Source organism: Mytilus edulis, chromosome 7 (genome assembly GCF_963676685.1).
Source record: "Mytilus edulis chromosome 7, xbMytEdul2.2, whole genome shotgun sequence".
NCBI classification, from domain to species: domain Eukaryota; kingdom Metazoa; phylum Mollusca; class Bivalvia; order Mytilida; family Mytilidae; genus Mytilus; species Mytilus edulis.
This window is the reverse complement of record NC_092350.1, coordinates 73,692,065-74,268,780: the sequence shown is the minus strand read 5'-3', so window position 1 is coordinate 74,268,780 and position 576,716 is coordinate 73,692,065. Positions and strand designations below refer to the sequence as shown.

The window sequence follows — 576,716 nt, the reverse complement described above, 5'->3', positions numbered from 1 at the left end:
GTAAAATAAATGATGACATTGCATACTGATCTTTTTCCTCATTTATCTTTATTGGATTTACACAGCTGTATGACATGTTTAGCTCTAATGATATCTTTACTGTTTCTGTTTCTTAAATTATTCGTTAATTGGCAGATCTTAACTATTTGACTCGAAGCAAAGCATATAAAAACAATCACGGCCTACGGCACAATGATATTATTTGGAGATACATTTTTCATTAAAGAGATTACAATATCCTCCTTTCAACTTTGTGCTAAATGTTGATGACAACGGTTTATGTTTACCAACTAATGTGTCGTTATTGGTATTCCTTTTTTATTTCAAACAGGACAGCACATTTTTTTAATCTATTTTATCAATAATGTTTTATTAGTTTTTGAAATTAATCAGAAAATGAAATAGAATTAAAGAATTAGAAAAGTAATTTATTGTATTGACAACATTTAAATCAATAAATTAGAATAATACAAATTGGTTTGGTTTTGATGACAGTAAGATACAAAACTGGAATAAAGAGTTATTCACATTAACAGGATTAGCTTTGATGATTAATCCCTTGGAATGTAGCAAGCAACAATAAGGTACAAAATTTGAACTAAGATTTCTTCACGTAAGACGCATTAGCCTTGATTATGTATTTACCGAAGCAAAGCATTTAAACGTAGCTGTGTGTCAGCTAGTTGTTTTATTTGAACATGTGTAGTTATAGTGGATTGGGAAACAAGTTTTGCAACTTATATTATTCTCTTTCCAGTTAACTGTTATATAACGAAATGTGATCTAAATGATAACAAGGGATAAGACGATACATAACGTATTGCTAGGAAACCTTTGAAAACAGTATTTAGGTTTTGATTTTGCATTATCTAATATATACCTTCATTATCCATGAGGAGTAAAGGTATCTTCATATATTTTGACAAACTATTGTATACAGTTGTATAGATTTGTGTTACTTATTTTGATGACTTACAAATTAATATTTTGAAAACTCAAATAGTTATCGAATATACAAACAATTTCATATACATGATTGTAAATGTATCATATGATGAAAATTACTGTATTCATATTCGTATTGCCTCTTCTGTATGCTGATGTGATTGTTTTTACTGCAAAAAAGCAATTGTTTTTGCAAGATTGGTTCATAAATGACAATACAATTGTGTTAAAAAATCAAACTTTGATTAAATGTTCCCTCGACTGTGCTGCTCTAGATGGATGCATGTCTATTTCTTACCACAAAACAACACAATTGTGTGTAGGCGTCAATAATGGTTACGTAGTTCAACCCTCTACTCTAGGATATGGAAGTACTGGATGGAGTTATTATTTAGTACTTGATGGTAAGAAATTATTTTTTCTTTATTTTTATATTTTAATTTTTTAATGTTTTAGTAATAACTTTCCTAAATCAAAAAGTTTTTTCTTTTCCATATTGTGTTCGTAGTATGAAAGAGTGTCACAACGGTGGATGGCTCAGCAGTCAAAAATTGTAATCTGTTTTCTTGGATAAACACGTACTTTGCATTCCAAATACTTACAACATGAAAAGGGAAAAAAAAAGAAATGAATATAATAATTTAAAAAATAAATGACAAAAACACGTATAATTAAAGAAATAATAGAAATAAACAAATTAATTAGTTGAACAATATTAAAAAGGTGGCGGAAGAAATTTTTTTAAAAACTCATCATAGCTACCAGGATTTAAATCTTGTATTTGTACCAATGATGTTCTAGAACAGAACTGCTGACATATCCTGACAGAGTGTAAGAGGAGTCACAGTTGATCTAAACTGAAGTTGCAAATTACTGTGATGGTTTGATGGCTATGATATTTTATATGACATTAAGAAATAAGGTATTATTTTATTTTCAAATTAAGAACGTGTGTTTTTCTCTTTAATTATCAAATCAACGAAATACGTTCGCAATCTCTGTTGATAGTTCCGTTTTTGCAATCATTCAAAATCTTCCTAATATTAAATAAAATGGAATAAAAATATAGATATAACGATTATAGCATTTTGTATATATTCGTTTTCTTTTGGTTTGCTTAACTGCTACGTTGAAACATTTGATGTGGTCAACAAATGTCTGCTTCAGAAAATTATTCTTAGAGTTATACTAATAATTAAAATAATTTGCACATCAGTCAATACTTCTACTTTCATTATGACTATTCGAGACACGAGAATACACAACTGAAGTTTTAAAGGAAAATATCGTCAAACGCGATAAAAGTATAAAGTTAAGCAAATGTACTATTCACCTTGCGACTTATACAGTAACAAGCAAATGTTTGCAAACATCTCTGTTCAATCCCGATCTAACGCAATACTGCATATACATGTTCTTTTTTTTTTGGTAGAAAGATGTCCAGAAGCTCTTGGTTATGTATATAGCAAAGCATTCAACAGTTGCTATAAAGTACATCTATATAATAACTTCTTGGTATATGCCGATTACAGTCCACTATGTGAATCAGAAGGCGGTGAACTCATGAAAATTGATTCACAAGAAAAACAACAACATATCGTGAATCACCTTGGTTTGTATACTTTGCTTTATAAAATATAGGGATTATTGCATGAATATTGGGGAATATTGTCCCGAGTAGAATTGTATATTGCACGAGTTTGCGAGTATAATATATATTCTACGAGGGACAATATTCCCCAATATTCATGCAATAACCCTTTTATTGTATAGCAATATAATATTTGAAAGTAAAAATTGGTTTAAACTAAGATTTTGTTGTTGATGACGTAATGCATTTTGAAGATGTATTGCACTAGTGCAATATTATAGGGTTATTGCATGAATATTGGGGAATATTGTCCCGAGGCGAATTTTATATTGCACGAGCTTGCGAGTGCAATATATGTTCTACGAGGACAATATTCCCAAATATTCATGCAATAACCCTTTTATTGTATAGCAATATAATATTTAAAAGTATAGATTGGTTTAAACTAAGATTTTGTCGATAATGACGTCATGCATTTTGAAAATGTATTGCACTAGTGGAATATTAGAATTTTTTGCACGCTTCCATTTGGTTACTTTCTTTGGGAAATATTATATTGCTATGCAATAATACTACTTATTTTCTACCAAGCTTTTATCTAATTTAAAGAACAAAAATAATACTAGATAAGGTTCAATTTGTTTCAGCATTTGAATAATTTTAAAGTATTGGTTTATTACATACCATGATGTCAAGATAATTGCTTCTGGTTGACCTCTTCCCTTGGCAATCTTAGATTTAAACTGCCGGTTGGCAAAATAATAATTGAAAGTCTTGTAATAATGTATGTATATATGCGTGTATGCAAATCTTTAATAAAATGTATTAATACCAGTTATATACGGTAGACATTTCACCAAAATATTAGTATGATTTGTGGTCTGAAATTATGATGATATAAACAATGTATTTGCATATTCTGGCACGAAAGTTATTGTTAAACTCATACAAGATCGACCACACTTCTTGTTCATATAACGTTTTTCATTGTCTTTAAAATCGATTTTTTTTGGTTGTCGTTGATAATTAAATCCACTTTAAAACAATTCAAAAATAAAATAATATTAGGCATTAGCTGTCAAATTCATGTTCACCGACTCATATTTGATTCATGGCATATTTTAACGTATATCCAAATTATAAAAAGTCAAAAATAAACAATTAATCCGATAAACAATTAACAATTAAAAACAAAAATGTAACTGCATATCGTATGTATTTTTATATGTCATCTATTCAAAAATCGAGGTGAATTCACTATTTAACTTAAATTAATGATTAAACAAAAAAAAAATCGTTTATGCCTTTTAAGATTTACGACAAGATATAAAGTTACCTACAGTATCAATAATTCATATTTCGAAGCATAGCAAGTTGGATAATATCGATCCTGATAGGGATTTCAGAATAGAGAATACTTGACACAAAGTCCAGAATAAAAGGCAAAAAAGGGAACAGAAAAAAATCGTCCAAGAAAATATAAAATAGAATATAATTGGGTGATAAAATAAAAAGAATAGAGAATAATTGGCAAAAAAGTAAAGAATAGAGAAAAATGGCATAAAAAATGGAAAATACAGAAATTAAGGACTTCCTTTTCAAACTCTTGTCTTTCACTTAGGCATTTTATTTGTCATATGTCCTGCTTTCTGTGTTTAAGGCCATCTGGACATTTCTGTCTGGATATTTTTTCAAGGAAAGCATCTCCTATCAGAGACACCTTGGCGATATAATGATGATTCTGTTATATCTTACTTCAATTGGCATCATACACAACCAGATTCAACAACTAGAACAGTTCCTTCAGAATATTTGTGCATGAGGAGGTCAGACCAATATCAATGGCATGATTGTTGGGGAACAATGAAAGGCGCGTTCATATGTGAAATATCTTTCGAATAGACTCATTTTGTGACTAGGATCAATATGAACACGAAATTTTAACTGTAGTCGTAGTTTTTTTGTAATGCGTACTTGATGTTACATGTTTGGTAGAATATGTTCATAATTATAAATTAACTGTTAACAAAACTTTGAATTTTTGAAATACTAAGGCGCGCTTTAAATTTTAAACCTGATGCCTTTTGTTATCTATTAATCATGTGTTTCTTTGTCTCAGGGATGGGGTAATTAAAAATATAATGGTAATTAAGTGTAATGCATTACAATTTTCCATGTAATTGAATGTAATGTGTAATTGAGCATTTTTTTAATTACATGTAATGGTAATTTAATTAATTACATTGAAAAAAGCATGTAATGCTCAATTACTTTTGAATTACATTTCAATTACATGTACTTTTATGGTGTTACAGTTAAGGATTTGTGTTTAATCATATAAATTGTAAAATTATATATATTTTTCAAATATTAATATCAATGCTTTTTTGATGTATGAAGTCTGTAATTTATTCTGAAGTTTTTATATCATTTATTTGACCTGCAGATTTTTTTTGAATAGTCTTATAATTTAAAAAATGTGATAACTATACTTGTTCAGTTTTTAAGAGAGATCTTTAACTAAATAGATTGATAAGTAATAAACACCTTGTTATACAAAAACAATAAAATTTGTCACATCTTTCTGAGACAGTTCATTTAGAATTTAAAATCACTCACGGGTAGTAAGGTCGTCATATCGAGGAGCGTTTAGTACAGTGATTTTGTCATAGTTTGGATAAGTTTGACATGGTTAATTTATGTTGCTTCCCTAAATTTTTGCCTCAGTTCTATTCACACGAGCAGATAAAAAGCAAATAAGACGCTTCAATCTGTATTGGAGGTCAAACGATCTATATTGGAGTTGTTGTCTCACGAAATTAACGCAGAATAAGCAAGATATCGGAATTGCTATGGTTTGGTTAAGCGATTGACATGGTTTGGTTAAGAGTCTAGAAATTCGTCATGGTTTTGGTCAAGATTGTCATGGTTTAGATCGAAATAAAAATATATGTGTTTCACTTTAATACTGAAAATTTCATTGATAGCGCCTGTTATTGAACGAAGTTACACTTTATATTAACTGTCTGCGAAGGAAAAAAACCTGTTTAACCAAATTTAGCGGGTTTAATCGTCAAAACGTAAGTTAAACATCTAGTTTTAAGTATGAGGTGGTATATTATTAAATGTGATTGAAAAATAAATTGAAATTCAAAGACCCACGTGTTATGTTGTCTGGTACATGTACATTTAGGGGACGACCATTTGATATTCTGGGGTGTGTGTGTGAGGGGGAAGGGGGGGGGGGGGCTGGAGGATTTGTTTTTGATCGGTTATTTATTTTTGTAAACTAAGAGGACAGATTGTTCATTTAGTGCACTGTTGAAGCAAGATTTTTGATTTTCATTAAAGCAAGGGACTGATTATTCATTTTCACAACTATATTTATGATATTCAAAAACATACAATTTTTAGATGATTTGTTTATTATAAATAATACATGTATAGTCAAGTCATTATGTACCATTTAATCAGAATTAATCATCATCCTTTGCAGAAATGAATCTTTTATATTCCCAACTGCATATACATGTATTGCATACATACATAGTATTAATTTAAAAGTTTACTTGTAACTTGCCTCTATTTAAAATATTGGCAAACCTTTTTTTAAGGGTTTTTGGAGCCACTGAAGGCCCAAGAAGCTATGATGCAAAATGATGCAAAATCATGCTTTCTGGGTGTTCAAAAGAACCTTTCATAATCTGAAAATGCAAGTTTTGTTTTAATAATTTTTTGACAATATTTTGGTCTCAAAGCAAAATGTATAAATTCAGTGCAAGACTTGAGTTTCTAGGGACAACATCAAAAGACCAATGTGCATGATAAAGCAAAATTGGAATTCACATAGTTAAGTCGTGGCTGCTGTTTTTTTAAACTCATGATCAAGTTCATAACAAAAATTACTAGATTACAAAATGAATGCAACACTAACAGAATACAGAAGGGATATCAATGATCAAAAGACACAAAAAATCAGGGCTACGTATGAGGGAAGTCAGAACTTACTTCTTGCAAGGCACTCGCCTTGAACACAATTAAATATGGAGACAGACGTTTGGTTTTGAAATTTCCTACATGAGGCATTTGCCTTAATGAAGTAACGGCCCTGTTAAAATAAATGTGAGGTAAGGTTTCCTGAGACAACATACCTTAAGTTAAATGAACCCAATTTTCAGACATTTCAAGTATATTTAAATAATATTTATGTTTTTATTATTAAAAATTTGGGAAGTGTTTCCCGTTTTTTTTTTGTTGTTGTTGGAAAAGATGATCTTATGAAGAATCTGGTGCCATCTCATACTTTGGATTAGACCGGCTGAGTTATTTATTTTCAATGCATTGCAAGTCAGGTACTTTTTTGTAATATATTTTCAAACTACCACAGAACAAACCATTTATTTTTGTGATTATCAAGGCTGAGTTATTTATTTTCAACCCCCCCCCCCCCAGAATATCAAATGGTCGTCCCTTTAAACTGTATACGACCTTAATTTAGAACTGGCTAGACAAGAAATCATCGTTTGTAATAGGACAGAACGGATTATAAGATGAACGAAGAATAAACAGATGGTAAGTTTGTTGATATATATCACAAGTACACTTCATTTGAGCTTCTTAGATATTTTTGTGCTATCTATATTTGCCGTTTATCATTTTTGCTTATTTGATTTCAATTTACTAGGTAATATCAAATGTGGTCCGAGTACACAGTTATCGTCGAATATAGCCCCTAGTGTGGACAGTGTGTTACTTGTCATTTTTTTTTTATACCCCTTCCAACTTATTTATTTATGTTTTATGCCTCAAGTAGCAAGAAGGGGGATAAAACTGCACTGTAAAAAAATTTGATTCACGAATTTTAATGTAAAGTAGTGATTTGGTCCAGTTGAAAAAGGTCAAAAATTAGCATTTCGGAAGCTGTCAAAAGATTTCAAGACCCTCTTCACATTATTTTGAGTTAAAGCTGATGAAGTTTTCTATAATTTTGATATAATTTGTCCCAAAAGTAGTACAACACACTGTAAAAATTTTATGGAGAAAGCGCAGGTGGGATTTTTTTTATTTCCATTTATTGCCTAAAAGAAATGCACTACGAAATAACTGAGTGTGTACTCGGACCATGTAAGATGACGTGGGAAATACATAAATGAGACAGCAAACCAACAACACAAACATGAATTCTTCAACGATAGGATGAATTAAATAGGCCAAACTCTATATCTGCCTGTTTCTATAAAATGAGTAAAACAGAGACAACCAGAGATCTGAAACCATCAAACTATTCTCAGTATAGCGTAAATATTGGCAGCAGAATAACATCCTGAAATTTAAAAGAAGCTATCTTAGAAACATGACTTTTTATCATTTGTTGTTTGTTTGAAACTAGGTCCCACTAAATGTCAGTACTTTTTTGTGTCTTTAGTGTTTCTGCTACTTGATTTTCTTGTTTAAACCCGATCTGGTGAGTTTACATGTGTTGCATGGTTAAGGCGAAGAAGAGGTTGAGGAGCCCGCAAACATGTTTTACTCCACAATAATTTGTATATACTGTCTCAAGTTAAGTGTCTGTAATGCCATGAATATCGTATGTGACTGTGTATCATATTTTGCTTTTTATTTTGGACGGAAATTAGGTTGATGATTTTCTAATTGGAATTCCTATACATTGAATTTTGTCGCAACCTTTTATATCTTGCTAAGAAATATGGTTTTGCTCATTGTTGAATGTTGAAGGCCTTTTGATGACAAAAAGCTGCTAACATCTACGTCATTTGATCTCAGGTGGATAGTTATCTCCTTAGCAATCATATGCATCTACTTATAACATATTACTACATTGTATGTGCGTTTTTATGTCCCTTTGTGTTTCAAATGAAACGATTGTTGTTAATTTAGATAGTAACTCTTCATTATACACGACAAGAATTACATAACTGAACCATGTCGAACATAAACTTAACCATGACACGAATGAACCAAACCATGACACAGATATTTCAGTAATTTTGAATTGGTTGCAAAAGTAGGTATTTTTTAGAATAATTGACCGCAGTGTTATATCACGAAGATATGTGTGATGTAACAGACTGTAAGAAAATAACGTTGTTTATGCACAATAAACCAATAGCCAGTTTTAAATTTTGACATACGCAAGCTTTGTTCTGTGTTAAATCATTAACCATATGATAAAACTTGTGATGTACTAACATATTTACTTTATACAAAGGTACTTTCTAGCTTAAATTAATGATCAGAAGCTCCGTTTACAAAATATCCCAATGTTTACATTTTTCCACTGATTGTCATCAAAAAGACTTAACACCGTCATGTCAAACTTATCCAAACTATGACAAAATCACTGTACTAAACGCTCCTCGATATGACGACCTTACTACCCGTGAGTTCATTTAGAATTTAAAATCACTGCATACAATCATTTTGTCAAATTAGTATACACAAAAGGATTATAAAACTTAAAATTAACAGCTGTAAAAACAAACAGCAATTAATCAGATTAAAATGTCCAGGGGCAATGCCACTATTACAGATATTTTATCTAATTAGCAAAATATTGCTAATATTTAGACATTATATACATTGTTTTACTAAAAATTATTTTCAATATAGTGACAAGCACACTTTTTAATATTTTTAAAGTAAAATAAAAAAATATTTTAAATTCATTTATCATTTCTTTATTTTTATTATGTTTAATTCAAATAAGTTCATTTCTGAGATGCCAAAATACCCCTTGATGTATTGGCAAGTTAATAGGAACAAATTCCCTCTCCTATGAATATAATGATCTTCTAATCATAAAACTTCCATATCCAGATCAAGCAATATCTTGCACAACATTAGCTCCTGTGTAAGACTATTTTCAATGGCTGTTTTCAGACCAGAAGATTCAGACTAATTGACAAAACATTAAAATAACTATATTAAATGATTATCAAATGCAACGCTTAAACTGTGCTTATATAAATATTTTACACATGCATTATATAAACATGTAAAATATTGTTAAAAAATATCATGATGAAATGTAATGTGTAATTTAATTAATTACTTTAGTAAAGTAATTGTAATTTAATTAATTACTTTAGTAAAGTAATTGTAATTTAATTAATTACATTTCAAAAACTGTGTAATGTGTAATTAGTGTAATTGACCATTTTTGCAATGTATTGTGTAATTTAATTAATTACATTCCAATGTAATTGACCCCAAGTCTGCTTTGTCTAATACGTTCTCCTATTTATTTGTATTTAAGTCCTGTAATATTATGTTGTCATTTCAATGTTATATTTAACATTGCCATTAGAGTGCGAGGTTTGGCATGCCACAAAACCAGGTTCAACCCACAATTTTTATCTTTAAAAATGTCCTGTACCAAGTTAGGAAAATGGACATTGTTATATTATACTTCGTTTCTGTGTGTGTAACATTTTAACGTTGTGTTTCCGTTGTGTTGTTTTTTTTTCTCTTATATTTGAGTGTGAATTCACATTACTATAAGACGTGTCACGGTACTTTTCTATCCCAAATTCATGTATTTGGTTCTGATGTTATATTTGTTATTCTCATCGGATTTTGTATAATGCTTAGTCCGTTTCTGTGTATGTTACATTTTAATGTTGTGTCGTTTTTCTCCTCTTATATTTAATGCGTTTCCCTCAGTTTTAGTTTGTTACCCCAGTTTTGTTTTTCGTCCATAGAGTTACTAGTTTTGAACAGCGGTATACTACTGTTGCCTTTATTAAACTTTGTTTTGAAAATCCATGTAATCATTGTTATCTTTTTAAATGTGATATTGTTTTAGTTTGCGATTGAAAATTTAAAGCGCTGTCAGATAAAGAGAGGCAAAAGATACCAAAGGGACATTCAAACACATAAGTCGAAAAACCTAACAACAACATGGCCAAAAAAGTGAAAGACAAACAGTTAAACAACGGTACACAAAACACACCATAGAAAACTAAAGACTGCGCAATACGAACCCCACCAAAAACCGGGGTGATATCAGGTGCTCCGGAAAGGTAAGCAGATGCGTGGCATTCGTCGTGTTGCTCATGTTAGTACAAACACGGTAATAAATCTTATTAAGTAGGTCACATTTGTGGAAAAGGGGACGGGGTTGTAGTTATGACATTTGGAACATATCCGCTATCATCTGTGAAACCTATATTTTATAACGGTCAACTAACTCGTAATGGCGTCTGTAAAATTTACACAGGGATGATTTTAACTTCACCACTTGGAACTCTTGATTCATAGCTTCTTTGTGAGCAGGACTCCTCTATCAAGGAAATCTTGAGAGGGAATGCAAGCCCTTGACTATCGTATCAAATGGGAGAGTTTTACTACGTATGCCGGCGCTGTTGAAATGTTACTTCATAGAAATGGAAAGTTCACAATTGTGAATCTCAAATCATCTCTTTTGTCGAAAAGTTATCTTTTCAACCGACTTTCATTGTCAAATTTCAAGATGTAAGTCAAAATATAAAGCAGACTTAAATGTATCTATTGTATCATTTGTCTCAAGTTCGTTCGATGGGATAGATGCGTTCAACATAGTCACAAAAGTTTGTACTATTTAGTTAGAGAACATCATCTACATAATCAGCTCTAGCTTGGTTAGTTTTAAGGTAGCACAAAACAAAGATTTTATAACTCCAACTCCCAAGTTTTAAAATGCTGTAACTTTCTTAATAATGCTTGAAAATTTATAAAAGTGGTAGTTTTGAATAGTTAACAGATTACTCTTTCAAATTAATGCAATGTTAGTATTATGCAACAATTATGTAACCAATTATAATGTTAACTGTGTCTAAAATATTTTTCACCAAATTTCCACTTTCAATGAAATTGGCTTCTGCATAGGTCTCCCTAGAGGGTTGATTTTATCATATGTTGTTCCTATGGCCATTATCTACAAAAGGGTGTCTCAGATTTCAGATAGAATGTATAGAACAAATTTTACACCTAATTAAACATTATCTTCTTTTATGTGGTTAGGATGTTTACACTAATTAGAGATTTATGAGAGAATGGAATACCATAGAGACAATCTGAGACAGTCTTTTGAAGCCCATGATGTGTTGATAAAGATTTCGTTAAAATTTTCTGTATAGTTAAAGAGATGATAGAGCTAAATTCATTCAAGTGAACTTACCCAGATTTTGCCACTAAATACATAATAATTGATTACATAATGATTACATAATAAAAATATTGCATCCATTTAAAAGATTAATATTTTATCTATCTATATATACCTCTTTTATTATTTTCTATGCATTCATAAGAAAGTTACAGCATTTCAAAGGTTAGTGATTGGAAGTAAAAAAATCTTTGTATTGTGCTACCTTAAAAATGACAGTATTCATTTGATTCTCTACTGGGAATTCGAATACACCTTTTCTTTTAGATTGACTTGACCTGTGAAGCGTTAAATATTTCTCGACAGGTGATGCATTATGACTTATCTAAGTGTTTTTGAACATGATACTGTTGAAGTCACGATGCTATATTCACACTCTGTTGTCTGTTCATCTAGCCAGTATATCTGCTTAAGGGAAGTGCTAATAACGTCACATTAAGTTTGTATCTATTAATTCTCTTAATCATCTTTACACAATCATTTCAATTTATAAGAAATTGCCATTCAAATAATTGTTTATGTGTACTTGTTTGGCTTTTTAAATGTTTTGATCTGAGCGTCACTGATGAGTCTTAGGTAGACGAAACATAAAATAAAATATAATCCTGGTAACTTTGTTAACTATTATGAAGGTATTGAAACTTTAACATGTGAAAATAATTATTATCTTTAGGCAGTGGGCGTTATGCATAAAAGTAACATTAGACATGTGACTGATTTTAGAAGTATTTTCAACTACATGATTTGATATGATTCAATTGCTACAAATGGATGCTAAATATTTTTAGTTTAATTTCTTTTTAAAAATTCTTATTCCATTTAAACTCATTAATGTTTTAAACCATTATATATGTATCTCAAATATTGTTACTGTTATCTTAATTAACTTATATTAATAATGATTTGAGTCGTTTATGTTGACAATAGACAATTTCGTAGTTTTTTCGAAAGATGATATAAAAATTCCCTCTTTACAAGGATCCGGCAAAATAGCCTTTACTAAAGAAATATGCTATTTTTCCGGTTTTCATAAAGATATTATAGTCAGAGCCGTCAAAATAGTATATTTTTTTTATTTTGCCAGCTGCAAAAAAGCCAATGCTTTATCTATATTATACATATTATTATACATACTGTTGTTTAATCACACAAAGTTTCAATAAAATCTGATGATCCCTCTTGTGGACTCTTTTGAATGGTTTTATGGTATACCTTTAGACTTGTTTGCTAATGAAGTTAAAATGTTGGAAGCTGGAAAGTAAGTGATGTTTCTCATTTAGAAATCAGACCTATCTTTGGCATGTTTCCGACATTTCAATTCCTGTTTACAGTATACAGGTCAGGCTATGTTTTTATTTTATCAATGATTCAACAATTCACAAGAAACTAATGGACAAGTATGTAACAACTACATGTTTTTCCAATGATCAAACCCAATACCGTTTAGTTAGCTAAATAGCAGGACACAATTTAAAGCAGTTTAAAAGAGGAAAACTAAAATTCTGATTTATGCTAAAACAAAAAACCGAAAAACTGTTTTATGGACGATAACCAACGGCAACCACAAAATTATATGTTCCTGATTAGAGGCATGACAATACGAAATGTGATAGGCTAGATATTATAGTGAGCACTCAACCATCCAATAACCTGAAACCGTGATGTAGCATACAAGATAGTTGCTGTTCTCAATATACTTAGCGTATTCAAATAAGCTGTCATCTGAATCAAAGCCCTTTTAAAATATTCGATATTGATTCATCTTTGTATATACAAATTGTATTAATGAAACTCTCACATGTATCGATAATTCCGGTTTTCGTTTAACACGCGTCTTGAAAACAAAAACAAATATGGTGAGGAAGAAAGATTCTCAAGTTGAAATTCAAATCAGTTTAGGTTCAGCGGAATTTGTTTGGTCTAAGACGGAAATTATCTTCTGAGATTTTGTCGTTTTCGTGGCATGTTACGTGAACAATTTCTGACACTTCTTAGTTAGTCGGAAGTCAAAGACGGGGAAATTAGCTACTCGTATACGTATAACAGATAAGATTAGATTGAAAAAAGTACAGATGATATAACTTTTGTTCAATTTTCATACACAATTACAGGAGTCAGCTTGTCGTTTTTTTTTATAAATATCTTAATCGACCTGTTTGAAGTCTTTGTTATCGATGCTAATGTTTAGGTAAATTCAAAACGGAAAGTCCCTAATCAAATTGCAAAATCAAATAATAAAACATATCAAACGAATTAACAACTGTCATATTCCTGTATTGGTACAGGTATTTTTAAATGTAGCAAATGGGGGATTGAACCTGTTTTTATAGCGCTAAACCTCTCACTTGTATGTCAGTCGCGTCAAACGCTAACAGAATAGACATAATAGGTAAGATAGTCAAAATATGGGTACATCAGTCATCACAATCTCAAAACAAACAAATATTTAACAAAAAAGCATCTTATCAAATTTAAATACCACATTCATTGATTCGCGAAAAATATAAACGTCACAACATTTTGTCGTTTAAAGTATTTTCAAAAAAATATAATTGCACATGGGAAATGGTGGTATAGAGGGTTAAAAAATCAAAAGTTATGTTAGAACTAATTACAGATAAAATAATATTGTCGTTAGTGGTTCAAAGTATTTTCAAATTTATAATAAAACAATAACATAATGACATATAATAGATAAATTACATAATGACGGGATCTATAAAAGTACAGAGTCACGTCACATGAACCAAAGAAACACAAAAAATCCAACATACAAAACACACCAGCAAATATGAAAATAATACAAACACATTGACGGGATGTTATACATTATTTAGACTGTTTTAAAAAACACCAAAGATTTGTGTGTGTTCGAATCACTTGTTCAACTTAACAATTTAAGAGGTCATAACCAAACTAGTAAACTTTTTAGGAGGACATTTTTATTTTTCACTTGAAGCAAGAAACAAGTTCGGTGACACCTTTTTTTATTTTTATTTTCTTAAAGCATATTATAAAACCTATCTTCTCATATTTCATTTAAAATTTCTATCCCATCGATTTCTTTTCATTCACAAAAAAAATGTTTTTTTCATGAATAATCAATTCTAATTGCACGACTTGTAGCTTGAAAAATGACACAATGACCCTTACTTTTTTTCATCTCTTTGAAAAAAAAGCATGGTTAAATATACATTCTGGCAAAGAATAAGTAAATTATATCTGAGGAAATCTATACCGATGATCCACCTTAAGGGAGTTCGCCTCTCAATCTCAAAATAATGTTTTCAAGATATAAGCCATTGAAATTTGGCGGGAAAATATTCCCTCTTGACTTTTCATAGCTTTGTCATTATTCGAATAAATATTGGTTACTCTGTTAAGGATGTACTTAGGTGAGGTTTTGGAATTTGTGTTAAATGTTCGGACTCCTTGTTGTTTTTCCATACCAGAAAATGTTAAATATTTTGCCCCATAACACCCATTTATTTTCTCATTAAGACTTGATAGCTCATGAAAGGTCATTTACCAAAATTTTAGAAGATTCTTGATTTTCTTTCTTTTGTTTTAAAACCCGAATATTACCAATGCAAATATAAGGTAAAAGTCCGAGTCAGCCTTTTCCCACCATATTTTAAATTTCAAATATCTCGAAAAGGAGGTCCAAGACCTATCAATACTTTTAGCTTTTCTCTATCCTTAATTGATGCTCTACCAGCTAATTAATGCTTATACTGTGGATTCATTTATTTTTGTGGGCACCAATTTTCGTGGATAAAGGAAAACTTGCATATTCGTTGACATTTAATTTCGTGGTTTTGCCGAAGTCTTTATACAAGCCTTCAGGACATTTGTCATTCGTTGAACATTTAATTTCGTGGATCACCGGAATCAACGAAATCCACGAAAATTGGTATCCAACGAATAATAATGAATCCACAGTAGTATCAATTTTAATTTCTTAATATCTTAATCTTTACCTAACCTCACCAAAGTACATCCTTAAAAGAAAAACAGCTTACGAAGAGTAAATATTTTAAATCAATATCTAATTATCAAACTCATGGTTATTTAATATGATAGGCACAGTTTTAAATAGTGCATTTCGAGTACATTTTAAATCCTAAAGACTTGGTTCTGTAAGCATTCATTCATTCTAAAAAAAAATTACTTGAAATTACCAAAAAAAAGTAATTCAATTACTTGATTCAAGTAATTGAATTTGTCAAAATTATTGATCATTGATAGTAATTATTGGTGATGTTAAGTACTTTCAAGTAAATACAAGGAATTTACTTTTTCAGTAATTCTAAGTAATCCAATTCAGTAAACAAAATAATCAACATAAGTAATTCTAAGTAATATTTTAAATAATTCCAATTATTTATTACAAGTAAATACTAGTAATATAACAAGTAATTGTAAGTAATTCACAGTAAAACGTCAGGTAATTCACAGTAATAATCCAAGCAAATTCAAGTAATCCTTAGTAATCATCTTAATTAATTCTCAGTAAAATAATAAGTAATTACAAGTTATCCTAAGTAATAATTTCAAGTAATCCTAAGTAATAATTTCTAGTAATCCTAAGTAATAACTTTTAATAACCCTAAGTAATAATTGCAAGCAATCCTTAGTAATAATTTTAAGTAATTCTTATTAAAAATCTTAGTAATTCAAAGTAAAAATTAAAGTAAGTAATTCTTTTAATACACATTAAGGATTTCTTTTAATGATAGTAAGTAATTCTTTTAATACATATTGATTATTTGTACTAATAAAAGTAAGTAATTCTTTTAATATTTATTGAGTAATTCTTTTACACATAAATTATATATATATTTATAATATATTTATAGATTAAAATAAAAATTCTACACTGTTTTATTATAAATGCATATAATTTGAAATAGTAACATACCTTTTTAAAGAATGGTCATATACTATATCCTTTGTTATAATCCATTTCTCTTGTTTGTTGTAAGTTAACATGGGCTATCTCCCCAGCAACTCTTTGTGTTACATTTCCATTTAATTGAATTAGTACACAAAGAGTAGCCAGAAACATGAAAACCCACAAAGAGTCCTTTTTGTAAGGTTCTCCTTTCCTTTCATGTGTGTAACTCGTGTAAGTATTTCAACAAACTCTGTAAACTTTTGTTCAAATTCAAAACTGAATGAGCTCCAGCCAATTTTCAAAAATATCTTACCAAAGTCAAATGAAACCTTAATTCTGATTGGCGAAATATTTTTTCAGTCTCAAATAAAAAACTACTTTGGAAATATTATACAATTTTGTACATTTATAATAAATAGTTAATTTTTAATTTAAGTAAAATTAAGTCATGTTATTTTACATTATAAAAATTATATTAAAAATAGATAATAATAATTTGAAGATATTTTGATATGAAAATAGGTTAAGTAATGACTAGTAATTCTTTTACTAAGTAATTCCGATCAAATTTTGTAGGCAATGTATTTTGTATAGATAGTGTTGTGCGCAGCACAGTACATTCTATTGAAAATGTGTTATCTACTTTGGAAAAGAAAGTGTTGGGCGCCACACTGAACTTTAAAATACAGAATATACATGAAATTTATAAAAAAAATTCAAGCACAGGAATTTATGCAAATTCCATATAATTAAAAATATTTCCAAGTTGGAATAATTGCCTGTTTAAAGAAAAAATTGTTATCCAAAATTATGCAATTTTCAGACTTCAACCGACATATTGTTGAAATTGTTAAATTATATATATGGAGTCAAATTTCATAGGAAGCATTTATTATTATAAATAATAAGCATTATGCAAGAAAACAACATGATATAGTGCCTTAACCTACTTAGTAATAACAAGTTTTATATCCATGTTATCAGAAGTAATTCATATATACACAGATGTATACACGTCAAATACATTGTAATTCTTGAATTTGTACAAAACAAATAATAATAAGCAATTTGTATTAAGAAATCAATATACAAGACCTAAACTCACAATCAAGACATTATTACAGCAAATGGCTAGATACCAAACACCAAATTGATATCAATCAAATTGAAATCTTATCTAGACGCAATATTTATTTCAGAAGTTGTAAATATATAGAGTAAAATCATATAGTAATCATTTTAAGTAATTTATCTAATACTACCTAGTAATGAGAAGAATTTTTTTTCAAGTAATCAGAAGTAATTTTAGTAAATCATTTACTGCATTTAAGTAAAAATGAATAACTAAGTAATTTTTGAAATAGTTTTACTAAATTCAAGTAATCATTTTTCACTTAAAACTATTTGGATTACTTAAATCAAGTAAAAAAATTAATTAAGTAATTTCAAGTAATTCCTTTAGAATATTTAGTAAAACTAAGTAAAAATAAGTAATAGTAAGTAAATATGTAAGTAACATAATTACTCAAAATGAGTAAAGAAAAATTACTAAGTAATTTTTTTTTAGTGTGCTGGTAATTATGATCTCCTTTATATTGAAATATATATGATTTTGTTATATATCAGTTAATCTGACAACTCAGAAAATATACAAAAGAACGTGATAAATGACAACAATATTGGTATAGAGATACACAACAATATTATCTGTTTGGATTTAAAGTTTCGACATTTTTAATAAGTATTCAAAATACTGAACTATCATTAAAAATCAATTTACTATTGCTGTTTTCTACTTCATATGGTCTCTAGTGTGTAGTTTTTTTTAGTGGAAATGATAACACATCTCCTTATTCTAAAAGAGGGACGAAAGATACCAAAGGGACAGTCAAACTCATAAATCTAAAACAAACTGACAACGCCATGGCTAAAAATGAAAAAGACAAACAGAAAAACAATAGTACACATGACACAACATAGAAAACTAAAGAATAAACAACACGAACCCCACCAAAACTAGGGGTGATCTCAGGTGCTCCGGAAGGGTAAGCAGATCCTGCTCCACATGTGGCACCCGTTGTGTTGCTTATGTGATTACAAATCAGGTAAATAGTCTAATTCGGTAGGTCACATTCATGAAAGGGAAGGGGATTGTAGTTACGACGTAAGGAACATATCCGATATCATTTGTGAAACGGTTATTCCATAACGGTCAACCAACTCGTGATGGCGTCCGTAAAATTTACGAAGGAATGATTTCAACTTCACCATTTGGAACTCTTGGTTTAATAGCTTCCTTGTGAGTTGTAACCCTCTAAAGTGTTGGACCTGTGGGAGGGTGATTTCGAAATGTATGTAGGTCGCCATCGTAATTCATTTGCATGTAGAAATCAATAGAATATAGAGGGAAATTTGCTTGAAATTATATGATTCTTAAAACACCTGAATAACATGGCATGTAAGGATATGTGTCAATCGCCATTATCTTTGTCTTTTTTTTCTGCTGTTTTGTCGGGTTGTTGTCTTTTTGACATATCCCCAATTTCCATTTTTAATTTTATTAGAATCATGTCTGATTTTTTGATAACATCGATGTGGTCCTAGGAATGGTTTGACCAGTTATAAAACCTGTCGCCTGATAATTTAACCGGTTAAAATGTCTATTAATCAAGTAAACCTGTTGTACAAATTAGGATCTATTCAATCTGCCTATGCCATTTACAGATTTGACGATTGTTGTGTCATCATACAACACGAGTTTCATACTCAAAACGACAATATGTTGACACCTAATTTGTATCAAAGGAACTATATCGTCTCAAATTTATAATGTTCACATTTTTCAACAACATATGATAAACGAATTTGATAGATAGAGGGGAAGCTTTATTATAACTATGCCTATATAAATACAATATGATTTAAATACTCAGAAAGACACTAATGTTGTCGGAAAAGAACGTTATAGACCCTTTTTGAAGAATTTGATAGACGCGTTAAATAATGCAACCCCAACTTAATATGAATGCCAAATAATTCTATCGATATGTATTCAAACATTTGGTTCGATCCATTTAGCAGAATAATTTTAGCCACGCAAAGTAGGCACAATATACATTCGTCACAACTCGGCCGATTCCGCAGAGTAGCCGATTGCACAATATTTTTACTTTAACATCCCCGGAAATAGACCCCTTGTTCCATATGTTACTGTTCTTTTGTGGTTGGTTTTTTTTTTTCTTTCAAAATGTTGTAATATCTGATTATTACATGGCATTTTTCATATCGCATGTATTATCAGCCCTAGGTTCAATATCAGCCCAAGAGCCGCATGGCTCGAGGGCTGATATTGACCGAGGGCTGATAATAATTGCGATATGAAAAATGACATGTTATGATCTTTTTATCATATGCTACAACAATGGAAAAAAATAACAGATCATATATTGATCCTTTTACGTGGTTCCCAACTAGAAGTTCAAAGATTGAAGTTCACGGACGTCGGACCCAAATTTAGGACATTCGATATCAAATCTTTCTACCATATGCCTCAACAGAGGAGAAAACATTCTTAATATGGACGACTCGACAAACCCCTAAAAAAAACAACAATATACATAGTGAGCACTGTTTGGAAAAGTCAACCTTTTCAAAGTAACTTTCTAAATTATGTTTGAAACTTATAAAGAATGCATTTATTTAATAATTTGTTTGTTTGTTTTTTTATTTTTATTTTTTTTGTTATTATTTTACACAATATACTTTTCAGTATCTAAATAATTGTTTTGTACACTATTTCGTAATGTTTTTCACTGAAAACGTAGCATTGAGGTGTATTTTCTGGAATTTGCCGAGTATCACCGGAATGCCATGTGATAACGTTACGGAAAGGCATGTGATAACAATCGAAGCATGTGATAAACTTTTCATATCAGCCCGCTAAGCACCAATTCGAAAAATATGGAATTTACGTTAATTTAATGCTATTATCATACAGTAAAAATCATATGTTATTTAGTCTAAGTATATGATAAAGGGTCTATATTGCATGCATATGTGAATAAACTCCTCGTATATACCAGGTCTCTTGATCATAAAACTTAACGCAGCTCTCGGAGAACAATATTTCGAGTCTGAGTACAATAATCGAAAGTGTTACACTCTAAAAAAAAATTACTTGGAATTACCAAAAAAAAGTAATTCAATTACTTGATTCAAGTAATTGAATTTGTCAAAATTATTGATCATCGATAGTAATTATTGGTGATGTTAAGTAATTTCAAGTAAATACAAGTAATTTATTTTTTCAGTAATTCTAAGTAATCCAATTCAGTAAACAAAATAATCAACATAAGTAATTCTAAATAATATTTTAAGTAATTCCAAGTATTTATTACAAGTAAATACTAGTAATATAACAAGTAATTGTAAGTAATTCACAGTAAAACGTTAAGTAATTCACAGTAATAATCCAAACAATTTCAAGTAATCCTTAGTAATAATCTTAAGTAATTCTCAGTAAAATAATAAGTAATTACAAGTAATCCTAAGTAATAATTTCAAGTAATCCTAAGTAATAATTTCTAGTAATTCTAAGTAATAACTTTTAGTAATCCTAAGTAATAATTGTAAGTAATCCTTAGTAATAATTTTAAGTAATTCTTATAAAAAATCTTAGTAATTCAAAGTAAAAATTAAAGTAAGTAATTCTTTTAATACACATTAAGTATTTCTATTAATGATAGTAAGTAATTCTTTTAATACATATTGATTATTTGTATTAATAAAAGAAAGTAATTTTTTTTAATATTTATTGAGTAATTCTTTTACACATAAAGTATATATATATTTATAATATATTTATAAATTAAAATAAAAATTCTACACTGTTTTACCATAAATGCATATAATTTGAAATAGTTTTAAAGAATGATCATATACTATATCCTTTGTTATACAATGTTATAATCCATTTCTCTTGTTTGTTGTAAGTTAACATGGGCTACCTCCCCAGCAACTCTTTGTGTTACATTTCCATTTAATTGAATTAGTACACAAAGAGTAGCCAGAAACATGAAAACCCACAAAGTGTCCTTTTTGTAAGGTTCTCCTTTCCTTTCGTGTGTGTAACTCGTGTAAGTATTTCAACAAACTCTGTAAACTTTTGTTCAAATTCAAAACTGAATGAGCTTCAGCCAATTTTCAAAAATAGCTTACCAAAGACAAAATGAAACCTTAATTCTGATTGGCCGAATATTTTTTTCAGTCTCCAATCAAAAACTTCTTATTAAAAACACAGGAAATATTATACAATTTTGTACATTTATAATAAATAGTTAATTTTTAATTTAAGTAAAATTAAGTCATGTTATTTTACATTATAAAAATTATATTAAAAATAGATAATAATAATTTGAAGATATTTTGATATGAAAATAGGTTAAGTAATGACTAGTTATTCTTTTACTAAGTAATTCCGATCAAATTTTTTAAGCAATGTATTTTGTAGAGTAATGTTGTGAGCAGCACAGTACATTCTATTGAAAATGTGTTATCTACTTAGGAATAGAAAGTGTTGGGCACCACACTGAACCTTAAAATACAGAATATACATGAAATTTATAAACATTTTCAAGCACAGGAATTTATGCAAATTCCATATAATTAAAAATATTTCCAAGTTGGAATAATTACCTGTTTAAAGAAATTTGTTATCCAAAATTTTGAAATTTTCAGACTTCAACCTACATAATGTTGAAATTGTTAGATTATGGAGTCAAATTTCATAGGAAGCATTTATTATTATATATAATAAGCCTTATGCAAGAAAACAACATGATATAGTGCCTTAACCTATTTAGTAATAACAAGTTTTATATCCATGTTATCAGAAGTAATTCATATATATATATGTTACAGTAAATAGGTGAAATTAGGAATTACATGTAATTACTAAAATTTAGGAATTACTTGTAATTCCCGATACACTTAGTAAATACAAGTAATTCCTAAAACGGCCCAGTAATTACCAGTAATTACTAATTTTAAATTGAATTTTTACACCTATTTACTAACTGTTAAAACAATGTTGTAATACGGTCAGCTGATCAAAAGTTATGGTAATACTAACTAGAAAATTAGCGAGTACTCTTAAAAAGGTGATCAGCCTAAAATGTATCTTTTTGTTGTAGGTGCACTAGCTACGAGAAATAAGAAAAAAACTAAATAGGATTTTTTTATTGTTAAATCATTAATAAAAATGATATAATAGTTAAATTATAATTCACTTTTAGCAGCTGAGGAACATGGTTGATGAGTTGTGCACTTGCAAGTTAATAATTTGACCTCATTGAATACGTATTCATGTGACCTTCAATTCAACCCCTGCTGGAGATGGGTTACTGATGTATTTGGCTATTACAATTGTAAGGGTTTTACGGAAACCAGTGCCTCGCCTACTTTTTCTGTTAGTTGCAGGCTCAACAAAAATGGGGGAAACAAATCCTCTAGATACTATCTTTTGACTAATACTGTAAGAAGTTTCTGTCCAAATTTCGTAAAAATCCAGGAGGGGTTGTGAAATCTAATAAATGTTTTAAAAACCTTAGCTGCAGAGTGTATGTAATGTTAACTGAAAAAATAGTCCATTTATAAGCTATATACGAAAAGGATTTTTTTTTACAAATATGACTTCTGAATCGATTATCTTAATATGATCATAAAAAAGCTTCTGTCCAAGTTTGGTAGAAATCCAGGGTATTTTGGAAAAGTTGTTAAAATTTTAAAAACTTTAACCACAGTGTGAATGCGGTCTCTAAAAACACCGCAAAGGACCTCCTTTGTGCACAAAGGAGCACTAAGGACCTCAAAGAAGATTAATAAGAGCACAAAGGACCTTAATTTCCCTTTAAAGCATTAAAATATTATAATTCCTGAAGAAAAATGTAAAAAAATTAAAATAGTTACAATAAAAATTGCGATTTTTATGATGTACGATTTGGTATAATCACCGGTATCGGTTTGGAACCGACTTTATATCCTGGCTATATGATAGCTCATGTATGTGAATTTTTAAATAGTTTTAATATGATATTAATGATAAAAACGTCATTTATTATTTTTAATATTTTGTTGTAATATTTTTTAAGAAAAAAAATATGTATTAAGTTAAATTGGTATTAAAGTTGAAGATATACGAACTGCAGAGTCATGTGTTCTGTAATGGGTACGGATATGCATAATATTACGACCCTTTTCTATAAGATTTTACTTAGTAATACATTCATGAATTAGAAAATATTGAAAAAACACAAACATATGATATAAATACAGACTGGGTAATAAACCGAACAAAAATAAAGCAAACATTGTTGGTCAAGATTTCGACTCGAGTATTAATAAGGATTGTTTCATGAAGACTTGATAGCACTTGGGATGAAAAAACGTTATAAATTCTTTACAGTTAATTATTAGCGTTAAAAGACTGTCTTTAAAAACAATTACATTCAGAAAATAATAAAATATGTATTTTTAAATTATAAATATATTTAAAAAAACAAAAGAAAACTATAGACATATGCACAATAATAATATACCTACGGGTCTCGAGGCCAATACAGCAAACCTTGAATCTATACCAGTGCCAATACATAAACAGCCAGTTAAAAACACTATAAAAACATAGTGTATTTTGAAGTTTATGAAATACGGATTGACAAATTTAAACTAATTACCTACCTTTATAATTATTGCCATAGTATTCCCTTTGTGCCTTTAGAAACGTTTTCGTCATAGCAATACTGACATATTACCATACATAAGAAAGCTAGCTGATGATGAAATATGAAAGCAAAACATCGGTATCCTTACATAATTTTCGTAGTTTTGGTAAAGTCTGTTATCTTAAAATATATTACAACAACAAAATATTAAGAATAATAATTGACGTTTTTATCATTTATATCATATTACAACTATATAAAATTTTACATACATGAGCTATCACTTTCCCGGATATAAAGTCGGTTCTAATCCGATATCGGTGATAACATCCAATCGTACATTACAAAAAAAAAATCGCAATTTTTATTGAAATTATTTTTTTTTTTTTTACATTTTTCTTCAGGAATCAGAATATTTTTATGCTTTAACGGGAATTTCAGGTCCTTTGTGCTTTTATCAAACTTTTTAGGGTCCTTAGTGCTCCTTTGTGCACAAAGGAGGTCCTTTGCGGTGTTTTTAGAGACCCGTGTGAATGTAATGTTACCTGGCATAAAAATTAAGTTCATAATTTCATACAAACTCGAAAAAAACTTGAAATTTATCTTATGATCATAAAAAGGCTTCTGTTCAAGTTTGGTAGAAATCAAGGATAATTTAGGTAAGTTATTAAAATTAAAAAAAAACACAGAGTAAAAATTTGTGGACGCAGCTGATGAAGGAATGTAGGTTGGTTGGCTATGTCTCACTTTTGATTTCTCAATTTTGGATTGTCATTGCCTTGCATGCTGAAAAAGACTTTTAGGGGGTTTCAAAACTTATATAACAACCATTTTCCAGTTTCAATTTACAAACACTAAAGAGTGTACACTTTCGATGTGTCTTATATTCCTTAATCCTTAAGTAAGCCCTTAAAATTCCTACACTTTTACCTTCTTATTTGGTATCTTGAATTATGTCTTTAATTTTAAAACAAAAATATCAAGTTAGTAAATAGCTGTAAAAATGACAAAAAAAATCAGTGAATACCAGTAATCACTGAAACAACTAGTAAATACATGTAATTACTAAATTGGCTAGTAATTACAGGTATTTACTGAAATGTTTAGTAATTACGTGTAATTCCTGATTTCACCTATTTACTGTAACATATATATGTTACAGTAAATAGGTGAAATTAGGAATTACATGTAATTACTAAAATTTAGGAATTACTTGTAATTCCCGATACACTTAGTAAATACAAGTAATTCCTAAAACGGCCCAGTAATTACCAGTAATTACTAATTTTAAATTGAATTTTTACACCTATTTACTAACTGTTAAAACAATGTTGTAATATGGTCAGCTGATCAAAAGTTATGGTAATACTAACTATAAAATTAGCGAGTACTCTTAAAAAGGTGATCAGCCTAAAATGTATCTTTTTGTTGTAGGTGCACTAGCTACGAGAAATAAGAAAAAAACTAAATAGGATTTTTTTATTGTTAAATCATTAATAAAAATGATATAATAGTTAAATTATAATTCACTTTTAGCAGCTGAGGAACATGGTTGATGAGTTGTGCACTTGCAAGTTAATAATTTGACCTCATTGAATACGTATTCATGTGACCTTCAATTCAACCCCTGCTGGAGATGGGTTACTGATGTATTTGGCTATTAAAATTGTAAGGGTTTTACGGAAACCAGTGCCTCGCCTACTTTTTCTGTTAGTTGCAGGCTCAACAAAAATGGGGGAAACAAATCCTCTAGATACTATCTTTTGACTAATACTGTAAGAAGTTTCTGTCCAAATTTCGTAAAAATCCAGGAGGGGTTGTGAAATCTAATAAATGTTTTAAAAACCTTAGCTGCAGAGTGTATGTAATGTTAACTGAAAAAATAGTCCATTTATAAGCTATATACGAAAAGGATTTTTTTTTACAAATATGACTTCTGAATCGATTATCTTAATATGATCATAAAAAAGCTTCTGTCCAAGTTTGGTAGAAATCCAGGGTATTTTGGAAAAGTTGTTAAAATTTTAAAAACTTTAACCACAGTGTGAATGCGGTCTCTAAAAACACCGCAAAGGACCTCCTTTGTGCACAAAGGAGCACTAAGGACCTCAAAGAAGATTAATAAGAGCACAAAGGACCTTAATTTCCCTTTAAAGCATTAAAATATTATAATTCCTGAAGAAAAATGTAAAAAAATTAAAATAGTTACAATAAAAATTGCGATTTTTATGATGTACGATTTGGTATAATCACCGGTATCGGTTTGGAACCGACTTTATATCCTGGCTATATGATAGCTCATGTATGTGAATTTTTAAATAGTTTTAATATGATATTAATGATAAAAACGTCATTTATTATTTTTAATATTTTGTTGTAATATTTTTTAAGAAAAAAAATATGTATTAAGTTAAATTGGTATTAAAGTTGAAGATATACGAACTGCAGAGTCATGTGTTCTGTAATGGGTACGGATATGCATAATATTACGACCCTTTTCTATAAGATTTTACTTAGTAATACATTCATGAATTAGAAAATATTGAAAAAACACAAACATATGATATAAATACAGACTGGGTAATAAACCGAACAAAAATAAAGCAAACATTGTTGGTCAAGATTTCGACTCGAGTATTAATAAGGATTGTTTCATGAAGACTTGATAGCACTTGGGATGAAAAAACGTTATAAATTCTTTACAGTTAATTATTAGCGTTAAAAGACTGTCTTTAAAAACAATTACATTCAGAAAATAATAAAATATGTATTTTTAAATTATAAATATATTTAAAAAAACAAAAGAAAACTATAGACATATGCACAATAATAATATACCTACGGGTCTCGAGGCCAATACAGCAAACCTTGAATCTATACCAGTGCCAATACATAAACAGCCAGTTAAAAACACTATAAAAACATAGTGTATTTTGAAGTTTATGAAATACGGATTGACAAATTTAAACTAATTACCTACCTTTATAATTATTGCCATAGTATTCCCTTTGTGCCTTTAGAAACGTTTTCGTCATAGCAATACTGACATATTACCATACATAAGAAAGCTAGCTGATGATGAAATATGAAAGCAAAACATCGGTATCCTTACATAATTTTCGTAGTTTTGGTAAAGTCTGTTATCTTAAAATATATTACAACAACAAAATATTAAGAATAATAATTGACGTTTTTATCATTTATATCATATTACAACTATATAAAATTTTACATACATGAGCTATCACTTTCCCGGATATAAAGTCGGTTCCAATCCGATATCGGTGATAACATCCAATCGTACATTACAAAAAAAAAATCGCAATTTTTATTGAAATTATTTTTTTTTTTTTTACATTTTTCTTCAGGAATCAGAATATTTTTATGCTTTAACGGGAATTTCAGGTCCTTTGTGCTTTTATCAAACTTTTTTAGGGTCCTTAGTGCTCCTTTGTGCACAAAGGAGGTCCTTTGCGGTGTTTTTAGAGACCCGTGTGAATGTAATGTTACCTGGCATAAAAATTAAGTTCATAATTTCATACAAACTCGAAAAAAACTTGAAATTTATCTTATGATCATAAAAAGGCTTCTGTTCAAGTTTGGTAGAAATCAAGGATAATTTAGGTAAGTTATTAAAATTAAAAAAAAACACAGAGTAAAAATTTGTGGACGCAGCTGATGAAGGAATGTAGGTTGGTTGGCTATGTCTCACTTTTGATTTCTCAATTTTGGATTGTCATTGCCTTGCATGCTGAAAAAGACTTTTAGGGGGTTTCAAAACTTATATAACAACCATTTTCCAGTTTCAATTTACAAACACTAAAGAGTGTACACTTTCGATGTGTCTTATATTCCTTAATCCTTAAGTAAGCCCTTAAAATTCCTACACTTTTACCTTCTTATTTGGTATCTTGAATTATGTCTTTAATTTTAAAACAAAAATATCAAGTTAGTAAATAGCTGTAAAAATGACAAAAAAAATCAGTGAATACCAGTAATCACTGAAACAACTAGTAAATACATGTAATTACTAAATTGGCTAGTAATTACAGGTATTTACTGAAATGTTTAGTAATTACGTGTAATTCCTGATTTCACCTATTTACTGTAACATATATACAGATGTATACACGTCAAATAAATTGTAATTCCTGAATTTGTACAAAACAAATAATAATAAGAAATTTGTATTAAGAAATCAATTTACAAGACCTAAACTCACAATCAATACATTATTACAGCAAATGGCTAGATATCAAACACCAAATTGATATCAATTAAATTGAAATCTTATCTAGACGCAATATTTATTTCAGAAGTTGTAAATATATATAATAAAATTATATAGTAATCATTTTAAGTAATTTATCTAATACTACCTAGTAATGAGAAGAATTTTTTTTAAGTAATTAGAAGTAATTTAAGTAAATCATTTACTGCATTTTAGTAAAAATTAATAACTAAGTAATTTTTGAAATAGTTTTACTAAATTCAAGTAATCATTTTTTACTTAAAACTATTTGGATTACTTAAATCAAGTAAAAAAATAAATTAAGTAATTTCAAGTAATTCCTTTAGAATATTTAGTAAAACTAAGTAAAACTAAGTAATTGTAAGTAATAGTAAGTAAATATGTAAGTAATATAATTACTCAAAATGAGTAAAGAAAAATTACTAAGTAATTTTTTTTAGTGTGTATGACCGCAAGGCCTGACATAATATTCTTACTCCAGACACGCGTTTCTTCTACAAAAAGTGAATAAACGAGGCTTGAATCGAAACAATTAACAGGGCGAAAAAGTTCCATGTGATTTGTGTTGCTTATTCTGTTGTTTTCTATGTTGTGTCGTGTGTACTGTTGTTTGTCTGTTTGTCATTTTCCTTTTTAGCCATGGCGTTGTCAGTTTATTTTCGATTTATGAATTTGAATGTCCCTCTGGTATCTTTCGTCCCTCTGAATAACGAAGTTGAAGATCATTGATGATCCAACATTCCTCAAGTTGCCAAAAATAGTTCAGGTAGTTTGTTGCTTGATTAGAAAATCCTTACGATTTAGAAAAAAAATATCAAAGTTTTGTAAGCATTGTAATCATGTTTATGATCATAATAAAAATCATCATTGATAATTCATGTCGACACAAAAATGATGAAATTTAAGCTCACTACACCAAATAATTACTGTAAAAACTTTACTTGTAGTATACAGAATAAAGAAAAACAAATGATATAAAACTGTTTTTGCACAGAATTTTAGAAATCATTAAGGGGCAGATGATAACAGAAAAACGTACTGTATTTTGATCTCATTGTTAAGTCGTTCTTTCATTTCATCTTAGATATCTGATGCAGTAGAACACATCAAAGAGACAGGCTCATAATTTGATATGACAGACGTGTGTTTCGTTTTTACAAACCCAATTAGTGTAAGTGGTCATATAAATATGTATCATGGATGAAAGTGGCGACATAATCAATGGGACTGCATTAAGATTTTGTCTTTTGAAAAATCTGAATGGTAGTAATAGAAAATAATTCAATTGTACATTAGTTTGACTAAATAATCTTTCCACATTATGACATAACTAGCTTATGATGTTTTAAATCTTATAAAAACATACTAAGTACTAATGAGATGTATGAAGAAACTGGATTTTTTACGTCTAATCTTAGGTCAAACATATCATCGTTGCTTTAACATGCCTTGTTTCATGTTTTTAATTATCTGATGGATACTAATTGGATTGAAGGAAAATAATTAAGCCCTTAACATTTAATGATTTGTTTTGAAGTAGAATTTTCAAAGAGCATTTTTCATAAGCTTGACATTTCTTTGTGTTATTGAATGTTTGTATGTGAAAATCTCTTTATGAGTTTTTTCGGGTTTTATTCAAGGACAGTATCTTATGTCACAGTGTTGTGTGTTTTTTTTTAATTTTTTAGCCAGCTAAAGGACGTCTCCGGGTGCGGGAGTTTCTCGCTGCATTGAAGACCCATTGGTGGCCTTCGGCTGTTGTCCTTTCTATGGTCGGGTTGTAGTCTCTTTGACACATTCCGATTTTCAATTTTATAAATGGCCAAATGCAAATGATTAGTGAAATTAATATTGGATTGTGTCATGACCTTTGTTATTGTTATTTTATTTTTTTATGGTTTTGAAATCTCGTTACGTATCAAACATGCGTGTAATGTATAAAACTGTCTGTTGGTTTTCTCATTTAATTATGTTTTACATTTTGTTTTGTTTCGGCCAACTAGTATCGGGTGAATATCATTGGCAATCATACCCCATCTCCTTATATTATAATATTCGTTTGCATATTTGGTAATTTCAAATCTCTGATCAGTTTCATTTCCATAACTGTTTGTGTATAACTGAACTTATGAATCTGATATATGTATACATTTTTCTATTAGCACGAATACCACCAAAATGTTCAATTTGAGCTGTAGCATATGTGGCCGAATGGTCTGAGTAGTTACTACTGTAATCACCAGCCAGTAAACACTGAGGTTGTGAGTTCGGACCCTGCTCGTGCGGTAGCGCTCGACTCCAATCTTAATTGACTAGGGTTGTCAATTGTCCTATCGAAGGTCGGTGGTTTTCTTCGAGCACTCTGCCTTCTTCCGCCAAAAAAACCTAGTCGCCACGAAAAAGCCCAACAGTGGTGCTTAAAAGTGGCGTTAAAATACCAAAAATCAATCAATCAAATCAAAGAAGTAACATTTTTTTTCTTTCTGAATATCGACTTTTATCTTCATAGTCATACATCCCCTGCCATAATGTAGTTTGTAGATGTAGACTAATGTACAGCAAGTTGTCATTAGTTGACCCTTTTGCAGAAAGCATCTCATGTTTTATGGGGTTTATATTTTGTAATATTGATTGTCAGTTTTAAATCTGTTTTTTTTCTTTCTGGACGTTACTGGCTTCAAATTATATAGGGCGACATCTGTGCTGTATGTTTAAACAGTCAAAATGTTCTTACAATCAGTCCATGTGGTCAAATATATAACAGGATACTTTATATGTGTCAGGGCCTAAGTGTTTCGTCAAGACTTGGCTTAATATTTACATTTTCTAGAGAAAAATCAAACTCGGATACTTAAATATATAAATTAGCAACATAATGTATCTTCTATGTTCTTTCTCATTTATAAGTGCAGGGTTATTTGCTGATTGTTTTCGCTAAGTGTTCAACTGTCTGCCTTAAATGTTACCGCTTCACAAACCACGTGTTTACAATTTTCCCCTTTTGATATGTTAAATGCTACATAAGAAGGAATAACTTTTAAATCTTTCAATGACAATGTGAGATCAACGAGCGTTGTTGTTCCTTTCAGATCATTCACAAAACCCGTGTTCAGTTGCCTGTCTTAATAATGTATGAACCTTAAATAATAGATTTGGGTCCATTAGCCTTGAATTGAACTCAATAGTGGTGTTAGGCGTTGGAATGGCATTTGTTTTTCTAATGTAAATTTTCTATTTTGCCGAGACAACTGACGATAACTTGCATATATGTTTATGTCTCCATTATTACCATCAACATCATTGATCACAATAATCTATTTCGTGATTTTCTAGCAATGTTACTGTAACTTTGATTTCATTTACATAAGCTTAAAGTTGATAGATTGTTTTCATTGATTCAAAAACTTGCAATACATCTAGCTTGTACTTCCATAGCCCCGTTCTAGCTCTGTAAGTTCCGTCTAATACTATTGATTTCTCTTCAAAATGTTTAATAAATATTTGTTTTTAATATAACAGAGCTCCAGATAAACTTCTTATTTCCGTGATTACACAATTAAAATAATCATAAACGAATTCCTTATTTCAATTCAGAGTTCTAAAACAGAACCAATTTTCATTTCAAAACAATGCGTTCTCAATCAATCTATCCCTTATCCAATGTGTTATAGTTCCGCAGTAGCTCCAACTGGATAGCCCCGGGATCCTCACCACTTAAGACTGATCGTAAGATTTGTGCGCTTTTTCCTACCGTTTCCTCGGCACCCTTATCGCACACTTCTGCTGTGTACTGTTCGAGTAACGCCTCGGGAGTTAGCTGCTCCCTTGCTTTGGTAGGTAGCGGCACCGCCGTCGCGACGTGGTCCGTAACACCCTTATCCGGTTTCGACTTGCATGCGTCTCTCAAACTTTTACGTTTGTTGGACACCTGTTTATTTGTCTTTCCCAGTAAGTGCAAAGCTATTGCCTTGTTAATGTTTTTGGTACCCGCCAACTCTTCGCATAATGCTTGGAGCTTTTTGACTTCGTCCTCACTCCAGACTCCCCTTGGTTTGGATTTGGGCATTTTGTCAGTATTTGAGCCGACTTCTTCGATTCTTGTTCGATTCTTCCGTTTCCGTTCTTTATCCTGTTTGACATTTTGGATCCGGTGAGTGTTCCTCAGATCCGGATGTGCATGTCGTTCGTGCTGGCCTAGGCCTATTTTCGACTTGAAGTTTCTCTCACAGATTGTACAGGGAAAGTGCGCCTCCGTACTTTCTGCCACCGAGGGATCGGCTTCGACTGAACTCATGCGTAAGTCCGTTTCAGCCTGGTTTTCTGGTGCGAGTGGAGATGTGGCTGACAGTGAAGCGACTGCGTCTGATGGATCTGCTTGTCGTAGCTCCCCTTCGTGTACAGTCTTGCTTGTATCGCCCTTCTTGTCGTTTTCTACATTTAGGGAAGTGGCAGGCTGTTTGCCTCAGACGATTTCGGTTTGTACCGCATGCGGCACATTGGAAAGACAGGAACACGTTGCTGTGTTGTGTCTCGAAGTGTTTGGCCACGTCCTTTGCCTGTGTAAAGATTTCCCTGCATTGTATGCAGGTACTCCTGTGAAATGGAATAAAGATAAACGCCGTGTTATCATCCTCGATCCGAACCTCCCTAGTGGGTTCATTTTCACAGCTTTGTGGCTGAATCGACTTAGACTCATCTGCACTTGTGATCCCTAGATCGTCGTCGTGGGCAAGCCAGCTTGGCAATTTGTTCCACTCTGTCCTTTTTCCGTCCAAGAAACAGAACCCATGTGTGATCAGGATGGATGGTATCATCCCGATCTTGTTGCATGTTATGTCCGCACCAGAGCCCCGCAACGGTTGCTCCAGTGTAAGTGCTCGTCCATCCATGTTGACACAGGATTGAGCCGTCCCGGCCATGGAAAGAAAATCTAGATGCTGCCATCTAAATTGAGTCTAAGTCTAGAAACTTTTGAAATAGATCTGTACTCGATTTTATGTGTTTTTGTCAAGACGTCGGCTGTAGAACACAACCTATTCTTTAATGCGTTTAAACAACTTTTGTCTATCGTATAAGACTTCACTCGTCTATGATAGTACGACTCTCACATATCGGGTATGTATTGTTTAAGAGAGTCATGGTTACTCCCGCCGTTTACCCGCGCTTGATTGAATTTCTTCACTTTGACATTCAGAGCACTGGGCAGAAATCACATTGCGTCAACACCGGGTGACGGCCATCGCAATGCTTTGTTTTAATTAGACAGTCGGATTCCCCTGGTCCACTGATAAAAGCTGACCTCCATGATATAGCCAAGAGTGTTTAAAGTGGCTTTTTGCAATTAAAATAAAATCAAAATCAAAATAGCATATTTTTACCAGATTCTTGGTTCTTGTTTATTTGAAATTTTTAATTTTCGAGGCTCATTATAAACAATTTTTTGGAATTTCTAGACACAGATTTTCATTTAAATTCTTCTGTTACAATTTAAATACCAGTAAATGACAATATTGACAAATCAAATTTTGTTTTTAATCTTTTTATAATCACCATTTCCATTGAAAGTTGGTAAAATTAATTATCTCATTTAAAAAAGTACATCTCTCTCTCTCTCTACTTATTATATATAACAGGTCTTTGTCTCAATACACTATATATATCACAGCTTTGAGGAAGAGCCCACAATATCTAAAAGTCTCAGTCTACAGATCTTTTTAACTTCCTCCATCCCTGTTACTGCCTCAGTTTCACCAAAATTCTTCAATCTATTCTCAAGCCCAGTCAAAATGGCTTCCTTCTTGTTTTCTCGAGCACATATGACAAAAGGGAACCCAAACTTTTGTTTATATTGTTGATTTAAATGATGCATGTTTTGTTTTTCTTGTTCAGTAAGTGTATTTAGACCTGCACTTTGGTGTTCCTTGGTCGATTCTTTGCTCAGTCCATCGGACATGGCCAGTCTTCCTGCCAAGTCTGGAAGTAGTCTTAAAATGCCTTCTTTTCCTGAAAAAAATATTTAGAATTAAAAATTATGATTTTGTTCATCTTAAATAGCAATGACATATCTGTCAGTCAATTCAGAGAAGAAAGGAGATATGGTACTAAAGCCTTAATAACTATGGTTTGAATGGAATTTATAGCTGTGATGTATGATATTGGTATCGGACTCAACCTGGAACTTGCTACTTATTGGTAATACTAATTATGTGGAAAACAAAAGGGCTTAGAATGTTGTATTTTTTAAACAACATCTATTGTCCCACAAAGTTTATTCATTGTTTTTACATCATGTTGGCTAATGGAAATCCCTTTTTTTATTAATATAGACACTGAATTATTTAGCCTAAATATTTGCATTAAAAGTATGCAGCTTGTTTGGTTAGGCTACATTCCTTGGTGTCTTGTGAAACGCAATCACCTGCAGTCTTTATCTTTCACAAAACTGGATGAATGCTCTTTTATAGTGTTATAGTGTGGAAGATACCAAAAGGACATTCAAACTCATGTGAGAAATAAACTGACAATTCCATGGCATAAAAAATAGAAAAAGACCATAAGACAAACAACAGTATACAAAATACAACATAGTAAAAATCACTTTTATTTATAGATTATTGTTGATCATCTGAACAAGATTGAGTTTCTTGCCTGAGCCGGTACAACGAAAGCGAGAAACGCCATCGAGTTGAGATGACCAATGATAATCTGTTTATCGCTATTTTACTTATGATGACCTTGTCAATTTCATGTCAATTTCATTAGCAACGCCACGTGCCTCCTTAGTTTATAGTGATAATTTTCCATCTCAAGCGAGTAGCATGATATGAAAAATTATCACAAAAACAGATCAAAGGAATAATGCACAAAATAGCGATAACAAATATTATCTTTGGTTTGGGTGCATTCATGTATAATGCTATATTATGCTAAGGGAGATAAGCAGGTAACTAAGGAAGATAACTAGTTTCATTGTCCTTCCCTATGCATATATCACCCTGTTCAGTCGCCCTGTAGACATAACAAGTCTGAGTGAGAGCAGGCATTATTAGTAATTAAAGGAGATAATCAGGTAAATAAAAGAGATAATCAGGTAAATAAAGGCAGATAATCAGATAATTATGGGAGATAACCAGGTAAATATTTATTAATGAGATTCACAGGATTAACATACCCTTCAATAGGACACTTGATATTCCAACATAATAACATGAGCAACATGACAGGTGCCACATGTGGAGCAGGATCTGCTTACCCTTCCTGAGCACCTGAGATTACCCCAGTTTCCGGTGGGGTTCGTGTTGCTTAGTCTTTAGTTTACTATGTTCATGATGTTGTGTCTTGTGTACTATCATTTGTCTGTTTTTCTTTTCCTATTTTTAAATATCCATGGTATTGTCATTTTATTTTTCGATCTATAAGTTTGGATGTCCCTCTGGTATCTTTTGATCCTCTTTTACAGGTAATACATACCCCCAGTAGAAAGTTGATCAGCAAACTGACAGAAAGACTTGTGAAGACTGTTGACGTCAGAGAAGGGACGATCTCTCCATACTGCTGCAGCACATAAGGAGCAGTGATCTATCACATTACCAAATGTAGAAATGAAATCTTCATAACTCATAGAGTTCACAGCTGATATAGTTTTAAGTGACATTCTGAAAATAAATAAAATTTTAATAGACTTTTTAGTTCATAGTGTTATCATGGTCCGTGTATATTTGCGTCCATTTGTTTTTCATTTTGAAACATCAAAAACAAAAAACAAAAAACGAGAGTGTTTTCATTTTTCGTTTTTGATTTCTAGAAAACCAAAATGAAACTCAAAAGTGTTTTGGTATTTCATTTTTGATTTCTCTAAAACAAATACAGAAAACGAAAGTGTTTTCATTTTTTGTTTTTTGATTTTCTAAAACCAAAATGAAAATCAAAAGTGTTTCCGTTTTTCGTTTTTGATTTTACCAAAGAAGAGTTTGGTATTTAGTTTTAATTATTTCTCGATTTATAATGTAAAATGTTTTCTTTTCTTGTTTCACAGTCATTGATAGTAAATATTGCCAATATAACCACAGCGGTGTTCTTTCAACACAATGTAGACAAAATAGACCGCATGAACTACGGTGATAAAGTAATAAAAGACTTTCAAATTACCTTGTTTATATCTTTGATAAAGAATACATTATTATATTTAAATATTGAACGAATCACAAATTTAAATTGTACAATATAATATTATATAAAGATGGTACAAATAAATAGATTGATGACAACATCACACAAACAAGGGAGGTAACTACTATTTAATCTGACAAAAAAAAACTAGCCCGATCGTTAAAGTATACATGCACAGCGGTTGTCAGATCAATATTATTTTAATCGAATAAAATATCGACAGATGCAAAAGTATTAATCAATCTAAACAATAATGGTGCGTGATCTTTTAAGTTTGGAGAGGTTGATCTAAGATGATAAGATAAAACCGTAACCTGGTAACTAGCCTCTAGTACAGATAGAGCAAACTATATATTTGGCGAGGGTAGGTCTCAAGGACCCCAGAACTGGACAAAATGACGCAAAATCTTGCATTCTAAACGTTTCTTTCGGACCCTTTCTTAATCTAAAGCGCAAGTTTTGTTTTATTTTTTTTATTATATTCTGGTCTCGGAGCAAAATATATAGATACAGTGTAAGACTTTTAGTATTTACATGTAGGAACAATATCAAAACACATATGTAGGATAAAGAAAAAAAACCATTGTAATCCACATAGTCAAGTGTGTGGCTATTGTTAGTTTAAACATATAAATTTATAGTGGATTGGAAATTTTCTCCCCGAATCGGGGATTGAACCAGGAACCTTTGTTTTTGTAGTCCGATGCACTAACCTATGTGGCTATTGTATAATGGGTATGAATGGTCTGGTTCCTCGTTGAAGACCCTCCAGCTACTTTCAAGATGAAGAACAGGAATAAAAGCCCTGTTCATTAATAATTTGTATTTTTTCTATGTATTGTGTGCGATTTTGTCCCGTGTACATTTACTCCATATCTCTTTATTTTCTATTTAGGACCTAACCACGGCTCAATGCAAATTTAGCCTTCCAATGTTAAAGGTCATACATGTATATGTTTTTTTTAATCATTTGATGCCGGGGGATTGGGATTTCAAGCTTTAACGTAAACCATGTCAGCTTTTTAACTTGTATTTACAGCAATGTTAGCCAGTTTTGTGTTCTGTAATATATTGTAACAGTTTAATTTTCCATGAAAAAAGAACAGTTGTTTCTATCTCCGGTAGCATCGTAACATCTCAAAACATGTTTCGAACAATATCTGGACATCGGTGGGCATGTATAATTGCCAAACCTTACATGACCGTTCTTTAGTCTTCGTAGATCTATTCCAACTTGAAATCGTATTAAGTCTTAAGACAAGAAGAACATGATCTTTTAATATTGAAGCCATAGTCATAAAGATCGATTACTTAATTGGTGTTCCGTTAACGTCGCCGCAGAACATAAAAAAAGCTTGTTATTTTTATGTTGTTTTATAATATTAATTTGACTAGAATTTATATGAGTATATTTAATATACATGTATATACCAAGCTAAGTCAGTTTATATCTTGTTTCTCGTCTGACTATACAAAAGGCCAGGAGAGCTATTTTGATAGATCAGGATGACTGACAAGCTGTCTATATAAAGTAATGGGACAATGCATGGTATGAAGACATCACCAAATCACCGTATGCAATATTCAAAAAGACATCCAAAGCTTACTCACCAACAGACCAGGAGCTCTGGGGGGCTCTTCACACAAATCCAAGAGCACAGCAAAATGTCAAAATATCCAATTCAAACTGGGTGACCTGGGAGGAAAACATTTAAACTTTCCAAAGAAATACAAGTTCCCCCCTCTCAACTTTTTAATAAGGAGATGTGGTATGATTGCAAATGAGTCTACTATCCCCCAAAGTTCAAACGTAGTGGATGTAAGCAATTATATATAGGCAACCATATAACCTTCAACAATGAGAAAAAAACATACGGTTTAGTCGGCTACAATAGTCCATGCAATGAAAAATATGAAACAGTTCAATTGAGAAAATAACGGCCTAATTTTTAACAACATACATTACGAAAAACAAATATGATAGACATTAACAACCGACAACCACTGAACTACATGCTCCTGAGTTGGGGCAGGCACATGCAATAGGTGGCGGGGTTTTTCATGTTTGATAGCGCTCTATCCTCCCCTGAATTTGACAGTTTTGCTACAGCACAACATAAGAACAAACTATACAAATCAGTGGAAAAGGGCTTAACTCATAAGATGACTTCACGGTCATCCGCAGTAAAAAAGGACAAAAAGTAATTGCAGTTACTCACAGCTAGTTCATAGCCAATGAAAGCTAATACAAAAAGCATGGATCTAAGACAAAAATATCAATCAGTGCACATCCAACATCCAATGGATTTAGTGCAAAGACGTTATTAACAGTAAGAGAAAGACACGACCTTGTGCAATGCCAATTCATAGGTATCAACAGATTGTAGTCCTTGATGTGTATATCAATAATATTTAGTATGGTTTAAAATTACTGATAACAAAATTAACATTTATACCTATGAGAACAATATTCTAAGATATTTTAACAGAGACGATTGGTGGTTAATCTTTTAAAATAAGTTTATTTAAAGGATTGCTCTAAGTTTGTCCTGATCGTTTTTATTTACATGCATACAATTTCTATTACATTATTATAATCGATAAATACAATATTGCAGAAGTAGCGAAAAAAGATCTGCAAGTGAGGGAATTTGTTTGTGACCTCAGGGGACTTTATTTGGATATGCCTATTATGATTTCATTGAGATTTACCAGACTTTCATTTGGTGTCAACTATTTTTTTATGTTCCATATATGGGCATTATGCTGTTCGTTCTCTGCGTTCGTTTGTTCTTCCGTTGATTCGTCTGCTTCGCTTCAGGTTAAAGTTTTTTGTAAAGGTAGTTTTTGATGAAGTTGCAGTCAAATCAATTTGAAACTCAGTACACATATTCCATATTATATGATCTTTCTAATTTTAATGCCAAATATAGAGTTCTGACCCTCAATTTCACGGTCCACTAAACATAGAAAATGATATTGCGAGTGGGGCATTCATGTACCTTTATAACCTGTTATTCGGTGTGAGCCAAGGCTCCGTGCTAAAGATGCTACTTTGACCTATAATAGTTTACTTTTACAAATTGTGACTTGGATAGAGAGTTTTCGCATTGGCACTCATACCACATCTTCTTATATCTATATTATCTTTCGATCGGTTTAATTGGGTCTGGAGCTGGCATGTCAGTTACTGCTAGTAGTTCTTTAATTTATGAATAATTTTCATTTTGCGTAGTTTCTTTTGTTACCTATTCTGACATCGGACTAGGATTTCTTTTAAACTGAGTTTTTCTGTGCATATTGCTGTGTGTTTATTTATTCTACATTCTTATTCTATAGTTGTATAGCAGGAGGGTTGAGATCTCACAAAGCATGTTTATGCCCCGCCGCATTTTTGCGCCTGTCTGAAGTCAGGAGACTCTGGCCTTTGTTATTTTGTTTATGATTTTTTTAAATTTTAGTTTAGTTTGACGTCCATTTTCACACAACTAGTATATTTTTTTTTATTTAGGGACCAGATGAAGCCCGCCTGGCGTTTCCTGGATTATGAAGGGGTTGTTACATGTACATGTATTCTATAAAATAAAAAAAAAATCAACAATTGTAGCGAGACTAAAAATGTTGAGTTGTCCAATTCAAGGATGAACAACCTATTCGCCTTAGTTACAAAAAAGTTGATTAATGAAACACCTTGTATAAACATCGTAGTTTTAAAATAAGAAAAAGAATTGAATTGATGGATCGATTGTTGGTGTTTAATCGTCACATTTCGGCTATTTCGCAGCGCCCAGTTTTTATTGGTAGAGGGAGCCGGAATGCCCGGAGAAAACCATACACCTTTTATAGGACAAGTGACAGCTTTAATCAATAAATATTGGAGTCGAAACCCCCCGCACGGGCGGAGTCCACCCTCTTACCCTCAGTGTTGACTGTCTAGTGATTACAGTAGAAGAACTACTTCTTGGCAAACGAGGCACCTGATGAAACAAGAAATATTTCTCCCTCCTTTTCTATTATCTAAACTGGGACATTTTGTGTACACAATGTAATTCTTAAATCAGTGTTTTAAAGTCAGAACAGATAATAACGATTTTCTGCAATTTCCAAAAAGAAATCATGTACTTAAGAATATTCAAATAAATGAAATCTGATTTGAATAAGTTTTAGACTCAATGAAATTCATTACGATTTTTGGCTTATTTATTCCTATAAAGGGACTATTTGGGTATCGAATTTAAAATTGGGTTCGGGGTTAAAGATTGGAAAGAGAATCGTTGAGTCTGTTTATTTAACATTTTAAATTTATGTACTAACATCTTCCTCGGTTCATCTTCCTCTAAGCATATTATTAAGGAAAGAAAAGCAATTAATCTTTACTCAATAACACCGATTTGAAAGTACAATATCTCTGAGTATTCACCGTGTATCATCAGTACACCGGATATAGGTACTAACTAAGCGGGCATGATCGATTTTGACCTTACAAGGTAACGAAGATCTTTGTTTTGCTTTATCAATATTCAATGTACATTTCTCAACATTTGAAATTCCTGCTCCCAAATATTTTTTGCATCGATTTTTTCCTATTCATAAAACAACTTTGATATTCAAATAAGAACAATTAACTTGTCCATGCGCAAATAGTTGTGAAAGTCAACACCCACTTTCAATTTCGATACAGTTGTTGAGACATTTACATGTTTTATCTGAAAGAAACCTAATACAGGGCAACAGTAATAGTTACCAATCATAAACCTACCTGTGATTACTCATTCCTTGAAACTGTTTGGGTAATAAACAAGTATGAAAATAAAGTTTTTGTGTACGGTGTACAACAACTTTACTATACACCGTACATAAGGATTTATGTGGTCAGCTAAACACCGTACACAACGCTTCTTTAGGGATACAATATCAAATAATAACATAATATGTATGAAAGATTTCAATGCCAATTATTGAAACAGCTATACTTATTACACACACACACATTGACCTTCCTTCAGAAAGAGATTTGCAATGAATATAGAATTATATCGGATGAGACGAGAGCCAACTTCTTTTACAAGTATTTGCACATGCTTTTAGTAATCCCTCTTGTTTTGGGTAAATAATGAGACATCCCTTATCATCAACCTACGACCAAATCATTTCTTAAAACAGCAATTATGTTTAGATTGAAGTACACATTGATATTATTTGAACAAAACGAAGATTTTTCGTTACCGTGTAAGATCAAAATCGCTCACGTCCGCTTGGTTAGTACCTAAATCCGCTGTACGATGATACACGGTGGTATTAATCGTCACTGATTGCCAAAAAAAAAAATGAATAAATTTAACAGAAACGATAGAAAAAAATTACAATTAAATCGCAAATAACGTAACAATTTAGGAAGAAGCCTAAATATAAAAAAAAATATTTAAAACTTACCAACCTCTTACTACATCAAGGCGTGTTTTCACCTTTCTTTACTCTACAAGAAACTTTACTAGGAGCCGTGGAATATCGTTTGCATATTTCTGAAACGTTTCGAACGTTTGACGTAAATTGATGGAGTCATGTGTTAAAACAGTATATTGGATTTAATCTGCACAGCTCGTGTGACCATTTAACCCGAACCCCTACGTCGTTCGGGTTAGTCAGGGTCACCCAAGCCGTCTGATTACAATAATTTTCCAAACGTTTATTGGAACCCAATAATTTGGCAGTATGTTGCAACCTGTAATGTAAAGCGTTACAGCCGATTGCATTGAGTGTGTAGGCAAAGGTAGTCTCCTTGGTTAGCTTGCTTGCATTATTAGGTTAGGTAAACTACCCTCCTTTAAGAGTAGACTAGTCCGACAGATAACCAATCAATCTGTCTGTATGACTAGGCTACTTCTACATGAGGGTAGTATACCTTATCTAATAATTACTTCACGGTTCAGCTAACAAACGGCTGTAATGAAAATGCGGAGTTTGTGAAACCAGGCTCAAGCAGTCAGTCGGTAGCAGCCAGTTTTCAAATATTTATATAAACACAAATGTTGCATAAGACTCAAACGTACTTCAAATGTTTTTATAAATATATAACCACTATATCATCCGTTTTTAATATATAATTAAGCAACCAAAGACAATATTCAATGAATTTTAAAATTTCATTTCTGGTTCATTAGTTATATAAAGGCAATACGATTCGCTTTCAATGTATTACAGAGCGTGCTTCACGCTTTACAATTTAAATTTTAAACACTTTTGTGGGTTTATAGAATCGTAAATAATTAAGATTTTTTTTTAAATAATGACAAAACTGCACTATTGTGTGAAATAGCTTTCAATATTCTCGGCATCCTGTCAAATAGTTCATGAAAAATAATAATTGTTCTGCCTTAGAAGAAAAGAAAGTTGCACTCGTGCATTAACTTTTTCTTTTTTGCCACACAAAACTGTTTTTGCAAAACATTCTACATCTGAACTAGTAGAATTCGCTTAATTATGATTTGACGAAAGGTTTATTTTTTGTATTCAAAGTATGGTGTGCAAGGAAATTATTTATTTACCGAGCTCCAAATTACAAAGTTTCACTTGTTTGTCAAAAGATATTGAAATACCTTATATCGCTTATTTGTCGCCTTGTTTCGTGTTTAATCCAAATGCAATAATACGCTACAAAAACATCCTCTTCAACGCTGATAGTCGAACACTTTTAGGATACTTATACGCACAAAGGTTTCGAAATTTCAATACACATAATATATATGAATTAATATGCAAATTAGAAACGTCAGTTTTACAGTTGTTATTTATGATTATAATAACATTTCTAGTCGTGATACTATTTAAAATACACAACAAAAACACGTGCCCAGAGTGCCAACTTAGATCAATAAGGTCATGGATAGGTAAACATACAGACAAGGCTATGTATCACATCGTTAAATCTAGTGGTAATTCGCATGCCGGATTCAAAACACATTTTAAGGATGTACTTAGGTGAGGTTAAGAAAAAATGAAGAAATTAAGAAATTAAAAAGGATACTATAAGCTGGTAGAGCATCAATAAGGATAAAGATAAGCTAAAAATATTGATAGGTCGTGGACTTCCATTTCGAGATATTTGAGATTTAAAATATGGCGGGAAAAGGCTGATTCGGACTTTTACCTTATATTTGCATTGGTATTATTTGGGTCTCAAAACAAAAGAAAAAAAATAAGAATCTTCTAAAATTTTGGTAAATGACCTTTCATGAACTATTTAGTCTTATATGAAAAAATAAATGGGTGTTATGGGGCAAAATATTTTACATTGTATTGTATGGAAAAACACCAAGGAGTCCGAACATTTGACACACATTTCAAAACCTCACCTAAGTACATCCTTAATTGTAGTATTCTGTTATTGTTTATAATGTTTATGTTGAAAAGAAAACAAGAGATACTTCTATGTAGAAGTATTGTATATATTTCACAGTGTAGTATTTTTATTTATGTAACATGTTTGAAAATTAAATTAGATAACACATTATGGTTCAAAAAAAATTAATAAATGTATGTAGTCTCAATGTAAATGGTATAAACAATAGGAATAAAAGAGAGAGGGTTATCGCATGGTTAAAAGCTCATAAATGTGACATTGCCTTTTTGCAAGAAAGTCAAACGCATTTTGACGAAAAATTAATTAAAGAAATGTCGATACACAATGATACAGAAAGATTTTAATATATTCTGTAGTCATGGCACGACAGCTAGTAGGGGTCGCTATTTTAATTAGGAGTAGTTTAAATGTTACTGTTATTAATGAAAATCGAGACGCTGACGGGAGAGAAATTCTGCTCAATATACAAATTGACGAAACAATATTTACGTTGGTATGTATATGTTACAGTAAATAGGTGAAATTAGGAATTACATGTAATTACTAAACATTTCAGTAAATACCTGTAATTACTAGCAAATTTAGTAATTACATGTATTTACTAGTTGTTTCAGTGATTACTGGTAATTACTGATTTTTTTTGTCATTTTTACAGCTATTTACTAACTTGATGTTTTTGTTTTAAAATTAAAAACATAACTCAAGATACCAAATAAGAAAGTAAAGGGGTAGGGATTTTAAGTGAGCTTACTTGAGGATGTAGGAATATAAAGCACATCTAAAGTGCATACTCTTTAGTGATTGTGAATTGAAACTGGAAAACGGTTGTTTTATAAGTCTTGAATTTCCGTAAATATATGCATGCAAGACAATGATATCAATCCAAAATTGATTTTCATAATTTTTTTTAAACTCAAATCTCAATCATGCACTGTGGTTTAAAACTTTACAATAACTTTCTCTAAATATCTTGGATTTCTATCAAACTTGGACAGAAGCTAAATGTTTATGATCATAAGATAATATCCGAAAGTAAAGATTGTAAAAAAAATCCTTTTTTCCTATATTACTCATAAACATGATAAATGGACTATTTTTTTCCCAGTTAACATTACATACACTCTGCAGTTAAAGTTTTTAAAACATTAGATTTTATAAACCATCCTGGATTTTTTACCCAATTTTGACAGAAGCTTCTTATGGTACTAGTCAAAAGATAGTACATGTATCTGGAGGAAAATTTTAATATTTTTTCCTCATTTTTGTTGAGCCTGGGATTAACAGCAAAAGTAGATGAGACTATTTGTTCTGCAAAACCCATACAATTTTTAAAGCTTAATACATCGATAACCCATCTTCAGCTAGGGGTTGAATTGAAGGTTACATGAATACGTATTCAATGAAGTCAGGCCAAATATTCACTCGCAAGTGCACAACTCATCAACCTTGTTTCTCAGCTAATTTAACAAAATAGAACTAGATTAGCTACTAACAGTGAATTATAATTTCACTATATCATTTTTATTAATGATTTAACAAAAAAAAAATATATTTTTTTATATCTCGAAGCTAATGCACATAACAGTTCATTCCAGTTCTTAACCTTCACAATGTTATCTGATCTATATAAGTTAATAAGTCTAAATATTCTTCAAACTCAAATATTTTTTTTTAAAGTTAAAACATAATGCTTTGGGAGAATTTTCCATTTCTGATTTCCATGTCTGCTGATATTGGTCAAAAATTATCTGTATAATGCTCAACTTCAACCATTTTGGATTAAAACTAAAGTTACTCTGATTCAACCAAATATTTGAAAGTCCATATTTATTCATGATATTTTGAATACAAATCAACCATTCAATATTTTAAGAGTACTAACTGATCTTCTAGTTAGTATAACCATAACTTTTGATCATCTTACAATAATACAACATTGTTTTAGCAGTCAGTAAATAGGTGTAAAAACTCATTTTAAAATTAGTAATTACTGGTAATAACTGGGCCGTTTCAGGAATTACTTGTATTAACTAAGTGCATCGGGAATTACCTGTAATTCCTAAATTTTAGTAATTACATGTAATTCCTAATTTCACCTATTTACTGTAACATATATATGCACCAAATTATAAAGCATCTAGAAATACGTTTTTTAAAAAGGTAAGTGATAATATAAAAGAATTTGGTATCGGTATACCGATTATTGGGGGAGATTTCAATGATACTTTACATGTTATAGATAGAAAAACAACACGACCAAATAGCCAAATTTCAAAACCAGTAAATAGTTTGAAATTAATGTTAAAATCAAACAAACTAATCGATATCTGGAGATGTTTGAATCCAAACGTTGAACAATATACATGGCGGAGGAGAGATAAAACTCAGGCAAGTAGAATAGCCACGATACTAATTGGCTCAGATTTTTTAAGTCATTAGTAGAAAATTGTAAAATTAAACCAGCTGTATTTAATTCTACTGATCATCTAAGCGTTAACTTTTCTTAAGTATTAGGACTGGCAGTGTGTCAGAAAGAGGTAAGGGATATTGGAAGATTAACAACTCTTTTTTAAAAGAGGAAAAATACAAAGAGATAATGAGTAATCTTATTCATAAATATACTAATGGAAATAATAATATCGATTGTCAATTATTGTGGGACGTTTTAAAAGTAGAAATAAGGGAGGTAAGCATAGCATATTGTAAGAATAAAGCAAAGGCAAACAGAGAATTAAATCGGGAACTACAAAAAAAACCTGGAAGAGAGAAATAAGTTAAGAGATGCATTACCACAGGAGGATGCATATTTAGATGAAGAAATAAAAGATTTAGAACTAAAAATAGGTAAGATATACGAACAGAAAGCTAGAGGCGCACAGGTTAGGACAAGGGAGAAATGGGTTGAATATGGGGGGGGGGGGGGGGATAATGCATATTTTTTAGGTTAAGAAAAACAAAGACAGGTAAAAAAGTCGATAAATAAACTAAGTGACGAGAATGGTAATATAACAACAGACCAGGCCGATTTATTAACAAAAATTAAACAATACTATGAAAAACTACAGATCTAAATGTAAAAAAAAAAAGATTTAGTCGAAAATTATATTTGTGAAACTGAATTAGAAAATAATTCAAATAATGACAATCAGTTTGTGACGGAGAAGTAACAATCGAAGAATGTACTTCAGCTATTAATACAATGAAATTAAATAAAGCAACAGGGCTAGATGGTCTAACAGTTGAATTTTATCAGATGTGTTGGGAAAAAATAAGATATTTTCTAGTCAAGGTTTTAAACACTGGTAATGAAAAAGGAAGTCTATTGCACTCACAACGTACTAGTATTTTGACATTATTGTTCAAAAAGGGGGATCATTTTCATAACTCAAGAGGAATAAGGCAGGGGTGTCCCTTATCAGCTCTTCTTTTCGTTTTATCCGTGGAGATCATGGCTTAAAGACTTCGAAAAAACAGAGATATCAAAGGGTTCGTAGTTAAACTAGATAATAAAAATCATAGCATTAAAATTTCACAATTAGCTGATGATACTACTTTATTTCTCAGTAATAAGAAAAAAATCAAAGCTGCTATGAATGAAATAGAAATTTTGGATCATTTTCTGGGTTAACTTTGAATAAAAATAAAACAGAGGGTATATGAATAGGAACACGGAAAAATAGTAAAGATAAGGTAGCTGGGATTAATTGGACAAACAAACCAGTCATAGCATTGGGAGAATAGTTTGGTCATAACAGAGAAGAATGTGAAAAATTAAACTGGGAGAATAAAATTGAGAAAATGAATAAACTATTTCCTTTATGGGGGAAACGTAATTTAACTTTAATCGGGAAAATTCTTATTATAAAAACATTAGTTTTACCACTTTTTACATTTTTGGCAAGTGCCTGTACAGTTCCGGAGAAATTCAGAAAAGAAATAGAAAGTAAATGTTATAAATACATCTGGGATGGTAAACCAGATAAAGTTAAAAGAAATACCATAATAAAGTCAAACGAAGAAGGGGGGTTACAAATGATCGACATACAAAGTTATTTTATGTCTCTAAAAGCATCTTGGGTAAGTAAACTCATTAGTAATGATATTTCAAACTGGAAGTTGATTCCATTAAAATATCCCAGCGTGGTTGCTATTAATTGGTTAATTTTTAAGATGAATTTTGAAAAGAAGAAAATTCTGGAATATATCAAACATATCCCTGAATTTTATAGAGAAGTATTTAAATGTTGGGTAATATCAGGCGGTGGACAAACAAAAAAACTACCAACTTCACAGAAGTAGGGAAACAGGTAATTTGGGGGAACAAACAGATTAATTTTAAAAATAAAACTATTATTTTTGAAAATTTGATTAAGAGTAACTTGATATTTGTCAATGATATTATATCGACACTGGTAATATATCTCAACATTTTATTCTGGATAAATTAGAATGCAAGATTAATTGGATTGCAGAAATAAATATTTTAAAAAAAAAACCATTCCAAAAGACTGGCTTCAGATGTTACAGTCTGAAAGTTCTATTAAAAGTATTGTAAATATTCCTAGACAGAAACTAATCTGGAAAAGTAATTACATTGAGGCTTCAAATTTTTCAACAAATATATTATATAAGTCAATTTGTAAAGATAAAACTGAACCATCAATTGGTGTTAGCAAATGGATGCGTATTTTACAAATTAATGAGAACCTTAGTATTAACCAACTATATGTTTTCATGTTTCATTATTTAGAAGAAAATAAGTTAAAAATATATAGATGGAAACTTTTACAATTCATATTACCAACAAAACAATCATTGTTTAAATGGGAACAGACGAATGACAATCTATGTAATGTATGTAACGAAGAAGAAGATTATAACCACTTTCTTATTTATTGTCGATTTTTAGAAAAATTTTGGAAAAGTATTCATTAGTTAATAATAAAATCAAATTTAAATTTTAGAGTATCATTAAAGCAATTAGTCTTTGAATATAAAATGTTTGACAAAAATTATTTTGGTCTAAATTATTTCCTAACAATCTTAGGTTTTTTCATATACAAATCATATTATGTATCTAATCCGAAATTGACAAAGGTAAATGTTTATCAAATTTTTGTTCGAGAATACATAAAAAAAATACAACGAAAACAGAACAATGAAACTTAATTCATTACTAAAGTCACTAAAAAGAAGCATAGACGATTGATAGAATAAAACATAATGTATTAAAATGTTGTATAATTGTATTTCAAGAAATTTATACATATTATTATAATATATACATATATACCAGCAGCTGATTGCTAACCTGGGCAATCGGTGGAATATTACAGGATGCATCAAGAAAAGCTTGGTTTCTTGGTGTAACAATGTAACAAGCATATTTGATAAATAAATATATAATGTTGTTAAAAAAGAAAAGAAAAAAAAAGTAAATTATTTATTAGCTTAAAAAAGATTAATCCGTGCTATACATTAATTTGTAATTTTGATCAAGTAGGCCATAGATCTCTAGCTTACGTTTTCACCTAGTGCAGATACAAGTATTGCCGCAGAACAATTTTTTATTAACTGTAACGGTTGGTTGGGTAGGGTATCCAACCTCAACTTGAGACCTACTTTAGAAAAAAACAATAAGCAGAACAACACCCTGTATTTTTTCTACTGTAGACCTCAGCTACCTACCTTCCCTTTGCACCTAGTGCGGACAAATTTTATTACATTTTCGGTAAGGGTGGGGTTGGGTGTCCGACCCCAACTTTGGACCTATCTTTTTAAAAAAAAAAGAAGCCGAAGAGAAACCTTGATTTTTTTCTCCAGTAGACATCAGCTATCCGACCCTAACTTTGGACCTATCTTTTAAAAAAAAATAAGCCAAAGAGCAACCTTGATTTTTTTTCTCCAGTAGACATCAGCTATCCGACCCCCTTTACACATTGTGCGGACAAACGTATTGCCGTAGAAATTTTGTTCATTAACTTTTCTGTAATGATGGGGTAGGGTGGGTAGCTGAGGTCAACTTAAAAAAAAAATACAGGGACTCCAATGTGGTTTTATGCAGAACAATTACCGGAAATCTATGGTAGTTTGCAAAATAATAGTCTTTTTTATAATGTGATATGTAATATGTTGTCAAATAATGAAAGCTCGCATCTTAATTAATAGACATAGAAATAAAGAGAAACCGTATGATAACCAATAAAAATCTCCCAGAGACAAACTAACGTCCATTAAGGCAACTAGTATGATGGTCTGGATTCGGGGTTCTTAATTTCTGTATTCTTTGATATTTTAGGCCATATTTCTCTATTCTTTATACTTTTTGCCAATTATCCTCTTCTCTCTATCTTTTATAACACCAATATTCTCGCTATTTTATTTATTTCTTGGTCCATTATTTATATTTTTTGTCCTCTATTCTCAATTCCATAATCCCCCATCAACGCCCTAGCTCTAGTTAAAGTCACCATATAGCCTTCACAAATAAGCAAAACTTATACCGAATAGGCTCTGAATGGCAAAATAATTGAATGCTTATCCCAGTTTGAATTGTGAAATTGCGGAAATTTGTTTTTTAATCTATTGATCAAGCAAAATTGTTCGTAAAATACTGGCAGATGGACCTTGGTCATCAATTCTAATAATCTTAGATCAACCTTTCTAAACTTAAAAGTAAAGTTCACGCACCCTTATTGTTCAGATTGTTAAAGATTTTTGCATTCGTCGACATTTTCTTCGATTAAATTAGTATTGATCTGACAACCGCTGTGCATGTAGACTTAAAGACCGGGCTAGTTTTTTTGTCAATTTTAATAGTAGTTACCTCCCTTGTTAGTGTGATGTTGTCATCAATCTATTTATTTGTGCCATCTTTATATAATATTATATTTGTAGTATATTAAGTATTGTCTTCTATTCGATATTGATACGTTCTGAATAGTGCTGTGGCTGTTCTGGACGATCTGTGACTGGATGAAAGTACCCGTTGGGTACCAGGAATTATGATTGTAAACAATGCTGAATAAACAAGTCTTCTCAAATGTATTTCGTTAAATCGGCCTGATACATATAAAACATGAGCCATCAACACTACAATTGGCGACGAGGATAAAGAAGAAACATTGAACTTTAATGTGGTAAGCAGATTTTTGTAAAATGGCAGTTAAAATCGATTTAAATCCAGTTGGAAATTTCGATGTCAGTGGAGATAGACTCGGACAATCATGGACTCGGTGTCTGAGAAGCTTTGAACTTTATGCAACAGGAAAAGGTGTAGACGACAAAAAACAAAAGAAAGCATTATTATTGCACTGTGCAGGACTCGATGTACAGGATATATACTTCACATTAACGGAGGAAGAGGGTGACGACGATTTTGATAAAACGATTAAAACATTGAAGAAACATTTTGATGCCAAGGTAAATTTTTCAGTAGAACGTTATAATTTAAGAAGTATCAAACAAAATGACACAACAATAGATCAATACATCACAAGATTGAAACAACAAGTAGTATTGTGTGATCATGCAGACCCCGACGCACAAGTAAGGGACCAGGTCATAGAAAAATGTCGTTCTAATAAATTACGTACTCGACTTCTTGAAAAGGGACCCGGTTTGACTTTAGATGATGCAAGAACTATTGCAAGAACTTTAGAAATGGCTGAAAAGCATTCTCGCGAAATGGAGGGTGCAACTGGTTATGGCAACAACCCATCAAGTACTCACGGAAGTGTCAATAGAGTCAATCAAAGAAAACCAACACAATATGGACAGAACAAAACGAAAACAAAATCAGGATTAAAATGTTATCGGTGTGGGAGAGAAGGACACTTCGGTAAAGATCCATCTTGCCCGGCACAAGGAAAAACATGCAATAAATGGGGGAAAAGTAGTCATTTTGGAACTGTGTGTAAAACGAAACAAGGAGGGCAACAAAATCAAAGAAGATATGGTAAGTATGGTCATAAAAGTGCAAAAGGTATTGTCAACTATGTGGAATCAGATGATAATGAATATGCATTTATTGTGAAAAACCAAAGTGATAAAAATGATGCATTTATTGTGAAAAATCAAAGTGATAAAAATGATGATATTGAAATTAATGCTGGTGGCATAAATATAAAATGTGTAATTGATAGCGGTGCATCAGTAAATATCATTTCAAGTGCATTGCGGGAAAAATTGAAAATTCAAAAAAATGTGTGTAAATCTGAAAAATCAGAAAAGAAATTATATGCTTATGGTAGTGAAACACCACTAGAGGTGTTAGGAAAATTCACATGTGAAATACATATCAAAGGTCAATCTGAAAGTGTAGAAGGTGCATTTTATGTTGTAAAAGGAAATAGTGTATCTTTGCTAGGTAAAGCAACAGCTATACAATTAGGTGTTTTGAAATTAGGAATTAAAAACCGAATATATTCAATAAATGATATTAGAGAAAATATAGTGATTGCTTTAAAGGAGTAGGCAAATTGGAAAATTTTAAATTAAAGTTACACATAAATTCAAAAGTTGAGCCAGTTGCACAAAGAATGTATAGGATACCGTACACATTGAGGGAAAAAGTGGATAAAAAACTTGATGAATTAGAATCACAAGACATCATTGAGAGAGTAAATGACCAGACACCGTGGGTCAGTCCAGTTATTGTAGTTCATAAACCTAATGGCGATATAAGGCTATGTGTTGACATGAGAGCAGCAAACAAGGCCATAGTACGCGAACGGCACCCCATACCAATTGTGGACGAAATATTGTACAAAATGAATGGCGGAGAATGGTTTAGTAAAATGGATTTGAGATATGGATTTCATCAATTGGAGCTTGAAGAAGGTTCGCGTGAGATAACGACTTTTGTCACACACAGGGGACTTTACCGTTATAAACGTTTAATGTTCGGGATAAATGCCGCACCTGAGAAATACCAACAAGTTATATCTCAAGTATTTCATGATATTGAAGGTGTCCAGAACATTTCAGATGACATTGTTGTATTTGGTCGCACAAAAGAAGAACATGACGAAAGACTTAACCTAATTTTAGACAGAATCCGTCAGAAAAAGTTAACTCTAAATGGTGACAAATGTGAATTCACTATGGATAAAATAACATTTATGGGTCATATCTTATCAAGAAATGGAATAGGACCGACACAAGAAAGAGTAAAGGATATGCTGAACGCAACAGAGCCGACAAATGGATCGGAAGTTAAGAGCTTTTTAGGCTTAGTTAACTATAGTGCAAGGTACATACCTAATCTTGCAACCATATCTGAACCACTTAGAAAATTGACAAAGAAGAATGAGACTTTCCGATGGGGAAAAGAGCAACAAGAAAGTTTTGAAAAACTAAAATATTCACTCAGTGAAGGAGAAACTCTAGAATATTATAGACTAGATGCAGATAAAACTCAACTTATTACAGACGCAAGCAATGTGGGTCTTGGTGCTGTGTTAGTGCAAGAAAATAAAGGAATGTCACGAGTTATAAGTTATGCTAGTAGGGCGCTGTCGGAAACAGAAAAGAAATACTGAACAACAGAAAAAGAAGGATTAGCCGTGGTTTGGGCTTTTGAAAAGTTTCACTTGTATTTATACGGAATAGATTTTGAAATTATTACAGACCACAAAGCGTTAGAAAGTTTATATAACACAAAGTGTTTGAAAATTACTCAAAATGCAAGAATCCAACGATGGATGCTGAAACTTATGTTGTATAATTATCAAATAAAATATTTACCTGGAAAACAAAATATTGCAGATGCGCTGTCACGACTGGTGGCAATTAACAAAACTGAATTCAAAGAAAGGAATGTCGCTGAAGAATTTGTTAGATTTTGTGCACAGGAAGGGACACCTAAAGCGTTAACAACAAAAGAGATTGAAAAGGAAGCAAAAGTGGACACAGAATTATCAGAAGTTAGAAATAGTCTCCAACAAGCTAAATGGAACCAGTCTGTTATGAGTGCTTATTACCCTGTAAAGAACGAAATGAGTGTAATAGGATATTTAGTAATGCGTGGAAGAAGAATTATAATTCCCAAAACACTACAAGCTAAATGCGTACAATTAGCTCATGAAGGACACTTAGAAATTGTAGGAACTATTCAGATGCTAAGAAGTAAGGTCTGGTGGCCGAACATGGATAAAGATGTAGAGAAATATGTTAAATCATGTCATGGCTGTCAGATAACATCTCAATTGTCACATCCAGAACCGCTGGAACCGATAAAGTTGCCTACAGGACCGTGGCAATACTTGGCTATTGATTTGCTAGGGCCACTACCATCTGGACATTTTGTGTTTGTTGTAATATATTATTACAGTCGCTATTATGAGATTGACATTACAAAAGACACTTCAAGCGAGAAAATGATAGATTCGCTTGAAAACATGTTTTTGCGTCATGGTTTACCACTATCTATCCGTTCTGACAATGGACCGGAATTTACGTCAAAACTATGTAAGCGATACTTGGAGGATATTGATGTGAAACATGTTAGAAACACACCATTATACCCAGCCGCGAACGGTGAAGTGGAACGTCAGAATAGATCTTTAATGAAAAGGATAAGGATCGCATAGGCAGATGCAATGCACTGGAAACGAGAACTGAGAAAGTATATAATGGAATTTAAGTTAATAGACTTAAATTCAGTTATCGCCGGGGCCACTCACGGATTGTGTTTCATGTTTTAGATTTACCCAACATGTGTGACGATATATTCTGTGACGTCATTTAGTCCTTTTTAGAATTTCATCGCAGCACGCAAGCTGTTTAAATTTTGTAAGCGGGCATATTTGTCGCATGTTAAAAAGTTAACTCAGAATATATAATGAAACTATAAGGATCCAACATATTTTTAATAAACTTGTAGTGGTATTGACACAGGTACATGTAGTTCTAGAGTGGGTCTTTTCCAATGAGATGAAGAACATGATCAGATGGAGTGTGAGATTCATCATTCTTAAGTAAGGATTGTCTCAATTTAGACCAATGCAAACATGGACTGGTGCTGCTAAAGAAATTTACAACTATTTATTGCCGTTATAATAAGCTGTCGGGTTGCTACATAAAATATTATGATTTTCGATCAGACCAGAACATTTTCAACTAGATGTTTTTCACTTGTCACCCTTAACCTGCTTATGAAATGAATTCTTAACATCTTTATATTATTTGTTGATATACTATATTTTATGATATACAAATACAATCAAATATCTTGTGGTTTGCTGTAGTTTTGGTAAGTATATTTATCTGTGTAGGTAAAATTTGTTGTTCACAAACCTTCATCTAGATTATTTAACATATATTATGTACCAGTTGTACTTTAAATAAAAATATCTATTTATCTATCTAGACATTTATCATATATATGGACCAAGTTGTGCGTTAAATAAAATAGCTATCTATCTACCTAGATTATTTAATATATATGTGTACCAAGTTGTACGTTAAATAATATCTATCTATCTATCTAGATTATTTAATATATATATATATTTATATATTTACCAAGTTGTACGTTAAATAAAAATATATATCTATCTACCTATCTGTAGTTATCTCATATCTGCTTCACAGCTTTGCAGCGAACCGCCCTTTTTATGGCGGTTGACAGAGTCTCTGTTTTCCTGGGTCAATGTGGCAGAATTCGCTGCATAGAATCTTAATGTTAACTATGAAATTTTAGGTTTTTGAATAATACAGACTACACTTGTGTATCCCACGGTGTTTTCTAAATTTAAAGCACCAGTGTATCCCACGGATCATCTTTACATTTTCATATATATCTATCTTCACATCTATCTAATTACCTGGTTACCATATTATCTTCGGGTAACCGACCATAGATCTATCTACATATACATGGTCTATGGTCTATCTATCTATATATATGTATTATATATTGTATGAATCTATCATATTATGAATAAAAGCTGTGGCCAGATATCGCCAAACCATATATGTATTTTGTTTTAATGGCACCATCTGAGATAATGGAATTTAAGTTAATAGACTTAAATTCAGTTATCGCCGGGCCACTCACGGATTGTGTTTCATGTTTTAGATTTAATCAACATGTGTGACGATATATTCTGTGACGTCATTTAGTCCTTTTTAGAATTTCATCGCAGCACGCAAGCTGATTAAATTTTGTTAGCGGTAAACTTGAAAACCCGCCCTCCCACTCCTTTTTATTGAACAAGATACTGCTCTTTTGTATTTATTTTTCAGGTTTCTGTCGGTGATAGTGGTGATACAGATTTGACTGATGATGTTAACTCGTTTGCTGTTGAGAAAAGTGACTTTTATTTGAACTTTGAGCATCATAAATATATTCCCGTAAATGGCAGAATTCGCTGCATAGAATCGTAATGTTAACTATGAAAATTTAGGTTTTTGGATAATACAGACTACACTTGTGTATCCCACGGTGTTTTCTAAATTTAAAGCACCAGTGTATCCCACGGTGCATCTTTACATGTTCATATATATCTATCTTCACATATATCTATCTACCTGGTTGCCATATTATCTTCGGGTAATCGACCATAGATCTATCTAGATATACATGGTCTATGGTCTATCTATCTATATATATATAGACGAATTAATAACAACATTTTCGTATTATAACATCTTATATCAGTACCGTTGTGCAAATCTTTAGACTGATATATTTTTTTCCTTATCTGCATAGTATCGCCTATTCTAGACGATCCGGTACATAGTAAATTTGCTGGTTGGTCGTTTTTATAGACTTTTATATATATATATAATATATATTGTATGAATCTATCATATTATGAATAAAAGCTGTGGCCAGATATCGCCAAACCATATATGTATTTTGTTTTAATGGCACCATCTGAGATAATGGCCTACAGGACAAAACCGCATAGTGTGACTGGAGTTTCACCGTCGGAACTCTTATTCAAACGTAAGATAAGGACAAAGTTACCCGAAATACATTGCGAAGAAGATGTCACGACACTTGACGAAGAAGTGAAAGACAGAGACATGTACGCGAAACAAAAGAACAAGATGTACATTGACGAGAAAAGAAACGCGCATGAAAGTGACTTGAAAACTGGAGACAATGTTTTAGTTGAACAACAATATACGAACAAAATGACAACTCCATTTATTTCAACACCTTACAAACTTGGTGAGAAAATTGGTAATCAATGTGTTGTACAATCACCCGAAGGTGCACAATACCGTCGAAACACGACACATGTAAAGAAATACACCGATCGAACTTTTTCAAGTGAAAAGGACAATGACTGTGTTATGTTAGATGATCCGATTGAAACACCCAAACCGATTTCAGACGAAGCTGGTGATGTAACAAGACGTCCAGTGAGAGAGAGAAAAATGCCATCAAAATTTAATGACGATATTGTTTCATAATTTAGTTACATGTAGGATAGTAGGATTTGATATAGACAGTTAAAGTTTTAGATCAGTAGGATTTGATATAGACAGTTAAGGTTTTAGATTAGTTTTGAAAAGATAATAATTCTAATAAGAATTTTCATTTTTGATTTTTGATATTTTTGAAAGTAGTTATTCTAGTCAAAGATAAAGAATATTCAGTCAGTTTTATTTTCTAGTCAGTTAATAGTTACATCAACACTACAATATTGTGCAATTTAAATTTGTGGTTCGTTTTATGTTTAAATATAATAATGTATTCTTTATCAAAGATATAAACAAGGTAATTTGAAAGTCTTTGATTACTTTAGTTTAATTCAGAAGTCATGCGGTCTATTTTGTCTACATTATGTTGAAAGAACACCGCGGTGTTTACATTGGCAATATAGTTACTATTAATGTCTGTGAAACAAGAAAGGAAAACATTTTACATTACAAATCGAGATATAATTAAAATTAAATACAAAACTCTTCTTTAGTAAAATCAAAAACGAAAAACGAAAACACTCTCGTTTTCCGTTTTTGTTTAAGAGAAATCAAAAACGAAAACACTTTTGTTTTTCATTTTGGTTTTCGAGAAATCAAAAACGAAAAATGAAAGTACTTCCTTTTTTTGTTTTTTGTTTTTGATATTTCAAAATGAAAAACGAATGGACGCAAATATACACGGACCTATCAAATTATGGTTATAGGTTTCATTGGCATTCTGAAAATAAATAAAATATTCACATCCAATGAGTCACTAAACTGCAAATCAAAAAGGAGGATTAAATATTTAAATTTTAATTAAAAATATACAAACATGGAGTAACTCAGACGTTGCTGGTTGATGACGTCTGTCAAATATTTTATGTATCTTCTTGTATCATATTTGAATGTGAATTTATGTGGTTAAAACAAAATAAAATTTACTCCAGAGATAACTTGTATGTATAAACAAGCAACTTTCATGACTTTTCTAGGAAGAATCTGCTAAATTCATAATCCAGTCAATCTAGCATAAATTTGACCCTAACAAAAAGTAATTGCCACAGAAGATTTAAAAGTTTTAATCTTTAGCATTATACCCCAAATATATATATACACAGAAAAAAGTCCCATAAAATCTAACTTGAGGAAGATTGATTGGTGCTTGGAAGCACCACAGAGAGAATGGCCTGGCGCTTATAGGCACCACCAAGTCGCCACAGAGAGATTGATTGGTGCTTGGAAGCACCACAGAGAGAATGGCCTGGCGCTTATAGGCACCACCAAATCGCCACAGAGAGATTGATTGGTGCTTCGAAGCACCACAGAGATAATGGCCTGGCGCTTATAGGCACCACCAAGTCGCCACAGAGAGATTGATTGGTGCTTGGAAGCCCCACAGAGAGAATGGCCTGGCGCTTATAGGCACCACCAAGTCGCCACAGAGAGATTGATTGGTGCTTGGAAGCACCACAGAGAGAATGGCCTGACGCTTATAGGCACCACCAAGTCGCCACAGAGAGATTGATTAGTGCTTGGAAGCACCACAGCGAGAATGGCCTGGCGCTTATAGGCACCACCAAGTCGCCACAGAGAGATTGATTGGTGCTTGGAAGCACCAAAGAGAGAATGGCCTGGCGCTTATAAACACCAGAGACAAATGAACGTGGCCGGCCTATATAGCGGGTTACCACGGGTGTTGACCGCGGGTAGGTACGTGGTCGACCTGCTAGCGGGCTACCACGGGTCTCGACCGCAGGTAGGTACATGGACGGCCTGCCAGCGGGCTACCACGGGTATCGACGGCGGGGAAGGTACGTGGTTGACCTGATAGCGGGCACCACGGGTAAATGTACGCGGACGGCCTTCTAGTGGGCTGCCGCGGGTAAAGGGACGTGGTCGACCTTCAACGGGCTACCGCGGGTAAGGTGCGAGGACGGCCTGATAGCGGGCTGCCGCGGGTAAAGGGACGTGGTCGACCTTCAGCGGGCTACCGCGGGTCTCGACCGCGGGTAAGGTACGAGGACGGCCTGATAGCGGGCTGCCGCGGGTAAAGGGATGTGGACGGCCTGCGGTAGCCCGCTATCAGGCCGTTCACGTACCTGTACCCGCGGTAATCCGCTATCAGGCCGTCCACGTACCTCATCCGCGGTCGAGACCCGACCCGCGGTAGCCCGCTGATAGGCCGGCCAGGTACCTTTCACCCGCGGTAGCCCGCTATTAGGCCGTCCACGTGTGTGCGGCGGTACGTACGAGACCGACCCATCCATCGATGACTTCCGTTACCTATGTCGGACATAAGCGAGACGTAAGCATAGAATGTAGATAATTATATGCCGATGTCGGACATAAGCGAGACGTAAGCAAGCAGAATGCCTGACAATCGGACATTAGCTCGGACATTCGTAGACATAAGCGTGACCGAACGGGCACAAGCATAAAATAGGACATAAGCACACGAGGTAAGGTGAATGTCGAAGGTATAGGTAGGTAGGTAGGTATGTATGTGAAAAGGTGTTATTATCATGCTACTAACATAATATTTGGTACCAACCTTTGATATATACTACTGTTGGATATATGATATAGATAAGATGTCTTCAAAAACCCTACTTCCGGTAAAATCTAACATGGCGGATATAGTACTAGAATATTATTTTTTTTTAGGGAGGGTAATTGAAATGTGTTTTAATCTAATGCTACTATCATTACATTGGGCAGGAACCTATCTTTTGTGCTTCTCGTGGATACAATGTATAAGACATCTCTTTAAAAACCTTACTTCCGGAAATATCCAGAATGGCGGAAATAGACATATCAATTTTCTATTTTAATATTCAACTTTTTTTCAAAATGTAAAGAAAATGTTATTGTTTACTTCAAAAACAGCAGAGAAAAGCAAAATCTGTTTAAAGCCAAAATATAATTATTGACAGGATGTAGGACCATAATTAAGCAACTAAAAAAGCAGAAAAAAATGAAAGGTTCATGAGCTTGTTTTGAAGATATAAGCCATGGAAAATCGGGCTTGAGCTGGTACAGCGAAAGTGAGAAAAGCAATCGAGTTGAGATTTCATGTCAATTTCGTTAGCAACGCCACGTGGCCTCCTTAGTTTCTAGCGATAATTTTTCCATCTCAAGCGAGAAGCATGATATGAAAATTATCACAAAAAAGGATCAAAAGAAAAATGCACAAAATAGCGATAATAGTGGATACATGTTAGATAGAAGAGGGACGAAAGATACCAAAGGGACAGTCAAACTCATAAATCCAAAACAAACTGACAACGCCAAGGCCAAAAATGAAAAAGACAAACAGAAAAACAATAGTACACATGACACAACATAGAAAACTAAAGAATAAACAACACGAACCCCACCAAAAACAAGGGGTGATCTCAGGTGCTCCGGAAGGGTAAGAAGATCCTGCTCCACATGTGTTGTGTTGCTTATGTGATTACAAATCCGGTAAATAGTCTAATTCGGTAGGTCACATTCATTAGATAGATGTCTTATAATAAATATAAGAAGATTTGATATGATTGCTAATGTGACAAATATCCAGCTGAAACAAGAGGAAGTTGATGTAAGCAGCTATAGGTCACTACATTACCTTTAACAATGAGCAAAACCTATTAAAGAGAGATATTTAAAAATTGTTCCGACATGAAAACATGTGAAACAATGCAAATGAGAAATCCAAACATCTGATTTATGGATAAAGGCATGCACTTGCCGGTCCGATCTCTCGTCCAATCCTACGGTCCCAAACAGTTGGTAAAGGCGACATAGTGGCTGAACGACCCTACGCCTCTGAACATGCATGATGAGTAGATATCAAATAATGTCCACTCGTCCCACTGGCCAATCGGCCCACACTATGTCGCCACTTTATAAAAAAAATGCCCCACTCTTGTTTACCGACTCGCCCCAATTTGAAAAAGTATAAAATCAAATTGAACAATCAGTCTGACAACTCACTTATTAACGAAAAGGGTTTAAACCACACTGAATACAGGTCTGCCAACTCGCCCTACTTATAAAAATATCTTGCTTCCTTTAAGTATGTTAAGTTACTAATAGTTCGTATCCAGTCGTCCTAGTGTAGTGGAATGTGTCGTGGCTTGATATGCTAAAGGTCTTGAGTTCGAATCCCATCATATACACTGGATATTTTCTACGTGAATTTTGATAGATCATAATCTTTTCCGTATAATTAATTTTAAGTTTTATAGTGGACTTGGCATTCCCGCCAAAATGTTACAGAACAAAGGAAAGCATGCATAACAAAGAAACTCAAACTGGGGTTATCTGGTAGGGGTGATCCGGCTCAGATCACTCCTGTTAGAACAAAAGAGCTGGGATGTAATTAATAGTTTTACCATAAGGACGAGGTGTGTCAGTGTAAGATCATCCCGGAGGCCAGAGGGTGATCTTACACTGACACACCAAGTTCGAATGGGATAACTATTTTACATCCCAGCTGTTTTAGATTAGACGAAAAAAACATTTACAATTCATAAAATCTAGTTTAGAACGCCACACAACCATTATTATATATACTTTATATATTACTATATGATGTATACCCTTTATGACCCCCTTACATGATGAGTAGATATCAAACAATGTCAACTCGCCCCACTCGCCAATCGGCCCACACTATATCGTCACTTTATGAAAAAATCGCCCCACTCTTGTAACCGACTCGCCCAACTTTAAAAAAGTGTAAAATCAAATTGAAAAATCAGTCTGACAACTCATTTATTTAACGAAAAGGGTTTAATTGTTTGGTGATATAAATCTTCGATAGCGGTAATGATCCTTCCGCAGGTTCACCTACGGAAACCTTGTTACGACTTTTACTTCCTCTAGGCGTTCAAGTTTGCGCGTCTTTTCGGCACACCGGTACGGTTGTTGCCAACCATTTCAAGGTCCAATCCGAGGCGCTCACTAAAACGCCCAATCGGTAGTAGCGACGGGCGGTGTGTACAAAGGGCAGGGACGTAATCAACGCGAGCTTATGACTCGCGCTTACTGGGAATTCCTCGTTCGTGGGGAAGAATTACAAGCCCTAATCCCTAGCACGAAGGAGGTTCAACGGGTTACCCCACCTTTCCAGGCAAGGGCAAAGACACGCTGATTCCTTCAGTGTAGCGCGCGTGCGGCCCCGAACATCTAAGGGCGTCACAGACCTGTTATTGCAGAAAAAGAAACAGAGGAAAAGTAATATGTCACCCGACATTGTCGATCGGGTGACATAAAAATAATAAGAACTGAGCAAAAACAATAAGTCTCCAAACAATTTGACTTGTTTTATTGTCCCATACAAGAATATATGTGGTTTAGGGGTGGGGATCTCAACCATTTAAAAGTTTTTCATACATGTGGGGTGGGGTGACTCCCATAGACTCTCCCTATATTTCATTTGTTGTGTTTTATTCTTCCGTACAAGAATATATATGGTTTAGGGGTGGGGATCTTGACCGTTAACAAGTTTTAAAACAAGAGGGAGTACTTGTCTATCCCAAATTCATGTATTTGGTTTTGATGTTATATTTGTTATTCTCGTGGGATTTTGTCTGATGATTGGTCCGTTTCTGTGTGTGTTACATTGTAGTGTTGTGTCGTTGTTCTCCTCTTATGTTTGGTGCGTTTCCCTCAGTTTTAGTTTGTTACCCCGATTTTGTTTTTTGTCTATGGATTTATGAGTTTGAACAGCGGTATACTACTGTTGCCTTTATTTATTGTTATTCCTGTATATCTTTTCATCGAGGTGTCGCACGTTAGACGCGGACGGGCTACCGCGGGTCTCTCGACCATCGAGGCCGCCAAATACCATTAAACGAGAAGACCTCATTTTGGGTGTCGCTTCTCTTCCTTCCACAATAAATCAATCATCATGCCTCTGTGTCCTATAGGTAACATGCATAGTCGCATTTGTCATCCATTCTTATGATTATTCAGATTAAGTTATTTTGGGAGAAAAACGACAAAAAAGGAGTCCGGATATGATTCAGTCATCGGACTGACATTTAGTCATAGATGAGACTTCCGGTTTTAAAGATGCACAAATACAACTAATCGTATGATAAATAACAAAAATGAAAAATAAATAAACCAATCAGAGCGTTCTCCACATCACGGTGTTTATATCGCAAGAACCACATTTATTATACCTCCTTAGAGGACAATTATTTTTCGCGTTTATCTACATGTAAACTACGATTATACTACTTTAATATATAGAGACTCTCTGTATTCTGTCTACTGTTTTCTTTGGAATGTTTACTATTTAAGGGGTCATACCAGTTGTATATATTAAAATAAGTAAAACATTTGACACAAGTACAACCAATCGTATGATGGATAACAAAAATGGGAAAAAAGAAAGCCATTCAGAGCGTTCTCAATATCATGGTGTTTAGATTGCAAGAATCACAACTATTATATCTCCTTAGAGAGGATAATTATTTTTCGCGTTTCATATCATGGTGTTTAGATCGCAAGAACCACAACTATAATACCTCCTTAGAGAAGACAATTATTTTTCGCGTTTATCTACGTGTAAACTACGATTATACTACTTACAGACCTTCTAAAATTCAAACTTACCATTATTCCGTGCGTTCATCGTGTATCGTGCGTGATGCGTGCGTGAATCGTGCGTGAATCGTGCGTGTATCGTGCGTGTACCAATCGTGCGTTCATCATTCATCGTTCCGTGTATTTTCCGTGTAACGTGCGTGCATCGTGTATTCTTAATCGTGTATCGTGCGTGTATCGTGCGCTCATCAAACATTCATTCTTAACCGTGTGTCGTGCGTGTATCGTGCGTTCATCAATCATTCATTCTTAACCGTGCGTTCGTCAATCGTGTATAATTGTGTAGATCAGATAACGTGCATTTGTGAAACGTTCATCTCTAATTGTGTAACTTCATACATTGCGGTTTTTATATGATAGTCGGTTATAGAGCGGTTAAAGTATATGTATATATATATAATATATATGTATGTTCCGACTTTAAATAAAATTTACAGTTATACTTACTTTCTTGTAGACTCTTTAATAACTTCATCGTACATAACGTTCATACAGATTCGTGACTTTTTGTGTAAATATTTTATCATCTGTAAAGATTTTGTGGTTATTCGGTGAATCTTGGCTGGGACTGACACATTTTTGATATAATGATACATGTTGTACGTACAAACACTAACATGATATTGACATTTCTACGACAGAAGAGTTAAAATTGGAATTTCTATTCAACTGAGCGAAAATGGACTTAAAAATATACTGTTGGCCAACTGGTATTTGTTAAAAATATTCTGTCAATTAAAAACAAATGTGTTTTTGCAAAATTTAAATGTAGGGTAGCTCCACTAAAGAAATAGAAACTGGAAAGTATGAAAGAAAAGAAGTCCACGAGATGACATGTGTTGTAGCTCTACTATTGAAGATGAACTTCATGTCATTCTAAAATGCCCATTATAGCATAATATTATACATTTTAATGAACATTTTAACCCGCGGCTATAATTATCAGATAGCGAAAATTTAATATTTTTATTTAATAACGGCAATGTTGCTGCTATAGTCGCCAAAAACACCAACAATATTTTATTGAAAAGAAACTATGCAAATCCTTGGTTGTAAATCCTAGGTAGATTATAATTCTTCGCTTATTTGGCAAATTCCTATGCTATTAAGATATTTCGAAATATTTAAGTTTTGATAAATACCATTATAAATATCATTTTTGTCTTAGTTTCTGATGGTCACATGCACGTTATGTTATTTCATTGAGAAAATACAATATACAAGATTGTCGGGTAAATGTGGATTGCGGATTAAAATGTTAAATTTCAAACATGAATTAACAAATTAAACTGAGGCGAATTAACACGAATATGTATATTCTCTTCAACAGTGTTTGAATTCTCTGTTCTGAATTTCATTTAAAGTAAGCTAAAATGTTTTGTGGAAAATTGAATAAAAATAAACATTACATGTATTTGAAGGCATTATTTTACTTAAACAAATATAAGATCACGCAAATATATCATGCATTATTTTAAATTGAGGAACTTTTAAAACTTGAAATTGGATTTACAAGTTTAAGATATAATCTAGTTTTTTTTTTTGTTGTTTTTTTTTTATAAATTAGTTAAATATATGGTATTATCATAACAAGTCTTTACTTGAATGGAATAAACATGGAACACTTTTACGGATTCATTTTTCATTGTGTTCATGGTTGCCTATCAATGACACCGTTTTTAATGTATGTCTTAAAGATTATAATCCGAAAAATAATTCACAATAGTACGTTGTTACTGACTAGATTGGTCCCCTCCGTAAAACATTCAGTATGCCTTCGGAACATACAAATATTAAGGTATTGTCAAGAATTTCAATAACGGCCGGGAAACAAACTAGTTGTTAACCTTCTATGATTATTAAAGAATGACGGATGTTGGTTTTTTTTCGGTACGACGGTCTTAACACTGCTAAGGAATCCTTAGTGCACTAAGGCTTTGACTATACATGCAATGCCACTAAGGAATAGAAGGAGTGCTGTTAACTTATATGTATTATTTTTATATATCGTGTTAGAGATTGATATTTAATGCATAAATTTCAAATTTTACAGAAAAATAATCATAAATAAACGAGATATTCAACATTATTTAGACACGTGCCGGTTTTTCTTTGATATGCCGAAAATCAATGAACCGTTTGACACGTGCCAAATAACATATATATATATATATATAGCAACTGATTAAACAATGACGATCTTTTTTATTTTAAGTGATTTAAAACAATTGTATCGAAAAGATTTATGCTTCAAATATTTAATTAATGTGTTGTTCTTATTTAAAATGATGAAAAGGACAAATAATTTTGCTGTTTTTTCATTTCTTTTGCAACAAAATTGTTTGTCACTTATAAATAAGAGTGTGGTCAGCTTGTTAAAATGTTTATGTAAGATATACGGAGACAAAAGGAATATATATATTTATAAGTGTTTTGTTTTTATTTTAATTCCGACAAAGATGCGTGTAAATACAAATGGTTTCACTAAAATATGAGTAAATTCCGAAAACCATCATAAGAAACAACTATGTTAAGTTACAGTGCGACATGCGGACGGACGGACGCCGGACATTTGTATACCAAAAAACGTCCCTTCAAAATGTTGACGGGCGTATAAAAAGCGTAGTGCGCCCATATGTCAGAAAGAAATCTGATTTGTATGTTTTTTGTCGAGTCTTCGACTTTAGTCGAAAAAGCGAGACTAAGCGATTCTACATTCCGTCGGCGTCTTTGAAATTTTAATGACCGTTTCTTAAACTATCCTGGATTTCTATTAAACAATGACAGAAGCTTGTTAATAATCATAAGATAGTATCAAGAAGTTTTAAAACACTTATTAGATTGATAAACTGTCCTGGGTTTTTATCAAACTTGGACAGAAGCTTTTTTCAATCAAAAGATAGCATCAACAGGAATATTTTATTGATTTATTTCCTCATTTTTTTTTAACAAATTGTCTGCAGTGGCGGATCCAGAGGAGGGGTTCCGGGGGTCCGCACCCCCCTTTATTTTGGCTGATCAATGCATTTGAATCGGGACAATTTTGCACCCCCCCCCCCTGCACCCCCCCCCCCTTTTGCCCTGGGCTAACACCCCCCCTTTCGAAAATTCCTGCATCCGCCACTGGTCTGTTTAACATATTGTATGAGATAATTTATGAAATAATTACTGTGGTGTGTTCATTACTCACTGTTGAAGGCCGTGGGGTTACTTATGGTGAAAACTTCTGTGTCATTTTATTTCTTGCGATGAGTTGTCTCATCCCCAATCATACCACATCTTTTTCTTGTTATCAAAACTTCAACACGTATTTTCAAAAACTTTAAGAACGATTGTACGAATATGTATTGAAACCTCGTAACCAGCTTCAACATGTTCATGTGTGGACAAGTATCATTTGCAAATATTTAAAACACGTATTCAAAATGGCGATTAACTGGAAACAACAAAGTATTAATACCAGAATTTGTGAAAACGCTCCACGAACAACTCAAGCTGACGACTTTGGCGCAATGGAGTGCGATGGTTTATAAAACGCGGGATATCTTAATTAAAGTCTACATATGTGCAATTATTATGAGCAGTATATTTGTTTCAATGTCAGTATATAAAGCATTTTTTTTAATTTGTTTTTAGGGATGCACCCAATTGCACCTTTTCATTTAAGATTTATTTCCGTGACGTAACCTCGAAAGATTAGTCACATCACTAAAAACAATAAGGGAAATGAAACTTCTTCTCGCATGTTGCACTTTGGGTAATAGTTCTCTTCGACAAAATACTGCCTTGAACTCAATTTTGGTATTAATATAAAGAAGCCAAAATTTGGTTCTGAAATGTATATTTTTGTAAACTCTAAAAGCTAGGTAGCATATCCCTTAATTGATATAGGCTCTTAAATTCGACCATGTTTAGAGACAGTGCTAGGGCTGTTTGCAAGTCAAGGTCGCTAAACTCTCATTACCCGTTTAGAGATTTTCTGAAAATACAATGGCGTTTGCCTTATTCGAAACAAAAACATTAGCAAATATAACTGGTGGCCTTCGGCTGTCAATTGTTTTTTTCGGGTTGTTGTCTCTTTGACACATTCCCGATTTTCATTCTTAGTTTTAAAATAACTAAAAATACTATTTACAATTGTCAGTTCAAAATACATTTAAGAAGTCAGTGCGTTGATACATGTTATATTCTACTGAATTTACTATATCCGTTATTATTACGTAATATATATATTATATAAGTCCTGTGTCCAAGTGGAAATAACGGGCCGTAATAACAATATGTGATTTGTATGTCAGGTGAAAGTGACAACGGGTGGTATGTATACTAAAATGTTTATCGTCTTCCATTATACATGAGGGTGTGAATGGGGGTTTATAGAAGGAAATTATAGACAAAAACATAAAGAATACAAAAAATAACCAGTCAAATAGAAAAGAAAATGATGAGGTACTAGAATATATGGAATAAAGAATGTTCGGCAAAAGGTAAAACGAATTATAAAACAAATTGCCTAAAAGTATAGAATACAGAAATACTGAATCCCCATTCAGACCCTCATGATCTGACATTTAAAGCTTTAGGACATTTCTGGGCATGCGATACAGTTTTAGACCGACAGTGATTTTTTTTTACAAAATCAATTTGTACATGTGTATATGTGCTAAAAATTATATCTTCAAGTGCTAAATTTAAAAGACAAATGGGTTTGAATTATTCGACATTTACTTAATATTTCGGTTTCTTGGACATTTCTGTCCTTTGAGCAGACACCCTTAACATTTTATGTTTCAAAATATAAAGATATGCAGATTTCGATAAAGAGATAAGGAATATCTTCGTTACAAAATTGGGTTCTTCCTACATTTGTGTATCAATTCTTTGTTAATAATTGATTTTTGTTAAAAGAAATTGATTTAAGAAAAAACGGTATTTTTGTTGAATATTTATCTAGTTAAAAAAAGTCGTTAATTTCTTCATAATAGTTGGAACAAAAATCTCCATACGGTATCAAGCCAAATTTCTAAAAAGAAGGGAAATATGATCTTAAGCTAATGGTTAAATCTCGAAAAAAAATGTTAAAATGCTAAAAGTTTTTAAAAGAAAGAGTTTAATGTCTGCTATTTTAGATTAATTCTGCGAATTGTTTTTGTCTGCAAAAACATAAAACAGAGAGCTAAAGAGAATCACAACTAATTGAATAAAATGGAGGATTGAAATGGAGAATGGGTCAAAGAGACAACAATCCAACCAAAGAGCAGAAAAAGGTGCGTCTTAACACGGCTAAGGACTCATAAGTGCACTAATATGTTATAATATGCTACTAAGGACTAAAAGAGTGATGTGCAGTGTAAACAAATTTCTTATCTAGATTGAGATTGATATTTAATGCATATATTCAAATTTAATCAATAAAAGATCACTGATAATAATTGAACAATGCCTGTGCCGGTTTTCGTTAATTTTTCCGAAAATCACTGAACTATAAGACACGTGTCAAATTACATAACTGATAACACTATTACCTTAAAAAATGAAAAAAATTATTTAGAGAGGAAAATTACCCAGACATTTAGATATATTTACCATAAAAATATGTTTTTAAATTTAAAAAAAAATCATTTAATATGCATCGGTTTATGATTTAATGAAAACATATAGAAAATTGTTAAGCTGGGTTTTTTTCAGGAAGGAAAATAATGTTTGCATCGAGAAAAATAGCCCCTCCCCTATAAATGATCATTAATTTACCTAAGTGGGAGCTTAAATTTTGAAATCAATCGCGAGGCCTAACTGCCATAAACAACAGATTACGAACAGCAAACAGTGGATACACCAATTCATTGATATGTATGAAAGCCAACGACGGACACAATGTGATTGCACTGAATAATTTTAACTACAATTGAGATAGATTTTTCAAATCTCCTTATCAAATTAGACATGCATTTAAAAAAAAACCTTGGGATATCTATTACCGTTAGGTTTCAAATTGGAATTAAAAATTGCATTTCCCAAAGAGTTTTAGGTAAAACCCCATGAATCTCACCTCCTAGAAATTTGAAGTGTCAGCTAAGATGTTTGAAAATATGTATGAATTTTCTTACATACTTGAAATTGGAAAGGAATATAAACACATTCAGTATGTTTACTGTACAAACAAACAACAGACACCAATTGTGTATTATATTGTTGAAGTCATTTTTACTGAGATCAAAATTTGATTAATTGATTATTCAGTGGTTGTTTAAACGTCCAGTGGCAAACATTTTTCATGCATATTCGGGACGAAAAGTCGTTTCAGAAGTATATAATGAAGTATTTGGTATTACAAATGTTTAAATTTTCTAATTATTTAGTAAATATCATTTTCTTAGGTAGTTCTAATTAATTTGTACGAATCAAATTTTTCTGACAAAATAATATCTTTTGCTCTCAATTAACGCATACGATTCTGATAACAATGGATAATATAAGGAACTTTGTAACTTAAAAAAAGAAATTATGATTGTTTAATCAGGTGTTATGTCAGTTCGCTTGTGTCAGTCGGATCACTGATTTTCGGCAATATCAAGGAAAAACCGAGACGTTCTAAAGATTGTTCAACAACTCATTTATTGGTGAAATTATAACCTAATATGTCCTGTTGATAAGTATAATATGTACAGAACTACAAAATTTGCAGTGAATGTTAACATAAAAGAATCAAATAATTTCTGCTATGCTTGTAGTGAAAACGAAAACAGCTTACAATATTTTTTAGATATATACATATATAATCGTTTATAAAATGTATCCGTCAAAGTGAAAACATATATAACATGTAAAAATGCATAGATCATTCATTTATTGCAATCAATTATATCAAACATGTTAGTTAAAATAATTTCTAGAACCAGTCACTCTCTGTAGATATAATGCGTCGGACATTGTATGCATAAAAATAAAATCTAGATTTTTAACTGTATGAAATAAAATTAGTAAGAGTTTCGCGGAACACAATGTCTCGCCTTCGTTTGCCGTAAACTTGAACTCTCAGGGTGAGGCTGAACAAAATCAAGACACTATATTTTGATTGTTATGAGCTTCTGTCCAAGTTCAAAAATATTTCCGGTGCCTATAAAATAGCCGACTTTAATTAAGGTATTTGAATCTGAGCTGGCAAAATAGCATATTATCTATTATGGTGGTATCGGCAAAACAGCTACAAGTATTGCCTTTAATGAAAATTCATATCAATTTTAAATACTATTCTAAATAAAATAGCTTTGAGAATCGTGTAAAAAGCGTTCGTTGTTCAGTCGTCAATGAATCATTCAACGTGCGTGTATCGTGCGTTCATCATTCATCATTCAATTTGCGTTAATCCTCCGTGTAACGCTCATCGCTCATCGTGCGTGTATCGTGTATCGTGCGTGTACCGTGCGTGTATCGTGCATTCACCGTGCGTGTATCGTGCGTGTGGTCAGTTTGAATTTTACGCTTTATACATTTTAAATTTTAAAGACTTTTGTGGGTTTATAGAATCGTAAATAATTATGATTTTTTTTTTAAATAATGACAAAACTGCACTATTGTGTGAAATAGCTTTCAATATTCTCGGCATCCTGTCAAATAGTTCATGAAAAATAATAATTGTTCAGCATTAGAAGAAAAGAAAGTTGCACTCGTGCATTAACTTTTTTTTTTTGCCACACAAAACTGTTTTTGCAAAACATTCTACATCTGAACTAGTAGAATTCGCTTAATTATGATTTGACGAAAGGTTTATTTTTTGTATTCACAGTATGGTGTGCAAGGAAATTATTTATTTACCGAGCTCCAAATTACAAAGTTTCACTTGTTTGTCAAAAGATATTGAAATACCTTATATCGCTTATATGTCGACTTGTTTCGTGTTAAATCCAAATGCAATAATACGCTACAAAAACATCCACTTCAACGCTGATAGTCGAACACTTTTAGAATACTTATACGCACAAAGGTTTCAAAATTGCAATACACATAATATATATGAATTAATATGCAAATTAGAAACGTCAGTTTTACAGTTATTATTTATGATCATAATAACATTTCTAGTCGTGATACTATTTAAAATACACAACAAAAACACGTGCCCAGAGTGCCAACTTAGATCAATAAGGTCATGGATAGGTAAACATACAGACAAGGCTATGTATCACATCGTTAAATCTAGTGGTAATTCGCATGCCGGATTCAAAACACATTTTAAGGATGTACTTAGGTGAGGTTAAGAAAAAATGAAAAAATTAAGAAATTAAAAAGGATACTATAAGCTGGTAGAGCATCAATTAAGGACAAAGATAAGCTAAAAATATTGATAGGTCATGGACTTCCTTTTCGAGATATTTGAGATTTAAACTATGGCGGGAAAAGGCTGATTCAGAATTTTACCTTATATTTGCATTGGTATTATTTGGGTCTCAAAACAAAAGAAAAAAAATTTAAGAATCTTCTAAAATTTTGGTAAATGACCTTTCATGAGCTATTTAGTCTTATATGAAAAAATAAATGGGTGTTATGGGGCAAAATAATTTACATTGTATTGTATGGAAAAACACCAAGGAGTCCGAACATTTGACACACATTTCAAAACCTCACCTCTTATAATTGTAGTATTCTGTTATTGTTTATAATGTTTATGTTGAAAAGAAAACAAGAGATACTTCTATGTAGAAGTATTGTATATATTTCACAGTGTAGTATTTTTATTTATGTAACATGTTTGAAAATTAAATTAGATAACACATTATGGTTCAAAAATATTTAATAAATGCATGTAGTCTCAATGTAAATGGTATAAACAATAGGAATAAAAGAGAGAGGGTTATCGAATGGTTAAAAGCTCAAAAATGTGACATTGCCTTTTTGCAAGAAAGTCAAACGCATTTTGACGAAAAATTAATTAAAGAAATGTCGATACAGAAAGATTTTAATATATTCTGTAGTCATGGCACGACAGCTAGTAGGGGGTCGCTATTTTAATTAGGAGTAGTTTAAATGTTACTGTTATTAATGAAAATCGAGACGCTGACGGGAGAGAAATTCTGCTCAATATACAAATTGACGAAACAATATTTACGTTGGTATGTATATATGCACCAAATTATAAAGCATCTAGAAATACGTTTTTTAAAAAGGTAAGTGATAATATAAAAGAATTTGGTATCGGTATACCGATTATTGGGGGAGATTTCAATGATACTTTACATGTTATAGATAGAAAAACAACACGACCAAATAGCCAAATTTCAAAACCAGTAAATAGTTTGAAATTAATGTTAAAATCAAACAAACTAATCGATATCTGGAGATGTTTGAATCCAAACGTTGAACAATATACATGGCGGAGGAGAGATAAAACTCAGGCAAGTAGAATAGACACGATACTAATTGGCTCAGATTTTTTAAGTCATTAGTAGAAAATTGTAAAATTAAACCAGCTGTATTTAATTCTACTGATCATCTACGCGTTAACTTTACTTAAGTATTAGGACTGGCGGTGTCTCAGAAAGAGGTAAGGGATATTGGAAGATTAACATCTCTATTTTAAAAGAGGAAAAATACAAAGAGATAATCAGTAATCTTATTCATAAATATACTAATGGAAATAATAATATCGATTGTCAATTATTGTGGGACGTTTTAAAAGTAGAAATAAGGGAGGTAAGCATAGCATATTGTAAGAATAAAGCAAAGGCAAACAGAGAATTAAGTCGGGAACTACAAAAAAACCTGGAAGAGAGAAATAAGTTAAGAAATGCATTACCACAGGAGGATGCATATTTAGATGAAGAAATAAAAGATTTAGAACTAAAAATAGGTAAGATATACGAACAGAAAGCTAGAGGCGCACAGGTTACTTAAATAAACTAAGTGACGAGAATGGTAATATTTATACAACAGACCAGGCCGATTTATTAACAAAAATTAAACAATACTATGAAAAACTACAGATCTAAATGTCAAAAAAAAAAGATTTAGTCGAAAATTATATTTGTGAAACTGAATTAGAAAATAATTCAAATAATGTTGACAATCAGTTTGTGACGGAGAAGTAACAATCGAAGAATGTACTTCAGCTATTAATACAATGAAATTAAATAAAGCAACAGGGCTAGATGGTCTAACAGTTGAATTTTATCAGATGTGTTGGGAAAAAATAAGATATTTTCTAGTCAAGGTTTTAAACACTGGTAATGAAAAAGGAAGTCTATCGCACTCACAACGTACTAGTATTTTGACATTATTGTTCAAAAAGGGGGATCATTTTCATATTAGATAATTATAGGCCAATTTCCTTACTAAATGTAGATTTAAAACTAATGTCATTTGTTCTAGCGCAACGCTTAAAAAAGATACTACCACAAATTATTAATGAAGATCAAACAGGATATATTAAAAACAGATTTATTGGTTTTAATTTGAGACAAATTCACGATATTATTGATTATGCGGATGCATATGCGATTGAAGGGGCAATAGTTTTTGTAGATTTGACTAAAGCTTTTGATTCCTTAGAATGGGATTTTATGTTAATCACTTTGAAACAGTTGGATTTAATGAATCTTTTATAAACTGGGTAAAAACATTATATACTGGGTTACAAACTTGTGTTATTAATAATGGATGGATTTCAGAAACATTTCATAACTCAAGAGGAATAAGGCAGGGGTGTCCCTTATCAGCTCTTCTTTTCGTTTTATCCGTGGAGATCATGGCTTAAAGACTTCAAAAAAACAGAGATATCAAAGGGTTCGTAGTTAAACTAGATAATAAAAATCATAGCATTAAAATTTCACAATTAGCTGATGATACTACTTTATTTCTCAGTAATAAGAAACAAATCAAAGCTGCTTTGAATGAAATAGAAATTTTGGATCATTTTCTGGATTAACTTTGAATAAAAATAAAACAGAGGGTATATGAATAGGTGTCAGACCACCAATTAAAAATCCCTATCTATTCAACCAAATTTTGCAATTTTCACAGCTTTCTAAATATTTTACCTTAAGTTTAACTTCAAGAAAACCAGGTATATCCTGAATTGTACATGTATCACCTTTCTACATGCCAATTTTCAACCAATGTTTAAAGTCTTGTAACAAATTTCTGATTTTGAAAAGACAGGTACTACCAAAATAACTCCCGGTTTTCTGGAAATCTTAAATTAGTGTACTATGTAGCGCATTAATCCTGAATGTTTAATGCAAACTCATAGACCAGTGAATTTTGGCTCAAAATTGTCTAAATATATTTCCCTTTCAACAAAAAATTCATTTCTGCAAATTTGTTGGTTAGTTTAAGTAAACAATGACATCAAAAGCACTATTTTTTGTCAAAGTAGGACTACTTTTACATACGTTCTAAATTGGAGGGAGTAATTGGTGGTCTGACACCTAAAGAGCCAAAAAAGTTGCTCAGAAATCTTTGCTTTGCTTTATTCTTAATCCTTAGTCAATTTGAAGTCAGAAACATCCTATCTGAGCATAATGTGACTTATATTACAAATTTCACAGCTCAATTTAAACTGACTGTAATGTATGACTTGATAGAAAATACTTGAAAATTTCATTTTGGACTACAGGAACATAAACTTTCAATATCAAGATCAGTTTTGTTGATTTTTTTCTTGTTTGTTCTACTTCTTAAAAGACTTTCCACAATTTTTACAATGGGTTAAGTAAAAAATTCAAGGTATTGAAGAGTCAAGAAACATTGACCCCCCTTTTTTACACCTGGTGTAAGTAATGGGACTATTAAATGATCAAAAGTGCAGTCATGGTCATTTAACTGTTTTTATTTTCTATCAGTTGATACGGGTCATTTTCAAAAAATGTCGAATTTTGAAATTGAAAAATTTATTAAAAGTTACTTATTCAAACAACCCTCTACATAAGCAAATCAAAACAAACAGTACTTTAAGAACAACATATTAAAAGATGCAATCTTAATGATGTCATACAAGAATATCTTGAAACATTTTTTGATCGGTGGTACAATATTTTGTCTATCCTGTTACCATTTTCAAAAGAAATTTTGGGTTATTAAGAAAAGGTTTAGATAAAATGTTAAGCTTGTTTAACGTTACCAATTAGATGGTTTTCAAGAGAATAAACTTCTATATATATTCATTCTGTAAAATAATAGATTATTTGCCAATTTTCTAGGTTGTACTGAAAAATGGCTCTAAAAATTGGTTTTCAAAGGTTGTAAAAATTACCACCAGTAATGCAAGTCTAAGATAGCAATTTATATTGTTCGGCCTTTTTCCACCCTTTCGAATAAACCCAACATCAAGTAAATCCCTCATAAGTTAATTTACTTTTCTCTTTATTTCGTTGGTAACAGGAACGTACGTTTCTGATATATCACTATATAAAAGTCTATCCTGTTACCTTTTTGTCTATCCTGTTACCGATATCAGTATCGCACCTGCAAATGCTTAATTGGGAAGATTAAGACGTTATAACCTTAAGATGAGTTCAAACAATGAAATATTTCATTCGTTTTCCACCTACATGTTAAGATAAAAAAATTAACGACGTGTTTGTCTATAATTGTCTATCCTGTTACTGTAACCATAGCAACCATAGTAACAGGATAGACATAACAGGATAGACAAATTTCTTCGTTTTTGATTGCTGTTGTGAAATAACTACTCCCTTTGGTGAAGTGATTATGGTTATCTATTGTGAATTTGGTTTCCAACACGTTATTGCACTTTTTACAACCATACTGTTAGTGTAATTAATCAAAATGGTCGGTAACAGCATAGACATGAAAAAAAGTACGCTCTATTTTTTTCAATAAATGTCTTGAAATTTCTTTTCTCTACACTGTCGTTCAAGAAACGAGGCGTTTTAAATGTAAAGATTACTTTGCATTTTTGAAATCAACACTGACTGATTCAATATTCATAGGGAGAATAATTTAACGACTGATTTAAGTAGCGGTAACAGGATAGACATGAACCTCCTGTACGCTGATTGAATTTAGTTTGTAGATAATCTGTTACATACAATGATAAAGAAGCTACGATTTTTCGTTAGAATTATAATTAACGTTCTTAAAAAGTCTCTTTTGCAGATATCAAGGCGATCAGAAAATCGGAAAAAAATCATTTGAAATGTGTTTTTCTGACAATGTACGCACACAAATATCCCCAAAATCGGCCTTAAATGCAGTTTAATCTTATCAAAATAGATGTAAGGTTTGTTTATTATTAATGTTCTGAATCACAAATCCGACAAGCTTTCATTTAAACCATTACAACCGAAATTTCCATTAGAAATAAAACTTTTAGCATGGGTGTACTGAAAATTCGACATTTTTTGAAAATGACCCATACAACTTAAGGCATAAAACTTTCATTTGAGATAATAAATGGGATTTTTGTGAGTTTTTGCAATGTTTACATCAGGCTATGTTATCTGCCAAATACATGCTATGACGCAATGATATAAGGGATAAAAATCAAATAATTTCATTAAATCTTGATGACAAGAACCTTTTTTGGTGGTAAAATAACCATGTTTTAATGTTAATACCACAGAAACATCTTGCTGTGCATTTATAACAATTTGGGACATTTTTTTATGTGAAAGCATATTGTCAGGGTGGGAAAAGCTAAAAATAGCACAAATTCAGGTCTAAGGCTCTAAATTTGCAATATGTGACTTTTTGCCCCCAAAAAGATTGAAATGGGACTACTATCACTTCAAATGGTCAGTTAAGTAAAAAAAATCAATTGTTTTCTGAATTTGGGGTTTCACCGCATTTCCCTTAAAGGTGTCAGACCACCAATTAAAAATCCCTATCTATTCAACCAAATTTTGCAATTTTCACAGCTTTCTAAATATTTTACCTTAAGTTTAACTTCAAGAAAACCAGGTATATCCTGAATTGTACATGTATCACCTTTCTACATGCCAATTTTCAACCAATGTTTAAAGTCTTGTAACAAATTTCTGATTTTGAAAAGACAGGTACTACCAAAATAACTCCCGGTTTTCTGGAAATCTTAAATTAGTGTACTATGTAGCGCATTAATCCTGAATGTTTAATGCAAACTCATAGACCAGTGAATTTTGGCTCAAAATTGTCTAAATATATTTCCCTTTCACCAAAAGTTTCATTTCTGCAAATTTGTTGGTTAGTTTAAGTAAACAATGACATCAAAAGCACTATTTTTTGTCAAAGTAGGACTACTTTTACATACGTTCTAAATTGGAGGGAGTAATTGGTGGTCTGACACCTAAAGAGCCAAAAAAGTTGCTCAGAAATCTTTGCTTTGCTTTATTCTTAATCCTTAGTCAATTTGAAGTCAGAAACATCCTATCTGAGCATAATGTGACTTATATTACAAATTTCACAGCTCAATTTAAACTGACTGTAATGTATGACTTGATAGAAAATACTTGAAAATTTCATTTTGGACTACAGGAACATAAACTTTCAATATCAAGATCAGTTTTGTTGATTTTTTTCTTGTTTGTTCTACTTCTTAAAAGACTTTCCACAATTTTTACAATGGGTTAAGTAAAAAATTCAAGGTATTGAAGAGTCAAGAAACATTGACCCCCCTTTTTTACACCTGGTGTAAGTAATGGGACTATTAAATGATCAAAAGTGCAGTCATGGTCATTTAACTGTTTTTATTTTCTATCAGTTGATACAACTTAAGGCATAAAACTTTCATTTGAGATAATAAATGGGATTTTTGTGAGTTTTTGCAATGTTTACATCAGGCTATGTTATCTGCCAAATACATGCTATGACGCAATGATATAAGGGATAAAAATCAAATAATTTCATTAAATCTTGATGACAAGAACCTTTTTTGGTGGTAAAATAACCATGTTTTAATGTTAATACCACAGAAACATCTTGCTGTGCATTTATAACAATTTGGGACATTTTTTTTATGTGAAAGCATATTGTCAGGGTGGGAAAAGCTAAAAATAGCACAAATTCAGGTCTAAGGCTCTAAATTTGCAATATGTGACTTTTTGCCCCAAAAAGATTGAAATGGGACTACTATCACTTCATATGGTCAGTTAAGTAAAAAAAATCAATTGTTTTCTGAATTTGGGGTTTCACCGCATTTCCCTTAAAGGTGTCAGACCACCAATTAAAAATCCCTATCTATTCAACCAAATTTTGCAATTTTCACAGCTTTCTAAATATTTTACCTTAAGTTTAACTTCAAGAAAACCAGGTATATCCTGAATTGTACATGTATCACCTTTCTACATGCCAATTTTCAACCAATGTTTAAAGTCTTGTAACAAATTTCTGATTTTGAAAAGACAGGTACTACCAAAATAACTCCCGGTTTTCTGGAAATCTTAAATTAGTGTACTATGTAGCGCATTAATCCTGAATGTTTAATGCAAACTCATAGACCAGTGAATTTTGGCTCAAAATTGTCTAAATATATTTCCCTTTCACCAAAAGTTTCATTTCTGCAAATTTGTTGGTTAGTTTAAGTAAACAATGACATCAAAAGCACTATTTTGTGTCAAAGTAGGACTACTTTTACATACGTTCTAAATTGGAGGGAGTAATTGGTGGTCTGACACCTAAAGAGCCAAAAAAGTTGCTCAGAAATCTTTGCTTTGCTTTATTCTTAATCCTTAGTCAATTTGAAGTCAGAAACATCCTATCTGAGCATAATGTGACTTATATTACAAATTTCACAGCTCAATTTAAACTGACTGTAATGTATGACTTGATAGAAAATACTTGAAAATTTCATTTTGGACTACAGGAACATAAACTTTCAATATCAAGATCAGTTTTGTTGATTTTTTTCTTGTTTGTTCTACTTCTTAAAAGACTTTCCACAATTTTTACAATGGGTTAAGTAAAATATTCAAGGTATTGAAGAGTCAAGAAACATTGACCCCCCTTTTTTACACCTGGTGTAAGTAATGGGACTATTAAATGATCAAAAGTGCAGTCATGGTCATTTAACTGTTTTTATTTTCTATCAGTTGATACAACTTAAGGCATAAAACTTTCATTTGAGATAATAAATGGGATTTTTGTGAGTTTTTGCAATGTTTACATCAGGCTATGTTATCTGCCAAATACATGCTATGACGCAATGATATAAGGGATAAAAATCAAATAATTTCATTAAATCTTGATGACAAGAACCTTTTTTGGTGGTAAAATAACCATGTTTTAATGTTAATACCACAGAAACATCTTGCTGTGCATTTATAACAATTTGGGACATTTTTTTATGTGAAAGCATATTGTCAGGGTGGGAAAAGCTAAAAATAGCACAAATTCAGGTCTAAGGCTCTAAATTTGCAATATGTGACTTTTTGCCCCCAAAAAGATTGAAATGGGACTACTATCACTTCATATGGTCAGTTAAGTAAAAAAAATCAACTGTTTTCTGAATTTGGGGTTTCACCGCATTTCCCTTAAAGGTGTCAGACCACCAATTAAAAATCCCTATCTATTCAACCAAATTTTGCAATTTTCACAGCTTTCTTAATATTTTACCTTAAGTTTAACTTCAAGAAACCAGGTATATCCTGAATTGTACATGTATCACCTTTCTACATGCCAATTTTCAACCAATGTTTAAAGTCTTGTAACAAATTTCTGATTTTGAAAAGACAGGTACTACCAAAATAACTCCCGGTTTTCTGGAAATCTTAAATTAGTGTACTATGTAGCGCATTAATCCTGAATGTTTAATGCAAACTCATAGACCAGTGAATTTTGGCTCAAAATTGTCTAAATATATTTCCCTTTCACCAAAAGTTTCATTTCTGCAAATTTGTTGGTTAGTTTAAGTAAACAATGACATCAAAAGCACTATTTTGTGTCAAAGTAGGACTACTTTTACATACGTTCTAAATTGGAGGGAGTAATTGGTGGTCTGACACCTAAAGAGCCAAAAAAGTTGCTCAGAAATCTTTGCTTTGCTTTATTCTTAATCCTTAGTCAATTTGAAGTCAGAAACATCCTATCTGAGCATAATGTGACTTATATTACAAATTTCACAGCTCAATTTAAACTGACTGTAATGTATGACTTGATAGAAAATACTTGAAAATTTCATTTTGGACTACAGGAACATAAACTTTCAATATCAAGATCAGTTTTGTTGATTTTTTTCTTGTTTGTTCTACTTCTTAAAAGACTTTCCACAATTTTTACAATGGGTTAAGTAAAATATTCAAGGTATTGAAGAGTCAAGAAACATTGACCCCCCTTTTTTACACCTGGTGTAAGTAATGGGACTATTAAATGATCAAAAGTGCAGTCATGGTCATTTAACTGTTTTTATTTTCTATCAGTTGATACAACTTAAGGCATAAAACTTTCATTTGAGATAATAAATGGGATTTTTGTGAGTTTTTGCAATGTTTACATCAGGCTATGTTATCTGCCAAATACATGCTATGACGCAATGATATAAGGGATAAAAATCAAATAATTTCATTAAATCTTGATGACAAGAACCTTTTTTGGTGGTAAAATAACCATGTTTTAATGTTAATACCACAGAAACATCTTGCTGTGCATTTATAACAATTTGGGACATTTTTTTATGTGAAAGCATATTGTCAGGGTGGGAAAAGCTAAAAATAGCACAAATTCAGGTCTAAGGCTCTAAATTTGCAATATGTGACTTTTTGCCCCCAAAAAGATTGAAATGGGACTACTATCACTTCATATGGTCAGTTAAGTAAAAAAAATCAACTGTTTTCTGAATTTGGGGTTTCACCGCATTTCCCTTAAAGGTGTCAGACCACCAATTAAAAATCCCTATCTATTCAACCAAATTTTGCAATTTTCACAGCTTTCTTAATATTTTACCTTAAGTTTAACTTCAAGAAAACCAGGTATATCCTGAATTGTACATGTATCACCTTTCTACATGCCAATTTTCAACCAATGTTTAAAGTCTTGTAACAAATTTCTGATTTTGAAAAGACAGGTACTACCAAAATAACTCCCGGTTTTCTGGAAATCTTAAATTAGTGTACTATGTAGCGCATTAATCCTGAATGTTTAATGCAAACTCATAGACCAGTGAATTTTGGCTCAAAATTGTCTAAATATATTTCCCTTTCACCAAAAGTTTCATTTCTGCAAATTTGTTGGTTAGTTTAAGTAAACAATGACATCAAAAGCACTATTTTGTGTCAAAGTAGGACTACTTTTACATACGTTCTAAATTGGAGGGAGTAATTGGTGGTCTGACACCTAAAGAGCCAAAAAAGTTGCTCAGAAATCTTTGCTTTGCTTTATTCTTAATCCTTAGTCAATTTGAAGTCAGAAACATCCTATCTGAGCATAATGTGACTTATATTACAAATTTCACAGCTCAATTTAAACTGACTGTAATGTATGACTTGATAGAAAATACTTGAAAATTTCATTTTGGACTACAGGAACATAAACTTTCAATATCAAGATCAGTTTTGTTGATTTTTTTCTTGTTTGTTCTACTTCTTAAAAGACTTTCCACAATTTTTACAATGGGTTAAGTAAAAAATTCAAGGTATTGAAGAGTCAAGAAACATTGACCCCCCTTTTTTACACCTGGTGTAAGTAATGGGACTATTAAATGATCAAAAGTGCAGTCATGGTCATTTAACTGTTTTTATTTTTTATCAGTTGATACAACTTAAGGCATAAAACTTTCATTTGAGATAATAAATGGGATTTTTGTGAGTTTTTGCAATGTTTACATCAGGCTTTGTTATCTGCCAAATACATGCTATGACGCAATGATATAAGGGATAAAAATCAAATAATTTCATTAAATCTTGATGACAAGAACCTTTTTTGGTGGTAAAATAACCATGTTTTAATGTTAATACCACAGAAACATCTTGTTGTGCATTTATAACAATTTGGGACATTTTTTTTATGTGAAAGCATATTGTCAGGGTGGGAAAAGCTAAAAATAGCACAAATTCAGGTCTAAGGCTCTAAATTTGCAATATGTGACTTTTTGCCCCCAAAAAGATTGAAATGGGACTACTATCACTTCATATGGTCAGTTAAGTAAAAAAAATCAATTGTTTTCTGAATTTGGGGTTTCACCGCATTTCCCTTAAAGGTGTCAGACCACCAATTAAAAATCCCTATCTATTCAACCAAATTTTGCAATTTTCACAGCTTTCTAAATATTTTACCTTAAGTTTAACTTCAAGAAAACCAGGTATATCCTGAATTGTACATGTATCACCTTTCTACATGCCAATTTTTTCAACCAATGTTTAAAGTCTTGTAACAAATTTCTGATTTTGAAAAGACAGGTACTATCAAAATAACTCCCGGTTTTCTGGAAATCTTAAATTAGTGTACTATGTAGCGCATTAATCCTGAATGTTTAATGCAAACTCATAGACCAGTGAATTTTGGCTCAAAATTGTCTAAATATATTTCCCTTTCACCAAAAGTTTCATTTCTGCAAATTTGTTGGTTAGTTTAAGTAAACAATGACATCAAAAGCACTATTTTGTGTCAAAGTAGGACTACTTTTACATACGTTCTAAATTGGAGGGAGTAATTGGTGGTCTGACACCTAAAGAGCCAAAAAAGTTGCTCAGAAATCTTTGCTTTGCTTTATTCTTAAAATATCCCAGCGTGGTTGCTATTAATTGGTTAATTTTTAAGATGAATTTTGAAAAGAAGAAAATTCTGGAATATATCAAACATATCCCTGAATTTTATAGAGAAGTATTTAAATGTTGGGTAATATCAGGCGGTGGACAAACAAAAAAACTACCAACTTCACAGAAGTAGGGAAACAGGTAATTTGGGGGAACAAACAGATTAATTTTAAAAATAAAACTATTATTTTTGAAAATTTGATTAAGAGTAACTTGATATTTGTCAATGATATTATATCGACACTGGTAATGTATCTCAACATTTTATTCTGGATAAATTAGAATGCAAGATTAATTGGATTGCAGAAATAAATATTTAAAAAAAAAAGCCATTCCAAAAGACTGGCTTCAGATGTTACAGTCTGAAAGTTCTATTAAAAGTATTGTAAATATTCCTAGACAGAAACTAATCTGGAAAAGTAATTACATTGAGGCTTCAAATTTTTCAACAAATATATTATATAAGTCAATTTGTAAAGATAAAACTGAACCATCAATTGGTGTTAGCAAATGGATGCGTATTTTACAAATTAATGAGAACCTTAGTATTAACCAACTAGTATATGTTTTCATGTTTCATTATTTAGAAGAAAATAAGTTAAAAATATATAGATGGAAACTTTTACAATTCATATTACCAACAAAACAATTATTGTTTAAATGGGAACAGACGAATGACAATCTATGTAATGTATGTAACGAAGAAGAAGATTATAACCACTTTCTTATTTATTGTCGATTTTTAGAAAAATTTTGGAAAAGTATTCATTAGTTAATGATAAAATCAAATTTAAATTTTAGAGTATCATTAAAGCAATTAGTCTTTGGATATAAAATTTTTGACAAAAATTATTTTGGTCTAAATTATTTCCTAACAATCTTAGGTTTTTTCATATACAAATCATATTATGTATCTAATCAGAAATTGACAAAGGTAAATGTTTATCAAATTTTTGTTCGAGAATACATAAAAAAAATACAACGAAAACAGAACAATGAAATTTAATTCATTACTAAAGTCACTAAAAAGAAGCATAGACGATTGATAGAATAAAACATAATGTATTAAAATGTTGTATAATTGTATTTCAAGAAATTTATACATATTATTATAATATATACATATATACCAGCAGCTGATTGCTAACCTGGGCAATCGGTGGAATATTACAGGATGCATCAAGAAAAGCTTGGTTTCTTGGTGTAACAATGTAACAAGCATATTTGATGAATAAATATATAATGTTGTTAATAAAAAAAGAAAAAAAAAAGTAAATTATTTATTAGCTTAAAAAAGATTAATCCGTGCTATACATTAATTTGTAATTTTGATCAAGTAGGCCATAGATCTCTAGCTTACGTTTTCACCTAGTGTAGATACAAGTATTGCCGCAGAACAATTTTTATTAACTGTAACGGTTGGTTGGGTAGGGTATCCAACCTCAACTTGAGACCTACTTTAGAAAAAAACAATAAGCAGAACAACACCCTGTATTTTTTCTACTGTAGACCTCAGCTACCTACCTTCCCTTTGCACCTAGTGCGGACAAATTTTATTACATTTTCGGTAAGGGTGGGGTTGGGTGTCCGACCCCAACTTTGGACCTATCTTTTTAAAAAAAAAAAGAAGCCGAAGAGAAACCTTGATTTTTTTCTCCAGTAGACATCAGCTATCCGACCCCCTTTACACATTGTGCGGACAAACGTATTGCCGTAGAAATTTTGTTCATTAACTTTTCTGTAATGATGGGGTAGGGTGGGTAGCTGAGGTCAACTTAAAAAAAAAATACAGGGACTCCAATGTGGTTTTATGCAGAACAATTACCGGAAATCTATGGTAGTTTGCAAAATAATAGTCTTTTTTATAATGTGATATGTAATATGTTGTCAAATAATGAAAGCTCGCATCTTAATTAATAGACATAGAAATAAAGAGAAACCGTATGATAACCAATAAAAATCTCCCAGAGACAAACTAACGTCCATTAAGGCAACTAGTATGATGGTCTGGATTCGGAGTTCTTAATTTCTGTATTCTTTGATATTTTAGGCCATATTTCTCTATTCTTTATACTTTTTGCCAATTATCCTCTTCTCTCTATCTTTTATAACACCAATATTCTCGCTATTTTATTTATTTCTTGGTCCATTATTTATATTTTTTGTCCTCTATTCTCAATTCCATAATCCCCCATCAACGCCCTAGCTCTAGTTAAAGTCACCATATAGCCTTCACAAATAAGCAAAACTTATACCGAATAGGCTCTGAATGGCAAAATAATTGAATGCTTATCCCAGTTTGAATTGTGAAATTGCGGAAATTTGTTTTTTAATCTATTGATCAAGCAAAATTGTTCGTAAAATACTGGCAGATGGACCTTGGTCATCAATTCTAATAATCTTAGATCAACCTTTCTAAACTTAAAAGTAAAGTTCAAGCACCCTTATTGTTCAGATTGTTAAAGATTTTTGCATTCGTCGACATTTTCTTCGATTAAATTAGTATTGATCTGACAACCGCTGTGCATGTAGACTTAACGACCGGGCTAGTTTTTTTGTCAATTTTAATAGTAGTTACCTCCCTTGTTAGTGTGATGTTGTCATCAATCTATTTATTTGTGCCATCTTTATATAATATTATATTTGTAGTATATTAAGTATTGTCTTCTATTCGATATTGATACGTTCTGAATAGTGCTGTGGCTGTTCTGGACGATCTGTGACTGGATGAAAGTACCCGTTGGGTACCAGGAATTATGATTGTAAACAATGCTGAATAAACAAGTCTTCTCAAATGTATTTCGTTAAATCGGCCTGATACATATAAAACATGAGCTATCAACACTACAATTGGCGACGAGGATAAAGAAGAAACATTGAACTTTAATGTGGTAAGCAGATTTTTGTAAAATGGCAGCTAAAATCGATTTAAATCCAGTTGGAAATTTCGATGTCAGTGGAGATAGACTCGGACAATCATGGACTCGGTGTCTGAGAAGTTTTAAACTTTATGCAACAGGAAAAGGTGTAGACGACAAAAAACAAAAGAAAGCATTATTATTGCACTGTGCAGGAATCGATGTACAGGATATATACTTCACATTAACGGAGGAAGAGGGTGACGACGATTTTGATAAAACGATTAAAACATTGAAGAAACATTTTGATGCCAAGGTAAATTTTTCAGTAGAACGTTATAATTTAAGAAGTATCAAACAAAATGACACAACAATAGATCAATACATCACAAGATTGAAACAACAAGTAGTATTGTGTGATCATGCAGACCCCGACGCACAAGTAAGGGACCAGGTCATAGAAAAATGTCGTTCTAATAAATTACGTACTCGACTTCTTGAAAAGGGACCCGGTTTGACTTTAGATGATGTAAGAACTATTGCAAGAACTTTAGAAATGGCTGAAAAGCATTCTCGCGAAATGGAGGGTGCAACTGGTTATGGCAACAACCCATCAAGTACTCACGGAAGTGTCAATAGAGTCAATCAAAGAAAACCAACACAATATGGACAGAACAAAACGAAAACAAAATCAGGATTAAAATGTTATCGGTGTGGGAGAGAAGGACACCTCGGTAAAGATCCATCTTGCCCGGCACAAGGAAAAACATGCAATAAATGTGGGAAAAGTGGTCATTTTGGAACCGTGTGTAAAACGAAACAAGGAGGGCAACAAAATCAAAGAAGATATGGTAAGTATGGTCATAAAAGTGCAAAAGGTATTGTCAACTATGTGGAATCAGATGATAATGAATATGCATTTATTGTGAAAAACCAAAGTGATAAAAATGATGCATTTATTGTGAAAAATCAAAGTGATAAAAATGATGATATTGAAATTAATGCTGGTGGCATAAATATAAAATGTGTAATTGATAGCGGTGCATCAGTAAATATCATTTCAAGTGCATTGCGGGAAAAATTGAAAATTCAAAAAAATGTGTGTAAATCTGAAAAATCAGAAAAGAAATTATATGCTTATGGTAGTGAAACACCACTAGAGTTCCTAAACCTAATGGCGATATAAGGCTATGTGTTGACATGAGAGCAGCAAACAAGGCCATAGTACGCGAACGGCACCCCATACCAACTGTGGACGAAATATTGTACAAAATGAATGGCGGAGAATGGTTTAGTAAAATGGATTTGAGATATGGATTTCATCAATTGGAGCTTGAAGAAGGTTCGCGTGAGATAACGACTTTAGTCACACACAGGGGACTTTACCGTTATAAACGTTTAATGTTCGGGATAAATGCCGCACCTGAGAAATACCAACAAGTTATATCTCAAGTATTTCATGATATTGAAGGTGTCGAGAACATTTAAGATGACATTGTTGTATTTGGTCGCACAAAAGAAGAACATGACGAAAGACTTAACCTAATTTTAGACAGAATCCGTCAGAAAAAGTTAACTCTAAATGGTGACAAATGTGAATTCACTATGGATAAAATAACATTTATGGGTCATATCTTATCAAGAAATGGAATAGGACCGACACAAGAAAGAGTAAAGGATATGCTGAACGCAACAGAGCCGACAAATGGATCGGAAGTTAAGAGCTTTTTAGGCTTAGTTAACTATAGTGCAAGGTACATACCTAATCTTGCAACCATATCTGAACCACTTAGAAAATTGACAAAGAAGAATGAGACTTTCCGATGGGGCAAAGAGCAACAAGAAAGTTTTGAAAAACTAAAATATTCACTCAGTGAAGGAGAAACTCTAGAATATTATAGACTAGATGCAGATAAAACTCAACTTATTACAGACGCAAGCAATGTGGGTCTTGGTGCTGTGTTAGTGCAAGAAAATAAAGGAATGTCACTAGTTATAAGTTATGCTAGTAGGGCGCTGTCGGAAACAGAAAAGAAATACTCAACAACAGAAAAAGAAGGATAAGCCGTGGTTTGGGCTTTTGAAAAGTTTCACTTGTATTTATACGGAATAGATTTTGAAATTATTACAGACCACAAAGCGTTAGAAAGTTTATATAACACGAAGTGTTTGAAAACTACTCAAAATGCAAGAATCCAACGATGGATGCTGAAACTTATGTTGTATAATTATCAAATAAAATATTTAACTGGAAAACAAAATATTGCAGATGCGCTGTCACGACTGGTGGCAATTAACAAAACTGAATTCAAAGAAAGGAATGTCGCTGAAGAATTTGTTAGATTTTGCGCACAGGAAGGGACACCTAAAGCGTTAACAACAAAAGAGATTGAAAAGGAAGCAAAAGTGGACACAGAATTATCAGAAGTTAGAAATAGTCTCCAACAAGCTAAATGGAACCAGTCTGTTATGAGTGCTTATTACCCTGTAAAGAACGAACTGAGTGTAATAGGATATTTAGTAAGGCGTGGAAGAAGAATTATAATTTTCAAAACACTACAAGCTAAATGCTTACAATTAGCTCATGAAGGACACTTAGAAATTGTAGGAACTATACAGATGCTAAGAAGTAAGGTCTGGTGGCCGAACATGGATAAAGATGTAGAGAAATATGTTAAATCATGTCATGGCTGTCAGATAACATCTCAATTTTCACATCCAGAACCGCTGGAACCGATAAAGTTGCCTACAGGACCGTGGCAATACTTGGCTATTGATTTGCTAGGGCCACTACCATCTGGACATTTTGTGTTTGTTGTAATAGATTATTACAGTCGCTATTATGAGATTGACATTACAAAAGACACTTCAAGCGAGAAAATGATAGATTCGCTTGAAAACATGTTTTTGCGTCATGGTTTACCACTATCTATCCGTTCTGACAATGGACCGCAATTTACGTCAAAACTATTTAAGCGATACTTGGAGGATATTGATGTGAAACATGTTAGAAACACACCATTATACCTAGCCGCGAACGGTGAAGTGGAACGTCAGAATAGATCTTTAATGAAAAGGATAAGGATCACACAGGCAGATGCAATGGACTGGAAACGAGAACTGAGAAAGTATATAATGGAATTTAAGTTAATAGACTTAAATTCAGTTATCGCCGGGGCCACTCACGGATTGTGTTTCATGTTTTAGATTTACCCAACATGTGTGACGATATATTCTGTGACGTCATTTAGTCCTTTTTAGAATTTCATCGCAGCACGCAAGCTGTTTAAATTTTGTAAGCGGGCATATTTGTCGCATGTTAAACAGTTAACTCAGAATATATAATGAAACTTTAAGGATCCAACATATTTTTAATAAACTTGTAGTGGTATTGACACAGGTACATGTAGTTCTAGAGTGGGTCTTTGCCAATGAGATGAAGAACATGATCAGATGGAGTGTGAGATTCATCATTCTTAAGTAAGGATTGTCTCAATTTAGACCAATGCAAACATGGACTGGTGCTGCTATAGAATTTACAACTATTTATTGCCGTTATAATAAGCTGTCGGGTTGCTACATAAAATATTATGATTTTCGATCAGACCAGAACATTTTCAACTAGATGTTTTTCACTTGTCACCCTTAACCTGCTTATGAAATTAATTCTTAACATCTTTATATTATTTGTTGATATACTATATTTTATGATATACAAATACAATCAAATATCTTGTGGTTTGCTGTAGTTTTGGTAAGTATATTTATCTGTGTAGGTAAAATTTGTTGTTCACAAACCTTCATCTAGATTATTTAACATATATTATGTACCAGTTGTACTTTAAATAAAAATATCTATTTATCTATCTAGACATTTATCATATATATGGACCAAGTTGTGCGTTAAATAAAATAGCTATCTATCTACCTAGATTATTTAATATATATATATGTATCAAGTTGTACGTTAAATAATATTTATCTATCTATCTAGATTATTTAATATATATATATATATTTATATATTTACCAAGTTGTACGTTAAATAAAAATATCTATCTATCTACCTATCTGTAGGTATCTCATATCTGCTTCACAGCTTTGCAGCGAACCGCCCTTTTTATGGCGGTTGACAGAGTCTTTGTTTTCCTGGGTCAATGTGGCAGAATTCGCTGCATAGAATCTTAATGTTAACTATGAAATTTTAGGTTTTTGAATAAAACAGACTACACTTGTGTATCCCACGGTGTTTTCTAAATTTAAAGCACCAGTGTATCCCACGGTGCATCTTTACATTTTCATATATATCTATCTTCACATCTATCTATATACCTGGTTGCCATATTATCTTCGGGTAACCGACCATAGATCTATCTACATATACATGGTCTATGGTCTATCTATCTATATATATGTATTATATATTGTATGAATCTATCATATTATGAATAAAAGCTGTGGCCAGATGTCGCCAAACCATATATGTATTTTGTTTTAATGGCACCATCTGAGATAATGGAATTTAAGTTAATAAATGCGAGAAGCATGATATGAAAATTATCACAAAAAAGGATCAAAAGAAAAATGCACAAAATAGCGATGATAGTGGATACATGTTAGATAGAAGAGGGACGACAGATACCAAAGGGACAGTCAAACTCATAAATCCAAAACAAACTGACAACGCCATGGCCAAAAATGAAAAAGACAAACAGAAAAACAATAGTACACATGACACAACATAGAAAACTAAAGAATAAACAACACGAACCCCACCAAAAACAAGGGGTGATCTCAGGTGCTCCAGAAGGGTAAGAAGATCCTGCTCCACATGTGGTACCCGTTGTGTTGCTAATGTGATTACAAATCCGGTAAATAGTCTAATTCGGTAGGTCACATTCATTAGATAGATGTCTTATAATAAATATAAGAAGATTTGATATGATTGCTAATGTGACAAATATCCAGCTGAAACAAGAGGAGGTTGATGTAAGCAGCTATAGGTCACTACATTACCTTTAACAATGAGCAAAACCTATTAAAGAGAGATATTTAAAAATTGTTTCGACATGAAAACATGTGAAACAATGCAAATGAGAAATCCAAACATCTGATTTATGGATAAAGGCATGCACTTGCCGGTCCGATCTCTCGTCCAATCCTACGGTCCCAAACAGTTGGTAAAGGCGACATAGTGGCTGCACAACCCTACGCCTCTGAACATGCATGACGAGTAGATATCAAATAATGTCCACTCGTCCCACTGGCCAATCGGCCCACACTATGTCGCCACTTTATAAAAAAAATGCCCCACTCTTGTTTACCGACTCGCCCCAATTTGAAAAAGTATAAAATCAAATTGAACAATCAGTCTGACAACTCACTTATTAACGAAAAGGGTTTAAACCACACTGAATACAGGTCTGCCAACTCGCCCTACTTATAAAAATATCTTGCTTCCTTTAAGTATGTTAAGTTACTAATAGTTCGTATCCAGTCGTCCTAGTGTAGTGGAATATGTCGTGGCTTGATATGCTATAGTTCTTGAGTTCGAATCCCATCATATACACTGGATTTTTTCTACGTGAATTTTGATAGATCATAATCTTTTCCGTATAATTAATTTTAAGTTTTATAGTGGATTTGGCATTCCCGCCAAAATGTTACAGAACAAAGGAAAGCATGCATAACAAAGAAACTCAAACTGGGGTGATCTGGTAGGGGTGATCCGGCTCAGATCACTCATGTTAGAACAAAAGAGCTGGGATGTAATTAATAGTTTTACCATAAGGACGCGGTGTGTCAGTGTAAGATCATCCCGGAGGCCAGAGGGTGATCTTACACTGACACACCAAGTTCGAATGGGATAACTATTTTACATCCCAGCTGTTTTAGATTAGACGAAAAAACATTTACAATTCATAAAATCTAGTTTAGAACGCCACACAACCATTATTATATATACTTTATATATTACTATATGATGTATACCCTTTATGACCCCCTTACATGATGAGTAGATATCAAACAATGTCAACTCGCCCCACTCGCCAATCGGCCCACACTATATCGCCACTTTATGAAAAAATCGCCCCACTCTTGTAACCGACTCGCCCAACTTTAAAAAAGTGTAAAATCAAATTGAAAAATCAGTCTGACAACTCATTTATTTAACGAAAAGGGTTAAATTGTTTGGTGATATAAATCTTCGATAGAGGTAATGATCCTTCCGCAGGTTCACCTACGGAAACCTTGTTACGACTTTTACTTCCTCTAGGCGTTCAAGTTTGCGCGTCTTTTCGGCACACCGGTACGGTTGTTGCCAACCATTTCAAGGTCCAATCCGAGGCGCTTACTAAAACGCCCAATCGGTAGTAGCGACGGGCGGTGTGTACAAAGGGCAGGGACGTAATCAACGCGAGCTTATGACTCGCGCTTACTGGGAATTCCTCGTTCATGGGGAAGAATTACAAGCCCCAATCCCTAGCACGAAGGAGGTTCAACGGGTTACCCCACCTTTCCAGGCAAGGGCAAAGACTCGCTGATTCCTTCAGTGTAGCGCGCGTGCGGCCCCGAACATCTAAGGGCATCACAGACCTGTTATTGCAGAAAAAGAAACAGAGGAAAAGTAATATGTCACCCGACATTGTCGATCGGGTGACATAAAAATAATAAGAGCTGAGCAAAAACAATAAGTCTCCAAACAATTTGACTTGTTTTATTGTCCCATACAAGAATATATATGGTTTAGGGGTGGGGATCTCAACCATTTAAAAGTTTTTCATACATGTGGGGTGGGGTGACTCTCATAGACTCTCCCTATATTTCATTTGTTGTGTTTTATTCTTCCGTACAAGAATATATATGGTTTAGGGGTGGGGATCTTGACTGTTAACAAGTTTTAAAACAAGAGGGAGTACTTGTCTATCCCAAATTCATGTATTTGGTTTTTATGTTATATTTGTTATTCTCGTGGGATTTTGTCTGATGATTGGTCCGTTTCTGTGTGTGTTACATTGTAGTGTTGTGTCGTTGTTCTCCTCTTATGTTTGGTGCGTTTCCCTCAGTTTTAGTTTGTTACCCCGATTTTGTTTTTTGTCTATGGATTTAGCGGTATACTACTGTTGCCTTTATTTATTGTTATTCCTGTATATCTTTTCATCGAGGTGTCGCACGTTAGACGCGGACGGGCTACCGCGGGTCTCTCGACCATCGAGGCCGCCAAATACCTTTAAACGAGAAGACCTCATTTTGGGTGTCGCTTCTCTTCCTTCCACAATAAATCAATCATCATGCCTCTGTGCCTATAGGTAACATGCATAGTCGCATTTGTCATCCATTCTTATGATTATTCAGATTAAGTTATTTTGGGAGAAAAACGACAAAAAAGGAGTCCGGATATGATTCAGTCATCGGACTGACATTTAGTCATAGATGAGACTTCCGGTTTTAAAGATGCACAAATACAACCAATCGTATGATAGATAACAAAAATGAAAAATAAATAAGCCAATCAGAGCGTTCTCCATATCACGGTGTTTATATCGCAAGAACCACATTTATTATACCTCCTTATAGAGGACAATTATTTTTCGCGTTTATCTACATGTAAACTACGATTATACTACTTTAAAATATAGAGACTCTCTGTATTCTGTCTATTGTTTTCTTAGGAATGTTTACTATTTAAGCGGTCATACCAGTTGTATATATTAAAATAAGTAAAACATTTGACACAAGTACAACCAATCGTATGATGGATAACAAAAATGGAAAAAAAGAAAGCCATTCAAAGCGTTCTCAATATCATGGTGTTTAGATTGCAAGAATCACAACTATTATATCTCCTTAGAGAGGATAATTATTTTTCGCGTTTCATATCATGGTGTTTAGATCGCAAGAACCACAACTATAATACCTCCTTAGAGAAGACCATTATTTTTCGCGTTTATCTACATGTAAACTACGATTATACTACTTACAGACCTTCTAAAATTCAAACTTACCATTATTCCGTGCGTTCATCGTGTATCGTGCGTGTTGCGTGCGTGAATCGTGCGTGTATCGTGCGTGTACCAATCGTGCGTTCATCATTCATCGTTCCGTGTATTTTCCGTGTAACGTGCGTGCATCGTGTATTCTTAATCGTGTATCGTGCGTGTATCGTGCGCTCATCAAACATTCATTCTTAACCGTGTATCGTGCGTGTATCGTGCGTTCATAAATCATTCATTCTTAACCGTGCGTTCGTCAATCGTGTATAACTGTGTAGATCAGATAACGTGCATTTGTGAAACGTTCATCTCTAATTGTGTAACTTCATACATTGCGGTTTTTATATGATAGTCGGTTATAGAGCGGTTAAAGTATATGTATATATATATAATATATATGTATGTTCCGACTTTAAATAAAATTTACAGTCATACTTACTTTCTTGTAGACTCTTAAATAACTTCATCGTACATAACGTTCTTACAGATTCGTGACTTTTTGTGTAAATATTTTATCATCTGTAAAGATTTTGTGGTTATTCGGTGAATCTTGGTGGGACTGACGCATTTTTGATATAATGATACATGTTGTACGTACAAACAATAACATGATATTGACATTTCTACGACAGAAGAGTTAAAATTGGAATTTCTATTCAACTGAGCGAAAATGGACTTAAAAATCTACTGTTGGCCAACTGGTATTTGTTAAAAATATTCTGTCAATTAAAAACAAATGTGTGTTTGCAAAATTTAAATGTAGGGTAGCTCCACTAAAAAAATAGAAACTGGAAAGTATGAAAGAAAAGAAGTCCACGAGATGACATGTGTTGTAGCTCTACTATTGAAGATGAACTTCATGTCATTCTAAAATGCCCATTATAGTATAATATTATACATTTTAATGAACATTTTAACCCGCGGCTATAATTATCAGATAGCGAAAATTTAATATTTTTATTTAATAACGGCAATGTTGCTGCTATAGTCGCCAAAAACACCAACAATATTTTATAGAAAAGAAACTATGCAAATCCTTAAGCTTGGTTGTAAATCCTAGGTAGATTATAATTCTTCGCTTATTTGGCAAATTCCTATGCTACTAAGATATTTCGAAATATTTAAGTTTTGATAAATACCATTATAAATATCATTTTTATCTTAGTTTCTGATGGTCACATGCACGTTATGTTATTTCATTGAGAAAATACAATATACAAGATTGTCGGGTAAATGTGGATTGCGGATTAAAATGTTAAATGTCAAACATGAATTAACAAATTAAACTGAGGCGAATTAACACGAATATGTATATTCTCTTCAACAGTGTTTGAATTCTCTGTTCTGAATTTCATTTAAAGTAAGCTAAAATGTTTTGTGGAATATTGAATAAAAATAAACAATACATGTATTTGAAGGCATTATTTTAATTAAACAAATATAAGATCACGCAAATATATCATGTATTATTTTAAATTGAGGAACTTTTAAAACTTGAAATTGGATTTACAAGTTTAAGATATAATCTAGTTTTTTTTTTGTTTTTTTTTTTTGTTTGTTTTTATAAATTAGTTAAATATATGGTATTATTATAACAAGTCTTTACTTGAATGAAATAAACATGGAACACTTTCACTGATTCATTTTTCATTGTGTTCATGGTTGCCTATCAATGACACCGTTTTAATGTATGTCTAAAAGATTATAATCCGAAAAATAATTCACAATAGTACGTTGTTACTGACTAGGTTGGTCCCCTCCGTAAAACATTCAGTATGCCTTCGGAACATACAAATATTAAGGTATTGTCAAGAATTTCAATAACGGCCGGGAAACAAACTAGTTGTTAACCTTCTATGATTATTAAAGAATGACGGATGTTGTTGTTTTTTTTCGGTACGACGGTCTTAACACTGCTAAGGAATCCTTAGTGCACTAAGGATTTGACTATACATGCAATGCCGCTAAGGAATAGAAGGAGTGCTGTTAACTTGTATGTATTATTTTTATATATCGTGTTAGAGATTGATATTTAATGCATAAATTTCAAATTTTACAGAAAAATAATCATAAATAAACGAGATATTCAACATTATTTAGACACGTGCCGGTTTTTCTTTGATATGCCGAAAATCAATGAATCGTTTGACACGTGCCAAATAACATATATATGAATAGCAACTGATTAAACAATGACGATCTTTTTTATTTTAAGTGATTGTATCGAAAAGATTTATGCTTCAAATATTTAATTAATGTGTTGTTCTTATTTAAAATGATGAAAAGGACAAATAATTTTGCTGTTGTTTCATTTCTTTTGCAACAAAATTGTTTGCCACTTATAAATAAGAGTGTGGTCAGCTTGTTAAAATGTTTATGTAAGATATACGGAGACAAAAGGAATATATATATTTATAAGTGTTTTGTTTTTATTTTAATTCCGACAAAGATGCGTGTAAATACAAATCGTTTCACTAAAAATATGAGTAAATTCCGAAAACCATCATAAGAAACAACTATGTTAAGTTTCATGAAATGGATAAGCGGTTCTCAAGATACAGTGCGACATGCGGACGGACGGACGCCGGACATTTGTATACCAAAAAACGTCCCTTAAAAATGTTGACGGGCGTATAAAAAAGCGTAGTGCGCCCGTATGTCAGAAAGAAATCTGATTTGTATGTTTTTTGTCGAGTCTTCGACTTTAGTCGAAAAAGCGAGACTAAGCGATTCTACATTCCGTCGGCGTCTTTGAAATTTTAATGACCGTTTCTTAAACTATCCTGGATTTCTATTAAACTTGGACAGAAGCTTGCTAATAATCATAAGATAGTATCAAGAAGTTTTAAAACACTTATTAGATTCATAAACTGTCCTGGGTTTTTATCAAACTTGGACAGAAGCTTTTTTCAATCAAAAGATAGCATCAACAGGAATATTTTATTGATTTATTTCCTCATTTTTTTTTAACAAATTGTCTGCAGTGGCGGATCCAGAGGAGGGGTTCCGGGGGTCCGCACCCCCCCTTTATTTTGGCCGATCAATGCATTTGAATCGGGACAATTTTGCACCCCCCCCCCCCCTTTGCCCTGGGCTAACACCCCCCCTTTCGAAAATTCCTGCATCCGCCACTGGTCTGTTTAACATATTGTATGAGATAATTTATGAAATAATTACTGTGGTGTGTCCATTACTCACTGTTGAAGGCCGTGGGGTTACTTATGGTGAAAACTTCTGTGTCATTTTATTTCTTGCGATGAGTTGTCTCATCCCCAATCATACCACATCTTTTTCTTGTTATCAAAACTTCAACACGTATTTTCAAAAACTTTAAGAACGATTGTACGAATATGTATTGAAACCTCGTAACCAGCTTCAACATGTTCATGTGTGGACAAGTATCATTTGCAAATATTTAAAACACGTATTCAAAATGGCGATTAACTGGAAACAACAAAGTATTAATACCAGAATTTGTGAAAACGCTCCACGAACAACTCAAGCTGACGACTTTGGCGCAATGGAGTGCGATGGTTTATAAAACGCGGGATATCTTAATTAAAGTCTACATATGTGCAATTATTATGAGCAGTATATTTGTTTCAATGTCAGTATATAAAGCATTTTTTTTAATTTGTTTTTAGGGATGCACCCAATTGCACCTTTTCATTTAAGATTTATTTCCGTGACGTAACCTCGAAAGATTAGTCACATCACTAAAAACAATAAGGGAAATGAAACTTCTTCTCGCATGTTGCACTTTGGGTAATAGTTCTCTTCGACAAAATACTGCCTTGAACTCAATTTTGGTATTAATATAAAGAAGCCAAAATTTGGTTCTGAAATGTATATTTTTGTAAACTCTAAAAGCTAGGTAGCATATCCCTTAATTGATATAGGCTCTTAAATTCGACCATGTTTAGAGACAGTGCTAGGGCTGTTAGCAAGTCAAGGTCGCTAAACTCTCATTACCCGTTTAGAGATTTTCTGAAAATACAATGGCGTTTGCCTTATTCGAAACAAAAACATTAGCAAATATAACTGGTGGCCTTCGGCTGTCAATTGTTTTTTTCGGGTTGTTGTCTCTTTGACACATTCCCGATTTTCATTCTTAGTTTTAAAATAACTAAAAATACTATTTACAATTGTCAGTTCAAAATACATTTAAGAAGTCAGTGCGTTGATACATGTTATATTCTACTGAATTTACTATATCCGTTATTATTACGTAATATATATATTATATAAGTCCTGTGTCCAAGTGGAAATAACGGGCCGTAATAACAATATGTGATTTGTATGTCAGGTGAAAGTGACAACGGGTGGTATGTATACTAAAATGTTTATCGTCTTCCATTATACATGAGGGTGTGAATGGGGGTTTATAGAAGGAAATTATAGACAAAAACATAAAGAATACAAAAAATAACCAGTCAAATAGAAAAGAAAATGATGAGGTACTAGAATATATGGAATAAAGAATGTTCGGCAAAAGGTAAAACGAATTATAAAACAAATTGCCTAAAAGTATAGAATACAGAAATACTGAATCCCCATTCAGACCCTCATGATCTGACATTTAAAGCTTTAGGACATTTCTGGGCATGCGATACAGTTTTAGACCGACAGTGATTTTTTTTTACAAAATCAATTTGTACATGTGTATATGTGCTAAAAATTATATCTTCAAGTGCTAAATTTAAAAGACAAATGGGTTTGAATTATTCGACATTTACTTAATATTTCGGTTTCTTGGACATTTCTGTCCTTTGAGCAGACACCCTTAACATTTTATGTTTCAAAATATAAAGATATGCAGATTTCGATAAAGAGATAAGGAATATCTTCGTTACAAAATTGGGTTCTTCCTACATTTGTGTATCAATTCTTTGTTAATAATTGATTTTTGTTAAAAGAAATTGATTTAAGAAAAAACGGTATTTTTGTTGAATATTTATCTAGTTAAAAAAAGTCGTTAATTTCTTCATAATAGTTGGAACAAAAATCTCCATACGGTATCAAGCCAAATTTCTAAAAAGAAGGGAAATATGATCTTAAGCTAATGGTTAAATCTCGAAAAAAAAATGTTAAAATGCTAAAAGTTTTTAAAAGAAAGAGTTTAATGTCTGCTATTTTAGATTAATTCTGCGAATTGTTTTTGTCTGCAAAAACATAAAACAGAGAGCTAAAGAGAATCACAACTAATTGAATAAAATGGAGGATTGAAATGGAGAATGGGTCAAAGAGACAACAATCCAACCAAAGAGCAGAAAAAGGTGCGTCTTAACACGGCTAAGGACTCATAAGTGCACTAATATGTTATAATATGCTACTAAGGACTAAAAGAGTGATGTGCAGTGTAAACAAATTTCTTATCTAGATTGAGATTGATATTTAATGCATATATTCAAATTTAATCAATAAAAGATCACTGATAATAATTGAACAATGCCTGTGCCGGTTTTCGTTAATTTTTCCGAAAATCACTGAACTATAAGACACGTGTCAAATTACATAACTGATAACACTATTACCTTAAAAAATGAAAAAAATTATTTAGAGAGGAAAATTACCCAGACATTTAGATAAATTTACCATAAAAATATGTTTTTAAATTTAAAAAAAAATCATTTAATATGCATCGGTTTATGATTTAATGAAAACATATAGAAAATTGTTAAGCTGGTTTTTTTTCAGGAAGGAAAATAATGTTTGCATCGAGAAAAATAGCCCCTCCCCTATAAATGATCATTAATTTACCTAAGTGGGAGCTTAAATTTTGAAATCAATCGCGAGGCCTAACTGCCATAAACAACAGATTACGAACAGCAAACAGTGGATACACCAATTCATTGATATGTATGAAAGCCAACGACGGGCACAATGTGATTGCACTGAATAATTTTAACTACAATTGAGATAGATTTTTCAAATCTCCTTATCAAATTAGACATGCATTTAAAAAAAAACCTTGGGATATCTATTACCGTTAGGTTTCAAATTGGAATTAAAAATTGCATTTCCCAAAGAGTTTTAGGTAAAACCCCATGAATCTCACCTCCTAGAAATTTGAAGTGTCAGCTAAGATGTTTGAAAATATGTATGAATTTTCTTACATACTTGAAATTGGAAAGGAATATAAACACATTCAGTATGTTTACTGTACAAACAAACAACAGACACCAATTGTGTATTATATTGTTGAAGTCATTTTTACTGAGATCAAAATTTGATTAATTGATTATTCAGTGGTTGTTTAAACGTCCAGTGGCAAACATTTTTCATGCATATTCGGGACGAAAAGTCGTTTCAGAAGTATATAATGAAGTATTTGGTATTACAAATGTTTAAATTTTCTAATTATTTAGTAAATATCATTTTCTTAGGTAGTTCTAATTAATTTGTACGAATCAAATTTTTCTGACAAAATAATATCTTTTGCTCTCAATTAACGCATACGATTCTGATAACAATGGATAATATAAGGAACTTTGTAACTAAAAAAAAGAAATTATGATTGTTTAATCAGGTGTTATGTCAGTTCGCTTGTGTCAGTCGGATCACTGATTTTCGGCAATATCAAGGAAAAACCGAGACGTTCTAAAGATTGTTCAACAACTCATTTATTGGTGAAATTATAACCTAATATGTCCTGTTGATAAGTATAATATGTACAGAACTACAAAATTTGCAGTGAATGTTAACATAAAAGAATCAAATAATTTCTGCTATGCTTGTAGTGAAAACGAAAACAGCTTACAATATTTTTTAGATATATACATATATAATCGTTTATAAAATGTATCCGTCAAAGTGAAAACATATATAACATGTAAAAATGCATAGATCATTCATTTATTGCAATCAATTATATCAAACATGTTAGTTAAAATAATTTCTAGAACCAGTCACTCTCTGTAGATATAATGCGTCGGACATTGTATGCATAAAAATAAAATCTAGATTTTTAACTGTATGAAATAAAATTAGTAAGAGTTTCGCGGAACACAATGTCTCGCCTTCGTTTGCCGTAAACTTGAACTCTCAGGGTGAGGCTGAACAAAATCAAGACACTATATTTTGATTGTTATGAGCTTCTGTCCAAGTTCAAAAATATTTCCGGTGCCTATAAAATAGCCGACTTTAATTAAGGTATTTGAATCTGAGCTGGCAAAATAGCATATTATCTATTATGGTGGTATCGGCAAAACAGCTACAAGTATTGCCTTTAATGAAAATTCATATCAATTTTAAATACTATTCTAAATAAAATAGCTTTGAGAATCGTGTAAAAAGCGTTCGTTGTTCAGTCGTCAATGAATCATTCAACGTGCGTGTATCGTGCGTTCATCATTCATCATTCAATTTGCGTTAATCCTCCGTGTAACGCTCATCGCTCATCGTGCGTGTATCGTGTATCGTGCGTGTACCGTGCGTGTATCGTGCATTCACCGTGCGTGTATCGTGCGTGTGGTCAGTTTGAATTTTACGCTTTATACATTTTAAATTTTAAAGACTTTTGTGGGTTTATAGAATCGTAAATAATTATGATTTTTTTTTTAAATAATGACAAAACTGCACTATTGTGTGAAATAGCTTTCAATATTCTCGGCATCCTGTCAAATAGTTCATGAAAAATAATAATTGTTCAGCATTAGAAGAAAAGAAAGTTGCACTCGTGCATTAACTTTTTTTTTTTTGCCACACAAAACTGTTTTTGCAAAACATTCTACATCTGAACTAGTAGAATTCGCTTAATTATGATTTGACGAAAGGTTTATTTTTTGTATTCACAGTATGGTGTGCAAGGAAATTATTTATTTACCGAGCTCCAAATTACAAAGTTTCACTTGTTTGTCAAAAGATATTGAAATACCTTATATCGCTTATATGTCGACTTGTTTCGTGTTAAATCCAAATGCAATAATACGCTACAAAAACATCCACTTCAACGCTGATAGTCGAACACTTTTAGGATACTTATACGCACAAAGGTTTCGAAATTTCAATACACATAATATATATGAATTAATATGCAAATTAGAAACGTCAGTTTTACAGTTATTATTTATGATCATAATAACATTTCTAGTCGTGATACAATAAGGTCATGGATATATAGGTAAACTGTATGTTTACCTATATATCCATGACCTTATTAATCTAAGTTGGCACTCTGGGCACGTGTTTTTGTTACAAGGCTATGTATCACATCGTTAAATCTAGTGGTAATTCGCATGCCGGATTCAAAACACATTTTAATTGTAGTATTCTGTTATTGTTTATAATGTTTATGTTGAAAAGAAAACAAGAGATACTTCTATGTAGAAGTATTGTATATATTTCACAGTGTAGTATTTTTATTTATGTAACATGTTTGAAAATTAAATTAGATAACACATTATGGTTCAAAAATATTTAATAAATGTATGTAGTCTCAATGTAAATGGTATAAACAATAGGAATAAAAGAGAGAGTGTTATCGAATGGTTAAAAGCTCATAAATGTGACATTGCGTTTTTGCAAGAAAGTAAAACGCATTTTGACGAAAAATTAATTAAAGAAATGTCGATACAGAAAGATTTTAATATATTCTGTAGTCATGGCACGACAGCTAGTAGGGGGTCGCTATTTTAATTAGGAGTAGTTTAAATGTTCGGAGTGTCTATTCGTCCGGCTAGCCGGACGAATAGTTAAAAATCTCTATTCGTCCGGCCATCCGTCTGCGGATGCGCAAATCTTCAATATCAATAAAGTATCATGTGACGCGGAAAGTGTCCCGGATGAGGTGTCGGATAACACACGCGGTGTCGGATAACACACGCGCGTATGCAATGGACGTTTTGAGAATTGGAGATCGTGATTTATATTTAAAGATGTCATAGAGAAAACCAGAGAGAATGTGATTGCTTTAAACAAATGTCTATAGGAGTGATTCCAGAACAATAGCGTATGCATGTGAGGAATAAGCCTGAAATTAAAGTGAAATTGATGATTTACCCAATTTACCTTATGGAGGCAAAACGCATTCGGAAAAAATATTATATCAATTAAACTTGCTTGGATGCATTATTTTCAAGTTATACTACAACGGAGATCTATGAACATACTGATATGCCGAGACTGGGAATAAGACACCAGGGTTGGGGATCCCCCCTTTTTTTCGGTTGTATCTAAATATTTATTATATACATTTTTTTTCTAAAACAAATCTTATCGAAAACACAATGCTACTTTTGGGGACAGGTTACACGTGCCTACCATTTTCTCTAATTTCCTATGAATTAAAAATCGCCGAACAATTTAAGTGAAGAATTGTGCACTGATAATCATATGAGGATCTTACTTTAACCAAACTTCACAGAAACAATAAATTCAGGAATCTTTTAGAATCATAGATGAAGCCAATAATGATTGGCCCGACTATTTACTTTACAGGAAATTCATATGCAGAACAACAAAAGAGAGAATCATTCTCCCTCAGTACCCAAAAAAATGGAGGGATGGATGGCCATCTTTTTCAAGACAGACAAATAAGAATTATTACCGTTAAAAAAAATGTGAAAAGAGTCGAAATTTTATCATAAATTTGATAGTATGATGTATATTAAATAAAGCCATTGCATATTGATACACAAAACTATGACTGGAATCAATACAAATATTGGAATACAAAAGACCATGCACATTAAACCACTATTTTTAAAGCCCTATTCCTCAGAAAATATATGCGCACATAGAATATTAGAATAAAAAAGTCTGAATCAAATGTATAGTTTATTTCTTTTTTTTTTTAGAATGACTTCTTTTTTTATAAAAAGATGTTAGACAATATAAATTAAAACAACTCGTGCTTTATTAAAAACCTTCAAAACACGATGTTATATCTTCATCATTATATTTTTGGCCGGACAAATAGCGAAAAACCGTAAAAAATGCTATTTGTCCGGCTTGCCGGATGCATAGACATTATTGACTATTTGTCCGGCTAGCCGGACGAATAGCCACTGCCTTAAATGTTACTGTAATTAATGAAAATCGAGACGCCGACGGGAGAGAAATTCTGCTCAATATACAAATTGACGAAACAATATTTACGTTGGTATGTATATATGCACCAAATTATAAAGCATCTAGAAATACGTTTTTTAAAAAGGTAAGTGATAATATAAAAGAATTTGGTATCGGTATACCGATTATTGGGGGAGATTTCAATGATACTTTACATGTTATAGATAGAAAAACAACACGACCAAATAGCCAAATTTCAAAACCAGTAAATAGTTTGAAATTAATGTTAAAATCAAACAAACTAATCGATATCTGGAGATGTTTGAATCCAAACGTTGAACAATATACATGGCGGAGGAGAGATAAAACTCAGGCAAGTAGAATAGACACGATACTAATTGGCTCAGATTTTTTAAGTCATTAGTAGAAAATTGTAAAATTAAACCAGCTGATCATCTACGCGTTAACTTTACTTAAGTATTAGGACTGGCGGTGTCTCAGAAAGAGGTAAGGGATATTGGAAGATTAACATCTCTATTTTAAAAGAGGAAAAATACAAAGAGATAATCAGTAATCTTATTCATAAATATACTAATGGAAATAATAATATCGATTGTCAATTATTGTGGGATGTTTTAAAAGTAGAAATAAGGGAGGTAAGCATAGCATATAGTAAGAATAAAGCAAAGGCAAACAGAGAATTAAGTCGAGAACTAGAAAAAAAACCTGGAAGAGAGAAATAAGTTAAGAGATGCATTACCACAGAAGGATGCATATTAAGATGAAGAAATAAAAGATTTAGAACTAAAAATAGGTAAGATATACGAACAGAAAGCTAGAGGCGGACAGGTTAGGTCAAGGTAGAAATGGGTTAAATATGGGGGAAAAAATAATGCATATTTTTAGGTTAAGAAAAACAAAGACAGGTAAAAAAGTCGATAAATAAACTAAGTGACGAGAATGGAAATATAACAACAGACCAGGCCGATTTATTAACAAAAATTAATCAATACCATGAAAAACTACAGTTCTAAATGTCAAAAAAAAAGATTTAGTCGAAAATTATATTTGTGAAACTGAATTAGAAAATAATTCAAATAATGTTGACAAATCAGTTTGTGACGAAGAAGTAACAATCGAAGAATGTACTTCAGCTATTAATACAATGAAATTAAATAAAGCACCAGGGCTAGATGGTCTAACAGTTGAATTTTATCAGATGTTTTGGGAAAAAATAAGATATTTTCTAGTCAAGGTTTTAAACACTGGTAATGAAAAAGGAAGTCTATCGCACTCACAACGTACATTGTACTAGTATTTTGACATTATTGTTAAAAAAAAACATTATTGTTCAAAAAGGGGGATCATTTATTATTAGATAATTATAGGCCAATTTCCTTACTAAATGTAGATTTAAAACTAATGTCATTTGTTCTAGCGCAACGCTTAAAAAAGATACTACCACAAATTATTAATGAAGATCAAACAGGATATATTTAAAACAGATTTATTGGTTTTAATTTGAGACAAATTCAAGATATTATTGATTATACGGATGCATATTCGATTGAAGGGGCAATAGTTTTTGTAGATTTTACTAAAGCCTTTGATTCCTTAGAATGGGATTTTATGTTAATCACTTTGAAACATTTTGGATTTAATGAATCTTTTATAAACTGGGTAAAAACATTATATACTGGGTTATAAACTTGTGTTATTAATAATGGATGGATTTCAGAAACATTTCATAACTCAAGAGGAATAAGGCAGGGGTGTCCCTTATCAGCTCTTCTTTTCATTTTATCCGTGGCTTAAAGACTTCGAAAAAAACAGGGATATCAAAGGGTTCGTAGTTAAACTAGATAATAAAAATCATAGCATTAAAATTTCACAATTAGCTGATGATACTACTTTATTTCTCAGTAATAAGAAAAAAATCAAAGCTGCTGTGAATGAAATAGAAATTTTGGATCATTTCTGGGTTAACTTTGAATAAAAATAAAACAGAGGGTATATGAATAGGAAAACGGAAAAATAGTAAAGATAAGGTAGCTGGGATTAATTGGACAAACAGACCAGTCATAGCATTGGGAATATATTTTGGTCATAACAGAGAAGAATGTGAAAAATTAAACTGGGAGAATAAAATTGAGAAAATGAATAAACTATTTCCTTTATGGGGGAAACGTAATTTAACTTTAATCGGGAAAATTCTTATTATAAAACATTAGTTTAACCACTTTTTACATTGTTGGCAATTGCCTGTACTGTTCCGGAGAAATTCAGAAAAGAAATAGAAAGTAAATGTTATAAATACATCTGGGATGGTAAACCAGATAAAGTTAAAAGAAATACCATGATAAAGTCAAACGAAGAAGGGGGGTTACAAATGATCGACATACAAAGTTATTTTATGTCTCTAAAATCATCTTGGGTAAGTAAACTCATTAGTAATGATATTTCAAACTGGAAGTTGATTCCATTAAAATATCCCAGCGTGGTTGGTATTAATTGGTTAATTTTTAAGTTGAATTTTGAAAAGAAGAAAATTCTGGAATATATCAAACATATCCCTGAATTTTATAGAGAAGTATTTAAATGTTGGGTAATATCAGGCGGTGGACAAACAAAAAAACCTACCAACTTCACAGAAGTAGGGAAACAGGCAATTTGGGGGAACAAACAGATTAATTTTAAAAATAAAACTATTATTTTTGAAAATTGGATTAAGAGTCACTTGATATTTGTCAATGATATTATAGACGACACTGGTAATATATCTCAACATTTTATTCTGGATAAATTAGAATGCAAGATTAATTGGATTGCAGAAATAAATATTAAAAAAAAAAGCCATTCCAAAAGACTGGCTTCAGATGTTACAGTCTGAAAGTTCTATTAAAAGTATTGTAAATATTCCTAGACAGAAACTAATCTGGAAAGGTAATTACATTGAGGCTTCAAATTTTTCAACAAATATATTATATAAGTCAATTTGTAAAGATAAAACTGAACCATCAATTGGTGTTAGCAAATGGATGCGTATTTTACAAATTAATGAGAACCTTAGTATTAACCAATTATATGTTTTCATGTTTCATTATTTAGAAGAAAATAAGTTAAAAATATATAGATGGAAACTTTTACAATTCATATTACCAACAAAACAATTATTGTTTAAATGGGAACAGATGAATGACAATCTATGTAATGTATGTAACGAAGAAGAAGATTATAACCACTTTCTTATTTCTTGTCGATTTTTAGAAAAATTTTGGAAAAGTATTCATGAGTTAATGATAAAATCAAATTTAAATTTTAGAGTATCATTAAAGCAATTAGTCTTTGGATATAAATTTTTGACAAAAATTATTTTGGTCTAAATTATTTCCTAACAATCTTAGGTTTTTCCATAAACAAATCATATTATGTATTTTATCAGAAATTGACAAAGGTAAATGTTTATCAAATTTTTGTTCGAGAATACATAAAAAGAAACAACGAAAACAGAACAATGAAACTTAATCATTTACTTAAGTCACTAAAAAGAAGCATAGACGATTGATAGAATAAAACATAATGTATTAAAATGTTGTATAATTGTATTTCAAGAAATTTATACATATTATTATAATATATACAGATATACCAGCAGCTGATTGCTAACCTGGGCAATCGGTGGAATATTACAGGAAAGCTTGGTTTCTTGGTGTAACAATGTAACAAGCATATTGGATGAATAAATATATAATGTTGTTAAAAAAAAAAGGAAATTATTTATTAGCTTAAAAAAGATTAATCCGTGCTATACATTAATTTGTAATTTTGATCAAGTAGGCCATAGATCTCTAGCTTACGTTTTCACCTAGTGCAGATACAAGTATTGCCGCAGAACAATTTTTATTAACTGTAACGGTTGGGTTGGGTAGGGTATCCAACCTCAACTTGAGACCTACTTTAGAAAAAAAACAATAAGCAGAACAACACCCTGTATTTTTTCTACTGTAGACCTCAGCTACCTACCTTCCCTTTGCACCTAGTGCGGACAAATTTTATTACATTTTCGGTAAGGGTGGGGTTGGGTGTCCGACCCCAATTTTGGACCTATCTTTTAAAAAAAAAATAAGCCGAAGAGCAACCTTGATTTTTTTCTCCAGTAGACATCAGCTATCCGACCCCAACTTTGGACCTATCTTTTAAAAAAAAAATAAGCTGAAGAGCAACCTTGATTTTTTTCTCCAGTAGACATCAGCTATCCGACCCCCTTTACACATTGTGCGGACAAACGTATTGCCGTAGAAATTTGTTTATTAACTTTTCTGTAATGATGACGTAGGGTGGGTAGCTGAGGTCAACTTAAAAAAAAATACAGGGACTCCAATGTGGTTTTATGCAGAACAATTACCGGAAATCTATGGTAGTTTGCAAAATAATAGTCTTTTTTATAATGTGATATGTAATATGTTGTCAAATAATGAAAGCTCGCATCTTAATTAATAGACATAGAAATAAAGAGAAACCGTATGATAACCAATAAAAATCTCCCAGAGACAAACTAACGTTCATTAAGGCAACTAGTATGATGGTCTGGATTCGGGGTTCTTAATTTCTGTATTTTTTGATATTTTAGGCCATATTTCTCTATTCTTTATACTTTTTGCCAATTATCCTCTTCTCTCTATCTTTTATAACACCAATATTCTCGCTATTTTATTTATTTCTTGGTCCATTATTTATATTTTTTGTCCACTATTCTCAATTCCATTATCCCCCATCAACGCCCTAGCTCTAGTTAAAGTCACCATATAGCCTTCACAAATAAGCAAAACTTATACCGAATAGGCTCTGAATGGCAAAATAATTGAATGCTTATCCCAGTTTGAATTGTGAAATTACGGAAATTTGTTTTTTAATCTATTGATCAAGCAAAATTGTTCGTAAAATACTGGCAGATGGACCTTGGTCATCAATTCTAATAATCTTAGATCAACCTTTCTAAACTTAAAAGTAAAGTTCACGCACCCTTATTGTTCAGATTGTTAAAGATTTTTGCATTCGTCGACATTTTCTTCGATTAAATTAGTATTGATCTGACAACCGCTGTGCATGTAGACTTAACGACCGGGCTTTTTTTTTGTCAGTCTTAATAGTAGTTACCTCCCTTGTTAGTTTGTTGATGTCAACAATCTATTTATTTGTGCCATCTTTATATAATATTATATTTGTAGTATATTAAGTATTGTCTTCTATTTGATATTGATACGTTCTGAATAGTGTTGTGGCCGTTCTGGACGATCTGTGACTGGATGAAAGTACCCGTTAGGTACCAGGAATTATGATTGTAAACAATGCTGAATAAACAAGTCTTCTCAAATGTATTTCGTTAAATCGGCCTGATACATATAAAACATGAGCCATCAACACTACAATTGGCGACGAGGATAAAGAAGAAACATTGAACTTTAATGTGGTAAGCTGATTTTTGTAAAATGGCAGCTAAAATCGATTTAAATCCAGTTGGAAATTTCGATGTCAGTGGAGATAGACTCGGACAATCATGGAATCGGTGTCTGAGAAGTTTTGAACTTTATGCGACAGGAAAAGGTGTAGACGACAAAAAAGGAAAAGAAAGCATTATTATTGCACTGTGCAGGACTCGATGTACAGGATATATACTTAACATTAACGGAGGAAGAGGGTGACGACGATTTTGATAAAACGACTAAAACATTGAAGAAACATTTTGATGCCAAGGTAAATTTTTCAGTAGAACGTTATAATTTAAGAAGTATCAAACAAAATGAAACAGAAACAATAGATCAATACATCACAAGATTGAAACAACAAGTAGTATTGTGTGCTTATGCAGACCCCGACGCACAAGTAAGGGACCAGGTCATAGAAAAATGTCGTTCTAATAAATTACGTACTCGACTTCTTAAAAAGGGACCCGGTTTGACTTTATATGATGTAAGAACTATTGCAAAAACTTTAGAAGTGGCTGAAAAGCATTCTCGCGAAATGGAGGGTGCAACTGGTTATGGCAACAACCCATCAAGTACTCACGGAAGTGTCAATAGAGTCAATCAAAGAAAACCAACACAATATGGACAGAACAAAACGAAAACAAAATCAGGATTAAAATGTTATCGGTGTGGGAGAGAAGGACACTTCGGTAAAGATCCATCTTGCCCGGCACAAGGAAAAACCTGCAATAAATGTGGGGAAAGTGGTCATTTTGGAACCGTGTGTAAAACGAAACAAGGAGGGCAACAAAATCAAAGAAGATATGGTAAGTATGGTCATAAAAGTGCAAAAGGTATTGTCAACTATGTGGAATCAGATGATGATGAATATGCATTTATTGTGAAAAACCAAAGTGATAAAAATGATGCATTTATTGTGAAAAATCAAAGTGATAAAAATGATGATATTGAAATTAATGCTGGTGGCATAAATATAAAATGTGTAATTGATAGCGGTGCATCAGTAAATATCATTTCAAGTGCATTGCGGGAAAAATTGAAAATTCAAAAAATTGTGTGTAAATCTGAAAAATCAGAAAAGAAATTATATGCTTATGGTAGTGAAACACCACTAGAGGTGTTAGGAAAATTCACATGTGAAATAAATATCAAAGGTCTAGAAGGTGTAGAAGGTGCATTTTATGTTGTAAAAGGAAATAGTGTATCTTTGCTAGGTAAAGCAACAGCTATACAATTAGGTGTTTTGAAATTAGGAATTAAAAACCGAATATATTCAATAAATGATATTAGAGAAACATATAGTGATTGCTTTAAAGGAGTAGGCAAATTGGAAAATTTTAAATTAAAGTTACACATAAATTCAAAAGTTGAGCCAGTTGCACAAAGAATGTATAGGATACCGTTCACATTGAGGGAAAAAGTTGATAAAAAACTTGATGAATTAGAATCACAAGACATCATTGAGAGAGTAAATGACCAGACACCGTGGGTCAGTCCAGTTATTGTAGTTCCTAAACCTAATGGTGATATAAGGCTATGTGTTGACATGAGAGCAGCAAACAAGGCGATAGTACGCGAACGGCACCCCATACCAACTGTGGACGAAATATTGTACAAAATGAATGGCGGAGAATGGTTTAGTAAAATGGATTTGAGATATGGATTTCATCAATTGGAGCTTGAAGAAGGTTCGCGTGAGATAACGACTTTTGTCACACACAGGGGACTTTACCGTTATAAACGTTTAATGTTCGGAATAAATGCCGCACCTGAGAAATACCAACAAGTTATATCTCAAGTATTTCATGATATTGAAGGTGTCCAGAACATTTCAGATGACATTGTTGTATTTGGTCGCACAAAAGAAGAACATGACGAAAGACTTGACCTAGTTTTAGACAGAATCCGTCAGAAAAAGTTAACTCTAAATGGTGACAAATGTGAATTCACTATGGATAAAATAACATTTATGGGTCATATCTTATCAAGAAATGGAATAGGACCGACACAAGAAAGAGTAAAGGATATGCTGAACGCAACAGAGCCGACAAATGGATCGGAAGTTAAGAGCTTTTTAGGCTTAGTTAACTATAGTGCAAGGTACATACCTAATCTTGCAACCATATCTGAACCACTTAGAAAATTGACAAAGAAGAATGAGACTTTCCGATGGGACAAAGAGCAACAAGAAAGTTTTGAAAAACTAAAATATTCACTCAGTGAAGAAGAAACTCTAGAAAATTATAGACTAGATGCAGATAAAACTCAACTTATTACAGACGCAAGCAATGTGGGTCTTGGTGCTGTGTTAGTGCAAGAAAATAAAGGAATGTCACGACTTATAAGTTATGCTAGTAGGGCGCTGTCGGAAACAGAAAAGAAATACTCAACAACAGAAAAAGAAGGATTAGCCGTGGTTTGGGATTTTGAAAAGTTTCACTTGTATTTATACGAAATAGATTTTGAAATTATTACAGACCACAAAGCGTTAGAAAGTTTATATAACACAAAGTGTTTGAAAACTACTCAAAATGCAAGAATCCAACGATGGATGCTGAAACTTATGTCGTATAATTATCAAATAAAATATTTACCTGGAAAACAAAATATTGCAGATGCGCTGTCACGACTGGTGGCAATTAACAAAACTGAATTCAAAGAAAGAAATGTCGCTGAAGAATTTGTTAGATTTTGCGCACAGGAAGGGACACCTAAAGCGTTAACAACAAAAGAGATTGAAAAGGAAGCAAAAGTGGACACAGAATTATCAGAAGTTAGAAATAGTCTTCAACAAGCTAAATGGAACCAGTTTGTTATGAGTGCTTATTACCCTGTAAAGAACGAACTGAGTGTAAAAGGATATTTAGTAATGCGTGGAAGAAGAATTATAATTCCCAAGACACTACAAGCTAAATGCTTACAATTAGCTCATGAAGGACACTTAGGAATTGTAGGAACTATACAGATGCTAAGAAGTAAGGTCTGGTGGCCGAACATGGATAAAGATGTAGAGAAATATGTTAAATCATGTCATGGCTGTCAGATAACATCTCAATTTTCACATCCAGAACCGCTTGAACCGATAAAGTTGCCTACAGGACCGTAGCAATACTTGGCTATTGATTTGCTAGGGCCACTACCATCTGGACATTTTGTGTTTGTTGTAATAGATTATTACAGTCGCTATTATGAGATTGACATTACAAAAGACACTTCAAGCGAGAAAATGATAGATTCGCTTGAAAACATGTTTTTGCGTCATGGTTTACCACTATCTATCCGTTCTGACAATGGACCGCAATTTACGTCAAATCTATTTAAGCGATACTTGGAGGATATTGATGTGAAACATGTTGGAAACACACCATTATACCCAGCCGCGAACGGTGAAGTGGAACGTCAGAATAGATCTTTAATGAAAAGGATAAGGATCGCACAGGCAGATGCAATGGACTGGAAACGAGAACTGAGAAAGTATATAATGGCCTACAGGACAAAACCGCATAGTGTGACTGGAGTTTCACCGTCGGAACTCTTATTCAAACGTAAGATAAGGACAAAGTTACCCGAAATACATTGCGAAGAAGATGTCACGACACTTGACGAAGAAGTGAAAGACAGAGACATGTACGCGAAACACGAGAACAAGATGTACATTGACGAGAAAAGAAACGCGCATGAAAGTGACTTGCAAATTGGAGACAATGTTTTAGTTAAACAACAATATACGAACAAAATGACAACTCCATTTATTTCAACACCTTACAAACTTGGTGAGAAAATTGGTAATCAATGTGTTGTACAATCACCCGAAGGTGCACAATACCGTCGAAACACGACACATGTAAAGAAATACAACGATCGAACTGTTTCAAGTGAAAAGGACAATGACTGTGTTATGTTAGATGATCCGATTGAAACACCCAAACGGATTTCAGACGAAGCTGGTGATGTAACAAGACGTCCAGTGAGAGAGAGAAAAATGCCATCAATGACTTTATTGTTTCATAATTTAGTTACATGTAGGATAGTAGGATTTGATATAGACAGTTAAAGTTTTAGATCAGTAGGATTTGATATAGACAGTTAAAGTTTGAGATTAGTTTTGAAAAGATAATAATTCTAATAAGAATTTTCATTTTTGATTTTTGATATTTTTGAAAGTAGTTATTCTAGTCAAAGATAAAGAATATTCAGTCAGTTTTATTTTCGAGTCAGTTAATAGTTACATCAACACTACAATATTGTGCAATTTAAATTTGTGATTCGTTTTATGTTTAAATATAATAATGTATTCTTTATCAAAGATATATACAAGGTAATTTGAAAGTCTTTGATTACTTTAGTTCAATTCAGAAGTCATGCGGTCTATTTTGTCTACATTATGTTGAAAGAACACCGCGGTGTCTACATTGGCAATATAGTTACTATCAATGTCTGTGAAACAAGAAAGGAAAACATTTTACATTACAAATCGAGATATAATTAAAATAAATACAAAACTCTTCTTTAGTAAAATCAAAAACGAAAAACGGAAACACTTTCGTTTTTCCGTTTTTGTTTAAGAGAAATCAAAAACGAAAAACGAAAACACTTTTGTTTTTCATTTTGGTTTTCGAGAAATCAAAAACGAAAAATGAAAGTACTTCCGTTTTTTTTTTTTTTTTTTGATATTTCAAAATGAAAAACGAATGGACGCAAATATACACGGACCTATCATATTATGGTTATAGGTTTCATTGGCATTCTGAAAATAAATAAAATATTCACATCCAATGAGTCACTAAACTGCAAATCAAAAAGGAGGATTAAATAATTAAATCTTAATTAAAAATATACAAACATGGAGTAACTCAGATGTTGCTGGTTGATGACGTCTGTCAAATATTTTATGTATCTTCTTGTATCATATTTGAATGTGAATTTATGTGGTTAAAACAAAATAAAATTTACTCCAGAGATAACTTGTATATATAAACAAGCAACTTTTCTAGGAAGAATCTGCTAAATTCATAATCCAGTCAATCTAGCATAAATTTGACCCTAACCCAAAAGTAATTGCCACAGAAGATTTAAAAGTTTTAATCTTTAGCATTATACCCCAAATATATATATACACAGAAAAAAGTCCCATAAAATCTAACTTGAGGAAGATTGATTGGTGCTTGGAAGCACCACAGAGAGAATGGCCTGGCGCTTATAGGCACCACCAAGTCGCCACAGAGAGATTGATTGGTGCTTGGAAGCACCACAGAGAGAATAACCTGGCGCTTATAGGCACCACCAAGTCGCCACAGAGAGATTGATTGGTGCTTGGAAGCACCACAGAGAGAATAACCTGGCGCTTATAGGCACCACCAAGTCGCCACAGAGAGATTGATTGGTGCTTGGAAGCACCACAGAGAGAATGGCCTGGCGCTTATAGGCACCACCAAGTCGCCACAGAGAGATTGATTGGTGCTTGGAAGCATCACAGAGAGAATGGCCTGGCGCTTATAGGCACCACCAAGTCGCCACAGAGAGATTAATTGGTGCTTGGAAGCACCACAGAGAGAATGACCTGGCGCTTGTAGGCACAACCAAGTCGCCACAGAGAGATTGATTGGCGCTTGGAAGCACCACACAGAGAATGGCCTGGCGCTTATAAGCACCAGAGACAAATGAACGTGGCCGGCCTATAGCGGGTTACCACGGGTGTAGACCGCGGGTAGGTACGTGGTCGACCTGCTAGCGGGCTACCACGGGTCTCGACCGCGGGTAGGTACATGGACGGCCTGCCAGCGGGCTACCACGGGTCTCGACGGCGGGGAAGGTACGTGGGTGGTCGACCTGATAGCGGGCACCACCGGTAAAGGTACGCGGACGGTCTGCTAGCGGGATACCGCGGGTAAAGGGACGTGGTCGACCTTCAGCGGGCTACCGCGGGTAAGGTGCGAGGACGGCCTGATAGCGGGCTGCCGCGGGTAAAGGGACGTGGTCGACCTTCAGCGGGCTACCGCGGGTCTCGACCGCGGGTAAGGTACGAGGACGGCCTGATAGCGGGCTGCCGCGGGTAAAGGGACGTGGACGGCCTGCTAGCGGGCTATCACGGGTCTCGACCGCGGTAGCCCGCTATAAGCCGGCCACGTACCCTTACCCGCGGTCGAGACCCGTCGTACCCCGCTATCGGTCGACCACGTCCCTTTCATCCGTAATAGCCTCCTATCAGACCGTCCGCGTACCTGTACCCGCGGTAACCCGCTATCAGGCCGTCCACGTACCTCACCCGCGGTCGAGCTAGCCCGCTAATAGGCCGGCCAGGTACCTTTCACCCGCGGTAGCCCGCTATTAGGCCGTCCACGTCCGTACGGCGGTACGTACGAGACCGACCCATCCATCGATGACTTCCGTTACCTATGTCGGACATAAGCGAGAAGTAAGCATAGAAATGCCTGACAATCGGACATTAGCTTGGACATTCGTGGACATAAGCGTGACCGAACGGGCACAAGCATAAAATAGGACATAAGCACACGAGGTAAGGCGAATGTCGAAGGTATAGGTAGGTAGGTAGGTAGGTAGGTAGGTATGTGAAAAGGTGTTATTATCATGCTACTAACATAATATTTGGTACCAACCTTTGTTATATACTACTGTTGGATATATGATATAGATAAGATGTCTTCAAAAACCTTACTTCCGGTAAAATCTAAGATGGCGGATATAGTACTAGAATAATTTTTTTTTTTAGGGAGGGTAATTGAAAAGTGTTTTAATGTAATGCTACTATCATTACATTGGGCAGGAACCTATCTTTTGTGCTTCTCGTGGATTCAATGTATAAGACATCTCTTTAAATACCTTACTTCCGGAAATATCCAGAATGGCGGAAATAGACATATCAATTTTCTATTTTAATATTCAACTTTTTTCAAAATGTAAAGAAAATGTTTTTGTTTACTTCAAAAACAGCAGAGAAAAGCAAAATCTGTTTAAAGCCAAAATATAATTATTGACAGGATGTAGGACCATAATTAAGCAACTAAAAAAGCAGGAAAAAAATGAAAGGTCCATGAGCTTGTTTTGAAGATATAAGCCATGGAAAATCGGGTGGGGGGAAGTGATTCTCTTTAGATTTTATCATACATTTAATATTAGCACTTTTTTCTTTCAAAAAATAACAAGATTTGATTTTGACAGGGATGAGGCCATATTATTGAAGAAAACCATGGAATATCAGGAACATTTAGACAAGTTTGTGAAAGATCCAAGTCAAGAAATAATGGAGTTTCCTGCATCATTAAACTCATGTGATCGACTTATAATACACGAGGTATGGTATATACACGTATTTATAGATTATCGTTGATCATCTCAACGAGATTGATTTTCTCGCTTGAGCTGGTACAGCGAAAGTGAGAAAAGCAATCGAGTTGAGATGACCAATAATAATCTGTTTATTGCTATTTAACCTATGACGACGTTGTCAATTTCATGTCAATTTCGTTAGCAACGCCACGTGGCCTCCTTAGTTTCTAGCGATAATTTTTCCATCTCAAGCGAGAAGCATGATATGAAAATTATCACAAAAAAGGATCAAAAGAAAAATGCACAAAATAGCGATAATATAGGGTTATTTCATGAATATTGGGGAATATTGTCCCGAGTAGAATTTTATATTGCACGAGCTTGCGAGTGCAATATATGTTCTACGAGGGACAATAGTCCCCAATATTCATGCAATAACCCTTTTATTGTATAGCAATATAATATTTGAAAGTAAAAATTGGTTAAATTAGACTTTGTCATTGATGACGTCATGAATTTTGAAGATTTATTGCACTAGTGCAATATTAGAATTTATTGCACGCTTACTTTTGGTTACTTTCTGTTGGAAATATTATATTGCTATACAATAATAGTGGATACATGTTAGATAGATGTCTTATAATAAATATAAGAAGATGTGATATGATTGCTAATGTGACAAATATCCAGCTGAAACACGAGGAAGTTGATGTAGTCAGCTATAGGATAATACATTACCTTGGAGAATTGATTAAAAAGGTTGATGACCATAAACATTTGGGTGTTACTTTTTCTGATAATTGTAAGTGGTCAGTACATATAGATAACATTTGCTGTAGTGCCACTAAACAAATTTTTGTTCTGAGAAAATTGAAATATATTCTTAACAGAATTAATCTTAATAAGATATATCTTGCATACATACTTCCACTTTTAGAATATGCATGTGAGCTATGGGATGGATGTTGTGTTAGAGATTCTGAAAAAATTGAGCGCTTGCAGTTTGAGGCAGCCAGAATTATTACTGGACTTCCGCAATTTGCAAGTATAGAATCCCTAATTTTTGAAACTGGATGGGAAACTTTGAGTTCTAGAAGAAATAGACGTAAATTATGTTTATTGCATAAAATACACAACAATAATGTTCCAGAATATCTTATGGATTGTATTTCGAATTATACAGATGATAATTATTATAATACTAGAAACCGTTCTCACTATAGAGTACCAAGATGTAGATTGGACATATTTTCTAAATCTTTTTTCCCTTCTTCAATTCGAACATGAAATTTATTACCATTAGATATTAGATCCATACAATCATCTCCAAATTTCAAAAACACTATCCGGAGAAATGATATTTCTTTTTTGGTACCTAAATATTATTTCATTGGAAACAGGATAGAAAATATACTACATACAAAATTACGACACAGATGTAGTCCTTTAAAAGCTGATTTATACAGAGTTAATTTAGTAAATGACCCCAGTTGTGAATGTGGGTGTCCATTAGAAGATTCGATTCATTTTTTCTTAGAATGTCCACTCTACATAAACTTTAGAAATCAGCTCTTTAAAAACATTCAACACTTAGCTGATATATCTATAGAACATATTTTATTTGGAACAGACGAAATTACTGTTGAACAAAACACAATCCTTTTCAGAAATGTACATAGTTATATACGCCATACAAAAAGATTCTTTGATTAATATTGCTGTATCTTAAAATGTACTCGTATCCAACTGTTATACTGTTTAAACATAATATAAAATTGTATATATTTTTCATATTGTACTAAAATATTTAATTGCTGTCATCTTGAAATTTTGTATATTGTACTTATATGGAGAGGATTTTCTTAAGTTGTTATAACTTGTATCCAATCCTATTGTATATTTAGACAATAAAATATGTTTAAACTAAACATTACCTTTAACAATGAGCAAAACCTATTAAAGAGAGATATTTAAAAATTGTTCCGACATGAAAACATGTGAAACAATGCAAATGAGAAATCCAAACATCTGATTTATGGATAAAGGCATGCACTTGCCGGTCCGATCTCTCGTCCAATCATACGGTCCCAAACAGTTGGTAAAGGCGACATAGTGCCTACGCCTCTGAACATGATGAGTAGATATCAAATAATGTCCACTCGTCCCACTGGCCAATCGGTCCACACTATATCGCCACTTTATAAAAAAAAATGCCCCACTCTTGTTAACCGACTCGCCCCAATTTGAAAACGTATAAAAGCAAAACAATCAGTCTGACAACTCACTTAATAACGAAAAGGGTTTAAACCCCACTGAATACAGGTCTGCCAACTCGCCCTACTTATAAAAATATCTTGCTTCCTTTAAGTATGTTAAATTACTAATAGTTCGTATCCAGTTGTCCTAGTGTAGTGGAATGTGTCGTGGCTTGATATGCTAAAGGTCTTGAGTTCGAATCCCATTATATACACTGGATTTTTTCTACGTGAATTTTGATAGATCATAATCTTTTCCGTATACTTAATTTTAAGTTTTATAGTGGATTTGGCATTCCCGCCAAAATGTTACAGAACAAAGGAAAGCATGCATAACAAAGAAACTCAAACTGGGGTGATCTGGTAGGGGTGATCCGGCTCAGATCACTCCTGTTAGAACAAAGGAGCTGGAATGTAATTAATAGTTTTACCATAAGGACGCGGTGTGTCAGTGTAAGATCATCCCGGAGGCCAGAGGGTGATCTTACACTGACACACCAAGTTCGAATGGGATAACTATTTTACATCCCACCTGTTTTAGATTAGACGAAAAAACATTTACAATTCATAAAATCTAGTTAAGAACGCCACACAACCATTATTATATACTTTATATATTACTATATGATGTATACCCTTTATGACCTCCTTACATGATGAGTATATATCAAACAATGTCAACTCGCCCCACTGGCCAATCGGCCCACACTATATCGCAACTTTATGAAAAAATCGCCCCACTCTTGTAACCGACTCGCCCAACTTTAAAAAAGTGTAAAATCAAATTGAACAATCAGTCTGACAACTCATTTTTTTTAACGAAAAGGGTTTAATTGTTTGGTGATATAAATCTTCAATAGCGGTAATGATCCTTCCGCAGGTTCACCTACGGAAACCTTGTTACGACTTTTACTTCCTCTAGGCGTTCAAGTTTGCGAGTCTTTTCGGCACACCGGTACGGTTGTTGCCAACCATTTCAAGGTCCAATCCGAGGCGCTCACTAAAACGCCCAATCGGTAGTAGCGACGGGCGGTGTGTACAAAGGGCAGGGACGTAATCAACGCGAGCTTATGACTCGCGCTTACTGGGAATTCCTCGTTCATGGGGAAGAATTACAAGCCCCAATCCCTAGCACGAAGGAGGTTCAACGGGTTACCCCACCTTTCAAGGCAAGGGCAAAGACACGATAATTCCTTCAGTGTAGCGCGCGTGCGGCCCCGAACATCTAAGGGCATCACAGACCTGTTATTGCAGAAAAAGAAACAGAGGAAAAGCAATACGTCACCCGACATTGTCGATCGGGTGACATAAAAATAATAAGAACTGAGCAAAAACAATAAGTCTCCAAACAATTTGACTTGTTTTATTGTACCATACAAGAATATATATGGTTTAGGGGTGGGGATCTCAACCATTTAAAAGTTTTTCATACATGTGGGGTGGGGTGACTCCCATAGACTCTCCCTATATTTCATTTGTTGTGTTTTAATCTTCCGTACAAGAATAAAAATGGTTTAGGGGTGGGGATCTTGACCGTTAACAAGTTTGAAAACAAGAGGGTGTACTTGTCTATCCCAAAATCATGTATTTGGTTTTGATGTTATATTTGTTATTCTCGTGGGATTTTGTCTGATGATTGGTCCGTTTCTGTGTGTGTTACATTGTAGTGTTGTGTCGTTAATCTCATCTTATGTTTGGTGCGTTTCCCTCAGTTTTAGTTTGTTACCCCGATTTTGTTTTTTGTCTATGGATTTATGAGTTTGAACAGCGGTATACTACGTATACTGTTGCCTTTATTTATTGTTATTCCTGTATATCTTTTCATCGAGGTGTCGCACGTTAGACGCGGACGGGCTACCGCGGGTCTCTCGACCATCGAGGCCGCCAAATACTATTAAACGAGAAGACCTCATTTTGGGTGTCGCTTCTCTTCCTTCCACAATAAATCAATCATCATGCCTCTGTGTCCTATAGGTAACACGCATAGTCGCATTTGTCATCCATCCTTATGATTATTCAGATTAAGGTATTTTGGGAGAAAAACGACAAAAAAGGAGTCCGCATATAATTCAGTCATCGGACTGACATTTAGTCATAGATGAGACTTCCGGTTTCAAAGATGCACAAATACAACCAATCGTATGATAGATAACAAAAATGAAAAATAAATAAGCCAATCAGAGCGTTCTCCATATCATGGTGTTTAGATCGCAAGAACCACATTTATTATACCTCCTTATAGAGGACAATTATTTTTCGCGTTTATCTACATGTAAACTACGAGTATACTACTTTAATATATAGAGACTCTCTGTATTCTGTCTACTGTTTTCTTTGGAATGTTTACTGTTTAAGGGGTCATACCAGTTGTATATATATTAAAATAAGTAAAACATTTGACACAAGTACAACCAATCGTATGATGGATAACAAAAATGGGGAAAAAGTAAGCCATTCAGAGCGTTCTCAATATCATGGTGTTTAGATCGCAAGAATCACAACTATTACAAAATATTCGAAATTATTATAAATTCAGGAATGTATCTCCCTCATGCAAAGCTCTGATTCCTTTCACGAATTTGACTATACTTTTTGGACCTTTTGGATAATAGCTCTTCATCTTTTATATAAGCTTTGGATTTCAAATATTTTCGCCACGAGCATCACTGAAGAGACATATTTTGTCGAAATGCGCATCTGGTGCAACAAAATTGGTACCGTTGATTTTATTACTACCACTGGGTCGATGCCTCTGCTGGTGGACTATTAGTCCCCGAGGGTATCACCAGCCCAGTAGCCAGTACTTCGGTACTGGCATGAAAATACGGATTTTTTGTGTTATTTAAATTTGGTGTTACAAAATATTCGAAATTATTATAAATTCAGGAATGTATCTCCCTCATGCAAAGCTCTGATTCCTTTCACGAATTTGACTATACTTTTTGGACCTTTTGGATAATAGCTCTTCATCTTTTATATAAGCTTTGGATTTCAAATATTTTCGCCACGAGCATCACTGAAGAGACATATTTTGTCGAAATGCGCATCTGGTGCAACAAAATTGGTACCGTTGATTTTATTATATCTCCTTAGAGAGGACAATTATTTTTCGCGTTTCATATCATGGTGTTTAGATCGCAAGAACCACAACTATAATACCTCCTTAGAGAAGACAATTATTTTTGGCGTTTATCTACATGTTAACTACGATTATACTACTTAACTATATAGAGACTGTCTGTATTCTGTCAGGGACTTTCTATGTTAGTATGTTAGTAAAGCAAACATCCTTAATCAGCAGTACGAATCAGCATTTTCTGATATTGATTTTAACCAGTACATAGACATACGATTCTATACAGATGTTGAATTTAGGCTACCAAAATTACCAAGACCTATAGTACACATGAAACCAATATACATATCGATACCTGGAATTATCAAACAGTTGAAAAATATAAATCCTAACAAAGCAACAGGACCAGATCTGATACCTTGCAGAGTCCTGAAAGAGACAGCAGAACAAATAGCACCGTACTTGGAGGTTATATTTAATAAATCTATCAAATTAGGAACAGTACCATCAGACTGGCTCATCGGTAATGTCATCCCGATCTTTAAAAAGGGCGATAAAACAGATCCAGCAAATTACCGTCCTGTCTCCCTTACATCTGTCCCTTGCAAAATTATGGAACACATAATCTTTAGTAGTATTATGAACTACCTGGACAACAATAATCTCCTGTCATCATACCAGTATGGATTCAGGAAAAACCACTCGTGTGAACAACAGCTCATAAACACCACAGAAGATCTAGCTAGAATAAGAGATAACAAAAGCCAGGCAGATATACTGATACTGGACTTCAGTAAGGCCTTCGATACCGTGCCACATCGCCATCTTGTACACAAACTTAGGAAAAAGGGTATTGATAAGTACACAGTAAACTGGATAGATAACTGGCTCCAAAATAGAAAACAGACAGTACTCCTAGATGGCTTTAAATCACAACCAGCTACCGTAAGATCCGGAGTCCCTCAAGGAACCGTACTTGGCCCACTTCTATTTCTCCTATACATCAATGACATTGGGGATAATTTAACAACTGGCACCAGCATAAGACTCTTTGCAGATGATTGCCTACTTTACAGAGACATCAAAACTCATAATGATACAGAAATATTACAGAAAGACTTAACTGAACTAGAAAAATGGTCTATCGATTGGAAAATGTCATTCAATCCAAAGAAATGCTACGTTTTACAGACAACGCATAACATCCGTAATAGAATTATAAGACCATACTTCTTACATTCTACAAAATTGGAACTTAAAGAACATAACCCATACCTAGGGGTGGAGCTGGACAGCAAGCTCAATTGGAACCATCACATAACCTCAAAAGTTAACAAAGCTTCACAACAACTGAATTTTGTAAGAAGAAATTTATATAGATGCCCTCAAGAAATTAAACAACACGCTTATATTGCTCTGGTAAGACCACACCTGGAATACAGCAGTTCAGTATGGGACCCCCATTGGAAGAAGGACATAAAACGTATAGAAATGGTACAACACAGGGCGGCAAGATTTGTAACCAAGAACTACAATTACCAACCCGGCTCTATGACCGCAATTCTACAATCTTTAAATTGGCCTACCCTTGAAACGAGAAGAACAGCAAATCGATTAATATTATTTCAGAAAATACTGTACCACCAAGTAGCCACTGAAATTCCCCAATACTACCTCATCAATAACAGGAAAACACGTCATAGTCACACAGTCAGCATCATGCAGCCACAATGCAACACCTCTGAATACGAGTACAGCTTCTACCCACGAACAATCCGAGACTGGAACCATCTACCAGGAACAATTGCAACTGACACCGACTCGGACTCTTTCAAGGAAAACCTCTGGTCACACTTCCATCCTGAGACCAGAGTCACAGTGATGCTGTAAAGATCATCCTTGTTTTTATCCTGCACAGACCACAATTTTAAACTTGTATATATTTATTTACTTTTCGGTTTTGTTGATCACAAATTGTACAGCACCTGCACTTGATGACACAGCATCAGCGTGATGGTATTTTTCCGTTGCTGATTAACGAAAGAAGAAGAAGAGAAATTCTGTCTACTGTTTTCTTTGAAATTTTTACTATTTAAGGGGTCATACCACAAAAATGAAAGTAAGGTAGAGATTAGAAGTAGACAGGACCTTTTTCGGGGCGTTGGGATCGGGTGTTTTTAAGCTCGGGATTTGGGGATTGATCCTTACGGGATCCGGGAATATATTTTTCGATTTCGGGATTTCGGGATATGCATTTCTTTAAATTCTGCATCTCGGGATTTCATGGTTTTAAGCCCGGGATTTCGGGATAAGGACCCGTCCGACCACCCCTCAAATAAGCCTTAGTCATTTATACATGATTCATATCCTAACATTGGCATGTTAATAAGGCTCTCAAAAGAAAAAGAAAACACTGATGGATTGTCCTAGAAGCATATTTTATTAGACTAATAATGGTCTATATATAAGCAGTTACATTTATTTCATGTTTGAAACGGTGCAAATTGTTAATTTGATTTGACTTTTACCAAAAGAAGCATTGTAGCAAAGGAGAATAATAATTGTGGTCTGAGGCCAGACACACGAAAATAATTAAATTTAACAGAAAGGAAACAAATATCGGACTTTGGAAAAAAGGGAGAGGGCTTTTGATACCTTTTATGAAATTCTCCATACATAATATCTTTCACAAAAAAATCATCCTACAACAGTCTACAAGCTGTATATGCCCGCGATTTCGCGGATGTGTTCTAGTATATCTTTATTCCAATTACAAATAACAAATCTAAAGCAATTTTGAAATGTAAAAAAAATATAACTGATCATTACTAAATTTACTACGAGAATAAGGTTCGTCAATTAACAGAATTGACCACTATAAAAATAGATTAGGATTTTAAGATCTATGTCAAAGGTTGATATAAATTTGCACAAAACTTGCATTGATATTTTACTGAAAATCGAAATATAATTATTTTAAACTGTTGCTAAGAGTAGGTTTTTCCATTAACGGTTTCATGAAGGCATGCATTATCTTGTATGGCGATCCAAAGCGCTATTTGAGTAAATAAACGGCTGTGGTGTAATTGGCGAAACCTTCAATAATGTTGGCGGCATGACCATGAAGTTGGACCTTCAAATAACTAAATAACTAAAAACTAAAAGATTTGCCTTTGATAAATTTTCAGATCGAAGTGTGGTAAATATAGTTTATGTAATCTGTGGTTTTCACTGCTATTTGATACCGAAGAAAACCTGGTTGTACAAATTATTTGTAGATTGCAAGTCACGATGGGTATTTTTCATGGAGCGGAAAATATAAAAATGGATTTGCTGTATTTCAATTCCAGTTTCATTTCTGTGTATAACATTGGCATCGGTAAACGATGAGTTTGAGGGTACATTTTTAAGATGGCGTAAAACGGTTTGCATTTTGAGAAAGTGTTTTATAATGTGATATTTTTCTAATTTTTCGAAGCTTGGACTCTTAATTAAACATATATTCATCGGACTGTTGAATTTCCTCCGCTTCATCCTCCGTTTGATTTGATTGTTTCCGACAGTCAGGGCACCAAAATGTAGTGGCAATAAGAGATATATAGAAATAAAGCTGTTCAAGTCTACTACTTAATAACATATAGTTTTAATTTCCGGCCACGCCTACCTCAATGACATTCCGACGTATACAAACAAAAAATTACATTACCATAGCCTCTTAATTAAAATGAGAATGATCATATCATAGGGAACATGTGTAATAATTTTCAACTTCATCAGACGGACGGACGGACGGACGGACGAACGAACAAACGGGCGCACATACCGACAAACATAATGCCTCTAGGTGGGACATAAAACAACAATCAACAATATAAAGGAAATCGAAGGAACTCTAAAAATATATGTTTTAATATAATTCTTACATAATGCAAATAGTTTAAACTCTAAGCACTTTACTTGAAGATAATGGTTTTTTTTTTAATTTGATTTAGAGTAACGATTTTGCATTGTAGTAACCATTTAATTTTGTATAGTTACCATTTTTCAGTGAAGTCACCATTTTTAGATTGTTACAAATTTTCATTATATAAAGTTACGATTGTTCACTGTAGTTACGATTTTTCCTGTTATTATCTTTTTCACTTGATGGTAATGCTAACCTCCATCCCGCATGAAGTAAATAACTTAATTGTTTAGCCGTTTGTACATACTTAGGACGGATCAAAAGCTCTGTTAAAATTCTCATCTGGATCTTTTTGGTGGTCATAAAGTTCAACACCAAACGATACATTCCACTCAGGCTTATATGTTGGGGCTCCTATAAACTTTGCCCACTCAGTGTATCTATAACGATCTGTTCTTATCGTGTATACCATGATGTTAGTTCCATTTATGTTTCTAGGATGTTGAGAAAATGAGGCGTTCTTCCATGTTGCGTTCGTTGGTGGGGCGGAGCAAGAGCGTACACGTTGGGACCCGAAAGATGGTGAACTATGCCTGAGTAGGACGAAGCCAGAGGAAACTCTGGTGGAGGTCCGTAGCGATTCTGACGTGCAAATCGGCATCATAAGTGCCTGTGAAAATTTCGCGAGGTAGAAGGTTTTATAATACATTTAAATAGCTCACGAGGTAGGCGGCATAATAGGTATAGTATGTGAAAAGTTCAGGAGGTAGGCGGCATCATATATTCATGTACATATTCAACGAGGTAGGGTTATCACATAAAGGTACATGATATCAAATAGTGAATAAGGTAGGAGGCGGCATCATATGTTCATGTAGATGGTTCATCAAGGAGAGCTTTTCACGAGATAAGCGGCTTCATTGGTACATGTAAATAATTCACGAGATAGCCGAGAGAAAAAAAAAGTGAACAGATTGTTGCAAAAAGAAACCCTTAATGTTTTGTCTGAAGCAATTGAAATAGACATGGCAGTGTATATTAACAGCCATTACAGGTAAATAGTGTTTGTTCTCAATCTGAATATGAATTAAATGTCTGTCACTGGACGTTGAGCGGACAACATTTAACAGACATACCATTGTTGATTTCTTGGAATAAGTAACACATACAATATATACGACTTTAGAGATATTGTGAGATATATTTTCTGAAAACTTTTCTCAAATTTAGGACATTTTCCGTTTTGTTGTATGTCGTTTACACCGCGGTTGTTTTGGCATTTTAAATGTCCCTTTTTTAATGATTTTTACTCCGGAAGGCATTTGTTAATTTTTCCTTATAAATTTGAGGGGTCCGTTGGTGGCCTGTTGCAAGGCAAAATTCCTGTCCCTATCCAATATACCCTCATTCTAGTGGCAGTCCAAATTTCTGATGTTCCTAACGTCGTAACTACAATCCCCTTCCCTGTCATGAATGTGACCTACCGAATTCGACTATTTACCGGATTTTATATCACATAAGCAACACGACGGGTGCCACATGTGGAGCAGGATCTGCTTACCCTTCCGGAGCACCTGAGATCACCCTTAGTTTTTGGTGGGGTTCGTGTTGTTTATTCGTTGGTTTTCTATGTTGTGTCATGCGTACTATTGTTTTTCTTTTTCTTTTTTAGCCTTGGCGTTGTCAGTTTGTTTTAGATTTATGAGTTTGACTTTTTTTTAATTTTTTAACACTTATTCAGAAATTTTTTTTAACACTTACTCAGAAAAATGCTCGAACTACTGGACTTTCAAAGCTCATAATTAACGTGTTTACACACTGATATAATATGGTTGTTAAACATTACAAACCTGTCATCGTATAAGACACTATACACCTCGTGTGCTTGCATTAACTTATCCAAAAATATATTTATTTCAAACCTAAATATTTCGACATGTTATTTACATTTGATAAATTTTAGAATACTAATTGTGTCACAATTTCCGGTTAAGATTTGACTAAATACCAAATTCCTTTTGTCATACCCAACTATATCAGTCCTATTTAGGACCGATAACTCTGTCGATAGATATTATCGGGTATACAATTGTTAAAACCAGACCAATCGTATTAATATACGTCTCTGTTGGAATGTATACAAAAAACTCTCTTTTTTTTACACAATTTAAACTTAATATCGATTCATTGTCTGGATTCAGCTTTAAATATTGAATTAAAAAATAAATAACAATAAATTCATATTCAATGATCGAAATTCATTTAAATTAAAATTTGAATCAGAATATTTCTTTGAAATAATTATAGAAACATATAAATAGTTGAATGCCTTTTAAGCAAAAAATAGTTTTTAAAGAAATTTTCATAATATTCATATTTTCCTAAAGTTTATTATGAAACATACTTCTTCTGATTTGACACGGGAAGGAGAAGATATTTATTTGTACTTTTATGAAAACTTTTTTATATCACAAAATTTAAACTCTGGTAATACATGTATACACACTGACAGGATGTTAAATGTCACCTGGTTGCTTCTGGGTTGCACGTCTACCTGACAATATATTATGATGTAACATTATAACCCTAGTTAGATTTCACCTGTTCGGTCAAGGAATGAAATTTTAAAGGTATAGAATATTTATCTATTATAATTGGACATTGATTTTTTTTCTCTTAGGATAAAAACATTTTTTTTGGTTCTAAAAGGAATGTATAAATATATTTCTAAAGTAAGATAAAACATACAGAAAACTTGAAAAACACCTTTAAAAAAAGAAGAGAATTTTTTTTATTATTGATATTGTAAACTATTTTCTGGTAACAGTATCTCCTGGATGAATATCTATCAAAATAAATGTTCCCGTGTCACACTTAAAAAATATTTTTTTTTTTTATTTAGAAATTTTGAAATCAATGATATCGAAATATCACTAAAGGAAAATAACAGAAACATCAGAGATTCTTTATGAAAAATTAAATATAATCTAGAAGTCTTACTATAGAAATCATTGATTTGATGCAACATTCCCATATGATACATCAGCCGCCATTTTGAAAAATCTCGGAAAATTCCCTTTTTTAAATCGATGTTTGACCGAATTTGCCCTGAAATTGAACTGTTTTAAGTAGTATTCCTCGCCAGCTATATGTTTGAATATACTTAATCGATTTGCAAAGTTTGTGTTTTATTTACAGAATTTCTTTATTTGATGTAAAAGTAGACATGGGTATCGGTAATTTAGCATTGAGTCAACGGAGAAATGACGAGAAAAAGTGAATGTTTTACGATCCCGATTTTACCGAATTTAATCAAAAATTAAACTGTTAGTACCAACATTGTTTGATAGAAATATGTTTGAATATCAAGGATTGATTTGCAAAAGTAAGAAAACGGATCAGGTTTATGAGAAAATTAAACTTTATTGAAGCATATATGCATTTTATATCGGGAAATATAATACAAAATGGCGGCCATTATACGTCACAAAAGTCACGTGATGTCTAACTTAGTTGGATATGTCAATCCAATTGATATCCATGTTCATTTAAATATCTATAATTTAATTTTGGATGTAACGCGTCTTCTGATTGGCTGACGTTATTTTGTTATGAGCCCATAGACATAATTTAGTCATGTGACCGTGACGTCATCAACGTTTTTTCATGGTTTTCTACGGTTTAAATATCTATACAACGAAAGAGGATTTAAGTCAAAAATAATGTAATATATATGATTTAATTAGATAACATATAACTTCTTTATTTATAAAGAAACATGAACAAATTCATCTTAAAAAAAAATGGTTTGACTTTCATCAAATTTTAAATTGGGTTCACATGCATCCGTGTACTTTAAAAGAAAACCTATGGGTTTTATGAAAATCTAAAAGAAATTATTGGGGTCTATATATATACTTTGAATTATTCGATTTAATTCTAATGTTATTATAAGTCTTGTAAATGTATTTTTTTTTTAAATGCATTAAACAACTCCAATCAAATCTTTACCAAAACAAAAGTCTAATTAAGCGGAAAAGTCACAAAGAATCACTGGTGTCTGAAGAGTGATCCAAACTGGATCGAGTTGTCTTTAAACTGATCCGAGATGTGTTTGTCCGATTTGTCTTTGGTCCAAGATGTTTTTATCCGATTTTTGTTTGGTCTAAATTGTCCTGATTTTCCCATCGTATAAATACTGTATTTCCAAAAATCATTTCCTTGATCATGGGCAATACTATATTAATATGAATACTTTACTCAATCGAGTTGAGATGACCTATGATAATCTGTTTTTAGCTATTTTACCTAAGACGATGTTGTCAATTTCATTCATAACATCACGGGCCCCTTTAGTTTCTAGCGATAATTTTCATATCACTCGACTCCGCTGAGAAAGAAAACTACCAGATAGTAAGATCAAAGGGAAATTTCGTAAAATAGCGATAATTTCCTTTCTCAGCGGTGTCGAGTTACATGAGAAATTATCGCTAGAAACTTAGGGAGCTACTATTTGATTTTTATGGGGGGCTAGGATGAAAAATTGTGTCCTGCATTTTTTTTAGTTGTAATCTCTGTCCTGCTTTTTTATTTTTCACTCTATTCGGTCCTGCCTTTTTTTTTATTAGTTTATCCTGAATTTTTTTACTTAAACTGTCATCCTGCCTTTTTTTTTTTGCAAAGTGTCTCATCCTGCCTTTTTTTTTTACTCAAAACTCCTGTCCTGCCTATTTTTTTTCAAATTTCATCCTAGCCCCCCCCCCCCCCCCCCTAAAAATCAAATGGTAGCTCCCTTAGGGGGCACGATAAGACAGAAACATTTTATAGTAAATCCTTATAATTTAATTTTAAAACGGAGTAAATCATAAAAAAAACGTTGATGACGTCACGGTCACATGACACCGAAAATTACGTCTTTTAGCTGATAGATAAAACACTGTCAGCCAATACATCCAAAATTCAATTATTATAAACAATCACGACAATAAAAAAAACACAGCTATAACATATTCAAATATGCTAATTAAAATTGCAGTATAAAAACAATATTCGGTCAATGTCATAAAAATATAAACTTTTTTTTATTCGGCACAAAACTGTGGAAGGACTCGGTAACACCTCGACTTCCACAGTTTCTCAGCGTCATACAAAACAGTTTATATTTTTCTGACATTGACCTAATATTGTATATTGATCACTGATATAAAAGTGTTTCTGTTTTTACTTACAGTTTTAGCTATTTTCGACGTTGTTAATTTCATGTCAATTTCGTTACAGTCATTCCTTAGATAAAAAAATTTATCAAAGCTACAGCTACTGTACATCTATGCATATTTCTTCTTTTTACACGAAGAAAGTGAAGTTTATCTAGATCAATCCTTTAGAGTATTTTTTTTAAATAAGAGCATATTTTGAAAACATAATTTAACATAAATCCTAGTTGTTGGTCGAATCCTATACATTCCATTAAAAAATTAATTTCATCTCCATATACATACTCCACATATTCTTTCATAGTTCTAGTAAAAACCCAAGCTTAAATGGGTAGATAAATCTCACAAAATAACGTTTGAAATTATATCGTACGTGTCTTTTGTATAGTCTAACGCAAATAAAATACATGATTTAAAAGAATCTCTCTCGTTCAAGAAATGCATAACTGAACGTAAATGAGTTTTGATGGTGAAATGTATTTCTTTAAATACAATGTACATGTACATATGAAAGCTGTCTGTGAACTAAAAACCTCGCACTTCCTCAGTTTCTCAGCCACATACAAAAAAGTTTATATTTTCCGACATTGACCTTATATTGTATATATTATTATGTATTTATGTATTAATCTAGACGCTTTTCAATTACTTCTGCAATCAATGACTTTTAAATATTTTTTTATGACAAAAACTATATGATCTAAAACTAAATTACCTATCGAATGCATACCCTCAACGTTCACTAAAGCATCTATTAAATATATATTCCGAGTGCACTTTTGATATTCTGAAAGCACTCTCAGAAAGTATCGGACAGTTTTGAACGTTCCGCATTTATAGCTTGGCTTCACTTATACATATATTTATAGCTAGGCTTCAGTTACAGTTATAGCTGACAATGCGGTATGGGCTTTGCTCATTGCTGAAGGCCGTACGGTGACCTATAGTTGTTAATTTCTGTGTCATTTTGGTTTTCTTGTGGATCGTTGTCTCATTGGCAATCATACCATATCTTCTTTTTTATATTCACATTGAATTTTGCGAGTGAAAAATCCTTAATTTTATGTAAATTGAAAGTCAAACAAACACTCACCAATTTAAGACTGCTCAGAGAGTTCCTTCAATTAAATTAAATCGAATGATGTTTCATTGTCGTTACAATATATTTATGAAGTGAATATATATTTTTTTACTGTCGATGTACTTTTAGCTGGCAAGTACACAAATTTAAAAGCAATTTTACGGTTTCGCTCGGAATCAGAATTAAATTTAGTTTATCACGCATAAATTGTATACAAGTTTTTAGTGAGTTTAAAATTTAAAATTCAAAATTATCTGCTCTATAGATTTCTAAAAGTTAGAATCATTTAAATAAATGTACCGTACCTATTGAATATTTGAGATAACTATATGAACTTAAAATGTTACGCTTTCCATGTCATGTGCATCAATCTGTATTATAGTATAATTTGAAATTTGTGTTCAAATAGGTTGTCCGAAATTACTCTGAAATGAAATATATGTGTGCGTTAAATAAAATTATGCGTTCGTTATTCAATACACCGAACGAGTATTTATGGCTTTATACCAAACGCATTACATTTGCGCGCAAACATTATTGTGTGTGAGCTTAATTTATGGTAACCTTTGTGCGCCATTATTTTACATGTAAATTCTCATTAGATTTTACTGATCTCTTAATTCTTTTTGAATTATCACGGCAGTTACAGTGTATAGTGGCCGGCGGAGATTGTGTGTTTTTGAGTGAACCGGTTCACTTCTTTCAAGTGTTACATGTACAGTAGATCTCCTAAATAAAATTGTGTACTTCAATGTAGATCAGTAAAAATGGACATCACACTAAACTAAAAAAGAATACAAGACTAACAAAAGCCAGAAGCTCCTGACTTGAGACAGGCGCAAAATTGCTGCGGGGTTAAAAGATATAGGAAGATGTGGTATGAGTGCCAATGAGACAACTCTCCATCCAAATAACAATTTATAAAAGCAAACCATTATAGGTCAAGGTACGGCCTTTAACACGCAGCCTTCAATTTGGCTCACATCGAACAGCAAGCTATAAAGGGCCCCAAAAATTACTTATGTAAAACCTTTCAAACGGGAAAACCAACGGTCCAATCTATATAAAAAAACATGTTTTGTGAGATCTGAACCATACCTTTAACCAATATAGAATAAAGACACACATAGCAATACGCACACTAAAACTCAGTTTAATTGAAGTCGGAGCCCGATGTTAAAATAGTAAAACTAAGCATAATGAAAATGATACATTAATTAACAAAGGACTACTAGCAGTTACTGACATGCCAGCTCCAGACCTCAATTAAACTGATTGCAAGATAATGTTTTCATCATATAAAAATCAAGTACAATCCCTCACGTTAGGGGTTTTGTATCATACGATCATAAAATATATTAGAATAACATAACCCGTATCATACTAAGAAATCTGTTTGTTCACATTTTTTTTATCATGTTCACTCGAGAAAATATGGCCACACTCGAAAAAAACACCCCGATAAAATCCCTCGAAAAAACACAATCCAAGCCAGATGCTATAACGATATGTACCATGGTTATTTGCAAGGGCAAGTAACATTCCGTAAGTGGAGAAACAGTTGGTGGAAGTAGGATTTTGATATGGAACTTCCCCCTCCCTAACATGTATTTTTTTATGATAAACAAAACTCCGTGTGTGTGCCTTGAACTTAACACATTTATTAAAGCGATCAAATTTTTTGCTAAGTGTCTCAGCCTGCCTTTTTTTTTACTCAAAACTCCTGTCAATCCCTATTTTTTTCAAATTTCATCCTAGCTCCATTAAATCTCGTGGCTAGTCACATATTATGTACATTTTGTTTAGCATAAATAGAATTAGTGCAATGTGAAATGACTACGCATACCTTAAGGTTTTTAAGATATATGTTTTAAACGCACATCATCTTTCACGATCATGACTTATGAATGATTAACCTTACTTATCTTACCTCTTATAGATTTATAGAGATATGATTGGTTAAAGGACTACAAGTGGTGACTATGTATATTTGATATAGGGTGTCCTAAAAAATATAGAGTTAGCTACCATACATGGTTAGTTACCATATGGGGTTAGTAAGGAGTTATACTTCCCTTTCTAAACAAAAATGATGCCACAACCCTTCATAAAAACAACACTGTGTTGAGGAAAAATCTGAAAGGATTCAACAGACGAAGAAATCGATGATGAAAGGTTGAAATAAGTTCATAAATCATAATTAAAGCTAACAAGTTGTAATTGTTGACATAGCGGAGTTACTTCCCTTTCAAAACAAAAAAAGAAACTGAAAGAATTCAACAGACGAAGTAATTATAAAAAAACATGTAATGAAGGATTGAAATTAATTCATAAAACAAATTTAATTCTAAAAAGTTGCTATTGTTGGCATTTGTTTTCTGTATAGACAAATGGAAGTATGTCGATCTTAATTATACTAACTTAAAGTATTGAAGACTTGATCACTTTGATAGGCCGCTAGTCAAAATACCACATTTTATGGAAAGTCTCAGCTGTCATATATTAGAGATTTACATAACGTTATGCTGAAGATTCCATTGTAAAGTAATTACAGCGTGATGATGAATTAAATCATCAAATTGAAAACTTTAAATAATAAAATGCTTAGTTGAATCTGCGTTGTGTTGACTTGCAACTTCAAGTGTTGATGTTGGGAAAGCATCGTGGTAAGCCACGGCATTATGATGATATGCTTATAACACGTAACGGTGAGTTGAAACTACCTATTTTTAAGTTGACGTTGCACGATGTTAACTTGATACTGGATAATGCTTAGACGTACTCTTTGATTGCCAGGATAACAAATAAAACGAAAAGTTGAACTTCATGATGTTGACTTATTATTGATGAATGTAAAGCTTAAATATCACAACGATATATCATTATCCTGTCACGATAGGTTTAACATATTTGTTAAAGACTTTAAACTACACGATGTAAAGCTAAACTAGCATAATGTTATAATACTATAATGTCACGATAAGCTAACCATACAATATGCTTACTAGAAACAACACGACGTAAAGTTGAAAGTACGTGTTGTTGAGCTAGGATTGCACAATGTATTATTAGTATAATGTCACGATAAGCTAACCATACAATATGCTCACTAGAAATTACACGACGTAAAGTTGAAGGAACTTGTTGTGGAGCTAGGAGTGCACAATGTTATATCACTATAATGTCACGATAGGCTTACCATACAAAATGCATGCTCACTAGAAATTACACGACGTACAGTTGAAAGAACTTGTTGTTGAGCTAGGATTGCACAATGTTATATCCTTATTATGTCATGATAAGCTTATTATACAATATGCTCACTAGAAATTACACGACGTAAAGTTGAAAGAACTTGGTGTTGAGCTACGACTGCACAATGTTATATCACTATAATGTCACGATAAACTAACCACACAATATGCTCACCAGAAATTATACGACGTACAGTTGAAAGTACGCGTTGTTGAGCTAGGATTGCACAATGTTATATCACTATAATGTCACGATAAGCTAACCATACGATATGCTTACTAGAAATTACACGACGTAAAGTTGAAAGTACGTGTTGTTGAGCTAAGGTTGCACAATGTTATATCATTATTATGTCATGATAAGCTAACCATACAATATGCTCACTAGAAATTACACGACGTAAAGTTAAAAGTACGTGTTGTTGAGATAGGATTGCACAATGTTATATTATTATTATGTCACGATAAGCTAACCATACAATATGCTCACTAGAAATTACACGACGTAAAGTTGAAAGTACGTGTTGTTGATCTAGGATTGCACAATGTTATACCACTACAATGTCACGATAGGCTTAACTAACAATATGCTCACTAGAAATTACACGACGTACAGTTGAAAGTACGTGTTGTTGAGCTAGGAATGCACAATGTTATATCATTATTATGTCACGATATGCTTATCAAACATTATTTTGACACGAAACGACACGAAGGTGGAAAAAAGGACCAATGATGTAGGACCTGAAGTACATGTACCTTGTAAATAGTGCCGCATATGCGTAGTAATTATATGATATAAAAAGAGAATAAATTAATAATACATTATTGTACTTTCTTTTTACACTGTACTAGTACGGTCCATGTAATATTATCATTTCAAAATTTTGAAATTTTTTCACCAAATAGTTAAAATTCAAAATATCGTTTTTAGATTTGATAGTTAAGATATTTGATCAAACTTTAAAAGTACTCTTAACGTGCAGTTTTTTATTAGTTCGCTTTTTGAAAGTTTGATTTTTGAAAGTTTTGATGAAGATATCAAAATAAGAAAATGGGCGAAAAGAGGGGTACAGTACCTGTAAACGGTGAAACGGAATAAAAGCGGAACGAAACGAAACAAAATGAAATGCACAGCTACGGTTACTTCAAAGTTAATGTATGAAATAAGTCAAAAAGAAGGCAATTGTAAGCGATGAAAAAAATGATAACAAAATAGATATTTCTTAAAAGCGGATAATTCGTGTTAAAACAAGAAGCACAGCTTTGATTATGATAATTCTTCATTAGGAATAAAATGCACAAAATATATCAGATAATTTTCAATTGCAAAATGAATGTTTTTTCAAATCAAATTGAACATTAACATGAGATAACAGTATCCTGAAATGTTTTAACGTTTTGCATCATTGGATGTTTTTTATTTAAACATATTCACTTTTAAAAAAAAAAAATTCTTATATAAGCTGATCGTTTAAAATAATAGTTCAGACCTATTTCGTTTCTCCAGCGCCCAACATTTAGGAGTGACTTCTTCAACTGTGGTCGCTTTTCCGGATATCACGAACAGACGCCTAACGGGTGGAAAAAGTTTTACGTTGCCAAAACTGTTATCTGTTGGGAGTCCGTTCATGTACTGACACAAAAAAAAACGGACGCGTAACAAAGGCACAACGGACACACACAGAATATGCAACGTACGAGAAACGGAAACGTACAAGAAACGGAAACGTACAGGATAGAACGGAAGTCAAACATACATCCAACGGACTAGTACCGCATACAACGTACACCAAACGGAAGCATATCGGATAAAACGGAAAGACACGCTATGCGAAAAAAAATGAAAGGCGGAAATAATAATGCTTGTAAATCGCATAATTATTCAAAAAGTTTCCGTTTAGCTGGTCTTGGTTTGTTTTTCAAAATGCCGTCAAAGGGTATTGTCTTGCCTGAATAAGAGATGCTTGATAGTGAAGACATGCTCTTACTCTAATATCATTTATGATTAATAAGCATTCATGACACACGAGAAATCTGACACAACAATAATTGCCATTTCTGACGCGAAATATTCAATGGCATTTATCCGATTCAGATCCGTTCATCATCCGTTTTCTCATCCGTTTAACATAAAAATGGGGAGGGGGTGTAATTTTGTTCATATTATTTTTTCTTAAAATTTTCTATTTTTCTATTGATTCATATTTCGTATTTGTATATTAAAGCAAAAAATACTGATATATCAGGATATACACACCGGATATTGTGTAAATTATTAAATAAAGTATTGTGCAATGGCAGGAAATATTCAAATGCATAGTATTTCGCTATAGTATAATATTGCGCTATAGCATAGTATTGCATTAGCAAGAAAGCTTCAATTGCACCGAATTGCGCAATAGCATTTACAGGGGCGGATCAAGCCGGTTCATAACCCATGACAAAAGGGGGGGGGGGGTGCTAACTATATGTCCCCATTTAAATACATTGATCGTCCAAAAAAAAAACCGATCCGCCACAGCCAAGACATCTTCATTTTCAAACTATTGTGCAACTGCTCAATATTGGACCAGGGAGAAATCTTCGATTGCACATTATTGCACAATAGCAAAAAAAATTCGATTGGAAATGAAAACAAATATTTCAAAACATTTCAATTTAAAAGATCTTTCACCACATTATCACAGTGTACAAGCGGACAGTGACACAAAACGGAAGTTGCTGATCTGTCCGACGGCGATCGGCTCGTTGTTTTTAAAAAAAATATAGAATATCAACACAAAGTGTCCCATAATGGATTGTTCAGCAGCTCAAGGTAAGTGAATAACTACAATGATGTATTTTTGACCATTTAAAGCTTATTTTATGCTTTTAGCATCAACCGTCTTTTTAAAATAACTCCTGATCATGAAGAGGGCCAAAATTTTGCGATTTTTCGAGTCATAAATCTTAACAAAACTCCGAAAATTCAAACATTTTCAAGATTTTTAATCGATACATAGTTGAATAATCATATTCCGCATACACACACAAAAGTTTGGTTCATTTTTTTTTATTATATTGTCACAATTGAATCTTTTCTATTCAAAGTGTACTGTCCGCCTCGTTGCCACCGTATGTTTTCATACTGTCCGATTCGTTGGTCATATTCATGATCGATATCTTAAGCAAAAGTAAGATTGAAACATGCAATTTATCCACATTTAAACTTTATTCAACACAGATACTGTCTTTGATTATATATGGAAAATATTTAAAGATTATATATTCAGCTTGGATCTCGTGTCAATTAAAGGGGGACATTGGTCACTCTTCCAGAACCTTTACTCATGTCTGCTGCTCGTATTCATCGTTTGCGGACCTTGTTGTTAGATTCTCTACCGATATAATATTCTAATAAATGCATGGTGAATTCAGTACACATGTTCCCTATGACATGATCTTTCTAATTTAATGCAAAATTAGAGTTTTGATCCAATTTTACGGCCTAATGAACATAGAAAACGATAGTGCGAGTGGGGCATCCGTGTACTATGGTCACATTCTTGTTTAAAAGTTATTTTAAAACAACAGTAGATGATAGTGAGTGATGCAGCGCACTTAAGAACATCAATTAAATAATGTTTTGCTTATATTTTCAGATATACATGATGAGTACTAGTAATCCTTATAGTTGTACAACATGCTTGTTTTCGTGCAAAATATTTTCCGAAATAATAGACCACAATATAATTCGCCATCCGGAACAAACACTTAAAATAAAGGTTTATATTCAAAATAAATGCATTCTTCAGACGAAAAACTTTTGTGTTATACCAAACCAACTACAAAAGGATGGTTATTACATACATAGTGACAATTATAAGGAAACTCTTAATATAGGAAAAACATGTGATCTTTTGGAAACAGCAAGCACTCTTTTTGAAATTGAAAATGATAACTCGCATGAAATTGGAAGCCCAGTTGCAAAAAGACAAAAAATCTCCACATCAACACCCCGCAAATCTGATATTTCTCATGACCTCAAGGAACAGACAGACGAGGAAATGGAAACTGAAGGAGACAAGAATAAATCATTTTTCGATATCGATGCAGATCTGTCGAGAGAACTTTTGGATCTTTCTATATCGGATGACAATTACACTGACTCTGATATTGAAGAAATGTGGTAATTGCTGCCAATACTTTTTGAAAAAATGAAAACAGTAAATCAAAAATATAATTGACGGACGGACGGACGGACGGACGGAGTGAATGACGAAGTATAGCGGTTACGAGACTTTCTTTCACTTCGATGACGCAGGTTACAATCAAGATATAGATTTAGATATGGTCATAAAAGATTTACTTAAAGCATATGACCAATAAGAGGCGGATCCAGATTTTATAAAAATAAAAGGGGTCCCACTAGTGTTTGCATCAAGAATGGAGGAGCGGACACAAAACAAGTTGACTCGCAATCTCTGTAAATTTTAAATGAAATTAAAACCGATAAGGATGGCCTGGGGGCCCACGCCCGTTTTTGTTCAGCTTATGCCATGTTGGTATACGGCGTGTAATGTTTAGAACATAATAATATTTGATAACTTCATTGATTTATATTTGATCAATCGTTCAGCATAATTATCAAAGCATTTATATATATTTTTATCACACATTTTGAACTGATATGTATGCTTTTGCATGGTCAGATAAAGCAGGAAGTTAAAGTTGGCTATTTTCCAATATCCATATCAGCCCCCGAAAATCCATATCAGCCCCTGAAAATTGATATCAGCCCTTGAAATCGATATCAGCCTTTGAAAATCGATATCAGCCCTTGAGAATCGATATTAGCTTTTGAAAATCCATATCAGCCCCAGTAAACTTGGAAATATGTGATAAATAGATCATGACATGTCATTTTACATATCGGCCCTGGTTTCAGCCTTCGACCCATATCAAGCCCTCGGGCTAAAGCCCTCTGGCTTGATATGGAAGTCTAGGGCTGATACCAGGGTTGATATGGAAAATGCCATGTAATAATTTAAAATTATCGTGTCCTTTTCTTCACAGACATTTCAAAAGGAAAATACGCTCTTACTTTGCATCCGTGATCAGACTTTAACATTTCGATCATAATGTATACTATAACATAGATGTAATCGTAGGTACATGGGGACGGGTATTTTTTGCCCCATATTTTCCATATTTGTTAATTTCACTGATATTCGTGTTTTTTAAACTTACAAAAATATAATTCAGGAGCGGATCCAGAAATTGTTAAGAGAGAATTCATACCCAGATAAAAGATTAAAAAAAAAGTAACTAGGGTTCCCAACCCCGGACCCCCGACCGCCTGGATCCGCAACTGCCTAAGCGATTACAAATACATGTATTAAGTAACGTGAATGTATTCATATTAATTTATTTAATCGATGATTTGTACATATAAGAATTGAATAATAACTCATACAGAATAAATGCAAGTTATGATAAAAAATTTAACAAGAAAGGCTTCACCGCATACTTCATGTTAAATGTGTGTATATAAGTATTCTTACCTCTACTAAGGCAATAGGAAAACAAACTCATGGACCCTTCAAGTACACCGTAACTTTTCAATTGATTCTTTTTGACTTGAATTCCAAGCCATGAGATTTGTTTGATTATTGGTGAAATAAGACGCAAACTGGGTGTAAAAAACTATTGTTTTGATTTTCTGTGTCAAACGTTTATAAATATAAAAAAGAAGATTTGGTGTAATTGCCAATGAGACAACTCTAAACAAGAGAACAAATTAAATGACACAGAAATGAACAACTATAGGTCACCGTACGGCCTTCAACAATGAGCAAAGCCCATACCGCATAGTCAGCTATAAAAGGCCTAGAAATAACTTTTGTTGCATGGTTGTATTTTTCATGAAAAGTTATTACCCCTATTTATGTTTTTAAGTGATAAAAATAACAATGTTCCACATGAATGTATGAATAAATATACCATAAAAATCACCTACGTGCCCCATTTTCCTAAAACAAACTAGAGAAATGTATATTAAATTTTCATGTGCATGCATTAACAATGCTTTTTATATGTAATAATCAGTAACATTTTATAAATGTTGATATTTCCTAGGAAATCGGTCATGAATGTGGATAAATTGCATGTTTCAATCTTACTTTTGCTTAAGATATCGATCATGAATATGACCAACGAATCGGACAGTATGAAAACATACGGTGGCAACGAGGCGGACAGTACACTTTGAATAGAAAAGATTCAATTGTGACAATATAATAAAAAAAAAATGAACCAAACTTTTGTGTGTGTATGCGGAATATGATTATTCAACTATGTATCGATTAAAAATCTTGAAAATGTTTGAATTTTCGGAGTTTTGTTAAGATTTATAACTCGAAAAATCGCAAAATTTTGACCCCTCTTCATGATCAGGAGTTATTTTAAAAAGACGGTTGATGCTAAAAGCATAAAATAAGCTTTAAATGGTCAAAAATACATCATTGTAGTTATTCACTTACCTTGAGCTGCTGAACAATCCATTATGGGACACTTTGTGTTGATATTCTATATTTTTTTGAAAAACAACGAGCCGATCGCCGTCGGACAGATCAGCAACTTCCGTTTTGTGTCACTGTCCGCTTGTACACTGTGATTATGTGTCAGAAACCTATATTTATCAAAAGTTTGATCACAATCCAATTTAAGACTGTATCAAGTCTCAATAATGTGTTGAAACTTGCACCTACTGTTTAGGGTTCGACCACTGCGGTTGAATCAGGCTGCGCGCAGCGAAGCATTTTATTTATTTATTGTAACACAATCAACATTAAGCAAAGTACAAGTACGCATCGATGTCCAGTCAGAATGGGGCATGTAAAGAGAGTCAGTGCCACGATATCTGCACACTCATGAATTTTGCCATTTTGGCCACACACCAATGCTGCCCTCGAAAAACAAGGACAATGTAAAACGCTGAATTTTAGTTAAAGCATTTACCTACGGAACGCTAAAAATATTCGAATATTTGAAAGCCAAGAAAATATAAGAACCATAACAATTTTAGAGGTGTTTGACCAAATGGAAAGTTGAAATGTCAAATTCCAACTAAGTAGATATAGGAAGATGTGGTATGAGTGTCAATGTAAAAACTCTTCATCACAATCACAATTTGTAAATGTAAACCATTATAGGTCAAAGTACTGTCGTCAACGTTAACGCGGAGTCTTTTTTCAGACAGAATAGGACCATTTTGCCCAAGGGAGTTGAAACCCATTTTTTTTTGTAAAACGACCTATTCTAAATTATGATTGTTGGTTACCAGTGGCAAATATTACATGTATGTTCAAGATGATAACAAATTAACATGATATATAACAGGTAGACTAAATAAGAGTCGTATATGCCACTGGAAAAATGAGGATATATTGAATAGGGACAGACATCTTTCCTTGCAACGAGTCACTGCAGGGGTTCTTAACGTGAGGAGTACTTGGCCTGAAATTTGATTGTTGTGCGATAACTTAAAAATGCACAAATTACAAACACGGAACTATCACTTAATGCAAAAAATATCTGGTTTCCTTTCTTGGCTTATCAGTGACAGTCCGTCGGAAGGACCATAAATGGCTGACCCGTGTTAAGAGAGAGCCATATCTCTTGCACGTAAAAGACACCCTTGTAAATCTCGAAAAAGAGCATGAAAATGCCGCTACAAGGCAGTACTCACATCCGCAAAGTGGAAAGGGATTAAATATAAACTTTTTAAAATTACAAATAAATAGATGGGAGCTTAATGTACAGCGGCAACTATTACATAGATTTGCAAGCTGAAAAATATTTATGGTATACGTTTATATGATATGAATGTATTGAGCTTTTTTTGGTCTTTTTAACATTATTCGTTTCGAGCGTGACTGGTTAGTTTTCTGTAGACGAAACGCGAGGCTGGTGCAAATACAAAATTTCCAACCTGGCGGCTATCGATGATAAGTTTATTTACATATATTGTAACAGTTTCCTAGCTCGAAGCTACTAATATTTGATCTTTAAGTTACTCTAAGCGGCTAGCAGTGTAAAACAAATATAAACAACCTCCAACATTCGCGGCTAGCACAACGTTCATAGCGACACAATTTTTAAAAAATTTTCCGTATCAATACTTTGAACTGAAATCAATGATACAAGGCAATATATTATCAATATGCAATCGATAACAAATTGAAAACAAAATGTTGAAAACTGCATGAGACCGAAGCGCTTTTTCTCGATCTACCCTCTCATGAACGTCCAAAGCCGAATATTTAATAGCGAACAGTTTAGAAAGATCCAAAATAGTTGATTAAAGGTAATCGTTCAAAATTATGTACTTGAATTTCGATAATTTCATTTGCCGACATGATTGCATATATAGTAATAAAAAGTCATAAAGCAAAAACAAAAATTGAAATCAAGTATAGAGCAATTTTATTGGTTACAGTTCAATTGAAAATGTATATACATGATCAACCCTACCATACTACTCGGCCTATTGAGAGTTGTCCAGTTTTCACTGTTTTTCCCTAAATGACGAGACAATAGTTCTGAGTTATATATCTGAAACCCTAAGCTAAAAGAGATATTTTAAAACGCAAATTCACTTTTTCGATGCAGATTTAACAAGTTTACAACTGCCTGCCTCTGGTCTCATTCTATACATAAACTTCTAAGTAACAGTAACTGTTCATTTTATTTTGTTTCGTTTTGTTCCGTAGCTAACAGGTGCCCCGCTTTTGCGGCCCCTTTTTAATTTTGATATCTTCATCAATAACTTTAAAAAAATCAAATTTTCAAAACGGCGAAATAATCAAAACTTCACTTTTAACGATTAATCAAAAATCTAAACTATAAAATCTAAAAACGATATTAATAATTTTAAAATTTCAATTATTTGTTTAAAATTTAACTTGAAAAATTCAAAACTTTTTAAGTTCCAAAATTCTACAATTGGAAAACTTTTCACTATTTTAAAATGATGTACGGACCGTACTGTAACAGTGCAAATAGAAAGTAGAATACTGTATATCATATAACTACTACGCAAATGCGGCACTATTTGCGAAATACTTCTGGTCCTACACCAGTGGTCCTTTTTACCACCTTCGTGTCGTTTCGTGTCAAAATAATGTTTAATAAGCTTATCGTGACATAATAATGATATAACATTGTGCAATCCTAGCTCAACAACACGTAATTTCAACTGTACGTCGTGTAATTTCTAGTGAGCATATTGTATAATAAGCTTATCATGACATAATAATGATATAAAATTGTGCAATCCTAGCTCAACAACACGTACATTCAACTTTACGTCGTGGGATTTCCAGTAAGCATATTGTATGGTTAGCTTATCATGACATTATAATGATATACCATTGTGCAATCCTAGCTCAGCAACACGTACTTTCAACTTTACGGCCTGGGATTTCTAGTGAGCATATTGTATGGTTAGCTTATCATTACATGATAATGATATAACATTGTGCAGTTCTAGCTCAACAACACGTACTTTCAACTTTACGTTGTGTTACTTCTAGTTTGCATATTGTATAATTAGCTTATCATGACATTATAGTAAAATAACAGTATGCTAGTTTAGCTTTACATCGTATAGGTTAAAGTCTACATACATTATGATAAACCTATCATGACAGTATAATGGTATAACGTTGTGATATCTAAGCTTTACATTTATTAATAATAAGTCAACATCATGAAGTTCAACTATCCGTTTCATTTGTTATCCTAGCAATCGAAGAGTACGTCTACACATTATCCAGTATCAGGTTAACATCGTGTAATGTCAACTTAACAACATGTAATTTCAACTCAACGTTACGTGTTATAAGCATATCATCATAACGCCGTGGCTCACCAATATGCTTTCACAACATCAACACCTGAAGTTGCAAGTCAATACAACGCAGATTCAACTTAGCATTTCATTATTTAAAGTCTTCATTTTGATGATTTAATTCATCATCACGCTGTATTAACCTTACTTTGTAAGTTTCACCATAACGTTATGCAAATCTCTAATATATGACAGCTGAGGCTTTCCATAACATTTGAAGAAAGTCGTTAAGATAAATTCGTTACACGGTGTGTTAGTGACCTAATACGATATATATGGGATGGAATTTACTGACCCCATACATATCGTATTAGGTCACTAACTAACACACCATGTAACTAATAATATGACTTATTGGTATATATATATATATAATATTCTTCTCTGTACCAATGTATTTGGTGATTAGAATAAAGATATATATATATAATTATTTGCGGATATGGGAATATTTGTTTTCTGCAAGATTTATTTCAAAATATCATTAAAAGATCCAATAACTAGGAGTTTATGAAGTCCTGTGCATTTATTCTCAAAAATTTAAAAGATGTGTGAATGCACATTCGTCTTTGACAAATATCTAAACATATCACACATCAAGAAATGATGACAATATAAAAATGAATTGATAATATTGCCTTGTATCATATCAAGGCCTTTTAAAGCTAACTATATGCCATGAGGTTTCACATTGTTGAAGGCCGTACAGTGACATATACTAATTGGTATTATCTCCATCATGTGAACTCTGATTGAACTCCTTGACCTTATTTTTATAAAAGGTAAACAGACTGTTTCAAACAATTTCCTTTGCAAGAACCCATGACTTAAAATTAAAATAAGCTGAATGAGACGAACCCCACCCAAAAACAAAAAGATAAAGGTTCATAACATTTTTATAGGCTTTTTTTTTTTTATGAAATTGTTCCGTAGAGAGAAGTGATGTAGTTTTTATTATGTAATGACTATGTTATTTATTTTTAAATATAAGGATGCTATCGACGTTATTCGAATTATTCATTAATATATATTTCTTTATATATTCATGTTACATTTTTGTCTTTCATTATATCAAATCACAAGGTAATAAATATGGAACGTGTCCATGGGACACGGAGGATGCCCCAACTTGCGTACTACTTTATGAGTGACGCTACCCAAAATCGTAATTGATCTGAGTTTTATGGTAATAAACACATTGACTTTTATTATCTTTCATACCATTTGGTTAAATGCAAACTTAAGTTAGCGAACAGAAACGAAAATATAAGCAATTTTTATCCATTTGTAAGGAAGCATAACTCTAGGAAGGTTAAAGTGACGAAACCAAAATTAAAACTTGATCTATGTTTTGTGGCAATAAGTATTGTGTATAAGATTCATAAGGATAAGTTGGGGCAAACTAAAGTTAGAATACGGAAACGAAAAATTCAGCAATTTTTCCATTTGTACATCAGTCTATAAACTGGTACAAGTGACGCCATCACTTGATTTGTGTTTTGGGGTACTACAGATTGTGTATAATACATTAAAAGTCTCATAACATTGAGTTAAGGCAAACTTATGTTAGAGAACGAAAACCAACTTCGAGACGTACGGACGGACGTACAGTTGGACAAAGGTAAAACTTAATGCCTCCTCTGCTAATGCTGGGGCATAAATATCTATTATTAAATGTTCAAGAATACGTAAGCCAAGGCAAACCGTGCGCGACTCTCAATGGTAATCACTATCGTTAAAAACCCCCATAGACATGAGATAACTCTAGATCTCCACAAGAGACTAAAAGGACATTAGGGTTAGCAACTAATAGGTCACCGAACGGCCTTCAACAATGAGCAAAACCCATACAGCATTATAAGCTTTAAGATAAAGAATGGATATGTCTCGGGAATTGATAGGAAAAGAGGTAACAGTTTTAATAAAGATTAAATCAGAAAATAAAATACTTACACACATTGATCTTAGAGTATGAGTGTCTTTAACATTGAAGGTATCGATAGTTATACTATATCACCACATGAACAATTTTTCAACCATGTTCCTGCAATAGTGAACTTGGCCATGTGGTTCATAAGTGTTTCTCGTTTTTTATATAGATTAGAGCGTTGGTTTTCCCGTTTGAATGGTTTTACACTAGTACTTTTGGGGGCCCTTTTGCTGTTCGGTGTGAGCCAACTTGAAGGCTCCGTGTTGAAGACCGTACTTTGACCTTTTAATGGTTTACTTTTATAAATTGTGACTTGGATGGAGAGTTGTCTCATTGGCGCTCATACCACATCTTCAAACGTTGAAGAATTGTTTTAAAATGATCAAAAGACTAAGTTAAACTATATAACAGTGCTTTTCACGATTAGTTATACCAGTATAGTCGTTCAATTTGCAATTTTACCGATTGTGTCCTAGTATTCCTGATGGTTACATTTTGACTGAGTGTGTGGTTGATGCATGCATAGCAACAGATGCGTATTATGTCAGTCAGTCAGCCAGTCCTGTCCCTATTAGAAAGCAAAATCATCAGTTTACATTGATATTTCTTCCTAATTGATCTACAATAAACTACACGCCCGTAGCCAGGGGGTTCGAGGGGAACGAAACACCCCCGCCCCTTTTTCGCCTTGAAAACAAATAAGCACTACTAAAGTTGACGTTCTGTTTGAATTGTAACAGTTAAAGTTGAGTATAATTTCATTAAACCCCCTTCCTTGGAAATTTCTGGTTACGGGCCTGAACTACTGTCGTCTTCATTTATATCGGTGAAAAAAAAAGATAACACTGAACTTAATTTCACTCATATATTATTGCAATGAAAACTTTTGATACTGTTAACTGAACTTTTCTGTTTACAATAGAATGCTTAATCTTCCTAAGCACGTAAAATTTACGCAGGTTTTTGGTGGGGTTCGTTGTTGTTCAGTCTTTAGTTTTCTATAGTATGTGTTAACTTGTGCGTTTGGCTTCTCTTCATTTTTTTCTTTTGTTTTTGTTTTTTTGCCATGGCATCGTCAGTTTGTCTTCGAATATGAGTTTTGATATTGTTTTGTTATCTTTCGCCTATCTCTTGTCAGACAGTAAGCAGAGTAGTTTATAAAATGTCCATGTTTTAACGTGAACGTTACGTTACATCTTCTTTTGATCAGAAATATACGCCATTAGTTTGATAAATTAATAAGCATTACCATAACTCAAATACAGGTAAGCAAAAGTTCCAGTGCTCAAAGTAAGATATTTGTTCTAAATTAAAGTGGTTGATTAAGGAGGCGAAATGGATGGCAGTAGGGGTTGTAGATGACGTACCCAGGTATGCCGCTCTTTGATTGGAAAATATATAAATGTAGTCTTGTTTCGTGGCAAATGAATACACCAAGACAATATAAAGTTATGGATTCTTTATTTCGTTCTATATTGTAATCCAAAATAAATACCCTGTAATAACAATACATTATATTAATGGATGTAATATAATTAAGTAACTATATAAAAGATTTAAAACATTATGTTAACAATTATGAACAAGGAAACTGTTTACTTTTCCAAGCATTTAAATAATAAAAGAATACTATATAATTTCATTAAGTCGGAAATAGTGATCTCCAATTCTATTGTCTCATGAATACATCTAAATACCAAATCTAATCATAATGCATATGTCGATGCATTAGTAATACATTATAACAGTAATGCAATGAACTGTTAAATACCAAATTTAAATAAGCATATTTAAAAATAACATATACATGCAAAGCAAGAACATACGTGCAAACAAAGCATAAAGCACTTTCTAAAGCAGACAATACAATAAGCAAAACGCACATAGATTCAACATAACAAAACCTACCTCACAGGTATTTGTGAAGGCTTGAATACAATTAAAGTACGATCACATCAGGTTGATGCCGACATGGTGGGTCATCAATATGGAATATACCTGCAGTACAAATATTAAATTCATAACTAACCTAATCTGCATATCAAAATAAGATAGTTATTATCTTTATCAATTTATGACTTTATTTAATATCTGAAATTATTATAAAACATTCATTCCATAAAATTCAATAGTTTAATCCATTTACTGAAATTTAGCTGTTTTATATAATTTACTGTTTTAACCATAAAAGCATAATTATTAAAGAGATTTAAAGTTCTTTTAAGTTTTCTATTGTTACACTTGCATATCACATCTACACATCATTCAAACATGCATTTATTCATAACATTCGTAAATCATGCATACATATAATTATAAGGATAGATAATTAATATATTAGTATAAGAAGAATAACTGACCTTATAAATAGGAAAACCAAACTCCAAATAGAATATAATATTACAATTTACTAGACAATGAAAATGGTGTCCATTACACAAAGTGACCATGTAGAAATGTAAAGTTCCCGCCAAAGAATTGACCACTAATCAATACCAATAAAACACAATTGAAACACCTGATAAAAGTCACACCTGAGCGAACCTAAAATATACACTCCGTATAGTTTAACCATGCACTAATATAATACTACAGTATTACTTATATATAAAATACATATATCCTAAAATAACACTTTACCACATAAATAATTAGCTTAACATTTTTCCCAAATAATATTTTAGTAGTATATATATTCATTGTTAATGAACTACAATGTACACCCTTTAAAAAAAGAAATCCACCCCTTAAATAGATTGGGTTTAAAGATATAACTGAAATATAAAAAAAGAAGAGGTGGTATGATTGCCAATGAGACAACTATCCACAAAAGACCAAAATAACACAGACATCAACAACTATAGGTCACCGTACGGCCTTCAACAATGAACAAAGCCCACACCGCACAGTCAGCTATAATAGGCCCCGATAAGACAATGTAAAACAGTTCAAACGAGAAAACTAACGGCCTTATTTATGTAAAAAAATGAACGAAAAACAAATATGTAACACATAAACAAACGACAACCACTGAATTACAGGCCCCTGACTTGGGACAGGCACACACATTAATAATGTGGCGGGACTCAATTAACGAAAAACGATGACGAAACACCCATGATTTGTCATCATATAAGAGATCTATAGTCATTGTGACAATAACAGTTTGTGACATATTTTATTCAAATTACAACGATTAAATATGAGATCAGACAGTTAAATTAAAAACGGCTTTAGTCTGGTTTTAAAATTTCTAAGATAAGAGGATGTGATTGAACTGCCGGCCACTGTGCTTTCATATTCAATAAATCTTTCTTAAACTCCGCATAGCTTCTTAGTGTGGAAAATTTGTCAAATATCTGCCAGAGTTTTTCGTCCGGATTTTTATTGTTTTTCTTGCAAAAATATCTTAACATGTCCACCAATTTCCATTGCATTTGTTCCACTCTTTCTGGTTCGTCTAATTTGACTCGATCTGTAAAATATTAAACATGAAACATTAAATTAAGCTTTTAAACCATTACATGTGCAACATTATACAAGGATTGAATGATTTGGTTAAACGCTACTGTTATTTCAAGCCGGTTCAGTTTCCTGTTGAGGGAGCCAGAGTGCCATGATAAAACCATCGATCTTTGAAGTTCGTCAACAACATAAACTGTGTCACAAACTGGACATGTTTTAATAATTTAATTACATTACATGTAAGTTTCATTAAAAAACGGTATTCTGATTGGCTGCTCTGCAATTTCGCGTTATTCCTTAATCAACTTCATTACACAATAAAATTCAATATTCATGATAACACGAGTTCCTACAATAAAGTGCACAAGAAAAATTAAATACAAACTTGATAAAATCGTGTTTTTATGATCCTAGCTAAAAAAATGTTATTATAAGTATTGAATGCTTCTTTTTGTAACTTCATACGGTTGTAAAAGCCGTTTGACCGTGCGCACCCTTTGAGAATGAAGCGGTTCCACGCTTTATACAAAATGTAATTCGGTCCACGTTTTACATCCTAATGAAGTTACAAAAAGAAGCATTCAATTCTCAAATACAAAGCTAAAGAGAGACAAAAGGGTAACACTACAGTTAGGACGTCATAATTATTCTGCATTCGTCACAACTCGGCCGATTCCGTACCTTATCTAGAGTAGCGGAGTCACCCGAGGATTGCCGATTGAATCATTCTGCACACCGGAAGCCGATTTGTCTTTACGATATGGACTAGTTGCAGATATGCTGTGTTATTCAATAACGCAATGCAATTTGTGTTCGGAACCCCACCTTTTCAACGATTTATCATACAGCAATTGGTAAATGTAACGCCTTGAAGAAAATTATGAATTTATGAACATTATTTATTTTACTAACATGAATTTTAATGATCGTCATTTTCGAAATAAATATTTATAAACAAAAATGTGTGCCTTGATATTTTTTACAAAGATCAAATAAAATTTATTGTTATTAACGCGTCACATAAATGGTAATGATCACGTGACATGAAAGGTTGTAGAGACATTTACTTCAATTGCTGTCAGTCCTAAAATAAAAAAAGGAAATTCAAAATGTATTTCTTAATTACCTGTGAAAGTCAGCACAATTGCACGAGAAAGAGTAACCTCCTCGACGGTGTATTGACACTTTTGAAGGATAGCTGCGAATTCTGAAAGTTTATCACATTCTTTATGTCCCATAATGCTATCAAATTCACTGAAGTGTAAACCGTATTCTATGGCAAATGATGGCGATTCTATAGCAATTACACCAAGTTCTATGTTGATTCGGTTGAACATTCCAAGAAATCCGTATTCAACGTAGCCAGCTAGAACATAGAAAATAAACCTAATTTAAAGTCATAAGAAAAGAGTGACTGGTGAAAAATAATGTTTATCCAATTCTTCAACCAATGCATGTATATATCATAAACTTAGTCCTCTGTGCACGATTTTATCATTTTTTACGCAAATATATCGTATAATCGTCAATTTTTTTTCTCTCTGTCTGTTATGATTTAACAAATATGGCTACTCATTAAATGCCGTGTTTTGAAGCCGAAGTTTACCGATTGTCACCTTATAGTAAATAATCAACAAAAAGCATGGGTATTTAGCACGTGTTTAACATATACAATCAGGTAATTGTTTATTTTAATGACAGATTCATGCGTATTGCTATCACCGGATTTTTACGAGGAGGGTCACGCTTAGGTCACTATGCATACGGAAAATATGTCGGAGAATTGCTTCCTGGCAGCAAGCAATTAAAAATAAGTAAACTTTTTCTAAATGTGGACAAATTAAAGAATTTTCCTAAGAAAACAGTATATGTACATAAAGTTGTATAATGAAAACTATCCATTTAGTTTTAAAAAAACATCTGCATATTTTTTTTTTTAATTTGAGGTTTCGTATGTCTTTAAGACTATATTTTAAAATAACAATGAAAATTAATTCCCTGACCACATATTTGATAAACCTGTTTTACAAAATGTGAGTGATGCCCTTCCAAATAAAACAAGAATGTGTCCATAGTACACGGATGCCCCACTCGCACTATCATTTCACATGTTCACTGGACCGTGAAATTGGGGTCAATACTTTAATTTGGCATTAAAATTAGAAAGATCATATCATAGTTAACATGTGTACTAATTTTCAAGTTGATTGGACTTCAACTTCATCAAAAACTACCTTGACCAAAAACTTTAACCTGAGCTTCACACTATCTTTTTCTTTGTTCAGTAGACCATGAAATTGGGGTCAATACTTTAATTTGACATTAAAACTAGAAAGATCATATCATATGGAACATGTGTACTAAGTTTCAAATTGATTGGACTTCAACTTCATCAAAAACTTCCTCGACCAAAAACTTTAACCTGAAGCGGGACGAACGAATGAACGAACGAACGAACGGACGAACGAACGGAGGCACAGACCAGAAAACATAATGCCCCTATACTATCGTAGGTGGGGCATAAAAATATTCCCTGGTAGTGCACATATACAACATGCATATATGCTTATGGCATATTCTTTGAAGGAACTATTTGACCTATCATAGCAGGTTCTGTGAGGAAAGATTTTAAATGAAAAATCCAACAGTTGGAAACAAATATTTTTATTCCAAAACTAGTTGTTGGCATGATGCGGGTTATTTTCTTCTCGTATTTTATGATACTGAACCTCTAACAGGAGGGATTGTGCATGATTTTCATATGATGAAGACATAATCTTTCACTTAGTTTAATTGAGATCTGGAGCTGGCAGGTCAGCAACTTCTAGTATTTCTTTGTTAAATAATGTATGATTGTCATTTGTTTAGTTTCTTTTGATACCTATTTTGAATTCGGACTAGACGTACGGTGACCTATAGTTGTTAATGTCTGTGTCATTTTGGTCTCTTGTGGACAGTTGTTTCATTGGCAATCATACCACATCTTCTTTTTTATAGATCTTCTTTTTAACTGATTGTTACTGTGCTAATTGTTATATGTTTTTTTCTACATTGATAAGGAGATAAAGTAGAAGGGTTGAGATCTCACTAAACATGCGCATGACATAATGTTTGTTAATAAGTCTTTTCATGGAGCAATTGAAATTAATATTTGTATAGTGTTTTCTTTCTAAGTTGTGATTAAACATTATTTTTTCAGTGTAGGGTGAAAGTTGGTGCCTATCAAAACGTTTAAACCCGCTGCATTTGTTCGAAATTTTCCTTAGTCTGGAACCTGATGTTCAGTGATTTTCGTTTATTGATGTGGTTCATATAGAGGTTTTCTTTTTGATTTTTATATAGATTAAACCGTTGGTTTTCCTGTTTGAATGGTTTAACACTAGTCATTGTTGGGGGCCCGGCCTTTATATCTTGCTGTTCGGTGTGAGCCAAGGCTTCGTGTTGAAAGTCGTTCTTTGACCTAAAATAGTTTCCTTGATGACTTGCATTGTAGATGGAGAGTTGTCTCATTTGCGCTCATACCACATCTTCTTATATCTATTAAGATCTATCGATTGTTTGCGCGTTTCCCAAGTCAGGAGCATCTGGCCTTTGATTGTCATGCATGAATTTTAATTTAAGTTCATTTTTATATTTTGAAGTTTAGTACGACGTCCATTTTCACTGATCTAGTACACATTTTCGTTTAGTGGCAAGCTGAAACTCGCCTCTTGGTACCGGGTTTTCTCGCTACCCTTAGGTGGCCTTCGGCTGTATTTTGTCCTTTGGTCGGGTTGTAGTCTCTTTGACATATTCCCCATTTCCATTTTGATTTTTTTGGGGTCTGAGAGTCACATGCAGAAAATGGACCAACAAAATATATGGACCAAAAAAAAATAGCGAATAATGAGGTGTTAAAATACAAAAAAAAAAAAAGAACCATTGCGAAAAAGTATAAAAAGGAATTCAGTAAAATGACCTAAATATTTTTAAATTACAGAAATAAAGGACCCCCATCCAGACCCTCTTCAAATGAGAACAAAAGTTCCGGGTTCAATCCCCGTTCCCGCTTTCGGCTCTCCCTTTACACCATTTGCGAGTATGGTCTTGAGGAAACGATGATAGTCCGTCGGAAATGAACGATTATCATTATGGCTGACCCGTATTAAGAGAACCAGGGAGCAATTTCTCTTGCGCGTAAAAGACACCCTTGCAGATGTCGAAAAAGAGCAGGCTAATTCCGCAACAAGGCAGCACTCCTACCGGCAAAGTGGATTAAAAAAATTGCAATAAATTGTTTCCTAAACCCCTATAAATAAATATGTTTAAACTAAACACTCTTTAAATATATTGCATACCTTTCAATAGAGTAGCTTGGTCATGTTTAGACAGATTACAAAATTCTGGAAGCCTTCTTGCAAAATTAATCATGCCACGAATAGACCTGTCCATTTCTATAGCAATCATGCTCATTTTGTCCTTACGGTCATCAAGTTCGATTCCGGTTGCTTTATGGAATTCCTCATAAACACTAGCAGGTAAAACACCCATGTTACCAAATACTTCCTCCTTTTGCTTGTGCCTTTCCTGCAAATAAAGTAATGTAAATTTAATGGCAATAGTAGAGACTTAAAAGGAATGCAAACTACGGAAATCTAAGACAATGAAAAAGAAAGGAGCAAAATGAGTAGCAAAGTCAATGATGTATAATACGTCAAGGAGATTCATATGTGTGACTTTGGTGACATATAAAACTTGAAAAATAAGTTACACATACAATGCTAGATCATATGTCTACAGACCTAAATATAAAAAAAAAACAATTACAAGGTACAAACCAGAGGCAGAAGTAGACTAAGAGGGTGGGCGGTCCACCATTATGGAGCTACATTTATGGCAAATACAAAGACTATTAATTACATATCAAATTCCTAACGTTGAGTAGATAGCAGGTCCCTTTTTTCAAAATTCTGGACCGCATTTACAAACGTACCGTCCTACTAAAGTGCACATGGTTAAGTGTTCCTTTTCGGGTTTTAATATATTAATATAAACCACAAGGCATTACTGTGATCAAAATAAATTTGCAACGTTGTCTTAAAAGATAAAATTAAAATCGTTCCCCTTCCTCTCGTTGGTTTATTGTTTGTTGGTAATTAACACTACTTTCAGCACACAGTCCAAATGTTGTTGGTCGGCTCAAATTGGCGGAGGAAACCGATGGACCCGGTGAAAACTTCTGGTACATTTGTATCTACAGGAACACTTGAAATCCTTGTCGAACCCATACCTTAGTGTTACATGTAACAGGCTATTGACAACTGCACATAGAATTATGACTTTAACAGTGTTTATTAAAAAATGACAAAAAAAACATTAAAGGTAGGCTACATGTATTTCTAAGCTTAAAATATAGGGTAGCCTAGGTAGAGAAATAGGAAACACGCATATTTTTTTATTATTTGACCTAGGTCGAAATGAGCGTTATCAACAATTTGTCTCTATTTGAAACACAGAAATAGTATTGACATTTTGACATCACACAATAGTATTAAGTGTCATGCTGTTGTGAACACAATTTCGTTGTAAACTACTTGAAACCAAAATGCCAACCATCTGGTTAGGGACGAACGGACACGCAAATCGGAAAGATTAATACCCTCTACTATAATCAAATACGTGTCTGTAAATAAGTGAACTTGGTGCTATTCCGGTTATCCTTCGTGAGTACATAGTTTTTGAGCTCATCTATTTGTTTTACAATGACCATCAACATATATAATTTTTATCACTTTTTAAAGTGGAACCAAACACCTTTACCTAAATTAATTTGGCTTGTTTAATTTTTATCAAATGTATACAAAAAATTTACCTTAACCATTTGTCAAAAATATAGAATAGAATAGAATAGAATAGAATAGAATAGAATAGAATAGAATAGAATAGAATAGAATAGAATAGAATAGAATAGAATAGAATAGAATAGAATAGAATAGAATAGAATAGAATAGAATAGAATAGAATAGAATAGAATAGAATAGAATAGAATAGAATAGAATAGAATAGAATATTTTTATTCACCAAATTAGGGCCCCAGGAGGGCATATAGCATACAGACAATATTATTATAAACAATAACATATGCAGTACACAAACAATAAAAGATATGTAACAAGTGTTATAAAAATAATAAAATAAAAAAATATACCACAGAAAATACACTCAACAAAATAGTAGCAATGTATTATTATTTAATGAATACTATGTTGACATTGACTCAAGTGCACCCGGTAAGCGTATTTTCACTTTGAAAAGACAAACATGAGGCATTAGTAGTTTGTGCGGAGAAATCTCAATATAAAAAACACAAAAAATATAACAACAAAAAAACAAAACAATTAAGCACTCGCACATTTGACTATGAGGTATACTGGAAATAACAAGTATATTTAATAAAGGATATTTAATGTGACTTATCTGCAGAAAGCACCAAGAGTCGGTGCTTAAAGGGAAGTCCCTACTTGTACTTAATGCAGATGAATCAAATATAACTAGTATATATATTTATTTAGGGGCCAGCTGAAGGACGCCTCCGGGTGCGGGAAGTTCTCGCTGCATTGAAGACCTGTTGGTGACCTACTGCTGTTGTCTGTTCTATGGTCGATTTGTTGTCTCTTTGACACATTCCCCATTTCCATTCTCAATTTTATTTAATATTTTGATCATTGAGAAGCCTAATATGTACAATATAAATTAATTCAAACGTTTAGGTGATTTTTATAGAGTTATCTCCCTGTAGTGTTGTACTTGTCTTAAGCCGCAACCTTGCTGATACATGTAGTAGCGAATAATCATACCAAGTTTCATCACTGGACTCAAGTGGTTTTAATGTAAGAGAGCGGAAACGATTTGTGACGAAATGACGTACGGAGAACGGACGGACGAACTAACAAGCTGTCAGATTACTACGTACAGACATTATATCATATGACTTTGACGAACTTAACCTACAAGGGTTAATTTTTACAAACTCTGACTTGGATCAGAGATCATTGGCTCTCGTACCACATCTTATATCTATATATGATACATACGTATATTATCTGATGTTTTTCCTTTAGTCCACCGGGTAAAAAACCTTGTCGAAAATCCGGGATTATCTCCTCTTGAACTTTGATTAGCTCCTCAACAAGAATATCGGCAACAGTATTGTAAATAGGAATGTCGGATTTCTTGACTTTTTCTGGTTGTGGTATTGGTTTTGTCTTTCTTTTTACTTTTGGTGTCTCTTGTTTCGCAATTTTATCTTGTTCCTTCAATTTCTTTACTTCTATATAATCACTGGTTCGCTTGTTGTACGAGTACCGACCAATTTTTATAGCTGTTGAAATAATAAAAATTGTTACATTTGTTAATACTTTATATAAAAATAAGAAGATGTGGTATGATTTCCAATGCAGTTACTCTACACCAGAGACCAAATGACACAGACATAAATAACTCTTGGTCACTAAACGGCCTACAACAAGGATTGTTTTCCGCGAGGATCTATTATTCGTTTTTTGAAGAAAAGTTTATTTTTATCTTTCAATAAGCATTTTGAAAGTTTTATTATTTTACCAGTTGCAATTTTTTGTCATACATGTAATTGTTTTTTTTCTGAAATTCCCTCTATCCCCTCGCCAAAATGTCAAATGGTCGTCGCCTAAAAGACAGATTTCACAACATTTTCCAGGTCCTTCAATCTACAGCCAATTAGTGTCATTGAAATATCTCAATAGATATTAATCTTTATTAACAAGGCAAGCGATTTCTCAAAAAAAAGGTTACAATTAATCGGATTTTTGCAGCCTTTAAATCTCATAATTAACGCTGGTTATTTATTAAATAAAGAAATGCTATTCGTATTCAAGTAAAACAATATGTTGAGATTCCAATTCCAATTCAAATTTGAAATGAATGAATACTTCCGAAGATTGACTGTGATATAATCGACCAACCTTGCCAAGACTTTTATTAACTATCAACCATGGAATTGACGGCAAGTTTCATCCAATCAAAACTTGCAAAAGGAGCGTTTCATGTACTTTTTTGTTTGGAGGGGGGAGGGTTAATGGTCAATAAAATAAATGTGCTCTACGTAACATTACTAACCATCATGAGACATTCCAACATCTAAACATTTCTTGTATCTACAGTAAGAACACATGGTACGTTTTCCTGTTCCCAGTTTACAATTTCCGGTTTCACGCATACATCTATATTCCTCTTTATTTTGGACCACTTTCACTATACTTCGGCGGAAAAAACCCTGAAAACACGTTAAAATATTATTATGCATAATACTCTTGAGTACTTAAATTTATGAATGATCTATACAACACTTTTCTTTTACTCGAGTTAACAACTTTATTAGACTATACCTTACCATGCCCATTTGTAATTTACATAAACTGTCCAAAGATCATTCCGAACATCTACTGCATGGTTAAAATAGCGTCGTATCAGTTCAATAGAACATAGAACCGTGAGTACCGTGATAGCTGTGACAATATATTGATTAGTTCTCCTTCAGTTGTTTACTCTCGGGTAAATTCAGATGCCAAATTAAGTAAGATTCAAATTTTTTCGGGGGGGGGGGGGGGGATTTGCTCATTGCTGAAGCCTGAAAAGTGACATCTTGTATATTTTCAGTTGTTAACAAACTTCTCGCTTCACTTTTGGTACTCGAAAATCATTCAAGGAATTGTGGTATACCTTTTAAACTTTAATTAATTGCAATGGTCCCTTTGTTGTTTTTTCTAACAAACTTTGCCCATCTATTTTACAAGTATACATAAAATAATGCTGCAATCAGGCGTTGTGCATTGCAGTTGATGATATTGTTGTTTGGTAATTGATACGATTACATTGACTACGTAACAAATACGTTTTCGTTGGCGTAGACTTTGTTTAATCTTTTAACACTTTAAAATTTTCAAGTTGGTTTATTTTACGTTTTCAAACACAAGTCTTTCTCAGATAGAAAGGGTCAACATATATTTATATTCATAATATTCCCAGAATGCAGCATTGATCTACTAAAGACGAAAAAATATAACAAAATTGGAACTAGAATACCCAAAATGTATAGTCATGACATTCATCATGTTCATAGAAAGCAAAGATAATGCATTTTCAGACAAATTATACCTTGCAAGGTTCACATGTGTTTACTCCATAGTGCAAACCGGACGCCTTTTCTCCACACACTCTACATGGCGGAAGTGCGTCTGGGTTTGGTGGATGTTGTCGACTGTTTTTGAAATATTTTCGAATACTTCTTACTTTTCCAGGCGGGTTCGAGTTAGCCCCTTCATCATCAGAAGATGAATCTGACCTAGAGGACTTCAATGAAGGTTTGTGTAGAGAACTACCTATAATGACCAATCCGGAAGTTCGTTCTGAACTTATTCTTGACGTAGAATCGGGACTAACTGGTTTATCACTACTAGTGCTCACTCCGGAATCTGGACTTGGTTGTTTGGAAGATTGGACTGTGACGTCATGTACAGCTTTTGTTTCATCAGTATCATTTTCAGAAATGGTGCATTTGCAATTCGAGCACAGCACTTTTGACTCTGTTGCTGTGATGGAGTTGGACGATTGTTCATGCTGATTGCTACCGTCTACAACATGTTCTAGCAATGAGAGAGAACTAGTCAGTTGTACGTAATTATCATCCCATTGATTGGTTGTAAACTTTTCTTTCAACTTGTCCATTGTGCTAGAGAAAAGAACCAAATTGTTATATATATATATATATATGCGTAAAAAGCAAATTACAACTTTAATATCAAAAAGATGAGGAGTCATATATTGGTTTTTTTTCATAGATAGGTACGGGATACCACATTTACTCATATTCTCAGACTCTCATAGGCGTGTACATTTACATGTACATACTTTTGTCAATAACTTGGTTTATATCAGGTTAATTAGTGTAAATGTGTATCCATGTGGTTTTTTGTTTAAATTTCCTTTAATCATTCTAATCACTTTCTGTGCTTTATTTTGTAATTCATTTGATTGTATAGCTCAAATTTTGGGCACCATGATTGGTTAATAAAATTATCTATCCATCTACTTTAAATTTTCGTTCAAACTGTTCCGCCAGGATGAAAAATGTTTTATTAAAAAATCTTTATGGGGTTTTGTGATACACAGATCACATCTGCATGTAAGCTTAACAATGCACCAATTCAATCTTAACCAAGTCCAAAAGTTTGGGAAATCATACACTTTATGAATGGGTGTTTTTATAATGATCCTGTTATAAGTAAGTAAATTGTTTATTATAGTGACATGTGTAAATCAGCATAAAATTTGTACAAAATATAATTACATATATAATACACCCGGCCCAATGGACCAATAAGTCACCTTTTACTGTTAGTTCAATATAAATGTTCTAATATCACGTGTCAATTGCCAATTTAAATTTAAATACAGATAATTATAGATTAAGAATTAACGATTGTAAAAGTTCATATATTATTCATCTAATGTTTGTGAAAAAGTTTAAGAATGTTAACTAGAGTAAACTGTTTGTTTTCTACGGAAAAGTGACGCTGCTAAGTATTTAGCTATTTTCCTTGGATGGTTCACCATTAGAAATGTTAATTTTCCCTGCTCATCTAGTTGCGTAAAGTCAGGCACCATTAATATCTCGCTAAAAACAGTTTGTCTGATATCATTATAAAATGTGCAGTTTATAAGAAAATGTAGCTCACTTTCAACATTTTGAGAATTACAAAATCGGCATAGTCTGTTTTCTACTGGTTCCCCAATATATCTACCAGTCTCAATTCTGATCGGTAATATGCCGCATCTAAACTGGGCTAGCACAGATCGCTCGTGTTTCGTAAGATTTAGTTTTACATAGTGCTCTAGTTCGAAGTTTGTTTTAAAATCGTAGCTTTGGTTTAATTATCAAGGACTCTCTCCATATATCACTGTAATAAGTTCGTACAATTTGTTCAAAAGATTTTAAATCCACCATTGTTCTACTTTCGTAATAATGTAACATATTAAGTTTAGTGAAAATATCTTTAGTGTCACTACACCAATTGTTTGTGCAACGATCATAATCCATATTGAACACCACTTTAGTTAATCGGTCGTCTTCAAACGATAAAAGCCTATTCCAGTATCGAATAATGTTCACCCAATGCCGAAACTGACTTGGTATTCATCCAGTATCCCCATACAGTGCTAGAATTGGTGCAAATCTGTGAACGCCTAAGTAATATCGAATTGCTCTGTTCTGTACGTTGTCTATTGATTGGAACTTCCTATTTCCCCATATTCCAGATGCGTAGTCAAGGATTGGAGTAACACACGAGTTAAAAAGTTTTTCATAAGACTGAAAACCAAAATCCTTTAAACTATGGATTTTCGAAATAATTTTACCTAAGGCTCTTCCTGCACCTTTAGCCAAAGTCTCTGCATGTAAATTAAAGTTACCTTTACAGTTAAAAGTTACACCTAAGTATTTGTAATGTCCAAGGTCTGTAATAATGGTCGAGGAAGTCTGTAATGGCCCGCGGAATCGCCGAGGTCCATTACAGACATTCGAGGCCATTATTACTGACCAAGGACATATAACAGCGCCATTATAAAAACACCCATTTCTTAATACATTTATTAACCAACTGAAAAAAGTGTATGTGTTGCTGCCAACTTGATGTACTCTCTTACTCTTTTAATGCCAGTTTAGTTTGAAAAAAAATAATTTGTACTTCACCATGATCAAGCTTTAAATATACCAAATATCCAAGATATTAAGTTGAAATAATATATGTGTTGAAAACAGGATGAACAGTGATCCCTTTATATGGTTCTTTAATGTTTGCTGCTGGTTACTAAATTAAATAAAATACAAAAACTTATTATACTCTTTACAGCTTAATTTTATTAACTTTATTAAAAACCCTAACTGGGCTTAATACAGACAAGCTGGGCATTCATACAGGGCCATTACAGAAAAAACAGGGCCATTACAGAAAAAACAGGGCCATTACAGAAAAAAAAACAGGACCATTACAGAAAAACAGGGCCATTACAGAAAATATGTTATTTTTAATAACCAGTCATTTTTGGCAATAATGTACTTAGTTGGTTAATAATATAGAGTAAAGTAAGGCAAGTGTGTATAACATGTAATTATAACCGTCGCCGATATGCCAATGTGAGTAAAAGATGTGCTAGATTTTTTAGCACTGCGCTTCGTCCTTTTACTTAAACAAATAAGAAGATACAAAGACCTAATTGATGAAAATATAGTGTCTTCTCAACAAAAAATTCAAGATGGTCCTGATTTATAGAATTTAAATGCTGAAGTTGTGTGTCTTTTCATTTAATTATAAATTTACAGTTTTCCCTCTTTTTGTCTCCGTGCTATTGTGTTTTCTTTGATAGTATATGACTCTTGATATGACTCGGTATTTAAGCAAGCAGCCATCAGGTGTTTTACTACGATGCAGACGCAAGAGGTATTTACGGTCGAGAAAAGGTTTAGCTGGCATGTCAGTTAAATGCTAGTAGTCTGTTGTTATTTATGTATTATTGTCATTTTGTTTATTTTCTTTGGTTACATCTTCTGATATCAGACTCAGACATCTCTTGGACTGAATTTTAATGTGCGTATTGTTATGCGTTTACTTTTCTACATTGGCTAGAGGTATAGGGGGAGGGTTGAGATCTCACAAACATGTTTAACCCCGCCGCATTTTTGCGCCTGTCCCAAGTCAGGAGCCTCTGGCCTTTGTTAGTCTTGTTTTATTTTAATTTTAGTTTCTTGTGTATAATTTGGAAATTAGTATGGCGTTCATTATCACTTCAAACTAGTATATATTTGTTTAGGGGCCAGCTGAAGGACGCCTCCGGGTGCGGGAATTTCTCGCTACATTGAAGACCTGTTGGTGACCTTCTGCTGTTGTTTTTTTTTCTATGGTCGGGTTGTTGTCTCTATAACCAGGAAGATTTGGACTATTTGCGATTAGATATAAATCAAGTTCAGACAATATATTTTAAGTGCTATAGTGACAATTTATTAATCCTTTTATCAAACCTTTTACATTTCTTTGTGTCTAATTAATTCTATTGTTAAAGATACGTTTGTCGTGATGGAAATCACTCTGACCATGACAAGTTAATCCGTTGGACACTAATCCTTTTCTATAGTAACTGTTTTTATATATGCTTGTGTATGTTATTTTGTAGTCAGTTTTAGGTCTTGGGTCTGGTACTTTCCGGACCTTGCTAATAAAGTTTAAAGTATTGGTATTCCGTCTTTGAATCACTATAACACGGAAAACTCCCGGTTATATATTGGTTGAGGTACCCGCGGCACGATCTTGAGCTAGTTCCCCAAACTAGTAATGAATACCTCCAGAAGCAACAATATGGAAGGATCCTGGAATTACCAGCCTTGCAGAAATGGACACCCGTTTCTGATGAGAAAAGCAGATACCTGTTTGGACTTTATGTGCAAATATTGCGGTAAGACATTGGACGTTTTCACATACCATCGATGTTATGCAGTTAACGCTTATTGTTACAAGTGCAAACATCCTGGACATTTTGCTCGCATGTGCAGTTTTCACGTTAAGCCATATGAAAACCCTAAACCGAAGAAGAAATCGAAGTCGAAATCCAAAATTCACAGAGACAGTGACCGTATGAGAACGTTTATTGAGAAGAAGCAAATGTCTCAATTTCCGTTTCAAGGACTTGAGGACCAGGAAATCGCTTCATTTACGTGCTCCATACAGGACGAATCCACGAAACAGCACATAAACAAGTTGAAAGTGACCAACCGAAACTTCATCAAAGAAATCGCTGCGCTCAAGTCTGAACATTCTAAATTGGATACCGTAGTGAAAGATAATGTGATATTAAGGAACAATTTGGACAAAGTAAATTTGGAACGTTTAGAACATGGCCGGATAATTCAAAAGATCGAACATGAGTTAGCCGAACATGCAAGTAGAACTGAAAATTTTGAGAAGGAAATAGTGCGTTTGAAAGAGGAAAACCTAAATCTAACCAACGCCAGACAACGCTTAACAATGGAGTTTAAAAATACTGACATGCACTACAATCGCATCTTAAATGATATGGAAGGCGAAATTCAGAGACTGAGGGAAGAGAACGTAAACAGTAGACACGAGACTCAACATCTAGATATAAAACATTCAAACCGAGGTGTGCGTTCGACCCTTGCAATTTGCTCGCGTGGCAATTCGCAGCAACATCATCGGCGTGGAGGAGGATACCCACGACGATAACAAAATTCATTCGGCCAACTCGGAGACCGAGTTTAGGTGGAGTAGTGGCGAATATAACCAGGAAGATTTGGACTATTTGCGATTAGATATAAATCAAGTTCAGACAATATATTTTAAGTGCTATAGTGACAATTTATTAATCCTTTTATCAAACCTTTTACATTTCTTTGTGTCTAATTAATTCCATTGTTAAAGATACGTTTGTCGTGATGGAAATCACTCTGACCATGACAAGTTAATCCGTTGGACACTAATCCTTTTCTATAGTAACTGTTTTTATATATGCTTGTGTATGTTATTTTGTAGGGAGTTTAGGTCTTAGGTCTGGTACTGTCCGGACCTTACTAATAAAGTTTAAAGTATTGGTATTCCGTCTTTGAATCACTATAACACGGAAAACGCCCGGTTATATCTCTTTGGCACATTCCCCATTTCCAATCTCAATTTTATTACTATATATACAGATATATATATACATGTACTTCACTATCAACTACGTATTTTGTGTGTCTTTATCAACTTATATATCTTTCAACTACGAAATACAAATGTTGGGGTCTTTGAAACGTTAGATGTGTTTGTTTGTTTGTTTGCATTATTTTGTCAGCTATGTTTCTTGTCACATTAACCTTTTATATCTGTTTGGGTTGCTGTAAAATAAGGTTTAAACATTACCGTTATCTTTGGAAAATGCTTGTGCCACGTCAGGAATTCAGAAGTATATTCCCATGAGGGTCTGAGGGAGGTAGAGAAAAAAGATAATAATTGATCAATACCACAGAAAAGTGGACCAACTAATGAAAAGCAGAGATAAATAGACAAACAAAAAATTATAGATAAGAGATAAAAATAGACAAAATTGTTTTAAAAAAGTAGAGAAAAATATTTGCAAATAACAAGAATAAATCAATTCAAAATCTAGGGACCCCTTCCAGACCCTGTTCTATTAGTTCCGGATTGATAAAGTCAAACGTTTGAGTTATCCATGTTAAATTATAGATAGACTTCCCCTTTTTTCCGTGATTTACTCTGCAGTCTGGTATTTATTCTTTTGGACAATCCTGACACCCATCGGTGTGAAGAAGTATGAAGAGAAAAAAAACCACCAATGAATATGCATGATCTTTAACCCAAGTAATCATATTTTCTATATATATATATATATAAAATCTATTGCAATATTTACCGAATAACAAAATGATCGAGGTCAATAGTCAGAACATTCGATTTTCTGTTAAAAAGATCAGTTTATTTTCCAGGTAATAATTTTAAATGAAATATTAGTGTCACTGAAAAATGATCTTTTAATTAATTAAACAATTGAGGTCCTAGTAAAGGTACGAAATGTCAATTACATAGCAAATACTGTGAACTGACCTGAACATTCATGTAATCGCTCACCTGATAATAATTGACAAACTAGTTATAAATAGAACTCAGTTTAGCGGGAAATTTCAAATTAGAATACACTTATGATATAAATGCAAAATTGATACTAAAAATTTCATATACAAAATAATTATAAGCATACTAAATCATTCAAATAGTTATCAAGGTACGTGGCTTATAATTTGATACGACAAACGCGCGTTTCGTCTACATAAACACACAAATATTCTTATTGCTAATCAAAGCGCCCAAAAGGAGCAGAACAATCAACATTAGTTATTTAAGGAATGACTGTAGTATTTTTTCTGTCTATGAAGAAATAACATAAAAAATTTGGTGCACACTGAATAACGCGCGTAGCGGGTTATTTACAGTGTGCACCACATTTTTTATGTTATTTCGAATAGACAGAACAAATATTACAGTCATTTCTTATAATTTAATACTAAATTCCATTTTAAACCGTAGAAAACCATGAAAAAACGTTGATGACGTCACGGTCATATGACTAAATTATGTCTATGGGCTCATAACAAAATAACGTCAGCCAATCAGAAGACGCGTTACATCCAAAATTAAATTATATACTAATGATAACAATTGCTTAAGTAAGAATATAAGACACAACAATATAAAAAAACAATATTTATTAAGACAAGCAGAAGAATACAACAAGCACAGTGTTAATAACATAACTAGGTAAATTAAGAGGGAGCATTGGGCATTACTATATCTATATCTCATTTAAGGAAACCTTCCTATAAGAGGATACACTTATGACTTATCAGTGACGCTCAGATAGAAAAAAGTTAGAACGCCAAAGCAAATACAAAGTTGAAAAGCATTGAGGACCCAACATTCCCAAAAAGTTGTGCCCTATACATGTACGGCTAAGGTAAACAAATACACATATCCTCATTTGTGAGGGCCTCAAGGTAGATTAGCGAAAGCTAATTGAGTCACCCTCTTTAAATAAAGTCATTACTTACTTACTTACTTGCTAGCCAATGTGTATACGATCCAGTCCCCTCCTCTCCCTACTTAGCATGTTTCAGTGGCTGATCCAGACATTTTCATAATTGGGGGTCCACTGACTGCATAAGAGTGGCCCACTACCACCACACCGCAGTGATTACCTATATAAGCAACCATAATATTCCCACAAAAAGGGGGGCCGGGCCACCTGGGCCACCCCCGAAATCTGCCTCTGGGTTCACAAAAAACGAAAGAATATCGATAAACAATGAATCCATAACTAAATACACCTACGAGCATTTGGTTAACAGAAAACCGAAAAAACATGCATACAATAATATAACCGAATCTTCCTATATATCTAAATAATGGTACAATATTGCGAAACATAAACAAAAGGTTAAATCGTATTAAAACACAGATCTCTGATAATTTTATACTACATATGTGGTATAAGGTAATCAGAGAGCTGTATTTTAATTAGATTGACAAAAGGTTATGGATGTGTACAAGCTTTTGAGATATAAGATAAAGGAGGGTTTTGAGGGGTTTATCGAAACAAGAATGATGGACAAGATCTGCAGAAAAATAGTCAAAAAAATGGGTAAAGAAATTTAAAATAAAAAGAGAAAAATATGCAAAAAATTATAAAGAATGGATAATTATATGGTGCTTAAATTCAAAAGATAGAGCAATGGGCAATCATTTAATTTATAAAGAGTAGATAAAAACGACTTAAAATTTATAGATAAGTATGAGAAGACCTTCCCTCTTTCCAGAACCTCTTAAATCGATGTTCGTCTAGTTCTATTTCATAAAGAGTACAACATACACGATTTTAAATTTTCCGACAATATACGTAATAATTCTTGATTTAATTAATCCCGATGATTTTTTTACCCCTTTGATGGGCATTATATTTTCTTGTCGTTCGTTCTTCCGTTCATTCGTCCGTCTGTCCCGCTTCAGGTTTAAGTTTTTGGTCGAGATGTGCGGGATGTACAAATTTGCAGCCACGTCCGTTCAGAATGGGAACGTTAAATCCGATGCCTCGTGTAAAGAGAAAAAAGAGTTTGGAGAAGACGTTACTAAGTTGTAAAACTTGTGTCTGATCCTTTTGTCATTTTGAACAATAAAATATGTTTAAACTAAAGAGAATGCAACGCTTTTTGCACGATAAGAATCCATGCAACAACTCTTTGAAGGGTCCGTAGGTGACCTGGTGCAAGGCTAAATTTCTGTTCCCATGGAAGTCTACATTTCTCTGACCTGAATCCCAGACCCTCTATTGCAGAACTATTTTATGTATTGTTAATTTGTTCTCGTCCTGAATATACATGACATACTTTCCACTGGATGTTCAGCAACCAACAACAATCAATCTGTATTGGAATAAACACAAAGAAGACCTGATTGAAGTCTCGGTCATTCTTTTTAATGTTGAGATTGCACGCAATTTGCATCGTAATACAAGATATAAAAAAAGAAGATGTGGTATGATTGCCAATGAGACAACTATACACACAGACATTAACAACTATAGGTCACCATACGGCCTTCAACAATGAGCAAAGCCCATACCGCATAAGGCTTTCTGTGTGATATTTTCAAAATCGTACAACAAATTAACTGTTGTGTATATGCAAAGGACAAGTGTTCTAAAAATGAAATTACCAATTGTCCTTTAGATTTTGAAACGTCAAATAAACGTCATTAGCAATTCGTTCAATCATGGAAGTATCAAATAGCCAAGAAGCAAAAAGTATCATTACAATCCAGTTTGTTGATTTGTAATTGTAAACTAGTACTTTCAATGTTTAATTTCTCAACACAGTAAAAAAAGCGATAGTTTTACAACTATCACATTATTTTTACTATCGCGTTTATCATAGGTTTTATAATGAATGAGAATGAGATATCAACTTGAGTTTTTTTTTTATTTTAATATAACTAGAACACACCCGCGAAATCGGATTCAGAGCGTGGTTGAAAGTATGTAAAGTGTTGTAGGAACTTCAAGATTTAATGACTTGAGAATTTCAGGAATAGGTACTTGGGGACAGGAAAATGTTTTTTTTTTATCCCTTCTTCTTTATTTCAAAAATTCCCATTTTTTTTGTTTTCTATTAATTACAGTGTGAACATAGTATTTCATGAACATGCAAGTCAGGAGCCTGTAAATAGTGGTTGTCGTTTGTTTACTTGTTACATATTTGTTTTTTCGTTCATATTTTGAACATAAATAAGGCCGTTAGTTTTCTTGTTTGAATTGTTTTACACTGTCATTTCGGGGCCTTTTATAGCTGACTATGCGGTATGGGCTTTGCTCATTGTTGAAGGCCGTACGGTGATCTACAGTTGTTAATTTCTGTGTCATTTTTGTCTCTTGTGGAGAGCTGTCTCTTTGGCAATCGTATTCAATGAAATTTTGTAGAAGATTTAATGACTGGAGAATTTCAGAAAAGGTATCAAAAGTCAAAGATACTTTGGGACAGGACAGTTGTTTTCCCAAAATTCCCCCTTTTTTTATTTTCTATTAATTTTAATAACACATGGATATTAAATTTTAGCGCTTAAATGTACTATGTACATTCATTACTATACATTGCATATTTGTTTTTCGTTCATATTTTGTACATAGATAAGACCGTTAGTTTTCTCGTTAGAATTGTTTTACATTGTCATTTCGGGGCCTTTTAAATGTTATGAAAGGATTTAGGACACTTTTAGAAATAATTAGAAATTGAAATAAAATAGAGCTTATTAAAACAAAAATTATATATTCCTAATTTATTAAGTCAGTTAAATGTAAAAGAGAATATAAATGTCAAATAACTTATTGGCATAAGAAAATATAACAAGAAGAAAATACAAAGAAAAGAGTTCATCAGTCATAAGAGTAACATACATTATGTAAGATGCAAGATGAGGAAAAATAGTACAAGTCAAGAATCTTAACTAATAGGTTAGGTAGCACGTTTTAGAAGGTTGATAGGTCGACGGACAGATGCGGAACGAGTTGCTACTACGCCATAGGTTATAACCATATTCACAGAATTTGTAGATAGTGCAGCATCATGAATATTCAGTAATACATTACGGCACACAAGAATGTTATTAATAACCAATCAAAAAGCTGGATTACAATGATGACATACACAAAATAAAATTTAGAATATAATAAAATCTTAAATTATCTTTTAATATAAGGATCAGAATTTGGAATTCAAACGAAATATTATTTTTAAAATTATTAAATTAAAGAAATAATAATCCAAATGCTTTTCAAAAATAAATAAGTGCATTTTGCATATTATAGTATTTTGGCACAAAATTACATTATTTGCAGAAAGGCTCAGTTTTGAACGGGGGAAAAATGATGTCATGCAGGTATTCATCGGGACCTATAAAAGAAAAATATTTGGGTTTGCGCTAAAATCATTTTCCTCCAAGCAAAACTGAGTTCTCGTTGTTTATTCTTTTACAAAGGTAAGCTAGTTTTATTTATTTAAAATTTGTGTATACGCATTTAAGATAAATGAAATAGGAAATAATATATAAGTAATGATAAAAGATAATAAGATAAATACGTTTATTGCAATAAGCACAATTATGCTATAATAGCACATTTAAATTACAACATCATCATGTGTAAGCAACATGAAATTTATATTAATACAAAGGTATACAAAACTGCAGAGAACATAATTAACAATATGAACATTTTGTTAATGAAAAAGACAATTAGATTCATATATATAACTAAGTTAATATGAAAGTTCTGAGTTTCCAACTTTCACGCAAAAAACACATCAAATTGTAAATAACAGTTTTTGTTTGAACTTGTAGTAGTGAATACAGTTTGTTGATATTTGGCCATGTATGATAATGTTTTGAGAAGTATTTAAGTCTATACTGTCTATATGCTGGACAAACCATAATAAAATGATATTCGTTCTCTATACATTGCATAGTACAACATTTACAAATTCTATCCTCCCTTCGTTGTTTTATGCAACGACCAGTTTCCATATTTAGTTTTAATACACCAAATCTTAATAAAGACAACATTTTAACATTGATATTTTTCAATATATATTGTTCCATCTTAAAACCTGTTTTTATCATTTTGTACAATATTAGTTTTTCAGAGCTCTCTACAGACTCACGCCAGCTCTGATAAAATTGATCTAACAGACGTTCATTCAAAATATCAAAGTTTACATTAACATTCTCTTGTGCATACCATAAATAATTAAATCCAAGTTGAAAAAGTAAATTACGAACATTTGTGGCCCAATTTTCTTTACCACTATTACAGTCAGCAACTAGAACTTGATATATTTCATATACAATATCTGGTTTCTTGTTTATAATATTAACCCAGTATTTCAACAACTTTTGTTTCCTAGTAACATACATAGGTAAATAGTACTGCAACCAGAGTTCATTTTTTAAAACTTTAATGGTCCGGAAGAACACACACCTAAATTATATATCGATGGAAAGAGGAAAACGTGTATAATAAGAAAAGTTGGGTCGTAAAAATCCAGAGTGGTCACAATTTTGTGAAATTGAGGTCAAAGGTCAGACCTAAAAATATCAACATTTCAACCACAAGGACAAATAGGAGAAATATTCTGATATTTATTCAATAGAATGCTACAAAAACAATTCAATCATAAGCATATGGTATAAACGATGTTAAAACGACAAATTTGACTACTTATATGAAAAGCTGCCATTAAAAAATGGCGTTGATTTGGAACCTTCTGATTTTTTTCCATTTTAGACATAGCAAAAGAAGAAGTGGCCTTGACCTTTTCACATCCATAAACTTTCATATTGTGTATAGTATTTCACTATAGTATATTACAGAATTATTTTCTAAAGTATAAAACACCAGTTTATCAAATTATTTCAATATTTTTTCTATCTTTGAAAAAAAACAAAATTCAAGCGCTGAAACAGTGTTTTTAATTTTGCATCTTAAAGGTTGTGTATTTTGTGAAAATTGGTATCTAGTTATAGATAAATACATATTGTGTACTTGCAAAGTCTAGACAGAGCAGTTATAACACAAAATATACTATTCAGTCACACGATGCGAATGCGAGGTTTAAAAAAAATGAGTGTAAAACAAAGTCAGTTTGGTGCATGAACATTTTTTTAGTGGGATAATCCTGGTAAAAAAGTTAACTCATTAATTTTTTAAGGGAAGGATGAAAAATTATACAATGCAATGCCAATTTTCTAATGTTGTAATTCAAAATCAGTCATGATCCTTATATAACTTTTAAAAGTGACACACAATAGCTCAAGTATTCAAAAAATAGGGACATAAATCAATCTCTTAGTCATCATATGCGGATTCAGTACGCGTATTAGCATTACAAGACACTTCCCTTTTTCATTAGAACAAGATCGGCGAAGGACAGAGTTTGCTCAAAGCAAACACAGTTTTTGAGTACAAATGCTATCTGGAGCGTAAATACCGTCATGATTCGGTCAAACTCGTCAGATATAGTCTTACCTTTGCATAGGAAACACAAAAGAAATGTGAGTACAAAGTTTCGATCAATGTTAGTGACCCATATTCCCATATGCATATGCATGATGTATCTGCACTGCCAATCCAAAATGTAATGGGGCGAATGTTGCTACAGAAACGATTGATTTTGTAATAGCCATCCATTTGCGAATTTTTGTTATCTTTAGGGACAATATACGGTTCAGAAGCGCCTTTGTGTTATTTTTATCAATTAACTAACAAATGAACTTTTGAGCCTAGGCTCCGTGTTGAAGACCGGACCGTGACCTATAATGGTTTACTTTTATAAATTGTGACTTGGATGGTGTGTTGTATCGTTGGCACTCATAACACATCTTCCTATATCTATTAACAAGCTATGCATTTCCATAGAAATACCAAAACGAGGACATAGCTCATAAGAGCACTGGTGGCAGGGTGAAGTAATTGTTCTTCTTTTAATGTATCCTTAATATTTTCAGACACACCTTGGTGTAATTCTGAAAGTCTTAACATAGACTTCAATTTTCCTGCAGCAGATATGGCATCCCCTAAATTGAGTTCAGAGCTAAACTCTTTATTTCATATCCCTTGGACCCACTGTGTCTGAAATGTAAGTGTCACAATATCTAGTTAGTTCTGGAGTTTGGCAGTTTGGTAAGCATCAGAGACATTCTTGGGTAAAATTGATCGGTATATATAGAGGATGTGCTACATGAGAAAGGCTTTTTTTTATGGAAGAACAAATCACATCATGTTTTACTTAATTGCACAGGTGTTGACTTCAATAAGTACTTGGTTATGCATGGATAAATGATTACTCACATTAATAAGCACAACTTAAAAGATTGTCAACACGTTTAGAGGACTCAGTTTTGCGTAGTTTTCTGTTTTTTTTTTTAAAGGTTTGTGTTTTACACAAAAACCCTGTTTTCATATCCAAATTACAAGGAAGAAACTGAGCGCGAGATCGTATAAAAGTGTCAGGTTGTGAGGATACATGTCGATCAGTTTGATCACATGTATGGATTTCTGTTGTTTCTAATTTAAAGTTCCCCAAGGGTGACTGGGGAAACGAAATATGGTCACTTGGTCTTCTCCGGCAGTAAAACGAAGTGGGGATTCCGTTTGGCTGTGCGGGATGTAACAAGTTCGCAGTAACGTCCGCTCAGAATGGGGACGTTAAGTCCGATGCCTCGTGTAAAGGGAGTGTCACGTTCTTTGCATGTTAAAACCCTTGCATCAACTCTTTGAGGAGTCCGAAGGTGGCCTGTTGCAATGGAAAATTTCTGTCCCAATCCAATATACCATCATTTTCCAGTGGCAGTCTAAATTTTCCCGATCATCATCCCGAATGGCCTCTATTATGACAAAACCTACCTATTGTTTTAATTGTTAACTTGTTCTCGTCCTGAACATGCATGAAATATTTGTCACTGGACGTTAAGCAACCAACAATCAATCAATCAATCTAATTTAAAGACGCACCAATTTTGCCTTATGGTTCAAGTCTCATAACATCACTGATGATTCGCCCACGGAAAGCAGAATATCAAGAGAAGTTGGTTTTAGCATCACCTTGTCACACACCAAATCTCTGTGAATCTTCAATAGTACTTTTCCCCCGACCACTTGCATGCATATTAATTGCTCTGAGGTTAAACATTGACATACAATGTATTTTCACACAATGTCAACTATAGTCATTATCCGGAAAAACCTCTTATCCGAAGGATTTGGTTAACTTTTATATAAAGTCAAAATTTTATTAACAAAAATATAACTTATTTACAGAAAATACACGAAAAAACTACTATATATATTCAAATCACTCAAAAATAGATTAACTTCTTCTACAAAATCTACATAATCACATCGAAACTATCAAATTGATGGTGAAGGAAAAAATAAATGGTGGAGCTGATTGACGGATAGGAAATTTCCGTAATTAAAAAAGGTACAAATGATGTTTTTATTTTTGATTTTTTGACAAAATTGTTTGGAATTTGCCCAACTAAATTTGCATGCAGTATCGCAATAATATGTTTTGTCCTCTCAAATGTCAAATACTATTTTTGAATCATATGTTTTCTCGTTTTCAAAGAAAAACGCGTTAAATTTCTACCTAAAAAACAGCTAACTTTAAGTTTGAAAGTTTTACTTGGAGATGGTATTATATTTATGTCTTCATTATTCCGATGATCCTTGATGATATGTGCATAGAAAATATTTACGAAAATAGCGGGAAATTTAACCAAAAAATATATTCTTGGATTATAAGGTAACTACCCAAAACCGTAAATTGAGGTGTACCCCCATTAAAGGGATAAAATACAAAAATGTGACCATAGAAACTTTTTACGACCCGACGGAAATTAAAATATAGATTTTATTCTATCATTTAAAACAATTTGCAGCCGTGTGTTATTCCGGACCATTAAACTCGTTAACTAAGCGTCTTTTTCGATGTCAGTTGCAGTACTAAAATGACCAAGATCGCCAATAATACAACAGACAGGCGTGTTTTTGGGTACTTTTAAAACAAATCTACAAAATTTATTATGTAGAGTTTCGATTTCTTTTGCATGATGAAAACCCCATACTTCAGAGGCGTAGTTTAAAATAGACATAACTAGACTGTCAAACATAGCACATTGCTGTTCTGGTGAAATATAAGTAGATCTTAATGAGTTTAACAATGCTGCAAGCGCTCTACTTCCCTGTCCCGCTAGGCGTTTTTGAGTTTGTTGAAATTTACCGTTGTAATGTAGAAGAACTCCAAGGTATACATAGTGATCGACTACTTTTAGTTCCGTATTGTCATAATGCCATGAATGGTTTACTCTTTGCCATCCTTTACGAAAAACTACAACTTCTGTTTTATCCTTATTAACCCCAATTTTCCATTTTGTACAGTAGACGAATAATTTATCTAAAAGAAACTGGAGAGCTTCCGGTGTTTTTCCAAATAGCACAGTGTCATCAGCGAATAACAACAGATATATCAAATATCCATTAAGGCTTATGTAATCACTAGTTCTATTATCATTCATACGTAAATCATCAGCAATGTCATTTATAAAAAATATGAAAAGTAGAGGAGACAAGGGTTCGCCTTGTTTTACACCAATATTATTACAAAAAACATCTGAAAGTAATCCATCGCATTTAACGCGAATGTTCACAGTTGCATATACTGACTGCACCATGGAAACAAACTTGCTACTAATTCCACTATTGAAAAGCTTATACCAAAGTATGCGACGGTCGACATTGTCAAAAGCTTTACAAAAGTCCACGAATGCTGAATACAGTTTTTCCTTTTGCGACAAGGTTGTTGATATTATTCCATGAAGAATAAAAACAGCGTCGACAGTTGATTTTTGGCGACGAAATCCAAATTGGTTTGCTAAAAGAATCTCATTATCTTCGGCCCAACTAAGTAAACGATTATTCAAAATTGAAGTAAAGATCTTTGAAAATACACTAATCAATATAATTGGCCTATAGTTATTAGGGTTTGAAAGATCCCCTTTCTTTGGTACAGGTATAGCAATTCCTTCTATCCAATTATCGGGGTATATACTAAATTCAAAAAGTTTATTAAACAAAACTGTTAAAAATGTTGAAAAAAGTTGAGAATCTGATAAAAACATTTCTCCACTGATTTCATCTGTTCCTGTACTTTTACCACGCTTTAGTTTTTTAATAGCAGATTCAATTTCAGATTCAGTAAATTCGTTATCTAAATCGTCTATGTGAAGATCTTCCGAACGAATGTTGTCTATTAACGTTTTAACTTCTTCTGATAAATCACCAGGTTCCGCACCAAGAAAGTTTTTAAAATGTTCAAAAATGTCTTTTGCATCGGCCGCGCATCTAGATCGACCCTTAGGTCTAACTTTTGACCAGAATTCTCTAGGATTCACTTTAGCCAATCGAGTTAGCTCCTGTCCACGAACACGTTTATATCGTGTTTTCGCTTTTCGTTTAACTTTGTTGTATTCGTTTCTTGTTGACACGTATAATTGTCTATTGGGATTGCTTGGGTATCGCTGAAAACGGTTCCGTGCTTGGTGAAATTCACTTCTAAACAGTTTACACGAGTGATCGAACCAATCATTTGTACTAAGTTTATGTTTACTTAAATGTTTTTTAACAGATGTTTTACCAAAAACATTAAGCGCGCATTTAAATATAACATCGGTGATCACATTTACGGCGTTGTTCGCACTTTCATTGTCATTTATGTTGTTTACTAGTTCCAACAGATCAGTTTGTTTCTCCCGTAATGCTTGCGTGTAATCGCTAACTTTCTCATTATCCCACTTTATATATGTATAATGGTTTGAAGAATGTTCCTCATTATACGTTCGATTAGTCTGAATTTCATAAAATAAAGGCGAATGGTCAGAAAATTCATTATGTTCCAGAACTTTAAAATTCTCAACCAATTTATAATCACATGGACAAGTTAACAGATAATCATTCACACTTCTTCCGTTTGAAGTACAAAATGTAAATTGTCCAGCCAGATCGTTTCGTAGTCTACCATTACATATAGTTAAACTTGTGTTATGACACATTTGGACAAGCTTTCGACCAAACTTATTTACTGTTGTATCCTTTGAACATCTTGGAGGAGTAATGGGATTTTCATCATGCACTACACTACTAATATATCTATCTAAATTATCAAAACCTAGCCAATCATCTAGTAACCCAACTCTACTATTAAAATCACCACAAACAAGTATACTTCCTTTTTCTCTATACTCAAAAACAATATTTTCTATTAATTCAAAAAAGTCACAGTCATTTACATTATAATATGAGGACTTCTCATGGGGTATGTACACAAAACATATGTAAATATCAGTATCATTATGAAAAAAATCCTTTTTTAACTTTATCAATAAAATACCATTTTCAATTTCCTTGACTATTTCAATACCTTTCATAATATATGGTTTACAGTAAAAACATATTCCACCCTCGTTTCTGGCCCCTATATTATTACATCTACCAAATGACGATAGATTTTCAAAATTATTTAAGTGTGGCTTATTACTGCCCTTTAACCATGATTCACAAAGAAATAATAAATCATAATCATTAACAAAATTAAAAAGTCATTGTCATCGATACAAGAAATAATACCATGAATGTTCCAACTTAAACACTTGATATTTCGAGAATGCTCTCTGCGTGTATCCTATGGACCAACATATTCTTTACCTGCTACGAACAGTTTGTCTCTCACAAAATATGCCTTAATATTGTTTTCTTTAAGTGCTCTAAGTTTCGGCAGTAGATTTTTTCTTCTTTTCAAAATTTCAACTGGCAATTGTTCGGATATACCACAATTCGTGTCTTTAAGATTAACAGAGCTTTTACGGACTTCTTGTTTCTGAAAATAGTTTGAAAACTTCACCAATAACGGGCGGATTCTGTCCCCCTCTTTTCCAATTCTGGAAGCATTTTTTATGTTTATTTTCCTCTCATCTTCTACTATATTCAATTTTTCTTTGAAAAAAAACATGTAAGTTATTAACACAGTCTTCACCTTCCACCTCAGGTATATTATAAAAAACAAGATTGTTTTTCATTTCTTTCATCTGTATGTCAATCATAAGTTCTTCTTTCATTTTAACGCTTTCGTCCTTCACCTTTTTTCTAGTCAGGTCAATTTCGTTCTTTTGTTCAGATATTTGTTTATTGAAACGTTTTACATTTTCTGATTGTGAATTGATTTGATCATTTACTTCTTTGATTTTAGTGTCAAGTTCAAATATTTTTTTTCTCTGATCATCGAAGCAATCACTGAAATGTTGAGTAGCATGTTCAACCTCCCCCAATCTCTGACTTAAAATCTGTGTTTCATATTCAACTTTAGTCACTTTACTATTCATATTATTCACAATGGATTCAATGTTGTCAAGTTTATTCAGCCTACTGTCAATGTTTTCCATTTTCAAAAATAAATCGTCAACCCACGGAGGTTTCTGTGCCATACTAGTTGGTGACATTCGTTGCATAGTTGACTGATAGAATGAGTTTGGAGTTGAACAATATTGCGGTTGAATTTGTTGCATTGTTTGTGATGGGGCGACATATTGTAACTGCTGGTTCATCGGGTAAAACAAGCTATGATCTTGCACCATTTGCGATGAATGTGGATGACCAGTGTTTTGTTTGTTTACATCTGACATAACGGGTGTGTTTGGTGTACTCGATTTGTTCAATTTACCTTCAATGTTACTTTCAATGTTTTTCACTTCATTACTCTTACTTTTTGGCTTTTTTGGTTTTCTCCTTGTCGTCTTTTTAATGTCCGATTCACTTAATGTATTATCACTGCTCACATTTTTACGTTTTCCGCTCATATTAGTTCATAGTTCTTAAATTTACATTGGATCTTTCACAAACACCTCTGTCCGCCATGTCGCTTACACCCCTTAAAAAAGAAAATATTTATTTATATAATTCAAGAAATATAATATATCAATTTGATTCTTTATTTAATTATTAATTAAATTGAATATTAATACTTTATTGTATTCGGATAAAATCATTATAATAAATAATATCATGAGATTATTAACCCCACAACAATAAATAGGATGATCATAAATAAGTTAAAAAGCAGATGTTTCATACGTACTGCATAAATGCATATAAATGGCATAGTTAATTGACATGGAATTCACGAGTTAATTGCAGCAATTTACGAAACAGGAATACTTGTAGTTTGTCAAGAGATCATGTTATTTGTTGGTATTGTGTATAGTTAATGTATTGTAAATTATTTTGATCAAAAATTAAAATAAAGAAAGAAAAATTAAACACATCATTTTCGTTGTTTATTCTTTTACAAAGGTCGTTAGGCAGATTCCAACCTAACACTACCGAGATTTCCCCCAGAACAACAAAAGTATGCTGCAGCAGTAGTGGTATTTGTCAATGACAGTCTGAAAGATTATTTGGTCAAAGGGCATTAAGTTCCATCGTTTATGGTATTGGTCAAATGAATAGGTCGGAGAGTCGTCGGGACGAGGGACAATAAGTTCCGTCACAACATATATCTGACTATGGAGTACGGGCTTTGCTCGTTGCTGAAGGCCGTACGGTGACCTTTAGTTATTAATTTCTGTGTCATTTTTGTCTCTTGTAGAGACCTGTCTCTTTGGCAAACATACCACATCTTCTTTTATTGAAATCAATAAATTGTTGTAAAAGATTTAATGAATTTCAGAAAAAGTATCAAAGGTACGTTGGCACATGACAGTTGTTTTTCTAGCCTGGCTCCTCCTTTTCCCCAAAAAATTCTCCTTTGGTTTCTATTAATTTTAATAACACATGGATAATTTTAGCGCTTATCTGTATAGTATGTACATGCATTACTATAAATAAAGTGTATTTGTTTTTTACTTCCAATTCTCACTTTACTAATCGATCCACGGGCCAGCGGTCATTGATATATTATACAGATTCTCTCAATTAATAATCTCTGTGACCGCCGCGGATAGTTAACTTGAAAATGATATCAGATAGAAAATACTCTTTATTCGTAGTATATAATTTATATATGCACGTGTATATATGTTCAAAGTATAAAGAAAACGCAAACCGGAAGTATAATCTGACTTAAAATTTCGTCCACTGTCGGAAATAATATCGGGACGCTTTTTTTCTCGTTTTTCTCCCAAAATAACTCAATCTGAATAATGATATGAATGGATGACAAATGCGACTATGCCATGTACCTATATAGGACAAAGAGACATGATGATTAGTTTATTGTGGAAAGAAGAGAAGCGACACACAAAATGAGGTCTTCTCGTTTAATAGTATAGATACATTTGTAATGAACGAGTTTTTGGCGAGTTTATTATTCTACTTAAATAAGATAACGAGAGTTGATATCAAGTGATGTCCAATTTTCACGAGTTGTTTAGCCTATTTCTCTTATGGCCAACACTCTCAATGTGTTAAAGTAGAAATTCCGAGAAATATTTGTCAAGCTTTTTCGCACATTCCAGTATGACGTCATGTGTCCTAACTAGTGTCAAACATTGACATCGGACAATTTGAAGACTTTTTGTACGCTTGAGAATGTCATAAAATTTGACAAAAAGAAGATTACCAGGTGAAATTTGTGAGTATTTTGTATATAATTAACGAAATCACATAGATATATAGGATGATTTTGATTTTAAACATATTTTATTCATTAAGATATGAAAAGAATTGAGCAACAGGCACAGCCTATAAAAGCTCTCTCATATTATATGTACAAGGTATAATTCAATTACAACAACTGTATTTAAAATAATGCAATATAGTGGAACATGCATGCTACTTGTGAGCACACACGAGCAAATATATGTTACAGTGTTACTTACTAAATTCAAAGTATATTTAAATATATATGCAATTAATCATCAGTTATTTAAAGTACCTTGAAACATGCAATTATCCTTTATAAGTCATTATAAATATATTTATGGCTTGAAAGAGACACTAAGATTGCTTAGTGGAATAAATGAATTAATGTTGGAGTGTAGAAAAAAAATAAAAAATAAAACTAGACGAAACAAAAATTAAAGAAAGTTTCAAACAAAACGTTGAGTGTCACTGATATATTTCTGAACAGATTTAAAAATAGCAATATTCATATCATATGAAAATAATCTGTTTCCAAAAAGTAGTAATTCAATATTTATGTCAACATTATCAACAATGGAGTAAATTGAATCAAGAAGGATCTGTCTTACATCATTATACTTAGGGCAAATAAAAAAGAAATGTTGGTTATCCTCAACAGGATGGTTACAGTATGTGCAAAAAGTGTTCTCGGATAAGAACTGATTAAACAAATGAGATTTAAGGTTGCTAGCATTATTTCTGAGTTGACAATGACTTATATTAAGTTTCCTTATCCCATAGTTGAAAGGTTTAAATATATCATCAGTCCTATAAAACTTATCCAGTCCACTTCTAAATATACCCAAACTTGGTGATTTTTGTAAACTCAAAGGAAGACTATTCCAAAGTCTTATAGTGGAAGGAATGAAACTATTAAAATAAGAGCTGGTTCTAGCAAGAGGCGGGTGAAAAGTGTTATTTTCATTCCTCAAAGTATAAGGGGTTTGTCTGGGAAGATACGACTGGACTAACTAACAGGTGTCATCCCATTTAATATTTTGTAGAATAGTATAAGCTTATGTTTATTACGTCTATTCTCCAGAGTTTCTAAACCTAATTCAATATAAAGTTTTTGTCTGGAGGAATTACGTCGTAATCCTGTAATAATTCTAGCAGCTTCTATCTGAATATTTTCAAGAAGCTCAGACTCATGCTGGGAGCAATTGCCCTAAATAACATCACCATATTCTAATATAGGTCTAATAAAAGCATAATAAATACGTATAAGTGAAATCCTATCTAATAAGTGTTTAACTTGACGAAGCACAGAAAGACGAGAGCATGTTTTTTTATAAATAATATCAATATGCGTGTGCCATGAAGCTGATGACTGAAATGTTATCCCAAGATGACAGTGAATATTTATTTTATAGGATGATGTGGTATGAATGCCAATGAGACAACTCTCCATCCAAGTAGGGCGGATTTAGGCGGGGGCGTGGCGGGCGTGCGCCCCCCTAAAATTTGCAAAGCATGGGTTGTCCGCACGTAATAAGTATCCGAAGAGACGACGAAAGCTAGCCTAATGTCGTTGCATTCAATCTGTTTTAACATTCAAACAAGTATTACTATATATAACAGTAATTTAACAGATTTTTTTAACGTGATTACTAATCAACTGACCTATTGTTTATTTAAGTTCTATAAACATGTTACACTTCAAAGGAAGGTGTCAAACGCGGTACTGATATCATAAGCTTTCAGCAGTTAGAATAAAACAATTGTGACATTGTAGTCGGCGTTTTGCATTTGCGCCGATCTGCATTTCATTTGCGCCGATTTTTTCTTTCATTTGCGCCGATTTTTGTTTTCATTTGCGCCGATTTTTTTACAGGTAAATTACAGGTTAATTACAGGTGAATAGATATAAGAAGATGTGGTATGAGTGCAAATGAGACAACTCTCCATCCAAGTCATGTTTTTTGTTATATTTATCATTATAGACCTCTTCCGTCATCCAGTTGTACACTATATTTACATACTTTAAAAATTAAAATCAAGAAGTAAAACCTTTAGATAAAAACACTCTGGTTTATACTAAAATGACTTTTTAAAATCTATTTACAGCATTCAAATCCATAAAAATGGAAGACATTAAAATCATAAATCTGTTCTTGCTGAGTATTTATAGGCAACATATCTAATATGTTCCTTTCATGTGATTTCGTCTGTTCTATATTTGTTGTAATTGTCAATAACGTAATCCATCTTTTCTTTGTCTTGCTAACGTACTTATGTGTGTGGCCGCCGATGGTTAAAAAAATTGACTCCTCGGCTCGTTGCAGTGTGCAATATGTCCATCAATTACAGCAAAGTTCAGAACAATATGAATCAAAATTAACTAAAACCTATGTTTATAAACAGATTTTACCAACATACCTGCACGGTATCATGGGTATAGTACATGTACAAGTATTAACTTACCTGTAAATCCAATTAGGAGCAAATAAAAAATCGGCGCAAATGAAAAAATGAAATCGGCGCAAATGAAAGAATGAAAATTTTAAAAATCGGCGCAAATGTCATACGCCCATTGTAGTTATTGTAGTTGCAGTTTTAATAAACAATTTCTTTGATAATGAAGAAATGCCTGAAATCTATCAGGAAGAAGAAAATATAATTAAACATATCCCAAATCAGGGAAATCCTCCAACAGTTGATATTGAGTTCCAAAAGAACATTGAAACTTTTTTAAATAACCTCGAAAAAAAACCTGGAATTTAAAAAAGAAACTGATCAACCTATAACCTTTTCAGAAATTAAACAAGTAATTTCCCAATTAAAAACTGGAAAATCAGCAGGACCAGACAGAATTTTAAATGAAATTATTAAATATACACATCCAGTGATAGGAAATTTATTTCTTAAACTTTTTAATCTGATTTTAAAATCAGGTATAAATATCCAAATACGTGGAAAAAATCTTTTGTGATAGCTCTTCATAAATCAGAAGATCTTAATGATCTAAATAATTACAGAGGTATTTCTTTAATTAATTGTCTTCCAAAATTTTTTAATGCAATTTTAAATAACAGATTGAATAACATTATAGATGGGCAACTCAGTGAAAAGCAGTTTGGTTTTCGAGAAAACCATAGGACTTCTGACAGCATTTTTGTATTAAAATCTTTAATAAATAAATACATTCATAAAAAGAAAAAAAGGTTATTATATTAGTTTTGTAGACCTCCGTAACGCATTTGATTCTGTATGGAGAATAGGTCTTTTGTATAAATTAGTGAAAACAGGTGTTGGAAAACAATTCTTCAATGTTATAAAAGAGCAATAATAAAACAGAATCTTCAATTAAATATAAAAGTCAATTTTCTAAATATTTTAACATTTCAAGAGGGGTAAAACAAGGAGATTCATTGAGTCCAACATAATTTAACCTTTTTATTAATAATGTAATCACAGAGTTAGATAAAAGAAATTCAGATCCAGTTTCATTAGTTTCTTCAAATATTAACTCTCTTCTATTTGCAGATAATCTTCTTTTAATATCTGAAACTAAAGAGGGATTACAAAATAGTTTAAACAATTTAAGTGCTTTTTGTGATAATTGGCAATTAATTGTAAACGTAAATAAAACTAAAACTATGATTTTAAAGCAAAACTGTTCCAAACCAGCTAACTCATTTGCAACATACAAAGATATTCCAATATCAGACACAAATGAGTATAAATTTTTAGGAATGTTGATTAAAAATAATGGAAATCTTTCGCACAGTACTATAGATCTAACAAAAAAAAGCTAAAAAAGTTCTCTTTGCGATGAAGTCATATACTAGTCCATTGAATAATATACCAATTAAAGTTGCAAATAATCTCTTTGATTCATTAGTTAAACCTAAAGCTTTATATAATTTAGAAGTTACATTTTTAGACTCCTATATAACATATTTTAGGGCCAAAAAAAGAGCAAATAACTCTGGAAAACAATTGGACCACTTTTATTTCATTGATAAAACACCTATAGAGAAGTTACACCTTCAGTTTTGTAAATATACACTTGGTATAAGGAACACCTCATCAAATTTAGGTGCAAGAGCTTATCTGGGGAGACTTCCCCTGGAACTTAATATTAAATTTCAGTCTATATTGTATCTTATTAGATTATATTCTGATGAAATTAATCCTCTTTTTAAAGAATCCTTTATTTTTGTCTCAAAACTTAGACTCTGCAGGAATGTTTTCTTGGTTCTCATATGTGAAACATATTGTAGAAGAAACTGGTATGGATTTGAACACTTTGAAATCATATTCCTCACAAAAGATAACTAAAAATATAAGAGAACAAATAAAATTAAAATTGAAGCATTTTAATGAAAAACTAGTAAATGATAAACTATCAGATATAAAGGATAACAGCAAACTCACTATTTATAAACATGTAAAAATAAATAATACAGAAGAAAAATATTTAACTTGCTCAAAACTTGAATTCAGAAAACTGATAACAAAATTTAGATTAAGTGACCATAATTTATTAATAGAAAAGGGAAGATACCTTAAAATACCAAGAGAAGAAAGATTATGCAAAAACTGTAAACAAATTGAAGATGAAATTCATTTCTTTTTATATTGTAATAGAAACCATAATAATAGAAAAGATTATTTAGATTTTTTGATAAATGAGAATATCAACTTTATAAATTTAAATGACATAGATAAAATAACATATATACTCAACCCAATTTCACACATTTATGTAAATTATCTAGGATCCTTTTTAAAACAGTCTAGTATTGAACTGAGAACAGGGGACTCTTAAAATATTTACTTTTATTGTGTATATTAATGATCTTGTTATTTTTATTTTATTTTCATTTTGTTATGTTGTGTCACACACTACGAATATGTAGTTTTATGGCAATAAAGAATTGAATTGAATTGAATTGAATTGAATTGAATTGAATTGAATTGAATTGAATTGAATTGAATTGAATTGAATTGAATTGAATTGAATTGAATTGAATTGAATTGAATTGAATTGAATTGAATTGAATTGAATTGAATTGAATTGAATTGAATTGAATTGAATTGAATTGAATTGAATTGAATTGAATTGAATTGAATTGAATTGAATTGAATTGATAATAGAAGTTCAAAAAAATCTCTACATCACTTTCCCACGAAGAAGGTGGAAGTGCCCTACCCGCTATTTGGGTTATTTCATCATGGCACGACCAAGAAAGCAGTCTAAGTTAGATTCTTTCTTAAGGAAAGATAAAGATTATGGTTCAAGCGAGAGGTTAGGGTGTTAATTTGACTCATTATTTAATATCTCTGTGACAATATATGATTCTCGCTTGCAACATATAAATTTTGCCGAAGCATGTATAAACGGTCAAGGACCAAACCCGTAGGTACTACAGTATTACATGGGATCCCAAGAAAATAAAAACATTTTTTTAAGGATCTCATTTTGATTTTAGTGGTTAGCGGCCAATTTTTTTTTTACAGTTTGTAAAAAGTCTAGCACGACCTCCGAAAATAGAACAAAAATAAAAACACGTATTATGAATTGACAAATAAACAAATAAATTGTACCAGTTATAATTTTCGTTTTCAAAATCTTATATTGGTCAGATGAGCTATCGTCATTTGCTTCGTCTCACTTTGCGTCTGTCGGTCCGCCTTGTCTATCTGTCAACTCTTCACATTTCTTTCGTCTTAACCAAGAAATTGAAGTTTGGCAGGGCTAGTGGTTATGGAGAGTTAAAGTAAATTTAAAGTTAACCGATTTAATTCCACATTATTGAAACCATGTACAGTTGGCTTTAGTCCTGGTATCTATGATGAGTTTATTTAGACACGTCGACTTTGTGCAAAACAAGAGATAATTATTTTTGTGGAAATCCTGTATCTCTTTAGGTCGCAACTACCGGCCGTGTAAGGGCTGTAAACGTTTAAAACTTCGATTCGTTGTATTGCCAATGAGACAACTCTCCACAAAAGACCAAATGACACAGAAATTAAAAACTATAGTATAGGTCACCATACGGTCTTCAACAATGGGAAAAGCCATATCTTGCAGGGTTTAGTGTAGATTTTACCTAATATTACTATATAGATAAGTTTACAACAAGTGCTGATGTCATGATTGTAGATTGGTTTGCAAAGGATCACAACATCAAGGTATGCTAGTAGATGGTGGAAGACAATGCGTTTGTGTCTCCCTGTGTGTCATGGCATCTGTCACCCACGAACCATCTACTCCATCTGACGTTGATCATATCCTTCAACTTGGTACAGATCTTTACCACTCAATATCCACACATAGGGTTTATATGCTTATAAATGAAATACCTAGTACCGTTAATCTTGCGGGAAGAAGTTTACACTTTCGTGTTATAGAGTCGAAAGGCGGATCAACAGCTCATGCAGTAGACGACTTGGACGCCTTGTGTTTTAGTGTCAAAGGAGCACTTAAGCGCTGCTATGAGGAATCAGATATGTGTTTTATGACAGTTGGGAACTATCTAAGTTGTACAATTGGTACAAAAAAGACAGCTGATCAGATGTACTTGGTAATGGACTCGCATAGCAGAGATGAATCTGGAAAATCGGTCCCAGATGGGAAAGCAGTTGTACTTCGTTCCTTAGATCAGCTTGTTACTTATATCAGAGAAATGTGTGAATCGCTGTCTTCGTCAGATATGCCATTCGAGTCAACTTCTATAGCATGTTATCCACTAGATACTGTTCACTCACCGATTGCACGACGTGAAGACGTTCAAGATCCTTCGGTTGAAGCTGGAGTAGATTAACAAGTGAATGAAAATGCAACAACAAGCAGTGAACAAAGTACACCTGTGACTCAATGTCAGCAAAATGCAAGTGATCATAGTGACCATGAAGAGCATGACGACGTTCCCGTTGATGATATAAATACACAATCTCAATTGAGTAGTACTGCTTCTATTTTATGTGATATATATGTGACTATGATCATGATGCTCCAGATGACATGAAATATCGTTTTTACTGCCAGAGAGAACCACATATTTCCTTCAAGTTCCCGTCCAAAACTTACACGGATAAAAGAAGGAAATCTGGAATTTCAAAAGATCATGTGTGCGGGAATGGTTCTCCGTTTTTAATTTTATATCATATTCTGTTTCTCAAGATGGTCTATATTGTTTGCCCTGTCGTTTGTTTCCGGATTCATCGCATCGACGACCCATCAAATTAATACGAGAACCCTACAGAGATTGGAAACACGTAAAAGAAGACATGAAAATGCACGCTACAACAGACTATCATCAGTCATCGATGGCAAAACTTGAAGCTTTTTGTACTACACATCTTGAGCCTTCATCAAGAATTGATGCAACACTTACTTTTGGAAATCAAGAAATTATTCAGCGAAACCGTCAGATACTTATGTTCATAATCAAGTCATTGGTATTCCGTGGACGACAAGGTATTGCCTTGCGTGGCCACAGGGATGACGATACTGATAAGGGAAGCAGTTCTAACAAAGGAAATTTCAAAGAATTGCTTAATTTCAGAGTGGACGCTGGTGATTCCATTCTAGAGAAACATCTTAACTCTTGTAAGAAAAACGCTACCTACACTTCCAAAACGTCACAAAACGACTTACTATTGTGTTTAAAGAATTACATACAGAACAAAATTGTCAGCGAAGTTAAAGCACAAGATATTGGCCCGTATTACGGAATACAATGTGACGAAGTAACAGACTCTAGTAATTGTAAGCAACTGGGTCTTGTCATCCGTTATACTGTCCATGGGCATCTAAATGAGCGTTTATTAGAGTTTTTAGATTGCGAAACTATTATATTACTGGAGTGGAGATTGCAAGCAAACTTATAGAGTCCCTTAGTAATGCTGGGTTAGATACTCAATTTTGCAGGTCCCAAACCATGGACGGAGCAGGTAACATGTCGGGAAAATATAATGGCTGTGCTGCCAAGTTCCGCAAACACTCCCCAAAGGCCGTTTACCACTACTGTAGTTCACATGATTTGAACTTAGTACTATGCAAAAAGCAGCAAAGTAAAAGAAATCCATATTATGCTGGATGCGTTAAAACAGTTAGGGATATTTTTCCGATACTCTCCTAAAAGATGTCGACGTCTAGAAAAGTGTATTACTGATGTAAACAACACCAGGGAAGAAGATTCAAAAATCAAAAGTGCCAAGTTTAAAATCTTTTGTGAAACAAGATGGGTAGAGAAGTTTACTACAATACAAGTTTTTAATGCAATGTATCAACCCATTATTGATTGTCTATCAGCAATCGGTACAGAAAGAGGATGGGATACCAAAGCCATTACAGAATCACAGGGACTTCTTAAGCGTATTACAGATGCAACCTTTATTGTATGTTTCCAAACTGCCATGTACTATTACGGTTATTTGAATGGTTTGAGTAGGAAATTGCAAGGCACTGCATTAGACTTACTTCAAGGTTACTCAATGGTAGATAACATTAAGAGTGTGTTGATATCGGCAAGAGGAAATGATGCAGAGTATGATAATGTTTATCAAAAAGCTGAACAGATGGCTGAGGTAGCAGACACCGAACCTGGTATACCTCGCCGCTGTGGTAGACAGACTCAGCGAAGTAACGCCCCGGGAGATACTCCACAATTTTACTTTAAAAGGGCCGTATATTTACCATATATTGATGCTTTGATCCAAGAGTACAGTAGTCGTTTTAATAGTCTATCTCAGAAGGCAGTTAAAGCGATGGCTTTGATACCGGCTCATTTAGAACAAACCAACAGAGACGTTTTAGACGATCTTTTGGAGGTTTACAAAGATGATTTGCCGATGGCTTCAAGCTTTCAACAAGAGTATAATTTATGGCAAAGGCAATGGTCTTCACAGACGGATAAACCCAATAACATCAAAGACACTCTTGTTGACAGCAGAGTATGCCCATTGTTGTTCCCGATTTGCTAGTAACAATTTATAAAAGTAAACCATTATAGGTCAAGGCACGGCCTTCAACGCGGAGTCTTTGCTCACACCGAACAGCAAGCTAAAAAAGGCCCTAAAAATTACTAGTGTTAAACCATTCAAACGGGAAAACCAACGGTCTAATCTATTAACTAAAGGCTCTAAAGAGCCTGTGTCGCTCACCTATATTTACTGATGATTTGGAAATCATGTAAAATAGGGTTAAACTCATAATTTATAGTATAAGATATCATTAGATACTATAATAATATTTAAGATAGTAGCAAACAAGAATGTGTCCATAGTACACGGATGCCCCACTTGCACTATCATTTTCTAAATTTAGTGGACCGTGAAAACTCTAATTTGGCATCACAATGAGAAATATCATATAATAGGGGACATGTATACTAAGTTTCAAGTTGATTGGACTTCAACTTCATCAAAAACTACCTTGACAAAAAATTTAACCTGACGTGGAACAGACGGACGGAGGACAGACGGAAGGAAGTACGGACGAACAGCCCCACAGACGAAAGAACATAATGCCCCTTTCCTTTCGTAGGTGGGGCATAAAAACTACAAAATTTACATAAAATTACTTACTGAGGGGCTGCAACCCAACAACTGGTTGTCGGATTTGTCTGAAAATTTCAGGGCAGATATATCTTAATCTGATGAACATTTTTGCCACCAGTCAGATTTGCTCTAAATGTTTTGGTTTTAGAGTTATAAGCGAAAATCTACATTTTACCCGTATGTTCTATTTTTAGCCATGGCAGCCATCTTGGTTGGTTGGCCGGGCCACTGGACACATTTTTTGAACTAGATAATCCTATGATGATTGTGGCCAAGTTTGGTTTAATTTAGACCTGTAGTTTCAGAGGAGAAGATTTTTGTAAAAGTTAACGACGACGGACGACGACGACGATGACGGACGCCGGACGCAAAGTGATGAGAAAAGCTCATTTGGCCCTATGGGCCAGGTGAGCTAAAAACGAGAAACGAGAAAGACGTATGCACTACATACACAGACAACAAATACTGTACACCAGTTGCAATGGACGAAATGTACATCGTCTTTAACTTTGAAAATCAGCAATGACCTAACGAGTAGCCAATAGAAATGCCGTAACATTGTTTTGATGCTGGATAAGCCAATCAAATTGACAAATATTTTCTTACCATTTTATCGTATCACTCTCCGTTCAGTTTGACATATACGGGAAATATCTATTCATGCAAGCAATAGATAACAGACCACAACTATAAGAGAATATAAATATCGCATTATTTATAAAAAGTAACACTTTAGTTTGATAATAAATCAAATGATTTTCAAAAATGAAATTTCACGTAGTTTTGGACAATTACGCGATGATAAAATGAAGAAAGAACGCGTTAAAATCCCATTGTGCAAATGACACGAATGGCCACTCATGAATAAGAATTGGAATACTTGTACAACTAAAATAGGCTTCAAAGGAAACATACCAATCGTTATCAATACAGGTGCGGATCCTGCCATTTAAATAAAGGAAAGGATAGTTATAACCGTTTTTCAACTTTACATTTGATTTACTTATGTTCTTACCTTTGGATAAATTTCGGCTGCATATTGGATTCAGAAAGTGCTTGATTATTTAACGAAAAAATATCACCAAGATAACTGTAAGTATTGTTGAATATATAAAGTGTGAATGCAATTTAGACGGTATTTACATAAACTGCCATTCGATTTATAACAGTACAAAAACAAGTCTGTTGACAAAAGGGCGCAATTAGTAATCATAGGAAAACCAACAATTTGTCGCAAAAATTAAAAGTTTTAATGATCTCATCACACCTCCAGTATATATATATAGCATATTTAATTTACCTTTATCATTAAAAAAGAAGGCTTTAAAAATGAGTTTTTGTAAATAAATTTGCGTTCAGATTCACAAAACGACCTTTTAATTAAAAAAAGAAAACCTGTATTTGATCAGATTTGGTGAAAATAAAGTGTAAAGAGTAGGACAGTCAAAACTGTCAACAGAATCAAAAGGACTTAGCAAACGCTCACTCGGAAGAACAGATAAACAATAACCGAACACAAGTATGTGGTTAATTTGTGTTACAACGTTTTTTGATTGAGTTAAGCATTCCAATTGATATTTTATAGTGTGTCTTTCTATGTTGTGATGTTATACTATTGTTTCAGACTTCTGTTTGGTTGTTTGTTATGTAAATCATCACAGCCATGTCCGGTCCGAAAGAAAGAGTGGCACGTTCCCTATACATTAAAAACCCTTGCTCCAATAATTGTATGGGCCCTCCGAAGGCATGTTTAAGGAATAAATTTCAATCCCGATTCAATATACCTTAATTTTCTAAAGGCAGTCTAAATTTTCCGGCCTTCAGGACCTACCTAATATACACTCATATTCTTCAATTTATTCTCGACCCGAACATACATGCTACTTGTATTTTATAAACTTAATGTTAAGCAGCCAACAATCAATTGATCAATCATTAAAAACAAGAACAACATGTTGCAACCTAAAATGCTTGAATAAATAGTTCAGTGAAATGAACTGAAATGCATTATAAAAGAAACTAAACCAAAATATAAAATACTTAGAAATGGCAAACTTTATTGTAACATGTGATATCAAAATATTGTCTTGAGCTTACACTACTGTACTGGATTAGGGGGAATGTTGGGATCCCGCTAACAAGTTTAACCCCGCCAAATTCTGTATGTATGTGCATGTGCAGTTGTTGTTGTTTGTTTATGTGTTACATATCTGTTTTTCGTTTATTTGTTTTGTACATAAACTATGCCTTTAGTTTTCTCGTTTGAATTGTTTTACATTTGTCATTTCTGGGCCTTTTATGGTTGACTATGCGGTATGAGCTTTGTTCATTGTTTAAGTTACATTTGGTGGCCTATAGTTGTTAATATCTGTGTCATTTGGTCTCTTGTGGACAGTTGTATCATTGGCAATCATCTTCTTTTTTCTATTGAGTGATTATACATGCATTACGGTTTATAGCTATATATATATATTATGTATACATTATGTATAAAAAATGAAGGTGAGATACTTCAGTCCTTCATCAAATGGTTGGTAGAATACATTGCTTAGCGTCTTGCGGCAAATAACAGTATTACGGTATATTAGAAAAGAAAGGATATATGATATCCCAATCATGTCACATGCACAGCAAAAATTTAAAAAAACAACAAAAAAACAACAAAAAAACAACAGAAAACAATAGGAATAGAGCAGTACTTTTTTTGCCAAAATCATGTAAAATAATTTGAAAAAGTGCAAGTAAAGAGGAGGGGGCGTACGCCCTCTACGTCCCCCTCCGCCACTGCTTTTAGCAAGGAGCAAAATTACTCTCTACTCACTGCAATTTTAAGAAGCACATATCACCGATTTTAGATTAATTCTTTACAAACTGACGGTCATGCAACAACTGTGAATTTAAAATGAAGGCGGGGTCATAGAGTAAATATATGTAAATTAAGGGTATGTAATGCAAAATTTCCCCTCGAAACAGGAAGATGGAGAAATGTACCACGAAATGAGAGAATTTGCCCTCTTTGTAAAGCTGGTCTTGGGGATGTATACCACTATATATGTAAATGTGCCAATTGTGAAGTTAAGGATTAAAGGGGGGAAGTTCATACCTCCATAATATTTAAAATATCCAAATGAAAAAAAAAGTACTTGGCATGCTTAAATATTATAATAGTAATGTGCTGTCTAAGCTGTCAATTTTTATTCAAAAGGTAGAAAAGATGCTTGTCTAATTTAAAACTGTAATAAAGACAGACTTATTTCTGAAGATGTAAAATTTAAGAATGTATACTGTTTGTATAATGAACTATGTTGTAATTAATATTGTGTATGATATGCTCCTGTTACGCAGTCTTCTGAGGCTGAGTTTTCTTTCATAAACTATGAAACTATGAACTATGAATTGAAGAACAAAAACACGGAGTAATATCAATTAAATGAATCTTAAAAAACATTTACAGCATGTCATAATTTAACCCGACAATCACATTAAAGTGTGCAAAAACGATAAAAATGTATAGACAACCACGGGCACATTGAGATATGTTTTAGATTTATCAACCGGGTTGTCCTTACGTCAGCAACACGTGATACATTTGGAGCAGGATATGGTTACCATTCCAAGCACCCCTTGTTTTTGTTGGGCTCGGGTCGATCAGACATTGGTTTTATGTCATGGTTTTCTGCTGTGTGTCATTTGGTCTTTATTTTCGTTTTTTCTCTACGTGTATTGCCTACTTGTGAATTTGAATAACACTTTGATATCTTTTAGTTCTCTTGTGTATCATTTGGAAGGAAATAATAGAACATGCATATTCTAGATGATATTAGAATATTTATCGCAGTTAAGTTTATGAGATGCACAAACTAATAGTTGTAAGAAACAAGTTTAAGTTGAGTCTTTGGGACAGATAAAAGAGAATGAGAATATCATTTTACTTGGAATGTTATACTGTGCAATGTAATTGTTCATAAACATGTCAGAGTTATCTTTCTTTGCACTAGTATAATAGTATTTTATATTTGTATTTTGTAGCGTCGTTATTTGAGACTACTGTTATTTGTTGTTGAAGTCATAAGACCTCTAATTAATAACACTTAAACTATTTACAACCAAGTGCTGTTATATGATGCCTACTTCCACCCGGTTTCATTTATCTATTTGACACACCTTGCTTAATGTTTGTCATACCACACTATATTTGCACTTAACAGATTTAAAAGGCAACTGACCATACCAAAACTGTATCTGAAATTAGCAGCCGGATCGTTATATTCGTTATTCGATATTCAATATGGAAGCGGATGCTAGCAGTCGGTTTCGATATTCAAATAAGTTGAAAATCACCAAAAAAATATATAAAATTTGATAACATTCAAAGCATGTTTTTCATAGTTAACTGGAGTGAAGAGATACGTAGACAATCGTTTAATGTCCCCTTTAAGCTGTCGTAAATTCTCGTTGTCCTCGAATATAAACCATTATGTAAGTTGTATATGTGTATTTATGTTATATATATTTCGATAAATAAAACGACATCAAATATGTTATTTAATATTCAATATATTGTACAAAAAAAAATTGAGAATGGAAATGGTGAATGTGTCAAAGAGACAACAACACGATCATACAGCAGACAACAGCCAAAGTCCAACAAGTCTTCACTGCAGCGAGAAACCCCAGCACCCGGAGGCTTCCTCCAGCTTGCCTCCTAACCAAATATGTATACTTAGATATTTGTAATCAAACAGAAGTCCTGTAAGTAAATTTCAGACTCAATTCAATACGTTCAAATCCACCAAATCCATCAAGTCTCATCAACCATACTTGATATTTACAGTCCAAAGAAAGAAATTCAGTGGTTAGCTCTCTAGATATTTCATTACTTAAAAAAATGTTTGTAGAAACATGAACTATTGTTTTTGGAGAATAAACTAACAAATTAGTTATTGAGTGTTGGATAACTGTCTTTTGAAGTATTCATAACATCCCAATTTACTCATATACATGTATTGCAATTAATTTTTTTATCATTACCAACAAACCAAAAATACATTGATAAACATTTATTACATGGCTAAACAATAATGTTACTAGTGCTGCAGGATCTTTCTCTTTTGGATCACATAAGTCAACCCGGTTCATCTTTTGGTATGGCAAGCCGTTTTACTATTTATTCTAACTTTAAGATATCAAACGAAATTTATAAGATTTTTTATATAGTTTATGAGATATCTTATTAAGTTTATGAAATAGGTTATAAAGTTTATAAGATAGCTTATATAGCTGACAGGATGTCTTGTGCAGTTTATAAGATAGTTTATATAGCTGACAGGATGTCTTATGCAGTTTATAAGATATCTTATATATATAGTTTATAATACATAGTTTATAAAATAAACGTAGTTTATAATACATAGTTTATAAAATATCTTTTAACAGTTTAATATGATCATAACTATACTAGAAATAACTTTTATTTGATACTTACTATCAATTTAAAGTTTATTATCCACAGTGGTCACTAAAAAAATATCTACTAGTATGCATGTTTATCTATTTCTGTGTGTCTCAAGCAGTCTACGTTGAATTGTCGATTCGGGACAACAATGAAATTAGAAGTTTCTGTACCAATGTTACTGCACCAGATTCACATATACAATGTATTTGCGATACAAAAATATTTGGCAATTAACGTTTTTTTTATGATGTCCAGGACCATCATATTTGAACCGTTTCAAACGTTTTAGATCTTACAAAAAGACCGCCGCAATTTCAAGAAGAGAAACAAACTTTAATCAAAAAAGAATACAGCACTTCAAAATCATAGTAATTTTTTGTAACATTAAATGGAATTATATGAAACTAATAACAGAATAAAATTAATAGCATTGAAGGTCTGTGTCATATAATACCCTATGAATATATTTTTAGGTACAAGGATGAGCTTTAAAATCTTACTTCAATGTATTCTGTTCAGCCTGAGTTGTATTATCTTCTGCGTTCACCAGGGATCCTTAGTTTTATTATTTAGTCAAAAGGAATTGCAATCAAGCAACGAATGGTAAGGCTATATAATTATTATAAAAATAAGACGATTTTAGGTTTAAACTATAGTGTTCGGCATTTTTAATATAAAACCATGTTCATTAAGCATGTTCTATACAAGGGAATACCTGTACTAAGTTAGGAAGATGCCAATTGTTTTCAATTCGTTTTATGTGTTTGGGCTTTGATTTTACCATGATAAAGGACTTTCCGTGTGAATTTTCATTTCATTCCACAGTTATTTATAAATAAACTCATCATAGATACCAGGATTAAATTTTATATTTACGCCAGACGCGCGTTTCGTCTACAAAAGACTCATCAGTGACGCTCGAATAAAAAAATGTTAAAATGTCAAATAAAGTTCGAAGCTGAAGAGCATTGAGGACCAAAAATTTTAAAAGTTTTGCCAAATACAGCTTAGGCAATCTATTCCTGAGGTAGAAAGCCTTAGTATTTCAAAAATTCTAAATTCTGAACGGTAAAATTTTAATGATGAGCATATCAACGATAACTCAAGTCAACGCAGAAGTGCTGACTATCGGGCTTCTGATACCCTCGGGGAAACAAACCTCCACCAGCAGTGGCATCGACGTGGCTGTAAATACACTCATCATAGATACCAGGGTTATTTTACTTTTTGCAAAAATAATTGTAATAGATTGGCTTAACAAAATAGGAAAGTTATTGTTGGTAAAACTCAAATTAGGTAAAAAATATCCCTTAGGATATTTATAAATCAAATATTATGGTTTCACGGTGGATGTAATAATGTTTTACCACATTGCGATCGTTAACCGTCGATATCATCACGTTTGCCGTCAATAATTACGAAAATGTACTAGTGTTAATTAAAGCTTATTATTGTTTTTGCACTGCTACTAATATTATTATATTGATATATATTTGCAGGAGATCGGTTACTCTGTTAATAGTTATGTTTCCATATTTTGCCTCTTTTGTATCGAAAGTATGGACATCTTCGTTTTCAACAGGCCAGAAATGGAAGGAGTGGCCAAACAAGCAATCACTTTTATTGGTAAGATTTAATTTAAATGTGATCGCTATATAATTCATTGCTTGTTATATGTCATCTTTATGCATTGCCAAATGGATATACATATCATTTAAAAAGGAACTTAAATTGTTTACCCGTTAAAAATAGCGCAGTCGACTATATTATTTTTGTTTCTTTCTTTTAAATAAAATCAGTATGCTGAACAACTGTTTCAAAGAAGATGTCAATTTTCCAACTACGATACATTCAGTGTTGTTCATACAAGTCGCTTGTAGTCAATTAAAATCTGTTAAATTGATATTTTGACTGTTAAGAAGTTAGTACACAACAATAACATACTGAATCATGAAGAGTGAAGAAAGGGATAATCAAATCGTATGAAAAAGCTACTGAAGAATACAAAGTTGACTTATCGACTAAAAATGACTTCATTATTCATTGCTTAGTCTAGTCAGGTGAGTGAAATCCATTTACTACTATAAGATACACATAAACATAATTGTTCAAGATTTTTAGAAGTTTGTTTATAATTAAAAAGGTTAATGTTTTAAGGGTGTTATATTATCCATTGCTGAGAGTTACATGCAGACTAGCTTGTTTTTGATATATCTATGGAAAATACCAGGATTTCTGATGTTAGGTGTGTTACATTCAGGAATGATCTTTTCCTTGTGTAAAACTGGAATGGTAAGGTTAACTTCATTAAATAACATTGTTATAAAATGTATAATAACAAAATCAACAGTTTTAATATAATGTAATTAATTTACATAACTTTATTACATTCTGTCCCGTTTTTCAGTTATCGTATACTAGTTTTATTATTTGTGACAGTGTTTTGTTGTATGCACAATATGACAAATGAAATGTTTTTTTTTAGCAGGTATAACATATGAAATATATCTTTTTTGGAAGAGTATATATATCTCTCTGTGCCATTTCGATCATACACACATGTAGCTCTCCGCGTGTTTACATAGTTTATATAACTACTCTTTTCCAGAATAACACCTACAAAATGAAAATTGTCATTAATAAACAACCCACGAAAGAAGACCAAAAGCTAAGATACACAAAAGAAAGATGAGATTAATGATTGATTTATTGTAAAGTGTTTAGAACTAATAACAAATAATTCTTTGAAAGATTCAGTAGCCAGAGTTTATTACTAGTTTTGATGTCAGTTTCTATATTTTATTGCTGCATTACGGTTTCAGATCCTAAAGTACTGATTTATATTGTTTTGTTTCAGAAGACCATTACTAGCTGTAGTCGTTACATACAACATCTGTTGGTTTTAGTTTTCATAAGCTGTGTTATTTATTGTTTTATATTGCTGGTGATAACAAACAGAATGTCGGTGGAAGAAGCTCGAATCACGTGTCTCTTCCTGGTGATGATATCAATAATTGTTACTCCGAGCATTCAAAGACGTATTCATACAACAGACAACGGAGGAACTCAGAATTCCGCTATATTGTATGTAATTTTGAAGATGCTAACTTGTGTGTTTTCGGTTTACTTTCTACAACAAAAAAGTAATACAAACGAATTTTTATCATTGAGATTATTATTTGAGACTTTAATTTTACCGAATTCTAAAAGTCTTTACTTTTGTGCTTCTATCTTACTTAGCTCGTGTCTTTGTCAGTACGTTAAGTTTTTCAATGTAAATTCTAAATCTGGTAGATGTGTTGTTCATTTACCGATGTATGTGTCGTCCATAATAGTATCAATCATACTAGTACTGACGTGCTCGTCCTTAATAAATGTATCTCACATTACATGGGTTTGTAGTATCGGTACACTTTCTCAAGGAATTAAAGTGGGAGCAGATAATACTGCATTCTATGGAACTCTCGCAGGACTATTAATTGTTCCGTTGTTATTGGATATAATGAATGACAGAATTATACAATGTAATAATTGTAGTATGTATGAAGCCGTATTGACTATGCAACATTTTGTCAGTAGAACTTTCAATACAATGGAGACACCAACATGCAATAAGTCGGCTGACAACAAAAGACGAATCTTTGTCTGTACTACAATGCATCAGGAATCATCACTAGAAATGGACAAATTACTGGCTAGTATACGAAACATTTCATATTCAAACCTTTTGAAAAGAGAGCATATTGTTTTGGAATCTCATATATTCTTAGATAATGGTGCTGATGGACAAACTATAAAGCAGTTTGGTCTTCAGTTAATGAGATTAATTGAAAACCAATGTATAACAAACATTAACCAAGGAGTCATGCTATTTACGCCATACGGATTACAGCTTTCCTGGGAAGTAAACAAAACAACACCATTGTTTGTGCACTTGAAAGATGTTTCTAAGGTCAAGGCGAAAAAGCGTTGGAGTCAAATAATGTATATGGAGTATATCTTACACTATCGTACGTCTAACTTTTGGAGGTACTCTGACAATTTCCCAATAAGACCACCTTATGCAGGTTTACATTCTATAGATACATGGAACTCGCCTGAAGAGTTATACGAAACCGCGCAACATGATTTTACACTTCTAGATAAGTATTGTAAGTCGTTAGTAAAACAAAATGAGATTTATTGTGTTGACACAGAATCGACAGAAATATATGTAGCCGATACGAGCAAAAATGAAAAGTGTCCAGATAGAAATGAATCATTTAACATTATTCACACCATAAAAGATTCACAACAATTGCACCACGAACAGGATAAATTTGGTTATGATAATTATATCCTTGCAACTGATGCTGATATGACGTTTACGGATAGAAGTATATTGAAAGTTTTACACATGTGTGAATCAGACCGGACTGTTGGGGCTGTCTGTGGTCGAACATATCCTACAGGAATTCAGTATCCTCCTATTGTCTGGCTGCAGATGTTCGAATATGCTAAAGGTAAAATATGTGCAGAAACATGAATAATTCTCAATAAGGTAGTTTTTTTGTAAACCGAGCGATTGGCTCATTGACGTTTTTTGTAATGTCGAAAAATTTTCTGTTGATATATAAGAATCGATTTTCCTTGCTCAACTGCATTTCTCATTTACTAAATACACAAAAAAATATAAAGTAGGTGATCAATCTCGATCGATGATTGATATTCGAAAACAGATTTCTTAAATTCATTTCGACTGTAATGTCCGGTTCCGAAAATGTTCAAATTCCTGAACGTATTGTTTTTACCGAATCTTTCAAACACAATTATAATATACAAAAATGTTCAAAATAAAAAAATATATAAGATAATTAATATATGTACTTAAACAGGAACGTTTTCCACCTATGTCTCGAGCATAGTTATTTTCATCACTTCTAATCAGGTCAGAATAATAAAAAAAGCAATTTTGAATTATCTCCTTCTGCATATACTTAAATAAAAAAGCATTTATCAAATTAATTTCATTCAAATACTGACAAAATAGAGTTGTTTTGATTATAAATTATAAAAAAAACAAATGTCAAAATGTTTGTTATAAAATTTAACTATAAAACAAATATAAAAATAAACTTTAAAAAAAATCAGTTCGATGTGACCATGCTTAAAGTCGCTTCTGATATCATTTTAGACTTTTACTTAAAATTTACAATTCTGACATTTCAGTGTGCTTAATTATTTATTTTTGATTGCTTGTTTAAGAATCACAACAATAAGGTTATAACAAATAGCAAACATAAGCACCTTTTAATTTCAAGATTGGCATCATAAGAATTGTAATGAATAATCTCCCTTGCTAGCATTATTTTTCAACTTAAAAAAACATCAAATTAAAAAGCAAGGGAATTTCCGATTTTGGCATTAAAGTTCAGGTTCAACTGATGAAAGATTTTGGACACTTATTAAACACTTTCAGTAGATTCAATAAATTATGTTTAAGATTTAGACTAATTTAGTCATTAAAGACGCTCTTACTAAAGCTTAAAATATAAAAAAAATCTGTCAAATATGCCATTATATGTCACTTTTTAGATGGCTTTTTGTCAAAAAATGAAAGTGGCAGCATCCGTGTTCATCTTCAACCTTTATGTTTTTTATGTATTATCATCAAATACAACTAAGATTTGATTAATAACAATGAGGGTCTGGAATGAGGGGGGGGGGGGGGCGGGATCTGTTATTCTGTAAACATTTAATTTTTTTCTCTAATCTTTAAAAAAATAACCCCTTTTTTCTCTAATCTTCAAAAAAATAACCCCTTTTTTCTCTAATCTTCATTTTTTCCCCCGTTATTCTCTTATCTTCATTTTTTAAGGGCATTATTCTTTAATCATTTAACCCCATCCAAACCCTCAAGAATGAACACTAATGTGGCCACTTTCTTTTTTTTGGCCGTCTAAAGATTAACTCAAATGCTAAAATTGTGAGATTTCAGTAATTTAGCATGACTAAAAATAAACTCATCATAGATTCAATGATTGAAATTTTATATTATATGATGATAGTACCCGATACCATGAGCATTGTATTGTCAAAAACAGCGCATATTTATGAAATAGAAGTATTCTTCTTTCCAATAATTACATGTAGCTAAAAGTTTACATTTTAAATTTTTTGTAAAACTGCTATATTTCGGGACCAAAAAGGGGTCTTACTGGACTTACTACTGTGCAAAAGGGCAACACATTCAAATTAGAAAGTACAAAACAAAAGTTGAAGAATGTACCAATAAATCTACAGGGAACATGTACAGTCAATAACGAAACAGTTCCAATGTGATTACAAAATTAATGCATTTATTGACCATCAACAGTACCAACTTTAAATTACTCGGGCAATTATTTCTATTCAGTACTGCTAGAGACCAAAGCAATTGAAATCTAAATCATATTTGAGATGTTAAAGAGCTGACAAACAATACACAATGCAATGGAAAGCAAAACCATGAACGAATAAACCCAGAGCTATCAACAAAAGAGGGTTGAAAAATACTAGAGCGACAATCAATCTCATAGATCGAAAATAAACTGACAATGCCATGGCTAAAAAAGAAAAAGACAAGCAGACAAATCATAGAACACAATACACAACATAGAAAACTAAACAAAAAGCAACACGAACCCCACCAAAAACTAGGAGTGATCTCAGGTGCTCTGGAAGGATAAACAGATATTTCTCCAAGTTCTATTCAATACGATATTTTACTTCGAAATATTGTGCTTTTAGATTTTTGGATGAATAAGGGTGCACAGAATATTATTGGTTCAGTTATGTGTTGCCCCGGCTGTTTTAGTATGTTCAAATTGGAAGCTATTAGGGACGTTGTTGCAGAATATTCAGTACCAGTAGGAAACATGGAAGATATCTTTACAAAAGACAACGGTAAAAAAAACTATATTTGTTCTGGAAAATTCTTCTTCTATTAAAGTATCAGTGACTATAAAACATCATGTTTACGCTAACTAGTCGATGTTAAAATCATCTGCTGTCGATGTTTTTATGCTTCATACATTTATACTTATATCACTCAGACAGTAAATTTGGTTAAACAAAGTTTAGATCATCAATGGTTCCATATTTTGCTCTTTCTATGTCAGCATTAGGACAATGACAAAAAGTATAAATAATTTTGTCGTCAAAATTGAATGGTTTGCCACTGCAATCTATGAGATAGAAAACAGTTGCATTTTACATCGAATATATCAACATTTAACGAATCATGACTAATGATAATATACTAACAGCATGTCCAGAGTTTTCTTTCTTTCATGTTTGGGTATAAACAAAATTGCCTGAATACTTTTCATAGATCCCCCCAAAAAAAGAAATTATTTGTGAATAACAATATTAAAGTACTGTTGGCCAATACAAACCGAACTTTAATTTCTTATAATTCACCGTTCAGTCTTTTGTAGACGAAACGGTATTAACTACACATTTTCTGCTGTGGTCTTTGCTAGATTAATGTATATGTTTGTCTTTCTCTTTTTAAACAATTGCGGAGTTTGTATATAATGTGTATTTACAACGTGTAGACTCCTGGGTCCCAATTAATGTCACATCAACCTATAATGTGTGTTTCTGTTTCTTACTAAATTACCAAACTAAAAGCAACTGAGCACACAAGCGGAAGTTTTAGCTAACTATAAAACAAAAGAACCCCCTTCTTATTTTTCTTCACAAAATGCCTGTACCAAGTAAGGAGTATGGAAGTTGGTTTTAATAGTTCCATTGATTGAAATAGTGTTTGGCTACTGGTTGATGTTACCCAGCCGAGTGCCGTCAACAAAAGTTATTTCAAAAAATATGTTATTCATTTTCTTTGGCACAGAAACAAAGTACATATCTGTTATTGATAGCGTTTGATAATGTCAGTTTTTATGGACCTCGTATGTTTGAATTTGTCTGTATCAACATTGAATAGTGTTTTTTGTTATATTTATTGAAATTATATATACAGGGGAAGACAGATGGATGTGTACGTTGATGATGTTGAAGGGATGGAAATTAAGATATTGTAGTACGGCTACAAATACTACATTTTGTCCGGAAGATATGACTGAGTTCATGAAACAACGCCGTAGATGGATACTATCAGATTATGCAAATGCTGTATTGGTTTTTCGACAGCTAAGAACCTTGGTTTCCACAAACGATGCTTTTTCCGTTTTGTTCGTCCTCTACTTATTGCAACTGTTTCTTACAAAGCTTTTATATCCGGGAATTACAATTGTAACACTGTGCTACGGTTTAGAATTGGCGACTGGTGCCCCTCTTATCATTGTAGCTCCTGTGATCGTTGCAATAGTGCTTGCCTACTGCCTGATGCTACTTAGCCGAGTTCCTTCAACAATACAGTTAGTTATCACAAAAATGTTAATCATTATCTTCGGATCAGGAACAGTCTACATATCTGTTATTGTCTTTAAATACTTGGCATATGGTAGGTAGCATGGTATCGTTTTGTTATATACAATTATGTGAATGCATCTGTAGTTTTGAAAGAATATTGGGGGTATATGAAACCTTAAAAAAGTTAAATGCAAACAGGTTCATGGTTATGTTTCTTAATCACTTTCGCAACGATATGATATTATGTAATGTATAATGCATTTTATCAATCACGCTTATGTTGTCGTTGGTTGATGTGAAGGTCATTTGTTTGGGTTTTTTTTCAGATATTTTTATCTATGTAATTTCTGACATTAAATAAAAATAGTCGATATATGTTTTGCTCCATTATTATAAAAAGAACCCTATTGATATATAAAAATAATAAAACACATCAAACCTATGTACAACAACTGTCCTATTCCTGAAATGTTGCAGGTATTTTCTTAGCAAGAAAATGGTGGATTAAGCCTGGTTTTATAGCTAGCTAAACCTATAAGTTGAATGACAGTCGCATATTGCGTTATTATCTTAATCACTATAGGTTAAAATAAACCAATTGAAATTATGGGCGCAGCCATTTAATGAGCATAACATGGTATTCAGAATTAAGGCTATAGCTTATCTTGTTTGGTTAATATGTGTGCCCGGTATGTTTTGTTAATTGAGACTTCATGCATTCTGCATTATAACAAAGGCCAACTAGATTACTTTCTTAGCCCTAACGGAACTGAGATGTATTTTGATCGCTAGGATATGACACGTATGTTTAAGTGCAAAATTGATAGGCATGGGAGATAAGTACAAATTACGCAAAGAAAATCAACGCGAACCTATATTTTTTGGACGAAAAAATACTGTCCTAATAACTTGTTTTTAATTCTAGCAGGTTCTTGTTAAATTAATAAATTTTCTAAAGTATGTATCTCGATAAAGGCTATCATTGTAGCATATAGGAAAATTAATTGGTCATTTCAATCATAAAAACACTCAAATATGTAAACAAACATTGAAACAATAACACAATGACGGGATGTATAAGTACAGAGCCACGTTATACGTCATACAAAGAAACATATTATCACAAATTAAATAAAACAATACAAACATTATCATTGAAAATAAGACAGTGACGGGATGTATAAGTACAGGGTCATGTGTTATGTAACAAAGAAACATAAAAAAAAGGCATATAGACAAAGCATATTAGCAAACATGATTTACAAGAATATAAAAATACTCATAGAGCAAAAACGAGGTGCTTGACTGGGCACAGGCAAGTATTATATGTAAACAGAATTCAACAGAGCAGACATACATATTTTGTAAAGAAAAACGTTTTCTACATGTATGTTGAAAGAACCCTCACATGCATAATGTATGTATTTGTAAATCTTTACAATTACTTAGTATCTCCTTCTACAAATAGGTTATTACAATGGACATTTTGAACATACAGAAGGCTTGTCAGTTGCAATTGTATTTGGAAGTTACATATTTGGAGCTGTTTTATACCCATGGGATGCATGGATATTGCTTACTGGTCCTGTCTACTTGTTTTTTATTCCATTTATGTATATTTTATTACCCCTCTACGCAATCTGTAACATTGTGGATCAATCATGGGGTACACGTGATGAGGTAAGTGACTGTTTGATGAAAGTTATTTTGTCCGAAAAAAAGAAATAAGAATATGTTGTATGATTGTCAATAAGGTAACTATTTTACAAAAGAGGGACGAAGATACCAGAGGGACAGTCAAAATCATAGATCAAAAATAAACTGACAACGCCATGGCTTAAAATGAAAAAAGACAAACAGCCAAACAATAGTACACATGACACAAAATAGAAAACTAAAGAACAAGCAACACGAACCCCACAAAAAACTAGGAGTGATCTCAGATGCTCCGAAAGGGTAAGCAGATCCTGCTTAACATGTGGCACCCGTCGTATTGCTTATGTGATAACAAATCCGGTAAATAGTCTAATTCGGTAGGTCATATTCATGAAAGGGGAGGGGATTTTAGTTACGACGTAAGGAGCATATCTGACATGTCTGATAGGCACCTGATTCAGTTGATAAAAGCAACTTTAGTCTTCTAAGATATTAAGCAATAAAAAATAATGCATCAAAATCTATATAAGGCAATACATGACAATACATGACAACGTGAGAATAATACTAACTAGAAAAATTGATATCAGCTTAAGTGATAACATTATAATGATACGTACAGCAACCAATCACAGTCACTAAATCACATGCTTCTTACGTGGGACAAAAGCATAAATAATGTTGAAGGATAAAAACAGCTTTCCACTAGACAATAAATGACGTGGATGATGACATATCTATCCGACAAATAAAAGACAGGTCGTACCATTTGTGGGGTGATTTTAATTACTGTTCGTTTGTCATAATTGTTCGATGGGTCATGTGTGACCTATTGCATTATTTCATTTCTGATATCTTATGAATGTTTTTTTACATAATATGAAACTATTTTTAAATATAAAGACAAGACAAGGTATTTCTATGTTGTCAAAAATAAAAGAGAAAACGAATGTTTTCATCCTTATTGTCATTACACTGACTGTGAAAAACACAATAAATATTTGTGAGACCCAATTAAAAAATATATATTTCTTCAGCTACTACTTGCCAATTTGATTATTTCAACCTTCAAAGCAGGGTCTATCAAAATCTATCAAAAGAGCCAAATATTACTATAACGGCATCGAAGCAACGCAACACAAATATTAGACACACATATACACCACATAAAGATGATAAAAAAGTCAAAGGCGAGTAAAACACAATATGTCCTTAGCTCTGACCCAATAGTTATTTAAACAGTAGAAGCGTCGAAGTTGTATGACATACGGCTTGTTATGAAAATGAAAATCAGTTAAAAACCAAATTTGCCCAAACTAAACACTTACCTGTTTGTTTCTTTTTCTTTTTTTACTACAGTAAACATATACGTTTAAAAGATACAAAAATACCACGCAAACATGACAACACAATTCATTCACATCAGCATACTGTATACCATAATATATTTCAAATGCACGTGTTCTTAGTGTTGTACAAACGTTTTACATTCTAACAAGTGTTAAGATGGCACAACGAAACTTCGAAAATAAAGAAAACTATGGAGTGATAATAAGCCAAAAAATTCCAACAGCATGTTTCTTTCACTAAATTAAGAAATCTGAGTTATATTTGTTTATTGCCTCTTAAGGACGAAATTCACTTTACTAATACTGCATTTTAAAACAAACTATTTCCAAAAAAAGGAAAAATCTAAGGATCGATAAAATATGACAACTTCGTAAGAAATTTTGATTGTATAACATATAATGACCTATGTTTTTATAGAACAAATATAAAACGTATTTGACATTGTTTTGTTTCCTCTTCGTTATACATGTTATAAGCTATTTATTGTAATGCATCAGAAGAACCGAGTATGATAACTACGGTGTATGCTTAATTTAATACAATGCTTTCCTTAGCTACCAACAATTAAACAGAACAGGCACACAGAACCAGAATCGCAACAAGGTACGATAGCGTAACACATGATATTATTACTCAAGCTTAAAGTAATTGTATATGAAATTTATCCTATTGTTCAATTTGTATACTGCTTCGTTGTATTGCTGCTTTTCTGATTTTTATCCTGTACTTTAGACATTTATCCCATATACCTGTATTTAATTTCTATTTACAAAAAAAAAAAGAGATATTGGCTTAAGCTTTATATATTAATTTCGATTACATGTATTAATGATATTCTTGGTAGTACAGCTATATTTGGAAATTATTAGTCACGATTGTCAAATTCTGTATCAAACACATATAATGTTTACTTTTCAAACCAAACAGTGATGTAACCATTCTCGAACTGAACACGATATACGGTACTTGAATATGCATACAGTAATCGATGAAACGTATAGTTTTTTTACAAATCATAGATATTTGTTTTAATTTTTTTCGTTTTCTTATTTTATTACATTTTATATTTTAAGCAAAATAAAACATTATAGCAAAACCTTTTGTTTTGTAGTTGAAACAGCGTGTCTGGCCAGTTTGAGAGCATCATCGCTCAATTTAAGTGACTTCAACCAAGATGAATTCAAATTCTGGGAAGGGCTTGTGTTCAACGTTGTAGGATCGTCGGTATCAGATGGATTATCAAACGAAGACAGAAAAATAGGATTGATATTATTAAGAAAAAAAGCGCTAATGTACGTTCTTAGTGCTAATCTGATTTGCATGGTTGCACTAGTAGGATTTCATGCATGTTTAATGCATAATTTTGATAGTAAATCCATATTTAGTATTGTAATGGGAGTTATGCTAGGGTTACCACCCCTTATTCAAATATCAGGTAGTACTGTGTACAGAATTGGTGATATTGTAAATCGTATAGGTCGATGGATAAATACTGTAACGTAAAGTTTTGTTTTCAACCGACCCTCATAGTCAATTTGTGGATATAAGCCCATTGGATTTGTATTAGTCATGTTAGTCCATGTAGCATGGCAACTTCATTGTTTTATGTGTTTAACTGTTATCATGTGTTGTCTAATTATCAATGAGAATATGTGTTCGTTTACCAAGATATAAACATAATATATTTAAATATATCGATTGTTTGAATACAAAAGTTATAGAATGAATAAATGGAAATATATATATCAACTGTACTATCTTTCACTTGCATGTGTGTATTCAGCAAGTCAGAGCACTTACCAACCTACTCATTTTTTACGATTAAATGAATGAGTTCTACGGCATTTAGATGATAACCTACATGATTTCTTTTTTCAAAACTGCATGTTATTGTTTTCTCTTAACATGCTTAAAGGGCCTTCTTGCATAAATGTGTATTTCAACAGAAACTCCGTATCAGTGTTAAATATATCAAACGATATAGTGTATCAAGAAATATTGAATTGATATGCATGGTTAGAATAACATAAATTCCTTCAAAAAGAATTATGATAGCAACTGAATCTAACTGATTAGTTATATTTAAAGTATGATTGTCTACTATAAAAGGGGATATGTGATGTTTACGTCAATGATATAGGAACCAAAACTACACAGAAACTAAACTGGTTGATTGATTGATTCAGTCATTCAGTAAAGATTGGTTTGTGATTAACGCCTCTTTCTATACTATTGCTCTTATTTATGGTGGTTTGACGGTTTATTTTTTTATTTTTGGAGGAAACCGGAGTGTCCGAGAGAACGACATCCTTCCGGTAATAAAACTGACAATTTTAGTCAATTACGATTAAAGTCGAATATACCTGCCACGTACTGGATTTAAACAGTTAATCTCTGGGTAGACAATCAGTCTTGATATATCAGTTGGACCGTTCACACTTCTCACCCAACGAGGTCCGGGTATACAATTAATGTCATGCTGAGGTCATAAAATGGATGCAACATAGGCCAAATGTCTATACAATATGTCAAGCATTAGATTGATCATGGTGAACAAATTCAGGGAATATCAAAGCTCATCCATAATTATATGTACATCTTTCTTCGATGAAGGACACAATAAATCTTACTTTTCGTCAACACTAGCTCTAACAGAAAAGAAAGGACATATAGTATCCATTCAGGACATAAAATGTTAACAAGCAAAACCAAAAACGAAAAATGCAAAGAAAGAACGGTTTTATTGATGGTGTTCATCTCAAAGTCACAGTGTTGCATTCAACATAGAGAAAGAAAAAAAAACCCTCCCCCCCTTTCTGTAATTTATTGTTATTTCTTTGCGCTTGAGGAATATTGATACACATGTTACTATTCTAGATTGTTAGATGTAATATTTTCAATAACAGTTCTAGTTAAATCGATAAAAAATAACAATTAACGGCGAATATCGAATATAGTTACCATTGCCTCGATATTTTAATTATTGTGCACAGTATATGATTCATACTAAAAGGACATATGCTTGGAGATTGCAAGATTCGTTATCATTGCATGTCACTAATTGATCATTTTAACGTTCATATTTCCTTATTTCTCCATCAATCTAGAACGGTGAAGAATCTGTTTTATCATATACTTGTATTAAATATTACTAAACATTTACAGTTCAATAACACTTAAAATCATTAAAAGGCTAGGAAAGTATTACTATGTTTATTTACCAGATTCATAAGAATTTCACCAGCGGGATGAAAGAGGAACCTTTATTGACTGCTTCCGGAATGTTATGACATGCATTTCGTTAATTTCCGTGGCGTTTATGGTGTCAGACCACCAATTAAAAATCCCAATCTGTTCAACCAAATTTTGCAATTTTCACAGCTTTCTAAATATTTTACCTTAAGTTTAACTTCATAGAAACCAGGTATATCCTTAATTGTACATGTATCAGCTTTCTAGATGCCAATTTTCACCATACCTTTAAAGCCTTCTAACAAAATAACTGACCATCAAACAGAGGTACTCCAAAACAAAAACCTGGTTTTCTGGAAATCTAAAATTAGTATACTATGGAGCGCATTAATCCTCAATTTGTAATGCAAACTCATAGACAAGTAAATTTTGGCTCAAAATGATCTAGATATATTTCTCTTTCACCAAAAGTTTCATTTCTACAAATTTGTTGGTTAGTTTAAGTAAACAAGGACATCAAAAGCACTATTTTGTGTCAGAGTAGGGCTACTTTTACATACGTTCTAAATTGGAGGGAGTAATTGGTGGTCTGACACCTAAAGAGCAAAAAAAGTTGATCAGAAATCTTTCGTTTTGTTTATTCTTAATTCTTAGTCAATTTGAAGTTAAAAACATCCTTTCTGAGCATAATGCGACTCATATAACAAATTTCACAGCTCAATTTAAACTGACTGTAATGTAAGCATTTGATAGAAAATACTTGAGAATCTCATTTTGGACTAGAAAAACATAAACTTTCAATATCAAGATCAGCTTTTGTTGATTTTTCCTTGTTTGTTCTACTGCTTTAAAGACTTTCCACAATTTTTACAAGGAGTTAAATAAAAAATCCAAGGTATTGAAGAGTCAAGGAATATTGACCCCCTTTTTTTACACCTGGTGTCAGTAATGGGACTATTAACTGATCAAAAGTGCAGTCATGGTCATTTAAAGACCAAACAGCCTTTTCATTTCTACCAGTGATTTTTCCTTAAAATTTTGTGTGAAGGTATATCATGATTTGAGGAACAAAATATGATGAAAAAAATTGGGGGTCACCGACTTAGTTTTATCGCTATAGCAACCTCAGTTTCGTGTTTTCCCGAATATTAACATAATATGTGCTTGTTATATAAACTCTCCAAAAAATACTTTATATCAAACCTACAAGCATAATTCTTGTTTCACGTTAAACAGTAGATTTTTATCTATCAAATACAGGTTCAAGAGTTTTAGACTCGTATTGTTTTGATCTTTAAAAATATGATTTATTTCATTCCCGCCAAAAATAAAACGTAAAAATGAAAAACGTTTCCAGTATTAAAAATATCTACCAGTGATTTCTTCATAATAATTTCAAGAAGGAAAGTGCCATGTGTACTCTTCAAAATAAAGCAATAAAAAGCGTATGTCACCGACCTTTCAAAAAAGTTATAAGTAATTTTCATGTTTTTTTCTCGTTCATTTTGAAGAAAACAGTTGTCTTTCTTCAGAACTTTGCATCTGACGTCATAGTACAAACTTTCCTTGATGGCGCACTATTTGAAAAAAAATTTGCAAATTGGACGTTTAAAACCCACATTTAAATTTCCAAGAATGACAACTATATTCACCTACTTTATTATCCGGTAATACAAGATATTAAATGCATGTGTCAGTATCAGATCTTACGATGTTGCCGCACAATATTAACCTTCAGAAACACCATCCGTCGGAATGGAAAATTGTTTAAAATAACCTTTCACGCCGCTTTTGTTAGGAAAGTCTGTCTTTGTCCTCTGTCCCACATGAGCAAAATGATTGAAAATAAAAAAAGAAATGAAAGACGGCACTGGTCAACTTACAGAGTATTTGACTATACCAGACTATATGTGCTTGTTTCTTTTTCGCGTCAATTTCAGAAGATTGCCGTAACGAACTCATTCGGTACTGTTGAAAGACGGACATACAAAAGCATGGACGGAGTTCTTTATACCATTATTTTTGCCGACCTAGGACGAACGTTTAGAAATTATTGCATTGCGTTTGTGAATTCATTATTTTAGAATATTTTATTACTACCTCATGTGTTTTCAATAAACGAGACAGTAAATATAAAATACAAAAAGTTTTTGATTCAAAAATTAATTTAGAAATAATTTTCCGTTGAATACTACAAAGTAAGATTTCTCCAACAGGATAAAATATAATAAATCTAAATTGCTCATTTTGGAAATTAAAACAAAGAAAAGGTTGTTGCCGGCATTGAAAATCGAAATTTGTTTTCTATCTTTCCGGTCACAGTTGTAGCTAAATGAAAGGGAGCGATTTTATTTAAGATATTATTCTTGGAGCAATTGTTTTTGTCATAAGTTAAACTTACAAAAATTTAGTTTTAAACACCGATTTTTTTTATTTTAATTCACATTCACATTCGCTGAGTATTAGTACTTTTTGCCATTCAGCTAATTTCCTAATGCATGTAGGGTGAAACTTTGGTTGGCTTCCTTAATTAATGTTTACTCAAGCTCTGTTATTAAGATTGACATCTTTATATATAGGTATGAAAACCTGTATACATGCTATTTAATTGAATTGGACGTTATCAAAATATAATTATACAAAATATACAAACAAAGCAAGCAGGCAAACCAAAGTGTTGATCTAAATACATTAGAAAATTAGCTGTAAGCTTCAGTGAGATTAGACAATATGTTTATCATTTCCCCTTAAGAAAATTTGAAATGAAACAAATGACAAACAAAAATGACCCTTTGTTATCATTTTATTTTTACTATAAGATTTTGTCAAATAAACAGTATAAATAAATTTTAACTTCATTGCAAGATCGGACATTATTTTACGAGAATCATCCAGACATCAGTTACATGCACATGTTGCCAGTATGTTAAAACTAGAAACTAAAATTAGAAGGATCATTGCATAAGGAACATGTTTACTAAGTTTTAAGTTGATAGGACTTCAACTTCGTTAAAAACTACCTTGACCAAAAACTGTAACCAACAACTTTAACCTGAAGCGGGACAGACGGACGGACGAACGAACGGACGCACAGACCAGAAAACATAATGCCCATAAATTGGGCAAAAAAAAAAACTTTCACCTTACCTGTACCCAATCGGCGCAAACGAAAGACAACATCTACGCAAGTGAAGAAGATTAGAACGAAGGTTAAATATAGTGTAGTATCTTATGTGTCCATTTGTGTTAAATCTCCACAGGAAGTAGCGCGACGCATAATAGTTGCTCTTTTCTTGGGAGACCTAGCGTACCTACGTAGCGTGCACCATGTTGGAATCCGTGAAAAACACGAAATAGGACGTTATAATTTGACGTTTTTTCATTGCTAGAAACAACGTCATAGAGCTTTTATGTCACTACCAAGTTGCGTGAGCTGATGCGCATAAACAATAGGCTGTTTGGTCTTTAACTGTTTTATTTACTATCAGTCAATAAAATTTAAAGTATAAAACTTGCATTTTGGATAATAAATGAGATTTTTGTGAGTTTATGCAGTGTTTATATAAGGCTATGTTAACTGCCATATACATGGTATGCGCAATGATATAAGGGGTAAAAATCAAATGATTTCATCAAATCTTCATGACGACAATTTTTTTTGGGTAGCAATCAACCTATGTTTAAATGTTTAACACCAGAGAAACAACTTACTGTGCATTTATAACAATTTATAACATTTTTTATATGAAAGCATATTGTCAGGGTGGGAAAAGCTAAAAATAGCACACATTCAGGTTTAAGGCTCTAAATTTGCAATCTGTGACTTTTTGCTCCAAAAAAGATTAAAATGTGGCTACTATTATTTCAAATGATCAGTTAAGACCAAAAAATCAATTGTTTTCTGAATTTTGGGTTTCACTGCATTTCTTTTAAAGGTGTCAGACCACAAATTAAAAATCCCAATCTGTTCAACCAAATTTTGCAATTTTCACAGCTTTCTAAATATTTTACCTTAAGTTTAACTTCATAGAAACCAGGTATATCCTTAATTGTAAATGTATCAGCTTTCTACATGCCAATTTTCACCATACCTTTAAAGCCTTCTAACAAAATAACTGACCATCAAACAGAGGTACTCCAAAACAAAAACCTGGTTTTCTGGAAATCTAAAATTAGTATACTATGGAGCGCATTAATCCTCAATTTTTAATGCAAACTCATAGACAAGTAGATTTTGGCTCAAAATGATCTAGATATATTTCTCTTTCACCGAAAGTTTAATTTCTGCAAATTTGTTGGTTAGTTTAAGTAAACAAGGACATCAAAAGCACTATTTTGTGTCAGAGTAGGGCTACTTTTACATACGTTCTAAATTGGAGGGAGTAATTGGTGGTCTGACACCTTATGACATGCAACTTTGTAAATTTCCGGAACTTTGCTCGAAAACGACAACTCAGTGCACAAAATGGTTCAGGAGCAAAGGAGTAGGTCCAGTGAGACTCAAAATTTTGGCCCCAAAATATAGCAGCTTTACAAAATTGTTAAAATGTAAATTTTAGTTATTTATTGGACAGTAGAATGCTTCTTCTACATAAATATGGGCTATTTTTTACAATACATTGCACATATATCGGGTACTGGCACCGATAAGTCATGCTAAATTACTGAAATCTTCATAATTCTAGCATTTTAGTTAAATTTTAGACGGTTTCCGTGTAAAACGAAAGTGGCCGCATTCGTGTTCATCATACATATTGAAATGTAAGTTATATTTGATGATGATACATTATATATATAAAGGTTGAGGATGAACATGGATGCGGACACTTTCGTGTTTGACAAAAACCATCTGAAAAGTGACATTTTTCGGCATATTTGGTAGATTTGTAATATTTAAGCTTAAATCGGATCGTTTTTAATGACTAAATTAGTTAAAATCTTTCACATAAATTAATTGAATCAAATGAAATAGACACTTAAATGTTTAAAAAGTGGTCAAAATCTTTCGTCAGATGAATCTGAAATTTGAGGCCAAAATCGGTCCTTACCGGACCTACTCCTTTCAAACTAAGAACATTATTATTGTTGTGACTAGATAAATAAAATGCTTGTACATGTACTAGTAATATGAATGAAAACAAAGTCTGTTAATTATTATCTAAAAATTAATAGAAAGACAAATTTTTTATTAATAGTTCTATATTTTCTTCTGCTGACGTATATGATAAATGGATCATTCCATGTCATTTTTCATATTAGACCCTTAATCAGCCCTCGTTCATGATATGAGCCCTCGAGCTTGCGATTATGTTGTGACAGTAATTGAAACATAAATAATATGTTATAAGGGCGGAACAGTTACAACAACAACTCGGGTAAGATATTATAAGGGTGAAACAAAAATAGAAATTTGGAATAGGGTATGATGGTATGAATATGGGACGTTAAAAGGAAATTGGGTACAATGTTTAACGGGGTGGCAGATATAGGAACTAGTGAATGGTTTTACCAGGGCGTGATAGTAACATTAACGTGGGTACGATGTTATGAGTACATGACAGTTACAGAAACATGGGTAAAATGTTATCAGGGCGTGACAGCAATAGGGACTTGGATATGGTGTTATTAGGGCATGAAATGTTAGGGAACTTTGATGTATGAAATGACGTTGTGACAGTTTGGGGAACTTGGGTATGATGTAATGAGGGTATGATGTATATGCAGGGTTTTGTTATCAACCTTGCAATAGTTATCAAAGGTATCACGATTACAATTTAATACGTCAGACTCGTGTTTCGACTATATATGATTCAACAGTGACGCTCAAGTCAAAATATGTATAAAGCCAAACAAGTACAAAGTTGAACAGCGTTGAGGACCCAAAATTCCCAAAAATTATGCCAAACACGGCTAATGTAATCTATGCCATTGGATAAGAAAGTCCTAAGTTTGTTCGAAAAATTCAAAATTTTGTAAACAGGAAATTTATAAAAATGATCATATAATTGATATTCATGTCAATACCAAAACGCTAACTACTGGCATGGGTTGGTGATAGCTTTGAGGACAAAACGTTCAGTAGCAGTGGCATCGACCCATTGGTGTTAATAGTTTTCAAAGGTACCATGATTATAATTTAATACGCCATACGCGCGTTTCATCTACATGTGACTCATCTGTGAAGCTCAGATCAAAATAGTTATAAAGCCAAACAAGTGACAAAGTTGAAGCGCATTGAGGACTCAAATTGCAAAAAGTCACTGATCCAGGTATCATGCAAACGTTACCTTCAGCTCGAAAGCATATTGAAAATAAATGCAATTTGTAGCCTCTATAAAGTTATTCTAACGGAAAGAAGAGTTTCAACTAACACTTACAAAATGGATAATGTTGGAAGTGGACAGGCCTGTTACCTTCAAACACAACAGATACGTACCCAAGAAACCAGATCCTACACAAGGCAAAATGTATCAAAAGTTGTTTCAAATTTATACATCACGTGCATGTTAAAAGAGGTTCTAATGCAATGCGAGATGTCAAAATATTCTATATATATTCTATTTCAAAGTCTGAATAGTTCGATAGACATTAAAACAAAGTCTATACTTATTTTAAATGTTTGTCTGATTTTTTTTATTATTATCATTATTCAATTACATTTTGCATATTATAATTTTTTGGATATGATAATAGATGGACAGTCATTAACTGTATTTCATTGTCGCCTCTTCTGAACACGAGAAAAATTATTAGTATTAGGACTACGTTATAACATTGAAAGAAAAAACCATTGACTTAAATTAGAAGATGTGGTATGAGCGGCAATGAGACAACTATCCATCCAAGTCTATGAAAAGGCACAATCATAGTACGTCAGAGTACGGTCTTCAACACGGAGCCTTGGATTTCACCGAACAGCAAGTAATTATAAATGGTTCCAAAATGGCTAGTGTCCAAACATAATAACCAACACCATTTATTTAAAATGCATTTCTTTCGGCAAAATTTCGGCCTGAGTCGGCTTCCGTTAAGAAATACAACCAAAATCTTTGGAAAAATTGATTAAATCATTTTTAATTAAATAAAGTCCAATATAATACTTTTATTTGTATTTGCAATAATTCGTTCTTGATAGATGTGCCGAGAAAGGAAACATCGATTTGAAAGATAATTACTCAAAACTAGCTTTATTATTTCAGTAAAGGCGATTGGAATAAGTGACGCAAAACTTGACCGGATTGCAGTATAAAACAAATGAAAATTGAATTTTATTAGCAAAACATCCACCAACAGACCAAAATGACGCACGAGATGACCACTTACCCTAAATAGAAAAAAATATTATTGTACAAAACAAAAATTGAGAATGGAAATGGGGAATGTGTCAAAAAGACAACAACACGATCATAGAGCAGACAACAGCCAAAGTCCAACAGGTCTTCACTGCAGTGAGAAACTCCAGCACCCGGAGGCTTCCTCGTGCTTGCCTCCTAAACAAATATATATACTTAGATATTTGTAATCAAACACAAGTCCTGTGAGTAAATTTCAGACTCAATTCAATACGTTCAAATCCACCAAATCCACCAAGTCTCATCAACCATACTTGATATTTACAGTCCAAAGAAAGAAATTCAGTGGTCAGCTCTCTAGATCTTTCATTACTTAAAAAAATGTTTGTAGAAACATGAACTATTGTTTTTGGAGAATAAATCAACAAATTTGTTATTGAGTGTTGGATAACTGTCTTTTGGAGTATTCATAACATCTCAATTTACTCATATACATGTATTGCAATTATTTTTTTTTATCATTACCAACAAACCAAAAATACATTGATAAGCATTTATTACATCATGGCTAAACAATAATGTTACTAGTGCTGCAGGATCTTACTCTTTTGGATCACATAAGTCAACCCGATTCGCAGGTGGCAGATGGCAGTTAGGTCCGCTGCTGTATGCCCTGAGGTAATCGGTGCCCTGAGGTAATCGTGGTAATGCGCCATTGATTAAATACGAACGAAAATATAGTTCTTATTTAGATAGATCTTAATACCAAATTTTAATGTGACCAAATACCAAAGATGTCAACAAACTTCCCAAATGATTTTATTATTGTATTTACCGATCATTTATTTCGTATGTACTTGTAGGGTGGGGATGGCTGGTAAAATTATAAACTTTTTTTTTTTTTTTATAAAAGTTCAATTAATGATCTGAAGTATTCATTCATGACAGGGTTACCTGAGGTAACCCCAATTATAACAACAAAATACAACCATTAAACTCAAGTCAACTGAGGTAACTTTATATATACATCACATAAACAATACAAATCTATGAAGTCCTACATTCTAAATTAAGAAATTGTGTTATTAAAATATAAATGTACTAGAACACACCCGCGAAATCGCGGGCATTCAGAGCGTAGTTTAAAGTATCAGTATGTAAAGTGTTGTTGGAAGAATTTTGTTAAATACAGAATGACTGGAGAATTTCAGCAAAAGTATCATAAGTCAAAGGTTATTGGGTTATTTTTTCCCTCCACCTTTATTTCCAAAGTTCCCAATTTTTCGTTTTCTATCAATTTCAATATGAACATACATTTAGTATGTTATGAACATTTATTTAAGTAAGGAGCCTGTAATTCAGTGGTTGTCGTTTGCTTATGCGTTACATTTTTGTTTTTCGTTCCTTTTTTGTACATAAATAAGGCCGCTAGTTTTCTCGTTTGCATTGTTTTCTTTGTTGAAGGCCGTCTACGATAACATATAATTGTTAATTTCTGTGTCATTTTGGTCTCTTGTGGAGAGTTGTCTCAACATGGCAATCATACCACATCTTCTTCTTTTTTTGTAATCAATGAATTTTGTAAAAGATTTAATGACTGGAGAATTTCAGAAAAAGTATCAAAAGTTCACATGAATAATTTTAGCTCTTATCTGTATATTATGAACATTCATTACTATATAAATAAAGCGTATTAACTTTCAATTATAAGTTTACTAATCGATCCATGGTGATCATTGATATAGTATACAGACCCTCTCTATTTAATAAACTCTGTGACTGTCGTGGATAGTAAACTTGAAAATGATAGCAGATAAAATTCTGAAAATACACTTTATTCGTAGTATATGTATGTTCAAAGTATACAGAAAAAAGCAAATTGGAAGTCTAATCTGACTTAAAATTTCGTACAATGACGGGACAATACCCGGATGCCTTTTTTCTCGTTTTTCTCCTAAAATAACTCAATCTGAATAATCATATGAATGGATGACAAATGCGACTATGCACTGTACCTATAGGACACAGAGGCGTGTTGATTAATTTATTGTGGAAAGAAGAGAAGCGACACCAAAAATGAGGTCTTCTCGTTTAATAGTATAGATACACTAGCAAAGTATGTACTAAAAATTCTTTCATAACAGGGTAACCTGCGGTAACCCGAACAATAACAGCAAATACAACCTATTTAACTCAAGTTAATTCAGATCACCTTTACATATACATCACATAAACAATATAATTTCAATGAATTCCTACATAACAAAAGAAGAAAATGGTTTGTTACAGCATAAATGCATATACTAGCAAAGTATCTACTAAGTATTTTGTTATGACAGGGTTACCTCAGGTAACCCATAAAATAGCAACAAGTATTATCCATTGGTATCAAGTTAACTAAAGTCGCTTTTCCGATATATCACATAAACAATACACATCTATGAGGCCTACATGTAAAATAAAGAAATTGTTTGATTACAACATAAATGTTTTCACTAGCAAACCATCTAATAAGCATTCTTTACAACATGGGTACCTGAGGTAACCCAAGACATAATTACAAATATAACCCACTTAACTTAACTGAAGTAAACTGAGATCACCTTTACATGTACATCAAATAAACAATACAACTTTCATGAAGTCCTACATTTAAAATAAAGAAGTTTGTTTATTACAATAAATGTAAACACTACCAAAGTATCTACGAAGTATTAATTCATGACAGGGTTACATGAGGTAACCCCAATAATTACAATAAATACAACCCATTCAACTCAAGTTAACTCAGGTTACATTTATATATACCTCGCATACACAATACAAATCTATGAAGTCCTACATTTTAGATTAAGAAATTGTGTCATTACAGAATAAATGCATATACCAACAAATTATCTACAAAGTATTCTTTCATAACAGAGATACCTCATGTTATTTCAAAAATAACAACAAATATAATCCATTCAAATTAAGATAACTAAAGTCGCCTTTCCTGAATATCATATAAACAATACTTATCTATGAAGTCCAAAATGAAATAGTAAATGGTTTATTAGAAGTTAAATGTATACTCTGGAAAACTATCTACGACGTATTCTTACGTGACAGGGTTACCTCAGATAACCAAAACAATCACAACAAAGATAACCCATCTAACTCAAGTTCACTCAGGTTACCTTTAAATATATATACATCACATAAACAATACAAATCTATAAAGTCCTACATTTCAAATTCAAAAATTGTGGAATTACAATATGAATGTATACACTAGCAAAGTATCAACTAAGAATTCTTTCATAGCAGGGTTACCTGAGGTAACTTAAACAATAACAGCAAATACAACCTATTTAACTCAAGTTAATTCAGATCACATAAAATTGAGAATGGAAATGGGGAATGTGTCAAAGAGACAACAACCCGCCCAAATAAAAAACAACAGCAGAGGGTCACCAACAGGTCTTCAATGTAGTGAGAAATTCCCGCACCCGGAGGCGTCCTTCAGCTGGCCCCTAAACAAATATATACTAGTCCAGTGATAATGAACGCCATACTAATTTCCAAATTGTACACAAGAAACTAAAATTAAAATAATACAAGACTAACAAAGGCCAGAGGCTCCTGACTTGGGACAGGCGCAAAAATGCGGCGGGGTTAAACATGTTTGTGAGATCTCAACCCTCCCCCTATACCTTTACATATACATCACATAAACAATATAACTTTAATGAATTCCTACATTAAAAATGAAGAAGTTGATATATTACACCATAAATCAATATACTAGCAAAGTATCTTCTAAATATTCTGCCATGACAGGTTACCTCAGGTAACCCATGAAATAGAAACAAGTATTATCCATTCATATCAAGTTAACTTAAGTCGCCTTTCAGAAATATCACATAAACAATAACCATCTATGAAGTCCTACATTTAAAATAAAGAAATTGTCCGATTACAACATAAATGTTTACACTAGCAAACTATCTCAAAAGCATTCTTCATAACATGGGTACCTGAGGTAACCCCAGACATAATTACAAATATAACCCACTTAACTGAAGTTAACTGAGGTCACCTTTACATGCGCATCACATAAACAATACAACTTTCATGACGTTCTACATTTAAAATAAAGAAGTTTGTTTATTACAATTAATGTAAACACTAGCAAATTGTCTACGGAGGATTCATTCATTACAGGGTTACCTTAGGTAACCATAACAATAACAACAAAGTTAACCAATCTAACTCAAGTTCACTGAGGTCACCTTTTAATATATATACATCACATAAACAATACAAATCTATGAAGTCCTACATTTCAAATTCAAAAATTGTGGAGTTACAATACAAAGGTATACACTAGCAAAGTATCTACTAAGAATTCTTTCATAGCAGGGTTACCTGAGGTAACCAATACAATAACAACAATACAACCTATTTAACTCAAGTTAATTCAAATCATCTTTACATATACATCAAGGCCGTAGGGCATGCCTGTTTAAAGTGAGGCCATTCGCCGAGCGGAGCGAGGCGAAAAATTTTGGGGCTTTTTTTTAGGGTGGTTCGGGTGCCTGAAACGGGGGAAGCTTTTTCCAGCATTACCATCTATGGTAAAAGATAAAAAATATAACAGAAATGCGGTTTTTTTTATTAACTAGCCTAGTAAGTAACAAATCAAGTTTCAATATTAAAGTTATTTAACTGGATTTTTGACGTTCTAATCTCACAAGTGATGCACAAGTTGTCTGTAAACATTCCGCTGGAAGACTTACCTGGACACATTATTCTGCTGGAAGACCGATACCTGGACACATTATTCTACCAATTTTTAAGTCATTGGTTTGACCTACCAGGGTTCGAACCAACGACCTACCGCACTCGAATCAATTGAACACGCTTGCATACAACCAGACAATGCTGATCATTAACAGAAAAAGAAACACGAAAAATAATGTTTTCAAACAATACCAAAAATATATTTCATTCTTTTATTTAAGATAAATAAAAATCAAGAATTGCCTTATACAATAAAGACTTCCATAGAAAACGCGCTTCATGATTTTGTGTAAATTATTTATGAATAATTATTATATGTTTGGCCAATGAATTATTTTAGTGTAAAGATTAATAACTATTGCGTTATCAATTTAAAAATGAACCAAGGAAAGTAATAAGCCAGCATACTTATAGGAGGTGTTTATACTCATGAGTTACCTTTTCATATTTTTTCTCTTTAAAGAACCCATCTTCAACCAGTTTTGTAACGACATTAAGATTTGTTTCAATTTTTTATTTTGATTTGTATTCGGAACACTTATTTTTTTACCTTCATCGCTATGGTAAAAGCTGCAATCGCTGCTGCAGATTGGACATATTGTATGTAGTAGTGTGCTGGTAGATAATTTGAAACGCGAAACTCGAATATTGATAATGTAAAATACATAATTTAAAAAAAATGACACTTTAAAAGTTTGGTCGTCGTTTCAAAAGTGAGGCATTTGCCTCATTTGCCTCCATTACGCTACGGCCCTGTACATCATATAAACAATATAACTTTAATGAATTCCTACATTTAAAAAGAAGAAGTTGGTTTATTACACCATAAATGGATATACTAGCAAAGTATCTACTGAAAATTCTGTCATGACAGGGTTAACTCAGGTAACCCATAAAATAGCTACAAGTATTATCCATTCATATCAAGTTAACTTAAGTCGCCTTTCAGAAAAAATACATAAACAATACACATCTATGAAGTCCTACATTTAAAATAAAGAAATTGTCCGATAACAACATAAATGTTTACACTAGCAAACTATCTCAAAAGCATTCTTCATATCATGGGTACCTGAGGTAACCCCAGACATAATTACAAATATAACCCACTTAACTGAAGTTAACTGAGGTCACCTTTACATGTGCATCACATAAACAATACAACTTTCATGAAGTCCAAGTTTGTTTATTACAATTAATGTAAACACTAGCAAAGTGTCTACGAAGGATTCATTCATTACAGGGTTACCTTAGGTAACCATAACAATAACAACAAAGATAACCCATCTAACTCAAGTTCACTGAGGTCACCTTTAAATATATATGCATCACATAAACAATACAAATCTATGAAGTCCTACATTTCAAATAAAAAAATTGTGGAATTACAATACAAATGTAAACACTAGCAAAGTATCTACTAAGAATTCTTTCATAGCAGGGTTACCTGAGGTAACCAATACAATAACAACAAATACAACCTATTTAACTCAAGTGAATTCAGATCACCTTTACATATACATCACATAAACATTATAACTTCAATGAATTTCTACATTAAAAACGAAGAAGTTGGTTTATTACACCATAAATGCATATACTAGCAAAGTATCTACTAAGTATTCTGTCATGACAGGGTTACCTCAGGTAACCCATAAAATAGCAACAAGTATTATCCATTCATATCAAGTTAACTTAAGTCGCCTTTCCGGTATATCACATAAACAATACACATCTATGAAGTCCTTCATTTAAAACAAAGAAATATAAAGGTTTACAATAGCAAACTTTCTAAAAAGTATTCTTCATGTCATGGGTACCTGAGGTAACCCCAGACATAATTACAAATATAACCCACTTAACTGAAGTTAACTGAGTTCACCTTTGCATGTACATCACATAAGCAATACAACTTTCATGAAGTACTACATTTGAAATAAAGAATTTTGTTTATTACAATTAATGTAAACACTAGCAAAGTATCTACGAAGAATTCATTCATTACAGGGTTACCTGAGACAGGGTTACCTCAGGTAACCTAATAATAACAACAAATACAACCCTTTTAACTCAAGTTTACTCAGGTAACATATATCTATACATCGCATAAACAATACAAATCTATGAAGTCCTACATTTTAAATTAAGAAATTGTGTAATTACAACATCAATGCATATACCAGAAAAGTATGTACGAAGTATTCTTTCATAACAGGGTTACCTCAGGTAACCCCAAAAATAACAGTTAATATAATCAATTCAAATAAAGTTAACTTAAGTTGCCTTTCCTAAATATCATATAAACAATACACATCTATGAAGTTCAAATTTATAAAAAAGTAAATCGTTTATTACAACTTAAATGTATATTCTGGAAAACTATCTACAAAGTATTCTTACATGACAGGATAACCTCGGGTAACCATACCAATAACATCAAATAAAAAATACAAATCTATGAAGTCCTACATTTTTAAATTAAGAAATTGTGTGATTAAAATACAAATGTATACACTAGCATAGTATCTACTAATATTTTTTTCATAACAGGGTTACCTGAGGTAACCCAAGCAATAACAGCAATTACAACAAATTTAACTCAAGTTAATTCAGATCACCTTTACATTTACATCACATAAACAATAGAACTTCAATGAATTCCTACATTGAAAATGAAGAAGTTGGTTTATTACACCATAAATACATAATCTAACAAAGTATCTACTAAGTATTCTGTCATGACAGGGTTACCTCAGGTAACCCATAAAATAGCTACAAGTATAATCCATTTAAATCGAGTTAAGACAGATCGCATTTTCTAAATATCGCATAAGCAATTTACATCTGTGAAGTCCTACATGTAAAATAAAGAAATTGTTTGATTACAACATAAATGTTTACACTAGCAAACTATCTAATAAGCATTCTTTCATAACAGGGGTACCTGAGGTAACCCCAAATATAATTGCAAATATAACCCACTTAACTGAAGTTATTTGAGATCACCTTTACATATATATCTCATAAACAATATAACTTCAATGAATTTCTACATTCAAAATGAATAAGTTAGTTTATTACAATTAGTGTAAAGACTAGCAAAGTATCTTCGAAGTATTCATTCATGACAGGGTTACCTCAGGTTACCCCAATTATAACGACAAATACAATCCATTTAACTCAAGTGAACTCATGTAACATTTACATATAATCGCATAAACAATACAAATCTATGAAGTCCTACATTTTAAATTAAGAAATTGTGTAATTACAGCATAAATGCATATACCAGCAAAGTATCTACGAAGTATTCTTTCATAACAGGATTACCTCAGGTAACCCAAAATATAACAACAAATATAATCGATTCAAATCAAATTAACATAAGGTTGCAGTCTTGTTTTTGACTGCTCCATAGGCTTACATGCAAAACAGCTGATCTTAGAAAAAAATCTTGTTCATATCATGTATGTACCAAAGTGAAATTGTGATTTAATTGAAAAAAGGGGGTCTTGCCACGAAGAATAAAACGTTACGCAATCGTGAAGTCAACTCATTTTTTTTCTACTGTCTGTTTGCTATTTTTACTAGACCTCACCACTTCAAGTAAACATGATATCCTTCCATTTTCCTGGAATGATATCCCAAAAAGATGCAAGATTTTTAAAAAAGTCTATATTTATGTTTCCATTCACCATAAACCTATAAACAAACAGAAAAAAAATGAGTTCAGAAAAAAATTCAGTCTACTAAATTATCTGTAAATCTCATTCTTGTCTATCTTTATGAATAACCTGATCATGCACAGTTGTACAGCGGTTCACTGAGGTAACCTGACCATGCACAAGAGTACAATGGTTCCCTGAGGTAACATGACCATGCACATTAGTACAATGGTTCCCTGAGGAAACCTACCATGCACAGTAGTACAATGGTTCCTGAAGTATTCTGACCTGGCACATTAGTGCAATTGTTCCCTGAGGTAACCTGACCATGCACAGAAGTACAATGGTTCCCTGAAGTAATCTGACCATGTACAGTAGTACAATAGTTCCCTGGCTAAACCTGACCATGCACAGTAGTACAATGGTTCCCTGAGGTAACATGACAATGCACAGTAGTACAATGGTTCCCTGAGGTAACCTGGCCATGCACAGTAGTACAGTGGTTCCCTGAGGTAACATGACCATGTACAGTAGTGCAATGGTTCCCTGAGGAAACCTGACATTGGACATTAGTACAATGATTCCCTGAGATAAACTTACCATGCACGGTAGTACAATGGTCCCCTGAGGTAGCATGACAATGCACAATAGTACAATGGTTCCCTGAGGTAACCTGACCATACACAGTAGTAATGTGGTTCCCTGAGGTAACATGACCATGTACAGTAGTAGAAGTAAAAACACAAAAATACTATACTCCAAGGAAATTCAAAAAGGAAAATCAAAAATCAAAAGGCAAAATCAAAAGTCCAAACACATAAAACAAATGGATAACAGAATGGTTCCCTGAGGAAACCTGACAATGCACAGAAGCACAATGGTTCCCTGAGGTAACCTGACCATGCACAGAAGCACAATTTTTCCTGAGGTAACCTGACCATGCACAGTAGTACAATGGTTCCCTGAGATAATAAACTGACCATGCACAGCAGTACAATGGTTCCCTGAGGTAACATGCCCATGTACAGTAGTTCAATGGTTCCCTGAAGTAATATGATCATGCACAGTAGTGCAATGATTCTCTGAAGTAACCTGACCATGCATGGTAGTGCAATGATTCCCTAATTACTTACCATGAACAGTAGTACAATTGTTCCCTGAAGTTATCTGACCATGCAGGGTAGTACAATGATTCCCTGAGGTTACCTACCATGCAGAGTAGTACAATGGTTTCCTGAAGAAACCTGACCATGCACAGTAGTGCATTGGTTCCCTGAGGTAACCTGACCATGCACAGTAGTACAATGATTCCTTGAGGTGAACTCACAATACACAACAGTACAATGGTTCCATGAGGTACCATGACCATGCACAGTAGAACAACGTTTCCCTGAGGAGACTTGAACATGCACAATAGTACAATGGTTTCCTGGACAGTAGTACAGTGGTTCCCTGAGATTACCTGACAATGCCCAGTTGTATTGTGGTAACCTGGTGTAACATGACCATGCACAGTAGTATAATGATTCTCTGAGGTTACCTACCATGCACAGTAGTACAATGGTTCACTTAAGTAACCTGAATATACACAGTTCAATGGTTCCCTGCAGATTAGTATAATGGTTCCCTGGGGTTACTTGACCATGCCCAGTTGTACAGTGGTTCCCTGAGGAAACCTGACAATGCACAATAGTACAATGGTTCCCTGAGGTAACATGACCATGCACAGTAGTACAATGGTTCCCTGAGATAAACTTACCATGCACAGTAGTACTATGGTTCCCTGAGGTAACCTGGCAATGCACAGTAGTACAATGCTTTCCTGAGGTTACCTGACCATGCATAGTTGAACAGTGGTTCCCTGAGTAACCTGACAATGCATAGTTGAACAGTGGTTCCCTGAGTAACCTGACAATGCATAGTATTACAATGGTTTCCTGAGGTTAAATAACCATGCACAGTAGAACAATGATTTCCTGAGGAAACCTGACAATGCAGAGTAGCACAATGATCCCCTGAGGTACCTTACCATCACAGTAGTAGAATGGTTCCCTGAGGTAACCTGACCATATGCACAGTAGTAGAGTGGTTCCCTGAAGTAACCTGGCAATGCATAGTAGTACAATGTTTTCCTGAGGTTACCTGACCATGCATAGTTGTACAATGGTTCCCTGAGTAACCTAACAATGCACAGTATTACAATGGTTTCCTGGGGTAACTTAAACATGTACAGTAGTACAATTGTTCCCTGAGGTAACCTGACTATGCACAGTAGTACAATTTTTCCCTGAGGTAACCTGACTATGCACAGTAGTACTATGGTTCCCTGAGGTAAACTCACAATACACAACAGTACAATGGTTCACTGAGGTACCATGACCATGTACAGTAGAACAATGATTCCCTAAGGTAACATAGCCATACACAGAAGTACAATGGTTCCCTGAGGTAACCTGACCATGAACAGTTGCACAGTGGTTCCCTGAGTAACCTGAACATGTACAGTAGTACAATGGTTTCCTGAGGTAACCTGACCATACACAGTAGTAAAATGATTCCCTGAGGCAACTTACCATGCACAGTAGTACAATGGTTCCCTGAGGTAACCTGACCAGACACAGTTGTGCAATGGTTCCCTGAGGTAACCTGACCATGCACAGTAGTACAATGGTTCCCTAAAGTAACCTGACCATGTCAATAGTACAATGGTTCCCTGGGGAAACCTGACCATGCACAGTAGTTCAAAGGTTCCCTGAGGTAACATGACAATGCACAGTAGTGCAATGGTTCCCTGAGGGAACCTGACCATACACAGTAGTACAGTGGTTCCCTGAGGTAACCTGACCATGCACAGTAGTGCAATGGTTCCCTCGGTAACATGACCATGCACAGTAGTACAATGGATCCCTGAGGTAACCAGACCATGCACAGTAGAACAATAGTTCCTTGAAGTAACCCGATCATCATGCACAGTAGTACCATAGTTCCCTGAGGTAACCTTACCATGCACAGTAGTACAGTGGTTCCCTGAGGTAATCTGGTCATGTATAGCAATTTACATATGACCTGAGGTAACCTTGTCATGTACAGTAATTTACAGATGACCTGAGGTAACCTGGTCATGTACAGTAATTTACAGATGACCTGAGGTAGCCTGTCCGTGAAAAAAAGAACATAGATGTTATCTGGACGGACTAAGCTGACGAAGGGAGTTATGAACATTCAATTGTTGTCACCTGAGGTGACAAGGGAACGTCACCATCTTCAAATGAATAATTAACAATAGGAAATGAAAAAACATCTCTCTTATCAACAATTTTTGTATTAATCTTCCCGTTTATGATATAGATATCAAGATCGAGGAAAGGGCAGTGGTCTTTGTTAGTATTAGCTTTATTTAAAGTAAGTTCTACACGATAAATTTCTTTATTATACATACGGAAGTCGTTATTATTGAGAGCCAATATATCATCCAAATATCTAAAAGTATTGTTAAATTTTTGTATCAAATATTGTTTTGATGGGTCTTTGCTAATTTAAGTCATAAATTGTAACTCATAACAATACAAAAACAGGTCCGCAATAATTGGTTCACAGTTAGTCCCCCTTGGAATTCCAATAACTTGACGATATACGGAATCTCTAAAGCGAACAAAAATGTTATCAAATAAAAATTCAAGCGCATAAATAGTATCAAAGCATGTCCAATTGACATAGTTCTTTTGTGTATTGCTACTAAAAAATATTCGCAAAGAGTTTGAACATATGTACTCGCATTCCGACTTTTTAAATGCCCAGTTAATTAGGGATGTGAATTTTTTCTTAATAAGAATATGAGGCAAAGTGGTATATAGAGTAGAAAAATCTAAACTTTGAACAGATTTAAAATCACCATTGTATGCATGCAATTTTTTGACACTCCAAAAGTAATTAATTCCACTATTTTCAAGGGCCTTATTTGAATAATTCATTATCAGGTTTTTTATTGTACCAAGTGTACTAGTAAGTAAAACAGACAATTTAGTAATTGAACAATGGACAGTGGCGGGTCCAGGAGTGTTCTGAGTATAGGCACTTTTTTTTTTAGATCAATGCATTTGAATGGAAACATATAGTTGGAACCCCCTCCTTGTGTCCTGAATTGGGAACCCCCCTTTTTTAAATGGATGGATCCGCCACTGCCCCATCATGCAGTCGGACAAGATGGACTGATTTTCAATAACCTATCTATTAAATGTTATCATTTTCTACTTATATATGTTACTTTAAAAGAAGTAACCAAAATCAATATATGCGTAATCTGTCCATATGTTAGTGTCATATATTATTAACTACTAGTATTTTAAAGCCAATCGAGTAAAATACGGATCTATTAATGTATGCTTTGCTTAATATACTTTGATATAATTGATAGAATACTTTTCACATATCGATTGTTTGTACAACTTTTATGAGAAAAAAAAAGACGTATGTGCCTGCCCCAAGTCAGGAGCCTGTAATTTAGTGGTTGTCGTTTCTTTACTATTTGTTTTTGTTCATTTGTTTTATATAATTAAGGCCGTTAGTTTTCTCGTTTCAATTGGATTTCATTGTTATTTCTGAACCTTTTATAGATGACAATGCGATATGGACTTTGCTCATTGTTGAAGGCCGTACGGTGACCTACAGTTGTTAATTTCTGTGTCCTTTTGTGGACAGTTGTCTCATTGGGATTTATACCACAGCTTCTTTTTTATATGTATCATTATTGAACGCATACATATCGTCATCTAGGTGTAACATGCCAAAAATTATATTAGAAATTTTTGAGTTACCTCTCTTTGCATATATAGAGTTCAACTATTGAAGTTTTGAAAATGTCAAATACATTGAATTACATTAGAAATGTTTGAGTTATCTATCTTTGTATAGAGTTAAGCAAATGAATTGAAATTTGGAAAATTAAATAAAATTGGAAAAAAGAGAAAAGATAATTTTTATATTAGCATTTATATATTTTATCAAATCATATTTAGGATACAGTTTGATTATTTTGTCCAGATATTATTTAAAGGTATTTCAAAATATTATTTACTTCATTCTAGTAATTAGTGTACAGGTAAAAACTGTTCACTACATTGTATATTTTTACTATTGATAAATAACTGATCGACAGGTGTAGTTGTGTCTCAGTTTTGTGAACAAGAATATTTGAAGATTTAAGGTTGGTGTATTTTGTAAATATTTATAATGATTGTGAATATGACTGTTTGATATAAAAGAGTTTTATAAAATACAAAAAGAACAAAAATATGATATGTAAATGTAAATAACATTCTATATTTTTATCTGAAGTTTTGCAAATGCAAATATGATTTTGAAATTTGGTTTAATCATTTAAATTTGAAATATAGTTTTATTGAACTAATTGATAGGCATTGTTGAGAAATATTTATACTATGAAAGATGTGTTTTACATTTTAAATATAAAAGGTTCTGATAAAGTAAATATTGTTCACAGGTAGATCTATATGTGATTTTCATACTAGAGGATGATATTATTGCAGTAAAATAGTCTGCCATTTCCTTATTTAGGGTATGTATATTGAATTGTTATTATGTGCCCTTGATTGATATTATGATAATGTTTAGTTAATTTTTGATATTTCTAATTGAAACATTATTGATTATTCATAAACAAATGTTGTTTACTTTGAAGACTTTCTCTTGTGTTCATATTTTGATTTGAGAAATTTTATGAATTGTAATATTCAGAAAGGGAGATAATCAAGTTCTTCAAGCTTTTATAGAGCTTTGGTTAAATTAATGTTTCTATTGTATTTAATTGATATTTGAAAAAGCAATCTTTATTTCAAGTTAAATTTAATTGAATTTATATCTACATTTCATTAGTCTTATGATGTTTTGTGTTTTTCTATTTTTCCACAAATATTGCACTATTCAGCGTTGCCAATAATTATGTTATTTTCGATATATGTATAATGTGAATAGAATATATGATTCCAGTATAATAAATTCATGAACCTTACATTTGTGCTTTCGTAAGCCAGTTTTATCGTTTTCGGAGGTTACAAAAATTCTTCTATTTTAATTGTATATATATATATATTTATATCTACTACCCCTTTCAAATAAACAAAGAATGGTACACAAAGAAGCTTTAAATAAAATACATTTCAAACAAAGATAAGAAAAAACCAACGAAAGTGTTAATTATTTAACAATTTTGCATTAGTGTTAATGCTAATCTTACAGTGCAAGATGCATACACTTAAATTCAAATAATGCCGTGACAGTTTATAGCGATATTTTTTGTAACAGCTCAGTGGCGGGTCCAGGGGTGTTCTGGGGATAGGAACCCTTTTTTTTTTTAGATCAATGCATTTGAATGGGAACATATAGTTGGAACCCCCTCCTTGTGTCCTGGATTGGGGACTCCCCCTTTAAAAAAAAGGAATGAATCCGCCACTGCCCCTCATGTAGTCGAACAAGATGGACTGATTTTAATAACCTATCTATTAAATGTTATCATTTTCTACTTATGTTACTTTAAAAGAAGTAACCAAAATCAATATATGCGTAATCTGTCCATATGTAAGTGTCATATATTACCAAACACAATGATAGTCAAAGTTTCAACAGGACATTCACGAAACTTAGGCAGCAATCATTTCATTTTCAGGGGGGGGGGGGGGGCTATGGTTATTTTTAAAAGTTTGTTTCTAATTGTTCTGCCACTATATGTAATGCTAAAATTGAAATGAAAGAAAAAAATGTTTTCGACGTGTCTCCAAAATATATTGTCTTTCGCCGAAGGAAAAAAATCCATAGCACCCCCCCCCCCCCCCGAAAATCAAATGTTTGCTGCCTTAGGCATGTGTGGATAACTTTTATTCTTTAATAGTTAGTTTAAATAATTGTATATACATTTATTTACATAAATCTCTATGAAACCAGTTTTTGACAACTATTATTATAAAAGTTTAAATCGCCATTCAAAAAGTGTTTTCTTTTTAATTATTTTAAGTCATTTACGTTTCACTAAATAAATATCTGTTCACGTTGCAATAATCACAAATAAACCAAATATTTGAATTTTTTTCGTGAATTATTTGTCGTAACTTATTGTAAAAAATTGTATGTGTTCCTGTTTTCTCCTATTTTTCTCACATATACTGTCAGTCGAAATAGAAAGTATAATGATGTATTTTTAGTTTATTCTATTTTTAGATCATGTTATTACTACGCAAATGGGCACTATTGCCACGATTACCTGAGGGCACCGATTACCTCAGGGCATACAGCAGCGGACCTAACTGCCATCTGCACCCGGCAGGTACCCGATTCATCTTTTGGTATGGCAAGCCGTTTTACTATTTATTCTAACTTTAAGATATCAAACGAAATTTTTAAGATTTTTTATATAGTTTATGAGATATCTTATTAAGTTTATAAAATAGGTTATAAAGTTTATAAGATAGCTTATATAGCTGACAGGATGTCTTATGCAGTTTATAAGATATCTTATATAGTTTATAATACATAGTTTATAAAATATCTCATATAGTTTAAAAATATCTTATATAGTTTATAACAGATAGTTTATAAAATAATATATAGTTTAACACTATTTTATATAGTTAATAAAATATAGTTTATAAGAGATATTAATTAGTCTAATAAATTAAATAAGATATGTTATATAGTTTAAAGTTTCCTTCCGACGTTTTTCTTCTTTTTGGTTGAGTTGTTGTCTATGGTGTTGAGTTTAGAAAAGTACCAGTTCACCTGTTATTTAAGATTTTCACATTCCACTCATATATACATTTTAACATGTTTAAAAAAATATAAGAAAACTTGCTACTGAAATCTAATAAATTTGCTTGATGATGAGGAAGTGATTAATAAACGTTGAATAATAGATGACAGATGCTACAATTGCAATATAAAAATCCATTATCTGCATAATCAATTTGACAAGAGAAAGACTGCCACAAATCAATAATGCATATCTTGTCATTATGGTTGAAGTAATTTTATTTCTGTGTACATGTACGTATATGGAAAGCTGTAGTTTCTTTTCTTTCATGGGAGACTCTTCTTACATTTTCAAACATGCGTTGGGGTTGAACATAGATTTTGAGATCTCAACCCTCCCCCTTTACCCCTATCCAATGTAGAAAAAACAAACACACAACAATACGCACAACAACACTCAGTTCAAAAGAAGTCCGAGTCCTATGTCAAAATAGGTAACAAAAGAAACTAAACAAAATGACAATGATACATAAATTAACAAAGGACTACAAGAAGTTACTGACAGGCCAGCTACAGACCGCAATTAAAGTGATCGAAAGATTGTCTTCATCATATATGAATATATGTTATGTATCAAATACAACTTATATTTAAATATAAAGAATGAACACAAATCCGGCCACTTCCATTGAAGGCGGAAAAAGTCTTAAATTAAACTCAAGTGCTAAAATTCTGAAGAATGCAGTAATAAAGCATGACTAAATGATGTCAGTACCCGATATGTGTACATTGTATTGTCAAAATTCGCCCATATTTATGTAGCAGAAGTAGTTTACTTTCCGATGAATAGCTGAAACACGTTTGTAAAACTTCTAAATGTTTGGGTCAAAAAGCGGTCTTGTCGGACCTACTCTCAATAAATTCTTTCAATATGTTTCAAAATGTATACTTAGGTACTTAGTGACAGGACAATTTATTTTAGCCCTCCCCCTTTTTCCAAAATCCCATTCCCCCATTATTTTCAATTATTTCCGTGTTTAACAGTTTAACATGATCATAACTATACTAGAAATAACTTTTATTTGCTACTTACTATCAATTTAAAGTTTATTATCCACAGTGGTCACTAACATAGTTTATGGAGAAAGGGTATTTCACTTCGTACCTAATCACATATTTTCCTTCTCGAATTCTAGGAGTAATCTTTCTAATATATCAGGCATTTGATTTCTTTTGGGTCTTAGGGCATGAATCGTTTCCGCAAATTTTCTGTGTTTTAAGTGCCATAATTTTTTATATATTCGATGTTTATCGACAGAACGGATCAGTTTTGGTCGTCGTATTTTGATTCTTAGATGACGCAAGTACTGCATAGGCGACAACTCATAAGGAAAGCAGAGACTGTAATAAATCATGGTTGCATACCTTGCCAGTATCATTAAAGCACTTTAATTTGAGAGTATCACAAAAGTATTGATAAAGATATAAAGAACAAAAGACTTTTTAATAAATAAAAGAAAGATTTCAGTTTCTGTAAGCTATTCTCTATATCTATACCATATGTACCAGGAAAAACTATTTGTATTGATGTTTAAACATGTTAGAAAATGATCGCAAGGTATGTTAACTGTATACCTATAAACAAAATATCATATATTTTATTTGTATATATAAGTACGTCTGAGTCAGTGACAACTCTACAACAGATTTATCCATCGGATCACCAGCAATGATGGTGATACATGGCTGTGTACATTATGTATATACAACTCGTGTAAACATCAACCCAACAATGTTAGATCTGTAGATTTGCTTTCACAATTTTTTTGTTCTTCCCTCGCCGGGATTTGAACCCATGGTACTGAGATATCGTGACACCAAATCGCCTGCACTGTAGCCGTCCCGCTAGACCACACGACCACCTGGGCTTCACAAAAATAAAGCTTTCGGTGGCCGTGCGAAAGCAAATCTACAGATCTAACATTGTTGGGTTGATGTTTAGACGAGTTGTATATATACATAATGGAAGGTTCCTAATGAAATTGCAAATTCAATAGATAATACACATCAAACGAATGGACCACAACTGTCATATTCCTGACTTAAATCATGCATTTTCTTATGTGGAAAATGGTGGATTGAACGCTAAACCTCTCACTTGTATGACAGTCTCAACATATTACATAACCAATTAGAGGAAGGATATCACAAGTTTAGAAATATTTGGCCCTACCTTGTATCATCAACAGACAAGTCTTTTCATAATCAAATATAGGAGTACTTAACATTGTATGACTCACTAGGTGGATATACGAATTTAGATCTTCATATGTATGTCTTAGACTAGACTACACAGAAAAGTATATCTTGGCACGTTCTCTAAAATCATGGTTGCAAATCTTCCTAGTATCATTAAAGGCTCACTTTTACTTCATACATGAGGTTGATGCATTTGATTAAAGGCTTTTTCTGGTTCTTTTTTAAATATTTTTTTTTTTACAGTATTACATGTAAGATACTTGTGGTACTTGTACATTCTGTTAATTTGTTTATGATATTCTCGTTATAGTAACTAAACTGTAATTGTTCTTTTATTTATCAATATGTCATTTGGCCTTGATATTTTAATAACTTATGTTGTAATACTCACAGAAGTAAAAGCACAAACATACTGAACTCCGAGGAAAATTAAAACGGAAAGTCCCTAATCAAGTAGAAAAACCAAAAGCTCAAACACATCAACGGACTGGATAACAACTGTCATACTCTTTACTTTGTGCAGACATTTTCTTATGTAGATAGCTAAACCGCTGACTTGTATGACAGTCGCACCAAATTCCACCACACTGACAACGATGCGCGAACAAAACAAACAGACTTAACAGGTAAAAATGTCAAAAATACAGCAGTTTAACATTGTGCCACTACCCCAATCACTAACAAAAACATACAAGCATGTAACAAAGAAACACAAAATACATAAAGATCAAGCATTTAACAAAGAAACACAAAATAACATAAAGATCAAGCATATTAGAAAACAAAAGATAAGAATACACAAACCTACCACAGTACAATTACATTATGACGGGATGTATAAGTACAAAGGTACGCCATATATGCAACGAAGAAACAAAAAAAAGCATATAGATAAAACACAAAGCAAAAAATAAAAGACGTGCTACAAACATTTTTCGAAGTAACACCCAAAAGGCATATAGACAAAGCACATTGCCAAAATGAAAGACTATATCCATACCAGGCAAACATATCTGTTTTGATGTTTGAGAATGGAAACGGGGAATGTGCCAACGAGACAACAACCCGACTAAAGAGAAAATAACAGCCGAATGTTACCGAGGGTCTTCAATACAGCAAGAAAATCCCGCATCCTATGTAAGGACATCATATTATAAACCAATTATAGGTAGAATCAAAAGTTCTGAAATCTGTGCTGTATACCTTGTATCATCAACAGACATTTCTTTTCATGATCAAGTAATAGAATATCAAAAATTATATTACGCATTGCGTTGATATACGAATTAAAAAATTTCATATTTCGCAGAAAAATTTATCATTACCCTTAACATATACAATTATTTTATTAACTATTTAAGAGAGACATGTAAACATTTGCTGAATTTTTTCATCAATAGGTAATTAACAAAGATTGAATAAGATATTCAATAATTTGTACTTGTCTAGACTATACTACATGTACTATTTGTATTTGTACTTGTAACAAGTGTAACTTCCGTATGTATATTATTTGCATAATCAATTTGATAAACGAAGAAAAACATAATCTGTTACAAATCATATTTGAATACTTTGTAAATATCATTGAAATTATTTAATGAGCTTTAATTTACGATTAGAACAAAACACTCTATAAAAATAGAAGGACACAATGATATACTACCAAATTAATGAAGGCCACAGTTTCTGTAAACAATACTCAATATCTGTATCAGGCAAATACGTTTGTTATAAATTAATGATCAATATAAAATTAGAAGATTTTGTGTAATAGACATATACCATGTATAAGACAACATTCAACCAGTGCCAAAATACATAGACGTTTACAACTATAAGTCATCGTACAACCGTTAACAATGAGCAAAACTCATACCGCATATTGATGCAGCTATAACAGGCCCCAAAACATATTTATAGCTTGTTGTTCAGTGTGAGCCAAGGCTCCGTGTTGAAGGCCGTACATTGACCTATAATGGTTTAGTTTTATACATTTGTATTTAGTTAGAGAGTTGTCTCATTGGCACTCACCACATCTTTCTATATCTATATTAGAAGAATGGTGAACATTTGTGTAAACCATATGTCCTATCCGTTATGACACAATAAAGTAGTATTTTTTATTTATTTAAACCTACCTATGATTTATCAATAGTAACAATGGAACCAGTGTTATAATTTGATATTTATTTATAATTTAAGACGCGCGTTTGGTCTGCATAAGACTCATCAGTGAGGCTCAGATTAAAATAGTTTTGAAGCCAAACAAATACAAGGTTGAGGAGCATTGAGGACCCGAAATTCAAAACGTTTTACAAAATACGGCTAAAGTAATATATGCCTAGGATAAGAAAATCCTTAGCATTTAAAAGAATCATAATTTTGTAAACAGGAAACTTATAAAAATGACAATATAAATGATATGCATGTCAACACCAAAGCAATGACTACTGAGCTGGTAATACTTTCGGGGACGAAATATCCACCAGTAGTGGCATCGACCTAGTAGTTGTGATAGTTATCAAAGGTACCATGCTTATAATCTAATACGCCAGACGCGCGTTTCGTCTACACAAGACTCATCAGCGACGCAATATAAGGAAAAAATAATGTATTGAAGGATAAAGGAAATATCAGTTTCTTTAAACCATACTCTATATCAATATCTGGCAAGTATTTTTGTATTAAAGATAGAAAATGTTAAAAGAATGATATCAACTTCACTTATCTCCATGTTCTTTGAATGCAAGCTCAACATATTATATTAAAAAAGTAAGGATCCAAGGTTCAGAAATCTGAGGTCTATACCTTGTATCATCGACAAACACATTTTTTTCAAAAAGGAGTATTAAAAATTGTTTGAACCACTACGTATACTAATTTGAAGGCTTGCTATTGTATATCATAATGATAATTTAAGATGTTACATGTACAACATCAAAAAGTACATAATTTGCATAATCAACTTGATAATCGAAGAAAGTCTGTTACAAATCATATATGCATAACATGTCAGTATCATTAAAGTACTTTACTGAGCTTTAATTTACGAATAAACCAACAAATTTACAAACATTTCAGGACACACTTATATTTTAATGAAATAAAAAAAGGATCAAAGTTTCTTGAAACTATTTTCATATCTATAACAGGCAAAAATATTTGAATCGATGGCTAAACATGGAAACAGCATTACACAACTTCTATAAATCATATTTCGCTGCATGTAAAGTCAACGTATAATATCAATGAATAAAGGAAATACATGTACCTCTGCTCCAGAATTCCTTGGTCTATAGGCTATGTATATCTATGTATATATTTGAGAGGACTAAACCTATTTATTTTAAGCAGATCTTAAGGAGTATAAGAAATTGAGTTATATACTTCGTTTACTTTTTTTATATTAGAGACACATTATCACGCATAAACAATTAAAGAATGGCGATGAACCAGATAACCAGACTAAGTAGTAATATTGATTTCGTTGTCGCTTTTTTCGGCTTTTGAAATACATTGTATGTTAAATATAGATCAATTTCCAATAAAATACCACTGATTCAAATTGCATGCAGACACTGTACCAATAGGATGAATTAAACCAACTCACTAACAAAGATCAAGGACGACAGTAGTCCCGTCGATTCCTGAACGTGTATAATGTAAATTTTACATAAATACCAGTGTATAACACATGTAAGATTGCACAATGGACCAAACATAGAAATAAATATACTATTGCATTGTTATATCGAAAATCATAACTAAGATTACCCTAATCTAATTTTATCTAACAATGTACAAGATGTAGATCAACTACTGCATCAATAGCCTTTCAACATTAAATTAAACGTTTTGAACTCAATCCATGATGTGCCAGCTACTCTCGACTCCAAATTTTTTAATAGGGCTGTTTTACATACCGCATGTCGGTAGTCGAATGCCACGATTAAACAAAAAAGAATGAAAGTGGAACTGAATACCAATCAGACAATCACATTATGTAGAGAGGTTAACATTTTTTAAACAACGACCCTTAAAACGTAAAATCGGGTTACAATTTTGTCCACATTTTGTAGATATTGAATATAGAATTTATAATTGTTGTTTTAAAGACTACACGTTAAGACAATAATTAGCTGATGTGAAATATATTTTTAGAAGTGCAAATGTTTTACTTAAGATGAAAGATGTTGCACGCCTTAACAATGTTTGCATCATTAGTAAAATCGAACAAAGCTAAACACCATATGTCGCTAATGATTTTTTCACACCTACAGCATTCCTCGATTGAATACTTTAATTTCCTGTGTTATTTAAGTAGCCACTTCGTTTAAAAAGTTATCTTATTATCATTAGGTCTGCTATTACAGAGTGTGGTAAGTCTTCATTTATTTACTTTGAAATGAAAGTCCGTCTGATCTGAAAATGTCAGCCTTTGTTGTTTGTCAATGAATATAAGTTGTTTGACACAATTGATACTTTATTTAAATAAACTCACCATAGATACCAGGACTAAATTTAGTATATACGCCCTACAAAAGACTCATCAATGACACTCGAATCCCAAAAAGTTAAAAAAAAATGCAAAATAAAGTACGAAGTTGAAGAGCATTGAGGACCAAAATTCCTAAAAGTTTTGCCAAATACAGCCAAGGAGTCTATGCCTGAGGTAGAAAAGCCTTAGTATTTAAAAAATTTCAAAAATTCGAAACAGTAATCTTTTAAATATAACCATATCAATGACAATTCAGGTCAGCACAAAAAGTGCTGACTACTGGGCTTGTGATACCTCCGGGGAAATAAATCTCCACCAGTAGTGGCATCGACTCAGTGTTTGTAAATAAACTCATCATAGATACCAGGACTAAATTTAGTAATATTCCAGACGCGCGTAATTGATGGTATATGTATAATATATAGTCTGTTGTGTAGCTCGTGGAATATGATGAATATTCCCAACTCTTCTTCTGGCCGTAGACGCAGTCATGGTCATCGTCATTATACATCACCTGCTCTGCACGATGTCTCTATTAATGATTTGCTGCCATATAAATAAAAGCGGTTAGGTATCTTAATTATTACCCCTTAAAACTTGTGTTTCTGTTGTGTCGTTGTTCTCCTCTTATATTTGATGTGTTTCCCTCCGTTTTAGTTTGTAACACGGATTTGTTTTTATCTCAATCGATTTATGCATTTCGAAAAGCGGTATACTACTGTTGCCTTTATTTATACCCTCTCGACATTTACCAAAGAGGAAATCCTGAATATTCATAGGTTTGTTCTTTGTTCCTTTGGAATTTCAACCAAAGACGAAATACTGGATCTTCTATTACTGCATTGAATACCTAAACAACGTAAGTGTCCTTACACACAACGGTATATTTCTGATCTTCCAAGTGCTCCACGAAACCTTTTTCTAAATTATTAACATCTGTTTTATCAGTTATCAAAACCAGGCTTCAAAGTTATTGTGAAACTGCCTTTTCTAGAGGTGGCGTTAATCAGATACTCAAATATCTGGTAAATACAATCTATGACCAATGTAGATTCAAGTATATATTCTTAAGGAGGGATAAATCCTACATTGTACAGGATCACTCTGATTCAACAAAACATTTTCTGAAACTAAAGTTATCGAGATGCTTGATTTCTTGATAGACAACATATTTGTTACGTTTGGAGGACATGTTTTTTCATCAGACTGTCGGCATTCTGATGGGAACAAATTGTGCTCCTCTTCTATCCGACTTGTTTCTTTACTAATATACATAGGAAGAAAGATAAGAAGTTAGCAATATCCTTTGACTTTACCTTCCACTGTAAATATGATGTTCTCTCACTAAATGAATCAAAAATTGGTGACTATGTTGAACGCATCTATCCCATCGAGCTAGATATAAAGGATACAATAGATACAGTTAAGTCGACCTCATATCTTCACTTTTAAAAACGTTACGACAAAAGAGATGATTTCAGTTTCCCAATTGTGAACTTTTCATTTCTAAATAGCAACATTCTTGCAGCGCCTGCATACGGAGTATGTATCTCCCAATTGATACGATATACACGTGCTTGTATTTGCTATCATGATTTCATTGATACAGGGTTGCTGCTCACAAGAAAAAATATTAACCCAAGAGTTCCAAATGGTGAAGATAAATTCATTCCTTCGTAAATTGTACGGACGCCATCACGATATGGTTGACCATTATGGAATAACCGTTTCACAGATAATATCAGAAATGTTTCTCACGTCGTACCTACAATCCCCTTCCCTTTTCATGAATGTGACCTACCGATTTATACTATTTACCGGTATTGTAATAACATAAGCAACATGACGTGTGCAACATGAAAAGCAGGATCTGCTTACCCTTCCGGAACACCTGAAAACACCCTTAGTTTTTTTTTGGAGTTTGTGTTGCTTAGTCTAGCTTTTTTTTCATGTATACTATTATTTGTGTGTTTCATTTTTTGGCAATGGCATTGTCAGGTTTTTTTCATAAGTTTGACCGTCCCTCTGGTATCTTTCGTCTCTTTTTTACTTCACCGTATTATTCACTGTTGTCAAATCTAAAGTTTCCTTATATTGTTTACAATTTCTGTTTGATTAATTTCATTGTATTTTGGTTAATGTACTGATATTTACTGATTTCATTGGTTTGTATAGAAAGCTGATTTGGTATTTTGTCTCTTTCCTTTTTACACCTTAGTTTTCTGAACGTTCTATGATTTATTTGATTGTTTACATGTATTTATATTGAAATAAAAGATGTGGTATGATTTCCAATGATTCTATCCACAAACATTATCCACCACAAAAAAATCCTACCGTATAGTCAGCTATAAAAGAATCCGAAATGAACATAAATTTGATGTGTATGGTCATTTGATTTTGCCATGTGATTATAGACTTCATTTTACTTTTTACATTAGAATTCTTTAACTTATATCAAACATGTAAATAAGAATAAAATACTCTATGACTGACGTACATGAACAAAAGGAGGTACATTGCAGAGAACGCAGGAAAAAGTGATTTTGAAATAATCCTACAAAATTACATCAGAAATTATGTTTTTTTCTAATAAAGCGGACAGAAAAAAAATATTGCAATGCATTTGTTTTAAGCCTTGAGTAGTATTTAGTTGAACGAAAAGTCAAATTCAAATTTCAGCAACAACATATAGCACTGTTCTTGGCATCCCTGAAAACAGTGCATATTCTGAATCAACTCCATCTTCAAGCATAATCTGTCTTTTTGAAAAAAACAAAACCGTCTTTTCGGCTGCTTATGGTTACTTCAAAATTATGTATTAGCATAGTTTCGTACCTGAAGTTAACAGTCACAATGTATCATTAAATGCATACAAGAACAAAAACACATATTAATGAGTGACGATTCCCCTTTAAATAACCTTGAATATATAATCATTGTTTACAAATTTTAGTTTTAGTATAACAGTATCATGATGAAATTTTGTTGTTTGATTGTAATCATCCTCTGCACAATTCATGTTTCTACTGGCGGAAGTAAGTATTCTTTATGTTTTATCGTATACAGATATGTGCTGTCCTTACTTATACACAATAGAATTAGGCGAAAGTTTTACCTGATTTCACATCAATACATAATTGCATTGTATGTGCTAGACCATTTTAAATCAATAAAAAGAAACTTACAAAATGACTAAGTATACAACGCTCGTATACAAGAGAGGTCAGGAATATGGCAGTTGATTTACATAGTCCGTTTCTATGTATGTTGGCGCTTGCCTTGTTGGCGTTTAGTGATTTTGTTGTTTCTGGAATTGTTCCTCTCATAGTTGATGTGTTAACCTCGGTTTAAGTTTGTTACCGGAATTGGTTTTTGAGTAGTGAAATTATGACTATTGAACAGCAGTAACACGACGGATGCCACATGAAGAGCAGGATATACTTACCTTTCGAGAGCAACCAAAATTTAGGGTTGGGTTTTTGTTGTTGTTGTACTCCTATTTGTGACACTTTGTTCGTGCAGCGATGTCAATATAATGACCTTTGATGTGTCATGTGTACTATTGTTTTTCTGTTTGTCTTTTTTATTTTTAGCCATGTCGTTGTCAGTTTGTTTTAGTTTTTATTACTACCACTGGGTCGATGCCTCTGCTGGTGGACTATTAGTCCCTGAGGGTATCACCAGCCCAGTAGCCAGTACTTCGGTACTGGCATGAAAATACGGATTTTTTGTGTTATTAAAATTTGCTGTTACACAATATTAAAAATTATTATAAATTAAGGAATGTATCTCCCTCATGCAAAGCTCTGATTCCTTTCACGAATTTGGCTATACTTTTTGGACCTTTTGGATTATAGCTCTTCATCTTTTATATAAGCTTTGGATTTCAAATATTTTGGCCACGAGCATCACTGAAGAGACATGTATTGTCGAAATGCGCATCTGGTGCAACAAAATTGGTACCGTTGATTTTATTAGTACCACTGGGTAGATGCCTCTGCTGGTGGACTATTAGTCCCCGAGGGTATCACCAGCCCAGTAGCCAGTACTTCGGTACTGGCATGAAAATACGGATTTTTTGTGTTATTAAAATTTGCTGTTACACAATATTAAAAATTATTATAAATTAAGGAATGTATCTCCCTCATGCAAAGCTCTGATTCCTTTCACGAATTTGGCTATACTTTTTGGACCTTTTGGATTATAGCTCTTCATCTTTTATATAAGCTTTGGATTTCAAATATTTTGGCCACGAGCATCACTGAAGAGACATGTATTGTCGAAATGCGCATCTGGTGCAACAAAATTGGTACCGTTGATTTTATTGTTTTAGATTTATGAGTTTGACTGTCCCTTTGGTATCTTTCGTCCCTCTTGATGCGATTGTCGTACAAGTGAGAGGTTTAGCGCTATAAAACCAGGTTCAATCTACCATGTTCTATATTTGAAAATGCTTGTACCAATTCTTGAATATGACAGTTGTTGTCCATTCGTTTGATGCGTTTTTTAATTTAATTTTGCCATTTGATTAGGAACTTTCCGTTTTGAAATTTCCTCGGAGTTCAGTAATTTTGTGATTTTATTTTATACTATTGCCTTTATTTAGTTACTGATATCTCGATATGGGTCATTTAGAATATATAAGACAATGAATGTGTCCTTAATTTAAAGTCGAGTAAAAATGTAAATAACTTAGTTTAACATGTTTAATGTTTCCTTGAATTAAATCTATCAGAAAAAAATGTTGTTCATATGAAACATTCACCTCACGTTAAAAATAAAATATTGTTATTATAAGAGGTTTGGGTTTCAATTGATATGAACCTATTTTATTTTCCATAAACTCATTACTGTAATGAAGAATTTAACTTGAAGAGTACATCAAAAACAGTTTTTTTCCAAATAAAAGCTATTTTCTTATTGTATAATGCAGAAATTGGAGCTCATAATGTCACATTGTATTTAAGAACTTTACTCTTTAGGACTCACTAGAAATTGCCTTGCTTCAAATGGAACATGTGGACGGAAAGGTCTTACTTGTGATGGTGCGTTTGGTAAAGGATGGATCGAAAGAGGAAGATGTTGCAATGGAGGACCATGTTGTAAATGTAAAACACATAAAGCATGATCGATAGTTCTTGTCCCTTCTATAAAAAATGAAACATAGGCAAAAGATCATGATGTAAAATAAGATTAAACAATATAAAAGCAATATATTATTGTCTTTAAATTAAACTTATATATTTGACACCTTTTATCAAGTTATGTTAACAACAAAATATAACAAAATATCATTATAACACAAGGTTCTCAAACAATGACGTTATTATACAATCACTTGTTTTACATTTTTCATTTTTTCATCATGAAGGATACACCAGAACAATAAAATATAATTATTAAATTAAAATTAAATTAAAATTAAATTAAAATTAAATTAAAATTAAATTAAAATTAAATTAAAATTAAATTAAAATTAAATTAAAATTAAATTAAAATTAAATTAAAATTGTGAGAAGTTAATTTCTAATTTCTGCTAAGTTTCAGAGATCAATGCCCGTAACTCTATAAAAATATTTTGGAAAATAACGATTTAAACACGTCACAATTTGTTTAATGTGATCTGGAAAAAATCAATAAATGGAATCATTTAGCAACCAGTCCTATTGTTGCCTGCATGACAGATTTTTTACGTGATTCTCATGACCAATCTCATGGTTAGAGATCACAGCCTGCCTGCTCTTTCTCAATAATATGTTTTATCATATACTTAGACTAAATAACATATGAATTTTACCGTATAATAATAGCATTAAATTAACGTATATTTCATATTTTTTCCAATTAGTGCTTAGCGGGCTGATATGAAAAGTTTATCACATGCTTCGATTGTTATCACATGCCTTTCCGTAACGTTATCACATGGCATTCCGGTGATACTCGGCAAATTCCGGAAAATACACCTCAATACTACGTTTTCAGTGAAAAACATTAAAAAGTAGTGTACAAAACAATTATTTGGATACTGGAAAATATATTGTGTAAAATAATATAAAAAAAAAAAAAAAAAAAAAAAAAAAAATATTTTTAAAAGTTTCAAACATAATTTAGAAAGTTATTTTAAAAAAGGTTGACTATTCCAAACAATGTTCATTATGTATATTGTTGAATTATTTTTTTATTTTGGATTCGTCCATGTTAAAATGTTTTTTTTTTCTCTGTTGAGGCATATGTTAGAAAGACTCATATCGAATGTACCAAAATTTGGGTCCGACGTCCCTGAACTTTTCACTCTTTGAACTTCTTTTCTAAAAGGATCATTATATGAATCTGTTATTTTTCTTTACTGTTGAAGCATATGATAAAAAGATCATAACATGTCATTTTTCATATCGCATGTATTATCAGCCCTCGGTCAATATCAGCCCTCGAGCCATGCGGCTCTTGGGCTGATATTGAACCTAGGGCTGATAATACATGCGATATGAAAAATGCCATGTAATAATCTGATAATATCAAAATAATTGAAAATTTCATCCGCTCTAATTCAAAATATGGACAATTTTAAAATTTATGTTTTGGGGATCTAGAAAACTTTTGACAGCTTCTGAAATGCTTATTTTAAATCTTTTTCAGCTGGACCAAATCACTACTCGTGTATAAAAACTTAGATATCTAACCTTGAGTCATATCATTTTTATTAGTTAAGTCTGAAAATAAATAATTTACTTAATATATATCGATAACGCTGATACAAATAAGGTATGCATAGTACTCACCTCATAGCAATAATCATATTATTTTGCAAGAATGCAGTATATTGGTTATTCTATTTCAAAGAAGTTATATCACCTTTGGTGTAATATCCTAGACAGAATGTATTACTGTTTTTCATTGACAAATTTTGTTTTGCCCTATCTAGTTGTAAACAGCTGCCGTATACAGTACAACCATTCTATATAGGTGTATCACTGTGTGTATGTCGTCAAAATACCATGGCTTTAATTTGACGAAATAGTAGTCTTCTTCGTGACAGTTATACATTACATTTTCATCCTGCCAATGTTGTACATATAACCTAATGACATTTTTTGGTGTCATCAGTTAATTCAATGTTGTAGCTATGTTTTTCAATATTTAACTCTTATTGTGTTATAAAAAATAGTACCATGTGTTCCCACTGCCAATTGTCCTGAAGGATATGTGCTGTTAGATAACCAAACCGCTAGTCGTAATTGCTACGCTCACTCTAAACCGGATCACCTTTACGAAACATGGGCTAATGCTTTGGTGAGTATGTTTATGTTGTATCAGATTTAATTTCCCCTTATTCAAGTTTTGTTGATTTTGAATGGTTGATATGTAATGAAATATAAAAGTACAAATTTCTGAGAAATTATGCAAACGGATCTACCTTTTTTCATGTCTACCATTGTTTTTGTTATCTATAAAATTGAGAATGGAAATAAAGAATGGGAAACACATATGTGCCTTTGTCATCCTTCACAGAGACGCTTGACATTTTATTTCAATTAATTAATATATGTTTTTTGTATATGGATGGACGACCAAAGAATAATAGCCTTATATTTAAAATGTTTAACTCAATCACCTCTATTTATAGTTGACTGATTGATGTTAGTGTTTAACGCCACTTTCAGCAATATCTTCTGAACATGATATTTTCCTGCAAAAACAAATATCAATGTGAGGCGAATACTTAGTGATACCATGAAAATGATTATCGTTAAGGAACGTATCGGTCAAGATCGAATTATAAAACATAATTCGACTATTATTTGATAGCGATTGAAATACATGAAAAACTAATAAATGTCTATCTGGTTCTATTTAAAAATACATTCATATTGCATACATTGAAGATTAACAAATAGTGTATGCATAATCACTTCAACGTTAACATAGTTGATTTATTATTATTCATGGAATTTCATGGGTATATCATAAGCTCGAATTTAAACGCTCAACAAACTGAATATTCACATAGGCTTGAAGTTAGAAACCATGAGATCAAATATCCACAAATATATAATTGTTTCCAAAGCCACAGAACTTAAAATAATCTGGCAAAAATTGTTAGTTATGCTCAATTGCAGTACCGATAAGTTAAAAGTTTAATAAAAAGTTATTATTACCGTGCTTCTCCGGTGTGAAACATATATTATTTGTTGTATTTTCTTTATTTATCTTATAAATGATAGACTGTTCTTAAATTTTAGTCGATATGTGCCATGACACCAGGAGCTTCTTTATGGAGACCAAATAGTCAAGAAGAAGCTGCGGCTGCCTATAAACAGTTTGGATGCAGTAAGTTATCATTTATAAGTAACTAAATATTCTTTTTTATCATTGTAACTAATAACAACAGCTCTTAGTAATTTTGAAAAAAATACTCACTTTTTAACATCAATCAGTTGAACGACATGTATCTAAACACATAGGTATTGTAATTCTTGATTTTACTGCCATCCTATAGCACAAAAGATTGAGAGAGCAAGTAATTCCGACTTGATCAGTTTTCGTCTTAAGAAGTGTTTGAAATGTGATAAAACAACAGATAAGGATGGTATTTCCCAAGCTTAAGTTACAAATAAAATATGCATAGATATAAAGATTTGGTTTTGAAATTTGGTTGTTCCTGTTAAAAATTTATTTCAAACGGTATAGCACCTCCTTTATTTTACGGACATGTTGTTTACTGTGCCCGGAAATTAAGAAACAATCCTAGTAAACTTATCGATCCTTTAAATAAATTATCCTTGGTTACCAATTCAACGCGGTAATTGGATCACTGAATATTGTTTTTATTGGTATAAATATGGATTTTGAAATCAGTAAATTAAAAGCTAACTAAATATTATTGTTATATTACATATACACAGTCATGGATATCTATCGATACCTGTATCTCGGCATTGCACAAGGTCATGTTTTTTCTCTGACTGTTTATGACGTCTTCACACTAAATCCATTCGATGCTGGATGTGTACTGATTGATAATGTATTCGAAGATGCTTGATTTTTTTTATTAGTTGTTTGTGGCTTTGATCCAGCTGTCAGTAACTGCGAGTACTCTCAGATCTGTACCTTCTATCTTTTTGTTGTTGGGATGTACAAGTATCCGGCCACGTCCACTTGTATTTGTAGTATTTTTATTTTTATCAATTGATGAGTTAAGCCTTTTTCAACAGATTTTAATAGTTCGTTCTGATCTTGTACTGTTACACCACTGTCCCAGGTTAGAGGGGATCCTGCTAACATGTTAACCCCGACACATTCTCTTTGTATGTCCCTGTCCCAAGTCAGGAACCTATAAGTTATGTCGTTGGTTTTCTCGTTTGAATTGTTTCACATTGTCATTTCGGGGTCTGTTATAGCTGACTATGCGGTATGGGCTTTGCTTATTGTTGAAGGCCGTACGGTGACCTATAGTAGTTAATTTCTGTGTAATTTTGGTCTCTTGTGGAGAGTTGTCTCATTGGCAATCATACCACATCTTCTTTTTTTAATTTACGATTCAATACGTTTCATGCATTTCTTGTTAGTTTGCACTAACCGAAGACAAGTGGATAAATCGAGGAACCAAACTGAGGGAAATGCATGAACTCTTAAGGGAGTGATACCAAGTGCATCGACATGATAAGCGTCTCCTGAAATACATCCTGCATGTTCCATATGAAAATTTACTCAGACAAAATTTTGAAATCGGGAAAAGGACAAAATCGGAAGCATTACAGATGAAACCACTTTTACAGTATTAAAAGATCTGAGAATGCGAAAGCATGTGGTTAGTGAGACATATCACACGGATCAGCTTGTGAGGACTGTAAAATGTTAAGTTTCAGTTGCCTTTTATATAACTGTGTGGGATAAGTTTTTGGGTACGTGTAAGACAGTATTTGCTAACTGACTGTGATTACGAATCTTCCTACAAGTCCTATGATACTAATTATAAGTCAATTCCTTTAAGGTAGCTACATATGGACTGGTGCATATAGTCCTGGTCAAGACGGAAATTTTGTATTTGCTGTAGACAATGGTGTTTTTAACTATCCGAATGTTCCCTTTGGAACCGGTAAGTTTTATCTTCTAATATAGTTAAGTAAAACAAATATGGTTTAAAATATACTGTTTATAATAATAATGTCAGGTATGTGTAATTAAAAGAAACTTCGATATTTATGAAAAAAGCAGAAGAATTTTGAATTCAGAGTTTGGGATATATGGATAAAATTGATGTGAGATACACGTCAATGGGACATAACGAGGTCAAAATACTCATGGTACTTTCATCAACAGAAGAAGTCTTAAATTTGGAGGTTGCAAAATTTCGAATAAAACTTTTTAAAGAAATAACATTCATCACTTCTAATATAAATGGAGTACGCGAATGAGAATACAATAAACAAAAGTACAGCAAACTTAATATCCGTTAAAAGACGATATAACGATAACGATACCACAAATAAAGGCAACAGTTCATACCCGATGTTCTGATATCACAAAAACATAACAAGGAGCAATACCGGATGTTTCGAAATTTTTTTTCTATGCATACACCTTCCACCATACAAATATACAGTCAGTTAAAATGTCATAATATGGAATGGGAAACTATCAATCAAATTGTATATAAGACATCTCTTCTAACATCTACAGATCTAAGTCTAAGAAAAGACAGAAAACATGTGGCAAGTGAGTTGAAACATTGATATATCGATCATTTCGGTCAACTTATTTGTGATGATGACATGTTATCTTATGTAGTGTGATTTTCAGTCGGTTACCTCTGTTAGAGCGGTTTTTTGAGTAAGAAGCGCATCCCTATGACTAGAGTCAGTAGTATGTGAACATACTCGATTAGGAATGTGCTACCTACACAAAAAGCTAAGATATTAACAACTGAAGTCGGCACTACAGAAGATAACATGTCACCATCACGAATTGGTTGACCGAAACGATGTGTCTTTGTTTCAACTCACTTACCACAGGTGAATGTGTCAATTAAGAGATGTAAACACTATACGATTGGGCAGAGGGTATGTTATGAAACATTCATCTGGTACAGTCAAATCTGTAAGTTTGAAAGTATTATTCTGAAAAGAATTTTCCTAAAAGGACTTTTTTTTTATAAAAGCAATCTCTGCTGCTTTCTCGAAATGACAAACTTTCTCTGATATTTCCTTTTAATGAGATTTTCCCCTTCGTATGCTTTCCAAAAACCATATCAAATAGAGAGAAACTAAATAAATATATATATATTGTATGCTTCTAAAAATAGATAAGCATCCTGCAATTATACTGCAGAGATGAGTAGATTATCATTTCTGTACACTAAAAATAAATACTTCGTGTATTGTATCAGAGATCCTTGTTTAATTCCTACAAGAAGGTAACACCTCCCGAAACGAAAGCTTATTTTAATAAGCTAGAGTTAGAGGAGGGGATAAGGTCTCTGCGCAATGCTAGGCGGTGTTGTCGTAGAAGTTAGAAAATAAAGTACAGGTTACAGCCCCGGCGCCGGGGAGGAAGTTTCGAATCAAATCTACTCTAACATCGTTAGGTTGATTTTCTAGGCACTTTATACATATTCTAAGGCCTGGTATTTCTTAATCATAAGAAATTCGATGGACAAGGTATAATTTTCAGTTGTCACTACACACAGGCAGACATATACATATATTTATTTACAGTGATTGTATGCTTCTAAAAATAGATTAGCATCCTGCAATTATACTGAAGAGATGAGTAGATGATCATTTCTGTACACTAAAAATAAATACTTCGTGTATTGTATCAGAGATCCTTGTTTAATTCCTACAAGAAGGTAACAACTCCCGAAACGAAAGCTTATTTTAATAAGCTAGAGTTAGAGGAGGGGATAAGGTCTCTGCGCAATGCTAGGCGGTGTTGTCGTAGAAGTTAGAAAATAAAGTACAGGTTCCAGCCCCGGCGCCGGGGAGGAAGTTACGAATCAAATCTACTCTAACATCGTTAGGTTGATTTTCTAGGCACTTTATATATATATATATATATACAACTCATCTAAACATCAACCCAACAATGTTAGATCTGTAAATTTGCTTTCGCAAATTTTTGGTTCTTCCCTCCCCGGGATTCGAACCCATGCTACTGTGATATCGTGACACCAAATCGCCTGCACTGCAGCCGTCCCGCTAGACCACATGACCACCTGGGCTCTCAAATAAAAGAGCTTTCGATATATATATATATATATATATATACCCCCAATTGGGACATTAGCTGTACGGTGGTACATACCTAGATTAAGTGGACTTTTTAAAAACTCAATTTTTTGGGTGTGTGGACCAGATAGGCAATCCATATTTAGTATTTTTCGGTAAATTCATTGTAAGAATTGAATGTAAGAATTTTTTTTCTAAATAATTTTTTTTTGGGAGAGATATGTTTCTGAATCCTTATTTGGTATTATCAAAAAGCCACTTTAACTTTGACCTGAATTTAGAAAGCCACTTTACTAGAATGCTTTACCGAACCTACAACTGGCACATAAAGTGGATTGTTGTCACGTGATCAGATAGGTACGATAGTAGATAAGGTGCACACAGATATACAGATTATGTGACGTCATTAAAAAATATTGGTAGATAAGGTGTACATCGTAGTTACAAAGCGAGTTAAAGTGGCTGTTATTCGAAATATATATATTATTGTGGAAATTCCAATACGTCACAAAGCAATATGGCGATTGTTTACATCAATGTTGACAATGAGTTGATGAAAAGGAAAATAGCTCTCGATAGTGAATAAACTGCATGCAAACGTAAGTTAATCTATATATATATATCAGACATTTTATTTAGTATAAAAGTATGCAGTATTATTCGATTTTGTTTTATAAAGAATATCAATTGTGGTAAATATAAATAATGTGTGTTGCATGAATTTAATATTTGAAATTTCAATATTTTCACAACCATAAAAGAAATTGTGTTTATTTAAATATTGTGGAATCTAACATCTGAACAAGAATTTGTGTATTAATATTTATGTCACGTGATACGATAGACACGATAGTAGATAAGATGCACACAGATATACAGATTATGTGACGTCATTTAAATATATTGGTAGATAAGGTGTACATCGTAGTTACAAAGCGAGTTAAAGTGGCTGTGAATCGAAATATATATATATATTATTGTGGAAATTCCAATACGTCACAAAGCAATATGGCGATTGTTTACATCAATGTTGACAATGAGCAGACAATGAGATGATGTGTTGAAACACGAAAAGGAAAATATCTCTCGAATGTGAATAAACTGCATGCAAACGTAAGTTAATCTATATATCAAATATTTTATTTAGTATAAAAGAATGCAGTATTATTCGATTTTGTTTTATAAAGAATATCAATTGTGGTAAATATGAATAATGTGTGTTGCATGAATTTAATATTTGAAATTTCAATATTTTCACAACCATAAAAGAAATTGTGTTTATTTAAATATTGTGGAATCTAACATCTGAACAAGAATTTGTGTATTAATATTCATGTCACGTGATAAGATAGGCACGATAGTAGATAAGATGCGCACAGATATACAGATTATGTGACGTCATTTAAATATCTTGGTAGATAAGGTGTACATCGTAGTTACAAAGCGAGTTAAAGTGGCTGTGAATCGAAATATATATATATATTATTGTGGAAATTCCAATACGTCACAAAGCAATATGGCGATTGTTTACATCAATGTTGACAATGAGTTGACAATGAGATGATGTGTTGAAACACGAAAAGGAAAATATCTCTCGAATGTGAATAAACTGCATGCAAACGTAAGTGAATCTATATATCAGATATTTTATTCAGTATAAAAGAATGCAGTATAATTCGATTTTGTTTTGTAAAGAATATCAATTGTGGTAAATGTAAATAATGTGTGCTGCATGAGTTTAATATTTGAAACTTCAATATTTTCACAACTATATAAGAAATTGTGTTTATTTGAATATTATGGAATTATACATTTGAACAAGAATTTGTGTATTAATATTCATGTCACGTGATCACGATGGTAGATTAGGTCCACACAGATATACAGATTATGTGACGTTATTTATATATATTGGTAGATAAGGTGTACTTCGTAGTTACAAAGCGAGTTAAAGTGGCTGTTATTCGAAAATATATATATTATTGTGGAAATTCCAATACGTCACAAAGCAATATGGCGATTGTTTACATAATAATAATAAAATTCTTTATTTAACGAAGGTAACACATTTAACAATTACATGTTAATCTTCAAAAACTATCAATACAAATAAAAAACGTACAAAAATACATACAATATAAAATACATAATACAGTTAAATAAGCACATATGCATTCAGTAGAAGAAGAAAAAGAAATCATTAGTTTCATGCATCTTTATTCTGTTCAGTTAGAAAATAGTTTGAACAGTTGGTCTTAAATGTATCTAAATTATCTATTTCTTTAATAGTATTTGGTAAATTATTCCAGGTAATAAGACCAGAATATTTAAATGTTCTTTTTAAAAAATCAGAATTAGGTCTTGTTACATGAAGAAGTAACATGTTCACGTCCTTAATATATGCATATTTATTTGCCACCTGACTTTAAGAAGCCATCCTTTAACATATTTGGTCGGGTTCTTGTCTCTTTGACATATTCCCCATTTCCATTTTCAATTTTATCATCAACTAAAAAGTAAAACCAGACAAAGAAAATTTGCCTGTCTGTAATTGCAGGAACTTAATTTCACACAGTGGCAATTTTCACAAATAAATTTATATTCTCGCTCTATCATTTACCGAAATCGACGAAATACCTATTTGCTGTGACGATGTTTGATATTATACAAACTATAGGCATGTAGAACAAAATCAGAAAAACTTTTCTAAAGCCCGAAGTTTTTTTATTGCTTTTATTTTTTTTTCTTCTAAAGTTTGACAATGGAATTTGATACACAAATCCGAACATTTGAGTTTAATAAAGCATATTACACATAGACTTTGTTCAAGAACGGGAGCCTGTCGTGAATTTAAAAGTGATGCAAAAGACGTCACACTTCTTCTGATGTCAATCGAAGTAAAACCGTTAAATATTTTAAACTAAACACTGGTGTTGTCACCATAACTAATTATGGTTTATTTCATACAACACAAACGATTTAAAATGGGCCGTAGCATTTTTGAGAAATAACATTAAGGCCAAAATATTTGCCATGTGGCACAGATCTTCTGAATACCATTAAAGTCAATGAGGCCATCAGTTTTTACAAATACTAATAAATTGCAATTAACACCAATTAAAAGACTGATCAAAATATAAAAAAAAAACACAAATACAGTAAAAACATTCGACACTTGAGAGTGATAAATGAACGAAGCAGACATACTGTGGTGTCATCACACGAGCAATCATATACAGATACCATGCAGAATAGCGTGACGTTATCAATTGTTGTCAGGGTTGCCATGGCGCTATTTGATAACGTTCGAAGCCGGGCCGATTCTTAGCAGTCAAAGGTAAAACGTTTTCCAATGCCATGGCAGTCAAAGGGTCAATACTCTATGATAAAACCACAAAAACGTAAAGCGCTTCAAATTCTACAAACTGGCATGTAGACTCCTGCTGTCCTTTTGTAGCTAAGTACAAAAAATGTACAAGGAGAAGACATCATATCTAAGTTTTATTTATCCGGTTGGGAACAAACCCTCTATATGGTGTTTATACCCGATAGAGGGATAAAATTATTGCTGGTGCTGGAAAAATATAAAATATGTTATTTTTGTGAAGTCATGAAAGGCTATTTTATTTCTTGCCTTGATCCCTTTCTGCGACAGGAAAGTGTCACAGCAAAAATAAGCTTTTGGGTCGATCTGGCCCCACGTAGATCTGGCCTTGCGGTCATAAAACTTTCGAGTCAGTTTTTTGTACTCGTACTCGAAAATCAACCAATCAAAATGCTGGATTTCATGTTTCGAGTATGATTTTTGTGCTCCGACCACTGAGCAAAGTTTATGACTTCAACCCCTGGCCCAAGTCGATCCGGCCCAACGTCGATCCACCCCATATGTAAAATCGATCCGGCCCCAATAAAAAATATATTTATCATGTTTATAAGAAATAAAAATAAAGATGTTATTAATATTAATTGTAATTCATAAATGTTTATGATTTTTGTTATAATGTCAATAAATGTAAAAGGTGTACGGTAAAAAAATAAAAAGACCTTTGAAAAATATCTATTTTAGATGAGTATAAAACAACTAGGTTGATTATGTTTTTATTTCAAGTTTTCTAGATTATTGGGTATATTCATATTATAACGTATATAAAAGAATTCAAACATCAACATTAATCAGCAGTAAGGCCCTGGGTTCGTTCTCCTTACTTTTATCAAGGACGCATAATACTAAAATATTAAAATTATGGGTATTTAAGTTAAATAAACCTTTTCAGATATTTAAATGGTATAAATTCTCGAAATTCACGAAAACACATGAAAATAATTAAAAGTTAATGGCTTGTTTTGGAGCATTAATAGGTCATAATAATAATTCTCACTGATTGTTGTTATAATTGCCTTTGATACATTAATAATTGGAATAATCCGAATGAAACAACTGGATTATTCGGGTTAATCTTAATCAAATTGGTTACGCTTCTGCGCATGTGCACCATTAGGAAATTTAATTGTGCATCCGAAAGTTTCAAAATAATGATATCATTTATTCATACAATCCATCTCGTGTTAAATTCAAGTATGTACGAGGAGAGTATGACTTCAAATCAATTATGCTTGAACATTCTGTATGTATGTTCCTGTCCCTAGTCAGGAGTCCGTCATTCAGTGGTTGTCCTTTGTTTATGTGTTACATATTTGTTTTTGATAGATTTGGCTGTTAGATCTCTCGTTTGAATTGTTTTACAATGTCATTTCGGGGCCTTTTATAGCTGACTATACGGTATGGGCTTTGCTAATTGTTGATGACCATACTGTGCCCTATAGTTGTTAACTTCTGTGTTATTTGATCTCTTGTGGAGAGTAGTCTCATTGGCAATCATACCTTATCTTCTCTTTGACAGAAAATATTTTAACTTTCGTTTTAAAAAACACATGTCCAAAACTGGAATATGATTTGATTGCGTTAAAGATCTGAACACAGACAGAACAACTAACATGACTAAATCCATATATTTTTTTTCAAGTGTTCATATTTTTTTTTATTTAAGCGTTCATCCTGAGATTGCGGTACCTTTTTGGTCACTATTTATGTGTTGCGTCTAAATATGAATTGTAACACTTTATAGTGACTGAACAGGTTGATTTAACTTCCTCAAGAAACAGAAAAAGAAGACGAATTCAATGGAACAGCTCTAGACTATTTAACATGCAAGCTGATTATAGATAGATCTATAAGGATAGTAAGGTAAGTTATCAATAGATTGAATAATAATGGGGATAACCATAAAATTGAGAATGGAAATGGGGAATGTGTCAAAGAGACAACAACCCGACCAAATAAAAAAATAACAGCAGAAGGTCACCAACAGGTCTTCAATGTAGCGAGAAATTCCCGCACCCGGAGGCGTCCTTCAGCTGGCCCCTTAACAAATATATATACTAGTTCAGTGATAATGAACGCCATACTAATTTCCAAATTGTACACAAGAAACTAAAATTAAAATAATACAAGACTAACAAAGGCCAGAGGCTCCTGACTTGGGACAGGCGCAAAAATGCGGCGGGGTTAAACATGTTTGTGAGATCTCAACCCTCCCCCTATACCTCTAACCAATGTGGAAAAGTAAACGCATAACAATACGCACATTAAAATTCAGTTCAAGAGAAGTCCGAGTCTGATGTCAGAAGATGTAACCAAAGAAAATAAACAAAATGACAATAATACATAAATAACAACAGACTACTAGCAGTTAACTGACATGCCAGCTCCAGACTTCAATTAAACTGACTGAAAGATTATGATTTCATCATATGTACATCAGGCACAATCCTTCCCGTTAGGGGTTTAGTATCATACCATCATAACATATATGAGAAGAACATAACCCGTGTCATGCCAACAACTGTTTAGAATAAATGTGTTTAGTTCCGACGCAAAGACCTTATCAGTGACTCAATATTAACGCCAAAATATGCAATCTTTAATGACTTGACAACAGTATCGTAATTATATCCCTTCTTAATAAGTCTATTCAAAGGTTTTTTAAGTTTCTGAGGTGAATACTGACACCTTTGTGCTTTATAAAGAATATTTCCATAAAAAATTGGATGTGAAATACCTGAACGTATAAGAAGTCTGCATGTTGAGCTATATTTACGAATGATGTCTTTATACCGATGATAAAATTTAGTAAATGTTTTGACTAGTTTGTGATATCGAAAACCCTGGTGTAATAATTTTTCAGTAATACATAAATTTATCTCGTTAAAATCTAAAACATTGTTACATACACGAGCGAATCGTACAAGTTGAGATATATAAACACCGTAAGATGGTGACAAGGGAACGTCACCATCTAAAAACGGAAAATTAACGATAGGAAATGAAAAATCATCCCTTTTATCATAAATTTTAGTATTCAGCTTTCCGTTAGTGATATAGATATCAAGATCGAGGAAAGGGCAGTGGTTATTGTTAGTATTAGCTTTATTTAAAGTAAGTTCAGCAGGATAAATTTCATTAATATACATACTGAAGTCGTCATTATTGAGAGCCAAAATATCATCCAAACATCTAAAAGTATTATTAAATTTGTTTATCAAATGTTGTTTTGATGGGTCTTTGCTTATTTTTGTCATAAATTGTAACTCATAACAATACAAAAAGAGGTCCGCAATAAGTGGTGCACAGTTAGTCCCCATTGGAATTCCGATAATCTGACGATATACGGAATCCCCAAAGCGAACAAAAGTGTTATCTAGTAAAAATTCAAGGGCATATATAGTATCAAAGCATGTCCAATTAACATAGTTTTTTTGTTTATTGCTACTAAAAAATGACCTAAAAGAGTTTGAACATATATATTCACATTCTGATTTTTTGAATGCCCATTTAATTAGGTGTGTGAATTTTTTCTTAATGAGAATGTGAGGCAATGTGGTATACAGGGTAGAAAAATCAAAACTTTGAATAGATTCAAAATCACCAATATAAGCATGCAATTTATCAAGTACTTCCAACGAGTTCTTGACACTCCAAAAGTAATTTATTCCACTATTTTCGAAGGCCTTATTTGAACAATTTATTATAAGGTTTTTAATTGTACCAAGTGTGCTGGTAAGAAGAATAGACAATTTAGTAGTTGAACAATGGCTTGAAGACGAAATAAATCTATATTTGTAAGGGGTTTTGTGTAGCTTCGGAAGCCAATACATTGTTGGGACTTTCATTGTATTTGGCTCTGCTTGTAAAGCGGTGGCTAAAAGTTTATGTTTGTTACAGATTTCGTTTTCTGAAAATGGAGTCAGTTGGAATGTTGGTGAATTGGTGATTTCTTTTTATTGTGCAGAAAGATAATACTATGATGTTAGATTGGTTATCTAATGAAACATGCTTGGTATAATTGGTTTTTATTGTGTAGAAAGATAATACTATGATGTTAGATTGGTTATCTAATGAAACATGCTTGGTATAATTGGTTTTTATTGTGTAGAAAGATAGTTCTATGATGTTAGCTGGTCTATCTAATGAAACATGCTTGGTATGATGGGTTTTTATTGTGTAGAAAGATAGTACTATGATGTTAGATGGTCTATCTAATGAAACATGCTTGGTATAATTGGTTTTTATTGTGTAGAAAGATAGTACTATGATGTTAGACGGTCTATCTAATGAAACATGCTTGGTATAATTGGTTTTTATTGTGTAGATAGATAGTACTATTATGTTAGACGGTCTATCTAATGAAACATGCTTGGTATAATTGGTTTTTATTGTGTAGAAAGATAGTACTATGATGTTAGATGGTCTATCTAATGAAACATGCTTGGTATAATTGGTTTTTATTGTGTAGAAAGATAGTACTATTATGTTAGATGGTCTATCTAATGAAACATGCTTGGTATAATTGGTTTTTATTGTGTAGAAAGATAGTACTATGATGTTAGATAATCTATCTAATGAAACATGCTTTGTATAATTGGTTTTTATTGTGTAGAAAGATAGTACTATGATGTTAGATGATCTATCTAATGAAACATGCTTGGTATAATTAGTTTTTATTGTGTAGAAAGATAGTACTATGATGTTAGATGGTCTATCTAATGAAACATGCTTGGTATAATTGGTTTTTATTGTGTAGAAAGAGAGTACTATGATGTTAGATGGTCTATCTAATGACACATGCTTGGTATAATTGGTTTTATTGTGTAAAAAGATAGTACTATGATTTTACATGGTCTATCTAATGAAACATGCTTGGTATAATTGGTTTTTATTGCGACATAAGACAGTACTATGATGTTATATGGTCTATCTAATGAAACATGCTTGGTATAATTGGTTTTTATTGTGTAGAAAAATAGTACTATGATGTTAGATGGTCTATCTAATGAAACATGCTTGGTATAATTGGTTTTTATTGTGTACATGCTTGGTATAATTGGTTTTTATTATGTAGAAAGATAGTACTATGATGTTAGATGGTCTATCTAATGAAACATGCTTGGTATAATTGTTTTTTATTGTGTAGAAAGATAGTACTATGATGTTCGATGGTCTATCTAATGAAACATGCTTGGTATAATTGGTTTTTATTGCGACATAAGATAGTTCTATGATGTTAGATGGTCTATCTAATGAAAAATGCTTGGTATAATTGGTTGTTTTTATTGCGACATAAGATAGTACTATGATGTTAGATGGTCTATCTAATGAAACATGCTTGGTATAATTGGATTTATTGTGTAGAAAGATAGTACTATGATGTAAGATGGTCTATCTAATGAAACATGCTTGGTATAATTGGTTTTTATTGTGTAGAAAGATAGTACTATGATGTTAGATGGTCTATCTAATGAAACATGCTTGGTATAAATGGTTTTTATTGTGTAGAAAGATAGTACTATGATGTTAGATGGTCTATCTAATGAAACATGCTTGGTATAATTGGTTTTTATTGTGTAGAAAGATAGTACTATGATGTTAGATGGTCTATCTAATGAAACATGCTTGGTATAATTGGTTTTTATTGTGTAGAAAGATAGTACTATGATATTAAATGGTCTATATAATGAAACATGCTTGGTATAATTGGTTTTTATTGTGTAGAAAGATAGTACTATGATGTTAGATGGTCTATCTAATGAAACATGCTTGGTATAATTGGTTTTTATTGTGTAGAAAGATAGTACTATGATGTTAGATGGTCTATCTAATGAAACATGCTTGGCATAATTGGTTTTTATTGCAACATAAGATAGTACTATGATGTTAGATAGTCTATCTAATGAAACATGCTTGGAATAATTGGTTTTTATTGTCTTGAAAGATAGTACTATGATGTTAGATGGTCTATCTAATGAAACATGCTTGGTATAATTGGTTTTTATCGTGTAGAAAGATAGTACTATGATGTTAGATGGTCTATCTAATGAAACATGCTTGGTATAATTGGTTTTTATTGTGTAGAAAGATAGTACTATGATGTTAGATGGTCTATCTAATGAAACATGCTTGGTATAATTGGTTTTTATTGTGTAGAAAGATAGTACTATGATGTTAGATGGTCTATCTAATGAAACATGCTTGGTATAATTGGTTTTTATTGCGACATAAGATAGTACTATGATGTTAGATGGTCTATCTAATGAAACATGCTTGGAATAATTGGTTTTTATTGTGTAGAAAGATAGTACTATGATGTTAGATGGTCTATCTAATGAAACATGCTTGGTATAATTGGTTTTTATTGTGTAGAAAGATAGTACTATGATGTTAGATGGTCTATCTAATGAAACATGCTTGGTATAATTGGTTTTTATTGCGACATAAGATAGTACTATGATGTTAGATGGTCTATCTAATGAAACATGCTTGGAATAATTGGTTTTTATTGTGTAGAAAGATAGTACTATGATGTTAGATGGTCTATCTAATGAAACATGCTTGGTATAATTGGTTTTTATTGTGTAGAAAAATAGTACTATGATGTTAGATGGTCTATCTAATGAAACATGCTTGGTATAATTGGTTTTTATTGTGTAGAAAGATAGTACTATGATGTTAGATGGTCTTTCTAATGAAACATGCTTGGTATAATTGGTTTTTATTGTGTAGAAAGATAGTACTATGATGTTAGATGGTCTATCTAATGAAACATGCTTGGTATAATTGGTTTTTATTGCGACATAAGATAGTACTATGATGTTAGATAGTCTATCTAATGAAACATGCTTGGTATAATTGGTTTTTATTGTGTAGAAAGTTAGTACTATGATGTTAGATGGTCTATCTAATGAAACATGCTTGGTATAATTGGTTTTTATTGTGTAGAAAGATAATACTATGATGTTAGATGGTCTATCTAATGAAACATGCTTGGTATAATTGGTTTTTATCGTGTAGAAAGATAGTACTATGATGTTAGATGGTCTATCTAATGAAACATGCTTGGTATAATTGGTTTTTATTGTGTTGAAAGATAGTACTATGATGTTAGATGGTCTATCTAATGAAACATGCTTGGTATAATTGGTTTTTATTGTGTAGAAAGATAGTACTATGATGTTAGATGGTCTATCTAATGAAACATGCTTGGTATAATTGGTTTTTATTGCGACATAAGATAGTACTATGATGTTAGATGGTCTATCTAATGAAACATGCTTGGAATAATTGGTTTTTATTGTGTAGAAAGATAGTACTATGATGTTAGATGGTCTATCTAATGAAACATGCTTGGTATAATTGGTTTTTATTGTGTAGAAAAATAGTACTATGATGTTAGATGGTCTATCTAATGAAACATGCTTGGTATAATTGGTTTTTATTGTGTACAAAGATAGTACTATGATGTTAGATGGTCAATCTAATGAAACATGCTTGGTATAATTGATTTTTATTGTGTAGAAAGATAGAACTATGATGTTAGATGGTCTATCTAATGAAACATGCTTGGTATAATTGGTTTTTATTGTGTAGAAAGATAGTACTATGATGTTAGATGGTCTATTTAATGAAACATGCTTGGTATAAATGGTTTTTATTGTGTAGAAAGATAGTACTATGATATTAGTTGGTCTATCTTTTGAAACATGCTTGGTATAATTGGTTTTTATTGTGTAGAAAGATAGTACTATGATGTTAGATGGTCTATCTAATGAAACATGCTTGGTATAATTGGCTTTTATTGTGTAGAAAGATAGTACTATGATGTTAGATGGTCTATCTAATGAAACATGCTTGGTATAATTGGTTTTTATTGTGTAGAATGAGAGTACTATGATGTTAGATGGTCTATCTAATGAAACATGCTTGGTATAATTGGTTTTTATTGTGTAGAAAGATAGTACTATGATGTTATATGGTCTATCTAATGAAACATGCTTGGTATAATTGGTTTTTATAGTGTAGAAAGATAGTACTATGATGTTACATGGTCTATCTAATGAAACATGCTTGGTATAATTGGTTTTTATTGCAACATAAGATAGTACTATGATGTTAGATGGTCTATCTAATGAAACATGCTTGGTATAATTGGTTATTATTGTGTAGAAAGATAGTACTATGATGTAAGATGGTCTATCTAATGAAACATGCTTGGTATAATTGGTTTTTATTGTGTAGAAAGATAGTACTATGATGTTAGATGTTCTATCTAATGAAACATGCTTGGTATAATTGGTTTTTATTGTGTAGAAAGATAGTACTATGATGTTAGATGGTCTATCTAATGAAACATGCTTGGTATAATTGGTTTTTATTGTGTAGAAAGATAGTACTATGATGTTACATGGTCTATCTAATGAAACATGCTTGGTATAATTGGTTTTTATTGCGACATAAGATAGTACTATGATGTTAGATGGTCTATCTAATGAAACATGCTTGGTATAATTGGTTATTATTGTGTAGAAAGATAGTACTATGATGTAAGATGGTCTATCTAATGAAACATGCTTGGTATAATTGGTTTTTATTGTGTAGAAAGATAGTACTATGATGTTAGATGGTCTATCTAATGAAACATGCTTGGTATAATTGATTTTTATTGTGTAGAAAGATAGTACTATGATGTTAGATGGTCTATCTAATGAAACATGCTTGGTATAATTGGTTTTTATTGTGTAGAAAGATAGTACTATGATGTTACATGGTCTATCTAATGAAACATGCTTGGCATAATTGGTTTTTATTGCGACATAAGATAGTACTATGATGTTAGATGGTCTATCTAATGAAACATGCTTGGTATAATTGGTTATTATTGTGTAGAAAGATAGTACTATGATGTAAGATGGTCTATCTAATGAAACATGCTTGGTATAATTGGTTTTTATTGTGTAGAAAGATAGTACTATGATGTTAGATGGTCTATCTAATGAAACATGCTTGGTATAATTGGTTTTATTGTGTAGAAAGATAGTACTATGATGTTAGATGGTCTATCTAATGAAACATGCTTGGTATAATTGTTTTTTATTGTGTAGAAAGATAGTACTATGATGTTAGATGGTTTATCTAATGAAACATGCTTGGTATAATTGGTTTTTATTGTGTAGAAAGATTGTACTATGATGTTAGATGGTCTATCTAATGAAACATGCTTGGTATAATTGGTTTTTATTGTGTAGAAAGATAGTACTATAATGTTAGATGGTCTATCTAATTAAACATGCTTGGTATAATTGGTATTTATTGTGTAGAAAGATAGTACTATGATGTTAGATGGTCTATCTAATGAAACATGCTTGGTATAATTGGTTTTTATTGTGTAGAAAGATAGTTCTATGATGTTAGATGGTCTATCTAATGAAACATGCTTGGTATAATTGGTTTTTATTGTGTAGAAAGATAGTAATATAATGTTAGACGGTCTATCTAATGAAACATGCTTGGTATAATTGGTTTTTATTGTGTAGAAAGATAGTACTATGATGTTAGATGGTCTATCTAATGAAACATGCTTGGTATAATTGGTTATTATTGTGTAGAAAGATAGTACTATGATGTAAGATGGTCTATCTAATGAAACATGCTTGGTATAATTGGTTTTTATTGTGTAGAAAGATAGTACTATGATGTTAGATTGTCTATCTAATGAAACATGCTTGGTATAATTGGTTTTTATTGTGTAGAAAGATAGTACTATGATGTTAGATGGTCTATCTAATGAAACATGCTTGGTATAATTGGTTTTTATTGTGTAGAAAGATAGTACTATGATGTTAGATGGTCTATCTAATGAAACATGCTTAGTATAATTGGTTTTTATTGCGACATAAGATAGTACTATGATGTTAGATAGTCTATCTAATGAAACATGCTTGGTATAATTGGTTTTTATTGTGTAGAAAGTTAGTACTATGATGTTAGATGGTCTATCTAATGAAACATGCTTGGTATAATTGGTTTTTATTGTGTAGAAAGATAGTACTATGATGTAAGATGGTCTATCTAATGAAACATGCTTGGTATAATTGATTTTTATTGTGTAGAAAGATAGTACTATGATGTTAGATGGTCTATCTAATGAAACATGCTTGGTATAATTGGTTTTTATTGTGTAGAAAGATAGTACTATGATGTTACATGGTCTATCTAATGAAACATGCTTGGTATAATTGGTTTTTATTGCGACATAAGATAGTACTATGATGTTAGATGGTCTATCTAATGAAACATGCTTGGTATAATTGGTTATTATTGTGTAGAAAGATAGTACTATGATGTAAGATGGTCTATCTAATGAAACATGCTTGGTATAATTGGTTTTTATTGTGTAGAAAGATAGTACTATGATGTTAGATGGTCTATCTAATGAAACATGCTTGGTATAATTGATTTTTATTGTGTAGAAAGATAGTACTATGATGTTAGATGGTCTATCTAATGAAACATGCTTGGTATAATTGGTTTTTATTGTGTAGAAAGATAGTACTATGATGTTACATGGTCTATCTAATGAAACATGCTTGGTATAATTGGTTTTTATTGCGACATAAGATAGTACTATGATGTTAGATGGTCTATCTAATGAAACATGCTTGGTATAATTGGTTATTATTGTGTAGAAAGATAGTACTATGATGTAAGATGGTCTATCTAATGAAACATGCTTGGTATAATTGGTTTTTATTGTGTAGAAAGATAGTACTATGATGTTAGATGGTCTATCTAATGAAACATGCTTGGTATAATTGGTTTTATTGTGTAGAAAGATAGTACTATGATGTTAGATGGTCTATCTAATGAAACATGCTTGGTATAATTGTTTTTTATTGTGTAGAAAGATAGTACTATAATGTTAGATGGTCTATCTAATTAAACATGCTTGGTATAATTGGTATTTATTGTGTAGAAAGATAGTACTATGATGTTAGATGGTCTATCTAATGAAACATGCTTGGTATAATTGGTTTTTATTGTGTAGAAAGATAGTTCTATGATGTTAGATGGTCAATCTAATGAAACATGCTTGGTATAATTGGTTTTTATTGTGTAGAAAGATAGTAATATAATGTTAGACAGTCTATCTAATGAAACATGCTTGGTATAATTGGTTTTTATTGTGTAGAAAGATAGTACTATGATGTTAGATGGTCTATCTAATGAAACATGCTTGGTATAATTGGTTTTTATTGTGTAGAAAGATAGTACTATAATGTTAGATGTGCACACAATCTTGAAATTGAAAGAGGTAGAAACATGCAAGTTAACAGAGAAGAAAGGTTGTGTTAATTATGTCATAATAAAAATATAGAAGACGAAAAACATTTTATCTTGCACTGCACAAAATTTATCTTGCACTGCACAAAATATGAATCACAAAGAAATGTTCTTATATCAAAATTGTCCTATTTCATGTATTTTAAAAATAATGACAAACAATCCAAAACTGAGAATGAATATATCAAACTACTACTTAATAGCAAGTGTAGAAAAACACTTAGATTAATATCATCTTTTATTAATCAATCATTTGAATTAAGGAAAAATGTCCTTATAAATGAGTAATATGAACAATTTGAAGCTATACCCATGATAACATACAATATACTTATGTCAGTAGTCTATTCTTACAAAATAACTATATATTGATATTTATAACTGCATATTTCATTGTTCGAAATGTGCCCAATGATATGCTATGTAGTATTGTTAAATTGCTGCATCATTACTATTTGTATACTAGTTGTATGGGCCGTTGCCAATTATAGTAATTGAGTTTGTGGCAAAATTTGTGCCAATAAAAAATAAAATATTTGTATTGTATTGTATATTATCATGATTATTGGCAACACTAACTTCACTTTTGACACGAGTTCAGTTTATTTCTCACTTTACGACGGAAATAAAATGACTTAGGGTCGGCGCTCAAAAGTAGGGTCGGTTGGGTAACAGTTAACAGACATATATTTTTTGTTTGGCCTTATGCAAGTAAAAAATTCATCCTATCTCACTATAACTCAGTATCTTCTTTTCTTGAACTCTTAGGACTTCTTTGCTCTAATAGAACTTTTGAATGTCTGTCCTTTGCAGATGTCCTTTACTAATAATTTAAGTGTAATTTCGTGGACAATGAAAATCTCATTTGTCTGTTATCTTCAGAACACTGCTCATTTACAAGCCTCCAAGGAGCAATTTTTGAAGGCCTTGCACAAATACTTAAGATCTTTGCGCCATCAGTTGCTTTGTTGAAATAATGAGATAAAACATTGAACTCTAATCAAAATTTATGAGCTAACCTGAGAAAATTGTTAACGGCAATTGTATTTACATCTCAAAACTTGAAAATTTTTGTGGAATTGTAAAAGAATACTTGTAAGTAAATTTTTGAGAAAATTAAGGGGAGATTATTCAAACATTATAATTAACTTATTTAAGTATAATTTACTTCAAGGAAATAAAGATAACTTGTACAATAGTACCAGGGGTATCCCTGACTGACTTAGGCAGCAACCATTTGATTTTCTGGGGGCTATGGATTTTTTTTCTGGACACTCTTTTTTTTCACCTTCCGCGAAAGACAATCTATTTTTTTGGCGCCAAGTCGAAAACATTTTTTTCTTTAGCATTACATATATATAGTGGCAGCTGAGGGTGAAACAAACATTTTTTTTTTCTCAGGGTCAAAAACAAATTATATTTTTTTCCAAAACCTGGAAACAAACTTTTTTCCAAAAAAATCCATAGCCCCACCAGAAAATCAAATGGTTGCTGCCTTATAAAAACTTATCTATTGTATGTCATATTTGTGTATTTATGTTCTTGTTTCTAGTGTTGAAATTTCATCTAGTACAACCAGAGACATATAATATTTATTATATGTCTCTGGTACAACTGTACAATGAGTACCTGAATTATGTCAGTTCTCTTTATCGCAAAATAAAGGTCAAAATATTCTTCATCAGAAGTTGGTTTATTCTCACTGATGAGCCCCAACATTTGGTCTCTGTACATCAGAAAAGGAGATAGTTTAGGCATATTGCTGGAAAAAAACGGTACAGGATTTGTTTTTATAATTCCGTAAAATTGTGGGAAACTAATAGTTTCACGACTCCACAAAGAAGAAGATGATGGATCAATATATATATTAGCTTTTCAAAAACCTTTTCTGACTTCGGTGAGATATGAGAGATCATCATTCAAATTGACATTTTTGTTTACCATGTTTACAGTAATAGAATATATGATTGGTAATAATTTTAAATATTTTATACACGAATTGTCACTTAACAGCATTTTTAAAAGGTTAAATAATATTTTTTAGAGATTAATGTAACGTTATATTTGTGGAAATAGAAAATGTTTTTCATAAATTATTATTTTCGGTGTACCTGAGACATACATTGTGTGTGTGTGTGTTCCCCCACCGTCCCCAAGCCCCCATCCCCTTATGACAACGAAATTGTCAATTTGACGAAATTCGTAGCTATCAAGAGAAATGTATCTTTCGCTCAGGGAAACGTTTTCTTTAAGGACCAAACTTTGTCTTGAAAGAAATATAGTTATAAGGCTTTCTATCAGTACAGCCGTCCATTTGGCGACCCCACTGATCCTCGTAGTACTGATACAGAATTTGTTTTTTATGAATCTTTTTAGTTATAATCTATCGTAGAAGCTAAACAGGGAAGTTGTAACTCATGTAGTAATTTGACTTCAGATATAGTTAATTTACAGAGGAATAATAGACTTTGTCTCCAGTCCTAAGTTTTATACAAATTTGTACATTTACTCTTTCATTTGTCTTTCATTGTCTTTCTGAAAGAAGCATATACAAAATTTTATATCATCGGTATAAGGACATCATTCGTAAATATAGTTCAACATGCAGACTTCTTATACGTTCAGGTATTGCACATCCAATATTTTATGGAAAATTTATAAAGCACAAAAATGTCAGTATTCACATCAGAAGCTAACAAAACCTTTAAATAGACTTATTAAGAAGGGATATAGTTACGATACTGTTTTAGTTTCTTGTGTAGTATTTGGAGTTTAGTGTGGCGTTGATTATCCCTGAACTAGTACAAATGTATATATATTTGTTAAGGGGCCAGCTGAAGGACACCTCCGGGTGCGGGAATTTCTCACTGCATTGAAGACCTGTTGGTGACCTTCTGCTGTTGTCTGCTCTATGGTCGGGTTATTGTCTCTTTGACACATTCCCCATTTCCATTCTCAATTTTATATAGGCTAATATAAAAAAGAAGATGTTGTATGATTGCCAATGAGACAACTCTTCAAAAGAGACCAAAATGACAAAGAAATTAACAACTATAGGTCACCGTACGGCCTTCAGCAATGAGCAAAGCCCATACCGCATATTCAGCTATAAAAGGCCCCGAAATGACAATGTAAAACAATTCATAGGAGGAAACTAACGGCCTTATTTATAGAAAAAAATATGCAACATATAAACAAACGACAACCAATGAAATACAGGCTCCTGACTTGGGACAGGTTCATACATGCGTAATGTGGCGGCGTTAAACATGTTAGCGGGATCCCAACCCTCCCCTAACCTTGGACAGTGGTATAATAGTACAAGATGGTCTATTGTTGTGGTCTTGGATTACAATTTTGTTTTAAAAAAAAGAAGCTTAAAACATCCCTCTCCCTCTGAACTTATCGAACATAAGAAGAAACCAGCGTAAACGCGGCCTGAAAATTACTAGACATGTTTATGGTGATACACAGCACATCCATTCATCACGCAGTTTGGTTCATGTGTCCCATTTTTTTTTAGCAATGAAGCATGGTGTTGGTCATTTTTATTAGTTTGTCAGCTCCTCTTCAATAACGAGTTTTAATTTCAAATTGGTATCATCTGTCTCTGTGTTGAACAGGTACTCCGAGAAAGAAGAAGACTACCTAGAACACCGATAGTTGAAACATTTCTTCAGTGGTGCGTGTTTATAGTTGTTGTTATATATGATACACTTTAAAAAAGTCGTGCTTAGAAATGAACACTTGTATTATATGTTTAGTTCTAAACGTGTTCAGGATTGTGTTTAATTCTAAACACATTTCTCAGTAAACACATATCTAAACATGACTTGAATTTAAACACGATTATAAACACAAACCTAAACATGTAAAAAAAAGTGCACAAAAGATGTGCTTAGAAATGTATTTAGGATCTAAACATCATTGTTACAGTGTAGATAGGTTTCCTTGTATGATCAAACATATTGAGGCTTTTTGTCGAGCCTGCAACATTTATGTCGCGATTTTAAGCGAGACATAGAGATCCTATATTCCGTCATCGGCATCGGCAGTGTCAATATTTAGGTTCATAGATATAGGAAGATGTGGTATGAGTGCCAATGAAACGACTCTCCATCCATGTAACAATTTAAGCCATTATAGGCAAAGATGCGGCCTTCAACACGGAGCCTTTCTCACACCGAACAGCAAGGTATAAAGGTTAGTCTGGTTAAAAAAAATAGACATCAATAACTTTGTCAAACCTTTAAGGAGTTTTAGAAAAATTTAGACATGCAAAAATCCATGCAGTTCAAAACCTTCAGAGTATTTATTATCATTTTCCCGTATTATACTGATAAATGAACTGAAGAAGTACACATTTGTATTAAAGGGCCAGCTGAGACCCGTCTCCAGGTGCGGAATTTTCGGTCGGGTTATTGTCCCTTTTACATATTCCCTATTTCCATTCTCAATTTTAAGCTTTTCAAAGTAAATATTCTGATTCAGTCTGATGTTACAGTTTTGAAGTCATCAATAACTTTGTCAAACCTTTCATGGAATTTAAGGCAATTTGAACAGAAGCTTATTTATTACCAACATGTATAGGAATTATTAGCGTAGACATCATCTGGAACTTCATCTGTAAGGACTAGTTAATTTTGCTATATGGTTTATCATAAGTTTCAAAATCTGCAGCATCTAGCTTTGTCTCTTAAAAAATAAAAAGAACAAAACTTTAACAAATTCAATCAAAGTACTGAAGTACTGTCTACTCGTATGACATCAATATCTGTTGGGTGAGGACAGGGATCATCATTTCAGTGCTGTTATACTGACTGTATTTAGCCATTATTATAATCTGGATTGCTATTTGTTATCATATCAATATAAGAATACCAGTGGTGTAGCAGATCATCATTTCGACCTTATATGCAAAGGTTTATTCATTGAATGCCCACAGTTTATTCTTATCATCATAGTTTATTGTATGAGTAAAGCAGGCACCTTCCTGTATTAATTCGTATTTTTAATGAGCTGGAGTTGTGCAGGCAACAAAATTTCTATATTTTTCAGCTTAATGTTTTAGTCTGCTTCCTATTTTAGTACTCAATATACTATGCAAGTTATTTGGAAACATGCTTTGTCCAGTATAAATTTGTTTTAGTAAGATTCAGCATATCAAAGAACCCAAATAATCCAATTTTTGATAAAAAAAAAAAAAAAAAAAAAAATCACCCTTAAGGCCTCAATGCAATACAGATACACTATAACTATTTCATAGACTTAAGTTAAGATTTTGAAGTTTAAATAATGCCTATCTATATCATTTTTAAAACCCTTTGACGTTATATTCATTGAAAAATCAAGTCGGATATGCTAGTAATTATTCTGCAAAGATTAGGTGACCTTACTTGATCTTAGCGATGTCAGGAGTTCCGGTTACACGGTCACTGTACATACAATTTTATGGCCCGTATAGCTTGTTGTTCGGTGTGAGCCAAGGCTCCGTGTTGAAGGCCGTACATTGACTGTAATGGAGACTAGTTTAAGAGCTTTTCTTTCTGTCAAAAAAATGTGCAGAGGGGGGATTAGTTCAAACTTGTTGGACAAAGTAAAAGAAAAGCAAAAAAAAAAAGTAAAAAGGCAACTACCCATAAGAGTGAAAATCTTCCCCCAGCACCGCCCAGGCATGTCATTGGGGAATATTATAGCTCAAACTAATGCTAATGGTGTCTACTACATGCCTGAATCTTTATTTATACTAAAAAATGTGATCGTAGGCCAAAAAGAATATTTAATCGACCCCTACCCCCCAATTTCGATAGTCAGAGAGACGCCAATATTGACCACACCAACCCCGGATCTTTTCACCCTAGGGACCAAACTGAGCATATTATTGGTCTTTACAAGGTGTCATTTTCATCTTAAAGGCCTTGACCAACTTTAAGAAAAAAAAAACACCCTAAAGATATGTTCGAACTTTCATCTGCAGGAACCTAGCGAAATGTTGACTCAATTCATCAAGATATTTCAAAACTTTTTTCACTGGATTGGGTGATCGGACGGACGGTACGACAGACAGTGGTAAAATAGTCCCCCCCCCCTTTTCGAAGCGGAGGTAAAATGATTGGATCAATATTAAGACATTACAATACTATTAATATGCTATTGTATCTTTATTTCACCATAAACCTCAGTCACAATCGGATCCAAAACAAAATAGGAAAAAAAAATACCTGACACATTGATATCAAACATAAGTCAGTATCAAGACCTGTACTACATAATTCAAAATTGAACTAACAATAACATCATCACTTTCCCCCATAATAGTAAAGTTTTTTGTGTTGACATCGAAGAATAATCATTTAAAGTTCTGACAAGTGCTAGAAATCTGCTGAAAGAGTTCATCCCTCAAATTATAGTTTTATGACGTGAGCATTCGATTGAAAAATGACGCTAATCCATAACTTTATCAGCTGTACAATACGATTTTTTGAGTATCTGGCATTTTCAATTCCTAATCTAATGGGTGAGCACCGATTCTTAATTAACATATGAACTACCTTTCTTAAAATCAATGATATCTATATATTTTTCTTCTTGAAACAATCTTTGAATGAAAAATAAGTATAAAGTTTGCCACAAAACACATAATGTACTAAGTTTTTACAATTAGATATTGACAAAGACACAAGTGGGACAAGAATGTCACACATTGTCTTAGATTTTTTACTAGTTATTGGCTTTTATACTGCGCTCGTTCTATTTAAGCAGGCAACATGCGTTGACTGTATATTTCTATGTCATATACAGTCACTGACACGATATCACTTTTCCTTATGAATACTATAAACAGTTGCCGAAATGTTCATATTTGTTTTTCATAACAAGTTTTGTTGTAAATCACCAGTCATGCAAACCCCCCCCCCCCTAATTCATAATTGGAATTGCTCATCTTTTCTGGGCACATATTTCGTCCTATTTGTCATCTTATTTTTTAGGATCTGAGTATGTATTTGTCTCTGTTTTTCTCATTTTGACTGACGCCACATAAGTCCCTTATTTCTGCGACAAAATCAATTTAAATAAAACTCAGATGAGTGACACAAGGGGTAGAAAGTGTTGCGACCAAAGAGGGCGGTTAGTGAAATCCAACTCCGATATATATTAATTTATGAACTAGTTAATTGTGGTGAAACCTCACTCCCCTGATACGCGATTTTCACTTTCACCATTCATCAGTAAAGTCCGTTTGACTTCTATAAATCTTCAAAAAATAATTCTTAAAAATTCATTTTTAAAGATAAATATTTTTTTTCTTCATGTATGTTAATGTATGATATATACGAACTCTGACTATGAATATCATAATTTTAAACTTATAATCAAGAAAGTTACTCATTAGGTGTCTATGTTACTTCAATTTATTTTTATATAGAATACTCAATGGAGTACGTATGAGTAGTGTAACAGCCTTCCATTCAAAACAAAAACATTAGACATGTGATCTAAACCTGTTTTATTGTACCATGTGACTTTACTCATTTAAATAACTCTGGTCATGTGTGCATGCTTTTGTATTTCTCATTGAAGACAGAAAGCTCAGTAATCACATGACCAGTGTCAGAATCAATCTATCACAGTCCGATGATTTATCCTGTAACAATAATGATACCTTGACCAATAGAAATGGTGTCGGAGTAAATCTATCACAGTCAGATGATTTATCTTGTACCAATAATGGTACTTTGGCCAATATACATAGTGTGAATGTCAATCTATCACAGTCAGATGATTTATCCTGTAACAATAATGATACTGTGACCTATAGACATACTGTCAGAGTCAATATATCACAGTCAGATGATTTATCATGTAACAATAAGGATACTGTGACCTATAGACATAGTGTCAGAGTCAATCTATCACAGTCAGATGATTTATCCTGTAACAAAAATGGTACTGTGGCCTATAGACGTGGTGTCAGAGTCAATCTATCACAGTCAGATGATTTATCCCGTAATAATAATGATACTGTGACCTATAGACATGGTGTCAGAGTCAATCTATCACAGTCAGATGATTTATCCCGTAACAATAATGATACTGTGACCTATAGACATGGTGTCAGAGTCAATCTATCACAGTCCGATGATGTATCCTGTAACAATAATGATGCCTTGATCAAAAGAAATGGCGTCAGAGTAAACCTATTACAGTCAGATGATTTATCCTGTACCACCAGTGGTACTGTGGCCAATAGACATAGTGTCAGAGTCAATCTATTACAGTCAGATGATATCTCCTGTAACAATAATGATACTGTGACCTATAGACATGATGTCAGAGTTAATCTATCACAGTCAGATGATTTATCCTGTAACAATAATGATACTGTCACCTATAGACATGATGTCAGAGACAACCTATCACAGTCAGATGATTTATCCTGTAACAATAATGATACTATGACCAATAGAAATGGTGTCAGGGTAAATCTATCACAATCAGATGATTTATCTTGTACCAATAATGGTACTTTGGCCAATATACATGCTCTCAGAGTCAATCTATCACTTTCAGATGATTTATCCTGTAACATGATACTGTGACCTATAGACATACTGTCAGAGTCAATCTATCACAGTCAGATGATTTATCCTGTCACAATAATGATACTTTGACCTAAAGACATAGTGTCAGAATCAATCTATCACAGTCAGATGATTTTTCCTGTAATAATAAGGATACTGTGGCCTAAAGACATAGTGTCAGAGTCAATCTATAACAGTCAGATGATTTATCCTGTAACAATAAGGATACTGTGACCTATAGATATAGTGTCAGAGTCAATCTATCACAGTCAGATGATTTATCCTGTAACAAAAATGGTACTGTGGCCTATAGACGTGGTGTCAGTGTCAATATATCACAGTCAGATGATTTATCCTGTAACAATAATGTTACTTTGAGCTATAGACATAGTGTCAGAGTCAATCTATAACAGTCAGATGATTTATTCTGTAACAATAAGGATACTGTGACCTATAGACATGGTGTCAGAGTCAATCGATCACAGTCAGATGATTTATCCTGAAACAAAAATGGTACTGTGGCCTATAGACGTGGTGTCAGAGTCAATCTATCACAGTCAGATGATTTATCCCGTAATAATAATGATACTTTGACCTAAAGACATTGTGTCAGAGTCAATCTATCACAGTCAGATGATTTTTCCTGTAACAATAAGGATACTGTGGCCTATAGACATAGTGTCAGAGTCAATCTATCACAGTCAGATGATTTATCCTGTAACAATAATGATACCTTGACCAATAGAAATGGCGTCAGAGTAAATCTATCACAGTCAGATGATTTATCCTGTACTACTAGTGGTACTGTGGCCAACATACATAGTGTCAGAGTCAATCTATCACAGTCAGATGATATATCCTGTAACAATAATGATACTGTGACCTATCAACATGGTGTCAGAGTTAATCTATCACAGTCAGATGATTTATCCTGTAACAATAATGATACTGTCACCTACACACATGATGTCAGAGACAATCTATCACAGTCAAATGATTTATCATATAACACTAATGATACTGTGACCTATAGACATAGTGTCAGAATCAATCTATCACAGTCTGATGATTTATCCTGTAACAATAATGATACCATGACCAATAGAAATGATGTCAGAGTCAATCTATCACAGTCAGATGATTTATCCCGTAATAATAATGATACTGTGACCTATAGACATGGTGTAAGAGTCAATCCATCACAGTCAGATTATTTATCCCGTAACAATAATGATACTGTGACCTATATACATGGTGTCAGAGTCAATCTATCACAGTCAGATGACTTATCCTATAACAGTAATGATACCTTGACCAATAGAAATGGCGTCAGAGTAAATCTGTCACAGTCAGATGATTTATCCTGTACCACTAGTGGTACTGTGGCCAATAGACATAGTGTCAGAGTCAATCAATCACAGTCAGATGATTTATCCTGTAACGGTAATGATACTGTCACCTATAGACATAATGTCAGAGTCAATCTATCACAGTCAGACGATTTATCCTGTAACAATGATGATAATGTGACCCATAGACATAGTGTCAGAATCAATCTATCACAGTCAGATGATTTATCCTGTAACAATAATGATACTTTGACCTATAGACATAGTATCAGAGTCAATCTATCACAGTCAGATGATTTATCCTGTAACAAAAATGGTACTGTGGCCTATAGATATGGTGTCATAGTCAATCCATCACAATCAAATGATTTATTCTGTAACAAAAATGGCACTGTGGCCTATAGACGTGGTGTCATAGTCTATCTATCACAGTCATGTGATTTATCCTGTTGCAATAATGGTACTGTGGCCTATACACATAGTGTCAAAGTCAATTTATCACAGTCCGATGATTTATCCCGTAATAATAATGAAACTGTGACCTATAGACATGGTGTAAGAGTCAATCTATCACAGTCAGATGATTTATCCCGTAACAATAATGACACAGTGACCTATAGACATGGTGTCAGAGTCAATCTATCACAGTCAGATGATTTATCCTGTAACAATAATGATACCTTGACCAAAAGAAAAGGCGTCAGAGTAAATATGTCACAGTCAGATGATTTATCCTGTACCACTAGTGGTACTGTGGCCAATAGACAGAGTGTCAGAGTCAATCTATCACAGTCAGATGATATATCCTGTAACAATAATGATACTGTCACCTATAGACATGATGTCAGAGACAATCCATCACAGTCAGATGATTTATCCTGTAACAATAATGATACTGTGACCTATAGACATAGTGTCAGAATCAATCTATCACAGTCCGATGATTTATCCTGTAACAATAATGATACCTTGACCAATAGAAATGGTGGCAGAGTAAATCTATCACAGTCAGATGATTTATCTTTTACCAATAATGGTACTTTGGCCAATATACATAGTGTCAGAGTCAATGTATCACAGTCAGATGATTTATCCTGTAGCAATAATGATACTGTGACCTATAGACATACTGTCAGAGTCAATCTATCACAGTCAGATGAGTTATCCTGTATTAATAATGATACTGTGACCTAAAGACATAGTATCAGAATCAATTTATCACAGTCAGATGATTTACCCTGTAACAATAAGGATACTGTGACCTATAGACATAGTGTCAGAGTCAATCTATAACAGTCAGATGATTTATCTTGTAACAATAAGATACTTTGACCTATAGACATAGTGTCAGAAACCATCTATCACAGTCTGGTGATTTATCCTGTAGCAATAATGCTACTGTCGCCTATAGACATAGTGTCACAGTCAATTTATCACAGTCAGATGATTTATCCCGTATTAATAATGATACTGTGACCTATAAACATGGAGTAAGAGTCAACTTATCACAGTCAGATGATTTATCCCGTAACAATGATGATACTGTGACATATAGACATGGTGTCAGAATCAATCTATCACCGTCAGATTATTTATCCTGTAACAATAATGATACTTTGACCAATAGAAATGGTGTCAAAGTAAATCTATCACAGTCAGATGATTTATCTTGTACGAATAATGATACTGTGACCTATAGACATAGTGTCAGAGTCAATCTATCACAGTCAGATGATTTATCTTGTAACAATAATGATACTGTGACCTATAGACATAGTGTCAGAGTCAATCTATCACAGTCCGATGATTTATCCTGTAACAATAAGGATACTGTGACCTATAGACATAGTGTCAGAGTCAATCTATCACAGTCAGATGATTTATCAAGTAACAAAAATGGTACTGTGGCCTATAGACGTTGTGTCAGAGTCAATCTATCACAGTCAGATGATTTATCCTGTAACAAATATGGTACTGTGGCCTATAGACGTGGTGTCAGTGTCAATCTATCACAGTCAGATGATTTATCCCGTAATAATAATGATACTTTGACCTATTGACATAGTGTCAGAATCAATCTATCACAGTCAGATGATTTTTCCTGTAACAATAATGATACTGTTACCTATAGGCATGTGTCAGAGTCAATCTATCACAGTCAGATGATTTATCCTGTAACAATAATGATACCTTGACCAATAGAAATGGCGTCAGAGTAAATCTATCACAGTCAGATGATTTATCCTGTACCACTAGTGGTACTGTGGCCAATAGACATTGTGTCAGAGTCAATCTATCACAGTCAGATGATTTATCCTGTAACAATTATGATACTGTCACCTATAGACATGATGTCAGAGTCAATCTATTACAGTCAGATGATTTATCCTGTAACAATAATGATACTGTGACCTATAGACATAGTGTCAGAATCAATCTATCACAGTCAGATGATTTATCTTGTAACAATAATGATACTGTGACCTATAGACATAGTGCCAGAGTCAATCTATCACAGTCCGATGATTTATCCTATAACAATAATGATACTGTGACCTATAGACATGGTGTCAGAGTCAATCTATCACAGTCAGATGATATATCCTGTAACAATAATGATACCTTGACCAAAAGAAATGGAGTCAGAGTAAATATATCACAGTCAGATGATTTATCCTGTACCACTAGTGGTACTGTGACCTATAAACATGGTGTCAGAGTTAATCTATCACAGTCAGATGATTTATCATATAACAATAATGATACTGTCACCTACACACATGATGTCAGATACAATCTATCACAGTCAGATGATTTATCATATAACATTAATGATACTGTGATCTATAGACATAGTCTCAGAATCAATCTATCACAGTCCGATGATTTATCCTGTAACAATAATGATACCTTGACCAATAGAAATGATGTCAGAGTCAATCTATCACATTCAGATGATTTATCCCGTAATAATAATGATACTGTGACCTATAGACATGGTGTCAGAGTCAATCTATCACAGTCAGATTATTTATCCCGTAACAATAATGATACTGTGGCCTATATACATGGTGTCAGAGTCAATCTATCACAGTCAGATGATTTATCCTATAACAATAATGATACCTTGACCAAAAGAAATGGCGTCAGAGTAAATCTGTCACAGTCAGATGATTTATCCTGTAACAAAAATGGTACTGTGGCCTATAGACGTGGTGTCAGTGTCAATCTATCACAGTCAGATGATTTATCCCGTAATAATAATGATACTTTGACCTAAAGACATAGTTTCAGAATCAATCTATCACAGTCAGATGATTTATCTTGTAACAATAATGATACTGTGACCTATTGACATAGTGTCAGAGTCAATCTATCACAGTCTGATGATATATCCTATAACAATAATGATACTGTGACCTATAGACATAGTGTCAGAATCAATCTATCACAGTCAGATGATTTATCTTGTAACAATAATGATACTGTGACCTATAGACATAGTGTCAGAGTCAATCTATCACAGTCCGATGATTTATCCTGTAACAATAAGGATACTGTGACCTATAGACATAGTGTCAGAGTCAATCTATCACAGTCAGATGATTTATCAAGTAACAAAAATGGTACTGTGGCCTATAGACGTAGTGTCAGAGTCAATCTATCACAGTCAGATGATTTATCCTGTAACAAATATGGTACTGTGACCTATAGACGTGGTGTCAGTGTCAATCTATCACAGTCAGATGATTTATCCCGTAATAATAATGATACTTTGACCTATTGACATAGTGTCAGAATCAATCTATCACAGTCAGATGATTTTTCCTGTAACAATAATGATACTGTTACCTATAGGCATGGTGTCAGAGTCAATCTATCACAGTCAGATGATTTATCCTGTAACAATAATGATACCTTGACCAATAGAAATGGCGTCAGAGTAAATCTATCACAGTCAGATGATTTATCCTGTACCACTAGTGGTACTGTGGCCAATAGACATAGTGTCAGAGTCAATCTATCACAGTCAGATGATATATCCTGTAACAATAATGATACTGTGACCTATAAACATGGTGTCAGAGTTAATCTATCACAGTCAGATGATTTATCATGTAACAATAATGATACTGTCACCTACACACATGATGTCAGAGACAATCTATCACAGTCAGATGATTTATCATATAACATTAATGATACTGTGATCTATAGACATAGTCTCAGAATCAATCTATCACAGTCCGATGATTTATCCTGTAACAATAATGATACCTTGACCAATAGAAATGATGTCAGAGTCAATCTATCACATTCAGATGATTTATCCCGTAATAATAATGATACTGTGACCTTTAGACATGGTGTCAGAGTCAATCTATCACAGTCAGATTATTTATCCCGTAACAATAATGATACTGTGGCCTATATACATGGTGTCAGAGTCAATCTATCACAGTCAGATGATTTATCCTATAACAATAATGATACCTTGACCAAAAGAAATGGCGTCAGAGTAAATCTGTCACAGTCAGATGATTTATCCTGTAACAAAAATGGTACTGTGGCCTATAGACGTGGTGTCAGTGTCAATCTATCACAGTCAGATGATTTATCCCGTAATAATAATGATACTTTGACCTAAAGACATAGTTTCAGAATCAATCTATCACAGTCAGATGATTTATCTTGTAACAATAATGATACTGTGACCTATTGACATAGTGTCAGAGTCAATCTATCACAGTCTGATGATATATCCTATAACAATAATGATACTGTGACCTATAGACATAGTGTCAGAATCAATCTATCACAGTCAGATGATTTATCTTGTAACAATAATGATACTGTGACCTATATACATAGTGTCAGAGTCAATCTATCACAGTCCGATTATTTATCCTGTAACAATAAGGATACTGTGACCTATAGACATAGTGTCAGAGTCAATCTATCACAGTCAGATGATTTATCAAGTAACAAAAATGGTACTGTGGCCTATAGACGTAGTGTCAGAGTCAATCTATCACAGTCAGATGATTTATCATGTAACAAATATGGTACTGTGGCCTACAGACGTGGTGTCAGTGTCAATCTATCACAGTCAGATGATTTATCCCGTAATAATAATGATACTTTGACCTATTGACATAGTGTCAGAATCAATCTATCACAGTCAGATGATTTTTCCTGTAACAATAATGATACTGTTACCTATAGGCATGGTGTCAGAGTCAATCTATCACAGTCAGATGATTTATCCTGTAACAATAATGATACCTTGACCAATAGAAATGGCGTCAGAGTAAATCTATCACAGTCAGATGATTTATCCTGTACCACTAGTGGTACTGTGGCCAATAGACATTGTGTCAGAGTCAATCTATCACAGTCAGATGATTTATCCTGTAACAATTATGATACTGTCACCTATAGACATGATGTCAGAGTCAATCTATTACAGTCAGATGATTTATCCTGTAACAATAATGATACTGTGACCTATAGACATAGTGTCAGAATCAATCTATCACAGTCAGATGATTTATCTTGTAACAATAATGATACTGTGACCTATAGACATAGTGCCAGAGTCAATCTATCACAGTCCGATGATTTATCCTATAACAATAATGATACTGTGACCTATAGACATGGTGTCAGAGTCAATCTATCACAGTCAGATGATATATCCTGTAACAATAATGATACCTTGACCAAAAGAAATGGAGTCAGAGTAAATATATCACAGTCAGATGATTTATCCTGTACCACTAGTGGTACTGTGACCTATAAACATGGTGTCAGAGTTAATCTATCACAGTCAGATGATTTATCATGTAACAATAATGATACTGTCACCTACACACATGATGTCAGATACAATCTATCACAGTCAGATGATTTATCATATAACATTAATGATACTGTGATCTATAGACATAGTCTCAGAATCAATCTATCACAGTCCGATGATTTATCCTGTAACAATAATGATACCTTGACCAATAGAAATGATGTCAGAGTCAATCTATCACATTCAGATGATTTATCCCGTAATAATAATGATACTGTGACCTATAGACATGGTGTCAGAGTCAATCTATCACAGTCAGATTATTTATCCCGTAACAATAATGATACTGTGGCCTATATACATGGTGTCAGAGTCAATCTATCACAGTCAGATGATTTATCCTATAACAATAATGATACCTTGACCAAAAGAAATGGCGTCAGAGTAAATCTGTCACAGTCAGATGATTTATCCTGTAACAAAAATGGTACTGTGGCCTATAGACGTGGTGTCAGTGTCAATCTATCACAGTCAGATGATTTATCCCGTAATAATAATGATACTTTGACCTAAAGACATAGTTTCAGAATCAATCTATCACAGTCAGATGATTTATCTTGTAACAATAATGATACTGTGACCTATTGACATAGTGTCAGAGTCAATCTATCACAGTCTGATGATATATCCTATAACAATAATGATACTGTGACCTATAGACATAGTGTCATAATCAATCTATCACAGTCAGATGATTTATCTTGTAACAATAATGATACTGTGACCTATAGACATAGTGTCAGAGTCAATCTATCACAGTCCGATGATTTATCCTGTAACAATAAGGATACTGTGACCTATAGACATAGTGTCAGAGTCAATCTATCACAGTCAGATGATTTATCAAGTAACAAAAATGGTACTGTGGCCTATAGACGTAGTGTCAGAGTCAATCTATCACAGTCAGATGATTTATCCTGTAACAAATATGGTACTGTGACCTATAGACGTGGTGTCAGTGTCAATCTATCACAGTCAGATGATTTATCCCGTAATAATAATGATACTTTGACCTATTGACATAGTGTCAGAATCAATCTATCACAGTCAGATGATTTTTCCTGTAACAATAATGATACTGTTACCTATAGGCATGGTGTCAGAGTCAATCTATCACAGTCAGATGATTTATCCTGTAACAATAATGATACCTTGACCAATAGAAATGGCGTCAGAGTAAATCTATCACAGTCAGATGATTTATCCTGTACCACTAGTGGTACTGTGGCCAATAGACATAGTGTCAGAGTCAATCTATCACAGTCAGATGATATATCCTGTAACAATAATGATACTGTGACCTATAAACATGGTGTCAGAGTTAATCTATCACAGTCAGATGATTTATCATGTAACAATAATGATACTGTCACCTACACACATGATGTCAGAGACAATCTATCACAGTCAGATGATTTATCATATAACATTAATGATACTGTGATCTATAGACATAGTCTCAGAATCAATCTATCACAGTCCGATGATTTATCCTGTAACAATAATGATACCTTGACCAATAGAAATGATGTCAGAATCAATCTATCACATTCAGATGATTTATCCCGTAATAATAATGATACTGTGACCTTTAGACATGGTGTCAGAGTCAATCTATCACAGTCAGATTATTTATCCCGTAACAATAATGATACTGTGGCCTATATACATGGTGTCAGAGTCAATCTATCACAGTCAGATGATTTATCCTATAACAATAATGATACCTTGACCAAAAGAAATGGCGTCAGAGTAAATCTGTCACAGTCAGATGATTTATCCTGTAACAAAAATGGTACTGTGGCCTATAGACGTGGTGTCAGTGTCAATCTATCACAGTCAGATGATTTATCCCGTAATAATAATGATACTTTGACCTAAAGACATAGTTTCAGAATCAATCTATCACAGTCAGATGATTTATCTTGTAACAATAATGATACTGTGACCTATTGACATAGTGTCAGAGTCAATCTATCACAGTCTGATGATATATCCTATAACAATAATGATACTGTGACCTATAGACATAGTGTCAGAATCAATCTATCACAGTCAGATGATTTATCTTGTAACAATAATGATACTGTGACCTATATACATAGTGTCAGAGTCAATCTATCACAGTCCGATTATTTATCCTGTAACAATAAGGATACTGTGACCTATAGACATAGTGTCAGAGTCAATCTATCACAGTCAGATGATTTATCAAGTAACAAAAATGGTACTGTGGCCTATAGACGTAGTGTCAGAGTCAATCTATCACAGTCAGATGATTTATCCTGTAACAAATATGGTACTGTGGCCTACAGACGTGGTGTCAGTGTCAATCTATCACAGTCAGATGATTTATCCCGTAATAATAATGATACTTTGACCTATTGACATAGTGTCAGAATCAATCTATCACAGTCAGATGATTTTTCCTGTAACAATAATGATACTGTTACCTATAGGCATGGTGTCAGAGTCAATCTATCACAGTCAGATGATTTATCCTGTAACAATAATGATACCTTGACCAATAGAAATCGCGTCAGAGTAAATCTATCACAGTCAGATGATTTATCCTGTACCACTAGTGGTACTGTGGCCAATAGACATTGTGTCAGAGTCAATCTATCACAGTCAGATGATTTATCCTGTAACAATTATGATACTGTCACCTATAGACATGATGTCAGAGTCAATCTATTACAGTCAGATGATTTATCCTGTAACAATAATGATACTGTGACCTATAGACATAGTGTCAGAATCAATCTATCACAGTCAGATGATTTATCTTGTAACAATAATGATACTGTGACCTATAGACATAGTGCCAGAGTCAATCTATCACAGTCCGATGATTTATCCTATAACAATAATGATACTGTGACCTATAGACATGGTGTCAGAGTCAATCTATCACAGTCAGATGATATATCCTGTAACAATAATGATACCTTGACCAAAAGAAATGGCGTCAGAGTAAATATATCACAGTCAGATGATTTATCCTGTACCACTAGTGGTACTGTGGCCAATAGACATAGTGTCAGAGTCAATCTATCACAGTCAGATGATATATCCTGTAACAATAATGATACTGTGACCTATAAACATGGTGTCAGAGTTAATCTATCACAGTCAGATGATTTATCATGTAACAATAATGATACTGTCACCTACACACATGATGTCAGAGACAATTTATCACAGTCAGATGATTTATCATATAACATTAATGATACTGTGATCTATAGACATAGTCTCAGAATCAATCTATCACAGTCCGATGATTTATCCTGTAACAATAATGATACCTTGACCAATAGAAATGATGTCAGAGTCAATCTATCACAGTCAGATGATTTATCCCGTAATAATAATGATACTGTGACCTATAGACATGGTGTCAGAGTCAATCTATCACAGTCAGATTATTTATCCCGTAACAATAATGATACTGTGGCCTATATACATGGTGTCAGAGTCAATCTATCACAGTCAGATGATTTATCCTATAACAATAATGATACCTTGACCAAAAGAAATGGCGTCAGAGTAAATCTGTCACAGTCAGATGATTTATCCTGTACCACTAGTGGTACTCTGGCCAATAGACATAGTGTCAGAGTCAATCTATCACAGTCAGATGATTTATCCTGTAACAATAATGATAGTGTGACCTATAGACATGGTGTCAGAATCAATCTATCACAGTCAGATGATTTATCCTGTAACAATAATGATACTTTGACCTATAGACATAGTGTCAGAGTCAATCTATCACAGTCAGATGATTTATCCTGTAACAAAAATGGTACTGTGGCCTATAGATATGGTGTCATAGTCAATCCATCACAATCAGATGATTTATCCTGTACCAAAAATGGCACTGTGGCCTATAGACGTGGTGTCAGAGTCAATCTATCACAGTCAGGTGATTTATCCTGTAGCAATAATGATACTGTGGCCTATGGACATAGTGTCAGAGTCAATTTATCACAGTCAGTTGATTTATCCCGTAATAATAATGAAACTGTGACCTATAGACATGGTGTAAGAGTCAATCTATCACAGTCCGATAATTTATCCTCTAACAATAATGATACCTTGACCAATAGAAATGGTGTCAGAGTAAATCTATTACAGTCAGATGATTTATCTTGTACCAATAATGGTACTTTGGCCAATATACATAGTGTCAGAGTCAATCTATCACAGTCAGATGATTTATCCTGTTACAATAATGATACTGCGACCTATAGACATACTGTCAGAGTCAATCTATCACAGTCAGATGATTTATCCTGTACCAATAAGGATACTGTGACCTATAGACATAGTGTAAGAGTCAATCTATCAAAGTCAGATAACAAAAATGGTACTGTGGCCTATAGACGTGGTGTCAGAGTCAATCTATCACAGTCAGATGATTTATCCCGTAATAATAATGATACTGTGACCTATAGACATGGTGTCAGAATCAATCTATCACAGTCCGATGATTTATCCTGTAACAATAATGATACCTTGACCAATAGAAATGGTGTCAGAGTAAATCTATCACAGTCAGATGATTTATCCTGTAACAATAATGATACTGTGACCTATAGACATACTGTCATAGTCAATCTATCACAATCAGATAATTTATCCTATAACAATAATGATACCTTGAACAAAAGAAAAGGCGTCAGAGTAAATATATCACAGTCAGATGATTTATCCTGTACCACTAGTGGTACTGTGGCCAATAGACATAGTGTCAGAGTCAATCTATCACAGTCAGATGATATATCATGTAACAATAATGATACTGTGACCTATAGACATGGCGTCAGAGTCAATCTATCACAGTCATATGATTTATCATGTAACAATAATGATACTGTCACCTATAGACATGATGTCAGAGACAATCTATCAGTCATATGATTTATCCTGTAACAATAATGATACTGTGACCTATAGACATAGTGTCAGAATCAATCTATCACAGTCCGATGATTTATCCTGTAACAATAATGATACCTTGACCAATAGAAATGGTGTCAGAGTAAATCTATCACAGTCAGATGATTTATCTTGTACCAATAATGATACCTTGACAAATATACATAGTGTGAGAGTCAATCTATCACAGTCAGATGATTTATCCTGTAACAATAATGATACTGTGACCTATAGACATACTGTCAGAGTCAATATATCACAGTCAGATGATTTATCCTGTAACAATTAGGATACTGTGACCTATAGACATACTGTCAGAGTCAATCTATCACAGTCAGATGATTTATCCTGTAACAAAAATGGTACTTTGGCCTATAGACATGGTGTCAGAGTCAATCTATCACAGTCAGATGATTTATCCCTTAATAATAATGATACTGTGACCTATAGAAATGGTGTCAGAGTCAATCTATCACAATCAGATGATTTATCCTGTAACAATAATGATACTGTGACCTATAGACATAGTGTCAGAATCAATCTATCACAGTCCGATGATTTATCCTGTAACAATAATGATACCTTGACCAAAAGAAATGGTGTCAGAGTAAATCTATCACAGTCAGATGATTTATCTTGTACTAATAATGGTACTTTGGCCAATATACATAGTGTGAGAGTCAATCTATCACAGTCAGATGATTTATCCTGTAACAATAATGATACTGTGACCTATAGACATACTGTCAGAGTCAATATATCACAGTCAGATGATTTATCCTGTAACAATAAGGATACCGTGACCTATAGACATAGTGTCAGAGTCAATCGATCACTGTCAGATGATTTATCCTGTAACAAAAATGGTACTGTGGCCTATAGACCCGGTGTCAGAGTCAATCTATCACAGTCAGATGATTTATCCCGTAATAATAATGATACTGTGACCTATAGACATGGTGTCAGAGTCAATCTATCACAGTCAGATGATTTATCCCGTATCAATAATGATACTGTGACCTATAGACATGGTGTCAGAGTCAATCTATCACAGTCAGATGATTTATCCTGTAACAATAATGATCCCTTGAACAAAAGAAAAGGCGTCAGAGTAAATATATCACATTCAGATGATTTATCCTGTGCCACTAGTGGTACTGAGGCCAATAGACAAATCTTGACGTGGTGTCAGAGTCAATCTATCACAGTCAGATGATTTATCCCGTAATAATAATGATACTGTGACCTATAGACATGGTGTCAGAGTCAATCTATCACAGTCCGATGATTTATCCTGTAACAATAATGATACTGTGACCTATAGACATAGTGCCAGAGTCAATCTATCACAGACCGATGATTTATCCTATAACAATAATGATACTGTGACCTATAGACATGGTGTCAGAGTCAATCTATCACAGTCAGATGATATATCCTGTAACAATAATGATACCTTGACCAAAAGAAATGGCGTCAGAGTAAATCTATCACAGTCAGATGATTTATCCTGTAACAATAATGATACTTTGACCTATAGACATAGTGTAAGAGTCAATCTATCACAGTCAGATGATTTATCCTGTAACAATAATGATACTGTGGCCTAAAGACATAGTGTCAGAGTCAATCTATAACAGTCAGATGATTTATCCTGTAACAATAAGGATACTTTGACCTAAAGACATAGTTTCCGAATCAATCTATCACAGTCAGATGATTTATCTTGTAACAATAATGATACTGTGACCTATTGACATAGTGTCAGAGTCAATCTATCACAGTCTGATGATATATCCTATAACAATAATGATACTGTGACCTATAGACATAGTGTCAGAATCAATCTATCACAGTCAGATGATTTATCTTGTAACAATAATGATACTGTGACCTATAGACATAGTGTCAGAGTCAATCTATCACAGTCCGATGATTTATCCTGTAACAATAAGGATACTGTGACCTATAGACATAGTGTCAGAGTCAATCTATCACAGTCAGATGATTTATCAAGTAACAAAAATGGTACTGTGGCCTATAGACGTAGTGTCAGAGTCAATCTATCACAGTCAGATGATTTATCCTGTAACAAATATGGTACTCTGGCCTATAGACGTGGTGTCAGTGTCAATCTATCACAGTCCGATGGTGTATCCTGTAACAATAATGATGCCTTGATCAAAAGAAATGGCGTCAGAGTAAACCTATTACAGTCAGATGATTTATCCTGTACCACCAGTGGTACTGTGGCCAATAGACATAGTGTCAGAGTCAATCTATTACAGTCAGATGATATCTCCTGTAACAATAATGATACTGTGACCTATAGACATGATGTCAGAGTTAATCTATCACAGTCAGATGATTTATCCTGTAACAATAATGATACTGTCACCTATAGACATGATGTCAGAGACAACCTATCACAGTCAGATGATTTATCATGTAACAATAATGATACTATGACCAATAGAAATGGTGTCAGGGTAAATCTATCACAATCAGATGATTTATCTTGTACCAATAATGGTACTTTGGCCAATATACATGCTGTCAGAGTCGATCTATCACTTTCAGATGATTTATCCTGTAACATGATACAGTGACCTATAGACATACTGTCAGAGTCAATCTATCACAGTCAGATGATTTATCCTGTCACAATAATGATACTTTGACCTAAAGACATAGTGTCAGAATCAATCTATCACAGTCAGATGATTTTTCCTGTAATAATAAGGATACTGTGGCCTAAAGACATAGTGTCAGAGTCAATCTATAACAGTCAGATGATTTTTCCTGTAATAATAAGGATACTGTGGCCTAAAGACATAGTGTCAGAGTCAATCTATAACAGTCAGATGATTTATCCTGTAACAATAAGGATACTGTGACCTATAGATATAGTGTCAGAGTCAATCCATCACAGTCAGATGATTTATCCTGTAACAATAATGTTACTTTGAGCTATAGACATAGTGTCAGAGTCAATCTATAACAGTCAGATGATTTATTCTGTAACAATAAGGATACTGTGACCTATAGACATGGTGTCAGAGTCAATCGATCACAGTCAGATGATTTATCCTGTAACAAAAATGGTACTGTGGCCTATAGACGTGGTGTCAGAGTCAATCTATCACAGTCAGATGATTTATCCCGTAATAATAATGATACTTTGACCTAAAGACATAGTGTCAGAGTCAATCTATCACAGTCAGATGATTTTTCCTGTAACAATAAGGATACTGTGGCCTATAGACATAGTGTCAGAGTCAATCTATCACAGTCAGATGATTTATCCTGTAACAATAATGATACCTTGACCAATAGAAATGGCGTCAGAGTAAATCTATCACAGTCAGATGATTTATCCTGTACTACTAGTGGTACTGTGGCCAACATACATAGTGTCAGAGTCAATCTATCACAGTCAGATGATATATCCTGTAACAATAATGATACTGTGACCTATAAACATGGTGTCAGAGTTAATCTATCACAGTCAGATGATTTATCCTGTAACAATAATGATACTGTCACCTACACACATGATGTCAGAGACAATCTATCACAGTCAAATGATTTATCATATAACACTAATGATACTGTGACCTATAGACATAGTGTCAGAATCAATCTATCACAGTCCGATGATTTATCCTGTAACAATAATGATACCATGACCAATAGAAATGATGTCAGAGTCAATCTATCACAGTCAGATGATTTATCCCGTAATAATAATGATACTGTGACCTATAGACATGGTGTAAGACTCAATCCATCACAGTCAGATTATTTATCCCGTAACAATAATGATACTGTGACCTATATACATGGTGTCAAAGTCAATCTATCACAGTCAGATGATTTATCCTGTAACAATAATGATACTTTGACCTATAGACATAGTGTCAGAGTCAATCTATTGCAGTCAGATGATTTATCCTGTAACAAAAATGGTACTGTGGCCTATAGACATGGTGTCATAGTCAATCCATCACAATCAGATGATTTATCCTGTAACAAAAATGGCACTGTGGCCTATAGACGTGGTGTCAGAGTCAATCTATCACAGTCAGGTAATTTATCCTGTAGCAATAATGGTACTGTGGCCTATAGACATAGTGTCAGAGTAAATTTATCACAGTCAGATGATTTATCCCGTAATAATAATGAAACTGTGACCTATAGACATGGTGTAAGAGTCAATCTATCACAGTCAGATGATTTATCCCGTATGAATAATGATACTGTGACCTATAGACATGGTGTCAGAGTCAATCTATCACAGTCAGATGATTTATTCTGTTAACAATAATGATACCTTGAACAAAAGAAAAGGCGTCAGAGTAAATATATCACAGTCAGATGATTTATCCTGTACCACTAGTGGTCCTGTGGCCAATAGACATAGTGTCAGAGTCAATTTATCACAGTCAGATGATATATCATGTAACAATAATGATACTGTGACCTATAGACATGGCGTCAGAGTCAATCTATCACAGTCATATGATTTATCATGTAACAATAATGATACTGTCACCTATAGACATGATGTCAGAGACAATCTATCAGTCATATGATTTATCCTGTAACAATAATGATACTGTGACCTATAAACATGGTGTCAGAGTTAATCTATCACAGTCAGATGATTTATCCTGTAACAATAATGATACTGTCACCTACACACATGATGTCAGAGACAATCTATCACAGTCAAATGATTTATCATATAACACTAATGATACTGTGACCTATAGACATAGTGTCAGAATCAATCTATCACAGTCCGATGATTTATCCTGTAACAATAATGATACCATGACCAATAGAAATGATGTCAGAGTCAATCTATCACAGTCAGATGATTTATCCCGTAATAATAATGATACTGTGACCTATAGACATGGTGTAAGACTCAATCCATCACAGTCAGATTATTTATCCCGTAACAATAATGATACTGTGACCTATATACATGGTGTCAAAGTCAATCTATCACAGTCAGATGATTTATCCTGTAACAATAATGATACTTTGACCTATAGACATAGTGTCAGAGTCAATCTATTGCAGTCAGATGATTTATCCTGTAACAAAAATGGTACTGTGGCCTATAGACATGGTGTCATAGTCAATCCATCACAATCAGATGATTTATCCTGTAACAAAATTGGCACTGTGGCCTATAGACGTGGTGTCAGAGTCAATCTATCACAGTCAGGTAATTTATCCTGTAGCAATAATGGTACTGTGGCCTATAGACATAGTGTCAGAGTAAATTTATCACAGTCAGATGATTTATCCCGTAATAATAATGAAACTGTGACCTATAGACATGGTGTAAGAGTCAATCTATCACAGTCAGATGATTTATCCCGTATGAATAATGATACTGTGACCTATAGACATGGTGTCAGAGTCAATCTATCACAGTCAGATGATTTATTCTGTTAACAATAATGATACCTTGAACAAAAGAAAAGGCGTCAGAGTAAATATATCACAGTCAGATGATTTATCCTGTACCACTAGTGGTCCTGTGGCCAATAGACATAGTGTCAGAGTCAATTTATCACAGTCAGATGATATATCATGTAACAATAATGATACTGTGACCTATAGACATGGCGTCAGAGTCAATCTATCACAGTCATATGATTTATCATGTAACAATAATGATACTGTCACCTATAGACATGATGTCAGAGACAATCTATCAGTCATATGATTTATCCTGTAACAATAATGATACTGTGACCTATAGACATAGTGTCAGAATCAATCTATCACAGTCCGATGATTTTTCCTGTAACAATAAGGATACTGTGGCCTATAGACATAGTGTCAGAGTCAATCTATCACAGTCAGATGATTTATCCTGTAACAATAATGATACCTTGACCAATAGAAATGGCGTCAGAGTAAATCTATCACAGTCAGATGATTTATCCTGTACTACTAGTGGTACTGTGGCCAACATACATAGTGTCAGAGTCAATCTATCACAGTCAGATGATATATCATGTAACAATAATGATACTGTGACCTATAGACATGGCGTCAGAGTCAATCTATCACAGTCATATGATTTATCATGTAACAATAATGATACTGTCACCTATAGACATGATGTCAGAGACAATCTATCAGTCATATGATTTATCCTGTAACAATAATGATACTGTGACCTATAGACATAGTGTCAGAATCAATCTATCACAGTCCGATGATTTATCCTGTAACAATAATGATACCTTGACCAATAGAAATGGTGTCAGAGTAAATCTATCACAGTCAGATGATTTATCTTGTACCAATAATGATATCTTGACCAATATACATAGTGTGAGAGTCAATCTATCACAGTCAGATGATTTATCCTGTAACAATAAGGATACTGTGACCTATAGACATACTGTCAGAGTCAATCTATCACAGTCAGATGATTTATCCTGTAACAAAAATGGTACTTTGGCCTATAGACATGGTGTCAGAGTCAATCTATCACAGTCAGATGATTTATCCCTTAATAAAAATGATACTGTGACCTTTAGAAATGGTGTCAGAGTCAATCTATCACAATCAGATGATTTATCCTGTAACAATAATGATACTGAGACCTATAGACATAGTGTCAGAATCAATCTATCACAGTCCGATGATTTTTCCTGTAACAATAATGATACCTTGACCAAAAGAAATGGTGTCAGAGTACATCTATCACAGTCAGATGATTTATCTTGTACCAATAATGGTACTTTGGCCAATATACATTGTGTGAGAGTCAATCTATCACAGTCAGATGATTTATCCTGTAACAATAATGATACTGTGACCTATAGACATACTGTCAGAGTCAATATATCACAGTCAAATGATTTATCCTGTAACAATAAGGATACCGTGACCTATAGACATAGTGTCAGAGTCAATCGATCACTGTCAGATGATTTATCCTGTAACAAAAATGGTACTGTGGCCTATAGACGTGGTGTCAGAGTCAATCTATCACAGTCAGATGATTTATCCCGTAATAATAATGATACTGTGACCTATAGACATGGTGTCAGAGTCAATCTATCACAGTCAGATGATTTATCCCGTATCAATAATGATACTGTGACCTATAGACATGGTGTCAGAGTCAATCTATCACAGTCAGATGATTTATCCTGTAACAATAATGATCCCTTGAACAAAAGAAAAGGCGTCAGAGTAAATATATCACATTCAGATGATTTATCCTGTGCCACTAGTGGTACTGAGGCCAATAGACAAATCTTGACGTGGTGTCAGAGTCAATCTATCACAGTCAGATGATTTATCCCGTAATAATAATGATACTGTGACCTATAGACATGGTGTCAGAGTCAATCTATCACAGTCCGATGATTTATCCTGTAACAATAATGATACTGTGACCTATAGACATAGTGCCAGAGTCAATCTATCACAGACCGATGATTTATCCTATAACAATAATGATACTGTGACCTATAGACATGGTGTCAGAGTCAATCTATCACAGTCAGATGATATATCCTGTAACAATAATGATACCTTGACCAAAAGAAATGGCGTCAGAGTAAATCTATCACAGTCAGATGATTTATCCTGTAACAATAATGATACTTTGACCTATAGACATAGTGTAAGAGTCAATCTATCACAGTCAGATGATTTATCCTGTAACAATAATGATACTGTGGCCTAAAGACATAGTGTCAGAGTCAATCTATAACAGTCAGATGATTTATCCTGTAACAATAAGGATACTTTGACCTAAAGACATAGTTTCCGAATCAATCTATCACAGTCAGATGATTTATCTTGTAACAATAATGATACTGTGACCTATTGACATAGTGTCAGAGTCAATCTATCACAGTCTGATGATATATCCTATAACAATAATGATACTGTGACCTATAGACATAGTGTCAGAATCAATCTATCACAGTCAGATGATTTATCTTGTAACAATAATGATACTGTGACCTATAGACATAGTGTCAGAGTCAATCTATCACAGTCCGATGATTTATCCTGTAACAATAAGGATACTGTGACCTATAGACATAGTGTCAGAGTCAATCTATCACAGTCAGATGATTTATCAAGTAACAAAAATGGTACTGTGGCCTATAGACGTAGTGTCAGAGTCAATCTATCACAGTCAGATGATTTATCCTGTAACAAATATGGTACTCTGGCCTATAGACGTGGTGTCAGTGTCAATCTATCACAGTCCGATGGTGTATCCTGTAACAATAATGATGCCTTGATCAAAAGAAATGGCGTCAGAGTAAACCTATTACAGTCAGATGATTTATCCTGTACCACCAGTGGTACTGTGGCCAATAGACATAGTGTCAGAGTCAATCTATTACAGTCAGATGATATCTCCTGTAACAATAATGATACTGTGACCTATAGACATGATGTCAGAGTTAATCTATCACAGTCAGATGATTTATCCTGTAACAATAATGATACTGTCACCTATAGACATGATGTCAGAGACAACCTATCACAGTCAGATGATTTATCATGTAACAATAATGATACTATGACCAATAGAAATGGTGTCAGGGTAAATCTATCACAATCAGATGATTTATCTTGTACCAATAATGGTACTTTGGCCAATATACATGCTGTCAGAGTCGATCTATCACTTTCAGATGATTTATCCTGTAACATGATACAGTGACCTATAGACATACTGTCAGAGTCAATCTATCACAGTCAGATGATTTATCCTGTCACAATAATGATACTTTGACCTAAAGACATAGTGTCAGAATCAATCTATCACAGTCAGATGATTTTTCCTGTAATAATAAGGATACTGTGGCCTAAAGACATAGTGTCAGAGTCAATCTATAACAGTCAGATGATTTTTCCTGTAATAATAAGGATACTGTGGCCTAAAGACATAGTGTCAGAGTCAATCTATAACAGTCAGATGATTTATCCTGTAACAATAAGGATACTGTGACCTATAGATATAGTGTCAGAGTCAATCCATCACAGTCAGATGATTTATCCTGTAACAATAATGTTACTTTGAGCTATAGACATAGTGTCAGAGTCAATCTATAACAGTCAGATGATTTATTCTGTAACAATAAGGATACTGTGACCTATAGACATGGTGTCAGAGTCAATCGATCACAGTCAGATGATTTATCCTGTAACAAAAATGGTACTGTGGCCTATAGACGTGGTGTCAGAGTCAATCTATCACAGTCAGATGATTTATCCCGTAATAATAATGATACTTTGACCTAAAGACATAGTGTCAGAGTCAATCTATCACAGTCAGATGATTTTTCCTGTAACAATAAGGATACTGTGGCCTATAGACATAGTGTCAGAGTCAATCTATCACAGTCAGATGATTTATCCTGTAACAATAATGATACCTTGACCAATAGAAATGGCGTCAGAGTAAATCTATCACAGTCAGATGATTTATCCTGTACTACTAGTGGTACTGTGGCCAACATACATAGTGTCAGAGTCAATCTATCACAGTCAGATGATATATCCTGTAACAATAATGATACTGTGACCTATAAACATGGTGTCAGAGTTAATCTATCACAGTCAGATGATTTATCCTGTAACAATAATGATACTGTCACCTACACACATGATGTCAGAGACAATCTATCACAGTCAAATGATTTATCATATAACACTAATGATACTGTGACCTATAGACATAGTGTCAGAATCAATCTATCACAGTCCGATGATTTATCCTGTAACAATAATGATACCATGACCAATAGAAATGATGTCAGAGTCAATCTATCACAGTCAGATGATTTATCCCGTAATAATAATGATACTGTGACCTATAGACATGGTGTAAGACTCAATCCATCACAGTCAGATTATTTATCCCGTAACAATAATGATACTGTGACCTATATACATGGTGTCAAAGTCAATCTATCACAGTCAGATGATTTATCCTGTAACAATAATGATACTTTGACCTATAGACATAGTGTCAGAGTCAATCTATTGCAGTCAGATGATTTATCCTGTAACAAAAATGGTACTGTGGCCTATAGACATGGTGTCATAGTCAATCCATCACAATCAGATGATTTATCCTGTAACAAAAATGGCACTGTGGCCTATAGACGTGGTGTCAGAGTCAATCTATCACAGTCAGGTAATTTATCCTGTAGCAATAATGGTACTGTGGCCTATAGACATAGTGTCAGAGTAAATTTATCACAGTCAGATGATTTATCCCGTAATAATAATGAAACTGTGACCTATAGACATGGTGTAAGAGTCAATCTATCACAGTCAGATGATTTATCCCGTATGAATAATGATACTGTGACCTATAGACATGGTGTCAGAGTCAATCTATCACAGTCAGATGATTTATTCTGTTAACAATAATGATACCTTGAACAAAAGAAAAGGCGTCAGAGTAAATATATCACAGTCAGATGATTTATCCTGTACCACTAGTGGTCCTGTGGCCAATAGACATAGTGTCAGAGTCAATTTATCACAGTCAGATGATATATCATGTAACAATAATGATACTGTGACCTATAGACATGGCGTCAGAGTCAATCTATCACAGTCATATGATTTATCATGTAACAATAATGATACTGTCACCTATAGACATGATGTCAGAGACAATCTATCAGTCATATGATTTATCCTGTAACAATAATGATACTGTGACCTATAAACATGGTGTCAGAGTTAATCTATCACAGTCAGATGATTTATCCTGTAACAATAATGATACTGTCACCTACACACATGATGTCAGAGACAATCTATCACAGTCAAATGATTTATCATATAACACTAATGATACTGTGACCTATAGACATAGTGTCAGAATCAATCTATCACAGTCCGATGATTTATCCTGTAACAATAATGATACCATGACCAATAGAAATGATGTCAGAGTCAATCTATCACAGTCAGATGATTTATCCCGTAATAATAATGATACTGTGACCTATAGACATGGTGTAAGACTCAATCCATCACAGTCAGATTATTTATCCCGTAACAATAATGATACTGTGACCTATATACATGGTGTCAAAGTCAATCTATCACAGTCAGATGATTTATCCTGTAACAATAATGATACTTTGACCTATAGACATAGTGTCAGAGTCAATCTATTGCAGTCAGATGATTTATCCTGTAACAAAAATGGTACTGTGGCCTATAGACATGGTGTCATAGTCAATCCATCACAATCAGATGATTTATCCTGTAACAAAAATGGCACTGTGGCCTATAGACGTGGTGTCAGAGTCAATCTATCACAGTCAGGTAATTTATCCTGTAGCAATAATGGTACTGTGGCCTATAGACATAGTGTCAGAGTAAATTTATCACAGTCAGATGATTTATCCCGTAATAATAATGAAACTGTGACCTATAGACATGGTGTAAGAGTCAATCTATCACAGTCAGATGATTTATCCCGTATGAATAATGATACTGTGACCTATAGACATGGTGTCAGAGTCAATCTATCACAGTCAGATGATTTATTCTGTTAACAATAATGATACCTTGAACAAAAGAAAAGGCGTCAGAGTAAATATATCACAGTCAGATGATTTATCCTGTACCACTAGTGGTCCTGTGGCCAATAGACATAGTGTCAGAGTCAATTTATCACAGTCAGATGATATATCATGTAACAATAATGATACTGTGACCTATAGACATGGCGTCAGAGTCAATCTATCACAGTCATATGATTTATCATGTAACAATAATGATACTGTCACCTATAGACATGATGTCAGAGACAATCTATCAGTCATATGATTTATCCTGTAACAATAATGATACTGTGACCTATAGACATAGTGTCAGAATCAATCTATCACAGTCCGATGATTTTTCCTGTAACAATAAGGATACTGTGGCCTATAGACATAGTGTCAGAGTCAATCTATCACAGTCAGATGATTTATCCTGTAACAATAATGATACCTTGACCAATAGAAATGGCGTCAGAGTAAATCTATCACAGTCAGATGATTTATCCTGTACTACTAGTGGTACTGTGGCCAACATACATAGTGTCAGAGTCAATCTATCACAGTCAGATGATATATCATGTAACAATAATGATACTGTGACCTATAGACATGGCGTCAGAGTCAATCTATCACAGTCATATGATTTATCATGTAACAATAATGATACTGTCACCTATAGACATGATGTCAGAGACAATCTATCAGTCATATGATTTATCCTGTAACAATAATGATACTGTGACCTATAGACATAGTGTCAGAATCAATCTATCACAGTCCGATGATTTATCCTGTAACAATAATGATACCTTGACCAATAGAAATGGTGTCAGAGTAAATCTATCACAGTCAGATGATTTATCTTGTACCAATAATGATATCTTGACCAATATACATAGTGTGAGAGTCAATCTATCACAGTCAGATGATTTATCCTGTAACAATAAGGATACTGTGACCTATAGACATACTGTCAGAGTCAATCTATCACAGTCAGATGATTTATCCTGTAACAAAAATGGTACTTTGGCCTATAGACATGGTGTCAGAGTCAATCTATCACAGTCAGATGATTTATCCCTTAATAAAAATGATACTGTGACCTTTAGAAATGGTGTCAGAGTCAATCTATCACAATCAGATGATTTATCCTGTAACAATAATGATACTGAGACCTATAGACATAGTGTCAGAATCAATCTATCACAGTCCGATGATTTTTCCTGTAACAATAATGATACCTTGACCAAAAGAAATGGTGTCAGAGTACATCTATCACAGTCAGATGATTTATCTTGTACCAATAATGGTACTTTGGCCAATATACATTGTGTGAGAGTCAATCTATCACAGTCAGATGATTTATCCTGTAACAATAATGATACTGTGACCTATAGACATACTGTCAGAGTCAATATATCACAGTCAAATGATTTATCCTGTAACAATAAGGATACCGTGACCTATAGACATAGTGTCAGAGTCAATCGATCACTGTCAGATGATTTATCCTGTAACAAAAATGGTACTGTGGCCTATAGACGTGGTGTCAGAGTCAATCTATCACAGTCAGATGATTTATCCCGTAATAATAATGATACTGTGACCTATAGACATGGTGTCAGAGTCAATCTATCACAGTCAGATGATTTATCCCGTATCAATAATGATACTGTGACCTATAGACATGGTGTCAGAGTCAATCTATCACAGTCCGATGATTTATCCTGTAACAATAATGATACCTTGAACAAAAGAAAAGGCGTCAGAGTAAATATATCACATTCAGATGATTTATCCTGTGCCACTAGTGGTACTGAGGCCAATAGACATAGTGTCAGAGTCAATCTATCACAGTCATATGATTTATCATGTAACAATAATGATACTGTCACCTATAGACATGATGTCAGAGACAATCTATCACAGTCATATGATTTATCCTGTAACAATGATGATACTGTGACCTATAGACATAGTGTCAGAATCAATCTATCACAGTCCGATGATTTATCCTGTAACAATAATGGTACTTTGGCCAATATACAAAGTGTCAGAGTCAATCTATCACAGTCAGATGATTTATCCTGTAACAATAATGATACTGTGACCTATAGACATACTGTCAGAGTCAATATATCACAGTCAGATGATTTATCCTGTAACAATAAGGATACTATGACCTATAGACATAGTGTCAGAATCAATCTATCACAGTCAGATGATTTATCCTGTAACAAAAATGGTACTGTGGCCTATAGACTTGGTGTCAGAGTCAATCTATCACAGTCAGATGATTTATCCCGTAATAATAATGATACTGTGACCTATAGACATGGTGTCAGAGTCAATCTATCACAGTCAGATGATTTCTCCTGTAACAATAATGATACTGTGACCTATAGACATAGTGTCAGAATCAATCTATCACAGTCCGATGATTTATCCTGTAACAGTAATGATACCTTGACCAATAGAAATGGTGTCAGAGTCAATCTATCACAGTCAGATGATTTCTCCTGTAACAATAATGGTACTTTGGCCAATATACATAGTGTGAGAGTCAATCTATCACAGTCAGATGATTTATCCTGTAACAATAATGATACTGTGACCTATAGACATACTGTCAGAGTCAATATATCACAGTCAGATGATTTATCCTGTAACAATAAGGATACCGTGAGCTATAGACATAGTGTAAGAGTCAATCTATCACTGTCAGATGATTTATCCTGTAACAAAAATGGTACTGTGGCCTATAGACGTGGTGTCAGAGTCAATCTATCACAGTCAGATGATTTATCCCGTAATAATAATGATACTGTGACCTATAGACATGGTGTCAGAGTCAATCTATCACAGTCAGATGATTTATCCCGTAACAATAATGATAATGTGACCTATAGACATTGTGTCGAGTCAATCTATCACAGTCCGATGATTTATCCTGTAACAATAATGATGCCTTGATCAAAAGAAATGGCGTCAGAGTAAACCTATTACAGTCAGATGATTTATCCTGTAACACCAGTGGTACTGTGGCCAATAGACATAGTGTCAGAGTCAATCTATTACAGTCAGATGATATGTCCTGTAACATTAATGATACTGTGAACTATAGACATGATGTCAAAGTTAATCTATCACAGTAATGTGATTTATCCTGTATCAATAATGATACTCTCACCTGTAGACATGATGTCAGAGACAATCTATCACAGTCAGATGATTTATCCTGTAACAATAATGATACTATGACCAATAGAAATGGTGTCAGAGTAAATCTATCACAGTCAGATGATTTATCTTGTACCAATAATGGTACTTTGGCCAATATACATAGTGTCAGAGTCAATCTATCACTGTCAGATGATTTATGCTGTAATAATAATGATACTGTGACCTATAGACATACCGTCAGAGTCAATCTATCACAGTCAGATGATTTATCCTATAACAATAATGATACTTTGACCTAAAGACATAGTGTCAGAATCAATCTATCACAGTCAGATGATTTTTCCTGTAATAATAAGGATACTGTGGCCTAAAGACATAGTGTCAGAGTCAATCTATAACAGTCAGATGATTTATCCTGTAACAAAAATGGTACTGTGGCCTATAGACGTGGTGTCAGAGTCAATCTATCACAGTCAGATGATTTATCCTGTAACAAAAATGGTACTGTGGCCTATAGACGTGGTGTCAGTGTCAATCTATCACAGTCAGATGATTTATCCCGTAATAATAATGATACTTTGACCTAAAGACATAGTTTCAGAATCAATCTATCACAGTCAGATGATTTATCTTGTAACAATAATGATACTGTGACCTATAGACATAGTGTCAAAGTCAATCTATCACAGTCTGATGATATATCCTATAACAATAATGATATTCGACCTATAGACATAGTGTCAGAATCAATCTATCACAGTCAGATGATTTATCCTATAACAATAATGATACTGTGACCTATAGACATAGTGTCAGAATCAATCTATCACAGTCAGATGATTTATCTTGTAACAATAATGATACTGTGACCTATAGACATAGTGTCAGAGTCAATCTATCACAGTCCGATGATTTATCCTGTATCAATAAGGATACTGTGACCTATAGACATAGTGTCAGAGTCAATCTATCACAGTCAGATGATTTATCCAGTAACAAAAATGGTACTGTGGCCTATAGACGTAGTGTCAGAGTCAATCAATCACAGTCAGATGATTTATCCCGTAATAATAATGATACTTTGACCTATTGACATAGTGTCAGAATCAATCTATCACAGTCAGATGATTTTTCCTGTAATAATAATGATACTGTTACCTAAAGGCATGGTGTCAGAGTCAATCTATCACAGTCAGATGATTTATCCTGTAACAATAATGATACCTTGACCAATAGAAATGGCGTCAGAGTAAATCTATCACAGTCAGAGGATTTATCCTGTACCACTAGTGGTACTGTGGCCAATAGACATTGTGTCAGAGTCAATCTATCACAGTCAGATGATTTATCCTGTAACAATAATGATACTGTCACCTATAGACATGATGTCAGAGTCAATCTATTACAGTCAGATGATTTATCCTGTAACAATAATGATACTGTGACCTATAGACATAGTGTTAGAATCAATCTATCACAGTCAGATGATTTATCTTGTAACAATAATGATACTGTGACCTATAGACATAGTGCCAGAGTCAATCTATCACAGTCCGATGATTTATCCTATAACAATAATGATACTGTGACCTAAAGACATGGTGTCAGAGTCAATCTATCACAGTCAGATGATATATCCTGTAACAATAATGATACCTTGACCAAAAGAAATGGCGTCAGAGTAAATATATCACAGTCAGATGATTTATCCTGTACTACTAGTGGTACTGTGGCCAATAGACATAGTGTCAGAGTCAATCTATCACAGTCAGATGATATATCCTGTAACAATAATGATACTGTGACCTATAAACATGGTGTCAGAGTTAATCTATCACAGTCAGATGATTTATCATGTAACAATAATGATACTGTGACCTATAGACATAGTGTCAGAGTCAATCTATCACAGTCTGATGATATATCCTATAACAATAATGATACTGTGACCTATAGACATAGTGTCAGAATCAATCTATCACAGTCAGATCATTTATCTTGTAACAATAATGATACTGTGACCTATAGACATAGTGTCAGAGTCAATCTATCACAGTCCGATGATTTATCCTGTAACAATAAGGATACTGTGACCTATAGACATAGTGTCAGAGTCAATCTATCACAGTCAGATGATTTATCCAGTAACAAAAATGGTACTGTGGCCTATAGACGTAGTGTCAGAGTCAATCAATCACAGTCAGATGATTTATCCCGTAATAATAATGATACTTTGACCTATTGACATAGTGTCAGAATCAATCTATCACAGTCAGATGATTTTTCCTGTAATAATAATGATACTGTTACCTAAAGGCATGGTGTCAGAGTCAATCTATCACAGTCAGATGATTTATCCTGTAACAATAATGATACCTTGACCAATAGAAATGGCGTCAGAGTAAATCTATCACAGTCAGAGGATTTATCCTGTACCACTAGTGGTACTGTGGCCAATAGACATTGTGTCAGAGTCAATCTATCACAGTCAGATGATTTATCCTGTAACAATAATGATACTGTCACCTATAGACATGATGTCAGAGTCAATCTATTACAGTCAGATGATTTATCCTGTAACAATAATGATACTGTGACCTATAGACATAGTGTTAGAATCAATCTATCACAGTCAGATGATTTATCTTGTAACAATAATGATACTGTGACCTATAGACATAGTGCCAGAGTCAATCTATCACAGTCCGATGATTTATCCTATAACAATAATGATACTGTGACCTAAAGACATGGTGTCAGAGTCAATCTATCACAGTCAGATGATATATCCTGTAACAATAATGATACCTTGACCAAAAGAAATGGCGTCAGAGTAAATATATCACAGTCAGATGATTTATCCTGTACTACTAGTGGTACTGTGGCCAATAGACATAGTGTCAGAGTCAATCTATCACAGTCAGATGATATATCCTGTAACAATAATGATACTGTGACCTATAAACATGGTGTCAGAGTTAATCTATCACAGTCAGATGATTTATCATGTAACAATAATGATACTGTCACCTACACACATGATTTCAGAGACAATCTATCACAGTCAGATGATTTATCATATAACATTAATGATACTGTGATCTATAGACATAGTGTCAGAATCAATCTATCACAGTCCGATGATTTATCCTGTAACAATAATGATACCTTGACCAATAGAAATGATGTCAGAGCCAATCTATCACAGTCAGATGATTTATCCCGTAAAAATAATGATACTGTGACCTATAGACATGGTGTCAGAGTCAATCTATCACAGACAGATTATTTATCCCGTAACAATAATGATACTGTGACCTATAGACATGGTGTCAGAGTCAATCTATCACAGTCCGATGATTTATCCTGTAACAATAATGATACTGTGACCTATAGACATAGTGCCAGAGTCAATCTATCACAGTCCGATGATTTATCCTATAACAATAATGATACTGTGACCTATAGACATGGTGTCAGAGTCAATCTATCACAGTCAGATGATATATCCTGTAACAATAATGATACCTTGACCAAAAGAAATGGCGTCAGAGTAAATCTATCACAGTCAGGTGATTTATCCTGTAACAATAATGATACTTTGACCTATAGACATAGTGTCAGAGTCAATCTATCACAGTCAGATGATTTATCCTGTAACAATAATGATACTGTGGCCTAAAGACATAGTGTCAGAGTCAATCTATAACAGTCAGATGATTGATCCTGTAACAATAAGGAAACTGTGACCTATAGACATAGTGTCAGAGTCAATCTATCACAGTCAGATGATTTATCCTGTAACAAAAATGGTACTGTGGCCTATAGACGTGGTGTCAGTGTCAATCTATCACAGTCAGATGATTTATCCCGTAATAATAATGATACTTTGACCTAAAGACATAGTTTCAGAATCAATCTATCACAGTCAGATGATTTATCTTGTAACAATAATGATACTGTGAACTATTGACATAGTGTCAGAGTCAGTCTATCACAGTCTGATGATATATCCTGTAACAATAATGATACTGTGACCTATAGACATAGTGTCAGAGTCAATCTATCACAGTCAGATGATTTATCCTGTAACAAAAATGGTACTGTGGCCTATAGACGTGGTGTCAGTGTCAATCTATCACAGTCAGATGATTTATCCCGTAATAATAATGATACTTTGACCTAAAGACATAGTGTCAGAATCAATCTATCACAGTCAGATGATTTATCTTGTAACAATAATGATACTGTGACCTATTGACATAGTGTCAGAGTCAATCTATCACAGTCCGATTATTTATCCTGTAACAATAAGGATACTGTGACCTATAGACATAGTGTCAGAGTCAATCTATTACAGTCAGATGATTTATCAAGTAACAAAAATGGTACTGTGGCCTATAGACGTAGTGTCAGAGTCAATCTATCACAGTCAGATGATTTATCATGTAACAAATATGGTACTGTGGCCTACAGACGTGGTGTCAGTGTCAATCTATCACAGTCAGATGATTTATCCCGTAATAATAATGATACTTTGACCTATTGACATAGTGTCAGAATCAATCTATCACAGTCAGATGATTTTTCCTGTAACAATAATGATACTGTTACCTATAGGCATGGTGTCAGAGTCAATCTATCACAGTCAGATGATTTATCCTGTAACAATAATGATACCTTGACCAATAGAAATGGCGTCAGAGTAAATCTATCACAGTCAGATGATTTATCCTGTACCACTAGTGGTACTGTGGCCAATAGACATTGTGTCAGAGTCAATCTATCACAGTCAGATGATTTATCCTGTAACAATTATGATACTGTCACCTATAGACATGATGTCAGAGTCAATCTATTACAGTCAGATGATTTATCCTGTAACAATAATGATACTGTGACCTATAGACATAGTGTCAGAATCAATCTATCACAGTCAGATGATTTATCTTGTAACAATAATGATACTGTGACCTATAGACATAGTGCCAGAGTCAATCTATCACAGTCCGATGATTTATCCTATAACAATAATGATACTGTGACCTATAGACATGGTGTCAGAGTCAATCTATCACAGTCAGATGATATATCCTGTAACAATAATGATACCTTGACCAAAAGAAATGGAGTCAGAGTAAATATATCACAGTCAGATGATTTATCCTGTACCACTAGTGGTACTGTGACCTATAAACATGGTGTCAGAGTTAATCTATCACAGTCAGATGATTTATCATGTAACAATAATGATACTGTCACCTACACACATGATGTCAGATACAATCTATCACAGTCAGATGATTTATCATATAACATTAATGATACTGTGATCTATAGACATAGTCTCAGAATCAATCTATCACAGTCCGATGATTTATCCTGTAACAATAATGATACCTTGACCAATAGAAATGATGTCAGAGTCAATCTATCACATTCAGATGATTTATCCCGTAATAATAATGATACTGTGACCTATAGACATGGTGTCAGAGTCAATCTATCACAGTCAGATTATTTATCCCGTAACAATAATGATACTGTGGCCTATATACATGGTGTCAGAGTCAATCTATCACAGTCAGATGATTTATCCTATAACAATAATGATACCTTGACCAAAAGAAATGGCGTCAGAGTAAATCTGTCACAGTCAGATGATTTATCCTGTAACAAAAATGGTACTGTGGCCTATAGACGTGGTGTCAGTGTCAATCTATCACAGTCAGATGATTTATCCCGTAATAATAATGATACTTTGACCTAAAGACATAGTTTCAGAATCAATCTATCACAGTCAGATGATTTATCTTGTAACAATAATGATACTGTGACCTATTGACATAGTGTCAGAGTCAATCTATCACAGTCTGATGATATATCCTATAACAATAATGATACTGTGACCTATAGACATAGTGTCATAATCAATCTATCACAGTCAGATGATTTATCTTGTAACAATAATGATACTGTGACCTATAGACATAGTGTCAGAGTCAATCTATCACAGTCCGATGATTTATCCTGTAACAATAAGGATACTGTGACCTATAGACATAGTGTCAGAGTCAATCTATCACAGTCAGATGATTTATCAAGTAACAAAAATGGTACTGTGGCCTATAGACGTAGTGTCAGAGTCAATCTATCACAGTCAGATGATTTATCCTGTAACAAATATGGTACTGTGACCTATAGACGTGGTGTCAGTGTCAATCTATCACAGTCAGATGATTTATCCCGTAATAATAATGATACTTTGACCTATTGACATAGTGTCAGAATCAATCTATCACAGTCAGATGATTTTTCCTGTAACAATAATGATACTGTTACCTATAGGCATGGTGTCAGAGTCAATCTATCACAGTCAGATGATTTATCCTGTAACAATAATGATACCTTGACCAATAGAAATGGCGTCAGAGTAAATCTATCACAGTCAGATGATTTATCCTGTACCACTAGTGGTACTGTGGCCAATAGACATAGTGTCAGAGTCAATCTATCACAGTCAGATGATATATCCTGTAACAATAATGATACTGTGACCTATAAACATGGTGTCAGAGTTAATCTATCACAGTCAGATGATTTATCATGTAACAATAATGATACTGTCACCTACACACATGATGTCAGAGACAATCTATCACAGTCAGATGATTTATCATATAACATTAATGATACTGTGATCTATAGACATAGTCTCAGAATCAATCTATCACAGTCCGATGATTTATCCTGTAACAATAATGATACCTTGACCAATAGAAATGATGTCAGAGTCAATCTATCACATTCAGATGATTTATCCCGTAATAATAATGATACTGTGACCTTTAGACATGGTGTCAGAGTCAATCTATCACAGTCAGATTATTTATCCCGTAACAATAATGATACTGTGGCCTATATACATGGTGTCAGAGTCAATCTATCACAGTCAGATGATTTATCCTATAACAATAATGATACCTTGACCAAAAGAAATGGCGTCAGAGTAAATCTGTCACAGTCAGATGATTTATCCTGTAACAAAAATGGTACTGTGGCCTATAGACGTGGTGTCAGTGTCAATCTATCACAGTCAGATGATTTATCCCGTAATAATAATGATACTTTGACCTAAAGACATAGTTTCAGAATCAATCTATCACAGTCAGATGATTTATCTTGTAACAATAATGATACTGTGACCTATTGACATAGTGTCAGAGTCAATCTATCACAGTCTGATGATATATCCTATAACAATAATGATACTGTGACCTATAGACATAGTGTCAGAATCAATCTATCACAGTCAGATGATTTATCTTGTAACAATAATGATACTGTGACCTATATACATAGTGTCAGAGTCAATCTATCACAGTCCGATTATTTATCCTGTAACAATAAGGATACTGTGACCTATAGACATAGTGTCAGAGTCAATCTATCACAGTCAGATGATTTATCAAGTAACAAAAATGGTACTGTGGCCTATAGACGTAGTGTCAGAGTCAATCTATCACAGTCAGATGATTTATCCTGTAACAAATATGGTACTGTGGCCTACAGACGTGGTGTCAGTGTCAATCTATCACAGTCAGATGATTTATCCCGTAATAATAATGATACTTTGACCTATTGACATAGTGTCAGAATCAATCTATCACAGTCAGATGATTTTTCCTGTAACAATAATGATACTGTTACCTATAGGCATGGTGTCAGAGTCAATCTATCACAGTCAGATGATTTATCCTGTAACAATAATGATACCTTGACCAATAGAAATGGCGTCAGAGTAAATCTATCACAGTCAGATGATTTATCCTGTACCACTAGTGGTACTGTGGCCAATAGACATTGTGTCAGAGTCAATCTATCACAGTCAGATGATTTATCCTGTAACAATTATGATACTGTCACCTATAGACATGATGTCAGAGTCAATCTATTACAGTCAGATGATTTATCCTGTAACAATAATGATACTGTGACCTATAGACATAGTGTCAGAATCAATCTATCACAGTCAGATGATTTATCTTGTAACAATAATGATACTGTGACCTATAGACATAGTGCCAGAGTCAATCTATCACAGTCCGATGATTTATCCTATAACAATAATGATACTGTGACCTATAGACATGGTGTCAGAGTCAATCTATCACAGTCAGATGATATATCCTGTAACAATAATGATACCTTGACCAAAAGAAATGGCGTCAGAGTAAATATATCACAGTCAGATGATTTATCCTGTACCACTAGTGGTACTGTGGCCAATAGACATAGTGTCAGAGTCAATCTATCACAGTCAGATGATATATCCTGTAACAATAATGATACTGTGACCTATAAACATGGTGTCAGAGTTAATCTATCACAGTCAGATGATTTATCATGTAACAATAATGATACTGTCACCTACACACATGATGTCAGAGACAATTTATCACAGTCAGATGATTTATCATATAACATTAATGATACTGTGATCTATAGACATAGTCTCAGAATCAATCTATCACAGTCCGATGATTTATCCTGTAACAATAATGATACCTTGACCAATAGAAATGATGTCAGAGTCAATCTATCACAGTCAGATGATTTATCCCGTAATAATAATGATACTGTGACCTATAGACATGGTGTCAGAGTCAATCTATCACAGTCAGATTATTTATCCCGTAACAATAATGATACTGTGGCCTATATACATGGTGTCAGAGTCAATCTATCACAGTCAGATGATTTATCCTATAACAATAATGATACCTTGACCAAAAGAAATGGCGTCAGAGTAAATCTGTCACAGTCAGATGATTTATCCTGTACCACTAGTGGTACTCTGGCCAATAGACATAGTGTCAGAGTCAATCTATCACAGTCAGATGATTTATCCTGTAACAATAATGATAGTGTGACCTATAGACATGGTGTCAGAATCAATCTATCACAGTCAGATGATTTATCCTGTAACAATAATGATACTTTGACCTATAGACATAGTGTCAGAGTCAATCTATCACAGTCAGATGATTTATCCTGTAACAAAAATGGTACTGTGGTCTATAGATATGGTGTCATAGTCAATCCATCACAATCAGATGATTTATCCTGTACCAAAAATGGCACTGTGGCCTATAGACGTGGTGTCAGAGTCAATCTATCACAGTCAGGTGATTTATCCTGTAGCAATAATGATACTGTGGCCTATGGACATAGTGTCAGAGTCAATTTATCACAGTCAGTTGATTTATCCCGTAATAATAATGAAACTGTGACCTATAGACATGGTGTAAGAGTCAATCTATTACAGTCCGATAATTTATCCTCTAACAATAATGATACCTTGACCAATAGAAATGGTGTCAGAGTAAATCTATTACAGTCAGATGATTTATCTTGTACCAATAATGGTACTTTGGCCAATATACATAGTGTCAGAGTCAATCTATCACAGTCAGATGATTTATCCTGTTACAATAATGATACTGCGACCTATAGACATACTGTCAGAGTCAATCTATCACAGTCAGATGATTTATCCTGTACCAATAAGGATACTGTGACCTATAGACATAGTGTAAGAGTCAATCTATCAAAGTCAGATAACAAAAATGGTACTGTGGCCTATAGACGTGGTGTCAGAGTCAATCTATCACAGTCAGATGATTTATCCCGTAATAATAATGATACTGTGACCTATAGACATGGTGTCAGAATCAATCTATCACAGTCCGATGATTTATCCTGTAACAATAATGATACCTTGACCAATAGAAATGGTGTCAGGGTAAATCTATCACAGTCAGATGATTTATCCTGTAACAATAATGATACTGTGACCTATAGACATACTGTCATAGTCAATCTATCACAATCAGATAATTTATCCTATAACAATAATGATACCTTGAACAAAAGAAAAGGCGTCAGAGTAAATATATCACAGTCAGATGATTTATCCTGTACCACTAGTGGTACTGTGGCCAATAGACATAGTGTCAGAGTCAATCTATCACAGTCAGATGATATATCATGTAACAATAATGATACTGTGACCTATAGACATGGCGTCAGAGTCAATCTATCACAGTCATATGATTTATCATGTAACAATAATGATACTGTCACCTATAGACATGATGTCAGAGACAATCTATCAGTCATATGATTTATCCTGTAACAATAATGATACTGTGACCTATAGACATAGTGTCAGAATCAATCTATCACAGTCCGATGATTTATCCTGTAACAATAATGATACCTTGACCAATAGAAATGGTGTCAGAGTAAATCTATCACAGTCAGATGATTTATCTTGTACCAATAATGATACCTTGACAAATATACATAGTGTGAGAGTCAATCTATCACAGTCAGATGATTTATCCTGTAACAATAATGATACTGTGACCTATAGACATACTGTCAGAGTCAATATATCACAGTCAGATGATTTATCCTGTAACAATTAGGATACTGTGACCTATAGACATACTGTCAGAGTCAATCTATCACAGTCAGATGATTTATCCTGTAACAAAAATGGTACTTTGGCCTATAGACATGGTGTCAGAGTCAATCTATCACAGTCAGATGATTTATCCCTTAATAATAATGATACTGTGACCTATAGAAATGGTGTCAGAGTCAATCTATCACAATCAGATGATTTATCCTGTAACAATAATGATACTGTGACCTATAGACATAGTGTCAGAATCAATCTATCACAGTCCGATGATTTATCCTGTAACAATAATGATACCTTGACCAAAAGAAATGGTGTCAGAGTAAATCTATCACAGTCAGATGATTTATCTTGTACTAATAATGGTACTTTGGCCAATATACATAGTGTGAGAGTCAATCTATCACAGTCAGATGATTTATCCTGTAACAATAATGATACTGTGACCTATAGACATACTGTCAGAGTCAATATATCACAGTCAGATGATTTATCCTGTAACAATAAGGATACCGTGACCTATAGACATAGTGTCAGAGTCAATCGATCACTGTCAGATGATTTATCCTGTAACAAAAATGGTACTGTGGCCTATAGACCCGGTGTCAGAGTCAATCTATCACAGTCAGATGATTTATCCCGTAATAATATTGATACTGTGACCTATAGACATGGTGTCAGAGTCAATCTATCACAGTCAGATGATTTATCCCGTATCAATAATGATACTGTGACCTATAGACATGGTGTCAGAGTCAATCTATCACAGTCAGATGATTTATCCTGTAACAATAATGATCCCTTGAACAAAAGAAAAGGCGTCAGAGTAAATATATCACATTCAGATGATTTATCCTGTGCCACTAGTGGTACTGAGGCCAATAGACAAATCTTGACGTGGTGTCAGAGTCAATCTATCACAGTCAGATGATTTATCCCGTAATAATAATGATACTGTGACCTATAGACATGGTGTCAGAGTCAATCTATCACAGTCCGATGATTTATCCTGTAACAATAATGATACTGTGACCTATAGACATAGTGCCAGAGTCAATCTATCACAGACCGATGATTTATCCTATAACAATAATGATACTGTGACCTATAGACATGGTGTCAGAGTCAATCTATCACAGTCAGATGATATATCCTGTAACAATAATGATACCTTGACCAAAAGAAATGGCGTCAGAGTAAATCTATCACAGTCAGATGATTTATCCTGTAACAATAATGATACTTTGACCTATAGACATAGTGTGAGAGTCAATCTATCACAGTCAGATGATTTATCCTGTAACAATAATGATACTGTGGCCTAAAGACATAGTGTCAGAGTCAATCTATAACAGTCAGATGATTTATCCTGTAACAATAAGGATACTTTGACCTAAAGACATAGTTTCCGAATCAATCTATCACAGTCAGATGATTTATCTTGTAACAATAATGATACTGTGACCTATTGACATAGTGTCAGAGTCAATCTATCACAGTCTGATGATATATCCTATAACAATAATGATACTGTGACCTATAGACATAGTGTCAGAATCAATCTATCACAGTCAGATGATTTATCTTGTAACAATAATGATACTGTGACCTATAGACATAGTGTCAGAGTCAATCTATCACAGTCCGATGATTTATCCTGTAACAATAAGGATACTGTGACCTATAGACATAGTGTCAGAGTCAATCTATCACAGTCAGATGATTTATCAAGTAACAAAAATGGTACTGTGGCCTATAGACGTAGTGTCAGAGTCAATCTATCACAGTCAGATGATTTATCCTGTAACAAATATGGTACTCTGGCCTATAGACGTGGTGTCAGTGTCAATCTATCACAGTCCGATGGTGTATCCTGTAACAATAATGATGCCTTGATCAAAAGAAATGGCGTCAGAGTAAACCTATTACAGTCAGATGATTTATCCTGTACCACCAGTGGTACTGTGGCCAATAGACATAGTGTCAGAGTCAATCTATTACAGTCAGATGATATCTCCTGTAACAATAATGATACTGTGACCTATAGACATGATGTCAGAGTTAATCTATCACAGTCAGATGATTTATCCTGTAACAATAATGATACTGTCACCTATAGACATGATGTCAGAGACAACCTATCACAGTCAGATGATTTATCATGTAACAATAATGATACTATGACCAATAGAAATGGTGTCAGGGTAAATCTATCACAATCAGATGATTTATCTTGTACCAATAATGGTACTTTGGCCAATATACATGCTGTCAGAGTCGATCTATCACTTTCAGATGATTTATCCTGTAACATGATACAGTGACCTATAGACATACTGTCAGAGTCAATCTATCACAGTCAGATGATTTATCCTGTCACAATAATGATACTTTGACCTAAAGACATAGTGTCAGAATCAATCTATCACAGTCAGATGATTTTTCCTGTAATAATAAGGATACTGTGGCCTAAAGACATAGTGTCAGAGTCAATCTATAACAGTCAGATGATTTTTCCTGTAATAATAAGGATACTGTGGCCTAAAGACATAGTGTCAGAGTCAATCTATAACAGTCAGATGATTTATCCTGTAACAATAAGGATACTGTGACCTATAGATATAGTGTCAGAGTCAATCCATCACAGTCAGATGATTTATCCTGTAACAATAATGTTACTTTGAGCTATAGACATAGTGTCAGAGTCAATCTATAACAGTCAGATGATTTATTCTGTAACAATAAGGATACTGTGACCTATAGACATGGTGTCAGAGTCAATCGATCACAGTCAGATGATTTATCCTGTAACAAAAATGGTACTGTGGCCTATAGACGTGGTGTCAGAGTCAATCTATCACAGTCAGATGATTTATCCCGTAATAATAATGATACTTTGACCTAAAGACATAGTGTCAGAGTCAATCTATCACAGTCAGATGATTTTTCCTGTAACAATAAGGATACTGTGGCCTATAGACATAGTGTCAGAGTCAATCTATCACAGTCAGATGATTTATCCTGTAACAATAATGATACCTTGACCAATAGAAATGGCGTCAGAGTAAATCTATCACAGTCAGATGATTTATCCTGTACTACTAGTGGTACTGTGGCCAACATACATAGTGTCAGAGTCAATCTATCACAGTCAGATGATATATCCTGTAACAATAATGATACTGTGACCTATAAACATGGTGTCAGAGTTAATCTATCACAGTCAGATGATTTATCCTGTAACAATAATGATACTGTCACCTACACACATGATGTCAGAGACAATCTATCACAGTCAAATGATTTATCATATAACACTAATGATACTGTGACCTATAGACATAGTGTCAGAATCAATCTATCACAGTCCGATGATTTATCCTGTAACAATAATGATACCATGACCAATAGAAATGATGTCAGAGTCAATCTATCACAGTCAGATGATTTATCCCGTAATAATAATGATACTGTGACCTATAGACATGGTGTAAGACTCAATCCATCACAGTCAGATTATTTATCCCGTAACAATAATGATACTGTGACCTATATACATGGTGTCAAAGTCAATCTATCACAGTCAGATGATTTATCCTGTAACAATAATGATACTTTGACCTATAGACATAGTGTCAGAGTCAATCTATTGCAGTCAGATGATTTATCCTGTAACAAAAATGGTACTGTGGCCTATAGACATGGTGTCATAGTCAATCCATCACAATCAGATGATTTATCCTGTAACAAAAATGGCACTGTGGCCTATAGACGTGGTGTCAGAGTCAATCTATCACAGTCAGGTAATTTATCCTGTAGCAATAATGGTACTGTGGCCTATAGACATAGTGTCAGAGTAAATTTATCACAGTCAGATGATTTATCCCGTAATTATAATGAAACTGTGACCTATAGACATGGTGTAAGAGTCAATCTATCACAGTCAGATGATTTATCCTGTAACAAAAATGGTACTTTGGCCTATAGACATGGTGTCAGAGTCAATCTATCACAGTCAGATGATTTATCCCTTAATAATAATGATACTGTGACCTATAGAAATGGTGTCAGAGTCAATCTATCACAATCAGATGATTTATCCTGTAACAATAATGATACTGTGACCTATAGACATAGTGTCAGAATCAATCTATCACAGTCCGATGATTTATCCTGTAACAATAATGATACCTTGACCAAAAGAAATGGTGTCAGAGTAAATCTATCACAGTCAGATGATTTATCTTGTACTAATAATGGTACTTTGGCCAATATACATAGTGTGAGAGTCAATCTATCACAGTCAGATGATTTATCCTGTAACAATAATGATACTGTGACCTATAGACATACTGTCAGAGTCAATATATCACAGTCAGATGATTTATCCTGTAACAATAAGGATACCGTGACCTATAGACATAGTGTCAGAGTCAATCGATCACTGTCAGATGATTTATCCTGTAACAAAAATGGTACTGTGGCCTATAGACCCGGTGTCAGAGTCAATCTATCACAGTCAGATGATTTATCCCGTAATAATATTGATACTGTGACCTATAGACATGGTGTCAGAGTCAATCTATCACAGTCAGATGATTTATCCCGTATCAATAATGATACTGTGACCTATAGACATGGTGTCAGAGTCAATCTATCACAGTCAGATGATTTATCCTGTAACAATAATGATCCCTTGAACAAAAGAAAAGGCGTCAGAGTAAATATATCACATTCAGATGATTTATCCTGTGCCACTAGTGGTACTGAGGCCAATAGACAAATCTTGACGTGGTGTCAGAGTCAATCTATCACAGTCAGATGATTTATCCCGTAATAATAATGATACTGTGACCTATAGACATGGTGTCAGAGTCAATCTATCACAGTCCGATGATTTATCCTGTAACAATAATGATACTGTGACCTATAGACATAGTGCCAGAGTCAATCTATCACAGACCGATGATTTATCCTATAACAATAATGATACTGTGACCTATAGACATGGTGTCAGAGTCAATCTATCACAGTCAGATGATATATCCTGTAACAATAATGATACCTTGACCAAAAGAAATGGCGTCAGAGTAAATCTATCACAGTCAGATGATTTATCCTGTAACAATAATGATACTTTGACCTATAGACATAGTGTGAGAGTCAATCTATCACAGTCAGATGATTTATCCTGTAACAATAATGATACTGTGGCCTAAAGACATAGTGTCAGAGTCAATCTATAACAGTCAGATGATTTATCCTGTAACAATAAGGATACTTTGACCTAAAGACATAGTTTCCGAATCAATCTATCACAGTCAGATGATTTATCTTGTAACAATAATGATACTGTGACCTATTGACATAGTGTCAGAGTCAATCTATCACAGTCTGATGATATATCCTATAACAATAATGATACTGTGACCTATAGACATAGTGTCAGAATCAATCTATCACAGTCAGATGATTTATCTTGTAACAATAATGATACTGTGACCTATAGACATAGTGTCAGAGTCAATCTATCACAGTCCGATGATTTATCCTGTAACAATAAGGATACTGTGACCTATAGACATAGTGTCAGAGTCAATCTATCACAGTCAGATGATTTATCAAGTAACAAAAATGGTACTGTGGCCTATAGACGTAGTGTCAGAGTCAATCTATCACAGTCAGATGATTTATCCTGTAACAAATATGGTACTCTGGCCTATAGACGTGGTGTCAGTGTCAATCTATCACAGTCCGATGGTGTATCCTGTAACAATAATGATGCCTTGATCAAAAGAAATGGCGTCAGAGTAAACCTATTACAGTCAGATGATTTATCCTGTACCACCAGTGGTACTGTGGCCAATAGACATAGTGTCAGAGTCAATCTATTACAGTCAGATGATATCTCCTGTAACAATAATGATACTGTGACCTATAGACATGATGTCAGAGTTAATCTATCACAGTCAGATGATTTATCCTGTAACAATAATGATACTGTCACCTATAGACATGATGTCAGAGACAACCTATCACAGTCAGATGATTTATCATGTAACAATAATGATACTATGACCAATAGAAATGGTGTCAGGGTAAATCTATCACAATCAGATGATTTATCTTGTACCAATAATGGTACTTTGGCCAATATACATGCTGTCAGAGTCGATCTATCACTTTCAGATGATTTATCCTGTAACATGATACAGTGACCTATAGACATACTGTCAGAGTCAATCTATCACAGTCAGATGATTTATCCTGTCACAATAATGATACTTTGACCTAAAGACATAGTGTCAGAATCAATCTATCACAGTCAGATGATTTTTCCTGTAATAATAAGGATACTGTGGCCTAAAGACATAGTGTCAGAGTCAATCTATAACAGTCAGATGATTTTTCCTGTAATAATAAGGATACTGTGGCCTAAAGACATAGTGTCAGAGTCAATCTATAACAGTCAGATGATTTATCCTGTAACAATAAGGATACTGTGACCTATAGATATAGTGTCAGAGTCAATCCATCACAGTCAGATGATTTATCCTGTAACAATAATGTTACTTTGAGCTATAGACATAGTGTCAGAGTCAATCTATAACAGTCAGATGATTTATTCTGTAACAATAAGGATACTGTGACCTATAGACATGGTGTCAGAGTCAATCGATCACAGTCAGATGATTTATCCTGTAACAAAAATGGTACTGTGGCCTATAGACGTGGTGTCAGAGTCAATCTATCACAGTCAGATGATTTATCCCGTAATAATAATGATACTTTGACCTAAAGACATAGTGTCAGAGTCAATCTATCACAGTCAGATGATTTTTCCTGTAACAATAAGGATACTGTGGCCTATAGACATAGTGTCAGAGTCAATCTATCACAGTCAGATGATTTATCCTGTAACAATAATGATACCTTGACCAATAGAAATGGCGTCAGAGTAAATCTATCACAGTCAGATGATTTATCCTGTACTACTAGTGGTACTGTGGCCAACATACATAGTGTCAGAGTCAATCTATCACAGTCAGATGATATATCCTGTAACAATAATGATACTGTGACCTATAAACATGGTGTCAGAGTTAATCTATCACAGTCAGATGATTTATCCTGTAACAATAATGATACTGTCACCTACACACATGATGTCAGAGACAATCTATCACAGTCAAATGATTTATCATATAACACTAATGATACTGTGACCTATAGACATAGTGTCAGAATCAATCTATCACAGTCCGATGATTTATCCTGTAACAATAATGATACCATGACCAATAGAAATGATGTCAGAGTCAATCTATCACAGTCAGATGATTTATCCCGTAATAATAATGATACTGTGACCTATAGACATGGTGTAAGACTCAATCCATCACAGTCAGATTATTTATCCCGTAACAATAATGATACTGTGACCTATATACATGGTGTCAAAGTCAATCTATCACAGTCAGATGATTTATCCTGTAACAATAATGATACTTTGACCTATAGACATAGTGTCAGAGTCAATCTATTGCAGTCAGATGATTTATCCTGTAACAAAAATGGTACTGTGGCCTATAGACATGGTGTCATAGTCAATCCATCACAATCAGATGATTTATCCTGTAACAAAAATGGCACTGTGGCCTATAGACGTGGTGTCAGAGTCAATCTATCACAGTCAGGTAATTTATCCTGTAGCAATAATGGTACTGTGGCCTATAGACATAGTGTCAGAGTAAATTTATCACAGTCAGATGATTTATCCCGTAATTATAATGAAACTGTGACCTATAGACATGGTGTAAGAGTCAATCTATCACAGTCAGATGATTTATCCCGTATGAATAATGATACTGTGACCTATAGACATGGTGTCAGAGTCAATCTATCACAGTCAGATGATTTATTCTGTTAACAATAATGATACCTTGAACAAAAGAAAAGGCGTCAGAGTAAATATATCACAGTCAGATGATTTATCCTGTACCACTAGTGGTCCTGTGGCCAATAGACATAGTGTCAGAGTCAATTTATCACAGTCAGATGATATATCATGTAACAATAATGATACTGTGACCTATAGACATGGCGTCAGAGTCAATCTATCACAGTCATATGATTTATCATGTAACAATAATGATACTGTCACCTATAGACATGATGTCAGAGACAATCTATCAGTCATATGATTTATCCTGTAACAATAATGATACTGTGACCTATAGACATAGTGTCAGAATCAATCTATCACAGTCCGATGATTTTTCCTGTAACAATAAGGATACTGTGGCCTATAGACATAGTGTCAGAGTCAATCTATCACAGTCAGATGATTTATCCTGTAACAATAATGATACCTTGACCAATAGAAATGGCGTCAGAGTAAATCTATCACAGTCAGATGATTTATCCTGTACTACTAGTGGTACTGTGGCCAACATACATAGTGTCAGAGTCAATCTATCACAGTCAGATGATATATCATGTAACAATAATGATACTGTGACCTATAGACATGGCGTCAGAGTCAATCTATCACAGTCATATGATTTATCATGTAACAATAATGATACTGTCACCTATAGACATGATGTCAGAGACAATCTATCAGTCATATGATTTATCCTGTAACAATAATGATACTGTGACCTATAGACATAGTGTCAGAATCAATCTATCACAGTCCGATGATTTATCCTGTAACAATAATGATACCTTGACCAATAGAAATGGTGTCAGAGTAAATCTATCACAGTCAGATGATTTATCTTGTACCAATAATGATATCTTGACCAATATACATAGTGTGAGAGTCAATCTATCACAGTCAGATGATTTATCCTGTAACAATAAGGATACTGTGACCTATAGACATACTGTCAGAGTCAATCTATCACAGTCAGATGATTTATCCTGTAACAAAAATGGTACTTTGGCCTATAGACATGGTGTCAGAGTCAATCTATCACAGTCAGATGATTTATCCCTTAATAAAAATGATACTGTGACCTATAGAAATGGTGTCAGAGTCAATCTATCACAATCAGATGATTTATCCTGTAACAGTAATGATACTGTGACCTATAGACATAGTGTCAGAATCAATCTATCACAGTCCGATGATTTATCCTGTAACAATAATGATACCTTGACCAAAAGAAATGGTGTCAGAGTAAATCTATCACAGTCAGATGATTTATCTTGTACTAATAATGGTACTTTGGCCAATATACATAGTGTGAGAGTCAATCTATCACAGTCAGATGATTTATCCTGTAACAATAATGATACTGTGACCTATAGACATACTGTCAGAGTCAATATATCACAGTCAGATGATTTATCCTGTAACAATAAGGATACCGTGACCTATAGACATAGTGTCAGAGTCAATCGATCACTGTCAGATGATTTATCCTGTAACAAAAATGGTACTGTGGCCTATAGACCCGGTGTCAGAGTCAATCTATCACAGTCAGATGATTTATCCCGTAATAATAATGATACTGTGACCTATAGACATGGTGTCAGAGTCAATCTATCACAGTCAGATGATTTATCCCGTATCAATAATGATACTGTGACCTATAGACATGGTGTCAGAGTCAATCTATCACAGTCAGATGATTTATCCTGTAACAATAATGATCCCTTGAACAAAAGAAAAGGCGTCAGAGTAAATATATCACATTCAGATGATTTATCCTGTGCCACTAGTGGTACTGAGGCCAATAGACAAATCTTGACGTGGTGTCAGAGTCAATCTATCACAGTCAGATGATTTATCCCGTAATAATAATGATACTGTGACCTATAGACATGGTGTCAGAGTCAATCTATCACAGTCCGATGATTTATCCTGTAACAATAATGATACTGTGACCTATAGACATAGTGCCAGAGTCAATCTATCACAGACCGATGATTTATCCTATAACAATAATGATACTGTGACCTATAGACATGGTGTCAGAGTCAATCTATCACAGTCAGATGATATATCCTGTAACAATAATGATACCTTGACCAAAAGAAATGGCGTCAGAGTAAATCTATCACAGTCAGATGATTTATCCTGTAACAATAATGATACTTTGACCTATAGACATAGTGTGAGAGTCAATCTATCACAGTCAGATGATTTATCCTGTAACAATAATGATACTGTGGCCTAAAGACATAGTGTCAGAGTCAATCTATAACAGTCAGATGATTTATCCTGTAACAATAAGGATACTTTGACCTAAAGACATAGTTTCCGAATCAATCTATCACAGTCAGATGATTTATCTTGTAACAATAATGATACTGTGACCTATTGACATAGTGTCAGAGTCAATCTATCACAGTCTGATGATATATCCTCTAACAATAATGATACTGTGACCTATAGACATAGTGTCAGAATCAATCTATCACAGTCAGATGATTTATCTTGTAACAATAATGATACTGTGACCTATAGACATAGTGTCAGAGTCAATCTATCACAGTCCGATGATTTATCCTGTAACAATAAGGATACTGTGACCTATAGACATAGTGTCAGAGTCAATCTATCACAGTCAGATGATTTATCAAGTAACAAAAATGGTACTGTGGCCTATAGACGTAGTGTCAGAGTCAATCTATCACAGTCAGATGATTTATCCTGTAACAAATATGGTACTCTGGCCTATAGACGTGGTGTCAGTGTCAATCTATCACAGTCCGATGGTGTATCCTGTAACAATAATGATGCCTTGATCAAAAGAAATGGCGTCAGAGTAAACCTATTACAGTCAGATGATTTATCCTGTACCACCAGTGGTACTGTGGCCAATAGACATAGTGTCAGAGTCAATCTATTACAGTCAGATGATATCTCCTGTAACAATAATGATACTGTGACCTATAGACATGATGTCAGAGTTAATCTATCACAGTCAGATGATTTATCCTGTAACAATAATGATACTGTCACCTATAGACATGATGTCAGAGACAACCTATCACAGTCAGATGATTTATCATGTAACAATAATGATACTATGACCAATAGAAAGGGTGTCAGGGTAAATCTATCACAATCAGATGATTTATCTTGTACCAATAATGGTACTTTGGCCAATATACATGCTGTCAGAGTCGATCTATCACTTTCAGATGATTTATCCTGTAACATGATACAGTGACCTATAGACATACTGTCAGAGTCAATCTATCACAGTCAGATGATTTATCCTGTCACAATAATGATACTTTGACCTAAAGACATAGTGTCAGAATCAATCTATCACAGTCAGATGATTTTTCCTGTAATAATAAGGATACTGTGGCCTAAAGACATAGTGTCAGAGTCAATCTATAACAGTCAGATGATTTTTCCTGTAATAATAAGGATACTGTGGCCTAAAGACATAGTGTCAGAGTCAATCTATAACAGTCAGATGATTTATCCTGTAACAATAAGGATACTGTGACCTATAGATATAGTGTCAGAGTCAATCCATCACAGTCAGATGATTTATCCTGTAACAATAATGTTACTTTGAGCTATAGACATAGTGTCAGAGTCAATCTATAACAGTCAGATGATTTATTCTGTAACAATAAGGATACTGTGACCTATAGACATGGTGTCAGAGTCAATCGATCACAGTCAGATGATTTATCCTGTAACAAAAATGGTACTGTGGCCTATAGACGTGGTGTCAGAGTCAATCTATCACAGTCAGATGATTTATCCCGTAATAATAATGATACTTTGACCTAAAGACATAGTGTCAGAGTCAATCTATCACAGTCAGATGATTTTTCCTGTAACAATAAGGATACTGTGGCCTATAGACATAGTGTCAGAGTCAATCTATCACAGTCAGATGATTTATCCTGTAACAATAATGATACCTTGACCAATAGAAATGGCGTCAGAGTAAATCTATCACAGTCAGATGATTTATCCTGTACTACTAGTGGTACTGTGGCCAACATACATAGTGTCAGAGTCAATCTATCACAGTCAGATGATATATCCTGTAACAATAATGATACTGTGACCTATAAACATGGTGTCAGAGTTAATCTATCACAGTCAGATGATTTATCCTGTAACAATAATGATACTGTCACCTACACACATGATGTCAGAGACAATCTATCACAGTCAAATGATTTATCATATAACACTAATGATACTGTGACCTATAGACATAGTGTCAGAATCAATCTATCACAGTCCGATGATTTATCCTGTAACAATAATGATACCATGACCAATAGAAATGATGTCAGAGTCAATCTATCACAGTCAGATGATTTATCCCGTAATAATAATGATACTGTGACCTATAGACATGGTGTAAGACTCAATCCATCACAGTCAGATTATTTATCCCGTAACAATAATGATACTGTGACCTATATACATGGTGTCAAAGTCAATCTATCACAGTCAGATGATTTATCCTGTAACAATAATGATACTTTGACCTATAGACATAGTGTCAGAGTCAATCTATTGCAGTCAGATGATTTATCCTGTAACAAAAATGGTACTGTGGCCTATAGACATGGTGTCATAGTCAATCCATCACAATCAGATGATTTATCCTGTAACAAAAATGGCACTGTGGCCTATAGACGTGGTGTCAGAGTCAATCTATCACAGTCAGGTAATTTATCCTGTAGCAATAATGGTACTGTGGCCTATAGACATAGTGTCAGAGTAAATTTATCACAGTCAGATGATTTATCCCGTAATAATAATGAAACTGTGACCTATAGACATGGTGTAAGAGTCAATCTATCACAGTCAGATGATTTATCCCGTATGAATAATGATACTGTGACCTATAGACATGGTGTCAGAGTCAATCTATCACAGTCAGATGATTTATTCTGTTAACAATAATGATACCTTGAACAAAAGAAAAGGCGTCAGAGTAAATATATCACAGTCAGATGATTTATCCTGTACCACTAGTGGTCCTGTGGCCAATAGACATAGTGTCAGAGTCAATTTATCACAGTCAGATGATATATCATGTAACAATAATGATACTGTGACCTATAGACATGGCGTCAGAGTCAATCTATCACAGTCATATGATTTATCATGTAACAATAATGATACTGTCACCTATAGACATGATGTCAGAGACAATCTATCAGTCATATGATTTATCCTGTAACAATAATGATACTGTGACCTATAGACATAGTGTCAGAATCAATCTATCACAGTCCGATGATTTTTCCTGTAACAATAAGGATACTGTGGCCTATAGACATAGTGTCAGAGTCAATCTATCACAGTCAGATGATTTATCCTGTAACAATAATGATACCTTGACCAATAGAAATGGCGTCAGAGTAAATCTATCACAGTCAGATGATTTATCCTGTACTACTAGTGGTACTGTGGCCAACATACATAGTGTCAGAGTCAATCTATCACAGTCAGATGATATATCATGTAACAATAATGATACTGTGACCTATAGACATGGCGTCAGAGTCAATCTATCACAGTCATATGATTTATCATGTAACAATAATGATACTGTCACCTATAGACATGATGTCAGAGACAATCTATCAGTCATATGATTTATCCTGTAACAATAATGATACTGTGACCTATAGACATAGTGTCAGATTCAATCTATCACAGTCCGATGATTTATCCTGTAACAATAATGATACCTTGACCAATAGAAATGGTGTCAGAGTAAATCTATCACAGTCAGATGATTTATCTTGTACCAATAATGATATCTTGACCAATATACATAGTGTGAGAGTCAATCTATCACAGTCAGATGATTTATCCTGTAACAATAAGGATACTGTGACCTATAGACATACTGTCAGAGTCAATCTATCACAGTCAGATGATTTATCCTGTAACAAAAATGGTACTTTGGCCTATAGACATGGTGTCTGAGTCAATCTATCACAGTCAGATGATTTATCCCTTAATAAAAATGATACTGTGACCTTTAGAAATGGTGTCAGAGTCAATCTATCACAATCAGATGATTTATCCTGTAACAATAATGATACTGAGACCTATAGACATAGTGTCAGAATCAATCTATCACAGTCCGATGATTTTTCCTGTAACAATAATGATACCTTGACCAAAAGAAATGGTGTCAGAGTACATCTATCACAGTCAGATGATTTATCTTGTACCAATAATGGTACTTTGGCCAATATACATTGTGTGAGAGTCAATCTATCACAGTCAGATGATTTATCCTGTAACAATAATGATACTGTGACCTATAGACATACTGTCAGAGTCAATATATCACAGTCAAATGATTTATCCTGTAACAATAAGGATACCGTGACCTATAGACATAGTGTCAGAGTCAATCGATCACTGTCAGATGATTTATCCTGTAACAAAAATGGTACTGTGGCCTATAGACGTGGTGTCAGAGTCAATCTATCACAGTCAGATGATTTATCCCGTAATAATAATGATACTGTGACCTATAGACATGGTGTCAGAGTCAATCTATCACAGTCAGATGATTTATCCCGTATCAATAATGATACTGTGAGCTATAGACATGGTGTCAGAGTCAATCTATCACAGTCCGATGATTTATCCTGTAACAATAATGATACCTTGAACAAAAGAAAAGGCGTCAGAGTAAATATATCACATTCAGATGATTTATCCTGTGCCACTAGTGGTACTGAGGCCAATAGACATAGTGTCAGAGTCAATCTATCACAGTCATATGATTTATCATGTAACAATAATGATACTGTCACCTATAGACATGATGTCAGAGACAATCTATCACAGTCATATGATTTATCCTGTAACAATGATGATACTGTGACCTATAGACATAGTGTCAGAATCAATCTATCACAGTCCGATGATTTATCCTGTAACAATAATGGTACTTTGGCCAATATACAAAGTGTCAGAGTCAATCTATCACAGTCAGATGATTTATCCTGTAACAATAATGATACTGTGACCTATAGACATACTGTCAGAGTCAATATATCACAGTCAGATGATTTATCCTGTAACAATAAGGATACTGTGACCTATAGACATAGTGTCAGAATCAATCTATCACAGTCAGATGATTTATCCTGTAACAAAAATGGTACTGTGGCCTATAGACTTGGTGTCAGAGTCAATCTATCACAGTCAGATGATTTATCCCGTAATAATAATGATACTGTGACCTATAGACATGGTGTCAGAGTCAATCTATCACAGTCAGATGATTTCTCCTGTAACAATAATGATACTGTGACCTATAGACATAGTGTCAGAATCAATCTATCACAGTCCGATGATTTATCCTGTAACAGTAATGATACCTTGACCAATAGAAATGGTGTCAGAGTCAATCTATCACAGTCAGATGATTTCCCCTGTAACAATAATGGTACTTTGGCCAATATACATAGTGTGAGAGTCAATCTATCACAGTCAGATGATTTATCCTGTAACAATAATGATACTGTGACCTATAGACATACTGTCAGAGTCAATATATCACAGTCAGATGATTTATCCTGTAACAATAAGGATACCGTGAGCTATAGACATAGTGTAAGAGTCAATCTATCACTGTCAGATGATTTATCCTGTAACAAAAATGGTACTGTGGCCTATAGACGTGGTGTCAGAGTCAATCTATCACAGTCAGATGATTTATCCCGTAATAATAATGATACTGTGACCTATAGACATGGTGTCAGAGTCAATCTATCACAGTCAGATGATTTATCCCGTAACAATAATGATAATGTGACCTATAGACATTGTGTCGAGTCAATCTATCACAGTCCGATGATTTATCCTGTAACAATAATGATGCCTTGATCAAAAGAAATGGCGTCAGAGTAAACCTATTACAGTCAGATGATTTATCCTGTAACACCAGTGGTACTGTGGCCAATAGACATAGTGTCAGAGTCAATCTATTACAGTCAGATGATATGTCCTGTAACATTAATGATACTGTGAACTATAGACATGATGTCAAAGTTAATCTATCACAGTAATGTGATTTATCCTGTATCAATAATGATACTCTCACCTGTAGACATGATGTCAGAGACAATCTATCACAGTCAGATGATTTATCCTGTAACAATAATGATACTATGACCAATAGAAATGGTGTCAGAGTAAATCTATCACAGTCAGATGATTTATCTTGTACCAATAATGGTACTTTGGCCAATATACATAGTGTCAGAGTCAATCTATCACTGTCAGATGATTTATGCTGTAATAATAATGATACTGTGACCTATAGACATACCGTCAGAGTCAATCTATCACAGTCAGATGATTTATCCTATAACAATAATGATACTTTGACCTAAAGACATAGTGTCAGAATCAATCTATCACAGTCAGATGATTTTTCCTGTAATAATAAGGATACTGTGGCCTAAAGACATAGTGTCAGAGTCAATCTATAACAGTCAGATGATTCATCCTGTAACAATAAGGAAACTGTGACCCATAGACATAGTGTCAGAGTCAATCTATCACAGTCAGATGATTTATCCTGTAACAAAAATGGTACTGTGGCCTATAGACGTGGTGTCAGTGTCAATCTATCACAGTCAGATGATTTATCCCGTAATAATAATGATACTTTGACCTAAAGACATAGTTTCAGAATCAATCTATCACAGTCAGATGATTTATCTTGTAACAATAATGATACTGTGACCTATAGACATAGTGTCAGAGTCAATCTATCACAGTCTGATGATATATCCTATAACAATAATGATATGTGACCTATAGACATAGTGTCAGAATCAATCTATCACAGTCAGATGATTTATCTTGTAACAATAATGATACTGTGACCTATAGACATAGTGTCAGAGTCAATCTATCACAGTCTGATGATATATCCTATAACAATAATGATACTGTGACCTATAGACATAGTGTCAGAATCAATCTATCACAGTCAGATGATTTATCTTGTAACAATAATGATACTGTGACCTATAGACATAGTGTCAGAGTCAATCTATCACAGTCCGATGATTTATCCTGTAACAATAAGGATACTGTGACCTATAGACATAGTGTCAGAGTCAATCTATCACAGTCAGATGATTTATCCAGTAACAAAAATGGTACTGTGGCCTATAGACGTAGTGTCAGAGTCAATCAATCACAGTCAGATGATTTATCCCGTAATAATAATGATACTTTGACCTATTGACATAGTGTCAGAATCAATCTATCACAGTCAGATGATTTTTCCTGTAATAATAATGATACTGTTACCTAAAGGCATGGTGTCAGAGTCAATCTATCACAGTCAGATGATTTATCCTGTAACAATAATGATACCTTGACCAATAGAAATGGCGTCAGAGTAAATCTATCACAGTCAGAGGATTTATCCTGTACCACTAGTGGTACTGTGGCCAATAGACATTGTGTCAGAGTCAATCTATCACAGTCAGATGATTTATCCTGTAACAATAATGATACTGTCACCTATAGACATGATGTCAGAGTCAATCTATTACAGTCAGATGATTTATCCTGTAACAATAATGATACTGTGACCTATAGACATAGTGTTAGAATCAATCTATCACAGTCAGATGATTTATCTTGTAACAATAATGATACTGTGACCTATAGACATAGTGCCAGAGTCAATCTATCACAGTCCGATGATTTATCCTATAACAATAATGATACTGTGACCTAAAGACATGGTGTCAGAGTCAATCTATCACAGTCAGATGATATATCCTGTAACAATAATGATACCTTGACCAAAAGAAATGGCGTCAGAGTAAATATATCACAGTCAGATGATTTATCCTGTACTACTAGTGGTACTGTGGCCAATAGACATAGTGTCAGAGTCAATCTATCACAGTCAGATGATATATCCTGTAACAATAATGATACTGTGACCTATAAACATGGTGTCAGAGTTAATCTATCACAGTCAGATGATTTATCATGTAACAATAATGATACTGTGACCTATAGACATAGTGTCAGAGTCAATCTATCACAGTCTGATGATATATCCTATAACAATAATGATACTGTGACCTATAGACATAGTGTCAGAATCAATCTATCACAGTCAGATGATTTATCTTGTAACAATAATGATACTGTGACCTATAGACATAGTGTCAGAGTTAATCTATCACAGTCAGATGATTTATCATGTAACAATAATGATACTGTGACCTATAGACATAGTGTCAGAATCAATCTATCACAGTCAGATGATTTATCTTGTAACAAAAATGGTACTGTGGCCTATAGACGTAGTGTCAGAGTCAATCAATCACAGTCAGATGATTTATCCCGTAATAATAATGATACTTTGACCTATTGACATAGTGTCAGAATCAATCTATCACAGTCAGATGATTTTTCCTGTAATAATAATGATACTGTTACCTATAGACATGATGTCAAAGTTAATCTATCACAGTAATGTGATTTATCCTGTATCAATAATGATACTCTCACCTGTAGACATGATGTCAGAGACAATCTATCACAGTCAGATGATTTATCCTGTAACAATAATGATACTATGACCAATAGAAATGGTGTCAGAGTAAATCTATCACAGTCAGATGATTTATCTTGTACCAATAATGGTACTTTGGCCAATATACATAGTGTCAGAGTCAATCTATCACTGTCAGATGATTTATGCTGTAATAATAATGATACTGTGACCTATAGACATACCGTCAGAGTCAATCTATCACAGTCAGATGATTTATCCTATAACAATAATGATACTTTGACCTAAAGACATAGTGTCAGAATCAATCTATCACAGTCAGATGATTTTTCCTGTAATAATAAGGATACTGTGGCCTAAAGACATAGTGTCAGAGTCAATCTATAACAGTCAGATGATTTATCCTGTAACAATAAGGAAACTGTGACCCATAGACATAGTGTCAGAGTCAATCTATCACAGTCAGATGATTTATCCTGTAACAAAAATGGTACTGTGGCCTATAGACGTGGTGTCAGTGTCAATCTATCACAGTCAGATGATTTATCCCGTAATAATAATGATACTTTGACCTAAAGACATAGTTTCAGAATCAATCTATCACAGTCAGATGATTTATCTTGTAACAATAATGATACTGTGACCTATAGACATAGTGTCAGAGTCAATCTATCACAGTCTGATGATATATCCTATAACAATAATGATATGTGACCTATAGACATAGTGTCAGAATCAATCTATCACAGTCAGATGATTTATCTTGTAACAATAATGATACTGTGACCTATAGACATAGTGTCAGAGTCAATCTATCACAGTCTGATGATATATCCTATAACAATAATGATACTGTGACCTATAGACATAGTGTCAGAATCAATCTATCACAGTCAGATGATTTATCTTGTAACAATAATGATACTGTGACCTATAGACATAGTGTCAGAGTCAATCTATCACAGTCCGATGATTTATCCTGTAACAATAAGGATACTGTGACCTATAGACATAGTGTCAGAGTCAATCTATCACAGTCAGATGATTTATCCAGTAACAAAAATGGTACTGTGGCCTATAGACGTAGTGTCAGAGTCAATCAATCACAGTCAGATGATTTATCCCGTAATAATAATGATACTTTGACCTATTGACATAGTGTCAGAATCAATCTATCACAGTCAGATGATTTTTCCTGTAATAATAATGATACTGTTACCTAAAGGCATGGTGTCAGAGTCAATCTATCACAGTCAGATGATTTATCCTGTAACAATAATGATACCTTGACCAATAGAAATGGCGTCAGAGTAAATCTATCACAGTCAGAGGATTTATCCTGTACCACTAGTGGTACTGTGGCCAATAGACATTGTGTCAGAGTCAATCTATCACAGTCAGATGATTTATCCTGTAACAATAATGATACTGTCACCTATAGACATGATGTCAGAGTCAATCTATTACAGTCAGATGATTTATCCTGTAACAATAATGATACTGTGACCTATAGACATAGTGTTAGAATCAATCTATCACAGTCAGATGATTTATCTTGTAACAATAATGATACTGTGACCTATAGACATAGTGCCAGAGTCAATCTATCACAGTCCGATGATTTATCCTATAACAATAATGATACTGTGACCTAAAGACATGGTGTCAGAGTCAATCTATCACAGTCAGATGATATATCCTGTAACAATAATGATACCTTGACCAAAAGAAATGGCGTCAGAGTAAATATATCACAGTCAGATGATTTATCCTGTACTACTAGTGGTACTGTGGCCAATAGACATAGTGTCAGAGTCAATCTATCACAGTCAGATGATATATCCTGTAACAATAATGATACTGTGACCTATAAACATGGTGTCAGAGTTAATCTATCACAGTCAGATGATTTATCATGTAACAATAATGATACTGTGACCTATAGACATAGTGTCAGAGTCAATCTATCACAGTCTGATGATATATCCTATAACAATAATGATACTGTGACCTATAGACATAGTGTCAGAATCAATCTATCACAGTCAGATGATTTATCTTGTAACAATAATGATACTGTGACCTATAGACATAGTGTCAGAGTCAATCTATCACAGTCCGATGATTTATCCTGTAACAATAAGGATACTGTGACCTATAGACATAGTGTCAGAGTCAATCTATCACAGTCAGATGATTTATCCAGTAACAAAAATGGTACTGTGGCCTATAGACGTAGTGTCAGAGTCAATCAATCACAGTCAGATGATTTATCCCGTAATAATAATGATACTTTGACCTATTGACATAGTGTCAGAATCAATCTATCACAGTCAGATGATTTTTCCTGTAATAATAATGATACTGTTACCTAAAGGCATGGTGTCAGAGTCAATCTATCACAGTCAGATGATTTATCCTGTAACAATAATGATACCTTGACCAATAGAAATGGCGTCAGAGTAAATCTATCACAGTCAGAGGATTTATCCTGTACCACTAGTGGTACTGTGGCCAATAGACATTGTGTCAGAGTCAATCTATCACAGTCAGATGATTTATCCTGTAACAATAATGATACTGTCACCTATAGACATGATGTCAGAGTCAATCTATTACAGTCAGATGATTTATCCTGTAACAATAATGATACTGTGACCTATAGACATAGTGTTAGAATCAATCTATCACAGTCAGATGATTTATCTTGTAACAATAATGATACTGTGACCTATAGACATAGTGCCAGAGTCAATCTATCACAGTCCGATGATTTATCCTATAACAATAATGATACTGTGACCTAAAGACATGGTGTCAGAGTCAATCTATCACAGTCAGATGATATATCCTGTAACAATAATGATACCTTGACCAAAAGAAATGGCGTCAGAGTAAATATATCACAGTCAGATGATTTATCCTGTACTACTAGTGGTACTGTGGCCAATAGACATAGTGTCAGAGTCAATCTATCACAGTCAGATGATATATCCTGTAACAATAATGATACTGTGACCTATAAACATGGTGTCAGAGTTAATCTATCACAGTCAGATGATTTATCATGTAACAATAATGATACTGTCACCTACACACATGATTTCAGAGACAATCTATCACAGTCAGATGATTTATCATATAACATTAATGATACTGTGATCTATAGACATAGTGTCAGAATCAATCTATCACAGTCCGATGATTTATCCTGTAACAATAATGATACCTTGACCAATAGAAATGATGTCAGAGCCAATCTATCACAGTCAGATGATTTATCCCGTAAAAATAATGATACTGTGACCTATAGACATGGTGTCAGAGTCAATCTATCACAGACAGATTATTTATCCCGTAACAATAATGATACTGTGACCTATAGACATGGTGTCAGAGTCAATCTATCACAGTCCGATGATTTATCCTGTAACAATAATGATACTGTGACCTATAGACATAGTGCCAGAGTCAATCTATCACAGTCCGATGATTTATCCTATAACAATAATGATACTGTGACCTATAGACATGGTGTCAGAGTCAATCTATCACAGTCAGATGATATATCCTGTAACAATAATGATACCTTGACCAAAAGAAATGGCGTCAGAGTAAATCTATCACAGTCAGGTGATTTATCCTGTAACAATAATGATACTTTGACCTATAGACATAGTGTCAGAGTCAATCTATCACAGTCAGATGATTTATCCTGTAACAATAATGATACTGTGGCCTAAAGACATAGTGTCAGAGTCAATCTATAACAGTCAGATGATTGATCCTGTAACAATAAGGAAACTGTGACCTATAGACATAGTGTCAGAGTCAATCTATCACAGTCAGATGATTTATCCTGTAACAAAAATGGTACTGTGACCTATAGACATAGTGTCAGAGTCAATCTATCACAGTCATATGATTTATCATGTAACAATAATGATACTGTCACCTATAGACATGATGTCAGAGACAATCTATCAGTCATATGATTTATCCTGTAACAATAATGATACTGTGACCTATAGACATAGTGTCAGAATCAATCTATCACAGTCCGATGATTTTTCCTGTAACAATAAGGATACTGTGGCCTATAGACATAGTGTCAGAGTCAATCTATCACAGTCAGATGATTTATCCTGTAACAATAATGATACCTTGACCAATAGAAATGGCGTCAGAGTAAATCTATCACAGTCAGATGATTTATCCTGTACTACTAGTGGTACTGTGGCCAACATACATAGTGTCAGAGTCAATCTATCACAGTCAGATGATATATCATGTAACAATAATGATACTGTGACCTATAGACATGGCGTCAGAGTCAATCTATCACAGTCATATGATTTATCATGTAACAATAATGATACTGTCACCTATAGACATGATGTCAGAGACAATCTATCAGTCATATGATTTATCCTGTAACAATAATGATACTGTGACCTATAGACATAGTGTCAGAATCAATCTATCACAGTCCGATGATTTATCCTGTAACAATAATGATACCTTGACCAATAGAAATGGTGTCAGAGTAAATCTATCACAGTCAGATGATTTATCTTGTACCAATAATGATATCTTGACCAATATACATAGTGTGAGAGTCAATCTATCACAGTCAGATGATTTATCCTGTAACAATAAGGATACTGTGACCTATAGACATACTGTCAGAGTCAATCTATCACAGTCAGATGATTTATCCTGTAACAAAAATGGTACTTTGGCCTATAGACATGGTGTCAGAGTCAATCTATCACAGTCAGATGATTTATCCCTTAATAAAAATGATACTGTGACCTTTAGAAATGGTGTCAGAGTCAATCTATCACAATCAGATGATTTATCCTGTAACAATAATGATACTGAGACCTATAGACATAGTGTCAGAATCAATCTATCACAGTCCGATGATTTTTCCTGTAACAATAATGATACCTTGACCAAAAGAAATGGTGTCAGAGTACATCTATCACAGTCAGATGATTTATCTTGTACCAATAATGGTACTTTGGCCAATATACATTGTGTGAGAGTCAATCTATCACAGTCAGATGATTTATCCTGTAACAATAATGATACTGTGACCTATAGACATACTGTCAGAGTCAATATATCACAGTCAAATGATTTATCCTGTAACAATAAGGATACCGTGACCTATAGACATAGTGTCAGAGTCAATCGATCACTGTCAGATGATTTATCCTGTAACAAAAATGGTACTGTGGCCTATAGACGTGGTGTCAGAGTCAATCTATCACAGTCAGATGATTTATCCCGTAATAATAATGATACTGTGACCTATAGACATGGTGTCAGAGTCAATCTATCACAGTCAGATGATTTATCCCGTATCAATAATGATACTGTGAGCTATAGACATGGTGTCAGAGTCAATCTATCACAGTCCGATGATTTATCCTGTAACAATAATGATACCTTGAACAAAAGAAAAGGCGTCAGAGTAAATATATCACATTCAGATGATTTATCCTGTGCCACTAGTGGTACTGAGGCCAATAGACATAGTGTCAGAGTCAATCTATCACAGTCATATGATTTATCATGTAACAATAATGATACTGTCACCTATAGACATGATGTCAGAGACAATCTATCACAGTCATATGATTTATCCTGTAACAATGATGATACTGTGACCTATAGACATAGTGTCAGAATCAATCTATCACAGTCCGATGATTTATCCTGTAACAATAATGGTACTTTGGCCAATATACAAAGTGTCAGAGTCAATCTATCACAGTCAGATGATTTATCCTGTAACAATAATGATACTGTGACCTATAGACATACTGTCAGAGTCAATATATCACAGTCAGATGATTTATCCTGTAACAATAAGGATACTGTGACCTATAGACATAGTGTCAGAATCAATCTATCACAGTCAGATGATTTATCCTGTAACAAAAATGGTACTGTGGCCTATAGACTTGGTGTCAGAGTCAATCTATCACAGTCAGATGATTTATCCCGTAATAATAATGATACTGTGACCTATAGACATGGTGTCAGAGTCAATCTATCACAGTCAGATGATTTCTCCTGTAACAATAATGATACTGTGACCTATAGACATAGTGTCAGAATCAATCTATCACAGTCCGATGATTTATCCTGTAACAGTAATGATACCTTGACCAATAGAAATGGTGTCAGAGTCAATCTATCACAGTCAGATGATTTCCCCTGTAACAATAATGGTACTTTGGCCAATATACATAGTGTGAGAGTCAATCTATCACAGTCAGATGATTTATCCTGTAACAATAATGATACTGTGACCTATAGACATACTGTCAGAGTCAATATATCACAGTCAGATGATTTATCCTGTAACAATAAGGATACCGTGAGCTATAGACATAGTGTAAGAGTCAATCTATCACTGTCAGATGATTTATCCTGTAACAAAAATGGTACTGTGGCCTATAGACGTGGTGTCAGAGTCAATCTATCACAGTCAGATGATTTATCCCGTAATAATAATGATACTGTGACCTATAGACATGGTGTCAGAGTCAATCTATCACAGTCAGATGATTTATCCCGTAACAATAATGATAATGTGACCTATAGACATTGTGTCGAGTCAATCTATCACAGTCCGATGATTTATCCTGTAACAATAATGATGCCTTGATCAAAAGAAATGGCGTCAGAGTAAACCTATTACAGTCAGATGATTTATCCTGTAACACCAGTGGTACTGTGGCCAATAGACATAGTGTCAGAGTCAATCTATTACAGTCAGATGATATGTCCTGTAACATTAATGATACTGTGAACTATAGACATGATGTCAAAGTTAATCTATCACAGTAATGTGATTTATCCTGTATCAATAATGATACTCTCACCTGTAGACATGATGTCAGAGACAATCTATCACAGTCAGATGATTTATCCTGTAACAATAATGATACTATGACCAATAGAAATGGTGTCAGAGTAAATCTATCACAGTCAGATGATTTATCTTGTACCAATAATGGTACTTTGGCCAATATACATAGTGTCAGAGTCAATCTATCACTGTCAGATGATTTATGCTGTAATAATAATGATACTGTGACCTATAGACATACCGTCAGAGTCAATCTATCACAGTCAGATGATTTATCCTATAACAATAATGATACTTTGACCTAAAGACATAGTGTCAGAATCAATCTATCACAGTCAGATGATTTTTCCTGTAATAATAAGGATACTGTGGCCTAAAGACATAGTGTCAGAGTCAATCTATAACAGTCAGATGATTTATCCTGTAACAATAAGGAAACTGTGACCCATAGACATAGTGTCAGAGTCAATCTATCACAGTCAGATGATTTATCCTGTAACAAAAATGGTACTGTGGCCTATAGACGTGGTGTCAGTGTCAATCTATCACAGTCAGATGATTTATCCCGTAATAATAATGATACTTTGACCTAAAGACATAGTTTCAGAATCAATCTATCACAGTCAGATGATTTATCTTGTAACAATAATGATACTGTGACCTATAGACATAGTGTCAGAGTCAATCTATCACAGTCTGATGATATATCCTATAACAATAATGATATGTGACCTATAGACATAGTGTCAGAATCAATCTATCACAGTCAGATGATTTATCTTGTAACAATAATGATACTGTGACCTATAGACATAGTGTCAGAGTCAATCTATCACAGTCTGATGATATATCCTATAACAATAATGATACTGTGACCTATAGACATAGTGTCAGAATCAATCTATCACAGTCAGATGATTTATCTTGTAACAATAATGATACTGTGACCTATAGACATAGTGTCAGAGTCAATCTATCACAGTCCGATGATTTATCCTGTAACAATAAGGATACTGTGACCTATAGACATAGTGTCAGAGTCAATCTATCACAGTCAGATGATTTATCCAGTAACAAAAATGGTACTGTGGCCTATAGACGTAGTGTCAGAGTCAATCAATCACAGTCAGATGATTTATCCCGTAATAATAATGATACTTTGACCTATTGACATAGTGTCAGAATCAATCTATCACAGTCAGATGATTTTTCCTGTAATAATAATGATACTGTTACCTAAAGGCATGGTGTCAGAGTCAATCTATCACAGTCAGATGATTTATCCTGTAACAATAATGATACCTTGACCAATAGAAATGGCGTCAGAGTAAATCTATCACAGTCAGAGGATTTATCCTGTACCACTAGTGGTACTGTGGCCAATAGACATTGTGTCAGAGTCAATCTATCACAGTCAGATGATTTATCCTGTAACAATAATGATACTGTCACCTATAGACATGATGTCAGAGTCAATCTATTACAGTCAGATGATTTATCCTGTAACAATAATGATACTGTGACCTATAGACATAGTGTTAGAATCAATCTATCACAGTCAGATGATTTATCTTGTAACAATAATGATACTGTGACCTATAGACATAGTGCCAGAGTCAATCTATCACAGTCCGATGATTTATCCTATAACAATAATGATACTGTGACCTAAAGACATGGTGTCAGAGTCAATCTATCACAGTCAGATGATATATCCTGTAACAATAATGATACCTTGACCAAAAGAAATGGCGTCAGAGTAAATATATCACAGTCAGATGATTTATCCTGTACTACTAGTGGTACTGTGGCCAATAGACATAGTGTCAGAGTCAATCTATCACAGTCAGATGATATATCCTGTAACAATAATGATACTGTGACCTATAAACATGGTGTCAGAGTTAATCTATCACAGTCAGATGATTTATCATGTAACAATAATGATACTGTGACCTATAGACATAGTGTCAGAGTCAATCTATCACAGTCTGATGATATATCCTATAACAATAATGATACTGTGACCTATAGACATAGTGTCAGAATCAATCTATCACAGTCAGATGATTTATCTTGTAACAATAATGATACTGTGACCTATAGACATAGTGTCAGAGTCAATCTATCACAGTCCGATGATTTATCCTGTAACAATAAGGATACTGTGACCTATAGACATAGTGTCAGAGTCAATCTATCACAGTCAGATGATTTATCCAGTAACAAAAATGGTACTGTGGCCTATAGACGTAGTGTCAGAGTCAATCAATCACAGTCAGATGATTTATCCCGTAATAATAATGATACTTTGACCTATTGACATAGTGTCAGAATCAATCTATCACAGTCAGATGATTTTTCCTGTAATAATAATGATACTGTTACCTAAAGGCATGGTGTCAGAGTCAATCTATCACAGTCAGATGATTTATCCTGTAACAATAATGATACCTTGACCAATAGAAATGGCGTCAGAGTAAATCTATCACAGTCAGAGGATTTATCCTGTACCACTAGTGGTACTGTGGCCAATAGACATTGTGTCAGAGTCAATCTATCACAGTCAGATGATTTATCCTGTAACAATAATGATACTGTCACCTATAGACATGATGTCAGAGTCAATCTATTACAGTCAGATGATTTATCCTGTAACAATAATGATACTGTGACCTATAGACATAGTGTTAGAATCAATCTATCACAGTCAGATGATTTATCTTGTAACAATAATGATACTGTGACCTATAGACATAGTGCCAGAGTCAATCTATCACAGTCCGATGATTTATCCTATAACAATAATGATACTGTGACCTAAAGACATGGTGTCAGAGTCAATCTATCACAGTCAGATGATATATCCTGTAACAATAATGATACCTTGACCAAAAGAAATGGCGTCAGAGTAAATATATCACAGTCAGATGATTTATCCTGTACTACTAGTGGTACTGTGGCCAATAGACATAGTGTCAGAGTCAATCTATCACAGTCAGATGATATATCCTGTAACAATAATGATACTGTGACCTATAAACATGGTGTCAGAGTTAATCTATCACAGTCAGATGATTTATCATGTAACAATAATGATACTGTCACCTACACACATGATTTCAGAGACAATCTATCACAGTCAGATGATTTATCATATAACATTAATGATACTGTGATCTATAGACATAGTGTCAGAATCAATCTATCACAGTCCGATGATTTATCCTGTAACAATAATGATACCTTGACCAATAGAAATGATGTCAGAGCCAATCTATCACAGTCAGATGATTTATCCCGTAAAAATAATGATACTGTGACCTATAGACATGGTGTCAGAGTCAATCTATCACAGACAGATTATTTATCCCGTAACAATAATGATACTGTGACCTATAGACATGGTGTCAGAGTCAATCTATCACAGTCCGATGATTTATCCTGTAACAATAATGATACTGTGACCTATAGACATAGTGCCAGAGTCAATCTATCACAGTCCGATGATTTATCCTATAACAATAATGATACTGTGACCTATAGACATGGTGTCAGAGTCAATCTATCACAGTCAGATGATATATCCTGTAACAATAATGATACCTTGACCAAAAGAAATGGCGTCAGAGTAAATCTATCACAGTCAGGTGATTTATCCTGTAACAATAATGATACTTTGACCTATAGACATAGTGTCAGAGTCAATCTATCACAGTCAGATGATTTATCCTGTAACAATAATGATACTGTGGCCTAAAGACATAGTGTCAGAGTCAATCTATAACAGTCAGATGATTGATCCTGTAACAATAAGGAAACTGTGACCTATAGACATAGTGTCAGAGTCAATCTATCACAGTCAGATGATTTATCCTGTAACAAAAATGGTACTGTGGCCTATAGACGTGGTGTCAGTGTCAATCTATCACAGTCAGATGATTTATCCCGTAATAATAATGATACTTTGACCTAAAGACATAGTTTCAGAATCAATCTATCACAGTCAGATGATTTATCTTGTAACAATAATGATACTGTGAACTATTGACATAGTGTCAGAGTCAGTCTATCACAGTCTGATGATATATCCTGTAACAATAATGATACTGTGACCTATAGACATAGTGTCAGAGTCAATCTATCACAGTCAGATGATTTATCCTGTAACAAAAATGGTACTGTGGCCTATAGACGTGGTGTCAGTGTCAATCTATCACAGTCAGATGATTTATCCCGTAATAATAATGATACTTTGACCTAAAGACATAGTGTCAGAATCAATCTATCACAGTCAGATGATTTATCTTGTAACAATAATGATACTGTGACCTATTGACATAGTGTCAGAGTCAATCTATCACAGTCTGATGATATATCCTATAACAATACTGATACTGTGACCTATAGACATCGTGCCATAGTCAATCTATCACAGTCAGATGATTTATCCTGTAACAAAATGGTACTGTGACCTATAGACGTGGTGTCAGAGTCAATCTATCACTGTCAGTTGATTTATCCCGTAATAATAATGATACTGTGACCTATAGACATGGTGTCAGAGTCAATCTATCACAGTCAGATTATTTATCCCGTAACAATAATAATACTGTGACCTATAGACATGGTGTCAGAGTCTATCACAGTCAGATGATTTATCCTGTAACAATAATGATACCTTGACCAATAGAAATGGCGTCAGAGTAAATCTGTCACAGTCAGATGATTTATCCTGTACCACTAGTGATACTGTGGCCAATAGACATAGTGTCAGAGTCAATCCATCACAGTCAGATGATTTATCCCGTAACAATAATGATTCTGTTACCTATAGACATGATGTCAGAGTCAATATATTACAGTCAGATGATTTATCCTGTAACAATAATGATACTGTGACCTATAGACATAGTGTCAGAATCAATCTATCACAGTCAGATGATTTATATTGTAACAATAATGATACTGTGACCTATAGACATAGTGTCAGAGTCAATCTATCACAGTCCGATGATTTATCCTATAACAATAATGATACTGTGACCTATATACATGGTGTCAGAGTCAATCTATCACAGTCAGATGATTTATCCTGTAACAATAATGATACCTTAACCAAAATAAATGGCGTCAGAGTAAATCTATCACAGTCAGATGATTTATCCTAAAATTTTGTAAAATATACCAGGCTATAGCTTATTATTTCTTCTTTCAAACCATACCAAATTTATCAATGAAAATTTACAAAAATAAAAGATGAAGAAAAAGGCACGAACCTTCTAAATTCAAGAAAAATTTTGATTGAAAAATGATTTTTTTTGTCATTTTCGGTGATCAATTTAGACATTTTCAAATGATTTGTTGGAAATATTGTCCTTTCAATTTGGTTGATATTTATGAACATTGGACTCTACACTAGACTACACTCCCACATATAATTGTTTCAAACAGAAGGTTTCTTATCTAATTAAATGGTTCTTTGAAAATGTTTTCTGTAATGAGAAACATAAATTTGATATTATTAAATTATCAAAACTGATTAAAAATAAAAGCTGGGCTGTTAAATGTTTCCCCAAAAGTGTATTTTACTAGTATTGGTGCTCTGAATATTGTTCACTTTACCATTGTTTACCAATATAGTGGATATACTAGTATGAGTGCTCTGAATAATATTTTCGTATCCATTGTTTACCGGTGAAGTGCATCTAGTATGAGTGCTCTGAATATTGTTTTCTTTGTAATTATAATACACCTACTAGTATGAGTGTTCTGAATGATGTTCTCTTTACCGGTATAGTACATCTGCTAGTATGAGTTCTCTGAAAAATGATTTCTTTGCAGGTTAAGTACACATACTAGTATGAGAGCTCTGATAATTGTACTCTGCAGATATAGTACATCTACTAATATGAATGCTCCGAATAACGTTCCCTTTACCGGTATAGTGTATCTTCTAGTATGAGTGCTCTGAATAATATTCTCTTTACCGGTATAGTACATCTACAAGTATGAGTGAAATTATGTTCTCTTTACTGGTATTGTACGTCTACTAGTATGAGTGCTCTGAATAATGTTCTCTTTACCTGTATAGAATATCTACTAGTAAGAGTAAGATTGATTTTGTTTTGGGTTTTTTTCCCAGAATGAAACTTGTATGGAAAGAGATCTAGAGACAAATATGACAAATATTCTTCTAAAGGGGTGCAATGTAGATATATTTCGAACTATTGTGAGGTAAAATGAGCGAGAAATTAAAGTTTCAAGCAGAAACCGCATAAATCCACCCTGACAACAATCTACAATATCAGGTAATAAATATCTCAACCAATCCTTGCAAGACATGGTGCTGGTAGTTGTGACAAAAATACAGAAACATCACAAAAATATATAACCCTTGTTTGCAGATATTCAATGTGTCTAAGCCAGTTGTACATGGTTTCGATAATGTGAAATGAAACCGGTTTTTCTTAAGAATTACTTTAACACTCCATAACACCAGCCCCGACAAACTTGGTTAAGACGATGGAAAAGTGAAGAGTTGACAGATAGACGGGCGGACCGATGGAAGCAAAGTGAAACTAGACAGATCACAACAGCTCACCTGACCAATACTAGTATTAGATTTTGCAAACGAAAATTTCTACTTTTCGCCGTGATTTTTAATCGTTCTTTCATAATATCTATTTTTACTGGTCGTGCCAGACTTTATATATACTGTGTTCGCCACAAACCACCAAAATTAGAATGAGATGCATTTACGAAGTTGTGTTTATTTTCTGGGGATCCCATGTATGTAATGTGGTACATAATTCTGCAAAATTTTCAGGTTGCAAGTAAGACATATATAAAGACACAGAGATACGAATTATAAACTAACCTTTCGCTTGAAACAGTATTTCTATCTTTCATTAAGGACATTAAGAAAATATCAGTCACCTGGTCTGAGCCTGGACTGTTTTTTTGGCCGTGCCATGATGAAATTGTGAAAGTGAGTAAGGGTTAGTGATGTATTGGAACTTCGATTATCAAAGAAATTGATTATAAAAACCGCAAATACAATGCAACAATTGTTTGTACTTTAACTGCTTAAAACCTATTTTATTTTTCACCAAACGCAGCTACGCGTTTAACACCTTCCTTTGAAGTATATAATATATATAGAATTAAATAAATCGTAGCCGGTCAGTTGATTAGTAATCATAATGATTCTGTTGAACTGACTGTTTTATATACTTTGAATGTTAAAAAAGATGGAATGGTCTCTTCTAATACTAAAATTAGTTAAGACAACCCATGCTTTGCAAATTTTAGGGGGGCGCACGCCCGCCACGCCCCCGCCTAAATCCGCCCCTGAGTCAAGTGCCCTGCATAATGTTCTGATTGTTGGTAAAGTACATCTATGGGAATGACAAGTGCCCTGTATTATGTTGTGACGGCTGGTAAAGTACATATATGAGTATGACAGTGTGCTGTATAATGTCGTGTTTAACTGTTTTAGTGTTTTCCCTGGGGCCTTAAAGCACTGTGGTACCCTATTACTATATTTGATACCATGGTGCTATCTTGGCTGATTTTATGATGAAATGTACAGAGGCCATGGTGCTATAATTTTTGGCAGACCAGTGCTATGTTAATTTCCATTGTGCTATTTGAAATTCTAGGGAAAACTCTGGGTAATATACATCTATAAGAATGACAGTGCTATGTATAATATTCTGATTACCCGTATAGTACATGTACAAGTAAGGCTGTGCTTTGTATAATGTTTTGAATATTTGTATTGTAGATCTACAAGTTTGACTATACAATTTAGATCTTCGACTAGCAATTTCACAAATCAGTTTACAATTTGTAAGCACATTCATTTCTAGTGTGTTAAACAGAGAAATACAAGACAAGCAAAGAGACCTCAATATCCCACACAATTTTAATAATAATGATAAACAAAAAATCATACACATACATTTACATAATCTAATAAAGTGATTGAATAGTCAATAACAAATGATTAAAATAGAATAGAAATATTGTTAGGTGATGAGATGTACATACATGTAAATAAATAAATATTAAAAGAAGTAACCTTTGAAAATTCATAATTTATAATTAATATAAAAAATTGAATAAAATTTAAATATAAATTCATTAAGATTCATTAGTAAAATGAAGAAGTATAAACATGTATAAATGTAACAACAGTCAACAAACTATAATGTCTGCATTACTGGTCAAATGATCCACCTCCCTAATCGTTTAGAAATTTGAGAGAGATCCATGTACTTGCACACAAGTTAATGTCTGGAAACTACAAAAATGCTTTTTTTGGCCCCCAATTAATAAACTGTTGGTACCATAGCCCCCAAATTCAATCCCAACCTTCCCTATATGGTATTTAACCTTCTTTTAAAATTTTATAAAGACTCATTCACTTTAACTTAAGTTGTTGTCTGGAAACCAAATGTGTCTTCGGACGCTGACGAAAACATCATAGCATTATACAAAATCCTAAAAAATTCTGTGCGGTCTTATAAAAATTTGGAAGTACCTTTTGGGTTAAACATGTTTAATTTTGTTAGTTTGTAGATCATATAGATGTTATGAATCAATTATATCAAAGAACTCAGTCTTCAATCACAGTAAAGTATACATTTCAAAGTATCTTATTTTCAATTTCATATATATATATTCAAAGTGAAGCAAGCTTAAAATAGAACTTAGGAGGGTACTGTTCTCAACCAATATCAGGTTTCTATCCTTGTTTCCCTATGCATTGTAAATAAGTACATGAATTAAACAACAACAACAAATAATTACATTAGATGTATGTTTCATTACAATACGTTATTCTGATTGGCTAACTGCACATCATGTGTTATTCCGTAAGCAGTTGTTTCACTCAATAAAACTTCTCATTCACGATGACACGAGGTCCCACAATAAAGTGCACAGGTAAATGAAATAAAAACTTGATAAAAGGCGTGTTTTCATGATCCTATAGGTAAAAATGTAATTATAAGTATTGAATGCTTTTTTTTGTAACTTTATAGGGTTGTAAAAGCGTTGACCGTGCGCACATTTTAAGTATGAAGCGCTTCCGCGCTTCATACAAAATGTACCTCGGTCAACGCTTTTACACCCCAATAAATTTACAAAAAAAAGCATTCAATTCTTAAATAAATGTACAAATTGTTAAATAAGAAAAATTATAAAAAAATAATTAAATCATATGTATATAAATAATGGTAGTCATATATAGTGCCCTAAATGTTTGATTCAAGATTAAGTAAATAGTAATGATAACATTTAAAAAGTGGCTTCTACAGGTTCTAAGGAGCCTATATAGTTCACCTGGTATTTTTGTTTTTCAATATGTATTAATCAGTGCTTTGCTTTTGCGTCAATTGGCATTTCATTTGCGCCAAAAAAATCTTTCATTTGCGCCACAAACCATATTTCATTTGCGCCATTTTACTGGTAAACAGGTATATAGTTAATTAATGTTGTTTTCTTCCATTCGCCCCAAAAAATGATGATTACAGGGTATTTACAAAGAGGATAAATGAAGAATTGTACCTGTTTGCTCTAAAAAAAAAAAAAAAACTAAATTTATTAAAATTGATTTAAAAATATGTAATATGATTGCCAAAAAAAATGAAACAACTCTCTACAAGAAACAAAATGACATAGAAATTAACAACTATAGATCATCGTATGGCCTTTGACAATGAAAGCCCTTACCGTATAGTCGATATTAAAGGCCCCAAACTGACAAATGTAAAACAATAAGAATGAGAAAACTAACATACTATGGTAATATAAATATTTAAAGTCATAAGAAACCTCAAAATTAAAAAAAATATGCATATGTCTTTTATGACTATATGGAAAGTTTCATTATCACATATTTGTTATGAATACCTTAGGTTTTGCATATGCAATAACCTCAAAATTGCCCGGGCAAAAAAGAGATATTGATATTGTGCCCTGTTCCTAATGACGTGACGTCATTGCATACTTAACGACACGTTTGTGGTAAATTGCTCAAGATTTTACCTTTTATGTATCATTAAATTGTTATAATTGACCTTTTTTTCTCTTTTCTGCAGCACTTAAACATGACTGTGATAAAAAGATTATAACACACATAAGATTATAAGCCTCGAGGCCGATATGGGAGTCTCGGGATGATACCAGGGCCAATATGGAAAAGGGCATGTTATAATCTATACTTATACAACTTATGTACATATACTTTTTTCTGAGGAAAATTCTTTAATTTGTCCACATTTAGAAGAAGTTTACTTATTTTTAATTGCTTGCTTCCAGGAAGCAATTCGCCAACATATTTTCCGTATGCATAGTGACCTGAGCGTAACCCTCCTCGTAAAAATTCGGTGATCACAGGAATACGTATGGATCTGTACCAGGCAGAAGCTAGCGAACAATAGCTAGCGAACAATAAGCCAGCGAACAATAAGGCGATATATCGAGAAACCAAAAAACAGAATAAGACAACAACGGCCGTTAAATAAAAAAATATTCAAAAAGGCAGAAAATCAGTTAAAATATAGCAATTTTAACTCAATTTTGAAATGTTTTTTATCCAATCTATTGATTTAACAAGTCGCATAACTTTTTAGGCTAATATTCAGTACCACAATAACTATGCATCTATCAACGGATTATTTGTAGGTGTAGGGCCACCTATGCACCCTCTTCAATTTAGAACGTATGTAAAAGTAGTCCTACTCTGTAAAATATAGCACCTTTTATGTCATTGTGTAATCTAGAGCTCAAAATTTGAAAAAAATGTCAAAAAATTAGGGGGATCGGCCTATTCCAGGGCTTCTAGAGAAAAATAATGAGGGGTGTCACGGGGAATGACTATAAAGGTCTTGTAGAGGAGAAACAGGCGCTTCTTTTGCGCTAGGTATCGAAGGGCGCTATGTTCAAAAATCTGAAACTAGAGCTCAAAATTCGAAAAAAATGTCAAAAAATTAGGAGGGTCGGCCTATTCTAGGACTTCTAGAGAAAAATAATGAGGGGTGTCACGGGGTATGACTATATAGGTCTTGTAGAGGAGAAACAGGCGCTTCTATTGCACTAGGTACCGAAGGGCGCTATGTTCAAAAATCTGAAACTAGAGCTCAAAATTCGAAAAAAATGTCCAAAAAATGGGGGTAGGGTCGGCCTATTCCAGGAGTTCTAGAGAAAAATAATAAGGGGTGTCACGGTGTATGACTATATAGGTCTGGTAGAGGAGAAACAAGCGCTTCTTTTGCACTAGGTATCGAAGGGCGCTATGTTCAAAAATCTGAAACTAGAGCTCAAAATTCGAAAAAAATGTCCACAAAATGGGGGTAGGGTCGGCCTATTCCAGGAGTTCTAGAGAAAAATAATAAGGGGTGTCACGGTGTATGACTATATAGGTCTGGTAGAGGAGAAACAAGCGCTTCTTTTGCACTAGGTATCGAAGGGCGCTATGTTCAAAAATCTGAAACTAGAGCTCAAAATTCGAAAAAAATGTCCACAAAATGGGGGTAGGGTCGGCCTATTCCAGGAGTTCTAGAGAAAAATAATGAGGGGTGTCACGGGGTATGACTATATAGGTCTTGTAGAAGAGAAACAGGCGCTCCTTTTGCACTAGGTTTCGAAGGGCGCTATGTTCAAAAATCTGAAACTAGAGCTCAAAATTCGAAAAAAATGTCCACAAAATGGGGGTAGGGTCGGCCTATTCCAGGAGTTCTAGAGAAAAATAATGAGGGGTGTCACGGAGAATGACTATATAGGTCTTGTAGAAGAGAAACAGGCGCTCCTTTTGCGCTAGGTATCAAAGGGCGCTATGTTCAAAAATCTGAAACTAGAGCTCAAAATTTGAAAAAAATGTCAAAAAAATAGGGGGGTCGGCCTATTCCAGGGCTTCTAGAGAAAAATAATGATGGGTGTCACGGGGAATGACTATAAAGGTCTTGTAGAGGAGAAACAGGCGCTTCTTTTGCGCTAGGTATCGAAGGGCGCTATGTTCAAAAATCTGAAACTAGAGCTCAAAATTCGAAAAAAATGTCAAAAAATTAGGAGGGTCGGCCTATTCTAGGACTTCTAGAGAAAAATAATGAGGGGTGTCACGGGGTATGACTATATAGGTCTTGTAGAGGAGAAACAGGCGCTTCTATTGCACTAGGTACCGAAGGGCGCTATGTTCAAAAATCTGAAACTAGAGCTCAAAATTCGAAAAAAATGTCCAAAAAATGGGGGTAGGGTCGGCCTATTCCAGGAGTTCTAGAGAAAAATAATAAGGGGTGTCACGGTGTATGACTATATAGGTCTGGTAGAGGAGAAACAAGCGCTTCTTTTGCACTAGGTATCGAAGGGCGCTATGTTCAAAAATCTGAAACTAGAGCTCAAAATTCGAAAAAAATGTCCACAAAATGGGGGTAGGGTCGGCCTATTCCAGGAGTTCTAGAGAAAAATAATGAGGGGTGTCACGGGGTATGACTATATAGGTCTTGTAGAAAAGAAACAGGCGCTCCTTTTGCACTAGGTTTCGAAGGCCGCTATGTTCAAAAATCTGAAACTAGAGCTCAAAATTCGAAATAAATGTCCAAAAAATGGGGGTAGGGTCGGCCTATTCCAGGAGTTCTAGAGAAAAATAATGAGGGGTGTCACGGGGAATGACTATATAGGTCTCGTAGAGGAGAAACAGGCGCTCCTTTTGCGCTAGGTATCAAAGGGCGCTATGTTCAAAAATCTGAAACTAGAGCTCGAAATTTGAAAAAAATGTCAAAAAATTAGGGGGATCGGCCTATTCCAGGGCTTCTAGAGAAAAATAATGAGGGGTGTCACGGGGAATGACTATATAGGTCTTGTAGAGGAGAAACAGACGCTTCTATTGCACTAGGTACCGAAGGGCGCTATGTTCAAAAATCTGAAACTAGAGCTCAAAATTCGAAAAAAATGTCAAAAAATTAGGAGGGTGGGCCTATTCTAGGACTTCTAGAGAAAAATAATGAGGGGTGTCACGGGGTATGACTATATAGGTCTTGTAGAGGAGAAACAGGCGCTTCTATTGCACTAGGTACCGAAGGGCGCTATGTTCAAAAATCTGAAACTATAGCTCAAAATTCGAAAAATGTTTCAAAAAAATGGGGGTAGGGTCGGCCTATTCCAGGAGTTCTAGAGAAAAATAATAAGGGGTGTCACGGGGTATGACTATATAGGTCTTGTAGAGGAGAAACAAGCGCTTCTTTTGCACTAGGTATTGAAGGGCGCTATGTTCAAAAATCTGAAACTAGAGCTCAAAATTCGAAAAAAAATGTCCAAAAAATGGGGGTAGGGTCGGCCTATTCCAGGAGTTCTAGAGAAAAATAATGAGGGGTGTCACGGAGAATGACTATATAGGTCTTGTAGAAGAGAAACAGGCGCTCCTTTTGCGCTAGGTATCAAAGGGCGCTATGTTCAAAAATCTGAAACTAGAGCTCAAAATTTGAAAAAAATGTCAAAAAAATAGGGGGGTCGGCCTATTCCAGGGCTTCTAGAGAAAAATAATGAGGGGTGTCACGGGGAATGACTATATAGGTCTTGTAGAGGAGAAACAAGCGCTTCTTTTGCACTAGGTATTGAAGGGCGCTATGTTCAAAAATCTGAAACTAGAGCTCAAAATTCGAAAAAAAATGTCCAAAAAATGGGGGTAGGGTCGGCCTATTCCAGGAGTTCTAGAGAAAAATAATGAGGGGTGTCACGGGGAATGACTATATAGGTCTTGTAGAAGAGAAACAGGCGCTCCTTTTGCGCTAGATATCAAAGGGCGCTATGTTCAAAAATCTGAAACTAGAGCTCAAAATTTGAAAAAAATGTCAAAAAAATAGGGGGGTCGGCCTATTCCAGGCCTTCTAGAGAAAAATAATGAGGGGTGTCACGGGGAATGACTATAAAGGTCTTGTAGAGGAGAAACAGGCGCTTCTTTTGCGCTAGGTATCGAAGGGCGCTATGTTCAAAAATCTGAAACTAGAGCTCAAAATTCGAAAAAAATGTCCAAAAAATGGGGGTAGGGTCGGCCTATTCCAAGAGTTCTAGAGAAAAATAATAAGGGGTGTCACGGGGTATGACTATATAGGTCTTGTAGAGGAGAAACAAGCGCTTCTTTTGCACTAGGTATTGAAGGGCGCTATGTTCAAAAATCTGAAACTAGAGCTCAAAATTCGAAAAAAAATGTCCAAAAAATGGGGGTAGGGTCGGCCTATTCCAGGAGTTCTAGAGAAAAATAATGAGGGGTGTCACGGGGAATGACTATATAGGTCTTGTAGAAGAGAAACAGGCGCTCCTTTTGCGCTAGATATCAAAGGGCGCTATGTTCAAAAATCTGAAACTAGAGCTCAAAATTTGAAAAAAATGTCAAAAAAATAGGGGGGTCGGCCTATTCCAGGGCTTCTAGAGAAAAATAATGAGGGGTGTCACGGGGAATGACTATAAAGGTCTTGTAGAGGAGAAACAGGCGCTTCTTTTGCGCTAGGTATCGAAGGGCGCTATGTTCAAAAATCTGAAACTAGAGCTCAAAATTCGAAAAAAATGTCCAAAAAATGGGGGTAGGGTCGGCCTATTCCAAGAGTTCTAGAGAAAAATAATAAGGGGTGTCACGGGGTATGACTATATAGGTCTTGTAGAAGAGAAACAGGCGCTTCTTTTGCACTAGGTTTCGAAGGGCGCTATGTTCAAAAATCTGAAACTAGAGCTCAAAATTCGAAAAAAATGTCCAAAAAATGGGGGTAGGGTCGGCCTATTCCAGGAGTTCTAGAGAAAAATAATGAGGGGTGTCACGGGGAATGACTATATAGGTCTTGTAGAAGAGAAACAGGCGCTTCTATTGCACTAGGTATCAAAGGGCGCTATGTTCAAAAGTCTGAAACTAGAGCTCAAAATTCGAAAAAAATGTCCACAAAATGGGGGTAGGGTCGGCCTATTCCAGGAGTTCTAGAGAAAAATAATGAGGGGTGTCACGGAGAATGACTATATAGGTCTTGTAGAAGAGAAACAGGCGCTCCTTTTGCGCTAGGTATCAAAGGGCGCTATGTTCAAAAATCTGAAACTAGAGCTCAAAATTTGAAAAAAATGTCAAAAAAATAGGGGGGTCGGCCTATTCCAGGGCTTCTAGAGAAAAATAATGAGGGGTGTCACGGGGAATGACTATAAAGGTCTTGTAGAGGAGAAACAGGCGCTTCTTTTGCGCTAGGTATCGAAGGGCGCTATGTTCAAAAATCTGAAACTAGAGCTCAAAATTCGAAAAAAATGTCCAAAAAATGGGGGTAGGGTCGGCCTATTCCATGAGTTCTAGAGAAAAATAATAAGGGGTGTCACGGGGAATGACTATATAGGTCTTGTAGAGGAGAAACAAGCGCTTCTTTTGCACTAGGTATCGAAGGGCGCTATGTTCAAAAATCTGAAACTAGAGCTCAAAATTCGAAAAAAATGTCCACAAAATGGGGGTAGGGTCGGCCTATTCCAGGAGTTCTAGAGAAAAATAATGAGGGGTGTCACGGGGTATGACTATATAGGTCTTGTAGAAGAGAAACAGGCGCTTCTTTTGCACTAGGTTTCGAAGGGCGCTATGTTCAAAAATCTGAAACTAGAGCTCAAAATTCGAACAAAATGTCAATAAATTAGGGGGATCACCCAACAGCGGCATAACAAAAAAAAACTCATCATAAATACCAGACGCGCGTTTCGTCTACAAAAGACTCATTAGTGAAGCTCGAATCAAAATAATGGTTGAAAGGCCAAAATAAAGAACGAAGTTGAAGATCATTGAGAACCAAACATTCCTAGCAGTTTTGCCAAATACAGGTAAGACAGTTTATTCCTGGTGTAGAAAAACCTTTGTTTTTTTCAAAAATTCAAAGCGGAGTTAATTTAAAAGATTATATTAATGATAAGCCAAGTCAACACAAGTGCCAACTACTGGGATGGTGATACCCTCGGGGAAATAAATCTCTTCCAGCAGTGGCATCGACTCAGAGGTTGCATTTTAAGTTTAAACTCATCATAGATACCAGTATTTTAATTTAATATTTACGCCAGACGCGCGTTTCGTCTACAATATATCAGTGAATGTCCTGTGAAGGGAAGACAGGCGCATCGTTTGCGTAAGACTTCAAAAGGTGCTATGTTCAATTTGTCGAAAGGAACTAAAAAAAAAATCAACTGTCGGACAAGAACGCGAAAAACAAAAAAACAAAAACCCAACATATCAGAGTCAGTAAAAACTAATTTTCAAAATCTTGTCATATAAAGTCATAATTTCCCCGTCCGAATAACATGATAAAAGAGTTTGTAAAATGTGTTATGTAAATACTGATAAAAAGAATGCTGATTACTGGCTGATTTTCTTTTTCAAGGGTATGTCGAAAAGAAAACGACAAAGATGAAAGAACTTTAGTGCGAATGCCAGCTGGTATATAACCTAAAGTTCTATATACACTTACAGACTTAATAGACAGTCTACTTTTCATTCTTTCAAAAGTTTTTTTCATATCAGAGGTTTTGTACCAGATAACCAAAATCAGCAAAGAATACTGCATTGTTAAAAAAGTATGATAGTAAAACTACATACAGACCAGTTAACTTTATCAATGACAATACAAGCGCCACAACCTTAAAGACGGTATAAGTACCTTCGTCCACGTGCGGGTGTTGTCTGATAAAAATAGATGTACATGTATACACATGGAAAAAAGTATTTTGTAAAATATGTTATGTAAATACTGATAAAAAATACTGATTACTGGCTGATTTTCTTTTTCAAGGGTATGTCGAAAAGAAAACGACGAAGTTGAAAAAACTTTAGTGCGAATGCCAGCTGGTATATAACCAAATTGGAATTGAAATTAAAAAAACACTTTTTATTTTTTTATGATATAATTTGTTAAAATAGAACTAGTTAAACACTATTTAAATATCACCTGAGTTTGAACAATAATTATCGACTCGATAAGTTCTTATCTGCACATGCAGCTACTGTACCTGTACACAGCAAAACATGTGTTTTTATCCTCATTGTTTACAACACTTTAAATAACCAAGTTTATAAAGTTATGTTATTGACACCTTGAAATAGATCCTCCACAACTCTTAACCGCAGCAAGATGGCAGATTATCAGCATGAGAGAGGCAGGAATGTCGCTGTGACAACTGTACGTATTGTCGGTCATCACTTTTCCACTATAAGTCGTTTAGAGAATAAAAATCAGGCAATACACGATATAAAAGACTATCCGAGATAAAAAAAAAAAAAAAAAGACCCCTATGCCACCTGCTAGGGAAAATCAAGCATGATGAAGCTTAGTCAGAAAGAAACCCATGGCATACAATACAATCCTGAAAAGAGAGGGGTGGGCATACAGGAGCCTTTTAACAATAATTGTTCGAGATTGAATCATCTCTACTGGTTATTGTGCGATAAGACCATTTCAGGGACGTTTGCTTACGAACAGACACACAGTTATCCATATCCAATGTAGTGCAGAGCTGGCCAAAATTGGAAATAAGCATCGTGGAGGAAGATCCATTGTTCAAATGGAATTCTGTTTATCTTCCTTGGTCCAATCATAGCCCGGATTTGAACCATATCAAGGATGTATGGGACACTATTGGGCGTAATTTGCACAAAAGGACATCCCAGTCCAAACACGTGATAAAATAAACAATGCCCTTCATCAGAAATGGTTGCTGCTACCTAAGCAACAAATTAGTCGATTTATGGCAGAAATCATAAGACGTTAAGTGGCGGTTGACCGTTTAAATGGAGACTGCGCACAAAGTACTATTTCTTTGGCGTATAACGATTAACCGTGATGTGAACAATCATCTTAAGATTAATTTTGAAATGTCTGACATTGTAAAGTTCGACTACAGTGAAAGTTGTAAAATGCAGTTTTTTGTACAAAAAAACACCTCATTTTGTTTTTAGAATTGTGGTTAGATAAATAAAAAAAAATTTCAAACATTTTTTGTTCGTTAAAATGCCAATGTTTTCATTAACTATGTTTCAATATTATTTTACAAATATTGTATCATATTCCATCCAAAATAAAGGCTGATTATTCAAGTTTTACAAAATTAGTATTTTGCAATACTTTTTTCCATGTGTATATATAAAAAAAGAAACATTACTTTGCTTTTTAAGTAAAATATATTTAATATATTAGTTTGTAATATTTTCACGATTAAAACTAATGACCTGAATAATCTATTCATGATCATTTAGTATTTTCTTTTAAATTCGAAGATAACTTTACGCCATTTTCCGATTTCAAACAAATACGCATTTTTTCAACCATTTACCTTTATAGAGATGGAACTGAGTTGTCCTTTCGATCATTAAATGTATCGAGCACTATTAAATGTCTCTAGAATGACTTTGAAAGGCGCTAAAGACTCGTCTTAGAGATACTGGTACAACATTTTAACGTCCCCGAGGTAGCAACTCACGTGAAACGAAGTTATGTGAAGATTGGCAAATCCACATTATTCATCTCCGTAATCGATTTTGAGAAACTCGTGGAAGAAACAAAAATAGGCTATATGCGCAAACAGTTTGTAACCGACTTCATCTGGGCAGCCTAAGAGCTCGTCGTTCGTTAAAGTGAACTATCCTTACGCAGAATCGAAGAATGTCGCGAGTTAAATGGAGAGGGTACGGATTCGATTACATAGACTAACATGGAGACTAATCCTTTTTACCGCTGAATCGAAATTCAACTTGACATTTGTCGATGGCAGAGACATGGTCTGCCGCAGGTACAAGGCATGCTTTTTGATGCGTGCGTACAGGAAACAAATTGGCTTTAGGATGGCGAATTAATGGTATGGGATGGATAACCTACCAGGAACGCCCCGATTTGACAATTAGTGAAGGAAACCTAAATGCAAAAGGGTATAGGAACGAAATTCTGGCTCCACTAGTTCTCCCGTTTCTCCGAAGGCATCGTTAAACTACATTTTTAACAGAAAACGCCCGTTGTAAACACATTTTAATGAATTTTGGAGAATAATCGCATTCGAGTGTTGCCGTGGCCAGTATTGTCTTCAGATTATCGCCAATGGGACATCTTTGGGACGAACTTGGACGACTCACCAAAAAGAGCCCAAATCCATCGGAAACGGTCATCTAACTTGAATAACACTTTTCAGGGAAAGCAACAACAGAAAGGGTCATTGATAAAAAGGACGATCAAGAATAGTTTCTTCAGATACTGGAACATGAATGACCACAATATCACCATCCTGAAAGCTCTGAGGGCCATTTCGGATGCTGTAATGAAATGTTGGTTCATTCAAAAGCACGTCTGAAACGGATATAAAATGGATGCAAATAAAATATGATGCAGCAATAAAAGAACGTGAAAATAAAATAATGAACAAGCTGGACAAGTATGACCACAAATTCAAACATGCAGAACCATTGATTTGTTAACTTCACGAAAATAAAACGGCAGCTGAGATCCAGGTAATGAATGTTTGGTAAGCAAAACAAGAAGAACAAGAAAGAGAAATTGAATAGATTCACGGAGTGAGATGTGTTGAGACAAATTAGAGTAGATATTGAAACCTTAAAAATTGAGGGTAATACGTTGCATCATACTCATACCTCTCGTAAATACCACACACTTGGCGTTTACTATGTGCCGCACTCAATGTAATGTCACGTCACTTTGACATCTTTCTATGATTAATACATCTCTCACATATTTAAGAAGTCCTTTATTTCTATTTTAGGAAAGGAAAAGTAATACAAAGCTAAAAGCCATTTGTTCCGGAAATGAACGAGCACTTACAAGACTTTAGAAGAATTTTGAATACATAACTGGATAGTTTCGATATAAAAATTGAGAAATTTTAGATTCATACTCACAAAAAAATGACATTTATATAGGTCATCATCATAAAATTGCAGAAGATTGCTCGTATAAAAAGGTGGTGGAAGAGATTTAGCAAACAAATCAGTAATTGTTCGTTAAGATTCAGAAATCCGTCAAATTAGATTTTTTTTATTCAATCCTCACAATCATCTAGTTATAACTTACCCGTCAATACTATCGTTTTTTTAAGGTAGCCATGTTACTGCCTCTAATACACCGATACATATCATAATTTCACCTACAGACAATGTGTACCCGCAAGTCACTCCTCTCAATAGCACCGGCACGCCAATTAAATTGATGCACGTTGACATCTCTTGTTTAATAGAATGCAGCATATATTCATAGTAGTTACTCTGATTTATCAGAGAAAACCGCTGAATCATTGGTTACAAGTAGTAACCTTTACATTCTCATAACCTTTACAGTCTTGGAGAATCATCAAGAATATAGACCTTCTAGAGATGTTAGTTTAAGCATAGTTATTTCGGAAACAAGTTATTATGAGTTAAATTACTAGTAATCATGGTCCGTGTATATCTGCGTCCATTCGTTTTTCGTTTTGAAATATCAAAAACAAAAAACAAAAAACGAAAGTGTTTTCATTTTTCGTTTTTGATTTCATAAAAACCAAAATGAAAAACGAAAGTGTTTTCATTTTTCGTTTTTGATTTCTTAAAAACCAAAATGAAAAACAAAAGTGTTTTCGTTTTTCGTTTTTGATTTCACAAACAAAAAACGAAAAACAAAAGTATTTTCATTTTTCAATTTTGATTTCTCAAAAACTAAAATCGAAAAATGAAAGTGTTTTCATTTTTCATTTTTGATTTCACAAAAACAAAAAACGAAAAACGAAAGTGTATTTATGTTATCTTTCCAACACAGTTTAATTGTCATTCAAAAAATGACAATGTTGTCATTTGTCATTCATTTAAAGGTTGTTAAAGTATACATGCACAGCGGTTGTCAGATCAATACTACTTTAATCGAAGGTAATGTCGACGGATGCAAAAGTCTTTAGCAATCGGAACAATATGGGTGCGTGAACTTTATTACTTTTAGGTTTAGAAAGGTCGATCCAAGATTATTAGAATTGATGACCAAGATCCATCTGCCAGTATTTTTCGAACTACGAGGACGATAATGTATTTTGCTTGATCAAATTTTCAAAATTTCCGCAATTTCACAATTCAAACTGGGATATTAAATTGGTTTGTCATTAGAAGCCTATAAGGTATTAATTTTGCTTATTTGTGAAGACTATAAGGTGATATTAACTAGAGGTCGTTGATGGGGGGTTATGGAATTGAGAATAGTGGACAGAAAATATAAATAAAAGAGACAATGGACCAAGAAATAAATAAAATAGCTAGAATAATGGTGTTAAAATGTAATGATAAGAGAATAATTGTCAAAAAGTATAAAGAATTATAATATGGCATAAAATATCAAAGAATACAGAAATTAAGAACCCCGAATCAAGACCATCATACTAGTTGCCTTAATGAACGTTAGTTTGTCTCTGGGAGATTGCTATTGGTTATCATACGGTTTTTCTTTATTTCTATGTCTATTAATTAAGAATCGTGTTTTCATTATTTACCAACATTTTACATATCACATTATAAAAAAGACTATTATTTTGCAAACTACCATAGAATTCCGGTAATTGTTCTGCATAGACCACACCACATTGGAGTCCCTGTAAAATTTTTTCAAGTGGACCTCAGTTACCCACCCTACCCCATCATTACTTAAAAGTTAATAAACAAATGTCTACGGGAATACTTCTGTCCGAACAATGTGTAAAGGGGAGCTTGGTAGCTGATGTCTGCTGGAGAAAAAAATCAAGGTTGCTGTTTAGCTTATTTTTTTTCAAAGATAGGTCCAAAGTTGGGGTCGAACACCGAACCCCATCCTTACCGAAAATGTAATAAAAATTGTCCTCACTAGGTGCAAAAGGAAGAAGGGTAGCTGGGGTCTACAGTAGAAAAATCCAGGGTGTTGTTCTGCTTAGTTTTTTTTTTCTAAAGTAGGTCTTAAGTTGAGGTCGTATACCCTATAAAAACCCTTACCAGACAGGTAATAAAAACATTCTGCGTCAATACTTTTATGTGCACTAGGTGGGACGTAAGCTAGAGATCTAGGGCCTACTTGATCAAAATTACAAGTTAATTTATAGCACGGATCAATCTTTTTTAAGCTAATAAATAATTTACTTGCCCACCATACTTTGAATACATGAAAAAATAAACCTTTTGTCCAGTCATATTTAAGCGAAATCCACTAGTTCAGTGGTAGAATGTTTTGTAACAACAGTTTTGTGTGGCAAAAAAAGTTAAAGCACGAATGCAACTTTCTTTTCTTTTAATGCAGAATTATTATTACTTTTCATGAATTTGACAGGATGCCGATAATAAGGAAAGCTATTTCACCCAATAGTGCAATTTTGCCATCATTAAAAAAAATCATAATTATTTACGATTCTATAAACACTCGAAGTGTTGACTATTTAAAATGTAAAGCGGGCAGTACGCTGTGTAATATATCGAAAGCGATTGATCTTGGCTTGATATAACTAATAATAACATAAGATGTATGTTTCATTTCAATTCGTTATTCTGATTGGCTAACTGCACATCTCATGTTACATTACACAACATACAAAATGTATTTCGGTCATCGCTTTACACCTCAATGAAGTAACAAAAAAAAGCATTCAATTCTTAAATAAACCAGAAATGAAATTTTAAAATTCATTGAAAAGTGTCTTTGACTGCTTCATTATATTTTAAAAACTGATGATATAGTGGTTATACATTAATAAAAACATTTGAAGTACGTTTGAGTCTTATGCAATACTAGTATTTGTTTTTATATATTTAAAAACTGACTGCTACCGACTGGTTGCTTGAGCCTGGTCTCACAAACTCCGCATTTTCATTACAGCCGATTACATTGAGTGTGTAGACAAAGATAATATCTTTGGATCGCTTGTTTGTTAGCTGAACTATATATGAAGTAACTAGGTAAGGTATACCACCCTCCTGTAGAAGGAGCCTAGTCCTACAGACAGATTGATTGGTTATCTGTCGAACTAGTCTACTCTTAAAGGAGGGTAGTTTACCTAACCTAATAATACAAGCAAGCTAACCAAGGATATGCTACCTTTGCCTACACACTCAGTACAATCGGCTGTAACTTTTTTACATTAGAGGTTGCAACACCTTGCCAAATCATTGGGTTCCAATAAACGTTTGGAAAATTTAGTTAATGTGCTTTCCCATAGGGTTTTATGCAGAACAATTACCGGAAATCTATTATGGAAACTAGCAAAAACAATATCAAAATCGAAATCTAAGTGAACAATGAAGTTACTCACATTAAAAAAGGTTGAGACATTGAAGGCCAAATATTTTTTTTTATTCTTGCGTGTCTTACTAAATTATAATCCTTGTACCTTTGATAACGATTTACACCACTGGGTCGATGCCTCTGCTGGTTGACGTTTCGTCCCCGAGGGTATCACCAGCCCAGTAGTCAACACTTCGGTGTTGACACGAATATCAATTATGTTGTCATTTTTATAAATTTCCTGTTAACAAAACTTTGAATTTTCGAAAAACTAAGGATTTTCTTATCCCAGGCATAGATTACCTTAGCCGTCTTTGGCACAACTTTTTGGAATTTTAGATCCTCAATGCTTATCAACTTAGTACTTGTTTGGCTTTATAAATATTTTGATATGAGCGTCACTGATGAGTCCTCGATGCACTTCCGGACACATTTGTTATACTAGATACCTCAATGATGATGGTGGCTAAGTTTGGTTGAATTTGGCTCAGTAGTTTCAGAGGAGAAGATTTTTGTAAAAGTTACGACGACGGACGACGGACGCCAAGATATGAGAAAAGCACACTTGACACTTCGGGCCAGGTGAGCTAAAAAACGAGACGCAAGAACGACATCAACAAACGACAACTACTGTTTTTTTTGTGTGATTTTTTTTATAACTAGACCAAATATTTCATGATTTTTTATTGTCTAGGACTGTATTTTTTATTAATAATTGATAACCAAGTTTAATCAAATCATATGTGTGTGTAGCAAACATATTAACTTTGGCTTGAAAGACGTCTATTTAATTGTTTTCGACTCGCTCTGCTCGGTCGGAAAAATTGACAAGAATAAAATCCTAAGATTGAACGCGTTCGTTCAACAATCTTATCAAAATTAATATAAAAATTATAATATTTCTCATACACATAAGTATTACGAAATCAGAGATATACATTTTGATTAGATTAGTGCGTCTAATTTACAAATGTAGTGTTATATATCTGTAGTAAATTTACTGACTTCTTTAATAAAGGATTTGAATAAGAATTTGTCCATACCACATAAATGCCCCACTCGCACTATCATTTTCCATGTCTAGTGGACCGTGGAATTGAGGGTCAGAACTCTATATTTGGCATTGAAATTAAAAAGATCATATGATATAGTATATGTGTACTGAGTTTCAAAATAAAGATATCTGTACATTAACTTCACTTTCAAGTATAGAGATGTGATTTTTTTTCTGAGACAAGTGCTTGTGACAATCCAAAAGAACTTGCAGTCATTCGATGTTCAGTACTTCAGTACTTTGATTGTTTGAAAACGAGGTAAAAATACCCTGCCACATTCGGTATGTGTTTTTGTTAGACCTTTTTATTCCTTCTGTTTTGTATCGATCTCATACGTTAAGCCCTTTTCCACTGATTTGTATAGTTTGTTCTTATGCTGTGCTGTAACAAAACTGTCCCGGCTGTTTACAAGCATGTTAAACGCCACAATATATTGCATGTGCCTGCTCCAACTCAGGAGCATGTAGTTCAACGGTTTTCGTTTGTTGATGTCTTTTATATGTGTTTTTCGTAATTAATGTTGTTTTAAAATAGGCTGTTATTTTTCTCAATTGAACTGTTTCATATTTTTCAATTCATGGACTATTGTAGCCGACAATACCGTATGTTTTTTCTCATTGTTGAAGCGTATATGGTTGCCTATATATAATTGCTTACATCCACTTCATTTGAACTTTGTTGGATAGTTGACTCATTTGCATTATTACCAAATCTCCTTATTAAAAGTTGAGGGGGTGTGTGTTTCTTTGGAAATTTCAATGTTTTTCTCCCAGGTCACCCAGTTTGATAGAATATTTTGACATTTTGCTGTGCTCTTGGATTTGAGTTAAGAGCCAACCAAAGCTCACGGCCTGTTGGTGGGTAGTTGATGACTATATGGTAAGCTCTGGATGTCTTTTTGAGTATTGCATACGGTGATTTGGTGATGTCTTCATGCCATGCATTGTCTCATTACTTTATATAGACAGCTTATCAGTCAACCTGATCTATCAAAGTAGCTCTCCTCGCCTTTTGTATATTCAGACGAAAAACAAGATATAAAGTGACTTAGCTTGGTATATATATGTTTATTTAATATACTCATATAAATATAAAAAGAAGATGTGGTATGATTGTTATTGAGACAACTCTCCACAAGAGACCAACATAACACAGAAATTATCAACTATAGGTCATCGTACGGCCTTCAAAAATGAGCAAAGCCCATACCGCATAGTCAGATATAAAAGGCCCCAAAATGACAATGTAAAACAATTCAAACAAGAAAACTAACGGCCCAATTTATGCACAAAAATTGAACGAAAAACAAAAATGTAACACATAAACAAACGACAACCACTGAATTACAGGCTCCAGACTTAGGACAGGCACATACATTTTGAATGTGGCGGGGTTAAACATGTTAGCGAGATCCCAAATTCAAGTCAAATTGATATTTTAAAACAACATAAAAGTTAAAAAGTGTAAACAAAAAATATTTTAATAAATGTTGAAAATATTATTGTGTTTGTGAGTGTGGAACTACTTAAAATTGTAGAAATATTCAAAAGTAGCTCTCGCGTTTTTGTTCTGCGGCTACGTGAGTGTCTTCATGCCAATCAAGTAATCGATCTTCATGACTATGGCTTCAATATTTAATGGTATAAAATATCATATTCTGCTTGTCGTAGACTCAAAAAAGACTTCAATTTGGAATAGATCTACGAAGACTAAAGAACGTTCATGTGTGGTTTAGCAATTGTACATGCCCACGACACCGACGTCCAGATATTGTTCGGAAGATGTTTTTAGAAGTACCGGACAAGTAAAATTAAACTTTTACAGTATGTTACAGAACACAAAACTGGCCATCTTTGCTGTAAATACAAATCCCAATCCCACGGCATCAAATAATTTAAAAAAAAAATATGATCTTTAACATTGGAGGTCTAAACTAGCATTGAGCCGTGTCCAGGTCCGAAATAGAAAATAAATAGATGTGGAGGAAATGTACACGGGACAAAATAGCACACAATATATAGAAAAAATACAAATTATTAATAAATAGGGCTTTTATTGCTGTTCTTCATCTTGAAAGGAGCTGGAGGGTCTTCAACGGGGAACTAGACCATTGATCCTCATTATACAAAAGTAAGATAGGTTAGTGCATCGGACTATACAAAAACATAAGTTCCTGGTTCGATCACCGTTCCGGTGAGAAAATGTCCAATCCAAACTAACAATAGCCACACACTTGACTTTGTGTATTATATTATTTTTTCATCCTCCTACATATGTCTTTTTATATTGTTCATACATGTCAATACTAAAAGTCTTACACTATATCTATATATTTTGCTCCGAGACCAGAACATAATAAAATAGATAAATTAAAACTTGCGCTTTGGATTAAGAAAAGGTCTGAAAAATTTTGTATCATTTTTTCCAGTTCTTCTGGAGTCCTTGAGCCCTTCCCTCGCCAACAATATATAGTTTGCTTTATTTGTAAAAGAGGCTAGTTACGCTACAGTATTATCATCTTAGATTAACCGGTCCAAACTTAAAATTAAAGATCACGCACCCTTATTGTTTAGATTGATAAAGACTTTTGCATCCGTCGACATTATCTTCGATTAAAGTAGTATTGATCTGACAACCGCTGTGCATGTAAACTTTAACGACCTTTAAATGAATGACAAATGACAACATTGTCATTTTTTGAATGACAATTAAACTGTTGGAAAGATAACATAAATACACTTTCGTTTTTCGTTTTTTGTTTTTGTGAAATCAAAAATGAAAAATGAAAACACTTTCATTTTTCGATTTTAGTTTTTTGAGAAATCGAAAATTGAAAAATGAAAATACTTTTGTTTTTCGTTTTTTGTTTGTGAAATCAAAAACGAAAAACGAAAGCACTTTTGTTAACATTTTGGTTTTTAAGAAATCAAAAACGAAAAATGAAAACACTTTCGTTTTTCGTTTTGGTTTTTAAGAAATCAAAAACGAAAAATGAAAACACTTTCGTTTTTCATTTTGGTTTTTAAGAAATCAAAAACGAAAAATGAAAACACTTTCGTTCTTTGTTTTTTGTTTTTGATATTTCAAAACGAAAAACGAATGGACGCAGATATACACGGACCAATCATACCCCTTTTTACTTTTATTGTGCGAGTGCTGCCTTGTAACGCCATTAGCCTGCTCTTTTTTGGAAGCTTACAAGTTGTCTTTTACGTGCAAGTGGTATGGCTCTCTTTTAACACGTGATCAGTCGCGTATCCTTCCGACAGACTATCGTTGTTCCAGAAGATAATACTCGCAAATGGTGTGAATGAAGAGCCGAAAATTTGGTCCCTGAAATTTTCTCCCAGAAACAGAGATGGACCCACGAACCTTTGTGTTTGAAAATAGAGGTTGTGACTCCATGTCTTATTGTTTGAACCAAGAAATAAATGACTGATAATACCTTTCAATTCCTCCAAGAGATCATTTACATCACCCCAATTATACGACTATAGATGCGATACGCGGTATTCAGAAGTTCGGGAACCCTGTTTTTCCTCATTGTTAAAATTCTGGAATTGGTAATCACGCGGAACTGACCCTGCTGTATAATTAGTATGTCTGCATACAAGTTACACTTCACCTTATTATCTTTCATATTTCTTATAAGTTGCGGCCACATGTCCTAAGTCGGTCTCTGTTTGGTGGTGTTTTTGTTTGTTAATGAGATCATCTAAAGTACCAATCACGCAAGTGCGAATATATTTGACTTTAAAGTATTAGTTCATCTTCCCCATCATGGTATGATCTCAGTGGTCGAGAAAAACTCGAGTTTCCTCAAATCTTACGGGATCGACATCAACGCAGTGTATTATGCATAGTACTTTGATCTCTTTGTTGTTGAATTCGGTAATCTTTTCCGTCCATAGTTTTATGAAAATGCTTGACTTGAATATGGTATGAAAAGCAACCTGGATCATCACAACTTCTTGGTCTTGGGCGGCACTTAGTCATATTGGCAAGTAAAACATAATGATGCGAAGAATAAACGTGAATTCTTTATTCTGTTGAAACAGAACTGTAATCCAAGTTTCACTCAAACGAACAACGATCAAGCATCGTTTCTCGAATTTACGTCGAGTTTGTTAAACGGCTGACTAGATGAAGTCGGTTATATAGTGCATAGTTAACAACCTATGTTCTTTAACTTACATAGTTGCGAGTCGTTGTATTCTTATGTTGAGCATCGACTGCTTATTTGCAATAGGAGAGTGACTTATTTCAAAAAGACGCTTAGTTAACAACCCTAATGGACCCATCTTACGCACGGTTGTATTATATATACACATGGAAAAAGTATTGCAACACCTTGATTTTTTAAAACTTGAAAAATCAGCCTTTTTTTTAGGATGAAATATAATAAAATATTTGTAGGATATTATTGAAACATAGTTTATAATAACATTGGCAACCACAATTTTAATAACAAAATGTAGTGTCTTTTTGTACAAAAAATGCATTTTTCAACTTTTACTGTAGTCGAACTTTACAATGTCAGGTATTTCAAAATTAATCTTCAGATGACTGTTCGCATCATGGTTGGTCGTTATACGCCAAAGAATTAGTACTTTGTGCGCAGCCTCCAATCAAACGAATTACCGCATCTTAACATCTTTTGATTCCTGCCATAAATCGGCTAATATGTTGTTAAGGTAGCAGCAACCATTTCTGATGAAGGGCATTGTTTATTTCATGATGTGTTTGAACTGGTGTGTCCTTTTGTGCACTTTCCGCCCAAAAGTGTCCCAAATATGCTCGATATGGTTCAAATCCGAGCCACGATCGGGCCAAGGAAGATGAACCGAATTCCATTTGAACATTGGATCTTCCTCCACGATGCTAATTTCCAATTTTGGCGAGCTCTGCACTACATTTGATACGGATAACTGTGTGTCTGTTCGTAAGCAAACGTCCCTGAAATGGTCTTATCGCACAATAACCAGTAGAGATGATTCAATCTCGAACAATTATTGTTAAAAGGCTCCTGTATGCCCACCTCTCTCTTTTCAGGATTGTATTGTATGCCATGGGTTTCTTTCTGACTAAGCTTCATCATGCTTGATTTTCCCTAGCAGGTGGCATAGGGGGTCTTTTTTTTTTTTATCTCGGATAGTCTTTTATATCGTGTATTGCCTAATTTTTATTCTCTAAACGACTTATAGTGGAAAAGTGATGAACGACAATACGTGCAATTGTCACAGCAACATTCCTGTCTCTCTCATGCTGATAATCTGCCATCTTGCTGCGGTTATGAGTTGTGGAGGACCTATTTCATGGTGTCAATCACATAACTTTATAAACTTGGTTATTTAAAATGTTGAAAACATTGAGGATGAAACACATGTTTTGCTGTGTACGGGTACAGGAGCTGCATGTGCAGATAAGAACTTATCGAGTCGATAATTATTGATCAAACTCAGGTGATTTTTAAATAGTGTTTAACTAGTTCTATTTTAACAAATTATATCATAAAAAAATAAAGAGTGTTTTTTTAATTTCAATTCCAATTTGGTTATATACCAGCTGCCATTCGCACTAAAGTTCTTTTTATCTTCGTCGTTTTCTTTTCGACATACCCTTGAAAAAGAAAATCAGCCAGTAATCAGCATTTTTTTATCAGTATTTACGTAACACATTTTACAAACTCTTTTGTCATGTTATTCGGATGGAGAAATTATGACTTTATATGACAAGAAATTGAAAATTAGTCTTTGCTGACTATGATATGTTTTTTTTTGGTTTTCGCATTCTTGTCTGACAGTTGAGTTTTTCATTAAACGTTTTTAGTTCCTTTCGACAAAATTGAACATAGCATTATTCTTACTGCATTTGTATAAACTTCACGATTATAATTATATTTTTTAAAACCGGTTATTTCTAAAGTGAATTTTGATCAATATTTTCGAAGGGTTAAATATTTCTCAGTGATGTCCTGCCATGGCTTTGTTTAAATTTGTTTGTTAGCTTTTTGTTCATGAATTTTTGTCTCTAATATTTAATTAACTTTGCATTTGTATTCAGATATTGCAGATCAAATATATTCGTTCATTGTGTAATCATACGTTTTTTGATTGAGTTAAGTCTGCCAATTGATATTTTATCGTGTGTTTTTCTATGTTGTGATGTTATGCTATTGTCTCAGAAAAAGGGAGAAGGTTTGGATCCATTAAAACGTTTGATCCCGCTGCAAATGTTTGCACCTGTCCTAAGTCAGGAATCTGATGTACAGTAGTTGTCGTTTGTTTATGTAATATATACGTGTTTCTCGTTTCTCGTTTGTTTATATAGATTAGACCGTTGGTTTTCCCATTTGAATGGTTTTACACTAGTAATGTTGGGGCCATTTATAGCTTGTTGTTCGGTGTGAGCCAAGGCTCCGTGTTGAAGGCCGTACTTTAACCTATAATGGTTTACTTTTTAAATTGTTATTTGGATGGAGAGTTGTCTCATTGGCACTCACACCACATCTTCCTTTATCTATAGCACCCTTTAAAGTCTTACGAAAACGATGCACCTGTTTTCCCTTCACAGGACATTCACTGATATATTGTAGACGAAATGCGCGTCTGGCGTAAATATAAAATTTAAATACTGGTATCTATGATGAGTTAAAACTTAAAATGCAACCACTGAGTCGATGCCATTGCTGGTAGAGATTTATTTCCCCCAGGGTATCACCAGCCCAGTAGTCAGCACTTGTGTTGACTTGGCTTATCATTGATATAATCTTATAAATTACTACCGTTTTGAATTTTTGAAAAAGCTAAGGTTTTTCTACACCAGGAATAGACTGTCTTACCTGAATTTGGCAAAACTACTAGGAATGTTATGTTCTCAATGTTCTTCAACTTCGTCCTTTACTTTGGCCTTTCAATCATTATTTTGATTCGAGCGTCACTAATAAGTCTTTGTAGATGGGACAACATCCCTAATGCGCCTTGAAATGAGGAACTCAAAAGTCACGTGTAAAGAAAAAATCTCTGTGTAGTGATATTGGACATGTTTCTATTTTTAACAAATGACTGAACTTAATTATTTGTGGTGATTAGGAAAGTAGAGGAACATAGAATAAATGTGTAAAAACTATGGAGCTATTGAATGTGTTCAAAGTATTAAATTTTCATAGAACTTATTGTGTTAAAAAGGGGATATTTTACCACAAGGAGCCGCATCACAAAAGGATGTTCGGGGTTTGCTAATTTACGGAAAAAGTAATCTCACTTCGTACCCCGAAAATTTAACCACATATGTGAAAATGTCACAGCTTCGAAACAAGCTATCATACATATCCAAGTTTACGATATGGACTGAGCTACAGGAAAAAACGTTACCATTATCGCCTATGGAAAAACAATTAAAGATACTGAGCCAGATGAAACGCGCGTCTGGTATTACGATGAATTTTTTTTGTGTTATGCCGCTACTGGCTGACCCCCCAATTTTTTGCCTTTTTTTTTTGAATTTTTAGCTCTAGTTTCAGATTTTTGAACATAGCGCCCTTCGATACCTAGTGCAAAAGAAGCGCTTGTTTCTCCTCTACAAGACCTATATAGTCATACACCGTGACACCCCTTATTATTTTTCTCTAGAACTCCTGGAATAGGCCGACCCTACCCCCATTTTTTGGACATTTTTTTCGAATTTTGAGCTCTAGTTTCAGATTTTTGAACATAGCGCCCTTCGGTACCTAGTGCAATAGAAGCGCCTGTTTCTCCTCTATAAGACCTATATAGTCATACCCCGTGACACCCATCATTATTTTTCTCTAGAAGTCCTAGAATAGGCCCACCCTCCTAATTTTTTGACATTTTTTTCGAATTTTGAGCTCTAGTTTCAGATTTTTGAACATAGCGCCCTTCGATACCTAGCGCAAAAGAAGCGCCTGTTTCTCCTCTACAAGACCTATATAGTCATTCCCCGTGACACCCCTCATTATTTTTCTCTAGAAGCCCTGGAATAGGCCGACCCCCCTAATTTTTTGACATTTTTTTCAAATTTTGAGCTCTAGTTTCAGATTTTTGAACATAGCGCCCTTTGATACCTAGCGCAAAAGGAGCGCATGTTTCTCCTCTACAAGACCTATATAGTCATTCCCCGTGACACCCCTCATTATTTTTCTCTAGAACTCCTGGAATAGGCCGACCCTACCCCCATTTTTTGGACATTTTTTTCGAATTTTGAGCTCTAGTTTCAGATTTTTGAACATAGCGCCCTTCGAAACCTAGTGCAAAAGAAGCGCCTGTTTCTCTTCTACAAGACCTATATAGTCATACCCCGTGACACCCCTCATTATTTTTCTCTAGAACTCCTGGAATAGGCCGACCCTACCCCCATTTTGTGGACATTTTTTTCGAATTTTGAGCTCTAGTTTCAGATTTTTGAACATAGCGCCCTTCGATACCTAGTGCAAAAGAAGCGCTTGTTTCTCCTCTACAAGACCTATATAGTCATACACCGTGACACCCCTTATTATTTTTCTCTAGAACTCCTGGAATAGGCCGACCCTACCCCCATTTTTTGGACATTTTTTTCGAATTTTGAGCTCTAGTTTCAGATTTTTGAACATAGCGCCCTTCGGTACCTAATGCAATAGAAGCGCCTGTTTCTCCTCTATAAGACCTATATAGTCATACCCCGTGACACCCATCATTATTTTTCTCTAGAAGTCCTAGAATAGGCCCACCCTCCTAATTTTTTGACATTTTTTTCGAATTTTGAGCTCTAGTTTCAGATTTTTGAACATAGCGCCCTTCGATACCTAGCGCAAAAGAAGCGCCTGTTTCTCCTCTACAAGACCTATATAGTCATTCCCCGTGACACCCCTCATTATTTTTCTCTAGAAGCCCTGGAATAGGCCGACCCCCCTAATTTTTTGACATTTTTTTCAAATTTTGAGCTCTAGTTTCAGATTTTTGAACATAGCGCCCTTTGATACCTAGCGCAAAAGGAGCGCATGTTTCTCCTCTACAAGACCTATATAGTCATTCCCCGTGACACCCCTCATTATTTATCTCTAGATCTCCTGGAATAGGCCGACCCTACCCCCATTTTTTTGACATTTTTTTCAAATTTTGAGCTCTAGTTTCAGATTTTTGAACATAGCGCCCTTCGAAACCTAGTGCAAAAGAAGCGCCTGTTTCTCTTCTACAAGACCTATATAGTCATACCCCGTGACACCCCTCATTATTTTTCTCTAGAACTCCTGGAATAGGCCGACCCTACCCCCATTTTGTGGACATTTTTTTCGAATTTTGAGCTCTAGTTTCAGATTTTTGAACATAGCGCCCTTCGATACCTAGTGCCAAAGAAGCGCTTGTTTCTCCTCTACAAGACATATATAGTCATACACCGTGACACCCCTTATTATTTTTCTCTAGAACTCCTGGAATAGGCCGACCCTACCCCCATTTTTTGGACATTTTTTTCGAATTTTGAGCTCTAGTTTCAGATTTTTGAACATAGCGCCCTTCGGTACCTAGTGCAATAGAAGCGCCTGTTTCTCCTCTATAAGACCTATATAGTCATACCCCGTGACACCCATCATTATTTTTCTCTAGAAGTCCTAGAATAGGCCCACCCTCCTAATTTTTTGACATTTTTTTCGAATTTTGAGCTCTAGTTTCAGATTTTTGAACATAGCGCCCTTCGATACCTAGCGCAAAAGAAGCGCCTGTTTCTCCTCTACAAGACCTATATAGTCATTCCCCGTGACACCCCTCATTATTTTTCTCTAGAAGCCCTGGAATAGGCCGACCCCCCTAATTTTTTGACATTTTTTTCAAATTTTGAGCTCTAGTTTCAGATTTTTGAACATAGCGCCCTTTGATACCTAGCGCAAAAGGAGCGCATGTTTCTCCTCTACAAGACCTATATAGTCATTCCCCGTGACACCCCTCATTATTTTTCTCTAGAACTCCTGGAATAGGCCGACCCTACCCCCATTTTTTGGACATTTTTTTCGAATTTTGAGCTCTAGTTTCAGATTTTTGAACATAGCGCCCTTCGAAACCTAGTGCAAAAGAAGCGCCTGTTTCTCTTCTACAAGACCTATATAGTCATACCCCGTGACACCCCTCATTATTTTTCTCTAGAACTCCTGGAATAGGCCGACCCTACCCCCATTTTGTGGACATTTTTTTCGAATTTTGAGCTCTAGTTTCAGATTTTTGAACATAGCGCCCTTCGATACCTAGTGCAAAAGAAGCGCTTGTTTCTCCTCTACAAGACCTATATAGTCATACACCGTGACACCCCTTATTATTTTTCTCTAGAACTCCTGGAATAGGCCGACCCTACCCCCATTTTTTGGACATTTTTTTCGAATTTTGAGCTCTAGTTTCAGATTTTTGAACATAGCGCCCTTCGGTACCTAGTGCAATAGAAGCGCCTGTTTCTCCTCTACAAGACCTATATAGTCATACCCCGTGACACCCCTCATTATTTTTCGCTAGAAGTCCTAGAATAGGCCCACCCTCTTAATTTTTTGACATTTTTTTCGAATTTTGAGCTCTAGTTTCAGATTGTTGAACATAGCGCCCTTCGATACCTAGCGCAAAAGAAGCGCCTGTTTCTCCTCTACAAGACCTATGTAGTCATTCCCCGTGACACCCCTCATTATCTTTCTCTAGAAGCCCTAAAATAGGCCGACTCCCCCAATTTTTTGACATTTTTTTCAAATTTTGAGCTCTAGTTTCAGATTTTTGAACATAGCGCCCTTTGATACCTAGCGCAAAAGGAGCGCCTGTTTCTCCTCTACAAGACCTATATAGTCATTCCCCGTGACACCCCTCATTATTTTTCTCTAGAACTCCTGGAATAGGCCGACCCTACCCCCATTTTTTTGACATTTTTTTCAAATTTTGAGCTCTAGTTTCAGATTTTTGAACATAGCGCCCTTCGAAACCTAGTGCAAAAGAAGCGCCTGTTTCTCTTCTACAAGACCTATATAGTCATACCCCGTGACACCCCTCATTATTTTTCTCTAGAACTCCTGGAATAGGCCGACCCTACCCCCATTTTGTGGACATTTTTTTCGAATTTTGAGCTCTAGTTTCAGATTTTTGAACATAGCGCCCTTCGATACCTAGTGCAAAAGAAGCGCTTGTTTCTCCTCTACAAGACCTATATAGTCATACACCGTGACACCCCTTATTATTTTTCTCTAGAACTTCTGGAATAGGCCGACCCTACCCCCATTTTTTGGACATTTTTTTCGAATTTTGAGCTCTAGTTTCAGATTTTTGAACATAGCGCCCTTCGGTACCTAGTGCAATAGAAGCGCCTGTTTCTCCTCTACAAGACCTATATAGTCATACCCCGTGACACCCCTCATTATTTTTCTCTAGAAGTCCTAGAATAGGCCCACCCTCCTAATTTTTTGACATTTTTTTCGAATTTTGAGCTCTAGTTTCAGATTTTTGAACATAGCGCCCTTCGATACCTAGCGCAAAAGGAGCGCCTGTTTCTCCTCTACAAGACCTATATAGTCATTCCCCGTGACACCCCTCATTATTTTTCTTTAGAAGCCCTGGAATAGGCCGACCCCCTAATTTTTTGACATTTTTTTCAAATTTTGAGCTCTGGATTACACAATGACATAAAAGGTGCTATATTTTACAGAGTAGGACTACTTTTACATACGTTCTAAATTGAAGAGGGTGCGTAGGTGCCGCCCTACACCTACAAATAATCCGTTGATAGATGCATAGTTATTGTGGTACTGAATATTAGCCTAAAAAGTTATGCGACTAGTTAAATCAATAGATTGGATAAAAAACATTTCAAAATTGAGTTAAAATTGCTATATTTTAACTGATTTTCTGCCTTTTTGAATATTTTTTTATTTAACGGCCGTTGTTGTCTTATTCTGTTTTTTGGTTTCTCGATATATCGCCTTATTGTTCGCTGGCTTATTGTTCGCTAGCTATTGTTCGCTAGCTTCTGCCTGGTTGGATCTGTCATTAAAATAAACAATTATCTGTTTGTACATGTTAAACACATGTTCAATATCCATACTTTTTGTTATTTGTTTACTTTATGATGACATTCGGTAAACTTCTGCTTCAAAACATGGCATTTAATGAGAAGCCATATTTGTTAAATCATAACAGGCAGAGAGAAAAAATTGACGATTATACAATATATTTGCATAAAAAATGATAAAATCGTGCACAAAGGACTAAGTTTATGATATATACATACATTGGATCAAGAATAGGATAAACATTATTTTTCACCACTCACTCATTTCATATGACTAATTTATTCTCTGTTTGATTTGAAAATAATATTTCGACAAGCATGTTCATTCTAAGCTTTAATAATTGGGTTTTTTTTGTCTTCTGGCTTTCCAAATTTTTCAGAACATATGATAACATATATGTGTGTCCATCCTAAAATACAGACTATTTTGTTTGTTTGTCTCTAAATTGACAATATTAATGTCACAATATATGTTTACATGTAATTCAGATTTATTGCCAGTCCGTATTGGAAATATTGGACCGGGCCAAAAAGCGATATAGATCACGTGATCTTGGTCCTCGGTCATAAAACTTTACTCAGAACTTGGAGTACACAATTAGTGCTCGAAACACCAAATCCAGTATTTTGATTGATTGATTTTCGAGTCTGAGTACGATTTTCGTGCTCGAAAGTTTTATGACCGCAAGACCTTATGTAACGTTCTCAGCAACGTCATCATCGGTACCGATTATCAGGTTATCTACATGTTGATATCATAAAATGTCAGCTGCGAGACATAATATGAAGCTTTTTGTCGAGTGAGCGTAGCGAACGAGATCAAAAAGCCTTCATATAATGTCAAGCAGCTGATATTTTACAATATCAATATGCAGATAATCTGATAATCGATTTATCGGGTTATATTTGCGTGTTTCGGAAGTGTTTTCTTTGTTTCACCAGCACACAAAAGATGACTTGATAAGTTCGGGTCAAAGTTATTAACGTCGGTTCAAACATTATGACGTCGCTGATATGTCCGGGTCAACGTTATTAAGGCCGGGTCAACGTATTTGACGTCACAAAGACATGATACGGAATAATATTAAGAGCTGAACAGAGTGATATTATATGTTATATGGTTCGCTACTGACCCCCTACGGATCCATAGAGGGTTAGTAAAATCCATAGGGGTTGAGGCCGGAGGCCGAGTTCCCTATGGATTTTATTCACCCTCTATGGATTCATAGGGGGTCAGTAGTTAACCGTATAACGAATTTATCGCACGCTAGACTTTTTCTGCTGCGTTTTGTTGAAAAATAAACAAAAAAACACAACAACATTAATAGATGACGTCACTATTAATGCGTCATGAACCCCCTATGAAATTTACCAACCCCCTACGGTCTCATAGGGGGTCACCACGTGACGGCTTTAAACCAATCACAACGTGATAATTTACCCGGGGTGCGATAAAGACAGTGGGACGACCGATAATGTTCCATATCAATACTGTTCCATTCGATCTATTTCTGATTAATACGTAGATTTTTAGGAAACAGCACAGTCATGCCATCAAAATCTATAGAGGCAGAGGCAGAGGCAGAGGCAGAGGGAGCTCTGGCCTTGAAGTCATAAAACTTTGCTGAGTGCTCGGAGCACAAAAATCTTGCTCGAAACATGAAATCCAGCATTTGGGAATATTAGTACAAACAAAAAGTTTTATGACTTCACTGTCTGGTATTAACGAATCCTGATTCAGCATAGATGTCGGACCGACTAATTCAACCTGAATCACAACCTATCACTGGTCCATCTAGCTCAAATGACGATGTTTTAGTGAATGATATAAAATGTGTCAAGCATGGTTGAGCCATGAGAGAAAAAGGACAAGAGGTCCAAATTACATACAGACAAACAAAACCTGGAGAGCTTTTGCATATCTTATGTGAAAATGACAATGATCATATGGTCGTAACTTACGAACGTAGTCAGGTCGTAAGAAGAACGTGATACGACTTTACTAAGATCTGTAGAGTTGTAGACACGATCGCATTACGATCGTCAAAATTTGTATTTTTTTCACGCGATCATGGCCTAGTGTGATTGCGACATAAAATTATTTATTCTGCATTTGGTCAACTACAAATGTTCCAGTTCATGCATGCTTTATAAATATAATTCCGACATGTGTCAAAGAGACAACAACCCGATCAAAGAGCACATCACAGCCGACGGTAACCAATGGGTCTTCAATGCAGCGAGAAATCCCGCACCCGGCGTCGTGATTCAGCCGTTCCCTATACAAAAATGTATACTAGTTCAGTGATAATGACTTGTTTTTGTTTGAGGGACGTCATGAATATGCATGACATATTTGCCACTGGACGTCTAGCAAACATCAATCTATCAGAAATAGTTTAAGCAAACAGTTAAATCAAAATTACTGTTCATGTTGCAGGCCATTTTGCAATTGTATACTTCTTTGAAAATCATCAGTAACGATTGGGAACAAGCAAAAAATTGTCTATGTTTTTTCAATCTTTTTTCGTATTTCCTGTCGTTTTGTATTACATTATACGTATAATTATTATTATAATGTTATACAATTAGACAGGAAATACGAAAAAAGATTGAAAAATCATAGATAAAAATCTCCGAACCGAGTCCCTGTGATTTTTTGTACATAAATGAGGCCGTTAGTTTTCTCGTTTGAATTATTTTACATTTCGCATTTCTGAGCCATTTATAGTTGACTATGTGGTATGGGCTTTGTTCATTGTTGAAGGCTGTATGGTGACCTATAGATGTTTATTTTCTGTGTTATTTGGTCCCGTGTGGAGAGTTGTCTCATTGGCAATCATACATCTTCTTTTTTATATTGAACTTTATGTTTGAGCAGCGGTTTGTGTCCACTGGCGTTTGTATGCATGCAAACTCCCTTCTCATCTCACTACAGCAACCAAGAATCTAATATATGCGCAACGGTCACCATAGAGCCTGCTATGAACGAAGACGTAAATATTGACATTTTTTGCTGCCTTTTTTTCTACCGTGTCAAATGAAACAAACATGATTGCATATGCATGGCTGCATACTATAGATTCGATTTTTGTATATGTTCATAATGTTGTTCGTCAATAAATTTAAACCCCCATGATAATTTCCGTTTTCTCCGGACAATCAAATCATTGCTAGTGCGGGTCGTCCTTTTGAATGTGTGTGATGTTTAAATTCAGAAATGAGACGTGAAATCTGATGCCTCATGATGAGAGTGCCATACAATTTTTTGTATTTTGAAGAACCTCTGAAACAACTGTTTGATGGTCCGTAATTACCCGAGGTAGGTGCCCAGTTATAATGCTATTTTCCCCGGCGTTCAATGCAGATCTATTGTATTCATTGTTAATTTGTTTTCGTCCTGATCTTCCTTATCATACGTGAAATACTTGGCACCGGACATAATGCAAATTACTGAACCATTTTAGATTTATTCTGCTTTTTATCGATCTAATGAGTATAATTCTACGATTCTTTTTTTTTTATTATAAAAATCATCGACTTATCGCCGGTTCGTTGAAAACCAAACAAGCTTTTACTTCTGAAATCCGAAAAGATAACTAAGATCTTTTTGTTAATCATTCTGTCGGACTAAAATTCTTTTTTTTGTTGTTGATGAATTGAACAAGCACTCTGCTACTAAAAATTGATTCCCAATCACTGACTAAGTACTTCATATCAAAACCCGGAATAGGCACATGAACGAATGTACGAATAAAAATTGTTAACTTGTATTTGTTTTTTTTTATTATCCCAGTCTCCTTTTATTTCAATTATTACTATACTATATATAAAAATATTAATTTTCGCGAACCATTTAGGTCACGGAAATTCCAAAATATGGCATCAGTAAGGAGAGTTGTGCAAATAATGTGAATACACAGAACCCCCATCCAAATTATCTTTAGCTAAAAGTATTCATCATTTTCTATTTTATATGTACTAACAACATTCCATTTTTCTATAATTTCGATTGAAATATTCCAAAATCTGAGTTAAAATCGATCGAATGCCCCAAATAAACATTGTCTGATTGGTTGAAGTACTGTGGCGTCGATGATTAGCATAATAAGCCTCGATGTAAAGAATAAGCCTCGATGTAAAGCACACGCTTCACATGAATAAGGAGAGTTTTACAAATAATGTGAGTACACAGATCCTCCATCCTATTTATATTTTGCTGGAAATGTTGCAGTATTCATCATTTCTGTTTTGATTCTGCTCACAACATTCCATTTTTTCTATAATTCCGATTTAAATATGTGGAACCCGCAATAAAAATAGATGGCCTCAATGATCTTATAGCAACGCAAAAAATTCCGTTACCCTGAGTTTTACGATGTTACATTAGCCTGGGATCCGGTCCAATCTAGCTGCACGTCGTAAGGTCAAGATTAGCCAGGATCCCAGTCTAAATTATAAATGTTACATAAACCAACCAAACCACATACAGAACTTTGCGCTCAAATGTAATTCTTGGTAATTATACGGGTAACTTCGTTTAAGAAAACTTATACACACTTTATCATTAACATATTACCTGGCTTTTGCATATTCACGTTTTTTTTATGCTGAACTGTAGTCGAATTCAATTTTATAATTTTTTTTACATGAAGCAATAGGAGTAAGAATATTTATTTTGCGCCAACTTAACCAGGATCATATCAATCAGCAAAATTATTTACCGGTATTTTTGTGAAATTTCAGTTCTATAGGTTATCTATTAGAGAAATTTTGGTAAGTATTACTTATTTATGTTAAGGTTCTACTGATGTGCTTCTCTAGACCTTTTTGGCGGTCCGTTTTGATCCCATTTATCTCAATACTATCTCCGATGACAGGAATGTCAACTCGACCTATTCGTGTCGAAAGTGAAAATCCAATCTATTTGATGAAATAATTTCTTCTTCAACGGTTCATGCATTATTTTCGTATTATTTGATAACCAATCACATTCACGTTGCATGTTTGCATGAAAATGGTTATGTACATGTATTAGTGAATTTTAATGGCGATGCAGCATGCGAGGTCAGTGCGCGATCACGTGACATTATTATTTGTAAACAAACATGCTCCCCGTGTAACACGTGTCTGAATTATCCTTTCAAAGTGTTATGAATCTTTCAATCACTATTTTAAGATATTTTCCTTTTTGTTTTTAGGTTTGCATATCAGTAGTGCAAGTGAATTACAAATAGTTCCGAGTTGTGTGTGTGTTTTTTTTTAATAGTCTATAGAATTAGAAGGTAAGTCTACATAAGTTATATTTACATGTAACTAAAGTCTAAAAAGATGACTCCACTTTCCCTCTATATTTAAAACCCGCTTACCAATTTAAACAGCATTTGCTCCCCTTGAACGCTAATTTGCCCCTTCCCCGTCATTTCCCTTTAAATTTGCTCAACAGTCATACTTATGGTCCATTTACATTAACGGCTGATTTGTGATTTTACCATCTTAACTCAAATTTTCATATTGTACACATTTGACCATTCAGTATGAGTTCCCATGTTTTTTGTCTTATATGAAGGAGGTTTTAGGTCATGTTTTCCTAAACATCTTATTGCTATTTGTCTGTCTGGATCGTTAAAACCACAAAATCAGATAGTGATGAATATGCAAGTTTTCAACAATCCCGGAAATTACACCTTATTTAATTATCGCTATTTAGTCCAATCTGGGAAAAATAGTCATACATTGTATGTACAACTTCCTGTTTGGGTCATGCGGCCGAAAATAAAGTTTTTTTTGTAGAGAGCTGAGGGAGGAAAAACTTTAGAAAGCGATCATCAGGAAACTTTAATAGAGTATGATCCACTTTTTTTCGAAATTAAAATTGAAGTAAAAAATTATTTTGTTTAAAGTATTTACAATAAGTTAAAACGTGTCTCATTAAAAAGTATTATGCATGGTGAATTGTTTCAACGGCCCCCAGATAGCTTCAACTGGATGAAAAAGTTGTGTAATTTTAGAAATTTTAGAGAATGTAACTCCCCTTTAGGTTTTGATAAATATTGGATATGACATTAAGAAGTTATAAAACTTTATTCTTTGAATATGTTTCTAGCGTAACATGCACGCTAAGTACTGCTTTTTATACGTCCCGTCTTATACGTCCGTCAAAGACGGGACGTATAAAGGTATACAAATGTCAGGTGTCCGTCTGTCCAGCGTAAACATGTGGCACCGTAACTTGAGAACGACTTATCCAAATTTCATGAAACTTAATATATTTGTTTCTTATGATGGTCACATGATCTGTACTTTTTGGTGATGATTCAAAATTTCATATTTGAGTTATTGAGTATTTATCATGTTTTTTCCAAGTCCGGATCCTTAATTAGTTTCAAAAACCGGAAGTGTGCCATTTGGCCACAGACCACAATTAATTTCTCTATCGTTTCTTTTGAACATTTTGTATCATTAAAAAAATTGCACCATGCACTTTTGTCAAATTTTTTGTGTGTCTTATGTATAGCACTAGTCCAAAAATATATCCAAAATTCAGAAAGATTGAAGCAATCACTTTTACAAATTTAGCCAATATACATCCATACCCCTATGGACAAGTCAAGAGATGTTCCGAAAACTGTAAATATGACCTTTTTATACGACCGCAAATTTTGAAAAAATTTTCGTCGTATATTGCTATCACGTTGGCGTCAGCGTCGTCGTCGTCGTCGTCGTCGTCGTCGTCGTCCGGCGTCCGAATACTTTTAGTTTTCGCACTCTAACTTTAGTAAAAGTGAATGGAAATCTATGAAATTTTAACACAAGGTTTATGACCACAAAAGGAAGGTTGGTATTGATTTTGGGAGTTTTGGTCCCAACATTTTAGGAATTATGGGCCAAAAAGGGCCCAAATAAGCATTTTCTTGGTTTTCGCACTATAACTTTAGTTTAAGTTAATAGAAATCTATGAAATTTTGACACAAGGTTTATGACCACAAAAGAACGGTTGGGATTGATTTTGGGAGTTTTGGTCTCAACAGTTTAGGAATTAGGGGCCAAAAAAGGGCCCAAATAAGCATTATTCTTGGTTTTCGCACAATAACATTAGTTTAAGTAAATAGAAATCAATGAAATTTAAACACAATGTTAATGACTACAAAAGGAAGGTTGGTATTGATTTTGGGAGTTTAGGTCCCAACAGTTTAGGAATTAGGGGCCAAAAAGGGACCCAAATAAGCATTTTTCTTGGTTTTCGCACCATAACGTTAGTATAAGTAAATAGAAATCTATGAAATTTAAACACAAGGTTTATGACCATAAAAGAAAGGTTGGGTTTGATTTTGGGAGTTTTGGTCCCAACATAATAAGGGGCCCAAAGGGTCCAAAATTAAACTTTTGTTTGATTTCATCAAAATTGAATAATTGGGGTTCTTTGATATGCTGAATCTAACTGTCATGACTGTGTATGTAGATTCTTAACTTTTGGTCCCGTTTTCAAATTGGTCTACATTAAGGTCCAAAGGGTACAAAATTAAACTTAGTTTGATTTTGACAAAAAATGAATCAGTTAGGTTCTTTGATATGCTGAATCTAAAAATGTACTTAGATTCTTGATTATTGGCCCAGTTTTCAAGTTGGTCCAAATCGGGGTCCAAAATTAAACTTTGTTTGATTTCATCAAAAATTGAATAAATGGGGTTCTTTGATATACCAAATCTAACTGTGTATGTAGATTCTTCATTTTTGGTCCTGTTTTCAAATTGGTCTACACTAAAGTCCAAAGGGTCCAAAATTAAACTTAGTCTGATTTTAACAAAAATTGAAATCTTGAAGTTCTTTGATATGCTGAATCCAAAAATGTACTTAGATCATTTATTATGGGCCCAGTTTTCAAGTTGGTCCAAATCAGGATCTAAAATTATTATATTAAGTATTGTGCAATAGCAAGTCTTTTCAATTGCACAGTATTGCGCAATGGCAAGAAATATCAATTTTTTTTTAATTAGAGTTATCTTTCTTTGTCCAGAATAGTAAACAAGAAATATCTAATTGCAAAATATTGTGCAATAGCAAGATTTTTTTTTAATTGGAGTTATCTTTCTTTGTCCAGAATCAACTTAAATCTTTGTTATATACAATATACAATGTATATTCACTTTTTACTACCAACTGATAAATTAAAATAATCTTTACCATTCAGTGATAACAAGCAGTTTTTTTACATCTTAATATTTTATGATGTATTTAAATGAGTAGTTATTGTTGCAAACTTCATTAGAAATTTTAATTGAGATTAGTTTTGGAATAAGGGAAAGGGGGATGTGATTAAAAAAATTGGGTTCAATTTTTCTCATTTGAAATTTCATAAATAAAAAAGAAAATTTCTTCAAACATTTTTTTGAGAGGATTAATATTCAACAGCATAGTGAATTGCTCTAAGAGAAACAAAAATTTTAAGTTCATTAGAACACATTCATTCTGTGTCAGAAACCTATGCTGTGTCAACTATTTAATCACAATCCAAATTTAGAGCTGAATCCAGCTTGAATGTTGTGTCCATATTTGCCCTAACCGTTCAGGGTTCAACCTCTGCGGTCGTATAAAGCTACGCCCTGCGGAGCATCTGGTTGCACTTGGCCTAATCACTAATTCCATATCAAAATCAGTTTAAATACAACATCCAAAAAATCATTTCACCTCTGATCTTTCATTTCCACCCAATAAAATCCAAGAAATACATTCATGAACAACGAACAGTGGGGTCATTAATTGTGGTCTTGGGCCATTTGCAATGTTTTTGAAGCACCTGCTGTGTAAATTTCTTGGATTTTAACCTGTTTGGAATACCTTTTGACATTAATAAAATGTTTTACTGGCTTTCTATGCAAGAGGAAGCAAGAGAGAAAAAATATGATGTCATTTATCAGAAGCCTGTGTCAAAAACAGGGTCGGTTGATAATTTTTTTTATTTTTTTTTTGAAAAATCCTATATAAAAGTTAAGGTCGGGGCTAAAAACCAGGGTCGGTCGGGTTACCTGAAACACAGATCTTTTTTTTCTCGGCCCAAGGAGAATTGTTCAAATAATGTGAATACACACAACCCCCATCCAATTACGGTTATTTTTGGAAAACAAATAGTGTGATTTGTCAAATTCAGCTGATTTTTTAATCTTCTGGAAAAAAGTGTACATTTTATGAGGGGGGATAATCCCGAGCTTAAAAACACCCGATCCTGGAGTCTTGATAAAGGTCCTATCCCCCATCTTTTATGGTCATGTCTAAGAATTACTGTTTAATCTTCATCAGTCAGGGGACTTACTGAAATAAGTGATTTTTAAATCACTTATTTGAGTAGCAAATTCGAGGTTTTGTCACAAATTGGGATTTTGTAGTTTTTTCAAAATTTTAAACACATAGGTTTAAATAACATCTTTTAAATAGTAAAATTAAAAAATATGAACTTTTTGCTTCTTTTAAGTAGCAAGGTTTATGCCTTTGATGCTATCATTTACCTGAAAATTCTATTTTAGTTGAAAAAATGCTATAATAATGGCTTTACATAATGAACTGATACTTTCTTAAAAGATTTTTCACAGCAGTGGGAGTATTTTTCCTGTGAAGTTCAAGGTTTCATCTTTCAGATTATGTAATAAAATTCTACTGTTCGCGATAAAAATTTCACTGTTCGGGGGTGTTGAAATTAGTGGGGGTTATTAAAAGAATGATACTTAAAGAAGTGATTTTTTGGAAGGAAATTGAGGTCTGATACTTAAACAAGTGATTTTTATGTCATTATCCTAGATTCAGTACAAGGTCATCACCTGAAATGACCTGGTCATCCTAGACAACACAGATGTTGGTTCTGATAAGTTTAGAAACATAATTAGTCCCTGGATCATTAGTATTCTATATTTAAAGCTACACTAATATTAAATCACTTCTTCTAGTGATTAATTTGTACTACTTAAATAGGTGATTATTAAAGAAAGACAACTCTAACTTCCAACCTTTATGGAAGTAATGTTACATTTTGTACTTGAATCAGTGATTTAGAAAATCACTTGTTTAAGTAAGTCCCCTGACTGTTCATTTGGCAAGAATACTTCAATAAGATACCCCCATTTCTACCGTCATACATGTATATGGACAGATCATATGTTATCCTATGTCATTTGAAATTGTGACGCCAAAATGCATTCCACCCCCACCCCCCCTTCTTCATAACGACCATCTTGACCATCTTAAATGAAAAAGTTGAGATGTAAAACTATGCTTGAAACACGCGTGTCACTCAAACGACTTTAAAGTAGTCTCCCTGATCAATTACTTACACCAAAGTCAAAGGATAATTCAAGTTTTAAATCGGAGATTTTTCTTGCCCTAAGGCGGCCTTTAACATTTATTGTCACAACAACAGCTTTCTTTTCTAAACTATCTTTACATGTAGAGGAGACGTCAAAAGAGTTCTTAAAACACGCGAGTCGAAAAGTGGTAAATAACTCCTGTATGTGACATTTAGTGGAAGCCATTCAACATATCATTTTGTCAAACAATTCAATCAACACCTTTATTAATTAGTCCTTTGTTCTCGATAGCTGTAAATTGCAATCAGCTGATAATTGATCTTCTGTCAAAATCTTAATGAGGTCATTCAAGGTGAATTCTGAGTATTGTGTGATAAGTTAAAGTCCGAGAAACTTGGAAAAAAAGCAAATAAACAAGAAGGGGGGAAAATAAATCTTTCTATATATTTCTTTCGCCAAATTCTTTAGCAAATGATGAATTTTTATTGCCACAAGTATTATTTTTTCGCTAATTGGGAAAATGGCGACCGCCAGCGAAAACCCTGTGTGAGGACACCCTATCAAGCTTGCGCTCGTGTTGTGTTAAAACATTTTTAGTATGCTGAAAAATACCAACAATAGAAAAATAAACAAATAATCGATATTGTAAAATATCATTGGTTGAAGAGCCAATGATTTACATACATGTATATACATAAATATATCAACCATAAAATACAACTAATTTAATTTACAACACAACTGTTGGAAAAAACCTTTATGTCTATCATGTATATAACTTATCTCATTCTAGTCCATTCAACTGACAGAATCAGTGTAAATTTCATGAATTCTTTAATGTCATGTACAAATGTACATGTATAATCATGGACTATTCTTTTATATAGCAATATCTGTTAGCCATTTAGAGGTCTATTGCATTTAAAGTTCAGTTTAAGTGGGCTTATTTTGTGAAAACGAAGTCAATTTCCAGATCATAGTTTACATTTTCTTTATATTTTGCTGTGTCAAAATAACCTCAATATCAAGGTCAATATATAGACCCAAAAAATTTGATCTCCTCCACTAATTGAAGTAGAATATTTAATGAAGGTGTGTCCACAACTTAGAATATGTTTATATATGTATAGAAATGATGTTGAGCCTGTTTTATAAATTGAAAAGGTTACATTTTCCTCCTTATTTCAAAATCTAAGCTTGAACCTCTGTGGTCTTACAAAGTTGCTCCCTGCTGGGAATCTGGTTGTAACATGTACAACAATCAAAGATCAACCCACACTAAACTGAATGTAATTGAAAGACATCTAGAGGTTGATATCAGAGGCGAATTTAGGGGGGGGCTGCTTTTTGGGAAAAAATTTGGTTGCTTATATAGGGAATCACTGAATCATAACTTGAGCAAGCCCCCTCTTAGGTCAGTCAGTGGACCCCCACTTAAGAAAATTTCTGGATCCGCCACTGGATATACAGTATCTAACAGAAGATGAAATAGGGAACAATATGGTGAATTTTAGAGATTTATATTATTTCATGTACAAGTGTACATGCATTTGAAATATATCAGATATATTGTTCGATATTTTTTAGTACTAAGTTCCAAGGTGTCCTAGCTTCCATTTTAGAAATCGGATTTAAATGCTAGTCTATCAGAGGGATTTTTCCTTATAATTGGTTGTAGATATGGAATCTTATTTCACCATGAAGTCAGATTTGAAAATGACTTTGGGAATGAAGATGTTGTAAAGACTGAATGTCAGTTTTAGTCTTATATACAAACATGTATGTACTTTATAATTTTAGTCTTGCATGTATATAATTATGTGTACAATACATATATCACTGATTCAGTGGCAATGGTAAATAGACACTGACAAGTCTTAGATCTATAATATTTTATAGTTATGAATGTTTTGTCCATTGACAAAAACTAGGTGGAGGTTTGTGTGTTCTTATTTCCAACAGAGGTACACTCAACATATATGATTATCAATATGTGCATTAAGCAAATTGATAGTTTCTAGCTATATATATATAGATACGGAATGATTATACAACAAGAAAGTTTTAACCTGTTTATATATATACTTAAAATATGTTAAAAAAAATCATGTCTTTTTCAGGACTTCCAAATCCAACCATGTAGTATGGAATGTTGTTGAGATATGGTTTTGGTCAATGGATGTTAATGAAGGACCTGTAGTACAAAGTATATCACTGGATTTAGCTCTTTGTCTAAGTGTATTATTAAAGTACTTTGCTTTGAGCTCAGTTCATTGTTATGCAATTCATTCTTTGTGAAATAAAGATTTGACAGAAAACTCTCATGTACAAGGATTTGTCAAAGTAGTACCACCTCTATTTACAATGTAAGTATTAGGGAGATAAAAGCATTCAATTTTGATTTGAACCAAACATATTATTAAAAAAAAAGAACAAATTTACCCAAGAATGCTACTCCCACTACTAGCCATATGATGCTAGGTTGTTTTAATACATCTGTAGACTGTACTGTCTACTTATGACTCGGTCCTGTGTAAATGGTCCTTCAACTATGTGGGGAAAAAATTATAAGGCCTATCTAGGCTTATCAATTTCTAAAACTATATTTCATTGTACATATTTGAAATTTTTATACAACCACAGAAATTTTTGCAGTTGAAATACATGTAGGTATCCTGTCGTCGTCTTCCCAAGACGGATGGTGTCCAGATAATAACTTCAGTATAAGTAAAAAGGAAGCTATTAAATTATAACATAATATTTATAATCATAAAAGGAAGCTTGGGATTGTTTTGGGGCGGTTATATATATATAGTCCCTAAGGTTTATGAATAAGGGTTCCAAAGGTGCCCAATACATACATTAATCTTGTGTCAGTACAAAAAGTTGTGTATAAGTATTTCAATTGTTCTGAAACTGTACCATAATATTTAATACCATAAGTAGAAGTTTGGGGTCTATTTTGTGGGTTATGGGGCAAACAGTAGAGGAATTGAGGGACCAAAATAAACATTTTTGTAGATTCAAGACAATAAATTGGAGTTATCTTTCTTTGTCCAGAATGGTTGTTGAATTAATATTACCTAAAACCATTGCTTTATGAAATCTTCTTTGAAAATTGGAGTTATCTTTCTCTGTCCAGAATAGAAGTTGAATCGACTTAAAATAATGCTATATATACAATATACAATGCAAAATTCACTTTACTACCAACTGATAAATTTAAGCAGTCTTTAATAGCCATTCAGTGATTACAAGCACTTTGATTATCATTCTAGGGTTATCCCCTTTCACAAATGGAAAAATTTCTCAAGTTTGTCTCAACTAAATTTAGTGAAATGTGTATACAATGCTTATTACCGGTACCTCTAAACTCGGTTTAAGTTCAATTTTTAGCAGCTTCACTTTAACAGTTCTTGATTTATGTACCTTTATAACGTTATATGCTAGCGGAGGCATCATCACCATGACTGTATGACATTTACTCTTTAATACTTTATGATGTATTAAAATGAGTAGTTGAATAATTACTGTTGCAAACTCCATTAAAAATTAGATTTGAGATCATTTTTATACAACCGCAAAAATTGAAAACTTTTTGGTTGTACATAGGTATCACGTTGTCATCATTGTCTTCATCCAAAGACATTCGGTTTTCGCATTCTAACTTCAGTAAAAGTAAAATAGAAATATATGAAATTTAGACACAAGATTTATGACCATGAAAGGAAGGGTGGGATTGATTTGGGGTATTTTGGTCTCAACAGTTTAGGAATAAGGGGCCAAATTAGCATTGTTCTTGGTTTTTGCTCTATAACTTAAGTATTGGTAAACAGAAGGTCTATGGCCACATAAGGAGGGTTGGGATAGATTTTGGTAATTTTAATTCCAACAGTGTAGGATTTAGGGGTCAAAAACAGGCCCCAAATAAGCATTTTTCTTGGTTTTTGAACAATAACTTTAGTATAAGTTAATAGAAATCTATAAAGGTTTATGACCACAAAAGGAAGGTTTGGATTAATTTTGGAGTTTTGGTCCCAAGGAATAAGGGGCCAAAATTAAACTTTGTTTGATTTCATCAAAAAGTGAATTACGGTATTGTGCTTCTTTGATATGCCAAATCTAACCATGTCCAAATTCTTAATTTTAGGTCCTGTTTTCTAATTGGTCTACATTAAAGTCCAAAGGGTCCAAAATTAAAATAAGCTTGATTTTAATAAAAATTGAATTCTTGGGGTTCTTTGATATGGTGAGTCTTAACATGTACTTAGATTTTTGATTATGGGCCCAGTTTTCAAGTTGGTCCAAATCGGGTCAAAAATTATTATACTAAGTATTGTGCAATAGCAAGAAATTTTCAATTGCGCAGTATTCTGCAATAGCAAGAAATCTTCAATTGCACAGTATTGTTCAATAGCAAGAAATGTTCAATTGCACAGTATTGCACACTAGCAAGAAATCTCAAATTGCACAGTATTGTGCAATATCAAGAAATTTTTAATTGCACAGTATTGCACAATAGCAAGAAATATCTAATTGCACAATATTGCGCAATAGCAAGAAATTTTCAATTGCACAGTATTGCCAATAGCCAGGAATATTCAATTGCACAGGATTGTCCCGTTTTCAAATTGGTCTACATTAAGATCCAAAGGGCCAAAAATTGAACTTTGTTTCATTTCAACAAAAATTGAATTCTTAGGATTCAAACGCATTGATCTCAGCAATTTCTTCACTGTCGTTCCCTCAATAACTGCATTAAACAGTTTCTAATCATTATTCATTCAAAACCATTTTATTATACCAATGCCTCACACACAACATATTATAGTATACTGTTGTCTATCAGTCCATCATCCACACTTCAGACAATAACTAGAAAACACTTCCCCCTACTCTCAAGAAACTTTGTTGAAATGTTTATATCTATTGACATTAGCTCCACATCGATTTTATAAATTTTAGAATTTTCATTTCCATGTTATGAAGAGAGATTTTATCCTTAAAAAAGAGAGAATTTTCCAATTTTGAACAATAACACAAAAATGCATCCATCACCTTTAATTAAACTTTGGGGAATTGTTTACACTATTGACCTAAGGTCCCTTTTGATTGTAATAAATTTCAGATTATACATTTCTGTGTTATGAATTTTTATATATGCTAAAAAAAATAAGGGATTTTATAGTTTTTGGACACCTATAAGTGCAGGAGTTTCTGGCTACATTGAAAACCCATTGGAGGTCTTCAGCTGTTGTCTACTCTATGGTTGGGTTGTTGTCACTTTGACACTTTCCTTATTTCCCATCTTAATTATTCACATAAACACTTCCACATCATTTTATAAAACTTGGGTGAATTGTCTATGTCTGTTGACTTCAGCTACATTCCAAAATTTTAAAACACGATTAACAACTACAGGTCCCCAAATAGCCTTCAACAATGACAAAAGCTCATACAGCACAGTCAGCTATAAAAGACCTTAAAATGACATTTAAAAACAAATGAAATGAGAAAACAAATAGACTAATAATTGTACAAAACAAAATAGTTCAACCTTTAAGCAAGCTTTAAAGGAATCAAGACATATCATGCGCTTAGAGTGCAGCTATTTATTTATTAACAAACTCCATATTCAAACACTCAAACAAATAATTCATAGAGAGGGGTGGAAGTTGAAGCCCCCTTTTTTATCAGTCAATGCATTTGAATGAAGACATGTACACATCAACTCAATTTGTTAATACACATTTTCAGTCTAGCTTTCAATACATTTGTAACGACCTTTAACCCCACTGACAATTTGCGTCTGTGTCCATACTTGTTAGAATAACAAAAAAAAGTACAATAAACGATACTAAGGACGTATACCGAGTATTTGATACGGTTTATGGGTTGATTAAATAAAGACATTCTGTCCGAAGTCAGGAATCTGATGTTCAGTAGTTGTCTATTTATGTGGTTCATAAGTGTTTCTCGTTTCTTGTTTTTTTATATAGACTAGATCGTTGCTAGACAGAATTAATAATCTTTGCACCAAAACATCAATTGAAACATCTTTCAGATTTTCGTCTGACATTTGATGGAACAGTGTTAAGCGACGTTTCTTGTGTGAAAAATCTGGGAATGTACTTTGATAAAACCATCAGTATGGAACATCAAGCCAGTGCGATCACCAAGGCTTGTTTTTACCAAATTCGGAATATTGGTCGAATTCGATCTTTAATTTCAGTTGAAGCCTGTAAAACACTAGTGTGCTCCCTAGTTACATCAAGGCTGGACTATGGCAATGCATTGTTGTACGGTACTAACACCAAAAATTATCAGTAAATTGCAGCGATCCAAAACACAGCAGCACGTTTGATAACACGAAAAAGGAAATTTGACTCAATTACGCCTGTTTTAATATCGTTACACTGGCTACTCATACATTACCGTTGCCAATATAAACTTCTTTTATATGTGTACAACGCACAGCATGGCAAAGCTCCTAGTTACCTTCAAAATTTAATTACGCCATACAAGCCAAGAAAATCCCTCAGGTCGGAAAATAGTATGCTCCTACATCCTCCAAATGACGTTCGAACGAAAAGCTACGGTGAGAGGCGTTTTGACAAGGCTGCGCCTACACTCTGGAACAATTTGCCATCGTCTTTACGGAGTGTAAATTCTTTAGTTGTTTTTAAAAAGCAACTCAAGACTCATTTATTTCGGACTGCTTTTAAGGATTTCTTGTAGATTTTATATATACTTTTATTTGACTGCATTAGTTTTAGACAGTTTTGTATATATTTTAGGGTACATGCATTTTTCGTTTCTTTTAAAAAAAATTATAAATTTTTATATGCTTGTTTGCTTCTTTTAAGATAGTGCTTTGTAATCTATGTTTTATGTATTTTTTTGTATTTTATATATTTTTAAATGTGAAGCGCTTAGAGTAATTTTTGTTATTATATAATGCGCTCTATAAATATTGTATTTATTATTTATTTATTATTCCCGTTTGAATGGTTTCACACTAGTAATTTTTGGGGTCCTTTATAGCTTGCTGTTCGGTGTGAGCCTAGGCTCCAAGTTGAAGACCGTACCTTGACCTATAACTGTTTTCTTTTAAAAATTGTGATTTGGTAGAGATTTGTCTCATTGGCACTCATACCATATCTTCCTACATATCTATATCATAACCAGTGTATGTGAATGTATTTTCTTTATCCAAACAAAGTAATAACATGCATAATACTGTCATGCAGTTTTTCTGTCATTTCCCAAAGAGGAAACAGCTTACGTTGGGGAATCAATTTTTATACAAAAAAATATGTCCTCACATTCTTCTTACGGGGAACTAGAAGCCAAAAGACATAGGCTGCAATAAAACACGGAACACGGGCTGATTTTCCGAGGGTTGAAACCCCCTCCTTTTTCTATATAAATCTTTTAATTAATAACGTTTCATCCATAGTGTTGGCCAATTAGAGCTCATCGCGATCTTGAAAACCTCATCACGACCGTGATGCGCCCTTACTACTATCTACACGATCGCGCTACGATCGTCAAAATTTGCATTTTTTCACAGATCGTGGTGCGATCGTGGTTTATAATAATGTGACTGCGGTATAAATTATTTATTTTGCATTCGGTCAACTACAAATGTTCAAGTTCATATACATGCTTTATAAATATAATTCCGACATACCATAAAATGAGAATGGAAATGGGGAATTTGTCAAAGAGACAACAACCCAACCAAAGAGCACATAACAGCCGAAGTCCACCAATGGGTCTTCAATGCAGCAAGAAATCTTGCATCTGGCGGTGTGATTCAGCCGTCCCCTAAACAAAAATGTCACGATACTTGTTCATCAGTGATAATGGCTTTTTTTGTTTGAGGGATTACATGAATATACATGGCATATTTGCCACTGGACGTCTAGCAAATATCAATCTATCAAAAAAAGTTTAAGCAAACAGTTATATCCAAATTACTGTTCATGTTGCAGGCCATTTTCCAATTGTATACTTCTTTGAAAATCCTCGGTAACGATTGGAAACAAGCAAAACTATATATATACGGTAAGAGTCAACATACAATTTAATATAATATGAATGAAAGCTTTACTCTAACGTTGACGAAATAAAAATGTATATGTATATATTTTCACAAAACAATATAAAAACTCGACAATATACATATATTTGTTTATGAAAAAAAACAAGTAACGTAAATGCATTTTATGAAATCTACAATACTTTTAAATTAAAAAATTCCATATACATTGGTAAAATGTACTCGTGGATAGTATGAAAGCTTATTTGGGTTATTATAATATATATGATTATATGCTCTAGAGAAAACAAATGTTAGGACGCATGCGTTAGATATTGCTACTACCACGAAAAATAGCGCTAACTAACTAATTGACGGGGAAATTTTTTAAGAAATGCTGAAATTAATATTTCAAATTATATATGAAAAGAAAGATTGCTTCGTAAATTTTCTCATTATTATAGAGAGAGAATAAAAATATAATATTATTAGGCTTCGGAAGACACAGATTATCAGAAAACACGTTTACTTAGCGTTGTCCCATGTAACAAACTCGAAACATAAAACTCGAACAATTAAAAACTAAGTCCATTGATAAGTAAAATACGGAAAAAGTGAATTTTTTTTTTACAAAATTTACTTTTGAATAATATCTTATGATCAGAAATATGACGTGATATATTTCAGTATTGGTTTACTCCATTTTAAATTTGCATAGATATTTTGAAAAGAATATGATGTACGGAAATGTCCCAGGGGAAATTAAGTTTGGACACTTGAAACATTTCAGTTAAAAAAATAAAATTTTGACAGATATAATTTATTGAATTGTAAACACGATCGTTTTATACTAAATGTAAGCTCCAAAAATTCAAATTAATAAACAAATTGAGCTACATATTCAATTTAAAACAATAGGTTTGCAATGTCTTGCGGAAATGTCCGAACGGTTAAACTTTCATGCCTTTGAGATTTGATTTCGTAAAGATTATTTTTCGGCTTTGATTACTATACCAATAAAAAGTACTTTAAAAGTTGAAGTTAGTACACCAAACTTTATTAAGATTACAGGGTTATCTACAAAAAAACAGATTAATGAAAATGTCTTGCAAGGTTGTCCGTTAACATTATTTGACGTCGACACAAACGTAACATGTTAGGAACGGCATGAACTGCATTCGTGGGTTCCTTCCTTCACTTTGATAATGTAAATGTCCTGCTTTCAACAAAAACGAAATGATGCATATATTACAAAAATATACACATCAATAAGTCAATCAAAAAGTAAGAACACTTTAGTATCATAACTATAAGCCATTGTATTGTCTCTTGTATCACTGCTTAAATAAAATCATACTCGGGTTGAATATACGTATAATGCGGCAATACCCCCCCCCCCCCCCCCCCGGGTAAAATTTGATATCCTATGTTATCCTATGATATATAAAATCATATTATTTTGGAATCTCACGGCATTTATACTTGTGTGTTAGCGTTTACCTAACAAGGAAAGCAGGAAAAATTAGAAAGTGCGCGTGTTTCCAATTTAACGTCAGTTTTCTGCACTTAATGGTAGCATTGTCCGTGGCCACGACACATGACCGTTGCCAAGACTTACTTGTCCGTGGCCACGGCTTGCTTATCCGTGCCCACGACTTATTTGACCGTGGCCACGACTTATTTGTCCGTGGCCACAAATTACTTGTCCGTGGCCAAGCCTTATTTGTCCGTGGCCACGATAAGTTATTCTTTGCCACGTTTTACTAATTCGTGGCCACGACTAACTTGTCCGTGATCACGATTTATACTTCTCCGTGGCCACGACTTACTTGTCCGTGGCCACAATTTACTTATTCGTGGCTACGAATTACTTATTCGTGGCTACGAATTACTAAGTCGTGGCCGAGAATTACAAAACTGTTGCATGAAATTGTTAAATATATATATATACTTATATACAAGGATCCGTGTTGAAGGCCGTACATTGACCTACAATGGTTTACTTTTATAAATTGTTATTTGGATGGATAGTTGTCTCATTGGCACTCATACTACATCTTCCTATATCTATATATATGTTGTGTACATTTTATTATTTTGTACAGGTTATTACTTGTCCAAAATATTTGTACAAGTAATGACTTGTATGATGCCATCATACAAGTCATTACTTTACAACTATAATTGTACAAGTAATTACCTGTAAAATTTTTGTGGAGAAAAAGATAATAACTTGTACAACTCACTATCTGTTAGTTATATGTGTTTCTTCTCATTCAAAAGTTTCTCTCTTTGGGTTTGTTATTCTGGATTTTTTTTTTGACAATTTGTTGTGTGTTTATCTTTTTTTTTTTATGGACTTGTACAATTGTATTTTTACAAGTAATACATTGCATGATGGCATCATACAAGTAATTACTTGTATAAAATGTTTGTACAAGTCATAACCTGTACAAAATAATAACATGTACACGACATATATAATCATTATTAAAATGCTATTGTATTTTTATAAGACATACTGTATTACATGATCTGGGCCTTTGACACCTATCTTTAAGTCCAAACATTTAGTAAATTATTGTATGAATATGTTTATTATTTTAAGTCCCACATATCATGCTATGCATGAGTCAACATTTATCAGGACATGAATGGGGTTTACATAGAGCATGGAAGTATTATATTGACCGTCATATAATACTTCCATGCATAGAGATAATAATGTGCAAAAATAGGTAAGGAGCGGGACCACACCTATAGATAACATAATAAAGAAAGGATGAAATATAAAGAATACGTTGATTGGGTTTTTTTTTTGGTTGCCTATGACCAGTGGCAAATATTTCACGCATGTTTAGGACAAATATAATAGAGATCAAAGGATAAAGAATAAAGTGAATTGGTAAAAAATAAAAGATAAAAAATTATAGAAACGATGATAATAATTCCCAATTCCGCTTTCCGAACACACACACAACATAGCCATTACTGCCAATACTATTGATGCCAAAGTTAAAAACGTTAATATTGTTATACAAATAGACAGGCAAATACGAAAAAAAAAATGAAAAAAAAACATAGATAAAAAACTGTTAACCGAGTCCCTGTGATTTATTGTACATAAATGAAGCCGTTATTTTTGTCTAGAACAGTTCTTAAGTACGTGGTACCCAACACCTTCACTAAAAATTAGTTTGGCTCATTTAATTTTCATAAAATTTTGACAAAGTATTTACTTTGACCATTTGACAAAAGTATAAAAATTTCAGAAACTTTGAACCAACCATGTTATCAGAAAAATTACACTGGTTATATAGCATTTTGACAAAGACTAATTTTGATCATTGAGAAGTAGGGATGTCAAAACATCTGAAATTTAATACTCGGATACTCGATCATGATACTCGAGTACTCGCAAGTACTCGGATAAATCTGAAACGTCTATTGAAAAGTTTAGATTTTAGTAATGATGCAGTGTTTTGTTACCTTTCATAACATATTAACGAAAGACAAATGTACTACAAACATTGCTTGATCCTCTTTGTGTCATTTAAACAATGATTTACCGACCGCCGGTTTTTTTTTTTACAAATAACCTATCATAACAGCAATCATTGTTTGTTTGCCTGTTCATGAACCAAATTCCAACAAAATCAAAAATATTTGCATGTAAAGTCCGGCAAAGTACACAATGTATGTGTCATCTGTTCCTGATGAGTTGGTATTTTTTATGATACAACATATGTCCATTAATTTGTCAACAGCAATATTGGACTTAAAATTACTTGTGCTTTTTCGTTTTGCTCAGTCTTACTTTTGCTGTGTTTTGTTTTTTTGAACTATCGTTTGTCTGATTTTCTTTTTTTATTTTAGCCATGCCGTTGTCAATTTATTTTCGACTTTTGGGATTGAATGTCGCTCTCGTGCTTTTGCCTATCTTGAAATTGTAAATTAAACAATTATAGATAAGCTTCAAACACAGAGCAATTAGATTAATTTAAATGTACATCTCATACCAATCACGTTTACATAGAAGTCTTGATTAACAAACAAAGGTAAGTTTGTTCGGCTTGTGGTGAGTTAATTTTTACTCCAAAGTGTTGATCCGTGTACAAACACCGTTAAAAATGTCTCTAATCAGTTGCATAGGATTCCCCGCAGTTCACTTTGATTTTGTTCTTGTTTGGAATATGTTCTAGTCAACAATTTCAGACGAAAAACTGTATGACTTTTTATTTTGTGTTACAAGTTGTGCACATGAAAAGGACGTTGCTGGTATTATTAAAACAAATAGTATCCACAAGATATACATATTTATGTTGTAAATTAGTTTTAATTAGTTTTTCGAAGGGGATATTTCAACGGAACCAAAGTGATTGGAATTGTGAAGAGAAATATCTCAAGATGTTTAACAGGCAAACGAGTATCCGAGTACTGAAACTGTACTCGAGTACTAGAGTACTCGTTGCCATCCCTATCGAGAAGCTTAATATATCATTAACAATTCAACGTAATTAAAACGTTTAGCTGATTTTAAAGAGTTATCTCCCTGTAGTGTTAGGTACCACCTTAAAAACACCGTAGACATCAAATGTGGGTTCGTGGCCTAGTAGTTAAGACCGATGGCTACAGTGCTGAAGGTCCCGGGTTCGATCCTGACTCGGGGCGCTGGAAATTCAGTACCATTAGTAGGGTGATTTTTACCCTCCCACACACATCTCTGAGACCTAGACCGGAGATAAAACTAGAATGGGTACTTTGGGGGCCTTGGTTGGTCAAAGTGGTCCCCGACTTTGACCTGGAGATCAATCTAAGGTAGCAATACACAGTTAGGAAAAAAACTTAAAATTGACACTCAAAATTTTTAAACACCCTCTTTCCCCTCCTGTCTAACAAAGAAGGCTTTATATGTGTGTTATGCATGTATATACTTATAGAAAGATAATCTTCCATAGATTTGATTTCTAATGGTCATAAGGGTGAAATACAATCCCTCTTGGGTGTAACCATGGCAACAATCTGCATTTCTTAGATACAAAATATAGCAAAAAAGGGGGGTGAACATGTCACAAAAGTCTCCAAAATTTGGTCTAAAGTAAAAGGAAGCAAGTTAACTCGTACCAACGGAAACTCGTACCATGTTAACTCGTACCAAAATAGTTAACTCGTACCAACTTACAGTCGTACCACTGGGAAGTCGTACCATTAAAAAAAAAAAAATTTGTGGTGTTTTTTTCTTTCTAAAATTAATAAAAAAAAAAGTTGAATTACTGTAATTTTATACTGGATTTTAATGAAAACTTGGACAAAAATACGTTTTTTTTATCAAGATACTAATTATAAATGGTCTTAATTACCTTAATACCCTGCTAATTAATATACGATATTCCTTTGATTGTGTGATCAGAAAGAAAAAGAAATAAACGCCATGGCTAATATATAATAGCATACAAGACCGTGACAACATAGCAAACGAAAGACTAATCTGATGATGATTTCAGGTCTCATTTACTTTCCTCTGAAGGTGTCACTACTTTTTTTCAAAGCAATGCATATCTCACACATTAAATGAACATGACATTACTTAAATCTTAATAGAAGTTGTCAGTTTCTCGGTGAGTATTAATTACCTTGTGCAAAATATTACATATAAAAAAATTCATACTTTTAACATGTTGGTCATAAACAATTTACAACCTTTAAAACACACTAAATTAATTCTTTCAGTGAATAAAATTCCTTCGAGAAACAAAAGAAAAGTACCCAAATCTATTCAATGTAACTGATTTGGAATGATTAAAAATTAAATCCAATGGTTATCAGCATAAGTTTAAAAAAGAATGATTCAAGGGAGACAACAAATCAAATCTCCCAAGGTATTGTCTATATCTAATACACATGGAACATTAACTACAGACTGGTCATTTTACTTTCAAATTATATACATTTTACAGACTTAAGAGGTATTGAGAAAAATAACAGTATATATTCATAATTAAACACCAATCAAATGCATTTTAATAAGTTGGTACGAGTTAGCAGTGGTACGAGTTTACATTGGTACGAGTTATTTTTTAGTGGTACGAGTTAACGTTGGTACGAGTTTACATTGGTACGGGTTAACTATCATTCAAGTAAAATTTCAATCAATTACAGTAATACCTTTCCTGAATCCATAAGTTTATATCTATCAAGTGGTCCCAAAAAAATCATATGCTTATCTGCTCGTTTTTCCATAAAATTGAATTGAAAAGATCGAGCGCAAAATCTTTGTTGATAAACACTACAATAATGAATGGACCTATGAACGGTACGGATAGGAAAATACGGACTGTCAATCATATAAATGGCCTATAAAACATGTTAAAAACAATCTTAATGTTCATATAAACCCACTAAGAAGGCTATATTATTCTTCAATTATCTAAAAATCAATTTTATTGTACAAAAACTTTCATATTTAAAGGGGCCATAATGCGAAACTAAACTTCTATTAAACTGTGTATTGCTACCTATAGATATCTCATCGGTTTGTCTGTTCCTGCCGAGAAGCCCGGTGGTTTTCTCCGAGTTCTTCGGCTTCCTCTACCACAATAACAGACTGCCCTGTGTCTCCTAACACCCCCCTGTGTTGGGTTGGGGATTGTCCTGGTGGTGGGTTGTATATACATACATTGTACTAAATTAAATATGATCCGGAACATTACCAAACGAGTATAATTCTCATATGGTCCAACCCGGTACGCGTATGTCGGACTATAATAGTATTCGCATATAGCTATGAACATACGTATGATTCATGTACTCAGTATTATGGTCCGGAAAATATTTTTTTTTATCTTCCATATCCCCTGCGAAGACCGAATCCCTGGCCCGAATACCCATCTAATTATACTCGAGTGTCTTTCAACAGTAAAACATATATTCTTGCGTCTGTCCCAAGTCCAGAGCCTCTGGCCAGTAGCGGATCCAGAAGTTTTCATAAGTGGGGGCCCACTGACTGCCTAAGAGGTGCCCGCTCCAGTCATGCTTCGACTCAAAAACCAGTTGTTGGCATGACACGGGTTATGTTCTTCTCATATATGTTATGATGGTATGATATTAAACCCCTAACGGGAAGGATTGTGCCTGATGTTCATATGATGAAATCATAATCTTTCAGTCAGTTTAATTGAAGTCTGGAGCTGGCATGTCAGTTAACTGCTAGTAGCCTGTTGTTATTTATGTATTATTGTCATTTTTTTTTTTTTTTTTTTGGTTACATCTTCTGACATCAGACTCGGACTTCCCTCAACTGAATTTTAATGTGCGTATTGTTATGCGTTTACTTTTCTACATTGGCTAGAGGTATAGGGGGATGGTTGAGATCTCACAAACATGTTTAACCCCGCCGCATTTTTGCGCCTGTCCCAAGTCAGGAGCCTCTGGCCTTTGTTAGTCTTGTAATATTTTAATTTTAGTTTCTTGTGTACAATTTGGAAATTAGTATGGCGTTCATTATCACTGAACTAGAACAAAAATGCAAAATATGGATAAAAATCACCATTCATTGGAAATAACTTCTACATGGAGTCAGTTGACAATCTGTCTGTCTGTCTGTCTGTCTGTCTGTCTGGAAGCATATTTTTAAAGCCAAAAAAAATCAATAGAATCTACATTTGAGTCAACACCAAATTAAAAAGTGTTGGGTATGTGTAGATAAACCATAGGAGGGGCTAAATTTCACAAGAAAGCTTTGTACAAGACTAATAAAGGCAAGCAGAGGTGGATTTAGAGAGTTTTTCAGGGGGAAATCTGTTCTCCCGCCCCGCCAATAAATGAATCCAGGTCCGTTCGCCCCCTACATGTTCGCGCCCAATTTTAATTGGTTTTGTGTTTAATAACTTTGTAATCAAGTTTTGGCAAGTAGTATTCTTATAAGTATAATTGTTTTCATGGTCTCAAAATAAAGTAAGACAGCATTTTTTTTGTGTTGAATAAATCTTAATAATGTTTTGGATAGTGTATTGTTAAAAAAAATTATATTCCTTTCTAAATAAAGTGGGATTCTGTCAACGTTTTATTTTGTGTTGAATAACTGTTTATCATGTTTTGGTTAGTGTATTGCTATAACTTTTGTTTCATTGACTTGTTTCAAAATGAAGTGAGATTCTGACTACGTTTTTTTTTTTTTTTTTGTGTGTTGATTAAATTTTATAATGTATAGTAATATATAATAGTGTATTGTTTCATTATTTCAGATCAAAGGGACCAAGCTGTTAAAAACAATTATCTTTTGTGTTTTTCATTTAAAATCTTCAATCTTTTACTCATACCAAGCTATAAATACATTCAGTATTTACACGAAAGCAATTAAAAACAACAATCATGATTTTCCAATTATTCAACTCGAATTTGAATTAAAATTGGGCGCGAACCTGTAGAGTGCGAACGTGCGAGGTGCGAACGTTTAGGGTGTGAAAGTATATTGGGCGCGAACAGACCTGATACCCCAATAAATCGGCGGCACTCTCTCAAACCGTTGTATTAAACCCAGCATCGATATCGATAACTTATTCACATGTCATACAGATTCAGTCTGTTACAGACTGTTGTAACTTTGTAAACAAAGATTGAGTCGGTATTTACTTCTGTCTTATAACCAGTAGAAAGTGGACCAACACAGACACATTATATTTTCTTATAATAAAGGCAATTGTTTGTAAAACGAAAAGACTATCAAGTTTTCCCTGATTAATTATATATCTTTGTTTTTACAATGTTTTAGTTTTACTTCACATAATCAATAAAGTTATAAAAATAGATTTATGAGTATCTTAACAACATCGTGTTGGTACACTTTGATCTTTTTGGTAATAAGAAGGAGCGGAGACCCTGTGTCATCAGATGATTCATACGCACTGCGTTGGTATTAATTTCCGATTATTCAAAACTTCGTAAATCTGGATAAAGACCAGTATCTATCCAATGGATGTCAAGATGATTCTGATTAATACTTTCTTAATGGTTGTTAAGTGGAAAGGGTAAGAAAGGCTGACATTATTTAGGAGAACTATTTTGTCTAGAAAAGTCCAGAACCATGTCAATATGGATCTATTTGTTTATTACGTTAAAAGCGAAAGCTTGAATAAATATGAAAAATATAACTAAGGGAAAGCTAAAAATACAACTGTGGTAACAATAAACATATGAACAGGTCAAAATGTTTTATTCTGTAAATAAAGTATGTAAACTGGTTCCCGGTTGATTACTACACAATAATGATAATACAAGCAGATTCCAGTTTGTATGTAAAATAGTAAATACGAAACCAAGTGCGGTAGACAGAGAAATGTAATGGAAAGTAAATACGAACCAAGCGCGGTAGGCAAAGAAATGTAATGGAAGTTCAGGTCAATAGTATCGGAAACATGCCGCTGAAAGCGTCATTTTCCAAAAAATCCAATTGAGACATTTACTTTTATTAACAAGTAAAATGCATCTACTGTACATGTACATGAAGCTGTAGCCTTTTGCTAATGATGTTCATTTCCAGCATGATTTTCTGTTCTGCTAATCCACCAATCGTCTATGGAACTTTGCTGTATTATGCATACCAGTGGATTGAGAAAAGTGCAGCAGATTTTACAACAATGCTGACTGTCACCATGCTCAAACCAGTGAATTTGCATTTCATTGATACACAAAACTTGAAGTCTCAATCTGTTGAAAAATTAAAATCATCATTATAAACAACTTAAATAAAATTTACAAAAAATACTGTAGAAGATTCTATTTATACATATATGTACAACAACAACACTTTAAGAATGCTCCAGTTATTTATTGGGATCAACATGTTTTTAATGGCTAGACAACACTCATTAGCATGATTAGGATGAAACAAATAATAAAATCCTGATGATGTACAAAATCCGGTTGAGAAAAATTAAAACCTCACAATCTTTCTATAAATAGCAATCAAAAGAGAAAATGAATGTAAGTTAATATATACTGATATATGGAAGTAAACTATAAAAAAATAAATAAATATATTTATCATATATGTTTAGTAGTAAATACAGTAGTTTTGCATATTTGATAAATAGCCTGCTGATAAATCAATATCGCGCAACTTTGATGCGCACCCTATATCGCATACCCTTTATCTCACCCCTACTTTTTTTTTTGCTTAAGAAAAATTTTCCTCAAAAAGGTCAATTTTTTGAATGACGACATTGTTTGGTATGTGACGTCACGAATGTCAAGTTTTCATATTGTATGCGACATCACGAACGTCAAGTTTTCATAATTTTTGGCACACTAAACATGCTAAATGCAACTATAAAAATACAAAACACACAAATAAATACAATAATAAACACCAGGTGCTCCGCAGGGCGCAGCTTTATACGACCGCAGAGGTCGAACCCTGAACAGTTGGGGCAAGTATGGACAAAACATTCAAGCGTGATACAGCTCTGAATTTGGATTGTGATCAAATTTTTGACATTACATGGTTTTTTTTACACAAAACAAATGTCAAGATTTTACAAATCAATTAAAGATTTCTTCTTCAAACTTATTTAAATCTAAAATTAAATAGTTGACACAGCATAGGTTTCTGACACAGAATGAATGTGGTCTAATGAACTTAAAAGTTTTTTTTTGCCTTTGAGCAATTCACTATGCTGTTGAATATTAATCCTCTCAAAAAAATGTTTGAAGAAATTTTCTTTTTATTTATGAAATCTGAAATGAGAAAAATTTAACCCCCCCCCCTTTTTTTCACATCCCCGTTTCCCTTTTTCCAAAACTGATATCAATTCAAATTTCTAATGGAGTTTGCAACAATAACTACTCTTTTAAATACATCATAAAATATTAAAATGTAAAATAAAGTGCTTGTTATCACTGAATGGTAAAGATTGGTTGGTAGTAAAAGTGAATATACATTGTTTATTGTATAAAACAATAAAAAAAACTTCATCAGCAACATTTTATATTGGCAAATTTCCAATGAAGTTATTTACATAAAGTTATTGGCAAATAAAAATAGAAAATGACATCATAGTCATGTCTGGCAAATTTCCAACATACATTATCTAAAAACATTTTAGATAAGATAAGGAAAAAAAGCTTCATCAGCAACATTTTATATTGACAAATTTCCAATGAAGTTATTTACATAAAGTTATTGGCAAATAAAAATAGAAAATGACATCATAGTCATGTCTGGCAAATTTCCAACATATATTATCAACTACTATTCTATACAAAGAAAGATAACTCCAATTGAAAATTAATTGCTATTGCACAATTGTAGATCTTACTTTGCTGATCATTTTTGCTGTTTACAGTTTATCTTTATCTATAATAATATTCAAGATAATGACCAAAAACTGCAAAATTTCCTTAAAATTACCAATTAAGTGGCAGCAACCCAACAATGGTTTGTTTGATTCATCTGAAAATTTCAGGGCTGATAGATCTTGACCTAATGAACATTTTTACCCCATGTCAGATTTGCTCTAAATGCTTTCGTTTTTAAGATATAAGCCAAAAACTGCATTTGACCCCTATGTTCTATTTTAAGTAACGGCGGCCATGTTTTTTGACGGATCAAAAATCGAAGCACACACTTTGTGCAGGATAATCTAAGGAACAATCATGCTAAGTTTCATCCAAATCCATTCAGTAGTTTCAGAGGAGAAGATGTTTGAAAAATTGTTAACGACGACAGACGACGACGACGACGGACGCCAAGTGATGAGAAAAGCTCACATGGCCTTTTAGGCCAGGTGAGCTAAAAATCTAAGTACATTTTTAAATTCAGCATATCAAAGAACCCCAAGGATTCAATTTTTGTTAAAATCAAACTAAGTTTAATTTTGGACCCTTTGGACCTTAATGTAGACCAATTTGAAAAAAGGACCAAAAATTAAGAATCTACATACATAGTTAGATTCTGCATATCAAAGAACCCCAATTATTCAATTTTTGATGAAATCACACAAAGTTCAATTTGGACCCTTTGGGCCCCTTATTCCTAAACTGTTAGGACCAAAACTCCCAAAATCAAACCCAACCTTCCTTTTATGGTCATAAACCTTGTGTTTAAATTTCATAGATTTCTATTTACTTATACTAAAGTGATGGTGCAAAAACCAAAAATAATGCTTATTTGGGCCCCTTTTTGGCCCCTAATTCATAAACTGTTGTGACCTCAACTCCAAAAATCAATCCCAACCTTCCTTTTGTGGTCATAAACCTTGTGCTAAAATTTCATTGATTTCTATTTACTTATACTAAAGTTATTGTGCGAAAACCAAGAATAATGCTTATTTGGGCCCTTTTTTGGCCCTTAATTCCTTAACTGTTGGAACCAAAACCCCCAAAATCAATCCCAATCTTCCTTTTGTGGTCATAAACCTTGTGTCAAAATTTCATAGATTTCTATTCACTTAAACTAAAGTTATAGTGCGAAAACCAAGAAAATGCTTATTTGGGCCCTTTTTGGCCCCTAATTCCTAAAATGTTGGGACCAAAACTACCAAAATCAATCCCAACCTTCCTTTTGTGGTCATAAACCTTGTGTTAAAATTTGATTGATTTCTATTCACTTTTACTAAAGTTAGAGTGCGAAAACTAAAAGTATTCGGACGACGACGACGACGACGCCAACGTGATATACGACAAAAAAAATTTCAAATTTTGCGGTCGTATAAAAATATTATTAAAACAACAGCACGCAAAATGTAAGGTACCCATGGTGCTTCGGATAAGTAATTGAGCAGTTCTTTTAAGGCCTTTGAAACAAGACAAAAGTAGAACTGAAGGTAACCCAGTGCTATGGATCAGAAAACAGTTCATATAATATAATACTCGTCTGTTGAAATATATGATAAAGCGTATTTACTACTAAACATATAAAATAAATTATTATCAGTTGTTTTCTGTCATGTCTGTGTAAACTTTGTGTGTTCAATCAGGAACCAATTAAGGTTCATTATAAGGAATTGAAAAATATGGCTGTGTTTACACCTCAAAAGTTACTATGAGTACAGACAAATTGCAACGTCTAGGAAAAATTTAAGGCATGGCAGGAACTAGATATATACTAGTATATAAGTTAAATATAGTATACGTTTCAAAAAATTAAAAACTTACTTGGATTTTTATGTGCAGTTTTTTTCCAGTCTGTAGAAGATAGCAAAATAAACAAACATCTGAGTTTCATTTGATACAGTCAACTCATTTACAAAGTTTAAATCACTTGGGGGCCAGGTGAGCTAAAAAAACCATAAATAAAAACAAAAATTGTCTTCGTATCAAATTGTTTTCACGGAAAGTGTCTTGCAAGAAGCAAGTTCTCTTCACTCTCTGATGTCGTCCCTGCATGTTTTTCGTGATCCATGTTTCTATCTTACTTTTAGTTTTCAGAGTTGATGGTCTATTGTTTGTACTTCTGTGTCCCGGGGTTTGTCTTTTGTTCATTTATTGTCCTTCTTTATGACTATAGCTATAGTCTGGGTGTTGATTTTTGTCGAGCCTTCGACTTTAGTTGAAAAATCGAGACTAAGCGATCCTACATTCCGTCGTCGTCATCAGCGTCCACAAATATTCACTCTGTGGTTAAAGTTTTTGAAATTTTAATAACTTTCTTAAACTATACTGAATTTCTACCAAACTTGGACAGAAGCTTGTTTATGATCATAAGAAAGTATCCAGAAGAATATTTTGTAAAAATAAAATTCCATTTTTTCCGTATTTTACTTATAAACGGACTTTGTTTTTCTGCGAGGAAACATTACATTCACTCTGTGGTTAAAGTTTTAAAAATTTTAAAAACTTTCATAAACTATCCTTGATTTGTACCAAACTTTGACAGAAGCTTGTTTATGATCATAAGATAGTATCAAGAAGAATATTTTGTAAAAATAAATTTCCACTTTTCCGTATTTTACTTATAAATGGACTTAGTTTTTCTGTGAGGAAACATTACATTCACTCTGTGGTTAAAGTTTTTAAAATTTTAATAACTTTCATAAACTATCCTTGATTTGTACCAAACTTGGACAGAAGCTGGTTTATGATCATAAGATAGTATCAAGAAGAATATTTTGTAAAATAAATTTCCACTTTTCCGTATTTTACTTATAAATGGACTTATTTTTTTAGCCAGAAACAAAACATTCACTCTGTGGTTTAAGTTTTTAAAATTTTTATAATGTTCTTAAACTATCCTGGATTTCTACCAAACTTAGACAGAAGCACAACATTTATTAGATTCATAAACTATCCTGGATTTTTTACCAAACTTGAAAGCTTCTTTCCATCAAAAGACAGTATCGAGAGGGAAATTTTTTATTGATGTTTTCCTCATTTTGTTGAGTCTGCGATTAACAGCAAAAGTAGGCGAGACACTGGGTTCCGCGGAACCCTTACGAATTTTTATTTTTAAACGTGTGGTTTTGCAATGTTGCATGTCCACCGATGTCCAGACATTGTGCTAGAAAATATTTGAAGAAATACGATGCTACTGGACACAGAAAAAAATGGTCATTTCTGCATGGCGTTGGCCGCGTCAGTTCATACCCCAAATTGATGTCATGATTGCGGCCAAGTGTTGATAAATTTGGGCTAGTGGTTTCAGAGAAGATTTTTGTAAAATTTTACAGACTACGACGGATTATAAACCACGACGGACGCCAAGTGATGAGAAAAGCTCACTTGGCCATTTGGGCCATTTAAGCTAAAAATGGCTACAGAAGGGGTCATAAACCTTACTGATTTAAGGAAAATGATGAATGCCTTCTGTGTGTTGTATAAAATGTGAGTTTATATATTACATGTAGTGATGCTGGGGGTGTGTATTTTGAGGTGTAAAAAGCTCCACGTGGACATTAGTCATTAAAAAATTATCATATCGGATACACATACATGTATAAATCATTGTCATATGAAAATATATGAACAGCCGACTGATCTTTGAAATGTTATAGTTTATTCCCTACATCTAAAAAATATAGCTCAGACGATCGTCTAGTCTTCCTTTAAATTGTCTTCAGTTAAAATTCGCAGATAAATTACTTCCATGTTGTCAATCACCGATCCAATCATGACACTTATTTGATAGCATCCAAAGGGAAATAACTGGAAATGGTATTACAATGTTCTAAAAGATAGCTAGCGGAACCGATCTTAAATTGCGACAAGTTTTAGCTTTCTAAAAAACTATAGACTGCTTCGCTCTACACTAATTTAAGGTTATATGTGTGCATGTGGTTGTTAAATTAGTTTTGGAAATGTGGTATTTTTAGATATTGATTGATATTAAATGGCTGTACTTTAAGAGTGTGCGTTTTACACCCATGCTTTTGCAATGGCCACTCAAAAGATATATAATCTTCTACATTTTAAAAAATACTTACATTGTATTTTCTGAATTTCATCTTCAAGTTGAGATCTTGCATTGGTCAACAGTAAACATTTGGAGCAGTAATTCTGATGTTGATGGTCACATTTTTCTTGAAGCAGAACATTTCCTGGATTGCTCAATGCATACTTGATACAATGGGTTTGGCATGAATTAGACATAGTTACATGGAACTTGTACTCTGTTTTTAAATATAACTTGAAATTTGCCAAGGCTGTTTTGAGGGATGAAAGTACTGTGTTATTTGATCCCAACCTTTAGAGTTTCTGTCATTCTGATAAGATTTTCAATTGCAAAAGTGCCATCAGTAGTAATATTATCAAGTCCACATAAATTAGACCGTTTTGCTGCTGAACAAGTAGTCAAAATTTTGAAAAGAGTACTGTCTGACAGAGGAGTAAAATCAGCTTCTGTGCATACTGTCTTGTACATATGTATCAGTGCAGAATGACAAGTTCTTCGTACAACTTGGGGTATATTTATGACATCTCCATTATAAAAATGCAAGTCCTTATTTCCAAAGGAACAAATTTGTATAAAATTAGGATCCAGAAAAAATGCCATTGCATGCTTCAGTTTTTCCTTATCCATCTTATCTCTGTAGTTTGGGGTCTTTTCAGTTTGTATTGTCCCAACACCAAAGCGTGTTGCATGGCTTCTACTCTGCATGCTCTGGTCAACTTTCCATTTTGACATTCCAGGTTTTAATTCTAGCAGCTGTGATTTACTGTTTAATGATGTGGTTGATATTATTGAAAGTAATTCCATTTTTAATGCATTACTGTCAGCTTCATCATATAATCTCAGTATCAAATTCAATAATTCATCTTTGCTCTCATTTTGCTTGTCAACAGCATTATTATTACAGATGTCTTCCACGAGTAGATCAAGAAGTTTTGATGACTGTCCAGGTGCAATATGGTCAAGCACTGTACAAACTGCTTCTGAGGCTTTTCTTCTTACATACCTGCGATTGAAATTAAAAAGGAGTTAGTATTACAAAATAAATGGGAATGGGTCTATGAGACACAGATGATGCCCCTGCTTGCATATTGTATGCATAACTCAGGAACAGCTAAAAAAAAATTGTAATCTATATTTTGTGGTACTAAGCATTGTGTATTCATAACATTTGGTTGAGGCAAATTTTAGTTAACTCAGAGAACAGGTAAAAAAAACCTGTTTTTCCATTTGTAAAGGGGCATAACTCTAGATTAATATAAGTGACATGACCAAAATTCAATCTTGATCTGTATTTTGTGGTAATAAGCATTTTGTATAAGTTTCATAGCATGTGCGATTTGGTTGAGACAAAATAAAGTTCAAGAATGGATACGAGAATTTAGCAATTTTTGAATTTGTAAAGGGGCATAACTCTAGAACAGTTAAAGTGACACCACCAAAATTCAAACTTGATCTTGCATTGATAAGCATCGTGTATAAGTGTCATACCATTTAGTTGAGGCATTCAAAAGTTTTAGAACGGAAATCAACTTAGACAAGGGTGTAACTAATGCCCTTCTTTTTGAGTTATTGTCGAAAATTGGAAAACTACCCACAATTTCATGAATAAAATCCCACAACTCCATGAACTCAGCAACCTTAAATTTAAAATTAATAAAAATGAAAAGGGAGACAACATTAATAAATTTAAACAATTAACCAAAGTTTCATGAAAACTGCTCAAACATTTTTGAGTTATTGTACTAAAAGTGGAAAATCCCACGTTTTGTAATGAATAATAACAAGGCAATGTAAAATAGAAAGTTAATAAAAATGGAAAAGGGAGCTGACGTCAATAGATATAAACGATTTACCAAAGTGTTATGCAAATTGGTTTAAGTAATTTTGACATGTTGATGACAGATGGACAACAGTATACCATATTATTGCATAGCAATATAATATTTCTCACAAAAAGTAACCAAAAGTTAGCGTGCAATAAATTCTAATATTGCACTAGTGCAATAAACGTCAAAATTCATGACATCATCAACGACAAAATCTTAGGTTAAACCAATTTTTACTTCCAAATATCATATTGCTATACAATAAAAGGGTTATTGCATGAATATTGGTGAATATTGTCCCTCGCAAGCTCGTGTAATATAAAATTCTACTCGGGGAAATATTCCCCAATATTCATGCAATAACCCTATAATACTTCACGTAAACAGGCATATACAAATAAAAAGAACTGTCCTTGGACAGATGAGAAAATTATAGATCTTCTTTGCCCTGTTCAAGTAAAAATAATTCAGGACTGTGTGTATAGTTATTTTCCATTAAAAAAACTGTTGTTATATTTGTTTATTTAATCCTTGGCTATTGCTCTGTATGAAATTTAAATATAATATATGCAGTCAATGATGATATGATTTATATGCCATGAATTGTTTCTATAATGACCTCTCTGTTGTTTAAGAACTCTTAAAAAATACCTCTTAGTACTATCTTGTACACATTCCAATGGCTGTTGAAGTATGTATTTGATAGGACTCATGTTTCCACTACTTAGATTTTGAAGTGGCTCATTCAAAACATGTATTCCGCTGTTGAGATGCTTTTGACCATCTGAAGTTAGGCTCCAACTGGATTCTTGTGACAATGATGGTTCAGACTGAAAAACAAATGTTTACAATTTTGCTTTCTATCAAATTTTGACAACTGTTAACCATTTCAAATACTAAGAAATAAAACATTTTAATGGACATAATAGTTGTTGGTACATATGAAGGGACAGGTTTTAAAATATTCAAATCAAGTTGAACTCCATGAAATATTTATGTGCCTGCTGTAGGCCAGGAACATTTATATTTTTTTTAGTGTTCCTCATTGTTTAATTATGAAACCAAAACTTTTTTTAAAGCTTTTATGATGAACAATTTTTTAATCGAATCTCTTATCAGATTTCATCAAATTTTTTAAGAGCATTATCAGACTTAAGAATTATTTTTTAATTTTGTGGCAATAGGGCCTAGCTGGCAATGATTGATCACATTTTCTTTGAACCTCAGTGGTCATTAAGTCCACTCACATTTAAACCAGCCTTGCAGTAGTTTATTAAATAATAATTTGTATAAAACCTTCAATGCGGCTTCATTGGTCGTGTGGTCCAATTATTAATAAAAAAAAAAATTTAAGGGTCCCTGGAAACCAGTGTCTCGACTACTTTTGCTGTAACCACAGAGTGAATATTTGTAGATGTCACCGCCGCCGCTGTAATGTAGGATCGCTCAGTCTTGCTTTTTTGACTGAAGTCAAAGGCTCATTAAGAATCCCAGATCCTGTCTTATTTTACTTGATGTTGACTGTGTAGACTGTGTAGTATTCTTTTTTTTTTTTATATTCTTATATATTCAATGTTTTAATTTGTTTTTTGTCTCATGGACATTTTTTCCCCATTACAATATTGAAATGTAAATAACATTTTCACCAAACTTGGGTATGGGAACACTATATTTACCTGTGATGATACTTCATACAGTCCTGGTGTATCAAAACAACTGACAATTTCTCTGTGTGGTCTTTTCAATACAGGCTCTTCATTCTGATAAAATTCAATGTTTGCATTCATGAAATTAAGAAAATCCCTAAACATTAGACATACATCATTATTGATTGAATCAGTTAGAATATTAAGCAAGCTTGCTGGGGCAAGCTGATGAAGTGTATAAATAATAAAATGTCATTATAATTTTGGTGGCAATACGTCTATTTTTTTGTTGAAAAAACAAGTGAAACTGCAAGCTACTGTTCACTGATGATACTCCCGCCGCAAGTGGATAATATTAATAGTGTAAAAATATGCAAGTGTTCGGTAAACAGGAAGTTGTCGAGTGATGAATCTGAAAACGCATCACACGGTATAGCTGACTTATATAAATCCTGAAACCAAATTTCAGAAATCCTTGTATTGTAGTTCCTGAGAAAAATGTGACGAAAATATTCAACTTGGCTGTCATGTGTAAAATCATACAAGTGTTCGGTAAACAGGAAGTTGTCTAGTGATGAATCTGAAAACGCATCACACGGTATGGCTGACATATATAAATGACAGAAAGGGTGGATGTGTAGTTCCTGAGAAAAATGTGACGAAAATTTTCAACTTGGCTATCATGTGTAAAATCATACAAGTGTTCGGTAAACAGGAAGTTGTCAAGTGATCAATCTGAAAACGCATCACACGGTATAGCTGACTTAGATAATCCTTGTATTGTATTGTAGTTCCTGAGAAAAATGTGACGAAAATTTTCAACTTGGCTATCATGTGTAAAATCATACAAGTGTTCGGTAAACAGGAAGTTGTCAAGTGATGAATCTGAAAACGCATCACACGGTATGGCTGACATATATAAATGTTGATACCAAATTACAGAAAGGGTGGATGTGTAGTTCCTGAGAAAAATGTGACGAAAATTTTCAACTTGGCTATCATGTGTAAAATCATACAAGTGTTCGGTAAACAGGAAGTTATCAAGTGATCAATCTGAAAACGCATCACACGGTATAGCTGACTTAGATAAACCCTGAAACCAAATTTCAGAAATCCTTGTATTGTATTGTAGTTCCTGAGAAAAATGTGACGAAAATTTTCAACTTGGCTATCATGTGTAAAATCATACAAGTGTTCGGTAAACAGGAAGTTGTCAAGTGATGAATCTGAAAACGCATCACACGGTATGGCTGACATATATAAATGTTGATACCAAATTACAGAAAGGGTGGATGTGTAGTTCCCGAGAAAAATGTGACGAAAGTTTCATGGGACGGACTGACGGACGGACAGACAGAGGTAAAACAGTATACCCCCCCTTTTTTAAAGCAGGGGTATAAAAAAACAGTTTGCAAAACTATTTTTAATCATGCAAAATATTGTGATAGTTACTAAGGGCTATTCCAGAAAAAAATGTATGGGGGAGTTGGAAGGCAGTTTTTGTCAGCACCGGCCACCCAGACAATTGTAATTGAGAATTTTAGTACATTATAGTGTGAAAAGTTGCTCTGATACCCATCACCCATGTATTATTGATACAATGTGCCTTCCAACCCCCCCATACATTTTTTTCTGGAATAGCCCTAAGCTGTATATATATATATATATATATACGGTATGTATGTATGCTGCTGTACTATTACGTACATAGTATTGGTTTTACACATTGATATCGTAAAATATCAGCCGTTAGCCACATTGAATGTGAACCTTTTTAGTGATTGAGTGCAGCAACAAATTAATAATCAAAGTACTGAAGTACTGAACATTGGACCCAAGTTCTTGTGGATTGTCCAAAAAGTACTTGTCTTAGAAAAAAAATCACATCTCTATTCCTGAGAGTGAGTCTCTCGTGCGTGGATGATAAAAGCCACTTTACGCTGGCATATTGGGGAGCAGCCATGTGTGTGTACAAATATATATATATATATATAATTTCAATTTTTCTAATAGAATGGATTTGGGTAGGCATTTGTATCTTCCTGCAAAAAATCTGTAATCATCCATGCAGAGTTATAGTTCCTTGAGATTGCAAAGATACTTACATTCTTAAGATACTCTTCTGCATGCATGTACATAGATATTAATGTTTTTTTACTTTATAGCAAGCGGTAATGAATGTTTGTTTGCACTTGATGATGTTAAAGCTGTGATATTAATAGAATTTTCGGAGCAACTGAGCAGACGACTATAGGAAGGAGGATAAATGACATCATTGCCTAATATTTTCGAAGATTATTGACCTGTAAATGTTTACTTTTGACATAATTAAAGAACCTTAGTGAGCACGCTCACATACCCCACGTCCCCACATTGTCATTGGAGAAATTAAATAAGTGTAAGAAAAAAAAAATTGTATAAGAAAAAATATTGAATAATAATTTCCTGTCAATATATATGCACATCAACATAGTATGTCCTTATTATCTACAAAATTTCATGAAATTCTGTTGTGTGGTTTCAGAGGAGTTGAGATGACAAACTGTTGCAGAAGTATATTGAAGCAAATAAGTTCAAAGGGGCGTAACTCCTAGAAAAAAAAATTGAATCGTAATTTCCTGTTGATATGCACATCTACATAGTATGTCCTTATTATCTACAAATGTTCATGAAATTCTGTTGTGTGGTTTCAGAGGAGTTGAGATGACAAACTGTTGAAGTAGTACCTTAAAGCAAATAAGTTCAAAGAGATGTAACTCCTAGAAAAAAAATTGAATCGTAATTTCCTGTCGATATGCACATCTACATAGTATGTCCTTATTATCTTAAAAGGTTTCATGAAATTCTGTTGTGTAGTTTCAGAGGAGTTGCGATGACAAACTGTTGCAGTAGTACAATAAAGTAAATAAGTTCAAAGGGGGGTAACTCCTAGAAAAAAAATTGAATCATAATTTCCTGTCGATATGCACATCTACATAGTATGTCCTTATTATCTAAAAAGGTTTCGTGAAATTCTGTTGTGTAGTTTCAGAGGAGTTGCGATGACAAACTGTTACAGTAGTACATTAAGCAAATAAGTTCAAAGGGGCGTAACTCTTATAAAAAAAATTGAATCGCAATTTCCTGTCGATATGCACAACTACATAGTATGTCCTTATTATCTTAAAAGGTTTCATGAAATTCTGTTGTGTAGTTTCAGAGGAGTTGCGATGACAAACTGTTGCAGTAGTACAATAAAGTAAATATGTTCAAAGGGGGATAACTCCTAGAAAAAAAATTGAATCGTAATTTCCTGTCGATATGCACATCTACATAGTATGTCCTTATTATCTAAAAAGGTTTCGTGAAATTCTGTTGTGTAGTTTCAGAGGAGTTGCGATGACAAACTGTTGCAGTAGTACATTAAGCAAATAAGTTCAAAGGGGCGTAACTCTTATAAAAAAAATTGAATCGCAATTTCCTGTCGATATGCACAACTACATAGTATGTCCTTTTCATCTGAAAAGGTTTCGTGAAATTCTGTTGTGTGGTTTGAGAGGAGTTGCGATGACAAGAAACAGGACTGACGGACAGACGGACTGACGGGTCAAAAACATTATACCCTCCGCAACGATATAATAAATTATGACTAGGAGGAAAAGTTGTCTCATTGGGACTTATACCATATCAGTCATCTTCTCATATCTACATGAATATACATGTAATCATGATAATAAAAAAGTTTTAAGTGCATCATCTACAAAAAGTTTGAAATAAATTTGTTTGTAGACCAGAGAAGTTTTACATATTTTGGCAACATAGTATAGTGTGTACAATAATGAAGGTTTATACCTTTAATAAGCTATCTGGCTTGAAGTCTTTATTTTCTTCTACAGGATCTGCTCTACTTGGTGCTACAAATATCTGAAAAATAAAATAGAAAAAATATTCTTCAAGGCCTTACAAACATTGAAAATAACTAGAAAAACAAGAATATGTCCATAGATCACATGAGCCCCAATTGCACTATCAATTACTATGTTCAGTGGACAATTTGGCATTGAGATTAAAATATCATATCTTTGGCAAGATTGGTACTAAATTTTAAGTTGATTAAATGTACTTTATCAAAAACTTCTTTGACCTGAAACTGTAACCTGAAGACAGACAAACAGACCAATGGACATACAGATGAACGGACCAACAAAAAAAATATAATGCCCTTTGTCAGGGCATAAAAACCTACAATCATAAAATATTTGAAGAAATGTTTACATTGAATCAATATCATAACAAGCTGATCACTAAAATCAATATATCCGTCTAATGTGCAACTCCTTTTGACAATGTTTGACAGGTCTCAGAATAACTTTTGTTCATTGTTAAAATGTAATACATGTACATGTTACTTACATGTATACTAGTCCTGACATTATATTTTATTGTCATGAAAAAAGCATGATTTTATAAACATGTAATGTAAAACTGGTCCCAGGTTAGAAGTAAGGTTGGGATCCTGCTAACATTTTTAATTTTGACTCATTCTGAAGTTATGTGCCTGTCCCAAGTCAGGAGCCTGTAATTAAGTGGTTGATATATGTTGCTGTGTAACATATATTGGTTTTCCTTAAAAAAAGAAATTTTACCCTAATTATAGGCCCTTATTTTTCTCGTATGAATGGTTTTACATTTGTGATTTCACGGCTTTTTATATCTGACTTTGCTGTATGGGACACGGGGGGTCTCAACATGGGATTTTGGGTACAGGTGTGCAGCTGGGATTTTAAAAACACCCCCCATTCATATATTGAATAATTGTGAAATCCCTACCTATACATATATTTCACAGCGAAATCATAACCCATTCATATATTTATCAGCTCAAATAGTACCTATATGCATATACAATCTTATTATACATCAAAAACACTTTTCAATTATACAATACACTTTAATTTATATGAAACATTGAACTTTTCAAACAATAACAAGTAAAAACACTGTTTTGAAGGTGCAATAGCACAAACAATATGACTTCACAGCTGGTTATAATTATGAGCCAAAAACACACAGTTTTGAGGAAATAAACCTGTATTTAATGCATTTTTTTTGCTCTATGAGCAATCAGTTGAAAAGTTAAGCAAATTCTGCACAATTTTTTGAAAAATTTAATTTAACAAACAGTAATAGAAGTTCCGTGTTGAAGGCCGTACTTTGACCTATAACTGTTAACTTTTTATACATTGTGACTTGCATGGAGAGTTGTCTCATTGACACTCATACCACATCTTCTTATTTATAAGTAATAGAAAACTCTTTGGTGGTTTTGCACCTATGTAATGTAGTGGATTTGCTTCTGTATCCTTGAACTTCAGCGATTGTCCGATTCAGAATGTGACGGGATAACAACTTCAGCAAATCTCCCGTCAAAGTCCTGAAATGCATGTTGATGTGAAACTGATCTCTTCTGTCCTGTAGCTCTACCTTCTTTTGTTTTACCATGGTTTGTGTTCATTAACTTTTCGACTGATTGCTCAATAACAGATAATTCTTCTGCAGAAAGAATTAATACACCAGATTGAAATGTTAAATTGACATGGCATATGATATCAGAGGCTGTTATTGAGACTATTTCAAATATGTTAATCTTGTACGTGTCTTCACTTATCCTCTCGTACTTTGAAAATGTAATTTGTAAGTCGTTTAAAAAGTCTGCCGAAAAAGAAACCGTATCTTTATAGTCCAACTGCCTTTTGTTTTTAGCTACAATTGTTCTTTGCATCCTTTGGATGCGTTCAATTTGAAAAGTCTTTGCTGTCCTATCAACATAGGCGAAGTCCTCAAAAAGATTAATGCCGTTGTCTGTTCCTAATTGTGCCGATTTGGCCATATTTGGTAAGGCAGCCTGTCGTACACGCACTAACCTGTAACAAATATAAATCGTCAATTTTCGAAATTAAATCCATTTTTGGAGGCTTTTTTTAAGTTTCAAATGCACTTAAAATTTGCATTTTTTTTTTTTGATTTGCCTAAATTAAATATTTCATAAATATTTAAAAAACTAGTTTTCCTATGCATGTAGGAATTCATACGCATGATGCCATGAAAGAGAGTTTATACATAAAAAATATTGGCCTTCTTTTACTTTAGGGATCCCAACCCATAAAGAACTCTACAAAACTATTCTTAACCTCAAACCTCAAACCTTGCCGTAACCCATACTTAAACCTAACACTAGCCCTAACCCTAACCTAAAACAACCCCTAACCTAACCATAACCACGAATGCTCCTTAACTCTAAAGTATAGGGACCCTTAAAGTAAAAGAAGGCCAAAACATTAGATATGCTATGTTGCCAATGACCAAATGAGACACCTCTCCGTCCAAGACCCAAGTTATTTAATGTATGCAATTATAGGTCAGAGCATGACCTTCAATGTTTCGGTTGTCATGATTCTCACAAATCAAATCAAGACAGCCCCAAGCATCGCTTTACTCTGTACTATTGATTAAAATAAACCACAGTTCACCTCCTTGCTCTCTACCCGCCTTTATTCATATGTTTTGCATTGCGACCACAGGAAAATGTTATTATAAATTTGTAAGTCATTTCCGTATGTATTTTAAAAACAAATCGATTATTCCATTGGTTTTTTTTAAAAGGTGTATGCATCAATGACCCACTGCAAGGACCCCTCATCAATCTTTTTGTAGGCAGCTGACATTTTTGCCGGCATCGTGCTATTTTGCCGGCTATGATTAAAATTTCTTATTTTTCCGCTTTGTCAGTTCTTTGTGTATAACGACTTATACATTGTATATGAGTGAATTTGTAAAATTATTTTTTAAATTCTAAGACAATCTGCATTGGTTTTGTTTTTGATTTTTCTTAAAAGGAAGATTGCTTTAGAAATATGCTATTTTGCCTGCTATAATTAGATATTTTGATAAATAGCCACTGCCTTTTTGTATGGCTTATATTTAAGGGCATGAAAGATATCTGACAAAAATTAATGAATCTGTAAGAATTAACTGCATACCTGTCTTTTGATAAATTTGGGTCTTCATTTAGAAGTTTTACAAGAGTTGTCTTATGTTGGATGCCATGTTCTGGAACCAGAAGTGTTTTTGTCTAAAAATATTAATAGTCTCTGAAATTCCATTGAATTAAGTGATCTTTTGTACATCTTTCATTAATAGTTGTCATGGTTGTATTCAGTAAAAGTATGTGAAGAATCTTATCATAATTCCCATGCTTAACTATAACATTTATATAATATAAAGATGTTTTTACTTATTGGGTTTGTTTTTGTGCATATAGCACTGGCTAGCAACACACATTTTCGGGTACTGATGGGGGTGATTCAAGCATAGCTGGTGACAGAATCACACCTGGCAATAATTTGATTGGTTAATTCTGAGTCCTTTGATAACGTTGTGCGAGCCTCATGTAACTTCTTTTAATGTCTTATTTCCTCAGTGATTGTTACAGTAAAGGTTATCTTTCTTCTTAATTAATTCAGCGTACTCAAACATAAATAAATATAAGCAACAGTAGTATACCGCTGTTCACAAAGTCATAATACGATAAAAAGTGAACAATCCGTGAAACACACCAAAACCGAGGGAAACAACCAACCACAAGAAAACAGCAAACACATAATTACACAAAGCCTAACACCAAAACACAGAAACGGACTGTCTGATTTACAGTTGCCAATTCATGACTTGGCACAGGACATTATTCCGGAAAATAATGGTCGATTTAACCTGGTTTTATGGCCAGTCAAACCTCCTGCATGTTAGCTGCGGAACCGTAGCTCTTAGGTCCTTATGTTATTTTTTGACTATTTGCGGACCATAAATAGTCAAAAAATAACATAAGGACCTAAGAGCTACGGTTCCGCAGCTACCCGCATGTATGGCAAGTGTAAAAAATAACACATACATCACACCACTGTAGACTAAAAAACAGACATATCAGTAACATTCACCACAAAGACCAACTGTGACATAGATAAATAATGCGTACATTACATGTGTACAGGTTTTATGAGAGAGAGAAAATGCATTTCCCATGACACGGTAAATCACTATTGCCTTAGAATTCCTGAATATATATATATTAAATATATTAAATTACCGTTTCTGTAAAGAGCTCGGTATACTGTCATCAATATTAACGCTATTCTGGTCAGAGTGTTCTTCAAAATTGTCGATTGCTACATCTATACATTCATGCATTTCCATGAATTCTGAACTTGTTGGTTCAAAAATGTCTGAAATATATTGATAAAGGTTACATTAGATACAAGTAAAAAAAATCATCTCTGTTTTATATTAAGAAGCTTTGATTTTTGGATAAAACAATACATTTGTAGTTGTGTTTGCTTTTATTGTTTTAACAAGTATCCAATCAAAAAAATAGAATATCGAATAATATTAAAAAAATGACAATCAACAATGATATTAAGGTGTTGTTCCATGTCACGATTTTTTCTTCTTAGACATTTCCATTTTCGTAAATTTCTAAGACATCTACATTTTGTATTCACATTATGTAATGAATAAACTTGTGCAATTTAAACCTATGCTATAACAGTCTGTTTTTTTTTAAACATTCAATGGAACTGAGGTCGTGTTGACAAATCTCTTGACTAGGGATTTCAAAAAATGTTTTATATAAATAATATATTTTTATATGTTTATTAACTTGTATTTGTTCTTTTTGTCAAAAGGCAAGAAATCATTTTAACACCTATGCATAATTAATTCCACAGAACAAACTATTGTTTAAAGAACATGTAGAACTATAAATTATTGTTATTGGAAACAAGTGACTAAAAATTGTTTCATGTATGATGACATATTGATCGCAAAATTTGTCTAAAAATAGTTCGATCTTACAATTTAGAACCTGAAGAATACTTTTAAAAGAATTATGACCATAGTCTGTCATATATACTTTCAGGCACACGTGTTTTCAGGTGCCTTAAGTCAATAGACTGTTTTGAACATAATGTACTTACTCATTGGCGTATATGTAGAGTTCTCATCTTGACTATCATCACTACTATCATGTATTTCCTGAGTTTCATCCGTAGCAATACATGGATCCAAATCGTCGTCATCGCAATATTCATCAGAATCGTGATTGTTGTTGTTACATGTATCCCCTGATAGATTTTTAAACAGTTTATCATGGTTACAATTATCAAAGGGTTTATAAAACCATCCATAATTGTCATCAGTATCGTCATCATCATCCCCATCATCATCATCCCCATCATCATCATCCCCGTCGTCATCATCCCCGTCGTCATCATCAAACCCTAAATCTATGTTGAGGTCACGTGGAATTATTCCAAGTTCCTTTGCAAGATCTCGGGCACGACGTATTCCAATTTTCCATGCAGAAATTTCTTCGCCTAAAGCAGGGTAGTCTCTCAAGGAACATGTTACTCCTCCAGGATACTGACTTTTCCATACATTCTCCTGCTTAATGTGGGCTTTGGCAAACTTTGGGGCATTATCATTAGCTTCAATCTGACTTAGTCGGATCATATGGCTTACATTGCGATACATTTGACCATATGGATACACATGATGGTTGCCTACAAACTGGCCATTCTTTGAAAAGAAGTCTTCGCAACAATCTGACCCTGTTAGATGGAGTAAGCATTGGCTGTTTGGAAAATTATCTCTGTAGAAGCAAATAAGCATTACTGCAAAGTGAACTGAAATAAATATGTCGCAATATGTTTCTCGGGACAAAAAATTGGAGGTCAGAGTAAGTGCTTGATTAAGGTAAACATAATTCCGCCAAATTCCTAGAAAATGTGTGACAAATCCTGCGCGAGAGATACGTTCAGCAAGCGAAGCTTTCGGACTGAAGAAAATGTCAACATACTGATGTACCACATAAAGAAAGGCCTTAGTTCCTTTGACTGAAGGAATAGGAGCACAGTCGTCACTTCCATTAATTAGATCATTGAGACAATCTTGCACCCTCTGAAATGATAACTCCTGTGCTACTTTCCAGTTTTGACGATCACGATCTCTCCGTACATGATCTCGTGTCAACCCGTGCACTAAAACAGGGAATGATCTCATAACCAGCTCAATTTGGTTCATATGTACAAGCAAATCTGGTCCAATATGTAGCATTCTTGATGTATGATCAAGGTGATTTATGATTTTCTTATGGTGATGTATTACGTCTTGATCTCCAATTTCTCTTATTACATAACCATTTTCAACCACTTCTTTCCTAGCTGAAAATATGAAACCAAGATGTCATCCAATAGGTCTGAATCGGTCTCCTGCGGTACATGTCATGAGTTGTAAATGCAGTTTTCTTCGCCTGCTGTCACCATCAGAACTATTACCTACAGGGTTTCCGCTGGCGGTCGCCATTTTCGCAATTTGCGAAAAAATAATAATTGTGGCGATTAAAATGCATCATTGGCGAAAGAATTTGGCGAAAGAAATATATATAACGATTTATTTTCAGCCATCTTGTTTATTTACTTTTTTCGGGTTTCTCTGACTTTACCCGATCAGACAATACTCGGAAGTCACCTTGAACTCGTTAAGATTTTGACAGAAAATCAATAATCAGCTGATTGCATTTATAGCTATCGACATCAAAGGACTAATTAATAAAGGTGTTGATTGTATTATATAACAAATTGATATGGTATGGTTAAATGGCGTCCGTTACATGTCACAAACGGGATTTTGCCACTTTGCGACGCACGTGTTGAAGCAAAATGTTGACGCTTCCTCTCGATCCTTCTTTTAATGATAGTCAAGAAAAGAAAACTGTTGTTATGACGAAAAATCTTCAAAAGCAAGAAGGTCTCTGATTTAAAACTTTATCATTTAACTTTGATATAGATAATTGATTTGAGTGGGTACTTTAAAGTCGTTTCAGTGACACCCGTGTTTCAATGTTTCAAGCATTACGATGGTCTAGAAAAGAAAACTGTCGTTATGGAAGAAATCTATTCAAAAGGTTAGGTTGGCATGACAGTATTAAACACTTCAATGTAATGACTACACCTTACACGAGGGATAAATTTCAAGTGGTAAAATGTTTTATTTTGTTGTAAAAACCACTTCTTGTTTTGGAGGGGGGGATGGAAAATTTTAAAAGAAAAATATATTTGTGTTACTTGGCGAAAAAAATAATAAAGTGGCGAAAAATATATTTTTTTGGCGAAAGAGGTGGCGAAAAAAATAATTGACCCAGGGGAAACCCTGATTACCTATAAGCGGTCCTAATTCATGTTCCAGATGTAGCTCATACAAATTTTGTACCTTTTGCCACTGATGGTATACAATATGATGAGTGAATCGGTTGCATGTTGGCATAAGTAATGCTACTAAATGTGGAATCTTTTCATGCAAAGGATTAAGTAATATAACTCTTGCATATTTACCAATAATGTTCTTGTCAAATGCATTTACCAGACGGTCATAAGCATCACGGACGTTGCCAACTTTTATGTGATTATTCTCCATGCATTTGTGGTTGTCTTTAGGTCCACAAAACCCCAAAAGTTCATCTCTATCTTGGTGATACATAACAGTACCAACAATAGCTGTCTCATCTTCTGCCGCTAAAACAGGAGTTCGTGGTATTTTGTAAATTTCCATAATACCCTTTACTAGTTTTGAATAGTAAACAAAGTTTTTTTCTTGTATTCCAGGAGCCATTTCAAAGTGGGCAATTTCCGCCATCGATACATGGTATTCAGATTTGGCCCTTCCAAGTTAATTGCAACAAAGTTTGCCAGTTTCGAACCTCCCATGATTAACAGTGCTTCGAAAAATTTTCGTGTACTAGACTTATATCGTTTCCCGTGCAGTCCTTGCACATGGAAATTGTTGGCAATCGATTCAATTGTTTCAAGGAAAACATTTTTGTTGTCTAAAATTCCCTTTTCCTCAGCTTTTACTAGCTTATGGTAAATTGCCTTAATGTCACCTCTTGAACTAAATTCTGTCAATTTCTCTCTAAGTGTTCTTGTACGTAATTTTAATCGAATGTGTTTGCTTTTAAGAAAAAATGCATCTGAACGACCCTTTTTAAGTTCTTCAGATTTCTTTAGAAGTAAATTAAGTTATTCTGTTTTAGTCATGTAATCAAAACGAACCTTTGTTAAGTCCCTGTTCCCATCATTTACGTTGAGACTACGTAAGAGTAACCTCTTTTTGAAGGATGGCAAAGTAGGTATACCTTTACACAGCTCACATATGTTTCCTTCTTTCATCACATAACCAGTACATTTAACATGCTTAAATGTTCCTTTAAATTCTGTTGTATGTTTCTTTAAATTAACAGTTACAAACGGCAAAGGATACCAGCTTGTTTTGCTGTCGTCTTCTACTTTAACGTCATTGATTAATAATTTAACATTGAAAGACTGTTCCTCTCCTGATGCCATGAGATATGTTGTAATATTTAAATAATATCCTTGACACTTTGTCACATCTAGTCAACTGGTTTTCTCTTCATTCAAGTTACCTTTAATGAAAAAGCTTGCAATGTCTCTAGTTTTGTTAGTCTGAAACTTAGCCTGTCGTTCCTTATGGTCTCTGCTGTTTGCATGTTCCCTGGCTCTCTGGACAGGATTTCCTCTGCATCCCAAGTTTATGTCAATTTTGCAGCAGCGACAATGTGCATTTTTTCGATTAAGCAGAAAAATTCCTTGTTCATCCCAACTGCATAAACATTTGCCAAATGTCCCCTTGAACTGGCATGAAATTTAACATTTTGGATTTTCTTTCCAAAATCTCCCAACTTGTAATTTTTGTTGCAAAGAGAGCAAGAAAACATAGATTTTCCATCTTCCTCAACAACTTTAAATTTACAGCTTACATTGAATTTTTCATTTTCTTCTTTCTCTAGTTCACTAATAAGACTCTCCAATCTTGAAATCCCATCATGGAAAATGCTATCATTAACTGCAAAAGAAATAAAATGCATTATTTATAAACACTTAAATAGTAACAATAACATGAATAATGCACGCTGTGTCGTGCTAAGAATACTTCCTCTCTTGATTTAAATGGAAGTATCGGCAGACAGTAGGTCGGTGTCTTTATTATAATCACACTTCATATATACAAAGTTCATGGGACGGACTGACGGACGGAGTCGCTCGCTCGAGTTTTACCATATATTACCAATCAATCGATCTTCACGAAGATCTTATCAATCAAATCATGATTCAAAATAACAATGTAATCAACCATGCATGATCAGGCATCAATAAACCGAGTACATTGTGTAATACGGGCCACATTGCCGTTTTACAGATTGCTAGTCAATCGATCGAGTTTTACCATGTATTACCAATCAATCGATCTTCATAAAGATCTAATCAGTCAAATCTTGATTCAAAATGACCATGTAATCAATCAATCAAGTACACTGTGTAATACGGGCCCCATTGACGTTTTACAGATTGCCGATCAATCAATCGAGTTTTACTATTAATTACCATTCAATCGATCTTCATGAAGATCTAATCAATCAAATCATGATTCAGAGTAATCATTTAATCATGATTAGAAATTTATTTATCAAGTACACTGTAATACGGGCTCCATTTATCTGTGTTACAGATTGCCTATCAATCAATTTACCAAGTACAATGTGTAATACTGGCCCCCATTTATCTGTGTGACAGATTGCCGATCAATCAATAAAAATAATGATTTTTGCAAAATAACCAACCAACTAACCAATGGGGAAAGACCACCACCATCAATTGTTCAGAGATGGTTGAAAACAATTGGTTATATCATTTTAAATGACTTCATTCTTTTTATTAAAATGAAATCAAGGAATTGTATATTTTTGATATTAATAAGATTCTGCAGTCATTTTCACAAAAAATCTTACGACTACAGTTGATCGTAAGTCATGAACAAGTCAGTATACTTATGATCAATCTTAGTCTTAAGTTTTTTTTGTGAAACTGACTTCTGAACACCAGACATGTACAGTCTTATTTTAATCTTTATATTGACAGTCTTTTACACAGTCTTCATCAGATTATGTTACAATTGTCAGACTTTAAAAGGGTCAGTTAATGTTTATATTATGTAAACATAGTTTTTTTAAAAATGGTTTCACATTTCATCAATCTTGCAAAATTTAACCAAATATCACATAAATAAATTAGTTCAAAAGTCTTTTCTTTACAAAACATCATATTTAATGGAAATATTTAAATTGTAATTGATATATTGCCAAGGAGGGGGAGGAGGGTTTTGAAAATAAATAACCTGTCCTGGCAAAAGCTGAAAATAAATAGTTGAGCAGCGAAGCCGTGAAAAATAAATAAACTGGTTAAGCATAAAGTGAAAATAAATAACTCATCAGGCAGGATTTTGAAAATTAATAACAGGTTTTGAAAATAAATAACTTGTCCTGGCAAAAGCTGAAAATAAACAGTTACGCGGTGAAAAATAAATAACGTTGGATTGGCATAAAGTGAAAACAAATAACTCATCCGAAACAAAAACTCCTGCCCCCCCCCCCCCCTCCAGAATATCAAAAGGTCGTCCCCTAAACGTGAAACGTTGTTTATTATGGACGAACAAATAAAAATACAACACTTGGTTGAAATTAAGTTTGCACATACCATTTGAAACTTCTTCTACGCAGTTTTCTTCTAAATTCTCGAACCCACTCGTCAGTGATGTTAATCCTACATCACTATGACCACTATGTTCCAAAGTCTCCAATTTGAAATGTTTGTTTGATTCATCTCCCGTTATAGCTTCCTCCTCTTGTTTTCGAATGTGTTTTGCAGCTACACAGTCACAATAATCACATCTTAAAGTTCCAGTAAATTCCTCACATTCATGACAATTTAAACATTTCCCTCTGTCAATGCTTCGTATGTCTTTCATTTTGGCAATCAAATAATGACAAATTCTTTCAACAAATTAAAAGTGATTAAGCAAGACACACAATGTCAATGAGAATAGACGCAACAAATTAAGTGCAAATAAATCGATGTGTTACGCAACTCACGTGACGCAACTAGTGCAAAAGGTTCAATATCTACTGGGTAATTTACTGAAGATTATTAATTGTGACAGTGTAATTAAATTTAATCAATATCAAAACTTGTGTAAATAAGTTTTGGTCAATTACTACCTATTGATATAAATTCCTCGGTAAAATTGCACCCCATTGATATATTTGACGGGTCAAAAAAGGGACCCATTCCAGCAGCACATATGTATATACCTTTATATAGGAAGACCCCCCCCCCCCCCCCCCCCGTGGTATGGGATTTGCTCATTTTTTAAGGTTTCGTTTAGTTCTCTGCAGAATGTCTACAATTTATAACCTTCAGGCCTGTTGTTTTAAATTAAAAAAAAATGTTTTGTGTCAATACAAATAAAATGTTTTGATTGTTTTGGTTTTTTTTGGTATGCATTTACATGTATATATATACACCATATCAGTATTTGGAAATCTGTTCCCCTTGACCAAAAAACCTCTTTTGCTTAAACTTATGAGATAATACAACAATAACTTTTCCATTGTGGTGTCAGATATATTATCTATCATGTCAGACGTTTAAATTTTACTGGAATTTTTGCAGTAATGGCAGATAAATAGTGATAAGGTGTATTGCTTTGATTATATAATACATGTACACATTTAAGTTGTACCTCAAAATTTGGCCAGATAGATTCTTCCATTTCTCTGGTAACAATCTGTCTGCAATTTCTGCACAAACCTATATAAAAAAAAGAAATAATTTTGATACTTGCACTTTCAAGCTAATTTTTGAATTTATAAAAAAAGTACAAATGTGTGTGATAAATTTTAAAATTTTGTACATTTTATTTTAAATTTAATAAGTGTATCATGTCTATGGGCCTAGGGATAATATAATTTTATTACTACAATTGTTTTATTCTGTGAAAAACCAAATCATGCAATGAACAGATTGTCAAGAAATATATAAATAATGAACATGTATATGTATATGGGGAAATCATTGTTGCATTCATAAGTTTTGATTGTTTTCTAAATTTTTTACAGTAACACTTGTATGCAGGGATTGAAGTTTAAATTTTGGCACATTCATAAATTTATGACATGTCACAGAAGCAGGGGTGGGGTCGATTACTTTAAAATATAATCGATTAAATTACAATTACTTTGCTAATAAAATGTAATCGATTACATTACAATTACACCCTATTTCATATGTAATCGATTACATTAGATTACTTTTCTTTAAAGTAATCATGATTACTTTAGATTACTTATGATTACATTGTATATTGCAATAACAAAGTTTTTTTATAACTTTTTATCCTCACAAAAAAGCTAATTTTGGTGATTTTTGTAAAGCCTTAATTTATTCATCTTATTTAAAAGAATAAAGACAAGTACAGTGTAACATGTGTATTTGATAAAATAGCTATAGACAAGTGTCATTTCTCTATGTAAAAGATATAACTTGATTTTTTTTCTACAAATTTTAACCAACTCCCCAATTAACAAAAAATTTGAACAAATAAGAAAAAAATTAATTAAGTATAGTTTTATTGTCTGTTGGGACATAATTGACACATCCATGAATGTTTTAACAGGTGTTAATCACTACTTCCTAATTTTTAACAAACAATAGGTGAGCTTGGGTGTTAAAATTTTATTGTCTTTATAACAATATCAATAAAGTTAAAAGTGCTTGATTGTCATTATTTCTTTGAAATTTTTTAATTTTTAATCTAATTAATAGAATTATTGTCAGGTGAAAGCACAAAACAGCTTTGTAACTTGGAAAGTATATACATTTCTCTTTAAATTTAGAAACAGTTTAGAGTAATAAAAGATATTTTGTATTGATGAAACTTCTGACATCAGCTATTGTTTACTATGCATATTGTTTGTAATATTATGTCATATGTATATACTGAACATGTACTTGTTTATACTGATGAGCCGTTACACTCAAAGTTAATAAATAATAAAAATTAGAAAGCACATATTATACACAAATTCATGGAAAACTAAAAAAAATCAATAAATGAAATCTAGTTTTAACTTCCATTTTGAATTAAGTGGGCTCATTTATTTATGTTGACCATCAAAGTCAAATAGGAACTAAATGTTTTCTGCATTTGAATTTCAATGTAGTTATGTAAAAATATTGGGTAAACTTTTATGAGATTGGAGTTTATATCAGAAGTTTTCAATCAAAGAAAATAAATGCTTTCAAGGCATATTCTTGTATCATAAGAGCTCAATCTCACAAAGAAATATTGGAGAGGCAGTTTTCTTTAGTAAACTGTTAACAAAATAAAACACTTGGTTATACAAACTTGTTATACAATTTATCACATTAAACAAGGTCCCATCATTGGGAATACTAGTTTCATGATTTTTCATTCAAGCTTTACATTTTCTTATTTTCATCTTGTATATCAAAAATTATTTTCATATATATACAAGATTTGTAATCAACAAGTAATCATATGAATGTAATCTTAAAGTAATCTAAAAGTAATCACAATTACACCTGTTTTTTGCCATGTAATCGATTACATTACGATTACATGTAATCAGAAATTGCATGATTACTGATTACATAGGATTACACTGCAAAATGTAATCGATTACAGCTGATTACGATTACTGATTACGATTACAGAAGACCACATCTTAAATTTTGTCCCAACTGTATATATAGTTCTATTCAAGAAAAGCAGACATTTCAGTAGACCCTGTACCATATTTTTGTCTGTATTACATTGTATTATATCATAAAAAAACAACCATTTTTGGAGTAAATGTGTACATGGTGTACACATATGGTTTGAAAGGCACCTAAATTACTCCAAAAATGGTTGGTTTAAATGATATAATACAGACAAAAAATATGGTTCTTCAGACCTTGGAAGTTCTATATTGACAATATATTACTTTCATGTTCAGACTTTAAAAAATTGCATACATGTAGCCACTAGTACTAGCAAGACAAAATGTAAACTTACTTAGATTTTTTTTTTAAAATACATGTTTAGCATAGCTCCCCCCCCCCCCCCCCCCCTGAATATCTGAATAAGTTTATTCAACTTCGATGCCCTGAATATTAATATTTTCTAGAAAACGGACTCAGGGCAAGTGTGTTATTAGGGCGAACAGACATGATACAGTTCAGACTGAAAATTAAGATTAATTCACTCTACCCCCACATTTGTCCCACATTACTCTTTAAAAAAATTGTCAGTACTACACTGCAAATTAAGGGCTTGGGTTCTGAAGTTTTATTAAGTTATCAAACAGCCTCCTAATTATCTTTAAACTTGAGATGATTACCTGATCCTATTGGAAGCACAACTCCTCTGGTTCTCAAAAGGTGGTGGCTTATCTGAGGCGTGACTGCCCGGTCGGATTCAGGCTTGGATTTACCCTTGTGGTCAGGATGACCACATAATATGCTGCTCCTCCTCCACTTCATACCGAGAGAATACCTGTGGTTCGGACACCCCAAATATTCTCCCATGACAGAAAATATTCCAGCCCGAAAGCAAATTAAATGTCCCTCATTTAAATTTGTAAATTTTCCCAGTTTGTTAGAAATTAGGTGATTTCTTATATCCTTAATGCATTCCTTTTTCAAAATCACAGCGTTTTCAGCGGGATAGAAGATTGATGTATCACATTTTACATTACTAAAGCATGAGAAACTGCATCTCATCTCAACGTCTGCTTCCATAGTTGTTGATATGAAATATAAACAATAGACATTTTATGGTTTTCAAGTATTTAAAGAGAGCTCCATAATTTTACGGGAAAAGGGAGATAATTTCAGGCAAACTAACAAATTTTCAAATTTCTTTTTCTACACTTTTATTAAAAAAAAACACACTTTTACCATGTTTACATGATAAACATAGAGAAGTTATAAAACTTCAATTTGGTGTATAATTATACTGGGTTCTTAGTTGTTCATCCAAATAAGCATCATTCAATAGTGTGCAATTTACAAAGGAATGATAGGAACAACTAGTGATTTAATATCATAATTTTTATTTGTATTACTATTTGTTGGTGATTTTTTTTGTATATTCTTATCTTTAATACTGTAGTGAAGATATTTATACACAAAAAACTGAGAATTGGAATATTGGATGAATCACTTTTTTTAAGATCTGCCTGGTTCTAAAAATAGCTGTACTTTAAAATATGTTATTAATAAAAGCTTTAATAACTGTCAAATCAGAAAGAAGTAAATATACACTTTAATGCTACATTAGTTTTATGCACTAAATGTGCATATTTTGAATAGTGCTTGAAAGCAAAAGGATTGATAATCTAAATAAATACACTCAAATTGAGCACTAACAACTGATAAGTGGCCTCCAGTGGACAAGTCAAACCATGGAAAAAAAAATTACCTGCCTGCCTGGTTTGTTTACAAGAGTAGACCCGGGGGAGGGGAAACAGACATTCTTTTAAATGTGGCCTCAATGGTACAGAACATGCATATTATATACATATACATAAAATTGAGAATGGAAATGGGGAATGTGTCAAAGAGACATCAACTTGCCCATAGAGCCAACAACAGTGGAACGCCACCAATGGGTCTTCAATGCAAAGAGAAACTGCAGCATCCTGAGGAGTCCTTCAGCTGTCCCCTAAACAAATATGTATACTAGTTCAGTGATAATGTATACAATTATAGATAAATACTTACGTTGCTTCTGTGAAGGTAAACTTATTAACTCCAAATACTTTTCCCAGAGGATCTTTTTTACAGAACACGATACTAGGGTCATTCTGATTATACAACTGTCTGCTACCAATGTAATCCTTCAGATAACTACAGACCTTCAATTTACACATAAACCAGTTGAAATTAAGAATGCAAGTTTTTATAGTGTCAAAATTGATATGGTAGCATTTTTACAATAACATGAATAATAAAAACTTGACATAAATTTCTTCATTTATTATTATGTTTACAGTATTTAAATATGTTGATTGCAATAAAGATAAAATCACTACTGAAAATATGAATAAAAGCTTTAATTATTGTGAAACCTGGTGCTGTGCAGTTTTGGCATTAATAAAATCATGGAAATAATTTCTGAATTCAGAGAAATTTTTACCTCTTTTCTGGTTAACACTTCCCATGATGCACCTACTTGTTTAAGTACAATGACGGTCAAGAAATTCACGTCTGGGTCTGACCTACAAATATAAGACGAACATTAATTTTGACATTTGCTTTCAATATAATTCTCATGTTTACAAGTTCTACTATAGATAGATAAAAAGATTACAAATTAACAAATATCCAGAAAACATAATTCCCTCTACTATAGTAGGTGAGGTAAACAAATCTCCAACGTTTTAAGAAACTGCCAACACTCTCTGATAACTTACCATAGGATAATTGACTTCATATTCTTCAGTTGTTATGCAATGGGACTCTGTGAGTTGCTTCAAAGTAGATACATTTGATCCTGCAGGTGTGCTGTATGAATCAAGAGACTGTCGTACAATTAAATTTGGATTATTGCACACGTTTACTTGGCTTGATGTTACTTGACCACTTACAGTGTAATTGTGCTGAAATAAAATGAAATTATGAAAATATTTAAATTGAATTAAGGATGCACACCTCTGAGTGATTTTTGGGTTTATAAGTCTTGTAAAGACATTATAAATCATATGGTGGTGCACTTCTTTTTTAGCAATGTTTAGCTACAGCCTTTTTTAAGTACCAAATTTTCATGATTTTCCCATTTTTCATCAATTTTTACCTATTTTTGGGCTATTATCATGAAAAAACCACCCAAATCCACAATTAAACTTTTTTTCATCATTGTTCATACTTTCAATTAAGATGAAGAGGACCAATCTGCATTGGCGGATCCAGGGGGAGGGGGGGGTTCCGAAAGTTGGAATCCCCCCTTTTTTTTGGCCGATCAATGCATTTGAATGGGAGCATATAGTTAGAATCCACCCTTTACTCTGTGTTGGGGAACCCCCCCCCCCCCCCCCCCTTTAAAATGGCTGGATCCACCACTGAATCTGAATAAGTTTAAATTAAAATTACTATACATAGGTAGGTATTAATATAAGAAAGTTTTATCATATTTTGATGCTTTTTGAGTCAAATTCACCATGCTGTCGATTTTGTAAATTTGTGTGTTTGAAGAACAAAATGCATATTTTTTTTAACTTCTTTGTTATAAATGATTGAGAAAATATGTATCTAAGAAATTTGAAAAGAAAAAAGAGATATGGGATGTACATGCTTCTGGTAAAATCATTTTTTGTACCCCTCACCCATTTTCTAAAAATTTTGCCTAAAAAGACTGACTGGATAATGTTGATTGGTAATAAAATTTTAAAAATTGATAACTCAACCAGATGCTCCGCAGGGCGCAGCTTTATACGACCGCACAGGTTGAACCCTGGACGGTTGGGGCAAGTATGGACACAACATTCAAGCTGGATACAGCTCTAAATTTGGATTGTGATTAAATAGTTGACACAGCATAGGTTTCTGACACAGAATGAATGTGGTCTAATGAACTTAAAAATTTGTTTTTGCCTTTGAGCAAATGAGAAAAATTTAACCCGCCCCCCCTTTTTTTCACACACCCCTTTCCCTTTTTCCAAAACTGATCTCAATTCAAATTTCTAATGGAGTTTGCAACAATAACTACTCATTTAAATACATCATAAAATATTAAAATGTAACAAAAGGTGCTTGTTATCACTGAATGGTAAAGATTGTTTTAATTTATCAGTTGGTAGTAAAAGTGAATATACATTGTATATTGTATAAAACAATGATTTAAGTTGACTCAAGGCAGATTTTACAGTATTGTGTTCTGTCTCCTACTTTCATGTTGCTAACGTGACAGAGACAAAAATGAGTAACGTTAGCGACATTTGGACATGTCACATGAGCAACAACATCTTTAAAAGTTAAAATGTATGCACACAGTGATGTTTAATATATGCCTGGAGTAATAAAATTGTACAGTCTGGTTTAGAATTTCTAAATATACAGAATGTCATTTGCAGGTGTACTTTATATCAACTGAATACACAAGAAACCAATTCGTAATAGTAACATTAGCAACATCTACTATCATGACATTACGTTTTGTTGCGAACGTCTTTTTGGTGGACGGAATACATTTAAGGTCCTCTTGTAACGATATTACATACAACTTCCCATCTTTGCTTCCCCATCATGTGAAGGAACTGACTCCGAATCTATTTCTGCAAAGGGCGATATCGTAACTCCTATACAGGAGAGTTACAGATCTAAATATATGTTGCTCACGTGACACTGATTTGGACGGAAACGTCGAGAGTAACGTTCGCAAAAAATAAAACAGCCAATGATATTGATTCCTCAAGTCCTTTGAACCCCTTACGTCATCCAAATTTAATATGATTGCCATTTTCAATTATTTATAAAACCCGGGATAAAAATAACTACAATGGGCTGTCTGAGAACCATCAAGAAAATTGCGATCGTGACATCCCACAATGGACGGAAAAGACGTGACGTTAGCAACAATATTATTAAATTACCTTTTTTAGCCTTTACCAATAAAAAACTGCCTTAAAGTTATGATTAAAACACAAAAGAAGACTTTTTATTAAAATATAAGTCCATGTTATTAGGCTCCACTTATAAATAATACTTCAAAATTCCACTCCAAATAAGCTGGATGTCAGTCAAGTAGGTCATGATGTCTATTCCATGTCCAATATTTTGAAATTGAAAACCCTCTAATTCTAACAAAAAACACAAACACAGAGTAATTTTTATTTTTATTTACTCAGAAAGACACATTTTATTCAATAACATAATGCATTACTCCATTACACAGTCGGTTTCACAGTTTCAGCAATTGCTTTTTTGATGGATACAAAAAAACAATATTTCCTTCTTATTGTAAAATCTGCCTCAATTACTATTCTGGACAAAGAAAGATAACTCCAATCAATTGAAAATTTCTTGCTATTGCACAATATTGTGCAATTAGATATTTCTGGCTATTGCGCAATACTGTGCAATTGAAAATATTTACTATTGCACAATACTGTGCAATTGAAGATTTCTTGCTATTGCGCAATACTGAGCAATTGAAAATTTCTTGCTATTGCACAATACTGTGCAATTGAAGATTTCTTGCTATTGCTGAATACTGTGCAATTGAAAATTTCTTGCTATTGCACAATTCTTAATATAATAATTTTGGATCCTGATTTGAACAAACTTGAAAACTGGGCCCATAAACAAAAATCTAAGTACATGTTTAGATTCAGCATATCAAAAAAGCATAAGAATTCAATTTTTGTTAAAATCAAATTTAGTTTAATTTTGGACCCTGTGAACTTTAATGTAGACCAATTTGAAAACGGGACCAAAAATTAAGAATCTACATACACAGTTAGATTTGGCATATCAAAGAACCCCAATTATTCAATTTTTGATGAAATCAAAAAAAGTTTAATTTTGGACCCTGATTTGGACCAACTTGAAAACTGGGCCAATAATAAAAAATCTAAGTACATGTACATTTTTAGATTCAACATATTAAAGAACCCCAAGGATTCAATTTTTGTCAAAATCAAACTAAGTTTAATTTTTGACCCTTTGGACCTTAATGTAGACCAATTTGAAAACGGGACCAAAAATTAAGAATCTACATACACAGTTAGATTTAGCATATCAAAGAACCCCAATTATTCAATTTTTGATGAAATCAAACAAAGTTCAATTTTGGACCCTTTGGGCCCTTATTCCTAAACTGTTGGGACCAAAACTCCCAAAATCAAACCCAACCTTCCTTTTATGGTCATAAATCTTGTGTTTAAATTTCATAGATTTCTATTTACGTAAATTATGGTGCGAAAACCAAGAATAATGCTTATTTGGGCCCCTTTTGGGCCCCTAATTCCTAAACTGTTGGGACCTGAACTCCCAAAATCAATCCCAACCTTCCTTTTGTGGTCATAAACCTTGTGTTTAAATTTCACTGATTTCTATTTACTTATACTAAAGTTATTGTGCGAAAAACCAAGAAAATGCTTATTTGGGCCCTTTTTGGCCCCTAATTCCTAAAATGTTGGGACCAAAACTCCCAAAATCAATCCCAACCTTCCTTTTGTGGTCATAAACCTTGTGTCAAAATTTCATCGATTTCTATTCACTTTTACTCAAGTTAGAGTGCGAAAACTAAAAGTATTCGGACGACGACGCCAACGTGATAGCAATATACGACGAAAAATTAAATTTTTTGTGGTCGTATAAAAACTACTCATTGTAATTACACAATCGTTTGATTATAATATTTTTTTAAATTCATTAATATTTTCCCCTTGTATCACATATTGAGGTCTTCAATGCAGCCAGAAATTCCCTCATCCTTCAGATGTCCCCTAAACAGTCAGGGGACTTACTTAAACAAGTGATTTTCTAAATCACTGATTCAAGTAACATTATTTCCATAAAGGTTGGAAGTTAGAGTTGTCTTTCTTTAATAATCACCTATTAAAGTAGTACAAATAAATCACTAGAAGAAGTGATTTAATATTAGTGTAGCTTTAAATATAGAATACTAATGATCCAGGGACTAATTATGTTTCTAAACTTATCAGAACCAACATCTGTGTTGTCTAGGATGACCAGGTCATTTCAGGTGATGACCTTGTACTGAATCTAGGATAATGACATAAAAATCACTTGTTTAAGTATCAGACCTTAATTTCCTTCCAAAAATCACTTCTTTAAGTATCATTCTTTTAATAACCCCCACTAATTTCAACACCCCCGAACAGTGAAATTTTTATCGCGAACAGTAGAATTTTATTACATAATCTGAAAGATGAAACCTTGAACTTCACAGGAAAAATACTCCCACTGCTGTGAAAAATCTTTTAAGAAAGTATCAGTTCATTATGTAAAGCCATTATTATAGCATTTTTTCAACTAAAATAGAATTTTCAGGTAAATGATAGCATCAAAGGCATAAAACTTGCTACTTTAAAGAAGCAAAAAGTTCATAATTTTTAATTTTACTAATTAAAAGATGTTATTTAAACCTATGTGTTTAAAATTTTGAAAAAACTACAAAATCCCAATTTGTGACAAAACCTCGAATTTGCTACTCAAATAAGTGATTTAAAAATCACTTATTTCAGTAAGTCCCCTGACTACTAAATAAATATATATGTAAACCTCAGGTCTGTGTACGACCTCAAATCTGTGTCTGTTTCTCAAATTTATGCCCCATTGTGACGTCCATCGCTAATCTATGTCCGTAAAAAAGATTCGGCCTCAAATCTGTGTCCGATTTTCAATCGTGACGTCATTTGCAAATCTATGTCCGTTAAAAAAGATAAGGCCTCAAATCTGTGTAATGTTTTAAATCCTTTTTCCAGTTTGTTTCGCCATGTGCACATTTATGCCCATCTAATAAGTTCGGCATTGTAGGTTTTTTGTTTTATAAAACGTTTCTCAACATCATAGTTTACGAACGAACGAAACTCTCCAACGTATTGTTATGGAGTAGTAATTTTGTAAAAATAAAATCCACGATAAATTTCTTCCGATATACCCGTGTGTTTAAAGACAACAGTTATTAATTTCTTAGTCTTTTTGCAACCTTGTATTTTATTTTTGTGGGTAAACATTAGTGTTCCAATTTGTTTTCTATTGTTGAATGTTACATATTCTTACGTTGAGTTTCGTTTGTTTACATGTCGTATACATGTATATGCTTTTCATTTATCTGCCTAATCCATTTTAAAAGATCATTGTTATGTAATGTTAATGTTAAAAACAATTGGCGCGTCTGGTTTGTATTTGATTGATTGTTTGATGTTAAACGTTCAGTGGCAAGTATTCCATGAATTTCACGACAAGATTAATTAGCATTTGATAACGGATTGAAAAGTGATTAATATGACACAAGTTTAGTATTTTTCTTTTATTATATCGACACATCCTTTATAAATATGGAACGAATAAAGGAGGATTGTTTGGGTATAGACTGTCTCCTAAAATAAAGCACCGAACAGGATAGTCTTAAGGTGCACTAGTTCCAAGTAGTCCGACTTGCTGATACGCATGAGCGTATGCATGAGCGTCATTTACATGCTCAAGAGTATCTTGGATAAATATGTCGTGAACACCACTATTTATTTAAAAGAAAATTATCTTTTAGGAAAAGGTTACAGAAATATACAGGAGCACTCGACCAATCGTAAAGTAATAGTTTTGTGTATTCTTGTTGAAAGGTGCATATTTTTATAAATGTCCTTGGTCTAAATATTTTATATTCTTTCACAAAATTTTTCAATAAATAAGATTTCCAACTGTCATTGATTGAACCATAAATTGTATATTATATGATATATATCAAGTCAGTATGATATGTCTACGACTCTAAACATGCTAAATGGTCTTAAAAAATACAGCCAGGGTTCTCACTAGGAATTTTTCATGGTGAGTCCTGGGACTCATCACTTTTAGAAATGGTGAGTCCCAGCAGATTTTGATGAGTCCAGGATGCATGTAATTTTTTGTGTCTCAATATGAAGAAATATGAAGAAATAAAACTAGAACGATGCGTGTTAGATTGATAATTTTTATTATATCTGATAATAAATCTCTCTTTCTCTCTTTCTTTGGCTTAGTTGGTGTAGTGACTGACGTAGTTGTTTCTGCAGATCTTTCTATGTCTATCAATTCTTGGTGTAGTGGGTCAGTGACTCTTGGTCTTTTACTTGGTACTGATGATTCAATGTCATCAGGTTTTCTTTTAAAGAAGGACTTTAACTTTGACTGGCTCATTTTGATACTGATATGATTTTGTTGGTCAAGCCAGTATTTATAAGAAATTTCGATTGTATGAACATAGTTCATATTAATTATTATTAATTAGTTTTAATTAATTTAATCACTGAGTTAATAATCACTTTGATGTTTGAATCACGATAATTATCATTATATTTAATAAAAGCAAGCAACTATAAAGTGAACTCTGTTCAACATAATGAGCTTGGGTAAATAGTGATTATATTCTAATTATGTTTTATTCGGATTTTCCAAACAATTTTTACCTTTGTTTACGATCGTGATGTTCAACATGCACAATACGAGAAAATTGTTACATCATTCAAAGACAAGTAGAATTATTCTCATCCGTATTTTTTTTTAATCTACACTGTTTAATGACATATTTTATACACCAAGAATCATTAACGAAATATTTTATTATTTGCTTTCAAGTTCACATAAATATTTTACTTTCTATGTTTCAATCGATAAGTACATGATGTTCAACACGTGGAAGTAGTCAAGCATTTCAAATACTCGTAAAATTACAAAATCGATAAAGTTATAGGTAACTTTATCATAATTATTGATCATTTTGAATAGAATTATGAAATTTTAGTATGAAATACGTTTAATTTTTAAAAAATCGTATCAGTCAACAAAAATATTGTTCCGCGCATATCATAAAAATGTCAACTTCCGGTATAGTTTCCTGTCAAAACAAAGTCGGAATCAAGAATCTTCTATGGAAAACGATGTGTCTGGGACTTAGGGGATAAAACGAGGACGCGTCCCAGGGACTCACGTGTGTCAAAAATGACGCGTCCAGCTTGATTTCCATGCGTCCAGGACGCGTATACGCGTCTTAGCGAGAACCCTGAATACAGCATGTATATATTCTTTTTTAAATAAAAGACATTTCAAAAGGAAGAAGAACACAGCCGATAGTCCAATATTATTAAATAAATTATTTCTGCCTCTTTTCTCGTTATGGCAAGTAACGTTAAGTTAGGGCAATTTTCGTTCGTTCCTAAGATGTTGAGAAACCTCCAATAATATAAGTCATTTCCCTTAATTTAATATTAAGTTGGTATGTGTTCTCCATGTGTGTGCAAGGGCTCAAATATAGTTTATGGTTAAGTAAATCTGGCTAAATTATTTCGCTGGTATTTATAATATTGTTTAAAGTACGGTCTTATGACTTTTTTTATTAAGTCATTTCTCCATGTATGTGGTTAAAATCTTTACATGACTTATGTGTTAATATTGTATGCCGCTTTCAAAAATGAAACTGCACATATTTATTTATAACCAGTATACTTTGGATGCAAGAATGTTAAAATGTGGAATTTGAATAATTGTTATAATTTAGTATTAGTTAAGATATTTAGCACTAGCTTAAGAAATAATTTACTTGATAAATAGTTAATATAAATCTTCACAATTTTAGATAAGTGTAAAGCAAATTATTATGTAATCCCCTGAGGCTTAAATGACAATAGAGAATTAAGGATTAAAGAAGTGCTATATATACAAAAGGGATTTCTTACTTTTTAAGATGATTTAAGTTATGTCACAAAGACTTGATATTTGGGAATATAGATAAATAAGCATTATTATGTAAATTAGCTATTTTGAGTATTAATGTTATGTAAATTGAATAATGAAACAATATATATTAGTTGACCAGGTAGTTAGGGACACTTGCCATATATTCACGTATTGGACACTTGTGTTATAGACTTATTAGACATACTGTTTTATTATGTCTCATGAACTTATGTGATTATTGTGATTATTGTGATTGATAAACTATTATACTGAATGCTGATTTAATAAACATTATATATTGAACTTTGAATCTGTGTTACGTTGACATGTATTCATATCAAAGCTACCAGCTAGTTCCCCCAACCTAGCAAGATGAATAACCAGGTCAGGAACGTGCAATGTACTGGCCTTGGTTATACGTGGTGGAGGAGGTATAACCAGTATATTTTGGATGCAAGAATGTTAAAATGTGGAATTTGAATAATTGTTATAATTTAGTATTAGTTAAGATATTTAGCACTAGCTTAAGAAATAATTTACTTGATAAATAGTTAATATAAATCTTCACAATTTTAGATAAGTGTAAAGCAAATTATTATGTAATCCCCTGAGGCTTAAATGACAATAGAGAATTAAGGATTAAAGAAGTGCTATATATACAAAAGGGATTTCTTACTTTTTAAGATGATTTAAGTTATGTCACAAAGACTTGATATTTGGGAATATAGATAAATAAGCATTATTATGTAAATTAGCTATTTTGAGTATTAATGTTATGTAAATTGAATAATGAAACAATATATATTAGTTGACCAGGTAGTTAGGGACACTTGCCATATATTCACGTATTGGACACTTGTGTTATAGACTTATTAGACATACTGTTTTATTATGTCTCATGAACTTATGTGATTATTGTGATTATTGTGATTGATAAACTATTATACTGAATGCTGATTTAATAAACATTATATATTGAACTTTGAATCTGTGTTACGTTGACATGTATTCATATCAAAGCTACCAGCTAGTTCCCCCAACCTAGCAAGATGAATAACCAGGTCAGGAACGTGCAATGTACTGGCCTTGGTTATACGTGGCGGAGTGACCCAGCTTTCCGGTACTAAGGAGGGATACACGTAGGATGCAAACCTGAATACCTGAAGACATTGTGAAGAGTCAGCATATCTCCATATAGGAAACAGTGCATTTTCCTGAGTGTGCAGAGGTGAGTCAACCTTTTATTTATGATCTTATATGACACCAAATCTTTAAATTTTACTTTATTTTGTAATTAAAGTTGTCAAGATCTATTAATAGGATTTTCCCTCTAAAAAAAGACTCAACATGTCTAATTCAGTTTATCCTGACCCCTCCTTAGCTCTAATAGCCCCCCTTTCTAAAAATATTATACATTTGCAATTAGGTAATAAAACAGTTGATTCGTTAGTTGATACAGGTGCTTCAATTTCTTGTATATCATTAAAATGTTTACAAAAATGTTTGAAAAACATCAAAATACAAAAAAGTACACAATCTGGAATTTTTACTGCTTGTGGAATGAGCTATCCAATTTTAGGAAAAGTAGATGTTGAATTAAATATAGATGATTTAATTATATATCAAGAATTAACAGTGCTTGAGAATTTGACCTTTAATATAATTTTAGGAATAGACTTTCTTAAAGCTAATAAAGCTCACATAAATTTTGAAAATAATACCTTAGCAATTCAAGAAAATCTATTGAATGTACCTTTAAATAATATAGAGACTATGGATGAACATTATGCACATGTTAAAACTATAGCAGTAGAAGTTATTCCCCCACACTGTGAAGTTATTATACCTGTTAGGCTTTCTGTTAGGCATCGCAATAACAGTACAGTAATTCTTGAACCAAACTTTTCAAATGATATCAAAAATTTAGTTGGTTCAAAAGTAGTAGTAAATGTACAAAATGGAAAGGCTTTGTACAGAATTCTAAATCCTACTGGATTAAGTATAAAATTATATAGGAATAAGAAAATAGCCAAGGCTTTTGAAATAGACAAAAATGGTATTTTTGCCTTAAATGATAATGATTCAATAGATAAATCTATTAAAGTTAATAAATATCAAAATGTTGAAAAAGAGTTGGGAATAAAAATGAATGAAAACTTAAATGCAAATCAAAGGAAACAGTTAACTGAACTCTTAACAAGGAATAGAAACGTTTTTGCTAAAGACATTTCAGAGTTAGGTAAAACTAGTTACCACTATCACAGAATTGATACAGGTAATGCACCACCTGTACAATCAATGCCCTACAGGCAAACACCACAAATGAGGGAAGAAACAGAAAAACATATTGATATAATGTTAAAAAATGACATTATAGAGGAATCAAACTCTCCATGGTCATCCCCAATTGTATTAGTTCGCAAAAAGAAAAGTAATATGGATGCAAAACAAGAGTATAGGTTCGCGGTAGACTATCGTAGGCTTAACAAATGCACATTAAGGGCAAAATTTAGTATTCCTAGGATAGATGATGTTTTTGACACAGTTGCTAATTCAAAAGCTGTAATATATTCAGTACTGGATCTCATGAGTGGATTTTTTCAGACACCCTTAGATCCAGAAACAAAACACAAATCTGCATTTGTAACACATCAAGGTATTTACCAATTCAAAAGAATGAGTTTCGGGTTAACAAATGCACCAATGGCTTTTCAAATGCTCATGACAAAAGTTTTAAAAGAATTGAACTGGAAAGTTGCTTTAGTATACATAGACGACATTTTGATTTTTAGTAAAAATTTTGAAGAACATTTGAAACATTTAAAATTAGTTTTTGACAAACTAAAACAAGCAAATCTTACACTAAATCCAACAAAATGTCATTTTGCAAAAGAAGAAGTACATTATTTAGGTCATATTTTGTCCAAAAATGGTATTAAAGTAAACCCTGAAAAAACATCTGCTGTGCAAACATACCCAATACCTAAAAATATCAAACAATTACGTAGTTTCTTAGGATTATGCAATTACTACAGAAAATTTGTGCACAATTACTCAAAAATTGTAACTCCACTTACACAATTAACTCAGAAAAATAAGAAATACATCTGGACACAAGATTGTCAAGCAGCTTTCGAAACATTGAAGCACAGCCTTGTCTCAGCTCCAATCTTAGTGTTCCCAGACTTTGAGAAACCATTTGTGTTGTCAGTGGACGCTTCTGATTATGCTATTGGCTATGTCCTTGGACAATTAAATCCAAACACAAAACTTGAACATGTCGTAGCCTATGGTGGTAGATCACTGAATAAAAATGAACAAAAATGGCACATAAACGAAAAAGAAGGGTTAGCACTTAAAGAGGGAATAAAACATTTTAATCCATATTTGGCCTCACACAAATTTACAGTTTATACAGATAATATAACTGTTCGTTGGATAGATACAATTAAAAATATACAAGGGAGACTAGGTAGATGGGCACTTGAACTTCAAGGATATGACTTCGAAATAATGCATAGACCTGGGAAGAAAAATAATGCAGATGCCCTGTCAAGAAGAGAGTATGAAAAGATAGGTCCAGAATATTTTCCGCAGAATGAAATTGAACAAACAGTTGCAGCCATGAGCAATAAGAAGTACGAAATCATAACATTTGATTACAAAGGAGATGACGAACAGCAACCCAACATTCTTACAATAACAGATACTGGTAATGAGGATGATGAAACATTAGAAAACATTGACCCAGAACAGTTTAAGAAGCGTAAAACATTTCGGCACCTTCAAAGACATTGCCCAGATTTTGTTGAAATTTTTAATTACAAATTAGATGGCCAAGTACCTGAGGAAAGACAGAAAGCTAGACAACTGGATGCAAAAGCCTTCCATTACGAAATTGATAATGGTATACTTTATCATTTTTTTAATGCAAGATCTAGAAGCCTACCAAAAGGACAAAACATGGTTAAGCAGCTAGCAATACCAAGAACCCTACGGAAGGAGGTTTTAGAAGCTTTCCATGACAATATTGTTGGATGTCACCAAGGAGAAGAAAGGACATATGAAGCTGTACGTCAACGATATTACTGGCCAAACATGTATACAGATATCAAGACATACATTAAGACCTGTGAAATCTGCCAAAGATCTAAAAGAAATACACACAGCCATCCATTGCCATTGAAACCAATGCCAATAGAAGAAGTTTTTTCAAGATGGCACATGGATATTTTAGAACTCCCAGAGACTCCAGAAAAATATCGCTATTTATTGTTGGTGGTTGATAGCGGATCCAAATGGTGTGAAGCTTTTCCCATGAGAACACAAGAAGCAACAGAAGTAGCCAACATCCTGTTTAGAGAGATAATTGCCCGTTTTGGTGCACCACGCTGTATTGTATCTGATCAAGGTGCCAATTTTCTTTCAAAGCTTGTTGCAGCTTTATGTGAGCTTCTCCAAATCAAACGCCACTATACAAGTGCATATCATCCACAAACAAATGCAGCATGTGAACGGATGAACTCATTCATTGTCCAATCTTTGAGAGCTCAACTGGAAAAACAGACAGATTGGCCAAACTATATAGCACCTATAATGATGGCTTATAGAATGACACCAGCTACTCAGTCTACTCAATACTCACCTTTTCACCTTCTCTTTGGACAAGAAATGAGAGCACCTATTGATGTTGCCTTAATTCCAAAGTCAACATTGCCTAAAAACCATAGAGAATACCTCAATAAATTTATTAAGGACCTCCTATTAACAAGGGATGTTGCTGCAGAAAACACGAAAAGAGCACAAGCAAAATACAAAACACAGCATGACAAAAGAGCAGTAAAACCCACATATTTACCTGGTGACAAAGTAATGCTATTTTGTAAAAAGGTTAAAAAAGGTGAAAGTCCAAAATTAAAAGTTAGGTGGACAGGCCCATTTACAATAACAAATCTTGGACCCCCAGACTGTAATACTTTTAAGCTAAGAAGGGACAGCGATAACAAAATCTCAAAGAAATTAGTTAATGCAAGTCGTCTGAAAGTATTCAACAGTAAAACAGACCGCCCTGACTACCTCCTAGATGATAATGATGATCTATTTGAAGAAGATGAGGATGATGAAGATGAAAATCAACAAGTCCAGAATGAAAACACAGAGAATCAAACACCAGACACAATGTCTAATTCTCAACCCAAAAATGCACCCAGGAATAATCAAAACAAAAATAATCAATCTAAGAATTCAAAGCAAAGTAAAAAAGTGCTTCCTGGCAATTTAAATGAAAAGCAAAATACAAATAAAACTGCTCAACAAGCTACAACAGAAATACAAATTACACCTGATGATGTTGAAAAGATTATATCATCGGCATGGGTAAAGAAGAAACTATGCTACAAAATAAAAATTAAAAACATGTCAAAAACAGAATGGGTACACCAAGATAAAATCCCAGAGAATATGAGAAGAGAATTTCATGAAAACAGAACGCATACTGGTAAAAAGAGAAAAAGACCATTACTAGAAAACAAACATAAATTTTTTGAACCGTCAAATGAACCACAAAATGTAACTGCAATAGACCAAAACAATGATGTAAAATATAAACAAAGACCGAAAATAAATTGGGATAAATTTCCAGTGCAAGCTGTTAAACTGGAAAATAACAGATTTTTTGTCAAAACCATATTGAGAAATAATAGAATATCACATTATCAACCTTTAAACAGAGTAAATGGGGAAGATCAGCATGCTTTTACAAATTTGCTTGATTATTTTTATGGTGACCAGTTTTGTAACATTATGCTGACCCTTACAGGCAATTCACAAACAAAAGATATGGGACCAGCATGTTTTGTTACAGGCTCTCACATTACACATTTTAAAATAGAAAATAATGTCCCAAAATGTTTCATACACTATGAGGAAAAACATATTTATGATCCAGAGTGGGTACCGTTTGAAACTTGTCCCCCAGGACTTCTTAAAATTTTCCAAAATAAATATGAAAATGAGTGGTTGAGATGTTATAACTAGATATTCAAGTAGTATTATACATGTTATGAGCATACATAAATGCATTGTGACAATATTCTTTTGTATCGTTGAAAAAAATGTTATTTTTGTTCTGAATTTCTGGTTAAAGTACACAATATTCAGACTAGTTATAGTGTCTGTTAATTTAATCCTGCTGGACAAATGTATTGATTACATTAGTAGTTCTTACTATTAGATCCTTAAATATTGCAGGTGGACGGCACATCTACTGATGTACTTTTAAACCAAATTTACTTCAGATTTTACAAAATGTACTTTATCAATGATACAAATAGAACTATCAAGTGGTCCCTATACATACATTGTATATAGGCATCACTATTTTTGAGCTGTGTTTTTTTATTATTATGACTTAAAGATTTTTTACTAAAGAGATAAAATAATTAAGGAGTACTAAATAAGAAAGTACAAAATAAACTGGCGTACAGTTGCTAAATAATTAGAAATAAGATGAGAAAGTATAGGAAATTAAGATAAAATATAAAAGGAAGAGAATTAGAAATTCTTACATGTAGTATGTTATATATTGTAATGTTTATAAATAGGTAGTTCAGTTACTGACCTAAAATTGTAGTATTCTAGTGAATATTTAAGAGATAAATAAATAAAAATTCCCCAATTCAAATGAATTAATTATGATAAGAGATAAATTACGGTTAATTGGTGTCATGTATGATTATAATATTGGTTGCACTTACATTGATGAAGTAAAGGACCAATGGTGGACCCATAAAATGCAGAAATGGTGGACACACAGATAAAGAATTGGTGGACCCATAGATGTATGGTGGACCCATAGATGTGACCTACCAATGGTGAACCCACAAAATGAAGAAATGGTGGACCATAGAAGTGACCAAATAGTGCATTTAAACTTAATGAAAGACAATTTATTTGAAATTATAAAACTTATTAGCAGAGATTTATTGTGACCCGAAGTGACATTTTAATATTAGCAGAGATTTGTGACCTGAAGTGACATTTTAATATTAGCAGAGATTTGTGACCAGAAGTAACATTTTATTAAGCTAACATGAATATTGATGAAGAGTAAAAGACAATGTGATATGAAGTTTATAATAATATCTGGAAAATTACTATGACGATCAAACAATAGAAGAAACCAGGTGGACATGTATCATGATGTATAAACAATATTGTTGAAAACTAGTAACTTTTATTTGACTACCAATGGTGAAAAATGTGAAGATTGTACTGTTGAACATTAATTGTCTATATTGAATATGTGTACAGAAGACACTTATATTCGCTTATTTAAATGCTTGCTTGTTTTGATAGAGATCATTACTATTGTTTTATTGTTGTTTTAATTATGTATTTTCTTTCCAGATTATTCACAGATTAATCATATAAAAATGTATATGTCTAAATATGTTTTATGTTCATTATATAAGAAGATGATATGATTTGAATAATTATGTGTTTAACTTGCAGATGATGACTGATATGGATAATATATTAATAATCTTATATTTCAGCTATATATTGCTATTGTTATGCCCCTTTATGCACCTAGAAATACTTCATGAAGTATGCAATGAGCTCATTGTCATTAAGTATGTGAGAGTTGGACATGTCAATATTAGTGAACTTCTGAGAACTTCCCTGATATGGACAATCTAAACTTGACCATTCCCCAAACCAAGAACATGTACATGTATATATATTTAGTAATGTTTTATTACAGGAATCAGTAAATTAATTAATGTTTTCACCATAATTTTTTTTTTGTATATATTGTTATATCTTATTGACAGGAATCAGTGATTCAATTATTTCGCAATGTATTGTAATATTTTATTGACAGGAATCAGTTATTCAATTGTTGCTATATAAAAATTATATGTGTACATAAATCATTTTTTTCATATGATGCATTTTGTATTTTAACTGAAGATTGCAGGAGCAATCTTGGCGACGAAGGGAAGGGTATAACCAGTATATTTTGGATGCAAGAATGTTAAAATGTGGAATTTGAATAATTGTTATAATTTAGTATTAGTTAAGATATTTAGCACTAGCTTAAGAAATAATTTACTTGATAAATAGTTAATATAAATCTTCACAATTTTAGATAAGTGTAAAGCAAATTATTATGTAATCCCCTGAGGCTTAAATGACAATAGAGAATTAAGGATTAAAGAAGTGCTATATATACAAAAGGGATTTCTTACTTTTTAAGATGATTTAAGTTATGTCACAAAGACTTGATATTTGGGAATATAGATAAATAAGCATTATTATGTAAATTAGCTATTTTGAGTATTAATGTTATGTAAATTGAATAATGAAACAATATATATTAGTTGACCAGGTAGTTAGGGACACTTGCCATATATTCACGTATTGGACACTTGTGTTATAGACTTATTAGACATACTGTTTTATTATGTCTCATGAACTTATGTGATTATTGTGATTATTGTGATTGATAAACTATTATACTGAATGCTGATTTAATAAACATTATATATTGAACTTTGAATCTGTGTTACGTTGACATGTATTCATATCAAAGCTACCAGCTAGTTCCCCCAACCTAGCAAGATGAATAACCAGGTCAGGAACGTGCAATGTACTGGCCTTGGTTATATATTTACTAAAAAGACAGTAAAGGATGAATATTTGGAACGTCTATGACGCAATATTAAAAAGGACATAGATTTGCTGAAAGGACATAGATTTGAGGCCGGACATAGCTTTGAAGCTTACATATATACTAGTTCAGTGATAATTAACATTAACAATGTACACAAAGCAATGGATGCCGGAAGTGGTATTTTGTGAAGTTCTAGAATGTTTTTAGACAATAGGAAATCAGGATCGAAATGAGCATTAGAAAATTGGCATTTTTTAGCAATAATTGGGAACAACAATACACCTTATCGCTATTTGTCTGCTATTACTGGATATCACACAGGTTCCCATAAAATTTTGACTTCTTAAAGCAAAATATCTGACACCACAATGAAAAAGTGATTGTTGTTGACGTCAAAAGTTCAAGCGGCCGTGTCAGCTGGGATTAGCGATAAGGTGTATGAAAACATACCTTAAGAAATGTTTTTTTATTCAAAAGTGCAGAAAAAAACGTATTCAACACTGTTTTTCTACGCTGTAGTGACGTCAATGCGTAGTTTCCCCATGTTTCATTATGTAAGTTCAAACACAAATACCTAACGAACTGACAAGATGAACAATTTTAGACTACGGTTGGATACCCATTCCGGTCTAGGTCCCCGAGATGTGTGTGGGAGGATGAAAATCACCCTACTTATGGTACTGAATTTCCAGCGCCCCGAGTCAAGATCGAACCTGGGACCTTTAGCACTGTAGCCATCGGTCTTAAATACTAGACCACGAACCCACATAATTAATTTTAAACAAAAACTGCCCAAATTATCCGCATAGCGATTATATTGCCTTCCGACAGAACTAAGTCATCTTCCTGCAAATTCATGTATAGCATTTACTGATGGGTCCTGTCTTGGTAGTCCTGGCCCTGTAGGAGCAGGTGCTGTCATCTTTCCATCAAATAATCAACCACAAATTGAAATTAGTAAAGCTGTATCCAAGAAAGGATCAATACTACTCGGAGAACTGATCGCCATTAAACTTGTTGTTGACCACTTTTTAATATCAGAAAACAGACAAAACACAGACTCAATTACACTTTTTTCAGATAGTCAGACCTCAATTGGAATTTTAACTTTAAACTGGAAATCAGAGAATTACATCAAAGTCATAAGAGAAATTAAGAAAAACATGAAAGTATTAAAGATGAATGGAATTCCATTAAATTTTGAATGGACACCTGGTCATGCTGATATCCAAGGAAATGACATTGCTGATTCACTGGCCAAAAAAGGAGCTATAGAAGCTGAAAAAATAGAAGAACCATCAGAAGTAACCAGGCAGGATATAAAACGTGCAGCAAGAGAAAGTGTTTTAAGAAAATGGCAGAACCAATGGGAATCAAGTCAACGTGGCAGAAATTATTACAATTATCATCAAAATGTCTGTCAGAAAATACCAAAAGATTTACCATCCAAATGGTCGTTTTCAATTACTACTAGTTTGAGAACAGGTTATTGTGATCTAAATGATTATAAATCCAAAATTATACCATCATCAGACAAAAACTGTTCCTGTGGAGAGCCAGAAACTGTAGAACACTATCTTTTACATTGTTCTAACTATGAGGAGGCTAGAGAGAGAATGAGAACATCTATTTACTTTATTACAGGAAATATACACATGGATTTAGACACCTTATTAGGAATCGATGAAGAAGACATTAATAGAGACAATCGAAATGAGATATTGTGCCATCTGGAAAATTATTTAACGGAGTCTGGTAGATTCAAAAACACTATACAGCAAAAAACACTATAAATCTATATCAAAATTAAGTCAAAATTTTTTAAGCAGCAGCCACAATTACAATTAAGTACATGAGTGAACATTACATATGTGAAGAAACTACAAAAGAGGAAACGTACACAAGTGTTTACAGTGTCATTTGGGACACTTACTAAAGACTAAAGACTTCGGCTGTAAAATCTTGTGAATATGAGTTAGTAATTGTATTGTAACTGTATGTAAAAAAATTGTTTGTATCCATGTATCTATGCAAATCAATGTTCTTTTTCCTTATTCATGTATGCTCTGTATGCCCCTTGTGGGCCCTTAAGGAGGCTCACGGGTATAAGATTTTCAGAAAAAAATTAAACATTAATTTTTCATTACAAATTTTATTGATTACCAAGTAGCTGTTACTTTATCATATGGTACAAAAATCATTCCAAAAAATCAATTCGTGTTGGCCCCAGCAGACTTTTAAAATGTAGATGCCATTGAAAAAGCTTCAAATTATCTCCCTTTGGTGCAAAAATGCCATTTTTTGGCATAAAAATTGAAATATCTTTTTTAACTCATCGGTGACCTATATTTTTTATTGTTTTCGAATAAGCTGTACATAGACTAAATAATTGTAAAATTTTAGCGATTTCTGTAATTTAGTTATTTTCTTATTTCGATATTGCCGCTATTTCTCCTATTAGTTCAACAGAAAAAAACGACATTAACAAAAATGTATGCTCCTTTCGAAGGCAGATTGTGAGCGTAAATGAACGGTGACCCCATTTTTTTATTTCATTTTTCTATTAAGTATAAGATAAAGTTCATTTATAGAAAAATATAGAGAAATCCTATATTTCATAAATAAAAAAAATTCAAATAATTTTAGACCCGAGAGCCCAAAATATGTTCTGTTCTGTCTCTGCCCACATTTCAGTCCTAACCTTTTGAGATATGATGTAACATCCCTCTGGCAATCAAACAACTTTACTAAATAATTTTGCGCCATGTGGATGTAATTTACTGAAACTATACTCTGTATGCACAAAACAAATCAGCATCCATGCTGTATACAGCGCCACCTATAAATAGTTCTGGAAGGGAGATAAGGTAAACTTCTTCTTTTAAATCTTCACATCCTTTGTAGGACAACCACACCGTTACGGCGTGTAGAACAAAACCCACCACCACGAATGTAGGAATATAATATGTACACTATATCCTCCACTAATATATACAGGATCACTTTCTAGTTGCACGTATAGCTTGTAGTATGTATTCTTAGTTGCGTTTAATAGGCTAGTTACCGGACATATATACAGGGGGATTATATATGTTTACGTAGTAAAATAGTAAAATAGTTCATTCTTAAAGATAAATGTTGTAAAATAAATTACTTCACTCACGCTCACGTTCGCACTGGTAAAAAGAATAACAAGCTTGCAGCATTAAAATCTAAAATAGTTCGCCTTTCACAATATAGACCTGAGACTACTATAACACAGTCACAGTATAGACTCTCAGTATAGACTAAGGCTCTCAGTAAAAGCTAAAAACACTTCGTCTTTTCATCAGAGACTCTGTTTTCATCAAAATCGAATAAAACGTTCATAGTGTCTAAAAACTTAATCCACGCACAGAATTTGTCGTTTTACATCATAAAATCTAATAAAAAGGTTTTTAAGACATCATCGTATCTATATATTATAGCACTTTGTGCGACGTTTACGATCTAGGCACGCACTGTAAATGTAATGGCAATTGTCATGTTCTTATCTACATAGTTCTAAAACTTGTCTTCGTCTCAACTCGGACGATTTTATCCTCATCTAGGAAGGAGAGTAGCGGATTCTACCAAGGATTGCCGAATGAAAACCACCCTTCAGCTAATCAGAAAATGTTTCTTTTTTTTTTTTTTTTTTTTTTTTTTGTATAACCTTCATCAGTTCAAATAATGATAACATAGAATTTATTGTCGTTCTTTGCAAATCAAAGAACTGTTGTTTTTTTTTTACAATTTTGGTTTGGATACATAAAGGATCACAAAGGGAAACTGATATCTTTTTTCTATAATTCAAATAACAGTTTCATGATTTTTGTTTGTTTGTTTTCTTAATTTTTTTTTTTTATATGTGCTCAAGTGTTTCAGCGATGATCCTTTTGTGCTGGATTTTGTACTGAATAAACTTTAGTTAGTTAGTTTCTATACTAATTTTTTATTAAATGGCTATCCGCAATATGTTTAATGAGATCATTTAGTCTGAGTTGTTTGGGTTGAGTATCAAGAAAGAAAACAAATTCTGCTGTGTGCAGCATAAACACGAAAATTTTGATAATTACATGGCAGAGGGAGAGGGCAGGAATTTTTAGGGACGTCGGGATCGGGTGTTTTTAAGCTCGGAAAATTTTGATAATTACATGGCAGAGGGAGAGGGCTTGACTTTTTAGGGACGTCGGGATCAGGTGTTTATAAGCTCGGGATTTCGGGATTGACCCTTTCGGGATCCAAGATTTATTTTTTCTAATTTCGGGATGTCGGGATTTAAATTTCTGTAAATTCGGGACCTCGATTATTTAGATCTAGAGGGTTTTTTTTTTTTTTTTTTTTTTTTTTTTTTTATTACAGACAGTTTTTGTACTAGTGTAAATTGATTTTTATACTTTTATGTTATATATTAAGTAAAAATATGTTGAATTTATATGTAGTAGTTTTAGACAAAACCGATTGAAAATCTGATTGAAAAAAAATACCATTTACCTGAATGGTCTCAAATATTAGATAGTAATAGATAGTAGAGAAACAACAGTCATATCACATCCCATATAATAAATAATAAGAGATGTTTCTGGAATTACGTATATCAAAATATTTAAGTTTAGTGCTTTTCGGTAAAATCCTATTTATTACAGAAATTCAACCTAAAACAAAGACATCTTTTTAAATAACAAGATACCTAAGTCGGAAGAATGAATATTCTAATTAATGATTAAAAAAAGGAAGCTGAAAATATCCAGTGGCGTAGCTTGCCTTCTGTTCATACCGAGGCAGGGGGTCAGGGGGGGGGGGGGGCACAGTTGCTGTTCAATGTTATTTCATCATAATAATGTTTATTATATGCCTTACTATCTATACTCAAAGCTATAAAAATAACAAAATACGACGGTGAAGGTATCACATTAGACAACCAATGAAAAGTCAGTTTCCTGACTTGCTAGCAGTTACAAAAAGCAGGAACATATGTACATATATATGTATATTGACATACTGTTCCCAGCAGAAAGCCAGCTCAAATGCCTAATGTCTCCCAATATATTTCCAAGCCGTAGTACACTCTAATATAGTTGGCTGTACATCACACGTCATATCACAAGATATCATGACCATGCTCGGTGGATAGAAGAAACCTGTACAAAATGTTCAATACAGAAAAAAACCGCAAATATTAAGGTTTATTTGTAATAAGTTTAGTGATGATAATATGTTTGGTCGTAGGTCACGAATCAACGAATTATAGATAATCACCACAAAATGACTGCTGGATTGAACAAACGAATTTCAGGATAAACAAGGAGAAAAACATATGCTATATGTAAAGTGTAGCACGGCACTTGTTTTGGTGGTGTATTCCTTCGAAGGTCTTGAAATTACATATTGAATGATTTTTAACTTTTTTTTCATTCACGATGAACATGCCAACCGGGGAATAACTAAGATTTACTTTATTCTGAAGTCTTCATTATAAATGAACAGCATTCGGTTGATTTTTTTTATATATATACAAACTGACATTATGTATTAACTAACAGACATATTTCTCTGGAATTAGTGATTCCTTTAAATATTTTAAATTCCCTGCTTGTGAAAACGTACTATGAATTTAAAATAGCGAGAATAAAACTTGAGAACCACAACATATAAATTATTTTCTGTGCACTATAATATATATATAAATGTATTTGTTTAGTACCAAAGTCAATGAACATAGTCGTAGGGGAACATGTCAACGGTTATAAATGAGGGTTTGAATGCTTAGAATGGGATTATCAAATATTTATTTTTTAATCATTGTCGCCAATAATTTGATTTTCCTTTATTTTATAAGTTAGCACCATTTTAAATCCATATTCTTTCAAATTTAAATTAATTTCAGGACCGATTTTTCTGTTTTCTTAAAACCTCACCCAGGCCCTCATATACTAGAAATTATTCTGACACAAAATAAACTAATTGACCTAATTCAATGGTAAAGTGATTTGATCGGGTGACTCGTGAGTTGCATCCTCATCTATTCTACTCACTGTTTTCGCTTGCAATGGGGTAGGACAAAATAAATCTGTTGTCGATTTCCTTTTACTCTGACAAACTTGAATTACAGAAAACTACCGTAAAGGGTATTTCCAAGTAGAGGAGAGAAAGTTAATTCAAATGTTCCCATAAGTCTTGAATAATTCGTAAAGGGTATGAATCAATAACCACGCCAACAAGACATAACAAGTTGCTACATTATTGTTTAGTAGCCAGTTTGCTGCAATAATCATTTAAAAGAAAATACAGTGAAGGATTTGTTTTTTACCGAGGCAGTTGCATCGGTTGCCTCAACGTAAGCTACGCTCCTGATTATCTATTAAAGGTCTTTTATAACAGCGGTATTTGTTAAAGGGACTGTAACGATTAGACGCGTGCTCAAAATCAGCATGCATGATGAATTGGTTACCGTTATGTGGTTAAAAGCTTGATAAGTGAAATGACAGCTTTATTCTACCTACGCCTACGCAGGTCAATTCAGTTCAATGATGCACCGTCTAAAGTTCTCGCACTTATATCATTAGCAACGACTAAGTAAATACATATCAATTGAGTTAAACATTTATATGCAACAGTTTTATCAAAAGGTGCGAAGAGATGTATATATATATAATTTAGTATTATGATTTGTATTTTTTTAAGCTTTACATCAGTAAGATACAGTCCTGCATGATCTAAGCCGTTGAGATTTTTTCTCAGTTATAAAAAGGCAAAGTAAAGCTATTAATCTGTTATGGCATGCAGATACAAGTTCTAAGGTTTTAGGATTTTCTGATAACCACTCAAAGATAGAAAAATATAGTACATGTTCTAGGAATGGGACAACTTTGACAAATTATCTATACACATACATTTAATGCATTAAAAAAGAATGAAGGAAATTGAAAAGAAACTTCAGTTTTACATATAATATTAGGTTTACACATGCATTTAATAATCTAACCATACTCATTTTGTTCTAATAACCTATAGTGAGACTTATAAAACAATATTAACTGTTGGTTTTTTTTTTCAATGTAATAATGTCAAACTGTTACCAACACAAGAATGACGTTTAGATTTAAACCGAAAAAAATGACTATTGGATGGTTTTGATTTCTTGCGTTATGATATAATAGACTAAATATCAAAAACAATGTATGGATATAAGTTGTTTGCTTCACGTCCACTGGACAATATTTCATGAAATTCAGGACGATACTAATTAACAAAAACTTGCAGATGTATTAGCATTAGCAAAACTCATATCCGTGAATATTATATGAATGCATGGTCGATTTTGAAACTTTTGCTTATATATTATATATACTTTCAATGTTGAAGTTGTGATGGAATGTCTGTTAATCAAAGATGGACCCATATAAAGCTGCTCAGTCATAATATTTGGTATGCAGTTGAAATAATATTAGAACATCTCATTTCTATGCCGCAGAGTACATGGCCCAGTCGCCACAGTCCGCATAGTGGACTGTTCATCGACTGGAACTTTTCGTCTATGTTACTGGCACGATTTAAAGTTTGATTATCATGATTATAGGTCCCTTATATTAATGATATATGGTACGCAATTGGATTAACATCGACATATCTAACTTCACTGAGATAATTTAACTCTACAATCCATGAAGTTTTTCACCAGTTATTTAACCGTGTAATCGTTCGGGGTTTCCCTTACAAAACATGCTTAACTAGTATATTTATATAGGAAGATTTGGTATGATTGCCAATGAGACAAATCTCCACATGGTCAGAGAACAAATGCACAAAAATTATACAACTATTAGTTAACGTACGGTCTTCAAAAATGAACAAAACCCACACCACATATAGTAAGCTATGAAAGGCCTCAAAATGGCAAAATGACAAATATAAAACAACTTATGTACAACAACAGCGGAAAAATATTATGATACATAGCAATAAATGCAAGAATACAGATTTTTACAGGCTACTAACTTGGTACATGCACATATAGAATTCCCCATATTAAGTTTTTTTCTGGTGCAATTGTGGTGCAATTGACTACCTATAAACTGGTATTTAAAAAAAATGAATACATGGTATGGTTGCCAATGAGACAACACTCTACAAGAGACCAAATGACGCTGAAATTTACCGATTTACATTAGGTCGCCACGTGCGCACGGGCTTCAACAATGAGTAAAACCCATGCCGTACAGTCAACTATAAAAGGCTCCAAAATGACAAATAAAAAAAATGACATATGTACTAAAACAATGAACGGAAAACAAATATGATATACAGCAATAAATGACAACCACTGGTTTACAGGCTCCTAAATAAGAACAGACACATATATATATAGATATATATACATAATGTGACAGGGTAAAATCATGTTTAAGGCGCCAAGCATTCATGACTTTGGAAAATGGTGTAACGATTGTAATATTCGATTAAAGAAAAAATAAAACAATTAAAAATGAGCTTTCCAAGATTTTCTGTACTTATAAAACGACGAGGTGGTGTGATTACCCTCCACAAGAGACAAAATGACACAGAAATAAACAGAACAATGATCGAGATCTTCATAAAACGACGAGGTGGTGTGATTACCCTCCATGCACAAGAGACAAAATGACACAGAAATAAACAGAACAATGATCGAGATCTTCATTTGTACTTGTGAGAGAACGACACGGATGCAATCAACTGAAAACCAAGATATCTTATCCTAATCAATTAACAGTCTGGGAATTCATGGCAAGCCATAACTCTACAATGTTATGGTAACCCATAACCTTCATAGTTATGGATATCCATAACTGTGCATTTTGAGGGAGGGAGAAATTATTTTTCATTTCTCTTGATAAGGTTATGGGCATCCATTACCTTTCTAGTTAGGGTTTACCATAACCTCAAGTCATCAAAAGGTTTTGGTAGTCCATACCATAAGCAAAATGCTATATTTTGTATCTTCTTGATCATGGCATCCAGTTCAGAATACAACACAATCGTTAGACAAAATATGAATGTTAGACCTATAAAATTTGATTGGAGTATAAAAGGCTATCATGTTTTTCGTTTGCGGCCACATGTTGAGATTCCATTGAATGTTGAATTGGAGGTTAACAATCCATATGATCCTCATGCAATGAAGGTGTCAGTTCCAGCACTGCAGCACATCCCTCAGCATCTTCATGATACTGTAACAAAAGATGGTAATCCACCACAAAGAGTGCGACACATAGCAGGTGAGTAAAGTTTTCCTGCTTAGTGAGGTTAAAATTTTATTTTGTTTGAACGACTTGACACAACAAAAGACTGCCAAAACCCTCTGTGGTGAAATTGTTAGGGTGCATTAGACCGTTGGTTTTCCCGTTTGAATGGTTTTACACTAGTAATATTGGGGCCCTTTATAGCTTGTTGTTCGGTGTGAGCCAAGGCTCTGTGTTGAAGGCCGTACTTTAACCTATAATGGTGTACTTTTTAAATTGTTATTTGGATGGAGAGTTGTCTCATTGGCACTCACACCACATCTTCCTATATCTATGTTATCAAATATCAAGTGGCATAAGACAAAGGTACCAACCACAGACTTGAAAATTATTTGCTGCTTCTCTGCCAACATGGCCAAGCACATGACATTGAGCTTTAATGAGTAAAAGCAAAGACTAGTTGGCCTGGATCCAAAATAATTTGTTCCTGCAAACTGTTAAAAATCTGTCCAAGTGCTAGTACAAAAGTAGGGTTTCTTATTTCTCATTATCATGTTCTAATCCTTAATAAGCACCTGACCTGCTACTGGTTGTTAAACAATTATTCGTCATTATCTTTATTTCCATAGAAGTGCAACGTTTTAAAAAGACCAGTATAGATGCCTAATGATCATAACAATGATTTCGACACGTAGCTCTTAAACTTAATGCTTCCTAACATATTTGAATAGCTATTGTACTAACATCACTTTTGTGAAAATTGAATATAGACAATTCATGATTCTAATTTCATGTAAAACAAATATTCATATTATTTATATCTGATTTATATTATTATTCAGGTAAACAAGTAGGGAGAGTACCAGCAAATCTGTGTAAGGCCTTCCATCTGTTGACAACAAGGGGTTATGTTGAAAATATAACATGTAGATACACTGGGGAAGCAACTGTGTCAACAAGACCACTCTCTCACCAGCAATTTAGACGCAGAAGAGGCAACGAAAGACATGACCAACCAGGAGGGGGAGCAGATTTAAAATGCCACTATGTTATTCAGATAAAGAAGGAATATTTTGAACATGCCATGCACATTATTGAAGAATGTGTGACTCATGAAGACTTACAACAAAGACTATATGCATAAATGTTGATCAGTATGAATTTATTAAAAATATCATGTATTCAAAAGTTTTAACAATAATTATGGTAATTAACAATGATTGATATACCCGTACATAAAAATAACAAGTTAAAAAACATAACTTTGTAAATGTTTATAAAAAATATAGACAATGAGGTATATTTATAACAAATTGAAAAAGATGAACATAATATCAAAACTGCCTTTTAAATTTGGCAAAAACATGTATGTGGTTACAAAGAGCATTATTGGGTGAATCATGATGACACATTTAAACAAAACTTTGTAAATGTTTGAGAAAATTGAAATTTCATAACAAAAATATTGTATATTCATAAAAAATAAAATAAAAAATTCAATATTGCCTTGGAATAGAGTGTCAGACTGTTACTATCATTGCCTATAACATTCTGCAAATACATGTATTAATGTATTTGTATTTTACATGTACTTTACATATAGTTTCACCTAAAAAACCTATATAATCATAACAAAAATAAAAAAAAAAACCTTTTACAAATGGTCTTACTTTTTGAAGTATAATGACGTGATAAAACATGACTTTGTAAATACTAAAAAAATGACTAGCATATTCAACACAACCTTATATTATACTGACAGTATTCAACATTGTTCAATACAAAATTACAGAGATTAATCAATATTGCCTTGAAACCAAGTCTTGGAATTATTCTGTCTATATTTTAAACCATGAAACATATCTGATCATAACAAAAATACAAAAACAAAGACATGCTGCATATTTCATATTTACAATGTTTAAAAGACTTACTATAGACACAATACGCCTGCAATTTTATTCAAACTGCTTATTTACTACAGCAATAAGACTGTTTAAATGAAGGTAGTATATGAATCAAAAGTGGCTCCTGAGAAATGAATCTAGAGTCAAAATATAATAAAATGCTCAACAGAATGAAGCTGGCAAAAGAACTGAAAAGTAAAGACATACTAGAGTTATTGCCCAAAACAAGTATTAACAAAATTGTCTTATTTCAGAATGGTATAACCTGTACTCTGAAACAACATATGAGAAAAAAACAACAACGACAAAATCGGAATATAAACATGATTTTACATTTTTTAAGTTTAAATGGAAATAATTTTAGGCATTCTAAAGTGAATAACACTATGTGAATATTTTGGTTAACACTTAAAAGTTCTAAATTGTAATAACAACATGGATTTTTATTTAAAATCAAAAAGGAGATTGTATGAATATTCCTAAAACATTTTTGAGGTAAAGTCTAAAAAACTTAGTATCCCCCCATTTTTGTGAATGAAATCCAGGGAACCTAAATCAAAGAACTAGCACCGGATGTTACCAATTGATATTTAAAAGAAGTTACTTAGTCCTTCTTTGATTTTTTGCCCTTTCCTTTTCCCTTTCCTTTGCCTTTTCCTTTTCCTGACTGTTCCTCGGAAGCTTCTCCTCCTTTATCAGATTTGAAGAGGCATATGTTGCTCTTCTTCTTAGTGAAACCAGTCAAAATCGACTGGTAATCACTGACACCATCAGATTTTTTCAATGGAATGGATTCCAGATCTTTTTTTTGGGATGGCCCTGGTAGCATATCCCTTGCAATCTCTGGAACCTTTGATGGCGATGGATCAGGAGATTCAAGAACTGATTCCATCCTTTTACCAACTGAAGACAGTTTGAGCATAACACTAGACATGTCAATTTTGTGCATATCTTTTTTTTTGATTTTGTCCAAATTGTCAACAAGAACTTCCTGCTGGAAAAACCGTTCTTCGAGCTCTGTATCTGTTCCCCCACAAACTATTTTTGTTTTATCTTTGGACCTTAGAATTACTATCCCCTCCCACTGGGTGTCCATTTTTAAATGAAGCAATTCTTTATATATTGCATTCCTCCTCCTGTGGTGAATCCCTTTAATTCTGTTGGCTTCCCTTTTTTCCTTCTGTGAACTTGTCCCGCTTTCTTTTCTTAAATACTGTCCCCTCTTTCTTTTTCTGGGTGATGGGGCTTTGCTGGATTGAGGTGTACATGGAGTAGCAATGTAAACCATACTCTCCTCTGAATCTACAAATAAATAAATGTATTATGTAAATAAGGTTAAAACGATCAATCATGTCAATTGATGTTATTTCCTATAAAGCTATGAACAGTCTTGAACATGTGCAAATGTTTTATAATCAGAGATTTAATGATCATAAAGATGAGGATTAATAGAAATCGTTTGTTTCATTCATCATGTTCATCGAAATGTATATATTTATTTGAAAAAAAAATGTAAACAATCATTTTGAAATGTAATCTTCCCTATTTTTAAAAATATGTCTTTAAGAAATAGCTACCTCTGTCAGAATCCAACTCGTTTTCCTCTTCTCCTATATCTCTCATGTCAAACAGATCTGCACCTACAATTTTTAAAATACAGATCATTTTTATATTTACAAGTAGATGTATCCGTGGTATGAGTGCAAATGAACCACTTTGAATTCAAATTATAATGTATTCTATCACACAGAAACTCAGAGCTCTTTGTTTTACTTTTTGTTCTGGTTATAATACATCAGTCATTGAGACTTCAGAGCTTACAAACTGTTCAAGCTGCATTTTGATAAGACACACCACGAGGAAAACGGACAGTAATTGGTTTCAGATACTTGTAAACAAAGCTTGGACACACAAAACATGTGTTTTAATTAAATTGATTTGATAATTACTTTATGGACACAATTATCATGATATTTAAATAATATTAATGATAAGAGGTGTTTGGCAGTAAAACAATATGTCTTCATAAGGAAAGAAAAGATTGTCTAAGGTACAAGCTTAAAAACACAAGAGCAATGCCTCCATTAGTTTTAGCCACCAAATTTAATCCTTCCTTCAATGGACTAAATAAAGCAATTAAAAAACATTGGCACCTAATTGAACAAAATGATATCACAAAAACCATGTTTCCAAAACCTCCGATCATAGCATATAAAAGAAACAAAAACTTGAAGGATCTACTTACATCCTCCAAGTTATAGGATAAACCAAGTTATAGGATAAATCACAACATAAAAGACAATAGTTATATCAAATCATAAACTGATTTAATTTAGAATACAATACATCAATACAAAGTTACCAGGTGTCGTATCCCGGTATGCAGAATTTTTAAATTCTATGCGTATGGATGCTTTGAACTTTACTTTGAAACTGATTATTTTATTAGTTAGAGGCTTGGGATACCTGATGAGGAAAAGCCTTGGTAGTTAAACCTTAACCGAAACACCTTAAAAAACAACAAATATTTATGATAAAATATTGAATTGAACAAAATAGATTATGAAATAAAGTCAAATACTAAGAATATGTATTGGTATATATAGGATTGGTTCTGGACTCGTTATATCTCATTTAAAAATCTATATATTAAACAAACACTGAATTTCCTGAACAACAGTATATGCTATGAGCAAATTCATGAATTTAATACGAACAAAATATCCGAAACTATTCAAAAAATGATCAAACAACTACACAAGAAAGAATATATCGACGATATAACATATAAATACCTAGCCAATAATGCCAATATACGAGTGGGACGACTCTATATGTTGCCAAAAATTCACAAAATTAACCATGAAGATAGAGAAAAAATCAAAACTAACAAAGATTTCCTTAAAAATATAGATATTCCTGGGAGACCAATTGTATCATTATGCAATAGTCCAATTGAAAAAATTGGTCAATTTATAGACCACTTCCTAAAACCGGTAGTTAGCCAATTATGGACTTATACACAAGACACGACCTCATTTATCAACAAAATAGAACAAATAAGGGCACCGGATGACATAATTATGTGCACTTTTGATATTACTAGTATGTACAATTCCTTAACTCACGATGAAATACTGCAAGCAGTTGACAGAGCATGGTACAAAATATGTCGTAATAAACATGAAATACCTCTACCACCAAAAAAGGACTTCTTACGAATACTTCAATTCATTCTATGCAATAATGAATTTGAATTTAATAACTTGATATTCAGACAGACATGTGGAATCCCAATGGGAGCCCCAATGAGCCCATCCCTGGCTGATTTAAGAATGTTCGAGATTATAACGAATATTCTTGATATATTTCCTTTTAAAGATAACTTAGCACTGTTATCTATATACAGAGATGATGGATTCATTCTTTTTAATTCTAGTCAAGATAATCTTACTGAATTATTTAACATTGCTAATAATATACACCCGTTGATAAAATTTACGCATGAAATATCACAATCTAGCATTCAATTCCTTGACGTCACAATTTTTAAAGGAAACAGATTCCTTAATCATAATATATTAGACGTAAAACTATACCGTAAACCTACTGATAACTTTCAGTATCTTGAACGAACGTCAGCTCACCCATCATCGGTGTTCAATGGATTTATTACTGCGGAAATATTGCGTTTTATGAGATCATCAAATAACAAAAAAGATACACTAAAAGAAATTGAAACTTTTAAAACAAAACTTCTCCAAAGGGGATACTCGGAAAAAGATATCAACCCCATTATAACAAATGCACTTCATAAGGAAAGAAAAGATTGTCTAAGGTACAAGCTTAAAAACACAAGAGCAATGCCTCCATTAGTTTTAGCCACCAAATTTAATCCTTCCTTCAATGGACTAAATAAAGCAATTAAAAAACATTGGCACCTAATTGAACAAAATGATATCACAAAAACCATGTTTCCAAAACCTCCGATCATAGCATATAAAAGAAACAAAAACTTGAAGGATCTACTTACATCCTCCAAGTTATAGGATAAACCAAGTTATAGGATAAATCACAACATAAAAGACAATAGTTATATCAAATCATAAACTGATTTAATTTAGAATACAATACATCAATACAAAGTTACCAGGTGTCGTATCCCGGTATGCAGAATTTTTAAATTCTATGCGTATGGATGCTTTGAACTTTACTTTGAAACTGATTATTTTATTAGTTAGAGGCTTGGGATACCTGATGAGGAAAAGCCTTGGTAGTTAAACCTTAACCGAAACACCTTAAAAAACAACAAATATTTATGATAAAATATTGAATTGAACAAAATAGATTATGAAATAAAGTCAAATACTAAGAATATGTATTGGTATATATAGGATTGGTTCTGGACTCGTTATATCTCATTCGTATCTAAATTGTTTGGTTGTATATATGTTGCACAACGTTTTCCTCTTCCAGGAGGGTTCCAGCGCGACCTTTCTGTAACATCTTTATCCAAGACACTTGTTTTTTTGCAAACTTGACAATGGTCTGAATGCATTTCAAAAGTAGGAGGAAGAAAATCAGTAGAATACGGTGCATTGTTTCGCAATGCAGTCCTAAAACGGTAAAACATAGCACCATGCATAGCACACATATATGCTGGAAAAATTTGTGGGTCTTCTTTTTTCACGTCAATTTCAAAAAGTCCTTTAAACTCATCAGCAAACTTTATCTTTTGAATTGGCTTTTTCATCACTTTACCACATATTCGACAAATTTCATTTAACTTTTCCATGTGATGCTTATCAGTTGTTGGAAAGTCTTCTGAAAATTTAAGACATGTGACTATAAAGTTATAGGTCATAGGTAGGGACAAATTATATGAGTGCATAATTCATGCATGTACATGTACTAATAACTTGTAAATATGCATAATGCAGAGAAATGTGACTCTTTTTATGTTATTAAGAAAAACTTTTAAAGCATGGTGAACTTAAAATTAAACAATCATATGCTAGGGGCTGTCTTGGTCGTGTTGTAGGCTACATATATGAATGATTTTTCTTTGTAAAAGACCTTCTGAAAACTGTCAAGATGAAGAACAGGTAAAAAAGCCCTTTTCATTTGTAATTTGTATTTATTTTTCTATGTATTGTATGTGATTTTATCTCGTGCACAATAACTTTATATCTATTTATTTTCATATGTATGTTTGTTTCAAAGCTACAACATGTACAATAAACTAGTATGTAATAAAAATGAACTGAATAATTAAAAAGATATTATGCAGCTGTGAAATTGGTGCTTTTGTTTTTTACCATTGTGAGATTTCCTCAAAGCTCAATTGACTTGGTTTGGCCTAAATTAATAGATTGTTTGTTTCCCCAATCCCAACCTTGCCAAGCCAGGTGTGGATAGGTAGGTAGGTAAATAATTTTATTTTCCAAAAAGCTTGAACTTAATCGGACGATCTGGAAAGCCTTAAAATCCAAAACGAATAAAATAATATTTGACTTAGTTTTGACAATAAAATTTCATGAGTAGTACCATTTGTGTAGGGTCGGTCTGGATTAGGGAAACAAACAATATTTTAATTTAGGCCTTTTATCAATATTTAAGTGCTAATGGATAAATGAATACTACGTACATGTACATTTTGCAAATTCAACGATCTGTAATTGACAACTGTCATGAATAGCTATGTATACAGGCAGCATATAGGCAAACTATGTCATGAAGTTGACATGCATGCATTGTATTTCTCATGATGCATAATATTTCATACAAGGTTAACTTGTAATATGCATGCTTCACACATTATAGAGTGCACCTTATATAAGTTCAAACGAGACAGGATGGACAGACAGACTGACAGCTTGTAATACTGTTTCTGTTTCGAAGCATTGGAAGTGGAACAATTTTAAACAAATGAATATTCTGAATTATTACATTAACCACAACTCTTATGAATATTTTATTTTTTGAGTGAGTTTGGAAAAGAGTAAATTCTTTAAATAAAAGCGCTATAATTGTGTGTCTGAATGTTGGTAAGGTTGATCAACATTTTATGTTTTTTTTTCAAAACATGTAAGATACATGTATGACTTCACAAATATAGTATAAAACTTTAACAGGCCAGAAATACTGCTGCTTATACATTGTTGATCATGTTGATGTAAACCAACTATAAAAATCCTTGTGTAAATATAATATTTTTTAAACTGCTCTCCAATATTTCTTTGAAAATTTACTCTTCTAAATACCATGCATATTTAACATGCGCTTTATTTCGTGTATATTTACATGTTTACAACCCCCCTTTTTTCATTTTACCTCGATATCAATTATCCGTTCAGCTTGTTTAATAAAATAAACAACTGCTCCCCATTTAAGTTACGGATATCCGTAACCTTTCTTTAGTTATGGTAAACCGTAACCATTCAGGTGAATAAAGTTAGGGTTAACCATAACGTACGTGTATATTCCATGTTTTGGACGAGTTTGGAAAAGCGTAATTTGTTTAAATAAAAGCGTAATTGCGTGTTTGAGTATTGTAAAATGTAAATTAATCATTTAGGTACCACTACATGCAGGTTCATTCAGGTGTAACATATAATATTGCCGTAGTCGGCTAATTTACATACCCCTTGAATGCGATGTCGATGGTTGTTGTTCGTCCATTTTTACACAGTGACCCGGATGTGAATTGTTAACAAAATACCGACATCGGTGAGGGAACGATTAGCGATCCGGAATATACCGAAAGTGATAATGAGAACGTAACCATACTAAAATGAAAGAGGATAATGTAGAGGTATCTCAAAAAATTGAAAGGTTATGGGTTACCATAACATTGTAGAGTTATGGCTTGCCATGAATTCCCAGACTGATTAATAAATCAACATGTCTACGACATCTTTAGAATTTCACTAATTTCAAGTGTTTATTTCATCGCATGTTATTTAATGCAAATGTGTAACTTCTTGAGATAGCGGATAACTGCAAGCTCTTTTCTTCTAACTAGAATACTAATATATAAACACTTGTATGAGAAATCTGACAAGGGCAGAATAGCCCATCTCCGAACCGTAACCACCAACAGAAGTTTCATCCTTAAAGACATTTATGCAGCAACATAATAATGAGAAAATGTAGTATAATTGCCAATGAAACAATTAGTACAGACGAGAGTCAGATTTTGAACTTTTGTTTGATTTTGTAGACTGGGTATCACAAATCTTTTTATCTAAAAAAACAAATGCCTTTAGTGGGAACTCTCGAGCTGAAACCTACACTATTCAGGCTAGCAGGGACAATATACTTTGTTCTTTAGTTTTGTCATTTTTGAGCATGGGATCGTTAAAGAGACCGTTGTCAGTGGTTCAAAGTATTGCTAGTCAAAGACATAAAATTGAGAATGGAAATGGAGAATGTGTCAAAGCGACAACAACCCGACCATAGAGCAGACAACAGCCGAAGGCCACCAATGGGTCTTCAATGTATCGAGAAACTTCCACACACGGAGGTGTCCTTTAGCCGGTCCCTTAACAAAATGTATATTATATATAGTTCAGTGATAATGGACGTCATACTAAACTCCGAATTATACACAAGAAACTAAGAATAAAAGACTCATAGAGGCCAGAGACCCCTGACTTGGGACAGGGGCAAATTGCGGCGGGGTTTAACATGTTTTTCGAGATCTCAACCCTCCAAACATGTCGTCTCAGTTAGCGAATGCTCCTTTTGAATAGCGATTGCTTTATTTATTCTCAGAATTACTCTTTTCTATTGGAAATAGATATTCTACATTATTAGGTGTCGACTTTGAGTAAGAAATGTAACCTTATCCTTGGAAATCTTATATATCTTCTCATTACTTATTGCTTTCCTAAAGGTAGCTGACAAAACATTAAGATAGTTTTGCTTTAAAAATATCTATTCCACTAGTTGTTGAAAATTATTAAAGTTTGAGCCCGTTTATATCCAGCGGCACATATTACAGTGTTATCCGGATTCACCATTAAACGATTTGAGGAAATTTCTATTGTCAAATTCAATTTCAAATAATAATATTTATGTTTAACAAAACTATGATCTGTTTGTGAAACGCGAAGGATATCTAATAATTGGTGTGTTCATTGTTGGTCTTTAACGCCACTTTTATCATTATTCGCTATTTCATGGCATGTAGAGAAAAACTTGGACGCCCGGAGAGAGACACTGACCTTCGACATGGAATCTGTCCATCTTTGTCAACTACGAATGAAGTGAAACTAAGCACCAAGTGTTCAAACTCTGAAATAAGTAATGAAGCAGTATTTTTCACTAATGAAAGAAACTTGTTTCTCACTTTATTCAGTTTTCGTTTGATATATAATTTTATTTTCTATTTTTCAAATTGGAGAAACAAAGAGGTTTTAAAAACGAACTGAAGAATAAAAGGTAGCAAAATGCTAAGTTCTTTCAAAATATTCTTTTATCGCTAAGAGGCTTGTCATGCCAAAAAATTGCCTCCGTTGAAATTTCAAACATCCCATAGAGCAAATTACATCGATGATTAATATTGACTTTATGGTATATGGCCGTTTTCTAAGCGATACGTGCATGCAGGTCATAAATTAAATTAATTTGTTTAGTAAAATCAAATCTTTAACTACTTATAGGTGCCGTAGGAGGTCATGCAGAATTTTTAGCAAGGATTTTTTGGCTAGATCAGACAATTTAAGACCAGAAAGCATTGCACTGATGTATGTCCATTATTAATTTGTCAGTAGTCAAAATTCAATGTTAAGGGATGTATAATGAATAATGATATAGTTTGTATTTCTGTTTTCAAGATAAAAAGTGAAGGTTAAATGTATGGACGACCTGAAAACCAAGACATATATAAGATTAAGGTTATTTTTAAATATGTATTTTCACTTGACATTTGCTGTTATTTATCCACTGATTATAAAACATGTCGATTGTGTCACAATGATTGCTACATGGGTTACGGAAAAAACACGCAAGACAAGGAAGAAATGGCCAATTTTGATTATAATGGAATGGATATTTTAAGTAATGGAATGGACTGCAACGACACTTCAGTCCCTAATTACAGATATACTTTATATATATCTTATTCAAAAGTTTATTAATTGAGGAAAAAAGGTACATAGTTACTGTGTTCCACAACGCATATTAGAGGAGTAACGATACCTTCATATCGAAATACGCATTAACATTAAGTAATAGATTAAATTCTCTTAAATGATGGAATGAACTGCTGCGACATTTCATCCCTTAATTCAGGAAAACGTTGAGACCATTTGAAAGTTCATTGCTGTCGCAATGACCATTAGAAGGGTTACGGAGGATCTAATTGACAAAAATACGCGTGAAAAGAAAGAATTTTGAATGAAAGCATGGATGAATAATGTCATGATCTGTTGCCACCCTTCAGCCCCTAATTTAAGAAATACCTTTAACCTCATTCGAAAGCTTAATTATAGAGGAACAAAAACTGTATAGTTAAAATGTAATGCGGGGGAGTAACGAAAGACAAAAAATCGAAATACATGCGAGCATTAAAAAATACAACTGTAGCTTATTTTAGATATAACATGTACGCATGGAATGGATTACTGTGACCCTTCAACCCCTAATTACAGATATACATAATACCTCATTAGAAAGCCTATTAATAGCGGAACAAAATGTATGTAGTTAATATGTTCCGCAACGCATATTACAGGAGTAACAAAGGATCTTAATGTCAAAATATACATAAACATTATGAAATAGCTTTTTTAATAATATAATGAACTGCTACGACTCGTCAGTAATAGTATCGTTATTCAGAGGCAGTAACTCATGCCCTAATTAGGGAAAACTTTATAGACAATGAGACAGTTTATTGATAGAGAAACCACAATGACGTTTTAATAGGGTTACAGGGGACCAAAATGCCAAAATACGCGTGAAAATAAAAAAAGCCAATTTTTAATAATGGAATGGATTGCTTCGATAGTTCAGATCCTAATTACAAATAAACATTTTACCTCATTCGAAAGCCTATTAAAAGAGTAACAGAAGGTATATAGTTAATATGTTCCGCAACGCATATTGGAGGAGTAAAGAACTACCTTTAAAAAATCGAAATACGGGTGAACATTATAAAATAGCTTATTTTAAATCATGAAATGAACTTCTGCAACCCATAAGCCCCTATAATTAAGGAAAACTTTATACACCATTTGCAAGGTTATAAATAGAGGAACAAAATGTTTATAGATAATATATATGTGCGGGGACTGCCCTAATGACAATTAAAAGGGTTATGGAGGACCTAAATATTAAGTAATAGACAATTTTGAAAAATTGAAATGGATATTTTTAATACTGTAATGGACTGATGTGAACCGTCAGACCTAACTCCATATGACTTTAAAATCTCATTAAAGCCTACTACAAGAGGAACAACATATATTTAGTCAATATGATCTGTAATAAAATTGAGAATGGAAATGGGGAATGTGTCAAACAACCCGACCATAGAAAACACAACAGCCGAAGGTCACCAACAGGTTTTCAATGTAGCGTATATCAGAGGAGTAATGAAGGACCTAAAAAATCGAAATACGGGTGAACATTATATGGTTTTATTAATAGCTTACTCTGAATAATGGAATGGACTGATGCGACTTGTCAGCCCCTTATAAAAGAAAACTTTATACACTACGTGAAAGCTTATTGATAGAGAAACAAAATGTATTAGTAATACGTCATTCAATGACCATAAGAGAGGTAACGGAGGACTTAAATGAGTGAAAAGAAAGAAATTGCCAATTTTGAATAATGGAATGAATATTTTGAAATAATGACATGAGCTACTGTTACCCTTCAGCCCCTAATTACAGAAATACCCTTAACCTCATTCGAAAGCTTAATTATAGAGGAACAAAAGGTATATAGTTAATATGTTCCGCAACGCATATTGGAGGAGAAATGAAGTACCTAAAAATCGAAATACGGGTGAACATTATAAAATAGCTTTTTTTCAATCATGAAATTAACTCCTGCAACCCGTAAGCTCCTACTTAAGGGAAACTTTATACACCATTTGCCAGGTTATAAATAGAGGAACAAAATGTTTATAGCTAATATGTGCCCCAATGACAATTAGATGTGTAACGGAGGAGCTAAATACAAAAATACGCGTGAAAATTAAGAAATAAACAATTTTGAAAACTGGAATGGATATTTTTAATAATGTAATGGACTGATGTGAACCTTCAGCCCTAATTACATATGACTTTATATCTCATTTGAAAGCCTATTACAAGAGGAACAAAAGATATTTTGTCAATATGATCTGCAATAAAATTGGGAATGTGTCAAACAACCCGACCATAGAAAACACAACAGCCGAAGGTCACCAAATGTAGCGTATATCAGAGGAGTAATGAAGGACCTAAAAATCGAAATACGGGTGAACATTATGGCTTTATTAATAGCTTACTCTGAATAATGGAATGGACTGATGCGACCCGTAAGCCCCTTATGAAGGAAAACTTTATACACCATGTGAAAGCTAATTGATAGAGAAATAAAATGTATAAATAATATGTCCCTCAATGACAGAGAGGTAATGGATGACTTAAATGCGTGAAAAGAAAGAAATTGCCAATTTTGAATAACGGAATGAATATTTTGAAATAATGACATGAACTGCTGTGACCCTTCAGCCTTATAATTACAGAAATACCTTCAAGCTCATTCGAAAGCTTAATCATAGAGGAACAAATCGTATATACTACGCAACGCGGAGAGTAACGAAGGATCTAAAAATCGAAATACAATGTACATGTAAATATTAAGAAATAAAAATGTAGCTTATTTTAAATAATGAAATGGACTGCTGAGAACGTCAGCCCCTAATTAAGGAAAACGTTATAACCATTTGAAAGTCCATTGACCGAGAAACAAAATGGTTTAGGTTATAAATAATATGTGCCGCAATGACCATTAGGGAGCTCGAGATTACGGAGCACAAATTAAAATAACCGTGAAGATTAAGAAATAGCCAATTTTGAATGATGCAATGGATTGCTGTGACCCTTCAACCCATAATTACATATTTACATGATACCTCATTCGAAAGCCTATCAATAGAAGAACAAAATATATGTAGTTAGTATGTTCCGCAACGCATATTAGAGGAGAAACGAAGGATCTAACATGTCGAAATATACATAATGCGTATTCTGTGTCATTTAAATCTCTTATGGACCGTTATCTCATTGGAAATCATACCACATCTTTTTTTATATAAACATTAAGACATAGTTCTTTTTAATAAAAGAATGAACTGCTGTGACTGGTCAGTAATAACAACTTTATTTAGAGGCAATGACTCAGTTCCTAAATTAGGAAAACTTTAAAAACTCCATGTGAAAGCTATTGATAGAAAACCCACACGGTTACATAGGACCAAAATGCCAAAATACGCGTGAAAATTAAGAAATAGCCAATTTTGAACAATTGAATGGATAATTTGAATAATGGATTGGATTGCTGCAACACTTCAGCCCCTAAATACAAATATACATTTTACCTCATTCGAAAGCCTATTAAAAGATGAACAAAAGGTATATAGTAAATATGTTCCGCAACGCATATTAGAGGAGTTATGAAGTACCTAAAAATCAAAATACGGGTGAAAATTATAAAATAGCTTATTTTGAATCATGAAATAATAAAAAAAAATTTCTAAATAAAAAACTAAATATTTTTTAGCCCCAATATTCATCTTTTCAAGGGGGCATAGTTATATTTGCTTGGAACAAACATTTGTTTTCCAAATCGAAGGATATAAACACCCTGGAACAAACTAACATATTCTTTTTTTCAATATACATGGTTTCTTTTAAAAATGAAAAGATGGTCGATGTGTTAAAATAGTTAGAAAAAAGACTTAAAGTATCATATCATTAATGAAAAAGATTTAAAGTATCATATTTATTTAATAATTTTTTGATTTTTTTTTTTATATCTAATCCTTTATCGGTGACGTAAAATACTTAAGAATGATGTCGAGCACTGTCGATTAATTATAAATTGCAGCGGAAACTAGACGATGGAATGTGTACTTGTGGTTGAGATGATAAAACAACGACCTTCCCTGTATCAAATATCCGTGAGAAATGCGTAATCAGCATGTTATGTATAATTGCTTACAGTTATATTTCCCGCTTCTGTCGCAACATTTTTCGACACTATCTAAATAAACATGTTAGTTGGGTTAACACATGATGATTTATAATGTATAGCTTACAGTTACATTTCCCGCTCATTTCTTAGTCTCAAAACAAACCAAAGTGTTTGTATCCGAGTATTAATTTGGAATTAAAATTTTGTTTCGGTGTTAAATATAATTATGGTTTTAATAAAACACTTTGAACTGGGAAATATCATTCAAAAACATGCTATATAGACATGATAGAAAGATCTTCTGATTTGCACAATTATAATATAATTAAAGCAAATAGATGCATTTCTTATTTCTTTTAATATTAAGACATTTGTTTTAAGGTGACTTCTGACACACATGCCCTTTTAGCATATTTATATCTTTTAAAAATCTGAATAATAGGTGGTGTGGAAATACATCGACGAAACAGCTATCTTTCTATCTGACAGGTTTTCTGTCCATTCCGTTATTCAAAATAAGCTATTTCTTAATGTTCAAGGGTATTTCGATGATTAATTCCTTCGTTACTCCTCTAATATGCATTGCTGAACATATATTTAAAGTCACTCTATTCCTCTATACATGTTGCCTTAATAAAGACTGAGGGCTTGCAGCAGTCCATTTCATTATTCAAAATAAGCTATTTCTTAATGTTCAAGCGAATTTCGATGTTAAGATCCTTCGTTATTCCTCTAATATGTGTTGCAGAACATATCGACTTTATATTTTTTTCCCTCTCTTAATAAGCTTGCGAATGAGCTATAAGGCATATCTATAATTAGAGGCTAAATAGTGGCAGCAGTCCATGCTATAAATCAATATCCATTTCATATACATAATTGGCTATTTCTTGATTTTCTTTATGGTCATTGTCGCACATATCGTTTATACTCCGTTTATTCCTCTATCATGCGTATTTTGGACATTAGGTCCTTCCTCACCACTTTAATGGTCATTACGGCACATATCAATAATACTCAATTTTTTCCTTTATCAATAAGCTTTAATTTGGTTATTAATTTTGCATAAATAAGGGGCTAACGGCTTGCAGCAGTCCATTCCGTTATTCAAAATAAGCTATTTCTTAATGTTCAAGCGAATTTCGATGTTTAGTTCCTTTGTTACTCATCTAATATGCGTTGCTGAACATATCGATTATATACCTTTTGTTTATCTCTTCATAAGCTTTTGAATGTAGTATAATGTATATCCATAGTAAGGGACTTAAGGGTCGCACCAGTCCATTCCACTATTCAAAATATCAATTTCGTTATTCAAAATTGGCTATTTCTTAATTTTCACGCGTATTTTGGAAATAAGGTCCTCCGTAACCCCTCTACTGGTTATTATGGCACATATTGTTTAAATTAAATGTATTCCTCTATCAATAATCTTTAATTTGGTTTATTAATTTTGCCTTGATAAGGGCTAACGGCTTGTAACAGTCCATTCCGTTGTTCAAAATAAGCTATTTCTCAATGTTCAAGCGTATTTCGATATCTAATTCCTTCGTTACTCCTCTAATATGCGTTGCTGAACATATCGACTATATACCTTTTGTTCATCTCTTAATAAGCTTTCGAATGAAGTATAATGTATATCTATGATTAGGGACTAAAGGATCGCACCAGTCAATTCCATTATTCAAAATATCCATTTCATAATTCAAGATTGGCTATTTCTAAATTTTCACGCGTATTTTGGACATTAGATCCTTCCTAACCACTCTAATGGTCATTACGGCATATATCATTAATACTCAATTTATTCCTCTTTCAATAAGCTTGAATTTGTTGTATTAATTTTGCCTTGATTAGGGATTAACGGCTTGCATCAGTTCATAATGCTATTCAAAATAAGCTATTTCTTAATGTCATTGGACAAAAGAAAAGTTGCATCAGTCAAAAACTTAATACGGTTTAACAAGATATTTTTCGCTGGTGTGATGACAATAAAATGGCTGTAAATGTATCTAAAACGAAAGCTATATGCATTGGATCTAAACAAAAGCTTTCCGTTACATCAAATGAAAACATCAATATTGCTTTAAATGGACAACAAATTATAGAAAGTACCTGTGAAAAAGTTCTAGGTGTTTTTATTGATGCATCTCTATCTTGGTCATCTCATATCGATTATATAATCAAAAAAGTTAACTCTTCTTTAGCTTTACTAAAAAGGATAAAGAAATATTTAAATCATAAAGCTAGACAAATGTACTATAACGCTTACGTTTTACCTCACTTAGATTATTGTTGTTCAATATGGGGAACCTGTAATAACTTTCTATTAGATAGTTTACTAAAACTGCAAAAAAGGGCAGCAAGAATAATTTTAGACGAACATGATTACACCAAACCTTCAAGAGAATTATTTCACGAATGTAACATTGTGCCAATCACACAAAGAATACTTTATCACAAATCATTACTAATGTATAAGGCAAAACATGGCTTAGCTCCAGAATATATGTCCAGTCTTATTGTATCAGCTTCTGCAAACCAAAAAAATAATACGAGATTTTCATCCTCAGATAATTTTATTATTCCAAAACTAAATACAGAGTTGTATAAGTCTAGTTTCTCGTACAATGGACCAAAAGTGTGGAATGCTCTTCCTAATTCAATAAAAAAAATCAAATACAGTATCAGAATTTAAACATATATACAAATCTATGTACTTTTAACATTACCATCATATTTTTACTGTAATGCCATATCATAATTGTTTATTGTATTTTAAATTGTACATAATCTTTATTTACCATTTTTATTGATGCATTGTTTATTTGTTATGTAATTATTATTGTATTAAGAGAGCCTTATTGAAAATTGGTGTAATCCAAATGAGTTACTCTCTCTAAATAAAGATATTATTATTATTATTATTATTATTATTATTATTATTATTATTATTATTATTATTATTATTATTATTATTATTATTATTATTATTATTATTATTATTATTATTATTATTATTATTATTATTATTATTATTATTATTATTATTAATGTTCAAGCCGTATTTCGATGTTTTTAAATTCCTTCTTACTCCACTAATATGCGTTGCTGAACATATCGTCTATATATCTTTTGTTCATTTCTTCATAAGCTTTTGAATGAGGTATAATGTATATCTATAATTAGGGACTAAAGGGTCGCACCAGTCCATTCAACTATTCAATAATTAATTTCGTTATTCAAAATTGGCTATTTCTTAATTTTCACGCGTATTTTGGAAATAAGGTCCTCCGTAACCCCTCTAATGGTTATTACGGCACATATTGTTTAAACTAAATTTATTCCTCTATCAATAAGCTTTAATTTGTTGTATTAATTTTGCCTTGATAAGGGCTAACGGCTTCCAGCAGTCCATTCCGTTATTCAAAATAAGCAATTTCTGAATGTTCATGCGTATTTCGATGTTTAATTCCTTCGTTACTTCTGTAATATGCGTTGCTGAACATATCGACTATATACATTTTGTTCATCTTTTAATAAGCTTTCGAAAGGAGTATAATGTATAGGTATTATTAGGGACTAAAGGGTCGCACCAGTCAATTCCCTTATTCAAAATATCTATTTCATAATTCAAGATTGGCTAATTCTAAATTTTCACGCGTGTTTTGGACATTAGGTCCTTCGTAACCTATCTAATTGTCATTACGGGACATATCATTAATACTCAATTTATTCCTTTATCAATAAGCTTAAATGTGTTGTATTTATTTTGCCTTGATTAGGGGCTAACGGCTTGCAGCAGTGCTTTCCGTTATTCAAAATAAGCTATTTCTTAATGTTCAAACGTATTTCGATGTTTAATTCCTTCGTTACTACTCTAATATGCGTTGCTGAACATATTGACTATATACCCTTTGTTCATCTCTTTGTAAGCTTTTGAATGAAGTATAATGTATATCTATAGTTAGGGACTTAAGGGTCGCACTAGTCCATTGCACTATTCAAAATATCAATTTCGTTATTCAAAATTGGCTATTTCTTAATTTTCACGCGTATTTTGGAAATAAGGTCCTCCGTAACCCCTCTAATGGTTATTACGGCACATATTGTTTAAATTAAATTTATTCCTCTATCAATAATCTTTAATTTGGTTTATTAATTTTGCCTTGATAAGGGCTAACGGCTTGTAACAGTCCATTCCGTTGTTCAAAATAAGCTATTTCTCAATGTTCAAGCGTATTTCGATATTTAATTCCTTCGTTACTCCTCTAATATGCGTTGCTGAACATATCGACTATATACCTTTTGTTCATCTCTTAATAAGCTTTCGAATGAAGTATAATGTATATCTATGATTAGGGACTAAAGGATCGTACCAGTCAATTCCATTATTCAAAATATCCATTTCATAATTCAAGATTGGCTATTTCTAAATTTTCACGCGTATTTTGGACATTAGATCCTTCCTAACCACTCTAATGGTCATTACGGCACATATCATTAATACTCAATTTATTCCTCTTTCAATAAGCTTGAATTTGTTGTATTAATTTTGCCTTGATTAGGGGTTTACGGCTTGCATCAGTCCATAATGCTATTCAAAATAAGCTATTTCTTAATGTTCAAGTCGTATTTCGATGTTTTTAAATTTCTTCTTACTCCACTAATATGCGTTGCTGAACATATCGACTATATACCTTTTGTTCATCTCTTCATAAGCTTTTGAATGAGGTATAATGTATATCTATAATTAGGGACTAAAGGGTCGCACCAGTCCATTCCACTATTCAATAATCAATTTCGTTATTCAAAATTGGCTGTTTCTTAATTTTCACGCGTATTTTGGAAATAAGGTCCTCCGTAACCCCTCTAATGGTTGTTACGGCACATATTGTTTAAACTAAATTTATTTCACTATCAATAAGCTATAATTTGTTGTATTAATTTTGCCTTGATAAGGGCTAACGGCTTCCAGCAGTCCATTCCGTTATTCAAAATAAGCAATTTCTTAATGTTCATGCGTATTTCGATGTTTAATTCCTTCGTTACTTCTGTAATATGCGTTGCTGAACATATCGACTATATACCTTTTGTTCATCTTTTAATAAGCTTTCGAAAGGAGTATAATGTATAGCTATAATTAGGGACTAAAGGGTCGCACCAGTCAATTCCCTTATACAAAATATCTATTTCATAATTCAAGATTGGCTATTTTTAAATTTTCACGCGTGTTTTGGACATTAGGTCCTTCGTAACCTATCTAATTGTCATTACGGGACATATCATTAATACTCAATTTATTCCTTTATCAATAAGCTTAAATGTGTTGTATTTATTTTGCCTTGATTAGGGGCTAACGGCTTGCAGCAGTGCATTCCGTTATTCAAAATAAGCTATTTCTTAATGTTGAAGCGTATTTCGATGTTTAATTCCTTCGTTACTCCTCTAATATGCGTTGCTGAACATATTGACTATATACCCTTTGTTCATCTCTTTGTAAGCTTTTGAATGAAGTATAATGTATATCTATAGTTAGGGACTTAAGGGTCGCACTAGTCCATTGCACTATTCAAAATATCAATTTCGTTATTCAAAATTGGCTATTTCTTAATTTTCACGCGTATTTTGAAAATAAGGTCCTCCGTAAGCTCTCTAATGGTTATTACGGCACATATTGTTTAAATTAAATTTATTCCTCTATCAATAATCTTTAATTTGGTTTATTAATTTTGCCTTGATAAGGGCTAACGGCTTGTAACAGTCCATTCCGTTGTTCAAAATAAGCTATTTCTCAATGTTCAAGCGTATTTCGATATTTAATTCCTTCGTTACTCCTCTAATATGCGTTGCTGAACATATCGACTATATACCTTTTGTTCATCTCTTAATAAGCTTTCGAATGAAGTATAATGTATATCTATGATTAGGGACTAAAGGATCGTACCAGTCAATTCCATTATTCAAAATATCCATTTCATAATTCAAGATTGGCTATTTCTAAATTTTCACGCGTATTTTGGACATTAGATCCTTCCTAACCACTCTAATGGTCATTACGGCACATATCATTAATACTCAATTTATTCCTCTTTCAATAAGCTTGAATTTGTTGTATTAATTTTGCCTTGATTAGGGGTTAACGGCTTGCATCAGTCCATAATGCTATTCAAAATAAGCTATTTCTTAATGTTCAAGTCGTATTTCGATGTTTTTAAATTTCTTCTTACTCCACTAATATGCGTTGCTGAACATATCGACTATATACCTTTTGTTCATCTCTTCATAAGCTTTTGAATGAGGTATAATGTATATCTATAATTAGGGACTAAAGGGTCGCACCAGTCCATTCAACTATTCAATAATCAATTTCGTTATTCAAAATTGGCTATTTATTCATTTTCACGCGTATTTTGGAAATAAGGTCCTCCGTAACCCCTCTAATGGTTGTTACGGCACATATTGTTTAAACTAAATTTATTTCACTATCAATAAGCTATAATTTGTTGTATTAATTTTGCCTTGATAAGGGCTAACGGCTTCCAGCAGTCCATTCCGTTATTCAAAATAAGCAATTTCTTAATGTTCATGCGTATTTCGATGTTTAATTCCTTCGTTACTTCTGTAATATGCGTTGCTGAACATATCGACTATATACCTTTTGTTCATCTTTTAATAAGCTTTCGAAAGGAGTATAATGTATAGCTATGATCAGGGACTAAAGGGTCGCACCAGTCAATTCCCTTATTCAAAATATCTATTTCATAATTCAAGATTGGCTATTTTTAAATTTTCACGCGTGTTTTGGACATTATGTCCTTCGTAACCTATCTAATTGTCATTACGGGACATATCATTAATACTCAATTTATTCCTTTATCAATAAGCTTAAATGTGTTGTATTTATTTTGCCTTGCTTAGGGGCTAACGGCTTGAGGCAGTGCATTCCGTTATTCAAAATAAGCTATTTCTTAATGTTCAAGCGTATTTCGATGTTTAATTCCTTCGTTACTCCTCTAATATGCGTTGCTGAACATATTGACTATATACCCTTTGTTCATCTCTTTGTAAGCTTTTGAATGAAGTATAATGTATATCTATAGTTAGGGACTTAAGGGTCGCACTAGTCCATTCCACTATTCAAAATATCAATTTCGTAATTCAAAATTGGCTATTTCTTAATTTTCACGCGTATTTTGGAAATAAGGTCCTCCGTAAGCTCTCTAATGGTTATTACGGCACATATTGTTTAAACTAAATTTATTCCTCTATCAATAAGCTTTAATTTGTTGTATTTATTTTGCCTTGATAAGGGCTAACGGCTTCCAGCAGTCCATTCCGTTATTCAAAATAAGCAATTTCTTAATGTTCAAGCGTATTTCGATGTTTAATTCCTTCCTAACTTCTGTAATATGCGTTGCTGAACATATCGACTATACAACTTTTGTTTATCTCATCGTAAGCTTTTGAATGAAGTATAATGTATATCTATAATTAGGGACTAAAGGGTCGCACCAGTCCATTCCACTATTCAAAATATCCATTTCGTTATTCAAAATTGGCCATTTCTTAATTTTATCGCGTATTTTTGAAATAAGGTCCTCTGTAACCCCTCTAATGGTTATTATGGCATACATCGCTTATACTAAATTTATTCCTCTAACAATAACCTTTAAGTTGGTGTATTAATTTTTCTTGATAAGGGCTAACGGCTTGCAGCAGTCCATTCCGTTATTCAAAATAAGCTATTACTGAATGTTCAAACGTATTTCGATGTTTAATTCCTTCGGTACTCCTCTAATATGCGTTGCTAAACATATCGACTATACACCTTTTGTTAATCTCTTAAAAAGCTTTTGAATGGAGTATAATGTATATCTATGATTAGGGACTAAAGGGTCACCCCAGTCAAATCCATTATTCAAAATATCAATTTCGTTATTTAAAATTGGCTATTTCTTTATTTTCAAGCGTATTTTTGAAATAAGGTCCTCCGTAACCCCTCTAATGGTTATTACGGCACCTTCCTAACCACTTAAACGGTCATTACGGCACATATCATTAATACTCAATTTATTCGTTGATCAATAAGCTTTAATTTATTCAAAATAAGCTACATGTATGTCTTAATGTTCAAGCGTATTTCAATGTTTAATTCCTTCGTTACTACTCTAATATGCGTTGCTGAACATATCGACTATATATCTTTTGTTCATCTCTTCATAAGCTTTTGAATGAAGTATAATGTATATCTATAATTAGGAACTAAAGGGTCACACCAGTCCATTCCACTATTCAAAATATCAATTTCGTTATTCAAAATTGGCTATTTCTTAATTTTCACGAGTATTTTGAAAATAAGGTCTTTCGTGACCCCTCTAATGGTTATTACGGCATATATTGTTTATACTTAATTTATTCCTCTATCAATAACCTTACATTTGGTGTATTAATTTTGCCTTGATAAGGGCTAACGGCTTGCAGCAGTCCATTCCGTTATTCAAAATAAGCTATTTCTAAATGTGCAAGCGTATTTCGATGTTTAATTCCTTCGTTACTCCTCTAATATGCGTTGCTGAACATATCAACTATATACCTTTTGTTCATCTCTTAATAAGCTTTTGAATGGAGTATAATGTATATCTTTGATTAAGGACTAAAGGGTCGCACCAGTCAATTCGATTATTCAAAATATCCACTTCATAATTCAAGATTGGCTATTTCTAAATTTTCACGCGTATTTTGAACATTAGGTCCTTCTTAACCACTCTAATAGTCATTACAGCACATATCATTAATACTCAATTTATTGCTCTATCAATAAGCTTAAATTTGTTGTATTAATTTTGCCTTGATTTGGGGCAAACGGCTTGCAGTAGTCCATTCCGTTATTCAAAATAAGCTATTTCTTAATGTTCAAGCGTATTTCGATGTTTAGTTTCTTCGTTACTCCTCTAATATGCGTTGCTGAACACATTGACTATATACCCTTTGTTCATCTTTTCATAAACTTTAGAATGACGTATAATGTATGTCTATAATTAGAGACTAAAGGGTCGCACCAGCCCATTCCACTATTCAAAACATCAATTTGGTTTATCAAAATTGGCTATTTCTTAATTGTTCATCTCTTCATAAGCTTTTGAATGAAGTAAAATGTATATCTATAATTAGGGGCTTAAGGGTCGCCCCAGTCAATTCCATTATTCAAAATATCAATTTCATTATTAAAAATTGGCTATTTCTTTATTTTCACGCGTATTTTTGAAATAAGGTCCTCCGTAACCCCTCTATAATGGTCATTACGGCACATATCGTTTAAACTAAATTTATTCTTCTATCAATAAGCTTTAATTTGGTGAATTAATTTTGCCTTGATAAGGGGCTAACGACTTGCGGCAGTGCATTCCGTTATTCAAAATAAATGATTTCTTAATGTTCAAGCGTATTTCGATGTGAAATTCCTTCGTTACTCCTCTAATATGCGTTGCTGAACATATCGACTATATACCTTTTGTTCATCTCTTAATAAACTTTCAAATGGAGTATAATGTATATCTATGATTAGGGACTATAGGGTCGCACCAATCAATTCCATTACTGGAAAGTAACATAGTTTATTTAAAATGTCTTGTGAATATGGTGTATTGCAGTCATATTTACGATATTTGAGATCTAGAACTTCTTAAGTACATGGTACCCAACACCTTCACTAAAATTAGTTTGGCTCATTTAATTTTCATAAAATTATGACAAAGTATTTACTTTGACCATTTGACAAAAGTATAAAAAATTCAGAAACTTTGAGCCAACCATTTTTTCAGAAAAATTACACTGGTTATATAGCATTTTGACAAAAACTAATTTCGATCATTGAGAAGCTTAATATATCATATGTTGGTTCGTGGCCTAGTAGTTAAGACCGAAGGCTACAGTGCTAAAGGTCCCAGGTTCGATCCTGACTCGGGGCGCTGGAAATTCAATACCATTAGTAGGGTGATTTTGACCCTCCCACACACATCTCTGGGACCTAGACCGGATATTAAACTAGAATAGGTACTTTGGGGGCCTCGGTTGGTCAAAGTTGTCCCCGACTTTGACGTGGAGACCAATCTATAGATATCCCCTCGGTTTGTCTGTTCCCGCCGAGAAGCCCGGTGGTTTTCTTCGAGTTCTACGGTTTCCTACACCATAATAACTGACTTTCTTGTGTCTCCTAACAATCCCTCTGTGTTGGGTTGGGGATTGTCCTGTGGTGGGTTGTATATAAGTGACCGACACATCTCCATTAATCCTGATAGGGATTACATTGTACCCTCGGAGCAATCGGGTGCTCCGTTCACGGAGGGATCTTCGTACATACATACATACAATGGCCAAAGACCTCGGTTTCACTGTACGCAGCTGCAATAACGCTAGATTTTCACTCGCAGACAAAAGGTGTACATGAAAAGGATCTTGCACAACTAAGACTTGCAAATGCAAAAAAGCCTTGTGGAAGTAAATGTCACCCAAGCCTAGTAAGAATGTAACTAGCGATAAAAACTAACTATGACATCAATATTTAATTTTTACGTAGTTTTTGAATTATAAAAATTAACAATTAAATTTTCATGTAACCATCATTGTTTTTTTAGATAAAATTTTTGTATTATTGTAACGTTTATAATGTAATTTGAAAAAAAATACCTATATGGTCCAAATACTCATATGGTCCGGCCCGTTAATAACCAAACGAGTATTTTACTCATATGGTCGGACTATATGAATATACGCATATGGTCATGACCATACACGTATGGTCCTAAACTCCTAATACATTGTACTAAATTAAATATGATCCGGAACATTACCAAATGAGTATCAATCTCATATGGTCCAACCCGGTACGCGTATGTCGGACTATAATAGCATTTGCATATATCATGAATATAGCTATGAACATACGTATGGTTCAAGTACTCAGTAATATGGTCCGGAAAATATTTTTTCATTATCTTCCATATATCCTGCGATGCCCGAATCCCTGGCCCGAATACCCATCTAATTATACTCGAGTGTCAAGTTTTCATAAGTGGGAGCCCACTGACTGCCTAAGAGGGGGCCTGCTCCAGTCATGCTTCAATGATTCCCTATATAATCAACCATTTTTTTTCCCAGAAAGGGGGGGGGGGCGGGCCCCCTGAAAAACCCTCTAAATCCGCCTCTGCTGGCATTTATAATTTCAGTTTCTTGTGTATAATTTGATGTTTAGTATGACGTCAGTTATCACTGAACTATTATATTTGTTTAGAGGCCAGCTGAAGGACGCCTCCGATTGCGGGAAATTCCCGCTGCATTGAAGACCTATTTGAGACCTTCTACTGTTGTCTGTAAGTGTTCTATGGTCTGGTTGTTGTCTCTTTGACACATTCCCCATTTTCATTCTCAATTTTATGTATGCTATATTGATGACGCACTGTTGACCTTTAACTTTCATTTTTGTGTCATGGTGTTGCTTTCTTAATGATTTTACCCAAATTTTGTAATGCTCTTATTATTTTGTTTTAAAACGAAACATGATAGAAGAATGGAATGAGGGATATAGGGTGTTCAAAAATGGTGATATCGGATAAGATGTGGAACTTGAAAAATGGTGATATTGCAGTATATAGTGTGTAAAACAGTAGGATCTAAGTAACAGAAGGGAACAAATGAGACAGGAGAAAATTATAGAAAAAGGTGGGATTTGAGAACTTACACTCTTTGTGAAATTGTGCTAAAAACTCTGGTTTGGTATTAAAATAAGAAATATCATACCATAAGGAACATGTGTACTAAGTTTCAAGTTGATTGGACTTAACCTCATCAAAATCTACCTTAATCAAAAACTTTAACCTGAAGTGGGACAGGACAACGAACGGACGCACAGACCAGAGAACATAACGCCCTTCTACTATCGTAGGTTAAAATTAACATAAATCAGGAAATATATGTTTGAAGATAGGCAAAAAGTATCTTGTTGATATTCCAAGTGTCATGAACGATTCTGTGCTTTTTTTTTGCATTATTTATCAGGTTTACCAAAAGAAATGCAAAACCCCCACAAAACATTGGTGTTAAAATGAACAAACATTTGATTATGACACTCACTCGTCTTTTTATTTAGCAGTAGGTCAACTTTATTAAACAAGAGGCTCACAGGACACAGACAGGAGGCTCACAAGACACAGACAGGAGGCTCACAAGACACAGACAGACAGACAGACAGACAGTTTGGGCATGTTGACTCAAATGTAGATTCTATTGATTTTTTTTTTGGCTTTAAAATTGTGCCTCCAGACAGACCTAAATGCTAGTGTGACAATTTGGGCATGTTGACTCATATGTAGATTCTATTGATTGATTTTTTTTGGCTTTTAAAATGTGCCTCCATATTCCTTTTAACAAAAATGCAAAATATGGATAAAAATCACCATTCATAGGAAATAACTTCTACATCGAGTTAGTTGACAATTACAGCCATCCAGACTGATTCTGACTGTTATCAACATAAGTGCTGTGGTACTTACTGTTTCTCTCTTTGTATCTATTATAGTTTAAAGTGTTTACAAAAACTTAAACCAGATGCTCCGCAGAGTGCAGCTTTATACGACCCCAGAGGTTTAACGCGGAAAAGTTGAGGCAAGTATGGACACAACATTCAAGCTTGATACAGCTCTGAATTTGGATTGTGATTAAAAAGTTGACACAGCAAAGGTTTCTGACACAGAATGAATGTGGACTAATGAACCTTCAATTTCTTTATTTATTTTGCTTTTGAGTAAAAAACCATGCTGTTGAATATAAATCCCCTCAAAAAAAATATTTGAAGAATTTTTGTTTTAATTTCTGAAATCTGAAATGAGAAAAAATTTACCCCTCACCATTTTTTTTCACCTTCCCCAATCCCTTTTTCCATAAGTAATCTCAATTCAAAATTCTGATTAAGTTGGCAACACTAACTACTCATTAAAATACATCATGAAGTATTAGAATATAAAATAACTTACAGTCATGGTTAAGATTACTATTAACAGTGACTTCTAAAAATAAAATCTTAAGACACTTATCACTTCCTTTAACATAATTTTTAAGCAGTGTAAGGGAGGTAATCAAGTTATCAAACATATATATAACAGTATTTTTATATTTTAATTGGAATTGGATTACCTCCCTTACACAGCTTTTAAATTGTCTAAATTGTCCTTTAACCAGAAAAACCCTTGTTTCCCCCTTTTTTGCCCCTAATTGCTTAAAGATTTCATCCATTACCCCTTACAACCACCCCTTTGTAGTATGGAAACTTGTGGTATAATTTCAGGGGGATTTTTACACTTTAACACAAGTTATTGACTAAAAACTACAAAAATGCATATTTGGGCCCCTTTTTTGGCCCCTCACTTAAACCCCCATGTAGCAAGAACCCCAAAACTCAATTCCAGCAATTCCTTTGTAGTAGGAAACCTTGTAGTATAATTTCAGAGAGATCCATACACTTAAACACAAGTTATTGTCTGTAAACTAAAAAAATGCTTCTTTTTGGCCCCCTATTGCTACATGTTCAAGGATATTAATCCCAAACTGACACCAAGCCTTCCCTTTATTATATGGAACCTTGTGGTACAATGTAAGAGAGATCCATACAGTAAAACATAAGTTATTGTCCTGAAACTTCAAAAATGCTTGTTTTTGGCCCCTTTTGGCCCTTAATTCCCCACAACCCTTAAAATAAATCCCAAGCATCTACTTAATGTTATGAACATTGTGGTACAATTTCAGAGTAATTGAAATACTTATACACAACTTATTGTCCTGAAACCAGATAAATGTATATTTTGGGCCCCTTTGGGCCCCTAATTTCTAAACCGATGGGACCGTAACCCCCAAAATCAATCCCAACATTCCTTTCGTAGTTATAAACATTGTGTTAAAGTTTGATTGATTTCTATTTACTTATACAAAAGTTATTATCCGGAAACCATCCGTCTTCGGACGACGCTAAAGATTATGATGTGATACCAATATACGACCGCAAAAATTTTGCAGTTGTATAAAAAAAAGAACAGGCTCTTAAGAGCCTGTGTTGTACACCTTAGTCTATTATAGTTAAACAATTGACAAATATTGAAGACAAAAAATAGAATTTATGACAAAATTTATAAGCTTCTGTCCAAGTTTGGTACAAATTAAGAATAGTTTAAGAAATTTATAAAAAAAAATAAAACTTTAACCACGGAGTGAATGTATTTGTTAACAGGCAGAAAAATAAGTAATTCTAATACTGATAAACAGGATTTTTTTTTGTACAAAATTTACTTCTTGATACATTCTTATGATTGTATCCAAGTTTCTATCCAAGTTTGGTAGAAATCCAAGATATATAAAAAAGAATATATACATTTCGAAACTTTAACCACAGAGTGAATGTGATGTTTGTTGGCAGAAAAACAAAGATCATTTATAAATAAAATGCTAATACACAGGATTTTTTTTAACGAAATTTACCTCTGGATACTATCTTATGATCTTAAACAAGCTTCCGACCAAGTTTGGTAGAAATCCAGGATAGTTTAAGAAAGTTGTTCAAATTTCAAAAACTTTAACAATAATGTGAATAATGGACACCGCCGACAACAGAATGTAGGATCGATATGTCTCGCTTTTACAACAAAACTTAGAGGCTTGACAAAAAAATGCAAATACATGTATAAATAAATTTGGACCTATTTGATAAAAAATCAATATATAACTACGCAATAAGTACGGTAAGATTCAGTATACCAAGGAACTCCATAAAATAAATTTTTGCTAATAAAATAGATCTATGTTTAATATTGACCCTGTGGACCAATTTAAAGGTAAACAAGAATGTGTCTATAGTACAGAGATGCACCACTTGCACTATAATTTTTCATGTTCAATGGACCGTGAAATCAGGGTCAAACCATTGCTTTGGCATTAAAATAAGAAAGATCATATCACAGGGAACATGTGTAATAAGTTACAAGTTGGTTGTACTTCAAATACATCAAAAAGTACCTTGAACAAAAACTTCAACCTGAACTTCACACTATGATTTTCTATCTTCAGTGGAAAGTGAAATTGGGGTCAAAATTTTGATTTAGCATTGATTTAAAAAAATCATATCATGGGGAACATGTGAACTAAGTTTTAAGTTGATTAAAATTCCACTTCATCAAAAACTACCATGACCAAAAACTTTGACCAAAAGCAGGACAGACGGTCAAAGGAACACACAGACCAGAGAACATAATACCCATCTACTATCCTAGGTAGGGCATAAAAATCCAAAATCTAACAACATGATGAGATTCGGCATAATAATTTAAGTTTTTTTTCGGCACCTATTCAACCCTCAAAATTAAATCAATCCTAACATTCCTTTTTTGGTTTGGAACCTGTGGTACAATTTCATAAAGATCCATAGACTTTTGCTCAAGTTATTGTCCCCAAACATGAAAATCATATTCCTAAATGGTTTGGGCCATAGCCATGATAGCCCCCAAATTCAATCATAACCCTCCTTTTGAAGTTTTGAACAATTTTAGAGGAACATTCACTTATACACCAGTTATTGATATGAGTTACATGGCTGTGATATAAAAAATCCAATTAAGACAAATTTACTTAACAAAAATAAAATGCACCTACTGTACATGTACATGAAGCTGTAGCCTTTTGCTAATGATGTTTATTTCCAGCATGATTTTGCTAATCCACCAATCGTCTATGGCACTATGCTGTATTATGCATACCAGTGGATTGAGAAAAGTGCAGCAGATTTTAAATGCTGACTGTCACCATGCTCAAACCAGTGAATTTGCATTTCATTGATACACAAAACTTGAAGTCTCAATCTGTTGAAAAATTAAAATCATCATTATAAACAACTTAAATAAAATTTAAAAAAAATACTGTAGAAGATTCTATTTATACATACATGTACAACAACAACACTTTAAGAATGCTCCAGTTATTTATTGGGATCAACATGTTTTTAATGGCTAGACAACATTCATTAGCATGATTAGAATGAAACAAATAACTATAGCTATAGTCTGGGTGTTGATTTTTATTTGTAAACGTGTGGTTTTGCAATGTTGCATGTCCACCAATGTCCAGACATTGTGCAAGAAAATATTTGAAGAATATACGATGCTACTGGACATTTCTGCATGGCGTTGGCCGCATCAGTGAACACATTTTTCAAACTACATACCCCAAATTGATGTCATGATTGCGGCCAAGTGTGGATAAATTTGGCCTAGTGCTTTCAGAGGAGAAGATTTTTGTAAAATTAACCACGACAGACGCCAAGTGATGAGCCATTTGGGCCATGTAAGCTAAAAATGGCTACAGAAGGGGTCATAAACCTTACTGATTTAATGAAAATGATGAATGCCTTCTGTGTTAAATGCAACCAATCCGAAGCTATACGTGATAAGTTATTTATTCAAGATGGCGTGTATTTCGACTGAAACTGTTAGCTCCACACCGTGATGCAAAGCAACAATGCGCTTTAGCTATAAAAAATCCGAGATGGGGTGTAACACCAACATTTATTAGGCAGCAACCATTTGATTTTCTGGGGGGGGGGGGGGGGGGGGGGGCTATGGTTTTTTTTGGAAAAAAAAGTTTGTTTCTAGTTATTGGAGAAAAGCTGCCACTATATGTAATGCTAAAATTGAAAGAAAAAAATTGTTTTCAACTTGTCGCGAAAAAAATAGATTGTTTTTCGCAACAGGCGAAAAAAAGTTTGTACAGAAAAAAAAACATAGCCCCCCCCCCCCCCCCCCCCCCAGAAAATCAAATGGTTGCTGCCTTATAGAATACAAGTCATGGTTTCTAAATTCTAATTCACAGCCAACTACAAATTACAAATAAATCATATACTCCTTGATAGTATCAATTATTGCACAAACATTTATAAGTGTCGGGTTGTTGTCTCTTTGACACATTCCCCATATCCATTTGCAATTTTATAATGTAAGGGAATGGCCATTCAATTTTAAATGAATAAAGTGGGTATTTGGGTGCAACGTTTTTTTCTTTCAAAATATATTCTGATCCCTAATATGATGGCTACAAAAACGTTGAAACTAAACAGTAACAAAACATGATTGTTCCATTTCAGTGCAATTGTCAGAATGCAATTTAAGATCAGCAAACATAAATTACGTTCATCTAAAAATTGTTTTCTCCTGTCAGAAAATACTGAAAACGGAGTCAGTTCGCAAAAACCTAACGATTAAGATTGCTCGTAAGTCATGAACAATTCAGTATACTTATGACGTTTTTTTTGTGAAACTGACTCCTGGGTTGTATAGTTTTGTTGTGCTTTTCCATTACAGTCATTGGATATAAAAGACAAATTGAACCAGACATAAGTGATGAACATTAAATAGAGAATCTTAGCAGACAACATAAAACCACTTCATATATTTCTGACAAATCTATTGGAAGAAAACTAAACAATTTTGAAGATAAAAAACACTTGTCATCCAAAACATGGCAGTATCTGAAAGACCGACATTCATTAGCTGCCACATTGCAGTGTTAGTTGTTTGCGATTGATGCCTTTCCAATAAATAGAGATCCTTGGATATTTAAAGATAAGTTGAAACTTATACCTGTAATGGACAGTAAATAGAGAATCTCAGCAAACAGCATATAATATCAAATCTTATGTTTTGACAAAATATTTGGATGAAAACAATAATAATTGGAGGATGAAAAAGTAATTTTCATCCAAAGTATGGCAGTTACTGAAAGATATAATTTAATCATAATGGAAAATGACAAAGTGAAATGTTTGACTTGCATTTTAACCTTCTTCACGTACTGCAACATTTGTGTTAGTTGTTCGTGATGACTGTCTTTCCAGCAAATGTTAAAACACATTATTTAATAAACTATCTATAACGTAATTTTTTTTTATGTTTTACTAACGTTGATTGCTGTTGTGAATTTTAAGTAAAATTTGTAATGTGCATGCATAATGATAAAATTGGTATTTAAATGAATATCTATTATGTTTAATTGATATCATTGGGTTTTTACCTAAATATCATTTTTGACAACATTAGTTTATAATATAAATTTAATGTTTAATAAAATCAACATTTACTTAATATACAATGTTTAATTACTACACATTCTATAACTTAATGTCCCACACTTGTGACATTATTTTTCTAACCAAGAAACTAAGATTGCATTCCTTTACAATTTGTCTAATGTATAAATGCACAATGAAATATCTCCGCATTTTGATTTGCAAAAATTAAAAAAAAGTGAATTATAATAAGTAGCACTGGCAAACTAACTCATTCAGTTAATTCCCATCAAAGAATTATACGTCTTGTATAAAGATGCATTTCCCTCAAAATGTCAATCCTCATTATCTTGTCCTTATGTTAGTGAACAGTTTTTTTTATCTTTCAACATACAGCCATACAGGTTTTTATGACTTATAAAATAAGAAATTATGTGCTCATTATACTAAAAAGTCTGCATTTTTTACTCCCAAAGTATTCCATAATGCTTAAACACATCGCATACATTGTATATGTTTAAAATGACAAACAAACCTTAAAATTTTTATGTTTTAATAACATAAGTGTAAAATTAAATTCAAATTGTTTTATTAGCAATGATGATCTGACTTACCCCAATGTATTAAACATTAAAATATTATTTTTTGTTTATATCAAATTATTACTTAAAATAGATTGACAAGTTTACCGACTCATTAAGTTTTTCAAAAATATATTTTTCTAGATTTGTTTTTTATTAAAATATATTTTTTTTAAAACAGTATTTCCCATCTTAAATGATAGTTAATCACAAACTAATTTTGAAAATATAATTTTGAAAGCAAAAGTATCATCAACTTATGAAGATAATAAGCCAATTTACAAAGTCACGTTCCAGTTTCAAATAATAACTTTACACTGATTCCCAAAATATATAGTTTCTAAAACCTTTTTCTTAAAATAAGGGAGATAAGTTGTTACTTCCGATTTAAAAAGTTTACTTCTGGTTGACATTTTCAATATCATATGTCTTCCAACCTTATTTTAAAGACACAATGGCTCTATCATGTATAAATAATGATATAGAGTAAAGGTCAAAATATAGAACGTCAAAAAAAAAAGTAAAATCACAAAAATACTGAACTCAGAGGAAAATCAATTCGGAAAGTCCATAATCACATGGCAAAATCAAATAACAAAACGCATCAAAAACGAATGGACAAGAACTGTCATATTCCTGACTTGGTACAGGCATTTTCAAATGTAGAAAATGGTGGATTGAACCTGGTTTTATAGCTAGCTAAACCTCTCACTTGTATGACAGTCGCATCAAATTCCATTATATAGTCACCGATGCGAGAACAAAACAAACAGACATAATAGGTAAAAATGTCAAAAATAGGGGTACCTTTCAAATTTACCTTTCCCCTTGAATTAAATTTCAAAGTCATATAGCAGGTACTTCAAATCAAATGACCCCAAGTCTCCACTATAATATGGGATATGAGTTCTATCCCAATACAGCTAATTTTAAGTGTAAGAGGGGTGGAAAGTCCCATCAAAAGTAAACACACCCTTTGCAACTAAAATATACATTTTAAGACGTACTGTAACTAACAAAATTAGGACAAAAAACATGTCAATACCTAATCATTCTTATGCGGTTTCTGAAAAGAAGCAAGGATAAGCCAAACAATTATAACTTGTCATTGACCTTTGACCATGATTAAAGTTACTCAAAAAGGGCAAAACACCTTTAGGGGTCAATTGACAATTTTGGTCTAGATAGATCTTACTTTGCTGAACATTATCGCTGTTTAAATAACACGCCGGTGAGCTATAAACTATAGGCTCTCAAGAGCCTGTGTCGCTCACCTTGGTCTATGTGCAGATTAAACAATGGACACAGATAAATTCATGACAAAATTGTGTTTTGGTGATCATGATGTGTTTGTAGATCTTACTTTACTGGATATTCTTCTTGCTACTATTATCTATATCTATAATGAACTTGGCCCAGTAATTACAGTTGAAAATATATTATAAAAATTTATTCAAGATAATAACCAAAAACTGCAAAATTTCCTTAAAATTACTTATTCTGGGGCAGAAACCCAATAACAGATTGTCTGTTTTGTCTGAAAATTTCAGGGAAGATAGATCTTGACCTGATAAAAAAATTATCCCTGTCAGATTTGCTCTAAATGCTTTGGTTTCAGAGATATAAGCCAAAATCTACATTTCCCACTATGTACTATTTTTAGCCATGCCGGCCATCTTGGTTTGTTGGAAGGGTCACGCCACTCATTTTTGAAATTAGATAACCAAATGATGATTGTGGCCAGTTTGGTTAAATTTGGCCTTATAGTTTCAGAGGAGAAGATTTTTTAAAAGAATACTAAAATTTTAGAAAAATGGTTAAAAATTGACTATAAAGGGCAATAACTCCTTAATGGGTCAACTGACAATTTTGGTCATGTTGACTTATTTGTAGATCTTACATTGCTCAACATTATTGCTGTGTACAGTTTATCTCTATCTATAATAATATTCAAGATAATAACCAAAAACAGTAAAATTTCCTTAAAATTACCAATTTAGGGCAGCAACCTAACAACGGGTTGTCCGATTCATCTTAAAATTTCAGGGCAGATATATCTTGACCTGATAAACATTTTTACCCCCTGTCAGATTTGCTCTAAATGCTTTGGTTTTTGAGTAATAAGCCAAAAACTGCATTTTACCCCTATGTTCTATTTTTAGCCATGGCGGCCATTTTGGTTGGTTAGCCGGGTCACCGGACGCATTTTTTAAACTAGATACCCCAATGATGATTGTGGACAAGTTTGGTTTAATTTAGCCCTGTAGTTTCAGAGGAGAAGATTTTTGTAAAAGTTACAACGACCGACGACAGACAACAGACGACGGACGCAAAGTGATGGGAAAAGCTCACTTGGCCCTTAAGGGCAGGTGAGCTAAAAAGTGTATTGGAGATGGGTCAAGAAAAATAAACAATAATAACAATTTTGTCTCAATTATTTTCAGATTGATCATACACATGTGTCCCCCCTTTTTTGTAATTGTTTATAAACACGATTCGCCCGTATTCTATAGATTGTTGCTGAACTATTCAGGCTTATACCAATATTGATAAAAACAATAAATATTTTAATTATCTAACACTGAATTGTCAATCAGAATGAATATAAATGTCGCAGGATACAGATCTCAGGCCATTGTTAACGACGATCGTTGTTTCTTCTTTCAGGAATTCTGTTGTTTGTTGAAGTCGTTATTTCATAAAATTGAATATAAACTTACATTATTTTACGTATTTCAGTCATTGTAAACCATTATCCGACAGCTAAATGATGATATAGGTCATCGCTTGAACATCCTCCATTTTCTTTTAAAACGAAAACAAACATTCAAATGCCCGGATGTGTATATCTTTTTCAAGCCGATCGAAAACCATGCATATATATGTCAGGATCGATTATATATCTTAGATAATTTCTTAACGAATAAGTTCCGATACTTGTATGAAGTATCAAAAAATAAAAGATATATTAAGCTATCATTTGAGACAAAATTTCATTACATATATACGGGGGAACCAATAATTAATCGTGATTAAAGTTAGTGTACACTTTATCTCGGTTTGTACCGATTTGGTGAAAAGTGACATATATAGAAAAATGGGGGTAGGCCACTTCAGAAATCAATATCTTTCTTATTTCTCGATAGTTTTTTACCATCAAAACCGTTTTGTAATCGCATTATATCGATCTTTCGTGTGGCATTAGTTTGACATAGCTAATATTTATACTTTTTTTTGTACATATACCTACAGTTAAGGTGTACACCTCAACTGTACACTTTACTGAAGTGTACAGATTATGTCCAAAAATACCCCCGAAGTGTGCAGTTTAACCCCTAGATGTAGATATATATATATATATATATATCCATCGGATCGCCATCAATGATGGTGATACATGGCTGTGTACATAATGTATATACAACTCGTCTAAACATCAACCCAACAATGTTAGATCTGTAAATTTGCTTACAATATAATTATTTTCTGTGACTGTATCTTACATTCATTTGTAGGATCCTTTACTATAGATAATTTAGCTGATCTGTAACAATAACATCTTCATGCCTTATATATCATGTACTGCAGTACGCCGCTAGATTAAAACTGACGTGGAAAGGTAACACACGGCCAGCGAAAGCTCTTTTTTTGAGAGCCCAGGTGGTCGTGTGGTCTAGCGGGACGGCTGCAGTGCAGGCGATTTGGTGTCACGATATCACAGTAGCATGGGTTCGAATCCCGGCGAGGGAAGAACAAACAAATTGCGAAAGCAAATTTACAGATCTAACATTGTTGGGTTGATGTTTAGACGAGTTGTATATATATACAACTCGTCTAAACATCAACCCAACATTGTTAGATCTGTAAATTTGCTTTCGCAATTTGTTTGTTCTTCCCTCGCCGGGATTCGAACCCATGCTACTGATATATCGTGACACGAAATCGCCTGCACTGTATCCGCTGCGCTAGACCACGAGACCACCTTGGCTTCACAAAAATAAAGCTTTCAGTGAACGGGTGTTACCTTTCCTCGTCAGTTTTAATTTAGCGTCGTACTACAGTACATGATATATAAGGCATCCAAAAACAATATCAGATAATGAGAAATTGTAAATAAATATATATATATATACAACTCGTCTAAAAAACAACCCAACAATGTTAGATATTTTAATTTGCTTTCGCAAATTTTTTGTTATTCCCTCGACGGGATTCAAAACCATGCTACTGAGATATCGTGATACCAAATTGCCTGCACTGTAGCTGTCCCGCTAGACCACACGACCACCTGGGCTTCATAAAAATGAAGCTTTCGGTGGCCGGGTGTTATCTTTTCACATCAGTTTTAATCTAGCGTCGTACTAAAGTACATGATATAAGGCACGGAGATGTTATTGTTACAGATCAGCTCAATTATCTATAGTAAAGGATCCTACAAATTAATACAAGAGTCAGTAACAACTCTACAACAGATTTATCCATCGGATCACCAGCAATGTTGGTGATACATGGCTGTGTACATTATGTATATACAACTCGTTTAAACATCAACCCAACAATGTTATATCTGTAAATTTGCTTTCGCAAATTTTTTGTTCTTCCCTCGCCGGGTTTCGAACCCATGCTACTGAGATATCGTCACACCTAATCGCCTGCACTGTAGCCGTCCCACTAGACATATATTTTGAATCCCGGCGAGGGAAGAACCAAAAATTTGCGAAAGCAAATTTACAGATCTAACATTGTTGGGTTGATGTTTAGACGAGTTGTATATATATATATATATATCAATTGAGTCTAATGGCTGAATGATCTTGCATGAGGATTTTTACCGATTTCTTGTTTTTCTACAGAAGCTATTGGATATATTTCTGACTACGGCTTAATGTAATAAAACTGTTAGTTTGTTTTCCTATCTTTTTTCTGATTTCTATTTAGTTGTTTTTATACAATATTCCTATCTTTTTTTCTGATTTCTAATTAGTTGTTTTATACAATGTTCAGCAATTATGTTAAATTAAATACCTTTTTTTCAGCGTCTAATGGATGGATAGGCAATTGTATTGGTATAAATATGTGGGCTCAATCATTTAACTGGGCTGCTGAGGACTGTATGGAAAGGTATCAATATATTTGCGAATTCCCAATGGTTAGTAGAAACATTATTTGTGAAATTATTTGATAAAATTGAATATTTGTTGTATCTTATTGAAACAAAATCACTTATCTACAGTCATACATGTTATCATTTTAACCAAACATCAATCTGTTAAGATTAATATTATTTTGTCTTTTTGCAAAGTAATCAAATTTAAACAAAGAAGCTATATCATAAAAATCTAAAATGGGCCAGACCATGTTACTGATTTTTGAATATGGAAGTCTTTAGGTATGTGATAATACTTTTATTAAAGGGATCTTTCGAGGAAACGATGGTATACTCCCCAATAGGGTAACGCATTAAGTGTGCTCAATGTATAAGACTATCATTAATGTGTTCAATGAACGAGACGTATCATCGGTCTGTTTAATGAATGATAATTGTCATTGAATTTTTAATTACATAAGAGCCACGAAGGGGCCACATCTGGAGCACATAAGCTCACCCTCTGTTTTGGGTGGCTGCCATTGAAACTCACATCTTTGTAGGTATCGATGTTTCGTGGATTGAGGAAAACTTGCATTTTCGTGGATAGTTTATTTTGTTGTTTTGCAAAAGTCTGCATATATTCTAATACAATAGTTGTATAATTAGTTTAATATTTAAAAGGATATTTAAACAATTTAAATCGAATATGCATTCATTAATTTGTGACCCTTAAGGAGGTAGACCTAGGTTAAGGGAGATAACTCTTTAAATCAGTCAAGCGTTTGTAAAAGTCAAGTTCACCAATGTATTTTAAGCATCTACCTGAAACAGATTGAAAATAATCTATGTAACCTAGAAGCTTAGAATATGTTTTTGAAAATGGTTGACACAAACGTACTGATGATTTTAAAAGTTATTTCCCTTAACCTAGGTCTACCACCTTAAATAAATTATTGTACTCTGTATTTGTACCGCAAATAATTTCTGAGTTACACTTTAGCTGTAGGTTGTTTGCAAATGTGTTATATTTTGTTCAGTTTTGGTATATACTTTTGACTCTTTTGATGAAAGATGTACGAACATGATTGAAAAGAAACGTGCTCTCTTTTACATATTGGCAACCAATCATTTAAAATATTTTTGAACTAAATCTAAAAATGTTCACACTTATTAAGATTTTTACCGTCGTAAGCTCAAACTTATAGAAAAGGTCTCGTAAGGGCATTTGCTCCTTTGAAAGTCTTATGACAGATTAATGTTTTTTTTTAAGATTAAAGACCAAACTTCCATTTTATCACTATGTTCAATTTTTAGCCATATCGGCTGTGTTGTTTGTTAGACTAAATTATCAGACAAATATTATTGACTAGATACCAAAATGATTATTAATTGTAAGTTAAGTTTTAATTAACTTGGATAATAGTTTCAAAGAACATAATTGTAAAAGACAACACAATATGACGACGACAGACGACATACGACAGACACAAGGTGAACTTAAAACAACAAAAGACAAAACAATAGTCTACAAAATATAAAGAGCTGAGCAACATCAATTCTTCCAAAAACTGGTGATGATATTATGTGTTCCTGCAGGGTAAGCAGATCCTGCTCATCGTGTACTCCTGCAGGGTATGCAGATATTGCTCATCATGAGGCACCCGTCAAGTTGATCAACAATAATGTAGTTTCGATGGATTTCTATTTATTTAAGCATCTTTTGTTGTACCATTATATTTAAGTTTGGTTATATTGATCACGTATATTTGAAAAAAAATAGCATTCCAATAAGCATTTGTTTAAAAATCATTGTATGTCATTTTAAAGTAATTTGATTTTTTTCTTAACGATAGTATATTTTTTTTTCAGAAAACCTGTCCATAAAAGTGTATGTGGTCAACGTAATATAACAACCATAGAGCTTTTGGATTCGTCGTGTAATAAGATAATAAAATAGAAATATCTTTTTTGTATTGGTTTTTTTCTTTTGTTTTCTTTTTTACTTTGCTAGGGCCCTTTGCTACACCCGTTTGGTTTTAAGATGATAAGTAACAAATGATTTTCATAATCTAAGACTTCTGGATAATACGATAGAGCGGAGAATTCGTCAACGGAACAGCACCAAAATAAATCTCACATGGTAAAAATTAAAATTAAAAAAAAACTGAACTCCGAGGAAAAATCAAAGCTGAAAGTCCCTAATCAAATGGCAAAATCAAATGATGAAACACATCAAACGAATGGATAGCAACTAGCATATTCCTGACTTGTAAAAGGTATTGGAGACAGGTTACAAAATCAAACACAGATCAACTTGCTGAATGCTGATTGTTTTTAAACAGAAATAAAATAAGTCAATACATTACCCCCCCCCCTCTCCCCCGAAAAAAACACAAATAAATAAGGGAAACCGATACAAGCCAGGCATCAACATCCACAAACAGATCAAAAACAAGAAAATCCGAGTCCTATAAGATTACCGTTAATTGTTTAAAGACAACACAAACCAAAAGTTCAATAAGCTAACCGAACTATCCAAAATGCGATGGTTGTGATTTCAAATCGAAAGTTAAGATGATACAATTAAGAAATTGAGTTCAAAAGTGTAACATATCATTTGTAATCTGTGAATTGAAAACAATACGTCAAATAATTCCATGCGTCCAAAGCGCTTTTCTGGATTAACATTCACCAGGAACGCTCAAAGCCAAACATTTGAAATCCGAAGGATGTATAAGTACCGAAACAGTTGACGTCTGTTAGATTTATATGAAAAAAACACACAAAAAATGGCCAAATTCATATGAGGTCAACTTTGAGTGAGGGAGTTGAAATCGTAGTGTCTTTATAACTTCAAAATTTCTAATCAAACAATTTAGAAAGGTTTGTGTATATCATGTCAATACCGAAGTACTGACTACTGAGCTGGTGAAACCTTCGTTGGACTGACAGTCCACCAGCAGAGGTATCGACCCAGTGATGTAAAAAATTGAAAGCAACACATCAAATATTTTCATGCGTCCGACGCACTTTCCTGGATTTATCTTCATCAGGAACGCTCGAAGCCAAACATTTGAAATCCGAGGGATGTATAAGTACCGAAACAGTTGAAGAGCAAAATGACAAAAACACTTAAATAAAAAGCCAAATTTATCTTAGATCAACTTTGCCTCAGGGAGTTGAAACCTTAGTTTCTTGATAATTTCAAAATTTATTAATGAACAATTTAGAAAGGTTTGTTATAAATCATGTCAGTACCGAAGAACTGACTACTGAGCTGATGATATCCTCGTTTGACTGATAGTCCACCAGCAGAGGTATTGAAAAAAGTAAAATCACAAAAAATATTGAACTCCGAGGAAACTTCAAAAAGGACGGTCCCCAATCAAATGGCAAAATCAAAAGTTCAAACACATCAGACGAACGGATAACAACTGTCATATTCCTGACTTGGTACAGTCAATGTTGTATGTAGAAAATGGTGGATTGAACCTGGTTTTATTGCTAACTAAAACTCTCACTTGTATGACAGTCGCATCAAATTCCATTATATTGTCAACGATGCGTGAAAATAACAAAGAGACACAATAGGTAAAAATGTAAAAAAAAATAGGGGCACAACAGTCAACCTTGTGTTTTATCTTAATCACTATAAAAACAACAAATGTAACGAAGAAGCACAAAAAGGCATACATCAAATTTAACATCCTCATTTTGCTTATATTATGCGATTTTATTTATCTATGTTAAATCCACCCATAAAGGATTGAAGGTTTTAAGTACTGGTGTAAAATTGCGCGTTTGAAAGGTACACATATAATAAGTTTGTCGGTCAAAGTATGACGGGATACATCAATACAGAGTCACGTAAAATAGATATCACAAAAAAAACAGACTTAACAGTAAATGTAATAATAATAAAAAAAATAATTGTGTGGTTCAAAGTATGACGGGATTTATAAGTACAGAGTCACGTCAAATGTATATCACAAAAACAGACTAAACAGTAAAAGTTAGATATGTCCTATTTTCGGTGCAAAATATAGTTAGGATGCATTTTGTGTCCGGGGATACATGGACACGCATATATATAACTATATAAACAGATAAACAATCAATGTCTATTATCATGATTATAGTCGTTACAGTAGCCCAGTGTTATATAAAACTTGTGATTTAGGCGGACACAGCTGGACACAACGTTATTTCTATTTAAAACTTAAAAATCTGCTGGCTACAGGTGGACACAGCTGTACACAGTTCTAATCCTATATAAAACTTCTGAATATGGGGGGCTACAGGCGGACACAACTAGACACAACGTTATTTCTATATGAAACTTCTGAATATGGGCGCTACAGGTGGACACAACTGGACACAACGTTATTTCTATATATAAAACTTCTGAATATGGGGGCTACAGGCGGACACAACTAGACACAACGTTATTTCTATATAAAACTTCTGAATATGGGGGCTACAGGCGGACACAAGTGGATACAACGTAATTTCTATATTAAACTGATAAATATGCTGGCTACAGGTGGACACAGCTGGACACAACGTTATTACTATATACAACTTCTGAATATGGGGTGCTACAGACGGACACAAGTGGACACAACGTAATTTCTATATAAAACTTATAAAATATGCTGGCTACAGGTGGACACAGCTGGACACAACATTATTTCTATATAAAACTTCTAGAAATGAGGGGCTACAGGCGGACACAAGTGGACACAACGCAATTTTTATATAAAACTTATAAAATTTGCTGGCTACAGGTGGACACAGCTGGACACAGTGCTATTTCTATATACAACTTCTAGAAATGAGGGGATACAGGCGGACACAAGTGGACACAACGTAATTTCTATATAAAACTTATGAAAACTGCTGGCTACAGACGGACACAGCTGGACACAACGTTATTTCTATATAAAACTTCTGAAAATGAGGGGACACAGGCGGACACAAGTGGACACAACGCAATTTCTATATAAAACTTATAACATTTGCTGGCTACAGGTGGACACAGCTGGACACAGTGCTTTTTCTATATAAAACTTCTAGAAATGAGGGGCTACAGGCGGACACAAGTGGACACAACGCAATTTTTATATAAAACTTATAAAATTTGCTGGCTATAGGTGGACACAGCTGGACACAGTGCTATTTCTATATACAACTTCTAGAAATGAGGGGATACAGGCGGACACAAGTGGACACAACGTAATTTCTATATAAAACTTATGAAAACTGCTGGCTACAGACGGACACAGCTGGACACAACGTTATTTCTATATAAAACTTCTGAAAATGAGGGGACACAGGCGGACACAAGTGGACACAACGCAATTTCTATATAAAACTTATAACATTTGCTGGCTACAGGTGGACACAGCTGGACACAGTGCTTTTTCTATATAAAACTTCTAGAAATGACGGGACACAGGCGGACACAAGTGGACACAACGTAATTTCTATATAAAACCTTTAAAAAAATGCTGGCTACAGGTGGACACAGCTGGACACAGTGCTATTTCTATATAAAACTTCTAGAAATGAGGGGACACAGGCGGACACAAGTGGACACAACGCAATTTCTATATAAAACTTATAAAATATGCTGGCTACAGGTGGACACAGCTGGACACAGTGCTATTTCTATATAAAACTTCTAGAAATGAGGGGACACAGGCGGACACAAGTGGACACAACGCAATTTCTATATAAAACTTATAAAATTTGCTGGCTACAGGTGGACACAGCTGGACACAGTGCTATTTCTATATAAAACTTCTAGAAATGAGGGGATACAGGCGGACACAAGTGGACACAACGTAACTTCTATATAAAACTGATGAAAACTGCTACAGGTGGACACAGGTGGACACAGTGCTATTTCTATATAAAACTTCTAGAAATGAGGGGATACAGGCAGACACAAGTGGACACAACGTAATTTCTATATAAAACTTATAAAATATGCTGGCTACAGGTGGACACAGCTGGACACCACATTATTTCTATATAAAACTTCTAGAAATGAGGGGATACAGGCGGACACAAGTGGACACAACGCAATTTCTATATAAAACTTATAAAATTTGCTGGCTACAGGTGGACACAGCTGGACACAGTGCTATTTCTATATAAAAATTTTAGAAATGAAGGGATACAGGCGGACACAAGTGGACACAACGTAATTTCTATATAAAACTTATGAAATCTGCTGGCTACAGGTGGACACAGCTGGACACAACGGTATTTCTATATAAAACTTCTAAAAATGAGGGGAAACAGGCGGACACAACGCAATTTCTATATAAAACTTATAAAAATGCTGGCTACAGGTGGACACAGCTGGACACAACATTATTTCTATATAAAACTTCTAGAAATGAGGGGATACAGGCGGACACAAGTGGACACAACGCAATTTCTATATAAAACTTATAAAATTTGCTGGCTACAGGTGGACACAGCTGGACACAGTGCTATTTCTATATAAAAATTTTAGAAATGAAGGGATACAGGCGGACACAAGTGGACACAACGTAATTTCTATATAAAACTTATGAAATCTGCTGGCTACAGGTGGACACAGCTGGACACAACGGTATTTCTATATAAAACTTCTAAAAATGAGGGTACACAGGCGGACACAACGCAATTTCTATATAAAACTTATAAAATATGCTGGCTACAGGTGGACACAGCTGGACACAGTGCTATTTCTATATAAAACTTCTAGAAATGAGGGGACACAGGCGGACACAAGTGGACACAACGCAATTTCTATATAAAACTTATAAAATGTGCTGACTACAGGTGGACACAGCTGGACACAGTGCTATTTCTATATAAAACTTCTAGAAATGAGGGGATACAGGCGGACACAAGTGGACACAACGTAACTTCTATATAAAACTTATGAAAACTGCTGGCTACAGACGGACACAGCTGGACACAACGTTATTTCTATATAAAACTTCTGAAAATGAGGGGACACAGGCGGACACAAGTGGACACAACGCAATTTCTATATAAAACTTATAAAATATGCTGGCTACAGGTGGACACAGCTGGACACAGTCCTATTTCTATATAAAACTTCTAGAAATGAGGGGACACAGGCGGAGACAAGTGGACACAACATAATTTCTATATAAACTTATAAAAAATGCTGGCTACAGGTGGACACAGCTGGACACAGTGCTATTTCTATATAAAACTTCTAGAAATGAGGGGACACAGGCGGACACAAGTGGACACAACGCAATTTCTATATAAAACTTATAAAATATGCTGGATACAGGTGGACACAGCTGGACACAGTCCTATTTCTATATAAAACTTCTAGAAATGAGGGGACACAGGCGGACACAAGTGGACACAACGTAATTTCTATATAAAACTTATAAAATATGCTGGCTACAGGTGGACACAGCTGGACACAACATTATTTCTATATAAAACTTCTAGAAATGAGGGGATACAGGCGGACACAAGTGGACACAACGCAATTTCTGTATAAAACTTATAAAATTTGCTGGCTACAGGTGGACACAGCTGGACACAGTGCTATTTCTATATAAAAATTTTAGAAATGAGGGGATACAGGCGGACACAAGTGGACACAACGTAATTTCTATATAAAACTTATGAAATCTGCTGGCTACAGGTGGACACAGGCGGACACAACGGTATTTCTATATAAAACTTCTAAAAATGCTGGCTACAGGTGGACACAGCTGGACACAGTGCTATTTCTATATAAAACTTCTAGAAATGAGGGGACACAGGCGGACACAAGTGGACACAACGCAATTTCTATATAAAACTTATAAAATATGCTGGCTACAGGTGGACACAGCTAGACACAGTCCTATTTCTATATAAAACTTCTAGAAATGAGGGGACACAGGCGGACACAAGTGGACACAACGCAATTTCTATATAAAACTTATAAAATTTGCTGGCTACAGGTGGACACAGCTGGACAGAGTGCTATTTCTATATAAAACTTCTAAAAATAAGTGGTTACAGGCGGACACAAGTGGACACAACGTAACTTCTATATAAAACTCATTAAAACTGCTGGCTACAGACGGACACAGTTGGACACAACGTTATTTCTATATAAAACTTCTGAAAATGAGGGGACACAGGCGGACACAAGTGGACACAACGCAATTTCTATATAAAACTTATAAAATATGCTGGCTACAGGTGGACACAGCTGGACACAGTCCTATTTCTATATTAAACTTCTAGAAATGAGGGGACATAGGCGGACACAAGTGGACACAACGTTATTTCTATATAAAACTTATAAAATTTGCTGGCTACAGGTGGACACAGCTGGACACAGTGCTATTTCTTTATAAAACTTCTAGAAATGAGGGGATACAGGCGGACACAAGTGGACACAACGTAACTTCTATATAAAACTTATGAAAACTGCTGGCTACAGACGGACACAGCTGGACACAACATTATTTCTATATAAAACTTCTAGAAATGAGGAGATACAGGCGGACACAAGTGGACACAACGCAATTTCTATATAAAACTTATAAAATATGTTGGCTACAGGTTGACACAGCTGGACACAGTGCTATTTCTATATAAAACTTCTAGAAATGAGGGGACACAGGCGGACACAAGTGGACACAACGCAATTTCTATATACAACTTATAAAATATGCTGGCTACAGGTGGACACAGCTGGACACAGTGCTATTTCTATATAAAACTTCTAGAAATGAGGGGATACAGGCAGACACAAGTGGACACAACGTAATTTCTATATAAAACTTATAAAATATGCTGGCTACAGGTGGACACAGCTGGACACAACATTATTTCTATATAAAACTTCTAGAAATGAGGGGATACAGGCGGACACAAGTGGACACAACGCAATTTCTATATAAAACTTATAAAATTTGCTGGCTACAGGTGGACACAGCTGGACACAGTGCTATTTCTATATAAAACTTCTAGAAATGAGGGGACACAGGCGGACACAAGTGGACACAACGCAATTTCTATATAAAACTTATAAAATTTGCTGGCTACAGGTGGACACAGCTGGACACAGTCCTATTTCTATATAAAACTTCTAGAAATGAGGGGACACAGGCGGACACAAGTGGACACAACGTAATTTCTATATAAAACTTATAAAAAATGTTGGCTACAGGTGGACACAGCTGGACACAGTGCTATTTCTATATAAAACTTCTAAAAATGAGGGGACACAGGCGGACACAAGTGGACACAACGTAATTTCTGTATAAAACTTATAAGATATGCTGGCTACAGGTGGACACAGCTGGACACAGTGCTATTTGACTGTTGATATTAGTTAGTGGCTTCTTGTGGCACATTTCACTATTTGTAGACCTTTCACTTCCTCTTTTGTTAGGAAAGGCATGACAATTAAATACAACTTGGTCTCATTAATAAATAAAAAGAAACAATAAGCTTTCCCTGTTTGTTAAAACGGCAAATGAATTTACCACTTAAGATAATTGATTGTATTCACTTATATCAAGATTTTGTTCTATGCATACAAAAACTGCAGTTGAATTTTACCCAAACAAATTATATTGTGACTGTTTTTCCTGTGACTTTTTTTCCTATTTTATGACTTTTTTCCCTCGTGACTTTTTTCGTTTACCATCAGGACACACCAGAATAATGACAGGACATTTCTAAATTGAGAAAATGCACAATTTTAATAGATTGTGCAGGTTTTTCACCAAACATTTTTGTCGTGTGACTTTGGGTAAAGAAAGCGGTCTCCAGGGGCATTTTTAATTTATTTTTTATGTTCAACATTTTCTAGAGCACTTTTGTGTTACTTTTACCGAAACAGTTTACAAGGTCACATTTTTAAACTGGTGGCCTATAAACCCATTAGAAACAAAATAAAACAAACTCTACTGTTTCCTTCCATTTATTATGCGAGAAAACGTCAAAAGTCATCATTATCGTCTTTTTTTTTACATATTCACCAGAACCAGTCAGAACTTAATTACCAGTACAGAAAGATTTCTTGCAGGACAACCTTACCCACTGTGATGTAGACATTTTTCGTATCGTACTGCACGCACGGAGTGTGTTACGAAAATGATTACAAAAACTTTAATTTTGATAATTGATAAATCAGTACCCACATACAATGAATGACAGAAACTGAATGGAAAACGCAGATGAATTCGTTTTTCAAAAGGAGTACATGTAAGTCCGGTAAGGATTTTGTCCTCAAATTTCAGGTTCATCTGACGAAAGATTTCGACCACTTTTTAAACACTAAAGTGTCTATTTTATTTGAACTGATTAGTTAATGTGAAAGATTTCTACAGATTTAGTCATTAAAAACGATCCGATTCAAGCTCAAATATGAAAAATCTACCAAATATGCCAAAAAATGTCACTTTTCAGATGGTTTTTGGTAAAAATGAAAGTGGCCGCATCCGTGTTCATCCTCAACCTATGTATATGTTATGTATTATCATCAAATACAACTTATATTTCAATATTAAGCAGGGTTGGCAAAGTATTACCCAGGCTGGAAATCCCGGGTTTTCCCGGGCTGGGCAATACTCCCAGAAATGGGTAATACTGGGTAATACTTGGCAATAAGACTTTTTAAGCTTATTTCAACACAAAATAGTAAAGTCTTGCTGTAGTTTCATAATATTATAGCTAAATATATACATTTTATACAGATAACCATTGAGAGTCATGTTTCTAGAAGATTGAAAATTCAATTTCATTCTTTTGTCCACTACTTCTATGTAGGCAGAATACAAAATTTGAATATTTTAGGATTATTAATACCTTGCTAATTTCCATGTATTGTTTCAACTATCCAAACTATAAAAAAAAATGCATTTTATTTTATAGCAGTGTTTATTTGAATTATAAATTTAAATGTCTATGCAATCATATTGCTAAATAAACACCCTACAGGGTCAAGTCATTAGCCCTTATAGAAATGAAAAGGCTGAATATTGTTATATAAACATATCAATGTCCTAATCTGAATAATTACTTATTAATTAGTGATATACATTTAAAAAATGAATTCTTTGAATTTAGTAAGTAAGTAAGTAAGTAAATGTTTATTATAGTGACATGTGTAATCACATTTCAGTAAAGTACACATATATTACATACACAATAATATACACCGACCCATTGGGTCTATAAGTCACTTTCAAATCATAAAACGTATAATTCTTTTATCACTGATTTCAAACAAATTAATGAAAGATAAGATTAAGCTAAATTTCAAAATAATTAATTAATACTGAAAAATTCAAACTTATATAAAAAAAAAATGAAGTTATTAGAAGATCGATTTAGTAAATGTCAAGTTGAATGCAAAATTAATAAAAAATGAAAAATTAAAATGAATATATGTTAACAGTTTGATCCATTTAGACGAGAGGGTGATTTAATAGACTTTCAGAAGAGAATTATTGATAAAGACAGATCAGGCCTTTTCCATTAATATTTGTGTAATGAGTGCCTACATGTTTACTTGTCTCATAGTTGCAAGAATAGTACTTTTTCAAATGTATATACACTTGTATTATCACTCTCAAACAAGTAAACTAATTTATAAATCAAAATGTGTTTATAAATATCTTAAATGTATTGCAATTGAGTTTGATCACTGAATCCTCTATAAAATTCAGGCCAGTATTTTATATTACCCAGTATTGCCCAGTATTACCCATTAAAACCCATTAAAACCCGGGTTTTCCCAGTATTTCCCACTGGGCTGGGCAATACTCATAAAAACCGGGGTTTTGCCAACCCTGATATTAAGGATGAACACGAATGCGGCCACTTTCGTTTTACACGAAAACCGTCTAAAATTTAACTAAAATGCTAGAATTGTGAAGATTTCAGTAATTTAGCATGACTTAATGGTGCTAGTACCGGATATATGTGCATTGTATTGTCAAAAACAGCCCATATTTATGTAGCAGAAGCATTCTACTATCCAATAAATAATTAAAAAGTTACATTTTAACAATTTTGTAAAACTGCTATATTTTGGAGCCAAAAAGGGGTCTTACTGAACCTACTCCTTTAATCTAAATTCATTCAAGGCCTAGCTGTTAAACTTAGTCCGAATGCATCAAGCTTCTTAAAGTAAAAAAATGTCTCGAAAACGACTGACTTTTATATAAGTCGTCGTCCTACGATTACGACAAAAAACAAAATTTGATGAGGAATTCTCTTTGTAATTTTAATAGGGGAATAGATCTTTCTTCGTAAAGATAAGAGCTAAGTACTATTTCAGAATTTCAATATTTCAAGAAATGTATTTATAACTGGACAAAAAAATGTATAGTTTAATGGATTTCTTTAAAAATAAATAACTAAATAAAATTTACAGGGTCCGAAGAAATACCACTAAGGATCTCCATAGTGCACTTAGAACAAAAATGTGCACCAAGGACCTGATGGAATGTTACAAGTCAACTGTCACAAAGGACATTGCATATAGAAGTAGGCTTTGAAAAATTACATAATTTCAAATTTTATAATCATATCTTTTGAAATTAGAAAGTTATTTATTGTTTTATCGACACGCGCCTCAATCAATTGATTGTCACCTGTGTAATTGATTATTACTGTGAAAGAAATTCCCGTTCGCTCAACCTTAACCCGGTTATAATCGAAACCTTATATTTCGCTTGTATACTGATTAAACATGTTTGAAGTATTTCAAAATGTTCTGTGTTTGTTGTTACTACCGTGTTTATTTTGTATTTCTGTGTTATATTCTTTACTTCTATGTAATAGCGTATTTTCTACTCTAATTCTTTATTTTTTTTTATCCTTTGAATTTCGTTTGCTTGTTTGTTCTACTTAATTTTTTGCTGGTCTCTGGTAAAGTATGGAATCAGGGTCGTGTTTGGAATGAAGTTTCATGTGTTCCATCTGCACATGACTGTAGCGTATTATTTCCACGTATATCACCAGACCACTTCAGCAACAAATTCGTGTTTATTAACCATTGCAATTTATTATATTTATAACATTACTTTTTTTTATTACACAAAATACACAGAAGAATAACTATAAATGCATATGATAGGTTAGGAATACAACTACAAAATAACGGATTTTTCTATCTTGAACAAGAAGTTATCTTTACCATTAACTTCTATACCACATTGTGAATATATTGGTTTCTTTTAATCACTATTTAAAGTAGGCAGTGGCTATATTCGTCCGGCTAGCCGGACAAATAGTCAAAAATGTCTATTCATCCGGCAAGCCGGACAAATAGCATTTTTTACGGGTTTTCACTATTTTTCCGGCCCAAAATATAATGATGTAGATATAACTGTTTTGAAGGTATTAAATAAAGCACAAGTTGTTTTCAATTGTATTGTCTAACATCTTTTTATGAAAAAGAAGTCATTCTGAAAAAAAAGAAATAAGTTTCAGACTTTTTTTAATTCTAATATTCTATGTGCGCATATATTTTCTGAGGAATAGGGCTTTAGTGGTTTAATGTGCATGATCTTTTGTATTCCAATATTTGTATTGATTCTAGTCATAGTTTTATGCAATATGCAATGGCTTTATTTAATATAGATCATACAATCAAATTTATGATAATATTTTGACTCTGTACAAAATATTTTTTAACGGTTATCATTCTTATTTGACTGTCTTGAAAAAGATGGCCATCCATCCATCCATTTTTGGGGTACTTGGGGGGGGGGGGGGGGGGGGAGGGGGGATTCTCTCTTTTGTTGTTCTGCCTATGAATTAATATTTCCTGTAATTTAAATAGTTTATTGTTTCTGTGGAGTTTGGTTAAAGTAAGGTCCTCATATGATTATGCACAATTCTTCACTTATTTACTAAATTGTTCGGCGATTTTTAATTCATAGGAAATTAGAGAAATGGTAGGCACGTGTAACCTGTCCCCAAAAGTAGCATTGTGTTTTAGATAAGATTTGTTTTAGAAAAAAATGTATATTAGATATAACAGAAAAAAGGGGGGATCCCCCAACCCTGGTGTCTTATTCCCAGTCTAGGCATATCAGAATGGTCATAGATCTCCGTTGTAGTATAACTTGAAAATACAATGCATCCAAGCAAGTTTGATATAGTATTTTTCCCGAATGCGTTTTGCCTCCATAAGGTAAATGGGGTAAATTATCAATTTCACTTTAATTCAATTAAGGCTTATTCCTCACAGTTAACATGTATACGCTATTGTTCTGGAATCACTCCTATAGACATTTGTTTAAAGCAATCACATTCTCTCTAGTTTTCTCTAGAACATCTTTAAATATAAATCACGATCTCCAATTCTCAAAACGTCCATTGCATACGCGCGTGTGTTATCCGACACCGCGTGTTATCCGACACCTCATCCGGGACACTTTCCGCGTCACATGATACTTTATTGATATTGAACATTTGCGCATCCGCAAACAGATGGCCGGACGAATAGAGATTTTAAACTATTCGTCCGGCTAGCCGGATGAATAGACACTCCGTTTAATATGGCATGGTATTGGTTGCAAAAATTCGATATTTCTCATTTAAATGCAATATTTTATATTTAAATGCAATATTTTTTCATTTGAATGTTATATTTTTTCATTCAAATTGTATAATTTTTCATTCAAATGGTATAATTTTCATTCAAATGCAATATTTTTTATTCCATTTTATAAAATGTCATTTGAATACAATATTTTCTATTCAATTGGTATAATAGTTTTTTTTATTTATATGCAATAATAATCAATAATTGCATCATGGGAAAATTTTTGACGCCTTTAGGTCAAATTTGCAACAGCGTTTGTGATTGGATTTTCTCCCCTTTCTTTCTAAACTTTAGTGACCAAGAATAAAAAAAAAACGCGTCAGAATATCGCCCCTCTAACTAAATTTGCACTGGCAATTAATGCCAATAACGGCCAGGTAGAGCAAAAAATGCGAGTGACCAGTACACAACATGTTCATGGAAAGAAACAGATGCCTGCGTGCATTGCAAAAAAATCTCCAATAAATACCTTTTCTGAAGAAACTCCCCTACAGTCTACTAATTGAAATAAAAAAATATACATAGCTAAACACCCCCCCCCCTTTCCCCCTTCTAAGTCCAGATACATGTTATCATGACGTTCTTTTGTGCTACATGTATATTATTTTTTACTTTTCTTGATCCTCAGAGACGTTGCAGGAGGGCAAACATGAAAAAATAATAAAAAGCCTTCCAGGAAGTTATAATTATTTGAACTAAGCCACCTCTTTTTTTTGCTACATGAAGAAAACAAAATCACCTAATTACAACAGCAGAACCAGAGACCCCGTGACAAGTAGAGACATAAGCTAAATATACTCCGGAACTAGTTCTTTAATACAGACACTTCAGGATAAATTGGAACCAGTTACTAACTCATGTTACAATAGTTCTATGACATAGGACTTCACTGTATGAGGCATGAACTTCATATTTAATTCTATCTATAATATGTGCTCTCATGTATTATGCCGCAAATCATTTTACATTTAGGTTTCGTTGCTGAGTTTTTTTTACTGTTCTCGTCTCCGAATCCCTTAAATAGACTTTTTTCAAGCCCCACAGTAGTTCAATAATTACTATATGTCATTGTTTAAATAAGTATACAGAGCATATATCCAAAAAAATTTTATCTTCAGGACTTTTAAATGATTTACTTTTCAATACTGCATTGGGAGAGGAGGGGGTATACAAGTTTATTTTGTGTTACAGTATATAATATAATTAGGTATCCAACAAATTATATGATTGTACGTTTAGCTATCATCTAGACCCGTACAAAATGTATATAATAAGACACATATAACAGGAGCGGATAGAAAACCTCAGAGTGTCTTAGTGGGGGGGGGGGGGGGGGAGTTCAAATTTAGATATTTGTAGAGAGATGTATATATGCGAGTATTGGCAGTACTGGTTATGGTGTGTGTGTGTGAGGGGAGGGTTTCAGATCGAAGATCGTTTCTATAATTTTATAATTCTATATCTTTTAGTTTTAACCATTTCACTCTATTCTTTATCCTTTGATCTCTATTATATTTGTCCTAAACATACGTGCTATATTTGCCACTGGACACAAGGCAACCAAAAATCAATTAACTTATTCTGTATATTTCATCATTTCTTCATTATGTTTTCTATAGGTTTGGTCCCGCCCCTTATCTATTTTTTATTTATATATTTGATGCCATTTTTTTGGGAAATATATAGGGGCAAGGCGTTTTTGAAAACATATTAATGGGTCGCGTTTTTTTTTTTTTTTTTTGTTCTTCGGAAGTGAGCCAGAAGAAGTCTATTTCTGTTTTTTTTTTTTTTTTTTTTTTGCATTTGGAAGATCTTCTGGCTCTCTTTTATCTCTTCTTTTTTGATAGGTTATTAAGACGGCAGAGGCACATAAAAAACATGGCGTCGTTTAGACTAAAGCTAGGTTCACACTGCCGATCAGATCAACTCGATTAAGCCCGATCAAGACAAATTACGTGATCGGGAGACTGGTCTGACTCAATCGACAAGGATGTTCGGGTAAGTCTACCCTACTCGTCATCGATCTGACTATCTACCCGAGAGTTTTTGACATGTCAAAAACAATCGAGTAAGGACCGAGAAGCAAGTCACTCGAGAAGAGATTGAGAATTCGTCGAGTAGCTACTTTCAACACTATTGGGCTATTCCGTGGTGGTCAGTTTAAATTTATAAATGAAGGATGAGGAAGGGAAGGGAGGACATTATTATTCATTTCAATCTAACGCTAATCATGCCTATTTTTCAGCTCTTACCAGGCAACTATATTCATATATGAAATCCTTCTGTCCCCCACCCGAACAAATTGGTGAAGAAAAAATCATATGGTGGTGCGCTTCTTTTTTGCTACAGCCCTCTGAAAATTCGCAATTTTGAAGATTTTTCCATTTTTAATCAGTTTTTACCCATTTTTGGGCTACTATCGTGAAAAAAATCACAGTTCCACAATTAAACTTTTTTTCATACTCTCAATAAAGATGAAGGGGACCAATCTGAGTAAATTCAACTCACAAAAACTATAGGTAGGTGTTAATGTAAGAAAGTTTTATCAGACTTTGATGCTTTTTCATGTCAAATTTTCCATATTGACAATTTTGTAAATTTTTGATTTTTCTCTCTTTAAAGAACAAAATGCATATTTTTTCAACTCTCTTGTTATAAATGATTAAAAAAATACATATCTATGAAATTTGAAAAGAAAAAGTTATATGGAATGTTTATGTTTCTGGTAAATTATTTTTTTGTACCCCTCTACCATTTTTCTCAAAATTTCACTAAAAAAGACTAACTTGATTCGTAATAAAATTTGAAAATTTCATTACTCAAAAACTACTTATTAGAAATACACAATTCTTTCACAGAGTTAAGTTTGATTATATGATAATTATCAAATTCATTGCTATTTTTCACTTATATCACATGTTTTGGAAATAATTCTAGAACGAGATTTCAGTGAGACTGAACGAGACTGAAATGTCAGAAGAATACATCCTTAAGATGGCATTTGGTTAAATTCCATGATTGGACTTCATTTCTAAGTAAATTATACATGAAAATATCGTGAAAAGAATTATTTCATCCTGAAACTTACATTTGAAGAACTAGGGAGAGGTCATTGAGAAAACAGGCCACTGGTAACGTCTACTATTGCTTGCAGGAAACAGATTACGGTTCGGTTCCTTCCGTACAATATATTATTTGGTACTAACAACTCTCAAAAAAGAAATGTTGGTACTTGAACTTGCCGGGATCGTTTTTCTCCGCTCGAAACCGCCACCCCATGTCAAGCATAGCCGACATCCAGCATGTGGTGTTCTACACGCTGTAATTGTACTAAGGTAGAAAAATAATGAAAAGTAATATGTATTTTAAATTCAATTTGTTTTAAATTCGTTTAGTCTATTTTACAAATTATATAAACGTAAATTCAAGGAGTTTGTTTTGAAAGGTGACAAAAAGAGGAAGTAACTCAAATTGTTGTAAACCACTTTCGTACATACACTAGGCCGTTATATTATTTTTCTCGTTTGTATTGTTTTGACATCTATGTTTTGAATTGTCATTTCGGGGCCTTTTATAGCTGACTATGCGGTATGGGCTTTACTCATTGTTAAAGACCGTACGGTAACCTAATTTATGTGTCATTTGGTCTCTTGTGGAGAATTGTCTCATTGGCAATCCAACAAATGGAAGTGGTTAACGACCTTGACTGGCTATATACAGCCCTCGCATGCACGGTCGGAATTGGCAATCCGCATACCACATATTCTTTTTATATTTGAAATACACAATTTATTTACGACCTAAAGCTAAGGTAATTAGTGTGTTTGACACCAAAGCTGTCAAGTGAAGCCATACATTTAATGGGTCAGTTAATTTGACAGCACACACAGCTATAGTTAAACGGCCCTTCCTGTTCATGGTAGCTAGAATTACGAATTTGCCGCCGTATTTCAAAGGAAAATTACTTATGAAATCAGTCTGATGGCTTAGGAATCATAATGAAAACGGATCATTTTCGGAATTCCTGGGTTATTTAACGACTAGCGGGTATCACGGGTAACCCTCAGAATTGTGAAACACCCACAGGATACAGGTCAGTTGACAGATATGCAACAGCCGCCTGACAATTTCTTTAATATAGCGGAAAGAAAGGAGGAAATAAAATATTTTTAGTAGTATGAAATAGTGTTATACTAAAATATTTTATATCATTTAGTGTTATACTACATATACTGCTATAAATATTTTATTTCCCCCATTTTTTCGCTATAATTATGAACTTTAACGCCAGGCGAGTGTGAAACGTCTAATACGCATATATATCTGATAATTGTCTAGGAATATAATATATATTCTTACTTTGAAATAGTTGCATTGCCATTTGATTTTATTATCAATAGTCATGAGGACCAATTTAAAAGTCGGCTCTACACCTTCAAGTGGTTCCCCTGTACCCTGGATAAATAGATTGTACGTGCGCCTGCGCATTGCGTATTTTAAGTTCATTACAGTAAAAGTTGCAAGAATTTGGTCAACGCAAGTTTGTCCCTTTTCATACTTCATATAAGGGTATAATATTGTATTATATTAACGATTAATCCACTCTATATCTTGAATATAGCACACCTTTATCCAGGCATGATTTAAATATTAAATATTAGTATAGCCATTGGTGTTCTATATGGATGTGTCCGGTGCCTAAACACAATGCAAACAGAGATCTGCAGTATAATTTATTTATTTAAGAAAATTGAATCTGATTGAAATTTCAATTGTGTCATTTGTCATTTGGTCATTTATATTAAATCAAGCATCTATGTTAAACTGAATTACTATATTTAATATTTGTAATTTATCGTTGTGTCCATGTGTCCGGACACAAAATGCATGTCAACTATATTTTGCACCGAAACCTTGCCACTAATGGTAAAAGTAATAGTAATAAATAAAATAATGTTGTCGTTCAAAGTATGACGGGATACATAAGCACAGAGTCACGTCAAATGGATATCTAAAAAAACCAGACTTAACAGTAAAAGTAATATTAATAAAGACAAATAAAAGAATACTATAACACGTTATTAAGATGATAAACAACGTCAGTACGTAAAATCTATACTTCCAAGACCATCGTGTACTATTTGTGAAGTTGATACGGAATATTTATCAACAAGTTATTGGTACCTTCCGATGAACTTTTTTAGAAAAAGGACGAGACGTTCTTTGACATACCCCAGTGTCTGAAATTGATAATTTCAAAATTCAAATCGTCTCGTTTGTCATAGATACTGGTACTGAGATGACTGTGTATGTCAAATTCGACGTATACATGTAAGTCTGAAAATGAGGCGAAGGAAGCCGTGTCTGTTCTCTTTAATTTCTAGTTCTGGTGGATATGTAGGACTCTGAACCGCGATGGTACTCCGAACCGCGATGGTCACGCTGAAGTGCGATGGTCCACGCTGAAGTGCGATGGTCCACGCTGAAGTGCGTAGGTTAACACGCTGAAGTGCGATGGTGACATTGTGACGCTTATTTGTTGTTAGATACGCTGAAGTGCGTTGGTGGGTACGCTGAAGTACGATAATCCAACTGTGACGTTGTGTATACTAGCTAAATGCGATGGTCTGAAGTTAAAACTCCATTTAATGTGGCGGTGTAGTGGTTATCGTGCTAGCCTCGCATCTGGCAGATCGGGTTTTTTTTCTAGTCTATCAGGGCAACCTAAGACTTTAATTGTTAATTTGCTAATTATTCTAATTATTCGCTTAGCCGGCACAAAACAGTATTAGTCCTATAACATTTGACCTCGGGGGCGTTCGCATTTAAAAATAAATAAAATGAAAATATCAGTATAAAAACGTTAAATAGTGAATAAGAATAAACCTGCGGGACTGACATATTTCCATACACCAAATATAGCTGACCTTTGGCATATAATATTAGATAAAAAGACCAAACTTAAAAACTTAACTTTGACCACTGAATCATGAAAATGAGGTCAAGGTCAGATGACATCTGCCCGCTAGACATGTACACCTTACAATCATTCCATACAACAAATATAGTAGACCTATTGCATAAAGTATGAGAAAAACAGACCAAAACACATCAACTAAACTATAACCACTGAACCATGAAAATGAGGTCAAGGTCAGATGACACCTGCAAGTTTGACATGTACACCTTCCAGTCCTTCCATACACCAAATATACTAGCCCTATTGCTTATAGTTCTGAGATATGGACATGACCATCAAAACTTAACCTTGTTCACTGATCCATGAAATGAGGTCGAGATCAAGTGAAAACTGTCTGACGGGCATGAGGACCTTGCAAGGTACGCACATACCAAATGTAGTTATCCTATTACTTATAATAAGAGAGAATTCAACATTACGAAAATTCTGAACTTTTTTTTTCAAGTGGTCACTGAACCATGAAAATGAGGTCAAGGACATTGGACATGTGACTGACGGATCTTCGTAGCATGAGGCATCTATATACAAAGTATGAAGCATCCAGGTCTTTCACCTTCTAAAATATAAACCTTGTAAGAAGTTAGCTAACGCCGCCGCCGTAGCCGCCGCCGCCGCCGCCGCCCCCGGATCACTATCCCTATGTCGAGCCTTCTGCAACAAAAGTTTCAGGCTCGACAAAAAACCACCAAGTACATATATGCTTGACTCATAGTGAGACATGACACTTGTTCTGACAAAAGTTTGAGAATTAGCTGCTTCTCCGATGAGCAGCAGAAATTGAGAAGTAAACCTAGTTGAGACCATTCGGGTTTATTTTGGCCTAACCCATTGCAGAAGATTAATACTGTAAACGCAATAAAATTACTAAGATTGCGTGTTTTCTTACAAAGCAGGATTCATTTCATGAATAAAACAAAAATATCGCCACTTGATATAACGAAAACATTGTTAATAATTAAAAAAATATATTATTAAGTTGTCCACACAACATCATGCAATGTATACTTAAACTGTTAAAAAGACGTAAAACTTAATGATTAAGATCAATATATTTCATTTGTCGTACAAAACGTTTGCGGCATACATTATACATGCTTCCGAACACTTGTTAGCCCATCTGCAGACCAAAATCATCTGTAACCCGCCTTGTTCACCATAGTTTGCTGTCTGACTTTATTTTATATATTTTCGTAACCTCTACCTCTAATGCTAAAATCTGTGTTCGGGACTTGAATCATTAGTTTCATTCTGTTCTTTCCTTTGTACGTATGGAAACTTCATCTACAAATCTGTTTCTCCTGCCTGTGAATCCATTTAGTTTAATAACTTTGTATTTTAAAACGTCACAATGTCCAAACTTCATGCAAAACCATCGCACTTCAGCGAAGGGACCATCGCACTTTGGCTAAACCAACGCACTTCAGCGTGACCATCGCACTTCAGCGTCCCCATCGCACCTCCGAGTCCTACAGATATATTAATGGAACCTAATCAGAAAAGTTCAAACTGTTAATGGAAAGAACATCATCAATATATCTGAAAATGAAATTAAATAACCTGGCTTCTTTGATCTTCTTGTTTTTGAAGGAATTCCGATGTATATGAAAATAAGAAGAGGTCGGCAAGGAGAGGCACACAGTTCGTTCCCATAGGAATGCCGATAATTTGTTGAAAAAGTCTACCTCCAAATTCAACAAATATGTTGTCAATAAGAAACTCAAGCATACCGATCACTTGTTCCTCTGTGTACCATGTTTTACCCTTTTGTTCACTATTAACAAAATATGCTTATGGTATATATCGACCCAGTGATGTAAAAAAATTGAATAACACGTCAAATAATTTCATGCTTCCGGAGCGCTTTTCTGGATTTACCTTCATCAGGAACTCTCAAAGCCAAACATTTGAAATCCGAGGGCTGTATAAAAACCGTAACAATTGAAGTCTGTTAGATCTATACGACAAAAACACCTAACAAAAATAGTCAATTCATCTAAGGTCATCTTTGCCTGAGGTAGTTGAAACCTTAGTGTTTCTTTATAATTGCAAAATGTATTAACGGACATATAGAAAGGTTTGATAAGGATGTTTGCTTGTCATGTTTTGGAATTTTTTGTCAGATTTTCGAAATCCTCTGGTTTTATCCATTTGAATGCCTTAAAAATTTTCGCCTATGGACCCCATTTTTCCTTTTATAAATCTTGTACATATAGAATTATAAGTCATTTATAAAAGTCTTATAAAATCTTATTTATTTTTGATAGTTTTTGAAAACTTTAACTGGTCAATGTTAAAGCTATGGAAAATCAAGAGAGAACATTTTCCCGCCAAAATTCCAATGGCTTATATCTCGAAAACAAGCACATTGACCCCTATGTTTTTTTTGCTTTTTTGCTTCCTCTATTAATCCACTATCAATATATTCTAGTGTTATGGAAAGCTATTTATTTTGAAACTGAGCAGCGAACTTCCTTAAATTAGATTATAATCCTGGTACCTTTGATAACTTTTGTTATAAATCATGTCAGTACCAAAGTACTAACTACTGAAGTGATGATACCTTCGGTGGAAAGGTTGTCCACCAGCAGAGGTATCCACCCAGTGATGTAAAAATTCGAAAACAACACGTCAAATAATTTCATGCGTCCGAAGCGCTTTTCTGGATTTACTTTCATTACGAACGTTCAAAGCCAAACAGAGGGCTTGTAGATAAAAACCACAAACAGAAACGGAAAGGCACGTCTATTTGAATGAATGCAGGTGTCCTTATTTGAACCATTAATTGAAAATATGATGCATAGGATGTAACTGACGTTTGCAGATTTGTGTATCTTTCATGCCTTGTGGAAATAGATGATAATGGTAAAAATTTATAAAGATATGCAATACCATATATAAGAGCAGGAACACATTAAAAAGGTGAAAAGTTACAGAATTTGTACATAAACATTTAGAAAAAGAGGGGTTCATTCCCAAATTGTCTGTGTTGACCAACAGAGTACGTAGGACATACATAGTATTGCAAATACCTTGTATTAATTGTAGTCATATAATATTCAGCTATTATACTGGATCTTGAAAAGATACACTGCGTAAATAAATAAAGATTACATAAATCACAAATAATTCTTTCACATGGAATGTAAACGCAAAGGTCAAAAGTGAGTAACATACAACCATTCTTGAGACATCAACTGAAGGTAGTATTTTTATGCGTTTTCTTTTAAGATCCAAATGACCACTAGTAAACAAATTTTTATCTGAAAACGCCATTTTTATCTAAACAGCGCTACACATGTGTAGTTCTTTTAACAAATAGCTGAAATTTTTTTTTTTTTATGTCATGTTCAGTCTTTTGGTCTCTTCTCTGACTAAACCACTGCGATACATTTAGTACCGTTTAGACACTTGGCCGTTTCAGAATCTCTAAAGCATCATGGGTAATTTGGTCCGTGTAACACTTATCAATTCAAAGTTTTAAAAAGTATTTAAATTTTAGATTTTTGGAATTTTTATCAAAGTTATAAAATATCAAATTTCAAAATTGTGTAAAAGTATTGAAATTTTGAAATTTTACCCAAATATTTAAAATATTAAAATTCTAAATATCGTTTTTGAATTTGATAGTTTAGAAATTTAATCAAACTTTAAAAATACTAAACCTAAGGTGCAATTTTGATTATTTCACTTTTTGAAAGTTTGATATTTTAAATTTTTTATTAAGATATCAGAAATAGAAAAGGGGCAAAAAGAGGGGTGTCTGTAAACTGTGAAACGAAATAAAAGCTGAACGAAACGAAACAAAATGAAATGAAAACGTACTGAATTGTGATACTTAAATGTTAATGTTACAAAAATAAAACCACAGGCAGACAGTTGTAAGCGGTTTAAATTGCATGACAAAATAAATGTTTCTCAAAAGAAGAAAATTCATTTTAAAACAAGACGCACGGTTCTAATAATATAATAAGGACTTTTTAATTTACTTGCTGGTTTTCCCTGCACCAATATTTTTGGGGTAACAGTAAAAACTGATCATCTCGCAGTAGGTTAAATGGATATAGGAAGTTGTGGTGTGAATGCCAATGAGACAACTCTCCATCATAACAATTTATAAAAGAAAACCATTATAGGTCAATGTACGGCCTTCAACACGGAACTTTGGCTCACATCGAACAGCAAGCTATAAAGGGCCCCAAAATTACTAGTGTAAAACCATTTACAACGGTCTTGTCTATATAAAAATCAAGAAACGAGAAACACGTATAAATAACATAAACAAACGACAATTACTGTACATCAGATTCCTGATTCAGGACAGGTGCAAACGGGATTAAACGTTTTAATGGTACCAAACTTTGTCCCTTTTTTCTGAAACAATAGTATAACATCACAACATAGAAAAACACAATAGAATATCAATTGGAAGGCTTAACTCAATCAAAAAACGTAAATTAACACATTACGAACGAATACATTTGATCTGCGATACCTGAATGTAAATACATAGTTAATACAATATTAGGGACAAACATTCAAACGGTATGGTTAGGTTGAGTATGTATTTATATAATTTCTACTGAACCTTAAGCAATAAAATGGCTCAATACAATTTGTAATATATCAAATTTTCTGTTGTGCTCTACGACTTCTTACTTTCTGCAATCATGTTGGCAGATTAATATATCCTTCCATGTACATTTTAAACAATCTCATCTTTAACGTTTTAATCAACTCTTTCTGTTCTTTATAAATTGTTGGTCTTAAATATCCAGCTTTGAACGTTTCTGGAGAAGTAAGATCCAGAACAGCGCTCTTAACGGTTTTTTATCGATTGCATGACGATCATATATTGCCTTGTATCAATGATTTTAGTTCTTAGTGTTGGAACGGTAGGAACACTGAATTCATGGTGTCGCAATGTACGTTGTGCTAGTCTGGAATGTGGGAGGTTTTTTTATATCTGTTTTACGCTGAGATTAAGAGTAAGATCAAATATTAGTAGCTTGGAGCCAGAATATTGTTATAAGGTATCTACATAAACTCATCATAGATAGATAACAGAATGTAAATCTTGTATTTGCGTCAGACGCGCGTTTCGTCTACAAAAGACTTATATAATAGTTGCCACTGTACATTAAGCGCCAATCTATCCATTTGTAGGTGTCAGCATTTTGAAAATTATTTTTTAAAGGTTACAACAGCTATAAATAGTAATCTTATTCGGAATCTGATATATAAATATTGTCACTAAGGTGACACTTTTTTTACTTGAATACTTTCACGAGGGGCTTCAATAATGGTACATTAAAATATTCTGATCCTAAATATTATGAGAAAAAATATTCTGTGTAAGCAGAGGACAAAAAATATTCTGAATCCAGATTTTCCCCATGCCTGATAGTCTTTAATTTTGAACTAAATCATTTGAATAATAGCGATGAATAACTTTAAAAAAAATTGTTAGCGCTTACCGCGAAATTCTTTTTTTTTCTCACTTCGACATAACAACCATATCCTCATTTTTGAAGTTAAATAGTTTTTCCCTTAGACAACGTTTGCAGATGCTTGATTGTAAAAAGTATATGCATTTATCATATACATTGTACGTAGCTCTATTAGGGTCCCTAAATCAACCACTATTAAAAAGCAAATAAAAGGAAAAAGGATTTTTTTGGGGGGATTAGGGATATTATTGTTCCGGTTATTTGTGCAATTTTTAAGTTATCGTACAGCAATCAACTTTGAGCAAATTAAAAGAACACAGGTATGTCCAGTCAGAATGGGGCATGTAAAAAGAGTGCCATGCTGTCGGCTGCATGATGGAATTTTCCATTTTTGGCCATACACCAATGTTGCTCTCGAAAGACCTGTACAATGTAAAACGCAGAATTTTAAGTTAAGCATACACCTATGGAACGCTGAAAACTGGATATTTAAAAATCAAGTAAATTTAACAACCGAAACATTCTTTGTTATTTGTATGTAAACAACCTATTCTAAATTATCGGTTTTTGGTTGCCAGTAACAAATATTTCTTAAATGTTCAGGAACAAACTAGCAATAAATACAACAGGGAGGGATTCATAAGTTGAAAACGTAATCGTCTAATAAGTTTAATTGAGGTCTGGAGCTTGTTTATGTCAGAAACTGTGAGCTTTATATAAAGTATTTCTTTGTTAATTTATTATCATTTTGATTAGTTTCTTCTGTTTCCTGTTCTTTTAAAGTGCGTTTTACCGTGTGTATGTTTATTCTATATTGGTTAGATGTAGAGGGGTAGGATTATGATCTAAACAAAACATGTTAAACCCCGCCGCATTTGTGCACCTGTCCCAATTCAGTAGCCTCTGGCCTTTTTAGTCTTGTATGATTTAGATTTTAGTTCATTGTTATATTTCGGAGTTTAGTAGGACGTCTATTATCACTGAACCAGTGCACTTATTTGTCTAGGGACCAGCTGAAGCACGCCTAGCACAACGTTCATTGCGACACCATAAATTTAGTATTCCTTCAGTATCATTACTTTGAACTGAAATCAATCATAAAAGGCAATGCATTTGATAAAAAAGAAAACAAAACGTGTTAAGGTGCATGCGACCGAAGCGCTTTTTCTGAATCTACTTTCATCAGGGACGTTAAAAAGGCGAATAATACTATTTGGCATACTGCGAGTTGGTCAGTATTCACTGTTACTTCTAAATGTTTGGCACTGGGGACACCAAATAGCTCTGAATTATTTATCTCAAACCTTATATTACAGATTTAAATCAACTTTTTTTAATATAAAAAAGATGTGGTATGATTGCCAATGAGACAACTATCCACAAGAGACCAAAATGACAAAGACATTAACAACTATAGGTCACCGTACGGCCTTCAACAATGAGCAAAGCCCATACCGCATAGTCAGCTATAAAAGGCCCCGATAAGACAATGTAAAACAATTCAAACGAGAAAACTAACGGCCTTATTTATGTAAAAAAATGAATATGTAACACATAAACAAACGACAACCACTGGATTACAGGCTCCTGACTCGGGACAGGCACATACATAAATAATGTGGCGGGGTTAAACATGTTAGCGTGGTTCCAACACTCCCCCTAACCTGGGACAGTGGTATAACAGTACAACATAAGAACGAAGCTGGTTTAAATAGGTTGAATTTTTTGTTATTAGATGCACAACCGCAAAATTTCTATTCGATGTATAATATGCTTTATAAAAAAACGACTTCTTCTTTTAATTATCTATTTTGTAATTAAAATTGATTTGATATATTTCGTGCTATTTATTCCCAACTAAGAATGATTATAATCAGAGTCGTTTTTACAGGTACCCCTCTTTTCGCCCCTCTTCTATTTTTGATATTTTAATCAAAATTTAAAAAAATCAAACTTCTAAAAAATGAAATAATCAAAGTTGCACCTATGGTTTAATATGTTTAAAATTTGATTAAATTTCTAAACTTTAAAATAAAAAAACGATATTTAGAAATTTAATATTTTAATTATTTGGTTAAAATTTCAACATTTGAATACTTTTACACAATTAAGAGTTTTGATATTTTGCAACTTTGATCAAATTTCCAAAAATCTAAAGTTTGAAAACTTTTTACAACTTTGAATTGATAAGTGTTACACGACTTAATTTCATTGTTCGTATCCAAAAATGAGAATAACGTCACGCCATTGGTTGAATTGCCATTGTAATGATATTTTTAACCAATCAGGACGTTTTGGGGTACACTTTTTAATATATTACCCAGGATGCATTAGATTCTGAAACGGCGAATTAGCTTAAGCTTGCAGTCAATTTATATCTGTTCAGTCTATATCCAGAATGTTTAGTACTTGTTATTCACCCTAACATACCAACATGATACTGAATTGTCTAAAAACGTAATGGACAGTACTGAATCAACTACAACCAAATTGCTTAACAGTACTGAGTTTATCACGATTGATAAGTCTGAAAATTGACTGAAAGCTGACTTTCCAGATGCTTTTAGATCAAAATGACCGTGACAGACTTAAATGCACATACTAGCGGACTGTAAAAGAACTTTGACACAGATTACATTTTATTTTGCGGAAATGACAGGTTGAAATAGATTTCTGTAGAGTATGAAACCTCTATAAAAGAGGGACGAAAGATACCAAAGGGACAGTCAAACTCATAAATCTAAAACAAACTGACAACGCCATGGCTAAAAATGAAAAAGACAAACAGAAAAACAATAGTACACATGACACAACATTGAAAACTAAAGAATAAACCACACGAACCCCACCAAAAACTAGGGGTGGTATAAGGTGCTCCGGAAAGGTAAGCAGATCCTGCTCCAAATGTTGCACCCGTCGTGTTGCTTATGTGATTACAAATCCGGTAAATAGTCTTAATTCGGTAGGTCACATTCATGAAAGGGAAGGGGATTGTAGTTACGACGTAAGGAACATATCCGATATCATTGGTGAAACGGTTATTCCATAACGGTCAACCAACTCGTGATGGCGTCCGTAAAATTTACAAAGGGATGATTTCAACTTCACCATTTGGAACTCTTGGTTTAATAGCTTCCTTGTGAGCAGTAACCCTCTATCAAGAAAATTATAATGCTATTAATTCTCAACAGACGTTATGTTCTTGCATTTAATACCAACATATTCTACATCATATCAAGCTAGAAATAATGTTTCAGAATCATCTTCCTACATTTTTTTATCTCAGATATTTAATTTTATCAAATGACGATACCGTGCGTCTGAATACAACACTTCAATCGAGCTCGTTGCACATATTTGTTGATATTTATTAACAGTTATCATGACTCGACTCTGTGAGAAAGGGCCGTAATATTTCATGTTTATGCGATCAATCTTTCTGACAGTCTGTATGCAAGTCAGTCGCAAATCAGTCTTAACCTTTGGTTGGTTAAGATTTATTACTATGAAGCTGCAGTCAAGAAACTGATTACATAGTACAGATTTCAATTCCATGTAAAACTCTTTCAATAGTATACCAAATTCGGTATTATTCAATGCGTTAAGGTTCAATGAAGGTAGAAAAGTGATGATTCCAGCGAGATATAGCGTTCACAGGGAACATTGCTAGTTTTGTTTTAAGATTTGAAAAACACAAATTGCATTCATATGATAAAGACATAATCTTACATAATCTTGCGACCAGTTTAATCGAGGTCAGAGGCTGGTATGTCAGTAACTGCTAGGAGGCCTTTAATGTATGTGTCATTTTAGTTGTCTAAATATGATTCGTCCACAATTGTTTTTAAGCCTTTTTAAAATAGTTGATAGCTGCGATTAAAAGTGGCATGTCGACATGTACCAAATTGATTCAAAAGAAATACGTTTTTAAGACAACAAAGTAACTGTACAGTTTGTCAGGCTCTAAATGGCACCGACTCTAGAAAAAAATAGAATGAAATGAACATAGCATATTAAAGATCAGACAGGAATACAACATTCCCTACCGAAAAAATACTAAGATATTTTTAAGGAAACACTTCCGAGACTGGGTCGATGCCATTGCTGGTGGACATTTCCCACCTGATTGTTTCACCTATCAAGTTTTCAAAACTTTGAGTTAACATGAAATATCAGTGTTGTGTTCTTATTTTGTACAGTTTATAAAATGTTGAGTTTCTCAAAATATATAGATTTAACCATTGGTATAGATGTTTCTTAGTTGTTTAAGGCACAACTTTTGGAAACTATATCTTCAACTTTGTATCTGATTTGAATGCCGCTGATGAGTCTTAAATAGACGAAACGCACGTCTCGAGCATTGAGAACCAAAATTACTAAAAGTTTTGCAAAATACAGCTAAGGTGATCTATGCCTGACGTAGAAAAGCCTTAGTATTTCAAAAAATTAAAAAATTTGTAAACTGTAAATTTATAAATATAACCATATCAATGACAATTCATGTCAGCACAAAAAGTGCTGACTACTAGGCTATATGAAGCTCAAATACATTTTATGCTTTTGTTTTTTTTTTCTATCTGCTTTAGGGAGAGCAGGGGTTTCAAATATGATTGTTATAAGTAAGGTTACCTGTAATAGTGTTCCTCGGTTACAGATGAATCCAACATACACTGATAATGATTGAAGTAAGAAAGGTGTATTGAAGAGGTAGATTGACTTTCAGGAGCCGAGGGCCCATTAGTGAATATTATTGTCAACATTTAATGTGGTAAGCCAATTTATACGAAAAAGTTTGAAAATGGCGTGACTCATAATTTTAAAATACTGTAACAATAGCTATAACAATTGAAATGAAGCTCCTTCATAAAAAAGGACTGAGCTATACAAACAACATTTTCTAAATCAATACGCCAAAATGTAATACTATGAAATTTGAAATTTTACTTTTAACCATTATGGTCCAATATCCTCAATCTCAGAATCAAATGAACTAAATGTTTAATGAAATCAACCATAGTTTATTTTGGACCTCGATGAGGAACAACTTCAACTTATGAAAAAACGTAATTATATGTAACTAGATTTATCTCTAAACTACTGGTATAGTAAAATTTAACGACAGGTTAAGATATCCTTCATGTTACACTCTCGTTAGATAACGCTACTGTTAAACAAGGTTGAACAACATCATTTTAACCTTACATAAATAACGTCAAGTTATTTTTTTTAACCAAACATTAAGAATATCGCAACTGTTACGTTAACGACAAATGGTTAGTTTCTTATAATTTATCTTCATTAGGAGTGATAGAAGCTTACTTTTATGAAAGCAAAGGATGTATTATAACATAAACACTTGGGAAAATATGTAACAAAAAAGGGCATAACGATATTGTCGAATTTTGTAAGGTAATTATTTCCTTAGGGAGTGAAAACCTTAGTTTTTTTATCATTTTTATTTTTTAAAACGGACTATATTTTGAAAGGTTTGTTATAAATCATGTCATTACCAAATAAGAGCTCTCAAACAGTAAAAAAAAACAAAAACTAATATGTATAGATGTCATATAATAGACAATAGATAATTAAAACAGGGATTGTTTTATACAGACAACAAACTGAACTAATAGCCTATGAAGACCAGTAGATCTTCAAGACATTAAAAAAATACCGCGCACGGATCTGGTTTTAGCTGACCCCAAACAATGTATCAATTTCTTAGCATCTGTTTCTCTCTTTTGCAATTGTTTTTTTGTATACCTGTGGGTTTTTTAAACTTTGTATTTTATTTTGTTTAATCATAAATGTTTATTCTCTTATATATTTAAAAGAAGTTGATTATTAACCTTATTATCAAAACATTTTGACATACTTTTAATGAGCAAAATGGGTCATGTTATCACCAAAGTCATACTTCGTTTAGGTTTTCTTAAAAAGAACCAAAAAAAATATTTCCAACTAGTATGTTTTACATCTTGAACCTATTGTGTAAATCTTATCAATCCCTCGGCAGTGTTTATATGAATTTCTTTTCAATGTTCATAGGTTGATATCATTCAATACTTATGATTCACTTATTAATAGACATGTTACGAAAAGGTATATTTTCGACGTTGAGGTTGACAAATTAGACTTTAAATGTGGGGACTGTGTCAAAACATTGATTATCGAGTAAAACAGGTAACATTCAATTTGAGTGATGTTAACCAGGTATCCTACGCACTTCTTGTTGATAAGAAAATACAGAATAATCATTTTCTGATTATAGGATTGGAAAGGTGAACGGATGATGTTTTTTTACAGTATGCAATTCTGAACAAAATCAAATAATAAAACAGTTGAATTTTACTTTTTTAATTACGATATCAATCTGTGAATCCACTACTGACCCTCGTCCTGAAATTGCATGAAATATTTGTCACTGGGCGTAATACAATCAACATTCAATCAATCTTTGCATATCCGCACAAAGTTCTACAGTCTGGTTAATTATTTTTGAACGTCTCCATAGGCTTACACTGACTTAAGCGTCTTATAGCGTGTTACACGACCGAATTGCAAGTTTATGGTTTACATTATATTCTTTCTGCTCTTGTCCTTTACACGTAGCTCCAATTTCATGACATAAATAGAGGATAATGAACGGGGAACAAAACGCGATATTTTTCTTGGATTTTATATCCTTTCTGCTATACCCTCTCATCTTGTTACTGTTCCAAAATATGAAAACGCTGAAATATTAGGAGCAATCATTTAACTACTTTTTACTTCAAATATGCATTAAAATATTTTCCACTTCACGTTAAGCATCCAACAATCAATTAATGAATGAAAAAGAAAGGGGGCGGTTCCGAGTCAGAAAGTCTTAATTTAGTTTTCGACGCTAATCAAATTATTTTTCAAAATTTAACACTATAAGGTGTATTATTTCTAGAAAATTTTGGAAAAGCATATACCCACTTTAATTTTGAAGTTCAACTGTCGTTCCTTTAATGGGTTATATCATTTTCATTTTTCACGAAATCATTGAACAAATCCATAAGGAGTATTCATAATGAGATTATATAAGATAAAGTTTTCAAAGGGACGTTTGTAATAAGAAATAAATATACGCGGACATCATTAACTGTGCTTTTAACTGTGCTTTTAAACACAAGATGTAAATGTGTATTTGGCAGGTTATTTAAATCTTTAAATCACAAAATGTGCTTTGATACGATACCCACATTTAAAGTCTAATTTGTCAACCTCAGCGTCGAGTATATACCTTTTCGTAGCATGTCTATTATTCAACAAACGGACATTTAATATTATGTGTTAGATTTGTCTTTCAATGAATTATTTAGATTTTTTTTCCTTTTAAATCACCGTGATAACAAAAAGATTTGTGACATTGTGGTTTCCGTTTTAACTAAATTTATATATGTGTATACACAGGAATTTAAATCAAATACGTGTGTAGTGTGTACTTATCACGAATACTTCGTTTAGCAGGTTATTTACTGTTTACATGTACACTAGGCTGGTTAACAGAAAAACAGGTTAGCTTAATGTATCGTTGTAACTACTCAGTATTTTAATACTTTATAAAATGTTTTAACTAATTTTTGTGAAATGATTTTCAAACTTAAATAGCCATTTAAATCTTTTGCACTTATCGACACATGCTAAACCAGACATAACTGTTCTTGTGTTCAGTCTTTTATACTGAACATATTTGTTTATAGTAGAGTGGACAACAGGTTGTTGCAACTTATAAAAATCCCTTTCCACTCTGCGCGTGCGTGAGCTAATTTTTAGCGGCATTAGCCAGCTTTTTTACAAAATCTACAGGGTGTCTTTTACTTGCAAGAGATATAGCTCTCTCTTAACACGAGTCATTCATTTATCGTCCCCTTCCGACGGACTGTCATCGTTTCTCCAGACCATACTCGCAAAATGTGTCAAGGGAGAGTCAAACATTCAGTTCCTGAAATTTTCTCTCACTAGAACGGGGATCGAACCAGGAACCTTTGTGTTAGTAGTCCGATGCGCTAATCACTACACCATGTGCTTAGTAATCCCAATTAGGCCTGGAATTTCCTCTTCCGGTCACTTGCAAAGTAATCTGCATACACACATTTTTTATCTGGTATCTTAGACATATAACGAATGAGGTTGGGTTTAGCATGTTTGTGAATGCCGATATTTAAAAAGCCTTGAGAACGATTTAAAATAATATACGACACTAAAAATGCTTTATAGCCATACTAATCAAATTTTGCTATAAATTTGAGACACCGGGACAAGCAATCAATTATATCCATCATATATGGATGTTCTATCAAAACAGCGTAGAAAGGCAGCAGTAGTATACCGCTCTTATAAATCGATTGGGAGAAAACAAATCCGTGTTACAAACTAAAACAAAGAGAAACACATTAACTATAAGAGGAAAACAACGAAATAACAGAACACAGAAATGCAACAAAAAAATAAACTACAATGCTACAAACTAAAATCAAGGGAAACACATCAACTATATGAGGAAAACTATAAAATAGTGTAAATAAAATAAAACGTATAAAAAGAGAGGTGTGATATACCAAGAAAACAGATCCACAAAACCATGAAAGCAAAAAACGACCAAGAGCTTGGGACGATACGTGAAATTTTACAAAACTATACAAAAAAAAAATAAATAAAAAAATTCTAAACTCATCGAACAATTCAAAACGTAAAATCTCTCATTAAAAAGGCAAACTCTCAAGCAAAAACACATCATACGATTGGATAACAACATTATTGTCATGTTCCTGAATTGAAAGAGTTTATTAAGTAATGGTGAGTTTCGAAAATATTTCAATAGTTTGAAAAATTGCGTGAAAGTTTGAGAATTTACAAATTTTAAGATACTTATGACGGTCATATGCTCTTATACAACACCCGGATAATGCAGTTTGTTTGCACAGTTTGTGAATGAATGCAAATTAAAGCTCATAGTTTGTTAAATAGTTTTAAATTTTCTAAAAACCTTTGCAAATAACAAAAAAGGTTGATAAAATAATGCTAAAGTTCTCGAAGTAAATAAAAAAAGAATAACAAGTGCATGTTTTCCTACCATGTTTCCATGTAATCGATTGATTTTCAATATTAATGATTTCTCGCGATATAGTAATCTGTATCATTTTCAAACATTGTTGCTAGTTTCAGGATTAAAATTTTACAATATAATTGGTTTGTTTTTTGCAGAAAATTAGTTTTATATGTTACAAGTATGGCTTTCAGAAAAGATAAAAAACAAAGACAACACTACTTGAACATTGTATATATTGTGTTTCAAAAAGTCCCGCAAGTTCTCGAGAAATATATCAAGAAAAAACATAACATCGAACTTCTTGAAGCTATTGAGAAAACGGAGGACGACCTAAAGAAAGTTTTAACAGTAGACGAATGGAGTCACATTTTTCATATTAGAAGTAAGATTGCCAATGTCATTTTAAAGATGTATACCTTGACGAATGGAAAAAACAAACAATTCAAAACAGCAGTGCATTTTAAAAATAAAGTTTTGTAAGAGCTTTTTTTCTTTTGAAATATGGTTTAGTTATTTTGAGTTTTTAAAACTTGAAATGTAGTAATAAAAGGTCCTTACACTTTCAAATGTATTTGCCTTTCCTAAATTATTACCGTAATTTCTTTCACAGCATCACTTTACAAACAATATTTTTCCATTAGATAATGGTAACACGAATGAAAATATCAAAATTTACATAAAAGTATGTACATTGGAGTTCTATTGGTGACCTTCTGCTGTTGTCTGTTCTATGGTCGGGTTGTCTCTTTGACAAATTCCCCATTTCCTTTCTTAATCTTATTTACAATTTGAGCCTAACTGCCTAATATATAAATAGTCAATTCATACTTGTGTGAGCAAATTCCGAATCATTTGTTTCTATCAATTAAGATAAAGGAAAAACCAAAACAAGGTGTAATTGAAAGCACTGATTTTAACATAGTTATCATTAAAACTTTACGTAACTATAACGTACCATGGATAGTTGTTTCATTGGCTATTATACAACATAATCTTTCTTGTATATAACATTTTGTATAGTGTGCTAGTTTGTCATTGTAACGCTAATTGTCTTTTCAGGACTTAGCAAGCATCAGTTATATCCTTATTATGACATTATTTTGTCAAACACAAAACTTGATACAGGTGTCGTAGATTATTTAATAACACAGGGTGTATTGACCCTAGAAGACAGTGATGAAGTATCCAAATGCGCAAATCAGACAAAGAAGAACAAATTTATATTAGATAGAATAATGCACCAATCAGAAAATGCATGCGACCATTTTCTGAAGGCTGTACAAAGAGAACATGAACATTTTGCTGAGATTTTCAAGACAACCAACACACAGGAAGTTTATCTTGTCAAACGGGAGGAAAGCAAAGAAATTGGTAAGGACCTAATTATCTAAGTTGTGTTTTTTAATCTTTTTCTCATATTAATTGATTAATATAAAAAAAAAAATAGAACTATACGACTATGATGTGTTGACGTAGCTTCTGGAGCAACTACTTCCATTTTACCATATCAATAAATTCAACTGTCATTGTTTGCCTAAAAGATCTTGACAAACACGTTTCAATATTTCATTATAATAGTGTGCTACATATATTGTGTTATTATGGTGATAATTAATGTATATTCATAGGTTACAACATGATTCGTATAAAGAAGAACTATGAGATGTTAGTACGGGAAATGTCCAATGTTCCTAGTATTATTGACCATTTAATAACGGTGGAGGTTTTAAATACAGATGATATGGAAGAAATCTCGTCTATAGCTGTACAATCTGATAGGAATAGGAAGTTAGTATCCAAGATTAGAACTGCTAAAGGATATTCCGAGTTTATCGTCGCTTTGCATGCCGACTCTGTGGGTACACATCTGGCTGATATCATAGAGAGCACACCTATTACAGAAGCGGATATTGCACTTTTTAAACCATGTAAGGACATTCTATATGGTATAAAAAGAATTGCACAGAAATAGCTAAAGTGTTGTAAAGGACTGATTCAGGGTTGATTATGGTTAAATACTTCGATATAACATTTTACGTTCTTTGATTTGGTGTTTGAATTATACTTGATATACATATAACAGAACATACCTAATTGCGTTTCTAGATAGTTTCAAATAGTTATCAAAGGTACCAGACTTATAATTTAATACAAACAGTAAAATCACAAAAAATACTGAACTCAGAAGAAAATCTACTCGGAAAGACCATAATAACATGGCAAAATCAAATGACAAAACACATCAAAAACGAATGGACAAGAACTGTCATATTCCTGACTTGGTCCAGGCATTTTTAAAAGGAAATAAATAGTGGCTTAAACCTGGTTTTATAGCGCTAAACCTCTCACTTTGATTAAAGTCTCATCGTATGCTGTTAAATTTACAATGATGAGTGAACTAAACAGACATAATAAATAGAATAGTCAAAATATGGGTACAACAGTCATCAGACGCCAGAAGCACGTTTCGTCCACATTAGACTGACCAGTGACGCTCAGATCAAAATAGTTATAAAACCAAACAAGTAGAACGTTAAACAGAATTGATGACCTATAATTCCAAAAGGTTTTGCCAAATACGGTTAAGGTATCAATGTTTACCAATATTCAACCATTGAAAATATAAAAGTACTAAATGAGTGTTCAAATAAAAATGAACAAAAAAAATCGACTAACGTTAGTGTAAGGGTTAAAATTTATTGTTAAGTTTTATGGTTAAGGTGTATGATTACGGTTAATTGTAAAGGTTTATGGTTAATGTTATGGTTAGGGCTAGGGTAAGGGTACGTGTTTTTACATGTATTTGTTGATCTTGCAGATCCTCTTTATTTCCTGTTTTTTTTTTAATAAGAAACACGTGTTGTTGTTTACAATTATTTAAAATGATATAGCTTTACTTCTTCGGATAGCTCCACATAATCAGAGTCTTGGAACCAATTTAGGATTGTCCATCATGACATCAGTTTGTGCCGCTATTGATCAGGTGAAAATACCAAAATCTGAGCCAATCAAAGAAGATAGGAGAATTCAGGCAGACCTGAAACGTTTGGCCGTTTATATGAACATTGTCATCGAAGAAGAAGAAATCAACGAGACAAAGTACAAGAAGCTGGCTAGTGAATTGAATAACGTAAGTATAGTAACATATAAGATGATCGATTGTTTTTCGTTTAGAGCACTTCATTTGTTTTGGTGAACATGGTCATAAATTGATGATTGACAAATGAAAAGCTCAAATATCAGGTAAAATATACAGATGTGGCATTTTAAACATTTTTGAGATATAAAATAATTATGTAAGAAAAACAATCAAAACAGAATAACCTAAAATGAAGGAATAGTAGTATCTAAAAAAGTAGGAGAAAACATCACCTGCTAAAAATGCATCATCCTTGATAGTTCCCTGGGTACGAATTGTGTGCCTAGGCCTCTTCTTGCTGACATCTTCTTATTTTCATATGCGTCGGATTTCCTTCAGACACTTGTTAAAAAAAGCCCAAATGATTTAATGTAATACATGTATTCAGATATATTCATGATATAAATTCCATTAACATTCCAAACTTTTCAGATTGGATATAATTTATTTGTTCCACAGATCAAAACAATTTGAAAAAAAAGAACAACATACACGGTTTCCTCTTCCTCATTTTCAGATTTATAATATGACATATGCAGTCATTTGAGAACCAGAATCTATTACAACATGTACAAACGAGACGATTTTAATTTTGAAATTATCAATTTCCTCCTCCTTAGTAGCAATATAACAAGTTCACCTGCATATGGGATATATATTTCTCTAATTTTTGTGCTATTTTCACATTTCCTGACCGGTGTGAGAAAAATATTCTCCTCATTAGTGAAAAATCGGCAAATGATTAGTTGAAATTTGATTATGACGTCTAAATGTTTTGTTTTCTTCTGAATTTTCCTATTGTGACGTCATGAAAAAAGGCGACAATGCCTGATGATGTCGCATATAAAGAACACAAATTTCTGAAAATCTTTGAAAAAGAAGGATAAAAATCATTAGAGAAACAGATTCCGACACTATAACTCGTGTATTACGATATTTCTCCACTCTCGACAGTTAAATTTTAGTTATTTAAAGAGCTCGACAAGCCTCGCGGTTTAATTAATAAAATTTAACTATCTCGAGTGGAGAAATATCGTATTACACTTGTTGCAGTGTAGGAATCTATATTTTCCAACCTATTCGGTATTCAAGAGCTTGCAGTTGCTACTCATATTTTGAAAAACATCATCAGTGTCTGCGTAAAAAGTTGATAAACCAAGGGTATGTCAAAGAACGTCTCGTAAATTTTTTCTCTAAAAAAACGTTCATCGGAAGGCACGAAGACCTGGTTGATAATTATTCCATACCAACTTCTCAATTAATACATGATGGTCTTCAAGAATAGATTCTGGGTACAGACTTTGTTTATCACTTAATAATGTGTTATAGTATTCTTTTATTTATTGTTACTGATTAGTCTGCTTTTGCTGATATCTATTTGAAGTGGCTCTGTACTTAACATTGTGTTATTGTTCTATGATAATACAAAATGTATTATTGACTAATACATGTAATTTTGCTAGAGTGCTTTGTATATATGCATGTTTGTGTTGTTGTTGACGTGGCTCTGTACTTATAAATCCTGGTAAATTTTTGTATTAATGTATTTAATTTTTGCTTATGTGCTTTGTCAAAATGCCTCTTTGTGTTTGTTTGTTATATATTTGTCTCTTTTTATAATGATGAAAGATTATAACAAAATGCCGACTGCGGTTCTCTATGTTTGACCTATTATATCATGGTTTTTATCACACAACTTTGTCATTATAACGGAATTATATACGACTGTAATTGAAGTGAGAGGTTTAGCTACCTTAAAAACTAGGTTTAATCTACCATTTCTATATATATATATAAGAAACTGCATATACCATGCCAGGACTATGACAGTTATTATCCAGTCTTTTGATGTGTTTGAGCTTTTGATTTTATCATTTGATTTAGAACTTTCCGTTTTGAATTTTCCATGGAGTTCTGTATTTTTGTAATTTTACTTTTAATGATATCATATTCAGCATGTTCGATATGTTTGTTAATGGAACCAGTTTTGTTATTCGTGAAGTTTTAAACACTGAATTTGTATCTACGATTCCCGAATTTAGTTTTTTGAGAAAGTATCGTCTTCTGCATGTTCTGAGTGCGGAGAAATTAGTGTCTCAAAAGCTTTTATTTTACTGCAAAATTGTACCGTTTGTGATTGAAAATGTTGGCATTGGTTAAAGGATTTTTTTTTTTAGAATCCACATCTGGTAGAATATACATCATTACAAAATGACTATAGGCCATCCCTTGTTGTTAACATATTTGAAGTATACATGTGTGCCTAGTTTTTGAAGACACGATCAAAATTTATATACTGACTGTATTTGTATGATAACGATGCAAAAACCAATTGTTAGATTTGAATGCATGTAGAGAGAGAGAGACACTAAGGTTGTGAATTCGAACCCCGCTCGTTCGGGTGTACCCGATTCCAGTCTTAATTGACTAGGATTGTCAGTTTTCCTATCGAAAGTCGTAGGTTTTTTCCGGGTACTCTGGCTTCCTCCACCAATAAAAACTTGCCGCCACGAAATAGCCTAAATGCGATGCTTAAAAGTGGCGTTAAAACACCAAAAATCATTCATCCCAGTAGTCAAATTGTGTAATATAATCTTGCTCAGATGCTTCATAATTTTGGTGTAAACATATAAATGACAGGTGTAGTTTTATTTCATTATGAGTAATTAGTAGTAGGTTTATATATTTATTGTTGCTGAATAATATTCCTTGTATTGATAACATCTTAACTCTTTTCTAAAGAATTGTACTTAAATACTACGTTTTTCACCAATCTTTCTTTATACGCTTGACATTGACTGTTTTTGTTTCAAATACAAGTGTTTGATTGCTCCTTTTGTTTTGTTTCCTCCTGTTTTATTTTCTTCAAAGTTCTTTGCAAAGATCTAAAATACGATGATGAAGATTCTAAAATGTGTTGTACGAGTTTTGAAGGTAAAATTTGTATTCTCAATAGTAAATAAATTATGACAAAACGGTATATATTAACAGCTTACGGATAAAGCTTGCAAGAAAAAAAAGAAAAAAGCAGTGTGTATTATGATCTGTGAAAATATGATTTATTTAATAAAAAAATGTTGCTATTGATCTAAAATTAGGTCTGGGTAACTGTACGTAGCTAAGAGTACTCTAAAGTCGGAATTTATTAATTTTCTATACTTATGTGCTTCTTTCGGATCTAGTTTAGACAGATCTTTCCCACACATTTGTATAGTGCATTTATCTATTATTGAGTAACTTTCGGACATGTTTGTTGCTTTTCTTTTTTGCTCATTGAATAATGATAAATCATTCAGTTTGATATTACGATTAAATAAGTATTTTTTCTCCAGATTATCAGGTCGGAGCATTGTATAGCTAACTAAAAGGGTAGATAATTCTCAAAATTCATTCTTTATGTTTCTTTATTTCATGTTTTATCATCAAATGTTTGATTTTGTCTATTTATGGTTTTTTTCCTTCACTTATAACTATTTTGTAAATGATGACATGCTCAATACAGTCCTTAAGAATGTTAATTCGGAAACAAAACATTTAAGGTAGAATAACATGAATACCGAACAGAACTTGTAGAAAAGATGAAAACGTGCCAACTGATCTTTACCAAGATCAAAACTGATTTATCTTGTATTTTCTCAACCATTCAGGAAAAGACCACGTATTGTTGACATCTTATCACTCAAACAAAGATAATTTTTTTTTATTTGAGTATTAATAACAGGTATTATGGCATATATTGAATTGATGACGTAGGTATTTCGTCTTGTCACAATTGAATGTATGGATGTCAGTTAAAATTTCACGCAAGTAGGAGTCAAGGTGAATAAAGAATACACCATCCTCATATCACGCTTAAAAGGGAAAATAATAGAACGTGTCTTCAAAACAATTCCCTAGCAGCACGACGCGTCTCCCCACTTTCCTCTTAATTTCTATCTTATGCTAAAATGGATACCTGATACTTAATATTTAGTTGTACAATGGAACATATGGGAATGCAACCCAAGTTTCAATCCAAATAACCGAAAATTATACCATAGATATCTATGGTAAAGTTTTCACAATTATACCGTTGTTCTGTTGTATATGGTCTTCGAAAACAAAGAAACCTTGCCGTGGACTCTTGAATTTCTTGACACAGATACAATAAAGTCAGTGCGGGGCCACTAAGCTAAACTGCCGGCTTTGCACCAGCCGATAGAAATGAATGCAGAGGGTGTGTGGGAATATAACCTATGAACACGCAAGTAGGAGTCAAGGTGAATAAAGAATACACCATCCTCATAACACCATAACTCTATTGTCCTATATTTTTGAATGAACAAAAATTCGCTATCAACATGATCAACAACAGACAAACGAATTAAGTTTAAAAACATATAAATTTGATCAGATTATATTTATATTACATATTATATTAAATATACTAGAAAACATTTGTTCATTTTAAGTCATTGAAATATATACTTTTATTGTATCCTCGTAGATTGTATTAATGGTACAGCTGCATGTAAAGGTTTCACTTTGCTAAGGCGTTTTTTGTTTGTTTTTTTTTCGTGGAGAGGGATGGGGGGTGGAACAAGGTTTTAATGTACTTTGTGTATTGTAAAATCGTTCAACTTTTTAAAGTATTACTCAAAAAGTTGACTTGTTGAATCCCCCATTCAAAATCCGGGAATTGCACAAGAACACTGCTGACACCTAGACTTAACGAGGTTGCTTAAGTGAAAGCTATAATGTTGAACCGTTAAAACTGGATAGGCTAGCTTCTGGTTACTCTCAATAAAGCTAAACTTTTTGTATAAACTCCCTATTGTCAACATGTGATTATATAAGAGATCTTTTTTTGAAATCCCTTTTAACTAATGTACGACTTATGGTACATCCAGAATGTGGAATGATTAATCCAAATTCTCAGAAATTTCCTCGTTATTAGAAATTGATATTCTAAAACATTAACATCTTTGACGTTTAGATACAATTTAAAAAAAATTACCCTAATTATGGGCATCCAGAAAACTTCCAAATATCAGAAAATCTTTGGACTATCTTGCGTCCATGTCCAGGAAATCTAATTCCTGTAACATGTTTTCGTTTGTAACGTTAACCGCCACTAATGAAAATGTGCATCCATCATGTTTAACTGATACTTGCGCTTTCAGAACCCCGTGCTGATTCTAGAAAGTAGGCGGAGCTTTTTAGTAAGGCCCGAACAGGGTTATTTAACTAATTCTTATTAACATTATTGTTAAAGTTAACACACAAAAATATCTGAAATATATAATTTCAAACAGAAAAAGATGCAATAGGTTAGGGCGGATATTTTATATCTTTCGGATACTTTTGCGGTGTTTCTTAAATTGCACGATAATTTTTTGTTGAAACCCCTCAACAACCTCTCTCAACTTCGTTTCGTGAGTTTATTGCCTTGGGTTTCAACAAAGCTATGGTATAATTGACGAAACACCGCAAAACTATCCAATACAGATGAAATATCTATAACTTAACTTCCCATTTAGTGGGGCTGATGATCAAAGATTTAAAATACTTTGAATTTGCATGAATTGTATTCCGATTATTTAATATTTAGCAAGTTTTTAACTTTCCTTATACTTTCATTGTATGGTATCATTTGGTTTTTTTTACTTTAGATTATTCAAAGACTTGGTGGTGATGACATCACTCATAGTTGCGACGAATATTTAATGTCATTATCCAACGGACATGAGATGGACCGTTTATTGTCAAAATTAAAAGATCAAAAGCGTGAGTATAAGTTAATTTATTTCAGACATCATTTGTATTTCAAGTAAGGATCACAACGTCGGAAGTCCGAGTGCTCGAGTACAACTTTAGTATTTGGATACTCGTTTACTTTTTACATGTTTTATAAATCTATATATATTTCTCCCCACTTTTTTCCTCACCTAATTTCCCTTTGAAATATCCCTCGCAACACTAATAAAAAAAAATGTCTACACAACGTTCATATATTCATCATGAGACTAGTATGGTTATATCCGAGTTTCTCTTATTCTTCGTCAATTTATCCCTTTCTGCACCCATTGTTTAAAAAAATTTAATCAACGTTTGATATCAGCACTTCACTGGTTAAAATCCGATTATGACGTCGAATTCTCTTGCTTTTTTCTGAAATTCCCATTGTGACGGCATAAAAAAATGCGACCATGTCTGATGACGTCACATAGAAAGAACACATCTTTTTGCAGATCATTCGAAAAGAAGGAATAAGTTTGCCTGCATAATGACATAAAATAATAAGAGAAAGAGATTCTACCACTGCATCGAGTGTAATACGATATTTATCCAAGTCTCGCGTTTTAAATTTGAAATTTAACTGTCTCGAGTGGATAAATTTCGTATTACACTCGATGCAGTGGTAGAATCTATATTTATCTATAATTGCAAAAAGTGTTTTAGCAGTGCCAGCATATCTCGTCCCTTCCCAGGGATTTTCATTGCAAAAATTGCTGCAACAAAACATAGAAACATACTTGCATCTGAAGTAGTGTCAGATAATACTTTTGAACAAGAAAAAAATCAAAGTCATAATAGAGAAACATACTAGCACCACAGGAACAGATGATACAGATTTTGTATCAAGTTTGGCTTATTGATAATATTAATGGTTTTATTGGCATGTGTCTTACTTCATTCATGCACACACAAACAATAATTGCTATTATGAATGGGTATCTTTATTGTAACGATGGTTTTGAAGACCTGTTGGTGACCCTCTGTTGTTGTTTTTTATTTGGTCGGGTTGTTGTCTCTTTGACACATTCCCCATTTCCATTCTCAATTTTATTTGTTATTCATTCTTCTATTGACAAAAAGAGGGAAAAGCGATAAACATAACCAAGGATCAAAGAATATTTTTTAGTCATACAGTTTGAGTTATGTCTTTCGTTAAGATGTCACGCGATGTCATCATATTATGATTAAGTTTATAAGTACAATATCAAATATACCACATCCTAACAAAAATCATTTCTTTTACCATACGTTCAAGGTTTTCCCGAGTACTCGAGTACTCGCGAGGTTCAATACAGAGTACTCGAGTACTTGCGAGATTCAATACCGAGTACTCGAGTATTGAATTTCAGATCTTTTCAGATCTTTAATTTTGAGGCGTTTAGCCACTGCAATAGTTATTTGTAAAGCAATGATATTTTACTGTTAGCTTATGTTTTCTCTATATGTCTATTTTACATTTATTTAACGATATAGTGGTTATCAGTGATCAATCTAATTAAAAACCGGTCTCTCATCGCTCCCGTTACCTAATATGTCGCTTGGGAGATCTAACGAAATCCGCTTTCAGGTCATATGTGAGTGACCTCGTAGGTGTGTCTTTTTTGACGAATGAAAATGCGTCTTCGACGATCTTGAAAGTTTGACGTGAGGTAAAAGGATGTAACTCATTTGATTTACGAAGAAATCGTCAGTCAAAATAATTCATAAACTTTTTTGATTGGCTTATTAAAAGGTCGTCGACTCATTTGCATATCATTATAAATTCATAACTTCAAGTTCACTCACATGTGACCTCAAAGTGGATTATGTTAGATCTCCCACGCGACATATCAGAAAACGGGAGCGATAAGAGATCGATTTTTAATTAGATTGATCAATGATAAGCATTTCTATGATTGGTTAAACAATAAATAACTTTCTTATATTGCAAAATGTATATGATTCATCAGTAAACGGACCAATGACATAATAGTTATCAATTGTACCAAGATTATAATTTAACCGTTGTACCTTTTACGTGACAAACTTACCAGTAATTCAAAATCTGTGTATCCTATTTCCTATGTCTTCTTTGGTAAACTTTGTAACTTCTACTTACTACTTTTATAAACATTCAAAAAGACAGTGAATGAATATTTGTGAATGCAATAGTATAACATAAAACAAAACGCTAACGAGTTCGTTTGCCAGGCATGTCGCTTTTTGAGTGGCGTTCGAGCTTAAACAGTCGAAGGCATCATCAATAAGGAAGTTGTTGAGAATTGAAAACCATGAAGGTTGTGTGAAATGCTGCTACGGCCACGCATACAATATTTACTAAAAAGACATATCAGTGATGATTCATTATATATGTAAAGGCGTACCATTTGCAGGCATTTAAATGTGTATTTTTAAGTAACAATTTACAATAGAGTTCTTACTATTTTTACAAAACCAATGTTGCAATCAAAAGAATTGTGTTATATGATGTGTCAATCGATCCAATTTTATTAAAATTAGAATGTTCCCTTAATAGTTATCAAAGGTACCGGGACTATAATTTAGTACGCAAGACGCGCGTTTCGTCTATATAAGACTCATCAGTGACGTTCATGTTAAAATATTAATGAAGCCAAACAAATACAAAGTTGAAGAGCCTTGTGGATCCAAAATTCCAAAAAGCTGTGCCAAATACGGCTAAGGTAATCTATGCCTGGGATGAGAAAATCCTTAGTTTTTCGTAAAATTCAAAGTTTTGTAAACAGGAAATTCATACAAACGACCACATTATTGATATTCATGTCAACACCGAAGTGTTGACTACTGAGCTGGTGATACCCTCGTGGACGAAACGTTCAACAGCAGTGGCATCGACCAAGTGGTGTAAATAGTTATCAAAGGTACCAGGATTACAAGTTAGTACGCCAGACGCGCGTTTCGTCTACATAAGACTCATCAGTGACGCTCATATCAAAATATTAATGAAGCCAAACAAGTACAAAGTTGAAGAGCATTGTGGATCTAAAATTCCAAAAAGTTGTGCCAAAAACGGCTAAGGTAATCTATGCCTAGGATGAGAAAATCCTTAGTTTTTCGTAAAATTCAAAGTTTTGTTAACAGGAAATTCATACAAATTACCACATTATTGATATTCATGTCAACACCGAAGTGTTGACTACTGGGCTGGTGATACCCTCGGGGACGAAACGTCCTCCAGCAGTGGCATCGACCCAGTTGTGTAAATAGTTATCAAAGGTACCAGGACTACAATTTAGTACTCTAGACACGCGTTTTGTCTACATAAGACTCACAAGTGACGCTCATATCAAAATATTAATGCAGCCAAACAAGAACAAAGTTGAAGAGCATTGTGGATCCAAAATTCCAAAATGTTGTGCCAAATACGGCTAAGGTAATCTATGCCTGGGATGAGAAAATCCTTGATTTTTGTAAACTGGAAATTTATACAAATGACCACATTATTGATATTCATGTCAACACCGAAGAGTTGACTACTGGGCTGGTGATACCCTCGGGACGAAACGTCTACCGGCAGTAGCATAAAGTGCATTATTTAAATAGATAAAAATGAAAAAAATATATATTATTAAGAAGCGTGTGTACAAACTGTCTTACACACTTTTTATCACATCATTACGGATGTACTTAGGTGAGGGTTTATGAAATTTAAAAAATTAAGAATTTAAAATTGATACTGATAAGTCAGATAAGTCAGAAGAGCATTAGTTAAGGAACAAAATAAGCTAAAAATATTTGTAGGTCATGGAGCTCCTTTTCGAGATATATAATTTTTTAGTTCAGTTTGAGTTTGTTACCCCAATTTATTTTTTGTCCATAGATGTATGAGTTTTGAACAGCGGTATACTATTGTTGCCTTTATTTAAAATATGGCGGGGAAAAGCTGACTTGGACTTTTACCATACATTTTTGCATTGGTTTTTTATTTTTTGGGGTGGTCTCAAATCAAAAGAAAAAAAATCAAAAATCTACTTACATTTTGGCAAATGACCCATTATGAGCTATTTAGTCTTATATTAAAAGATAAATGGGTGTTATGGGGTAAAAGATTTTTGAACATTACACAAATTCTAAAACCTCATCTAAGTACATCCTTAAGTAAGATAATTGAGTTTTCTAATGTATATTTTTTGTGTCACAGTGAAATAGTTTAATATTCCTTTTTAATGAGATAATATCCGAATTTATAGCGTACAAGTAACGATTTAATATTTAGCTTGAAAGTTTCCACTCGTATGACACATAATTAAATTTTAATTTTATACTTGCTTCATTGCATTAGTTTCTTCTTGTTACATATGCATTACAAAAGAAATAAATATAATGTATTTTTTTTTTAAATTCAAATTGAAAATCCAGGAATCCGTGCATGCATGTGTATCGCGCATGAATAATTCACAATGAAGGTTACGAAAGTAATTTCGGAAACATAATTAATCGAAATGTAAACGAAGGGAAAATTATAACTTTTCAATCCGCTTCAAATATTTATAGCTATACAAATCATAGAATAATTATTTTTCGTTAAAGAATCTATTTTAGAACACATTTTTATTTCAGGAAAAGAAAGCATTACAAGACAAATAAGAAGAGTATTCGAGGAAAAAATTCCAAAAAATGTCAAAGGTATGATAAAAGTAGATTAGTTGTTCTAACAATACGAAAAGGAGCCGAAATGACAATATCGTTCCAATAAAAAGTGTATTTATATGGTATGATTGAAATATTGTAAGTTTCGTCAATTTCTTATATGCATGGTCTTTCTAAATAAAAGCTTGTTTAACTAGGTCACATTATGTACTGTTTCTCTCATTGTCTAATCTAGAGCATAAAATCAGTGATTGAATGTCAATTTTCTATTGGCTTGATGATGATGATGATGATGATGATGATGATGATGATGATGATGATGATGATGATGATGATGATGATGATGATGATGATGATGATGATGATGATGATGATGATGATGATGATGATGATGATGATGATGATGATGATGATGATGATGATGATGATGATGATGATGATGATGATGATGATGATGATGATGATGATGATGATGACGACGATGATGATGACGATGACGACGATACAATAATTATTTAGAATTATTATTATATATATATTTCAGAACGCATTAATGCATTGATAAATGAGTGGGAACAAAACAATGAAGTGTTTTATGTTACTCATTCAACTAGACAAATCATAAAAATTGTTAAAGAAAAGAGCAAAACAACAATTGTCGATAGTCCAGGGTCATGATGATGATGATGATGACGATGACGATGACGACGATGACTATGACGACGATACAATAATTATTTAGAATTATTATTATATATATTTCAGAACGCCATAATGCATTGATAAATGAGTGGAAACAAAACAATGAAGTGTTTTATGTTACTCATTCAACTAGAAAAATCATGAAAATTGTTAAAGAAAAGAGCAAAACAACAATTGTCGGTAGTCCAGGGTCAGGAAAAACTTCCATTTCACGACATGTTGCACTAGAACTCAAACAGAAAGAGGGATACACTATCATTCCTGTAGACAATATTAAGGAGATTCTAGCGTATGGAGACGTTAACTCGAGGCAAGTATTTGTTCATGACGATATTTTAGGTGTATATGGTGTTGATGTGATCAAGGAAAACAAATTAGACTCGCGATATCAAGCTATAAACAACCTTTTGAAGACAAGCGGCTCAAAACTCATCATGACATGCAGGAAAACTGTTTTTAATTCCGTAAAATATACAGCGTCGCTAGTTACAGAAAATGTGTTCGATGTAGATGGAGAAGAGAACAAATTGACAAGGGAAGATAAAAAGGGAATTCTTAAAACTCATTGCAGCAAAAACAATGTAATCCGTGACAAGTACGATTCGTTATCTCTTGAATCAGCTTGTTTCTTGTTTCCATTATTATGCGAGTTGTTTGCTAACCAGAAAAAATATCAACAGATTGGCTCTCGATTCTTCACTCATCCATATGAGTGTTTAAAAGACCAATTAAAGAAACTTCAAGAAAGAAGCAGACGACAGAAGGGCCAAACTGAGGGATATTACTATGCAGCGTTGGTTATGTGCATGACAAATGGTGGTAAACTTTCAGAGGACAATTTCCATGACCCTGTCATTAAGGAAGACGTTTTTGAACATTGTGAATTAGATAAGGGAACATCAAAGTTGTCCATTCTGAATGCATTAGAACAATTGGAAGGCACATACACTGTAAAATTGGGAAAACAATTATCGTTCATTCACGATACGTTATTCGAAGTAATTGCTTATCATCATGGGACGAAGCATCCAAATCAAATATTAAAATATTTGACAACCAGTTATATATCAAATATGGTCAGCGTACAAGAAGCCCATGATGGTCTTTGTATTGTGCTACAAGAGCCTGATTACCATTTACTAGCAGAGAGAATGTATCAAGACATACAGAGCATGGAACTAAATCATGTTTTTAGAAATGCAGCTTTAAAGCACACTGCATTTTTCGAAGTTTTCAAACAAATGTTACAAAACAAACCATATTATGAAATAAAAAATCTCTTTTTCCACAATCAAGACGAACGAAATTGTAAATATATTATTGGCCAGGGCGAAAATCTGCTCATAGAATCAAACATAAAAGACGAGTTTTTAACTACGTCGTTGACAAGAAGCCAAGATATTCTGATGAACAAATTGATTAAAAAAGACAATTCGGTCACATATCATATCAGGGTACTTAGTTGGGTTGTATTTTATGGACACAAACTTCTGTTACGGTACTTATTAGAACTTGCTTCGAAACATAGTGACTCGCCTTGCAAATTATTCGGTGAAACCACAATTGAACAAACTAGACTGCTGACTTTAGGATGTTGCAGTGGGGACTTAGACACATTAGAGATGGTACTGAAATTTGTAAAACCTGAATGCCTCAATGCCACAATGTTGCACACAAATGAGGATAGTGAAACGAAAGAAAAAAATAAACATCGATGCAAAACACCCCTCACTGCCGCTTGCTTGCATGTGGGTATATCACCTATATGCATTTCGAAGCTCGTAGAGATGAAGTCTGATTTGCATAAAACGGATGAGTCGGGACATGTACCCATATTCAATGCTGCATTTTCGGATAATAGAGATGTTTTAAAGACTTTACTAGATGCGAAAGCTGACATCAATTATGGTAATAAAGGGAACTCATCTCCATTGTTCACTGCAACATCTCTGAACCACCTCAATGCAGTTCAAATTCTAATCGAATTCGGTGCCTCTGTGAATATAGGTAAAATTGACAATACAACGCCTCTTTTTAGAGCGACAGAGAGAGGCAATATAGAAATTGCAAGATTTCTCATTGAAAAAGGAGCAATTGTGAACCTATGTGATAACTTTCAAAGGTCACCACTACATGGAGCTTCAACGCAAGGATTTCGCAATATTGACTATAAAGTCATACAAGAACAGCAATGCCAAGTTGTAAAATTACTCTTGAACAATGGCGCTAGAGTGAACGCAACCGACAGATTCAATCGATCGCCATTATTCCTTGCTTGCCAGAAAGGTTACTATGAGCTCGCACACGTTCTTTTACAGCATTCAGCTGACCCTAATATTGTCGATTCATCTAATAGATCTCCTCACTTTGTTGCATCACAAAATGAACACACAAATATCGTTGATTTGTTGTTGAATAATGGCGCTAATAGAAATATAATACCCACATGGAGATACCAGCTCAAGAGAAATCACCTTGCACGCAGTTCATGTATTTCCATCATTATCATAGCCGTATTAGTTCTTGCGTATGCCATTTTTCGTTAACTTTACATATATACTTATTAGTTGATGCTACTTTTACATTCAATATAGGTTAGTTCTTTATGTTTCAAAAACATACAAAGGCTTTTATATTATTTATTTTGTCTATTGGGGAAAAAACACAAAAAGAACAAAGACAAATAGACCACAAAAATAAAGAAGAATGCGGAGCTTAGGAATAAAGAATAGAGATGATGGGCAAAATGGGTTAAGAAAAACTAAATAATGTAGAATTGAAATATTCTCATCCAAATCCTCCTCCATGACATCTTATCAGCGAACATGGGTATTTACAGAATGTAAGCTCGAAGTACTTTATTTACTTGAACAGAAATACATAATTAGAGGAACATGACGTTTACATAAATTAAGAAGGCGAGGTTTGATTACATGTGTACCAATGAGACAATTGTCCACCAGAGACATTGGCACTCTCCAAAATTATAATTAATGGAACTGATATGCCAATGTGTAAAACAATTTTTAAAAAAGAAAAAAAATAGTAAAGTCACAAAAATACTGAACTCCGAGGAAAATTATATCGGAAAGTCCATAATCATATGGCAAAATCAAATGGAAAAACACATCAAAAACGAATTGACAACAACTGTCATATTCCTGACTTGGAACAGGCATTTTCAAATGTATAGAATTGTGGATTGAACCTGGTTTTATAGCGCCAAACCTCTCACTTGTATGACAAACACATCAAATTGTGTTATTTTTACAACGATACGTGAACAAAACAGACATAATCGATAAAATAGTCAAAATATAGTTACAGCAGTCATCACTGTGTTACAATCTCAAGACAAACAAACATATACAAAAAACACAAAAAGCAAAAGCAGTTTTAAATGATCGTTTTGGCATTTTTTTTTCTCATAAAGATATACATTAAATTTCTTTCTCTTTGACTCTATTACCAATTCGAATTCACGGAATAGACCATTCGACGAGTTTTTTTAAATATCGTGTAAATTTTTGTTAATTTTCTTATAGTATATACCATCTAATATATATCTCATGCATGAACCAACTGAACGAGATACCACAATGTTAGCGGTTACTTACATATACGATTTTTCATTTAGGTCAGTAGGAGTATGAGAATTGATTCATCTGCAATAATATCAAATCTTTATATTTTTTTTAGTAAGAAAATCTTTCATATATTTCTTTTAGCGGTACTTCTATGAGTCATTTATTTTCACATTAAAACATATGTGATTCAATGTATGTAAGGTTAGCGGCCAGTTCGTTATTCGTTTTTCGATACTCTGTATCCCACCAGCTGCTAGGAGACGATGCATTATCAGTATTTTTTAGTTGAAAGTAATAGAAATTTATACATTCCAAAACGTTAAAAGCATGACAGTTAAATGGAAATAAAAAGGGATATAGAATCATGGTGTCAGATTGTCTGATTAGTATAAAGCATATAGATAGATACTAAATAAATACAAATGACTTCCAGAGGAATTTGAAAATACTTCTAATCTGTTATGCTTACAAAGGGCTCAAAGTACCAGTTTGATATTGAAAATATGTAGTCAAAATATGCCCAAGACTGCTCAAATGACAATACGACCCCCACAAGTTTTTCATTGTGCATAACTAGAAATAATCTTTTAGATTATTTATATATTCAGATTGCATTATACTAATTTTCCAAAATATTGTCATCTTCAGATCAAAACGCACAATGCGATGTATAGATCTTCCTTTTCACTCAATCTTTATTCTACTTTGCACATAGTTAGTGAATATAGAGAAACGAATGACTTGTTGATGCAGTGTGTTTAAAGTAAAATTACATCCATTTACATATCGTGTAAGCATAGTACACCTGTCAATCAAACATGTTGACGTCACAGTCATATTGATTTTTTTTCAAAAAAAAAAAAAAAAACGCAGAATATATTTTTTTTAGTTATATTTTAGGATATCTTCTCTGCTTTTTACATAATATTTTCGAATATTATAGCGGCCAGTTTGATATTGAATATCGAATAACAAATAACGAACAAGCCACCAACTTCACACCCATGTGAATAAATGATTATTTTTCGCTGATTGTATGAAAGTTGAATTTTGCTATCTTTTAATTGAACATCATCATTATGATCAAAAGTATTCATATTAGATAACAGTTTAAAATTTGCATAATTTGTCGAAAGATAAAAACACCTTATTTTGTACTAACATAATTTTCTAAAGCCAAAAGGGCCCTGAGTGTCCCTCATTATTTGTCAAATCGTAACATGAATCACTGTAGATGAATACGGGTTACAGTTGTGAAGAAGGTACTGATAGACGCTATTTTTCCTTCTTTTGGATTGTATTCAATTAGATTGAGTTTATTCAGTTTCCTGTGGAACAGCTGTTGTGTGTATCTTAGTAGATTTAAGAAGATATGGTATGAGTGAAAATGAGACAGCTCTCCATCCAAGTGGTCACAATTTTTGATATATATTTATAACCATGTTACTTTAGCAATGTGTAGATGGGTTGTATGTGTGGTAAACATGTCAATACACATATATGTATCAGTTTTGTACCTTGTTTCAATAGTTTGGCTAAAGAAGTATAGATTATTTCTGTTCAAATTGTTTGCACTTTTTATCAATTTTATGCTTATTTTATAGACTTAAATCATTAAGTTTTTACAAATGCGTAAACCATTGATTTTTTTATTGACACAAATTATTCATATTGATTAAGAAAAAAAAAGATGACGTGTGTATTGGTTAATGTTTCATTTTGTGATAAAACATATACTGAATGTAATTATAGTTTTAAAATACAATTGTATTTGATAGTAAAAACATCGGTAGTTTCTTGCTTTTTTATATATCAGAAATAAAGGCAACAGTAGTATACAGCTTTTCAAAAGTCATGAGCCTGAATCGCTCACCTGTAATTTTTTGCTTCAATCTTTCATCAATGAATATTTTTGCTTTTCAATATATATTAATGAGTGGCTTAAAAATGACATTTAAATGTTCTTTGTATCTGTTATATATACTTCAAAAGCAAATAAATGCATTTTACCTATATATTCCATTTTAGCCATAGTGGCTTCATTACTTGACGTACAAGGAAAGAAAAACTAAATTTATACTAGATTCATTTGAGAAGATTTTCTAAAGTTAGAAAACATAAACAAATTGTGTAAAATTGTCCTTGAAGGGCAATAACTCCTTATGGGGTCATTTGAAAATTTTGGTCAACTTGGTTTATTTGTAGATCTTACTTTGCTGAACATTTTGCTGTTTATCTTTATCTATTATAATATTCAAGATAATAACCAAAAAACTGCAAAATTTCCTTTAAATTACCAATTTAGGGGCAGCAATCCAACAACGGGTTGCCTGATGCGTCTGATAATTTCAAAGCAGATACATGTAGATCTTGACCTTATGAATATTTTTACCGCGGTCAGATTTGCTCTAAATGCTTTAGTTTTTGAGATATAATCCAAGAACTGCATTTGACCCCTATGTTCTATTTTTGGTCATGGCTGCCATGTTTGTTGATGGATAAAAAATGTGGATACTATTCATAGACTACATTCCTAAAAAACATTTATTTAAAGTTTAGAAGTTTTAGGAACAGTAGTGTCAGAGGAGAAGAGCAAACATAAAGAACAAATTGTGTAAAACTGTCTTTAAAGGGCAATAACTCCTTAAGGGATCGATTGACAATTTTGGTCCTATTAACTTTTTTGTAGATCTTTATTTGCTGAACATTGTTGCTTGTTACAGTTTATCTCTATCTATTATAATATTCTAATATCCAAGATAATATAAAAAAAAACTGCAAAATTTCCTTAAAATTACTAATTTAGTGGCAGCATCCCAACAATGGGTTGTTCAATTCGTCTGAACATTTGAGGGCCGAACCTGGTTTAATGGCTTACCAACTTTCCTGCTTAAAAAGACAATTTTAATGTACATGTACATATTGATTGATCCATTTTGTTCCTGTATATTTAATTATTGTCGTAGTACTGTATAATATTTTCATAAGTTAAATAAAAGAGCATGGTAAGATGGTTTTTTTTTTACAACAATGTGTGGTCTAGTACTGCCTAGTACTCGGAAGTTTGAGAATTTTTCTGTGTCAAATAATATTTTTTTTAAATAATGTCTTATTTTGCAGTTGTTGCGTCTTTTTTTATCTTATTTTTGGAGTTATAACTTCTCTTTTGCATGCTAACTCAAGTTTGCGTGTTTGGAAAGTTTTTGTATCGGAATTATTTGCAGTACTCATAAAAGTAAAACCTAAAATAATACTGAGTTGATATCAATGAGATGAAGAAGAACGATCCAGAGTTGTTTGTGTTTTCTTAACTATATATGTTGAAATAATTTCTTTGATCACAAAGTGATATAGAAGTGTGTCTCTTTGCTTGATGTTATTGTAATTCACAGATACCAAGATTAAGATACTACATGCTGTCTGTATACTACATGTATACTTAGACATGTAGTGGTTCCATCCTCTGTAATGCATTAATAACCTTTATCACTTATACCAAAAAAAAACAATCATTCAAATTAAATATACATTTTGTTACACCAACTTGTATTGTCATTTTCATGACTAGAATATATATTTTAACTTTGTGGCATTACTTTGGCTACAGAGTATTCTATAATATTTTGTTGAGTCGCCAGGATGACTACCGATTACCTATACACAATGGATATATTAAGCTGACCTTTGTTGACATAGTATAAAAAAACCTACAATGGGGAGTGACCAGGGAAAACACTCATTTTACCAATAATCCGTTTATAAGTGCCCCACCTGTTTGCAGGTGTAGACCTCCCCTCTAAAAGATGAGTTAGAGGAGGTCCCAGAGTTACCCATCTGTAGACCCTACCGTTACCACTAACCACATTTAGTGAATAATCAAGAAATTTTGAGATGGTAAAAAATTCCTTTTAGCATGCAGTAGGGAGTCCAAATTGTTTAACAGCAACCATGTTCACCAATTCAAAATGTTGTGACTCCTTTGGGCTCCAGTCCAAGGTTGATCCTACCATATTGCTTTGGCTCTACATTGGCCCAGTGATCTAGGTAACTTCCAACAATCCATAAATTCTTGGGAAGTGTGAAAACTTGTTTGTTGTTAGCATTTTTGTAACTAGAAAGATTGCAACCTAAGATAGCGAGAATAAGTAGTATGCGATTTCCATCTGTCTCATTCCATAATTACCTCCTTTGATACCCTCTGCCTGGCCAGTTCAGTGGCACCCCCAATTTAAAAGTAAGTAACCTAATATGACCTTTACTGATATGAAGAAAATTTATAGCTTTTTCCAATGTACTGCTCAATTGGTATCTAGTTAAAAATGCAAAAGGCATACCGTTATAATGTGTAAAACAAATCTTTATTGCAACACCTGGTCGTACCCATAAGTACTTGTTGGTGAATGGAGAAGGTCCGGTAAGGACCGATTTTGGCCTCAAATTTCAGGTTCATCTGACGAATGACTTTGACCACTTTTTAAACACTTAAGTGTCTATTTTATTTGAATTAATTAGTTTTTGTGAAAGATTTTAACTGATTTAATCATAAAAAACGCACCGATTCAAGCTGAAATATGAAAAATTTACCAAATATGCCAAAAAATGTCACTTTTCAGATGTTTTTTGTCAAAAATGAAAGTGGCCGCATCCGTGTTCATCCTCAATCTTTATATATGTTATGTATTATCATAAAATACAACTTACATTTTAATATTAAGGATGAACACGAATGCGGCCACTTTAGTTTTACACGAAAACCGTCTAAAATTCAACTAAAATGCTAGAATTGTGTAGATTTCAGTAATTTAGCATGACTTTGTGGTGCTAGTACCCGATATATTTTCATTGTATTGTCAAAAACAGCCCATATTTTTGTAGCAGAAGCATTCTTCTGTCGAATAAATTACTAAAAGTTTACATTTGAACAATTTTATAAAACTGCTATATTTTGGGGCCAAAAAGGGGTCTTACTGGACCTACTCCTTTAACGAACAGTAGTTTGTTTCTGTTCCCAGTTATCAATAAAGTAACGAACTTTCCTTTCACCTAACTCTCAGCTCAAGGACTTTTTTCATAACTAAAATATCACCAATTGTTAAGTTGAGACATTAATTTTTATAACAGGCTTTTTTTCTGAAGTAGTGATTTCCTCTACCCTACGCAAACCAAAGTAGACAACTGAAAAAAAAATGCTGAAAATATAACAGCTTCCTATTTATTCTTACATACTTCATCTTAGCAACTTAGCATATCGATAACAATTGCACTGTAATTGGTGCTCTACAGTCGTTGCGTTTTCCTCCTCGATTTCTATTTATCCCGTTTAATGCCTAGCCAATTATAAATAATTTTGTAGTGTCCTGTATGCCTTGTATTTTATGATAATATGAAACTCCTGATATATAAGATGACATGATACCCCCTTAAAGACCTTGTACTGACAAAAAAACTAAAATAAATTTAGCAAATCAATGACAGACTCTGCCGATAGCTGTTTCAATGTGTAAGGTGGTGTAAACATACAAGTTTTGACAGAGCCAAATTGCATACTTTTTTGTGTATATTTTGTACACACCTTGATTGACAGCTTAATCCGCCACCTGACTTGAATGTTTTAGATCTGTGTTGGTACACAAGAAACAGATAAGGTTGCCTCATATTTTTTTGTAAATATAGAGTAGACCGTTGGTTTTCCCGTTTAAATAGTTACGCTTTGGGGCCCTTTATAGCTTAAGGTTCGATGCTAGTCAAGGCTCCGTGTTGAAATTCGTACTTTGACCTAAGGTTTAATTTTACAAATAATGACTTGGATGAAGAGTTGTCTCATTGGCACCCATGCCACATCTTCTTATATATCTATGTACATCTAGAAATTGACAAGAATTATCGATTGAATACAAATTTTTACAACAAAAGAGATGATTTTAGCTTCACAAATGTGAACTTCCCATTTATATGTAACGAAGTTCCAGCAGCACTTGCATACGGATGATATATCTCCAAGTCGATACAATTTTCCCAAGCTTGTATTTTCTATTATGATTTCATTGAAAGAGAATAGCTACTCACAATGTAGCTATTCAACTAACAGTTCCGAGTGGTGAAGTTGAGATCGGCCCCTCATCAATTTTACGGAAGCCATCACGAGTTGGTTGACCGTTATGGAATATTCGTTTCGCGGAAGACAAATAATATGTTCAAATTGTAGTAACTACAATTCCGTCCCCTTTTCCCAAAACATGACCTACTAAATTAGACTTATCACTTGGATTGTACTTATATGAGCAACATGACGGGTGCTACATGTGGAGCTGGTATCCTTCGCCTCTCTTTTACTAATTATGTATCATCACTTTCACCAGAAAACAGAAAAACTTGAAAATAAAACAAGATGTGGTATGATTGCCAATGAGATATATCTTCACAAGGGACCAAATGACACAGCACATAACAACTATAGGTCACCGCACGGCCTTCAACAATGTGCAAAGCCCATACCGCATAGTCAGCTACAGTGTATACAAGGCCCTGAAATGACAAATGTTAAACTTTTCAAACGAGAAAACTAACGGCCTAATTTTTGTACAAAATAATGAACGAAAAAAAAAGTAAAACAGCAACAGACGATAACCACTGAATGACAGGATTCTGACTTGAGACAGGCACATACATAAGAGGCAGAGTTAAACTAGATTTAAGGTGCACCCATCCCCTCTCTAACCTGAGACAGTGCTGTAACAGAATAATATAAAAACAAACTATAAAAATCAGTTGAAAAAAACTTAACTCATCAGCCTGTATGTCTGATGTTTTATGTTTAATGTTTTAAATGGGTCGTGATTGTACTGGACTTTGTCTTAATTTACTGGAAATTACCTCATTCTTAACCATTGTTAACCATACGCGACTGTTCTGATTTGTACTCGAATACCCAGTAACAGAAACTTGATATGTGTGTCAGTAATCACTGCTAAATAATATGCTGCATACGTAATCTTCAATTTGTCTTGTCTCATGACAATTTAAATGAAAGCTGGTCAAGGCCTTGATTGCCCATTTTTAGATGTCTTGTGTAAATGCTGGCTTTCATTTATATCGTAATGTCAGAGCAATTAAGCTTAACTAAAACGTGTGAAAACGGCTGTGTTATAGTTAAAACTTTAACATTCTTTTCCCATTAATTCATAGAAATATTTTGTAGAAGTAGCAGTACATGCGCAATTATAAAATTCCAATTTGATGTACATGTTAATTCTTTCATCTACTTTCCATTTCCTCTTTCTGTATATTTAAACAAACGAACTTTGGACAAGAATCCGGAAATATTGCTTGACTGTTTTATGAGATTTGTCCTTAAAATAAATTCTCACGTACGAATTTAATCATAAATTCAAAAATGCTTTGAATACCAAGACCTAAAAATAGGTTTTAAATTATGGAAATTTTTATTTTGATCAAATTAAAAAAAAAAAAAAAAAAGGAGCGGGTATATGTATTTACTTTTATAATTTCAAAGAATAGCAGGCACATAAATCTAAAGAGATGCCAATTGCGATGCCAATTACTTTTTCGCAACAAAAGATTAATTAACTCTAAGAACAACCAATCAGTAGTTAAATTAATTTATTGTCGAAGACCGTACGGTTGCCAATAATCCCATACTTCCACTTCATTTGAACTTTAGTGGATAGTTGTTTCATTTGCAATCAAATATTTCAAAAAGGCATTTTCTTCACAAACGTCAACAGTGCATTGTCATTAAAATAACATCAGTATATTTGACGTCTAAAATAAAAAAAAAAACATACATAAAAATGTTATAGCGGTAGACATATTTATGGGATGGCATCAATTTTATTCAAAGAAACAATACAACAAAGACAAACAAACAGCTATCAATTAAATAAAAATAAATAGTTATATATATAACTCGTTTATATAGTTAAGAAATTATAAAAGTCTATTTAATGAATAAAATGATATTTTACGAAGACTAAAATAGCACTTTTACAATTTGAAAGTTTGTGTAATGGTTCCAGAAATAACCGCTCTCTTTGTGATAAATTAGTTCAAAGTCACATGCAAGATTGACAGCAATACAAGGCTTAAACGAAGTTTTTTGTCTTTTTCCTACGAAAAATGTAATGTATAAAAAAAAATATGCAAACTTTGCAATCTACTAAACATTGATGTACTTTTCTTAATTCTATTTTCCCAAAACAACCATTGAATTTGAATCTCTAGTTGCTGACAATGTAGTACTATAAATTCAGAACCTACCGTTTATATTCGAATTACGTCCTATACGGGTGTCACAAGTAAAACTGGAAATTCCTACCTTTTCAGTGGTTAAGGAATTTGACTTGATTCAACTACATGATTGTGTATATCAATTTTTTAGTTTGTTAACACCTAGAGTTGGTAATTTTCAATCAAGACGACTCGCAACCGATATGACGGTATGTTGTTTAGTTGTGTTGCTTTGTTTATTTATATAAACTTACCCTGTACTTATTTCCGGTTACATAGACACAAACAAAGACAGAGCAAAATACAACACCAAACACAAACACCAGACTACTTCGAGAAGATATACGTATAAAAAAGACAAAATACAGCGAGCAAAAATACAGATAATGTGACTTGGTACAGGCACACAGTATGGTGGGGTTTAACCGGGATAGTAAATAAAAATAACAATTACGATATATGGTGCTTCTGAAGCGCTGTTCTTGGTTTGTCTTTATCAGAAACGATGAAACCCAAAATTTGAAAGCCAAGGATGTATATAAAAGCTGGAATATGTTTGAGGTTACTGTACATGTTTATTACTGAATCAGGATTTAATAGTACCACTTTGTCAAAAAGATTTGAAGCCTTAGTTTTCAATACATCAACTCAGGTAGTGGTACCCTCAGGGACTCCACCAGCAGCTGTATTCACCAAGTGCCATTGTTCTATTAAAAAAACCTACGCAATGTTATGGACCGCCAGGTTCGAAAAACAGCCTCGGTTTGCCTACGTCTCCATCACATTCTCGTAGATCTTCATGATGACACCAGAACGCTAAAGCTTCTTCTTTATTAATGGTGAGCGAATGTTTATCCTTGAATTCTAAAATACAAGTATTCAATAACACATAGACATGATATGAGCACATGCAAATATGCAAAATTTCCCTTTTTGTAAGTTTCATTGTGTAACTTTTCGTCTGTCTTTTGTCACTACCTTGTCTTCCTTATGTTCTGATTTATTTCTGATATTTTGATTGATAAATATATAGTTGTTTTCGTAACGTATGAAGTGTAGGGGGCCTCGGTGGCTGAGTGGTCGAACTATTGTATCACTAGCCAGTCAACACTGAGGTTGTGAGTTCGAATCCCGCAACGGGCAGGTGCACCCGACTCCAATCTTAATTGACTAGGATTCCTACGAAAGGTCGGTGGTTCTCTCCGGGCACTTCGGATTCCTCCATTAACAAACAAAAAAACTGACCGCCACAATTGTGTTGAAAGTGGCGTTAAACACCAATCAATCAGTCAATCAATCAATCAATCAATCAATATGAAATATGGAAGCTTTACATGTTTGAAATTGTCCCATTACAGTTATTATGATCTTGTGTTTAAGGAAGCTGGCTTGTCATATTTTGCATTTTTTTGTCAGGTTTTCGGAACCCTCTGGTTTTATCCATTTGGATGCCTTGAAAAACTTTGCCCGGTGACCCCCATTTTTCTTTTTGTTAACCTTTTACATGTATAATAATAAGCCATCTGTAAAAGTCTTATAAAATTTTAATTATTTTTTAATAGTTTTTCAGAACTTAAACTTGTCAATGATAAAGCTATGAAAAGGCAAGAGAGAATATTTTCCCGCCAAAATTTCAATGGCTTATATCTCGAAAACAAGCACGGTGACCCAATTATTTATTTTTTTTGCTTTTTGGATTCTTTTAATAATCCCCTATCAATATAAACTAGTGTTTTGAAAAGTTAATTACTTTGAAACTGACAAACGAACTCCCTTGACTGTATATGTTTGTAGTAAACGTACATTTAATTGGTTGAACGCAATCGCGAGGCATTTCAATATCAAAAAAGTAAATTAATAAAATAACAAAAATACCGAACTCCGAGGAAAATTCTAAACGGAAAGTCCCTAAGCAAATGGCAAAATCAAAAGCTGAAACACATCAAACGAATGGGTAGCAACTGTCATATTCCTGACTTGGTACAGACATTTTCTAATGTAGAAAATTGTGGAATAAACCTGGTTTTATAGCTAGCTAGACCTTTCACTTGTATGACATTTGGATTTGGATTTCCGTTGTGAATTTTTCTTAGAGTTCAGTATTTTTGTGATTAACTTTTTACATACAATGTTAGTATAAAACCATTATTTTTGTTTTCAAGAAAATAGCACAATATCTAACTACAAAAATATTTACAATAATAGTACTATGGCACACTAAAAAAATACATAATAATAGAAGAAAATATAGCAATTCCTTTGAAACTTGCATTCAAAATTATAACTGGGAAGTACTTTGTAATGCGTTTCCGTAGCAACTGTTATTGATATTTATTCTAAATAATATTAGTTTAATTCCTCATCAGTATGGTTTACAAAGTTAAATAATTCAATTTTGGATGTAACGCGTCTTCTGATTGGCTGACGTTATTTTGTTATGAGCGGCCATAGACATAATTTAGACATGTGACCGTGACGTCATCAACGTTTTTTCATGATTTTCTTCGGTTTAACTGAATAGAATTTAGAATTAAATTATAAGAAATGACTGTAATATTTTTTCTGTCTATTTGAAATAACATTAAAAAAAATGTGGTGCACACTCAGTCTGTTAAATAACCCGCTACGCGCGTTATTCCGTGTGCACAAAATTTTTTTATGTTATTTCTTCATACTAGACAGAAAAAATATTACAGTCATTCCTTAAATAATAAAACTTTAGAAACAAAATAATGCCGTGACCCTTCAGCCCCTAATTACTGATATACCTTATACCTCATTCGAATGCTTATCAAGGGAGGAACAAAAGGTATTTAGTCAATATGTTCTGCAACACCTATTAGAGGAGAAACGGAAAACCTAAATGTCGAATTTCACGTTAACATTAAAAAATAGCTTATTTTGAATAATGGAATAAACTGCTGCGACCCGTCAGTCCCTAATTACAGAAAACTTTATACACCATTTGAAAGCTTATAGATAGAAGAGTAAAATATAAAATTTTGATCCTGGTATCTTTGATGAGTTTATTATGGTTATAAACAATATGTGCCGCAATGTCCATTCGAGTGTTACGGAGACCTTACTGCCAAAATTAATGAGGTTAATTACTGTTTTGATTAATAAATTAACATTTGACCAACCTGCATCAAGTTTTCGTCCTAGAAGGTTTTTATTCAGAACTTGCAGTTAATGTACAATCTCAATAATATCCAATCCATTATATTTCTGCTTTAAAGGCTTTCGGGATCCTCTGGGGTTTTCGTAATGATACACACCTTCCAAAATTTGAAGGCGGGACATTTATTGGCTTGTGTAATAATCATCAGAACAGAAAGTAGCATGGAGTGTTATCAGATCCTTGTAAGCAAAATTTCAACGCAGGATCTGTATTTCAGTTCGATTGTTTTAGAATCGATGCATATTATTACGATAAGTGTTCTAACTATTTTAAGACTAAGACTACAGTTAAAGGTGCAATATCATATATGAAATATTCTGTAAAATGTTTTGGGCTGATTATCATCTGAGAAGGGACTTTCATGTTAACATCGCCCCCTAGCAATTATACCTGCTGAATGGATTAACCCTCAAATATCTGAAATTGTCGCATGCGCACAAATATTCTAGGACATCAATTTGCATTTTCACTTATCCCTTGCAGCAAGTTCTTCAAGTTTTGTTTCGAAAACATATACCGAAGATAATGACAATTTCCTCCTTCCTGCATTAATCACCTTGCCTGGCCGTTTTCAAAACCTAGTTCCTGGTGTATTAGAAAATTTTAAAGACCTAGTTTACTAAAGAAAACCACCTAGAGGTTCTAAAGAGCCCGTGTCGCTATCATAGGTCTATGTGCATCTTCAACAATATATACTCTCCATCTTTGAGGACTAGAATAGAATCCATGACAAAATCTCTTCTTTGTTGATCTAGTCTTGCTGATCATTTTTGTTTATTCAAGTTTCTATTTATCTTATGTAGTTTTTCAGATTATACGCAACAACGTAAAATAAATGATAAAAATCGTTATTAAAGAGAACAACTCCAATAAGGGTCCATCAGACGATTTAAACCATGCTGACTTGTTTGTAAATTCCTGTCTTGCTGATTATTTTTGCTTATTTAAGTTTCTATCTATCCATTATAGCTTTTCAGTTATTATGCAGAAATGAAAAAAATGGGTAAAACTGTCATTAATGGGCAATAACTCCAATAAAGTGTTGTCAGCCGATTTCAACTGTTTGACTTGGTTGGCTAGCAGGGTCATCAGACACATTTTTAAACAAGTAATATACCCTAATGATGATTGTGGCAAAGTTTGGTTAAATATGGATCAGTAGTTTCAGAGAAGACTTTTTTAAAATAGTTAACGACGTCGATCAACGATTCAACAGACGATGACGACGGCGGACGATAACAACATCGGACTACGAAGACGGGCCAGGTGAGCTAAACAAAATTGAAATAATTTAGCGTATTAAATTGTTAACTTATCTTAAATATATTTGCATGTAATACTATGTACTTACCTTGCATTTCGCTAAAACAAGTATGAAGAAAGAATACCATGTAAAATATTGAGAAAATCTTTATTCCGCTCATATCTTTATACTTTATAATGCTTTCTTTCATGAATTCCCTTTTCTGGTCTTTTTAAAGTGTCTGAAAAATTGTAACGGTTGCGTATGCGTGACAAAAGATTAAGATTGTCAAATACTATTTTACACACTAAACACTTTTTCCCCTGAAAATGCCAAATGAAAATATGTTATATGTTAATTTTAAAACTGTGTTTACTGTTGCTAGTTTGCAAACCTAGTTACCACTGTGTAGCATCACAACCGGATATAGATACTCCGAAGGAAAGAAGCAATGATGTCAAAATGTATCTATTCTATTCCCCGTAGAGTAAAAAACTATTTTCAGTACAATTTATCCGCTTTATTTACAAACAATTCTCTGTGAATACAATAACTTATTTTGAAATACAGCCGGTGATGTTCAAGCTTAAATATGATATAACATTGTTCTACGGAAACGTTTTAAAAATGGATAGTTAAAGGATACATTTGTTTTAACAACTTTGAACTCGTCCCGATGGCTCTATGAATAGCTACCACTCGCTCCGATTCTGGCGATTTGAAGAGAGAAAAAGCCAATTAAATCATAATCAGCCCTAAATAGCAGCTACATTATTTAAGAATTGAATGCTGCTTTTTGTAAATTTATTGGGGTGTAAAAGCGTTGACCGAAGTACATTTTGTATGAAGCGCGGAAGCGCTTCATACTAAAAATGTGCGCACGGTCAACGCTTTTACAACCCTATAAAGTTACAAAAAGAGGCATTCAAAACTTATAATTACATTTTTTTTCAATAAATCGTTTTGTCAAAGCCTATCCCAGCACCCCAACTCCATAGATCATAAGGTGTTTCGAACATCTATTTAGACCAATTAGAATTAACTAATTGACCATGGCCATGTCCATCGTCAGGGGCCCAAGCCATTGCATAGTGACACTTATTATAAAAATACTGTAGTTTTTATTAGGGGCTCGACACCTCATGATCTGTCTGACTTATATTTTTCTATACTCTTATCTACTTAACCTTGTTTATCAATTTAACGAACAAAGTTTAGAATCTATTTTCATAATCTGCAACATATCAATTACCCAGAGTTACTGATGTTACTGTGTCTTTCAAGTTTTTATGCATTCGGAAAGCAAATAGAGGTCTTTTATCAAATAAAATAAAAGTTTTGCCTCTTCGTCATCTTTTAATGTATCCCAGTGATTTAAGAAATTGTTCTTAATGTGTGATTTCTGTCTCGAAAACACTGTGGAGAATACCAAGGGAGGCGACTGTAATACAGATTTGGCCTTTACCATTAATGTGTCTTTTCTTTGTTTTGCAGTTACTTCCTTTTTGTTTTTTTTCGCTCTCTTAAAGTGTCTGTTAGCCATGCTTACAGATCGGAGGAAATCGCCAGAAGGCAGTGTGCAATTCATTTCTTGATGTAATATTGATTCTTTATCAAGCCTGTATGAACTCACCAACCAATCAGATATCAGTTACTCATTAGGAAACTACATAAGGGGAAGAGGAGAACATCCCTCCTAGACATTGCAACCAATCACCATTCATTGCTTTATAAACTGACACGTATACCAGATGCATTTTGACAATTTGACTTTTTAATTTATCAGACAATCAAAAACCATACATTTTTGTTTTGCAAATCTCAGCACTTTCTTTTCAACTAATTCCTCTCACTAAAGAATCGCTGACGTATTGGTTTTTACATTTACTTTTCTTGTATTATGTATGTATTACAACTTTAACATAAATTGACATAATTAATCAACCCTTAAACCTTTCGGTAAAGATATTTTTCAAATTTAATATCTATTTTGACAGAAATACAAAACACATTATCAATGTACTATTGCTTTTGCCGATAATAACCGTTGCATTTAATTATGATTATTAATTATGACTACTTATCGTCAACAAATATCAAAAATTATCTTTGATGGTTTTATTTCTCAACTTTAAATAAAGATATATTTGTAAACAGACACTTTAAGAGAGCGAAAAAAACAAAAAGGCTATCATGAAAAAGGCCTTCTATCAGAAAAATAAAAAGATATAGATTCGCTCTCTCAAGAGGAAAACAATCAATTGAAAAAGCACGTGAATATGTTAAAATATTCCCCACTGAAAAAATAAAAGACGATGAGACTTTTTTTACTCATATCTACCGTCTCCCTCGACCAAATTTGCAAAATCTAGTATTGCATTAGATTTCAATGAATTTGCAAGAAAACTAAGATGTAAATATCTTTTTGACAAGGGTGATATTTTTAAACGTCATCCCTTTTTAACAAAATCTGGATATGAACCGGTTATGCAGGAAGTAACTGCAAAACAAAGAAAAGACACATTAATGGTAAAGGCCAAATCTGTATTACAGTCGCCTCCCTTGGTATTCTCCACAGTGTTTTCGAGACAGAAATCACACATTAAGAACAATTTCTTAAATCACTGGGATACATTAAAAGATGACGAAGAGGCAAAACTTTTATTTTATTTGAAAAGACCTCTATTTGCTTTCCGAATGCATAAAAACTTGAAAGACACAGTAACATCAGTAACTCTGGGTAATTGATATGTTGCAGATTATGAAAATAGATTCTAAACTTAGTTCGTTAAATTGATAAACAAGGTTAAGTAGATAAGAGTATAGAAAAATATAAGTCAGACAGATCATGAGGTGTCGAGCCCCTAATTAAAATTACAGTATTTTTATAATAAGTGTCACTATGCAATGGCTTGGGCTCCTGACGATGGACATGGCCATGGTCAATTAGTTAATTCTAATTGGTCTAAATAGATGTTCGAAACACCTTATGATCTATGGAGTTGGGGTGCTGGGATAGGCTTTGACAACGATTTATTGAAATGAATGAGGACAGTAATTATGATCTTGTTCAATATCTACTTAGGATAAGAAATCATGAACAAGAAGAAGACTACAATTCAGATGAACCAGAGGAATAGATGTTAATCAATAAACGATGTAAAATAGAGGGGTAATTAGGAGATGTCAAATAGATGTTTTGTACCTAATGTAACGCAATATTTACAATCATCTTAGCTTCGTCGGCGTCTTGAGATTACAAATACAGACAAACAGTGTTATAATTTCCTCGAGATAATTTCCTATCTTTAGTATTTTGAGTTGCATATTGTTTTGAACAAATATCTTTTATAATAATAAATATGTACGTTTTTGTAGGTTATTAGATTTTAGCATGTCATGATAGGTTGTTACAATTTTATCTAAACATTCATATTGTCTCATCTTAATTCGTCCAACAGCAGTAACATCAAACAAGGTATACTTGTATTAAAGAGATTGTTTCAGACATTGTTTGGTTTGGATGCAGTTTGATCATTGAAAAAAATATAATTGAAGAGGTTTCGAAGCTTCGTTTTCTAAATGTTGTATATAGCTTTTTTAACTGAATCCATGATTATGAAATAGATTTATTCAATGATACAAGTGGGGTAATTTTTTGGTTTGATCATTTTGTATGAAATACACAGAATAAAAAAAGTAACAATAATTCAAATTCGATGACCAATTGGTTGTTGTTTGATTAAATAACAAAAAAAAAGAAGATGTGGCACGAAGTGCGAATGAGACAAATTGCCATCCAAGTCACACTGTGTTTAAAGTGAACAATTATAGGTAAAAGTTCGGCCTTCAACACGGAGCATTGACTCACACCGAATTCCAATTGCAATCTATTATAAATATCCAGGAGAGAAACTATATACAAAACAGAGTAGGCACGTTTTGCATGGCATGTCGACTGAATTTGGACTGGCATAATAAAAAAATAAAATAGCAGCATATTAATACATATTTTCTCTATTAAGGGTATCGACACATAATGTAAAATGTTTGCATTTCTATCTAAATTTAATCTTTTTAAAAAAATATAGAATTGTATGATTTTTATTTAGATATAAGCATACACATCGTCGCTTTATGTATATGACTTGAAAGTGAAATGATTTTTGTATTAAAGTTATACTGTCCGCGAAATTAAGCCCGTAATTTTATATTTTATGTCGGTACTCTTATCCCGGAAACATGTTACAATAACATTAAAACATTGCTGTTACTAGCCACTTTTCCCTGCATTTCATATTTTCCCTTCATGTTCATATTTCCGGGATAAGAGTACCAACATATGATATAAAATTACAGACTTAATTTTTGAGACTGATATGGAAAATAGTGAAATTATAAAAAAGAATAGCACTGTTTCGTCGCTATTTCGTTTTAATTTTCGAAATTGGTATTCTGACCATGGGTATGAATACCAATTGAGACAGCCATCTTCTAAAGTTCAAATTAGGTGGTCATATTTGCAGATTGGCTATTCATTGTAATCTATCACAAGCATTAGCCTTTCAAAAAGGGCTAGTCGACTCTTAGCTGATGAAAATGGAAAGTGCTCTCGCTTTGTAGATAAAGTCATTTACTAGAATAGCCACGTGCATCAATCAACAAATTTTACCACACACGTGAGGTCACACGTTATGCAGTAGTATATATCGTTTAACGTTGTTGTTTACGAAACTCCAGAAGATTCGACTATTTATAGATAAAAGTTACTTGTGTACCAATATCATGAATATGCATGATTATTGACCAGGCAAAATCTAATTGCTAAAATAGAGAGGACAAATCCGATACTCTACGGGATTGAAAGACATTAACTAGGTTTGGATTGTCCTAACCAATCAATAAACTTTGATTATTCACGTCTCGTAATATCTTCCAATCAGGTAGCAAGACAAATTCACGCACTAACTGCATCGTTTAATTCTTAATATCGACTCCTAGGAGTCGATAATAAAGTTATGCAGGCTTACATTTGTTGGCCGAAAAAAAAAATCCACTTTTGACCACAACTGTTTCCTGCACTATGTTTGTTTTGGCCAGGCAAGGGTATATTTTTCTAAATCTTTATGACACACGTGTTGTGCAGTTAGCCAATCAGAATAACGTATTATAATGAAACATACATCAAATGTAATTATTAGAAATTAGTATCACAAAAGCTGTACTTGTCAGCAAAACGTAGAATATAATGAATATAAGAACTTGACATACCTGACTTCACATTTTCCCTACCGCTTTGCGGGTACCTACATCCGGTGGGGAAGTTACAGTGTGGTAACAAACATGTATATAATAATCAATTAAACAGACGAAAAAAAAACCTTATTTTTTTAAATACTTTGAAGAAAAAAATAACAATTTATGAAATAGATCACTTTTAATGGAGAAAATGAATTATTCATTGTTAAAAGATACATACTTTTATATTCTGATCTTCCTCATGAAACAGCTCATCGTGTAATGCACTGTTTATACAATCAATCGATAAGTGTTCTACAAATAGCATTCTTCATATATATATTGATTTGTTGTATCAATAGAGAGACTGATTTCCTTGTTTATTTATTGAAAATTGCTGAAAACATGTCTGACATATTGCATTTGTTTAGTGTCATGTTATTTTCAGATTATCATACACCAAAATTACAAAGGATATATAGGGGAAATCGTGAAATTCGGCAGGAATTGTTACATTTCCAAGATTTTCTATTATATTAGACAATCGATTTTTTTTTAATTTATTAGACGATTCTAAAATGTCTGAGGAATCGATTGGTGCAAAGAAAGTCCTTAGCAACCGTGCTACTTTTCAAGCTATACCCTGTTAAAGTTGAATCTTGAGTGTAAAAAAAACACAAAAAACAACGACAACTTTATTGACGTCGCCGCAACAGTTACGACGCTTCATATAGTCCTATACTTGAATGAAATATATACGTTTTGTTGGAGTTCGTGTTGCTCGGTCTTTATTTCTTTACGTTACGTTTTGTGTACTATTGTATTGTATTTGTCTCATGATTATAATCGGATGCGTGCGGAGATCGCCAAGCTAGAAAACGGTTGACACTTTCTTCATTATGAACTAGAACTATTTTCGACCTTGGTGCCTTATTTTTTGTTAAAATCTAAACACTGCGACGTGTTTTCAAAATCTTTGTTCCCATAAAACTTCATTTCATCAAGGTCTCTTCTCAGAATATCAGCCATCTGTCTGGCACAGGATAACAAATCAATATTTAAGTAAAATTTAAGTTGTGTGGTAAAAACATTTGGGTAAATTAATCCTATCTTTGTGCCGCATAAGCATCTCTATAATTCAACACATCCCTGACCCACGACATTATATATTTTATGCATTGCACATGTTGCATGCGCTTCTTTTTATAACAATCCAGGGGTCTGTTGTTCAACTTGTCGTTATTTTAACGATTGATTAAATTTAACGAGTCATTAAATCTTTTAACCAGTCGTTACATAACGAGTCGTTTATTTTCTGTTGTTCAACAATATTTAACGTGTCGATTAAATAATCAATGAATTAAAATTTAATCAACTGATTAATCAATGCGTTAAAATTTAATCAACTGATTAATCAAGTGATTAAATAAAACCAACCCATCATGCATTGTTCTGGAGCATCCTGTCTGTACAACAATGGCTGAATCTACTGAACAAAACCCAAGTAAACTTAAAAGACTGAAGAAGACCAACTTCACTGTGGCAGAGGAAGACCTGATCCAGCAACTAGTAGAGAAACACTCTGGTGTAATTAATGGAAAACTTACTAATACAGTGACCAACCAGTTGACGAAGAAGGTATGGGATGACATAGCCATAAAAGTCAATTCTCTTGGAGTTGCCATCCGTACAGCCACAGAAGTTAGGAACAAGTGGAGGAATACCACAAGAGTGGCCAAGGCTGTGTACACAACTCACAGGAGTGAGTTGTTCAAAACTGGGGGAGGACCAGCTCCAAAACAACCTAGTTCTGCAGTAGGAAAAGTTATCGATCTTATGAAGGACACCACCAGCTTCAGGGGGATTCAGGGTGGACTTGAAACTGAATCATTCCAGACAAGTAAGTAAATATTTTTTAACACTTTGAAATAAATCCCCAAATGTGTTTTCCCCTTAATTAGAACTTCTCAAGGCTCTACCCTTCTTATTGAACTTTGTAAAAAGTAACTTGATCAGTTTCACTTAACATGTTTTTATTTATCATATAAAAACAGGGTACTTATAAAGTGAGAAACGGAATCGAAACGAAACGAAACGAAATACAACGAAACGCAACGAAATACAACGAAACGAAACGAAATATAACGAAACGAAACGAAATGAAAAAATGAAGAAACGAAACGAAACGAAATAGGCCTATATATAATATATCTTTTACATTGTTATAGGAGGTTAGGATTTTGATTTTAAAAAGGTAATTAATTGTTTTTTTTTATTCCAAGTTCCGAGTCCAAGTTAAGGGGGCTACCATTTGATTTTTTTTTGGGGGGGGGAGGGAGAGGGACAGGGATTAGAGTATAAAAAAGGCAAGACAGGATTGTTTAGTAAAAAAGAAGACAGGATGAGCAACTGGGCAAAAAAACGGGATAAATTTATATAATCAAAGAGCTGAAAGCTCTGAGGAAAAATGACGCCACTGTCTCTAATACTGGGATAGTTTTTATGCAAGTCTTGATTTTCACATACCTTAATTAGTTTAACAATGCAAAATGTCTCGTAAGCATATAATTGATATTTGTATAGGTGTGTGTGTGAAGTGAAGGTGACAACTGGCTGTGTTTTTTTTTAAGACAAATGAATAGGTCAAGACTACCTGAATTGTACAAATAAATACTGTAGAAAGGCTTGTATATTTCTCACTGGTACATAGTCTGAATCCGTGTCCTTTCGCGCCCATTCACGTTTGCGCCCACTCATGTCCGCCCCCTTTCACTTTCACACCCTACATGTTCGCACCCAATCTTAATTGGTTTTGTGTTCAATAACTCTGTAAGCAAGTGTTTTCTTATAAGTATAATTGTTGTCATTGTCTCAAAAATAAAGTGTTGAATAAATCTTAATCATGTTTTGGATAGGGTATTGTTAAAAATAATAACAATCCTTTATAAATAAAGTGGTATTTTGTCAACGTTTTATTTTGTGTTGAATAACTCTTAATCATGTTTTGGTTAGTGTATTGCTATAACTTTGTTTCATTGACTTGTTTCAAAATGAAGTGAGATTCTGACTATGTTTTTTTCTGTGTGTTGAATAAATTTTATCATGTTTTGGTTATAATAGTGGATTGCTATATTTTAGTTCCTATATTTTATTGCTTCGTTGTTTCAGATCAAAGGGACCAAGCTGTTAAAAACAATTATCTTTTGTGTTTTTCCTTTAAAATCTTCAATGTTTTACTCATACCAAGCTATAAATACATTCAGTATTTACACCAAAGCAATTTAAAACAACAATCATGATTTTCCAATTATTCAACTTGAATTTGAATTAAAATTGGGCGCGAATGAGTAGAGTGCGAACGGACCTTGGGTGCGAACGTGCGAGCTGCGAACATGTAGGGTGCGAAAGTGTATTGGGCGCGAACAGACCTGATACCACAGTCTGAACCCCCTTCTCCCACAAAATATTAAGTAAATAATCTTTTTGTTACTGTTATCAAAGGTCTAATGAAACTCAGGTAATTTCAAACATTTGTCAAAGAATTCTAGTCAAACCGGTACCTGGTTAAATTGGCACCTGGACAAATCAGCACCTGGTTAAATCGACACCTGATATAGTCAATTCGTCACCCATGTTAAATATATATTTTTAACAGTATTTTAAGCAAAAAGAGTAAAAATAAGAAAGGGGTTGCCAGAATTTTTTTCAGTATTTAAGCAAAAAGAGTTAAATACTAACTTTCACATTTTTGGGTGTTCATGTACATTTTGTATATATTTATTTTTCTCAACTAAATGACTTTTTTGGTGTATTTTTAATGAAATATAATGTATATATGAGTAGTCCAAATAATTATTACGTCTGGTAAGGCTTTTTTTTATTTCATTCTGGGACACCTTCCTATGACCGCAAGGCTATGTTAATTTTTTTCTGGGACGCCCAGAAAAAAAAAATATCCTACCCAGACGTCATAATTATTTGGACTAATACATGAGATATTGGATATTTTTATGCATTATTTTAACCAGTTGAGCATTTTACAGGATTGTTGGTTTAATGCTGTTTAAATTTTACTGAAAAAACTCCTTAAAGTTGCTAATTATTTGGCATGAAAGTTTGATTTATTGAAAGGGACTCATAGTTTTCCATTTTATTTTAATAATTGTCTAATTGTTAAAACAGCAGTTGGGTAAGGGATTCGTTGTTTACCTTTATACACAACAACATATTCACTTTGGTTTCCTTATTTACCTAAATACACAACAACATATTCAATATGTACTTGGTAACAGTTATTAATTAATTGAATAGAAAATATTATAACAAATATTATTGGATGCCGAATTGACGTCAAATAGGTGCCGATTTGACTAGATGCCAATTTAACCAGGTGCCGACTTAACTTGTACGTTTCAATTCCTCTGCGATCGTTTGCGGTATTTTCTTGAGAAAACCTATTTTCCATCATCAAAGAGAAGAAGAAACTGCTTGAAAATGATTCTGGAACGCTTCATGATTGTTAAAATAAGTTTAATTCACTCAAATAACAATTTTGAAACTTGCGATGTTTAAACAGGAAGTTTCAAAAGCACGTGTAAAAGAAGAAATTAACCGGTGAGAGTGAAAATCCGTACATGACAGATATCACTATAGTACGACTTTGAAAGTAAAACAGTTCCATCCTTTTGTAAAACAGTCTTTAATATACCTATCACATTAATGTTTGAAGGGTCTTAAGCTTATTCAAACCATATAAGTCGGTATGAAACACCAAAACGGAATGAACAATAACCTATTACGTTTTGTAGTTTACAAATTCTAAACTGGTTCCCGTCAAACTACAACACTTTGTTCGAGTGTAGTGGAATACAAGCAGGAACCAGTTTGTTTGTATAGTAAATTATGAAACCGAGTGTAAACTGGTTCCTGGCTGATAACTACACAATGGTCATGCATAATGATAACACAAGCAGATTCCAGTTTGTATGGAAAATAGTAAATACGAAACCAAGCGCGGTAGGCAGAGAAATGTTATGAAGTTCAGGTCGGCAGTTATGGAACAATGACTGCGTCATTTTCCAAAAAAGGCAGGACCAAATATAGTGAAAAATAAAAAGGCAGGACAGAGATTACAACTAAATAAAAGAGGGACGAAAGATACCAAAGGGACAGTCAAACTCATAAATCTAAAACAAACTGACAACGCCATGGCTAAAAATAAAAAAGACAAACAGAAAAACAATAGTACACACGACACAACATAGAAAACTAAAGAATAAACAACACGAACCCCACCAAAAACTAGGGGTGATCTCAGGTGCTCCGGAAGGGTAAGCAGATCCTGCTCCACATGTGGCACCCGTCGTGTTGCTTAAGTGATTACAAATCCGGTAAATAGTCTAATTCGGTAGGTCATATTCATGAAAGGGAAGGGGATTGTAGTTACGACGTAAGGAACATATCCGATATCATTTGTGAAACGGTTATTCCATAACGGTCAACCAACTCGTGATGGCGTCCGTAAAATTTACGAAGGGATGATTTCAACTTCACCATTTGGAACTCTTGGTTTAATAGCTTCCTTGTGAGCAGCAAACCTCTATCAAGAAAATCATGATAGGAAATGCAAGCACGGGAATATCGTATCAATTGGGAGATATATACCCCGTATGCAGGTGCTGCTGGAATGTTGCTACTTAGAAATGGAAAGTTCACAATTGGAAAGCTGAAATCATCTCTTTTGTCGTAAAGTTTTGTTTTCAACCGACCCTCATTGTCAATTTCTAGATGTAAGTCAAGATATGAAGCCGACTTAACTGTATCTGTAGTATCCTTTATCTCTAGTTCGATTGGATAGATGCGTTCCACATAGTCACCAAATTTTGAATTGTTTAGTGAAAGAACATCATCTATATAGCGGAAAGTAGAGTTAAAGGATATTGCTAACTTCTTATCTTTCTTCCTAAGAAGTTCCTGCATGAAGTCAGCCTCATAATAATAAAGAAACAAGTCGGCGAGTAGAGGGGCACAGTTTGTTCCCATTGGAATGCCGACAGTCTGTTGAAAAACACGTCCTCCGAACGTAACAAATATGTTGTCAATCAAGAAATCAAGCATCTTGATAATATCAGTTTCAGAGAATTTTTTGTTTGAATCAGAGTGATTCTTTACAAAGTAGGATTTATCCCTCCCTAAGACAAGATACTTGTATCTACGTTGGCCATTCTTTTTTATGAAGCAAAGTAATATCAACTCTTTCAATTTGTCTTTTAGTTTGGAATGTGGAATACTTGTGTACAGGGTAGAAAAGTCAAATGTTTTAATACTGTTACAAGAGGAAAGAGAGTTAGATTGTATGTACTCTAAAAGATCTTTTGAATTTTTAAGTATCCACATCTGATTCACGCCACCTCTAGAATAGGCAGTTTCACAATAACTTTGAAGCCCGTCTTTGATTGCTGATAAAATAGATGTTAATAATTTAGAAAGAGGTTTCGTGGAGCACTTGGAAGACCCAGCAATATACCGTTGTTTGTAAGGACACTTATGTAGTTTAGGTATCCAATACAGTGATGGAAGATCCAGTTCTTCATCTTTGGTTGAAATTCCAAAGGAACATAGAACAGACCTATGATTATCCAGGATTTCCTCTTTGGTAAGTGTCGTGAGGGTATATGTTGAGTTACCAGGTGAATTGTCAATACCTAATTCGTTTATCAAGCAGTTGATGTAGTGACTTTTACACACAAAAACGATGTTATTTGGGGCTTTATCTGCAGGGACAACAACATATTTGTCATGGAGGTCGGATAGGTGTTTTGCAACATTTGGGTCTTTAAAGATTGACGTAGCATGGTTATTGATGGACCCATTCAGTTTCTTAATTCTGATTTGTATCAACGATCTCACTGCCTTAATCCATTCGGAAAGAGTGTCTACGTCTTCCTTCTCGCGCTTAGCCCATAGCCTGGCATAATCCTCGACTGAATCCATCAAAATTTTAAAGTTGTAT

At 33.2% G+C, this 576,716-nt stretch overlaps 13 protein-coding genes and 4 long non-coding RNA genes across 19 annotated transcripts; 8 read left to right on the top strand and 9 right to left on the bottom strand.

The window, feature by feature from the left end:
• Positions 1–33,936: 33,936 nt before the first annotated feature.
• On the bottom strand, positions 33,937–133,068 carry LOC139482187 (2-oxo-4-hydroxy-4-carboxy-5-ureidoimidazoline decarboxylase-like). Of its 2 annotated transcripts, none has more exons than XM_071265888.1 (3): positions 132,983–133,068; positions 36,043–36,227; positions 33,937–34,575 (listed from the first exon to the last, which is right to left on the bottom strand). In XM_071265888.1, exons 2-3 carry the CDS (start codon positions 36,224–36,226, stop codon positions 34,232–34,234), a joined length of 528 nt encoding a protein of 175 aa, XP_071121989.1. In that variant the 5' UTR covers position 36,227; positions 132,983–133,068; the 3' UTR covers positions 33,937–34,231. The 2 variants fall into 2 exon arrangements, with proteins under 2 accessions (XP_071121989.1, XP_071121988.1); XM_071265887.1 differs by lacking the exon at positions 132,983–133,068 and adding an exon at positions 43,338–43,536.
• A 5,874-nt stretch (positions 133,069–138,942) lies between these two features.
• LOC139482180 (uncharacterized) lies at positions 138,943–141,408 on the top strand. The gene is made up of 2 exons (XR_011654787.1): positions 138,943–139,042; positions 139,869–141,408. It is a non-coding gene; the product is annotated as an uncharacterized lncRNA (long non-coding RNA).
• An 8,041-nt stretch (positions 141,409–149,449) lies between these two features.
• On the bottom strand, positions 149,450–150,665 carry LOC139483637 (uncharacterized). The gene is made up of 3 exons (XR_011655060.1): positions 150,410–150,665; positions 149,958–150,047; positions 149,450–149,545 (listed from the first exon to the last, which is right to left on the bottom strand). It is a non-coding gene; the product is annotated as an uncharacterized lncRNA (long non-coding RNA).
• A 548-nt stretch (positions 150,666–151,213) lies between these two features.
• On the bottom strand, positions 151,214–167,253 carry LOC139482179 (nuclear receptor ROR-beta-like). 2 transcript variants are annotated; one of them, XM_071265879.1, is made up of 8 exons: positions 167,201–167,250; positions 166,499–166,559; positions 160,686–161,259; positions 159,648–159,804; positions 158,588–158,874; positions 155,852–156,080; positions 152,641–152,880; positions 151,214–151,524 (listed from the first exon to the last, which is right to left on the bottom strand). In XM_071265879.1, exons 3-8 carry the CDS (start codon positions 161,253–161,255, stop codon positions 151,283–151,285), a joined length of 1,725 nt encoding a protein of 574 aa, XP_071121980.1. In that variant the 5' UTR covers positions 161,256–161,259; positions 166,499–166,559; positions 167,201–167,250; the 3' UTR covers positions 151,214–151,282. The 2 variants fall into 2 exon arrangements, with proteins under 2 accessions (XP_071121980.1, XP_071121979.1); XM_071265878.1 differs by lacking the exon at positions 166,499–166,559 and having other exon boundaries at positions 167,201–167,253.
• Positions 167,254–189,968: 22,715 nt separating this feature from the next.
• Positions 189,969–190,862, top strand: LOC139483427 (52 kDa repressor of the inhibitor of the protein kinase-like). The gene has a single exon (XM_071267447.1). The coding sequence runs from the start codon at positions 189,969–189,971 to the stop codon at positions 190,860–190,862; it is 894 nt and encodes a 297-aa protein (XP_071123548.1).
• A 9,533-nt stretch (positions 190,863–200,395) lies between these two features.
• Positions 200,396–201,418, top strand: LOC139483426 (chitin synthase chs-1-like). Its single transcript, XM_071267446.1, has one exon. The coding sequence runs from the start codon at positions 200,396–200,398 to the stop codon at positions 201,416–201,418; it is 1,023 nt and encodes a 340-aa protein (XP_071123547.1).
• A 2,250-nt stretch (positions 201,419–203,668) lies between these two features.
• On the top strand, positions 203,669–205,658 carry LOC139483636 (uncharacterized). The gene is made up of 2 exons (XR_011655059.1): positions 203,669–203,817; positions 204,896–205,658. It is a non-coding gene; the product is annotated as an uncharacterized lncRNA (long non-coding RNA).
• A 35,890-nt stretch (positions 205,659–241,548) lies between these two features.
• Positions 241,549–500,833, top strand: LOC139482186 (uncharacterized). Its single transcript, XM_071265886.1, has 8 exons — positions 241,549–241,626; positions 244,702–244,783; positions 246,731–246,856; positions 248,914–249,038; positions 249,989–250,076; positions 251,740–251,844; positions 498,812–498,924; positions 500,734–500,833. The coding sequence occupies exons 2-8, from the start codon at positions 244,720–244,722 to the stop codon at positions 500,746–500,748; spliced, it is 636 nt and encodes a 211-aa protein (XP_071121987.1). The 5' UTR covers positions 241,549–241,626; positions 244,702–244,719; the 3' UTR covers positions 500,749–500,833.
• LOC139482518 (uncharacterized) lies at positions 410,473–432,414 on the bottom strand. Its single transcript, XM_071266430.1, has 6 exons — positions 432,015–432,414; positions 429,353–429,420; positions 417,500–417,571; positions 413,699–413,782; positions 412,674–412,852; positions 410,473–411,199 (listed from the first exon to the last, which is right to left on the bottom strand). Exons 1-6 carry the CDS (start codon positions 432,412–432,414, stop codon positions 410,473–410,475), a joined length of 1,530 nt encoding a protein of 509 aa, XP_071122531.1.
• Positions 421,787–424,916, bottom strand: LOC139482519 (uncharacterized). The gene is made up of 2 exons (XM_071266431.1): positions 422,677–424,916; positions 421,787–421,926 (listed from the first exon to the last, which is right to left on the bottom strand). Exons 1-2 carry the CDS (start codon positions 423,812–423,814, stop codon positions 421,787–421,789), a joined length of 1,278 nt encoding a protein of 425 aa, XP_071122532.1. The 5' UTR covers positions 423,815–424,916.
• On the bottom strand, positions 426,044–428,785 carry LOC139482178 (uncharacterized). Its single transcript, XM_071265877.1, has 2 exons — positions 428,308–428,785; positions 426,044–426,619 (listed from the first exon to the last, which is right to left on the bottom strand). The coding sequence occupies exons 1-2, from the start codon at positions 428,576–428,578 to the stop codon at positions 426,306–426,308; spliced, it is 585 nt and encodes a 194-aa protein (XP_071121978.1). The 5' UTR covers positions 428,579–428,785; the 3' UTR covers positions 426,044–426,305.
• On the bottom strand, positions 432,752–434,272 carry LOC139483635 (E3 ubiquitin-protein ligase Mdm2-like). Its single transcript, XM_071267620.1, has 3 exons — positions 434,091–434,272; positions 433,814–433,895; positions 432,752–433,532 (listed from the first exon to the last, which is right to left on the bottom strand). Exons 1-3 carry the CDS (start codon positions 434,108–434,110, stop codon positions 433,395–433,397), a joined length of 240 nt encoding a protein of 79 aa, XP_071123721.1. The 5' UTR covers positions 434,111–434,272; the 3' UTR covers positions 432,752–433,394.
• LOC139482177 (uncharacterized) lies at positions 459,519–461,171 on the top strand. Its single transcript, XM_071265876.1, has 2 exons — positions 459,519–460,029; positions 460,836–461,171. Exons 1-2 carry the CDS (start codon positions 459,762–459,764, stop codon positions 461,135–461,137), a joined length of 570 nt encoding a protein of 189 aa, XP_071121977.1. The 5' UTR covers positions 459,519–459,761; the 3' UTR covers positions 461,138–461,171.
• On the bottom strand, positions 461,278–463,533 carry LOC139482176 (uncharacterized). Its single transcript, XM_071265875.1, has 2 exons — positions 463,478–463,533; positions 461,278–463,202 (listed from the first exon to the last, which is right to left on the bottom strand). Exons 1-2 carry the CDS (start codon positions 463,521–463,523, stop codon positions 462,505–462,507), a joined length of 744 nt encoding a protein of 247 aa, XP_071121976.1. The 5' UTR covers positions 463,524–463,533; the 3' UTR covers positions 461,278–462,504.
• A 31,299-nt stretch (positions 500,834–532,132) lies between the features above and the next one.
• On the top strand, positions 532,133–553,810 carry LOC139482175 (uncharacterized). The gene is made up of 8 exons (XM_071265874.1): positions 532,133–532,446; positions 534,137–534,363; positions 535,041–535,352; positions 535,610–535,909; positions 536,891–537,111; positions 542,772–542,886; positions 547,477–547,542; positions 548,272–553,810. The coding sequence occupies exons 2-8, from the start codon at positions 534,162–534,164 to the stop codon at positions 550,752–550,754; spliced, it is 3,699 nt and encodes a 1,232-aa protein (XP_071121975.1). The 5' UTR covers positions 532,133–532,446; positions 534,137–534,161; the 3' UTR covers positions 550,755–553,810.
• Positions 553,811–559,631: 5,821 nt separating this feature from the next.
• On the bottom strand, positions 559,632–570,048 carry LOC139482185 (uncharacterized). The gene is made up of 3 exons (XR_011654788.1): positions 569,946–570,048; positions 564,575–564,707; positions 559,632–560,906 (listed from the first exon to the last, which is right to left on the bottom strand). It is a non-coding gene; the product is annotated as an uncharacterized lncRNA (long non-coding RNA).
• A 1,132-nt stretch (positions 570,049–571,180) lies between these two features.
• On the top strand, positions 571,181–571,612 carry LOC139483425 (myb/SANT-like DNA-binding domain-containing protein 4). Its single transcript, XM_071267445.1, has one exon. It carries the CDS (start codon positions 571,181–571,183, stop codon positions 571,610–571,612), a length of 432 nt encoding a protein of 143 aa, XP_071123546.1.
• Positions 571,613–576,716: the final 5,104 nt, after the last annotated feature.

Excerpts from the sequence above, each read along its gene's own strand:
- LOC139482187 (XM_071265888.1), bottom strand. The coding sequence starts at position 36,226 with ATGTCACTTAAAACTATATCAGCTGTGAACTCTATGAGTTATGAAGAT. Across the intron at positions 34,576-36,042 it reads TGATCAACTTTCTACTGGGG|GAAAAGAAGGCATTTTAAGA; the intron begins GTATGTATTACC and ends TATTTTTTTCAG.
- LOC139482175 (XM_071265874.1), top strand. The coding sequence starts at position 534,162 with ATGGCTTTCAGAAAAGATAAAAAACAAAGACAACACTACTTGAACATT. Across the intron at positions 537,112-542,771 it reads TGGCTAGTGAATTGAATAAC|ATTATTCAAAGACTTGGTGG; the intron begins GTAAGTATAGTA and ends TTTTTACTTTAG. Across the intron at positions 542,887-547,476 it reads AAAATTAAAAGATCAAAAGC|GAAAAGAAAGCATTACAAGA; the intron begins GTGAGTATAAGT and ends TTTTTATTTCAG.
- LOC139483425 (XM_071267445.1), top strand. The coding sequence starts at position 571,181 with ATGGCTGAATCTACTGAACAAAACCCAAGTAAACTTAAAAGACTGAAG.
- LOC139482176 (XM_071265875.1), bottom strand. The coding sequence starts at position 463,523 with ATGAGAGATATAGGAGAAGAGGAAAACGAGTTGGATTCTGACAGAG. Across the intron at positions 463,203-463,477 it reads CGAGTTGGATTCTGACAGAG|ATTCAGAGGAGAGTATGGTT; the intron begins GTAGCTATTTCT and ends ATTTATTTGTAG.
- LOC139483426 (XM_071267446.1), top strand. The coding sequence starts at position 200,396 with ATGAATGACAGAATTATACAATGTAATAATTGTAGTATGTATGAAGCC.
- LOC139482186 (XM_071265886.1), top strand. The coding sequence starts at position 244,720 with ATGATGAAATTTTGTTGTTTGATTGTAATCATCCTCTGCACAATTCAT. Across the intron at positions 246,857-248,913 it reads TGGAGGACCATGTTGTAAAT|TACCATGTGTTCCCACTGCC; the intron begins GTAAAACACATA and ends TATAAAAAATAG. Across the intron at positions 250,077-251,739 it reads CTATAAACAGTTTGGATGCA|GTAGCTACATATGGACTGGT; the intron begins GTAAGTTATCAT and ends AATTCCTTTAAG.
- LOC139483427 (XM_071267447.1), top strand. The coding sequence starts at position 189,969 with ATGCTGGATGCGTTAAAACAGTTAGGGATATTTTTCCGATACTCTCCT.
- LOC139482179 (XM_071265878.1), bottom strand. Across the intron at positions 159,805-160,685 it reads ACACATGTGAACCTTGCAAG|GGTTTTTTCCGCCGAAGTAT; the intron begins GTATAATTTGTC and ends ACGTGTTTTCAG. Across the intron at positions 158,875-159,647 it reads TGTTGGAATGTCTCATGATG|CTATAAAAATTGGTCGGTAC; the intron begins GTTAGTAATGTT and ends TTATTTCAACAG.
- LOC139482518 (XM_071266430.1), bottom strand. The coding sequence starts at position 432,414 with ATGGAAGCAGACGTTGAGATGAGATGCAGTTTCTCATGCTTTAGTAAT. Across the intron at positions 417,572-429,352 it reads CTATCTGGCCAAATTTTGAG|ATATTTGTAGCACCAAGTAG; the intron begins GTACAACTTAAA and ends TTTATTTTTCAG. Across the intron at positions 413,783-417,499 it reads AGCCAGATAGCTTATTAAAG|AATGAAGAGCCTGTATTGAA; the intron begins GTATAAACCTTC and ends GAATTTTATCAG.
- LOC139483635 (XM_071267620.1), bottom strand. The coding sequence starts at position 434,110 with ATGAAGTCAATTATCCTATG. Across the intron at positions 433,896-434,090 it reads ATGAAGTCAATTATCCTATG|GTCAGACCCAGACGTGAATT; the intron begins GTAAGTTATCAG and ends TTATATTTGTAG. Across the intron at positions 433,533-433,813 it reads AAGTGTTAACCAGAAAAGAG|GTCTGTAGTTATCTGAAGGA; the intron begins GTAAAAATTTCT and ends TGTAAATTGAAG.
- LOC139482178 (XM_071265877.1), bottom strand. The coding sequence starts at position 428,578 with ATGAAAGACATACGAAGCATTGACAGAGGGAAATGTTTAAATTGTCAT. Across the intron at positions 426,620-428,307 it reads CGTAGAAGAAGTTTCAAATG|TTAATGATAGCATTTTCCAT; the intron begins GTATGTGCAAAC and ends TTTCTTTTGCAG.
- LOC139482177 (XM_071265876.1), top strand. The coding sequence starts at position 459,762 with ATGGCATCCAGTTCAGAATACAACACAATCGTTAGACAAAATATGAAT. Across the intron at positions 460,030-460,835 it reads AAGAGTGCGACACATAGCAG|GTAAACAAGTAGGGAGAGTA; the intron begins GTGAGTAAAGTT and ends ATTATTATTCAG.
- LOC139482519 (XM_071266431.1), bottom strand. The coding sequence starts at position 423,814 with ATGCTACATATTGGACCAGATTTGCTTGTACATATGAACCAAATTGAG. Across the intron at positions 421,927-422,676 it reads CTCTACATATACGCCAATGA|ACATTTTTGAACCAACAAGT; the intron begins GTAAGTACATTA and ends AATATATTTCAG.